The 490,760-nt window shown below is 42.4% G+C and overlaps 1 protein-coding gene and 1 non-coding gene across 2 annotated transcripts; one reads left to right on the top strand and one right to left on the bottom strand.

Annotated features, from left to right (window-relative positions):
* The first annotated feature begins 50,051 nt into the window (after positions 1–50,051).
* On the top strand, positions 50,052–322,861 carry ATP8B4 (ATPase phospholipid transporting 8B4 (putative)). The gene is made up of 29 exons (XM_075530752.1): positions 50,052–50,262; positions 66,509–66,600; positions 69,142–69,197; positions 90,453–90,511; positions 125,561–125,674; positions 127,820–127,918; positions 135,701–135,762; positions 184,707–184,779; positions 195,471–195,541; positions 202,400–202,482; positions 216,534–216,692; positions 223,957–224,045; positions 227,114–227,310; positions 235,100–235,308; positions 239,622–239,665; positions 243,203–243,368; positions 253,920–254,108; positions 260,074–260,189; positions 273,152–273,316; positions 274,525–274,636; positions 276,159–276,264; positions 292,165–292,312; positions 296,988–297,171; positions 297,846–298,069; positions 305,785–305,868; positions 309,119–309,364; positions 313,838–313,976; positions 318,216–318,346; positions 320,781–322,861. The coding sequence occupies exons 3-29, from the start codon at positions 69,170–69,172 to the stop codon at positions 321,060–321,062; spliced, it is 3,579 nt and encodes a 1,192-aa protein (XP_075386867.1). The 5' UTR covers positions 50,052–50,262; positions 66,509–66,600; positions 69,142–69,169; the 3' UTR covers positions 321,063–322,861.
* Positions 322,862–371,000: 48,139 nt separating this feature from the next.
* On the bottom strand, positions 371,001–371,122 carry LOC142427143 (small nucleolar RNA SNORA61). Its single transcript, XR_012779960.1, has one exon. It is a non-coding gene; the product is annotated as a small nucleolar RNA SNORA61 (small nucleolar RNA).
* Between the last annotated feature and the right edge of the window lie 119,638 nt (positions 371,123–490,760).

Here is a 490,760-nt window from a genome sequence, read left to right as displayed (position 1 = left end):
CTGTGCAACGCAAGCGACTCAAACAGTTTTTTTTGGTTTGTTTAGGTTTTCAGAACCAAAAGAAGCCTGAAGGAGCAAGATCAGGGGTGTAGGGTGGATGGGGGTAAGATTTTTGATGGAAACTCTTGAAGGAAAGAGCAGGTGTATGGTGACGGGGGTGGGGTGGGGGGGGGAATCCTTAAGAGTTCTGGTCTTTTTCTCACCAAAACAACTTTCAATTTTCTTAACACCGTCACAATAAGCCCCATGTCCTGTATTTTTTTCCGAGAAAATCTATTGAGTGTGCTCCTTTGGAATCCCCTCCCCCTCCAAAAAACAAACCATACCCTTCACCCCTGACCTCTCAACTTTGTCTCTCAACTAGCCTAGCGGATCCCCCAGGGGGCTTAGCCATTTGAAACCAGCAACCATTCCTGGAGATAAGGCTGTTTCCATAAAGATGTAAAGCCTCAGGATCGCTAAAGGGGCAGTTCCACTCTGTCCTGCAGTGTTGCTATGCATCCAGTCACCTCAATGGCAACAATTTTTAAAGTATTTTTTTTAAAAAAAACATCTTGGAAGCCACCGTTTTGATTAGACTTTTTTTTAAATTAACACCCCGCCAAGACTAAGACACGGCTCTTACTGAGTGATCTTGTCTATAGCCATTCACTGATCATACAGACTTGTTTGAACATGCTTTGCTTTGAATAAGCCCATGCACCTGTGAACTAGATGCCTGGTAGCAATACTTTTTTACTTACCGAAGTATTTAGGAGCCGGCCAGTAATCCTGCAAGGGTGGTGATTTAAGACAGCGAATCAGAATAAAGAGCTGGTAGGTAGAGGAGCCCAGGTGTCATAGTGATTACACACACGTTGGACTGCTACCCACAAGGTCACCATTTCCAAACCACCAGCAGTACTACGGCAGAAAGACAAGGCTTTCTACTCTGACAACGAGTTACCGTCTAGGAAACTGACAGTGGTATTCTACGCTCTGTTATTGGGTCGCTATGAGTCGGAATTGACTTAATGGCAGTGAATTTGGTTTTGGGTAAGTAATGGGTGGAGTCCCCATAGTTCAACGGCTTCAGAGCGCAGCTGCTTACAGAAGGTTGCTGACTCAAATCCACCCAGCCCCTCTGCTCAGGAGACAAAGCCCAGCAGTCTGGCGAGCTGTTCCCAGGAAGATGACAGCCTGGAGAAAGCATGTAGGACAGCTCTACTCGGCCACACAGGATTGTTGAGTTGAAAACTGACTGGAGGGCACAACCCACAACAGAATCACCACCGTGAAGGTTCTGGAGTCATTATCAGTCTGGTTTCAGGGCCCATGCAGTGAGCCACGATGCTAAACTACCTCCCCTTCTCCAGGTTTGTGCTTATATATACCCATATCCTCCCCATCCACCCATCAGTTTTCTTTCTTTCTTTCTTTCTTTCTTTCTTTCTTTCTTTCTTTCTTTCTTTCTTTCTTTCTTTCTTTCTTTCTTTCTTTCTTTCTTTCTTTCTTTCTTTCTTTCTTTCTTTCTTTCTTTCTTTCTTTCTTTCTTTCTTTCTTTCTTTCTTTCTTTCTTTCTTCCTTTCTTTCAACAATTTCCTTTCTCCCCCTACACAATTTTCATCTTAATGGTTTTTATTTGTGGCAGCTTTTCCAGGAGCCCCATTCTCTTTCCCCGATATTCTCTTTGCTGATACAACTCGGATTCAGTGGCTGGTTGCATCATTTCCCTGGGGCTGACATGGGGGCTTACAGCATCCCCAAGGAGAAAGCAGCGGTGTTACCCCAAATAGGGGCCACCATGTCTACTGGGAGGATAGGCACATTTCATGGTAAAGTTCAGAGCCAGTCCTTCCTTCCTATTTCATTGCCACCTCTCTCATTCCTTCTTCAAGTTCAGACACTTCCGTTGGGCCTCCTAGATCTCTCTCTGATGTTTCTGAAGTGATTGCTCTCTACCCAAAGTGCTAGATTACTACCAATGCCAACTCTTTTCTCTCCTATTCTGAGGATTGTTTTAGCCTTGGACTTTAGTCAGGAATGTCTTTGAATTATAAGTGAAATAAAACAAAACCTAAACTGGTCTAAGTATAAACAGGGATTTGAACATTAACTGAAGAGTCCAGGGGTCAGATGGGCTTCAGGCAATCTTTAGCCTGTTGCCTAAGGGATGGCATCATCACTCAGTACTCCACCCCTATGTCTCTGCTCAGTCTCCACAGTATTGCCCTAAACTAACTTTGTACCCCAGATGGGGAGCTCACATGACAATAGGGGCAATACTGAGGAGACTGAGCAGTGGTGACATACTGGGTCATAAAGCCAGTTGACTGACTGCTTTCTAGATCAAGTTTCAGAGAGGAACACAGACTTGTTAAGGATTACATTTTGTGCCCACCCCTACCTCCTAGACCCAGGAAAGCATGGATGTGAAACCACATGATGATCTCCAAGAAATTCCATGACCACACATGTTGCAGAAAGACAAGGCCCTTCCTGCTAAGCTATGAGCTGACACATCGAGCTAGCCTTCCCCTAAAACTGGCGCCTTAAACCGTGAGAGACTAAACACCTCTACTTGTAGTATTTCTGTTACAGCAATATTCGATAACACAGATAGGACAAGATAAAAACATTCTTTTCTTTTAAAAAAATCATTATTGGGGTTCATACAACTCTTATCACAATCCATACCTACATCAATTGTGTAAACCACACCACAGCATTGTCCTCATCATTCTCAAAATTTGCTTTCTGCTTAGGTCCCTGGAATCAGCTCCTCATTTTCCATTTTCCCCTCTCCCTCCCTCCCCACTCTCCCCTCCCTCATGAACCCTTAATAATTTATAAATTATTATTTTATCTTATCTTACACTGCCTGGCGTCTTCTTTCACCCACTTTTCTGTTGCCCATCCCCCAGAGAGGAGGTTATATATAGATCCTTGTGAGTGGTTCCCCCTTTCTAATCCCCCTTCCCTCCCAGTATCGCCACTCTCACCGCTAGTCCTGAGGGGTTCATCTGTCCTGAATCCCTGTGTTTCCAGTTCCCATCTGTACCACTCTGCATCCTCTGGTCTAATGAGGTTTGCAAGGTAGAATTGGGACCATGATAGTTGGGGGGAGGAAGCGTTTAAGAACTAGAGGAAGACGAACCCCCAATAAAATGATTAAAAAAAAACACTAGAGGAAGGTTGTGAGTTTCATTATTGCTACATTAACCCTGAGTGACTCATCTCCTCTCTACTACCCCTCTGCAAGGGATGTCCAGTTATCTACAGATGGGCATTGGGTCCCCATCATGTGCTCCCCTCATTCATGATGACATGATTTCCCTCCCACCCCCGCCACCTTTGGTGCTCAAAACCTGGTTTCCTCGGCCCTTCATGATCACACATGTTGGTGTGCTGCTTCCATGTGGGCTTTGTTGCTTCTGGGCTAGATGGCCGCTTGTTTACTTTCAAGCCTTTAAGACCCCAGATGCTATATCTCTCGATAGCCAGGCACCATCAGCCTTCTTCACCATACTTACTTATGCACACATTCGTCTTTGGCAAAAACATTCTTTTCTTAGGAATAACCAGCAGCCCCCAATCCTCCCCACCCCCCACAAATAAAATCCAAACCAAAAAACAATCTAAACCTGGATGCTATAAACTAGAACCATTCCATTAGATTTCCTTGGCTGTGATCTTCATAGAAGTAGATTGCCAACGCTTCTTTCTGTTTTGCTTCTAGGTGGGTCAAAAACACCAATCTATTGGCTAGTAATTGAACCCAAACCATTTGTGCCACAGAGCGATCTACCGTGTTATTGCTGTTGTCGGTTGCTGTAGAGACAGCTCTGACGCAGAGACCCCCGTGTGCAACAGAACCAACCACTTCCGGACCCCTTGACATCCTCACAGTTGTTACTGTGTTTGTGCCCATTGTTGTGACCACTATCACAATCTATCTTGCTGAGGGTCTTTCTTTCTTTTTGCTGACCTCTGTTTTACCAAGCATGAGGTTTCTTCTCCAAGAGCATCAGGTTACCAGTCACCCTTAAATGTTACTGTTATCATACGTCTCCTTCAGCGACTCCCCAATTTTTTGCATCCTCTTCCCCTCAGGGCACCTCCAGTCCATGGTAACGCTTGCACAGCACATCTGGATAAACCCAGGCTGGAGCTGAGCAGATGCGTGGACACTGCTTGGCTTCCCTGAGGGCTGAGAGCATCAATAGTTTAACACAATGGGTATCCATTTCTTGGCATATCTGTTGGGAAGGTCTGGTCTATAAAATGAAGATTCAAATGTTATTTTCTGGCTCTTCTGAATCCGACTCAAATTTTCACTTTACTCAATTAAAAATATTTATTGGGGTTCCACAATGAACAGGCAACTAATTGGCACTAATCCTCCCCACCCCCACCCTCCAAACCCACTACCATTAAGTTGAATCAAACTCAAAGGGTTTCCTTTCCTGTAGCTGTCTGTGAGCCTCATCTTTCTTTGACAGTGCTTAGTGGGTTTGAACCTCTGACCTGGCAGTTAGCAATCTAAGACTGACCTCCTCACAGTGCCATCAGGGCGCCTTAATAGGCACTAAGTATTGTTATTATTACATTTTAAGAAAGACTAAAACTTAATTCCAATGGCTCCTTTTCAAGAACAGTTTGTTTCAGCGAGTCAGTTCCTCTCCAGTCTCCCTCCGGCCTTGTCCCGCTTTCCCACGCATATGCTGCTGTTGTGGGGTGCCACCGAGCCAGCCCCGACTCTAGTGACCCTGTGTACAACAGAGTGCACACTGCCAGGTCCTGCGCCAGCCTTACAATTGTTCCTGTGCTTGAGCAGGAACTGTGCTTGTGCAGCTGCTGGGTCACTCCACCTTGCTGGGGGTCTTCCTCTTTATCCCTTCCCTTCATTGTCAAGCATGATGTCCTTCTCCAGGCACTGGTTTTTCCCAACAACATGCCCAAAGTGTGTGAGATGAAGAGTTCCCATCCTTGCCTCAAAGGAGCAGGCTGACTGTACTTCTTTCAACAGATTTGTTTGTTCTTTTGGAAGTCCATGGTATTTTCAATACCCTTCACTGGCATCATCATTCAAGTGTATTGGTTCTTTTTCGGTCTTCTTTAGTCCATGTCCAACTTTCACAAGCATATGAGGCAATTGAAGAAGACCATGACTTGGTATTTTACGCCTCAAAGTAACTTCCCTACTTTTCAACACTCTAAAGAGGTCCTATGCAGATTTACCTAACACAACACACTGCTGCTTCCATGAGCATTGCTTGAGGATCCAAGCGAGATGAAATTTTTGACAACTTCAATCTTTTCTCCATTGATCATGATGTCACCTATTGGTCTAGTTGTGAGGATTTTGGTCTTTTTTACATTGAATTGTCATCCAGACTGGAGGCTACAATCCTTGATCTTCATCAAAAGTACTTTAAGTCCTCACTTTCTACAAGCAAGATCACAAGCACAGGGGGTAATTAAAATGATCGTGGCTTACGTCAGGAACAATTTAGTCCTCAAAGTGACATCTTCACTCTTTAACCTTTTAAAGGAGTCTTTCCCAGCAGATTTTCCCAATTCCTTAGGCCAATTTGATTTCTTGACTGCTGCTTCCATGTGCATTGATTTGGGATGGTTCTTTTATAAAAGGCTTGGAATTTGACTGAAAAGGAAACCCAGGTTTACATGATTCTCATAGTTTCTGGAGTCCCCGGGGTAGTGCAAACAATGAACACCCAGCTGCTAAGAGAAAGGCTGGAGGTTCCAACCTACTCAGAGGCACCTTGGAAGAAAGGCCTGGCAATTTATTTAAAAAAATCAGCCTAGAAAAATCTATGGAGCACAGTTTTCCTCTGATGCTCATGGGATTGTCATGAGTCAGAGAAGACTTTATGCCACTGGGTTTCTTTGGTTTGAACAGAGTTTCTGTCTTTCATAGAGTTGTAAAGGAATGCAACATAATCCTGTAGTATAGTCAGAAATATAACTAGAAGCTTCTCTTTCCAGTGGTCTTCTCTCATAGACCATTATGATTAGGTCAGTGTCTATGGAAAGTACAGTGACTTTCTGCTATTCAAGTCCAACTTGAATGAGAGTCTCCAGTGGACTTACGGCATTCTCTGGCAGCAAACTAGCCTCTGGCAGCGATCACACCATGGAAAACATAGTTTGTTTCCAAACAGTGAGATAGCATTGTTGCCAATGCAGAATCACACTCTCACCTGCACCAGTTCCTGTAAAGAGGATAAGTGAACAAGGTTGTATGCTGGGGAAATGTGCCCATGTGTATTTTTGTTGAATGGACAGATTCTTAGAGTGCTTTTAAACTAGGCTTAGAAAAGATTTTCGAGAGTCTGATCCTATAATTTTCCAACTGAATGAATGTATTATAATAGGGTAGAAAGTTGAGAAAAGAAACTATAATTAATCTAAGAATCATTTGCAAAACTTTTGAAGAAAAAAAAAAAGCAACCAATGAAATCCTCAAAAACATTGGTTTGAAAAGACTGTAGTGGGACCCAGGAATATGTATTGTTGTCACAAGTCCCACCCAACCCCCAGATGAGTGTAAAGCAGATGGTCTGAGGACAAGACATTGATAAACAATCTGTCTGGCTTCAACCAGTTGTTCAATAGATGAACAAAGGTCCGGAGGGGTGACAGCAATTACCCAGGAGGAGCTGACTAATTAGCAACACAGAGGGAGGACAGAAGCAATGTTTTTTTCCCAAGGCCCTTTTTATTATACCACACTATCAAAACATTACACACAATGGTGGGAAGGTTTAGAAACCTGGAGATGGCGACCATTCACTAGAGTTTGATGCTGTGCTTCAATTTCCATGTCAGGGCTTGTGGTTAACAAGTACACTTGAGTTATAACTCTTTGCTCAATTCTAAAGTGCACACTCTATACAAGTAAAGGACACTCTGCTCCACTTAAAGGTGTTGTTAGGTATCATCAAGCCAGCTCTACTATTGTGACCTTACGTACAACAGAATGAAACACTGCCTGGTCCTGTGGCTTCATCACAATTTTTATACTTGAACCCATTGTCGCAGCCATTGTGTCCCTCTATTTAGTGGGGGTGGGGCAATATTTCTCTTTTTCACAACTTCCTACTTTACCAAGCATGATGGTCTTTCTCAGGGACTGGCCTCTCCTAGTAACAAGTCTGTGGTGGTTCTATGGTTTCTTGTGAACTTGAAGTGTAGGGGTGGAGTCTAGTCTGTCAATCAGGTCACAGACGGATGATGCCTCTTTGTGGGCATGATCTCCTCATAAGGAGGGTTCTGCAAACCTCCCCTTCTCCCTCTGCTTCACCTTTTTCCTGCTGTTGAAACACTTGGAGAGCTTCTGGTGCCACGCTAAGACCTGTGAGCCCTATTGGATCTACAAGACTTTGCATCCACCGGCCTGTGATCTTCCTGCATTCCACATCATTGCATGTGGCTGCGTGAGTCGGAAGAGGGACTGATAGACTAGTATTGGACTTATGGGCTAGTGTTGGACTTTCAGACTTGATTTGGACTGGGGTGGGATGTTTTCTTGATATCTAGTTACTCCTTGCTATAAAGCTCTTTCTTATACATATATGAGTGTCTCTGGATTTGTTTCTCTAGTTAACCCGGTCTAACACAGGTTCAAAGTAAGTGAGAAGTCTCTCCATCCTTGCTTCTAAGGAGCACTCTGACTGTACTTCTTCCAAAATAGACTCATCTGGTCATAGTAGTCCAGAGTACTTTCAATATTCTTCACCTGCACCATTATGCTTAGATTCCTCTGTGGTCTTCCTTACTGAATGTCCAACTTTCACATGCACATGAGGCAATTGAATATACCTCCTCAAAGTGACATCCTTGTGCTTGAACACTTTAAAGGGGTCTTGTGCAGCAGATTAACTCAATGCAGTGTTTGATTTCTTGACTGCTGATTCCACGAGCATTGATTGTGGATCCAAGCAAGGTAAGATCTTCAACAACTTTAAAATTTCTCCATTTATCATGATATCACCTATTGGTCCAGTTGTGAGGATTTCGGTCTTCTATACATCGAGGGGCCATCCACACTGAAGGCTGCAGTCCTTGATCTTCATCAGTCAGGTGCTGCAAATCTTCCTTGTTCTTAGCAAGCAACGTTCTGTTCTTTGCATAACGAAGGTTCATAGGCTTTCCTTCACTGTTGATGCCACGTTCTTCATATAGTCCAGCTTCTCGGATTCCATGCAGATTGAATAAGTATGGGGAAAGGACACGACCCTGACACACCTTCCCTGATTTTCAAGTACGCTGTATTCCCTTGTTCTGTTCGACAGACTGTCTTCTGATACATGCTAACGTTTGGTGTGAGCAAAATGAAGTGTGTTGCAATTCTTATTCTTCTCCCCGTTGAATGTAAGTGGACTTACAAGATTTGTCCCCTTGTGAAGGAGTCAAAAGTCAAGAGACCAATGTTTTGCAAAATCACAGTTCTCAAAATCTGTTTTCCAAAAGCTCCTCCTTTGATACCCTAGAAAACCGGTGGTTTGAGGCACACTGCAATGACTTTCCTTTCAAAGTTGTACGGACCCTTTCCTCATGGTTGCAAGCTTTGTCAGCGGAAAGCAAAGGCCCAATAAGTTTCAGACCAAGAGAAGGTTGGACGGTCCGGTGTGTCCTCTGTATAGGGAATGCTTTAAATAGTTACTCTCTAGTGAGCATGCTAGACAGATCACTCCCAATGCCCACTTCCTTTCCCAGCCTGAAGCATGAAAGAAGTTCAGGGAAATATCTATAACAGCCTCCAATAAACTAATTAATAATATTAATAATAAAAAAGAAGTTCGGGGGATACACATTGTTTTCTAACCTTGTTTGACACTTACCCGCTGCTTCATCACTGTGATGGTTAATGTCACACATCAGCTGATCTACGCTGTGGCTCATTTGTTTGGCTAAACACTAGTCTAGTTGCTGTTCTGTGATGTCATGTAATCCCTGTGTTATTCCGGGTGGACTAGAGAAACAAATCCAGAGACACTCATATATGTGTGAGAGAGAACTTTATATCAAAAAGTAATTATGCATCCATAAAGCATCCCAGCCAAGTCCAGATCAAGTCCATAAGTCTGATATTAGTCCATGAATTACTCTTCAGACTTATGCACAGCATGCAATGATATCAAGTGCAGACAGATCAGCGGGTGGAAAGTCCTGTGGATCCAATGGCAGTGGACGCATCTCCAGGGCTCTGGCTGCCGTTAGCGTGGTTCCATGTGGCTTGTCAACAGGAAGGTGAAGAAGAGAGGGAGTGTGTCCTGCCTCCAGGGAGGAAGAGATGAAGTTCCCAGAATCCACATGAGGTCATACCTACCAGGAGGCACAAGCAGGCTGTGACCTGATTGACAGGCTAACCCCCCACCCCTTCACTCTATTTATCAAGTTGACATGAAATTGTGTAACTACCACAATCACTTTCCATAATTTAATTTTATGTCACATAACCCATCAATTTTTAAAATTAAAAATGGAGTTTCCTTAGGGTGTATTCTGCTTCCAGGCTACAAGTATGTATTTTGATAGAACTCTGTCCTTCTTTACTTTTGCCTATCACCCAATGTATCGATCTTAGGGTGTAAGCCTTCAGAAGTCTACAGCCTACCACCTTCACACTTTGGGCTGGCCCACTCTCCACAATCCCATCAGCCAGCAGGAGTCTCCAGCCTGACATCTACCCTAGATTTTCTTACCTTTCCAGTGCTCATAATCGTGTGAGCCAATCCCTTGATATCAATATCTCCTGATGTCATGGCAGCAGAGTGCTATGCACTATAGGTATTGCTGGTTTGATTTCTCTAGATATCTCTACCAAAGATAATTTTCACTCATCCATCCTTGATGATATCCTAAAAAAGACCTTCCAGTGGCTGACCTAGACTGTCCCTTTCCCTTCAGAGCCCCAAGCCCCAACCTCAAAGGTCCTTTCAGAGCACATGGTCTCTCCAACCACAGCCCCACGACTCTCAAAAGTCAGTGGGAGTCTGAGTCTTCAGGGACTTTGTTAAAGTACAACTTGCTAGGCCTTACTTCCTGAGCATCTGATTCAGTAAGTGTTGGGTGGGGCCAAGGATTTACATCTCTAGGAATTTTACCCAATTGAGGATGCTGCTTCTGTTTCAGGGACTATACTTTGAGAACAACTGATGTAACCCACTGGTCTTCAGACTGCTCAGCAGAGTCCCTGGACATTGGAGGAGCCACTCAACATAGAGAGAATTCAATATAGAGAGTGGGAAAGGGACTCTGAGATCCTGTCCTAGTTCCAGTTAGAGCAGCCCAATGTAGCTCTGCTTTACATGTTGACCTTCCTGTAGTGTTTCTGTGCAAAAGTATTCCAGAAAGTCTTCTTTAACCTCTCCCACACATGCTATTCCTTTTATTGAACTTATTCATCGCACCACACAGCTTGGGGCTTCATAGTTTCATGCCTGTTAGTAAAACTAACTTCTACAGAAAGAATCTAATTTCATGCCTGTTAGTAAAACTAACCTCTACGGAGAGAATCTAATTTCCAGAGTGAAATAATAGAAATGAGTATGGAAGTTATAGTCCAAGACCTGGGTTAAAGTTCTTTTGTGTCACATTCTGACTGAGCATGTTTGTGTAAGTTGCCAGAGCTTTTACTGTGTCTGTTGCTAATTTTGTAAGTCTTGTGGGATCTAACGGAGCCCTGGTGGCATAGAGGTTATGCATTGGGTTGCAATCCACTTGGTCAGCAGTTTGAAACCACCAGTAGCTCCACAGGAGAAAGACTGGGCTTTCTACTCCCATAAACAATTACAGACTCAGAAACCCACAGGGGGTCACAAGTCAATGCTGACTCCTTTGTCAGCAAAAAAACCGGCAACATTGTGAAGCTTGCTGCATTGATGACATTCCTGAGCACACAATAGGACTTTCTTTGTTCACAGTAGGATTTTCAAGTGACTGACTCATTCAGTGGCTTTCAGGAGGGCTTATCTCCGACTGCATCCTTCGCTATGGATAAATTACATTTCTTGAAAGGTGTGTGCCTGTTATCTATCCTGTTGACCTGCCTGTCAAGGTGGCATGTGGGGCTGACATCTGTGATGAGCAGGCCTTCAGAGACAACAGTGGTGAGTGTTTTTAAGACTGCACCTTATTTTGGTGGATGAAAGGGAGTAGAGATTAGGACTAGCTGGTTGTTGGCATTAATCATGGAGAAGCGGGGACATCCCAGTTGTGCTTGCTAACTATGCAAAATACACTTGGAAGGGGAAAAAAAAGTGTTTCCTCTCACTAGGTTTGATCAGAACCTCTTTGGTTTAGTGTTGAATTGTAATGGAGGGAAAGTCCCTAATGAGATAGAGATTGCTTTCGGTGGAAATTGTGCTTTACGGGTTTTAGTTTCTATTTGGAAGAAGTACAGCCAGAATGCGCTTTAGAAGCAAGGGCGCTGAGACTTAGTCTCATGTACATTGGACCTGTTCTCAGTAGGGACCTGTCCCTGGAAAAGGACATCATGCTTGGTAAAGTAGACGCCAAGGTGGATGGACACGGTGGCTGAAACAAGGGGCTCTAACTTAACAATGACTGTGAGGACAGTGCAGGGTGGGTGGTGTTTTGTTCTGTCACTCAAGTGATAGCCAACAGTCAGAGAAGACTTCACGGCAGCATCCAACAGTAACACCAACAGCTCAGTCAGTAACTGTCTGATGTTCCCCGCCCCTGCACTTGCAATATTCCATCATAACTCATCCATCTATAATACAGTCACAACCCAGTCATAATGCACTTTTCTCCACGTGGGAGGATATTGGTCAAGTCTTTATTTCTTAGATTTTTCCCTTCGTATTTCCCCTCTTGGATAATGGCTTTTCTTTTGGTCCAATTTTTAATGTGAAGGTTTCCTAGGATTATGCCATCAACTTTCTGCTGTTCCATCCTCTTCTTTCGTTAGGCCACCTCATCTGTTCCACTGACTGGGACATGCCTCTGTGCTGAGCACTTCGAGGTTGAGAATCTAGGCATTCAGCCTGGGTCTTTCTCCTGAGCTCCAAGTCTGCTTTGATTTTGTTTATTTTCAAAACCATTTTAATAGGAGCTAATTTAGACATCATCCCATTCCATCGTTCAATTACATACATCGATTTGATCATGGCATATTGCCTAGCTTCTTATGAATCAATTCATTTATTCACTCATGTATCACTTATTTAGCATTTATTTAGTGTATTCTAGGTCCAGGCTGCTTCACAGTGAAGGACAGATCTAATTATTCACACTCAGAATTGGGAAGGTTATTATAAACCTGTTAGAAATCACACACAACAAGTAACTTGTGGATCAGGGACTATAACTCAAGTTTCATCACTGGTTAGGTGCTAGATGTACAACCAGGAGCTGTGAATGGGGCTGTACCTGAAAGCTCCACAGATGTGACTAAGTTAAGGATCTTGAAATGAGATCATCCTGGGTGAGGGTGGACTTTAATTCAATGGGGGAGGTGGGAGAAACCGACTCAATGTCATTGAGTCGATTTGGACCCATAGCGACCCTATAAGACAGAGCAAAACTGCACCTGCGCGTTTCTGAGGCCATACATCTCTTCTCCTGTGGATAGCCCAGGGGATAGCCCAATGCTTCACTTGCATGCCACCAGGGTTTCTAGAAGCCCTTGAAAAAATCTGTATAAAAGTAGGAAGATGAGGAAGCCCAACGATGGGGAGGTGATGTCAAGATGGAGGCTGAGCTTGCAGGGATGTTTCTAGACGCCAAGGAGCATCAAGGGTTATTGGCTGCCACCAGCAACCAAGGGAGACAGGAAAGAGCCAACTCTGGCTACATGTTGGCTACAGACTTCTGACCTCCAGGACCATGAATGAAAGAGTAAATCTCCATTGTTTTAAGACACCATTTTGATGCAATACCTGTAGGAAACGAAGACTCCAAGCCACACAGGGTGTCAAATAAACTAGCTTTCTGTTTTAAGACTGGGATGCACAATGGACTGAAAACTTCCAGGGGTAGACAAAAGAGAAAGAAGTATAAAGAGATGGACCCTACTTATGGTTGAAGACACCACCTCTTGACCTGAAACAAGAAGACTCCTCATGCAATAGTGCCCATGGTGGGTTCAACTGTGATCTGGGAATTCACAGTTCATCATCTTCTTTACCCTTAACTTAGTTAAGTGATGGATGATTTAACTTTTCGCTATCACTGCCTTCTTGTTCCTGCCACTAATTTATGCAAAACCTGCCAGTATGTTTTTCCTGCCCATGGAGGCTACTTAATGATGTCTTCCGATGTCTTGGGCATGTAGGTGCGCCCTTCTCCATCTTTATCTTTCAGTATTAGTTTCCTTCTTGCCCCTATATCTCTGGTTCTCTATTTGCTATTCCGGAGATGACAAATCTGATCGCCCCAGCAGATCACCCGCTTACATGGTGTGCAATAGTCTTAAAGAAATAGTCCATAGGCTGCTGTCCAGACTGCAGATTACTGCTGTTGAGTAAAATGTACAGTGACAGTCCAGTCCAGTCTGCCGTGGACATTCATGGAGGAGGGTGGGGTAGCAATAAAGAAAGAGATAGAGTCTCCTGATCAAGACATGGTCATGCTACATAGGATTTTTACTAGCAGGGACTTGACAATTTCTTTCTAAAGCGACTGTGGTAGTTGGATGGTTTTATGTCAACTAGACACTTGTGGCTAAGGGGTGGAATCAAACCTGTCAATTAAGAGGTTGTTTCATGATACCTCCTTGAGGCTGTGGCCTTTTGTACAAAAGTGAGGGACTCTTGGAACTGCTCGTTCTGTGACTTTGCCTTCCTGCTTGCTGGCACTCAGCCACAGGCCCTGAGAGCTGTCAGAGTCCTGCCATGCTTCCACTGAGTTACACCTACCTGCCTATGATCTTCCTGCTTCTTGGTTCACCATTCTGAAACCCCAGCATGTGGCTGTGTCAGTCTGAAGAGGGACTTAGCATCAGACTTATGGACTTGAGTTGGACTAGACTGGGATGCCTTCTTGATATCTAATTACTTATTGATATGAAGCTTTCTTATACATAGATGAGTATCACTGGATTTGTTTCTCTAGAAACCAGGCCTAACATAGGAACTATGGATATGGTAAACAAAACAAAACACCATTTATTGTCCAGTTGACTTCGAATTATGGCAGCCTCATGTGTATTAGAACAGAATTGTGCTTTACCGGGTTTTCTTCTTCTTTTTAAAAATCATTTTATTTGGGGCTCGTACAACTCTTACCATAATCCATTCTTCTATCCACGGTGTCCAGCACATTTGTACATTTGTTGCCATCATCATTTTCAAAAAACATTTTCTTTCTACTTGAACCCTTGGTAACAGCTCCTCATTTTCCTCCTCCCTCCCTCCTGCACCCTTGATAATTTATAAATTATTATTTTTCCATGTCTTACACTGTCTGATGTCTCATTCACCCATTTTTCTGTTGTCTGTCCCCCAAGGAGGAGGTTATATGTAGATCCTTGTGATTGGTTCTCCCTCTCTACCCCATCTTTCCCTTTCCCTCCTAGTATTGCTACACTCATTATTGGTCCTGAGGTGTTTATCTGTCCGGGATTCCCTGTGTTTCCAGCTCTTATCTGTACCAGTGTACATCCTCTAGTCCAGCTGGATTTGTAAGGTAGAATTGGGATCATGATAGTGGGGGGAGGAAGCATTAAAGAACTAGAGGAAACTTGTATGTTTCATTGTTGCTACACTGCACTCTGACTGGCTTCTCTCCTCCCTGTGACCCTTCTGTAAGGGGATGTCCAGTTGCCTACAGATGGGTTTTGGGTCTCCACTTTGCACTCCCCCTCATTCACAATGATATGATTTTTTGTTCTTTGATGCCTGATACCTGATCCCATTGACACCTCATGATCACACAGGCTGGGGTGCTTCTCTCACATGGGCTTTGTTGCTTCTCAGCTAGATGGTTGCTTGTTTATCTTCAAACCTTTAAGACCCCAGATGCTATATCTTTTGATAGCTGGGCACCATCAGCTTTCTTCACTACATTTGATTATGCACTCACTTTGTCTTCAGTGATCGTGTTGGGAAGGTGAGCATCATGGAATGCCAGTTTAATAGAACAAAGCGTTCTTGCATTGAGGGAGTACTTGAGTGGAGGCCCAATGTCCATTTGCTACATTAGTACCAAACCTATAAATATTTACACATAGATCTATTTCCCCATCATATATAAATATATTTTCATATGTACCTGCCTGTATTTAGACCTCTATAAATTCCCTTTGCCTCCTAGTTCTTTCCTCTATTTCCTTTTACTTTTCTCTTGTCCCAGTATCACAGTACAAGCCTTCATTTGGGTTTCAGTAATTCCTCTTGGTTACAATGCCCTTGATCAATCTCTACCAGGCCTCCTATACCCTCCTCACCATCGATTTTGGATCACTTGTCATTCACTTGTCCCTGGGGTTGTTAACACCTACTTCCTTTCCCCCGCCTCCCTCTCTCCCATGTCCTCCCGGAACCATGGGTCCTGTGGTTCTCTCCTCCAGATTGTTTATCCTGCCTATATTATCTAGATAGACCTGCAGAGATAATAATATGCACAAAGAACAAGACAGAGCAAAACAAAGCAACAAAAGAAACAACAACAAAACCAATCACACACACATATACACACAAAAGTCTGTAAATAGTTCAAGTTGTGTTTGTTGACCTTTAGGAGTATTTTCCGGTTGAGTCTGGTGGGGTGCCATACCCTGGCCCCAAAGTCTACTTCATTGCTCTGCTCCCCTTGCTGTTCTTTTGCACACCCCCTTATTGTTTCACCTCAGTGTGATGGGGTCAGATCGGGCAAAATTTCTGCACTGTGTCTCCAGTGTTGTCTCCTGTAGTGCTATGGGTCAGTGAGGGACATTGTGTCTCATAGTGTGGCCGGCCCTATGGTCCTCTCTGTGCTTTGGCTGCTCTGATTGGGAATATTGTCCTCAGGGCTTGGTATTCCCTGGGGACTTTGTTGCTCTATTCCCCTTTCTGTTCTGTGCCATGCCCTTAGTGTTTTGCCTCGGTGTGGTGGGATCAGATCGGGTGGAATTCCCACACTGTGTCTCCAGTGTTGTCCCCTGTAGGGCTATGTTGTGTCTCCTAGCAGGCCTGTAATCTTTATGAGAACAGACTGACACATCTTTCTGTGGCAGGTGCCTGGTAGGTTCAGACACGGACTTTTCCTTTAGCAGCCAGGTGCTCAATAGTGTGCCACGAGGGCTCCTGGTGGGCACGGTTGCTGTGTTCAGTGCTGGCTCATTGGTTTCCAGTCATAGCCATCTGCTGCAGAACAGAATGAGATGCTGGCTTGTCCTGCATCAACCTCACAATGTTAAGTTCAATCCCATTGTTGCAGTCACTGTGTCACTCCATCTCATTGAGGGTCTTCTTCTTCTTCTTCTCCTCCTCCTCCTCCTCCTCCTCCTCCTCCTCCTCCTCCTCCTCCTCCTCCTCCTCCTCCTCCTCCTCCTCCTTCTTCTTCTTCTTCTTCTTCTTCTTCTTCTTCTTCTTCTTCTTCTTCTTCTTCTTCTTCTTCTTCTTCTTCCCTGCCTTTGCCTGTATTTTACCAAGTGTCATGTCCTTATCCAGGAGCTGGTCTCTTCTGGTAGCACGTTCAAAGCACACGGGTCAAATTTTCATCAAATACATCCCTTCTTCTGCTGTCTTCCTTCTTCACTGTCCACCTTTCATGTGCATACGAGGCAATGGAAAACATCATGGCTTAAGTCAAGTGCACCTCAGTGCTCAAGGAGTTACCCTCGCTCTTCAACACCTTTAAAAAGTCCTGTGCGGACTTTTTGAGTGCTATTTCCAGAAGCATTAATTGTGGATCCAACCAAGATAAAATCCTTGACTATTTCTATCTATTCTCCACACATGACGATGTTACCTGTTGGTCCAGTTGTGAGGACTTTGGTGTTTTTTTCATAGAGTTATAGTGCACACAGAAGACTACAGTCATTCATCTTCATCAGCAAGTGCTCCACATCCTCCTCCCACATCACAGGTTGTTAATAGACCTTCTACCTATTTTTTTTCCTTCTACCTATTTTGATGCTGCACTTTTCTTTGATAGTGTAGCTTCTTGTATCATTTGTTTAACATACCGATTGAACAAGTATGGTCATAGAATACAGTCCTGTATGTCTATACCGGACCTGCTTTCAAAGCCTTCTGTGCTCTCGTATTTTGTTACAATGACTGCCTCTTTGTCTATGTTTCAGTTCCACTGGAGTACAATAGAGAACTTTTGAGTTCTTCATTCTCCTGATGCGATCAGTAGTTTTTATGATCCCCACAGTTTAATACCCTTTGCATAATCATTCCTGAATCTGGCTTGAATTTCCGGCAGCTTCCTGTTGGTGTACTGCTGGAACCACGGTTGATTGATCTTGGTCAAAGCTTCACTTGCACGTGCTATCAATGGTATTGTTCAATAACTTCCACATTCTGTTGGATCACATTTGTTGTGGGAGGGGCCAAATATGGATCTCTTCCAAGTGGTTGGCCAGGTAGCTTTCTTCCTTAGTATGGGTGAGTGCTTCCTGTTCATCATCAGCTTATTCAAGCATTTTCATTGGTATTCCATTATTCCTGGAGCATTGTTTTTCTCTAAAGACTCCAGTGCAACTTGGATTTCTTCTTTCACTAGCAAGAATTCTTATCATATGTACCTCTTAAATGCTGACCAGTTCTTCTTGGTCCAGTGACTCTGTGTATTCCTTCCAACTTCTTTTGATGCTTCCTGCATTGTTTGACATTTGCCCGTAGGATCTTTCAATATTGCAACGTGAAGTTTGAAATGAATGACATCACATTCGTCCTCTTGAAAATAACATTTCAAGATCTTTCTTGAGATACAATGATGTCTTTTTTTAAACATTTTATTAGGGGCTCATACAACTCTTATCACAGTCCATACATATACATACATCAATTGTATAAAGCACATCTGTACAGTCTTTGCCCTAATCATTTTCTTTTTTCCCCTCCTCTTTTCTTTTTTTTACATTTTATTAGGGACTCATACAACTCTTATCACAATCCATACATATACATGCATCAATTGTATAAAGCACATCCATACATTCCCTGCCCCAATCATTCTCAAAGCATTTGCTCTCCACTTAAGCCCTTTGCATCAGGTCCTCTTTTTTCCCCCCTCCCTCCCCACAATGATGTCTTTGATAGGATACTATCTATATCCATTCAAGGAAATTTAGTTAATACAACTATTGTTCAAATGTACACACTAACCACTAAAGCTTATGATGAAGAAAGGGAAGAAGTCCAGCAACTTCTTTAGCCTGGTATTGATTGAACATGCAATTAAGATGCATTGGTAATCATTGAAGATTGGAATGCTAAAGTTGGAAAGAGAGAGGAAAGAATCAACAAACAAACAAACAAAACTCACTGCTATTAAGTAAATGATGGTTCATAATGACCCCCCTCTGGATTTCCAAGACTGTTACTATTGACGGGAGTAGAAAGCCCAGTCTTTCTCCCACGAAGCTGCTGGTGGTTTCGAACTGCCAACCATGCAGATTGCAACCCGAATGCATAACCACTATGACAGAGGAAGAAATATAGCCTTGTCGATGGGAATTCAACTGGATATAACCTGGTAGAATTTGCAAGCCCTAATGCCTTTCTTTTTCATTGCAAACACCTTTTAAACAACATGATGGCAATTACACATGTGGACTTCAACAGATGGAATACATAGGAATCACATCGACTACATCTGTGGGAGGAGACTATGAAGAAGTTCGATATCTTCAATCCAAACAAGACCAGGATTTGGCTAAGGAGCAGATTATCAATTTCCCATATGTGAGTTCGGTTGGAAGTGGAAAAAAATTGAATCAAGCCCATGAGAACCAAAATATCATCTTGAGTATATCCTCCCTGAATTTTGAGAACATCTCAAGAGTAAATTTGATTAATTGCACACTAATGACTGATGATCTGAAAAGCTGTGGGAGAACATCAAGGACATGATGCATGAAGAAAGCAAAAGGTCATTAAAAAGACAAGAAAGAAACTATCAAAGTGAGTGTCAGAAGAGATTCTGAAATTTTCTTGTGATTGTAGAAGAGCTAAAGCAAATGAATGCAATGATTTGATGCAAAAGAGCTGAATAGAAAATTTCCAAGGGCTACCTCAGAAAGATGGAGTATTACAATGAGATGTGAAGTTAGAAACAGAAAAGCAAGGACACTCTTATATATGTACAGTGGAAAGAACCGAAGAAAACATTCAAGTCCCAGTTTTCAATATTGAAAGATATGGTCTCAATTCTCACTGCCATTGAGTCAATGCTGACTCAGCGACCTTGTAGGACAAGGTAGAACTGCCTCTGTGGGTTTCTGAGACCATGATTCCTTTTCTTCTTCTTTTATGGATAGTTGCATGACTTTATTACACCTACGTCATAATGTTCTTGGTGGAGTTCGCTTTCAGTTTGCTTCTTGTTTTCACAGGAGGACAAATATCTATAAAATTGTCTAAGAATGAATTATGAAATAAACACTCCCCCAGGCATCTGCCCCTCCTCCCAACAAAGCCTCGTGGACTACATTTCCTAACCGTAGTCTTGAGAAAAAGAATAGGTTTTTGTTCATTTTACAGTGTAATGCATACATTTGCTTCACAGATACAAAAAAATGATAGACTTCTAAAATATGAGTTTCCTTTGTTTGTAGCAGTCTATAAAAATACATTAAGTATGCCTACAAGTTTGTGCTTTGACTTAATGATCTGGTTTACCAGAAACGAAAAAGAGAAATACATAAAGATATGCAAACCACATTCCTTTTGTCGTCATACAAAATCAGCACCATCATGAAAGCCCCGTGAAAGTAAGTCTCTGCGGTATCCGGTGTCCGTTTGCAGCTTTGAGTGTTTCTATCAGTGCTGCAAAGAGCTGACACATTAGTCATCTGAGAAGAGGATGCCAAATGTCACACTTAACTTTCCACTGGCAATTTTTGCCGCTAAGCGCGGAATTTCCTTTACTAAGAGGTTGACTTCATGATGCACATTTATCGCTTCCTCTCTGCCTGGGCTTCCATTCTGATGGGAAACTCGAGGCTATCATTCCGTATGGGAGTCGAAAGCCTCAGTTTACTCTAGCAGAGTGGCTGGTGGCTTCAGACTGCGGAACTTGGGGCAAGCAGCCTGACGCATAAACATTTTGTCACTAGGGCTCTTCCAGGAGCCTGCGAGGGTCACTGTGAGTCAGAGTCCACTTGATGGCAGAGCGTTTAGTTTTTCAGTAATAAGCCTATCTAAGTAGGTCTTCATTTTCTTATTGTGGTCTTTCTTCTGGTATTTTGACTCAGAATTTCCATCTCTCTGCAGTAATGCCCATTCTTCTCACGTGTGCTGCCTGCTCTTTCCAGTCGATCTTGAAAGAAAACCCACTTTTACATTTGGCAATCATTTCCGATTTATTGTGTCCTATGAGAACGCATGGGATGTAATGTTAAATTTTACCCAAGGGATGAAAGAGTAGGAAAATGGTTATTGCAAGTATAAGAGCGATGTGAGTTGTATGAGCCCCAATAAAATGATTTAAAAAAAGAAATAGAAACAGTAATGATACAAAAAAGAACATTACCAGGACACTTGTGTATCCTTTACCCAGATTCACCTGTTCTTAAACATTTTCTTCCTTCCTTCCATTTGCATCCATATATCTAGTGTCACATACCTTATCACACATTACAGTAACAGTTTCATCAATTACACGGATATAGCACTGTAATCTAAGATACTATCCACATTCTAATTTGTCAGTTTTCTCCCTCTAGAACAAGGTCTAGGTTAGAGTCTAGTGTCGCATTTCATTGTTTTTTGTTTGTTTTTTTGGCATTTCATTGTTTTGTTTCTTTAGTCTCATACTATGAGACATTCCCACCTTTTTGTCATTTTTAATATTAAGGGCTTTGAAGACTATACCCCATATATATTTTCTTTTTTTTCCTTTATAATCATTTTATTGGGGCTCATACAACTCTTCTCACAATCCACACATACATCAATTGTGTAAAGCACACTTATACATCCATTGCCCTCATCATTCTCAAAACTCTCGCTTTCCGCTTGGGCTCCTAGAATAAGCTCCTCATTTATTTCCACCCCCACCCCCCTCCCCCACTCCCTCCCTGCTCCCTGCTCCATCACAAACCCTCCACAATTTATAAATTATTATTTTATCATATCTTACACTGCCCGCATCTCCCTTTAAAAAAAAAAAAAAAACATTATTCCTTTGGGATCCCCGAAAAACAGCCACCATAATCTTCTGAGCTGTTCTTTTTGCCAAAAATTAATTTTTGAGGTTGTCCTGATCTTTCTTAAAATATTCGATCCTTCTGAAAACTATGGCTTTATGTGGGCATTCCACAAATTTGTTGAGAAGCTTCAGTGATTGGGAAGATGTCCACCTGAGTCTTGTTACAAATTTTATATTAGCCCTGACTTCAAAATCACTTCCCCTCCCCCGCCTTTTTTGTTGTTTTTTTTAAACGTTTTATTAGGGGCTCATACAACTCTTATCACAGTCCATACATATACATACATCAATTGTATAAAGCACATCTGTACATTCTTTGCCCTAATCATTTTCTTTTCTTTCTTTCTTTTCCCTTTTCTTTTTTTTTACATTTTATTAGGGAGCCCCATATATATTTTCAATAGAAAAATATATTTTCAATAGAATGCTCTGTATATTCAGCTCATCTGATGTTTCCTCTTGATTAGCTTGGGTTTATCCATTCTTGGCTCCAAACTGCACAAAAACCAAACCAAACTCATTGGCATCAAGTCAATGCTGACTCATAGTGACCCTTTGTGCGTTTCTGAGGCTGTCACTGTTGATGTGAGTAAAAGCCAGTCTTTCCAACTGCCTCCCCTGCGGTTGCTTGTAGCCCTTTGTGGATGCCCCGATGGCACACACCAAGATGGTTGTTCCCTGGAGATATTGTTCTTGTTGGATCACTGACTCCTGTTGAGGGCTCCCTGGTACCTCTGACTACTGTTGTCAGCTACAGGGAGCCAACAGTCACTTGGCATTTTAAAGGCAGCTGAAGTGGACTGCTGGAACCTGCCCAGTAACATCAGGGAAAGTCCTGCTGTCCTGCTTCCGTTAAGATTACAGGTGAGAAAGCCCTGGAGTTCCATTCTGTAGTGGAAGACCTCAGTGACCCAGCTTGGTTTGGGTCTTCACAAGAAGCACTCTGAGAATTTACTTGGTTTTAGTGCCCTCTATAGGCAAAGCCGTCTTAGGAACAGTACAAAGGGATAGATAAGTGTGTGATTAGAATTACAAAAGGTGATGATCAGGGTCATATTCTTTCACTATACTTATTCAATCTGTATGTTGAGCAAAAAAAAAAAAATCGGAGCGTCTGGGCAGTGTGAAGAACAGTGCAGCATCAAGATTATAGAAAGTCTCATCAGCAAACTGTGATTTGTAGATGATACAATCTTGCTGGACTTGAAGCTCTTACTGATGAAGATACAAGAACACGCGAAGCCTCAAGTACGGATGACACCTCAACATAAAACAGCAATCCTCACAACTGGGTCAATGAGCAACGTCAAGGCCAACACAGACAACAGTGAGCTTGTCAAGGTTTCATTTTACTTGGGTTCACAATTAATGTCCATGTAGGCCCAGACCAAGCCAAACAACAACCATAAAAACAGCAATAATAAATCTCAAACTCACTGCCACCCAGTTGAGTCTGGTTCACAGCGACCCTACAGGACAGGGTGGGACTGTTCCTGTGGGCGTCTGAGTCTCGAAGTCTATGGGAGCAGAAAGTTGCATCTCTTTCCAGCAAAGCAGCTGGTGGGTTCCGACTGCTTAGCAACCCAACTGTAGTCCACTAAGCTACCACAGCTGCTGTGGAAGTGGCCGTGAAGACATCAAGTGATGAGTAAACAAACAACCAAATACATGAAATAAAATGATACATTGCACTGGACAAATCTGCTGAAAAAGAACTCTTACAAATGTTAAAAAACAAAGATATCACTATGAGTGTTATAAATGTGCCCGATGGCAGCCATGGCTTTCTCAACTGTTTCATAAGCATTGGGAAGCTGGACAATAAGTCACAAGGACAGAAGAGTCGATGCACTTGAACTATGGTGTTGGCAAAGAATACTGAATCTACCATGGATTGTCAGAAGGAAAAGGTGCATTGGGCGCGGTGAGTGAAGTGTTGGGTTGTTTTACACGAGGAAGATGAAGCAGTCTGCTTCTGTAAAGATTTATAGCGGTGAACCCCTATGGAGCAGTTCTATTGGGCCCTGAAGGGTTACTATAAGTCACATAGATTCAAAGGCAGTGGGTTTGGGCAAAAGACTGAGAAAATCTGTCTTGGAAGAAGTACAACCACAATGCTCCTTTGAGGTAAGCATGGCGAGATTTTGTCTCACCTACTTTGGGCATGTTATAGGAGGGACCAGTCCCTGGAGAAGGACATTATGTTTAGTAAAAGGTTCAGCCCCAATAAGATGGATGGACAGAGGGGCTGCAGCAACATACACAGGCACCACAATTGTGAAGATGGCACAGGACTGGGCAGTGCTTCATGCTGTTGAACGCGGGATTGCTCTGAGTTGGAACCAAGTTCATGACACCTAAAAACAACAACCTGATGCTTTGTCATGCAAAACATTTTTAAAAAAGTATATGCAGTCAAAGCTTTTATCTTAAAATAATTGGGTGTAGATATTTTTAACCATAGTTATAATGCCCTCTCCTACTCCCAGATATACAGGAATTCATTAATATTTTATTCTATAGAAAACATAAAATTACTCTGGTATTTTAATTCAAATCTCAGATCCAGTCAAAGCTTATTCTTTAAGTATGGTGTAAGAAATGGACCTAATTTCATCTCCCCCCTGCCCACAAGTGACACTCTAGTTGACCTAACGTCATGCATTAAAACGTTCTTTGCTCAAGTGGTTTGAGACACCATTATGATACTAGATTTTTATATGGAGTTAGCCTTCCCAGGATTTTCTCTTCTCTTCTATTCATTTATCTATTTACACTCTAGTGTAACACCATTTAGAGAGCTTTCCTGGTGGAGTGAGTTACAATGAATTAGGCTGCTATTCACAAAGCCAGGAGTTCCAAACCACCAGCTCCTCTGCGGGAAGTTTGTTCAGTCCTGTAGGGTCACTGAGAGTTGGCGTCAACTGGATGACAGCGAATGAGTGACTAGATGCCTTTAATGTAATTACAGCCTTAATAAAAACAAAAACAATCAAAGAAAACCCAAATTAACACATACACCCCCGCTGCCCCCATCAATCCAATTGCCGTGGAGAGTCAATTCCAACTCCTGGTGATCAGCTGTGCTGCCATGGAGATCTGCACTCCGCACGGTTTTCGAGCTGTTGACCCTTTGAAAGCAGGTTGCCAGATAACTCTGGGTGTGTTTGAACTGACAACCTTTAGGTTCGCAGTTGAGGGCGTATGTGTGTGCACCACTCAGGGACTCAAAGGCCTTAATATGTTTTAATATCTGGAAGGTCTCGTCCCTCCTCAGAGCTCTTTGTATTAAATATTTTCCTAGTTACTTTTCTGTGATTATTTTTTCCATATGAATTTTAGGATAAACTTATTTAGCTTCCTAGAAATGTTCATTGGCATGTCTATTTGGACCATGTTGATTTAATATCTAATATTTTGATGATACTGGGATATTTGTCTATTTTTTTAAGTCAACTTTTCTTTCAAGAGTATTATATTTTTTCCCTTTTTTTTCTTTTTTCTTATACTTAGGCTTGAACATTCTAAAAAGATAATATCTAAATCTTTTATATCTTTGGTTGGTATTATAAATGGAAATTTCTTACTTATTGTATGCATGGATTGGTTTTATTTTATGTATATGAATGCTATCAATTTTTACATATTTATTTTGCATCATACTTACCTCGCTGCATCGAGTGGATTACACATTGAGGTGCTAGCCACATGGTCTGCAGTTCGAACTCAACAGCTGCTCCATGGCGGAAAGATGTTCCTGTCAAGATCTACAACCTTAGAAACCCACACGGGCAGTTCTACCCTGTCCTACAGCTTTGCTAGGAGTGGGAACTGACTCCATGGCAGTATGTTTTTGCTCTTTTAATCAGTATTTGAACAAATCTTTAACTTCTGACACAATGAGATATTCTAGCATGTTCCTTTTCCTTTGCTTACCCCACCTGGGTTTAGCCATTTTACCTTGGAGTCCTGGGTCATTTGTATTCAAACCAAACCAAACCCCAGAGCCACCGAGTCACCTCTAACTCACAGTGACCTTAGGACGGAGGAGACCTCCCTGGTTTGGGGGGGTGGGGTGGGGGCTTCACAGGCCAGAAATCTTTTGGAAAGCACGTCTTTCTCTTGCAGTGAGCAGTTGGTGGGTTTGAATCTCTAATATTTCCATGAGCAGCTGAGTGCTCAACTATTGGGCTTCCAGACTTCTTTGGCTCCTTGGTAGGCGATGGTATTTTGACAATGAGGTAAAAGACATATTCCTCGATTTACCATCAAGTTGATGTTGACGCATAGCGACCCTACAGGACAGGGTGGAACTGCCCCTGTGACTTTCCAAGACTGTGTTTCCAAAACCAGACTCCCTGCTATGGAGTCAGAGCTGACTCCCCGTGACCCACGGTGGGTTTCTGAGACGGTCACTGGTGAGGGGAGGACAAAGCTGTGCCTTTCTATCCAGGAGCTGCTGGTGGTTACAAGAGCGCTATCACTTCTAGGAGTTTTCAGTGAGTAAATGTAGGAAATAGTCTTCTATATTGTGGGTCAGTACTAACACCTCTAATGCTCTCATCCAACGCCAAGAAGGATTTTGCTTACTCTTCATTTATATCTTAAGGAAAAAGAATCGCTCATAGTGGGAAATACATATGGTTCCCAACAATATCAATTTATTCATCCTATTTATTAGGTATATTAAAATATACACAAACCAGTTCCTCACTTGCTGCATTCATACAATACCAACAACAAACTTAACGGTAAAGTTTGAGAATTTTTGTAGTACTTAAGGTAGTCTTGTGATGCCGTGGGTTAGGTGTTGAGTTGCTAACTGTCACATCGGCTGTTCAAACCCACCGGCCACATCTCAGGAGAACAAGGAGGCTGCCTGCTTCCAGGAAGAGTTTCAGCCATTTAGAACTGCTGTGAGTCGAATGGACTGAATGGCAGTGCGTTTCGGTGGTTGTCATTTTAAAAATCCTCCTATAGGAGCAGTTAAAGTACCTTTTATTCTTTTACATTATTATGCTACTCATGAAATACATGTTTATGCTGTTTTGTTTTTGTTACCGGTCATTTTAGGGTTTATTCTTCACTTGAAAAGATAGTTTCATATTTAAAAAAGTAAGCATGATCATAATTCAAGAGTCTAAAATACACAAAAACATAATTGAGATCCTATGGTAGTTAAGAAGCTCCATGTTCCTATATTTTTCATGTATTCCCGCTCCATCCCTCTAAGTAACCAATTCTATTAGTTTCTGACTTACCCATCCCAATTATATATATATAATTTCTATTTAGTTCTTACAAGATGTAGCATATCAGGTATGCGTTTTAGTTTGCATTTTTTTTACAATTGATTCTGACTTTTGACGGAATGGAAATAGTTGGAAACGAAGTCTCACATTTCAAAGAAATACCCAACCTCTGGTCCCGAGGGCAGCTATAATGGAGAGAAAGAAAAGAAAGAAAAGGTGGTCAGAGTTGAACCAAAGTGTGTGTGTGTGTGTGTGTGTTTGCACGTGCTTGCGTGCGTGTATGTGTCTGAACAGGCATGGTTTGGAGACATTTATTTTTACAGGTAGTGGAATTTCCATTAGATGGCAGTAACACTCCAAGAATAAAGTTCCCGAAGTGTTCCGGGAAGGAGACAGAACCTAGGATTTTGATGAGCCCTAAAGGCGTGCTGGTGGCACAGTGGCCAACGGTTTGGCAGATGGCTGAAGCGATGGTGGGTCAAACGCACCAGCCACGTGGTGCGAGAAAGATGTGGTAATTGGTTGCTTCCATAAAGATTCCAGCCTTGGGGAGCCTATGGAGCAGCTCTGTGTCAGACACAAACTAACTCCTTGGCTAGATACACACATATGTACGTATCTGAACCAAAAAACCGAACTCGCTGCCGTGGAGTTGATGTCAACTCATAGCTACCCTATAGGACAGGGTAGAACGACCCCTTTACATTGTCCAAGATTGAAATTCTTTATGGGAGTAGAAAGCCCCATCTTTCTAAAGAGGAGGGAATGGTGATTTCGAACTGACGACCTTGCATTTAGCAGCAAAACGCATAACCACTATACCACCAGGGATCCTTGTGTATGTACATATAGGTGTATCGATATGTACGTGTGTATATTGTATGTGTGTGTGTGTATTGAATGAGATCTCTCTAGCATAGTTTCTCACCCCAAACTCACCTCGAGTCAATCTACAGCGGTTAACATACCCTAAATAGCAAATATTAAAATAAAATGATTTAAAATTCAGGAAATTGCCCATTGAAACCAAGCTTTCATTACAATGCCTTCATTAAAATTATCTCCATAGTCTTAGTTCAATTTTATTTGCTTATGAGTCGAAAAATGAGTAAAAGAACAAAATAGAGAAAGCGGAAACGCTAGCTAAACAGCCAGGTTCTTTGCAAGCCAAGTAGGAGCTGGCAGCTGCTCTCAGGAACTACGGAGCTAACATCATAAAAGCAAAGCAAACCCATTGCTGTTGGGTATAAGTCCAACTCACAGCAACACTACAGGACAGAGTGGAACCGCGCCCTACTGTTTCCAAGGCTGTACATCTTTTAGAAGGAGACTGCTATGTCTTTCTCCCCAGAGTGGCTGGTGGGTCCCAATTCTGATCTTTGTTGCTGTTGTTGGTAGGTGAGTAGCTAACCACCAGCGTTAACCAGGTGGTACCAGGGTTAACACCATGCCCCTGGTTAATTCGACTAATATTGCAAGGAATCATAATGAATACCAGACACGGCTCTCCTGGCTCAGTGGAGGCTGCAGAAATGCTCTCCCGTCAGCAGGGTCCTTCCAACAGATAGGCATGATTAGAATTAGTCTTATTGTTCAAAGGCACGCACTGGGGAGAGGCCTGGTCCCGGTAAATCCATTGCCAAGCCACACTCTCTCCCAGTGCTTCCCCCCACCTTTTTGTCATCTTTCCAGTCTGCTGCCTAGCTTCACGCATGGGCTCGTGTCCATTCTGGGCTGACTGCCATGGGTGGGACAGGCATGATTCTAATTTGAGGTAGTGACAATACACTCTCAAGGAGTACCTGGATCAGACATTTTATATGCTGAGAAAACTGCTGAAAGACTATTACAAAAAAGAAGTGCTTTGCTAACAAGGAACACACTCCCAGTGTAACACGGCAGGGAGTCTGCGGGGTCCACACGTTTAGGCAGGAGGAGCACAAGCAGGTAGGAAGAATCAAAGAAAAGTCCCAGCCAGCAGTAGGCTCCGAGAAAGGTGTTATAGGCGATGGTGACTATGAGATGGCGGTGGAGAAAGAGGGACATTTTCCTCGTCTTCCATGAAGGTGATGGGGGAACCGTTCCCAGTCAATGCACCTCATGCACCCTCCCCCCGCCCCCCCTGTTCTCTGCTTGTGGTGGTTTGTGTGTTGCCGGGACGCTGACAAAGCAGAAGATCCTCCACAAGATGGATTGACACAGTGGCTGCAACAGTGGGCTCCAACACAACATCCGTGGTGAACGTGGTGCAAGGCCGGGCCGTGCTTTCTTCACAGAGTCACCGTGAGTCAGCACCAAGTCGTTAGCCACTCACAGAGCGCCGCCAGGCTGATTAGGTTTCACCGGAACTTCCAGACTAAGCTGAAGGTGGATGAGCCGTCTGGCCACGTGCTTCTGACAATCAGACAATGAGACAATGTAAGCCGGCTCAAGGGTCGGCGCACACCTGGCCTCACTGTGTTTCATTGTGCTGGCTTCTTGGCAGTTCACAGCATGGACTGAGGATAGGGTGGGAGAACAGATAGACACCCATCGTGCCATCTTATATGAAGACCTTATCTATGGTGACGTGAAGGAAGACATGACTTCGTTGAAAATGCAAACATCTATCATGTTCACTTAGACTGTCTTGGGACTGTCTATCAGCATCTCTTCCTCAATGTCAAGTCTACCATCAACATCAAAGCACAGGCTCTCTTTACCTTGAACTCAAACTCCCCAAACTCACTGTCAATGGGTTGAAGCTCACTCACACAGCCCTGTAGGACACAGTGGAACTAACTGCCCCTGTAAGGTTCTCAGACTGGAACTCTGTAGAAGTAGAGAGTCCCATCTTTCTCCGGAGGCCTGGTGGATGGTGTGAAACTGCTGACCATGTTCATCACAGCTCAACTTGTAACTCTGTCACCAGCGCTCCTCGAAATGAACTCTTAACTGATAGTCTAGCCTGCTGTCCTTTTCCAGGGTCTGGCCTGCCTAACAACATAGCCAACGTAGGTGAGACGGAGTCTCGAACTCCTCACTTCTAAGGTGCATTCTGACTGTACTTCTTTCAGGACAGACTTGTTGGACCCCTGCGGCATAGTTCATGTTCTTTAAATAGAGGATGATGATGATAATAGTGGTCCTCGTCTCAGTCAAGATGCTCAAGAAACATAAATCTAAAATGGAAATGTAGTTTTAAGCCTCTGTTTTTCTATCAAATCTTTACTCTCAGTATCCCTCCCTATGTCTTTTGGCTCACTCCCTTCTGATGGGATTCAAAAACTATCAACTGGGAGCATGCTGGTAAGACCTTAGAAATTCTGGAACACAATCATTGCTCACGGAAGCAGCAGTCAAGAGATCAAAAGACGTTTTGCATCAGGTCTTCTGCTACACAACACCTCTTTCGAGTATTGAAAAGCAAGAATTTGAGGACTAAGGTGCGCCTGAACCCCAGCCATGGTATTCTCCATTGCCTCATATGCATGTGAAAGTTGGATACTGAATAAGGAGGGCTGAAGAAGCTATGCATTTGAATTGGGGTGCTAGAGAAGAAGCTTGCAAACATCATGGGTCATTAAAAGGATAAACCAATGTGTGTTGGAAGAGGTAAGTCCAGAGTGCTCCATAGAGGCAAGGATGGCAAGACTTCGTCTTACATACTTTGGTCGTGTTGCCAGGAGAGACCAGTCCCTGGAGAAGGACATCATGTTTGGTAAAGTGGAGGGGGGGCAAGAAAAATAATGAAGAAGACCCTCAATGAAATGGACCGACATAGTGGCTGCATCAAAGGGCTCTGGAATAGGAAGAATTATGAGGATGGGCCAGGACCGGGCAGTGTTTCCTTCTGCTGTGCACGGGGTTGTCATGGGTTGGAGTCAACTCAATGGCACCTCACAACAACAAAGCCCCCCCGTACGTGTTGGTCTTCCCCTCTGTCCTTTTCAGTAAGAATCCGTCAACGGTCCTTAAAAGGGAAAGGAACTTTGTGCTTGTCAACAGGGTAGAAAGGCAGGGAGAGAAAGAGGTAGTGGCTGGTCTTGAGAAGGGGTTGGAATACCAAGGGCCGGGGGTCAACTGAGGCAGCTTGAAGAAAAAAGGAAAAAGGAAGAGCAGGAGGTGAGCCTTGCGGACAGGTAGAGGTGGGAGCGAATGTCTCCGGGCTTGCAGATACCGAGCTGGGGTTATCTGACTCACTGTCTCCCACGTAGAAATCTGAACATTACCGGGGGACTGTTGCTCTTCCAATCTAATCATTGTCTGGTGGAGGAAAATGATCCTGCTGAAACAAACCACTTATTTTGTGAAGCATTCTCAGTCGATGCTTCCTCAGATTTAACCTGCAGATTGAAATTGCCTTGGAACTAAAAACAATAATAATAAAGAGACTTCACTCTTATGTCAGGTCTAAAGAACAATAATTTCTAGGAGTTGGGGCTCAAACGCCACCATGTTTTGAAAAGCTCCTTCATTAATTTCCATATAATTTATCCAGTTGAATATTGGGGAACAATGACCCTAAATAGCTACTACAACTTATGTGCAAAGAATTTCCCTGAGAGAAGCAGTGTGGGATCTTTCACTCCAGACACATTTTAAATTCAAGGGTTAAGTACAATCATGTCTTGGTTTTATGCGTGATAAATATTAATCTATGTGGCAAAGGCCATTTACTGAAGAGTGACATTGTTAGTGTTTGTAAACCTAACCCAAAGCTCTTTTATGTCTAGTCTCATAAGCAGTCTCTGTAAGGTGAGCGAATCTAGGATCGTTTCATGAGTTCCAAGTGCTGATGGAGCACACGCACTGCTGGGCACACAGGGACATGGTTTATCACTCCCACATCACTCACCGGGAAATGGATGGTAAGTGGCTTCTCCAGGTCACAAAGCCAGTCATTGGCAGAATCAGGAGCCAGGACCTGGAGTGATCAGCCAGGTTAGCGATCCGCCTTGTGGCCTGGAAACTTCTGGATCTACTCTGCATTGTCGTCGTGACTTGAGGGGTCTCTCAGGTATCACTGAGGATCGAGTACCTTCCTCCTTCCTACCTCCCTTTTGTTCTCTTTCTGTTGCCTTTAAGCTCTCAATGACTGAGTCAAAAAGATCTTGGTCTAACTTTCCCAGCCAGCTACCAGCACTGGCATTTTTCCTCCCAGGCTTTTAGAACAAGCAATCTGAAATAACTGGTTCCAGCTTCAATTTGCTCTCAGACTCTTTCCTCTCTTCCTTACTCCACCCCAAAATATCCCTAATTTAGGTCACACCAACCCCCTTCCCAGTTCATCAGAATAGACCCTTTGGAAATCTTCCTTCCTTCCCATTCTTTTTCCCTACCTCCACCCTCTCCTATTTTCCAAATGCGTCATCAGAGACGCTGCCCCTCCTTCACTGGGCCCTCCCTTTCTATTCTTTCACTCTTCTCATTGTTTCCCCCATCAGCACCTCACTCGAGGAACTCATGGACCCCAGCTCCCACCTCCTCATTCCAACCCACCCTCCACACTCTCTTCCAATAGCCCTTGCCCAATTCAAAATACCCATCCGTCTTTAGAGCCTATGCTACGAACCCGGAATTCTTCCCCCGCCTTTTTCCTTTCTGTAATTCATCATTCTCACGTGGCAAACAGGTCTACGGCAAAACCTTTGCCCATTCAATAGGCTTGGCAAGCATGGCTCAGGGGCTCTGATTGTGTCCATCATGTTGCCACACCATCGCCATGAGCTTGTTCAGAATGAGCTGATCGCCACGTGTAAGAACTCAGTGCTCCCTAAGCAAAACTCCACCCACCCCCCCTTCACACCTCTGGTGACCATTAGTAAACCTTGATCTCTACACATTTGGCCTTTAAGCAGAGAGCACCTTGCTGCCCAGTGTAGCCCCTGGACTCAAGATAAAATATGCTTTCCAATAAAGACCCTTGTTTAAGACCTAGTGGCTAATGAAGTTAGCCTCTCCTAATGAGTTATAGTCTGGGATAATCAGGGAATTTAGAGGTTCCACTGTAAGTCTGTTAACAGTGAGAGTTGCCTGTTAGTTCCAACCTAGTATATCAAAATCCCTTGAAGTAGTATTAGTCTCTAAGCCAGTTGTCACTGGTCAACATCATCTCAGGGGGACGCCCTTTGTGTCAGAGTTGACAGTGTTTCCCAGGGGCTAGCAGCTGGTTCTTTGGGAAGCAGAGCATCACCAGGCCTTTCTTCCAAAGTATCTCTGGGTGGATTATAACCTTTTGGTTCGTAGCTGAGCACATTGACTATTGACACCACCCAGGTCTCTGATTCCTCTATAGAACAAGCTCATTTCACATGCAATTTGCCCCAAACCAGCAAACTTGACTTGGAGAAAAACAGAAAAGGAAAGACAAGATGCCCGAGGCAGCCACCCTCCTTGGAAGTGAAGGTGGTACTGGTGGTGATGGTGGTATGTACGGGACAGGAGTAAGGAGAGAAGAGGACCAAGACAAAGTGACTCAAAGTAGCATTTTAATTTGAGATTGATTGTTTTCTTTTTTAATTTCTGCTTTTAAATCAGGATTTTTTTTAAGCCATGAAAATTTGATTTACTTTACAAAGTATAGGAGTCCTTGGGGTGTAATGATTCCCCATTGCACTGCTCATCACAAGGTCCGCAGTTCTAAACCATCAGCCACTCCACAGGAAGAAAATGAGGCTTTCAACTCCTGTAAAATATTACCATCTGGGAAACCCACAAGGGCCGTTCTACCCTGTCCTTCAGAGTTGCTGTGAGTCAGCATCGACAAGGGCGATGCGTTTGGTTTTATTTTGTTTTGGCCCCCTGTCCACCGCATCATTCTGTCTGGGCATTTGTTGACCGTATAATCCTAGAAATGGCAGAATTGAATCCCAAAGACGCCATATCTCCTGGCTACCCCTTGGGCTGTTTCACTCCCACCACGAGTGGATGACGAAGAAGACAGACCTAGTGTCATTTGCAGGTTTCAGAAGGATGAAAACGTGAGAGTAGTTCTTAGCCAGTGGGTAGAGTCCTACCAAAGGGAGCCTTAGAGTTGGCAGATTGTGCCCACAACCTTTACCAAAATATGGATCAGTCTTTGTTAACCAAAGAGGAGCTGAGCAGTACCTTTGGAAATCTTCTAAACAAATGTGATACAGTCAAAGGATCATTGAAAGAGCAACCAGGAGACCTGGCTTCTGGAATCTCATAGATGTTTGACTCTGTCTATGGCCTCTCTAAATGTCACCTCATCTCTAAGATGAGATTTCTTCCAGCTCCCACTTTGCATCTGCTTCTAAAGGTCATGCGTGCCTGTAAGGGGATTATGGTGAGAGTTGTTGAGGAGGGAGGCATGTCAGATGACACAAAATGAAACGCTCTGTGTTCTGCGTGTTGTGCATTTCCTGGAGAGATGCACGGTTGCTATGGTGAAGAGGGACACAAAATGAAACTCTCTGTGTTGTGGGTGTTATGTATTTCCTGGAAACATGCATGGTTTCTTTCAAGACAGTATGATTCAGAGCTTACCCCAAGGGGACGTTCACTCTGAGAATCTCCCGGTAACCATGCCGCTCATAGGTTAGTCAAGATATTTAAATGCTACTCCCTGCTTGATCACTTGAGAGAGTTAAAGTTTATTGTGCCAACCTGGCCGATACAGACATATGGGGTTAAATGAAGGGCGGAGGGATAAAGGGCTCTGTGAGCCTCGCCTTTCTACTCCTCTGGTCTCTTGCTTTGTGTTGGTCGGACCACGGTGCAGCTGCCTTAGCCAGTTCCCTGCTTCAGCTGGCAAGGCTCACTTTCTGCATGACATCCCTGAGGAGAAGCTGCATGGACCTACCCTGATGCAGCCCTGGGTGCTGGAGCAGCCGTGTGGAGACCCCTGCAAGTGCTGAGATGCTTACACATTCACTGATTCATTTCCCCTGGCGTCATAGTGTGTGTTTTGTGAGATGGAGGAGGACTTTGTGGATTGGTGTCAGACATATGGGTTAATCTTGGACTTGTGGGTTTGGGCAGCCCTGGGTTGGGATGTTTTCTTGATGCGCACTTAACCTTTATATAAGACTCTCTCTTATTCATGGGTTTCTGTGGATTTGTTTCTCTAAAGTACCCAGACTAACACATCACTCGTGAGTCATGATGACTCACTGTGACACTTGGCATTTAAAGGACACAGTGACTCTCAACAACTGTCACACAGAAAGACATACATCATGTGCCATCTCTTTGAGTCTTTCTGGTAAGTTTGGGATACATAGGGAAATGCACACATGTCCCCAAATGCTGGTTTTCCAGAAGAATGTCATCATTGGTTGGTAAGGGCTGGGCACATTGGGTTGTTGTATTTAGGTAGCCCATTGGCTGGCCCATAAGAGTGTTTTACTGGTTGAATGAAACAATGAAAGAGAGTGCATGAGAAAGTGGGAAAATGGGTGTGAAGTCAGTGCCAGCATGCGGCTTGAATCTGTGGCTATAAAAGGCATGAGACAGATACCTCTTGCCCAGTGTTTGCTGCACAGTTGCTGTTACTTAGGAGGGCCTCCCTGTGGCTCGTGCTTCCCCGTGAGAGTATGAACCAAAGATGCGGGATACAGGATTCAGAACTCTGACGGGAGAATTTTTATTACTTAATTAAATATTTATCATTCATTTAATCAACGACAAAATTACCATAAACACCAAAAAACACATTGCCACCAAGCTGAATCCCACTCACAGCCACCCTTTAGGACAGGGTGCAACTGCCTCTGTGGGTTTCTGAGGCTGTCACTCTTTGCGGGAGTAGAAAGTAGTAATTCTTTCTTCCTCAGATGGAATGGCTGGGGATTTCAAACTACTAATCTCATGATTAACAGCCCAATGGGTAATCCACTATGCCACCAGGGCTCCATGTTGACTGTTATAACAATAGTATTATTCATATTTATTCAATGTTTTTATACACTAGATATGAGGAGGCTGCAAAAGGTTTGTGGAAATATTGAATGAAAAGATAATGGAATTTTTCCATGAACTTTTGGAAGTCTCCTTGTATATAATAAGGAAGCATGATGGCACAATGGTTAAGCATTTGGCTGCTAACCATAAGGTTCAGTGTTTGAATGCACCCCGTCGCTGCATGGGACAAAGCACCAGCAACGTGTTCTTATGAAAACCATAGCCTAGAAAATTCTGTGGGCAATTACACTGACAACTGGGTCAAGATTGACTTGATAGTCTACCACCACCACCACAGCAGCAACAACAAAAACTATAGTCACATACATATTATTTTATTCCATTCTCACAGATTGATGAGATAGATCATTTGTCCGGCGGTATTTGTTAAAACACACCATCTACTGCCATCAAGTCAGTTTGACTCATGGTCATCCTGTGCCCCCGCATCTGTCCCCTCCCACCATTCTTATATTTGGGAATAAAGGGATAACCTCTGACTCCCCCTTTTTCATGAGCACTGCCACAAGACATGGCTTCTTATGGTATTGAAGGCCTCTTCTTTGTTCTCAGTGCCACGTCGTAAGGGATAAATCCCCCCAAAGGGACATCCGGTCACTTTCAACGAAGAGAGATGGGAGGAAAGGAACTCATTTCTCCTAACCAGTTAAGTACCACTCATTTGGCAAAGGGAATCATTAGGCTAAACTATCAGGATCGTGGAAAAAAGCACATGGTCCTTCCGAAGCAGCCCTTAAGCCACATTTGCTTCAGCCTGGCTTCCTCCGTGTGAGGGTGGTAGACCGAGGGGCTGGGCCATCTTGCTCCTGGGTGTTCTGACATTTTACAGACGCACAGAATGCATTTGTGAAGGGCCCATAACTTGACATTTTTGCATAGCACTCCTTCCTTAAGTCGTCATGATAAACACGGCTAACTAGCAAGTTACTGGACGCTGTGAGATTGGAAGTCTTGGAAAATTATACGACGATGTTGTATATATAATCTCTGATGAGAGCAAGTCAATATCTCCCCAAGTCCAAGTACACGGCTCCTATAGATCTGGACTAAGAGCAGAGAGGGATGGTCCTGTTTACTTAAGCTCCAGGATGGACCGGGCATGCTCAGCATCACAATAATTACATTGATTAGGGGACCCCGAATGGAATTTCTGCTATGGTTTTGTGTATTTGAATGCCATGTTTCTATTGATAATAGTTCAGAAGAGGAAAATTCCTCCCACTCAAGGTTAGATGAAATAAAACAGCTTCGTCTTTTATTGAACTGTGTAGGCATATAATGATTAAATAGCTGAGGACTTTACAGTTTAATCTTGAGGACATGTGGGGTGATCTGTGAGAATTTAGCACTTTTTTGGAGACACTCCGAAGCTCCATTTGTATTCCTTTAACTGAAACAAAACAATCAGTCAGATATAAGAGGAGCTTAGGGCTTGTCTCTTTATGGCGCCTTGTTCCCATGTCACTAGTGTTTAGTTACAGTTTCATGTATGTTGGGTTTCAATTATGATGGCCTATGAAAATACATCCAGGAATTAGACTCCAATTAGTAGCAAACTTCTGCTTATTGGGTTACCAGGTAAAGTCCCACTGGACCTCTTACCCGTGAGTTTTCAATCAGTTGTTTCTCACACTTTTGGAACTTTATGACTCAACCAATTTAAAACTTGAAGCATAGCATCGTGTGCATTGGAAAGGTCACTCCCAGTAATGTTGGTGGACAGATGTGATTGGTCAAATGCTCTGCTTATATGTCAAGTAATTCCCACCAACTAACAGTGATAATGACTCACAGAAATAGATATAACAGGAGATTCTTTGAAACAGGACAGCACCAAGGGATGGTGAAATGATTCAAGAGTGGGCACAATATGGAAATACTTCAGAATATTGATTGAGGGTAAAATCCAAATGATAAAATCTAGAGTGCTTCCAAAGCACTCTAAAGTAAGAACTCTAAGGTTCGAATTTCTCCCACTAGATACTTAGGTAGATGAATCTTTTAAAGGTTGGCAGTGAATGGTATGTTGTCAATCTGCATGCCAAAAGGAGAAAGCTAACTTTTAGCTTTAGAGACTATGTAAGTCCAGGTAGACTAGAGAAACCAATCCAGAGACACTCATATATATGTAAGAGTCAGCTAGTTATCAGTGAGTAATAGTATATTAAGAAAACATCTCAACTCAATTCAGATGAAGTCCAAGAGCTATGTCTAGATTTGGGGCCTGAGCATCTTTGATTGTGAACCTTTTATCTTCATCTGGCGTGTAAAGGGTAGAACGTTTCCCCACCCACTGCTCTACAGGGCAGGCTGAATGTAATAGATGGAGAAAAATCCCTTCTTTAAAGCTGTGTGTCTCTGATCCTTCTTGCCAGGAAGACAGCCTTTTATGGAGGAAATGGGGCTGCTATGAGCATTCAAAGACCCCAAGGGTCTGGCTTCTCCTGTGTCCTGAAGATTCCGAACTGGCAAGAGTCTCTGGAGTTCCTAAATCGATCCAGATGAGGCCCGGTCTTCCAGATCTTTTGTTTTCTCCTTTCTGGTAAGTTCCCACCTATTGCTGGAAAGACTTTGTGGGACCGTCTATCTATAAAAAAGTGGAGTGCTAAAGTATCTTCTGGGCACTATTGGGCAAAGAAGACACTGTACTTCCCTGATGGCAAGAGATACATCACTTGGGGAGTGCTTCTCTCAGTGCCAACAGTCTGTCCCGGGATCCGGTTTGGTTGTGCAGTGTTTGCATTTGGAAATAAATGGTTAGAATGGCTTTGACAATGAGGGATGCCAATCGTCTGGCATCCAGTTAGGCTGTCTGGGTTTGGGCGGGCCTATCTGGTTCTGGCACACAGGATTCAACACACCCTTAAAAGGGCAAATTAAACGCAAGTCACCTGGTTTGGGGGAGTGGGGCTTATATCACAACAGACTTTCTAGGTTCCAATATTGTGCTGAGTCTGAGCCTGTGTGCTGAAATGCATATTCAGGACAACCCTTGAGTGAAAGTCCAGATTGCTGGGAGGGGCTGGCCCCAAGAGGTGGCTTTTAGCACCCACAAATTTGTTTTTCTTAAATACATTTTTTGGAAGATGAACTTAATCTTAATGTAGGGGTAGATTTATATTTATTTTAGCTTACTTCTGAGTGTGAGATTTGCCTTATATTTATAGAACAGGAAACGTCTTTTATTTCTAAACCTGGGTCCAGGCCGTGACTTCCCTGCTATTTGGTGAATTAGTTGAGTAATAACTAAAACTGATTTTGGGCCTTTTCATCAAGAATGGAAAGTCCCACATAGGAAGTTGCACCTACACCAATGGGGTCAATAGTTGATGTTGGCTCATAAAGGAAACCTACTTTCTTACACAGAAGCGTAATCAACCCTCAGGAAGTCATTGGTGGGGAAGTTAGGGGAGGAGCGTGTTACCCTTTCTTAGTGAACTTCATCCCAACACACCATGGAAAATGCCAGGCAGTGAAAGAAACTTCAAGAGGGTAGAACACGATCTTTCCCTTTTCGCTATTAAAGACGGCGAGGGGACAGAAAGGGTTTGGTGGACTCTTGTATTTTGTCTGAATGGGATGGGAATTCATTTCAATCACTGAAGGTGTAAGCATTTTTCTTGTGTCCTTGTCTCACTTGCAGAATGCTTGGCTAGTGTCATGGCTTATTGAAACTTCTATTTATCCTTATTGATCTCTTAAGATATGTGTGTGTTCATGTGAGTGTGCTGTTTTATGGTGTATGGTATATGAATGGAGACCACAGCCCTTGGGAGAAGGAGCCCTGGTGACCCAGGGGGTTGAGCTGCTTCCATAAAGATTCACAGCCCTCTAGAGCCGTCCGTCATGAGTCAGCACTGACTTGGTGGCAGTGAGTTTGGTCCCCGGGAGAAGGGAAGGCACTGCGGGTGTTCGAGGCTGCAGAGCACTGCCAATGCGGAGAGTAACTGGAACTCAGAGGCCTTCCTTCTGTGCTGGTAAAGGACACGTGGTCGCCATTTAGAAAGATTCTGGAGAGAGCAGAAGGGAGGGAGGGAGCTTTGTTGGATAAACACCATGTGATACGAGCAGAGTTAGGCACATGGTGTGTAGTATTCGTCTATCTTTGCAGATGTCATCCACACATTTATTCCTTTTTTCTGCTCATTTAATGGACATCCATTAAATCTTCATAAACTGCGTGAGACGAATGTTTGGATTTTCTTCATTTTACAACCAGGATGCTAAACTTAAGGAGGTTACGTAATTTGTATGATGAAGCGTGATATATAACTCAGCAAGCCTTGTGCACTCATAGGTACGTTTCCAATGTGGACTCCCGGGCTTTTTCCACAGAGACTCTTCTTTGATACCTACATGTTGCCTGTCTAGTCAGCTAAGAGCAGGCGGATTTTTCTAGAAGGTGTTATACAATCAGGGACTAGTTTGCTCTAGTTTACTTTCACTTAAAAATTTAAAATGTTTGTTCTTAGTGTTGAGACCATACAAACAATACATACAGAACAACCCAACAATATTTTCACTTTTGATTATGTCCAAATTACAAATTTAGGCCAGTTTCTGACTATCATTTAGACGGACACCAAAGACTTGGTTTGACATTTCAGTCGCTCAGGCTCCCTTTCCTGCAATCAAAATAAAATAAACATCAAAAACAAAATAAACAAGCAACAATAGCAACATCTAAAACAAAATATCGCGACATCTGAATTCTAGGGACTTAGGTAAATTGCACTGATTCAGTTTTACTGAGAGTAAGTTGAATTGTTTGGCAATCCCCTTCCCAATGAATCTGTTTCCCCCTGGATAGTAGAATCCCATCCTTTTCATGTCTACCTCCTCCTGGTGGGTAAAGTTCTCAAACGTCGGAATCACATTAGCCCATCTGTCTATGTCCCACCAAATGCCCACGTGGTATTTGCATTTGTTGAATCTAAGTGTGTTGGTGAAGCCTGTTTCTTGATGCTGTAGATTTCAACCTGCATGTCACAGCCTCCCACCTTACAACAAAAGAAAATAAAACAAAACCAACAAAACACCACCTTCCGAAAAAACACAAACCCACTGCCATCAAGTCCAGTCTGTCTGTCTGACTCATAGTGACCCGACCCAGAGTTTCTGAGAGTATAAATCTTTACGGCACCAGATAACCTGATCTTTTTCCCATGGATCAACTGGGCGAATAATTGGTTGACTTGATTGGTTTATTGATTTCTCAGCGGTAGAGGCAGGATAGCTAGAAAAACTCCCAAGTTCTAAGAGACACGTGATACTATTTTTGCTGCTTAGAAAAGCCGTCTGGCTTCCGATTCTTACATTCAACCTAACAATTCCTTACTCTTCCTTTTGATGAAATGCAGGTAAAAGCAGAAGGACATGGTGCGGCTAGGAGGCACAGTAGGAAAAAATTTTCTCTCATGAACTTAGATATTTAATGAACTTAGATATTTAATGACATTCGCTTCCCCAAAATTACCTGCACGGTTCCTAGGGCAAATTGAGGAGCTCATTGAGGAAGCTCTTTGGAAATTCTCGGTTATAAACCTAAGAGACACTCAGAAGAGCTAAGGCTTTCAAATAAAAGACAGGCCCTTTAAAAATACACATCTTCTGGCCTCCTGAGCATGTATGTGCTTTAATGAGCATGAAAGATTTAGCCACGTTTATACAGTATTATTTAGTAAGAATAAAAATATCTTCCTAGGATCCTAACAGAAGCCTGGAGGGCACCACTATTAAGTGTTTGCGTGCTAATCCAAACCCACCTCATAACTCCATGGGAGAAAGAGCTGGTGGTCTGCTTCCATGAAGTCGACAGCCAAGGCCATCCAATGGAGTAGCTCTGTCACATGGGGTCACAAGGAGAATCAACTCCATGGTTGGTACTTGGCAGTAACAATAGCTGATGTCCAACAACTGGGATTTACAGTCTTGGGAATCTGGAGTAATCCTAAATTATGAGTCAGAATAGACTCAATGGTAGTGGGTTACACAGAAATCTCTCTCTCTCTCTGTGTGTTTTAATGTATAGCATGGAAGTCCTTCCCCCCTCCCTGTCTTTCTAGTCCATGTGAAGTGAAATCAGAATTTTAAAACCCATGTTTCCCCCTCCACTCTCTTCGGGTTACTCTGAGAGTCAGGTGTCTGCTGTGCTCATGTGTCAGTTGCTTTCTTCCCCGTTAGATGTGCAATAGCCTCTTTTTTTCTCCTTTGATGCCAACTTGAAATCTCTGACTTCAAGTCAGTGAAATATGATTCTGAAATCTGACTCTTTAAGCCCTGACCTGGAAATAAATCACTCTAGATTAAACCCAAAACTCACTGCCATCAGTTGATGCTGACTCACAGTGATGCTATAGGACAGGGTAGAACTGCCCCTGTGAGTTTCTGAGACTGTAACTGTGTATGGAAGTATAAAAGTCTATCTGTCTCCCTCAGAGCAATTGGTGGTTTCGAACTGAGGACCTTTCTGATTACAACCCAACACATAACTAGGGCTAGATTAGGCCTGACACGGGGCACTACTGTAGGCCTTGGCAAGTTAAGCTGAACTCAGTGACATGAGGCTGAAGGCACATGTCAACGGAAAGGTAAAATCAATAAAAATGGCATATGGACAACCAAATTTAGTCTTGTGCTTCAACTTCATGGTTCATAAATTAGCTGCAGGTCATGGGAAAAATAAGAGTGAATGGGACTGGAGTTCTGCTTTCAAGCAGCTCACAGCCTAGAATGGGAGGCATGCCCATGAGCTAGGAATCCAAGAGCGAGGAAACAACGTGACTCCTTTATTCAGCATGTATTTACTCGTTGTTGCTGTCAGTAACCATCCGTGCTACTTAGCCACCTCACCCACAAAACAACAAAATACAAGCACATTGCCGTTGAGTTCATTTTGATGGAAAAGCCCTGCATTAAACAAACAAACCAAACCAAACTCGCTGCCACAGAATCGATTCTGACTCTTTAGGACCGGGTAGAACTGCCACTGTGAGTTTCTGAGTCTGTAACTCTTGACGAGAGTAGAAAGCCCCGTCTTTCCCCCATGGAGTGACTGGTGGTTTTGAACGGCTGACCTCGTAGTTAGCAGTCCAATACATAACCACTCTGTTACCAGAGTTCCTTAGATACTGTCTAGGATGGATTAAAACTGCTCCTTACAGGAACAGACAGCCTCATCTTTCTCCTAGAGAGCAGCTGCTGGGTTACTAATCTTGTGGCTGGAAGCCTAGAGTAATAAAAAAAAATCAACCCTATTGCTATCCAGTCAAATCTGACTCCTAGGGACTATATACCACAGAGAAGAACTGCTGTATACAGTGTCCAAGATTATAAACCATTAAGGGAACATTAAGATAGCCTCATCTTTCTCCCTCCAAACATTATGTGGGTTTGAACCACTGACCTTGTGGTCAACAGCCCAATGCCTAATCCTCCATCCCAGGCACTATTCCACACCCTGGGTATACATCCATGAATCAGACCAAGTTTCTGCTCCCCCGAAGTTCAATTCTAGTGAGAAGAACTGGGTAATAAATGAGAAGACAGAGACCATAATAGCCATGGTGGTGAATTTTCCTGGAGAAAACCAAGCAGGGGATGAGGACAGGGGGAACTAGAGGTGTTGTTGTTCAGATGTGCAAGGGCAGGTCTTTCTGGTAGGTGGTTTGGAGTAGAAACCTGAATGAAGTGGAGAAGAGGATATAGGTGAAAAGCCACATGGGGGTAGGAGGCTGGGGCCAAGGAAACGGCCACTGCTGCAGCATCACATTCCAGCAGTGAGTAAGGAACTGTTACTGATGTGGCGGAACAAATAATTCTGATGCTCTGTGATTTTAAGTACACCGTTTGGTGATACGGCAAAGCAATTTTAAAATTTAAAATAAATGCTCAAAGATGTATCTGCAAAGGAGGATGGGGAAATAGATCTATGTGTCTATATCTATAGGTTAAGTATTAAGGTGGCAGAAGGACCTTGGGCCTCTACTCAAACACTCCCTCAATGCATGAATACCTTCTTTTATTAAATTGGAATTCTATGATGCTCACTCTCCCGACACAACGTCTGGACCCAAAGTGGGTGAACAAGTAAATGTGGTGAAGAAAGCTGATGGTGCCCGGCTATCAAAAGAGATAGTGACTGGGGTCTTAAAGGCTTGAAGATAAACAAGCGGCCATCTAGCTCAGAAGCAACAAAGTCCACATGGAAGAACACACCAGCCTGTGTGATCGAGTGGTCCTGAAGGGATCAGTTACCAGGCATCAGAGAACAAAAAATCATATCATTGACTGCACACCTCCATGAAAGGATCGCTGAAGACAAATGGGTGCATAAGCAAATGTGGTGAAGAAAGCTGATGGTGCCCGGCTATCAAAAGAGATAGTATCTGGGGTCTTAAAGGCTTGAAGGTGAACAAGCGGCCATCTAGCTCAGAAGCAAAAAAGCCCACATGGAAGAAGCACACCAGCCAGTGCGATCACGAGGTGCCAAGGGACCAGGTATAAGGCATCATGCAAAAAAAAAAAGATATATGTGTGTATGTATATATATGTGTGTGTGTATGTATGTGTATATATGTGTGTGTATATATATGTATATATATACCATATTAAATGAAGGGGGAAGTGCAGAGTGGAGACCCAAGGCCCAAGTGTCGGCCAATGGAGATCCCCTCATAGAGGGGTTTAGGAGAGGAGATGGGTTAATTAGGGTGCGAGGTAGTACCGATGAAGAACACAGCTTTCCGCCAGATCCTGGATGCTTCCTCCCCCCAACTACCATGATCCGAATTCTACCTTGCAGGGCTGAATAGGGCAGAGGCTGTACACTGGTACATATGAGGGCTGGAGGTACAGGGAATCCAGGGTGGATGATACCTTCAGGGCCAAGGGTGTGAGGGGCGATGCTGGGAGAGTGGAGGGTGAGTGGGTTGGAAAGGGGGAACTGATTACAAGGATCCACATGTGACCTCTTCCCTGGGAGAGGGACAGCAGAGAAGGGGAGGAAGGGAGACTCCAGATAGGGCAAGATATGACAAAATAACGATGTATAAATTACCAAGGGCACATGAGGGAGGGGGGAAAGGGGAGGGAGGGGGAAAAAAAGAGGACCTGATGCAAGGGACTTAAGTGGAGAGCAAATGCTTTGAGAATGATTGGGGCAGGGAATGTATGGATGTGCTTTATACAATTGATGTATGTATATGTATGGATTGTGATAAGAGTTGTATGAGTCCCTAATAAAATGTAAAAAAAGAGAAAAGGAGAAAAAAAAATGATTAGGGCAAAGACTGTACAGATGTGCTTTATACAATTGATGTATGTATATTTATGAACTGTGATAAGAATTGTATGAGCCCCAATAAATTGTTAAAAAATAAAATAAAATTAAAAAAAAAGATGTATATGTAAAAGAGTGCTCAATGGGAAGATATTTGCATTTCACCTGAATGAATGCTAAGGAACCTGTGCTGGATTTCTCTCTCTCTCTCATGATATTTACTTCTGCCAATGCAGTAAAGGTGAGGTAGGAATTCTGTGGTCCAACTAGTCCTTGTATGCCTTTCTCCTATCCACGTTCTTTCCCATCAAGATTCCTCTTTCTCTCAGTAGTGTTAGGAAAAAAGTCTTATGATCAAATCAGTTCAGATAGTATTGGAATAATTAGAACCTTTTAAGTCAATGCAGAGCACTTGAAAGCATTTTAAAAGAACTTTCCTAGTAAACCAAAGAAATGTATCATTACTGAGGAAGTCTCAGGGAGAAAGGCAAGGCTTGGGGACATTTTTGTATCAGATGCTTTTGGGCAGATGGAGTTTTAAAAATCACTACCCATAGCTCTGAGGCAGGGGTGCAAAGCATAAAGACACAGTTCTTGGCTCCCCTCCCCTCAGGCAGTTGGAAAATCAGAGGGGAGATATCAGACATGGTAGCTCAGTACCAGTGACTGGTACCATGTGACCATAGCACCCATATCTTTCGCGATCTCTTCATGAGGGCAAGCTTCCATCAGGCCCATATCATAAGAACTAAATGTTCTTGGATTGGTGCTAGGCAGAAGTGGGAGCCCAGACTCCATTCACTTGTCCATGGATTATGCATGACTCTGGTTTGCTGTAGGGGTCTCATCATCATTTATGACAAAGAACATTATTAAGCATTCCCCCCTGGGGCATAAGGCAGTTCTAGTCATAGTGTCATTAATTTATCCAGTGGCATAGAATTTAACATACTGTTGAGAAAAGGTTATGTGCAACCCATGAGTTGTACAGATTGAATTTTTATGTGATTGAGTTCTGTTTACATTGATCACGGGGGCTGGTGCTAGTGGAAATTTCCAGTAACCTTCATTTACAAGGGATGCACATGGCCTATCAGATTAATACATGTCATAGTAAAGCAAGGAATGCATTAAACTAGTAAATACATGGTGGTGCTGGGCCACCTTTCATTGGATGCCCCCAAACCAGGGCCTTAAGTAAGGTCCAACAGCTTCCAATTAATTCCATGGCCTTGGGGTGGCTGTCATTTGTTTATTCTCACACCAGAGAATTTTGGTCTTAAGTCCAAGGGCTACAGGTAATTTTGAGGTAAATCCCAGTTCATTCAGTGTGGCTTCTACCTTGACTCTATCTGGTGTGGCCTACGAGGGATGCCATGATCCCTGAAAGGACAGATAGACTGTAACTCTCTGCTGGAGCAGGGAGCCTCGACTTTTCTCCTTGGAGCAGCCTGTGGTTTCAAACTGCCGACCTTGAGGTTGGCAGCCCAATGCGTAACCATTGCGCCTTCAGAGTTCCAAAGGGAGGAATAGTCCCACCTGGAGATGCGGCACTGATTCCATTGAACTGAAAGTTAAACATGCCTTCCAAACACATGGGCTCTTCAAGCCTCTGGTGCAGGAGACAAATAAGGGGTTACTGTATTGAGTGGTGCGATTGGTCCTGATTACCAAAGGTAAAATCTGATTGATATTACATGATGGAGATAAAGAAGACTATGTCTGGGGTGCAGAAGATTCCTTAGGATGCCTCTTAGTAGTATAGTAACTCAATTCCAACATGACTACTAAACACCCAGATCCTTCAAGAATGAAGGTTTGGGTCCCTACCAGGCAAAATACCACAACCAGGTGAGGTGCTTGCTGAAGGCAAAGGGAACACAGAATGGGTGATGGAATAGGTAGTTCTAAACACCAGAGTAGTTGTAGAAATGAGGACTGTGATTGTTTTGAGCTTTCCCTCCTTGCATATACGCATCAATTACTTTTGTTTATTTATGAAATTTAAGCTGCAAATCAGGTCAGTGAATGTATGTTAATTGTAGCACATTAAGCAGAAGTGTGATTTTATAATTATTTTTATTTAGTTATTATATATGGAGATGTGTACAGGTGCCAAGTTGGCAAGGGGTGGGTTGTAATGACGAAGGTGTTGTGTCAACTTGGGCAGGATTCTCAGTGGTTCGACAGTTAAAACCTAGTAACCACCCACGATGAGATCTCCCTGGGGTGATATTTACTAATTTTTCTAATATTTCTAATATTAGTAAATGTGTGGGAAAACATGCTTTTTTTGGGGGGGGTGGGATTGGCTCACTCACCCCCAGTTCTTTAAACTGCCATCTTACCCGCTGATCTTGGATCAATTCACTTCTGTAGTCACAAGGTTGCCCTACCGACCTTGGATTTCTTCGCCTCTGCAGCCAGAAGCCTGTTGTCTTCCTGATCTTGGGCTCATCAGACCCTGCAGCTGTGAGTCAGGAGAGACCTCCAGCCTAACATCTGATGACCCGTGGACTTGGAGCTTATCCGCTTCTACAATTACGAGGCATTTCTTGGGTATAAACCTCCCCGGATACACGGATAAGAACAGCTGGCGTTGCTTCCTTAGAAAACCCAGCCCAAGACACACTTACCCCTCCGTCAATGGCTGCTTGTGGTTGTGTGCTGTGCAACTGAGTCTGATTCACCATGACCCATCCAGCAGAGCAGAACTGCACCATAGTACTTCCTAGGCTGTAATCTTTATAGGAGCAGATGGCTAGATCCTTTCTTTTCCAGCAACTGTTTAACAATTGAAACAGCGGGGCCCTTTGATGGCTGCACAGTACCTCTTCTTCTTCTTTTTTAACCAGTCCCCTATATTTAAGTTTTTCCCTCCAGTTTTCTTTTGCTGTCACTAAGAGTGGGGCTGATCAAGGGCAATGTAGACGGGAGGAATTACTGAAACCCCAATGAAGGCTGAACATGATAGTGGCACAAGGGGAAATTAAAAGGAAATAGAGGAAAGAACTAGGAGGCAGAGGACATTTATACAGGTCTAAGTACACTCACTGCAAGAACACGTGGTTCTAATAACCTGGCATTCTGTGATGCTCACCTACCTGACACGACATGATCGCTGAAGACAATTGGGTGCATAAGCAAATGTGGTGAAGAAAGCTGATGGTGCCCGCCTATCAAAAGATATAATGTCTGGGGTCTTAAAGACTTGACGATAAACAAGCAGCTATCTAGCTGAGAAGCAACAAAGCCCACATGGTAGAAGTACATCAGTCTGTGTGGTCACAAGGTGTTGATGGGATCAGGTATCAGGCATCAGAGACCCAGAACAAAAAATTATATCAATGTGAATGAGGGGGAGTACAGAGTGGAGACACAAAGCCCATCTGTAGGCAATTGGACAGTGTCGTACAGAAGGGTCACAAGGAAGAGATGAGTTTGTCAGGGTGCAGTATAGCACCAAGGAAACATACAACTTTCCCTACTTGTTTAATGCTCCCCTCCCCCACTATCATGACCCCACTTCTACCTTACAAATCCATCTAGACCAGAACATGTACACGGGTACAGATAAGAGCTGGAAACACAGGGAATCCAGGACTGAAAAACCCCTCAGGACTAATAATGAGATTACCCATACCAAAAGGGTTAGGGTAAGGTTGGGGGGAAAAAGGAAAAACTTACCACAATGATCTATGTATGACTCCTTCTCAGGGGGACGGACAAAAGAAAAATGGGTGAAGGGAGACAGTGGACCATGTAAGACTTGAAAAAAAATTACCAAGGGTTCATGAGGGAGAGAGAGGGGGCAGGGTAAAAATGAGTTGATACCAAAGGCTCAAGTAGAAAGAAAATGTTTAGAAAATGATGATGGCAACATATGTACAAATGCGCTTGGCACACTGGATGGATATATGGATTGTGATAAGAGCTATACGGGCCCCCAGTAAAATTATTTTTAAAAACCCTCTTTGAATATACTTGCACATGTGTGTGATTATATCTAAGGTAAATTCCTAAGAGGCGTAAAGAGACATATTTAAATACTTGAGAGACATCGCCAAGTTTCTTTTAAGAAGTGCTTTACTAATTTACATCCCCACTAACAGTGTAGGATAAAGTGTTGACTTTCCCCTCTCTTCTTCAGAAGTCTTTGTAGCATTAGCCAAAATGCTGGGTCAAAGGACACATAAATGAACATTTATATGAAATGTTATCAATGAACATTTTTTATAATCAAAATTCTTATAAAATAATATTTATTTTATAACTTCCTGTTGGCTATTCCTGGCTTGCCCTTATCATGGTTCAAAAAAAGAACCAAACAAAAACATCATTCTCGACTCCAGAAATCTTCAGTCTCTTGGAACCGTGGTGCCTTATTTTTTGCAGGGGGGTACCCTCCATTTCTCTCAGAAAACCTGCAGGCCTACGATATTCTGAGAGTGGAGTTGACAGTGCACAAGGGACTAGCCAGCTCAGCTTATAGATACACGATTAAAACGCATTTCATTTCTGTTCTTAGCTGGCAAATCTGATGCAACATCTGGAAAGTCCTTATATGGCTTTAGACAAATTTAAAAAGAATCGTCATATTTCTTTTAAAAAGTATACCCAAACCCCAACCCATCATTGCCATCCAATCCCCCTCTTTAAAACCAGAACTCAGTCAAACTGATTCCAAGCTAAGAAGTGTTCATCGAGTTCCCTTTGCATTTGCTTGGCATCTTCAGGGTTAAGGGGTACACGTCCTTCGCGTTGGGGTTAAAGTTGCTGGGGTGTCCTAAACGCTCATTCATATGAGAGCTGAACTTCTCTGGAGATGGTGGAAAAAAAAATTCCCATTGCTAATTCCTTCATCACTGGGAAAAACAGGTGGGCGCTCCAAAGATGCTTCCTTCTGCCCCCCAGGGGAGGGCTGATAGAAGTTTAGACCAGCAGATGTGGTAGTCTGTACCCCTTCCATTAATCGTCCGTTTCCATCTTTCTAAACTCTTGGTTCCCACAGAGGAAGCCACTCTCCCAAGGCACTCTCTTGGGAATTTGCTTTTGTTTCTCCAAGATTAACTAGTTACTGCCTCAGCAGCAGGAGCAGTCCACTCTGGAGCAGAGGCTCTCATGGGGCGTCAGCATTTTCCCAAGGAGTGCTTGTCTCCCCCAGGTCCTAACCGGTGGTTTTAACTGGTTTCCTGCACGGTCTTCCTCTTTCTCTGGTCGGAGGCGTTGATTGCCATCCAGCAGTTTCCAGTAGCGGTACGTGGTCAAGACTGTTTTTTCCGGGAGTTGATCTCAGGTTTTCAAGAAAGCCCCCAAGAGACCAAATGTGTTTTCTATGTAATTACTCGAGCTTTTAGAACTGCCTTGCCGTTTTCATTGAAATGGTCACGGAATGGGTGCCGGTTTGATCTTCCTGCACTGCTGGGAAATCCTCCTTTTTGGGGAGCGGGGTAGGTCCAGGTTGAGGTGAGTCCATGGGGAGCCTTCAATGGTGGGCAGGTGAACAGGAGGTTTTGCTCTGGCCATTGTGACTTTCCGTTTCTCTTCTCCAACTTCCTGCCTCGTTGTGCTAGTTTTATCTTCTGTGTGGTTGCAAATTAGCAAAGATTCTCTAGGACTCTCCTTTTAAAAGAAAGAAAGAGAAAACCCTAAAGACACGAACCACAATAATTTGGGGTGGCAGTGGGGGTAATTAGTTGGGCATGGGAACCGATGACATTTTCTGTTTCCTTCTGAAAGTTAAATTTTTATTTTGGCAAATGTTTTGAGAATGATGATGGCAACAAATGTACAAATGTGCTCGGCACGATGGATAGATATATGCATTGTGATAAGAGTTGTACGAACCCCCAGTAGAGTGATTAAATAAAAAAACCAAATTTTTATTTTTTATTTTGTTAGCATCATGTGTTGAAAGACTGACGAGAGTGGACTAAATGCCTATGTCTTCGTTAGTTTGTAGATCTCGGCCATTTCCTTTGGAAGCAGCCGGTTTTATAATTTTTAAAAGGGAGTTTGCTTCTAGTGTCCCTCCATAAGATATTGTTTATTTGCTTACTCTATTTCAGTTCATGCTTTAAATGGGAATAGTTCAGCACGGGTCTTCTGAGGCTTGAGGGCTATGTTTTCAGTACTCAGATTTAGCTAAATTTAAAAATGGATTCATCAAGCTATGTTGTTGCTAGACACAAGAGTGCCACAGGTCCTGGTTAACAATTAGTGTTTTGAAAAATTGGGAAGTTGGCAGGAAATATTAATGGCGTGCAAATGGCTTATTAACTAGGAGATGAGGAAAATTCAGTATTGGGTTTTGGGTTACCAACACCTGTATCCATAAAGCTAAATTACCTTTAGCTCAAGTTGCTTCAAGCTGGCCTTTACTGCAAAATGCAAATTCAGAGTGAGCTCTTATAACCTATATTTATCTATTATCGTACATGAGTCTTAAAAATGATTTTTTTGGTATCCCTGCAATAAGGGGAGAAAGAATTTCATTTCAATCTTACATGATCTAGTGGCAATTTTCATGTAGCAGGAAAAAAGCTAACCTGATCATCTCAAGGCGCATCAAAAAGTTTTCTAAAAAAAGAATCATATTTTATTGAGTTTTTGGTCAAAGTTTACTCAGAAAATTAGGTTCCCATTTGACAATTTCTACACAAATTGTTCTGTGATATTGGTTCCATTTGTTACTGACAACATTCTCTTTAACTGGGCTGTGCTTCTTCCTTTTCAAGAACCAGAGTCTTCCTGCCCCTTATCAGCTTCTTCTTCTCGTTTGAGATAATGATCTTTGGTCCCACACTGATGGTTTTTAAGTAGGCTCTTAAAAACAGACAATAGCCTCTATTTTGTGTACCATTCTGCTAGTCTCCTGAAAGAGAAGCTCTCAGGGGAGAGGCTGGGTACACATTTAAAGTGTCTCCACCTGATAGTCTCTGGGAATCCCCTGTCCTCCATTGTTCCAGTTGGTTCAGCTTGTTGCTTTTAATAAGATTATTTTCAAAGCGGAAAAAATATTAAAACAAAAGTTTTAATTTGTCTATAAATATGGGCAAATGGTCCATATTTGTCCATGAATATGTCCATATTTTTTCTCGCATCCTAGCCAGACGAGCTGTTGTGACCCTGGTCAGAAGGATCTCGTTCTAGTTTCAGGGTAGATGAAGTTGTGTCTTGTGCAGTTAATTCTTCTCTGAGTTTCGGTTACCTTCTTCCTCTCTTGCTCCTGGCAAGAGGAGACCAGTAGTTCTCTCTTGGCTGCTGACAAACTTAAAAATAAATCATTTTATTGGGAGGGTCTTACAGCTCTTAGAACCATTCATACATCAATTGTATCAGTCACATTTAGAAGTCTTAGGAGTCCAGTGCGCTACCCATTGCACCACAGAGCCCAGTTATGTATCACATTTGTACATGTGTTGCGATCATCATTTTGGACAGCCTTTTAAGATTCAGAGACTACTCCATTAGGGCGAAGAACATGATTTTTGTCCATTGAGAGCATGGTCCTAAACCTTCAAGCCCAGAAGACTGATATTGGAAAGTGTTTGGTTATGTCTGAGGAATGTCTATTTGGGTCTTCAGTGATTATATGTGACCGTACTCTTATACAGTCTCGGAATCTCATGGGGGCAGTTCTACCCTGCCTCATAGGGTCTCAGCGACAGTGAGAGTGAGTAGATAATGCATTTGCTTTCACCTATGTAAACACCTGTACCTGCCCATCTACCAGTTTGCTTATATCCATCCATATGCACACAAACATTCTTTTTAATTTTGGTTGTGCTGTGCTTACTATATCCGTATATGGTGTTGTTTTCCCATCTCCCAAAATAACAAGTCTGTACGGTTTAAAGTGTACTTTCTCCTCCCCCTCCTTCTTCCTGGCAACCACCAGTGAACATTGCTCTGTTTGCATTAGCCCTTTGGCACAGCGGGTTAGGGGTTGGGCTGCTCATAACAAAGTCAGTGGTTCGAAACCACCAGCCACTCCTTCAGGAGAAAGAGGAGGGTCTTAACTCCCCCAGAGAGTTACAGTCTCAGAAGCCCACAAGGGCAGTTCTCTCCTGTCCTATAGGATCATTATGAGTTAGAATCGAATTGATGGCAGTGAGTTTTGCTTTAGGGAGCCTTGGTGTTGTAAGTTATGTATTGCACTGCTTACTGCCATGTCAGCAAATTTAAATCACCAGTGGCTCTGGGAGAAAAACAGGAATTTCTACTCCCTTAAAGAGTTACAGTGTTGGAAAGTCACATGGACCACCACATGGAAACCTACCCTGTCCTATAGGGTCACTAATGACTATGAATCAACTCAATGACAGTGAGACTGTCTTCTTATTAAAAATTGTTCATGTAATAGATGTCCTTAGATACTTGACTCTTTTCCCTTCAGCATTAAGCCCTTCAGGTCTATCTGTGCTGTAATATCTTTTTTTTCGGTTGTGTAGTATTCCTTTGTATGTATGTATACAAGTTACTTATCTTTTCATCCGTTGAGCACTTTGGTTGTTTCCATTTCTTTGCTACTGTGAATAAAGCAGCAACGAGCATTGGGTGTGCATATATACTTGTCCATTTAATTATTTTTGGTTCTGCATTGGGCTGCTAATTGAATAGGAGAAAGATGAGGCTGACTGACAGTATCGGAAACCCCAAAGAGTAGCTCTGTACTTCTTATAGGGTCTCTATGAGTCGGAATTGACTTGATCGTAGTGAGTAGGGTATATTGCTGCATCCCAAGATAGTTCTATTTCTGGTTTTTGAGACAGTGCCATACAATTTTTCATTTTTCAGCGCCCCCAGTAATGGATAAGAGTTCTAATGTCTCTGCTTCCTTGCCAATGTTTGTTATTTGTTGTTGTTGTTACCGTTTTGGATGGGTTAAGCTCTCTGTGTTACCTCCGTGGTTTTCTTTTGAATCTCCCTAACGGATAATGAGAGGAGTCCTGTTGCTGATGTCAGATATCTGTTGGGTTGTTAACTGCAAGGCTGTTAGTTCAAACCCATCAGCTGTTGCTTGGGAGAAAATTGAGGCTATCTGTCTTGTAAAGATTTACAGCCTCAGAAACCGTGTCTAAGGATTCAACTCAAAACTACAATGAGGTAACATCTTATCCCAGCTATGAGTTGACATCAACTCAACAGCAGTGGGTTGGGTGAGTTTATTGGCCAATAAAGGAGCACTGATAGGGCTATGATCCTCATGGTCAGTAGTTGGAAACCATCCGCAGCTCCGTGGGAGAAAGACTGGGCTTTTTATTCCTGCCAACACTTGAGTCTCGGAAGCCCACAGTGGGGTTACATTGAGTCAGCATTACAGCTCCATCCCAAACCAAACTCACACGATGGCAGCAAGTTTGGTTGTGGATGGGGCTATAGGGTAGGCACTGCACTGCACACTGCAGGATTGACAGTTTAACCCGCCAGTGGCTTTGAAGGAGAGATGAGGCTATCTGTTCCTGTAAAGATTTATAATCTCACGAGCCCCATAAAGGGCTGTTATGCGTCGGAATCTATTCAATGGCAGGTTTTTTTTGGTGGGTTAACGCTTAATAATAGTGTACATCTTTTCATAGTTTTTGCCTACCTGATCATCCTCTTTGGTGAAGGTCTTGACCATGACCCTTGCTCATTTTGTGATGGGGTTGGTTGTCTTTCTGTTTTTGAGTTGGAGTTTTCTCTACCCTCTATCACCGTGGTTCTCACCCTTCCTAAGGCCGTGACCCTGTAATACAGTTTCTCATGTTGTGGTGACCCCCCCAACCATAAAATTATTTTCATTGCTATTTCATAGCTATAATTTTGCTACTGTTATGGATCATAATGTAAATATCTGATATGCAGGACTTATTTCATTGTTTCAAATTGAACATCATTAAAGCATAGTGATGAATCACCAAAACAATAAGTAATTATATATTGTGAAATATTTATTTCTAATGACAAATAAGTGAAATCTTGTCTTGAAGCATGGTGTAGCATGGGTAACAGTCTTCATACCAGGTATGAGTATTTGGGCGTATCTGCATGTGAGCAGACCCACCTGGAGACGGATAGAGGAGCGGTGTCTCGGTTTCTAAGACCATCGGAAATCTGTGTTTTCTGATGGTATTGGGTGATTCTGTGAAAGGGGTCCCCCAGGTCTGCAACCCACAGGTTGAGAACTGCTACTTCAGAGATGATACAGACTCTTAGCAGATAAATCTTTTCTAGAGACTTATTCCAAGTTTGTACGTTGTCAATTTATACTCTTTTGATAAGTGACTTTAATGACCATTTGTTTTTAGTGTTACAAGGCCCCGTTGATTTCAAGTTGTTCGTTTACTGTGTGGTCATTATCTTATTTTTATAAAGCATTACGTCCCATAGTTTTCTCCCTGGAACTTTATGTTTTTATGTTTAACATTTAGGTCTTTGATCCATTTGGGGTTAATTATTGTGTGTGAGGTGTAGGTCTTGTTTCGTATGTTTGTAGCTGCATATTCAGTTTGCCAGCACCATTTATTAAAGAGACCGTTTCGTGCCTACTGAATGAATTTTGACCCCTTGTGAAAAATCAGTTATTCTTCTTACTCCTCAATTCTATTCCACTGGTCTCAGTGTCTATAATTAGACCAATACCAGTCTGTTTTGATTAGAGTGGCTAGAGAGTATGTGTTTTATCAGTGAGTGTGAAGCCTCATGCGTTGTGCTTTTTACTGCGTTGGCTTTTTGGGGTTTATTTCCTTTCTATATGAAGTTGGTCATTTTCCCATTTCAGTAGCACATGTTGGGATTTGAATCAGAATGGCATTGTATCGATACATTGCTTTAGGCAACATCAACATTTTAATTATATTGAGCCTTCTAATCCAGGAGCACAGGATGTTTTCCTAATTTTTGTAAGACTCTGTTAGTCTCTTGCAGCAATGTTTTATGATTTTCATGCTATATATCTTTATGTCCCTGGTTGGGGTAATTCCTAGGGGTTTTTTTTCCTCCTTTAAATCAATATGGGGGTCATTATAAATGATATTACTGTCTTGATTTCTTTTTCAAATTAGTATTTGCTAGTATGAAGGAACTCAACTGACATTTGTATGTTGAGATAGTTAATGTTTATTGTGACAACCTGGCTGATAAACACATGTGAGGTTAATTGAAGGGCAGAGAGATAAATGGCTCAGTGAGCCTCACCTTTCGAGTTCTTGGGTCTCTTGCTTTCTGATGGTCGGACCAGGGTGCAGCTGCCTTAGCCAGTTCCTTGCTTCAGCTGGCAAGGTTCACTTCCTGCAAGATATCCCCAAGAAGAAGCCACATGAACCTACCCCAATGCAGCCCTGGGTGCTGGAGCAGCCGCGTGGAGACCCCTGTCAGTGCTGATATGCTTACATGTTCACTGATTCGGCTTTCCTCCTGCACTTGGAGTCATTGCATCTGTTTTGTGAGATGGAGGAAGACTTTGTGGATTGGTGTTTTGTGAGATGGGGGAAGACTTTGTGGATTGGTGTTGGTTAATGGGCTAATGTTGGACTTGTGGGCTTGGGCAGCACTGGGTTGGGATGTTTTCTTGATGTGCACTTGCCCTTTATATAAAACTCTCTCTTATATATATGAGTTTCTGTGGATTTGTTTCTCTAATGGACCCAGACTCACACATTAGTTAATCTGGCACTCTGCAACATTGCTAAAATCTTCTATGAGCTCTAGCCGTTTTCTTGGGAATCTTTAGGGTCTTCCTGCCATCTGAAAATCAAAATAACTTTACTTTTTAACTTCCAGGTTGGATACCTTTCATTTCTTCCTTGTCTTATTACTCTGGCTAGGACTGCCAATTTCCAAGAAGCCCTGGTGGTGTAGTGGTCATGCATTGGGCTGCCAACTGCAAGTCCAGCAGTTTGAAACCACTAGATGCTTGGAGAGAGAAAGATGATGTTTCCACTTCTGTAAAGCGTTACAGCCTTGAAAACCCACAGGGGGCACTTCTCCCCTCTCCTGTAGGGTCACCACGAGCCAGCATCGACTCGATGGCAAAGAGGTTAAAGGTTTGGGAGGACTTCCAGTACACTGTTGAATAAGAGTGACTATAATGGCCATCCTGTCTCATTTCTGTTCTCAAAGGGAAGGCTCACAGTTCTTTCTTTGATGAGTAAAATTTTGGTTATTGGCTTTGCTTACACATTCTTAACTATGATACGAAATTTCTTTGCTATTCCTATTTTTCACAGGAATTTTAATCAGGAAAGGGTGTTCAAATTTATCCAATACCTTTTCTTACATCAATCAATATTATTATGTGTCTTTATGCTGTTTTATTTATCTGGTGGATTATATTGATTTATTGATTGTTTTTATCTCTGCATACCTGGTATGAATCCCATTTGGTCATGGTGTTTCATTTATTGATTTATGATATGTTGCTGGTCTGTTGGCTAGAATTCTGTTGAAAAAACATCTATATCTATGTTTATAAGGGATATTGGTCTGCCAATTCCTTTTTGTGTGATGTATTTGCCTATTTTAGGTTTCAGATTTATGTTGGGTTTTTAAAAAAGGTAATGTGTTTTTAAAGAGATTAAATAGAATTGATGCCTTTTGTGAATATTTGGTAGACTTTTCCAATGTAACCCTTAGATGCTGGGTTGTTCTTTATTTTGATAGACAGTTTTAATGAATGAATGAATGCCATTTTCAATCTCTTGATTAACATTCCTGTCTTTTGCAGTAGTATTAATTTGGGTGGGTAGTGTGTTTCTAGGAATTTCCTGATTTCAGTACGATGGGTTAGTACTAAAGTCTGGAAAGGATCAGTTGTTTGCATCAGTCTTGCCTCCATAGGAGAAATTTCCTCATCATGATTGACTTTTGATTGGCTCTTCTTCTGTGATTTTGCATGTGATTACTATTTTGGTTAAATTTGGAATGGTTTCTCTTTTGTGGCAGTGGGTTGTTTGTTACCCAGCAAAACTATCTTTTTTAAACTTTGAAATCTATATTCTGATTAAGCATCCTGGAGGCTCAAAGGCCAAGTGAGTGCAGGCCTATTAAAAGGCTGGTATCCACACCATGAGCTGCTTCATGGAAGAGAGCTTGCAGCCTACCTCCAAAAAGGAGTCACAGCCCAGGACTCTGCCCCACGGTGTCACACGCGTCAGCATTGATCCAGTGGCAGTGAGTTTGGTATCTTCTCAGAATTCTTAGAAAACACTCGTATCCATAGGTTTCTGATTTTGGCGATTCAGTTCTGGGCGCTTCATCGATGGGATTGAAGATATGGGTGCGGGATGGAGGACGTTTCTGTAGACGCAGATTCTGATAGAAGTTTGACTTTCCCGAGGAGCAGGCGCAAGTGCTCTATATTTTTCCCTCATGGGTGCCCCTTTACAGGCCCTCTCGTGATACGCCTCTGTGGACAAGGGGCTCGTCATTTCCCACTGAATCGATGTCTCTTTGAGATATTCACTCTCTCCTTGCTGTCTTTGAATTTCCTCCTGGTCTTCCTGCCCATTTGTCTCAGGCCCCGATGAGATTCCATAGCCTTCTCTTGCAGGGCCTGTCTCCCTTCACCCCCTCCTAATTATGTGTCTGGGGAATTCCCACAGCCAGTCTGCATGACCTTAAAACAGCAGACCAACCCCCCCCCGCCCCCACTATCATGATCCCAATACTGCCTTGCAAATCTGGCTAGACCAGAGGATGCACATTGGTACAGATAGCAACTGGAAACACAGGGAATCCAGGACAGACGACTCCTCCAGAACCATTGATGAGAGAGGCGATGCCTGGAGGGTGGAGAGGATGTGGGGTAGAAAGGGGGAACTGATTGCAGGAATCTACACATAGCCTCATCCCTGGGGGAGGGACAGCAGAGAAGAGGGCAGGGGGAGACGTCAGACAGTGTAATATATGACAAAATAATAATATATGAATGATGAAGGGTTCATGAGGTAGGGGGAGTAGGGAGGGAGGGAGAAAATGAGCAGCAGATATTAAGGGCTCAAGTAGAAGGCAACTGTTTTGAGAATGATGATGGCAACAAATGTACATATGTTTTTGACACAATGGATGCATGTATGGATTGTGATAAGAATTGTACGAGCCCCCAATAAAATGATTTAAAAACAAACAAAACAGCAGACCCATGTTCTCCCACCGCTAGCCTGCCAGTTTGTAGTACTGTGGTGCCTTGTGCGCTACTATGATGCTGGAAGTCATGTCACTGGCACTTCAGATGCCAGCAGGAGTAAAGTGAATATGTTTCAGCAGAACTTTCAGACAAAGAACTGACTCTGGAGAAAGAATAGGATGTCCGCGTCTGAGGAATAAGTAACTAAAACCCTTAGGAACAGCAGCAGAACATTGTCAGATACTGAAACCTCATGATTAACAACAGACCATTGTCAGATATGTTGCCAGAAGATGAGCCCCTCAGGTTAGAGGGCACTCAAAATATGACTGAGGAAGAGCTGCCCTTTAACAAATCATTTTATTGAGGGCTCATACAGCTCTGATCACAATCCATCCATCCATCCATCCATCCATCCATCCATCCATCCATCCATCCATCCATCCGTCCCTTGTGTCAAGCACATTTGTGCATATGTTGCCATCATCATTTTCCAAACATTTTCTTTGTACTGGGACCCTTGGTATCAGCTCCTCATTTTTTTTGAGCTGCTTTATTCAAGTTGAGAATAAGTAGACCACGATGACTCAGATGGAATAAGGCCTTTGAGAATTTCATTTGTGGATATAAAGACTTTCATTCGGAAATTTTATTTGATGATGAGAAGAAACAGCTGCAAACATCTATTAGTAATTGGAACTTGGAAAGTCTACACCAAGGAAAATGGGAAATTGTCAAAAAGGAAATGGAACACAAAAGTTCGACATTCTAGGTGTTAGTGAGCCGAAATGGACTGGTATTGGCCATTGTGAATCAGAAAATCATATGGTTTCCTATGCCAGGAACAACAACTTCAAGAGGAATGGCCTCACATTTGTTGTCAGTGAGGATATTTCCAAATCTATCTTGAAGTACAATGTTGTCTGGGATAGGATAATGTCTATCGGCATACAAGGAAATCTAGTCAATACAACTATTGTACAAATCTATGCACCAACCACTAAAACTAGTGATGCAGAAATGAAAGAATTCTACCAACATCTTCAGTCTGAAACTGATCAAACATGCCATCAAGATGCATTGATCATTTTTGGTGATTGCAATACAAAGAGGAAGGAACGGTAGTTGGAGAATATGGCTCTGGTGATAAAAACAAAGCAGGAGATTTCACCATAGCCTTTTGAAAGATCAGGGACTTCTGCATCACGAGCACCATTTTCAACAACATGTGGAATTCTCCAGATGGAGCACCCAGAAACAAAATCCACTGCATTTGAGGGGAGAGGATGGAGAATCTCAGTATCAAAAGCTAAAGCAATGCCAGCGGTTGGATGTGGAACAGACCACCAATTGCTCATATGTAACTTCAGGTTGACGCTGAAGGAAATGAAAACAAGTCTACAAGAACCAATAGTATATCCCATCTGAATTTCAAGAACAGTTCAGGAACAGATTTGATTCATTGTAAACTAGCAATAGAACACCTGCTGAGCAGTAGGATGGCATCAAGAATATCACACATGAAGAACACAAAAGGTCATTCAGAAGACAGGAAAGAAAGACAAGATCCAAGTGGAAGTTAGAAAAGACCCTGAAACTTGCTCTTAATTGTAGAGTAGCTAAGGGAAATGGAAAAAATGATGATATCAAAGAGGTGAACAGAAAATTTCGTAGGGCAGCTCGAGTAGACAAAGTATTATAATTTAATGTGCAAACACCTAAAGTTAGAAAACCAAAAAGGAGAAGAACAGGCACAGCATATCTTAAACTGAAAGAACTTAAGAGAAAAATTCAAAATTCTTTGGGAAAAAATATCGAATGATGTAGGAAGAAGATGGAAAGAATACAGCGTCACTGTGCCAAAAAGAACTAGTTGATATCCAGCCATTTCAGAAGGTAGCACATGAGCAAGAACTGATGGTCCTGGAGGAAGAAGTTCAAGTTTCGCTGAAGGCATCAGCCAAAAATGAACTTGAGCTAGTGACAGGACACGAATTGAAATGTTTCAACAATCCAGTGAAGCCCTGGAAGCACTCACTCATCTATACCAAGAAATTTGGAAATTCCAGAACACTACAGTCTTCTCATTTGGAACCTGCTCATGGACCAAGAGACAGTTATGTGAACAGAACAAGGGAATAGTGCTTGGAAAGGTGTGCCTCAGGGTTCTTTCCTTTCACCACACTTATTCAATGTATACACTGAGCAGTTGATCAGAGAAGCTGGACTGTATGAAGAGGAAGGAAGGTGCCATCAAGAGGAAGGCTTATTAACAACCTGCAATATGACATAACCTTACTTGCGGAAAGTGAGGAGGACTTGAAGCCCTGGCTGATGAAGATCAAAGATTGCGGCCTTCAACATGGATTACGACTTAAAGAAAGCAAACATCTTCATAACCAGGCCAGTAGATCACATCATGATAAACAGAAAAGACTGAAGTTGTCAAGGATTTCATCTGGCTTGGACCCACAATCAAGCTCATGGAAGCAGCATTCAAGAGAGGAAATGACACATTGCATTGGGTAAATCTGCTGCACCTCTTTAAAGTACTGAAAGTAAGTATGCTACTTTGAGGACTAAGATTTGCCTGACCCAAGCCATGGTATTTTCGGTTGCTTCTTATGCTTGTGAAACTGAGCTGTGAATAAGGAAGTCTGAAAAACAATCAGTGCATTTGAATTGTGGTCTTGGCCAAGAATATAAAAAAATACCATGGATGACAAAGCGAATAAACAAATCTGTCTTGAAAGAGGTACAGCCAGAATGTTCTTGGGAAGCAAGGATGGCGAGACTTTGACTCACATGCTTTGGACATGTTATGAGAAGAGATCAGTTCCTGGAAAATGACCTTGTGTTGGGTAAAACAGAAGGTCAGTGAAAAAGAGGAAGACCCTGGACAAGATGGATCGACACAGTGCCTGCAACAACGAGTTCAAACATAACAAGTGTGGGGATGGCACCGGACTCAGCAGTGTTTTATTGAACATAGAGTGGCTCTGAGTCAGAAACAACTTGACGGCACCTATCAACAACAACAAAAACAATATTGACAACAGCAACATGTGTTCAGATTTGCTTTTTAAAAAAATTAATCCTTTTACTAAACCTCACAGCAATCCATCATTCAATTGTATTAAGCACACTTGTACATATGTTGCCATCAGCATTTCCAAAACGTTATCTTTCTCCTTGAGCCCGTGAGTATCAACTCCTCTTTTCAGATTTGCTTTTTTCGTGTGTTCCCTGTTTTGCCCAGCCTTGTCCTCAAATGACTCTGAGGAGTGAGTGAGTGAGTGAGTGAGTTCATGATGTTAGCGGGTAGAAATGCCCTTCTTTTGTGCCATCTCACTTTCCTCAAGTTTGGTCTCTCCCAACACTGCAGCTTCTATTCAGGCATCTGTGATCTCAGTCTGTGCATATTTTTGTGTTTTTTTTTTTTCGTGGGTTAACTCCTAGGGAAGTAAATGAGGACATCCACTTACTTGGCCGTCTTGCTCCACCTCCAGAACGCTGCTTGAAATAAAACTGTAAAAAGTAGTCTAGATGTTTGTATGGATGGAGAAGAATTAGAAGCTGGTATGAATCTGCAGGATTTTTCATAAAATGTTAGCAGAGGAAAAGGGTAACCCGCATGTGATCCAAATGGTGTTTGTAGTTTGCAATTCTTGATTAAAGTCTTACTTGACTTAACAATATTTAATATTTTTGGACCAATGCATTTTTGAAAGCTCCCTTTATTTGCCCAACTCAGGTTTCCTCAGCACCTAGCTTGCATCAGGCTCTGTTGCAGGTGCCCAGAGAAAGCCATAGCACTCCTTCCAGTGCATTCACCTTGATCTTTCTTTGGAGGGTGAGGTTCCCCTTGCCCTGTGTACTTGGCCTTTTGCTGACATCCTCACCCTGCGTCTTTGCCTGGCCCCCCAAGTTCCTGTTCTTCCTGGGTGATATCATCAACTTGCAATGACTTTACTCCTTCCTCATGTGTTGATTGTTACAGGGCTACAATTCCGTCTGTCTACTTTTTAGCACTGAAGACATTTCTACTAGTTCAGAGGCCCTTCCAGCCTGATATGTTGAAACTTAATTTATTATTTTCTCCACCCAGTTCCTGCTTCTCTTTCTATTCACCCCAACCAACCCTTTTGAAATATTTGTTATCTTAGTCAATGATACTCCTATCCCCTGAGTATCCCAAACCAGAAACCTGGACATCACCCCTGATTACTTCTTGTCCTTCACCCCAAGATCTGAACCATTTCTAAATGCTGTCAGTTCCGCTGCACAACTGTGTCTATAAATCAGCTCCACTTCTCTGTGGCCAATGGTTCCTTGACTCTACGCCAGTCCCATACTCTGAGAGTCACTGTCTTAAAAACGGTGTCGTAGCATAGAGATGCACAGGGAGCAAGAATGATGGATAGGAAGACTGGGTTTTCAGAATATTTTTCTACTTAAAGACATCTTTGCCTACTCATTACCTGTAGCATGAAACAGTCTTTTTTTAAATTTTTTTAATTCTTTTTTTTCCCCAAATCATTTTATTAGGACATAACATAGACAACATATCATTCAGTAGATTAGTCATATCAAGCCATGCTGCACAATTGCTTCCATATTAATTTTCAAGGACAGTCTTAACCATAGCCACGATGTGCTGCTAAAATGGGGCATTTGATAGTCCCTGGATGAAGATCACAGATTCATTTCCTAGCACAACACAAAGGAGCCAGTGAATGGTAACGATGACGACAGTGATGACTTCTGTCAGGATCCAGGCTCCCCCACTGCCCTCCTTCCTTCCTCGGTCTGGCCCACGGTGATGGACATTGCTTCTCAAACCCTCCCTGCCTTTGGATACCCTTTCCTCGTGCTGGTCCTCTTGCTTGTCCCTCCCGTTGTGTTTATTAATATTTATTTATTTGTTCTTTAAAAAAGGGCTCAAGGTAGAGTCATCCTCTAAGGGGCAGGCCTAGGGAGTCTCCTCTCTGGTTTCAGAAGGGTCACTTCTTCTTTCCATCCGCATCGATCGCTTGCCATTCTACCAACCGTTCTCTGCATCTTTCCTTTCTCCTTTCCTCCTGTCCTTTCTCACAGTCTGAGGAAGCCCGGGTGGTAGGCTTTTGAAGGGCAAGGGTAAGTCCAATGCGTCTTTGCTTTCCCCAGCGTCAGATGTGGAGCTGTCATCTCATAAGGAGTCTTGATGACCTGATGGTGACGTGCTTGGCTGTTAACTGAAAGATTGGCCATGTTGACCCATTCAGTGGCCCTGCAGGAGAAAGAATTGGTGGTCTGATCCTCTAAAGATTACAACTGAGAAAACCTTACGGGGCAGTTAGATCCTGTCCTATGAGAAGAAACTGACTTAAGGACATATACCAAGGACAAGAGACAACTGAGAAGTGCTTGATGATCGAACTCCAGAGGGCAAAGAAGTGACCCTCATATTGTAGCGTCAGAAAGACACTCTGAAAAACAATCATAGCTCTCCTTGACTGAGTACTAACTATAGTGGGGAGGGGGTACGGGGATTTCTTTCTATCCCGACGTTCAGTTTTCCTCACAGTCCTGGGAGTTATGCTCTTGTCACTGTTTACAGATGAGAAAAGGAGGCCTTTGAAAGGAGGGGACCTTGGTCAAGTTCCCAGAATCAGCAAGACCAAACCTGGGCTGGCTGCCTCTGGGGTGGGTGTGAGAAGTGAGAATGGAGAACTGGGAAGAGGAAGAAAGATGACATAACGAGGAGCATCCCCAGGAATCTGCTCCCCTGCTTTGGTTGCTCTACTCCCAACTTCTCTGGATGCCTCTTTTCCCGTTTCTTTTCCACTCTCTTCCAATTCCTTTACCTCAGATTTTCAATCTCCTGCTTTTCGTTGTTTTGTTTCCCCGTCCTTCTAGTATTTCCACACTCAATCTTAAACCTGCCTTCTCTTTCCGTCTCAGAAACCATTTGCTCTTACCTTCAAGACATCTCGAGGCAGTTATATTCCATTTCATTCTAATATATAAATCTTTTTGTTGGGGGCTTGTACAATTCTTATCACAATCCATACATCCAACCATTGTGTCAAGCACATTTGTTGCCATCATCATTCTGAAAACATTTGCTTTCTGCTCCAGCCCTTGATATCAGCTCCTCATTTTCCCAACTTCCTCCCCCCGCCCCTCCCTCATGAACCCTTGATAATTTATAAATTATTATTATTTTGTCATATCTTACACTGTCCGACATCTCCCTTCACCCACTTTTCTGTTGTCCATCCCCCAGGGAGGAGGTTATAACCTTGTAATCGGCTCCCCCTTTCCACCTCACCCTCCATTCTTTCTAATATTTATTCAGACACTGACCGAGAAAGTTCAGAGGACAGCCTTCAAGAGAGTGCCTAACATCTAGAAAGTAAGCTCATCGGGCTCACCCTGTTCTTATCTAGAGTTGATTTGACCCAGGCCATCAAGCTAGGTAGTGGAATATGCAGAGATCCAAGACCAGGGCTATTGGACTTCAAGGGTTGAATGAGCTTCCAACCATCACCTCCTACTGCACCTTGTGTAGGTCAGCTGGCTCTTTCTTGGGGACCTCTTGGTGAGCTAACCCTGATCAATGTGCGTCTCTCATCCTGCAGATTTAGGACTGTTATTCCACAGCGGATTAAAAGCAGGAATAACTTTTGGAGCAGCCTAAATATTAGTCTAGGATACTGGAAATATAAAATAAAAATGGCAATTTATTTATGTAACATGTGCACTGTAACTGTCAGGAGGTCCAGAATGTTCACTTCAGCATGACCAGTGTCTTCTTTCCCGGTAGGCAGGTTTCTGTGGGAAAATGAGTTATTATCAGCAGGTTGCTTGGTGAACCTGGAAGTGGAGCAGGGCAATTAGTTATAATCACTTGATTGTTGAATGATCTCAGATCATTAGAGGGAATCTCTCTTTTAATTCTTTGCCACCTGCACACAGGTGCTCTCATTTCTATCCTAAAAAGAAACCTCCTGTGAAGTCGTCATTTGGTTAGGACCGCCTCCCCCCCCCCCGACCCCCCCCCAGTGCTGTTTAAGTAGTTATTTGTTTAATCCCAAGGTGTGTGAAACCAAATGGCTTACTCCCCCCCACCCCGCCACCTGTGCCACCTGTACAAACTGTTCTCGTTTGCCTAGAATTCGTTTCTGTGACCAAGATTCAAAACTAAAATTAAGATGTAAAGACAATGAATTGCTCATGGATGTGTAATTTCCAATCTTTAAAAAAATTGCTAAATGCATTTAAAAAGAAGTTAGTCTATGTGAAGCTCTTAGCTATTATTTGTTATATATTTCTCACTTCCTGTTTTTCCTTCATTTCTTTTATAAAAGTACACTAGAAGTTTCAGGCAAGGAAGCTACTATTTTAATCTCTTTTACATAAGATGAAGCCAAGGATAAGCTAGGAGCTATCTAGAAGATTTCCTTGAACCATTTCCTCTGCTTTGGGGTGATTTAAGAGAAGGGAACATGTATTCACGAAAGGGTGGTTTGCTGTCATGTCATTTTCCACTTCAGGATCTCGATTTCACTTTAGTCAACCTTCTTCTCTTACCTGCTTCTGGTCACTCTTTTTCCCTAGACCTGCTCGGATCTAGAACTTCAACGAAAGATGACCTTTTCTTCACTCCGACCTCCTTCAGAAGGGAAGCGAGTGGCTGCCGGGGCATTTCGGTGAGTTGATGAGAAACCAGAAAGAACAAGATTTGTCTTCCTGTGAGCGAGACAGGCAGCTGCTACCTTCGGATGAGAAGCTCCTCCATCAATTTTCCCGAAGGATCACTGCTCCATGCAAATGGACTTAAAATGCCAGTTCTTAATGTTGGGATGGACGCACAGCTTTGTGAGTAAAAGCATTAGGATCGGGTTTGAAAGAGAGACTAGTTGACACAAACCAAAATGACCAACATGAAACAATGGATCTGTTTAAGATCTAATGGATTTCCAAACCACTTTGGGAAGTGGTTTTAGGGAAATTGAGAGTGAAGCGCCATCTGTATGCTTTAAAAATAATTTTAGGAAGGATATGGTATTGTTTTGTGTTGGGTTGTCAGTTATAAAAATGAGAAGTCCTTTCAGGAAGAGCGAAAACGAGAGAGGGCAGAAGTTACATGGAGAGTTTGTCCTCAGTTATCTTTATGTTACACAAATACACGCAGGTTTATCTTTTGTATTGGCTATCTGCTAATGTCAATCTTTCAAATGGATCTAGTAAGCAGAGGGGGAGAGGGGTAAACTTGTCAGTGCCAGTATTCTTTATAAACCACCTGAGAGATTGAATTTCTTTGTCCTGCCTGAATTTTCATTGCCATCTGTCAGAGGGTAGAGTTCCTTTTTGCCATCTTGCTTAAAGAATGGCTCTTCCCTGTCCCCTGCTCCGGGGACTCCGAGCCCAGGAAAACAGCACACGTTGATGGCGTCCCCAGAGAGAATTTTCAAGCCCTAACAAGTTGGTTTAGAATTTGCTGATGAGCCTTTCTCCTCGGGCCAGATGGGGCCACCAGATCCAGATGTTCTTAGCACAGAATTTACACCTCCTCCTGCTCTTGCCGTCGCGCATGTTATTGACAGACAAAGAAGGCTCTTAATGGATGAAACCTTCATTTGCTCACATATCACGTTACGTTTCACAGGAAGGCCTGATCTCAAAATATCTTGGTGGATCTTCTTCTTTTTTAAAAAAATATCATTTTATTGGGGGCTCGTCCAACTCTGATGACAATCCATCCATCCATCCGTCCATCCACCCATCCATCCATTGTGTCAAGCACATTTCCACATTTGTTGCCATCATCATTCTCAAAACATCTGCTTTCTACTTGAGCCCTTGGCATCAGCTCCTCATTTTATCCCCTCCTTCCACGCCCCCTCTCACAAACCCTTGATAATTAATTAATTATTATTTTACCATGTCTTACACTGTCTGACGTCTCCCTTCCCCCACATTTCTGTTGACCATCCTCTAGTGAAGGGGTGATATGTAGATCCTTGTGATCAGTTCCCTCTTTCTACCCCACCCTCCCTCCACCTTCCTGGTATGGCCACTCCCATCACTGGTGCTGACGGGATCATCTGTCTGGATTCCCTCTTATGCGGATCTCCTTTTATACCTGTCGTGCTTTCGGATGGTCTCTCTCCTCTTCTCCAGTGAGCTTGCAGCACTCTTACAGCAAGAGAGAGGGAAGAGCCAAGAACATTGTGACTGCCACAGCTTGAGAAGGCAGATCTAAGAGGTTCTGCCACTTGGGGATGGGGGCTGGGAAGGGACACTTGCTTAAAGGGATGTGGCTTCTAGGGGCTAGATACCTTTGACCCTTACTTTGTAGTTATTGATAATGTCCTTCATTTTTTCCCGTCATTCTTTTAGTGTTTATCAGGCATCACTACGTACCGAACCCTTGTTAGATATTTTAGATACAAATATAAGCCAGACAGATAAGATGCCTGCTGGTCTACTGAGAAGAGAACCCATGAACTAGGTGTGATAGTAGTTCTCAGGATTGGGCTGTACAAGGCTCTATGGGACCACATAGAAGGGACTATCCCTCGTTGCATGGCCAGTGATCAAGGAATGTCTCTGGGAGAAAGTAGTGTGAGTTAACAGAAAGATGAATGGGATTGAGTCGGGTGAAGGGGTTGGAAGTAAGGTTAGAATCTGGTTGGATCCAGTATTTCTGTGGTGTAGGTTTGAAGGTGTGCAAGGAGTGGTGGGTGCTAGGAAGGCGTGCCGAGAAACCTGGCTAGAGAGGTGAGCAGGACCAAGTGCATGACTGGACAGTGGTTCAGTATATTGTGCATAAGGTTGGCCTAAGTCAGAGCTGGTCATGAACGATTGCAAGCTGTTAGGAGTTGATCAGTTTTGTTAAGGCCAATGGGAGGTGATGATTGGGGTGGAAGGAATGGCATGACATGATGTCACTGAACTTTTGTGAAGAGAACTCTTTGGTGCTGGCTTTGGAGCAAGAATGCAGGAGAAACACAATCTCTGTTCAGTAGACATTTCTCAGATGCAAACTGCTGTCAGAGACCAGGCAGGGGGAAGTGGGAGAGGGTAGGTGGGAGTGGTGGAGGGGAGAAGGTGTGGCGGTGGCCAATCTTATCTGGTTAAATTGAAATCTGATAAGTCTCAGTGACTTCCTAGTAGGATAAATGCGTGATTCATGAGAGGCTGAAAAATATTAACCTTATACATTTTTTCCCCTGTGTCTTATGCAGGCCTGGTGAAAAATAGTCTGGTGCAATAATGTTCTGCAGTAAAAAGAAACCACTTGGTAAGTAGTGAATTCTTCAGATGATTTAAAGTAAATATTATTTAAAATTTTACTTTGATTTTTTATGGGCGACTTTTATAGAGACAATAAAGTACATATATATTAAGTGTTTAGCTTGATGAGCTTTGCTGGCATGGATATCTAGACCACTGCAGAACATGATCTAGAACATTTATATTTCCCCAGAAATTCCCCGTGTGCCCATGTCTGCTCAGACTCCTGTATCCCCGCACAACCATCTTCTGATTTCTGTCAGATTGTTTCTGCCTGTTTTTGAAATGAATCTAAGTGGAGCCATACAGTCTACCTATGTATTCTCTTATCTCTCTTCTTTTGCAGAATGTTTTTTGACGTACGTCCATGTGATTGTGTGAATCGTTAGTGGTTTTTTTTCCTTCCCCTTTTTTTATCTCAAAGCTATATTCCGTTGTATGACTATCCTAAGATTTTAGAAACAGATGCTACAATTTTGGTTTCTAATGGCAAGAAAGACGCTTTGCTGTTTTGGTTACGTGACTGGCCTGTTGTGAGTTGCTGCCCAGTTGGTTCCGATGTAGGGTGACCCCAGGTGTGTGGAGGAGAACTTCACCATCAGGGTTGCGAAGTTGTGACCTTTCCGAAGCACATCGCCAGCCTGCCTTCCCAGGCACCTCTGATCTCTCGGGTGGCTTCCAACCACTAACCTTTAGGTTTGCAGTCAAGCACTTTACCCATGGGCCCACCTAGGGAGACTTAAGGAATTGATCTCAAACTCCAAACTCATTGCCAGGGAGTCAATGGTGTCAATAATATTCAAGTTTAAAAACATGGTGCCTGAAGCAGAGAGTGTTGATTTTCTTCATTTCTAGTTAGTCAGACAATTCTGTGGTTTCTCTTTCAGTAGGCTTGTCTCCAGTTTTCCTTACTTTGGACCTTAGGCTCTTGAAGCACCGTAGACTAAATGAGAACTTATGGAAATGTTCTCGGCCTGCCTCCAGATAACCCCTCTGACTGGCAGGGGCCCTGCCCAGGCAGACAATCATTTCTTGATGTGCTCAATCATTGCAGCATTCAGCTTCATAACGAACAGCAATCTGCCCCAATGTACTTCCTGCTGATAGGCCATTAGTTCTCCCCTCTGGGGCAATACTTTCTTATCCCCAATACCAGCCTCAGAGGCTACGATTATGATCCTGGGTTCTTTCTTCTTCCCATCAGACGCCTTATTTAGACGCAAATCATTGGGATCATCTCGATCGTGTAAGCAGATTTCAAAACACAGCCAACAACAAAACCAACCAAACTCTCATGGCCACAGGGTCCATTCTGATTCCTGGAGACCTTCTAGAACAGGGTAGAACTACCTCTGTGGGTTCCCAAGGCTAACTGTCATCTTTCTCCAGAGGCGTGGCTAGTGGTCTTGCGCTATTGACCTTATCGTTAGCAGCCCCACGTGAAGCTGCCATTCCACCTGGCCTCCTAACATATGATCACTCGCTTTAAAAGGGACACTTTTCAATTAAAGGCAGGGCTTTGAGTTAAAACACTGAGCTGAGATCCAGATTGGACACTTTTAAAGTATGTATGGATGTGTGTGTGTCAAACAGGCAGTTTCATCTAAGTAGGAATACGAAAACAGGTCACAGAAATCCTTCAAAGGAAAGGCGGGCACTTGTTGGATGGTTCTCCAGGGGCTAGCCCCACGTCCTCTCTTAGAAACATGTCTCTGGGTTTTCGTCTGAGGCTATGGGCCCAAAAGGAAGTGCCCTGTGCATTGTTAGATGTACTTTTGACACTTACTGGAAACACCGATACTATTTTTATGTCTTCAGACATTTCTCCATATAACATTACTGAAAAACGTTCCCCTCCCCAAGTTTCATTTGGAAAATTTTAACTTTGACAACAATAAAGAGAGATTCAACGAACCCCTATGTACTCTTCATCTAAATGGTCCATTTTGCTGTCTTGGTATTCTTCTCTTTTGCTCTTTGCGTGTGTGCGTGTGCACGTGTGCGTGTATGTGTGCGTGTGCGCGTGTGCGTGCGTCTGTGTGCGTGTGCGCGCGTGTGTGCGTGTGCGCGTGTGCGCGTGTGCGCGTGTGTGCGCGTGTGTGCGTGTGCGCGCGTGTGTGCGTGCGTGTGTGTGTGCGTGCGTGTGCGTGCGTGCGTGCGTGCGTGTGTGCGTGCGTGTGTGTGTGTGTCTGTTTGGAAACAGGAGGAGAAGAACAGGTAAAGGCAGTGGAGAAAGGTTAACAGCTGCACGATTCAGAGGGAGGCTTGATAAGTGTTTGTTGTATCTTTTTCTTTTTATATAGAGTTGGGGTAAATATTTTGGGCACAAACACCATTCAGATGATATTTGCTTTTTTTCATTTGTCAGTATATCTTTATTAGATTTTTTTCCTAATTTCTTTTTTTTTTAACATTTTATTAGGGACTCATACAACTCTTATCACAATCCATACATACATCAATTGTATAAAGCACATTTGTACATTCTTTTCCCTCATCATTTTCAAAGCATTTGCTCTCCACTTAAGCCCTTTGCATCAAGTCCTCTTTTTTCCCCTCCCTACTCGCTTCCCCCTCCCTCATGAGCCCTTGATAATTTATAAATTATTGTTTTGTCATATCTTGCCCTATCCGGAGTTTCCCTTCATCCTCTTTTCTGTTGTCCACCCCCCAGGGAGGAGGTCACATGTAGATCCTTGTAATCGGTTCCCTCTTTCCAACCCACTCTCCCTCTACCCTCCCAGTATCGCCCCTCACACCCCTGGTCCTGAAGGGATCATCCGCCCTGGATTCCCTGTGCCTCCAGCTCCTATCTGCACCAGTGTACATCCTCTGCCCTATCCAGACTTGCAGGGTAGAATTAGGATCATGGTAGTGTGAGGCGGGGTGGGGAGGGGCAGAGGAAGCATTTAGGATCTGGGGGAAAGCTGTATTCTTCATCGGTGCTACATCGCACCCTGACTGACTCATCTCCTCCCGGAGACCCCTCTGCAAGGGGATCTCCAGTGGCCGACAAATGGGCTTTGGGTCTCCATTCTGCACTTCCCCCTTCATTCACTATGGTCAGATTTTTTTTTTTTGATGATGCTTTTTAGTGGACCATTAGCCAACTGGTTCACTGACAGTTTCATAATGAGGAAGGCAATTTACTGATCCCCCTTACACAGAATTTTACTTTGTGGACACTATTCCCTGCTGTGTAATGAGGCTGGCTGCTTTGCCCGTGAGGCCCTATCTGAATCTGTTCCCTACTATGGACTGGAAGAGGTAGCACTGCCCAGTCCCTTCCTGGGAACTGGTTATAATGTCACAGGACTGACATTTGTGTCATTATCATTTGCTTCATCATTATGAGGAATGGTTTCATCACCCTTCATTCCTGTGGCTCTGGCAATAGATGGGAGAGATGCTCTGACCTAAAATACTCATTCAGGAGTTCTACTGCCAACGAATGACTTTGAGCATCTGTGACAGGACCTTGGGTGGCAAAACCTGGGTTTGCTCTCGGCTACTCAATGCAAGCTTGGAAGTTTCAACCCACCCACTCGTGCTGCAGCGTCAAGGTTTGATGATCTGCTTCTGGGAAGAGGAAAGCACCCCCAAGCCGAATTTATTATTGTTGAGTTAATTCTGACCTAGTCATGACCCTGCAGGGAAAGTTAGCATTGCCTGTCAAGGATTTCCAAGGCTCTGAGTGGTTCTCGAGGTCTGCACAAGACCTTTTCAGAGTGTTGAAAACCAAAGTTGTTCCTTTGAAGACGAAGTGCGCTTGACCCTTGCAGGTCATGACATTTGTAACCACCCCACAGGCATGTGAAAGTTGGACATTGAACAAAGAAGGCCGGGGAAGAAGGGATGCATGTCAGTGTGGTGCTGGTGAAGATTATTGAAAGTACCCTGGCCTGCTAAAAGGACAAACTGATCTGTCTTGGAATATGTGCTCCTTAGACAAGGCAAGGACGCCAAGACTTCATCTCACATACTTTGCACATGTTGTCAGGAGAGTCCAGTCCCTGGCTAAGGTCATCATGCTTGGTGAAGTGGAAGCCCTCAAGAGTTGGGTGGACACAGTGGCTGCACCAATGGGCTTAATTAAGCACAGGGACAGCCGTGAAGATGGCACAGGACCAGGCGATGTTTCGTCATAGGGTTGCTATGGGTCAGCCCTGACTCGATGGCATCTAACAAGATCACCAGCAGCAACAGCAACAACAACAACAACAACAAGTGTCTCTAGAAGCAGACTGTCAAGGAGCAGCTGATGGTTTCAAACTGCCAAGCTTTAGGTTAGCAGCCGAGTGCTTTCACCACCGTACCACAGAAGCTCCTGCTGCGAAGCACACAGCTAGAAGCCTGGGCTGCGTAACTGCAAATGCAGTGGTGCCATTTTGCCTGTGAGAACATTTTTAACAATGGCAACCTTCAGTGAAGATGCATTTACGTTTCTATAAATGGTCGCAGGGTCCTTAGGAATCTTAGGCCATTGAGGATGTTTATGAACGCATAACAAGTCAGTCATGAGTGACATGGGAAAATAATAATTCTCTCCCGAACACGCTGTATTTGCCATTACCTCCATTATCCCATTGAATCCCTCTTCTTTCAGATGTGGATGAGTCCTTCTAATTGACCAACTAGTGAAAGATTTTGACAGCATTCTATGCCTTTCTGTTTGTCCTTTGTTATTGACCCTGCGGAATAGCTTATCTGGGAGGTCCAGAGACCAAGTGCATTGAGACATTCATGGCTATTGTACAAAGCAGAGAGGAGGAGCATTGTTATGAGCGAAATACCTCATGCAGGCCTCATGTAATTTGGGGATATGGGAAGCAGAAATTGTAAGTTATTATAGGCTTTGTTAAATGAACTCAGGCTGTTCTTGATTTCCAAATGTGGAGACTGTGCTGGCGACACTCATTACGCCACCAGGAAGCCTTTCGTGTACTTGGCGTGGGGTGTGTGTGGGGGCAGAATTGATGGGGGCTGCAGCATGTGCCTTGTCACTTTAATCTTCTTGGGGCCCATTCCTCTATAAAAATATTGAACGTGAAAGTATTTTATAACTGTGTTGTCACAAACAACAATAAAAGGCAGGCCAGAATCATTATTACATAATTTTTTCTTCTGGTTCTGAAATGAATATTTTTGTAGCCCTAGAAAAGTCTGTAGGCCCTAAGCACGGTGCATCATGGATAAGTCCAGCACTGAATCGGGCACCTTGAGTGGCCCAGCGGCCACCAAGAATGCAACTGTGTCTGTCCTGGGGAGAAGGGTGGGACAGTGTCGTCGTTCCCTGTGTGTTCTTGTGAACTTACACAGAGGAGGTAATTAAGGATGGCTGAGGACTTTAGCCAATACAAAAGAGAGTCACTAAGATAGGAAATATGTAGAAAGAGAAAGAACACCCCAACAAATCACAACTTTTGAAAAGCAAGAAATATCACCAACATCACAAAATCCATGAAACTACTTTATATTTAGTAATTAAATGTCCTGCTCACCTTTATCATAATTTTCTGTGTGGTTTTCACCTCCTACTTTGGGCGGCTGCTTCTCAGACCCGGATTTTGTTACCAAACTTTCTGTGGAGTGTAGAAGGAGACTTTAGTTTTTCTTCCAGTGTAGTTTATTAAAATGAGTGTTATCGATAGTTTTGCAAGCTTTTCTTTATTTCCCCCTCCCCCATTTCATGACTTGATAATGCCATATCACATGTGACAACTGTTGATAATCCTGGGCAAACGTCACCAGGCTTCTTTTCATACCGACACATTTTGTTTTGTGCAATTATGGTTAAAATATTTGATATTTAACATTGAATATATCATCAATACTCATGATGGGAGACTCTACTCTTAAGAGCCAGGTTCAGAGTTTCTTCTGCCATCCATTTTGATCTTTTGTTTCCCCTTTCCTGTCTTTTTTAATGACCTCTTGCTTTTATCATGAATGGTGTTCTTGATGTCCTCCCACAGCCCATCAGGTCTTCTGCCATTAGTGTTCACGATGCCAGATCTGTTCTTGAGAGGGTCTCAGAATTCAGGTGGGGTAGACTGAAGGTCTTATTCTGGCTCCTGTGGAGTGGTTTTCATTTTTTTCTGCTTTAACCTGAACTTACATATAGTAACCTTTCCACAGCCAGCCCTGGCGTGGTTTTAGCTGCTCATGTTGAGCTTCTCCATAGTGTCTCCCAACACATGCAGTCAACTTGATTTCTGTGTATTTCATCTGGAGAAGTCCACATGAGTATTCTCCATTGGTGTTGTTGAAAAAAAGGTATTTGCCTTTTTTTTGTAAGTCGTTGATCTTGCAAAACTCTACCACGTGACCTATAGCTTCATTTATATCACCAAGACCCAATGTGTCAACTATTGCTCTTTCCTCTTTTGGGGTAACTTTCCATCCCCATCATCAATCATTACCAATGCAGTTTCTGATGGAAGTCCTTGGGAGAATTCTTCAATCTCTTCATCAATAGCTTTTGTAGTTGGTGCATAACTTTAGTGACATGAGGTCAAAGAAATTACTAGGTGGATGGGTAATGATCCAGCAAGGCACCACATTTCTGGGAAAGAGCTAGTGTCTCTCTTGAGATGGAGAGCCATTCGGAGCAACAGAATGAGATGATTGTAAAAGAGCTGTTGATACTAAAATGTAGGGGGCAAGGGTGGAAGCTTGGAGACCCATAGTGGGCAGATGGAAGCAGCCTGGATGAGGTAATCGTCCCTCAATCAGAGTGAGTGCAAATGAGTTGGTGGGAATTGTCTGGCTTCGAAATATACCTGGCTTTTCTTTTCTACCTTCACCCTAAAAACCCCGAGCATCCAGTTGTATTGAACGGATTCCAACTCATGTTGCCCTCAGGTGTGTCAGGGTCGAACCACAGTTCTTTAGGGTTTTCACGGGCTGAAAGTGGATCATTAGGTCTTTTTTTTCAAGGTATCTTTGGATGGACTTGAATCTTACCATGCAGGGACTCACCTCTACCCAAAGTCATGGAACAAAGAGTCTATAGTACGCCACAGTTTGTATACAGCTACACGATTCGCTTCTGAGCTGCGGGGAATAGGCTGGGTTGACTTCTGATCGCCCATCTGGACTTAGCTTATTATCTTTCTTTGATTTCCCTGGGCATGCTTAGCTTTTTCTTCACTGCCTTGCGGGGGAGGTATTTGTGGCTGTGTGTCTACCCTTTGGAAAGCAATCACTGTCGTGTTTGTTTCTGCTTCTCCTTCATCGTCCGTAATAGAGCCTTGCTCAAAGGAACACAATAAATATTTCTAGAATAAGTCACTTTCTCTTGGTTCCAGTGGTTTTATTTGTCACATGGAGTCAGGGAGCTAAGCTTCCAAAACCAGTGTGTTCTAAAGAAACTCAATCCACTGCCCCCCCGCATCTCACAAAGACAAGCATAAGATTTAAAAGCCATGGCTTCCTGTGCAGGTAGATGACCCTCTGACTCCCTTTCCCTTTGTGACAGTGGCTTGTTTTCCCTGGAGTGCTCAGACGCTGCTCAAGGTGGAAACGAACCCCCCCTCCTCCCCAGCTGCTTCTGGGTTCGTGCCATCTTTGGGTTCGATACTCCCTTGAAATTCTCTTTCCTTTCTTCAATGGGGAGAAACTTTGCTTTCCATCTTTACACAAAGCATTCTGAGCCATCCAGGAAAGTACTTTTTTTTTTTTGCTGCAGATTATCAAACTGTGAAAGGACGTAGAAGCAAAAGCACTTGGTACACAGAAGGGAGAGTCCACGGGCGGCAGTCTGTTCGTTTGTCTTCATTGTCATTTGAGTGAAGCTTTTCAGAGCAAATTGGATTCCCCTGCAATCACTTATATGCATTTCGTGTCATGACATGGATGGTAGCGCCCATCTTGTAACAGTCTTCCCATTTCCTTCCCCGTGTTTAATGTCTTCATCTACCCTTCTTCCTTAGCAAGTCTTGCCTCCCAGGGTTTATTCCAGGGCAAATGCCCCTGAGCTCCTGAGACAAATGCTTCGGAGCTCCTGTGGTTACACGATCTATCAAGTACATACGTCCTGTGTTACTGGTCATTCAAGAGGTCTGTTGTCTGACTACCCGCGGAGCCACAGGGGGGTGTTCCGTTTCAGACCCGGAGAGCAAGGACTCTAGTGAGCGGCAGCAGCAGTAAGGATGCGCAGTGGTTTGGGAGCCAGTCCTCAGGAGAAGGTAAAGACTGCTCCAAGGTTGCAAGGGAAGGCCAAGTGTGTCCTACCTGAAGGCCTCCATGGGGAACGGTGTCAGAGTTGAGATCAAGAATTGAAGGAATGAAATGTCTGAGGTCACAGTAATTAGGGTGGATGTGTGTGATTTGGGGTATACTTGGAGTCCTGGATTTGATGAATGGCCCTTTTTCCTTTATCTGTACCTTCACACACACACACACACACACACACACACACACACACACACACACTTTCTGAATTTCCCTGTCATTTTTCCCACAGCACCATACAGCCTATTGCTATCAAGTCCTTTCGGATTCACAGTGACCCTCTCTAGGTCTGTTAGATTAGAACTGTATTCTTGGGGTTCTCAATGGCTGATTATTTGGAAGCAGACCAGGGTTTTCTTAAGAGGTGCCTCTGCTCGACTCCAGCTTTGAGCCTGTGGGTTAGTAGCTGAGCCTGTGAACTCTGTACCTCACAGGGACTCGACTCTACCCATCATCTCTCTACCCGTATACCTTTTCAAGCGTCTCTAACGTGGCAAGCATTTGTGTTTGAATTCTGACTCTGCTCCTTAAGCCTGTGAAGCCTTTGTTGTGTTTTCACATCTGTGAGCACTGACAGGATTGTTCTGAAGATTCATGAAGGGATCATTGATCATTTAATGAATAACTAATAAAACATTTAGCTTTTAACAAGTGCTCGATAAACGTTGGCCACTACAGGTCTCATTCTATTATAGCAAGTCTTAACTCTCTAGATGGGAATCTACATTGAGACAGAGCGGCAAGCTTTCCAAAGTAGGGGACACCACTCAGGGTGGGGGTGGGGCGCTAGAACAATTCGGCAGGGCTGCAAAAGCAGATACCTACACTTTACCCTGGATTATGGGTAGTATTACACAAGGTTTTAATTACCAGGGACACTGAGCAAATTATCTATCTATCTATCTATCTATCTATCTATCTATCTATCTATCTATCTATCTGCCTACCTATCTATTTATCCTGAAACCAGGACAATAGGGCAAATAATTTTAGGAACTTTTGGTTGCAGTTTTGTTGATGTGACCTTTTATGTGCTTAATGCAGTTCGTGTACTCTAGAAGAAGAAAAGAATTGGTAGAACGTGTAGATTTGTTTGTGAAGCTATAGTATGCCATTGGAGGGGAAACACACCCGATAAATCACATTTTCCAAATAGTTGGATCCAATGAATCAATTGGCATAACCCAGAGGAAAGCAAACCAAAGGCCCTTTCTTTTGTTTGAACCCCCTAACTGTTTCCAAACCCTTTTGTGAGGATAAGACTTACCCAAAAATGTGGGAAGGTTTCTTTTTTTTCTCTTGGCTTAAATGTCCATAAGCCCAGCAGCTGCAGGTCACCATGGGTTTCAATAGGAAACCCCAATTTGGGACACACAGTTTCCAGTTGTATCAGAATGTGCTCTTGGAGTCCAATCAGGAAATCTTGGAGGCTGGAGAACTCTTTTCTTTAAAGCTCACCCCACTCATGGTTCTTTCCTCATGCCTTTAATGAATTGCCTGGGCTCCTCACCACATGGGCCAGATTGTGAAGAATGAGAGCAAATTAAGAAAGGAAAAAGCTTAAGTTATTGATTTGGCTTGAGGGAGTTTTTTTTTCTTTCCCTGACATCTGACTCAACCCCCAAAATGCAGCAACAATCCAAAGCCCCAAATGACGCTCCGTGTTTGGAGACATTATTTAGCTTTTGGATGGATACCAACCTTGCTCAAGAAATAACAATCGGTGTATGAGTGTCTGTCCGGGTTTCTGTACAGAGACCCCCAAACTCTCCATGGTATTTTGTCATCTCGTGATTTTTGGAGACTACAGCCAATGCTTGAGAGTGTCTGTCTCCTAAATGACATTTGGTAGAGGACAGAATGCACTGGAGTTAATTGAAGGAAGACAGTTTGTCCATTAATTAGAGACTCAGAGTTGCTGTGATCACTCAAGCATCCATGGGTGGCTTCCTAAATCTTCCCCTTACTCTCGATCCAATTAACAGAGCTGCCGCCTTCCCAAAATCCTCTTAAATTTAAGGTGTTATGGCTGATTCCCAAGCAAACCAATAACAGAGCTGCCAAAGGCCTCTTTTCTCTTGCTTACTGGAAGGAGGCAATGGATAGTGTAGAATTTGTTATTATGAGAAAAGAGAGTCCATATTGGGAGCTGTGTGTTGCCTTTGAGGATCAGGAGTAGAATCAATGAGTTTTTTTTGCTAATGCCCACAGAAAATATTCAGAAAATCCTTTTGGGAAGTAATAATCTGAGCAACTTTAAAACGGAGTGTCCCAGCTTGGACGGTATCATTTTGCCCCTCTTATCTGCTGTTTTCCAACCTTTCTGCTAATTTCAAAGGGATTTTTCATACATTAAAGAGTCCTAGTGGCAGAGTGGGTTATAACTTGAGCTGCTGCCCTCAAGATCAGCAGTTCAAAACCCCCAGTTACTCCATGGGAGGAAGACACAGCTTTCTTCTTCCCCAGAAACCCAAAGGGGAAGTTCTACTTGTCCATTAGGGTCACTGAATTGGAGTAGACTCGACAACAGTGAATTTTTTACTTCTTCCAACCCCATATGCTTGGACACAATGGACACTGAATAAGGAAGACCAAAGAAGGATTGATGCATTTGAATCGTGGTACTGGGGAAGACTATTGAAAGTACCATGAACTACCAAAAGGACAAACAAGTCTGTCTTGGATGAAATGCAGCCAGTCTGTTCCTTAAAGGCAAGGATGGTGAGACTTTGTCTTCCATACTTTGGACGTGTTGTCGGGAGAGATCAGTCCCTGGAGAAGGGCATCATGAGGAAGGCCCCCAAGGAGAAGGATCGACACAGTGGCTGCAACAATGGATTCAAAGCATAAGGACAACTGTGAACGTGACACAGGACCAGACCATACTTCATTCTGTTGTGTATAGGGTTGCTATGAATTGGAACACACTCGATGGCCAACAACAACAACAACAACAGCGTTTCCTTATTCAATGTTGACAGTACAACGTGGTAGTACATTGTTAAGGAACCTTTGGTGATGAGAGGTTATGGGGTAAAATGTGCTCACATGGATAGTAGGGAGAAGGAGACCTCAGACTGCTTGCTTCAAGATTCTTGCCCCCCTTTTTTATACTAGGTGTTCATTATTCAAACTCTATTTTTTTATGGCTCCTACAAACTTTACTGACACGATGATGTCTTACCCACAGTTAAGTATTTCCAGCAGAGTAGTGTTATGTTACTCCAATCTTTTCCACTTGTTTCTTCGAGAAGAGGCACTCCTTGGGATGTTTGAGATGCAACTCTCTTTTCCAAATGGGCAGGCAAGCATGGGTCCATATGCAAATGTATTTGGTTTTGCTATCTTTTTTTTTTAATTTTAACAATTTATTAGGGGCTCATACAATTCTTATCACAGTTCATACATATACATACATCAATTGTATAAAGCACATCTGTACAGTCTTTGCCCTAATCATTTTTTCTCCTCTTTTCTTTTTTTACATTTTATTAGGGACTCATACAACTCTTATCACCATCCATACATATACATACATCAATTGTATAAAGCACATCCTTACATTCCCTGCCCCAATCATTCTCAAAGCATTTGTTCTCCACTTAAGCCCTTTGCATCAGGTCCTCTTTTTTTTCCCCTCCCTCCCCGTTCCCCCCTCCCTCATGTGCCCTTGGTAATTTATACCTCGTTATTTTGTCATATCTTGCCCTATCCAGAGTCTCCCTTCCCCCCTTCTCTGCTGTCCCTTGGTTTTGCTATCTTAAATCAGAAATGACCCCATCAGATAATTTTTACCAAGAGCGGAACCTGGGCCGTGGGCAAGGAAATAACTCATTGACATCTAGTAGCTTCTGACTCACTGAGACCCCATGGGACAGAGTAGAAGTGCCTAAAATTCTTTATGTAAGTGGAAAAGCTCATCTTTGTCTTTCTCTGGAGAATCGGTTGATTGTTTTGAATGCCTGACCATACAGTTAGCAGCCTAATGTGTAACTATTAGGGAGCCGTGATCGGAAATTAAGATGAGTCTTATTGTTTCTAGGTGCCAGCGTATCAAATTTCGACTCATAAAAATCCCACATGGAAAAAGAGAACAAAGAGCCCTGGTCACTTAGTAGGTTACACATTAGCTGCTCACTGCAAGGTCAGCAGCTCGAAATCGCCGGCTTCTGCTCAGGAGAAAGATGAGGCTTTCTACTCCCGTTCAGAGTTACAGTCTTGAAAACCCACCGGGGTAACTTCTACCGGGCCATTGTGAGCTGGATGGCAGTGATTTGGGTTTGGAATCTTTAGGGGGAGCAGATTGATAGGTCTTTTTCCATCGGAACAGTTGGTGGGTTCAAACTGCCAGCCTTTCAATTAGCTCAAGATTAATATCTTTCTCTCTCCCACCTCTCTATTCCTTTTGGTCAATGCCTTCCAACATTTAATTTTTTGCAAATTACCATGTAATGAAGTAAATGTGCTGTCTTCATTTAGTTATCTTGCACATTATGCAAAGCCCTTATCTTGGAGAATGCACCTGAAAGCATAGGGCTAAAAAGCACTCTGAATAGTAGCCTTTGATTCGGTTGAACCCGACATACAATTCCAAAGGCCTTTACTATTTGGGTGATTCATTAACTCCCCCCAATTGAGTTGATTCTAACTCATAGTGACTCTATAGGACAGCCCATAGAACTGCCTTGTGGGTTTCTAAGACTCTACAGGAAATTCTTGTTGTTCTTCTGTAGAGCCGATGGTGGTTTCAAACTGTTGATCTTGTGGTTAGCAGCCTAAGTCAGGTGTGAAGGCTATTTCACTTCCTGTACTAAGGAGGACTTTGGAGCTCTAATGACCCATTTTGGGGGTATCATGTTGTTGTGAGGCGCCCTGGTGGATTATGCCGTTGGTTGCTAACTGACGGATCAACAGTTCGAAAGCACCAGCTACTACTACATGGGGGAAAGCTCTACTCCAATAAGAGGTAACAGTTTTGGAAAACCAAGGGGGCAGTTCTACTCTGTCTTATAGGTTGCTCTATATCAGAATCACTTTAATGGCTTTTAGAGTTTGGTTGTTGTTGTTGGTTGCCTTTGACTCGATGCTGGCTCAAAACAACCCTGTAGGACAGATCTGAATCACTCCATTTCAAGGTTGTGATCTTTATGGAAGCCGAGTGTTGTATCTGCCTCCCCGTAATGGCTGATGGAGTCTGTGGACTTCTTGTTTAGCAGCCTAGTGGCAAGTGTCTAACGACATTCTATCTCTGCTGGGGTTATTGTCTTGCTCACTGGAATGGTGAGGAATGGCTTTATTTCCAGACACATGTCTTCGTTAGAGAGCTCAGCTTCACAAAAGCATACTAATCCTATTCCCAGCTTCATCTTCTCTCTTCCGGGGCTGTGCTCAGCCAGTAACACGGCATGTAAACTGTCCAGATATGTGCCCAGAAGTTCAATCTCAAACTCATGGCTCTTTAGCATGTAGCACAAGTGCCTTGGAGAGATGCTGTCATAAGAATGATTGCTCGATGGATGAGTGTAGTTCACTTATTCATGCAGATATTCTCCAATAGATTCCTGGATGTAATCATATCAGTCGAGAATGAGTGCAGGGACCTGGGAATTGTGCTTTGGGATGATGTCCCCAAGGTTGTTATGAGACACCTCTCTAAGAACACGGTTTTAGATTCTTTACATCACACACTGACATCTTTGGCAGAATCCCTTAGGGAAATTATCGTCTGAGCCAAGAACCTATGATAGTTGCATCTTTTCCCGGGAAATGGTCCGTTTTTCCCAACCAGTTGCCGGAGAGTTGATTCCCACTCGTGGCACTTACGTGTGTGTCAGAACAGAACCGTGTAACAGGCTGTGCAGTGGCCAATTGTTTGGAAGTAGACCACCAGTCTGTCCTTTTCTGAGGTACCTGCGGGTCGTCTCGAACCACCCATCTCTCGGTTAACAGCTAAGTAGGTTCACCATTGTGTGCCGCGGAGACTCCCTTTATGGAACAGCATTTGTGAAGGAACGGGAAACACTTTGTACAGGAAAGGACAACAAACCTCACTTTCTCCGTCCAATCTGAGATCCACCTGGAGCAGATGTGCTGCTTATCATGTTAACCACTTTCATTCTTATTCTTGCCTCTCATTGATCATCACCTTGACCTCTATTTTTTCGCCAGCTCTACTCTATCACATTTAAACTATTTTTTTCCTGCTGTGCATTCCTGAGTAGTTGCTTGTAAATTGTTCTGTATGTAAATACCCTTGCCTGTTTAAAAATATTTTCATTTTCCCTTCACTCTTGATTGCTTATTTGCCTAGATAGAGAATTCTGAATTTAAAGACATCTTAAAGCTGGGAATGTCTTGGAGCATCCTGTTGCTGATGGGAATTTCATGTTGCTCTGATTCTTGTGCCTCTGGGACTAACAAAAAATACTTTTTTCTCTTCTGGTAATTGTTTTGGAATATTGGTCTTTGTTTTTGGACTATCTCGACTATCTCTGGGTCTATTTTTAGTCATCTCAATCGACACTTTGCCCTTTCCCTTTGAAGAGCTGTGTCATGGTCTGGGGCAGAATTTTTTTTTCTTTCTGTTTTCACATTTTCCTCTTTGTCATTTTGATATCTATCTCAATAGACTTTAAAAATTCTTATAGGCTACCCTGTTTATCCCAATAAAACAATCTACGCATTAAACATTATGTTCAAGTGCTCTTTCTTATTTCCTGTTCTTTGCATTTGTGTTTGTTTTTGTGGTAAGTATAAAGGGAGCAAAACATTTGCCATTTCACCATTTTTTTGTAAGTACAGTTAAGCGACATTACTGTTTACCATATTTGTTCAAAGTTTGTTTCCAAAGTTTCCCTTCACTGTTGTTCTATTTTCTTTGTTCATATCAGCTTGTTCTTGTTTCTTGGGTATCATGTATTCTTGAATACCTTCAAGGTACTAATTAGAATGATTAAAACGTAACTTTTTATTCTTTTGTTTTTATGAAGATCTAATAGCTTCAGCTCCTTCTCTGTTGTGTCACTGGCTCTTCTCAGATGTCATGTGATTTATGATTGCTGACTTCGATTTACAAATAAAACGCTAGATTGATGAGTACAGGTGCCAAGGGTTTTATTTTTTTCCTTTTCCTTTCTGCCAGGACTCCCATTTTGATTGTAGCATCTGAGTCTGGTGATTCAGGGAGCAGGTAGAGAGGCTTTTTTGGGGGGATAGTCAGGCAGGCTGGCAAACTCTGCAACCGCCTAAGTAAGGTGGGCTTCCTAGACCAAGCACTTTGGTGCACTCTTCTTAAATAGTGGATGTGGAGATTCAGAGTTGATTTTTTCTTAAGCCTGAATACCCACCCTTGGTTCCCTCCTCGGTAATATTGTCTACTCTCTTTACAAGTATGGGAGAGAGGTGTGGAAAGACCCAGGAAGGAATTATGGAATCACTCTGATGATGTTTCTTAACCAGGGCTATTATATAATTTGTCATCCAAACTGGGACACTAAGTTTTGAAAGTGAAAGAGGATCCTATTCATGAGTTTGCCCGGATGACGGGTATAACATGGAACTGTCCCTCTGTCGGCAACACACTCTCCACACACGTCTATACTCACTCTGCATTTGGAACTTCTCCTGGGCTCTGCCAGGAAGACACTCTTCTACTGCGTGTGGCTGGAGTTTCTCCTATTTATTTGGAGAGGGAAGGTGTCAAAACGATCCTATATGCTTTCTGTTTTCTAGGCTTTCTTCAGAAGTTCTGCACCTCTTTTAATAAAGCATGTTTTTTTTCTTCCTGTAATTCCAGTGGGATTGTAGAAGAAGGGCAGATCAAAGTGCACAATCAGTGTGCAATCTTGAACTGGGAACTTTCACTCCACTTTAAACATATGCTGGTTACATTTTTTAAAAACATACTTTTGTTGGGGGCTCTTAGATCTCTTATCACAATCCATACATTCCTCCAATGTGTCAATCACATTTGCACATATGCCGCCATCAACATTTTCAAAGCATTCTCTTCCCACTTGAGCCCCTGATATCAGCTCCCCATTTCTTCTCCCTCCCTCCCCAAGCTGCCCTCCCTCAAGAACACTTGGATAAGTTATTGATTATTTTTTCCACATCTTACATTGTCTTCTGTCACGCCTCACTCACTTTTCTGTTATTCATCCCCCTGGGAGGGGGTTCTGGATTGATCCTTGTGATTGGTTCCTCCTTTCTCCCCCCACTCTCCCCTAATCCTCCTGGTATCTCTCCTCTCCTTGCCGGCCCTGAGGGGGTTATCTTTCCTGGATTCCCTGTGTTGTGGGCTCTTATCTGTAGGAGTGGTCTAATCTAATTTGTAAGGTAGAATTGAGGTCATGATAGTGGGGTAAAGGAAGTATCTAAGAGCTAGAGGAAATTATGTGTTTCATAGGTGCTATACTGCACCTGACTGACTTATCTCTTCCCTGTGACCCCTCTGTGAGGGGATGTCTAATTTTCTACAGATACCATTCACCTTGGGTATGTATTTATTCTGGGTCTTTGATGCCTGATAGCTGATCCAATCGACATCTCATGATCACACAGGCTGGTGTGCTTCTTCCATTGTAGGCTTTGTTACTTCTCAGCTAGATGGCCACTTGTTTATCTTCAAGCCTTTAAAACCTTAGATGCTGTATCTTTTGATAGCTGGGCACCATCAACTTTCATTACTACATTTGCTTATGCACCCATTTCAGCGATTGTGTTGGGAAGGTGAGTATCACAGAATGCTGGATCGTTAGAACAAAGTGTTCTTGTGTTAAGGGAGTACTTGAACTGAGGCCCAATGTCCATCTGCAACCTTAATTCTTAACATATAGATATGAATACATAGTTCTTTCCCCCTCTCATTATATATATATTTATATATGTACATGCCAGTATTTAGACCTCTATAAATGCCTCCTGGTTCTTTCCTCTATTTCCTGTTTACTTCCCTCTTGTCCCACCATCATATTTGGCCTTTGTTTTGGTTTAGTAATTCCTCGCTGCTACATTGCCCTAGTTTGAGTCCCACTAGGCACCCTATGACCTTCTTTCCATTGATTTTAGTTCACTTGTTGTTCCCTTGTCCCTGGGTTGGTCCATCCCCCCTCCACCTTCCTTTCTCCCACCTCCCCTTCTCCTGAACATCCCCTCGGAACCATAAACTCCAAATTATTTATCCTGCCTCTCTTATCTAGATAGACATGCAAATACATCAATTAGTGCAAAGCCAAATAAAATAACAAAGGAAGTCACAACCAACAAAACAATAACAGAAACCAAGAACAAAATAACAAAAACAAAAAGAAAGCCACTGACAAAAATGGAAAAGCCTATAAATAGTTCAAGGTCTGTTTGTTCACCTTTTCGAGTGTTTTCTAGTCCAGCCTGATGGGTGCCACACTCAGTCTCCCAAGTCTATTTTTGGTATTCCCCGGGGGTTTCATCAATTTGCTTCCCCTGCTGCTCTGCTGCTGCATGACCTCAGTGCTTCACCCCAGCATGATGGGGCCAGACTGTGCACTATTTCCGCACTGTAACTCCAGTGCTGTCCCCCACAGCTTCATAGTTCAGTGAGGGATTTCGTGTCCCCTGATGAGGCCAGCCTTACAGTCCTCCCCATGCGTTGTCTGCCTGGGCAGGAACACTGTCCTTGTGGCTTGGTGGACCAGGATGTCCTCTCCTGCCTCTCCATCCCTTTGCATTTCTCCCGTGTGCTCTAATCCAACACACCCCTCTCCCCAGGCTGTAGCCCCAGTGCTGTCCTCTGAAGTGCATTCTTCTGAGGGGGTGCTGTCCACATAGTTGGGATTGGGGCCGGTCCCACAGACCTCTCTATTGGTTCCCTCATACAAGCCGGTATGTTGTATTCATGTCTTGGCGCATTGGGTTGAAGCCTGGTCTCTTTCTGCTATTTATATTTTTATACATTCTTGTATGTCACTGACCAGGAAAGTTTATTATATCAATGGCACAGGATTGGGTCTACACTTGTATATCATAAATTCCTTGGTGATAAGTTTCCTTTATTACTCTAACATCCTGGAAGCATCCCAGGATGCCTATGAAATATCAGGCATTAAATCATTGAACTCTGAAGGATTCTCATAGGAAAATGTTTATGGGGGATTTGTTTTCAGCTCACCCTCCTTGCAGGATGTGCCTGTATAGCCAAGAGGGGTATATATCTCCTCAGACAAAGTTATAACATGTGGAAAAATGCAGATTTCTGCAAAGATATGGCAGGTTAATGGCAGAAAATAAACTGTAGGGTTTTAGTGCTGAGGCTAGAATTTTGCAGAGGTTAATGACAGAAATAAAAATTTCCTGCCAGAATTAATCCACAAAGACTTAATTCAGAAAGACAATACTTAAAGGAAATGGAGAAGCAAAGATTAAACCTTAATAAGAGTTCCAAAGGGAACACAGGACTTCAAAGCTCTAACCAGGTCTTATGATAGAAGAACCAATTGGATGCCCAGGAGTCCAATTGACCTAAACATAGAAATGGCTCCTTTGACATCTTGGGAAAGGGCTATTCTCAGTTCTTGGGGTGTGTAGTTACATGGATACTCTGGGCAGAATAGTTCCTACTTAAGATTTAAGATTAAGATGTAAGAATTAAGATTCTTGGTGCTTGGGGGTGAATAAAACAAGACTAGCTGCCATGGAGGGAACCCCTACTCATAGTGACTCCATGCAGAAACAGAATGTCTGGCCCTGCGCTGTCTCCATGATGACGGTTGCACATTGGACCACCGTGGTCCACAGGATTGTCATTGGCAGATTTTTGGAAGTACATCACTAGGTTGTCCTTTCTAGTCTATTTTAGTGTGGCCACCGTTCAAGCCTCATAACAACACACATGCGTCGACTAACAGATGAGTGGTGGCTGTGCATGAAGGTGATTGACGGGGACTTGAACCTGGGTCTCCCACCTGGGAGGTTAGAATTCCAACATGGATCCATCAGTGCCTCACAAAACACAGGACACAGTATTGACTGTTGTCTTTGAGTGCGCCTTCTACCAATGTGAACATTCAAAATGGTTATCACTGGAGTGCCTAAGTTCTAAAGTCAATGAATGCACAAGTTACATTTCTCAGTATTGCCTTTGCAGCTAAAGTAAGTTTATAGGTTCCATGTAGCTTGCCTGTGGTCCAGCTTACATTTGTACAGTACAGAAGAGAGCACCCCCCTCCACCCAACAGAATCCTTTGTCTTCCTGCAGCAGTTTTACTGCTCCTAGGCCAACGGGTGGTTGCATAATTAATCTTGCTTTTTAAGCATTTAAGTCTTCTTACCTCTCAAAGGAGCATTTTTGTTTGTTTATCTGATGTTTCTGGTTTTTGTTGGGGAGTTAGTCAGAAAGAAGAGATTGCACGTTTTTGTTTTTTTTTGAGATTGTACTTTTATAGCCAGTTTTAAAAATGTTTCTTTCAGGCGGATGGTTGGTTGAGAGGTTGCTTCCTGGTGGGTTCTGGGTATCAAGGCTGTCTCCGTTAGAGGCTAGCCCACTCAGGTATTTTTAGCTGTTGCCAACCACCCAGTCTTGCTCCCATCCATGATCAGGTAAGCTAGTGTGATCACTGAAGACAGGAACAATCACCTATGGCCATGAGCCACAGGGTCTGCAGACACATTGACTTCCTCTTGGGATAAAGTCTAATGCACAGTACCTGGCATGTGGGAGTGGGTGCTAAAATATCCTCCTCCACCCCCTCCTTCTTTTCCCTCATCTTCCTCCTACTTCCACGTCTTCTCTGCCTTCCTCTTTTTCTCCCCCATCCCACCCCTAGCATTTGCCTCCAAGTTACTGTCCACTCTCCGGTGTCCCTTCCTGCAGCCTTGGTGCCGCAAGTGCAATAGCTTGAAACCACCAGCTGCTCTGCTGCAGAAAGACAAGGCTTTCTCCTTGGTAAAGAGTTACAGTCTCAGATACCCACAGGGTCAATCCTACCCTTTCCTGTGGGGACTCAGTGACAGGGAGTTTTTTTTGTTGGAATGTCCCTTATCACTCTGATTGTGCCTTCTTTAAGCACAAACTCGTATTCAAATTCCTAGACCTTTTAGCACCTGTTTCTTATCCAGGTAGAAACCACAGGATGAAAGACATCTCAGGGGGATTTGGTCAAGTCCCTTACCGAAGGGGGCGGGGCCATCCACCATTGACAACTACTGATTCCTTTCCACTTTGCTCATCATCTTCCCATAGTTTTCCCTATTCCACCACTTAACCCTTTGTCAACTCTCTATCCAGTTAATTGAGAGAAAGAGCTTGTTAACTTTACTAAGAAACAAACAAACAAAACTCTGTTGGTGTTCCTGGTGCATTTTTGTTGTTGGACAGCAGCAAATATTTATTTCTCTACCGTCACTATCATTGGGAATTTTTTTCTTTATGTATCATCAAAATCTGTTTCCCCCCTTTTATTTAATCATTTGTTAGTCCAATTTGTATTTGTGTTCAGGAAAGATTTAATTTTCTAGGTTCTTCTGAGAAAGGACATCTTTCAGTATCCTGATCATGTGGTACTCTGGACACCTGCCTGGCTTCTTTAGAAAGTTTGTCCTTTGGTTTGATGGTCATACTGTTGTGGCCTCCCTGGCCACGCCTGGCTTTGTTTGCTTATATGACGTTTTGTGATTTTGTGGCAAAGAGAGAAATAACTCCAAGGTGGCATTGGACTTTCAGCAGCTCCTTCTCCTTTAGGATCAAGTTGAAGTTCAGTGGATGGGTCTTCGTGGAGCCAAAGGGGTGCAGAGAGTGGAGACACATACTGTTTTGCTTTAGGGTTGGCATCAGCAAGACAATGAGAAACAATTCAGCTTTCCATTGTGGGACTTTCCAACACCCGTTCCAACATGTAGGCTGGAAAAGCCCGTGTCCTTCAAATTTCAAAGGAAAGAATTCCAGCGACCTTGACGACAATCTAAGTCACCCAAGTGATGTTAGTTTAATGCATTATACATTTCTGTGGGTCTGAAATTTAATTTCATACCTGATTTCTCTCTCTCTTTTCAGAAGTGGAACGGGTGGTGAAAGCCAATGACCGTGAATACAATGAAAAGTTCCAGTACACAGTGAGTAAAGCACACCACACGTTCATGCTCGGGGGGTGGGGGGTGGGGTCTTACCTGAAGAATAGTGGGATTTGTGTCCTTGATGACCTCACTAAGAACACTCTTTGTTGTCTCATTTGAATAGCAAGATGTCACATGTTCCCCTAAATGGAGATCATGGTCAGGTTGACCCATGTTGCTGGGCATTTGTGATGGCTTATCTGAGACTTAATTCACTCCCGTCGTTAAGAGTGACTGGCATTACTGAAACCCAAATGAAGGCTGAACATGATAGTGGGACAAGAGGAAAGTAAAAGGAAAGAACCAGGGGCAAATGGCATTTACAGAGGTCTAAGTACAGGCATGTACATATGCAAATATATTTATATATGACAATGGTGAAATAGATCTATGTACATATATTTATAGGTTTAGTATTAAGGTAGCAGATGGACATTGGGCTTCTACTCAAGTGCTCCCTCAGTGCAAGAACACTTTGTTTTATTAACCTGGCATTTCGTGATGTTCACCAACCCGACACAATCACTAAAGACAAAGTGGGTGCATAAGCAAATGTGAAGAGAGTTGAAGGTGCCCGGCTATCAAAAGATATAGCATCTGGGGTCTTAAAGGCTTGAAGATAAACAAGTGGCCATCTAGCTGAGAAACAACAAATCCCACATAGAAGAAGCACACTAGCCTGTAAGATCACGAGGTGTTGATGGGATCAGGTTATCAGGCATCAAAGAACAAAAAATCATATCATTCTTAATGAAGGGGAGTGCAGAGTGGAGACCCAGAACCTGTCTGTAGGCAACTGGACATCCCCTTACAGAAGGGTCTCAGGGAGGAGATGAGCCAATCAGGGTGCAGTATAGCACCAATGAAACATACAACTTTCCTCTAGTTCTTTAATGCCTCCCCCCCACCATCATGATCCCAATTCCACTTACAAATCTGGCTAGACCAGAGGATGTACACTGGTACAGATACAAGCTGGAAACATAGGGAATCCAGGACATATAACCCCCTCAGGACCAATAATGAGAGTAGTGATACCAGGAGGGTAAGAGAAAGGTGGGGGGAGAAAGGGGGAACCGATCACAATGATCTACATATAACCCCCTCCCTTGGGGATGGACAACAAAAAAGTGGGTGAAGAGAGACATCGGTCAGTGTAAGACATGAAAAATAATAATTTATAAATTATCAAGGATTCGTGAGGGAGGAAGGGTGGAGGAAGGAGGGGAAAATGAGGAGCTGATACCAAGGGCTCAAGTAGAAAGCAAGTGTTTTGAGAATGATGATGGCGACAAATGTACACATGTGCTTGTCACAATGGATGTATGTATGGGTTGCGATAAGAGTTGTAGGAGCCCCCAATAAAATGCTTTTTAAAAAGTGACTGGCATACTCATTGGGATATGCTTAGTGAGACTCATGCCCTTTCTTGGGTTCATGTGGGCATAAGAATAATATGAACATGAGCCTTGATGGCATTACTTGGTGATGGGAATGGTGGTGGCGGTCCAGGCTGATAGGTGATGAATGGCATCTTGGCAACTTGCTAAGCAACTCAACCTGAATGTGGCGGAGAGTATGTGGGAGAAAGTTCCCAGGACTCTGATGATTAGGTCTCCAAAGTAAGAGGCAAGAGTGATTCATTTAAAAACACGGGCTTTAGGTGTCTACTGAATTTTGTTTTTTAAGGGAGGGTTTTCTTGATTTATATATGAAACATAATTGAGGGTCTAGTTTGCGACAGGCACTAGAATGTCTGGGGAACAACTTCATGGATGATGTCATGGGTCCTCATAAAGATCTTTCTTCTATCGCTTGACCTGTGGTACTTGCCCTATATTTGCCCTCTGTACGCTCGTGGGCAGAGAATTAATAGAGCTGGTTCTGCAGGTGGTGCCCTCCAGTCAGTTCTGACTCATGTGGGCACCTACCCCATTCTTTATGTCTTGTCAGCTATCATCTCTTATCTGTCCGATAGTGAATGACAAGTTTTTATGTGCATGACTTCCCAGTGCGGAACTTTATAGGATACGTGCCTGTTTCTACAAGAATTTGAAAATAAGAATGCTCATAAAAGATAATTTTACTAAATAAATGATTGAAAGAGAAATGATTGCAAATGCCACTGAAACAAACAAAAACCAAATTCAATGCCATCCGGTCAATGCTGACTCATAGCCACCTCATGTGAGCTTCCAAGACTGTAACAGGAGTAGAAAGCTCAGTCTTTCTACCTTGGAGCTGTTGGTGGTTTCGAACTGCCAACCATGTAGACTGCAGTTCAATGTATAACCACAACACCACCAGGGCTCTTTGATATGGTAGGAATGCCACGAAGCAAATTCCACTAAGAGAGTCAGAATTGCTCCCGGATCTCCAAGATCTGCCATAAGATTGAATGAACTTTATAAGTACACTTAATGAAAGAGAGTCCAAAGTCAAAGATGGATCGAATATCCATGAAAGCAAAACAATGTTGAGTGCTATGAAACAATGTGAATGTTATGGGAGAATTCTTTGGTGGTGTTCATCTGGCACTGCCAAGTGAATAGGCAGTGAGTTTTTTAGTACTTTGTTCCTATTGGCAGCTTTTTTCTGGATATGGAAATGGATGCATTGAGCTCTTTTTGTTTGATGCTATTAAATGTTCATCAGAGGTAGCTAATGACTCCTCTCTACGCTTGCTATGCTAATCATGTGAACTTGCGAATATGATTCGACACTCAATGTAACTTTCAGGATGTCGGTATATGAGTTCCATGGCGGAGTTCTTATTGTAAAATAATTTATTCACGCTCGGAGTTTGCTTGTCAATCTTGTAAGCTTGGTTGACGGAAGAGCAGCTTGGAGAGAAGACTTCCCTCCCAGGAGGAGGCTGACTCATGTCTCTTAGCCGGAAGGGGAATAGGGAGGAGACAGTCATTCCCAGAGGTAATGACGTCATTTTGTATGGTGACCTCACGTGCAGTCAGTTTGCTCCTCTGGCCATCCCTGGACTCAGTCTCATGCTGCCCCATACATTCTCTAGCCAATTCCTTGACTGTACAGGCAACCATAACCATCGAACTCCAAAGCAGAGGATGAGGCATGTGTTTTAAGACCTTGGGGAACAAACCTAGTCATTAGTAACCTGCTCTGGGTAATTATGTATTTAACTACTTGGCTTCATGTGCTTGTTTTCCAACATATAACAAGTATTTTCATATTGCACTAACTGTATAAGGAAAGTCCTGTTTTGTTTGCATTTTGTAAGATGATATAGTCTTCTAATATTTACAGCTATTTTTACTTTACATTAATGCAATGATTCAAACATACAGGAACATCTAAAAACAATATAATACTTATGTTCCCTCTACCTAGATTTCTCCTGAGTTAAATTTATACTTTGTTGTTGCTGAGACTACATGCAGTAAAACAGACGTTGGGTCAGCAGTTTATACACGTAGAAATTAGCAACATTATCTTCTTCGAGTTGTACCCTCAATCTCACCTTCCTTTTCTCAGTTATTACTCCACTGTTAACTTAAACTCACGTCCCAGTTTTCCACTGCTGACCTGAACCTAGAGAGGCAATTCTTAATTGATGAATATGCTAGTTATGCTAAACTGTGGTCCCCTTTTAAGATGACTTCAGCTGACTTTCAGTTTGAGATGTATAGATGATCTCGGGGCAATAATTTCAGGAGTCCATCCATGTTCCGTGGCTGAAGAAAATCAAGGGTCTATGAAAATTTTATGTTCTGTTCTGCATTTCTCCCCTTTGGTCAGGATTTTACCATAGAATCTTTGATCAAAATTTTCAGTAGTAAGAGTTGGGCATCATCCAGTTCTTCTGGTTACACAGCCAAGGAGACAGTGCTTGTGGAGGCAATTTGGAACACATTCCATATCCTTCTATCCCTGACTCTATTTCCTCTGTTGTTCCACATGAATATGAACCAATTGCAGCTTGCAAGTTTTTAGAGACTGCAGACACCATCTAGCCAACCAGGAGGTAGAAGAGAAGTACTAAGCATATTATCGGCCAATCAACTGGGATGTCCCATGCAACCATGGTCTTAAACTTCCAAACTAAGTAACATGAAGTGTTTGGTTACAGTTTCAGTAGCTACTTTTATATTTAAAAAATAGATATATTTATAGATGTACAACTTATTGACATCCAAAATCATTTGGGCAAGCCTATTCTTAATTAATATGATGTTCCATCACTGTTAGTCCCTCCTTTCACCCCTCCTTTCTGCCCCTGGTGCCTACTAATAAACCTAGTGTACATACATTTGCTGTTTCTTATCTTTCGATTTATGTAAAATCATACAATATTTGTCCATTTGTGATTAATTTATTTCACTCAACTTTATGTTGTCAACCTCTATCCACATTTTATCATGTTTTAAAACTTTATTTCTCTTTTTGGCTGAGAAGTATTCCATTGTATGTATGCACCAAAATTTGTTTATCCATTCATTCATCTGTTGAAAAGACTTTGGGTTGTTTTTATCCTTTTCTATAGTGACTAGTACTGTATTGAATATTGGCATGCAAGTCTTTTTGAGGTCTCTTTTTAAAAGTTTTGGGTATATGAGGGGATTTCCCCCCCCAAGAAAAACAACAACCCACAAACCCAGAATCACACTGGGAGGAGTACACAATTTTCCTGCTAGGTGAGCATCAAGCCATGCCCTCTGAGTTAGTGTACCCAGTGGCATCACCTGGGAAAGTTCTCTCTGGTGTCACAGTGAATTTTTTTTGTAAATGCAGTTTTGCTTGAACCTCATTTTTTTTTGTGATGGCTGATTTAAGGGAACAGTGTGCGGCTGTGAAATTTTATTTCCTGATTCAAAAAAAATTCTGCAGAAACTTGTGATGTTGAACACAGCTTACAATGACAATGCTATGGGAAAAACGCAAATGTAGGAGTGGTTTTCTCATTTCAGAAAAGGTGAAATGTTGATTGAGGACAAACCTCTTTCTAGACGTCCATCAACTTCACAAATGGATGAAAATGTTGACTAGTGGTGCACTTGGAGTTGGTTCCACCAGGCCAGACTGTTAATCAAGCTCTCTATTTAGAGGTTCTGAGAAGATTGCATTTAATAGTGTGCGACAAAAAAGGCTTGATTTGTGGTGGATGGAGGACTGGTTTTGCCACCACAACAATGTACCTGCTCATGCACCCATCTCAGGATGCCAGTTTTTAGCAAAAACAGCAGACCTCTCTTGCCCCGTGCACCTGACTCACCTGACTTCACTCCATGTGACTTTGTTTCCGGGAATGCAGAGGGACATCAAAGGAGAGCAATTTGGTGACACAGAAGAGGTGAAGAAAATAACGAGGGAGGTGCTGTCAGCCATCCAAACAGATGAGTTTGAAAAATGTTTCCAAGAATGGAATCGCAGTGGTGCCAGGCTATCAAAAGAGATAGTGACTGAGGTCTTAAAGGCTTGAAGATAAGCAGCCATCTAGCTCAGAAGCAACAAAGTCCACATGGAAGAACACACCAGCCTGTGTGATCGAGTGGTCCCGAAGGGATCAGTTATCAGGCATCAAAGAACAAAAAAATCATATAATTGGCTGCACACCTCCATGATAGGATTGCGGAAGACAAATGGGTGCATAAGCAAATGTGGTGAAGAAAGCTGATGGTGCCCGGCTATCAAAAGAGATAGTGTCTGGGGTCTTAAAGGCTTGAAGGTGAACAAGCGGCCATCTAGCTCAGAAGCAAAAAAGCTTGCATGGAAGAAGCACACCAGCCAGTGAGATCACGAGGTGCCAAAGGGACCAGGTATAAGGCATCATGCAAAAAAAAAAAAAAGAGAGAGATATATGTATATGTGTGTGTGTATATGTATATGTATATGTGTATATTGAATGAAGGGGGAAGTGCAGAGTGGAGACCTAAGGCCCAAGTGTCGGCCACTGGAGATCCCCTCATAGAGGGGTTTAGGAGAGGAGATGGGTCAGTCAGGGTGCGAGTTAGTACCAATAAAGAAAACAGCTTTCCCCAGATCCTGGATGCTTCTTCCCCCCAACTACCATGATCCGAATTCTACCTTGCAGGGCTGGACAGGGCAGAGTTTGTACACTGGTACATATGGGGGCTGGAGGCACAGGGAATCCAGGGTGGATGATACCTTCAGGACCAAGGGTGTGAGGGGCGATCAGAAGTCAACCCAGCCTATTCCCCACAGCTCAGAAGCTAATCATGTAGCTGTATACAAACTGTGTGTACTATAGACTCTTTGTTTCATGACTTTGTGTAGAGGTGAGTCCCTGCATGGTAAGGTTCAAGTCCATCAAAAGATACCTTGAAAAAAAAGACCTGGTGATCCACTTTCAGCCCGTGAAAACTCTAAAGAACTGTGGTTCGACCCTGACACACCTGAGGGCAACATGAGTTGGAATCTGTTCAATACAACTGAATGCTCGGGGTTTTTAGGGTGAAGGTAGAAAAGAAAAGCCAGGTATATTTCGAAGCCAGACAATTCCCACCAACTCATTTGCACTCACTCTGATTGAGGGACGATTACCTCATCCAGGCTGCTTCCATCTGCCCACTATGGGTCTCCAAGCTTCCACCCTTGCCCCCTACATTTTAGTATCAACAGCTCTTTTACAATCATCTCATTCTGTTGCTCCGAATGGCTCTCCATCTCAAGAGAGACACTAGCTCTTTCCCAGAAATGTGGTGCCTTGCTGGATCATTACCCATCCACCTAGTAATTTCTTTGACCTCATGTCACTAAAGTTATGCACCAACTACAAAAGCTATTGATGAAGAGATTGAAGAATTCTCCCAAGGACTTCCGTCAGAAACTGCATTAGTAATGATTGATGATGGGGATGGAAAGTTACCCCAAAGAGGAAAGAACAGTAGTTGACACATTGGGTCTTGGTGATATAAATGAAGCTATAGGTCACGTGATAGAGTTTTGCAAGATCAACGACTTACAGAAAAAAAGGCAAATACCTTTTTTTCAACAACACCAGTGGAGAATAATTGTGTGGACTTCTCCAGATGAAATACACAGAAATCAAGTTGACTGCATGTGTTGGGAGAAACTATGGAGAAGCTCAACATCGGCAGCTAAAACCACGCCAGGGGCTGGCTGTGGAAAGGTTACTATATGTAAGTTCAGGTTAAAGCTGAAAAAAATGAAAACCACTCCACAGGAGCCAGAATAAGACCTTCAGTCTACCCCACCTGAATTCTGAGACCGTCTCAAGAACAGATCTGGCATCGTGAACACTAATGGCAGAAGACCTGATGGGCTGTGGGAGGACATCAGGAACACCATTCATGATAAAAGCAAGAGGTCATTAAAAAAGACAGGAAAGGGGAAACAAAAGATCAAAATGGATGGCAGAAGAAACTCTGAACCTGGCTCTTAAGAGTAGAGTCTCCCCGGGTCAGTCAGGGTGAGATGTAGTACCGATGAAGAACACAGCTTTCCCCCAGATCCTGGATGCTTCCTCCCCCCAACTACCATGATCCGAATTCTACCTTGCAGGGCTGGATAGGGCAGAGGTTGTACACTGGTGCATATGGGAGCTGGAGGCACAGGGAATCCAGGGTGGATGATACCTTCAGGACCAGGGGTGTGAGGGGTGAGGTTGGGAGAGTGGAGGGTGAGTGGGTTGGAAAGGGGAAACTGATTACAAGGATCCACATGTGACCTCCTCCCTGGGAGATAGTCGGCAGAAAAGGGGGTGAAGGGAGACTCTGGATAGGGCAAGATATGACAAAATAACTACGTATAAATTACCAAGGGCACGTGAGGGAGGGGGGAGCGGGGAGGGAGGGGAAAAAAGAGGACCTGATGCAAAGGGCTTAAGTGGAGAGCAAATGCTTTGAGAATGATTGGGGCAGGGAATGTGCACATGTGCTTTATACAATTGATGTATGTATATGTATGGATTGTGATAAGAGTTGTATGAGCCCCTAATAAAATGTAAAAAAAGAAAAGAGGAGAAAAAAAAAAAGAAAATGATTAGGGCAAAGAATGTACAGATGTGCTTTATACAATTGATGTATGTATTGTATGAGCCCCTAATAAAATGTTTAAAAAAAAAAAGAATGGAATTGCAGATTTCACAAATGTATTAAGTATAATGGAGAGTACTTTGAAGGTGATGAAGTTGTTTTGTAAAAAAAATTTAAATACACAGTTTTGAAAAATAAAAACTCCATTTTTTGGGGGGGTGCCCCCTCATATAGCTAAGAGCAGAATTCTGGGGTCAGATGGTAGTTCTCTTTTTTGGTTTTTTGAAGAATCACCACAAGGTTATCAACAATGTCTACACCATCTGTGCCATTTTATTCTCAACAGATAAGAAGGTTTCCAATTTCTCCACATCCTCATCAACAAATATTATTATTTTAAAAATTATTATTTTTAGTGTTCATCATCTTATTAGGAGTGAAAGAGATTACTGTTTTATTTTCATCTGTCTGATGACTAATGATACTTAGTATCTTTTCATGTTTTTTTGGGGGGGCATTTGAATGTCCTCTTTGGGGCTATGTGCCTTTATCCATTTTGTTTGGGTTGTTTGTTTGCTGTGAAGTTTCGATTATATTTTTATTAGATTTATGTCAGATATATGGTTTCTGAAGATATTCTCCCAATCTCTATCTTGCCTTTTCACTTCTTGGTAAAGTTTTTGACTAACAAAACTTGAAATATTTTATGGAATACCATTTATTTTGTCTTTTGATGTTTGTGCTTGTGTTTAAAATTATATCAACCTTCGATAGCCAGTCCCAACAGTGCCCTCCCTAACAATTTTATGATTTTCATTTAAGTCCTTAATCCATTTAAAATTTGTTTTGGTGCATGGTGTTAGGCAGGGGTTCTGATTTTCTTTTTCTGCATATGGAAATCCAAATTTCTCAGTACCTTTTATTGAAGAGACTTTTCCCCACCCGCCCCACCCCAACAGATTTAGCATCCTTGTCAAAATCAATTGACTGTAGATGTGTGAACTATTTCTGGACTTTCAGTTCTGTTGTACTGTTTCATGTGCCATTTGCCAAGTTGTTTTGATTATGATAGTTGGGTAGTAGGTTTCAATATTAGGAAGAGTATATCTCCCTATTTTGTTCTCCTCTTTCAGCATTATTTTAGTTATTTGTGGCCTCTTGACATTACCTACATATAAATTTGAGGACTGGTTTTCAATTTCTGTAAAGAAGGCAATTGGAAGTTTGATGGGATTGTGTTGATTCTGTAGATTGTTTAGCATAGTATTAACATCATAACACGAAGTCTTCTAATCGATGAACATGGAATATCACTTTACTTATTTAAGTCTTCAATACTTTTTCAGCTTTGATGAATAGTTTTCATTATTTAAGTCCTTCGCAGCCTTGTTCAGATGTATTTGAGTATCTTATTCCCTTAGATGCTATTGCAAATGGAATTGTTTCCTTAATTTTTTTCTTTCAGATTTCTCATTGCTAGTATACAGAACCCAACTCATTTTTATTTGTTGATCTTGTATCCTGTGCCTTTGCTAAACTCCTCTGCTAGCTCTAGATATTTTCTTGTGGACTCTGGGGACCTCTATATATAGGATCATATTCATGGGTAGAACTAATTTTACTTCTTTTCCAGACAGGATATATTTTTCCCCCTTCTTATTGCTCTGGACAAGACCTCTAATACAACATGGAATAGAAGCGATAGAAACAGGCCTCCTTTCTTGTTCCTGATGTCACAAGGAAATCTCCAAGTTTTTCCCTATTAAGTATAATGCTATTTGCTGGCCTTTTACATATACCCTGAATCAGACTGAGGAATTTCCTTTCCAATCCAGTCTTCTCTGGGTTTCCATTAATAAAGGGTTTTAGACCTTATCAAATATTTTTCTTCATCCAAAGAGATGATCAGTAGGTTTATTCCCTTTGTTCTATTGATGTGGTATATGACATTGATTGATTTTCCAATATTGAACACTCCCTGTGTTCCTGGAGTCAATCCCACTTGGTCATGATATATGAATTAAAAAATGGATTCTGTTCACTAGTATGTTTTAAGGTTTTTGCATTTATATTCGTAAGATGTAGTTTTTTAATCCCTTGTGTCTTTGTATGGTTTGAGAACAAGGATTATGTTTATTCCATACATGAATTAGGGTGTATTCCTTCTTTATTTTTGGAAGACTTTAAAGAGCATTGGTATCAGTTCTTCCTTAAATGTTTAGTAGAATTCTCTGCTAAGCCATCTGGTTTAGTTTTCTTTCCCCCTCCTTAGGAGGTTTTTGTTCACTGATTCAATCTCTCCACATGCTATAGGTATGCCGAGACTTTCTATTTCCACTTGAGTCAGTTTGAGTAGGTGTGTGCTTTTAGGAACAGTTCATCCAGGTTTTCCATTTTGTTGACATAGAGTAGTTGAAAGTACTCTTGTTATAATTCTCTTTATTTCTATTGGGTTGACTTGTTATGTCTATTATTTAATATTTTTCTTATTTGCATTTTCTTTTCTTTTGTCAGTTTAGTCTGCCAATTGTCAGTTGGGTTTGTCAATGTTATCGGTCTTTTCAAAGCACTATATCATTTGATTAAAAAAAATTTTTTTTTATGAGAGTGACGAGTGCAACGAATGTATAAGGGTGCTTTGCTCATGTGATGTATGTACAGATTGTGATAAGAGCCTTATGAGCCCCAATAAAAAGATTAAAAATTTTTTTTTTAAATTTTCTATTTTTCATATTATTCTGCTCTGATCTTTGTTGTCATTATTTTTTTCTTATCATAGGTTAGGCTTAGTTTGTTCTTTTCTAGAGTTCTTAAATTGGGCTGTTAATTTGAGATTTTTCTTCTTTTTTCATGTGGGCACTGATTGCTATAAGTTTTGCTTCAAATACAGCTTTTACTGTACCCCATAGGTTTTGGTATGATGTACCTCCATTTTCATTTGACCCTAAGAAATTTGTGATTTCTCTCTTGTTATGTTGGTAATTTAATGATGTGTTGCTCAATTTCCATGTTTGCATATTTGGCAGGTTTTATTATTTTATTTTCTATTACTAGTTTCTAACCCCATTTTGGTTTGGTCAGAAAAAATACTGTGTATGATTTCAGTCTTTTAAAATTTATCACAACTTATTTTTTAATCTTAAAGTGTGGTCTATCCTGAAGAATGATACACATGCAATAGAGTAGGATGTGTATTATACTGTTTTGGATGAAGTATTAAATATAGTCCACATAGTCTACATGGTTTGTATGTTATTTAGGCCCTGTGTCCTTAATCATCTTTCTAGAAATTCTGTCCAATATTGAATGTGATATATTGAAACCTCCAGCGATGATTGAAGTATGATCTGTTTCTCACTTCACTTCTATATGTGTGTATTTTTAAAATTTAGGTGTCTCAATGTTGGGTGCTCTATATTTGTAATGGTTAAATCTTTAAAATGAATTGGCTCTTGTAATCACTTTGTAATTACCCCCTTGCTTTATTTGATTCTTCTTCTTTAACAGTTTTGTTGTCATATGTTTCACATCTCACCCAATTTAGTTGTTTAATCGTGTGAGGAAGAATTGCACAATCACCACCACATTCAATTTCAGAACATTTTCTTTTCATATTCCTTGTTAATAGTTCCTCATTTCGCCCCCGTAAAGCCCATTTTTATATCTTCAGACAGATTTTGTCTTAAAGTCTACTCGGTCTGCTATTCAGTTTACCACATCAGCTCTCTTTTGGTTACTTGCTTGGAGTTTCCCCCTCATCTTTCATTTTCAACCTATATATATATATCCTTGGGTTGAGGTGGTCTCCAAATTTAGGATTATAATTTTCAAAAATTGTTTTAGATCTTTTAAAGCTAATGATATGCTAGTGATACAGAAATTATTTTCTCTTAAGCTTTCATGACATTGCACCAAAATCACAGAGCTATGCAACCATGGCTCTGTTTTCTATTGTGCTACCTAATAATGACAAGATGGGAGAACATTAGATCCAACAGGGGAGCTCATTCTATCTCTGAGCCAAACATACCAACGTGAGACCAAAGACCATTGTATCTTTTTCTTGAAATTTTAGTCTCTCTCTTTCTCTTTAGACTAAAATTTCAGCTCTACATACACAAACTGAAATTTATTGATGATGATTAATTAATTAAATTGAACTATGATATCTATCATAATTATCATGATTTTAACCATTTTTAAATGTACAATTAAGTGAAATTGATTACATTCACAAAGCTGTGCAACAATTAGTACTGTCTGATTCTTAGACCCACTCATCACCTTAAATAGAAACTCAGCCCTATTAAGTAATAAATAGTTCACCATGATCTTCCCCACCCCTAGCCATTGGTAGCCTCTAATATACTTTCTGTTTCTATGAACTTGTCTAGGTATGTCATTATAAAATATGTTATGCAATATTTGCCTTCTGAGTATGGAATATTTACAAGGTTTATCCATTCTGTAAAATGTAGCTGACCTTCACTTTGTCTTACAACTGAATAATATCCCATTGTGTTTATATAAATCCCATGGTATATATGCTTCTTCATTCATCTATTTGTGGATTCTTAAATTGTGTCCATATTTTGGCCATGTGAATAATGCTGCCATCAAAATTATCCTTTCATTATCTGCAATGAATCCTTGTTTTCAGTTCGTTTGGGTATATACCTCACTCACTGCCATAGAGTCAATACTGTGGAATTCTGAGACAGTAATTGTTTATGGGAGTAGAAAGGCCAGTCTTTCTCCCTTGGAGTTGCTGGTGGTTTCGAACTGCAGACCGTGTGGATACCAGTCCCACTCGTATATACCTGGGAGTGGAATTTCAGGGGCCTATGTTCCAATTCTGTTTAACTTTTTGAGGATGTATCAAACCGTTTTCCATCTCTTATCAGTAATGTATAAAGATTCTAGCCTCTACAATTCATTTCCAATATTCGTTATTTTCTTTTTTGGTTGTTGCTCTTATAGGCGTCTTAGTAGATGAAATGGTGTCTCATTGTGGTTTGGATTTGTTTTCCCCAGTGACTACTGATGTTGAGTAACTTCAGGTCCTTACCTGAAGTGTAGTGGTCCTTCAGGTGTAGTGGTTACGCATTGGACTGCTAACTGCAAGGTTCACAGTTCTAGAGCACCTGTCGCTCCTTGGTAGAACTATGGCGCTTTGTACTCCCCCAATGAGTTACAGTCTTGGAAACTCACAGGGGCTGTTCTACCATGTCTTATTGGGCTGATATAAGTCAGTATTGGCTCAAATGGCAGTGAGTTTTTAATTTTATTTGATTAGCCATTTGTATTTCTTTGGAGAAATCCCTATTCCAATCCTACGTTTTTGAAGTTCGATTGTTTGTTCTTTGGTTGTTAAATTGCCGGCAGAATATATTCTTTATATTAAACCATTATCAGATATATCATTTGAAATAATTTCTTTCATCTGTCAGTTGACTTTAATTCTCTTGACAGTGTCTTTTGGTATGCAAATTTTTAAAATTTGGATGCCGTCCAATTGATTCTTTTTTTGATTAACTATGCTTTGGGCATCCTATTTGGAAACCATCACCAAATGCAAAACCATGAAGATTTCCTCCTATGTTTTCTTCTGAGAATTTTATAACTTCAGCTTTTAAGTGTTTACATCTTTGATCCATTTTGAAAGATTTTGTGTATGCTATGAGATAGAGTTCAACTTTATCCTTTGGCATGTGGGTAACCAGTATTCCCAACATCATTCAATGAAGAAACTGTTCCTATATCATCACTTGACAATAGATATTAAACTTTATTTTTGGGCTCTCTGTTCTGTGCCATTGGTCAATGTCAGTATTACACTCTTTTGATTACAGAAACTCTGTAGAATATTTTGAATTGGAAAATTTGAGACTTCAATTTTGCTCTTTCAAGATTGCTTTAGCTACTTGGGTCCTTTGAGATTCTGTATACATTTTAGCGTGGATCTTTCTGCAAAAATCACTGGTGGAGTTTTGATAGAAATAAAAAATTTAAGTATATTATGTTAAATATGTATGTTGATTAGTGTAGTATTATCATCTTAACAATACTTCCAATTTAAGAATTAGTGATGTTTCCATTTATTTAGATGAAAAAAAATCTTTTTTCAGTATTATTATATAGTTTTCAGTGTAGAAATCTTGTGCCTTTGATTTCAAAGCTTTAAAAAAGTTTAAAACAGTTTTATTGACATAATTTACATATCATACAATTCAATAGTTTTAAAGTATTAAGTATATAATCATCAATAGTTAATTTTACAACATATTTAGCTCCCCATTACTACTAGCTCACTATTTCCCTTCAGTTTCCCCTGTCATAGTCCCAAGAAGCTATTATACAAATTGCTGTCTCTATAGGTTTACCTTCATGGATTTCATATAAAGGAGAAAAAAAAGACAAATAAAAGGAAACACCCTAATAACACAATAACAAAATAAAAGAGAAAAATCTCAGTAGAAAAGATAGCAGAAAATAATAAATAGAACAAATTTAAAATGAGCCCAAAGGGAGAATAAGTGGTAAGGCATTACATTTAATACTTTAATATATTTTAATTACTTTTGGTTATTAACCTAACCACATCTGCTTTAGTGTACTTTGAGTATCCTTTTAAGAAAGGCAACAGACCAGGGCCTCTTGTTTAGTCTCACTCAACCTTGTCGGTAGCCAAGTTCCAACCCATCCTATGCACAACGCATGGAAACACTGCATGATTCTGTGCCATCCTCACAATTGTTCCAATGTCTGAGCCTATTGTCGCAGCTCCTGTGCCAACCTATTTCCTGTGCGTCCTCCTCTTTTTCTCTGTCCCTCCACTTTACCAACTTATTTTATAAGACGATCTGATAACTGAAAGGTGACCTCTGGGCGTGGTTTCAGTAGTAAATTTAAAAGGTAGCTCAGGGTGACCATCTCAGGGGTTTCTCTCACCTCTACTAGCTTAATACTGGCCTTTTTAAAGAACTTGAGTTTTTCTCTGCATTTTTCTCATTCTATCTGGGCCCATTCATTGTGTTCCTGGTCAGAATGGTTGGTAGTGGTGGCCTGGAACGCTTTAGTTCTGGTCTCAGGATAGACGAGGCTATACAGGTTATTCGTTTTATAAAATAGCTTTTTTGTTACATTTTTGGTTTCTTTATTTCTACTTGCTCTGCATGAGTAAAAATCAATAACTGGAGCATGGTAAACCTTTCACATGCCTTTTTTTAAAAAGTCAAAACATGGCTGTGAAGAACATTTTGTTCTAACAACCTGGCATTCTGTGATGCTCACCTTCCCGACACGATCTCTGAAGACAAATGAGTGCATAAGAAAATGTGGTGAAGAAAGTTGATGGTGCCTGGCTATCAAAAGAGATAGCATCTGGGGTCTTAAGGCTTGAAGTTAAACAAGGGGCCATCTGGCAGATAAGCAACAAGCCAATATAGAAGAAGCACACCACCCTATGTGACCATGAGGTATTGATGGGATTGGGTAACAGGCATCAGAAGACCCCAAACAAACAAACAAATGGAAAAAAAAAACATTGTTGAGAACGAGGTGGGTCAGAGCAGATACCCAAACCCATCTGTAGACAATGGGACATTCCCTCACAGAAGGGTCACAAGGAAGGGATGAGTCTTCCAGGGTGCAGTAAAGCACTGATGAAAAACACAATACTCTTCTGGTTCCTTGAGGCTTCCTTATCCCCCAATATCACGCCTCCAGTCCTGTCTTTCACTGCAGGACAGACTGGGGCATGTGCACAGGTACAGATAAAAGATAAGAGATCAGGACACCCTGAATCCAGGAACAGGAATGGGAGTAATGATACCAGAAGGGTAGGGAGAAGGTGAGAAGAGGAGGCGCGGAAGAGGGAACCGATCACAATGACACATGAAGTTAAGTAAGAAAGTATTGCTCTCAAACCATGGAAACCATTATTAAACAAAACTAGGACAACGAGAAGTTATTGTTTCCTGACATGTCCTCCACTGTGAAGGCAGGATTTCGATCTCACCCTTCCCTGAATAAGTCTGCCCTCTTCCGTTATGCCGTATCAAAATGACAGTTTGGTAACTAATTGTAATTCTGGAGGGACTCAAATTGTGTTCCTTTTCAATCATCTTTGATTTGGGAGACACAAAGTATGGAGGGGCAAGGTCAGGTCCTTCAGGGTGGATGGGGCAACATGTCCCAGCAGACTTCTTGTAGGTCTGACCTCACCATCTATCTACGAAGCTTACCATCATGATAGAAAGGGATTCCTCAGTACAATGTTGCTTGTCTTTTTCTAACCCATGCCATTTAAAATGCTCTTAACATTTCTTGCAAGGTTGCCTTCTGTCTTTTGAGAAAATCTGTCCAGATTGCCTCTTTGGAATCCCCAAACCCTGACACTGTGACCTCTGAGCTGATCTCTCTGCATGAATTTGTTCAGGAGAGCGGATACTTTCAGAAGCCACTGTTTGCACTGGTGAATTCAAGACTTACCCTGGTGACAGTTTGTTGCATAAAATTGTCTTCATTAACTTCAAGTTTGCTTTCATGGATAGACCAACTCGTTAATGCTGTTGGCAGCCATCCAAGCTGAAGTCTTCCTGAGGCCCAGATGTTTGCTTTAAATGGAAAATGCAGAATCACGTGAGATCCCTGCTTCAGTAGCTATCAGGTCCATGGGAATCGAAGAGTTGCCATCGCAGTTTCCAGATTTCCACCACAATTTCTCAAGTGTGCAAGGCTCATCTCCCAGACCTTCCTCCAAACCCTTGCTCGCTCCCAAAATATTGTTCTAGGTGGAACTGCGTTCCTGAAAACTTAGTGCAAAGCTTCAATGATTCAGGAAAATGTCCGCTGGTTTTGTTAAAAATTTGTTCATTCGTTGCCACACAATTGACGTATGTATGGATTGTGATAAGAGTTGTATGAGCCCCCAATAAATTGATTTTAAAAATTTGATATTAGCCTTGACCTCAAAATAATTATTTTTTCCCATGCCACAAAAATGGAGCCTTTTTTGAAAAGCAGCCTGACAAACTGAGGCAAGTATTACTGAAAGAACTTGTCTGCAGCCATTCACTGAATGCAGGGACACATTGCAAACATTTTTAGGGCGCTAAACTTGTACACATATGGACTGAACCTTAGTTGAAAAGCTTTCTGACTTATGTGTGCGTACTGATTACCATATCAAAGGCACGGTTCTGAGTACTCTGTTTCATGAAAGTTGCTTCATCTCACAACAACCTCCTGAAGTGAGAGCTTTTATGATCTCATTTTAAAACATGGAAACACTGAGGCATAGAGGTCTTCTGTGAGTGACTTACTCGTTCAAGGTCACACCGCTCCCATTCAAGGGTCATACAGCTCCCATTCATCAAATCTGACTGCGGAGCTGGCTGTGTGCCAGGCGCTTTGTACATATTTGTGACCCTCCACAAAAACCCAGAGAGTTGAAGCAGGTGGATTCCATTTAGCAACTTGCCTAAGGTCACACAACGAATAAGTGGCAATGCTGAAATTCTAATTCAGAGCAGCCAGATCCCTGATATTCTGTTCCTTCCACGACACCATGCTATTTTTATGACCAATCTAGAAAGAAACACAACATATAGCCCACTAGTCAAATTTTTATACACTAAGGAAAAAACAGCCTCCTACAGCTGCCAGAAATCAAGTACATATAACATTTTACAAGATGACAGTAAGAATGACCTTAAAGCGTCCCCTTCAAATTTGTAGATGAGACTGTGGTAGAAAATTTACACCACCCTCGGATAAGTGGTGCGATTTCCATAAGCACTAAGCTTGGCCAAACAAACTTTTCTGTTTGCAGCTCAAAGGAAGATATTTTAATACCAAGAGAATCTTAATTTATCAACAAACCTTAATGCTTCAAAGCTCATTATAAATAGAGCACAGCACAGGATTAAAATGACCAAAAGCACTTTTGAGGGATCAAGGGTGCAGAACAGAAACAAATGGTAATGTGAATGATCCTAAGTGAAGTGAATTGGTAAATTAGACACGATGCTGTGAGAACCGTAAGGTAGGAACATGAAATTACAAAAGGGATTTCAGCCTGCCAAGATGGGTGAGATCAAGCAGGGATGGAGGGACGAGGGAAAGCGAGCCAAGGGCTAGACTGATTATTCTCATTAGAAAGGAGTTCAAAGTTTTCTTGGCTAATATTTGGAATGAATAATAGAAGTCGTGACAGCTGTTTTGTATTAAAATTTGTTAACGCTAAAAATATTAGAAAAACTGCTGGACGGAGCCAAATGGCCAGGCGTATTAGCCTTATTAAAAGGAGTTCAAAGTGGCGGTAGAAGTAGTGAGAACAGTTGGGGGCGCATTAACATGCGTTTATGTAAAAAAAGAAAAAGAAAAATGCTGGGAAAAGTGTTTTTAGCTGAATGATGGCTGTTTTATGACTTAGTTAAAAAATAAAGGCAAAATGTTGGGAAATACTGGTTTCCACTGGAACTCTCTGATAGGCAGACCCCATCCCCATCTAATCCTCTTGAATTTTAGCAGTGCTGGAGAAGGGAGATAACCTCTTTGGGGTGACAAGAACACTATCCTACCTCGCACTTTACAAATCTCAGTCAAGTTGAACATTCAGTAACTTTGAACGTGTGAAAAGAGAGATGGAAAGTTTCTTAACGACCTTCCCCCCGCCCCCAACCATGAGCTGAATTATGGAACCTAGTCCTTAAAATTTGGTGAAATTTTAACCAGATCGTTTTGTATGCTTTAAAGGAAGTTTTTCCATCCCCAAATGTTAGATGTGATTCTGACATGGTGATTTACTCTTAAAATCCCAAATTGCCTTAATGCCTAATAACCTTAATGGTTATTAGGAAGAATCTCTGACTGATTTCATGAATGTTGTGATTGGTAGATAAACAACTGGATTTTCCAAAGTATTCTTGTTCAAGGCCAGCCAATATGGCTGACTGCTCTACCACCTAGGAGACTTCACAAGATTCCCTTCTGCACACAACCCTTCCGTTTCCTTTCCACCCATTTGAGCATGGCTTTGTATTTTCACACAATCACCTTTCCCTTAACTCAGGCCCCAAGACTAAGTGTGGAGCAGGAAATGTATCATGATTCTGCTTGTGTGCCCTTGGATAGTCCTTGATTTTTTTTTTAAGTCCACATGGTTTCTCTGAAACCACATACATACAAAACCTCTCAAACTCACTGCCCCAGGTGGAATGTGGGCTCCTAGCGATCTCCTTAGGAGAGGGTAGAAATGCCCTTGGGTGCTTCTGAGACTGTGTGGGAGTCCAAGGCTCATCTTGCTCCTGCGAAGCAGCTTGTTTTTTCTGCAGAGTGGATTTCTTTATTTTCCTGGCAGTTTACAATATTTCAATATTTAAACACATCGATTTTTCTTTGGTCTTCCTTATTCATGGTTCAACTTTCAGATGCATAAGTGGTGATTGAAAATACCGTGACCCACCCAATTGCAAATTTTCCCTAAAAAAGAAGAAAACTAGGGTGAAAACGTTCAGGTTCCCTGAACTTCAGAGAACCAAAGGCCACGGGGAGATAAAATCTTAAATGTTTTCTTTGGGAGAATTTTTAGATATTAGCATGTGAAGACATGCCTCAGCCCTGCTTTAAAATTCAGCTTGATGGGAACTTTCGATTTCCTCTCTTTCCTCCTGGAGCAGCATCGTTGCTGATATGCTGCCAATCCCGATGGATCAGTCCTGATAACCAGATCAATTCATGCACCAACCAAAAAGTCCCAATTATGACAAGCAAGGTGACAAGTTGAAAGCAGTCATGCATACGAGGGTTGGAGGTACAGGGAATCCAGGGTGGATGATACCTTCAGGACCAAGGGTGTGAGGGACGATGCTGGGAGAGTGGAGGGTGAGTGGGTTGGAAAGGGGGAACTGATTACAAGGATCCACATGTGACCTCTTCCCTGGGAGAGGGACAGCAGAGAAGGGGGGAAGGGAGACTCTGGATAGGGCAAGATATGACAAAATAACAATGTATAAATTACCAAGGGCACGTGAGGGAGGGGGGAGCGGGGAGGGAGGGGAAAAAAAAGAGGACCTGATGCAAAGGGCTTAAGTGGAGAGCAAATGCCTTGAGAATGATTGGGGTAGGGAATGTATGGATGTGCTTTATACAATTGATGTATGTATATGTATGGATTGTGGTAAGAGTTGTATGAGTCCCTAATAAAATGTAAAAGAAGAAAAAAAAAAAAAAGAAAGCAGTCATGCAAAGTGCCAGTAACTTGTATTTGTTAGGGGTTCCTGGTGGTTGGTTGTTGTGATTTTGTCCTGCGGTATCCCCATAGCAGCAGGCTTTTGAGCAAACATGAAAATACTTTCGATCTGTGGGCTGTTTATATCTATGCATGTATTTCTAAGTTCTATATGACAGTTTAAATTTTTTCCTGTATAAATAATTTACATTTAGGAGAAACGATCTATTTATTTATTTATTTATTTACCACTTTAAAGTTCATTTTTCCTTTTGGATTCAAGAGTTCAACAGTAAATATTTCACCGGTTTGACATCTGATTAGTTTAAATAGTCTTGTTCTTTGGCTCAGCGTTGGTCTGATTTCTTGTTTTCGTAATTTTGTTGGTTTGTCTTAATCTTTTGTTTAAGTCTCTGAATTCCTACTACTCAGTGTTCTAAAATGGTGCACTTAGGTACTCAAATAACACAGATAAACTCTAAAATTTAAAAGTAATTAAAAAATTTACCTGTCCCAGACATGAGATAATTTCAGTGTTTACACTAGCTACTTCTATTTCCTCTGCTATGTGAAATGAATTTTAAGTAAAGTCACTCAGATTTGGCTTAAATGTACATATTTAAATATATTCAATGTATATTTTTTACTTTCTTCATTGTAATGATAAGAAATTTAAAACTTATTCAAAGTAATATGTTACTGGAATTAAATTAAATGTGCTACTTTTGGATTTAGATAGTTTGAGCTCTTTTAATTCCTTACTCGTTGGAAATAAATTTTAGCTAAGAATTTGAAATAACAAGATGAAGTAGGAAAAAGGTAGCTTCCCTTTGTGGCCAGCCATCTAGAAATACAGTTTCCTTTGTTGGCAAAGGGCTTATGAAAGTAATTCTGAAGTCAGCCGCTCGGACTGAATTGGGTAAGTTCAGCAATAGTTAAGAAGTTAACGGAAAAACCACCATCTCCAATGGTCTCAACGTGGCTTTTATCCTGTTTCGTAATTTTTTAACTGAACCCAATAGTCTAGATTGTACCTAACAGATGATAGGCTCTTTAGCTGAAAAACTAATAAAACCACTGATGTTGTAAGGATGGTCTCAAATTCATGTCCACTATTATGAAATGGGTGTTCATGTGTTCTATTTCATTTTAGAGATGATGTTCTATGTGGTTTCATACAACAGTAAGCTATTTGAGCATTAAAGTTAAACTTCAAAAGAGGATACTTTAAAGATGATTCTAGGACAGAAGTTCTCAACCTGTGAGTCACGACCCCTGGGGGGGGGTGAACGACCCTTGTACAGGGGTCCCCAGATTCATCACAGTAGCGAAATGACAGTGATGAAGTAGCAATGAAAATAATGTTATGGTTGGGGGTCACTACCACATGAAGAACTGTATGAACGGGTCGTCGCATTAGGAAGATTGAAAACCACTGTTTTAGGAGTTGGCTAGGGGCTATGAATATGTGTGTCTATAAAGGCATGTATATTGCATGAATGCGTGCATGCAAGTAAGGGTGTCCTTGTGAGGTTGGGAGTTCAATTCTACAAGAATGTCCCAACTTAAACGAGAGAGGCTGTGGCTGAGGAAGTAAGAAGAGAACAGCATGTTTATGCTGACCTCTCCGGGGGCCCTGATATTTCTGGGTTCCCCAGGTGCTCCCTGGGTGTCAAAATTGCTGTGAATCAAAGCTATATCTTCCTAGTTGTCTCTGTCCATGGCTACACGTATATTGTAGATGGTGATGTCATTCTGAATCAGTAGTCCAAAAGTGCAGGGAAGAAAAAGATCTGTTTTATATAAATGGGAAAAATCTGATGAACCTTCCTGTTGCTGTGAGGAAGTAAACTTCAGTTCCTTGAAGAAGCTCCTTAAAGCCTTTCCATACAACTTTCTCAACAGAATTCTCACCAACTACATAGCCAACTTGACGATGAGAACTCACCAGCTACCCAAACAGTCTTTCCTGCCTTGTGCTCATTTTGATCGCCAGACAGATTTCCATTACCACTCTGATCTTCCATCTCCTTTTGGTCCACTGATCTGTATTTTTTGTGTGTGGGGCAAAAGCAGAGCAATTGTTCCTCCTGTCCCCTGGACCAAGCTTCCTGAGATTCGTGCTTAAAACATGAAACATGGCTTCCCCGAGTACACTAATCTGCTGGACAATCCCCTCTGAATCTCTTTCTTTTCCAAGAGCTCTAGCCTATCTGTGGCCCTTTGAAGTGGATTGCTCCAAAGTCCAATTCCATATTCTAGAAGTTACTTGACCAGTTCAGTATAGAGAAAGCTTCATAAAGGCAAGGGGCAGGGTTGCACTAACCCACATGCTTTTGTGTTGGAACCCAAGCATCTGGAGCTTAAAAATAATTCTTCTTGTTATTATAATGCCCAGTCAGGGTCCAGGACCACGTAGAAGTTACTAATGAAAATACTGAGTTCGACAGCTAGGGAGCAAACCCATGTGCCTCATGAGGTCTCCGCACAGGTTGCCTTTGGGCCATTATACTGTGTGTCTTGTTTATTTAACTAGCCTCTAATTTCGATAATCAACTTCCCCTGTCTTCATTCCCAATTTTGTTTCTGGTGTCTCATTACTTTCTGTGTTTGAAAATATGAAAGCTTATCAAATATCTGGTATAGTGATGATTTAGACGGCTTCAACATGGAGGCAGAGAGGTGGAATGAATAGCTGGACTTTGGAGATTCCTTTCCAGGTCATGTTTCTACAATTCTTGCAAAATCCAGAGTGCCATGTTTCGATGTTCCAAATACTCGTGGTGCCCAAAGGCCACAAAAACGCCAGTGTGCTAAGCAAGGCATTTTTGAGGTTAGAAACACAAATGGGCTTAGCTTCTCTGTAATGTTTTCCAGAGGAAAAGCACGGTTCAGACTTTTCTAGGTGAGAAAACAAGTTAAAATAAAATCCCCCTTCACATTCTCCCTTGATCTCTGATACGAGAGTTAATAAAGTTCACGAAGATGTGTTCAGTAATATGAAAACTCTATTCCCATGGTAGTGTCCGTTTGTCTGTCGTTGACAAAAATACCTCTGTAGGTAAACCTGCACTGGAAATTATTGAACTTCATTGTAAATTATTAACACTGATAGTAGTTTGTGCTTTGTTTTATAAACGGCATTGCACTTTGTCAGTGGGTCTGTCTGCCATGTCTTGAGTCATTATAAGTTTCTGTTAGTTTGTTAAATCCTCTGAAACACCACCATCACCCACACCACGGAATGGGTTCCCATGCTCAGTTGACTCCTTTCTCGGAGGTGTCCGACTGGAACTGTGACAAGTCCCTTTCTCACCAGTAGGCGAATGCTAAGTGCTTTCAGCTTCCTTACCTTTACCTAGTTGCCAGCCTTTTCCCTTTCTTCAGACCCGTCCGCATATAAATCCATGTCTAATCCTTTCCTAGGCTCATAGAGTTGAGTTGGAATGGGGGATATTCGTGCTTAACCCACAGGGAAGACTTGAAACTGATGCATCTCCATCATACCTAGCACATTTCCAGACATCTAATAGGTGTGTACATTTTTTTTCAAAGAAGGAAAGTATGATTCTTTGAATCATTACGAAAGCCAAATTATTTGTTCACATATTCGTTGTAGTTGGGGGCTGCTGAGTAGGTCTGACCACCGAGCTCCATGAGCTTCACTGGGACCGCAGGGCCACTGGGCAGCTTTCAGGAACCTTTGCCCCATCAGTTCCTTGCATTCATTCAACACTCAATGAAAACTTGCGCCGTGCTCGGCACTGGGGGGTGGGGGTGGGGTGGGGGTGGGGGGAGGTCCACAGAACTAAAGAACACAAAAACGGTTTCTGCCTTTAAGGATTTCACAGTCTGGGGGAGACTTTTCTTTGGGTCTAGAATCAGAAAATTTCTCAGAAAGCCAGCCTTTCTGTGTGTTAGTTTCCTTACGGAAAATATAGGCATATCATTTCTCTTCGAAAGGCCTATCGTGGGAAGAAAAATCTCAAATGACATAACCTCCTTTGATATTATAAACATAAGCAGTAAAAATGGAGGGAAACTGGGTTTTTATAAAAGGTCTCAAGTCATATCCCAGTCAAATCCCTAGGATTAACCTCCTGCCCCCTTTTCAAATCTTTATCTTTTTTACAGGGCTTCCAGTTTGAGTAGGAAGGAACTCAGTGGCAATGAAGAGGTTTTATTTTTTGGGGTGATTTTCAGTGGAGCGCACAATCTACTATTCCCATGAATTCTCCCCTGATTCCGTTCTTCCAAATCGACCGCCTTCACCTGTGCTTCTTCCTCCAGATCATAAGACTCTGGATAAACTTTGTTCTCCAACTTTTAACCCGTGGCATGAAGCAGGAGGAGTAAGAATGCTCTGGGTTAAATGACTAGCAAGGAAGAGAGACACGATGGCAGAGGAGACAGAGCACCATGGGTGGAAGAAGTCCCTCTTCATTCACCGGGGAAGTAGGGGGGGCGGGTCTGGTCTTCTGTGGTCCAAACCTTTGCACAGTCAGTCAGTTCTACTGACTTCTCTGGTGACCCTTGGGTAAATCATTAACTTTAAAATAAATAAATCCCAACTGCTATTCACCCAGGTACTTACAAACAATCCCAGGAGACTCTGTTTTGTTGCAAATCCGTTCAGCCACTTGCTGCATCTAGCTCAATGTGTTAGTCCCGGTAGACTAGAGAAACAAAGTCATAAACATGTAGCTGTATAGGAAAGGGCTTTATATAGAAGAAAAGTTGAATATTGAAAAAAAACAAAACAAAAACCCCAAACAACCCAAACATCTCAGCCCAGTTCAGATCAAGTCCATATTAGCCCATATGTCTGATATCAACCTATAAAGTTCTTTTCAGAATCATGAAACACATGCCATGACGCTGAATGCAGGAAGATCACAGACCCGTGGGTGGGAAGTCTTCTGGATCCAGTGGCGTTGTAAGCATCTCAGTGCTGGCTAGGGTCTCCACCTGGCTTCTCTGGCTCCAGAGGTCATAAGCTATATCAGTGTAGCAAAATGTGTCTAGTCCGTAGAACATCTCCCAGGGAATCAGCACAGAGACAGACAGACAGAGAGAGTAAGAGAGAGAGAGAGAGAGAGAGAGAGAGAGAGAGAGAGAGAGAGAGAGCGAGCCTCCCACCTCCAAGGAGGAAATACAGGAATTCCCAGAATCCTCAGGGGAAGACCATGCACACAGAGGGGCCTCATTGACTATGACCCAATTGACAGATTAGACTCCACCCCTTCACTCTTAATCCTCTCAAGTCCCAAACTGACACCAGATTATGGAACGACCACACCCAGTCAGTTGTGATTAGGGATTTGCTATTTGAGACCACTTTTGTTTCTCTGGTCACGTCATGGCATTTCTTGTTCGTCTCTGCACTCACCTGGTTGAGCCTCTGTGGCAGCTCTCACAGCAGATAAGACCCATGATAGTTTATGTCACTGGGGAGCTCCACCACCAGGTCCCTGAAGGAAATTGAGGGTAGTATTTATTTTCAACTCTGACCCACCCAAACGTTATCTCCACATTTGGCAAACACTTATTAAATCTTTGTGCATGAAAATCATGAAGAAATTAAAAACGGCTTCCATTTCCTTATAAACGATGATTTTTCCCTAAGTTCTCATGCTGGAACATGCTTTTGAAAGCTTGATCCATGCCAACACTACCCCTACTGTGCAGAGAGTTTTACTGCATCAGTCTTTAACCAGTTCTACAGTTTCTCATCCTCAACACTTCTACTCCCGAATAAAAAGGAAAAACAAGCAAACAACATCCTACAAAGAAACACAAACAAACAAAGTTTCGTGCTGCGGCTTTGTCTGAATTGAGACTCATCACCCGGCCCAGGCTGTGAGGGGGTTGCAAGCAGCGGGAGTCTGGGGGCTCTGCAGCAGGACATCTCCCTGAAATTTCAGGGACCTGCGTCAGCCCTCAGCACAGAGAGGGCGTCCACTCAGAACTGCACGAGTTTTCCCTGTGGACCCTGGGGTTACAGGAGAAAATAGTTCAGCTCCCCCAGAGCTGGTGTTACGGATGCAGAACTCAAGATATTTCGTAGTGTATCATTATAACCCTGCAGCCCTTGGGAAATGTTTTATGGGTGCCTTCCCTTGTTAACCGGACTTTTCCATTGTGCCGTGATTATTGTCATAAACACCGAGGCCCTGCCTAAAATGAGGTCTTATTGCCAGACTGCACAGCAGTGTGAACATGGCCTATTTTTTCATCCTAATCAACAAATCAGCTCAGGATACACTAAACTTTCCAAAGACTCCCTTTTAATTCAGGAAATGGCCCTGGCCAAAACAGCACTCCTATCAACTCAGAGAGGACCGAGCCCCTTTGGCCCAATGTGCCAAAGCTCAGGAGCTATTCCCAGATGCCTAATCTAGAAGGAGCGGGCATAAAAGAGCTTTGGCAAAGTAGAAATACGAGGTGAAAAACACCACGAGGGATGTCCTCTGAAACCCCACTAAAATAGGACTTTTGCTTTATTCTCTTTCTTAAATGCCTTCATTTTATTTTCCCTGCTGCTCGGGAGCGAGCAGATACCAGCTTTCTCTTCTTCTAACGGCATTTTCAGTCCTTTTCTGGAAGTTGCAAAAGGGACAGTTAACGTTTTGTTTGGAGTCCCCTACAAGCCTTTATATGTTGTCTGCATCTAAATACCCTGGAGGGAAAATTATTAGTGTGATTAAATTAATCTCAGAGGGAAACCTAATTTGTTCCCTTGGTACTTGTCCCAGATTAGTCCCCTGCAGGTAAGTTACTGTTCACACAGATCATTTCGTTACTCCAGAATAGTTGTTTGGAGGCTGGTACTCTAAGCCAATGCCTTTCGGGTGGGTAAGATAAGCAAGCGTGCGCACTGGCCGACATGTTTGCTCCGGGTTCGGAGACTAAGACCTGCAAGCTTTCCTAGTCTAACCGTCTGAATTTCTGGGTGTAGATGGGAAGCAGCGCTCCCTAGACGAGCCTGGCAATACTCTCCCTAGATTGAGAGAGCTGAAAGTGATTGCTCTGCTGATTTAATTAACGCGGGCCTTTCAGTGTGTTCTGACCTAGAGAAGCGCTTTCCCTCACCAGGATGAAGAACGTCTTGTAAGCTCCAGGGAGTTCTTGAAGCAAGAACTAGAGACTTCTTCTTTTTGATCACTTTCCAAGAGAGCACACCCAGTTGGAGAACTCATGACTCCATGAAACATTGCTTTGATGGATAAACCTTATAACAATGCCAAGCACCCAGTTTCCTCATCTGTCAAATGATTCTGGAACAGTACCAGCTCGTTAGGCTTGGTGATGATTGTCTGACCTGATGTCCGTAGAGTGTGAAGCACAGTGTTTAGTGTATCTAAGGAATCCGTACATGTTATGATGGTTTTATTGGTGTTATTGTATGTTTTAACTTGGCATAGAGACATCAGTACATAGAAATTAATAAATCCTGCCCAAGTCTTGGTGACACATGAATCAGACTCATCGCCTGTCAATGTAACAGTGTGTAGTCCAGAAGTCTTCAAAGTTTTTTGAACATGTTTCCTACCATATAAATGAAAACCTCCCCCATATATATGAGATATACCATATATATATATATATATACACACACTCATGGAAAAATTCTATTAGCTTTTAATTCTATTTTCCATGAACTTTTGTATGTGCGTGCACGTGTGTGTGTATCACTCACTCACTACCATGGAGTCAATGTTGACTCAGAGTGACCCTATAGGACAGGGAAGAACCACTCCGATGGGGTTTCGAGGATGTAACTGTTAACAGCAGTAGAAAGTCCTGTCTTTCTCCAGAGGAGCAATTAGTGGTTTTGAACTGTTAACCTAGCAGTTCACAGCCCAGCACGTCATCACTATGCCACCAGGGCTTCATGCACACACGCACACACACGTATACAAACATACAAATATATGGTATATATAATATATAAACAAAGACAATGTGTGCATTTAACATTAGTAAACTTTAAAATTTTAATTAAGACATTAGAATTTTTTTTCCCTTTTGAATCTCGAGATTGATTAAATCTGCCAAGTCAAGCAAGCGGGCTTCCGAAGGGGGTCTTGGCTGACAGAGTGCTTCTCTCGCTTTGCTCACTGTTTCCTGATGACTTTTTAAAAAATTTTATTTTATTAAAAATTTTTTTTCCTGATGACTTTCTTATGCTGGGCTCTCAGTTAGCAGGTTGATTGTCTGCTGATTCCACCTCTTGCCCTATAAAATGCCAGTTTTCTGAGGGTCAGGGCTTGGCTTCGTCGCACCTGTACTCTAGGTCCATAGGCGTAGTGCAAAAGACAGAGAAGAAACCTAACAAATACAAATGAAATGAATGAATAACGGCTGGGGCAACAGGCCAGCTCTTCTTTGCCTTCCTGAAAATGCTTTGTGCTCGGGGCTGGGAGCCCAAGCTCAGGGGAAGGTTTCCACAATGACGTTGGTGGCAATGAAGACAAAGATTGTAGCTACATTCATTGAGGGCTCTGAGAGTTGATTTTGCTCCAAGAATGTTCTTCTCAACCTGAATGGCGAGGGAGCCACGCTGGGCAGCCTTGGACTGATTCTCAGGAACTGTGGTTCTGGCTAGCATCAGTAAGGCGCCAGACGCCTGGTCTCCTGGCCCATTTGCCCCACACATGCATTCTTCGGGATCCTTACATAAACATGCCTGCTCCACATATTTCCTGAGTGGCACAAATGACTTTTGGCCATGTCCTCTTTTGTGCAAAGGACCCAATCTTCTGGGTTTTGTTTTGTGGTTTAGAGGTAATCTCTTCCCAAGGACCCAGGGTTATTTCTTTCTCTGAAATCCAGTTCTATATCGGAATCCTCTTGGGGCCAGAAAGCTGGCCTTTCCCGCCTTGAGCTCCCGACAGTTACTTTTCATAGCTGTCATGATATAAAAAAAGCTCCATCACATGTGGGAAGATCATTTGATAGTACTGAAACTGGTAATCATTGCCAAAGCCCCGAGGATTTGGTTTGTGGAATTCACAGATGCAGGCAGTGTCCCCGGTCAACCACCAACTGTATTTAAGTTTAACCCGCCCTGACTCATTCTTTAAGGGAAACACAGATAAAGTAAATGTTTCTATAAAAAAATGTAAACCGAGCTTGAATGTGTTATCAGCATTCTTACTGGTATCTGGCTGGTTGAAAGTAAAAGAAAAAACAACTAAAATAAACCTTTTTTTTTTGGGGGGGGGTATATGTGTGTGTCATAGGGCTAAAAGTCCAGAAGCAGAGCTAGTTTAGAAGAGGGTTGACCTAGTGTCTGATTTTGCATTTCTCAGCTCTGCATCGCTCTGCCGCTTCCATGTAGACCTTTCCCTCGGCAGCCTCCCCATTCACGGTCCCACCATGCTGCCAGGGATCCTTTGGGGGCCTTATTTCCAACGTAAAATTTTCTCCAAAAGTTAAAATTCCCAGAACTTTAATAGTTCATATGACTCTCCCTGAACTCAGAATTGTAATTAGGAGAATGGGTCATGGATCTGGTTGAAGCACACATGGGCATGACCTTGGATGGAAGTTGAGCCCACCCAGACCACAGAACCGGAACACCGAGGGGCAGTGGCACGCAGTCACACCTTTGTTTGTTGCATCTGGTATTACAGAGCACTGGAATTGGAGTACTGAGATTGATTTGTGCTATTTGTGATTTGAAATGGATCAGCCTTATATTTCTGAAGCATTAGGGTCCGTTGCTATTTTGGTTCTGGTAGCCATGAGTGTGTCCAATAGTGGTTTCTGGCTTCTGTCCGGGCACATAGTGAGGTAGGGAGTCCTGGTTAACAAGTTGTGAGCATTTGGGTTAGGGCACTTCCTTGTTCATGTAGGACTTGGCGTCGTTTTCCCGTTCCCTCTAGGAGTGAGACTCGGCGTGTCTGAGACGGTGGCTGCGCCAACGGAGTAACAGCAAACAAAATCTTCCTGCTGACTCAAGCTGGACATACTGCATGAGCAAGAAATAAACTTTGCCTGTGCTAATTCATGAAGATTTTGGAGTGTTTGCTTAGCACGCAGTTCATCCTGCTATCAGGGCACCTTGGATTTCCTAAATCCATTGGGACTATTTGATAGTCAGAGAAATAAAAAGTGCAATATTTCATGTTCCTTCAACACACTAAAAATACTTACACATCTGTAATCTCATCTTATCTCCAGCCTAGTTTTTAAAATGTTTTATCCAGGCTAGCTTTTAAAAAAAGTCATTTTATTGGGGGCTTGTACAGCTCTTATCACAATCCATAAATTCATCCATTGTATGTCAAGCACATTTGTACATTTGTTGCCATCATCCTCCTCAAAACATTTGCTTCCTATTTAAGCCCTTGGTATCAGCTCCTCATTTTTCCCTTCCCTCACTGCTCCCCACTCCTTATGAACACTTGATAATTTATAAATTATTATTTTGTCATATCTTACACTGTCCAACATCTCCCTTCACCCCCTTTTCTGTTGTTCATAACCAGGGAGGAGGTTATATGTAGATCCTTGTAATCGGTTCCCCCTTTCTACCCCACCCTCCTTCCACCCTCTGGTATCGCCACTCTCACCACGGGTCCTGAAGGGATCATCTCTCTTGGATTCCCTGTGTTTCCAGTTCCTATCTGTACTAGTGTACATGCTCTGGTCTAGCTAGATTTGTAAGGTAGAATTGGGATCATGATAGAGGGGGAGGGGAAGCATTTAAGAACTAGAGGAAAGTTGTATGTTTGACTGGACAAATTCAAAGGGCTTCTTTCTGAGTTTCCCACAGCTATGAGTGCTCTTCAAACAGCTCATGGAAAATGCATATTCTGAAAAAAAATGGCATGCATTTCAATTTTTAAATTTTTTGCACAAAAATAATACTAACTTTCTATAATTTGTCTGAACAAGGTTTGGTTTGAGGCACTAAGAAGGATAAGACATCATTTTGAAAAGGCACTCCGGTCAGAACAACATTAATTCTGCTAAAATGAGGCACGAACAGACATTACATTTATGATGAATCTTGGGTGGAAGGAAGGTGAAAGAATTGAACTTTCTGGAAAGTTTATGGGACCAATGACCTATGTAAACCACAGTTGACAACTGGATAGCCCATCCCACCTCACAGATGCTTCAATCGGTCCAGCTTCTAGAATTCTGAATGAAAAATTAAAGTTGTGCAGGTTTTCCACGCAGTGGGCATCAAATATCTTGACCGAGCACTTCAACCTGTTGGTCGACGTGGCTTTGATTTTGAACTTTAGCAAATTCCGGAGTGTGCTCCCTTTTGGTAGCTTATTTTTCTTTTTCCCTGATCACAGTGGTCTATACACAATTTGTCCTTTTGTCATCGGCTCATTTCTGTTAGCATAAAGTTTTACTTCAATGGAGATTTTAGACAAGAGGGGTCAAAATCCCTCAGAGAAGTATAAAGAGATAAAACATGAACTTTATTAGTATGATCCTGAAGACAAAGCACTATCAAAGCATTGCAAGGCCTGCTAAAATGGTTGAGATGGTCCAGTCAAGAGCAAAGGTTATGAGGAGGGAGTTTTTGTTTTTAATGCTTAAGGTAGTTTGCTAGTTGACGTTCATGAGAGCCAAAGAACAATACTATTGGTTTATTATGAAATTATTTTGAGAAAGTTAGATAAAGCTTTAGCAGAAAAACTATCTGGGAAAGCCTCCCCAGAAAGTCCCGCTCCACCCAGACAAAGCTGCTTGGTCCTCTCATCACCCACGGACACACGTGTGAGTATGCCAGGGGCATCGTTAGTCATCCACATCAAACTCATGACGCCGCTTCTTCTGACTTCGTCATGTTTGTTAATCTTTAAAAAAATCTTTCAAGGACATCCATTTCTCTTCAAAAGGCTTTCATTGGCTTCTTCATAGTCACACGTTTTTCCTACTACTTTTTTGATATACAATTCACATATCATATACTTCCATTGTGAAATTGCTTTTAAAAAGAGCAGCATATACACCATCACAATCAGTTCTAGTGCCCCCCCACATTCATTGTTTGCTCCCCCTCCCCAACCATCGCCAACAAACCACTGCATCAGTTCTTGTCTCTATGGATCCACACCTGTATTTCATGAACCGGGAAGCCTAACAGAAACCCTGAAAAAAATCATATATGGATAAAAATAAATAATGGTCCTATGGGAGACAACACTGGAGACTCAGTGTTGGGATTGGTCCCTGTCTGACCCCACCACACTGAGCCGGGGGTGGGGGGTGGGGAGAGCAGAGCAGGGAGCTCCCGAGGGGGTTGACACGATAGACTTTGGGGCCAGAGCATGGCACCCATTGGACTCGACTGGAGGACACCCCTAGAGTGTCCTTCATATATTTACAAGGTTTTCTTTAAAAAAAAATTTTCTTTTTTACTTTAAGCAAATATTTATTTATTTATATTTGGTCATTGGTTTTCTTTGTTGTTGTTGTTGTGTTCTCTTTTGTCACTTTGACTTGCTATGCCTTGTTTTTGTGTGCATTTTATTATCTCTGGAGGTCTATCGAGATAAGATAGGCTGGATGAACAGTCTGGAGGAGAAAACAACGGGACCAATGGTTCCGGGGGGACATTAGAGAGGGGGAGGTGGGGGAAAGGAGGTGGTGTTGACCAACCCAGGTACAAGGGAACAAAAAGTGATCCAAAATTAGTGCCAAGGAGGGTGTGAGCGGCCTGGTAGGGATTCAGCAAGGGCAATGTAACTGAGAGGAATTACTGAAACCCAAATGAAGGCTGAGAATGATAGTGGGACAAGAGGAAAGTAAAAGGATATAGAGGAATGAACGAGAAGGTAAAGGACATTTATCGAGGTTTAAATACAGGCAGGTACATATGTAAATATATTTATATAGAGGGATGGGGAAATAAATCTATGTGCATATATTCATAGGCTTAGTATTAAGGCAACAGATGGACATTGGACCTGCACTCAAGTACTCCCTCAATGCAAGAACACTTTGTTCTATTAAATTGGCAGCCCATGATGCACACCTTCCTGACATGATTGCTGAAGACAAATGTGTGCATAAGAAAATGTGGTAAAGAAAGCTGATGGTGCCCAGCTATCAAAAGATATAGCATCTGGGGTCTTAAAGGCTTGCAGGTAAACAAGCAGCCATCTAGCTCAGAAGCAACAAAGCCCACATACATGGAAGAAGCACACCAGCCTGTGTGACCATGAGGTGTTGAAGGGATCAGGGATCAGGCTTCAAAGAACAAAAAATCATATCATTGTAAATTAGGGTGAGTGTAGAGTGGAGACCCAAAGCCAATCTGTAGGTAACAGATACCCCCTTAAGAAGAGTCATGGGTGCAGTGTAGCAACAATGAAACATACAACTTTCCTTTAATTCTTAAATGCTTCCTCCCCACCACTATCATGATCCCAATGGTACCTTACAAATCTGGCTAGATCAGAGGATGTGCACTGGTACAGATAGGAACCGGAAACACAGGGAATCCAGGATAGATGATCCATTCAGGACCAGTGCTGAGAGTGGCAATACCAGAGGGTGGAGGGAAGGTGGGGTAGAAAGGGGGAACCAATTACAACTTATTACATATAACCTCCTCTCTGGGGGATGGACAACAGAAAAGTGGGTGAAGGGAGATGTCAGACAGTGTAAGACATGAAAAAATAATAATAATTTATAAATTATCAAGGGTTCATGAGGGAGGCGTGAGCAGGGAGGGAGGGAAAAAATGAGGAGCTGACACCAAGGGCTCAAGTAGAAAGCAAATGTTTTGAGAATGATGAGGGCAACAAATGTATAAATGTGCTTGACACATGAATGTATGTGTGGATTGTGATAAGAGTTGTACGAGCCCTGAATAAAATGATTAAAAAAGTAAATAGGAAGAAAGAAAGACCACCAGCAATATTTTAAATAGCCAGAGGAGAAATTTCTGTTGTGGAACTAGTAGAAATATTTAAGTCCACACCAAATTGAGGTTGGGTCAACAGGGAGGTCAACTGACCAAGTATCATACCATAGTTTGATCCACCATAATCAAGTTGGCAATAATCTCTGTCTGATAGGAAAGCTGTTTGAGTCCTTCACCTGTGGCTACAGGGGATCTGCCAGAGGCTTAATCGGAAGGGTTCTAGTCTATTCTGATGCCCCGAATGGCAACAGCACTTGTGTTCAGTTGATAATGTCAAAGATTCTGCATTGACATGGTTAAATTCCCACGACCCTCAACTCTTTAGGGACTGGTCTTGGTGGAGTTTATGTTGAGAAACAAAGTCTACATTTTGATTTCTATCGTTTGATTCTGTTATTTTCATGAACTTTCGGAAGTCCCATTGTATTCTTGTGTCGTCTCCAGTTGATTTTTCATTTAGCTATCAGGATCGTTTTGGGGAAAACTTTAAAATAATTTTACCTGAACAGGTTTTGCAATAAAGACTGAAATCCTTCCTCTGCACTGTAAGGATTGGCACTTTCTCGTCCCGGTTGTGTTGGCTTCTAGAGTCCAGCCCCATAGCCCTCTTTGAGATCCCCGGGCGTGCTATGTGGGCTGTGCCTCAGGGGCTTTTGTGATAATACGTATGTTTGGGAAGCAAGCCTTTTTCTTTTTCCTGCCTTGTGGATGATCGAGTATCAGAAACAAGCCACCTTGGGGAAAATGAAGGCCTTTTGAATGTAGGTTACCTTTTAAATGAAGGTTGCCTTTGAAATGTTCTCACTGCCTGGTTTACCTTTCTTTTCTGGTACAATTCATGCTCAGCCGTGTGTGTTTTAGGGTTATTTCTGATAACGAGCAATATCTTTCCCCAATCTAACATGATGCTCTTTCTTTTTCAGGATAATCGTATTCATACATCAAAGTACAACCTGATCACCTTCCTGCCAATTAATTTATTTGAACAGTTCCAAAGAGTGGCAAATGCCTATTTCCTTTTCCTTCTGATTTTACAGGTAATATTTAAAATTGGGCTGTGTTTCAACAAATAAATAAACAAATAAAAGACCATATTGTTGAGAGATAGGGGGGTTGGGACAGAGATCCAAAGCCCAACTGTTGACAATTGGACATCCCTCGCATAGGGGCCACAGGGAAGGGATGAGTCAATTAGGGTGCAATAAAGCACCCACAAAACACACACTACTCCTCTGGTTCCTTGAGGTTTCCTTACCACCCACTATCAGGACCTCCCTTTCATTGAGGGCTAGACTGGAGCATGTGCACAGGTACAGTAAGAGATAAGAGTCCACAACACATGGAATCCGGGGACAGGAATGGGAGTAGGGATACCAGGAAGGTAGAGGGAAGGTGAGGACAAGAGGGAAGGAAGAGGGAACCAATCTCAATGATCGACACATAACCACACATCCCCATCCAGGGGAGGAACTACAGAAACCACAGGGTAAGGGAAACAGCAGTCAGTGTAAGATATGAAAATAACAATCTATAATTTATCAAGGGGTCATGAAAGTGGGGGTGTGGAGGGAGGGAAAAAAGAGGAACTTTTACCAAGGGCTTGATAGAAAGTAAATGTCTAGAAAATAATGATGGCAGCATATGTATAAATATGCTTGACACAATTGGTGTATGGATTGTTAGAAGAGCTGTAATAGCCCCCAATAAAGTGATCTTAAAAAAATTAAAGGGAAAAATGATGAAAACAATTAGGCTGTATTTCTTCATCAGGTGTTGGCTAAAAGCACCATAAATTGAAAAAAAAAAGTTAATTTGCTTAGTTCCCATGCTCTGATTTGGTAAGATTCTGAAGGTTATTTTTGCGATTTCTCTTGACAAATGTGGGAGCGCTAGGAATAGTTCACATCTAGTCCACCCATCATTTTAAACACTGAGGTCATTTTAAAGCATAGCCTTGAACTTTACTTGAACCGGACCAGAGACTTCCTGGTGATAGCCTTTCTCCTTTCTATCTTCTCAGACAGGGACAGTGTGGGAGTGCCAGAATTGAGGCGGCCTCTACCTGGGGTGGTTGTGGAACTTAATTTGGCCAATTTAATTTTAACCCTGAAGCAATGACTATTATATATATTATATAATACCACACATACATAAATATGTACAATAAATGATGTGTGGTGTATGTTCTGCACCATGACTATTTTTTTAAGTTTTGAATGGTTGCTTGGCATTTAATAATCCTTCCTTTTATCCAGTTAATTAAAATTTGGATTTAAATGAAAGTTTAGCCTTTACTGAGGTTTTGGGAAAGAGAAGGGCCTAAATATAAATTAAAGCTTACACCCCCCACCCCAAAGCCACATACAATCACTCTAACATTAGTTTTCAATGATTGTCTCTGATTGGACCATGCGGGTCACATCATCATCGCTGGTCTGATTACTGGGTGTTAATGCAATGATTGAACTGACTCTAAACTTGGAGGAGGGCTGGATCTTACTGCCAAAAATATATTAGGGGTGGTTTCTTCAGGAAAATATGAAAACACATGTGTGCCTAACCTTCATCTGAATATCTGAAGGCATATAATTTTGGGGTTCCATATGTTTTTTTCAAGGATAGTAGCTAATGGGTTTTGAGACCCAAAGCCAGCTTCTTGCAGCCCAGGCCATGGATAGACCGTACCAGGCAGGGAAGGTAGCGATTGGACTCTGAGCATGGCCTCTTGGGGTTTTGTCTGGTGGACAGACAGGCTGCCATGGTACAGTGGGGGCTGGGAGTAGATGGGAGGACGCTGCCGGCACAATTTAGATTCTCAAAGAATCTGTCTTTTGAATTCGGTGTGAAGAAGACTTATAAAACGTTAGAATTTGAGGTGATACGCCGAGAAAAACCAGGGATGTTTAACATCATTTGTAAGAGATTTCAAGAAGTTCACTTCTCAACATGGTCTAACATTTCAAATTTTTGTCAGGTAAGCTGAAAACTAGTCCCATGCTGTTTTAACATGTAGCCGAATGCAAACACTTGCGTTATTGAAAGCCATTCTGCTCTGCATTTATACAAATGACTACAAATCACACTCCACCACCCACTGCCAGGTCTTGTCAAGTTCAATGACAGAATATCGGCGGCACGTCACAACTTTAAAATCCCTAAACGATTTCAAATGTTTGTTTCAGCTGATTCCGGAAATCTCTTCCTTGACCTGGTTTACGACCATTGTGCCTTTGGTCCTGGTGATCACGATGACAGCCGTCAAAGATGCCACAGATGACTATGTGAGTATTTGCTGGTGGGCACTGCCAAGCTCTCAATTTCAATTGTGGCTTCTTAGTGATAAACATTGAGATCGACTATACATTTTTGAATGTAGCTCTTTGGAATACTATGTATCGTATGATATGGAATAGTCTAGTAGTACAGTGTAGGGTGGTATCCTGTGTAAAGATTTAAAGCACAGCCTCGGGAAATTTCAACATTTTGGATACAAATTAGTTATATCCTCACCCTCTATGATTATATGGACCTTAGACTCAATACATATTCATATATGAACGTAACTGTTTCTATTCCCAGGGGTTTCCTTTGAGTTGCCTAATCGTATTTTGTATTGCACATATGTAACTCTTCTGCATTGAGTTGCAAACCAAGACGGTCAGTAGTTCAAATCCACCAGCCAATCCAAGGGATAAAGATGAGTCTGTCTGCTCCTGTAGAAATTCAAAGTCGTGGAAACCCAAAGAGGCAGTTCTATTCTGAACGATAAAGTCATGGTAGGTCAGAACTGACTCCTGGCAACGAGTCTTTGTTCATTTTGCATGTTTCATTTAAATATCTTTCTTTTGGACAACATAGAGTTGATTCATACTTTAAAATGTCAATCTGACAATCTCTGCCTTTTAATTGGAGTGTTTAGACAATTTACATAAAATTTAAAATATTTCTTGTTTAAACCTGCTATCCTCTTATTTTCTTTCTGTATTTTGTTCCTTTTTTTGGACTCAGTTTAGATTAATCGAGACTTTTTTGGTGATTTCATTTATCTTCATTTTTGATTTAATGGCTATACTTCTGTGTATCTGATTTCTCTAGAGTTCACAATACGCATCTGTAATTTATTATAGTTTACTTGGAACAATCTGGTTGAGAAAAATGGCCCCTCATCATCATGCCTCTATAGGGGGACACATAAATGCAAAAATGAAACATAAACCCTGAAATAATAAGAGCAACTCAACTCTAAGTCCAGGATAAGGTGATTAGAACCATACATGAGTAATAGTAATATGATATTAAAGATATAAGGGTAATAAGAGAGAAATGAAGTGCTTTTGGTTATCTGAAAGGGGGGATATACTTCAGTGGTTGGGTATGAGAGAATGCATTAAAGAAGACTTCATGGAGAAAGTGGGGGACACCGCCCCGTTGAGTGGTTGTGTTAAGAGAAATTGAGATAGATTTGTACTGACCAAGTTTATCCATATGTTTTTTTTTGAGCCCTGAGGAGTGGAAATCATTGATGCATGTTAAGCAAAACAATACTAGTAATTATATTTAAATTTAAAAATTGTTCTGGACATATGATTCTTCTGCATTATTATTCTATAATAAAGGTTTTTAAAATGAATCAAAAATGATCTACAACTTATTCGCAAAATTTTGTTGCCATGAGTTGGAGCTGACTTGATGACAACTAACAACAACAAAAATAACACACCGTTTATCTTCATATCCCACGTCTCTACAGGATACATAGGGTACAGCTCCCTGATTCTTCATAAAATTCTAACGTATTCTGACCAGTGTCGTGGGGCACGTTGAGCTTATCGGTGCACGGTGCACTTGTCAGTCTGAACTTTTAACAAATATACAGGTCCTGATGCATAGTGCCACCTGAAGATGAATATTCTTGAAATCTACCCAGTTCTGTGAGGTGGCCATTATTCAAAGGACCTCGGGAGCTCCCTTCACAGAATTGCTTTCATGATCCGTTTCCATGATGGAGAAGAAAGTCAACCTAGCAACATCTACGTTTTCATACAAAATCCTTTTCTCTGCTTGGTCTCAATGCTGCTTCACCAGACCTGATTTCTAAGAGTGGCTTCCATATATATCTAAATACAAGGCCCTCCTTAATGCCATCTCAAAGAGTTTCATCCTCAAAGAATGAACGGGGTCGCAATAATGGGCGATGAGTTCCAAAGGCAATTCTAAGAGAGGAAGTTTACTTCTCCACGTGCCTTAATCATTCAGGGAGCTAGTATTCCTTCAGACGCGTTAATTCCTTACTATTGAATTTGAAGGCGTTGTTTATTATAGTCCTACTTCACCAAGATTAAAATGGTAGAAAGACTCCTTCTCCGACCCTGTGCTAGGAGTGTGACACGAAGCAAGCTGATTAATTTCTCTGAGCATTGCTTCCCCCAACAATATTAGTGCTGTCACTAAAACCCGAGATGGTGCGTGCAAAGCACCTAGCACAGGGCCTGGTTCACAGTGGGGACACAATAAATGATGGTCATCTGCTCCTGTCCTGGGCCAGTTCTCTTCTAAGACTTCATACCTGTTTCTGGAGTAGAAATTGATAAGAGATACCAGCCTGGATCTGAAGTGACCCTTTATAGTCTCCCCAAACTTCATCTGTTCCAATATCAGTACATCTTGGCGAGGCCTGTGCAGAAGTGTGAATGATCTCTTCCTGAAGTCCAATAAATGGGCCCCTTATCAGCAAGGGAATGAACTCATTTGTTTTCAATCTTTGTGATTTATCACTGGGAAATCTCAGGAACTATTTTCAGGTTTGGTACAGATATGACAGAGGGATATCATGGCTGTCATGAGATAAATATTGGCTATCAACAAAGAATACCAGAAAGATGTTTACTTGTAGTTTATTGACTACTCAAAAACATCCCCAACTATGTGGATCATAGTAAACCATGGATAACATTGTGAAGGAGAATTCCAAAATATTTAATTGTACTCATGCAGAACAGACTAAAGTGTGGCTTTTCAAAAAAAGCAAGGGAATTCTGTTTGGTTTAAAAACAAGTCAGTTGTTTCAGAATTTCATCCATTTGTCATACTTATTCAATCTATATACTGAATAAATAAATAACCGGAGAAGGTGGATTACATGAAGAAAGTGCAGCATTGGGACTGAAGGAAGGCTCATCAGTAACCTGTGATAGGCAGGTGACACACCTTGCCTGCTGACTTGAAGCACTCACTGATAAAGATCAAAGATGACAACCTTCAGTAGGTTGCAGCTCAGTGTAAAGAAAACTAAAATGCTCATACCTGGATGAATAGATTTTACATTATGATAGAGAAAATGTTGACGTTGTCGAATATTTCATTTTACTTGGATCTACATTCAAAGTCAAGAAATCAAACAACATTCTGCATTGGGTAAATCTGCTCCCTAAGACCTCTTAACGTGTTAGGAAATAAGTACATAACGTTGAGGACTTTAGGCATGCTTGCCTCAAGTCACATATTATCAATCATATCATCTGCATGTGACAGTTGGACAAAGACTGAGGAAGACCAAAGAATAATCGATGCACTTGAATTATGGCACCGGTGAAGAATATTGGAAGTATTATTGGCTGACAGAAGGACAAACACATTTGTCTGGGAAGAAGTGTATTTAGAAGCTAGGATTGTGAGACTTTGTCTCATGTACTTTGGAAATATTATCAGGGCCTGAAAAAAGGTCATCATGCCTGGCAAAGTAGAGGGCCATTTGAAAAAGAAGAAGACTGTCCGCGATATGGGTGGACATAATGGCTATCACCATGAGATCAAACATGGCAACCGTTTCAAGGATGGTACCGCATTGGACACCGTTCCTTTCTGTTGTCCAAGGGGGTTTGCTGTGAATTGGAACGGACTTGAAGGCATCTAACTACAACAGTGACTGGACTAAACACAGCCGCTCCTTTTGTCTCTGCTGCTGTGAGTTTAAGCTTGAATAGACTTTTATTTGTGTGGGAATAGGTGCTCATTCCATCTACTCGCTGAGTCAGGCTGGCTTTTCTCGATAAGCAAAATCAGTCGTGCTTGTCTCGTGCATGCGTATAGGAAGAGATGTGTATCAAGAAATGGCGCACACAGTTGTAGAAGTGAGTAATTCTCGCCAGGCCTAAGCCGATGGGTCAGATTTAAGTGTTGATTTAGACTAAGAGTGGGCCGCACCCTTAAGGAAACCTCCCTCAATCGTCTCAAGGCTGGGACTAGATTAAGGATTTCTATTCTCTCCACGACTGTTTGGCATGCTTCCACCATGGAGTGGAGCGCACTATGCTTGAGCAAACCATTGGAGGATCCATTGTAGGATTCAACAGTAGCTGTCTTATCTTCAGCAGGTAGAGTTCTGTTGAGAAACCCGCTCAGAAATGAGTTATTATTATAGAGAATTTAATCATAAAGGGCCCATTTACAAAGGGTGTGGGCAAGGAAGCATGGTAGAACTTCTGGGCTAGAAACGTGGGTGGTTATACTGCTTCTGTGTTTGACGGAGATAAAATGAACATGGTTACCCGACCTAGTTAAGGGTGGCTTCATGTTAACCAGGGTTTTTTGGGAGAGGAACTAGCGGCTGCTAGCCCAGCTAGAAGGAAGTCAGGTGCCAAGCACCCCAGTTTACTCTTTTCTACTCTTCTGATTCTTTTTCCTTTTCTTCTGATTGTTTTGTGTGGCCAATTCCACCTATTGACCAAATCCAACCAGAAGCCCAGAGGCAAAGACTACACGGGGCAGCTTCCCAGGGCAAAGGGCAGAGTGAGGAAAGATGGGGTGTGAATTTGGGAGAACATAGAGTATACTATCTAGAATCCCCACCAAACGTTGCATTCAGATAAAATAACATTTTAAATACTATTGTTTGGTGGGGAGGATGTTGCAGGCTAATATGAGAACTGACTTAATATACTCCTCAACAAGCATTGTAAACTATTTCACATTAACAAATGGTGAAAATCCTGCCCGCCGCCCTCCGGGAATATCCATGAACTGAGACCTGGTATTCTGCGTGATTGCACATGCCAGGTATGTTGCTGTTGCCGTTGTTGTGTGGCACTGAGCTGATTCTGACTCATAGTGACCCTATCAGACGGAGTAGAACTGCCCCTGTGCATTGACTAGGCTGAATATTTACCGGGACAGATTGCTAGTTCCTTTTCCCCTGGAGCAGCTGGTGGGTTAAAACCACTGACCTTGCAGCTAGCAGCCGAACACTTAGGAACCAAGGAACCAGGAGGATGCCTTTGATAAGGTCCCAGGTAATAGCATGATTGTAGTCGGGGATGGAAGAAGGCAGACTATGGGAAGATCAGGTTGAAGTGTTTTGTGTAGGTGATATTGATACATTTTCCATTCAAAAAGGACAGCCTGGTCCTGAGAATGACAAACAGTGAAGTCAAAGCTTCAAGTCTCCTGATCGCATTCCTGTTCATCTGTGATTTAGGCAAGTCTGCTGAAATAGCACTTTGTACTTTCTCACTACGATCTGCTTTTGACAGCTCATGCACAAAGTCCAATTTGAAGGGTTGCTAATTTAGGAGTCTAGTAGGAGGCTCATTCTCTTTGGATTCTTGGAAGCAATGTAAGATGTTCTCATTACTGGAAGTATACAATAAGATCATTTCGGCTTAAAAACACAAATCCACACCAAATGTGCGTTCTGTATTTATTTTGAGTTTTGTTCTAAATGCCCAGTATTTCTTAAGATCCCTGTTAGCAATTAGCATTTGTGGGGAATAAAAATACATGTTGTTACAAGTAATTTATTCTTCTTTTTTAATCCTCAGTATATTTATTAAACAGAGACAGATCTGGGGAAAGAACAATGTGATTTAGAGCGGCGGGTTATCCCCGCCGCACACACACACACACACACACACACACACACACACACACACACACACACGCACGAGGATGACGGGGAGGGGGAACCCTGCTTGTCCAGGAACCAGAGGAAAGGCAGAGCTGTAGCATCCTTGAGAAAGTAAAAGTCCAGCAAATAAAGTCATCATCCAAAGAGGGGGTGGGGGACCCTACAAAGAACGCTGTCTTTGCTGGGGAACGCACTCTTGTGTTTTCTCTGAGTTATTTAGGAAGGGGAAGGGTGTTCAGTTGAAGAACACTTAAAATATTCTCCAGGAGGGAGAAAGCAGCTCTTCCCAGGGCGGCGGGTGCCAGGGCAGGGAGCCTGGCTCTGGGCCTGTCCTGAACCAGCAGGGACAGCTCTTCATGGCTGGGATGTGGCTCCCCACACACACGTTCTGGGTGACTTGGCCCCAGACCTCCTGGATGGATGGCCTCCTGGATGGATGGTCACAGTCTTCATCTACACACACACACACACACACACACACACACACACACACACACGGCGTTCCAGGTGACTCGGCCACAGATCTCCTGGATGGATGCCCCCCTGGATGGATGGTCACAGGCTCCATCTCCAGCAGCCACGGTGGTCTGCGGTCAGCACCAGGTTGTCCACAAACAGCCAGAAGAAGGGCTGCCGTCGTCGGGCCTGGCTTTGTGCAGACGGCAGCACCCGGTGGACCTGGCATAGGTACCATCCAGGTGGCCGCCCAAAGGCGTGTCTGAGAGGAGGTGTCGAGCCCCACAAAAGGTTGAAAGGACCCCACTTTTCCACATCCCACCTCACGACGTTGGTGACATCATCCAGGTACTTCAGGGACCCGTGGTCTGAGCCTATTTCCCAAAAGCCCAGGCTCACAAGCTCTTTCTGGATGTCTCCCCAAAGGGACAGTACTTGGACTGGCTCTCTTCCACGCAGGCACGGGCTTATACATTATCAAGAGGACTCTCCTGTTTTGTCTCCTGGTCGTAGAAAGCCTTCAGCCAATCCTGCCAATTTCTCCTTGGGTGCAGCAGCCCGATGCCTGGGAAGGGCTGGCCTAGGAAGCACACCCAGTCACTCAGGGTTTGAACGTCCTCAGAGGTCCCCGGGTGACCAGCGTATGGACACACTGGAAACAGGAGCAGCGGGTGCAGTCAGGATTTTCACAGATGAGCAGCAGATGGAGCAGTCGGACTGGGACCCATCATTGTCATACAAGAAGAGGGAGTCCAGGAACTTGATTTTACAGGACACACACATGCCTCCCTCGAAGAGCCAGGTGTTCTGTCCAGCCCTGGAAGTCCCCCAGCAGACGCAGATGTCTTCCATGGGTCTCTGCTTAACCCTGGCTTCATGGGCAATACAATCTCTGTCAAGTCGGGGTGAAGGACATGAAAGCTTGTTGGAGTCCACTGGCATGATGTCCATGGTCTGGTCCCCCAGGTCCTGGACTGCTAGGGATCCTTCCAGATGGAGGGGTTCTTGTCTCTACTTTTCAAAACCCAGACTGGTGTCTGCAATAAGTGGCTGCCCTCATCAAGTTCATTCAGACTCATGGAGCCAGCGTCCTAGAGGACAGAGTGAGTCTCCTAGGCCGTCAGTGGTCACAGGAGCAGAAAGCTCCATCTGTCTCTTGCAGACAAGCAGTGGTTTCAAACTGCTGACCCTGGGGTTAGCAGCCCAATGAGCAATGGACTACGCCACCATAAGAGCAGACACTCTCTGTCACGACTTCAGGGGCCAGGTCCAAGCAGAGACACAAGTAACTTCTTGAGTTCAAAGAAATCCATAAAACAGAATGAGCGATATTGCAATGAAGTATTGAGTACGTATGTGAGAGAAATGGATGCTTCATCCTTGTTGAAGACATAAAATTAATATATGGTTCTCTCTGGAACCATGTGACATAGTCAAAAGCATACTGTCCACTTAGAAGCAATTAAAAATGTGTGTGGACTGGAAGACCATGAGGCTAGACGTGTTTCTTTGGTGATACCCAGAGCGTGTCATACTGAGAATGGTCTTGGGTAGGTCTAGAACACATGGAGCTGGGTTCACGATGGGTAGACACTGTGTTTATCTTGGGCTGATAACAATATGGCCCAAAGTGTTTCCAGTGTCTTTATTTATTCTGATTTTAATACTTTTAATGTGTTTTCTTACAAACACTTTGATTTTTCAGTTTCGTCACAAGAGTGATAATCAAGTGAATAACCGACAGTCTGAAGTGCTCATCGATGGCAAGTAAGAAAAGCATTCTTTTAGTGATTTTAAGATTTTTTTGGCACGTGATGGCTTTCTCATTTAAATAAATACGGATTTATTGTCCTCTTGAATCTATTAAACTTAACATGTAATTCTATTTTATCTTCATTGCTCTTTTGTATACGCAGCAAATGATTTCGGAACACCATTTCTATTTTAAATTCCTTTGAGCTTACTATTATAGAAAAGCATTTATCACCATTGCATTTCATTTTTACGTCTTAATAGTATTCAGCATTGGTACCCAGTAGGCCTTGCGTGTAGTACTTGTTTCAGAAACTTTTGATTATTTAATTTGATCACCAACAACTTTTGATGCATTGTTAGGTATAGTAATAAAATCGAACATTATGCCGATACTGGCTCATAGCGACCCTATTAAAATGGAGTAAAACTGACCTTTGGGTTTTTGAAACTGGAAACCTTTATGGGAGGAGTCAACCTCATCTTACTTCCACAGGAAGACTGGTGGATTTGAACCACTGACTTTGTGGTTGGCAGCTCTATGGGTAACCCACTACACCAAGGAATCTTAAGACTTTTTTTAGCCTCTTGATAGCAAAAATAGAGTGAATTATCAACCACATACCACAAATTTCTATTTATCATACTTTAGTTCTTCCATCAATAACTATTTATAGGAACAATTCTTTTAAAAATAGTTGTATTACCATCCACATCATGTATCATACAATAGAATCATTAACCATATTAAGAAGATTTGTGCAATCATCACCACAACAAATTCAGAACATTTTCTTCTCATACTCACTGTTAGCTCTCCATTTCCCCTATCTTCCTCTGCCACGCCGTGAGTCAATTATCATTCCAGTTACTGCCTCTATGGGACAACTTCTCCGGGATTTCATATTGAAAATCACACACAGCACAAACAGAAGCAAACAAGCAAATTAAAAAAAACTGACACAAACCCCAAAGCATAGAAAACACACAAAGCATAAAGAAAATATCAATAAGAGAACTAATATTAAAAACTGAAACATGACTTCAAAAATGTAAGATATGACAAATAATAATAATTTATAAATTATCAAGGGTTCATGAGGGAGAGAGGGATTGGGGAGGGAGGGGGAAAATGAGGATCTGATATGAAGGACTCAAGTAGAAAGCAAATGTTTTGAGAATGATGAGGGCAACAAATGTTCAAATGTGCTTGACACAATGGATGTGTGTGTGGATTGTGATAAGATTTGTACGAGCCCCCAATAAAATGATTAAAAACAAAACAAAATAAAAACTGAAACAACTTTAAAATGGGGCAAAAAGGAGACCACATGAGAAGCTATTTTCCATTTTCACTTGACTCTACCTGCCATAATCGATGTGACTGTGTCTGATAGAAGTACTATTCACATTGACTATGGTCTGAGGGAATCCACTGGAGGCTTACTCCATTTGAGGATTCTTCAAATAGCCTTTTGCAAACCAGGTGTTCACAATAAGCTCGGGTACCATTCCCTCCTTCAGATTGGGACTTTATTATTTATAGTCCTTGGATCACACAGGCTGGTGTGCTTCTCTCATGTGGCCTTAGCTGATACCTCATGTAGATGGCTGTTTAAGAAAATCTTTTAAGACTCTAGACACTATTCCTTCTAATAGCTGAGCACCATCTGGTTCCTTCACCACACTTTGCTCTAGCACTGATATCTTCAGTGATCTCTTCGTAAGGGTGAGCATTGAACTGGGCCAAGTCATAAGAACCAATTGTTCCTAGACTACGGCTAGAATTAAGAACAAGCCCCAAATTAGAGGAACAGTTCTTGAATCAAAATGCTTTTTCATAAACACTAACAACAACCAAAGCACTCCTAAAAATTTTAGGTGAGGTAAGTTTAAAAAACCCCTTCCATAATATTTTATTCCATTTTCTCTGTACCTTTCTTGCTAATGGTAGCTTGTGGCAAAATATATTTCTAAAGATACACTTCCATCAGGTAGTCCATCGCAATGGTCAATGTTATCAAAAACATATTAGCCATTAGAAACAATATTCTTTTTAAAGGATAAATCATCAGGTGAGGGAAAATTCCAAGATGTTATGAAAATATCAAGAGGCACTAGGTAGCTGTGTTGGTCTAGGTAAACTAGAGAAACAAATCCACAGAAACTCATATATGTATAAGAAGGAGTTTTATATAGCGGGTAAGTGTACACTCAGAAAGCATCCCAAACCAGTCCAGTCCAAGCCCATAAGTCTGACTTAGCCCATATGTCTGACACCAATCTACAAAGTCCTCCTCAAACTCACAAAACATACAATGACACCGAATGCAGAGGTATAGCTGTAACCCAGGTGGGGACGGAGCATGATAGAGGGGCAGGAGGAAAGTCAAGGGAGATGGAGGAAAGAGCTAGGAGGCAAAGGGCATTTATAGAGGTCTAGACAAAGACATGTACATGCAAATATATATATGAGGATGGGGAAATAGATCTATGTGTCTATATTTATAGGTTTAGTATTAAGGTGGCGGAAGGACCATGGGCCTCAACTCAAGCACTCCCTCAATGCATGAATACTTTCTTCTATTAAATTGGCATTCTATGCTCACCCTACCAACACAACTTCTAAAGCCAAAGCGGGTGAACAAGTAAATGTGGTGAAGAAAGCTGATGGTGCCCGGCTATCAAAAGAGATAGCATCTGGGGTCTTAAAGGCTTAAAGGTAAACAAGCGGCCATCTAGCTCAGAAGCAACAAAGCCCACATGGAACAACACCCCAGCCTGTGTGATCACGTAGTTCCGAAGGGATCAGTTATCAGGCATCAAAGAACAAAAAATCATATCATTGGCTGCACACCTCCATGATACGATCGCCGACGACAAACAGGTGCATAAACAAATGTGGCGAAGAAAGCTGATGGTGCCCAGCTATCAAAAGAGATAGTCTCTGGGGTCTTAAAGGTTTGAAGGTGAACAAGTGGCCATCTAGCTCAGAAGCAACAAAGCCCACATGGAAGAAGCACACCAGCCTGTGCGATTACGAGGTGTCAAAGGGATCAGGTATAAGGCATCATAAAAAAAAACAAAAATCTTACCATAGTGAATGAAGGGGGAAGTGCAGAGTGGAGACCCAAAGCCCATTTGTCGGCCACTGGAGATCCCCTGACAGAGGGGTCTAGGGGAGGAGATGAGTCAGGGTGTGACGTAGCACCGATGAAGAATACAGCTTTCCTCCAGCTCTTAAATGCTTCCCCCTCGCCCCCCCCCCCCACTACCATGATCCGAATTCTACCTTGCAAGTTTGGATAGAGCAGAGGTTGTACACTGGTCCATATAGGAGATGGAGGCAAAGGGAATCCAGGGTGGATGATACCTTCAGGACCAAGGGTGTGAGGGGTGATACTGGGAGAGTAGAGGGTGAGTGGGTTGGAAAGGGGGAACCGATTACAAGGATCTACATGTGACCTCCTCCCTGGGGGACGGACAACAGAGAAGGGGGTGAAGGGAGACGCTGGATAGGGAAAGATATGACAAAATAATAATCTATAAATTATCAAGGGCTCGTGAGGGAGGGGATAGCGGAGAGGGAGGGGGAAAAAGAGTACCTGATGCAAAGGGCTTAAGTGGAGAACAAATGCTTTGAAAATGATGAGGGCAAAGAATGCACAGACATGCTTTATACAGTTGATGTATATGTATGGACTGTGATAAGAGTTGTATGAGCCCCTAATTAAAAAAAATAGGGAAAAAAACTGTTCGGGGAAAAAAGAGAGAGGTGAACTCAAGATACACTTGACAGTAGCCCTGCCTTATTAACATAACAACGCAAGCCCATTCCCAGGTGCCTAAGTTTATAACCAAATGTTTTAGGAGAGGTTAGGATTTAAATCACACAATTTTGAGGGACACGATTCAATCCATAACAATAATCATAAAGCCCACGACAGGCTCTGCCAGTTCCCATGTCATCCTTTGCCCACCCTGAGCTCCTACGAGGTGTTTCTCAGGATTTGCACTGGTGAATTTTGCCAGAGCACTGTCTTTGGTCCCAATAACTGTTTAGTGCCCAAGCATGAAAAAGCAGGCCTTTTAGTACAAAATGGACAGTCTGAGGTGTGGTTGGCATTCCAGAGCACCCTTTGAGATCAAGATAAAGATAGACTTTTACCTGCAATCTCAGCTTGGCTGCTTCTTCATTGTGTTTCCCCCCATCTCCCTCACCTGTTTCTCCGGGAAGTACTTAATGAACCACTTACATGAGAATTCGCAGCTGAAGAGCTGCTTCTGTGGAACTTGAGAAAAGATCACCGTCAATGCATCCATGCGCCCTCAGTACTATTAATGGAAATCAGAAAATAGGAATGAAGAAGTGTTTTTGGACCTGTAGGTCCCAACCCAGAAGTCATGGTGAAATCATGGAGGTGACTGGAACCCTAAGAGTCCAGGTTTCACTGCAGGAGGGTCACACTGAAATGGCACATACTTGGTACCTGGGATTTTCTTCCAATGCTCCTGGCAAATGGCCCTGGGCCTGGGCTGTCCTTGCTAGCGTTGGAGCTGCCCACAGGTCCTTGAGGGAGAGGAGCAACTGGTCAGGCTCAGGGAGGTCCTGTTGGGAATAGGGTGGAATGAAAGGGCTCTTTGAGAAACCTGGGGCCCATCAATGATGTGTTTGCCATGTGCCTCTAGAAATGCATTTGCTCCCTAGGCTTCCAGTTCTCCTCCTGTGTTCAGAGTTGACCGAAGGTGGTAGCTCTGTACAGAGTCAACCTACTGTATAGTCCTCGAGTAACTCATAGGCATGGGACCCAGCACTTCTATATATAACTCTCTTAAAAGCCCAACGTGTGGGTGAAAGGATTCCCATTTCAAGATGATACAATTACAGCTCAGAAAGGAGAGTAGTTAGCTCAAGGACCCAGGACAAGCAAGACCCTAAATTAGACCTCTGCTACGCACTCGTGATGCGGTGTGCAAGTGTGGACATGAGGGTGCGGTCATGTCCTCGTATATTTGGTGTTTGAAAGTTTTTTATACAAACATCTACATGCAAATATAATTATCTAGGATCTATCATTTCCGGGTATGTAATAGTTACCTAAAGCGTCTTAATAGCAAACTAGTTAAGGGCTTGGCTGCTGACATGAAAGGTTGGTGATCTCTGAACCCACATGGTGGATCTTTGGGAGCAAGATCGGATGGCCTGCTCCCATCAAGAGTACAGCCCGGCACCCCTCTGGGGTACTGTTACACTGTCACATGCGCCATTAGGAGTCAAAGTCAAAGTCAACTCAACCACACCCAACAAGAGCAAAGAGCATTATTCATCTCTGTTCTAGGCATTGTACAAGGTGTCATGCTGAACACTGTAAACCTGAACCACCAGTACTTGGAATACGTTGGCAGGAGAGACCAGGCCTAGAAGGCCGTTGGCAGGAGGGATTGGCACCGTGGCTGCCACAATAGGTTTAAATGTAGAAGCAGTTGCGAGGATGGTGCAGGACTGGGGGGTGCTTTGTTGTGCTGTGAATAGTCATGAAGAGTCACAATTGACTGGGTGGCACCTGGCAGCACGAAGTCACAAAGCGATTATTGAAGTGGGATTCTTCCTTTATAGACTTCTTTTTCAAATGTATTTTAATAAATGAAATATTGTTTGGTTTTGTCCCTCTCTTTTGAATCATAGCCAGTCATCTACAGCATACCAATCTGTTGTAAGATGTAAAAATACCTAAGAATTGTGTATTAGCTTTTAGCAAAATGTTTTGATGACTTTAGTTTTAGAATTAAGTAGGGGTGGCATGATTTCTTTCACTAAAAAAATATTTAAAAAAAAAGACCTGTAAATAGATCAAGGTCTGTTTGTTGACCTCTTGGTGTGTCCTCCAGCCGAGTCTGATGGGGTGTCATGCTCGGGCCCCAAAGTCTATCCTTTGCGCTCGCTCAGGAGCTCCCCACTCTGCTCCCCGGTTGCTCTGCCGCACGCCCTTAGTGTTTTGCTTCAGTGGTGGGGTCAGACCGGGCCATTCCTGACACGGAGTCTCCATTGTTGTTCCCTGAAGGGCCATGGGTCAGCGAGGGATATCGTGTCTCCTAGTGGCACCAGCCATATGGTCCTCTCTGTGCATTGGCTGCTCTGAGCGGGGATATCATCTTCCAGGCTTGTTGGGCCAGGATCTGCTCCACTCTCTCTTCCTCCCCATTCATTTACCTCCCTGTGTTCTGATCAGACATGTCCCTCTCTCTGAGCTGCAGCTTCAGTGCTGTCCTCTGAAGTAAATTCTTCTGGGGGAAGGCACAGCTGTCCACGTAGCTGTCTCTTTTCCCCCATGGCTTCCTGTTGTTCTTCCCCCTGGAGGGGTGTGTGTGGTTATGGGTCAGTCATTGCGATCGGTTAGGACTGCTTTCTTGAGAACATGTCCAAAATACATGAGACGAAGCCTTGGGGCGGCAGGACTTCTTATTCTAGCCATGAATGTGATGGTTGTGCGAGAAGTGCACTTTCTCAGCGGCAGCTATCAAATACTGTTTCTGTAATATCAATATGGCTCTTATGGATTTCACAAATAGGACTTTTTTTTCCTCAAGTCCCGCTAACTACCCTGTGTCTCCACTGAAGGACGGGGCAGGTGAGGGCACATGGCGTGTCTTGGTCTTAGAAAGCTGCCGTAATAGAGTAAGTAGCATGGAGTAGCTGGCTTCAAAGAACAAGCATGTCTTTTCTCACAGTTCTGGAGGCGAGAGGTATATGGCCAGGGCTCTGTCAGCTCTGGGAGAAGTTCCTTCCTCGTCCTTTCCAGAGTCTGGTACTCCTAGATATATATTTTTTGTTTTTCCTTGGTTTATAGATGTATCTTATTAATCCTGTGATCCAGTCTCTGTGCCTGTGCTGAACTTTTATAAAACCTTACTTAGAAGGGATTAGGATTCATCCTATGTTGATATGATATGTTTTTGTTCATTTAACTTCAAAGGACGAACCTAGTTCCATACAAAATCACCTTCACAGTCTTCACCCATCTGTTGAGGGATACAATTCAATCCGTAGCAGAGAGGCACTTTGAAAGTACCTGCAGGTCATCTAATCTAATCTGGGGTTCCTTAGCATGGGCTGCATATTAGAAATAGTTGGAGGAGTTTGAACAAGCAAATTAACAAACCCATGCCTGGGCCAAACCCCAGAGCCATTACGTACAGACGTGGAAAGGTCTTAGGGTAAGTGAGGACTTTGTACTTTCAAGATGATTCTGAACTGCAAATAGGGTTGAAAACCTCTAACCCAACCCATAGCTATCTCTCTACGCCGATTTATCTCTAATTTTAAAAGACATTCAAAGGATGGAATTCCACATGCATTTAAAATTCCTTTAAAAAATAGAACAAGTTACAAAAAATCATCTGGTAATGCATTTTTACCTCTTCTTTAAAAAACAGGACTCAATTTTTAATTCAACACACACATTTGATCAATCAATTTCTCAATTTTTTATTCCTTTAGAAATTCAAATGAAAATTGTTTTCTATGTTCATCCTTTGTATCTTTCCCTTTTACATGTATTGCCCTCAATATAAGCTCAATTATTGACTTTTACCTATATATGCAACTTCCAATTGTTGTTACTCTATCCCCTCATAGTCTCTGTCCATATAGATTTTAGACACGGAGAAGAATGTAGAGATTCTGCGCTGTCCAATGAGATAGCCACTAGTCCCAGGGGGCTGCTGGACTCTTGAACTCTGGCATGTGCAATTGAGATGCACTATAAGTGGAAAATATACACTGGACCTCAAAGACTTCAGGTCCAAAAAAAGTAAAATGTTTTGTTAAGAGTTTATTTTTTATTCATACTATTAACATTATACTTTTCATGTGATGTTAAATATGTTATATCAAAATGAATTTCACCTGTTCTTTTTACTTTCTGGCATAAAAGAAGACGACTACTGGAACATGTAAAATAACATGCGTATCTCACATGTTTGGCCTGTTTTCATTGGACGTAGCCAACGTCTTCTGTGTCAGGAGCCATGGTGGTCTTGTGGATAAGACTACAAGGCCAGCAGTTCAAACCTATCACTCACTTTTCAGGAGAGAGATGAGGCTGGCTGCCTCATACAGTTTCAGAAACCCTGTACAGGGTGCCTATGAGCTAGAAATGACTCCAGAGCAATGGGTATGGTTTTGCTTTTTTGTTTTTAAATAGGTTCTGAAGTTATACTTTGTTGTACACCAGTCTGATATCTAGATTTCAAATGGCTCTTGATCATCAGCTTTATTGGCAGTACATCCCACCTTCTACTTTTCTGAGTTTGGATAACCTTTGCTTAAAATTCCAGGCTCTGTCAGAGTTCCTGTTAGTCTTAGTTCATCACTTTTTTTTTCTTTTGGAAGCGCTGCATTTTTAAGGAGAGAGAAGGATTTATTTAGCTACAGCAGAGCATTTTCTAAGCACTATATCCACCTGCCATTGCTAAATACCACTTAAAGATGGAAAGAAATGCTGTTTCAATAGGAAAAACAATTTTTTTGTCCAAAGCGATGTTCCACTTGGAATGAGTGATAACTTTAATTGAATAATTGTGATTTAAACATTTTGTTTAATTTTTCACTATATATATTTATCATTACATTAGCATATGCTGGTTAAGAACAATTTGGAACCTAAGATAAAGTAGAAAGAAGAAAATTATCCTCTTTATTATTTGGTGAAAGTAATACGTCACTATTTTCTTCTTTCTCTTTTCTGTGTCGGCATTTTCAATAATGAAGCATACATTTCATTACTTTCTTGTCTTCACTTCACATTGCATGATTACTATTTTCCATACCGTCTTTGTATGCGTCATTTTAAAGACTATGTAACATTTCACTGGATGTACATAGTTCACTTAGATAACACCCTAGCGTTTAACGTTTTGTTTGTTTCCAACTTTAATATGCAAATGTTTGATTTTCCAAAGTGCATATTTCTCTCTCTATTTTTTTCTCACAAGAAAGGATTTTGGGGACGTATATACAAACATCACCCAAGGTAGTTCCACGCACCACATTGCTTCCTCTAACTTGAGCAGCGGCTCTCACCTGTAGGTCGCGACACTTTCGGGGTCGCCCGACCCTTTCACAGGGGTCACCTGATTCGTAACAGTAGCAAACTTACAGTTATGAAGTAGCAACGAATACAATTTTATCGTTGGGAGTCACCACCACATGAGGAACTGTATTAAAGGGTCGCGGCATTAAGAAGGTTGAGAACCGCTGAACTGGAGCTTCGAGCATTCTTATCCAGCCAACTGTCAGTCATCTTCATCGGTATGTTCAGGATTTAAGGGTGAGCAGGACCCAATTGGGCTTATTGTCTAAACTCTCAGACGGTTCAGTCCCACCAGACACTGGAGGCCTCTAAATGAATGGCTGTCAGCTCACGAGCAGCAAGTCCCAAGTTTATCTTTTCTTAAACATATAACTATCCCCACCCAAAAGAACAGCCCCCAAATGTTCTACTTAGTAAAGCATGTTAACTATGTGTATTAGTTTCCAAATATCAATAACCGAAAGCAGCTTTAGTGTCCTTTTTATGGGCACGGTAAGTTTGGGCAGTGGTTCAGGAGTGTGGCTACCAGACCCTTGAGGCAGAGATCTCGTCTGTATCCCGCCAGGCTGCAAGGGTAGAGGCTGATGAGGGAATACATCATGTGCTGCTGAGTTCATAACTACAGTTACCCAGGGGGAGGGTATGGAGTCTTCATGGGTGGCATTGTTCATTGTTAGATTTTTGTCTAGTATGTCAGTCTTGGATAAGAACGTGTTCTTATTCATATTAAATATGCTCTTAGTTTTTCTAGGGCCATTCATGCAACAAACAAACAAACAAAATACAAGCTATCATTGCACTTAGGTGCCTGAAGCCAACGCACACTTAGTGTGTTTGTGTGCTTCTTGGGATTGGAGAAACCGGCACCCACAAAGGCGGTCTCGGATTCTGTCAATCACACGGAGAATCGATGTGCCCAGCACTGGGTTACAGTATTGGAATCCGTGAGTGGTGCAAGCCGTGAATGCACTTGGCAGCTAATGGAGTTGGAGGTTCTTATATCTAGAGCGCAGGTTCCCAAGTTTCTTTGGTTCACTGCCCCTTTGCAGGAAAAAACAAACCAACAAACCCCAAAACTCAGTACCCCCCTGGCAATGAAAATCTTTTATACTGTAGCCTATAATCCAGAATAATGTGTCAGCATCTGCCTTTACAGCCTCCCCACTGGATCCTTCCAGTGCCCCACAGGGGAGCAGTATCTCCCGCTTTGGGGGAACGCCGGTCCAACTCCTAAACCAAATTCACTGCCATCGAGTCAATTCTGACTCCTCACGCTCCTACAGGACAGGGTAGAACTGCCACCCCCCCCTCACCCCCTGGCCCCCCCACCCTCCCGGTGTGTTTCTGAGACTGACTCTTTATGGGAGTACAAAGTCTCATTTTTCTCCCGGGGAGCAACTGGTGGTTTTGAACTGTTGACCTTGCAGTACCTTAACAGAAAAATCTGGTGATACATTCTGAAAAAGCAAGTAAAACCAAACTCACTACCACCGAGTCACTACACAGCAACCCTGGCCACTAACAAGCTCTTTGGACCACAGCTCTATCTGACACACATGACGTTGCCTTGAGTTGGAATTGACTCCTAGACAGCTGATACTGAGTTGCTCGCCTTCTTCAGGCCCCACAGACTGGCCATGGAAGTGGAGATTTCCATGGTTAAGTAAAAGGAAGGGTAGCTTTCTGAACGTTTCATCTCGAGCTCACCCGGGTGATTTATAGACTATGATCTTATCACTGGGCTTTAGGATACAACTCTTTAGATCTGGATAGTTGGAAGTAAAATTTGAAAAGTAAAACTTGATTCTGATTCTTTTTAAACTCTGTTAAAAAGAATACTTGAGTATGGACTTAAAAAAAAACCAACCATGAGTTCTGTACATTTTTGGAGTTAGTGAAAGTGGTTCCAAACGTAATTTTTAGCTCATGCAGAACTCACAGAATAAGCACTTCAAAAATAGTTTCCCCTCAATCAACCAATTTCAGTTTCTGAAGGCTTGGAGCGCTCGTTTTTTGGGGTTGTTTCTGTATGTTAGTTTTGCAGATGAAAGGCTCCATATTCAATGAGCTGGCTTCTGTCCTTGTTATAGTTGTTATACACGTTTTCCCATTGTAATCGATTTTGTTATATTGCACAGATGCATTTTTGTATGTGTTAGGTTTTTAACTATTAAGCATCATCTTCCTCTCCTGGAGTGGCTGGTGGGCTCCTTGGGACGCTTAAAAGAGGAGATGCACTCGCCACAGCTTACAGCAAAATCAACTTGCTATCAAGTCAATGCCAACGCATAGTGACGCTATTGGACAATACCCTTGGGATTTTGTGACACTGTAGCTCTTTACGGGAGTAGAAACCTCATCTTTCTCTGGTGGAGTGGCTAATGATTCTGAACTGCTGACCTTGCGATTAGCAGCCCATCGTGCACACCTTGTGAAATCTCATTTGAGCATTCGCTCTCTCGACATTTCTTCTCAGCTTCATCTTTTCTTCTTCTACTTGGGTTTCAGTACAGTTGTTTTCCAGTTTCCTCTTTCAGTATCTCTGGCCTCTCACATTTGTGTCACTTCCTGACTCAGATCATCTCTGGGTAGTGTGAGTGGTTTATCATCAGCTGCTTAGCCCAAGGTGAATGGTGCAAATCCACCTGATCACTCTTTGAAGAAAAGCTGGGTGATCTGGTTCCTCACAAATAAACCCAAATTAAATCCCTTGTGGATGTGTGGATTCTGACTCATAGCAACACTATAGGGCAGAGCAGACATGCATTACAATGATATAGCCAAGAAAGCTCTAGGTAGCACTATGAAACCCTATGAAAAATCTATAACACATGGAGTTACTCTGGGTCAGAATTGATTTGATGGCAATGGGTTTGCTTTGATTTATTACTAAGGGTAGTTCAATTCTTCCTCAATTCTGAACCCAAGTCCATTACAGCTACTCACCCAAGCACTGTGCTCTTCTGTAACCAGTACCCACTTACCTTAGGTGACAATGGAAGGAAAAAGTACACCTTTTTCTACGTAACATTTCAAACGCAGCTCTCTCTTTTTTTTCAAAAGTAGGTTTATGCATATCTTCTCAGCCACCCTAGGAGGATATGGAGAATTTTGTCTGGGAAGCAAGGCAAAACAAAACAAATGCAAAAATCCTCAAATCAAAAGTCCGAAAAGGTTTGGGAAATATTAAAACATTAACCGAAAGTAAAGAAATATCAAAATATTATAGGGAGTGAATATAGTTTCAGTCAAAGTCCACAGGATTGTCTACACCAAATCAAACAGATATTTTGACAACCTGTGTTGACTGATAATTTTTCCCTTATCCATTTTTCTTATAGCAAATTTGTACTATATACGTATTTTGGTATTTTGCTTTAAATTTCTTGAAATAACTTCAGCGGGTTAATATTTTCCATATATTTTAGAGCGGTATATTATTTGTCTGTTGTGGATAGAGAAGTAGAAAATCTTGGAATAACATGAGCAAAATCTGGAAACTGTTCTTGACCCTGCTACTGAGAGCAGACTACAACATCCCTGCATGCTGCTGCCTCCCCACTGACAGAGTCTCTTTCCCCTATTCTTTTCTCTTCCTATCTTTTCACACAGTATTATTTTGAAAATAAAGTGAGATTCTACTATATTCTACTCTACCCCATCCAAATTGCTCACCTAGTACCAGTGAGTATGTTCTTATTTGGATAAGGTGTTTGCAGATCATGACAGGTTTTGTGTCAATTTGGCTGGGCCAGTATTTTTTAGTGGTTTGGCAGTTAAAACCTAGTAATCCCCTCTAATGCACCCTAACACTAGAAAGTCAACTCCATATGGTATTTCCTGTGAGCCGTAAGAAGATTAATGTGGTCACAGCTTTCTAAGGCCACAGCCTTGATACACCTGAAAGGGTATTTCCACAGGGGTGTGGCCTGCTTCCTGTGTAAGTGAATGTTGTGTCAAAGCTTTTGCTGGATCCAGATCAAGCCTTTGGCTTGTCTACTTCTGGTTCTTTGCACTTGAGCCACTGGTCTGCCTTACTGCCTGCCGATCCCAGGAGCCATCTGTGATTTGCCATCTGACCTGCCATTTGATCTGCCAACCTTGGATTCACGCACCTTTCCAATCACAAGCCATATCTGCTGATCTTGGATTCATTCACTTCTGTAGCCTCAAGTCTGTGGTGTTCCCACCAGTCTTGAGTCCATTAGTCCCTGAAGCTATGTGGATCAGGAGAAGTCGCTGGCTTGACCCACAGACTTGGAACTGGACTGGTTCCCCTTAATGCATTTTATTGATATAAATTCCTATCTCTCTCTAGTTTTTGCTTCTCTACAAAATGCAAGATAACACATGGATATAATTCACTTAAGGGTTTTGAGATGAAATCCTCCTTGCAAAGGGTGGGCCCTAAATTCAACAACAACTTCTTAGAAGAGAAGGGAAAAAGAGACAGAGGAGCAAAAGAGCATGTGACTATGGAGGCAGAGACTGGAGTTAGAGTCCCCTATGCCAGGGCACTAGGGCCTTGGTGGCACAGTGGGTTAAGTGTTGAGCTGTTAAGTCAGCAGTTTCGTGATTTGACCTCACCAGCCTCTGTGAGGAATAAGGCTGTGGCAGTTTCCTTCCGTAAACATTGAGACTCAGAAACTCTAGGGAGCAATTCTACCCCTATAGGGCTTCTATGATTCACAGTTGACTTGATGCCAATGGCTTTGATTGATAGGTTTAGTCAAGGGACAGGAGTCTTGGTGTCTCAGTGGTTAAAGTGCTCAGCTGCTAAGCAAAAAGCGGAACTCACCAGTTGTTCTGAGGGAGAACCGTATGGCAGTTTACTTCCAGAAAGGTTGTTGTTGTTAGATGTCATTGAGTCAGTACAATAGAACCGAACACTGTCTGGTCCCATGCCATCCTAACGGTGATTGCTATATTTGAGCCCAGTGTCACAGCCATGGTGGTACTGTAGCCCATTGAAGACCTTCTTGTTTTCTAACCTCTCTACGTTACCGAGCCTACTGCCCTTTTCCAGGAGGATGGTCCTTTCCCTCCTCATAACGTGTTCAAAGTTTATGAGACAAAATGCCACCATCTTCACTGCTGAGGAACATGCTGGCTGTACTTCTTGCATGACAGATCTGCTTACCCTTTGGGCAGACTATATGTCGTCATAGTACAATCAGTGTTCTTCACCCACACCGTAATCCAAGGGCATCAATTCTTCTTTAGAGAACCTTGTTCTTTTTCGCACTTTCATGTGCAGATGAGGGGGGTCAAAATACTACGGCTTCGAGCAAGTGCACCTTAGTGCTCAAAGAGACGTCTTTGTTTTGAACACTTTAAAGCGGCAAGGAGGTTAACCCTACAGCCTTGGAAATCGCCTGAAAGAAGTTCTAACCTGTCTTGTAGGGTCATGATGAGTCAGGATCAACTCCACAGAGACTTTTGGTTTTAATATTTTTTAAAGCCAAAGGACACCTGAGACTACTGAAAGCTAGAAGAAGCATGGATACCTGCCATTACCTCTAGTTCAGCCCCTAGTTTTCAAAACTGTGAAAGAATACATTTCTGCTGTTTTAAACCATCCGGTTTGTGGTAATTTCTTACAGCAGTCCTAAGAAATGAATGCAGCCTTTTGTTTTTTACTTGAGAGGCCCTGTTTTTAAACCTTTCCCTAAACAGCTGTTTATTAAATGCCTTCTCGGTGCCAGGCAGAAGGCTACATGCTGGGGATCCAGTATTGAATGAGAATAGATTCTGTTCTGAAAACAATGTGATCACACATGTGTGGTAAATCACACAAGTGATCACACATAGTTCTCTTATTATGCTTATTACACTTATTCTCTTATTGTTCTTACGCTTCATTGTGTTTTTAAACCCAGGGGTAAGGCATGCGAACACAATGATGTGTCATCTACGGAATAAGCCTTTGAATCTTCCTGTCAGTGTACAGTCTCTGCACACAGACTCTGTAGATTAAACGATGCCAGGGTTTAGAACATCTTGGCATCGTCTTAGGAATCTGTATTGCAAGTGGTACCTTGTTGCAATCTTTCAAGGGAATGCTGAACTACCTGTGCATGTGAGAGCAGGGTTTTCTAAAGCTACACGTTGATTTCCTAACTGCATTTTAGGACAATCCCAATTCTCAAACTACCACCTGGCTGCTCTTTGGTAAGGAGTTAACCAGGAACCAGTTGCCGTTGAGTCAACTTTGTCTTATGCACCCCCTACCCCCGCCAGGTTTAAGAGTAGAACTGTGATTCCCAGGACTTTCGATGGGGGCGTACATTTTGCTATGAGATCATGGAAGGAGAGGGAAGAAAAAGATCGGGTTAGAGAGCATAGAAAGTCAGAACCGTGGTCTCTGGATTAGGTATAAAGAAGCAAAAGGAGGGCAGCATCCACCCAATGACAACGCTGAGCATCAGGAACCCCAGGGAGGAGGTGGGGTCGGCGATGGCACATAGGGATGACACTGGGCGAGTTCTGAGAGAATGTGTGGGAGTTGTCGACTGGAAAACTGATGATCTGCCCTTAAAAAAATACCCCGAAGAACCTGGGGGATTTAGGAGTTGCACGAGTAAGATTGTCAGCGACATGCAGAGTCTGAGAAGGACATTTTTCAGAGCAGAGTTTAGAGCCAAAAGGAGGGAAAGAGAAGTGTGAGGGAGAGTGGTGCTGGCCATTAAAGAAAGAAGGGAATGGAGATGGGAAAGTGTTGATGGTATCTTTTTAAATGGAGATATGTGTATGGTAAAATAACCTATGGTTTCTATAAGTTCTGGAAAAGACACGGACATTTCTTCTGGCGGGTTTTACATTCGCCTGATGTTCAGTGTTAAGCACACGATGGGGATGCAGAAAGAGAAGCCATCTGCTGAGAAGGAACTGAAAGTTGGAAGAAGGAGTTGAGAGTAGAAGAGGCATCATGACAAAGTCATGGACACCAATGGAGATTTGAGGGGAGATGCCAGTAATAAGGAGGCATTTCATTTAGATAAGGTAGTTTTCACTGTGTGACACTCATCATAGGTCAAGGCTCCCTCAGGGATGTGAAGTTGAAGTCTTCCAGAGGCAGTGAGAGTAGTAACATTGTGTTGACGGCTCTTCCATCCTTTCAGTCCACCCACCTGATGGAGCCAACATTGTGTTCAATATTGGTCATATGGAAATGGTTAAGGACAATGGTAGTTCCCATCTTCAAGGAATCTAGTATCTAGGAGAAGAGAGGATACATTAAAGAGATGGATATTTTACATGACGTGGTACCATGATGAAGGAAACTGTGATTTGAGTGTACAACATGGAAGGGGGGCTCTCACACAAATTTGGGGGACACTTGAAGGGATATCATTGTCTCAGAATAACCCAGAGCATAAATGCCTCCTTGCAAAGATCAACCAAAGCAACCCAATGTAACATCCAATAAAGATCTAATTGGATGATGGGGTGTGAATGGAAGAAAGTAGAGGAGGATTATAAAAGGGCTAAGGCTCTATAGAATGATTAGCTCTTCAGAGGAGGACTGAAATGTGGCGGGTAAATCATAGGGAGAGATGCAAGAGCACAAAGCTCTCTTCTCCCATCCCTCTTTATCGCTTCACCTATGTGCTCCTGTAAAGGTGATTTAGTCATAAGGACATCTTCACAGGTAGCTTGCTTGTTCTAAGAGTGTTGGATGACACTGTAGTAGAACCTCTGCTGTCTTTCTGCCCCACACAGCAGGAGGGGGCTGGGGAACACGCCATCAAACCAAAAATCTCTGGGCTTGGGACCTGCCCGGTCCTTTGCCATGTTCACAATCATTCCTATATTTGAGCCCACTGTTGCAGCCACTGTCAGTCTACCTTTGTGAGGGCTTTTCTCCTTTTTGCTGCCCCTCCGCTTGATCAAGCATGACGTCCTTTCCCAGGGACTGGTCTCTCCTGACAAAATGTCCATAGGACATAAGACAAAGTCTTGCTATCCTTGTCTCTGAGGAGAATTTTGGCTGCATTTCTTCCAAAACAGATTTGTCGGCTCTGTTGGCAGTCAGTGGTAGTTTCAATATTCCCCGCTAGCACCAAAGTGCAGACTCTTCTTCAGTCTTCCATATTCAATGTCCAATTTTCACACGTGTGGGACTTAGGATTCTGTATTTTTTTAAATAAGCGGCTCATGAAACCTGTATACCTGTTACAGTTTGAATACCGTTTGACCTGATGCCGCAAGATTCCTCTCAGTCCTTAAATTCCACCATCAGCTTCTGATCATCAGCTTTACTGTGATGATTTGAAGCCAAAGATGGGAAGTGAGACAGTCAGCAAAAGAAAAAAGATCTAACAAAATAGGAGTTTGGAAATGTAAGGATGAACAGTTTGGTAAAACCATAAAGATGGTAGTGGGAAGGTAGAGTTGGGTATAAAAGATTAAATCAGAATGTGGAGAGAGAAAACAACTAACCACAGGATCATCCAACCATGAGAATGTTGTATCCCAGATAGAAACACTTGCAGTAAATGGTGTCAGGAGACGACTCGGAGCATGGGTCTTCCATACTCTCATAAATCCTGTTTGTCCTGATTAGAACACTCAATCATCATGATGTTCTCCTTATCTGTCATTAATTTACTCATGTTAACTGAGTGCTCACTGTGTTTCAGGCACTGTGACAGATGCTAGAAATAGAGGCAAACCAAACAGACAGGGGCTTGGTAGCCCCTAATAAATGTTTGTCTATTTCATGGAAGTAGGGTCCATGATTTATTTCATTCGACACAATGTTTCCAAGGTTCATCCATGTGGCAGCATGTATCAGAATGCCATTTCTCTTTATGCCACAATGATAGTCCATTGTAGGGAGGTAGCCCGTTTTCTTCATTCATACGTTGATGGACACTCAGGTTGGTAACTCATGTTCAGTCCTTGTGTACATTGTTCCTGGGATCCTGTACCTTGATGTCTGATATTTCAAGAATGGGAGAAGGTGAGGTCCAAGTGGACTTCATTTTGGAATTAGCTGAGTTCAAGATAACATTTGAAGCAGTGCTTACCATGGCATGTGCAGCCCCCACCCCAGGTTCTCAGTGTGATGAAAAAACAAACCCATGGGAACGCTTGGCGGGACCTGCAGAGATGGGCATTCTTGTGTTTCTAACAGATGGTTCCTCCCATCAAGTCTTACTGATTGGCTAGTGAGTCCCGTTCACCCAGCTTGCCTCATCTGGTTCCCTTGCCTCCGTTCCAAGCATTTGTGCTCAGACGTCTTTTCTCCCTTGTCACAGCTAAATTTAAGGCTTAATTTTCAAACAATTTCTTCTCTGGCTGCCTGCCTGAGAAATCACATGTGGAGAGCTGAGCGACCCAGGCAGGAGACTGTGCCCTCACGTCTACAGAGCAGGTCTGGAAACCATATGAACTGTAAATCATTTCACAACGTAAAAGTAGCTTTCTGCCAGAGGGGAGGGCTGAAGCTACTTTTACGAGCTATCTGTTCGAAATTACTGACCTCAGTCATATAATCTGGAGCCCTTGTGGCACAGTAGGTAAAGCACTTGGCTGTGAACCAAAAGGTCAGTGGTTCGAGCGCACCAGTTGCGCTGCAGGAGGAAGATGAGGCAGTTTCTTTCCATAACGATGTACAGCCTCAGAAACTTAATGAGTGATTCTGTTTGACCCTAAGTGGTCACTATGAGTTGCAATGGACTCCACAGCTGTGGCTGTTCTTTTCCATATTATACAATCTGATTCCCATCCTTAGCTTTCTGTTTGGACCATCCAGAAGTATACCTTTGAGAACCTAAGTTCTGCAAACATTTGCTTTATTAGAAATATATTCGGGGATTGTAGTGATGTACCATAAATTGCTGGGTACCTGATTTCAATGGAAATTTATTTGCTGTCTTTCATTTATTACTTCCTCCTGAAACTCGGGTGACACATGCAGGTTAGCATTTATTACTTTAAAGTAGCAAGGCCTGATTTCCCAGGAGGAATAAGACCAATCCTAAATAGAAACAGAACCAGCTTCCTTTATGGGTGTCCCATCAGATAACCAACGTGCTGCAACGTAGCTTCTCACCTTGAGAAACAGTTCGCCCGCTTTGGTCCTGTCTTCTTAGTTGAGGTTTCTCTTTTCCACCTCATCAGTAGTTATGGAAAGCAGAATCAAAAGGCACCCCCCACCTTCCTTTGATCTAGAAATTTCTGGGTGGCAAGGGACACAAACGCAGTCCAATATTGTTCTGTAGAGATTAGCAGGAACAACCTTTCATTCTATGCTTTGTCAACTATCTTCAGCATCCTCTCTGCCCCATGTTCCAGATTTTGTCCTTGCTCTGTCTTTTCAGAGGTAAAGATGAAAGAACAACGGAATCGATACCAAATCTTGATAGAGAAAACAATACTCAATAGTGTAGCGTCTTTGCATTAGAACGTTTTGGATGAGCAGGGGTCTAAAACTGTGGAGATGACAATAGAGTTTATGACAGCAGATGTACCGAGGACTGCAGCAAAAGAAATGTTCAGGACTGGCATGCAGACTCGTTGGTGTTCAGTATGTCACATCCATATGTGTTCTGTCGAGATGGTACCCAGTCACTGGCCATTAACCCTGCCATGAAATCTCCTGATTAAGCAAGTCAAAAAATAAAATTTCCACCAGTGGCTCTTGTGATTAGAAATGAAATTCAGGAGAGAGAAGATTGCTTATACATTTTTAGATATTTTGTCTTTTTTTTTTTTTTTACAAATTATAAGTAAGATGATAAGGCTTTGAAATTCCCTGATAATCAGAAAGTGAAGAGGACTTAGAGGCAAGGTAAGACCAGCCTGTCACTGGTATGGAGCTGAAACACTTTATCCTGGAGGTGGGCGGAGTCCAGAACGTAGGGCGATCATTTCGGGAAATAATTAGAAGGGCAATTTTCTGGCACAGCGAAAGGCAGAACCTACTGCAGAAATAGAAGCATCATCTAGATGTGTCCAGAAAGCAGAGACAATTCTGAACTTTAGGATTTGGCATTGCTAGAAGGAAATGAAGGGATGACATCAGAAAGCCTCAATTGTTCCTCAAGCCTCTACAGTATGATGAAAACGCAACTAATATTTGATATAATCAACTCTGACTCCAAGACTTCCAACTATTTCAGGGACTTACAGAGCCAGGGTCTATGTTCGGGGGTAAGGTGGAGAGGGTGGGTCTTTCACCATAAGCCAGGGCTACCCCGGCCCACAGAGTCATGGAACAGTGAGGGAGGGAGTTACTTTGGGAACTCCAATGTCTAGTTGGGGCCAAGGGAGTGCGTACCATTTCCTGCTCATTTACCCAGAATCCTCTTGGCTTGGGTAGGAAAACTGGTAAGACTCAGCCAAGGAACCAGTCTTGTGAGATCCATTTCAATGACTGTTCCAGCACGATTGAGAGCAGACCTATTATGGCTACTCTGTACCCTTGAAAAAACATTCAAGGTCTATATTAGTACCCCGAATATTGTGTACCTTCTATGTAGCAGGAACCCTGGATGATGTAATAGATTAATATTTGGCTGCTAACTGGAAGGTGGGAGGTTTGAGTTCAGCAGAACTGCCTTGAAAGAAAGGCCTGTTGGTCTCCTGAAAAAAAAAAATTAGGCATTGGAAACGCTATGGAGCTCAGTTCTACTCCTGACACACAGGAGCTGCCATGAGTTGGAATCGCAGATAGACATGTAGGCAATATAATGTATATTATGAAGGAGACTTTCATGGACTGAGGTAGTTTATTGGGCCAACCTGGTCGATAAACACATGTGGGGTTAATTGAAGGACGGAGGGATAAATCGCTCAGTGAGCCTCGCCTTTCTACTTTTCGGGTCTCTTGCTTTGTGATGGTCGGATCAGGGTGCAGCTGCCTCAGCCAGTTCCCTGCTTCAGCTGGCAAAGCTCACTTCCTGCAAGACATCCCCGAGGAGAAGCTTCATGGACCTACCCCACTGCAGTCCTGGGTGCTGGAGCAGCCATGTGGAGACCCCAGCCAGCGATGAGATGATTATCCTTTCACTGACTCAGCTTTCCCCCTGCAGTAGGCATCATTTCATCTGCTTTGTGAGATAGAAGAAGACTTTGTGGATTGGTGTCAGACCTATGGGTTAATGTTGTACTTGTAGGCTTGGGTAGCACTAGGTGAGGATGTTTTCTTGATGTACACATACCCTTTATATAAACCTCTCTCATACATAAGTTTCTGTGGATTTGTTTCTCTAAAGTACCCAGATTAATACATGGACGGACATGAAGTGTTGAGGAGAGGGCTCTGAGGCCAGCCTGGGAGTCAGGGGTGGTTTCCTAGAGGTGAGTCTTTAGCTAAAATTAATTAAACATGCAGGAAATTTAGAAAAGGAAAAAGCTCCACATTGTTTAGAGGAAGACCCTAGTTTGTTTTCGCAAATATGCCCAAAAGGTTTATGGAATACAATTTTGTATTTAATATTTTTGTTCTGACATTATAACTGACAAATTTCATTAACCATTCTTTGAAATCTGTTTTTATTGCCCGTACCACAAATGTGCTATAATTGATCATTGCCTTATTGTTTGATAATTAAATTGTTTATTTTTTGATTTTATAACTAACTCTCAGGGGAACATCTTTGACTATTATTTTGACTATTATTTTATATGCATCTCTAATTATGTCCTTAGGCTACATTTCTAAAGAATCTAAGCCTTAACTATATATATATATATATATATATATATATATATATATATATATATATATATATATATATAGCTTCTTAGTATACATTGTCAAATTGCTTTTCAGGAGGTGTGTGTCAATTTATCTTCCCGTTTGAAAGAGTGAGAGTGATTTTCCCACAACACCATCTTCTGACCCACAACCAACTTAGAGTATTATCTTTCAGAAACTTGAGTGAATCTGATAAGTGGAAACAGATGTCTTGCTGAAAAGTCTTTGGGGTTGTAATGGTGGTGAATAGTTTTTCAAATGCTTAGCAGTTGCTAGTAAGGAACTCCTGTGGCTAGTGGATTGCATAGGGGGCTGCTAACAGAGTGCGATCCCCAGTTTGAAACTAACAGACACTCTGCAGGAGAGAGGTGAGGCTTTTTACTCCTGTAAATATTTACAGCCTCAAAAGCCCACCAGGGCACTTCTGCTCTGTCCTGTAGGGTTGGTCTGAGTCAGAATTTACTTGATGGCAGTGAGTTTGGTGTAGCTGATGGCATTTTTCTTTTCTGTCTCTTGTCTCTTGAGATCCACTGCCTGTTGTTGGTCTGTAGTACTCCTTTGTGTTCTGTTTGAAATATATACATATATTTGCATTTTATTTTTAAAATCACTTTATTAGGGACTATTTTTAATAAATCTTTTTAAGTGGGAAAAAGATTCTCTTTGCCATCGAGTCAATGCTCACTCACAGTGACTCTCTGTGGGGTTCTGAGATTGTAACTGTTTCCAGGAGTAGAAAACCCCATCTTTCTCCCAGGGAGCTGCTGGTGGTTTTGAACTGCTGACCATGCTGATCGCAGCCCAATGTGTAACCGCTACACCAATGGCATTGTCATATTGTGTAGAGAGAGATTGCTTCAAGATTTCTTCTAGCATAGTGCATACATCGAGTGTTGTTTCTCAAAGTAGGACGAGGAGAACCTGGGTGGCAAAGGGCTAAGTAAGTGCTCAATGACTAGCCGGAGAGTGTGTGGGTCAAACCTACCACGTAAAGATGCTTTGGAAGATAGCGCTGCAGTTGGCTTCCAAAAGATCACAGTTTTGAAAGCTCTATGGAGCAGTTCTTCTCCACACACATAGGGTTGCCCTGAATCAGCATCTACTAGTCCGAGGCTAAGAGCAACGACAAGCAACACTGGGCTGTGCTAAACCAACTATGATCTTGGCCATTTTTATTCTGTAAATCAGCTCAGTCCAAAACATATTCCTGTTCAAAACTCGTTAGTAGCTCTCTCTCTCTCCACTCCCCTTACAATAGATAGCACCTACTCTTTCTAACAGTCTGCAGTCACACCTAACTACCAGCCTTTCTTCAACCTGCGAAGTGATCTTTTTTCCTACATCTGGGTCTAACTCCTGCGTTCCTATCCCTGGATCCCTCCAGTGTCTTCTTCGGACAGGTAGAATAGTCCACAGAAAACACGCTGCACATGGCAGGCGAGAGTGAAGCACAGTATTCCAATAGCTAGTTTGTTTTGGCTCCCCTCTGAACTCGGAGCCCTCCGAGGGAGGGTCCATGCTGAATTCATCCCTGCACCTAGCCCACTGTCCGGCATATATTAAATGCAGTGCAATGCATGTTCATGACAGATGGTAAAGAAGAAATGGGGAGTTTACATGCGCTAAAGAGGTGGATTTCCTGGGGGCGGGGGATGTATATCTTACTTTATAACAAAATGAAAAGTAAGTGAGAAGCATAACCTTTAGGGAAAATGAACAATGTTTTTATTCTCTCACTCTTAACCTTCCCCCTGCCGTGAGTCTTGCCACCCCTGCCTCCTTCTCAGACCTTGTGATTATATCTTGGAGACTTTCGGAAGGCCTTCCTAGAAGTTGTAGCCAGCAGGAAACTACGACTGACTATAGCTCGAGGGCTAGGATGCTACGGATATCACATGAGTGACCCCAGAGCTAGCTAGTTCATTCCAGTAGTCACTCAGGAGAGGTGCATTCTGTCCCTAATATGTGATGGGCACAGTCCAATGTACACTAGGAATAATATAACTGTACAAAGGAGCCGATGGATGAAATCTTTGACACTAAACAAGCAGGCAACAACACTCCCTCATTTATTCACTGCCATCAAGCTGATTCTGACTCATAGCGACCCGTTTGGACAGAGTGGAACTGCCCCTGTGGGTTTCTGAGACTGGAACTCTTTACAGGAGTAGAGTCTCCTCTTTCTCTCTCGCAGCAGCGGGTGGTCTGGAACTATTGACCTTTAGGCTAGCAGCCTAACGTGTAATCCACTACAACACTAGGGCTGCTTAGCCAGGAATATAAGCAAGTAATATGACTTCAAGGATAAGGAGACTGGTGGCATGTTGGTTAAATGCTCATCTGCTAACTGAAAGTTTGTTCCTTTGAACCCAGAAGTCACTTCATGGAAAAAAGATGTAGCAGTCTGCTTCTATAAAGATTTCAAGCCAGGGAAATCCTAGGGAACAGATCTAGTCTGCTCTATAGGGTTGCTAATGAACCCTATACATTTTGGAATTGACTGAATGGCAATAGGTTTGGTTTCTGTTTTTTTTTTTTTTTGTTTGTTTGTTTAACATGTGCCTTAAGGTAGTGGTAAATGCAAGAAAGAAAATAGAGTAGGTTCACAGAATAGGCTGTGATGGGTTGAGAGATTTGGGGTATGATTTTAAATAGGGTGGGCAGAGAAGTGTCTTTGAAGAAGAAAATTTTAAGTTGAGAAAGATCTAGTCAGTGTGCCAAGATCTTGGGTATAGGATACAGGCCTCAAAATAGAAATGAACTTGACAGTAAGATGTCTAATGTGGCCGGAAGACTGGAATAAGGGGAGATTCTGAGGAGGTGAAGCATCGTGTAGGTCATGATTGGCAAAGGATCCCTGGTGGCTTCGTGCAAAAGATGAGGTTTTCTGCAAGTCAGTACACCCACAAGGGCAGCACGACTCTGTCCTCTCCGGTTGCCATGAGTGAGAATAATCGGCTTGATGAGCAGTGAGCTTTGTTTCTCGGCAAGAAGGGAAAGTTCAATTGTAGGCCGCATGCCATGTGACAACATTGTGGGGTTTTAACGAGGAGAGTGATATAAAATGACAAAAAGATGTCAGCAGTTTTGGGGGACAGTGGGTAGCAGAGTACTGTAAGAACAGAATGAAAATGAGAAATTGTGAGGGATGACAAATTAGGAGCTCCCTTCTGTTGTCAGGTGAGATGAAGATACCAAGAAGGACTCTTGTGGTAGTAGTGAAGGGGAGAGGAAGAAGTAATTATCTATCTATCTATCTATCTATCTATCTATCTATCTATCTATCTATCTATCTATCTATCATCTATCTATCTATCTATCTATCTATCTATCTATCTATCTACCTATCTCTGTTCATTGTGCTCTCCTATATTTTGTGTTTAAAAATCCATTTATATATGCATGCATATTATATAGGAAGGTTCTTTTTATGATATACATCATATATAGAATATATCTATCACACATGTGATATATACCACACATACATATTATATGTAGAAAGAGTCTTTCTATGATACCTATCATATCTCTTTGTGTATGATATATGGTATATGATATATATGATATGAATCATAGAATCTTTTCTATAGATAATATGCATGCATATAGAAGCACCTCTAAATGGAGTTTTAACTGCACAAAAATAGGAAAGCACGATGAACACCTATGTATGTCTTACTCAGCTGCAACAGACATCAACTTCTGCTTACTTTTATCTCATGTAAATAGTCCTCACTCTTAATTTTCTAGAGCATTCTAAAGTAAACCCTGCCTATCATATTACATTATCAATAAATGCTTCCATATTTCTCTCTAATTGGACTTAAACTGTTTAGCCATCATATTGTTACTACATCCAACAAAGTAACACTACTTCCTTAATATCATCTAATACTCACGGATAGAGATATGCTTGAAGACAGAGCCTATTAGAGTTGCTGTTGTATTGAATACGTTTGAGGAGAGAAACCAGAACGTCTGTGGCTCTTGGCTGAAAATCAGAGACCCGGGAAACCAGAGGAGGCACGCATTTTGGGGGTGATGGCTGTTGTAGCCTGGGATGGAGAACCAGAGGTCTGGTGAAACATTCCTTACTCCAGGAAGATGTAGATTCGGTAGCCAGAACTTAGGGGAGAGGTTTGGGCTAAAAACATAACTCCAGTGTCTAGAATGAGAGTTGATACTTTAGATGGTGAAGAGAGAAAGTGGAGGGCACTGTATATGAAGCTTGAGGCTAGGAAGAGGAGCGAGGGCTGGCTAAGGGTTTAGAAGATCCTTTGGTGCTGCAAACAGGTTTTGCTTGTCTGCTAACCTAAGACGGGTGGTTCAAACTCACTCCGCGATACCATGATTAAAAGGCTTGGTTCTCTGATCTCAAAAATAAGACAGCTGGAGAATGCTGGAGCACCTCCCCTCGGTAACATAGGAGATTGGCATGAGTTTGAATTGACATGTGTCTAATGACGGGAATGGAGTGCTCTGGTGTGGAAGAATGTGATTGACGAAGAAGGAATGGCTAACTATGAAGAAAGTCGAGCCCGAGGAAGGATCATTAATTGGAACGGCATAATGAAGTACAGAAGAGGAAATAAAGATCTAATTGTAGAAAGCAGGGGCAGTGAAGAAGTGAACGTGGATAGCTCTTTTGAGGACTTAGAGTACAATTGAGAATGTGCCATCAAGGTATAATGTGGGATTGAAAATAACTAAAAAAGTCATAGTACTTTAAATTTAAAAAAGAGATTTCAATGTTATTTCACAGTGTACAAAATACTTTCATAGACGTAATGTCATCGGCAACTTGCAAACATCAACAGAGAGGGGAGTCAGGTGGGTTTTTCTCATTTGAAAGGCCACAGCCTGATGAATAATGAGGTGTTCTTTAAAGGGTCGACAAGAGCCAATTATTGTAGATCACGGAAGAGGCTTCCAATGTCTGTAGTTGCTTGCCAAAATCACATGACTTGCTGATGAGCGAACTTGTACCCAACTTCACATTTTCTGATTCTACAGCGTGGATTCTTTCAATGTTACATCACTGTGTCAGTAAAGAGATGGTCAGAGTCCTCTTCTTAAAAAATGTAAGGATTTGATGAAAATGAATTAGAGCCTCTAGTCCAGCCTGGACAGTGTTCGATTTCTGGGAACATCAAGATTGTTTCTACAGTGTGATCTCCAAACTTTAGAATCTTACTGTAAAATTTCTTAGTTTGTGCTTAAACAATCCCCAAAGATTTATCAATCATGAATTTGAAACTTGACCTCTGTTCCTGCTCCTTATGAAGATGTTGAGGGCCGAAACTGATGATGCAAAGAAAGGAAGGATCCCTGGATATCAAGAGCAATTTCCTTAATTTTGGTCCTGCGAGAAACGGGAATGATATAATGATTAAAACCTCAGAAAGCAGAGATAGTTTACTAATGGCCATAAGTAAATCCCGATTGCAATTCGTTGGCGTGATGTTAACTCATGATTCGGAGAAGACAGGTCTAGAGGGAACAAAATAATACAGTCCAGGCGTATAGTTTTCTGATTAGCTCACCATATAAGGGGACAAAGCTTGGAATAGCTTGAGGAATGAAAGCGAATATATCCTTCATCAGGCAATCTCTCTGGTCTATCCATTTTCTCCCTGGGCGTTTGACGACAGCTCTATGGCAGACAATGGACTCCTGAGGTCATTTCTTGAAAGTCCAGGTATTCCTCTGTTGACTGGAGGAAGAGCCACATGCTCCAGGTACCAGAAGTCAAAGATGATGTCACTGAGGTTACTTAAGGGTCGGATTTAAAAATTTGCACTAGTCTCTAGGTTCTTCCAGAAGCAGAGGTATGTATCTAATTCTACATGGAGCCCCAGTATCCAGCAGGATGTTTGTCTCAGGGTGCTTCTTCTGTGCACCCAGAGTAGTCTTTAGTTCATAATGAAAGGCTACCTCACACCCCAGTTTCGATCATCTCATTAGGAATTATGCTCTGTGGTTCTGAAGAACTCAAAATGGTAAGCCTTAAAGTTTACTTTAAAATAAAAGTGTTTGTGTGAGTCTGGGTACTTTAGAGAAACAAATCCACAGAAACTCATGTATAAGACAGAGTTTTATATAAAGGTTAAGAGCACATCAAGAAAACATCCCAACCCAGTGCTGCCCAAGCCCACAAGGCTAACATTAATCCATTAATCCATATGTCCAACACCAATCCACAAAGTCCTACTCCATCTCACAAAACACATGCATTGATGTTGGCTGCAGGAGTAAAGCCTAATCAATGAAAATGTCAGCATCTCAGCACTGGCAGGGGTCTCCACACGGGTGCTCCAGCACCCAGGGCTGCATCAGGGTAGGTCCATGTGGCTTCTCCTCAGGGATGTCTTGCAAGAAGTGAGCCTTGCCAGCTAAAGCAGGGAACTGGCTAAGGCAGCAGCACCCTGGTCCAACCATCACAAAGCAAGAAACCCGAGAACTAGAAAGGCGAGGCTCACTGAGCCATTTATCCCTCCACCCTTCAATTAACCCTACATGTGTTTATCAGCCAGGTTGATACAATAAACTAACAAACCCAGTGTTTAACATTTTTAAGACTTAATAATATAGCTCTGTAAGTCTTCAATAAACTCATCATCTCCCAGGGATATCCTTACTGTACTTTGGATCATAAAAACAGAAATGGTAGTTCCAGCAATATTAGCTTCTCTGAGCAGAGCAAACCAAATCACACCACTGAGACCCCTTTCCTTTGTTATTTTTGGGTGGCGTGTTATTACTTGGCATCTTAAGCAACTAATTTTTTTTCTGATTAAACAGACATTGTGTTTTTCCTTAATGTGACTCTACATAAGAAAATTGATCAAATAGTACTCAAAACCATGGGAAAGCACGATCTAGCCCTTTATCCTGGAACCAAGACATTCAGGTTTTCTCTTCTTCCACTGAGAGCGATTTCTGTTTAGGGAAGGTGTTTATGGAAAAGGGAAGTGGTATTCACGATTGAGCTGGTTAAGAGCACTTTTTCTGATTGTCTTAATACAATATAACAACTTAGGTGAAGCGATTGGATGATCTATTCAGGCCAAGGTAGCTTGTTTGTAAATTCCTTTCATAAAAAATATGTTCCGGATACGAAGAGTGCATACCAAGAGTGGGAATTTCCCAGAGCAAATGTTTTGAAAATGATTAGGGCAAAGAATGTATGGATGTGCCTTATACAATTGATGTATGTATATGTATGAATTGTGATAAGAGTTGTAGGAGCCCCTAATAAAATGTAAAAAAAAAAAAAGAGTGGGAATTTCCCAATGAACACGGCTGTTTACATAGTCCCATAGTTAGTTGTGGTAGCTATATAATTGGTTGGAAATTTGAGAGGATTAAGAGTGAAGGGGTGGAGTCTAGCCGGTCAATCAGGTCATAGCCAATGAAGCCTCTGTGTGGGCATGACCTGCTCCTGAAGTTTCTGAGAACTCCGGTATTCCTCCTTGGAGGCAGGAGCTACACTCTCTTATCTGCTCACTCCCTGGGAGACATTGCAGCTGACAAGATGCATGGAACTACCTAGCGCCCTGAAGTGGAGGAGCCACATCTCAGCCAGTGTTGAGATGCTTACAAAGCCAGTGGATCCACATGACTGTGCACCCACTGGCCTGTGATCTTCCTGAATTCAGCATCATTGCATGTGTTTCATGAGTCTGAAGAGGATTTTATAGATTGGTATTCGATGTATGGCCTAATATCGGACTTATGAACTTAATCTGGACTGGCCTGGGATGTTTTCTTTCTTTAAATCATTTTATTGGGGGCTCATACAACTCTTATCACAATCCATCCATTCGTCCATTCAGTCAGGCATACTTGTACATTTGTTGCCATCATCATTCTTAAAATATTTTCTTTCTACTTGAGCCCTCCTTTCCCCCTCCCCTTCCCCCCTCCTTCATGAACCCTTGATCATTTATAAGTTATTATTGTTTTTTCATGTTTTACACTGTCCGATGTCTCCCTTCACCCACTTTTCTGTTGTCCGTCCCCCAGGGAGGAGGTTATATGTAGATTCTTGTAATCTGTTCCCCCTTTCTCCCTCACCTTCCCTCCACCCTCCTGATATCGCCACTCTCTCCACTGGTCCTGGGAGGTTCATTTGTCCTGGATTCCCTGTATTTCCAGTTTCAATCTGTGCCAGTGAACTTGCTCTGGTCCAGCCGATATGTAAGGTAGAATTGGGATTAGGATAGCGGTGGGGAGGAAGCATTGCTACACTGCACCCTGATTGGCTCGTCTCCTTCCTGCGGCCCTTCTGCAAGGGGATATCCAATTGCCCACAGATAGGCCCTGGGTCCCCACTCCGTACTCCTCATCATTCACGATGCTATGATTTTATTTTTGTCTTTGATGCCTGATATCTGATTCCTTTGATGCCTTGTGATCTCACAGGCTGGTATTCTTCTTCCATGTGGGCTTCCGTATGCTTCTTCCATGTTGTTTCTCAGTTAGATGTCCCTTTGTTTATCTTCTAGCCTATAGGACCCCAGATTCTATATATTTTGACAGCTGGGCACCGTCAGCTTTCTTCACCACATTGGCCTATGCAAATGGGATGTTTACTTAATGTACAATTACTCTTTATATAAAGTTCTTTTTTATACACACATGAGTGTCTATGAATTTGTTTCTCTAGTCTACCCAGCCTAACACATTAATGAATGTAGACTGTTTTAAGAAGTTAGGTACAAAAAAATAATCTGTCACTTGTAGTTACTGGTCACTAGAAAAGGAGGTGAATTGGATAACCAAAGATTTTATAGACTTTTCCCCAGAGATTTTTAAATAAGGTGTAAGACAGCATAAATATTCATGGCAGCATCTCTTGTTGACCCTCATAGAATTGAAAACAGAACTACAGAAAGGTGAAATAGCTTAGAATTAAGAAGTCATATTACAATGGTCTGGATATATCACTATAATATAAAACAGTATTGTAACTATATGAATTTGTCAATTACAAAGTTGAGAGTTGGGTCCTCAAGTTCTAGTGGATACATGGCTGTGCCACCTACATCCCCCTTTAGGACTGCAGAACTGATTGCCCAGCTGTCTAGAGTTCTGCCCATATACAATTTTCAGACATTAATCCTCACAAGGAATTGCCCTTAGGCAGCTTATATTCATGACTCAAGGATGCTGGGATATAAAAGTCTGACCCTGTTATTCCAACTCTGAAGAAAACTTTTTTAGCTCTAAACCTCCCCAGGGGTTTGAGGCGTTCCCTTGGATGCTTTGCATCCCAACTCGACTCCTTTGTCTGCCCACGTTGGCTTCCTTCCCTCCCTCATAAATGTTGATGCTAGAGGATTTGAAGTAGAATCCAATCCAGCAACTCATGGGACAGAGTAGAACTGCCCCTTGGGTTTTCTAGGGTCTCATCAGTTTTTTAAACTTTTTATTGTGAAATGGGTGCAATTTTATAAAGCAGATAAATTTTCCATTCAACATTTCATGCAAACTTTTTTTTATCTCATTGACTGCAAGTTCCACAATGTCACGTGACTTGCCTCACTTCCTCCTTGTGCATTCTCTTCACCCTCTTTCTTTCGCACATTTGTGAATACTCTTGTGGGGTCATGGTTGATAACTTTAAGGTGTGCATAGCTCCTTATTGTTATTGTTTCCTTTATATATTTAGCTACTGTTTGGCTGAAAATTGAGCAAGGGGTGGGGTTGGGGGATGAGGGGTGGAAGGTGAATGAATTTGCAGACTTGAAGGTGACTCGATGGACTAGTGTTAGGTGTTCCACCAGTCTCTATCTGACCTCTAGCCTGATCTCTATTTTGATTTTAAGTTTTATCCCACACTTTCCTCACTCTGTCCAACGGTGAATTCTTTCAGACCGGTTGGTTGTGGTATCTGGGTACCATCTAGTTCTTCTGGTCTTAGTGTCATGGAGGCTGATTTTTACATAGCCCATTAGTCTATTGGATGAATTGTCTTCTCACATGTTCAATTTTCATCACTCTTCTTTCTTCTGGACAGGAAGAGACCAAGAGTTGCAGCTTTGATGGCTGTTTATAAGCTTTAAGGCACCGGTTACTATTCACCACAGTCGGATGTACATTCTTGGTGGGCTAAGTTATTCCAGTGTAAGCTTTGTGGGAGCACATCCCATGGTCTTTTCTCCTGTGTGGCTGCTGGGTGATTTCTAATTGCCAACCTTTCCATTAGCAAAGTCGGAATAAGGGGGCTGGATTTTTGTATCTTGTTCATCGCTGCACCAGGTTAACCCTGAGAAAACTTGCTAATCAATATCTTGCACACAGATCTTTTTCTGCATCTGTCCCCTAGGAGCTCAACCTAGTTTTTTACCCCTAGGTTGATTTATATTATTTTTTCAGCTTCTGAATGTGAGAGCACATGTAATTTTCTTCCTTTGAACTCATTTTCTTCCTTTTTGGTTGTCTCCTCACTATTAGTAAAATCCTACTAAGAATTCACAGAGGACAGAAGGAGTCTTTGGAACTCGAGTCCAGGGGAGGGATTAAGGAAATGATGTGCAGGGCTGGAGTCTGCCCAGCCCTCCAGCAGGCTGACTATCAGGCTTAGTGAGAAAATTGATTTTGTTTCCCAAACAGAAAGGTTAAATTTGTGTGATTCTGAAGCTGAATAATGCACCAGGGGATCTACCTAGATGCAGGTAAATAAGGCAGGGCTTCTATGAGATTGATTACATGTTGAAGGGGAAATACATGTGGATGAAGCCCCTGGTGAATCCCTGTTGAGCAGGCATGCAATAGCTTCACTACCATGCAGAGTGCATTGGAAAGTGGATTATTGTACACAGTAGCTTTTCGCCTGTGCCCCTTTTTCACTTACCTTTCTGTTCTCTCTTTTATATCTATATATATGAACCCACCTCAGCGGACTCATGTTGTACTTGTCCTTTTGTGCTCGGCTTACTTCACTTAGCATAATTTCCTCCAGTTCTTCCCATGTGTTGATATGCTTCATGCGTTCATCACTGCTTTTTAGCGATGCATAGTACTCCATGTGTATATATATATATATACACACACACACACACACACACCATTTTTTAAATCCATTCGTCTGTTGATGGAAATTTGGGTTGTTTCCAACTCCTTGCGATTGTGAGCTGTGCCGCAATGAACATTGGAGCACAGATGTCTGGCCTTGGTTTGTTTCTTGACTCTTCTGGGTATATGCCCAGTAAAGGGATTGCTAGGTCGTATGGTAACTCAATTTCCATCTGTTTGAGAAATTGCCAAATTGATTTCCATAGTGGCTGTAAGGCAGTGGGGAGGGAGGGGGAAAATGAGCAGCAGATATTAAGGGCTCAAGTAGAAGGCAAATGTTTTGAGAATGATGATGCAACAAATGTGCATATGTTCTTGACACAATGGATGGATGTATGGATTGTGATAAGAACTGTACAAGCCCCCAATAAAATGATTTACATAAAACAAAAAAAAGAGAGAGAAATATGATAAAGTTAGATTATAAAAGGTCATCTTTCACAGACTGAAGGAGAATAAAGAGCTTCAAATTATCAAAAAAAGAAAGTGTATTATTGCAGATGCACTGAGGCTAAAATTTAGCACCTTATCATTTGATCTCCCTTTTGATCTATTTTAAATTTGTTTAGTTTTGAATATTTTCTACTTTATTTTCCCTTGAGGTTTTTCACTGTTTCGCTTTGTGGTTGTTGCTAGTTGTTTTTGTGTGTGTGTGTGTGTGTGTGTGGTTGTTTCTTTGTATGTTTTTCTGTATATTAAATCCATGATAGGTAAATCCATAGAGACAGTAACTGGATTAATGGCTTCTCAGGGGTATGTCAGGGGAGGTTGGGGGGAAATGGAGAGCTAACAACAAGTAAAGGAAAGAAGAAAATATTCTAAAATTGATTGTGCAACTTTTTTGGGATATGATTGAACTATTGAACTGATATGTGGACTATGTGCCAATAAAACTTAAAAAATTAGTAAATAATTTTATTGGCTTTTACAACAATCCATACGTCTATTGTATTGAGCACATTTGTACATAGGTTGCCATCATCATTTACAAAACATTTTCTTTGTACTTGAGCCCGTAGTATCAACTCCTCTTTTTGCTCCTCGCTTCCCAAAACTGTTTTCTTGAAAAGACAAATTACTTTTTCTGAGCAAATTGTTACATTCAATTAGCCATGCTGTAGGATGACATCATGATCTTCTCTCCTTCTTCCTACTCCTCCCTCTTGGCAAAATAGCATCTTCAGCAGCTGACCAAAGACCTTCTCGTGCGGTTTTTGCCTCAGCACAAGCGTTTTGCTAATTAGAAGGGAGGAAAGGGGTGGAAAACATATGCCTTCTTCAACATAAGTAGATTCCAAAGATATGAGCTATTATGTTCTTTCTCAATGTAACGAGATCCTCTTCCTCCGTCTATTGTCAGGGGAATAGAGCCAATCTATATGTCTTACTCTGAGGACTCTGACAGTGCTGTGACTGAAAAAAGCCAGAAACACGAACATTTGTGTCAGAGGACTGTGGTTACAAGTCTTCTGTGGAATTGACTGGGAGCAGGCACTTATTGCTGGGACTAAATCCCCTTCACCCTATTCTCTTTCCAAATAGGCAATAAATGAATAGAATTGAAAATAGAGTCAAAAAGAACAATAAATACAGATTTATTAAGAGCTTGGGCTTTGCAGCCAGGTGGACTTGGGTTCCAGTCTGGCCCTGTTATTACATGTGACCTTAGGGAAATGTTTCGGTTCTTCCTTTTTTTCTCCCCTCCCTAATTTTCTTTAAAATGCCAATGCATGAAAAGCCAAACTCCTTATACACAGAGGAGTATAAAATTAATAAAAATGAAGTCTTTCTTTCATACCAGTTCCCTGTTTTATTTTCTTTCTCTTGTGAAACCACCGAGCAGTTGTTCTGCATGTCTTTTAAGAATTTGACTATGCAGAGAAGCTCCTATCTTTGTGTCTACATAGGTATAGCCTTACCATGCATGGTTTCTTATTCTTATAACTAGGTATAGACCTGCTCCTCATTGATCAATTTCACATTGATGGCAGTAGTGAAAACCTACAATCTGGCTACTTTGCGCATTGACAATGTATATTGTGTGTAGTAAATGCCAAGGTGCAAAGCAAGAGTAATGCTGCCTGTGAGAGTTAAGGTTATGCGTCAACTTGGCTGGACCATGGTTCGCAGTGGTTTGACAGGGAGAGAGGTAAATTGGCTGTTCTATAATGAAGCAGTCTTCTTCCACTATATAGTCTGAGGTATCATCTTACACTTTCACATCATGCCATTTTTTGAATAATGATCTGGTCTTTGGAGCCTACCATTGTCGATAATTGGAGAGTGAGTGCATAATAAAATATCTACTAATTCAATATTTTTTCAGGTGTAGAATTGAGTGATGAGTTGATTGATCATGTGGTGTAACAGTTACCTCTAATCAATGTCAAAATTCCCCTCACCTATAAACAGAAACTTGTGGCTTCCCAAACAATGGCTCTCTCTCACCCCTACCCTCTTGCACACGGGTTTCCTGTGTTTCCAATTCTTATTTGTACCATTGTACATAGTCTGGTGTAACCGAACTTATAAGGTAGAATTGAGATCATGATAGTGAGGGAGGGGAAGCATTAAAGTACCAGAGGAAAGTTGTATGTTTCATCATTGCTATATTTCATCCTGACTGGCTCGTCTCCTCCCCATGACCCCTCTGGAAGGGGGATGTCCAGTTGTCTATAGATGGCCTTTGGGTCTCCACTTTGCACTCCCCTTCTTTTACAATGATAGGATTTTTTGTTCTTTGATGCCTGCTAGCTGATTCCATCGATATCTCATGATCACACAGGTTGGTGTGCTTCTTCCATGTGGGCTTTGTTGCTTCTGAACTAGATGGCTGCTTGCTTATCTTCAAGTCTTTAAGACCCCAGACTCTATATAGTTTGATAGCCGGGCACCATCAACTTTCTTCACCACATTTGCTTATGCACCCGCTTTGTCTTCAACGATTATGTTGGAAAGGTGAGCATCATGGAATGCCAGTTTAATAGAACGAAGTGTTCTTTCATTGAGGGAGTACTTGAATGGAGGCCCAATGTCCATCTGCTACCTTAATACTAAACCTATAAATATATGCACATAGATATATTTTCCCACCCTTATATATAAATATATCTACATATGAACATGCCTGTATTTAGACCTCTATAAATTCCCTTTGCCTCCTAGTTCTTTCTCAATTTCCTTTTACTTTCCACTGTCCCATTATCATGCTCAGCCTTCATTTGAGTTTCAGTAATTCCTCTTGGCTACATTGCCCTTGAACAAGGACCATAACTCTTTAACGGGAGCCTCTGGTGGGCTTGAACTGTTGACCTGGTGGTCATCAGCTCAAAATTCAACCCACAGCACCACATATAAAACGATCTTTTCCTTTTTAGTGGCTGAATTGCATACCATTGAGTAGCTGGACCATGATTGGATTGGTACACCATAGATATTCAATCTTTAATTGATGGGCATGTTACTGTTTTCTAATGAATTGTTATGACAAATTATGCTTCAAATGTGCCTTTATCCATCCGTCTTTTAACACTTGCATGGTCAATTCTTGAAAATGGAATTTCTGTATAGAGATATGCTGACATTAAAAAAATAGATAGATATATGACTAGGGCAAATACATTAATTTTTTTGAACCTTAATTTCCTTGTCTATAAAATAAAGATAATAATAGTATGTATTGTGAGGATTAAATGAGATAAAATACATGAACCCAAATTAACAGATTAAAATAAAATATTGAATCAACGTATGAAGTAAAACCTGCAAAAGTCAGAAGTTGTATAAGGCATTCTCAGAAGCCTGTTGGAGAAGGAAAACACAATTTCCTCCCTCTAAAATGAGTTATATAAAAGTAAGACTGTACTTGGTCCAGGGTGGAGAACTTGAAGGACACAGTAAAACAAGGAAGTCCCATTGAGTTCTGTCTTTCCCAGGCTTCAGTGTGGTAACAAAAGTATCCTTGTTCACGTAAAAATTAATTGGGTATTCTACATTTTTATTGGGTAACCCTTTTAATTAAAGCATTATCACAGTCCCTGTAACACAGTCAAAATTAAGTAAATGTTTGTTGTTTTAATTCTTATTCAGCACTCATGGAAGTTTTATTATCCAACAAATGTTTTAGAAATTAATGATGTCTATTCACAACAATAACAGCCATTACGAACTAATTTTTCATTTGTTGAGCCAATATGGTGCCTTAGAGTAATTTCTGACTCGTAGTGACTCTATGCACAACAGAATGGAACACTGCCTTGACCTGGGCCATCCTCACGATTGTTAGGTATGAGCCTATTATTGTAGCCACTGGGTCAATCCATATCCTTGACTGTCTTCCTCTTTTAAAAAAATCATCTTATTGGGAGCGCTTAAAGATATTATAATATTCCATAGTTCAATCAAATCACAATCAGTTTCAAAACATTTTCTGTCTTCTTGAACTCCTTAATATCAGCTCCCTCCCTCAACCTATCCCCCAGGAACTATTATTATTTTTATTTTTACAGTATCTTGCCCTTATTTGCTGACCTTTTCCTTTGCCAAGCATGGTGCCCTTGCCATGGACTGATCTTGCCTGATGACATGGCCACCAGCCTATCAAGTTTTTCATACTATGATGTTTTGCTGTGATACAGAAAGCTATGCCCCTGTTATTTTAAATACCAGAAGGGTCACCCAGAGTGACTAGGTGTCAACAGGGCTTCCACACTATGATGAAGGAACAGTCTATTGATTTCTGAGAGATTAGTCATTGAAATCTTTCTGAGCCTGTGCCTGCTATGAACTAGTCACTCTTCTGGGTCTTGAGGATATGGTTGTGAACAAAACAAAGTCTATATGATCAAAGGAGTACTTTCCATGTGTTACGGGGCTAACGGGGCCTTGAGACTAAAGAGGAACCCAAACTCAATGTACGTAGATAAAACCCAAACCCAACCATCAAACCCACTGCCCTGGAATCCTCCATTCGGACTCAATGCAACATTGCAGAGGGCTTCTGAGATTATGTACCTTTACAGGGTCTTTCTTCTGCAAAGATACCTCTGGACTTGAACTACTGACACTTCTGTTAGCAGCCCAACACCTGATACTAGCACAAGACGATGTCCACTCACTGACCCACAGTGCTATGGGGGACAGACATGAAGGGTGCGCAGCAGAGCAGCAAGGGGAGCAAAGCACTGACATCTCCGAGGGATCCCCAAGATAGACTTCTGACTCAGTGGGGGTAGGGCTTGGCACACTATCAGACCTGATTGGAAAATATTCAGCAGGGTCAGCAGACAGACCTATTTATAGGAACTACTTATGCTCCTCCCCCCTCTGCCTCACATGTCTATCTATGTAAGATAGGCAGGATTGTTTACAATCTCAAGGAGAAACCAACAGGTCGGGCAGTTTCAGGGGGTCATGGGAAATGAGGAGGTGGGGGAAAGGGAGTGGGTAGCCAACAAATCCATGGACAAGGGAGAACAAGAGATCTAAAATCGAGGACAAGGGCATTTGATCAAGTGGGGTTTGATCAAGTGCAATGTAGCCGAGAGGAATTACTGAGAGCCAAATGAAGGTCAAATATGATAGTGGGACAGGAGGAAAGTAAAAGGAAATAGAGGAAAAAGCTAGGAGGCAAAAGACATTTATAGAGGTATAAACATAGCATGTATATATATAAGTATATTAATATGTAATAATAGGGATATAGATCTATGTACATATATTTATATGTTAAGTATTAAGGTAGCAGATGGACATTGCTACCTCCCTAAATGCAAGGACATTTTGTTCTATTAACCTGACATTCTGTGATGCTCACCTTCCCAACATGATCTCTGAAGACAAAATAGGTGCATAAGCAAATATGGTGAAGAAAGCTGATGGTGCCCAGCTATTACAAGTTATAGTGTCTGGGTCTTACAGGCTTTAAGTTAAACAAGGGACCATCTAGCAGGGAAGCAACAAAGCCCACATGGATGAAGCACACTAGCCTGTGTGATCACAAGGTGTTGATGGGATCAGGTATCAGATCAGAAGACCCCAAACAATCATATGGATGTGAATGAGGGGGACCAGAGTGGAAATTCAAAGCCCATCTATAGACAATTGGACATTCCCTCACAGAAGGGTCACAAGGAAGGGATGAGTCAGCCAGGGTGCAGTATAGTCCCGAAGAAACACACAACATTCCTCTAGTTCTTTAATACTTCCCCCTCCCCCCATACTATCATGACCCCAGTTCTATCTTACAGATCCAGCTGGATGGGAGCATGTAGAGTGGTACAGATAAGAGCTTTTGACACACTGAATCCACTACAGATGAACCCCTTAGAAACAGTAATGGGAGTAGTGACACTATGAGGGTAGGGGAGAGGTTGGGCGAGAAGGGGGAAAAGCGGGGAACCAATTGCAATGATGGACATTTAACTCCCACCCCTTCCAAGGGGGACAAACCACAGAAACATGGGTGAAGGAAAACAGCAGACAGTGTAAGATACAAAAATAACAGTAATTTATAATTTATCAATTGTTCATGAGGGTGGGGGTGGGGGAGGGGAGGGCAAAAAGATGATACTAAGGGTTTAAGTGGAAAGAAAATGTTTTAAAAACTTTGGCAACGTATGTCTAAATGTGCTTGACACAATTGATGTACGGATTGTTATAAGAACTATAAGAGTCCTCAATAAAATGATTTTGATAAAAAATAAAATAATAATTTGGTTAATTTGGGGAGGTCAATACATCGACCTTTGTGACCTTCTCTCTCTGTTATCCCAGCATTTCTTCTTCGGTAACCTTTGTGAATATGCTCTTTCCAGAAATCTGTATTGCGGGGGCAGAGTTTTAGTTTCTATGCATTCAGGAACAGTAGAGTATGGGACGAATAGACGCTTTGAGGAGCCGCTTGGAGACCTCTAGTCCATAAGCTTGGTGTCTGACCCCGACTCAGTATTTAGTTCCTAGCTTTTGCAGCCAAAAGTGCAGTGGCGTAGAGTATCTAAGCTGCTGTCTCGTTCTCAGACTTGCATTTTCTCAGGGAGATTTTCCGGAAATAGTTTCAGTATTCGAGTTTACCAAGAAGAAGTTGGTTTAGATTAATCTGCCAAAAATTATTAGGCACAGAAGCTCTTCCCGATGTCTGAGAGTAGATCCATGGTTAGTGGTATATTACAAACAACAGTAACAACACTCTTTCCATGAAGTCCTTCAGTTGCCATTCTATGGCGGTCGAATGCTGTGTTATATGGTGGCTTTGGAATTTAAATTTTATAGGCCTCTCTCTTGAATTCTGGCTGATTATTTAGTGATTGGGTTTTGAATTTAGTTAGGTTAAAACCTATTTAGTTACCTATCTAGTTCTGAGAACCCCAATTCAAAGAGACCTCAATTAGAGGGTGTGCCTTTCAAAACCCCCCAAAAAAGCAACATGGTGATATTAACAATTGAGATAGTGAAAGGTCTTGGAATTTCAGATGAACAACTTGACTTGCTTGCACCATGATTCTAAATGGCAATTTCTCAGAGGGCACAAACACGTTCCCTGAGAAAGGGCAAAGCAAAGTTTGAAGGTGCTGGGTCTATGGGGATAAGTGTTATCTTTACAAGCCAGGGGGGCCCTCCTGCATCCCCGTAGCAGAGCTATGGTGCAAGATGACTTCAAATATGAGCCCTGGGAACAGATGCGCCACACATGGAAAGCCAGAGTGTGTGTTTTCATTGTTGCAAGATGATGACAAAGCCCAATCCCTGCATAGGATGAAATCTTGGAAGAGGTATAAAAATATTTTGAAGATAAGCTTCAAAGCAAACCTTCCTGTCTGCCCTTCCTGTCTTGTTACATTGTTGTCCACACAGGCGATTATGATGTAAAATGGAGACGTCTAAGACTTGTTTACAGGTCTTTAGCAGTGTGTGCTTGTTTGTAAGTTTTGATGTTTTGGGTCATGCCGCTATGACCCAGGATGGTATCAGGCCTCACAGAAATAGATTGTGGTTGGATGCAGTTATAATTACCTGGTAGAATAGAGTGGGAAGTAAAGTAACAATAACAAAATTCCTTGAATGTACTGTACGGAGCCCTATGGAAGCAGTGGTTACTTGTTGGGCTGCCAACCACAAGGTCAGCATTGGAGCCCACCGCCTGCCCTGAAGGAGAACAACAAGGCTTTATCCTACCCCGAAGAAGTATACTCTTGGAGACCCACAGAGGAAGTTGTACGGGGTTACTTACCATGAGTCAGAATCGACTCGATGGCAGTGAGTTTTTAAATAGACTATACATTTTGGTTGCTCTACAGGTGCATATCTTAACAAAGCAGGCATCCTCAAACTACGGCCCGCGGGCCACAGGTGGCCCGCCGTGAACATTTATCTGGCTTGCCGGGTGTTTTTTCCCTGTTTGTTTTTTTATTTCAAAGTAAGACATGTGCAGTGTGCATAGGAATTTGTTCATAGTTTTTTTAAAAAACTATTCTCTGGCCCTCCAACGTGTCTGAGGGACAGTGAACTGACCCCATGTTTAAAAAGTTTGAGGACCCCTGCAACAAAGGATTAGCCAAGGACACCTCATGCCTCATCCCACTGTGCACCAAGATCTCCAGGCTCCTTTTTAAGACCACTCTAATTACTTAAAAAAAGGTCATTTTTTTAGTGGCCCATACAACTCTTTTTACAATCTATACATACATCATTTGTGTCCAGCACATCCGTACATATGTTGCTATCATCATTCTCAAAACACCTGCTTGCTACTTGAGCCCTTGGTATCGGCTCCTCATTTCCCTTCCCTCCCCGCCCCCTCTGCCCCCTGAACCCTTGGTAACTTATAACTAATTATTATTTTATCTAATCTTACACCATCCTTCGTCTTCCTCACCCAGTTCTCCACTGTCCATCCTCCAGGGAGAAGGTTACATGTAGACCTTGTCATCTCCTTCACCCTCCCTCCACCTTCCTGATATGGCCACTCTCACCACTGTTCCCGAGGAGCTCATCTGTCTTGGATTCCCCGCATTTCCAGTTCCCATCCATGCCAGTGTACATCTCCGGGTCAAGCCGGTTATGTAAGATAGAATTGGGATCATGATAGTCGGGAGGGGGAGCATTCAACTAGAGGAAAATTGTATGCCTCATCGTTGCTACACAACACTCTGACTGGTTTGTCATCTCCCCACAGCCCTTCTGCAAGGGGATGTCCAATTTTCCCCAGATGGGCTCTGGGTCCCCACTCTGCACTCTCCCTCATTCACAATGCTATGATTTTTTTTGTCTTTGATGCCTGATACCGGATCACTTCGATGCCTTGTCATCTCACAGGCTGGTGTGCGTTTTCCATGTGGGCTTTATTGTTTTTCGGTTAGACAACCTCTTGTTTATCTTCCAGCCTATGGGACCCCAGATTCTATATATATGTTGACAACTGGGCACCATCAGCTTTCTTCACCGCACTTGCCAATGCACCCGCTTTGTCTTCAGCGTTCGCGTTGAGATAGGCTGGTATGCTTCTTCCTTGTGGGCTTTGTTGTTTCTTAGCTAGATGGCCACCTGATTGTCTTCAAGCCTTTAAGACCCCTGATGCTATGTCATTTGATAGCTGGGAACCATCAGCTTTACTTGCAACTTTTGCTTATGCACCCACAGGCCAGTGTGCTTCTTCCCTGTGGGTTTTGTTGTCTCTCAGCTAGATGGCTGCTTGTTTATCTTCAGGTATTTAAGACTTCAGGTGCTATATCTTTTGGTAGCTGGGCACTATCAGCTTTCTTTACTATATTTGCTTGTGCACCCATTGTCTTCTGCGGCTTCAGGTGCTATATCTTTTGGTAACCGGGCACCATCAATTTTCTTCACCACATTTGCCTGTGCACCCATTGTCATCAGCGATCATGCCAGGCAGGTGAAAATCTCAGACTGCCGAATTGTTAGAACAAAATGTTCTTGTGTCGAGGGAGTACTTGAGTAGGGCCCACTGTCCATCTGTTTCCTTAATACTAAACCTATAAATATATGTACTTAGATTTATTCCCCCCTCGTCGTATATAAATATATTTTCATCTTTCTATGTCTGTATTTTAATCCTATGACTACCCTTTGCCTCCTAGTTCTTTCATTTGTCTCTTTGTACTTTCCTCTTGTCCCACTATCATGTTCTTCCTTCATTTGGGTTTTAGGAATTCCTCTGGGTTACTCTAATTACTTTTAACTAACGTTACCCTCTCCTCTCGGAATTCCATGTTCCCTACTTTTCCTCTTCATGCAGTTCATGACAACGTCTCCAAGTTATCAGATTACCTTTATCATAAACTTACTTCGTAAGATGGTGTTCTCTTTTTCGGTTAGAATGCTGGTCAGGAATCTTCCAGATGTGCTTGCTTATTTTTTTGATTATTGATAACACAGTTCAATCATGCTTAGCCCTTCCAAGGATGACTTCCCTCCTAGATTTCTCTTTAGATATGGGTACTATTTCTTATGAGAATCTTCCTCCCACAGTCGCATGCCTTCCGAACTACATTTTGCTTCAGGTTCTGAAAAAATTGTGTGTCACCCATTGCCTGGTGACATTTCTCCACAACCCCCGTCCCATAGGGAGGCTATTGTGGCTCATGCACATACTGGAAAATGTTAGGATGCCAAGTGTTTACTCATATTTACTTTGGAAGCGAAGTATATGCTCCTTTTACGGGTGGACTTTACCTTCTGATAGGTGGCAGAGGAGGTGATCAAGGCGAGAGCAGGCATCAGAATGTCTGAAGTGGCAAGGGCTTTTTTTGCAAAGGTTGGATTGGGGAGACTCATCGATATTGAGCGGATATTCAGGACAGAGGGCAGACAGATGGCTAGAGATAAAAGATATCAGGACACCGGGGGAGACACAGCAGGCTGTGTTGTTAGAGTGCTGCTGAACCTGTTCTATCGCCGAACAATCCCATGTCTCAGAGAATGAAACACTGCCTGGCCTTGCACCATCCTCATGGTCAGTCCCATGGTTGCCACCGAAGGTCAGTAGAGCTCGTTAAGGAGCTACCTCTTTTTAGCTGCCACACTAATTTACCAAGCATGCTGTCCTTCCCTGGGTTCCGGTCCCTCCTGATCACATGCGCGTGAGATGGAGTCTCGCCATCCTCGCCTGGCTGTCCTTCTTGCCGGACAGGTTGCTCCTTCTGCTGGCGGGCCAGGGTCTATTCAATATCCCTCACCGACACCCTCATTCAAAGGCACGGGCTCTACTGTGGCCTTCCTTTCCTTTGTGAAGCCCTCCCAGGTATCGGAGGCAGCAGAAGCGTTCTTAGCCTGCAGCAGGCATCCCCTCGTCTTCAGCATGACATCCTTGCTTTCTGGCACTTTAAAGCGATCTTTGCAGCAGGCTCTGCCTAGTGCAATGTGTCACTTAATTTCCCGATGGCTGTTTCCCCGGACCTTGATTTAGGAGCATGTAAAACAAAATCCTTGATGACTTAAATAGATTCCCTGTGTATCATGATGTGCTTATTGGCTTGTTGATGATGATAGTTTTTTTAAAACATTGAGGTGTGATGCATACTACAGGCTGGACTCTTTGGTCTTAATCAGTAAGCGCTTCAAGTCCTCTTCACTTTCATTAAGGAAGGTTGTGTCATCCACACACTCCAGGTTGTGAATTAGCCTTCCTCCAGCGCGTCTTCATAAATTCCAGTTTCTCGACTGAGTGGTTCAACCAGATAGAATAAATGCGGTGGAATGATACAACTCTGTGCGCTTGGTTTTCAGTTACACACCATTCCTTTATTCCATCTGAACAGCTGCCACTTGGTCTGTGTACAGGTTTTGCAGGAGCCCAGTTGGGCGAACAGAAGATTTCAAAGGGCAGCTCAAGAAGACAACTAGAAGTGTTAAAATGAAATGTTGACATGTGCAAAGACTTGGAATTAGAAAACCCAAAGGGAAAAACACCCTTATAATGGCTCACATCAAAAGACCAGAAGAAAAAACTCAATCATTGCGTTAAACTCTAGAAAAATTGCACAGACAACTATCCAATGGCACAGGGAGCATCGAAATAAGATGGAGGAAATACACAGAGTCCCTGTACCCCAAAGAACCAGTTGACATTTAGTGATTTTCAGAGGCAGCATATGCTCAAGAGCTGTTGGCCTGGAGAGAAGATATTCCGGCTGTTCTGAAAGGATTGGTGAAAGAAAACAGGGCTCCAGGACCTGACAGACGGTCAAGTGAAATGTTTCAGCAACTGATGCTGTACCGGAGGCGGTCACTTGTCCGTGCCGATACATTTGGAAGACAGGTGACTGGAGGGAGACTCCACAAAGGATCAAACAATGTCATTAATATCACACACAAGTCACATTTTGCTGAAGATATTTTAACAGCAGTTGCAGTCGTATGCCAACAGCGAGCTGCTGGAAATTCAAAGCTGGATTTGAAGGGGACATGGACTGAGAGAGGGCATGGCTAGTGTCCGATGGATCTTGGCTGAATGGAAAAAAGTTCAGAACAGAGATTTGCTTGTGTTTTATTGACTATGCCAAGACCTTTAACTATATGGATTCTAACAAATTGCAGATAACATTGAGACAAATGGAATTTCCAGAACATTAAACAGTGCCCATTTGGGCGCTTACATGGAATTGAAGATATTTCCTGTTTTCTTGGCTTTGCACATGACCTTTGAAGATTAATGGCCAGATTCTTTTTTTCCCTTAAATCATTTTATTAGGGGGCTCATATAGCTCTTATCACAATCCATACATCCATCCATTGTGTCAAGCACGTTTGTACATATGCTGCCATCATCATTTTCAAAACATATTCTTTCTACTTGAGCTCTTAGTATCAGCTCATTTCCCCTCCCCTTCTTCCCTCCCTCCCCTTGAACATTTATAAATTATTATTTTTTAATGTATTACCCCGACCACTGTCCCCTTCACCTATTTTTCTGTTGTTCATTCCCTTGGGAGGGGGTTATAGGGGGTTATATACTGATCATTGTGATCAGTTTCCCCTTTCTCCCCCCACCTTCCTCTTACCCTCCTGGTATCAATTCTCTCATTATTGGTCCTGAGGGGTTATCTGTCCTGGGTTCCCTGTGTTTCGTGCTTTTATCTGTACCAGTCTATATGCTCTGGTCTAGCCGGATTTGTAATGTAGAATTGGGGTCATGATAGTGGGGGCAGAGGAAGCGTTAAAGAACTAGAAGAAAGTTGTATGTTTCATTGGTGCTATACTGTGCCCTGACTTGCTTGTCAGGCCAGATTCTTAGCCAAATGGTAGTTCCTGATTTCAGGTTGGCTACTTCCCTGAGTCTTGCTTGTGGATCATGTAAAATGAAATCCTTTCGCTGTTAATCATGATGCTGCTTATTGGCTTGGTTGTGATGATATCTATTTTTTAAATATGGAGGCGTAATCCATGCTGAAGGGTGTACCCTTTGGTCTGAATCAGCAAGTATTTCAAGCCCTCTTCACTTTCTGTAAACAAGGTTGTATCATCCACATATTCAGGTTGTGAATTAGTCTTCCTCCAGCACTACTGTATATTTTTAGAACTAGTAAGTTAAAAGGAGAAGCTACAGAACAGAAGGAGTGTGGGTCACTCGCCTTCAATGCAATTCAATATGATTTTCACATATATCATCCGCCCCTTTAAAAGCATCTTTCCCATTAGTTTTATTTTGGAGGGCAAATGTTACCATACTGATCTTGGAAAAAGTAAGCTAAGGAGAACTTCAAGGCGAGAACTTGGATATGGCGTTGCTACTTACCTGGTACACAGTTAAGGCTGGGATGCGCATTTGGAAGAGATTCGTAGATCCTTTTTTACTTTGGTTGCTTTCCCATTTGGGAGAAGGTGCTAACCTGCAGCCCCTCCTGGAGCTTGTACTGTTCAAGTCGGAAGATCACGAGTCTGCCCCTGAACATGACCGCGCGCCTAGACCCCTGCCTGAAGCAGATGCGCTCTCAGGGCGATCCAGCGGCAGTCCACTATCCATAAATAAAAACGCAGGCTGCATCCTGATTCGGCTGCATCAACTCTTTTTTTCTCCTGAGATACTGCCCCCCAAGGAGAAATGTTACGAATGCTTAAAAGAAGGAAACCTTAGAAGAAAGAGACCAACCTAGGCTCACTACCTAGAAAAATAAACAGAACAACACTCAGAAGGTTGCCTTGGTTCTCCCACCCTGGTCGAATGAGACCAAGAGTAGAAACGTATGGCACTGGAAAAATGATTGAATTCTGGCTAGAGATGAAAATGCTGTGATTGAAGACTTTCCAGAACAACATGTACTTGGAGCTGTATAAAAGAAACAGTTGTCCCGGGTGTGTGAGCCAAATGGCCCCGCAGGGTTGCCAGTGTGCAGGGTATTTCACAGTGGGAGGAAGAGCCCGGCTACTGCGGCCACTAAAGCACTTGGCTTCGAGCTGAAGACTGGTGGTGGGCACCCACCGGCTGCAGTGTGGGAGTCTGCTTCCATGAAGATTACCCCCAAACCCCTCACTGCTGCGAGTCACTTCTGACTCATATCAGCCCCTCAGGCAGAAGAGAACGGCTTCTTTGGTTTGCAAAGCAAACTCTTACAGGAACAGAAAGCCTTCTCTTTCTCCCAGGGAGCAGCTGGTAGGATTGAACCGATGACCTTGTGGTTAGCAGTATAGCACTTAACCCAGTATGCCACCGGATTCACCATTGAGTCCATGCTGACTCTTAGCAACTCTATAGGATCGGGCAGAACTGGCCCTAGGTGTTTCTGAAGCTTTAACTTTTTCTGGGAGTCCAAAGCTCCACCTTTCTCCTGGGAAGTGGCAGGTGGCTTCAAACTGCTGCCCCTCAAGTTAGTTAGCAGCCCAAGATGTAACCACTGTGTCACCAGAACTCCAGCAAGATGCCCGCCTCGGAAATGATGGAGCCATTCCTGTCAGTGCTTTAGGGCTGCTAGGAGCTGGAATTGGTTTGCCAGCTGTGGGTTTGGTTTTCGGGGTGATAGTTATTCAAAACCGTTGCACCCCCCCATAGTCAATGATATAGGTAAATTAGGTTCTTCTTTTGAAATGAAATACAAAGCTGCCCATTGAATTAACCTGCTCTGCTCGGCTTGTTGGTGGAACCTGCCTTACTCATCCCAACCCGAACTCCTCAAACACCTCACACTTTTCCGACTGACAAAGAAGTGCAAGGAGGGCTTCCAGCCAGGAAAGCAAAACTGGTTCCTGTCTCCTAAGATCCCAGAAGGGACAGTTAGCTTCAAGATGCACTGCCCCAGGTGGTCTGCTTGCCTTTGAGTAGCCCTGATTGACTTGTCACCAGGGGCCTGGACAACTGAACACAACAGCGTTTCATTATAAAGCACTTTGAACTTGATCAAGGGAGGACATTCTCCCTTGCTATTTTCATTTCCTTTATGTGATGCTTCCAATGTAGCAGCTGTCTGGGGGAAGGTAATGTTTCTATAGTTACTGATACAAAGTTTGAACAGAGTGTCAATGACTGAAGATATTGTCTCTCACACCCTTTTTTAAATGCCAGAAAAGGCAAACAGGAGTTAAAGGCTGCTACAGAAAGTTGGCTCTACAGTACGAGGAGATTAGCACTCAGCCAAGAGTTCTACATCTTGAGATTACTACTCACTCACTCACTCACTCACTCACTCACTCACTCACTCACTCACTCAGTATCCAAGGAGCCCTGGTAGTTTAGGTGCCTACATGATGAGCTGTGAAACTCAGTCAGTGGTTCAAATCTACCAGTTGCTTTGAGGGAGAAAGATGAGCCTGTCTGCTTTTGTAAAGAGTTTTAAAACCTCGATAACTGAAAAGGGGCAGTTCTATTCTGTGCTGTAGGGTGTTATGAATAGAAATTGACTTGATGGCAGTGAGTTTTATCTTGGTTCATTGGGTAGCCAAGGGCAAATCCCTTCACCTCTCAGTCTTAGCTCCCACATCACTCAGGTAGAGGACTTTGTTATTTAAAATCCTTTTTGATTTTAACATTCTTGGAAACTGTTACCTGCTTCCTCTGCTGATATGGAATTATTGGTACATTCCTTTGATTTTTCTTCACATGAAAACATTAATTTTGTTTTTGTTTTTAGGTTGCAGGGTGAAAAATGGATGAATGTCAAAGTGGGAGACATCATTAAATTAGAAAATAACCAATTTGTTGCTGTGAGTAATACTTAAAGAATATATCTAATTAAAATAGCACATGTGCTGATATAAATTATAAAATGTTCTAAACAGGTATATTGATTTATTACTTTTGATAACATGAAAACTCGCCTGAGGCTGGGTGATTACCACCTGATGTGTTTCCTTTGCTACCTTTGAAGTTAATAGATGCAAAAGACTTTCAATCAGAATGTTAATTATTTTATTTTAATAAAGGCTTTTAAGATGCTCATGAGTACATAACGGTTTGTCCTCGGATATTTAGAATACAACTCTTTAATAAAATGATTAGTATTCTTAAACTACAACATACTGTATATACTCATGTATAAGTCGAGTTTTTCAGCACTTTTTTTATGCTGAAAAAGCCCCCCTCGGCTTATACTCAAGTGAGGGTCCCACTTACCTGTTCTCCGGTACAGTGCGGGTGTTCTCCTGTCTCTCCCACTCATCTGCTGGCACCTACAGCCACTGTGGGCGGTCCGATGACTGCTGATATCACCGCTCTTCTCCTGCTCGCCTGCAGCCTCTGTGTTGTCAGTGCCGTACTGGGCAAGAACCCGCCTGCTTCTGTGGGCTGGTACCTGGGGCGCACGCATCCTTGTCAGATGAATGTTGGATGTGGCCTCTCCTCTTCTCCCGCTCTTCTCCATTGCTGTGACCAATGATGTAGCCTTTACAGTCTTACCCGTGCTTGGTCACATCCTCTTGCTCCACCCAAGCATTGCTGAATACAAGTACCTGTATATATCTGGTCTTGGATATACAGTATGTTTATTTACAGTACTTAGTCTGCTCTATTTTATTATTTTATTTTCTTATTAACGCCTATCTGGACCCAGTGTTGACTATGCTTACATAGAGCAGCCTGTGTTCGGGCTCATAACATACATGCTGAGTGGTGTACACACTGTGTTACCGCATGTGTGGCGTTAGCACTTCCCATACTTATGCGGGAAGGCAGCGTGTATAGTATGAGCCCTACTGCAGGCTGCTCTGTGCAAACAGTCCTGTCACCACATTCTGGAGTATCATCAGCCTGCGTCAGGCCTCAGACTATGCAAGCTGCATTCTGCATGTAGTAATGTAGCGCACGCAGTAACATAGCATGCATAGTTATTGTTGATACCATATTGTTTTTGTGGACCCTCTTTTCCACTTACAGAGCTTGGTTTACTGTGTTTCTTTGAAATAAATATTCAAACAACATTTAATTACTGATGCCTCAATTAATGTAGTTTTATTGGTATCTATTTTAATTTTGAAATTGACCAGTCGCTGCTGCATTGCCCACCCTAGACTTATACTCGAGTCAGTTTTGCCAGGTTTGTGTGTGTGGTAAAAGTAGGTGCCTCAGCTCATATTGTGGTCGGCTGCTACTCGAGTATATATGGTAGTTTAAGCAGCAGTAAGCCGATAGTAACCACAGGTTGCCTTCAGTTGATTTTGGCTCATGGTGCCTGTGGGCTGCAGAGCAGAGCCAGACTCCAGAGGGCTTCTGTGTGTCAGTGGCAATCACCAGGTCTTTCTGGGAAGGCCTCTCTACGTGGGCTCAAACAGTTACTCACCGGGTTAGTGATTGAGCACTTAACTATTCATACCTTTATGCTCCTTTGTGAATAATTAGAACGAGAAAATGCTTATTGGTTGTTCTGCATTAATAACATACTAATTCATAAGGCTTTACTTAAGGTATCAGATACACTTTACTTTAGAGTCTCAAACTGCCTATGTTAAAATTTCCTTAATAAAAGTCAAGGGTTTAGGTTGACCAATGTTAAATTTAGGGCAGCAAAGCCTGTTCCAGATAAGGGATGACAAGTCCAAATTATTGTAGTTTTATGTCAAATAGACATTAGGTGACTTATAAACCACCTGTGATAAGTGGAATGTTGTGTATCAAATATGCTGTTCATTAACTTTGAGGTAGTCATGCATATAAACACACACACATACACAATTGGCCCCAAGATTTATTTAGAATAGCAATTCCCACACATTCACATTCATAAATAAACTTTTTTTTTCACTAAATCCCGGTGTTCACTGACCACCAGTCATGAAAGAGCAAGTAGAGAAGTGCATATTTCCCTGGCAACCCCAGTTCCTTGGAAGACAACTGAGAAACAGGAATGAACACCAAGGTGTTGGGGAGTGGAGGTGGCTAGCCACAAGAGAAGTTTTGAAGTTAGTCTGCACTGTAACTTGTTTTCTTCAGATGGAAGTGCCAGGCTCTCATTCACAATCCATTTACTTTTATTTGAGACACAATTTAAGTGAGCTTGTCCAACTTCCTTTCCAGCTCATTAAAGATTAAGAGCAGTACATCAGGATGGTGCCTTCTAGAAGCTGGTAGGTTTGAGCCCATTGTTAGCAGCCAACTTGCCAACCCACCTGGTGCAGGGTTTATACACAAGGTGGCCATGAGTCAGAGCTAGCTTAATGGTGACTAACACCAGCCAAACCTCTGCTAAAGGACATACCACACTGGTAAGTTCAAGGCAGATGGAGTCTAAGGTGCTGGATGGGAATTAGAGTGAGCACAGTCTCCATATTAGTCTTTCAGTGACAAGACCGACTTTAGCCTCTCTTGCTTTGGTTTCTTCGCGGGTCACATCTGGATGGTAGACCACTACCTGATCTTAAATGTTCCGTCTGGCCCACTTACTTAGTGATTCTCTGTCCAAGCAGAGACTAGACTACACATCCCTTGAAAGTACAGATCATGATAATGTACTTGGACTCTAACACCCACCGCCATGTTGGATCAGTAAATGTTGGCCAAATGAATAAATGACAGTCGTGGCGCTTCCTTCTGAGTGGACAGCCCTAACATACTTATTTATTAAACTGGAATTTGTGGATTCTAAGAAGTGTTCAGTTAGATTCTCTCCCACCCCCCTCCAGCTACTGCTCTCTGTGAGGCATGTGTTGGATTACAGCAGAATTAGAATAAAGTATGCTGTATGTTTGTATGAACCCTGGCTGTGTAATGATTAGACATTAGGCTGATGACCACAAGATCAGCAGTTCGAAACCACCTACCACTCCCTGAGTGAAAAATGAGGCTTTCTATTCCCACAAAGCATTACAATCCCAGGAACTCCCCGAGGGCAGTACTACCCTGTCCTATAGGGTTACTACAAGTCAGCATCTACCCTATGTCAGCGAGTTTGGTTTTGGTTTGATGCTGTCTGGCTCTTATTTTATTTGATACTGAGTATTTCAGGATGTCTGGCACATTGGAGAGCCCCATAAAGTATGGTTGGAATGAATAAACACATGACTTTAGTGGAGGTTCAATTTTTAACTGAATATTTTGTACTAAATGGTGGAATATCTCCTATTCTCCATGTATTTTTAAAATCGAAAACATATTTGGATTGAATTCCTAAGGCTCCTAATTTTATTTGGTGACCAGAAAAAAATGCAGAGTTTAATTCAAATATCACAATGAGATTAATCTGTGCTAGGGAGATCATGAAGACTGTCGTTAGAAAAACACCACAGCGTTTTTGAAACCACGAGAATGGGGATCCTGGGGCCGGGTGCGCTTTCCTTTGCTCCTGATAGCTGTGCGGTGGCTTGATTCTGTTTCTCTCATCTTTTGGGGTAGAAACAACCCTCTTACTGAACAGAAGCATAGTCTGAACACTTACACATACAACCAGAACAAGCACCATTTTCTGTCGGCTTTCAGAAATGATGGGGCTGGAAAGACGAATTTGGTCCAAACTACAGCCCTTGGTCATGGCGGACATTGCTTCTCTCTCTCACTGGCTGGGCAGTTCATCTGGTCATTTTAGACAGCCAACTTTCTGGGACATCTTTCCAGAGAGGCTGTTTGGCTGCCTAATTGCCTTCATTGTTCGTGTAAGTCAGAGTTACTTGTTATTTTGCCTGACTGCTCCAAATAAACCCTTCTCTATTATTATTATGGGGTAATAGAAGCTGAGTATTTCCAGGGAGAGAAGGTTGTGTGTGTGTTTTTACATTTTTTCTGAGCTGTGTTGAAAAGGAAGTGTCCTGCTAAAGTATCAATGTATAAGGCACTAACTTTTTACATTAAAAAATAAAACATAAATGGCCAACCCTTTGTTTACAAGTGATTGTCAATTTGTTGGGGTGAAGGAATGACGGGGAGGGGTTTGTTTTGACCAGTGTGCTGTGTCTGGTCTGCTATTCCTTTCCTCTCACCTCCTCTTCTTCCTCCTCTTTTTCTTATAGGGCTTGAATCAATTTAATTTAATCAACAAAATCAGTGATATAGGTGATTCACATTAGAAGGTACTCAACATGGGTCTGGTGCACCTGAAGAGTATATTTAAATGAAAACGGTCACCTGCCATTTGGTCAGGAGACTTGGTGGTTCCGTGGCTGGTCAGGAGACTTGGTGGTTCCGTGGCTGGTCAGGAGACTTGGTGGTTCCGTGGCTTAGCACGTGGCTGCTAACTGAACGGTTGTTGGTGGGAGTCACCAGCTGCCCCGCGGCAGAAAGGCGTGGCAGTGTGCTCTCACAAAGATGGCGGACGGCATTGGAAACCCTCTCGGACAGTTCAGCTCCAACCAATGGGGCTGCTGTGATTTGGGGTTGACCAGATGACGATGGGCTTAGTTTGGTATAATGTGACACATAACTAATTTTTCCTATGTCCTTTGGATTTCTGCCTCTATTAGACATAGGTTCCCGGATATAATTTATACTGCACGTGCTGTTAAAAATTTATTTTACGGTTAAAAAAAAGGAAAAAATATATAGTATTGTGGATGATGAAGATGATTCAGAGCTCAGCAGGTGAGAATAGCTTCAACGATAGAGGTCTCCAAGTCATGTTTACACGGACGCTACATATTTATGCCTCCATCAGGCTATGTCCAAGTCATGTTTACACGGACGCTACATATTTATGCCTCCATCAGGCTATGGTGCTGCCATTCTGAGGTTCTTCCCCTGCTGTAGGTTTGGTCTTTGAGCACCAACAAGAGAGCTAAACAAAGCACAACTCTCGCTAGCTTCCATGGCTGCACTTCCAGTGGTTTTGTAGCTAGAGGACAAGAGATGCACTTTGGGATCAGAAATGTTGAGTTCGAGTTCCGTGTTATCCTGGAACAGCATCAGTACTCCCTGGGGCCTTGGCTTCCTCGACTCAGGGTGATGGGTGAAGCCCTCCCTGTGACACTGTCTTGATTATGGGCTTGCCATGAACTCGCTAGTTCATCTGGTGGGTTTGTCAGAATCGCTTGCATCCTCATGGCTGGGAGTTCCAGGATTTCTCATCCACACAGGGGAACAATATTAATCACAGGATTGTTGAGAGAAAATGATATGAGTTAGTATACTAGTGTCGTGTAAGCCCTTCCAGAATGATGTAATTTTAAGGAGTGAGTGTGATATCAAGGGTGATAATTTTTATTTACCTATTTTTTAACTCAACACATGCTAATTATACCTAATAAACCTATGAGAACAAAGTTCTTGGCGCTGAGAACTCAGAGAGGCTCAATAGATTATTTCCATGCCTCCTCAGACTGGACTATCGAGCCCAACTCTCTAGGAGGCAGCTACTTTTGCTTTCTGCTGCCTGTGGATGGTGGAGAGGGAGCTTTGGGTTGGAAAACACTGCGTCAATCTTGAAAAACCTAGCTTAGTCAATCCTAGCAAGGCGTAGGAAGAGGAACCAGTAATTGGCCGAAGAGAGTACAAATGGGAGTCTTAAGTAAGATGATTCAGGTTGGAGTGAATCATTGCTCCCCTAACCATTGTGAATTCTGGTAACCATACTTTCTCTACCCCGTTCTTTGTTTGGGCTAACCTCTGTCTGGGGGGACCTGCTTCTACTCTTGCATATCAGAATGCTCATGAAGCCTTTTCCCAACTACCAGCTGAGCGTAGTCTCGTCTCTCCCCTCTTTTGCATCCCCACATCACTTTGATAACAGGTTTCTTAGGATATTTGTCATCTTCTTCCTGTGTTGTTATTAGATGCCATTGAGTTGGTCCTGACTCAAAGCAACCTTTTGCGAAACAGAAGGAAAACCCACCCTGTCACTCGGTGTCCTTACCATTGTGGTGATGTCGGAGCCCATGTGGCAGCCAATGTATCAGTCAGTTCATCTCCTTGAAGGCCGTCCTCTTCATCATTGGTCCTTTACCAAGCATGTTGTCCTTTTCCAGGGACTGGTCTCTTCTGACAACATGCCCAAAGTCCGTGAGATGGAGTCTCACCATCCTCTCTTCTAAGGAGTATTCTGGTCGTACTGCTTCCAAGAAAGCTTAGTTGGTTCTTCTGGCAGTCCCTGGGATGTTCAATATTCTTTGCCATCATCCCAATTTAAATGCACCAATTCTTCAGTGACCTTCCTTGTGCAATGTCCAACTTCCAAGTGCAGAGGAAGGCCACTGAAAATACTATGGTTTGGGTCAGGTACACCAAAGTGACATCCTTGCTATTTAACTTTTAAACAGGTCTCGTGAAGCAGGTTGACTTAAGGCAGTATTCCCTTTGGCTTCTCGATTGTTGTTTTTATGAACACTGATGGTGGATCCAAGGAAAATGAAATCATTGGCAGCTTCAATCTTTTCTCCGTTTGTCACAGTGTTGTCTAGTAGTGCGGTGGTGAGGATCTTGCATTACCTTTACGTTGCGTTGCGATCCATACAGAAGGCTACTAGCCTTGATCCCCATCAGCAAGTGCTTCAGGTTCTTTTCGCTTTCAGCAAGCAAGGTTGGGGCATCTGCACATTTCAGGTTGTTAATCAGCCTTCTTTCAATCTTGATGCCATTTTTTTCCCTTATATTTCAGCTTCTTGAGTTCCTTGCTCAGCATCGAGATTTAATATCTCTGCTGAGAGGGTGAAATCCTGACAGATACCTTTCCCAATTTTCAACCATGTAGTATTCCCTGGTTCTGCTGGAAGGAGCCACCTCTTGGTCTGTGCACAGGTTCCACGTGAGCACAAGGAAGTGTTCTAGAATTCCCATTCTTCTCAATGCGATCGATACTTTGCTCTGATCCACACAGTCGATGCCTTGGCATCGTCAATAAAACACAAGTAAACACCTTTCTGGAATTCTCTGTGCTCAGTCAAGCTCCATCTGACACCAGCAATGATATCCCTTGAGGCAGGTCCTCTTCGGAATCCAGCTTGAATTTTTGGCAGGTAGTTTGTCATGCACGCTCAATGTGTCAAATCTGTTCTTGAGATTTTCTTGAAACTCAGGTCAGGTATATTCAAGGCTCTTGTGCACGTATTTTAATTTTCCTCAATGTCAACCTGAACTTACATATGAGCAATTGATGGTCTGTTCCACAGTCAGCTCCTGGACTGGTTTGAGCGGCTAAGATTGAACAGCTGCCTCATCTCTTCCCATAAATATTTTGCTGTTGATGGGTGCCATTGAATCGGTTCCGACCCATAGCGACTTTGTGCACAACAGACTGAAACGCTGCTCGGTCCTGTGCCAGCCTCACCATTGTTCCTATATTTGAACCTAATGTTGCAATCACTGTGTGTCAGTCCACCATCTTCAACCTTTTCTCCATTTATCTTGATGTGACTTATTGGTCCAGTTGTGAGGACCGGGTTTTCTTTACATTGAGTTGTAGTTTTTCCTGAAGGCTGCAATTCTTGATCGGCAGCAGCAAGTGCTTCAAGTCCTCCTCACTTTCAGCAGGCAAGATTAGGTCATTTGCATATCACCGCTATAGTCAATTGCATTCCTGTATGTGCCATCTAAACCATGCAACCTTGCAAGGAAAGGTACTTTTACTTATGTCATGCTCCTAATGAGAGGAACCTTGGTGATGTGGCGGGTTAGGTGTGGGGCCGTTAACCGAGAGGACAGTGATGGCAGTCTATCATCTGCTCCACAGGGGAGTGGTGAAGCAGTCTGCTTCTGTCAAGATCTACAGCCTCAGAAACCCCGGGGAATAGTTCTGCTTTGTTCTACTGGGTAGCACACATCCGAACCAGATCAACACAGTGGGCTTGGCATGGTTCCGTATACCATATCAGAGATGAACTTGGCTGTCTGGAGATAAATCACGACTCCCCGATTGATGAACTCTCACTTAGACAATCATCCATGTGGCTGGAAACAGGGTTCTTGAACCACTCTCTTCCCTCACATCGCTCGTTTGTAAGGTAGGAAAAGGAACAGGGCCCGCCCTACAGGATTTCTGTGAGCAGGAAATAAAATGGTGCATGTAGAAAGCTTTGGGGGATATTGCTGTATACACAGTTAAGCTCTCATTCAGCGCTGCCATTGGTACTCGAAAGAGCCCCGGTGACACAGTGGTCCAGTAATCTGCTGCTCACCCCAAAGCTGGCACTTTGAACTCACCAGCCTTTCCGCAGGCCCAAGACGCGACAGTCTTCATCAACCGAAAAGTGCAGGTCTGGGAACCTCTAGGATATCCTTGTGCTCTGTCCGATTGGCTCTCTGTAGCTCGAAATGACCTTGAGGCAACAGGTTTGGTTTTTCACTCTATTGGCATCACGCACACCTGCAAGTTGAATGGAAACATCTGATTGAGTTGGAATCTGGTCCCTGGAGAGACACTTAGCCCACTCACCCTGTGACTGAAACTCTCAGATCAGGTCTCCTCACCAAGGCCTCAACAGTGGGAACTCAGGAGGAATATGCAGAGAGAATGGAAGAGAAAGGTAGGAGGCAGGCGGAAGCAGGGAGGTAGAAGGGAGAAGTCCAGGTTCAGGGAAGTAGAGGGAGTGGGATTCTCAGCAATGCTTTCAGCCCCAGGAAGCCCTTCCTGCTCATGAGAGGATGCGGACACCAGGTGGCGGTAGTGCCGCGGGTACATCTTCGTGCTCAGCCAGCTGCCTGCAGCCTTCCATGCTGCCTGCGCCCCCTGTTCACCCCAATACCACCCTGCTTACCGATCATTCTCACAGGGAATGCTTTCCCAAGGAAAGCGACTCTGGGTCCAAATAGGTGTCTCTCTATTTCTTACCTGCCTCCCATCAGATGATTACAATGAGAGAATTTTGGAGTTTTGTTTACAAATGCCCCTCTTAAGTGCGAGAGAGGAGAGGCACAGGTCCAAAGGAAATCTAGTTGGAGTGCGGATGCCTGTATCCACTGAGGTTTAAATGTGGACAATTAGACCAGCGTGACTTTTCTGAAGAAATGGGTTTCTTCCTTTACAGCAGGGACGGGCCACCTTTGGCCCCAGAGTGAAGCGCACTCTTGACAAGTGTGCTGTGTCCCATGATGCTGCACTCTCTCTGGTCTCCGGGTGGCAAGTCGGAAAACGATTTCTTCCTCCATAGGACTCTGTGACTTTTCTCATTCACAATTACTGAAGAGCCATGACAAGGCAAAGCCCTTGGATGCCAATTGCTTTGTTTTACTCAGGTCAGCTTTTTATCCCCATTTGGACAAAACTACATGTCCACACCCACACCCACCCACCCAGCTTAAACTTGGGGTGGAAATTTAAGAACCCGAGGCCATGAAATGAGTGGATATCATCCTGGGAGAATGAGGCATCCTAATATTCTTTTGAAAAATGGGTAAGGAAATGTCACAGATTTGTAACGCCCATTGTACATGAGGGCAAAGCTAGACAATTATTAGGCTAATGTTTCCAAATAAATTGCTCAACTTTTAGTCTATTCTATTCAGACATTCGAACCCTTACGGATTCAATAAAAAACTTTTGTTAAATAAAACTTGTTTCCCAATGTAGAGAGCAGCCAGAATTATAAAACTGAATTATGTTACCTCATTTCCAAATTTTGAATGGACATCAAATGGATAGTAAAGGAGAGAGAATAATTTATCTCTGAGAAGGACAAACTACCCAGCCTCTCATTTATTTCTGTTATCTTTTCCAGCTTGCTCCCTAGCTTAGCTCACGGCGTGTTGTGCCTCTGGTCTTCTTCACACTCTGATATCATCATTGTTGTGCTTATTCTTTAATTTTGTTTTTCTGTTAGTCCTTTTCTCTTCCCTCCTCATTTTTCTGTTTATTTCATTTTTTCTCCAGATTTTGTCCATTGACTTCTTCCCCCACCCCCTTTCTTTCCTGGCCTGTGTCTCTGCTCTTAACTGATCACAGTGGGGAATTAACTTCGTGTTCATAAATATTTTCGATGATCTTCTTTATTGAGCACCATTCCATATTTTAAAAGTCATGGTCAAATCAAGAATATAAGCATTTTATATATTTTGTTCACAAAAGAGAAATTAGGGAACAATGAGATCATGTGATCTCCTGTGCCCCTAGTTACATGGTGATACTCAAGACTTTCATACCAAAGGGAATTGGGGGTGGGGGGAGGAGTTAGGGAAAGCAGGTTAGATAAAGGCATGGACTAAGTAGCATGTGGGTATTAACTTGGTTAGACTGGAGGATGGTGGTCCTCAAGACCGAGAAGAGCAACCAAGCAGTGGGGAAGGGTCAGGTAGTGGGAGGATTGCTCGATTACACTGTGGAACACAAAGTAGATGACATGATAAGGCAAACCCGCACCTAATTTGCAATAGATGATAAAAGAGTTGTAACAAATGGACACACAGAACCCGAGAGAGGATTTGACTCAGGACATGGAAGATAGGGGTGGGTGACTCTCCTAGCTCATTTGTAGTGGAGGGGGCATAAAAGATGGAAGATGTTGAAACAAATTCTCCTTCTCCAGCATTTTTCTTCCAATTTTTTTACTAGGCTGATTTACTTCTCCTATCAAGCAGCGAGCCACATGGACTCTGTTACATTGAAACTGCTGAACTTGATGGGTAAGTTCTTGGAATGTGAATGGTTTATTCCATTGTTTTTTTTAAACTTATGTCAACACAAGGTGTTTAGGAATGGTATTTAATTTTTTAATTCCATTTTCTCAAAAAAATTAACTCTGCATCTCAATGTTCATTTGTTAAACCGTTTAACACTTTATTAACCCGCTTGTTAATATTGTAATGTGTAGATCGTTTGAGAACTGTCTTTTCTCTTGAATCCATCGTTTTTCACCAAGAACCAGCTCCACAAGCGTGTGGTCACGAATGGTGGTAGCACACTCTTCATTGGAGCTCTTTAGAAGTCTTGTTAAAATTTCAAGTAATTTTGAAGCAAAAGGAAAGAGGAAAGATTAAACTTCCCCGAGGAAGGGAATGGTGTTGCTTTTTTAGAAGGAAGGCTTTCGGAGTGGAATCAAAGGGAGACAGATGGACAGAAGAGAGAAATGGACACCGTTTGACATGCACTTTAATTTTCAATTTAGTTCTGTGCCACATGGCAGGACTGTTTCAGAGGATTCAACTTGTCTGTTGACAGAGAAGGATTTATTGAGCATTTGAATCTTATAGACATTTTATATTTCTGAGCCAGAATCAACTTGATGGTTGTGGGCCTTTTTTTGGGTAGATACATTTTTGTCATCTAATCCTGATGCACCCAAACCAACACACCTCGAGGTGGACCGACAAAGAATAAAAGAGAAGACAAAAATGATCAATAATACAATCCAGAGGATGGCAAGAGATGATCAGGAACTACTACGCACTTGTCCTCACAAATTATTTGACAATTTAAATGAGACGGATCACTTCCTCAAACAAAACAAGTCATCGCAATTCTTCCAGTAGGAAATAAATAATTTTAATTTTCCTATAGTTATGAGGGATTTTTTTATTTAAAAAGAAGAATGAGTATCCAGCTTGAGATAATTCCACTGTAGAATTTTACCACATATTTACAGAGAATGAACCCATTTCTGCACACAGTCTCACAGCCTTGAGGAGAGTGGACACTTACCAATTCGCTTTATGCAGTTGATGCTGCCCTGATGACAAAATATGAAAACATATAAAGTCCAAACACTGTAAACCAACATGCCACATGGTGTAAAAATCCTTCACAAAATGCTAGCAAGCAGAATTTAGCAATATGTATACCTATAAGCTATACATTTACATTATGATCAAGTGGCGATTTCAATGATGAAAAGTTGATTCAACATTCAAAAATGAATCAACTTAATTCATTATATTGACAACTCTAGTCTTGAAAAAGAATATTGAGTAGACTGTGGACTGCTAGAAAAATGACAAGTCTCGTTTCGAAGGATTACAGCCAGCATGCTTCTTAGAAGCAAGGGTGGAGAGATTTCAGCTTGGTTACTTTGGACGTGTCATTAAGAAAGGACAATTGCTCAAACAGAACATCGTCTTTGATAAGCTAGAAAGGCAGCCAAGACTAGAACAGCTTCCGGTGGGATGGACTGGCATCATAGCCTGAACAATGGACAGAAACACAGCAATGATTGTGAGGACGGTTCATCAATGGGCAACGTTTTGTCCCCTTTTCATCCATAGAGCCACGTGAGTGGGCCTCAACTCAATAGCAATTAACGACAGCAAAGGAGCAAATCCACATGATTATATTACCTAACATGGACAAAATATTTGATAAAACTCCCCCTACCAGACCTCCTACACCCTCCTCGCCATCGATTTTAGATCACTTGTTGTTCTCTTGTCCCTGGGTTTGTTAACACTCACTTCCTTTCCCCCAATTCTACCTTACAAATCGACTAGACCAGAGGATGTACACTGGTATAGATAGGAACTGGAAACACAGGGAATCCAGGGCAGATAAACCCCTCTGGACCAATAATGAGCTGAACAATACCAGGAAGGTAAGGGGAAGGTGGGGGTCGGGGGTGGGAAAGGGAACTGATTGCCAGGATCTACATATAACCACCTCCTGGGGGATGGACAACAGAAAATTGGGCGAAGGGAGATGTCAGACAGTGTAAGATATGACAAAATAATAACAATTATCCGAATTATCAATGGTTTGTAAGGGAGACAGGGTGGGGAGGGAGGGGGCAAAATGAGGAGCTGATACCAAGGGCTCAAGTAGAAAGCAAATGTTTGGAGAATGATGATGGCGACAAATATACAAATGCGCTTGACACAACGGATGGATGTCTGGATTGTGATAAGAGTTGTACGAGCCCCCAATAAATGATTAAAAATTTTGGGGGGATAAAACTCACCACCTATTCATGATGAAAGCTCTCAGAAAATTAGTAATATGAACTTCCTCAACTTTCTGAAGAATACCTCCCCAAACTTACAGCTAAAATCACACATAATATGAAGGACTGGATACTTTCCCTTGAAATTTAGGAGCAACACAGCATGTCCACTCTAATAACTTTTATTGAGCATAATGCTGGAAGTTTTAGCTGGTGGAAAAAAGCCAAGAAAAGCAAATGCAAGACATACTCGTCTGCAAAGGCAGAAATATAATTGTCCTTCGTTGTTGATGATATGTTTGTTTACATAGGAAGTTCTGAGGAAACTACAATAAAATCTCTCTTACAACCCTGTAAGTTTATCAAGATCACAGACTACAACATAAACATTCAAAATCCAACTGTATTTACATATGATAGCAGTAATTAAAAAGTAAAGTACCACGTATAGTCGCTTAAATGATAAAATACTTAGGTTCAAGAAAGTAAAGCATGTACAGAAATTGCATGCTGAATACTTCACAGAGCTGGTGAAAGAAATAAAAGAATGTCTACATACCCGGAGAGGCATATGTTCATGGTCTGGAAGAATAAACATAATAAAAATCTCAATTCTCTTCAAAGTAGTCTACTGCTATAATACAATCCCAGCAAGACTGTTTCGTATACATAGAAACGATTACTCTAAAATGTCTATGGTAAAAGCAAAGGATCTACAATAGCTAAACTAATTTGGGAAAAATAATGTGGGAGGAAGCAGGGATTCAATTTCCAGATTTCTGAAGCTGCAGATGGGAGAAAGGTGCAGATGGGAAGGGCTGCCTGCTCCTGTATTGATATAAAATCTCAGAAATCCCCAGAGGCGGTTCTCCTCTGTTTCATAGGTTTCTCTGAGTTGGATTTGACTCAATGGCAGTGGCTTTGGTTGGGTTTCACTATAGTGATTAAGACCATGCTTTTGGTGAAGGATGGGTATATAGATCAGTGTAACAGAATGGAATACTTAGAAATAGACTCACGCAAATTTGCTCAGCTGGCTTTTGAAGTAAGTGCAAAAGCAATTCAATGGAGGAAGGATATACTTTTCAACACAAGGCACTGGAGCAATTAGCTATCCATAGACAGTAAAGGAACCTCATACTGCCTCAAATCTTATACAACAACAAATTCCTCTTTCTATTTGGGGGTTAGCTTTAGCGATCTATATGGATGACTTTATACAAGATATGAAAGATAGCCTGATTAATATTTTATTTGACTAGTCAAAGAGGATACTTGTTAGACTAAGTATTTCAACAGGCGGATACCTTTAGAGGTATTGCTCTAACTTTCCTAGTGTTACTGAGTTTATACCACTTAGGTTAGATTTCATACTTCACAGCTGGCAAGATTTCAACCTTAACTTCATATAAGTAACACTGAATGAGGATTTCCTCTGTGAAGTCTATTCTACCTTGGAACAATTGAAGTCTGCGCCATTGAATTTTTGGCATTCCTTAACGGTTCCATTATCAAAATTTAAGACTATGGAGTTTTGAAATGTTGGACTGTTGAACTAGAATTTTTTTTCCCCTTTAGGTTCTAGTGAATTAAACTGTAATTTAGTCTACCTTGTGGGAATCAGACATTGAAGGGTAGAACAAGCAGGTGTCTGATTTATGGCATTTGTTTATTTTCGTGTTCTTGGGGCTATTTGAGAATATAGAAAGAGCCTGGTCTACTCTTTCATCCAATTTAAGGATCATTCCTGACTAGTTGAAGGCAGGATATGAAACAGATCAGACTCCAAACTCTTTGCTCAATTGACCTTACTACTTAAATCCTATTATAAAAGCCTTTCAGCTCCCTGGATTTTCTTTGGCCTGTGACAATATGGTAGATACTTAAGAACTGTAGTGAATTGAAATTATTCCTCTCCTAAAAAAAGGTGGAACAAAATTCAAAACCATAGAAGAGACCAGGCTTGCTGGTTACCTAGAAAACTCTGAGACTCTGACCCATAGTCACTCTTCAGGGCTGGAACTGAACTCATGGCTTAATGTTCATCCAGACAATAGGCAGGTCTCTAAGGCGAATGATAACTCTAGTGAAGCCTGCATACCTCAGACAAATCAACCATTTGAAATCAAGGGGGCAGCATTTGTCCATGAAAAGGTTTGCAAGGTTAGGCAGGAAAGAGGAGGAGTAGAGGGGGCACCACAGGGAAGCAATTCAGGGAGTGGTGTTGTATGGAAGGGTTGCAATGAATGGGATGAGTCAACCTGTGGATGAATTGTTGGATGCAAAGCTGAAGATCTACTGTGACACTCTTAATCCGATTTACAATAAAAAGTACAAAAAAAAATCATTCCTCCTAGTTTTCATTCTTTTGAAACTATAAACTAACATAGAGACATTAGACCTAACAAGAGTTGACAAATATGGAAAATAAATTTTATAATTTTAAGATACTTAGGAAGTATTAAGGGAGAGTGTGACATGTCATTGATGCCATTAACCAAGGGTCTTCAAAATATTATTAACAAGTATCAGTCATGTCTGATTGTTCTTCTTCTTTTAATTTGTACTTGACAGGCGGAAGCGAGGTATTGAAGAGAATTGCGAGGGGCAAAATCCCAACGATGATAAGCTTTGAGGAAGGACCTGCTGTATAGAATAGAGTTAAAAAATGGGACTGTCTAGTTGGTGTAACTGACTATTTTAACTATTTGAACATTTGTTTAAATGGATAGACATGTTGGTTCTTTAGCCCCCTGTGTTAGTCTGGGTAGATTAGAGAAACAAGTTCATAAACACACATATGTATATAAGGGAGAGGTTTATGTACAAGAGGAATTGAACATTGAGAAAACATCCCAACCCAGTCCAGTCCAAGGCCATAGTCTGATATTAGCCCATATGTCTGATACCAATCTATAAATTCCTCTTCAGACTCACGAAACTCATGCAATGAAGCCAAATGCCGGATGATCACAAGCCAGTGGGTGGAAAGTCTTTGGGGCCAGTGGTGTTGTAAGCATCTCAGCACTGGTAGGGGTCTCTCTGTGGCTTCTCCAGATCTGGTTGTCCCTACACGGCTTGTCTTCTGCACTGTCTCCCAGGGAGTAGCAGAGAGAGAGAAGTGTCTTCTACCTCCAAGGAGGAAATACCAGATTTCCCAGAATTCTCTGGAGAAGGCCGTGCCCACACAGAAGTCTCATTGGCTATCTCCAGATTGACAGCCTAGACTCCACCCCTACACTCTTCATCCTTTAATTGACACCAGATTAGGGGACTACCACGTGCAACAACACTTTTGGTCTTCAAGCCCAGCTCCATTTCTGCCGCATCTCTTATATTCTTCTTTACCATCTTAATCCCTGTTCAACTCTGCTTCCTGGATTTTTTTTTTCTTCTAGTTGATTCAGCAGCTGAGTTGTTACAATTTCCTTAGCAGTTCCGGCTTCCATGGCCACCATCCTGCTTGCTGGATCTTCCTTGATATTCCCTTCTTTAAAAACAAACTCTAATTGTATGTGCAATTTAGTCTTTCCCACTGGTGTTCCTTGCGTTGAGTTCTTCATTTTCTAACATTATTGAACTCATGTGCGAACAGGTCTTCTCAGACACTCACTTCTCCGTGCCCCAAACTCCATGATTTCATGACTGAACATGCAATTTCATATGGTGACACATTTGCTTTGGTTACCTACCAGTGGTTTTCCTCAAGAGCACAGTGTTTCTCTTGAGACAGCCTTAAGTGTCCTGGGGTGACTGAAGTATATAATAAACCAATATCTGCTGACTAAATGAACCTGCCTGTACACATTTCTATAAAACATAGACCCCAAGCAGGTGATTTTTAATGTACTGCAGAATTAGGTTGAATTCGGTGGGAAAAATTGGGTGGCAAGTGCTTAAACAGAAGACATGGGTACTGGTCAAAAGCCCTTCACTGGGGTCATTTTATGACCAGGGCTTTTAAAAAATAAAGTTGGTAGCAAAATGGAATTGAAAGGTAATGGGACTTTTCCATGAACTTTTGGAAGCCCTTTGTATGTGTGCTGTTACCTGGAAGGAAATGATTAGCCAGGTGTGACCTGCTGAGCTGAACTCCTGTTTGGTTCCATGACTCTAGATGTTTGGGATTCTTGCCTTGTGTCTCTAGGAAAAAGAAAACTGTATTTCTTTTCCCATTTAAATTTCAGCTAGTGTAAAACTAGCCATGACCATCTTTTGCAAGTGAACCGCCTATGTAGATGCTGGAGTGATGTCGGCCTTCCTTTTTTTGGCAACCGAGTTCCTGTTCCTAATGTGTTTTGTCACTCATGCATGCCGTCTGAGTAGGTTAGAATGAAACCATATTTATTCTGTTCTCTGTTCTTTCAAAGAGCAAAACTGATTACTGTGTTGTTATACAGATGTGCTCTGGCTGGCATGCCAACTCATAGGAGCCCAAGAAGCCCCACCTACTTTCTGAGCGTGTGAGAACTGTGAATGACATTCAGAGGGAGTTTCTTGGCTGTCTTGGGTTGGGTTTCACATGTGTCACGCCCGCCTGTCTGCTTTATGTATGTAAGATGCCGCGGGTGCTGTTTCTTATAACCGTTTTGTGTCCCGTTGATTCACTTCACAGGGAGACGAACCTCAAAGTCCGCCATGCGTTATCAGTTACTTCAGAACTAGGAGCAGATATGAGCAGGCTTGCAGAGTTTGATGGTAAGTGGTTTGAACAGACAAACAAACAAAAATCTCTAAACCCAAAAGCAAAAGCCACAGACAGATGACCTGAGATCCAGTCGATGATTCTTTTTCTTTGGTGGGAGGACCTGGAATGCTCCAGCCATTACAGCCTACGAGCTCTTCTCACGGTCAAGTTTAGCAGTGTTTAGAGTTCATCCTTCATTTCACCCTTCTTTACTCTTCTCGACGTCTTTTCTCCTCCAGTACCACCAGGCCCTTTGCTCGCCTGACCCTGGCCTCTGTCGCCTCGGCAGATTTGCAGAGGTTGAGTATGGACATGCTTTTGTCACTAGCACTGTGTCCAGCCCCTTCTGGCTCCATAGCAAGAACCAAACACTGGATTGTAAATGTCACGAAGACAGTAATTTTTTCCCACATATGTTTTTTTTGCATCGTGCACAGCGTCTAGCATAACATCTGGAAGAAAGGAGGTGTTCAGGAAAAACCTTTGGACTTATTAATTATCTGTTAGCTGTTTCCCATTATTTTACAACCTGGTTTTGTGCACCCCACTTTCATGTCGTCCTCTCCTAGTCCTCTCCTGCTCAGCATGGTCTCCCTTGCTTCTCAGTCGCAGCCTGGTGCTCTTTTTTCTTAAAGCCATTCTTCTTAAGCTTTCCTGGAATAGCTTCTCCAGACTGCCATTGCAGGGACTTATGCGTGTTAGGGTTAAGAGACTACAGAGAGACTACATCCTTCAAGAGTCAAAGGAAAGACCCACCCATGATAGGATTTTAGGCACCAGGTTAGACTCTGGGGATAAATTTGGGAGCCATCCTACCAATTCTTAATGGGCTCTTGCTTTTAGCTGGGCACTGTGGTGTCAGATCCGACTCATAGTGGTTCTATGGGCAAGAAGTTCGGCTCTGAGTAGCAAGCTTTCCATATAGAGGGTTTCTTTCTTATGAAGGAATCTTTTTGCATTTGAGACACCCTTCAGTAATGTTTTCTTTGAGGTCCACTAAAGGAAAAGCAGACAGAAATTACAGGATAATCTCAAGAGTTAAAGTAAGGCAAATCTCCAGTTTAAAGTCTCTGAAGTACTTAGCTTTGAATTAAATTGCTTGCCCTTGGTATTTGTTGTAAACTCCTTCTGGATCCTGTGACTATTTTAATGTCTTAAATGAGTGCTGTTATAACAAATGTTAATGGAAAAATATTTTTGTAGATTGAGATTTAAGTTAGGGGAATAGCCAGGAAACTTTGAATGGTTTAAGAAATATTTTGATTAGATTAAAACTAATTATATATTTTCTACCAAGTCATTTTTTCAATGAAGTTTTATTGTTACGTAAGTCCAAGGAAAGTCAATTGTGTTTATGAATCAAAAGCCTTGCTTAAAACACTTCATGAATATTTATGGAGGCCTAAAAGAGTAACCCAAACATCATTGAGCATTATTCAATTATTTCCTGGCAGAATTATTTCTTTATACCTCTATCAATTCATGAGGAGGCAGAGATGAATGACTTTTCAGAGTCTTTAACAGTCACAAGCAGAAAAAACATTGTTACCATGGTTACGTTCCCTTCCATACATGTTGTCACAGGTAGCCTTGATTTGCTGCCAGAGAGGTACAAATAACCCCACAGTCTCAGTAGTGTAGACACAGTCAGGGTTTGTTTCTCTCTCATGCCACCTTCTCAGGGGGCCTTCCCAATCTTGTAGCTATGGACTACAAACTAGTGACCTTGAAGGTCACCATAGCAAGAGAAGCGTAAGATAAAGGCATGGTACTCTTAGCTACTATAACTTCCACAGACATTTTAGTACCTCGTACGAGTTGCATAGCTTCTACCTAACAGCAAGGGAGACTGGGAAATACCATAAGTACTCTGTAATCGATTTGTTTCCTGAAGGTTTTTTTTTTTTTTGGTTCATTGTCCATCTGCTGCAATGTGTAGTAGTCTGCATGGCAGTAGATGGACAATAGACAATTAGGAAACCAATCAATTATAGTGTACCTACACTGGCACGTGCCAACTTCCTTAGGGCAATCCTAGCACATAGCAGGTGCTCAAGGAATCTTCATGGAATGAATGGCCTCAGTGCCAGGGAATGGGGGCGGGATTAGCATCAGGTCTCAGAAAGGCTCAGAGGACAGAGAAAGGCTGGGGGTGGAGCTTGGAACACTGGAGGGAAGAGTCAGTTCCTGAGGGGATCTTGTTGGACAAGCAAGAGTGCCGATTTCCTCCTAGACAGCGAGTCTCTGGGAGAGAGATCAGGTGATGGTTCGCTTCTCCAAGTGAAATTTAACATGGAAAAAGCAAATCAAGCCAGGCTATTCAAGGCCGAAGCAAGGGCGCTTTCCCTAAAAACGCTGTCATTCCACCAAGAGCGAGCAATTCCTTTAAAAAGGAAGGACGGCTGAACTTTGGAGAGGCTGAGGGGCTTGCTTATATAGAACAATAATCTTTCTTTAGTACTTCATCGAATTTAACTTTTAAGTCAATGAATACGTACCATTTGCTAAACAAACCCAATCCAAACCCACCGCCAAAGAGTTGATTCTGACTCATAGTTACCCTATGGATCTCTTCTGAGACCCTAAATCTTTAAGGGGCACTCAGTCTCCTTTCGAGCCTGCCCATCAACCAGTGGATTGGGACTGCTGACATTGCAATAAGCAGCTCAAGGTCAGATATGATCTCAGTTTACTTCACACAATATGGCTAATCCACCAAATGCCCAACATATAATCATTTTCCAAATAAGGCAGCACAGACGTCTCTCTTATATATATACTATAAATACACACTTAAACTGTGGTTACTTTTCAGAAAATATATCATACCAACTTCATGAGACTGGTACCGTTCTGGGCAAGGTTTCTGTTTTTATTCTTAAATGTTTGATTTCAACCTGCCCACAAGTTCAAGGTAGCATTGTGTTCTAGGGGTTTGTTGTGTTGGGGGCTCTTCCGTAGGTTCTGACTTGTATGGACTCTGTGCAACAGAACAAAATGCTAGCTGATCCTGCCCCCTCCTCCAAGTTGCTATATTTTAGAGCCCATTGTTGCAGCTACTGTATCCATCTTGTGGGGGGTGGGGGGGGGGCGGTTCTTTTTTTCTGCCCTTGACTTTCCCAAGCATAATGTCTCTTTCCAGGGAGTATTCTCTCCTGATAACATGACTAAAGGAAGTGAGGCCCAGTCTCACCATGCTTGCTACTAAGGAGCATTCTGGTTGAACTTCTTCCAAGAAAGATTTCTTTTTTATAAAAATCATTTTATTAGGGGCTCGTACAACTCTTATCACAATCCATGATTTGCTTGTTTTTTCGGCAGTCCGTGGTCCTTTCAACATTCTTCTTTCTCCAGCACCGGGATTCAAATGCATCCAATCTTCGCCAATCTTTCTATGCTTTGTTCAACTTTCACATGCATGTGAGGTGATTAAAAATACCTTGACTTGGGCCAAGGACACCGTAGTCCTCAGAGTGGCATCCTTTCGTGCGTTTAGCTTGTTGAAAGATGATTTCTTGCTTTAAAAAAAAATCTGTAGATTTTCTGTTAAAGCAGCCAAAACTAAGGGCCAAGAGTTGAAGAGCTAAGAAACTCTAACGCCTTCCCACTATGGCTTTTACTCTTAGGCAGTGTTTGGTTTTCCTCTGCTGGTCTCTTTCTTAGCCATAATTCTTGCCCTCTTTCTAGGGTGCACTCCCCCACCCAGATGCACCCAGACATCCATACGTACACACATCGCTCTCCGTGCTCCCCCACCCCCCACGCTCCTCCTTCCTTTCCTCCCTCTTGCGTCCTTTCTCTTCTCTGTATTCACTATTTTCCTACCATTCTGCGCTCGTGTGCTGATTTTCTTCACCTGCGGCATCTGTCTTTTTCATTCTGGGCATCCTTTGTCACTTCTGTCTTCCTCACTCTCTCCACACTCATTCCTTTACTCAGTATCTTTCACTATGGTGGCGCTGCATCACAAAGCAGGATTATATAATATCCCCACGCTTTACTTTCGACGGCCTTTAGCTTAGTGTTACTCCCTCATTCCTTTCTCCACTCCTTCTTTCTCGTCTTCCTTCTTCACCTTTGTCACAACTAGGTATCAATCGATTTGAGGTTCTTCTCTGATGAGTAGAGAAACATTGCCTCGTGGCATGGTCGGCACGGTCGTTAAAAGATTCGGCAGCTCTTGTATTCGTTAATTCAAAGTCTGATATCTTCACGGAGCACATTTGGAAATGCTTTGCCGCACCATGGCAAGCGTAGCGTACTAGCTGAAGCGCCCTGTCTGTGCTAAGTATATCTTTTAGCTTGTGACTTCTGGGCAAGCCTGGGCTTGGCACTGTGTGTGCTTCGAGTCACTCTGTGGTTTTACTTCTGAGACTTGCCAAAACACTTTCTCTAGCCCTAAACTACAACTTTCTGTACTTATACCCTAGCTGTATTCTAGTATCGTTTTTTTTTGCATTAAAACAATTTTATTTTATGATGATTATTTTTAATCATTTTATTAGGGGCTCATACAACTCTTATCACAATCCATACATATGTCAATTGTGTAAAGCACATCTGTACATTCTTTGCTCTCATCATTCTCAAAACATTTGTTCTCCACTAAAGCCCCTGGTATCAGTGCCTCATTTTGTCCCCTCTCTTCCCGCTCCCCCTCCCTCATTCTACCCTGTTTCCCTGAAAATAAGACAGTGTCTTATATTAATTTTTTTCTCCCAAAGATGCACTAGGTCTTATTTTCAGGGGATGTCTTATTTTTTCATGAAGAAGAATAGGGTACACATTTATTGTTGAACAGCAAAAAAAGGAAATTTATTGCCTGTATATAGTTACTTCTGCCCCGTGCGAAACACTGTCTAATTGTGAGTCAGCCAGACTCTGTCAGGGCAGAGCGAGCAGCAGGCGGCAGCTTGTCCTGGCGGTGGCATGGGCTCTCTGATTAAAAGAGACCTCAGACTTCCTGTCTGCTCCGCTGCACTGCTGCCCACAATGAGAGTCCAGAGTTACGGTAGCTTCGGGGGGGCTTATTATCGGGGAGGCCTTATTTTCAGGGAGGTCTTATTTTCAGGGGGGCTTATATTTCAGTGAGGGGCAAAACTTTAAGTAGGTCTTTTATCAGGGGATATCTTACTTTCGGGGAAACATGGTAGTTTCTTAAGATGCGTTTTTCCACTTCAACCTTTAAGAAAAATCCCCACTGGAGACTTTCAAAGCTGGTGTGCCGAAGGCTAAAAGTGAGATGGGTTGGGCCTTGTGCCTCTCACAAGTGTCCTTGGTGTCTCACTTTTACATTTATTCTCAGAAGTATTGTCTTTCTGGAGCCTTCCTTAAGAATGGCATGACCTCGACTCATTCGTTCACTCAGTCACTCATTCATCCATTTATTCAAAGTATAATGAAGATAATGCCAAGGGTTTCATCTGGGGACAAAATGGTCAATAAGTCAGACCCAGTCTTGCCTTCACAGGACTTATAGCCCAGAAGGAAAGACAGACTTGAATAGTATGTATCCACCAGAAGTCTTGAGTAAAGCATAGGTCCTAAAGTCCCGAAGCCCTGAACATCACGTGATGTTGACCCATGAACAAGGGTTCACTTTGTACCTGGAACTGTGCTGCATGCATATGCTAGTGTTTAAATATTTGTAGCCCTGGGAGAGAGATTATGATTGGTTCCAACTTAAGGACAAGGAATCTATGACACAAACATTGAATATCTTGCTCAATGTCATGTACTACTTAGTGGACGTTGTTGGTCTTGCAAAATACTACCATGTGATCCCCAGTGTAGTTTCTATCACCCGTGCCATATTTCCTAACTACAGGTCCTTCTTCTTTGGTTTCATTTTTGGCATTCGGATCACCAGGAGTTGCCTGGTTGCATCTCGATTCCATGTTTGAGCATATGCAGACAGCAGTAATTTGTAGAAATCTTCGATTTAAAAGCAACAGTAGATGTGGACCTTACCGAAATATTATTCAGGAATCAGACTATCTTGTAGTGGAAAGAGACCCTGGAGGAATTCAAGATCACTAGTCAGAACAAAACCAAAGGTTGAACGGCTCCCCTGCCAGTTCATCGTGAGCTGAAGAAGTTAAAAACAAGCACATGGAAGCCAAAGCATAACCTTGGGTTATCCTACCTGAATTTAGAGACCATCCCCAGAACAGACTTGATGCCATAAACATCAGTGAGATGAGTGGTGGGATAATCTTCAAAAACACCATATATGAAAAAGCAAAAAGTTATTCAGTTATTAAAAAGTCCCCAGAGAGACTTGGAAACTGTCTCTTGAGGAGAGTAGCTAAAGTAAACACAAGAACTGATGGGGGAAAAGAAGTGAATGGAAGATTTCAAAGGCTGGCTCAGGAAGACTTAAGGAAGGTTTGTCATGAAACGTGCGAAGACCTGAGATTAGTAAACCCAAAGGGAAGAAGGGAGGTGCTAACCAATTCTCAACCTCAAGGAAAAAAAAATCAAGACTCAAGGAAAAAAAAAATCAAGACTCAATTTGCAACATTGAAAGATTCTAGGTGCAAAATATAAAGGCCATAGAAAACATTAAAATAAGATAGAGGGAACATGCAGCCCCCGTGCCAAAAGAATTGGTCAATATTCCACCATTTCAAGAGGTAGCATGTGATCATCGACAGTGGGATTGAAGGAAGCAGTCCAAGCTGCACTGAAGGCATGGGCAGTAGTGGATGGCTCAATAAGCAAGGTAAGCCTCGGCTTACTTGTGTTGACTTACTGATTTGTGGTGAATGAGTTCACATTTTTTTTCGCTACATCAAAGATTCTGCTTCTAGGTTTGGCTAGCATCCATTTCTTCCCAAACCACAGCACGTTGCTAAAGAATTCAAGCCTCTTTCAATGTACAATTCATGAAAGGAAGAGAGCACATGGTGAGCAAGAGAAGCACAGGGTTACATGTGAAATAGTTCATGAAGGATTAGTAAGTAAGTAAAGCACAAGTAAGCCCAGGCTTACCGTCCTTATTGGCGAATTCTTTCTTGGGTGCTGGCAGAAGACAAGGACCCAGGAATGGACAAAATGCCAAGTGGGATGTTCCACAAACAGATGCAATGCTGGAAGCACTACTATGCTAGGAAATTTGGAAAACAGCTACTTGGTCAACCAACTAGAAGAAATCAATGCTTTTGCCCATTTCAAAGAAAGGTGACGTAATAAAATGTGGAAATTTTTGAACAATATCATTAATATTATGTGCAAGTAAAATTTTGCTAAAGATATGAAAAAATGGAGCCTGCACATGGAACAAAAGGCAGTTGCTTGAGCAGAACAAGGGAATTATGCATGGTTTTAAATCAGGAAAAGTGTTGTATACCACATTTATTCAATTTGCATCTGAAATACATAATTTGAGAAGTTGGATTATATGATGAAGAATGCAGCATCAGGCTTGGAGGAAGGTTCAGTAGCACCTGAGGTAAGCAGACGAGATAACCTTGCTGTTGAAATGAAGAGGATTTGAAGCATTTACTGATGAAGATATAAAACTACAGCCTTTAGTATGTTTTATACCTCAACACAAAGAAAACAAAAATCTTCACAGTTGGACCAATAAGCAAAATCATGATAAATGGAGAAGACATTATGAAAGTTATCAAGGATTTCATTTTACTTGATTTCATAACAATGCCCATCTAAGAAGCAGTCATGAAATCAAATGATGTATTGCACTGGACAATTAAAAAAACTCTTGTTTAATGTGTTAAAAAGAAAAATGTCACTTTGTGGACTAAGGTGCACCTGACCAAGCTATGGTACTTTCAATTGCTTTATAGTCATGTAAAAGCTAGGCAATAAATAATGAAGGGCAAAAGAGAATCAATGTCTTAGAATTATGGTGCCGAGGAAGAATACTGAATATATGGTGAATTTCAAGAAGGATGAACAGATCTGCGTTAGAACAAATGCAGCTAGAAAGGTCCTTAGAAGGGTGAATGAAGAGACTGTCCTTCATGCTTTGGGCATGTTCTCAGGAGGGTCTGGTCCCTGGAGAAGAATGTCATGCATGGTAAAGTGCAGCATCAGCAAAAAAGAGGAAGACCCTCGCTGGGATGGATTGACACAGCGGCTGCGACAATGGACAACAGAATAGCTACAATTGTGAGCCTGGTATAGGCACAGCAGTGTTTCGCTGTTACCCCTGGGGTAGAGGTAAATTGGAAATGGTCTCAGAGTTCTCCAGATTGTGAGCCCAAGGGTGCTGTCAAAGCCCACTCTACAAATGGACATAAAGTCCAAATGCTAAAGTATCCGCAGAAAGGGAGTATTTAGAAATTATGCAAATGTATCACAATAGCTTATCCACTCCTGACCAGGGTAGGGAGTAAGTTCTGAAATAGTTACTCTCAATTTAAAGGCGCAAAAAGGAAATACCAGACACAAGGTCCATCCAGAACTCCGATGCTGTCATTTTTTTTTTAAGTAGAAATGCCCTGAGTGATCCTGAAGGTTAGGTCCCGGAGAAGGGCTTATACAAGAGCTCATCAAACGTAGAAGGGACCAGAACACCCAAGAGAGAGTTTGGCTTATGCGGGTAAATCCATCTATTTCGAAAGCTCTCATACAGATATTATTATACCTTTCAAGCATCAGGGAAAATTGGAATGATACAGATACAAAGAGATATAGAACACAATCTTGAATTAGAACAAATAGGAGAATAAATGGAGTGGGCTTTTATGTCCCTTATTACAATCTTATTGGTGTTGAAAAGCTTTTACAAATAACTGGAAATATTTTTCAATTATCTACTTGTAAACTGGGTGCTCTTACGCCTTTGGGAAAGTGCTGGATGTAAATTGTGCAAATGTGTCTAAGGATCTTTTGCATATTGTTACTGTCTGGGCTGAGATCTGTTTTTTGCAACTTATGACAAGTTTACATATTTTGTATGATTGTTAATACTGAATTCTGAACCCAGGGAAGGTTGACTCTTTATTTCAGGAATCTTTGTGTATTTTGTGGTTTTTTTCTCTCTAAAGAATAGCATGTGTGTAATTAGAACTCAGAAAAGCATTTCTATTTGGTTAAAAATACATTTTTTTTTAAAAAAAAGGACTGGGTTAGCATCTTGTGACTTTTTGCTTTACCAAATAGCTTTACCATTCACCTGGACGGAAGTACAGTCCAACAGTATAGTTGGTGTGGCTGTACGTGACATCAACTCCCTGCAAGATCCGAGGATGGCTTTTCTCATTATTGTTGGTGCTGACGTGGCCATGACAGTGGGGATAGCATGTGACTGAGGCTCGACTGTTGAAGAAGGAAGAGGTCTAGAAAATAAAAAGGTGGCGTTTTTGTTTCAAAGAAGGACAAAAACAAAAGCATTACAACCCCCAGGTCTTCTCTAAGAAGCTCTTAGTTGGGCTGGAGAAGAAAGACATGCGGATGTGGACAGCGGTGGTGACTCCTGGGGGCTCGGTATTCTGGGAGGGTTATAGTAACTACTAACACGCACAAAGAAATGAAGCCATCTTCCCGGGAAAGCCACGGAAGCGTGGGAGCAGGGATTTGCATTTTCATGATAAACTACACGTTTCCAATATGAGGTAACCGTTTTAATTATAAAAGTTTTTAAGTCCGGTAATTAACCAGTAATGAAATTGGCTACCTTTCGTTGGTTACCGTACTTGTTCAGTGTGGTCTAGGGTGGATCTGTGTGACTGGGAACTGGATGAGTGGCAATTTGCTTTTGTAGCTTTTCTCTTCAAAGGCGCAGGCAAATGGAGCTCGCTCGTTTGACTCTGCGCTTCATTATTGAACCCCTCCCTCGCTTTATCATTATTAAAGAGGAGTTTATACTTGTAAACACATTTTCAGTCAATAAATATATGAGGAAAAGTGCTATTTGCCCTAGACTTTAAAAATATCAGTGGCCATCACTTGTCTGATGCGATTTTATCTTTTCTGACATAAGAAGTGAAAGGAAGATGTTTTCTGACCAGTTCCCCTGTTTTTTAGTGTGTTTTATGGCTAGTGTGTTAGTCCGAGTAGACAAGAGAAACAAATTCATAGACATGCATATATGTATAGAAGAAATAGCTTTATAGACAAGAACAGTTTAATATTGAGAAAACATCCCAGTCCAGTCCAGATCAAGCCCATAAATCCGATATTAGCCGATATGTCCGATACCAATCTATAAAGTCCTCTTCAGACTCACGAAACACATGCGATGACACCAAATGCAGGAAGATCACAGGCCAGTGGGTACAGAGTCTTTTGGATCCAGTGGCCCCCAGTGCTGGCAGGGGTCTCCATGTGGCTCCTCCCGTTCTCAGGGCACGGGGGCCTATCAGCGTAGCACCATGTGTCTTGTCAGTAGAGCATCTCTCAGAGAGTGAGTCTTGAGTCTTGTCAGTAGAGAGTCTCCTAAGGAGTCTCTCCAAGGGAGCAGAGGGAGAGTCTCTCCCGCCTCCAAGGAGGAAATCCAGAAATTCCCAGAATCCTCAGGAGAAAGCCATGCCCCCAGAGAGGCTTCATTGTCTACGACCTGATTGACAGACTAGACGCCACGCCTCCATTCTTAATCCTCTCAAGGCTCAAATTGACACCAGATTATGTGCCTACCACAACTCGTGTGTATATTTGGTTTTGGGATGGTGTAGAGTTTTCACGATTTTTCAGTGGTCCCCCTTTAGAGGTAGGTCAACCGAAGACGCCGAGAGTGACTGGACTACTTGGTCTTCTAATTGCTTTTCTTGTTACATAAATATTGGAAAAATATCCTCCTCTTCCCTTCATCTTAGAGCCGCTCCAATACTGTCCTCATCTCCTAGTCTCTCTTGGAACCATCTGAAAAATGCCCACCCTTCTGTGCAATAGGAAGTTTTTAGATCAGAGGTTGTAGGTGGTCTATTAGGTTATGGAACCGCAGAGGGGAATGCCGTGGCTCCTTGACAGGACGCGGTTCATCTCTTTCAGACCTCAGGAAGAAAGGAAAGTTGAGTAGCTTTTGTCATGTGCTAGCTGGGCCGAGAAAGGAGGAGCTGAGCGCTTTTAATGAGAAAAATGGAGTTTGGCTTGGTTCCTGCCATTTTGTTTTGACTGGGCCCTGTGTTTAGTACGTAAGTCTCAGGGACCACACTCATCCCTTTGATTTCCTTCAAGAAAGGCTGGATTGGGGTTTGGCCACCAGTAACTGAGGCAGAACCTCCTGGCCTTTCTGCCTGTTCCTGTCTAGAACCGCACCCTTTGTGCCAGGCCAGAAGTAGACAAGCCTAGAGGCCAGGGAGGAGTGAGCCAACATGTTCAAGGCTGTATTTGCCTACATGTCAATAAAATGATCAAATGAGCCTGTTTTTTATATTCCCACTGGCAGGGACTGTGTATCATGTTGTTTTTGCCCAGAGCACATTTTAGATTATTATTATTTTTTTAAATTGCCAAGTTTGAAGCCTGAGAAATGAAGTCTTGGGTCAAGAAAAACTGGGATAAGCTTTCAGGGCTGATGTCGACCCCACGAGTAGTGTCAACCCCACTGCTTTTGCTGATGAGACCCAATGGAAGGTTCTAGAAAATTACAGAATGGAAACTACTTGTTCCCCCCCACAAGAAAAAAGCTATGGAATTCTTCAAAGTGAGAAAAAGTCTCCTTTTCCCCCAACTTAGGCAGACAACTCGGGCCAGTTTGAGTCAGTTTAAATTTACTTTTTAAATTCAGTGACAGGACATAATTAGAGCTCTCCAGAATTCGGCTATTTCCCTTAGGGTTAAAGGATGACCTTGTACAGGTTCTTTAGCCTCATCCAAACCCTCCTGCCAGCATCCTCCAATTTAGCAGCCATGTCTGCAAGCTGCCAGTGACTGTAGATGCAGGGCCCTTTAGGCCAGCGGTGGGAACGTCTGGTCTCTGGGCCACATAAGGCCTGTGAAATCAGCAACACCAGCTCACCTCACACGTCTCACCAAAGAGAAGCCGTTTCAGCCGTCACAGAAGGGGTGAGTGAATGAAACATTCGCCCAAATCTAGCAGGCTAACTGATCTTTTTGTAGGACCCCGTGAATGATGTTAGAAATATCTAAAGCCCTTGGTAGCCAAAGGCTCCCCATCCCTGCTTCTTCACTCACTAGCAGAGTGGGGATGGGAGATAAAGGCTGAAAAGATAGTTTTGAGGCCATGAGTCCCTAATTTCTCTTGGGGAAACTTAATTCAAAGACTATTAAAATTAGGACAGACACTTCCCCAGTTGCAAATGAGATACTTGGTAAGGGTGAACGTTGATTTGTAGGTGGGTCAGAACAGGTACATTCTGTTTTTTTTCCAGCCTTACTTTTGTGCAAGCAGAGGAGAGCTGGTGGCACTGTGGACTGCTAACTAGCTTGTAGTTCAAACCCACCAGCTATTCGTGGGTGGGGGTGTGGAAAATACAGCCAGTCTGCTCCTATAAACATTTGCAGCCTCACAAACCCACGCAAGCAGTTCCACGCTGTTCTCTCGGGTTCCCGTGTGCCAGAATCAGCCCAATGGCAGTGAGTTTTCATGGGTCCATAGAATCAACTTGATGGCAGTAGGTTTTAGTGTAAGCCAAATCTCAGAGCCTTTGCAAGCCACGTGTACAGTAAATGCAGATGAGTGTGGTGAAGAACTTACTGCTAGTTGGGGCGGTTTCCATAGTTTCAAAGAGAGAACATCTTTACATCCCACTGAAGGCCAGCACCACTTGTCCATAAATTGGATGCTCCTGACCTGAGGCTTTACTGTAGTCTGCTTTGCCAGGCACCATCAGTCCTTGTGAAAATCCTCAATGGCTACTGACATGGAAGAGATTTAACGGGGACCTAGATTAGTCCCTTCCTTCCCTAGAAACCAGTGGCAAGTAGACGAAATCAGAGGAATAAGAGGTTCACCCTTTGGTCACCTTGTCCCTTCGAGCCCTGTTGAAGACACCCACCCCTTTTTTATTTTCCCAATGCAATGTTTCATGTCCCAAACTGTTCTTTTGGCTTCTGATAAATGAACCGGAATGTCCTTGTATTTGAAAGAGAAAGTTGTAGACACACATCTCACCTCTGGCTTGAGTCTTAACCAGATCGGTGCACAGCCTCCTTTTTAAACCCATTTCCCCTCATTCCTTCCCTCCCCAGCTTTGTTCCTCCTTTCTTTCTCTCCCGTCTTTCCTGCCTTTGTGTTCAATACTTCTCTTTCCCTTTAAAAAATCTGACCCCAGACGTTTACAACCCGAATACATTTTAATCTGATCGCTCCCTTTGGTGGCTGGGTCCGTAAATGATTATTTCTGGTTTCCCTTTCTATCTAGAGAGCCTCTACCCCAAATGTGTGTTTTCTCATTGAAATAATGGAACGAATTGATTCATTGATTTGGAATGGGCATGCCCTTGGCTGGGTATGGGCTTGGAATTTAAAAAAGAACTAGAAACATCTTCTGTCTAGTTTGGGGCAAGCTATATGGTGCCTTTGAGAGTCCCCAGAACTCTGTATCGAATCAAGATAAGAAGCGTGGAACAGCTGAAAGGAATCACACGCATTTTCAGGGACACGTGACAAGCAGGGCCTGTGTCTCTCTAGTTTGGAGTGAACTTTAGGAGGGACCCCCTCCCCACCCCCATATTAGGAGTATGTACCTAGAAAGTCCAGATCCATCTCTGTTGTGAACCTGAAAGTACGCCCCTTGTAAGTTCACGTTCAGTTAGAAGAGGTGAGATAAGATGAAACTTTTAGGATGGTCTCCGCTTTATCTTTTTAAAAAGATGTTATCTAGAGACAAGTGATTTTTTTAAGAAGGAAAACAACAACAAACCAAATGCCTTTATTCTTTGTGAGGCCTTCATTCTTATTTGAACGGCGAAGAAAGCTGTGCTGCCCCACGATTGATAGAGTTCCATCCGTGTCTGGCCCCACGACCCTCCCGGTAGTTTCTCTTCCCGGCACTATTATGGCTGTGACACTGGAACAAAAAGAGACAGGCGTATGCTCTCTCCTCGGCATTGGGTGGTAGTCCAGCGCTGCAGGCCTCTGAAGAGGGTTTCGGTTGAGTTTTAAAAAGACATGTTTCTTGCTTTCCAGGGACTGTTGTTTGCGAGGCACCTAACAACAAGTTAGATAAATTCACAGGCGTCCTCTCTTGGAAAGACAACAAGTACTCCCTCAACAACGAGAAGATAATCCTGAGAGGCTGTGTCCTGAGAAACACCAGCTGGTGTTTTGGAATGGTTATTTTTGCAGGTATGACTATAATGCCCGGGGGGGGGGGGTGGGCTGTATGTGGACTCTTCCCAAGGTACCCATCAACACAGCGCCCACCTTTCTGCACCGGGATGAACGCACTGCATTGATTCCACAGAGGTACTGGACTTCCGAGTGTGGGGACCAGGGAGAGGGCATCGTGAAGCACTGACATCATGAGCAGTCTATGGATAAGCATGATCGATCCTTCCAGAAGCAGTGGGCAGTCGATACCTACAGCTTGATTGCTCTTCTGCTAGCTCCATCCAAATGCTCCCTGAGTGGGCTTCAAAAGATTCATGGGGTAAAAGAATCCCACGATCTTTTAATTCCATTCTTTCCCAGTAACTTTTTGGAGGCTCCTTCTATCAATCAACCTGCCTTTAAAATGGAAAAAGTATATCAAAGGAAACCCCTCTCCTTCTCTACTCTCGATTTTGGGGTCTGCAAAAGGACACGCAGGTCTTTTAGGAAAGTCTTCGGGGAGCCCCTGCAGCTTCTTCCAGGACAGTGCATCCTGGAAAGAGTTTGCCTGGCCCTGGTGGGGAGAAGGGGAGGGAGGTGCTTGTTAGCCTGTGCCTGCCTCCTTTCTTATCTCTAATTTATCTCTGTGGGCCCCAGGTGGCACTCTCCGGCTGCAGAAGCGTACAGTAGCCCCATTTCGTAAAAGGGCTGAAATTGTACTCATGGCTTCGATGGCCAGTCCTTGATTTTTAAAATCCTGTTTATTGTGACACCAAATTAAGATGTGTTTGGGGCCGGCTGACTCTATGTGCAATCAAAATTGGAATGTTTTTCTTAACTGACTTTCCCTAACAACAACAAAATGTTCATTAAAGACCCAGAAGTGGTCCAAACCTAGGCAAGGCCTCCCAATCCCTCCTAAATGCTCTCAGCTGTGGGTGTTTGCAAGGCTCTTGCTGCTTGGGGCTTTGCCATTGTAAGGACTTTGGAAATCCCTAGAAATGAGGCGGAGTATGAGGTTTTCTCCAGGGGTGGGTGGTTCTAAATTCACGAGTCTCTCATCAAATACTTTCATTTTTTAGTCAGAGAAACACACCTGTGACGATTTGTTTACATCTCCATACGTTTCCTGCAAAAAGAACAAAGGAGATAGACTTATACACAAACCTCTCCTTACTTTCCCACTTCCGCCAAGACTTCCGGATGGTACCACCTGGGAAGTGCTCTTTTGCTCTGCTCCCTGTCAACGCAGCCCTAGAGGCCCCCTCACCCAAGAGTGGGCTGTAGCCCAACCTTTTGTTTGCATTTGTAGGGTTTTGTTTACAATTACTTAATCAGTACCCCGCCAGGCTAGGTCAGCTATTGTGGTTATAATATAAAACACACACACATATTGCCTAACTGTTAGGTCCTAAAACACAATAAATGCTCAAGAAATTAATGACTTTGCTAAAAATGTAGTAACTGAGTGCCTACAGACCTAGTGGCATTGTGGCTTATGTGTGGGACCGCTAACCACAAGCTCAAAGGTTTGAAACCAGGAAAAAGAAGAGCCTTTCTACTCTTGCAAAGACTTGGAAAGGAGCAGTTACACCTTGTCCTATAGGGTTCCTGTATGTCAACTTGACTCGATGGCAGTGAGTTTGGTTTTACTATGTACCAGAAATTATGTCCTTTACTTATTGGTGATTAAGAATATAAGCAAAATATACTCCCTTTAATCATATAGATTTCAGTCTGGTAGGGAAGCGAGACATTACACTTAGATAATTGTAGCAATGGATGTGTAATCACAAGCTGAGATAGTTAGTGAAGAATTCTCTGAAGAATAAGAACATGAACTCACCAGAGTCTACAAGAAGGAAGCAGACTTAGACTTAGAATTTAAGGGATACTTTCCTGATGAAACCAGAGTCAAGGATGGCAGGAGGAGCAAGTGTCAGCCAAGTGAAGAGTGTAGGGAAGTCAGCCATAGGGCGTGTCATGGGCAAAGGCCCTGTGGAAGGAATGAAGAAGGTGAGGTTAAAAAAACTCAAAACAAGCAAAAACTTAAGGCCAGTCTGGTGCATGAGAAGTATGGGGATAGACATGGCCACGTGACTGAAGAGATGGGCAGGGACTGGACCAGGCAAGATCCACATTGTTTCCCTAAAGCCATTGCAAGTTTGTATACAGGGGCAAGTGTATATGCTAAATTGAAAGGGTTGGTTTTGCCTACAGCGTTGATAATGTTTATAAATGGGCAGCAGGTCCTCATGGTGGTGGTGGTAAAGAAGGACACATAGTGCTTAAGGTGGGGCATAGAGTGGATTCAGGAAGGCCAGGCGATTAGACCTTTACTGCACTTTGTAGATGATAGGACTTTGGATTGGGATTGGGAGAGTCACGGAGATGGAGAGAGGAAATTCAGAAGCTATTTAGAAAGTTGAACTGACAGGATTTTAAGGTAATTATGAGAGTTGTCAGATTTTTCAGAATCTTTACAGCTGTATAGAGAGTGGTGTCATTTTGGGGGATAACGAACCCTAGAGGATTATCCTGAGCTGGAATATGGACATGGCCATTTGAGGGGCCTTAGAGAAATCCGGGTGAAGATATCATCCATGCAATTAAACATATGGCTTTAAATATACTGGTTTTGAGTTTAAGGGGGGTACAGTCCTAATTAGATATACATATTTGGCCTATCAAAAATCATTGAAGCTCTAGTCTTAGATGAGATTGCCTAGGGAAAGTAGATTGAGTAGAAGATGAGATGACATATGCCTGAGACATAATGGAGATCAAGAATTACAGCCTTCAGTATGGATTATGGCTCAATGCAAAGAAAGCCAAAACCCACAAAACTAAACCAATAGGTAGGATCCTAATGAACAGAGAAAAGGTTGAACTTGTCAAGAATTTTGTCTTGCTTGGATCCGCAATCAATGCTCAAAGAAGTGACAGTCAAGAAATCAAATGATGCTTTGCATTGGGCACATTTGCTGCACAAGATCTCTTTAAAGAGCTGAAGAGCAAGGTTGTAACTTTGGGGACTAAGATGTGCCTGGCGCGGGCCATGGTATTTTCAGTGGTCTCATATGCATGTGAAAGTTGGACATTGAATAAAGAAGACTGAAGAAGAATCGACGAATTTGAATCATGGCACTCCAGAGTACTGAAAGTACACCACATTACCAACAGAACAAACAAACCTGGGTCAGAACAAGTACAGTCAGAATGCTAGGCAAGGATGGCATGAACATTGGCCATGTAGTCAAGAGACATCAGCCCCTGGAAAAGGACATCGTGCTTAGTTCAGTGGAGGGGCAGTGAAAAAAGAGGAAGTCCCTGGATGAGATGGATTGGCACAGTGGCTGCAACTATGGGTCAAAAATAACAATTGTGAGCATGATACAATACCTGGCAGTGTATCATTGTGTTGTACACAGGATCGTTATGAGCTGGGACTGACTCAATGTCAACAACAACAACAGCATGTCTAAGACTTAAGAAATTCCAGTATTGAAAGACCCTGTAGAGAAGGTGAGTATGCTGGATGGTAGGGAAAAATCTATGAGAAAGTAGGAGGGAACCATGGAGCTAAGGGAAGCATGTGCTTAATCAAGACGCAATAGTTAGCAGTGTCAAAAGCTGGTCAGGAAGGCAGATAGGATATTGATGATACTTCTAGATATATTCCTGTTGGCCCAGAAACTAGGTTAAGTATTGCGTGGGAGATGGGTATTGAAAATGCCTTCACACACCTTGACTGTGAGGGGGGAAAAAGGTATATCAATATCTGTGGATTAAAAAAAAACCTCACTGCCATCAAGTCAATTTCTATTCATAGCAACCCTGTGGGTCAAGGTATGAGTCCCCCGTGGGCTTCCGAGACGATAACTCTCCATGGGAGTAGAAAGCGTCCTCTCTGCTGTGGATCCCTGGTGTTGTTTTTGTGTTTGAATGTTTTTAACAGTTTTGTTAGCGCTTCTTCCACGCCATACAATTCAATAATTCAGTCAGATCAAGAAGAGTTGTACAATCCTCACTACATTTAATGCTAGAATATTTTCTTCATCCTTGTCCTCATGGTTATTTATGTAATTATTGTTTTTCTAATGGCGGCAAAAATGTACTCGGCAAAACTTTCTCCAGTTCCACAACTTCTACAGGTATAATTCAGTGCCATTGTTTATCCTCTTTCTGCTGTAAGACCATCATTGAGATCTTTTTCCAAATTATTCCACCACCGTTAATATAAACTCAACGTCCCTGAAGCAACCATTCTTTCTCCACCCGTGGTAACCGTTGGTCATGTTTGATTTCTTTCATTCTTTATTTAAGGGCGTTTTCTTGATATAGCATTCACATGTCATCTACTTCCATGATTAAATCTCTTTTAAAATGCGTTGCATATACATCACCACAATCAGTTCGCGTGCTGCCTCCCCCGGCCACATTCATGACTCTGGTGGGTTTGATCTGCTGATCTAGCTCAGTGCTTAACCCACTACACTACCAGGACTCCTTTTCTGCGGATACATTAAAACGAATCCTTACAAACCTATGGAGCATTTTGTTTTGTAGTCTTTGTGTGTTTCTGTGCCTCAGAAACATTAAATTAAAAAAAATAAAAACTATTAAATTCTACCACAAAATTGGCCTGCCAATATTTCACGTTTTAGCAATCATACATTTTATTTGCACTTTTTGATCTTTACCATAAAAGAAATATTTCCACTCTCAATGTTCATAGGATTTTAATAAATGATTCTGGGAATGCGTAGGTGGTCTCCTTTGCATAGCAAGCGACTGAATATAGGACACTTGGGTACAATTTACAACCCAGTGAATTGTTATGAGACCCCAGACTTTACTTCAATTTGTCTTTCAAGAAAGCTCTTTGAAGAATGTGCCCATTCTGCCCCAACTTCCCAAATGGCATTTAATTTCATGTGTGCCTCCTTTCTCTCTCTCTCTCTCTCTCTCTCTCTCTCTCTCTCTCTCTCTCTCTCTCTCTCTCTCTCTCTCTCTCTCTCTCTCTCTGTCTGTCTCTCTCATCTCCCTATTCCTTCTATTTTAAATGGCTCTCTGGATTTACAGTCATTGGAAGAAAATGTGGAGAGGAAATATTAGGAAGCCAGCTATAATTTTAATTGAATTGTTTCTATGAAACACTGTCTCTGTCCACAGGAATGTCCTTTCCAATCTAGTCTACTATTCTCCTTTATTAAATTACCTAATATTTAACTTCTTTTTGTTTTTTTTAGCTAGTCAGTATTACATATGTTGTCATCATCTTTTTCTTTTCATTTCTTTTAAAAAATCATTTTATTGGGGGCTCAAACAACTCTTATCACAATCCATACATCCATCCATTGTGTCAAGCACATTTGTACATTTCTTACCATCATCATTCTCAAAACATTTTCATTTTACTTGAGCCCTTGGTACCAGCTCCTCATTTTTTCCTTCCCTCCCTGCCCCTGCTCCCTCACGAACCCTTGATAATTTATAAATTATTATTTTGTCGTTTCTTACACTGTCCAACATTATCCTTCACCCACTTTTCTGTTGTCTGTCCTCCAGGGAGGGGTTATATGTAGATCCTTGTGATGGTTCCCCCTTCTACCCTCCCCCTCCCTCCACCCTCCCAGTATTGCCACTCTCACCACTGGTCCTGAGAGATTCATCTGTCCTGGATTCCCTGTGTTCCCAGTTTCTATCTGTACCAGTGTACATGCTCTGGTCTAGCTGGATTGTAAGGTAGAATTGGGATCATGATAGTGGGGAGAGGAAGTATTAAAGAACTAGAGGAAAGTTGTATGTTTCATCGTTGCTACACTGCACCCTTTCTGGCTCATCTCCTCCCTATGAAATACTTCTAACTCAGTTAATAATGTTTCTAAAATTCCTTAAACCAGTAATCATTAACTCTTTCATGAGATAATCTATTATATTTACCTGAAATAATCTAATATAAGATTTAAGACAAGTATTGACTTTACTTTTATTTTTTATGTTCTTGTTGCCATTGAGTCAATGCCGACTCACCGTGACTCCGTGTGTCAGGTTAGAATGGCCTTATAGAGATTTCTTTTTCAAAAATAGTTTTATTGGCATATGCTTTAAATATCATATGATTTCCTTGTTCAATCATATTAAGAAGAGTTGTGCAGTCATTACCACAATCAATTTCAGAACACATTCTTTCTTACGCATGTTGTTAGTTCCTGATTCCCCCTACCCTCTCCTACCATACCCCTAGCTATTTATTAACTCAGTTACTGTCTGTAGATTTACCTATCTGGGATTTCATAGAAAGAAAATTATGCAAAATTCAAACAAGAAGCATATAAACAAAACAAAATAAAACTCAGCAACACTGCACAAAACATAGAAAAACCTCAATCAGAGAGCAAGCAGACAATATTAAAATCTGAAATGACTTTAAAATGGGCCAAAAGGGAGATCAAATGATAAAGTATTACATTTTAACTTAACTACATCTTCCATAATGCACTTTACAATGTTCTTCGTCTGATAACAAGGCTATTCACATGCCTCCACTGTGGTCGGAGGGAATTCATCTGAAGCTTAATCAATGGAAGACCCTGCCAATGGATTTTGGGCCTTACAAATGGATTCTGCAATCTAAGTGTTCACAATTTCAGCTCTAATACCATTCCCTCCTCCAGATTTAGATTTTATTATTTATAATCCTTGGATCACATAGACTGGTGTGTTTCTTATCTGTGGACTGAATGGAAATGGACATCTCTCTTAGATGGGTGTTTGTTTTAAGACAGCCTTTGAGGTACCAGACACTATTCTTTCTGATAGCCTGGCACCTTTGGCTTTCTTCACCCCACTTTGCTATTGTACCTATATCTTCAGGGGAGTAAGCATCTCTTCATGAGGGCAAGCACTGAGTAGGGTCATGTCATAAAAACTAATTGTTCTTGGATTGAGGTTAAAATTAAGTGTGAGGTCATTGGGTTTTCTTGACTGTTATCTTATGGAGCAGATTGGCAGGTGATTTTCCCACAGAGCTTCTGTCTGTGTTCAAACTGCAAACTTTTCAGTTAGCAGGTGAACGCTTAAGTTAGTGGCACCTTGCATATTATATATCATCTTTAATGTACTATGAATAAGATATATTATGAATCATGTTACATATTCTGCATAATGTAATATATAATAGAATAGAATATCCAGTCTAATATATAATATACATAACATACTAGATGACATAATATATATAATAATAACACATGTTTTATTTGTTTCAAATTTGTTATTTACCTTTTGTATGCAGGTCCTGACACTAAACTAATGCAGAACAGTGGTAAAACTAAATTTAAAAGGACAAGCATTGACAGACTGATGAATACTCTCGTGCTGTGGGTAAGTTACCATGACACATATAGATAATATCATTAGCCATTCTTATCTGAATACATTTCTTATATTTTGCTAGGAAGCATCTTAGAAATTCCCTTCTCCACGAGAAATTTGTATTTTGGGGGTTTTCACGTGGGGCACAGGTATAATGCATTTACTTGTTAGCTTTGGAAGATTTCTCAACCTTGGAAACATTTCTCGTTAGAAGTAGATTGATGTTTATGGTCATTTTCATGCTTATAGAGATTCTCCATGTTCCAAAAATTAGACTCTAAAAAAATGAAATGGAGATTTTGAGATTGTTGATCTTCTGTTGCCTTACCTCTGCTCAAGTCCTCTCTGTGTAGTTTATTAATAGGGCTGGTTTCATGAGTATGCAGTTACACGGGGTCCCATGCTTATTTTAAGGATCTGTTGTCATGGTCTAGAAATGATTAACTATTTATAAACATGGGACTCCACCTTTAAATTTTGCACCTGCAATTTATATGGCCAGTTCTGCTATGAGTTCTTTGAGACCCAAGTCGACAATTTTCCTTTTTCATGAAGGTGTCTAAACCTTCTTAGCCTACGGTTCTCTCATACCTCTGAATCATCTAAATGGTTTTCTCGACTATCCGATCCTTCTGTCATCGTCCTATGTAACCTCACATAGCTGATTTGATTGTGATGTTTCTTTGTGGAATATTGTTCTGCTTCCTTAATTAGATTTTTAGCTTAAAGATGAGGACTGAAACATGAGGCTAATGACGGATACATTTCCCAATCAGCCTCATCACAGACGCACAACCATAAAGAATCTGTGCTCAGCGTACTTGATGGACAACATAATAGTTGAACTCTGAATAAAGAAGAAAGAAAATGAAAACTTCTTGGGCACAAAGTGTTGGCCGGGTTGTGATTAACTCTCAAGAGTGCCCTCAGACCTGAGGCACCTGCATGGCTCCAGCCACACTCTCTCCTTGGGGCAAAGTCCTAAGGACTAGAGGGCTATGTCTATACAGAACCCGTGTCTCCCCTCTAGGATTCCCAATTTGAATTTCTGGGGCTTTCATGAGGGTCGTGTCATTTTCTGCCTCAGAGTAGATTGCTGGCTGTGCAGCAGGGACTGTTCTCGCTTTTCAGATTGGGAAATAGAACGAGTGTTTGGGGAGTGGGAAGCAGAGTCCATTGTGACATGGGAGCATTCACTGTCAAGTAAAGGTGACCTGGTGATGAAGTGGCTGAGGATCTGGCTGTGAACCATGAGATCAGCACCTCTACAGGAGGAAGAAGTACTTGATTCTGGAAAGGTTTACAACCTTGGAAACCTCGTAAGAGCTGTTCCACTTTGATGTGTAGGCTCACTATGAACTGGAATCAACTTGATGGTCATGGATTAACAGAGCCTTGGTGGTGTAGTGGTTATGTGTTGAGTTACGATCCTCATGGTCAGCAGTTCAAAACCACCAGCAGCTCTGCAGGAGAAAGACCGGGCTTTCTGCTTTCATAAGCAGTGACAGTCTCAGAAACCCACAGGGGGTCGCTGTGGGTCAGCATCGACTCAGTGGCAGTGAGAATGTCTTAAAGTAATTCTTCAGTTCAGAGAATTTCTAGTGTCGTCCATTTATGAGAAAAGAGGATATGGTGATACAGGAACAAAATTGGGGAAACTTTTGGGATTCACCATTTTACTTTTCTTTGTCATAGGGTTTTCTATTATTGTGCAAAATAGTCCCCCCACCCACCCCAACTTTGCATTTATATGTGTCTATATTGTCCATGAGATACTAAAATAGAAAGCAGTCCCGGAAGTTCTTCGTAAGCTTTCTTTTATAAAAAGCATTGTATTGGTGGGCTCTTGCAGATCTTATAACAATGCAGCATTCAGTGATGAACATATGCTTTCTTGAAGCAAAAAATGAAATAGGAGGAAACGTCTTCCTCCCTCATCAGCAAGGCACGAGTTCCCATCACACCTTCTCCAACTCAGGCCTTACCATGTTCATCTGAGACCTTGAACTTGGAAAAGACTGTCAGAGTTCACTGACAAACTTCAGGTCCCTTCCCACTTTTTCCTGTATTTGAAAAAAAAATTCAAAAGCCAAGTGCATACCACAGCGTGTTTTCATGAACCCTCTTGTTCCCCACAAGGAAGGCTTGTGTTTCCCGCTCTATAGCTGGAATCTGCCTATGTGAGTTCTTGAATCATTTCTGTTTTCTTCCTTTTGCGCTTATGACTTGAGTGATTATATAATGCATCCCCCATACTTTCGAAGGCACTTCAGCAACTTTTTGTTTTAACCTGAGTGCCTAAGTGGGAATGAAACTCGTTTTCTTTTATTTTGCAGAATGTTTAAATATATGCATTTATCACCCATCACAGAGGCGAGGTGACTTTGGTTTGTGGCCATCGACAAGCTGTGTCGTTTTGTTGTTGTGTTGGCAGCTGTGGCTGAGGTGACCCTCAGCTCAGGCTGGTGACCCATGGGCTGCGGAGTTGGCGAGGTCTTCCTTCTTGCAGAGATTCTCTGCAGGCTTGCGTTAGCAGCCAATCACAAGATGCTCGCACCCACTCATCCACCAAGACCAAAGCAAAGCCAAACCACTGCCAACATAAAACCTACCGCCATCAAGATAATTGGTCCTCATAGCGACTCCTGTGGAGGGTTTCTGAGACTGAACCAGTACGAGAACAGCCAGTCTCAGTTTCTCTTGATGGGGAGCTTGAACCCATGACCTGTGGTTAGCACCACCACCAGTGCTCCTTACTTGTCTTATCAAGGCTCCTTTGAGTTTCTGGGCTTCCGTCTCATTTGCTTCCTTTTTCATCTGCGAAGTGTGGAAGGCTAAGGATTGTTTCGATGGGAGAATCCAATGAGAACAATGTATGGACAGGATGTAGGGGAAGCGTTTCCCTGACATAACATGTCCAGTTTTACTAGTATGACGAATGGTAAGTTGGAAGAGTTCTGCCTGGGCTTGCTTGTTCATCAGATGATTTCTCAGAGCTCGAGGTGGCGTCAGCTCATGAGGATATGACTAGTTTGGGGTTCAAGTCAACCTTAACCAGACCTCTCTTCTCATTTCAGATTTTTGGGTTTCTGGTATGCTTGGGAATTATTCTTGCAATAGGAAATTCGATCTGGGAGCACCAAGTTGGGGACCAGTTCAGAACTTTCCTCTTTCGGAATGAACGAAAGAAGAATGCTGTGTTCTCAGGATTCTTAACGTTCTGGTCCTACATCATCATTCTCAACACCGTTGTACCCATCTCTTTATACGTGAGGTAAGATGACAGTTCACATTGCAGGGAGGCCAATGTATTCAAAGGCCTTTGCTTCAGAGAACCTTGTCCTCTCACCCCATTTTTTCCCCCAATTACAGCAGTGAGATAGAAGTCTTGCTGTGACTCCTCGTGACCTGCTACATCTGTTACAAATGAGGCAACTAAGCGGTTTAATCTGTTTAACTTTTAAAAACACAAAACAAGCTCCGCTGCTGTCAATCGATTCCAGCTCACAGTGACCCTGTTCCGATGGAGTAGATCAGCCCCAGGAGGTTTCGAAGGCGGCTGCCAGTTTTATAAAACCAACTGCCATATCTTTCTCCTGCAGAGGGACTGGCGGGTTTGAACCCTGAATTTTTTTGGTTAGCAGTCAGGCGCTTGAACCACAGTGCCACCTGGGCTCCTGTTAGCGTTAATCTTTTCAGACGACAATACGTACATTTTAGTTTGTTCTTGATTCAATTGGCTTTGTTAGGGATGTTTTTCTTTGAACTTTGTGGACTCCCAATATGATCTCATGCAACCTGGTTAATTAGAATTGGGTTGATGCTGGATTTAAAAAAAACCAAAAAAACAAAGAAAGAAAAAAACATTTAGAGAGATCTACTGACACCATGCCATCCTGACACTAGTCTCACACCAGATACCTGGATCCAAGTTCTCATTGTTAGGCTTCCTAGCTCCCTAGCCTTGGGCAAATCACCTCACTTCCCAGTGCCCCTGTTCTCTCACTTTTTGATGTGGAGGTAGTAATAGTTCTACTTTCAAGAATTGTATGAAGACCAAATAATTGAACATATGCACAACTCGTAGAAGTATGCCTGGCACACTGTGATACTTTAATGGATATACATTTCCCCCTATTATTATGGTGACTTACAAACGAGTACCCAAAGGAATGAAAATATAGTGGGTGATATTGGCCATTGCTTAGCAAGTAGAAGCCTGGCTCTTCACTCCTACTTTGCAAGTTCATCTGTCATGTCTACATCTAGTTCAACAAGCTAGAGCTAAACTTCTCTCTCTCTCTCTCTCTCTCTCTCTCTCTCTCTCTCTCTCTCTCTCTCTCTCTCTCTCTCTGTGTATGTTTGATAACTTTTATAAGTTTGATCAGTTGAGCCTAGAATCTGCTCTTAGCTAGTCGGATGCCTAATCTCACCCACACGGAGGCAGACAGTCCAAAAGACACTGGGGCCAAGATGGGACTTGGTTGTGTGACACTCCCCTTCACCAGGATTTTAACAATGCACAAAGTTACCAGCTCTAAATCCTCACTAATTTTTATGAGCTTCTTTTTTCTCTCTTTCCAAAATCCTGGCTAGGATGAAGCAAGGGCAGTTTAATGCATACCATCTAGCCTTGTTTTGGAGAGTGGTCAGGAAACTGAAATGTCAAGTTGTGGGAAATTGACTTGAAGTGGTGGCATGTGGCCACAACACCACAAATTGCTTTGGGCCTTCTGGAGCTGTGGTCAGAGCGGGCTCTAGTTAAACTGTATCCTACTGGCTCATCTTTGATGCCAAGGCCCTCTCATGCTTGTATCCAATTATATAGTTGGTGGTAAATCCTACTCTTTGCCAGAAAAGCAGTCAGCTTTTCAAGCGTCCCTTTTATGTCTTAAATGAATAATAAGTGCACAGACTGGCTTACCATCTGCACATGCGCAATTTAGTATGTCTTCATGGAAGGAGTATATTCTGTATACACTTTCATTGAAATGCATTGGCAGTTTTCATAGTATAGTTTGACAAATGGTTTTCCTCCTCCTCCTCCTCCTCTGCCTCCTCCTCCTCCTCCTCCTCCGCCGCCGCTGCCTCCTCCTTCTCCTTCTTCTACTTAGAAACAGGCTAGATCCCCAGAGGAGCATTCTTTCTCCCTCTAATGTGTCTCCTGGAGTGATCGAAAGCAGATCAATTAAAAAGGGCAAATTCAGGTTCTGGTCTTGAGACTCCCTACTAGCTGTGTGCCCTTGGAGAAAGCACTTAGCTTCTCTGTGCCATATGCTTGCCTGTACAACGATGTGCATGTAAAATTAGGGGATTAAAATAATTGATTTCTGAATTTCTTTCTGCTCCAAAATAGCATCACCTTCTCTGTAAGTGGTAGCACGGTGGTTAATTGCGCCGGGGCTAACGGAATTGTCAGTGGTGTGAACCCACGGGCTGCTCTGTGGGAGAAGGCCGTGGTAGTCAGCTTCCTTGAAGATTCACAGCCCTGGAAACCCATGGAGGTCAGAACTGTCCACCCCATCCTCCTTGTCAGCAGGGGATTGTTGTGAGTTAGAACGGACTCTACGGCAGTGGGCTTGGTTGAAGACAAGACCACACTCACTACCATGGAGCCAATGCTGACTTATAAAGACCCAGGGGGGAGGGTGGGTGGGAAAGGGGGAACAGATGACAAGGATCTACATCTAACCTCCTTCCTGGGGAACAGACAACAGCAAAATGGGTGAAGGGAGATGTCAGACAGGGCAAGATATGACAAAATAATAATTTATAAATTATCAAGGGGTCATGAGGGAGAGGGGAGTAGGGAGGGAGTGGAAAATGAGGAGCTGATGCCAGGGGCTTAGGTGGACAGCAAATGTTTTGAGAATGATGAGGGCAATGAATGTACAAACGTCCCTTACACAATTGATGTCTGTATGGATTGTGATAAGAGTTGTATGAGCCCATAATAAAACGATAATAAATAAATAAAAAATAAAAAAGCCCCAGGGGCTGCTCAGAGCTGCCCCCATGAGTGTAGCTGTAACTGAAACTCTTTATGGGAGTAGGAAGTCTTGTCTTCTGTCCTTTGCTTATGCATTTGACTTTGTATCTTTAAGTGAATTTGCTCAGTGGTTTGAGTTTGGCTACACACATAAACACTGGCCGCTCTAGCCTCTCCAGCGGTGCCCCAAGAGAAAGGTTTGTCGATCTACTTCTGTCTGAAGATGAAAACACACCAACACACCTTCTGGTTATTGAGTCTACGCAGACTGATGGCGATCCCACACTTACAAAGTAGAACAGCGCCATCAGGCTTTCTTGGTTGTCATGTCAGTGAAAGCAGATTGCCGGGCTGCTGTCCTGGGAAATTGCTGGGTGGGCTTGAACTGTCCACACTGGGGGTAGCAGCAGAGAGCAGGCGGTTTGCCAAGAACTTCTGGTGGAACAGCTCGACTGTTGTAGCACTTTGGTTGCCGTGAGTTGGCGTCAACTCCATGGCCGTGGGTTTGGGCTTTGGTTTACCTTTTGATTGTAAAAGATCTTCACACAACTTACCTCAGTCCTGTCTCCCAACAACTTTTGAGGTACCTCTAACCCAGCTTGTGTAATGACTGAGGAGGTGATTTGCTCCAGATCATGGCACCAGTCAGTGCGGACCCAACAGCGAACCTCGGGCTTCCTGACATTTGGCACAAGGGGGTTACCTCTGTACCCCAGTGCGATTTATGACCCTGCAAAGATGTCAAGGTCGGAGCAAGACATGCCTCTGATAAAGATAAATGGGAGCTTTCCTCTCACAAAATAAAAGTAATAATTCTAATCTTAACTCGAAGGAAAAAGCATCCCAGGGAATACCAGTTGCTCAGGCTGTAAGACTGAGACGGAGGGAATAAAACATTCCCAGGTATTTCTGCTCCGATGCATGAAGACATTCCACAAAAGTTTCTAGGGGGCCGTTGAACAAATATGAAGAATAAATTCGTGCAATCTGTCCCTTGAGGATAGGTGTCCCCAAGTTATTCTAGTACACATGCTGCCGAAGCAAGCATTCCCCCAAGTGACTCGGACTTTACTAATAGCAGGTGAGCCAAACAATGTTGACTGTGGGACAGTATTTCTCTGCTGTTGATTTGCTCATCTGCAGGGTTAAAACACACCCACCAAAGTCAAAGCCATTCACACCCATGATGACCTTGTCAGGGGACCCAAGACTGGAACTCTGGAGGGGAGCAGCCCACCTCATCTGGTGGATTTGAATCACTGACCTTGTGGTTAGCAGCCCAGAGTCGAACCCACAGGGCACCAGGGCTTCTTAAAGCACACCCCGCTACTGTTGTTATTGTTGTTTAGCTAACACATTATCTTAAGAAATTCAGCTGTGGCACTTCCAAAGAATTTACTTTCAAGTTTCCCCTCTTCTTTCTTTTTTTTCCTAAAGCAAGAGAATCTCATTTTCAAATTGCTACGAAATGGGACATAAAGTCGTACTCCTAGGATGTTCAGGCAGAGAACATGAAGGGTCCGGATGGCTAATTCTGAACATTTGGCACTTTTTAGCCCAAGGGGTAACTGTTCCCTTGCGGCGCTCCTAAATCCTCCTTTCTCAAACAAAAGGACACCCTACCTCTGCGAGTCAGAATACGCTTAGAATGTGTCTATCGGCTCTTGCGGCAACATGGAGGAACCAAATTCTGTTTTGTTCATTTGGCTTTGAGCCTCCAGGCTGATGCCAGACGTTCAGGTGAAGGAACACTTTAGGTGATCTGCTCAGTTACCTGTATCCTGTCAGCCTAAGGCCAGGTCTACCACATGCCTCCATTCTAGTTTTATCTTTGTGACTCGTTAGTTGTATGACCTTGGATTAGTCATTTAACTAACTCTCCAGGCCTAAATGTCCTTATTGCTGAAATGAGGGACTAGAAGGCTTAATAAGTGAATTCACTCAACACTGACTTTCTATGACAATCAAGGCAGTGTGGCCCATTATGAGTGTTAATGTTAACATATATATTATTAATTTTTTATTGGCATATAATTAACATAACATAGAATTCAATAGTTCAATCATATTAAGAAGAGTTGTGCAATCACCACCACAATCAATTGTAGAGCGTTTTCTTTTTTCTTATTTTCATTATAATTGGGCCCTCATACACCTCCCACCTCCCCGGCTGTGCCCATAGGTAATTACTGACCCAATGACTGACTCTATAGATTTACCTCTTCTGGATTTCATACACTGAAGAGACATACTGATGAAAATCAAGAAACAAAGTAAAGACAAAAATTTAACAATGACAAAATAAAAGAGAAAAACCTCAATCGAAAAGAATCCATTTAAGATTAAAAACTGGAACAAACTAAAAATAGGTCTAAAGGTATTACATTTTAACCAAACTGCAGCTGCCACAGTTGACTTTAGAAAATGCTCTGAGTGATAGCAAGGTGATTCACATCCGTCCACTATGGTCAGAGGGTTCATTCTTGAGGGGACCCTGCAAATGGCTTTGGGCTATCCAATGTCAGCCACAACCTGCTGTAAACTGGGTGTTCAGCATTTAAGCTCTGTTACTGTTTTTTGTTGGTTTGTTTCTTTATTATTATTATTATTTTCTCAGAAAGGATAGAACTGAAAAAGAAGTCGGTTTGCAATGCCAATCTTTTAGTTAGCAGCTAAGTACTTCATTGCATGACCGGAGTTCTTGAATTTCGGAATCAGCCCAACCCATTGCTACCACGTCCATTCGGACTCACAGTGACCCGTACAGGGTTTTTGAGGCTCTAACCCTTCCAAGACTGTAGATTTTTGTAGCCAACAGCCTATCTTTCTCTAGCAGAGTGGTTGGGTTTGAACCACGGACCTTGCAGTTAGCAACCCAGCACTTAACCCACAATACTACTAGAGTTTTTTTTTTGAGTCTCTAAGTTTTACAGGAGCAGATAGCGTCTTCGTCTTACTCCTTCTAGTAGCTGGTGTGTTTGAACCGCTGACCTTGCAGTCTAGCACTGTTGCTGCAGTGCCCCTGGGACCTCAAGTATAAACAAAAGTTCCCAAGTAAAACTCTAAAGAAAGAAAGAACAAAGATAGATTTGATTGACATGAAAGAGGACACTTATGCAGGGCAAAAATAGGGCACATGATACATTAAGTGAAATATCCACATTAAAAAATAATTTTATTGGGGGCTCTTGCAATTTTTATCACAATCCATACACATATCCATTGTGTCAAGCACATATGTACATTTGTTGCCATCATCATTCTCAAAACATTTGCCTTCACCCTGAGTCCTTAATATAGGCTCCTCTTTTTCCCCCCTCCCTCCCCACTGCCCCCTCCTCATGAACACTTCATAATTCATAAATTATTATTATCTTGTCATATGTTACACTGTATGACATCTCCCCCACCCTCTTCTCTGTTGTCCATCCCCCAGGGAGGAGGCTATATGTAGATTTTTGTAATTGGTTCCTCCTTTCCACCCCACATTTCCTCCACCCTCCAGGTATCGCAACTCTCACCACTGGTCCTGGAGGAGTCATCTGTCCTGGATTCCCTATGTTTCCAGTTGCTATCTATACCAGTGTACATTCTCTAGTCTAGCCAGATTTGTAAGGTAGAATTGGGATCATGATAGTCATGGGGAGGAAGCATTTAAGAACTAGAGGAAAGTTATGTTTCCTTGTTGCTACCCTGCACCCTGACTGGCTCGTCTCCTCACTACAACCCTTCAGTAAGGGGTGTCCAGTTGCCAACTGATGAGCTTTGAGTCTCTACTCTACACTCACCCACATTTACAATGATATGATTTTTTTGTTCTTTGATGCTTGATACCTGATCCCTTCGACAGCTAATGGTTACACAGGCTGGTGTACTTCTTCCATGTGGGCTTTGTTGCTTCTGAGCTAGATGGCCTTTAAGATCCCAGCTGCTATACCTTTTGATAGCCGGGCACCATCAGCTTTCTTCACCACATTTGCTTATGCACACATTTTTCTTCAGCAATTGTGTCAGAAACATGTGCATCATGGAATGCCAATTTAATAGAACAAAGTGTTCTCGCATTGAGTAAGTACTTAAGTGGAGGCCCAATGCCCATCTGCTGCCTTAATACTACACCTATAAATATATGCACCTAGATCTATTTCCATATATATATTTAATGAAGAGCCAACAACCTTTGTGGATATAAAAATCTTACAATCAGTAGGAAATATCGTAACACGCTGATACACTGAGAAGGGGGAGAAAAAGAGAACATACTTAGATAATTGTGAGGAGAAATACAATTCGATAGTACATTTTAAAGAAAAAACATTTCAGCTCACTGGTAAGTAAAGACATGCAAAACAACAACAAGGTACCATTTGAACTCGCACATCATATGAGAGATGATTGCCAGCACTCTCGTGGTAGGAGCGGAAATTGTCGTAGCATTTCTGGCAGTTTGGTGTTCGGCATGACAAACATTGAAAGATGTCCTATCTTTCGCCACAGAGGTTCCGTTTCTAGAGTTAATCATCACCAGGACAGGAGCTGTTGGTCACTTCCTGGTCAATGAACAGAGGTCGATGACAGGCTCCCCCTGTTTACACTCACTCGATGAGGGTTGGATTAGAGCTTCAAGGAGGTACTATTTTCTAGCCCTGTTGGCAAAGTGGCGTTACACCAGACAATACACTAGACAGAAGGTCCTGGAAAACCCATTTGTCTAAGCCAGACCGCCGAGAAACGTCTTTACCAATACTTACCAGAGGAGATGCAAACTCGTCAGCTACACAAGAAATCTGGGCCTGTTTAATGTAAACTGAGTTACATTAGGGAGTGTTCCCCTATATATGTTGGCCTCGACTATTATTTTATGGTGCTGGGAGGAAATGAAGGAGAAAGGTAAAAATCTCTGCCGAGGTGCTTCTGAAGATCCTTAAGGCCTAGGGACAGAGAATCTACATTTTCTAGACTCTGATGATTTTGACAGACTCCTTACTTTGGCAAAGTTTCGTGTGTTCTGAAAGTGATGGAGCATTTCTTCCTTCCTTCCTCTCCCCCCGCCTCCCATTTTAATGGATGTCAGTGTGGAAGTAATTCGTCTGGGACACAGTTATTTCATAAACTGGGATCGGAAGATGTATTACCCCGGGAAAGCAACACCTGCGGAAGCTCGGACGACGACGCTGAATGAGGAGCTGGGCCAGATTGAATACGTTTTCTCTGACAAAACAGGCACCCTGACGCAAAACATCATGACTTTTAAAAAATGCTCCATTGACGGGAGGATCTATGGTAAGGGAAGCAATTCCTTGAAAAACAAAACAAAAATAATGGTTAACAGTTTTCTTAGATTTAAAATTATATATATTGTTTTATAGAAAGCAACTCTCTCTCTCTCTCTTTTTAATTAAAAAACCCAAACTATCACTCCCTTTCAGATTAGTATAGTGAACAGTGGGTGGCACCTGGCCAGCACCCGGTAAATAACTGTCAGATGCATGTTGACTAACTTGCACGGAACTTGGGATATTGGCAATTCAGGAGTAGAGAAAGCGGCTCAAGCAGATGCTCTCTGGGGTTCTTTTTTGTTCTATCCCTAGGTGGTCTGTTCTCTGGTCCCCAGTAGACTACATCCCAAGGAGAACAAATGATTGATTCAACTGACTTATCTCCATAAAAAATAGTATCTTTTACTTAATTCCTGTTCAGTTTGGGATTTCCTGTTAATGACTGTGCCTATCTTCATGTGAATAGTCATTTCTGAGAATTCATACTCTGGAGGGTCATCTGGGTGGCCACGCCCTATCATTCCCACCCAGCTGCTCTCTGCACGCCAGGGTGTTGCTGTTGTCGGTTGCCCTTGGTTCTTGGCAACCCAAGGTAGACCCACGGCTGTATAATGGTGGAGACAGTGCCTGGTCTGTACCTACTCCATGATTTTTGGAATGTTTGGGATCCATTAATGAGGTGATTGTGTCAGTCCATGTCAATGTGGGGTTTCCTTATTTTTGGGTTTTTTTTTTTGCAGACCCCTTACCAAACATGATAATCCTTTTTTGAGCAATGGGTCTTTCCTGATAACGGGTGCCAAGACAATGATATGTCAGGTTACATGCTCTAAATTTGGGTTTTCCAAAGCATGAGCTTCACGTGAGACCCTTGTCCCTCCTGCTTTGGCCAGTTGACAGACAAGTCACCCACGGAAAGTAGCAAGGCTCTGTGCAAGCCTTCTCTGGGGTTGCTGTGGACTCCCGAGCTCCCGTCACCAGACCGTTGATATCCACGTTCCTAACATGGATATATTGGGGAGCGTAAGGATCGTCAAGAAAGAGGGAGAACTTTCTTTGGTCCCCTGACGGGCGGCCTCACACACTGGCAAATCTTTGGAAACAAGATCTGATCCTGGACAAAATGAAAAAAAGCAAACAAAGGAATTTGAATTTCTATGTAGTCCTGGCTTTTGACCTCCCTTCGCTACCCAGATTCCATAACCTTGGGTCCCATGATTTCCTCAGCAACCCTCCTTTCTCAGTTCCCTCTCCTGCCATCCCTGGGTGTTTTCCAGGTGGTTTTTGACCGGGAACTTCCATAAGTCCTCTGTTAAACGGTACAGGTCTTAGCCAAGATCAAATGACTAACTAATTTTCTTTCAAGTAAAACTTTCCCTTTAAGAATGTTGGCTGGCATTTATTTTCAGAAGCTTTGAAAAAATACCACCTTAAGCCCAGATGTCATTTAAATGGGAAAAATTCAGTCAGAAGATGGATGATATTTGGAATATGGGTGAATTTTTGGATTCTTGTACCAGGGTCCAAGGCTCTAAGAATATCCCATTGTCTATGGCCATACCACCCTGAACGCACCCGATCTTGTCTCATAATATCCCATCTGGGAGCTGATCCTAAGGCAACAGATAGATATGTGGGCCACCACTTACGGGTGACGATGTCTAGCACTCCGCTTTTTGTAAGAAAGGTCCTTGACTTTCCGAAAGTGTATATTCCAAGGTCTTTCCAAATCTCCTGTCAGTTTGTATTTCTCCTCATACAAAGCCAGGCAGTAACAGAAAGAGTTGTCACCCTCCAGACCACTCATTAATTAAATATAAGACTTCTAATGCCATTAAACTACAGCCTTGCTCAGTAAGACCGTCTCAGGATAGAGTGGATTCGTTTATGTCATAGATCTGGGGTTTGGGAAAAGTTGTCGTTCTATTCTGATTTGCCTAACTCTTCTGCTGTCTGGCTCAGAATTGCTACTTCCTTAGACCTCTTTCATTTCCCTTCACGTCCATTGCCGATGGAGCCCTGGCGGCACCGTGGCATAGTGGGGTGCTAACTGCAAGGTCAGCAGTTCAAAACCACCAGACACTCCGTGGGAGGAAGAGGAGGCTTTCTACTCCCATGAAGAGTCACAGTCTCAGAAACCCACAGGGGGAGGTCTCCTCTGTCCAGTAAGGTCACTGTGAGTTGAAATTGATTCGATGACAATGAGACAACCCCCCCCAATTGCCAATATTATAAGTGGTTTATTTGAAGGGGGGGTTATTAAAAGCAACAGCTTTTAAAATATTATTATTTTACTAGAGTTATTACATGGGGCTTATGAGTGGAAAATAACCACAATGTGCTTAAGAGTTAAATTCCAGGCGCAGGTCCAGGTTCATGCATTAGTTCAAGAGCCTCCTTCCCCACAGCCACACACAATTCCACATTCGGATCTGTGCCCCCACCCACAACACCAAATGACTCTTTGTCAAGTGCTTTGTGGTCATAGCATTGTGTAAGGGCAAAAGAGACTTGCGTTTAAAACCCCACTCAGCTGACTTCTGATTTTCAGTTTAGTCATGCAACTTTAAACTCTGTTCTTTTGTTTCCTTTTACAAATAACTCGACTGCAAATCCTCATCTTTAAGTTCATTTTCAGGATCTGTTAGTGATCGTGTATGCTCCTGGCACATGACTGATGCCTGTAAGTCTTATTATTGCAAAAAGTATCATAATTACAATTACATCCTCAAATGCCAAGTAAAATGACGGGAGGGGACTCAACCAAATGACCCCCAATAGGAGAAGGCTAAGATACATGAAGATCCATTTAGAGTCATATAACAAAATGAAATTCATAAAGAACTTTCAATGATAGGCGCAATCCTCACACTGTCAGTGGTTAGATACAGTAGGAACCCAACATTTATGAAAAATATGATAAATATATAGCTATATGCAACATGCAAAATCCACTCCCCAAAGCGCCCAAGCCCATAAACACTAGGTATCTCTGAAGGATAGGATTATTAGTACATTTTAATTTCTTTTCTAAACATCTTATATTTTCTAAATGTCTGTACTATGCATATACGAGTTCTACACCAATATGTGGCTGTGTTCTCTGTTTACAAAAAGTACGGATACCTCTTGAAGTGTATGCACTTCAAGTAACCCGACCTTGATGGTACACAGAATAGCTGCCCCTTAACCACAACAGATAAGGAGACACTCACCAAGTTCAAGTACTAGACTTGAACTGTTCTGGTTGTCATCTTGGATTCACCAGCCATGGGAATCACACGGAGGGCACACATCTGCCTTTCCTTTTGCAAGTGTCACAAGCAGCGTCACAACAGAACGAGTCACTTTATGGAAAAAATACAATTGGGTGCTTCTTTGCTTTTGTTACCTACCACTTCCAGCTCTAGATTCAGATCTCTACATATGTCTAGGGCTATGGCTTGAAAACATTCAAACTAAAAAGTCGCCATTTGAACTCGTATTGCCATGGAGGATTGGCACTTTAATAAAGGAGAGTCTTCCTTAAAATTGATGGCACCGTGTGCCATGCCTGGTGCTGCTCACCTCAAGTTTAGCAGTTGGAGCCCAGTGGTTGCTTCCCAGTAGAAAGACAAGGCTCCCTACTCCCGTAAAGATTTGTCTCAGAAATCTGCAGGGGCAGTTCTACCCTGTCCTGGAAGTTCACTGTGAGTTAGAATAGCCTCAATGGCTATGGTTTTGGTTTTTTTTAGAAAATTAAAAGGCAAAAAACTATTATTGAAACTATACATAGCAAAACATACCCCAGTCCAACCATTTCTTGATGTTCGATTCAGTGGCAGTGCTTACAGTCTTCAACAATTCTCAACGTTCGGCAACAATTCCCCTCTCCCTTTCTGAGTTCCTGTTCCTCCTCTGTTAATGTGAACTCACTGCCCCCAGAGTTCCAATCTAATGTTTGGAGTTGCTATTGTCAATTTGTTTCCATATAGATAACTCTTTAAAGGGCATTTTCTTACTCCTCAAGGCATACTATTATTGGCTTCTAAGAAAACTTTGGGGAATATTTTTTATTTACAGTTTAAAGACTATTTCGGATGAATCATTTTAGAGGTTCATCCAGGCTTCCGGCTCCAGAAGTCAGGCGTCCACAAGAATTAGAAATTGTTTTAATTTCTTTCTCTTTTGACCAGGATTCATCTACAGAATTTTGGATCCAATGATTCCATCATTGTCACGAGGCATCACCGGTGCTTCTGTCTCAGAGTCAGGCAGGGAGTTGTTCACAGAGGGACCAATTTCACTTACTTCTCATTTTCAATTTTGTTTTGGCAGGTGAAATACACAATGGTCCAGGTCAGAAGACAGAAATTACTAAGGTATGGAGGTGATACATGTTTATTTTTAGCTTTAATTTTGAATTGCATATGTCCTTTTAAAAACGATGAGTTCCAAGAAGCCAGATTTATGCTATTTTGAGAGCCAGTGGATGTATAGCATCACAAAATACATCCACGTGGCTAAAATTTCTTCTCAGGTAAGTCCTCAAGTTTCCTCTGTATCTTAAAATTCTTTTAGAAATATTGTACATGTGAAAATAAACATAATTAATCTATTTTTTACACAGGTGGGGACACACTCTACATACTGCGATTCCATTTTCTTTTTTATCTTGACATGTAGTTTTGGAAATGTTTCTTTTTCTGTTTCGATTTGATCACATTTCCCAATGCTGCCCTCCCCTCTATCAATGAGGAGGAAGGATTGGTACTTGGTGAGTTTTCTGCAGTATCTTTTGTTCCCACAGCTCTTTATTTTCATCTTAATTTTTGTACATCGTCCATGAACAGATCACTCTGTTCTCTGCCTGTTCCCTCCCGAGCTCTCTAGAGATCTGCCTGATGCTGTTGTTTCATAAACTTTATGGCTCCAGTCGGCTTTCCTTTAAAATGAATGACCAAATACGTGGCTACAGTTTTCTTCTGCTCCGTGGAAAGTGGTGACAGCGCTCCATGTTCTGTTCATTCGCCCTCTGTGTTCCTATAGGAAGAATATCATTGTGGAGTCCCTGCAGCCGCTCCCTTTTCCTTTATTGAAAGGCCTACGTTGACCAATCATGATTTGTCATTGGCATGTGCTTAGCTATTCACGTATGCCAGACACTGGACATAGGTAAAGTAGAGGGTCAGCCAAAAAAGAGGACGGCCCTCAATGCGATGGACTGACACAGTGGTTGGTTACAACCAGGGACTCAAACCAAGGAGAGACGGTGGGGATGCTGCAAGACCAGGCAGTGTAATGTTCTGCTGTTAGATTTCATCGCGTCCATTCTAACTCCTGGGGCCACAATGAGCTGGAATTGACTACATGACCCTTCACAGCCTCAGAGTCTTTGCTAACCCAGAGTAAGATTGATCTTGGAAACACCACTCTTTTGGAATCCCTGGTTTAACTTAAGACCCCCTCTACTTATGCTACCAAACCACGCTGAGGACCCTCTTGCTGACAGCTGGGGGGGGGGGGTCACACCTTTTACCACGGATACAAAGAGGGTTGCTTTTAAGAGTTGTGAATCCGTGACTTCTTCTGATACCTTCAACCATTGTGAGCTCTTGCTCCAGCCCCTGCTCGCTGCCTCCCCTGGTGTCTCCCTCTCCTTTCTCAGAGGCTCGTCCTTCTTCCCCATAAGTCTTCCTTTCTCTCCTTCTACTTCTGTCCTTCTTCTCATCGTTGACAGCAACCAAGAACAAAGAAAATAACAGCGACCACATCAAAAGGTCTAACATATTGCTAACTCAGAGTGACAGGTACCACTGATTCTTAGTTGGCCCAAGGCGGCCATCTTTACAGAAGCGGGCTGCCACCTGTTTCTCCCCTGGAAAGGCTGATGCTGAGCTCTTAAGCACAGCGCCGCTAGGTCTTCGGTTGGCAGCAAGTCTGTCTAGCTGATAGGCTTAATAGTCTACTAGATTCTCTGAAGATGGAGTCTGCCTTTTGTTTCTCACTCTTTCCCTCTATGCTTTTTGTTTGATTTTCACCCCCGAGGGTGAGTTCTTGCAAGACAGAAATGCTGACTGTATTCCACCCTTAGCAAATAAAAAGTCCAAATAGTGATCTGCCTCCCGATTCCTACTTTTATCATTTCAGAGCTTCTTTTTTAGTACAGTAAAGAAGTCCTTGGTAAGTGAGAAATAGAGCCCTGGAGTGTAGCCTCCGACAGCCACAGCCAGTGAAGACTCCCTCGCGTCCTCTCTTTACAGACTCACCGATGGCCACCCTCACGGGCTGCTTCAACCATCCTCTCGGTTTGAAAGTCTTTCCAAATGGCCACCCTCACTTTCGCTCAGATGTCCCTGCAGATGCTGTGCCCTCTGCCTGAAGCTCTCTTGCCTCGGTCTTCTCTCTGGACAGTTCTTACTCACCCCTACATAATATTTGTTCTGAGAATCTTTCCTTGACACCTGTGCCTCTTTCCCTGGCCTACTGTCCTTGCCTCCTGAGAGCACATTGATATTGCCTGCTTACTGGTCTCTATGCTGATAGAATTGACTTTCATGGAGGGCAAAGGGGGCATTTGATTTACTGCTATGTCCCTAACATCCAGAGCACTGGCTTAGCTCACCAGAGGGGCATGATAAATACCTGCAGATGAATAAGGATGCAGTGTTAGTTCAGAATACTGCAGAGCACTGTGTATTAGTCAAGGGATGGTGGTTGTGTTGGACAGGGTTCTCTAGAGAGACAAACCAGATTGCCGTAATTATATATAAATATATTTATAAAGATAGATATATAATTCAAGAAATAAACTGTTAAATTATATACATATAGATAATACAAGAAATTAACAGTTAAGTTATAAAGCAGTGAGACACTAGCAGTCCTTCAAGTTTTGAGAGCTTCCAGTTGCCAGTCCCCTTCTGTAGAGAGAGCTGGGCTATATATATCCAGGCAGCAAACAGCAAGGCAGGTCCCCAACTGTCATCAACTGTCGGTCCCCAGCTTCAGAGATGAACATTCCAGTCGTGTGGGCTTAAAGGGACTTCAGCTTACAGCGACACAGTCCACAGGCTAGGCATCCCACAGGTAGTGTACCCCTTTAAACTGAGGCACAGAACAACCAAGGTGAGGCTCACCGAGCCATTTATCCCTCTGCCCTTCAGTTAATCCTACTTGTGTTTATCGGCCAGGCTGGCACAATCAACTATAGCAGTGGTCTACGTTGAAATTGTATGCGTATGTGCAGTCAGCCCTGAAGTTATAATTAAACTAAATGCGCTCTCGTTTTAGTAATTTTTGTCTTCTCACCAGAACAGAAGGACGCGTCCTTCGTGTTTTAAACATTTGAGGTGGTTTGTAAGAAATAAACTCAGACCACAAGATGGTGTAGCTGGTGAATCTTTAGTCGTTTCTCTAGCGAGGTCTGAGCAGGGTCTCTGTACGGACACTTTCGCATGGAGACATCAGTTCACCGTCAGAGGGCTAGGAAAGTCTGTCAGTAGACTCATCCAATTCCACCTCAAGCTTTGTTGATACAATCAGTTCACGTCACTTAGATTTTGCTGCCAAAAATGTTTTTGAAAACAAAACAATAATGACCTCATTTGGGGAGCTTTAATTTTTTCCTTTTTTAATTTTGGAGTTGCAGTAAGTATGTAGGGACCCGGATATTTTTCTTCTTCATTGTCCTTGGTGAGAGCCATTGCTTTGGCGCCTGGCTCTGAAATGAGAACATTGTTTTCAACAGTAACAATGAAGCAAAAAGCCGGTGTCGTGCCAGATGTTGGAGGTTGAAAAATCGGACAACCTCTAATAATACTTAAAGGGAAGGTTTTAATTTTTGTGATTTTGAAGGATTGTTGTTGGATTGAGGTCGGTAGTTTTGTTTTTTTTACTCTTATGTTACTCCCTTACAGAAAAGAGATCCTGTGGACTTCTCCTTCAACCCCCTAGCAGACAAATCATTTCAGTTCTTTGACCACAGTCTGATTGAATCCATCAAGCTGGGTGATCCCAAAGTGCACGAGTTTCTGAGATTACTTGCTCTTTGTCACACCGTCATGTCCGAGGAAAATGGTACAGGTGAGTGGATGGAAAGTGTACCTGTAGCGGTACACTTGCTTTCCTTTTGCAAATCAGGGTTGATGTTTTTTAATTAAAAAATGTTGGGGGGGGGTGGAGGATTTGCTCGTTAATGGTAGACAGTTACATAAGGGGTTAAGCTCTCCCTGGTTTGTCTTTGTATTTATTTATATCCTGGATGTTTTCCAAAAGATGTGGAGAGTCCTACACCACACAAAATGAAATGAAAGGTTTAGCTCCAAATATGCGAATCTAAGTAGATGAACGGTTTCATATGAGGGAGGGAGTCGCATTTGACTCTGAGCTTCCTGGTAGTCTTATTTCCCGGGAAACAAGAGTTGACTGACCCAGCTTCCATTATTAGTAGGTACATATAACTGAGACAGAGGACCATTCACAGTAAGTAGGCTTAAAAAAAAGGTCAGTATGTAGACTCATATAATTTCACATGTCAAAGTCAGCGATTCAAATCCACCAGATGCTCCTTGGGAGAAAGATGAGGCTGGAGACTCCTGTAAAGATTTGTCGCTTTGGAAACCGCACGGAGCGATTCTGCCCCATGCTATGGGGTTGTTATGAGTCAGAATCGATTTAATGGCAAGGAGTTTGTCCTACCTTGTTGCTAGGATGCTGGGCACGTTGTTAGCAGTATGTCAACTAGCAGCATGGTCTTCTGCAGTGACGAGCTTCTTCGGAGCTTCCAGATACAACAGAAGATGAAGAAGGTCCTGGCAGTCCAGTTCTGGATTGTCCACTAAAATTGGCCACTGGAAACCATAGAGTAGCAGCAGAGCGAGCGTCTGATCAAATGCCAGATGAGCTCCTCAGGGAGGGAGGCACTGAAGACCACCCTCGACGAGATAGACCGACACAGTGGCTGCGACAAAGAGCTCAAACAGGCATGATTGTGCGGACAGCACGGGACTGGGCGGTGTTAACTGTTGACATGATGTGGCTTTGAACTGGGACTGACTTGATGGCAGCTAACAACAACACCATAAAAAAGTTAAGACTCCCTGGGTAAGCTTTGGGTCACTAAGTGGAAGCTTGCTGATTTAAACCCATAAAGCATTTCATGGAAGAAAGACCAGGTAGTCCATCTGTTTCTGCGAAGATTTACAGTCTCAGAAACCCTACGGTGCAATTCTGTGAATTCCTGAAGGGTTGCCATGCATCCGAATCAACTTGGAAGCAACTGAGATGCTTAGAACGCAGGGTTAATAGCGTAAAACAAAATCACCAAGGCCATTTGAGTTTGAAGCTGTGAGGCAGTTAGATAAGGGCACGGGGAAATCCCGTCTTGTTCCAGTCTCTGCTCTGGACCAGTTTTTGCTCGGCTTTGCTCCTTCTGCCATCGCCTCTCAAGTTGTAGTTGTTTGTTTTGTTGTTGTTGTTGTTGTTGTTGTTGTTGTTTGGTGCCTCTGACTGGGTTCCAACTCAAGCTGAAATTACTGCCCATGAATTTCAGCTGAAAAGTGAGAGTACAGAGAGACTATACCCATGTACAGGTAATCATATGTGTAGGCACATGTGGTATGAATGAAGATAAGTAAAAATAAGTAGAGCGACAAAACCATAGAACCTTTCAAATAAAGATATCAACATTTGAATCTATTCTTTCTTGACATATCTTCCTGCTAGGTCTGTACACATTTAAAGGTATTGCTTCCATCTGTGCACTTGAACTTAAACCATGGCAAAATGGCAGTCTGGGCATCATCGAGGGACCCAAATCATGTCCTTTTAAACATTCTTTGAGTTTTGGCAACAGAAAGACATATGAAGGGGCAAGATCTGGGCAGCAGGTGAATGCGGTCAGGTTGCCCAATGAAATTCTCGGAGAACAGCCCCTGCTACTTCCTAAGAGTAAGCAGGTACATTGTTACGATAGAAAAGCATTCCTCAGGACCACTTCCTTGATTTTTTTTCCCTCGCCAATATAGGTTTCCATTTTCTTAAAAAAAATTTTTTCCTGTAAAACTCCTGTGATCATCCTGCATTCTTGGAGAAAATGTCTCCCCGAAAGATTGCCTGTTTGGGAATCCCATAAATCAGTGGCTGTAACCTTCTGAGCTGACCTCTGTGCCTTGAATCAAACTGGTCCAACGGATCCTTTAGGAGGGCCACTGTTTCGATTGGACCTTGTTTCCTCCTCTTTTTTTTGGAGGGCACCTCAAGGAGACGAAGACAAGTGTATGAAAGTGTATTACTGAGAGAGCTTGTACACAACCACACACTGATTCTAGTGACAGGCTTTGATTGGATTAACACACTTAGTGTGGGATCAACTTGTGCATATATGAACTGGAACCTGCAGTAAAAATGCTTTTTTTTAAAAAGATCATTTTATTGGGGGCTCTTATAGCAATACTTCAGTTGTATCGTGTCTATTTGTACATTCATTGCCATCATCATTTTTTAACCATTTACTTTCTATTTGAGCCCTTGGTATGAGCTCCTCTTTTTCCCCTTCCTCCCCTCCTCTCCCCACCTTCCCTCTACCCTCCTGGCATCGCTGCTCCCACTTATGTTCCTGAGGGGTTTATCTGACCTGGATCCCATGTGTCAGGAACTCTTATCTGTTCCAGTGTACATGCTCCGGTCTATCCCTCAGTGCAAGGCAGGATTGGGGTCATGATAGTAGGGGGTGAGGAAGTCTCAAAGAACCAGAGGACTAGTGTGTGTTTCATCGGTGCTGTACTGTGCCCTGGTTGATTCATCCCTTCCTTGTGACCCTTCTGTGAGGGGATGTCCTATTGTCTATGGATGGCTTTTGGGTCTGTGCTCCAACACTCCCCTTGTTCTGATGTGTGTTACCTGATTCCGTTGACACCTCATGATCACACGGGCTGCTGTGCTTCCTCCATGTGGGCTTGTTGCTTCTCTGCCAAATGGCTGTTTGTTTAACTTTAAGCCCTTAAGACCCCCGATGCTTTATCGTTTGATAGCCGGGCACTATCAGCTTTCTTCACCACATTTGCTTATGCACTCATTTTGTCTTCAGCTATTGTGTCAGGAGGGCGAGCATCACAGAATGCCAGGTTGTTAAAACAAATGTTTCTTGTGTTGAGGGAGGGCTTGAGCAGAGGCCCAAAGTCTGTCCACGTCTTCAATGCATTGCCATATAAATGTGTGTACATGGGCCAATTAAATATATTAATTCAACTATGAATTAATATATTCACATATGTACACACCTAAGTTTATACCTCTATCCATAGCTTTGCTTCCTAGATCTTTCCTCTGTTTCCTTTTACCTTCCTCCTGCCCCACCATTATGCTTGTCCTTCTTCTGCCTCTTAGTAATTCCTCTCAGCTAGATTACTGTTGCTCTGACACTACCAGGATCTCTATGTCCTCCTCACTGTGGATTTTAATTCCCTAGTTGTTGTTCCTCTGTCTATGGCACTGTCTTCCCCTGCCTCCCCCACCCCGCCGCAAAAAGTCTCTCTGGAACTGTCGGTCCCATTGCTCTCTCCTCGGGTTTGCTCCCCCCGCCTATCTTATATAGGTGGGTAAAACAACAATTACAGAGACAAAACAAAAGATTGAATAAAAAGAAAAAAAAGCTAGCAAAAACACCGAAAAATCATACATAATTCCAGGTCTGTAAGCTGACCCTTATGACTGTCTCCCCACCCCCACTGGTCCTGGGCATTCTGAGAACGGCCCCTCGTAGCCTGAAGTCTATTTTGGGGGCTCCTCTGGGGTTTTGTGGCTTTGCTCTGCTCCCATTGCTGATTTGGATGTTCCTTTTTTGGGTTTTCCCACTTGAGGGGGGTGTCAGCATGGACTTAAAAATACTTTTGGACTAAACCCTCATTTTGTCCTGGGGTATGACCTTCTTGGAGACTCTGCCATTCCTCAGAGCTTAATCACTGAAGATTCACTGATTTAATCCATGCATGAAGACTCACATGACTATTTTTATAATAATGTTGATGGTTAATTACACTTTTATAATTAAGATATAATTATGCAAGATATAATAATTCATCTTGTTTTTATCATGAGATACCACAATACCTTTAAAATATAATTCTATGCCTCTGTCTTTGAGATTATTTCATTTCTAAAATGGTTTTCTTTGTATTGCAACCTGCTTTATTTGAATGTCTTGATTTTCTCTTTTAGTTCTTCGAGGACTTTAATTGTACTGAAATTGGAGCTTTCTTTTGTTGTCTTTGTTATGTTTCATGTGCGTTTTCAAGTTCCCTTCTATTTCTTGAGTTTTGTGTCTATCTTCCCTGCTGTTCTCAAGTTTGTTGAATTGTGGTTAACTATAGTTTATTTAAGGAGTACTGGTGGTGGGCTGAGGAGCTCTTATAGTGTGGTGGTTATTCATTGGGCTGTTAACCCCAAGGTTAGCAGTTCAAAACCACCAGCTGCTCAAAGGGAGAAAGACGAGGCTTTCTACTTCCACAGAGTTACGGTCTCAGAAAGCCACGGGAGAAGTTTTATGCTGTCCTATAGGGGCACCCTGATGGCAGAGAGTTTGGCTTGAGTTGGCGGTGGTATGCATTGAGCAGCTTACTGTAAGCTTTGCAGTGTAAACTCCCTGGTCCTCTGTGTGAGAGAGAGAAGGCTGTCTGTCCCTGTAAAGATATAATTTCTCAGGGGCCTTTCTACCCTGTACTACAGGGTACTTATGAGTTGGAATTGACTCAATGACCGTAAATTTACTCGTGTATGTGTGTGTGGCTTATTATGTTTTTTTTTTCATACAAAAAGGAATTATAGAATATGCATTGCTATATATGAATAACCATGTCTTAATGACGTACCTTGGACATTGTGATGAGTCAGTAAATAAGATAGAACTAGTTCTGTCTAATTTTTCTAATTTATTCTTGCCTATAACCATGATATGATTTTACATGGAAGGGCTTTATGCATGCCATTTCTTTTCTTTTTAAAAAATCATTTTATTAGGGGCTCATACAGCTCTTATCACAACCCATCCATCATCCATCCATCCATTGTGTCAAGCACATTTGTACATTGTTGCCATCATCATTCTCAAAACATTTGCTTTCTACTTGTGCCCTTGGTATCAGCGCCTCATTTCCCCCCTCCCTCCCCACTCTCCTTCCTCATGAACCCTTGATAACTTACAAATTATTATTATTTTGTCATATCTTACACTGTAACACCTCTCCCTTCACCCACTTTTCTGTTGTCCATCTCTCAGGTAGGAGGTTTTATGTAGATCCTTGTAATCAGTCCCCGTTTTCCACCCCACCCTCCCGCCACCCTCCCGGTATCACCACTCTCAGCGTGTCCTGAAGGGATCATTCACCTTGGTTTCCCTGTATTTCCAGTTCCTATCTGTACCAGTGTAGATCCTCTGGTCTACCAGATTTATAAGGTAGAATTGGGATCATGATAGTGGGGGGAAGGAAGCATTTAGGAACTAGAGGAAAGTTGTATGTTTCATTGTTGCTACATCACACCCTGACTGGCTTGTCTCCTCCCGGAAATCCTTCTGTACGGGGATGTCCAGTGGCCTACAAATGGGCTTTGGGTTTCCACTCTGCACTCCACCCTCTCATTGACAATGATAGGACTTTTTGTTCTGATGATGCCTGATACCTGATCCCTTTGACACCCCGTGATCACACAGGCTGGTGTGCTTCTTCCATGTGGGCTTTATTGCTTCAGAGCTAGATGGCTGCTTGTTTACCTTCAAGCCTTTAAGACCCCAGATAGTATATCTTTTGATAGCTGTGCACCATCAGCTTTTTTCACCACATTTGCTTATTCACCCACTTTGTCTTCAGTGATTGTGTCGGGAAGGTGAGCATCATAGAATGCCAATTTAATAGAACAAAGTGTTCTTTCATTGAGGGAGTACTTGAGTGAAGGCCCAATGTCCATCTACTACCTTAATACTAAACATATAAACATATGCACATAGATCTATTTCCCCATCCTCATATATAAATATATTTACATATGTACATGCCTTTATTTAGACTTCTATAAATACCCTTTGCCTCCTAGCTCTTTCCTCTATTTCCTTTGACTTTCCTCCTGTCCCACTATCATGCTCAGCCTGATAAGGTTTCAGCAATTCCTCTTGGTTACATTATCCTTGATCATGCCCTACCAGGCCTCCCACACCCTCCACATCACTGATTTGGATCATTTGTTGTTCCCTTGTCCCTGGGTTTGTTAATAACACTTCATTTCCCCCCTCCCCCTCCCTCATGTCCCCCCGGAACTGTTGGTCCCATTGTTTTCTCCTCCAGATTGTTCATCCACCCTATCTTATTTAGACAGACCCGTGGATATAATAACATGCACAAATACAAGACAGAGCAAAACCAAGCAACAGTTTATAACAAAACAACAACAACAAACCGATGACAAAAAACAAAACACAACAAGAAAGAACAGCTTGTAGTTAGTTCAAGGACTGTTTGTTGGCCTTTAGGAGTGTTTTCCAGTCCAGTATGTTGGGGTACCAAGCCCTAGCCCCAAAGTCCACCTTCGGCATTCCCTGGGGACCTCGCTGCTCCATTCCCTTGCTATTCTGTTGCACCCCCTTAGTGTTTACCCTCGGTGTGGTGGGATCAGATTGGGTGCAATTCCCATACTGTGTTCCCCATGTTGTCTCCTGTAGGGCTATGGGTCAGTGAGGGATATTGTGTCTCATACTGGGGCCGGCCATGTGGTCCTCTCTGTGGACTGGCTGCTCTGAGCAGGAACATCGTCCTCACAGCCTGGTGGGCCAGGTTGTGCTCCACTCTCTCCTCCTCCCCCTTCATCTGCTCCCGTGTGCTCTGATCAGACACATCCCTCTTCCAAAGCTGCAGATTCAATGCCGTTTTCTGAAATAAATTCTTCTGGGGGGAGGAGCAGGTGTCCACGTATTTGGGATTGGGGCCAGCCCCTCAGAACACTCCACTGATTCCCTACTCCACACCGGCATGTTGCATTCATATCTTGGAGCACTGGCTTGAAGTCTGATCCCTTTTTACCTGTGGAGATAAAAACAATACCCTCCCCTTGGGTGGGTTAGTGCCCTGTGCCCCTGCTACCCATTACTTTTTAATTTATTTTTTCCTTTCCCAACCTTCTTTTTAGTTGACTACCATATGTATCCCTGGATTTGGTCTGGTCCCTGCCATACTACCTGGTCCTCATCCAGGAATGTTTGTATACAGTAGCTTTTTCCCTATGCCCTTTTTGCATTTTTTTTAAAAGCTTACCTCAGTGGACTCACGTTGTACTTGTCCTTTTGTGGTTGGCTTACTTTGCTTAGCATGATTTTCTCCAGTACTTCTCATGCAGTGATGTGTTTCATATGTCCATCACTGCTTTTTAGTGATGCGTACTCCATTGTATGTTTGTACCACAGCTTTTTAATCCAATCGTCTGTTGATGGAAATTTGGGTTGTTTCCAACTCCTTGCAATTGTGAACTGTGCCGCAATGAACATTAGAACAAAGATGTGTGACTGTGGTTTGTTTCTTGCCTCTTCTGGGTATATGCCCAGTAGGGGGATTGCTGGGTCGTATGGTAACTCGATTGTCATCTGTTTTAGGTATCGCCAGATTGATTTCCATAGTGGCTGTACATACTTACAGGTCCACCAGCAGTGGATGAGAGTTCCTGTCTCCCCACAGCCCCTCCAACACTTGTTGCTTTCTGATTTTTCTGAATTGGGCTCTCTTTGAGGGTGTTAGGTGGTATCTAGTTATTTTAATTTGCATTTCTCTTATGGCTAAAGATCGGGAACATTTTCTCATATGTGTGTTGGCCATTCAGATTTCTGCCCCTGTGAAATTTCTGTTCAGGTCCTTTGCCCACCTCCTCAGTGAGCAATTAGTTTTTTTTTTCTTTTAGGAAGCTAGCAGAATATTGTAGATTTCAGTAATAAGGCATTTGTCTGATGTGTCATTGCTAAAGATGTTTTCCCCATCCGTGGACTCTCTTATTACTCTCAGTGAATTTTTTCGATGTACACAGGTGCTTTATCTTCAGAATATCCCACTTCTCAATTTGTGTCTCCTCTGTGTGTGTGTCCTTCCCTATTTCTGATAGTCTATGTATTCCCTGTGCCAAAGTCCTCAAGTTGGTCCCAATTCCCTCATTGATGGTCCTAATAGTTTGGGGTTTTACCTCGAGTCTGTGATCCACCTTGAATTTATTCTTATGCATGGAGTGAGATAAGGGTCTTGCTTCATTTTTCTGTAGGTAAATATCCTTTTTTTTCCAGCATCATTTGTTAAAGAGGGTATCTGCTTCCCATTGGATATTTTTTGGGCCATTATCAAAGATCAGTTGTGTGTATGCTGATGATTTTATTTCTGGGTTTTGAGTTCTTTTCCATTGGTCTGAGTATCTGTCATTATACCAATACCATGCAGTTCTGACCACAGTGGTTGCATAATATGTGCTAAAGTCAGGTAACGCAAGCCCTCCCACAGTGCCCTTCTTCTTGAGGAGTTCACTGCTAATTCTGGGCTTCTTCCCTCTCCATATGAAGTTGGTAATTAATTTTTTCATTTCTTTGAAGAAAGATGAGTGTCACTGTATTGGGATTGCATTAAACTTATGTAGTGCCTTGGGCAGAATTGACATCTTTACTACATTAAGTCTTCCAATCCATGAGCATGGGATATTCTTCCATTTGTTGAGGCCACTCTTAGTTTCTTGTAATAGTGTTCTGTAGTTTTCCTCATATAGATCTTTTGTTCTTTTAGTCAGGTATATCCCTAGATATTTCAATTTGTGCTTGGCTACTGTGAAGGATCCCAACTTTTTGATCTCTTCTGTGGTCTTATCTGATGTGTATAGCAGTCTGATGGACTTCTGATTGTTGATCTTGTATCCTGCCACTCTGACAAATTCCTCTATTGCTTCTAGTACTCCCCTTGTTGAGCTTTTGGATTTTCCATTTATAAAATCACATCATCTGCAAATAATGCTAGTTTCCCCTCTTCCTTCCCCAGATGAATATTTTTGATGTATTTTCTTTGCCTTATGCTGTTAGCTAAAACCTCCAGTATGATGTTAAATAAGAGTGGGGACAAGGGGCATCCTTGTCTGTCCCCTTTTTCAGTGGGATTGTGTTAGTCTTTTCTTCATTGACTACCACGTTGGCTGTTGGTTTTTCATATATAGCTTGTATTGTCTTGAGGAATTTTCCTTCCATTCATATCTTCTCAAGTGTCTTATACAGGAATTGGTGTTGGATGTTGTCAAATGCTTTTTCCATATCTGTCAATATTATCATGTGGTTCTTGTAGTTTTTCATGTCAATGTGGTGAATGATACTAATGGTCTTTCCTATGCTGAAACATCCCTGCATCCCTGGTATGAATCCCACTTGGTCATGGTGAATTATTTGTTTTATATACTTTTGTATTCTGTTGGCTAGTATTTTGTTAAGGATTTTTACATCAATGTTCATTAGGGATGTTGGTCTGTAGTTCTTGATTCTTGTGGGATCCTTGTCCATTTTTGGTATCAGAGTTATACTAGTTTCATAGAAGGAGTTTGCCGTCTCTTTCTATGTTCTGGAAGAATTTGTGTAAGGTTGGTGTCAGTTCATCCCCGAATACTTGGTAGAATTCTTCTGTAAAGCCATCTGGTCCAGGGGATGTTTTGTTGGTAATCCCTGGATAACCTTGTCTATTTCTTCTATTGCTGTGGGTTTGTTGAGATTCTTGGCGTCCATTGGGGATTATCTGGGGAAGGATTGTTTTTCCAAGAATTTATCCATGTCCTCCAAGTTGTTGAATTCATTGGAATACAATCCTTCATAGTATTGTGTAATGATTCTTTTGATTTCATTTGGGTCTGTTGTCATTCTTGCTATTGAAATTTGTTTCCTTCTTTCTTTGGTTAGGTTATGCATGCTGTTTCTCAAAGTGCACTTTTAATTTCTTTTTGGCTGGCTACATTTCTTTTCTCTCCTCTCCTTTCCTCCAATCCCAACACACACACACACACACACACACACAGTGTTGGGGAACAAGTTTTAACACCCTGATTTGGTTCCTTCTAATTCAAGACTTTTCTTGTATGCCTTACTATTATTAAAATTGGTCGTTATCAGAAGATTAGAATTCAGAGTATGTGCTACTTCGCCCCTTGACTCTGTGATCTTGCAAAAGTCATGTAACACTCTCATCATAGCTTCCCCTGATACACAGGGGAAATAACCATTCTTAATAAGTTCTACCTCAAAGGCTTACTATGATTATTATGTGAGTTAATGTACATTAAAATGTTTGGGCTGTGACTCTTCTTGGCGGTTCTCCCATCACTGAAAATATAAACGTATAGTCCTATCTTAGATGCTTTCACCAGAGTGGAGAGGCAGACTTGGGATGGATTCCTTCATATAGTATGACAAGGGTACGGATGGTAGTGTGCTTGCACTCCCCTGGAATTGCAGAAGAGGGGTACTGGATCCACCTGGTTGGATTTCTAGAGATGACCCTTGAGGTGGGCATTGGAGAACCAGTTGGGCACGGCACTCTGTGGCTGTTTGTTAGTAACCATTTGCAATTCTGTGCCGGTTTCTTTTCCTTTTAGGCCAGCTGGTTTACCAGGTCCAGTCACCTGATGAAGGGGCTCTCGTGACTGCTGCAAGAAATTTTGGATTCATTTTTAAATCTCGAACTCCGGAGACGATAACAGTTGAAGAACTGGGAACAATGGTCACTTACCAATTGCTTGCTTTTTTGGATTTCAACAATATCAGGAAAAGAATGTCTGTTATAGGTATGCTTGACAGCTGAGAATATTTTTGATCCATTGATTGTATTATGATGATAATGATCATACTGTACTATGATGATACTGATGCCTTTCAATGGTAATTTTGCTCTCGTCCCTGTGCTGTGTGTTGTGATATTTTTATAACAATTTGAACTCCTGTAATCCTCAATTTAGCCTAAATACTACACAGTTACTATAGTGTTAAGTATTACTTCATGCTATAGTATTACTTAATACTACAGTAATAAGTGTAATCAACATTACCCGTGGTTAGTATTTGTCGAGCACTGTTCCAAGTCTTCAATATGGATTAATTGATTTTGTTGTCGAAACTCTGTCAGTTAGACACTATTATTTTATATCCAATTTTACCGATTATTAAACAGGGACACAGAGAGGTTGAGCAACTTGCCCAAGGTCACAGAGCTCGGAATGGAATCGGTGGAGTTCAAAATGAAGGAGTTTGACTGTGGTGTCCATTTACTTAATCACTATCATTTCACTGGCTCGAGAGAAGTTTCTGATTTGCTTCACCCAGGCTAAAGAATCAATCAATCAAACAAACAAACAAAAAACACCCCAAACCCTACTGCCATCACGATGACGTCAACTCGTAGTGACCCTATCAGGCAGCGTAATACTGCTCCCTAGGCTTTTGAGACTGAAATCTTTACGGGAGCATAGAGCCTTATCTTTCTCCCACAGAGCGGATAATGGACTTGAATCACTAGCCTTCTGTTTAGCGGCCCCGTGTTTAGTCCCACGGGCTCCTGTGATTCGTGCTAGTTGTTGTTAATATTCACTACCTGCCTTCCTATCTCTGCTCATCCTTATCACTAGAGAGGATTACCTGATCTCTTACTTAGTGCCACAGGAAAAGAGTTTTTCCTCATTCACTTGAATCCTCAGTGGCGGATCATGTCCCCTTTCTTCCAGTTTAGCCCTTTTTCCCATTCCCCACGCAGGGTCTGAAATGTTTGCCTTTCCCCCAAACCCGCACCCATGCTCTGATTTCTTTTATTTGGGGAATATTAACATGTCTGCTCTTTCTCTGAGACCTTCAAGAATGCCCACCGCCAGCTTACTCTCTGTCAACTCACCGAGACTAGGTCTTCATTCCCAAACTAGGTTTTTACTCATCTTTCCTCCTGTCTTGGAGAGAAATTGCTTTTATTCCCCAAGATTCTACTTGGACTCATTCTCTGGTCTCTTCCTGACAACATGAGGAAGGCTCCTCTCCTGCCGACACACACCCTGGATCCCTCCCCCAACACCCTGTTGCTTTGCACCTTCCACTTCATTGTATTCTTCTTAAACTGTCCATGGCCACGCATAGAATCTACCTGGTGCACAGCAGGTCTTCGGCAAATGGTTCTGAAATAAAAATTAAACCTCGTACTTTGCCTCTTACACCCCCCTGCTGTCTTCAAGTTGACGTTGACTCAGAGTGACCTTGCGGGACAGAGGAGAACCACCCCCCCACACACACTCACACAGCGTTTCCAAGGATGTCATCTTTGTGGGAACAGACCACCAGGCCTTTTATTCCACAAGGCCACTGGTGGGTTCAAACCACCAACCTTGATGTTAGCAGTCGAGCGTTTCACTCCTGCACCATCAGGCTCTGACTGGGGATGTGGATGGTTGAGGGAGAGGGGCTCTGAGTACTGCTCAGATTTGCTGATGCATTTGTGCATAATGGTAGAGTTTTCAGATTCCAATTATTAGAAACTATCCTGGAGAGATGGTTCTCAGTAGAAAAAAACCCAAACACATCGGGGTTCCTTTTCTTTTTAACTGTATGTTGTCTCAAAATACGCACTGCCATGGCATCCATTCCAATTCTTAGAGACCCTGTGAGTTTCCCAGGATGGGAGCAGGAAACCCAGTCTCTCTGGCCTTCAGTTTAGCAGCCCCATTCATAACCCACTATGCTGCTAGGGCTCCTCCCGCAGGCTGCAAATAGCTATTAATGCTTCTGTAGAGCTGACTTGCTCTCATTGTTGGCTTCCTGTCGTATTAGCAGGGCCTGTCTCGTATGTACCGCCTCAGGGGAGTCTTATTGAAGCGGTCTTGGCCCAGGACTGGCCTCTCTTTGCTCTGAGCACTTTTTCCACAATCTAAGACTGCTGCACAGGGAGACTTGGGCTTCCCCCCAGACTTGGTCACCGTTCTAGGCTGTGGAGAAATTGTGCCCAACCGCAAATATCAGACGTTTGCTTTAATGAATCCCATATGAAGAAAGGTAACATTCACCACAGAATGCATGGAGCCTCACTCGTGAGCTCTGTTTGGGTTCTAGTTGGTTTTTTAATCAGGAGGAATTTGGAGGAGAGATTCTGCTAGGGTAGAATCGTCTCTGTTGTGTGGTTATGAGATGGGAAATGACCCCAGCCTCGCGAGGCCACATGGCTTGGTCTGTGAAGACCCCACTGAGATGTGAAAACGTAGACATTAACTTCTATGTCTTTCTTTCTTTTGGGGTGGGGAGATTTGTTTAAGGGTCAGTTCACTCATTGACTCAACAGTGTATACTTTCAATACTAGTATTACTTTCAGTCTAGGGCAAATCGGTCTCCAGCAGTTAAGACAAAGACTGGGGCCAATATAAGAAGTCAATGTAATTCTCTAGGAAAAAGAACTTGTGGCAAGGAGAAGTGCTTGGCTTTGATTGGGTACAGGGGTGGTAAATCGGGAGGAGGGCTGGTTTAGAAGACTGGGTGGAAGACTGGGAACATCGGAGGGGTAGTTCATGAATGATAAAATATAAGATGACTATTTTGACTTTGATGTGCTGGAAGTCCTGGTGGTACAGAAGTGAAATTGCTTGCCTGCTGACTGAAAGACGGGTGCTTTGAACTCCCCAGCAACTCTCAGGGAGAAAGATGCAGCAATTTGCTTCAATAATGATTTACAGGCTCGGAAACCCAGCGAGGCAGTTCTGCTCTGTTCTACTCAAGCCAGAATTGACTTAAAGGCAGTAGTTTTGTAATTTATATTCAACTAGACAGCTCAAGGTGATGTATCTCATTGGCAACTGAATGTACAGAAGTAGCTAGACCTGGGCAGGAGATCTACATTTGAGAGCACTTGGTCTATAGAACCTGCTTGGAACCATAGAAATGGATGCCGAAAGGTAATGGGAGGGATGGAAGAAGCAGATCCGGGGTAAATGCTTGAAGAACAGCAAGATTTAAAGTCAAGTTCATTTCCACAGAGCTTAACTCATGACAACCCTAGAGAACAGAATGGAGCTGCTCCACGCAGTGCCTTTACAGAAGCAGACTGCCACAGCTGTCTCCTGTGCAGTGGTTAGTAGGCTTGAACCTTTGTCCTGGAGTTAGAGGTGATGGCCTAACTCCTGTGCCACCAGGGCTCCGTTTCAGGAAAAATCAATGGGATAAGATTCTATAATTTAAAAAAAAGACATTTGTCTACATTCTGCACACATGTTACCATGGCTATTGGGAGATCATTTTCGTATTTCTGGTTTAGACTGTTATGCTCTGTTTTAATTCAGTTTTTATAAGGAGAACTTCTAAATGATGGTCATTTTATTAATTTTGAGGGACCCAAACAGAAATGGCTAGAAGTCTTAGGTAGGACAGAGGCATAAAACATGCTGAGTTGCTAAAGGCAATGCTTAGTAAGAAAACTCAAGCAGGATCCCACGGAATTGGACTAGTACAGACTTGAACTTAAAGACACTAATGTTGTGTAATGAGAGGGCATCAAGGATGGAAAATCTTCATTGAATCAGAACATTGCAGAGGAGAAAGTTTCTAGAATTAGAATGTTTGCACATCTTTCCACATACAAAAACAGATGTAGAGATGGTGAGGGCTTGCGCAAATCACAACCAATCCATGATTTCCCTAGACCAGTAGTTCTCAGTGCGTGGTTCAGGGACCCCTGGGGACTTCTGAGGGAATTTCAGGGGTTCCATGATGACAAAACTCTTTTTTAATGTAATAATTTCAAGATGTGCTTTCACTTTAATTCTCTCTAGAGTGTACATTGGAGTTGTACAGAGGTCAAATGACAAGTGTTATAACTAACGACTAAGTACAGAGCAGATTTGAGAATAGTCTTCTCTCATGACAGACATTAAAGATATTTGTAATCATGTTAAAATACCAGTTCTATTCAGTTTTCTTGTTTCAGAATATATACTTTTCATAAAAGTGGTATACATGATAATATGGAAATATGTTTATTATTACAGTAATATTTTAATATAATACTGGTGTTATAATAAGATCTCCCCATTTGATTTTCTTACATGGCAAGTATTTATCGATACAACCCATTGAAAACTCTTTGGGTGCTCAGTAATATTTTTAAGAGTATACCGAGATCTTGGCACTAACATATTTGAGAATGGATATCCTATCCTGGTCTATAAACAGCCGGCGTGGAGAAGTCACATTGCAAATGTGTATGGCATATACTCAGACTTTGTAATTCTGGTGATGGAAGGGAGAACATGGGGGGGAAAGTAGTATATTATGGTCTAAAAAACTTGAGGGAAGGTCTTCCCTATGGTTATTATAATTTTTCTCTGTTTGAGAAATTAGATGCAGAGTTGCATATGGTATTTCTCTCTCTCTCTCTTCCCAAAGGTAGACATTGAGAGTCAGAAGAGGAGAAATACCTGCATGAGTTATAGCATAAGGAAGGTCTTGGAAGAGATCACAAGGGTGCATTAGATGCACTCAAGCCAGGGAGAAATGAAAATCAGTTGTTGGCTACGGGTAGTTAAAGGTTAGAGAAGAAAGTAACATATTGTACTTGGTTATTTATATCCCTTTAAATCCAGCTCTAAATTGTGTATCTCATTAAATTAGTAGTAGCAAATATTTAGGTTCATCTGTTTTGAGGCATTCTATTTTTAGAGCAAAGGCACAAATGAATGGAAAGCATCGACTCACTTGATGTAGCCTAAGTGAGAGAGACCATAAAGTCGTGACCCAGGAAGTTGTCTTAAAGTTTGGGACGTTCCTGGAAAAAAATATACTTCTATGCCATTCATTCATTCATTCAACAGTGATTAAATCCTACAATGTGACAGGATGCCAATTCAAGTTTACAAAGTTAAGACAAATATCCCGTGGCCTCCTTCCCTCACCCTATTGGCTATGCCCCTCAGAAAGGAACTCAACCAGGTTTTTCGTCGAAGGAGTCTTTGGGATTTAAACCACCAAACTTAGCACACGAGAGCTTAATCATTCAAGGACTCTGAGTAGCTTGTGGTTTTAAAGAGAGATTTGTCTGAGAGCAAATTGTGGGTGGGATTGGAGGTGAGGGGAACCCAGTCTGGGCTGTCATTTTCTAAACCAGGGGACAGGTGAAAACAACTCGAATAATCTGGATTTCCAGTGGGAAGAAAATGGAAACTATTTTTTTTTAACATATCCCTGTGTCAAGTTCACTCGTAGACAGGACTGTGACCAAAGAATGAACCACCGAAAATGAACGGGCTTTTCAAAAAAATAAAAAATAAAGGGAACCAAGAATTATGTCAGCAAGGGCAGAGGGTGGAGGCATCAAGCAGGGCCTCGAAGGGCTAGGAATCCATGTGGAGATGATTTGGAATAACATTAATAGCAGATTAAAACTGCAGGTCTTGAATTTCATACCCGGAGACAGGAGAGAAAGCTCTCAATTCTGCCCAAGACAGAAGGCCTCATTTGAAAGTATCAACCCTTCAAAAACAGTAGACAAGGAAAACAGTAGAGGGAAAACACTTGTTTCTGAGTGTAAGGTCTCGAAGGATTCCGGTAGATATCATCATGCTAAGCTAATAAAACAGAACGGAAGCCAAAGGACTTAGCAGTCCTCGTTCAACCAAAGGCATTCGACGTTTGGCTCCTGGCTAAAACATGCTTGCCTGGAGCTGTGGGAGAATCTGGCTTTGATAGATTTCATGGATGACCATACACTTTCCCAATCTTTGTCTCCTTTTCAGTTCGAAACCCTGCTGGGCAGATAAAGCTTTACTCCAAAGGAGCAGATACTATTCTGTTTGAGAAACTTCATCCCTGCAACGAAGCCCTCCTCTCTTTGACGTCAGACCATCTCAGCGTAAGTGCCTCCATGCTCTGGCTAGCGTCATGGCCCTTTCGCCATTCTCTAGGGCCAGACCTTTTTGGTTTGGTTTGGTTTTAAATCAGTTAAAGGATCTTGCTCCTGACACAGAAATGCATCTGGAGAGCAGTTCCCTAGGAAACAGTGCCAGTGGATGCCTGGAAACTGGCCCGTGGCCTCCCTCCCTGCCCTGCCGGGAGTCCGGTTGGTCTCACCACAGGTGGATTAACATCCAGCAGCTGAGAAGCAGCCTCTGAGTGTGGGCTTTGGCTCAGCGAATCTTTGAGACCATCTCTGGGAATCTGCTCAAACCTGGGTGCTGCTGGGGCGGCTCCTCTAGATCCCGGACTGGTTCTGGGGAGAGGAGCGGGGGAGCTCCTTCCCCATGGGCATGGATGTTTTGGGCATCAACTGAATCACTGCTGATTACACCCAGGGCAGAGCTTAGGGTCCTGTCGAGGAGATAAGGGGAAAATGGTCTCCTGTGAACTTATTCCTCCAATGGTCCTTTTATTCAGCTCATGATATAAATCATTATGAGTCCTTGTGTCCTAGGCAACAGGGTGAAGCTTCCAAATGTATGGTGCCTGTGACTGACGTGCCTAACTTGCTCCCACAAACTTTCTGAAAGGAGCCAGGGACTATCTTTGGCTCTCCTTGGTGTTTACAAAGGAGTAGTAGTTGGGGGAGGTTGTCTATGTATCAAATATGGACATCACCTGTTTTAAACCTGTGATTCATCTTTTCTCTGGAATATGTGTTTAAGGCTCTTTTTAACCCAATATGAGCTTTCAGGACAACTTGTCAAACTCCTCATTTCCTCGTGATTTCTTTCCTTTAAAACATTACTGAGCATTCACGTTCTTTGTCCAGCCCTATATTTAATACAAAACACCCTCTGGAGCTCTAAAACACAAACAAATAAAATAAATAAAAAAGTTCCCTCCCTGACTTTAAGTTTAAAGAATGATGGCTTAGTAATATTGGTTTCAAACATAGTTATTGTTTTTGTCCTTCCAATAGAGCATTCTTGATTTTCTTTTAATCTGTTCCAGAAGGCCTGCATGGTCTTTAATTTTTTTTTCTTTCTTTTCTTCTCTTAAAAAAAATTTTTTTTATGAAAACAACATTGGAATCATAAGTATCTGATTTTTTCCATTGCTCAAATACCAAAGCCCCAGGTTTTCATATATTCGTCTAATATCTTAAAGGATAGAAAACCTAACTTTGGTCTGTTTACATTTCTCTGCAAAAGAACAAAAATATTCTCAGGGAATAGTAATTTGCCTTGCTTGTGCTTGATTTACCTTACTCTGCTTGGCCTATAGATCTGGAGGTTCTAAAGTTGCATTCTATCATTGATTTTGAGTTGTTTTATGATAGGAAAAAGACCTTGCTTAACTCTACATTTATGATTAGACTTGTGTTACATTCAGTAATTAAATAACTTAAATCATCTGTCCCCTTTTGTAATGTGCTCTTAGAGTTGATTCACTATTGTGCAGAACAGAGAGGAAGCCACTGGTAATGCCCCCTGGGGCTGCCAGTTCAAGGCAAAAGAGCATTTGGGTGGATTAAGAGGACAAAGGATCATTATAAGACTAACTAGATTTTCCAATCAGTAGGGGCCCTAGTCGTGTTCCTGGAAGGCAAACCTTGTAAAATATGATCACAATATCTAAAGTGCCACCAGCTTCTTAAGAGGTACTTTTGCTTATGGTTTCTCTGGTTCAAACTATGTCCCTGCAGACACGATGTGTTCTTTCCGTTTCCTTAATTAAAGAGTGTCTCGGTTTCACTTGTACCTGATCCTAAATCTATGTCTGTGCCATCAGTCAAAATGCGACAGAACAGTCGCCGTCAACGGCAATGTCCAAAGGAGCAGAAATCACTCTAAAAACCTTCGAGGTCTGTAAAGTGGCCTCTGGATATGCATGTATTCGAGGGGAGGTTTGAGCATTTCCACAAAATAACCTGTGTATCATTCTGGCTGTTGTGGATGGGTGAGACATTTAATACTTACCCCCCACCTTGTTTTGTTTCTATTGGAAGGATAAAGGTCCAGAGGGTTTTCTTTTCTTTATTTTTTTAATTGTTGGTTTACTGAGAGACCAACAGAAAATTAAGGGGACCTGGTGTCACAATGGTTACATGCTTGGCTGTTGTTGGCGTCACCAGCCACTCCATGGAAGAGAAGACCTGACGTTCTGTTCTTGTAAAGATTAAACTCACTCCCGCCCAGCCTCTTCCGACTCCCAGCACAGCACCTGTAGAACAGAGTAGAAGTGCCCGAGACTTTCAGTCTTTATGGGGACAGACAGTCTGACCTTTCTCCCAAGAAGCGATAGGTGGGCTGACTTTCTTGGTCAGCAGCTCAGTGCAGAGCTCACTCTGCCCTCTGGGTTCCTCGGGAGTTTTGTGGAGTTCTTCTGCTCTGTGCGACAGGGTGGCTATGGGCTGTGATAGACTCAATAGTACACAAAAATAACGCAGATGAGCCTCTCCTCCTCTTCCTCCTTTAAGTTATTATTAGAGCCTGGAGTGGAAAAACTGGACTGACATTGACGTATTCAACTTTCCTTAATTCTAATGTTGTAATAGAAAATTTCAAGCACATCGACAATGAGACACACACACATCACTGAGCTTCAATAGTTTCCAACATTTTTCCAATTAGGTTGTATCTAACTCTGTCTAGTGGATGTTCACCGGTGTGCTGACTGCAAGGTCAGTAGTTCAAAATCACTGGCAACTCCATGGGAGATGCCATAATTCTAAGCTAAAGGGTTAGTTACAGTCTCAGAAACTCACAGGGGCAAGTCTACCCTGTCCTATGGCTACGAGTCAGCATTTACTCAATGGCAGTGAGTTTAACCCTATCTAGAACTTCCTTATTTACTGATTATAAAGCAAATCCCATGCATTATTTTACTTCACTTATAAATGCGTTCGGTGACTTATCAAATTGAGAAACCGTATTTTGAATCTCCACTGTGAAGGGTAAGGAATTAGCACAGCGCCTCTCTCTTCCATTTGTTCCTTCCCCACATTTCTCCCTTCTTCGAAGTCTCTTTTACTTTGTTAAGGCTTATGCTATTGACATTCTAGTCTATAGCTAAAGCCAAGTCTTAAGACTTTTGTTTAAGGTTTCATTCTGATGTATATGTCAGTAAAACTAACATTTGTAGAAGGGTGATTGTGTCAATATTATTTACTCAAGAACAATCACATGATAGAATTCACAAAAGAGAAAAAATCATTCCATTGCTCAACTGCCCCCATCCCATGGGAGTTGTTCCTTACTTCATAGTCAACGGAGTCTCTTCTTTCTTTTTTGTTTCTTTGTTTCATTGCACTCCAGCACATCCTTGAGTTGACTTTTGTAAGGAGGGTCTCATGAGCTTTCCAAGTCTTTCCAAATCCAAGCAGGTTCTTGTTTGGGCTTTATATTTTCTCGTTGTTCTTACAGGGTATAGAGTTCATGGCGCGAATCGCTATCTTGCAGAGCTCTGAAGTTTTTGCTTGTTTGCCTTCTTAGCAGTGAGAATTGCTGATGAGAAGTCTGATGTCAGTTTGAATGACATCCTTCTGTAGCAATCTGCTGGGATTTAAAAAGAATTCCTTTTGCTTTATCCTTCAATGTTTTAAGTATCCTGAGATCAATGGAGGTGCTAGGAATGCTTTCCTTCATCCTGCCCAATACTAGGTGGGTCCTTTAGCTATGAAGACACGAGTCTTTCTTTAACACAAAGACAAATCCCATTGTCTCTTAAGTTTGTTTTCCCTCCCCCTTACTCAGTATCTTCTTTCTATTACTGGAATCCCTATGAAATGGATTGTTGATTGCCCGGATTGATCAATCACATTACTTCACATTTCTCATCTTTTCCATCTCTTTGCCTTTTTGCTTTGCATGTTTGAGAAGGGGAGGGATGTTGGGATGGGCGTGTCAGGCCCAGATGTACCACGTTTAGCTATTTAATGAATTATTTTGTGGCTTTTTCCCTGGGGCAACTCCAGTTCTTTGTATCTGTTACTTCCAAGGCTGGCCCTTATCCAGTGCTCCCTTAGGAAGATAATGCTTCTCTGGAATTTGGAGTTGCAATTTTCCCTGCTCTGTTATCTCTGTCAATTTGACTTCAGCGTTCTCATTTCTTTAACCTTTTCTAGAGCTTTTATGGCTTCATTCTTCAAATGATTTTTCTCCTTTAATGGAATTTTGGGGAGAAGTGGAAGGAGGTGTCTGTGCTCAGTTTACTAATTTAAATATGGAAATTCCAATGAATTTTTAGTTAAAAATGGAAACTCTAGAGAATAAAAGTATATTGGTCACAAATGGAGAAAATTCTCCATTATGGCTGGTAGCAATAAATGCCTTGAAGGTTTCTTACCAGCCATATTCAGGAATTTGAACACATAATAATCTATCTCTCACATTTTGTCATTTCTGATAGGCTTTTCTTACCTAGTGAAAAAGCCACTTCAAGTGATACGTAACCTTTAAACATCTTTATTTATTTATACGAAATACAAGGGTGAGTCAAAAAGCATTGCTACTAGAATTCTAGTTCATGGGTTTATTCCATGAACGAAGTAAGTTACATGCATGGATTTATTCCAAACAAAAGATGCTTAAGCATATCTGGAAAATCAGTAAATAGCTGCAGAAAAGGTTTTGTCTGAGTCTCGTTCAAACTCAAGCTCAAACTCACTGCCAGAAAGTCATTCTAACTCAGAGCAACCCTGAGACAGAGGAGAAGGACTCCTGTGGGTATCTGAGACTGTAACTCTTTACAGGAATAGAAAGCCTCATCTTTCTCCCACAGAAAGGCTGGTGGGCTGTTGACCTTGCAGTTATCAACCCCAAATGCCTAACCAACTATGCCACCAGGCCTCCTCTTTGTCTCATTAAGGTGATGAAGAAGACGACCTTGGTGTCATGGGAAAAAAAATTTATGGCAGAACTATATCAGATTTCTAACAAAAACGCGAATGGACCTCTTCCCAAATCACTGAAGCTTTTCAAAAAAAATAAAAACTACTTCCCTGCAGAAAGCAGTATGTTTTTTAAATGGATCAAATGTTTTATGAAAGATTAGGAAGACTCAAAGAAGAGCCAAAAGAGGAAAGACCATCAACTCTGATGAATGAAGAAACTGGTTGAAGTCTATAAACTGTTGGAAAAATTACCATGGGTGCAGTAGTTACTAACGTTGGGAATCTCGCATGGTTTGGCATTTTCAATTTTAGGTGAACCTCTTGGTGTCAGTAAGCTTTCTTCTGGGTGGGTATCAAAGGTGTCCATTTTTCTTCTAAGTGAGATAATAGCTAAAAGCTAAGGAATCATAACTGGAGACGAGTCTTGGGCATATGGTACAACCAGAGAATAAGGTCCAATCAAAATGACTTCTGAGGGGATTTGCTGGGCCAGGTATATTCAGGGCAGAGAGGGGAGCTCAGAAAGTTATGGTAACAGTTTTTGTTTTTTAAATTCTTTAAAAAAATCATTTTATTGGGGGCTCGTACAACTCTTACCCCAATCCATATCTTAATCCATTTTGTCAAGGAAATTTGTATGTTTGGTGCCATCATCATTTTCAAAACATTTTATTTTTATTTGAGCCCTTGGTATCAGCTCCTCATTTCCCCCCTACCTCCCACATCCTCCCTCCCTCATGAACCCTTGGTAATTTATAAATTATTATTATTTTTTCATGTCTTACACTAACCAATGTCTCCCTTCACCTACTTTTCTGTTGTCTGTCCCCCAGGAAGGGGGTTATATGTAGATCCTTGTGATTGGTTCCCCTTTATACCCCACTTTCCCTCTACCCTTCGGTATTGCTATTCTCATTATTGGTCCTGAAGGGTTTATCTGTCCTGGATTCTCTGTGGTGTGTTTTGTTTTTTTTAATTCTAATGGGTTAATCTTGATAGATTTTTCTCCAAGGACACAGAATGATCATGGCAGTTTGTTAGGAAGAAGTTTGCAAAAAGTGGAAAACTACATTGGTGAGAAAACAAGGAAAATTGCACTGAGTAATTTCTTTCTTTGTTCTTTTCTATCTTTCTATTTTTTTAAAACTCTGACATCCCTCCTTAAAAAACACTTGGAGAATTATTTTTTTAAAATAATTCTAAAAAAATGTTGTTTAAAAAACCAACATTTTGTTTTATTATTTTAAAAATCATTTATTTGTTATTTTTCTACATATGACTCAAATAGTAAATAACTATAAATACATATAAAATGTACAAAAATATTAATATGGGAAAAAACGGAATTGAGTTGAGATACATATAATGTTTCCAAATAAGTTTTATAAAATTTTGTTCAAATAATCCAGTATTACTTAAAAAAATTAATATTCAGGGTAAAATTCCAATTATTATTATCCAGTGTGTTAAAATTATGTCCAAAATTTATCGATGTGTGCTGTAAAATATTTCCCTTTCTTTCCTTTCTCTGTACTTCGCTCCCTATTTTGCTTCATTATTAGTGGTCTAGAATAAATATATTTTGTCATTAATTTTCTCATATTGTTCCTGGTTCATTAAATCAACATGTTTTGTTCATTTGAGTTTGAAGTTATGAAAAACATAGCGATTAATAGGGGAGAGTGGGGCTACCTGGCAAGGGTTTTGCACATTAGCTCAAATAACTCACAAATAGTTCATGCACTGTCCGGTCCCCTCAAGTCAGTCTGACTCACACATATCCCGTTACAGCAGAAGGAGACATGTCCAGTCTAGGGCTAGGCTCCAACTTGCTGTTATGTTTGAGCACATTGGTGCAGTTATTGTGGCAATCCACCTCACCCAATGTCTTCCTCTTTTTCACTACTCTTCAACTCACTGAGCATGATGCTCATTTCCAGGGACTGGCCTCTCTTGATCACATGTCCAAAGTACATGCAATAAAATCTTGTGATACTTTTAAGAAGCCCTATTGCTGAACTTCCCCCAAGAGAGATATCTGTTTTTCTGGAAATCCGTGATACTTTCAGTATTCGTTTTCAACACCAGAAATTCAAGTGCGTCATTTATTCTTAATTTATCCTTAATTCATGTCCAACTTTCACTTATATATGAAGCAACTGAAAATGCCATGGTTTGATCTCTTTGATGGATTTTGAGTTCTCTCCACATTTTTCTCCCACTCCATCCGGGACCTTCTTTACAGAGCAGTGGGCAGTGATAGCCAGGCATCATCTAGTTCTTCTGGTCTCAGGGTTGTGGCGACTGATGTTTGTGTATCCATTAGACCACTGGACTCATTATTGGTCTTTCAGCCTTCATCATTTGTTTCCCCACTAGATGGCGAGAGACCTTAGATAGTTTCACACGGACTCTTAAGGCCCCAATCACTACTCACCAAAGTAGGATAGACAACACTGTCCTTGTGAACTGCAGGATGCCAATGGACATTGGTGTTCTGACCTCCCAGGACCAGCGACTCATCTCCTCAAGGTGTTTGTTCCCCGAATGAGAGATCCGCTGAATACACCAATCAAATACTCCAAAAGATGAAAAAAGAAATCACAGCCTCAACAATTACAGAGGGTGACTTCAGTACACCGCTGTCTGAAAAAGATAGATCACAGGAAAAGAAACTCAATAAGGAGGCTAGAGATCCAAACACTACAATTAGACAATTTGACCTGATAGATATCTACAGAGCTTTTCATCCAATTATGAAAAATTCATATTCTTCTCAAGTCCACATGGCACATATTTGAAGATAGACCACATACTGGGGTATAAGGCGAATCTACATAAATTTAAGCACATTGATAACATACAGACCTCTCTCTCTAACCACTGTGCCGTAAGGCTGGAAATCAACAAAAGGAAGATGAAGAAAACAAGAGCAAACAATTGGAGGATGAATAACTCTCTACTACAAAAGGAGTGCGTACTGGCACAGATCAGAGATGAAATTGGGAAATTTCTAGAAACCAGCGAGAATGAGCACACGATGTACCAAAACTTATGGGACACAGAAAAAGCAGTCATCAGAGGAAGTTTCATAGCAATACATGCACACCCGAGAAAGGAAGAGAGACTCATGATTGATATGCTGGCACACAATTTACAAAAACTAGAGCAGAGTCAGCAGGACAATCCTACTAATAGCAAAAGAAAAGAAATAATAAAAATCAGGGCTGAGATTCAGGAGAGGGAAAGCAAGAAAACTATGTAAAAAAAATAAATGCTGCTAAAAATTGGTTCTTTGAAAGGATAAACAGAATCGACAGGCTGCTGGCAAACTTAACCAAAGAAAGGAAGGAACAATTTCAATAGCAAGAATAGGGGATGAAAAATGGGACATTACAACAGACATGAATGAAATCAAAAGGATAATTACACAGCACTATGAAGGATTGTATTCCAATGAATTCAACAACTTAGAAGACATGGACAAGTTCTTGGAAAAACAATCCTTCCCTAGACTCTCCTTGATAGACATCAAGAATCTCAACAGACCCATAGAAATAGAAAAGGTTATCAATGGATTACCAAGAAAACACCCCTTAGACCAGATGGCTTCACAGGAGAATTCTACCAAGCATTCAGGGAAGAACTGACACCAATCTTACACAAAATCTTCCAGAACATAGAAAGAGAAGGCAAACTCCTGAACTCCTTCTATGAAGCTAGTATAACTCTGATACCAAAAATGGGCAAGGATCCCACAAGAATCGAGAACTACAGACCAACATCCCTAATGAACATTGATGCAAAAATCCTTAACAAAATACTGGCCAACAGAATACAAAAGTATATAAAACAAATAATTCACCATGACCAAGTGGGATTCATACCAGGGATGCAGAGATGGTTCAACATACGAAAGACCATTAGTATCATTCACTACATTGACATGAAAAACTATAAGAACCACATGATAATATTGACAGATATGGAAAAAGCATTCGACAACATCCAACGTGAATTCCTGTTGAAGACACTTGAGAAGATAGGAATAGAAGGAAAATTCATCAAGACAATATAAGCTATATATGAAAAATCAACAGCCAACGTGGTAGTCAATGGAGAAAAGATGAACACAATCCCACTGAATTGTGCTTGAGGTTTCAGCTAATAGCATAAGGCAAAGAAAAGACATCAAAGATATTCGTCTGGGGAAGGAAGAGGTGAAACTAACATTATTTGCAGGTGATATGATTTTATATATGGAAAATCCAAAAAGCTCAACAAGGGGAGTACTGTAAGCAAAAGGGGAGTTTGGCAGAGTGGCAGGATTCATGATCAACAAACAGAAGTCCATTGGATTGTTATATACATCAGATAAGACCACAGAAGAGGAGATCAAAAAGGTGGTACCCTTCACAATAGCCAAGCACAAATTGAAATATCTAGGGATATACCTAACTAAAAAAACAAAAGATATATATGTACAGAATTACAGAACACTATTACAAGAAACCAAGAGTGATCTCAACAAATGGAAGAATATCCCATGCTCGTGGATTGGAAGATTCAATGTAATCAAGATGTCAGTTCTGCCAAAGGCACTATGCAAGTTTAATGCAATCCCAATACAATTACCCTCATCCTTCTTCAAAGAAATGGAAAAACTGATTACCAACTTCATATGGAGAGGGAAGAAGCCCAGAATTAGCAGGGAACTCCTAAAGAAGAAGGACACAATGGGAGGGCTTGCTTTATGTGACTTTAGCACATACTATACAGCCATAGTTTTCAAAACCACATGATATTGGTATAATGACAGATACTCAGACCAATGGAAAAGAACTGAAAACCCAGAAATAAAATCATCAGCATCCAGACTATTGATCTTTGATAAGGGACCAAAAAATATCCAATGGGAAGCAGATGCCCTCTTTAACAAGTAGTGCTGGAAAAAATGGATATTTACCTGCAGAAAAATGAAGCAAGAACCTTATCTACTCCATGCACAAGAATAAACTCAAGGTGGATCACAGACCTTGAAGTTAAGCCCCAAAGTGTTAGGGCCATCAATGAGGGAATTCGGACCAACCTGAGAACTTTGGCACAGGAAATACAGAGGCTATTAGAAAGAGGGAAGGACACAAACACAGAGGAGGCACAGATTGACAAATGGGATATACTAAAGATAAAACACCTATGTACATCGAAAGAATCCACCAAGAGAGTAATAAGAGCGTCCACGGACTGGGAAAACATCTTTAGCTTTGACACATCAGACAAAGGCCTTATTACTAAAATCTACAATACTCTGATAGCTTCCAAAGAGAAAGAAAACTAAAAGCCCACTTGAGAGATGGGCAAAGGACTTGAACAGAAGTTTCACAGGGGCAGAAATCCGAATGGCCAACAAACATATGAGAAAATGTTCCTGATCTTTAGCCATAAGACAAATGCAAATTAAAACAATGACACCCTCAAAGGTAGCCCAATTCAAAAAATCAGAAAGAAACAAGTGTTGGAGGGGCTGTGGGGAGACAGGAACTCTCATCCACTGCTGGTGGGCCTGTAAGTATGTACAGCCACTATGGAAATCAATCTGGCGATACCTAAAACAGATGGAAATCAAGTTACCATATGACCCAGCAATCCCCCTACTAGGCATATACCCAGAAGAGGCAAGAAACAAACCAAGGCCAGACATCTGTGCTCCAATGTTCATTGTGGCACAGTTCACAATTGCAAGGAGTTGTAAACAACCCAGATTTCCATCAACAGAGGATTGGATTAAAAAGCTGTGGTACAAACATACAATGGAGTACTACGCATCACTAAAAAGCAGTGATGGACATATGAAACACATCGCTGTATGGGAAGAAATGGAGGAAATCATTCTGTGTGAAGTAAGCCAAGCACAAATGGATAAGTACAACATGAGTCTGATGAGGTAAGCATTTTTTTAAAAAATGTAAAAGGGGCATAGGGAAAAAGCTACTGTATGCAAACATTCCTGGGTGAGGACCAGGTAGTATAGCATGTCCAGACCCAATACAGGGATACATATGGTAGACAACTGAAAAGGAGGTGGGGAAAGGGGAAAAAATGAAATGGGTAGTGGGAGCACAGGGCACTAACCCACCCAATGGGAGGGTATTTTTTATATTTCCACAGGGAATGAGGGACCAGACTCCTCAAGGTGCTTGTTTATGCCTAGGAATTTTTCATCACTTTACCCCCATTGTGCTTCACCACATTCGTAGATCTATGTGTAGCGATACACATGTTTTCTGTCAAGAGTAGGGTACACTCCCAGTCTCCCTCTTATATCTGTTCAGCCTGTTCATCTGCCCTGCTTCTGTTGTCTTTAACTCTTGTAAACCTCCCAGTCTTTCCCTGCCTCCATCGCATTACACGCCAGATTAATCTCCCTGTGTATTAATCATGCCCTTCCCCCACGTTAACAGTTCTCTCCCGTCCAGCCCATGACTTCTCCTTTCCTGCATCTCCTGCCCATCTCAGGCCCTGGGATGCATAAGGCACTAGGATGCGGTCCATCTGATTACATCGTCTAGCTAAAGAGATAAGAGGGTTTCGTGAAAGAGCCGCCCTGAGGAGTGCAGAGCAACATGGGCTTAGTCTGTCCTATTTTTATGTGACCAGCCAAACCATGTCCCCTAAGACATGCTTTCCTTATGTTTCTTTAAATCACCTTATCTTTTAACCGCAGTTGTCCGATAAAAAATGATAACGATAAAAATGTTTTGAATATAATATAAATGGTTATACAAATACTAATTTTGTTGTTGTTAGATGATTTCCTTCCCTCCTCCCTCCCAACCCCCAGAAAGTCTTAAGCCTCACATGGAAATTTACATTGTGGTTTGATTCCAGAAGAATACTCATTTAATTTTTTAAAACTATGAATGTCAGTATGCAATAGGGATTATTATGATGGCTATTTTTAGATATGTGTTCTCTCTCGATTTGACAGTGCCTTCAAGGGTGGAGAACTCATAATCCCTAGCCATAAGCGGGAATGATGAGACAACTACAAATACTTAAAAAAAAACCAAAATAGAATGTAGCAAGTGGGACAAGAGAGTTCCAAGAGAGTTATTAAAACATGGTACGGGAATTCAAGATGCGAAATGGCAGGTGACCCTCAGGATGACCTGGGGGCGCTCAACAAGGTCATCATACTCTTGCAGCTGGGTTTCAGGATGTAAAGATCATGCACTTCAATCCATGTACTGTTTGTATAGAGACTTTATGAGCGCAATAGTCAGTGTGCCACTAGTGGCCGTCTGGTCTTCCCTGGTGCCATGATGCTGCTGGGGGAAGAGTTGTGGCTTACAAGCTACAGGAAAAGCCCAGAGTTTGTAGTCAAGACTTGAACCTGAACCCAAGCTTTGCCATTTGCTACCTAGATAATCTTAAACCAGTTTGCAAACTCTCTGTGCCCCATCTCTGTCATCTGTCAAAGAAGACAGCAAGGGCGAAGTTAAATGAGGAATTTCACAAACATTGCTAAAAGAGGAGCGGTCACATAGTTAGGACTAAATCAGTTTTGTATATCCCTATGTTCCCAGGGGAATAAGACAAGACTCTGGTGTATGGCATGCCTTTAAGAGAGCCTCTTGCCTTTTTAAAAACAATAGCTCCTTTGAGTAGTCCCTTCTTTCTGCTAGCAAGGGTCATGGGCCATCAAAAAGCTTGGGCCCCTATCATGGCCAGGAGAGCTTCCATTAGGCAAGGGTGGCAACCCCAAGACACGTGGTTTCAAATGGGGTTCTCAGGTGACGGCCACCACTGCTCACGGCTCAGCTGGTAAACTCCTGCTGCCTTTCCAATTTCCTTTAGTGATAAGGCAACCTCTCTGGAATGTTTTAACTGCATAGAAATATCCTAACATTATCTCCCATATTCCAAGGAGGTAAAAGCCTGGAGATGAGTACGGTCAAATATTTGCATGAAAAACATGTGATGATTGCTATGGTTATTGCCTGTTTTTTGATTCCTGGCAGGAATTTGCTGGGGAAGGCCTTCGAACCTTGGCGATTGCGTACAGAGATCTGGACGACAAGTACTTCCAAGAGTGGCATAAAATGCTGGAAGATGCCAGTTCTGCCTTGGATGAGCGAGACGAACGGATAGCCGGACTGTATGAAGAAATTGAGAGGGACTTGATGGTATGAGTTTAGAAACATGATGGGTTGTGTTTAGGAAAGGGATCATATATGTTTAGAGGTTGATCGTAGAAGTAAGCCACTGGCTAAATCATCGTGCGCACAGCAGATGTTGCTCTTTCAAACATTGACTCATGCTTTATATATTGGCTCTGGATGTGCCCGAGTGCGGCCCCAGGAGGCTTAGAGGTTTTTCTACTGTTATTGTTGTTGCTAGATGCCATTGAGTCAGTTCCGACTCATAATGACGTTATGTCCAACAGAACAAAACATTGCCTGGACCTGCTTATTTCTAGCAGCGGTGGCTTATGCAACTGGAAGTCCCCCCAGTAGTACAAAATAGTGGGCTCGCTATTCTTTGTCAGCTTCTAGTATGTCTTCTTGGATGCTTTTTTTTTCTTTTTGTTTTATGGCTCACCCTGTGACGGAGGGGCACTCTAGCTCTAAGCCATCCTAGGCCTCTAACACAGTGGTTCTCAACCTTCCTCATGCCGCGAAGCTTTCATACAGTTCCTCATGTGGTAGTCACTCCCAACCATAAAATTATCTTCGTTGCTACTTCATCACTTTAATTTTGCTACTGTTATGAATCGGGTGACCCCTGTGAAAGGGTCGTTCGACCCAAAGGGGTCATGACCCGCAGGTTGAGAGCCACTGCCGAATAGCTGGGAGTTATGCTCGCTGGAGTATTGTCTATTCTAGAGAGCACTCAAGGACAAGGTTGCGCAGCCATTGCGAAGCACTATGGAGGATATGATGTTCATCTCGGGTAAACTGGAGCACTGGGGCCTTCACTTTTTTGTTCATGGAGTCGGCTGATTTGGGAACTGGCTCTATTATTTTGGGGATCAGCCTTCTGTGGGCTGAGGGCTTTCCTCTGGGCCTCCCTAGTTGATAATATATACGTGGGGTTGTAGCTGGGGAGTTCTTTAGTCTCTAGAGGCCCCATGGCTTCTCACCATGCAAACTAATGGACTGTCTATGTTACACCCAATCATGTGAATGCTAACTTGCAGGATTTTCAGCATTAGTTAGTTTGATTTGGGAACTGCCTCATGGGGTCCTTTCAGACCCTTTCTGCACATAGTGGAGTGACTGCTCCACAAATGCATCGTATCTATTGCCCCCTGGCTGCTGTGATGAAAACCCACAGGCATAACACATGTCGCTTGCATGCATTAACATAAGGTCTTCTTTATTTTTCAATGAAGTTACTAGGTGCCACTGCTATCGAAGATAAGCTACAGGAGGGTGTTATTGAAACGATTACAAGTTTATCGCTGGCCAACATTAAGATTTGGGTCCTAACAGGAGACAAAGAAGGTAATTTGAAAATGAATTCTTATGAAGTTTTGAAATGGGAAAGATAATGTTTATGGTAAAATTGTGACTAGCCACAAAGCTTAATTAAATATTTGTTTAATTCTCCACAAAGCAAAGAGTTGAGGCACCCAAATGAAAGCTAATATACTGTGATTATTTATTTTTGGAGGAAAAATGAAGTTAAGATAAGCTAACACAATACTTTCAACAGTGTGCATGGGATCTGCGTTAGTCTGGGTAGACTAGAGAAACAAATTCATAGACACTCATATGTCTATAAGAAAGAGCTTTATATACAAGAGCAGTTGAATATTGAGAAAACATCCCAGCCCAGTCCAGATCAAATCCAGAAGCCTGATATTAGCCCAAATATCCGATACCAATCTATAAAGTCCTCTTCAGACTTAGGAAATACATGCAATGATGCCAAATGCAGGGCGATCACAGGCCAGAGGGTGGGGAGTCTTGTGGATCTAGTGGCATTGTAAGCATCTCCGTGCTGGCAGGGGTCCACGTGGCTTCTCCAGTTCAGGGCACTATGTGTAGGTCTATGTGTCTTGTCAGCTGCCATGTCTCCCAGGGAGTGAGCAGAGAGAGAGTGTGTGTCTCCTACCTCCAAGGAGAAAATATCAGAGTTCCCAGAATCCTCAGTAGAAGGCCATTCCCACAAAGAGGCCTCATTGCCTATGACCCAATTGACAGACACGCCACCCCTTCACTCATAATCCTATCAAGACCCAAATTGACACCTGATTATGTAAGTACCACAGGGTCAGTTGACATTTAGCCCAATTGCCTTTGTCTCTTAACTGTAACATATGTTCTTTTAAGATCTTATCTACCGGTTGCACATTTGAAAAAGAGAATTAGAGTATTTAGATGTGATAATTCAGTTCTCTATACCTTCATCCAAATAAATTATTTAAAAAATTCTAAACAGTAGAGAGTTGAGCCCAGTGGTGTGTTACTAGACAAACTATCTCTAGAATTTGATATTGATAAATGAGGCAAGCTGGTCCACTGTCTATGAATACCCAACTTTACTATTATTTGCCATCAAATTCTGTGATTTATACAAAAGATATACTAAGATTTTATCAATTTATTTCTTTGATTTAGGACACATTCAATGAGTTAAATAGGATCCTGTGAAGTTTAAAAAAAATTTCCCTACTGTAGCATAACTGAAAATCAGCTTTTGCAAGACTTTTTTTGGAAACTTCTAGAAAAATATTATATATCTGTACTTATAACTTTATCATAAGACCTGAATATCTTTTCATGAGCATTCCTCTGGTAATAAAAGAGTTTTCTGAAAGTAAATTGGAAGGCTAGATTCCTAGATGTTGCTACTTCAAATTTCCCTCTGGATCTCTTTCATTTTACCACCTGCCATGCTCTGTTTGGCCTTATGTTGACCTATAGGCTTCAAGGAACTACAAGCATTGCTTTGAAACTTATGGAAAAGGCATGCATGCTATTAAGTAATATTTTCACTTATTGGTGCTTGATTCTTTAACAGAAACTGCCATCAACATTGGCTATGCCTGCAACATGCTGACTGATGACATGAATGAAGTGTTTGTTCTGGCAGGGAACACCATCGTTGAAGTCAAAGAAGAACTCAGGTGAGTGACAAAGGAAGGAGAAAAGAGAAGATGGAATGGAGGGAAGGGAAAAAAGGGTTATCAAAGAGCTGAGATAACAGAAAGGTAATCCCGTGATCCTGGCTTAGTGTGGAGCTCTTTCTTTGCATCTATTTCCTAAGCTTCTACTCATTTTGATGACAAACCGAGGTAAAACAGTATTTATGATGACTCAGTGTCTTTGGTGTTCAACATTTCTCAAGTGGTTTTAGAAAGATCTTCCAGGTCATTTATGTTGTTATCGTTTAACATTATGTGTTGGTAAGTATCTGCTATTTTTTACAGGGTGACTAATGATCAGTATCATGGAAGACACTTGCTAAACCTACCAATTCCCTACCTTCATTCTGACATAAAAATAAAGAATTTACAAGGGGTGGGGCCTGGGAACAAGTCCTAAGGTAAACCTAACAGTATTGCTCCCAGCTTACACATGCACCAGCTTATTATAAACAAGACATGTTCAAGCAGGACTCTCATCCGTGGAAGGCTGCAGACATGTTCTTTTAGTAATATACTGGTCTTTGTTTTGTTCAGGTGCCTTTAAAAAAAGGCCTAATCCAAACAGTGTCTTGAGAGGATGTGCAGGGGCAGCTTAGTTCAAGTCTGAGTGTCAGACAGTCCTGGACTCCACAGGGCTCAGTCCTGACTAATTCCCTGGTAGGACACAGATGCTTATTAGGAAGACGTTTGAACAATATCAAAGACTGCATTGGTGAAGACAAAGGCCAGGAAAGTTGTGCCAATAATTCCCCCCGCCTTCCATCACGATAGTGAACTTGCTTATTCTCTGAGGACAGTGACAGCTCTCCTACCCTGAGTAGGAAAACTCAGTGTCATTGAGTTGATGCTGACTCACTGTGACCTTATAGGACAGCGGAATAAAAATTTCCTTGGGAAACCTCATCCTATCTACCTTACAGCCCGGATAGTGCCCCCTTCACAGTTAGTTGCATTTCCCAGTTTGCGTCTCTCAGGGATGGCAACCTTCATTTGGATATGGGATGACTCACGCTTTTCCAGGAAAGGGTGAGTGAGATGGAAACATGGCCTTCAAAAATGTGCAGACTTCGATGGAGGATATGTTAGGAAACAATAGCTTCACATTTGGGTATTTTTTTAATATAATGATTCACATAATTTCTAGCCATGCTTTTTTGACGTATTCATGTATGAGAAACAGCATAATTTGAATTTTGTAAAACAGTTGCCTAGTACTGCTAGATACTGTGTAAAGGAGCGCTATTGGCAGAGTGGTTATGTGTTTGGCCTGCTATCCACAAGGTAAGCAGTTCAAAACCATCAGCCGTTCTGCTGGAAAAAGAGGAGGTTTTCTACTCTCTTAAAGAGTTACAATCTTAGAAACCCACAAGGACAATTCTACTCTGTCCTATGGGGTCACCATGAGTCAGAATGAGTAGACAGCAATGAGAATCTATAGAAGCAAAAATAATTCAGCTACCATCAAGTTGACTTCAACTCATGATCACCCCTTGCGGACCAGAGTAGAACTGCACATCATAGGAGCTTCATGGCTCTGACCTTTGGAAGTAGATAGTTAGGCCTTTCTTGCTTCTTGATGAGTTTGAACCACCAACCTTTGGGTTAGTAACTGATTGCTTATTTGCTTGTGCCACCTAGAGATTCCGATAGGTACATACGTAAGTGGTGAATTTGAATTTAGAAATGGACAAACATTAATATTTGAGAAATAATAATTCCTTTAAAATATCCCAGTCTATTTGATTCCTGTTCATTCATTTAGAGGAAAGTGATTTTTAAAAAATCTCCATAATTGTTTCCCCAAACTAAGCGAAACTCAGCACCGTCGCGTGGATGCCGGCTCATAGGGACCCGGCAGGACAGGGTTGAGCTGCCCCTTTGAATTTCCAAGACTGGAATGATTTCCCCAGCACTTCTTCAGCTGTTGTCTTAACCCAGTTTCTACCTTCTGCAGCCTGTACTAGCTTTTCTAAACATAACTCGCTTTGAATTTGGCCAAGCTGAGTGTTGGCTTAGAGGCAACTTTAGAGTACCACCTGCATTCTAAAATAGGGCCAACCCTCCTGTAGCCTAATAACAGGGCTGCATGGCATTCTTTACAGTGTCTTCATCTTTGAAACTAATGCTACTTGTGATCCTGAACTTCAGAAAGAAGGGACATCTTTAGCATCAACACCTATGGATACTTGTTCAAGTCACTCTCATCTTATATAGAGATTTTAAAAGATCCTATTCTTTAGCTAACCTGTTATATTGAGGTTTTTTTTTTTTACTTTTGCTAAAAGAAGATAAATGTTAGATCTAGAATCTAGTAAGTTTGATAAACTCAAAAATATCAAACACACTGCCATAGAGCCGATTCGTAAGGGTAGAGCTGCTCCCAGGTGTTTCCAAGGTTGCAAATCTTTAGGGGAGCAGAAAGCTTCACCTTTCTCTGATGGGGCAGCAAGTGGATTCAAACTGCTGGCCTTGCAGTTAGCAGCCCAATGCATACTCTATGATACCACCTAGTCATAATTCTAATAGGCATTCTTATAATTTCCAGTGCGGTTTCCAAGACATGTTAAAAATACAGGTATCTCATTATTTCTTAAAGCAACCCAATGGTGTAGGGCGACATTATTTCTCTTGACAGACTAGGAAACAGAGGCACAGAGAGATTAAGTAAAAATAAAAAAGAAAGAAAGTTAGAAGAAGAAAGATTAAGTCATTGGACCTAACTTTCACAACTAGTTAGTTGTTCCGCTAGGATTTGCATATTCAGAGCTGGACCCTAGGACTTGTATGCTTAATCACTTGCCATGTGTCTCTCTAAACACATTTTAGATGCATTCCTACTCCCTTTAAGTAATTAATCTTTTAAAATATGCACCAACTCACTGCACTTGAGAGGACTCTGACACTGGATTAGCCATGGCAGTCAGCTATAGGAAGAATAGACTGGTGCTTGTATCTGCTGGGTCTGACTTGGAATCCCAGTTTCATGTTTATTCCCTGGCTTAGTGACTTAAAAACAAAACAAAACAAAACACTACAGCTGTTATATATTGAACAGCAAAAACACGCTTTAAAAGATATTGGACAATCGCAGTCTGGCATTTGTCAACTCCCCCGTCATAAACTCAAGCCGTCAAGCTCATGCCACGAAGTTGATGCTGACTCACAGCAGTCCTAGAAGGACACGCTAGAATTGGCCCTGTGGGTTTCCGAGACTGTGTAGCTCTATGGGAATGGATAGCTTCATCCTTTCCCTGTAAAGCAGCTGGTGGTTTAGAACTGCCTTAACGGTCTGCAAACATTTCTGAATCATGAGGTTCCACAACTTGCTGACCCCTCGCTTCTGGGGAGGGCAATTGAAATGGTGGGTTTGCAATACGAGGATGCTCAAAAGGGCCTGCTGCACAAGAGCTTCCATCTCTGCCGTCAACTACTGCAAATACTGGTTAGTGGCGATGGGCGCCATCGAGATGGGTGGCCAGACCAGGGGCTCGATCTCGGGCAGCACAAGCTGGGCTCGGGCTTGTGGCTTTCTGTATGTTTTTTCTTTAACCTTCTCTGCCTGCATTTCTTATTTGGAAGGTGGAGATAAAATTAACCTCCATATAGATGATTTCATTTGGAGGGCTTCCCAGTGAATATCCTTCCATTTTCGACTCTTTCCTTCAGCCCTGCTCTTTTTCAGTCATTGTTCCTAATCTTGGCACTAGCAAGGACTACTTGTATTCATATTTCTCCCCAAGGCCCAAGAGAACCTATTTTTAAAACTATGGAAATTGCAACAAAATGATATAAAACATAACTCGATTTTCTAATTTTTATTCTGCAGAGACAAACACCATTTCTGGTCACTACTTCTAACTAGTGTAGTACAGATGTCTTTCACACTAGGTTTCTGTAATGGCAGGCAAAAATATCGTAAAAACAAAACCGACAAAAACAACAAGAAAAGTAACACACGCAAAAGGGATTCCCTGCTTTTGTATCATAGGAAATTCTGCAGTTTTCCCCATTATCTTTCTAATGATATTAAAAATACATGCTGACATCTGTGATAACCTTTCCAGGGGGCTTAAAAATAGTAGAGAGAAATCTCATTATTTCTTAATTCCATTTTCCATGAACATTTTAAAGCCCCCTTTGCTTAGACACCCCCACCTCCCCCTTAACTGGCTACGCTGCCTAAAGATATTGCAGATTGACTTCAAAGTAATGCCCAAGTGGAAAGCATGGGGAAATCATGCTGGATCCCAGGAACAATATTCCAAGTTGTGGCTAGAGTGCACGATAGAGTTAAGGGGCTGGGTGATAGTTCAGAGATGACATTGGAGATAGATTGACCCACAGACAAATATGACTTGCCAGGTTTTATCCCAACAGTGTTGGATAGGTACTTATGGCTTCCTGCTCAGTTTTTGCACTTTAGAAATGCCGCCCCCCCCACCCAATGCCAGGAAGGAGGAAGTATGTCTAGATGGGAAGTGCAAGACTGGGATAGAAAGATGCATTGGGAAGTGGTTGGAACAGGAAAGTTTGGAAATGATGCAGGTTGCATTGAGTCAACTGAGACAATGGGAAGAAAGGCCGTGACCGTGGTGAGAGGAAATTGATAGCTCGTTTGGAGGTAGAAAGGATGAGACTCAGAATAAGTGAATGAATGCTTTGTCGTTTCTAGCTTGCCCTCGCATGGAGTTTAACAGAATACACCCTAACATACAGGAATAGAAACTTGCTAAAGTTTTGAAAACGGAACTTGGAACTCTTATCTGACGACTAACAGAACAATTAAACTGTATGTTTTGGTTAAACGTGGTTTGCATCTGGCATTCACACTCACCTCACACTCAGAGCAGGTACGCTTCCCATGGAAGCGTTTGGCACATCTCCTTGCTGTGTCCCTGACTTGGTCTCTGGCCTTTTTGATTGCTCGCTTTCCCTCTCACCTGACTTCTATAGGCTCCTGGAGAAATAGGAAAGGTTAGATTGCTCCTCTCCACCTGCGTAGGCCTGAGAAGATTTAGACGCTGACATGACTCTCTTCCTGAAATCCCCTTTCTCTACTACTCCCATGTGAACGCACCTCAGTGAGAAGACGGAATCCTTCCTTCCACACTCTGATTTCCAAAATACCTGCTCTCTGAGCATCTTCTTACTCACACTGTTCCTCTATTTCCTATCATTCCAGGGTGTGGGCACCCTCCTTTTAGGAACTGATCAACATCTGAGGCCCTTATTCGGCAAAGTCCCTGGGATGGAAGATGGAGACAAGAGGCTGTTTCTAAACACATTGATGTCCGATTGCTTTCAGGATCAGTCTTTTGTGACTCCAAGCTACTTTTTTTCTTTCTTCCCAAAAGTCTAATTAGTGAAATTCAAGGTCATTGGAATTCAGTACCGTTTCAAAAGTCTATTTTGGCACTCGAAAGCAAAAATGTGACTTCCTTTCCTCCCTCATCTCTCTTTGGCTCTGTCAGACCCCTCCTGTGGTGGGTGAAGCTTGCCGCTGACTAAATACAGAGGGTCACCTGCTGTCCCGGTCGTGAGATAAAAGAGATGGGAAAAAAAGCTAATATATTATTTCAAGATTTTACCTAGCTAAATTTGGTGGACTAAGTAGATGACATACTATCGTTACATGGGAGAAATGTGGAGAAATATGGATTCTTATATTCTGTTGCTGGCAGTATAAACTAGTAGAAACTTTCTGGAAGGAAACAGCAATATATTTAAAACTTCTCTGCTGGCTTGTTCTGTGCGTGTGTGTGTATATAGACACACGCACATACACACATATACATATACACACATATATATAGATACTGTGGAAATATAGATGAATATTAAATAAAATCAAATACTATATATATTTTTTAACTTTTTATTGCGGGCTCATACAACTCTTATCACAATCCATACATACATCAATTGTATAAAGCACATCTGTACATTCTTTGCCCTAATCATTTTTCAAAGTATTTGCTCTCCACTTAAGCCCTTTGCATCAAATACTATATTTAATATAATATAGTATATAATATATGTATGTATATATAGACACACACACACACATATATATATATATATATACAGAAAATTTTATCTTGGAAGAAGTATAGCTAGAATATTCATTAGAAGTTAGGATGTTTAGTTGTGAGGATTTCGGTTTTCTTTACATGGAAAAGCACGCACACACACACACACACACACACAGATACATACTTTTCCTTCAACCCTCCCACCTTCAGGCTCTTATCCACAGAAACTAGTGGGCAAACCCACGGCTCTGTATCAGTCGTTGTGGCTCGGTGCTGTCCTGCCAGCTCCCATCCACAGCAGCCTCTGTTCAGCAGAAGGAAACTCCGCCTGGCCCTGTGCCACGCTCCCAGTTGTTCTCATGTGTGAGGCGCTTGTTGAGCCACCGTGTCCGGCCGGCTGGTGGAGGGAGGAACGGCCTCTTTTTAGCAGTCCCTCTCCTTTACCAAGCATGATGTCCTCCAGGCACTGGTCACTCCCGACAACATGTCCAAAGTACTGGAGACGAAATTTCACCCTCCTAGCTCTTCAGGAACATTCTGGCGGCTTTTCTTCCAAAACAGGTTTGTTCTTCTGCCAGTCCGTAGTACTGTAAATGTTCTTCTCCGGCGCTGTCATGCAAAAGGACCGAATTATGTCTTCCGTCTTCCTTATCCCAGGTGCAACTTTCCCATGCCTATGAGGCGATCCAAATACTATGGCTTGAGGTCGGGGCACCTTCGTCTTCAAAGTAATACCCGTGCTTTCCAGCCCTGTAGAGCCGTGGTCCTCCACCTTCCTAATGCCGCGCCCCTTTCATACCATTCCTCATGTGGTGGTGACCCCCAACCATAACATTATTCTCATTGCTACTTCATCACTGTCATTTTGCTACTGTTATGAATCTGGGCGACCCCGGTGAAAGGATCATTCGACCCCCCAAAGGGGTCACAGCCCCCAGGTTGAGAGCCACTGCTTTAGAGAGCTCTTAAGCAGTCCATTCCCCAATTCACTGTCTTGTTTGATCTCTTCACCGCTGCGTCCCTGAGCCTTGGTTGCGGAGCAGTTTCAATTGTTTCTCTGTTTATCGTCGTGTTAGCTACTGGGCCAGGTGTACAGGTTTTAGGCTTCTTTACATGGAGCTGTAACCCACTACGGCAGCTGCGAACCTTAATCTCCACCAGCAAATGCTTCAAGTTCTCTGCATTTCCAGCAAGCAAGACTGTGCCACCTGCAGATGGCAGGTTGCTAATAAGGCTTCCTTTGATGGCGATGCTGCAGTCTTCTTCGTATGCGCCAGAGTGTTTGATGATTTGACAAGAGAGACAACCCTGATGCACACTTTTCCTGATTTGAAACCATGCAACATTCCCTTGTTCTTTTCGCCCAATTGCCTCTTCATCCATGTACAGATTCCGCATAAACACAATGACATGTTCTGAATTCCCACTCTTCTCAAGACTACTCATAGTTTGTTGTGGTCCACACAGTCTTTGCATCATCAGTAATGCGTTTGCGGAGTGGTTACACATGGGATGCTAACCACAAGGTCAGCAGTTTGAATCTAGAAGCTGCTCCCAAGGGAGAAAGATGGAGCTGACCACTCCTGTAAAGAGTCTCAGAAATGCACAGGGGCAGTTCTACCCTGTCCTGTATGGTCTCTGTGGGTCACAATTGCCTTGATGGCAGTGAGTGATATATCAATTATAATCATGGAAATTAGAAACAGCTTAAAATCCAACCATGGGGAATTTTATCAATAACCATAACGTTTGCAGGCTTTGGGGCAATTTGAAATCAATAAATATAGTTAGGTATTTATTCACATTGTAAGATGGTCATAGTATATTGGTTAAGTGAAAAATTAGATTATAAAATACCATGCACAATATAATCCCTTTCTTGGCCAAAATATTTGCATATAAATATCAAGCCCCATATGTCTATATCTATTAATTTACCTATCAAGTTCATCAGGAGATACACAATGGTGCCAACTGGGTGGCAGAATTATAAGTTGCACTTAATGACTTATTTATGGCTTTTTATATTTTCTAATAATTGTTTTTGCAATAATGATCATGTAGTGCTTTTAAAAAATAATTTTATTGGGGGCTCATCCAGCTCTTATCACAATCCATACATTCATCAAATGTATAAAGCACATTTGTACGTTCATTACCCTCATCATTCTCAAAACACTTGCTCTCCACATAAGCCCCTGCCATCAGCTCCTCATTTCCCCCCTCTCTCCCTGCTCCTCCCTCCCTCATGAACCCTTGATAATTTATAAATTATTATTTTGTCATATCTTACACTGCCTGATATGCCCTTCACCCAATTTTCTGTTGTCCATCCCCCAGGGAAGAGGTTATATGTAGATCCTTATAACCAGGTCCCACTCTCTACCCCACCCTTCCTCCACCCACTCTCACCACTGGTCCTGAAGGGACCATCTGTCCTGGGTTCCCTGTGTTTCCAGCTTCTATCTGTACCAGTGTACATCCTCTGGTCTAGCCAGATTTGCAAGGTAGAATTGGGATGATGATAGTGTGGGAGGAGGGAGCATTTAGGAACTAGAGGAAAGTTGTATGTTTCATTGTTGCTACACCGCACCCTGACTGGTTCTTCTCCTCCCCACAACCCTTCTGTAAGGGGATGTCCAGTTGCCTGCAGATGGGCTTTGGGTCCCCACTCCGCACTCCCCCTCATTCACAATGATATGATTTTATGTTTTTTGATGCCTGATACCTCATCTCTTCAACATGTTGTGATCACACAGACTGGTGTGCTTCTTCCATGTGGACTTTGTTGCTTCTGAGCTAGATGGCCACTTGTTTACCTTCAAGCCTTTAAGACCCCAGATGCTATCTCTTTTGATAGCCGGGCACCATCAGCTTTCTTCACCACATTTGCTTATGCACCCATTTGTCTTCAGCGATTGTGTCAGGAAGGTGAGCATCATGGAATGTCAGTGCTTTTATAATTAAATAAAAAGCTAAAAATTCTCTTCATCCCCCCCCCCAATTTTTCTTTATGATGTATGGGTGAACATTTATGGAGCAAATTTGTTTTCCACTCAGCCATTCAGACACAATTGGTTTCAGGTCAATGACTGCAACCCCCACAAGGTAGCTTCCCTCCTCTCGCTTCTTCGTTTTCCATTTCCATTCCTCCTCCTTCCCTGGCATCCTGGAATTTGTCTTTAGGCAAATGCTGCTGTTGGAAACATGTGGCGCTAAGTTTTCTGAGGACAGGCTCACCTTCTTAGTGTTATTGTTCACAGTATGTTGTTTGGCTCTCAGTTCAGTTCCAGGCCTGAAGGGGGTCAAAGCATCGTAGTCTCAGGGGTTCCACCAGTCTCTATCTGACAAGCAAGACTGCTTTTGAATTTTATTCTACTCATTTCTGCTCCTCTATCCAGAAGCTTCTGATGGAGTGAATAAAGTAGGAACAGCAAGCAGACCAAAGTGCATCTAATGGCAGGCAACTGGGCACTGTCTTTTATTTCTGGTTTCAGTGTCCCGAAGGCTGCAGTTTGGTCCATGAGCTCTCTGGACTAATTTTTCCCTTGCACCTTTTTGATTTTCTTCACTCTTATTTGCTCCAGATGGATCGTGACCAATATTTTCATTTTTGAAAGAGAAAAAAATAGTCAGATGGGGCAAAGGAAATAATTTAGACTCAATAGTTCAGTACATTTAAGGTCACTTTGCTGGCAGATAATATGCTAATTTCAATGCACATTTGGAGCTAATGCCATGCTTAGGCTCTCAGACAGTGAGGCAATACAGAGAATACACTTTTATATTTTCTTGCATAATCAATAACTATTGTAATACACTTATATCATGCATTGAACAAATACTGGGATGGCAGGGGAAGCATGCCAGAAGAGTTATCAGTTGAAATCACTCTCTGCATGCCCACTCTGGTTCCTTACATCTAAATCCATAGGTATAGGGATGAACCCCGGAAAGTGAGTTGGGCCGTTCTGTTTCCTGGTGGCAGCCTTTGGAGTTCAAGGGGAGTTCATGCCCCCAAAACTGTATCTAAAGAACAGGATCCGAGTGATAGTAGCTTTTCAAAGGAAATGACCTAAATGCTTATACTTAAACCTGTCAGGCGTGTTTAGATTCTTTCATAAACATGGATATGTAATTTTCATGCGTATTATACATACGGCTCTTTTCAAATTTAATGTCATGAAATCATTTTAGACACTTGGAGGCCTGGGTTAATTCTGTTTCAGTGCTAAGGGAATGCCCAGAAAGCTGCAATTAAACTCTGCTATCATTTCTCGGAAGATTATGACATAGTTGTATTTCACCAACACATAGGCCTTCTGCCAAAAGGAAATAGATGAGAAAGTAGTCCTGGTTGTTCTGGAAGGTGAGTGTGTTCCTCTTTTGTTTGTGTCGCATTGTTCACAAAATCTGCCTTTTACCCTGAGGGCCAGGTAAAATATACCTGGGTCCTAGTTCACAAGTTCTAGTCACCGGAAAAATATTCTAGTAGGCTAAATATCTATTATAAGCCTTATAACTCCAGGACACTAATAAGCTTGAGATTTAATTTATTTATTATTTTTTAAAAATCATTTTATTGGGGGCTCGCACAGCTCTTATCACAATCCATCCATCCATTGTGTCAAGCACCTTGATACATTTGTTGCCCTCATCATTCTCAAAACATTTACCTTCTACTTGAGCCCTTGATATCAGCTCCTCATTTTTCCCACCTCCCTCCCCGCTCTGCCCTCCCTCATGAACCCTTGATAATATGTACATTATTATTATTTTGTCATGTCTTACACTGTCCGACGTCTCCCTTCACCCACTTATCTGTTGTCCACCCCCCCAGGGGAGGTTATATGTGGATCCTTGTGATGCACAAAATTGTAAAGTTAAACAGCTGCCTGATTTTTCAGAGCTGGTGTCTCATTTGACTGGTTGGTGCCACATTCTCTTAGCTTGGTCCCCTTCCCTAATTTCTAATAATGAAACTGGTGCTAGGATGGGATGTTTTATAGGTCCCCCAGGTGGCCCTGTGTCTTGGTATCAAACTAGATGCAGCTCGGGGCTGACAGTACCTGTAAACCAGTGGGGTGCTCTCCCAATGGTATTCCTAAGGTTGGTGCACTCAGGGCAGTTGTTCATGTTCATGCTATCATTTCACACCTCTCAGAAGGAACCCCCCTTTTAAAAGAAATTTATTTTATTGGGGGCTCTTAGAGCTCTTATCAGAATCCATCCAACCATCCATTGTGCCAAACACATCTGTACATATGTTGTCATCATCTTTTTGGAAAACATTCTCTTTCTACTTGAGCCCTTGGTATCAGTTCATTTTCCCTCTCCCTCTTCCATGTCCCCTTGATAATTTATAAATTACTCCCCCCCCCCCATGTCTTACACTGACTGCTGTCTCTCACTTTTCTGCTGTCCATCCCCCTGGGAGGGGGGCCATATGACGTTTATTGTGATCAGCTCCCCCAGCCCCCCATCCTCCCCTTACCCTCCTAGTATCGCTGCTCCCTTTATTGGCCCTGAGGGGCTTATCTGTCCTGGATTACCTGTGTTGGGAGCTCTTATCTGTTCCAGTAAACATGTTCTGGTCTAGCCACATCTGTAAGATAGAATTGGGGTCATGACAGTGGGGGGTGGGGATGGGAGGAAGCATTGAAGAACTTGAGGAAGATTCTGTCTGTCTCGTCTCTTCCTTGTGGCCCTTCTGACAGGGGGTGTCAAATGACTACTGATGGGCTTTGGGTGTCCACTCTGCCCTCCCCATCATTCACATCGATATGATTTGTTGTTGTTGTTGTTTTGGGTCTCTGATGCCTGATACCTGATCCCATCAACACCTCATGATCACACAGGCTGGTGTGCTTCTTCCATGTGAGCTCTCTTAAAAATGCCCTTTTGTAACAAAATTCATAGTGATGTTGACTGTCAATTTTAGCCATGGAGTAATATGTGATAAATTTGTTGTAAGTTGCTCAAATGTAATATTTCTTAGATTATTAAATATCAGCTACAAAATTATTTTATAAAATGTTTCTACATGAATTGCAACACTATTAGTAACTGCTTTTCCTTTCATTGCAACTCATTGTCAAAAAAACATTGATAGAGGTTCGCAAATGCTAATTACCGCAACAATGTAGCTCAAACTTGCCAGCAGATTTGACGAAGTTAGGAATATAAAGACAGCGGTAGCAACAAAAGCAACTGCACATTCCTACTCCCTGTACCAATGATCCTCACGACTCACAGTGTCACTGGAATGGGGTAAAATGAGAGCCGACTGGTGTGCATTAGAATGTTCAAAAAATAAGTTAGTGTAGAGTTTTAGCGTTGTAAGAATATTGATACATGCAAGCTGGGCTTATGAACATGTTTTTTTGGGTTATAACTAAGGCATTTTAGTAAACGTAATACATTCCTGCCGAAACATTTTACAAAAAAATTATAGACAGCCATTGTAGTGTGGTCCCACTTGACAGTGTCAGTCAGGGAAGCCCATACCTTCCACCCTCCGAGAGACATCATTGGCTCTTCCCTTCCCTTCTCCCTTGGTAGGTTGTTTCAACACCAAGTTAGAGGCCGTTTGTAAACTAGTTTGATGTGGTAGTTCAAGAACTAGGAAATTGAAGACCTGGATTTTAACCCCGAGTCTTTCACTTGCTAATCAAGTTGACAAGACTTTGGGTAATTTGACCCTGGGCACAGGAAGTGGCAGAGGTAAACCTTGACCTTGAACGGAAGTCTCCAGATTCCAAGTTCAATGATCTGGTCTTGGTATCAAAGCCAAGGCTGTCCTTTGAACACGGTGTCCTGGCAACCTAGCTCCTAACAAGTCCTTTTAATATTTGAACACAGAGTGCTTTTATAGCGCTGAAAAGAGGGCTCTGTTTTTCCTACCATTTCTTTTCTCCGTGATGGATTGCCTGCAAGCTCATCTGGACCCGTGCTTTGCTACGCTTGTATGGAACAGGCCTGTGAATGCCACCAGGGCCGTAACCATCAGTGCACATCTGCGTGCCAACACGCTGATAAATTGTCCTTCGGTACATAGCTGGAAGCCACAGGCACGCTTTTGTTTCAGCATTTGTTACTTCTGTTCGTGGTGAATCATTTTTTGCAATGCCTGAAAAGATGTATAGCTCATATTCATTGAAGGGCGTGATGTGTACCATTTCCCTTCAACTAATAAATTGTTTGTGTGTGAAAATCAACTGGTATTTGAAGCACTAAGTTCCAGAAAGAAAAAGGAAGGGCTGGTATAGAGTATGAGCAAAAGTCTGAAAATATGGGTGCCCCATCTCATGAAGAGACATTGGCTGTGTGTGTGGGAATTTAGAAAGAAAGTAGAGTCAGGAAAATTGTCCCTCTTCTGCATGGAAAAGAGTTCCTATGTGATGTTGGGAAGGAAGACAATTTAAGGGGAACAATCCTAAGTAAATAGAACTTCAGCCAATAGTTTCATGAACTTCACCCCTCTTTGGAATGTTTTCATTCTCTGGGGGGAAAACACGAGATTGAGTCATTTCTACTGCGTGAGTGGGAACTTCACTTAAAAGGAAATCTCGTGAGATGTTTTCCCTTCAGAGCTTTCTTGAGACACAATCTGCGAGGGCCGCAATCTTGTCAGAGAAATAGATATTCATTCCTAAGGAAGTCCTCTCTCTCACTTTCTTTGTCATATGGACCGGTACATTCTCAAGACTCTGGGGAGGCTTTCCTGACAAGATGATTGGGTGCAACAGTCTGATCGCCCACTGACAACACGGACTGCCCACCTTTGCCCTGCCTTCTCCTCCCCACCCTAACGAACCCCCAAAATTTCACTCATCTCCCTCTGATGTTATCAACCTTTCTCTTGGAGTTTGCAAACTACTGAATGTATGTTATCGTTCCTGGACCCAGGAGAATATCACCGATGTAGTTCATTGTGCCAACCTGGCGATAAACACATGTGGGGTTCATTGAAGGGCAGTGAGCCTCGCCTTTCTAGTTCTTGGGTCTCTTGCTTTCTGATGGTCGGAGCAGGGTGCAGCTGCCTTAGCCAGTTCCCTGCTTCAGCTGGCAAGGCTCACTTCCTGCAAGACATCCTTGAGGAGAAGCCACATGGACCTATCCCAATTCAGCCCTGAGTGGAGCACCCATGTGGACACCCTGCCAGTGCTGAGATGCTTACACATTCACTGATTTGGCTTTCCTTCTGCAGTTGGCATCATTGCATGTGTTTTGTGAGATGGAGGAGGACTTTGTGGATTGGTGTCAGACATATGGGTTAATGTTGGACTTGTGGGCTTGGGCAACCCTGGGTTGGGGTGTTTTCTTGATGTTCACTTAACCTTTATATAAAACTCATATCTATGAGTTTCTGTGGATTTGTTTCTCTAAAGTACCCAGACGAACACAGTCACTTCTAGGTTCCCACAGGCAAGCTGTCATTTGGGTCCTGGACAGCAGAAGGAGATGTTGAGCCCAAAGATAATTAAGAAAAACAAAACCAAAACTTAAGTCTGTAAGTAATGCATTTCAAATACTGCATATACTCGGGTATAAGTCGACCTGAATATCAGCCAAGGCACCTAATTTTATCACAAAAATGGCATAAGAATATGCTGAAAAAGTTGACTTATACACAAGCATATATGGTAATTAAGAAGCGGAGGGTTAAAATAGTTGTTGTTGGTTTACAGTGAACATTTTCCTCTTTCTGAGGAGCCTTAACATAAAAATATTTTTGTGTTTGCTACCTATAATGAGCCTTTGGGGAACTATTTCATTTTGCTGTAAGCCAAAATGTTTGTTTTCCCGGCTGCCCTCTGACTCCGCATATTCTCATGGGGGTTTGTTTTGTATGTGCAAGTTGTGGTCTCAAGTGTTAGTGGTTGGCTTGGGTGATTTAGTCCCCAGTCGTGCAGTTGTCTAGTTGTGGTTGAAGCGTCCATAGGCCTACCAGTTTGCACCATGCTACTTTGAAGCCTGTCATACATCTATTCTGAAGCCAAAGACCTTTGGAGAGGAAATTTGCTTTCCCTTTACGACATTCTCTTTCCAATGTGAAGGGAGCGGTAGAATGCTGTTTCCAAGGGTGTTGTGTCACCATAACCTTGTCCCCCTGAGCAGCTGGGAAGGATGGGATGTGGGGGAGATTGTTCCACAGCCACTGCTAATTCAATTAGGGCATCAGGAGGGATTTCCACTTGGGACGACCCTCCTTTCCCAGAAGACTGACTATTGTCTGAGCCGATGAGTACAATTTTCGCTTAAAATACTCGATTATATCATAATGGCTATGTCAATTCAGTTACTACCATCATTTGTTTTTATTGTCAAATTTTTTTTTAAAATTTGCTTTTCAAAGGAGTCTGTTTTAAGCTGGATCATCTGTCATTGTTTTGAAAATTAATGGATTTATTTTTTTTATAGATGCCCTGGAATTCTTAGATTTCTTTCATTTTCTTTCTATTCTCATGTTCCATTATAGAACAATATTGCACAATCTGTCAAGTGTTTCTGAAGTCTTTGAACCTCAAGAGTAACTTGTGTACCAAATTTATCAAGCACGCCTAATTCAAACCCAGCTCAAGATGATGATTTAACTTTTAGGTAACTGGAAACGCTCAAGATGATTCTGCTTTTGTTATGTTTAGCCCCCCCACTTCCTGGAGATGTGCTGTGATGTCCCCATCACAAAGAATTATCTGGCTAGCTTACTGAAATGGCATCTTATGCCATGGCCTGTCTGAATAGTGATGAAATGAATTTATCTCCGGGTCAATTTCTTGTTAGAGTTAATAGGTATGCTCTGTAGATATTTCGTTATGATTTGATTTTCCTTTCCTTCTTTAAGGAAAGCAAAGGAAACTTTGTTTGGACAAATCAGAAGTTTTTCCAATGGCCATGTCGTCTGTGAACAAGGGCAGCAGCTGCCGCTGGACTCAATTGTAGACGAAAGCATAACAGGAGATTATGCCTTAATCATAAATGGCCACAGCTTGGTGAGTTTGCTTAAGGCCTTTGTTCTTTCTTTTTCTTCACCCCAATAATTATTTCTATTGTGCTGTCATAATGAGACCTCCTCTTGAGTTTTCCAAACAAAAGGCACAAGTAGAAATAGGCCGTGCACAATAATTTCCTATTTGCAAAGGGAAGGGAAACTTCTAATAATATATTTCATGGTTTGCCGTGTAACCCCCAGAGTGAAGGGGAGGCTCCAGAGAAATACTGAACTCATAGACTATCAATCCAGTCTCTATGACTGTAGGACATTTGGAAGTTTAAGTGTTTTTTCTAATGGAGGCTGTCCCAGCACACTGTTATTTAATTAAAAGGATCCAACTGGATGGATGGGTTGTAATTATTGCTCTTGCTAATGCTTGTGATTTGCAGAGCACAATTTGACCTTCAGTTAATTACCAAACCAAATTATTGCCATTAAGATACCTCGAGTGGTTTTCCTAAATAGCAGCATTTTACAGAAATGCCAAACAATTTGCTTTGATTAGGAAATCTGGTTCTTGTCATAATAGAACAAACTTGCATTGCACTTTTAATGTAGTTCAGGTTCCAAATCTTGAACAAATATCAAAACACTCCTTTGAGTTTCCAATTTAAAAGACAAATGCACTTCACTGAAATTACCATTCATATGCGCAAAGAGCTAATCTAGCATCTTTTTTCCCCTGCCTTTGATGATCAGCTCTTCACTTTCGGAGCCTGGAAACAACCAATGTATCTTCTTGTAGACAGTTTCTTAGAGGACAAAAGAAGTTGGATATAAGGATTTTGTGCTCTCCCCCTTGTGATCAGCTGTCTGTTAGCGCTTAGTGGTTGGAGCATCATCCAGCTGGCTTCCAGACGTAATGATTTGTTGCCTTCTACACCATGGAAAGTTACAGAGCTCTGCTGTGGGCCAAGCTCCGCCGAAGGGTTGTCCAGATGACACGGACCTCTTCTTCCCACAGATGAGCAGCAACTGAAGATTCGCAGTCTCCCAGCTGAGACAGGGACCTGGTATTCTCCACGATGAATTCCCCAGGACCACTTTGTGGAAAGGGTGCCTACTAAATCTTGCTTTGACTTTCTCTCTGGTTCAAAGAAGCCAGCGTATGGTAGTATTAGAGGACTCGGGTGATTATTGACTCTTCCCTAGTTCTTCCTTTAAATAACTTAAAGGAAGACACTGGAATGGATGTTCTTCAAGAATACTACAGCTTAAACACCTGAAGCTTGTGCGGCCATTAAATGTCCACTTTCATTCAAGGAGACGCAGTCTTCTTCCTGTTAGTAGAGTCATATACTTTAAAAATATATATAATTCCAATTTGCTCAAATCGTTCATTTCTTTGCACAATGAACTTGGACTTTCTTCCTGTTTTAGATTCCTCATTTGGATTTTCGCTTAGTGATAGTAAGATAAAGGGTGGTCATTGCACGTGCGTCCTCTTTCAGAAGGGGAAGTATTTTCCACTAGGAACGACAGGCTTGTACCCTGCGAATTTTCTATACCAGCCCCAGATATTTCATATCCATCCAAATTCACCCCGTTAATATTTAGTAAGCGTCTTCAGGCCACAGTGGTAGAATCGAGGGATATTATGAACATGAATTGGAAACAGAAAACTGGGAACATGAATAGATCTCCAGTGAGTGAGAGAGAGTGTGTCACACAGAGGAATGACACATGTGACAAAAGAGGAATGAACTTTCAGTTCTTTGAGAGCATACAAGCAGGCACACTTAATTCCTCTAGGGAAAGTCAGGGAATGCTTCTTGGGAGAAGCAATATTTTTAGGTAGAGGAAACTATACAGGAAAAGGCACAGACCAAGGAGAACCCGTCACACTGTGGGAAGTAGGCAATTCGGCATGATGCAGGTCAAAAGTGTATCAGAGAGTGATGGTCAAAAACCCATTGTCATCCATTGAAGTCCAGCTCACAAAGATCCTACAGGGCAGGGTAGAACTGCCCCTGTTAGTTTCTAGGACGGGAACTCCTTTCAGGAGTAGAAGACCCTGTCTTTGTCTCAAGGAGTGGCTAGTGGTTTTGAACTGCTGACCTTGTAGTTAGAAGCCCAACTCATACCCACTACTCCACCAAGGTTTCAAAGGTGATGGTAGAAGATAAAAACTCAACAAAAAAAAAAGCAAGGAAAGGGTTAGATGTAAAGCACTGTGAATGTCTTGCAATGCAATTTATACTCAAAGGTTTCTCACTGATCGTTTAACGATTCACTCACACATACTGATGACTCATGGATTCTTGTTTCCTCTTAGTAGGCTTCTTAAATAATGTACATGTTTGCTATTTAAAAATCATGCAGCCAATAGTACATGCAAGTCAAATTCTGATTAAATCGATGAGGAAATGATTGCAGTAGATAAACAGGGAATTGTCAGAAATTTAGTCTGGCTTTAGAAGAGGATGTGCAACACGAGACATTGATGCTGATGACAGGTGGATCTCGGCTGAAAGCAAAGGATACCAGAATGATGTTTACCTGTGCTTCACAGATTATGCAAAGGCTTTCAGCTGTGTGGATCATAGCAAACTATACACAACATTGAAAAGATGGGGAATTCCAGAACACTTCATTGTATTCCTGCAGAACATTTAGATGGGACAAGAGGCTACTTCATGGCTTCAAATCAGGGATGGTGTCTTTAAGAGTTGTATCCTTTTGCCATACTTATTCAAAACTGTATTCTGAGCAAGTAATCTACTAGATTATATGAACAGGCCATCGGGATCAGAAGAAGACTCATTGACCACCTATGATATGCAGATGACACAGCCTTACCGGTTGTAAGTAAGGAGGACTTGAAGCACTTAACTGATGTAGATCAAAGACTGCAGCCTTCAATATGGATTACACCTCAACAAGAGCCTCACAACTGGACGAACAAGAACATCACAGTAAACAGAGCTAAGATCAACGCTATCACGACTTTTCTTTTACTTGGCTCCACAGTCTTTGCTCATGGAAGCAGCAGTCAAGAAACCAAGCGACATACTGTCTTGGGCAAGCCTGCTGCAAAAGATCTCTTTAAAGTGTTAAAGAGCAAAAATGTCATTTTGAAGACGAAGGTACTCCTGACATTTTCCATCACCCCTATACATCTGAAAGCTGAAGGATGAGTAAGGACTACCACTGGTGCATTTGAATTTTGGTGTTGGTGAAGAATATTGAGTTCACCCTGGGCTACCAGAATAAACAAACAAATATATCCTACAGAAGCACTGCCGGAATACACCTCGGAAGTAAGGGATGATGAGCCTTTAGCTTATATGCTTTGGGCATATTATCAGGAGGGACCGGTCCCTGGAGAAAGACATTATGTTTGATAATGTAGAGAGTCAGCAAAAGAGAGGAAGACTTAATGGGATGGAGGGACACAATGGTTACCATGATGGTTTTGAACATTGGCATGAGAGTGAGGATGGTGCAGGACCAAACATGTTTCATTTTGTTATACATAGAGTTGCTATGAATCAGAACCAAATCCATGACACCTGGCAACCGTATCCTCATTCACAGTATTTTTTATTTTGCAAATGTAGCTGGTCTTTTATGTGTTCGAAGGTGGCCAAGGGTAGAAATAATCAGGAATCCTATTGAAAAACAAAAGCCAAACAGGTCACATGCCATTCTTTGCACAGGTGTCTTTTCGTTTCCGTCACTTAGTTCTTCCAGTGCCAAACTTCAGGTGTATGCTCGCCATCTTACTGAAACATCAATAACCACGGTAACGAGCAGCAAACAGACGGAAAAACTATGCAAAGGGGGAAAAATTCCATCACATAGAAATACCAAATCACTCTAGATTTTTAGCTCATTCTAGATTTGGAGAGGTAGGGGATAGACAGTCTTTTACTTCCATTCATTTTAGTGGCTCCTAAAGCTTCTCCAGCCTTTCACGGTCTCTCTCCAATGAAGACCATGGTCTGAGGAATAAGGGGTGCCTGACCCCTGCATTGGTATTTTCAACTGCCTCAGACACGCGTGAAAGTCGGACGCTGGCTAAAGACCAAAGGAGAATCAACGCAGTTGAAGTTGGGTGCTGGCAGAGACTATTGCAAGTACTGTGGACTGCCAAAAGAACAAATCCATCTGTCCTGGGTGAAAGGCAGCCAAAATGCTTCTTAGAGGCAAGGATGGGGACTACACCTCAAGTACTTTGAACATGTTATCAGGAGAGCCTCGGCCCTGGAAAAGGACATCATGCTTGGTAAAGTGGAGGGGGGGGGGTGAAAGAGAAGAAGGCCCTTGACAAAAAGGATGGACTTAGTGGCCAAGTCAGCAGCCACTGTGAAGATGGCTGGCTCAGCACCTGGTAGCTTTGCATTCTGTTGTACAGAGAATCGGAGCCAACCCAATGATACCTCACCACAACAATAACAGCAGCGAAGTATAATAAGGTGTCAAAAGGGATGAAACATGATGTCTTCCTTTCATTTTCAAAAATTTCTTAACCTTAGGAGTTCAGTACTAATTTCGCTTAAATAAAAAAACGTATTGTTTACATTGCCCAAATCAATGACGTGTTCAATTGAATTGTACAGGAATAATCAGTTGAAAAATGCAACATTGGTTTCCATCTGTCATCCATTGTTTGTTTCATGGCTCTCTGTCTGGGACTTTGTTTTTATGGTTTTGTTTGTTTTAAATAACAGGCTTACGCCCTAGAAAGTGATGTCAAGACCGATCTCCTGGAACTTGCCTGCATGTGTAAGACTGTGGTCTGCTGCCGCGTCACCCCGCTCCAGAAAGCCCAAGTAGTGGAGCTGGTAAAGAAGCACAGAAACGCCGTCACTTTGGCCATTGGTGATGGAGCCAATGACGTCAGCATGATCAAAAGTAAGGGAACAGTGTCTCCAGTGTTGTCCCCACAGTGCTGTGGATCAGTAAGGGAGCATCGTGTCTCGTGGCGGGGCCCGCCCTATGGGGCTCTCTGGGCATTGGCTGCTCTGAGCAGGGATATCATCCCCAGGGCTTGGTGGGCCATAATGAGGTCTCTCTCTCTCTCTCTCTCTCTCTCTCTCTCCCTCCCTCCCTCCCTCCCTCCCTCCCTCCTTCCCTCCCTTCCTCTTAGTTTGCTCTGTGTGTGGTCTGGACAGACCCGCCTCTGTGTCCTCAAGTTTAGCACTTGTTAATATGTTGTAGAGATGGCGGTAAAGGTGACTATTTCCTGTGGTTGTAAAATGAAAGATACTTCCTGGGTCTGACACATTGCTCATTATCATTCATTTGTTTTGTTTTGAGTTCAATCATCCATATGTTTTCAGGCTAGGACAGGACATCCGTGGCCCTGTGCAGTGTGACTTTTCTGAGCAAATGTCTTCTTTTGTAAACTAGGATAAATACTTACCCTGGGTATTTAATGAGATGATATGTGATAAAACAATAACAATACCTGCTCATAGCTATACGGTTTCCATAAGTAAAAAATACCATCAAAGTGGGTTGACAAATTCCTAAAAGAGGTTGTGCTTTTGCTTCCAAACTGACAGTGTCTCTCCTTCCCTCTGTAGGTGCCCACATTGGCATTGGCATCAGTGGGCAGGAAGGACTGCAGGCAGTCTTGGCCAGCGACTATTCATTTGCACAGTTTCGATACCTCCAACGGCTGCTCCTTGTTCATGGAAGGTGGTCCTATTTCCGAATGTGCAAATTCTTATGCTATTTCTTCTATAAGAATTTTGCGTTCACACTTGTGCATTTCTGGTTTGGTTTCTTCTGTGGTTTCTCAGCCCAGGTGGGTGAAAACTCTTTCCTTTCTTTGTATAGCTCTGCTGCATGGCTCCTTACTAAGAAATAGAGCGTTCTTATACGCACAACACAAGTGATAGTACAGTTTTGTAACTGATAGTTGACTGGAGATGTGAACCCAAGAAGAATATATATTTAACTGGAGTTTTAATTTATTTTGCTTGTTTATATGATAAACAACCAGTCCTCCTTCCCATGCATTTTTGCTTTTTTTTTTTTTTTTGCTTGAATGTTTTGGAATGCTAATAGGTGAGCTTAATGGAGAGTTTTAATTTGGAACAGAAGTCTGAGAAACACTAAGCAAAAATGTTGAGGAAAGTGGTTATTTATCCAACACGCAATGTATATGGGCTGAAAGGTAATGTGTTTTAAATTCAGGAGAAGTAATTGATAGCCTGACATCAAGGTTGTTTTGACAGCAATTCATCAGGTAGAAAGGGATTTGTCGATAATGTTGGAAGCAAGCAAGCAAAAAAAAAAGCAAATTCATGAGTGTGGGTTCAATTTTTAGATGCATTTGTACTCATTTTAAAGGATATTTATTGAACTCTGCATCTTCTATATTTGGAAAAGTTTGTCCTGAGTGGGAAAGTGTGAAATGTGATGTTTATAGGATTGAAATATACTTAAGAATAAAAAAATACTTTCAACACACATTGACCAATACGAAAAGAAAAAATCCCCCTGTGATCATTAAAGGGGAAGGCTAACTTATAAGGAATTCTTCGTGACTGAACTATTGGATAGCATGATGTTTATGAATAGTATGATTATTCCCTAAAACAATGACACGGAAATTAATAAAAGAGCAAAGAGAGTGACACACCCCCGACAAACACACAGTGTTCAATACTGCTTGATGTGCTTGAACTCTGGAATGATGATATCTGTACTAACTCCCGATAACCTGGTTTTGAAACAAAAGAAACCGACTAGAGAAAATGGCTTTGAGCGAGAACGGGGAGACAATCTGAAGAAGTCGAGAACGCCACCAGACTACAGAGAACACCTGGTGCCGAAAGAAGGAAAGAAGAAGAGGATGGGAGAAGGAATGGGGGCATTTTATACTCAGGCGTAAAAGCAAACCAAGCGATGCCAAGAGTTATTACTTAATATGGCTTTTCTGGTCACTCCCCGAAAATGATTGGGTAGAACTATGCAGACAGAGTCCTTGTAGCCCATCGAAGGGATTGGACAGTTGGCTAAAAATGTAAATAAGTTGTCTGGAACCCTTGTGGGAGTGGCTAATAACAAATACAAGGGCTTGGCTAGTTTGTGGTCCTGATGGGACGCCACACCCTGAAGTTGATAAGGAGCTGGCTATATAAAGGGCTACACAAGCGAGAGGGGAGAAGGAATTGCCAAACTGAAGACAGTGCCAGGAACAATAGCAAGGTGAGGAGTCGTGCTGGGATTCGCCAACTTGCAGAGCGAAGAACTGTAGAACTTTCCAGAGAAGGTCTTCCAAACAGGGGCCCATGGCAGCGGGGCAAGAAGAAGCTGTCCTGATCAATAACTGCATTCTGAGTTGTTCCTCTTATTTCCCAGTTGATCCTGCTCCAGAATTATGCTGCACTGTTACTTCCCTAATACGCTACTGAACTACTTAAAAAACAAGACCAAACAAAAACTTCCGTTATCTCTACTTCTTTGCGGTTTAATCAATGGTACTTAAAAAAAAAGTCTTATTGGCACGTCATCCATATACCATACAATTAAATAGTTCAAGCACATCAAGAGTTGGACAAGCATCACCACAGTCAATTATAGGACATTTTCTTCTTCCTTTGACTCATAGTTACTGGTGAAATTATTATTTTTCTTAACTTGTGGCAAAAATATACACAACAAACATTTTCCTTTTTATGAACTTCTATGTATATAATTCAGCACCATTGATTATACTCTTTGTGTTATGCAACCATTATTGATATCCTTTTCCAAATTATTTCAACATCATGAACATAAACTCAATGCCCCCTGAGCAAAAACTCTTCCTCCTTTGTACATGGTAACCATTGGTCAAGTTAATTTTTTTCTTTTTCTTTAGTAGTTTTCTTGATATTATATTTACATATCATATACTTCTCTAGTTTAGTAAAATTTAAAAAGAATTGTATATACATCATCACAATCAGTTCAAGTGTTCCCTTCCCCTGTCCCACATTAATGATACTGGTTTCAATGATATGCATGAAGCTGATTTTCCCCATCATTTTAATCCCAGAGCAATTGAGCATGAATTAAATTTTGGCATTTATGTTATCTTAAATGTGCCAAGGGAGGTTAATGAACTCTTGTAATGTAAATATATTTTGTACATATTTTCCATGCTCTGGGAAGTAGAAATTTCTTAAAGAGGGGCACACCCGTACCATTCCCAATAGTGTCTTTAGGAAAAATAATAACAGAATATGTTAATCTTTTTCCCCTTGGTGGGAATTACTTGACATTTGGAGAAAAGCAGTCTTGATTTTAGCTTCTCATAGTTAATCTAAGTGCTACTTCAAAGCAAGTACGGCATGGGACATTTTTACTTATTCACAGTTCCTCCTTCGTCCAACAAGTGTTGGAATGCAGCCTGTGTCTTCTTACACTGGCGATTCTCTCTCCACATAAGAACCAAAATGGCACCGGTGGTGAGGAGGGTGTAAGAGGTCTGGTAGGGCTTGATCAAGGGCAATGTAATTGAGAGGAATTACTGAAACCCAAATGAAGGCTGAGCATGAGAGTGGGACAAGAGGAAAGTAAAAGGAAATGGAGGAAAGAACTAGGAGGCAAGGGGCATTTATAGAAGTCTAAATAGTCATGTACATCTGTATTTATATATGATGATGGGGAAATAGATCTATGTGTATATATTTATAGGTTTAGTATTAAGGTAGCAGATGGACATTGGGCCTCCACTCAAGTACTCCCTCAATGCAAGAACACTTTGTTCTATTAACCTGGCATTTCATGATGCTTACCTTCCCAACATGATTGCTGAAGACCAAGTGGGTACATAAGGAAATGTGGTGAAGAAAACTGATGGTGCCCAGCTATCAAAGGATATAGTGTCTGGAGCCTTAAAGTCTTACAGATAAACAAGCAGCCATCTAGCTGAGAAGCAACAAAACCTATAAGGAAGAAGCACACCGGCCTGTGTGATCATGAGGTGTCAAAGGGATCAGGTATCAGCCACCAAAGAACAAAAAATCATATCATTGTGAATGAGGGGGAGTGAAGAGTGGGGACTCAAAGCCCATCTGTAGGCAACTGGACATCCCCTTACAGAAGGGTCTCAAGGAGGAGATGAGCCAGTCGGGGTGGATGTAGCACTGATTAAACATACAACTTTCCTCTGGTTTTTAAATGCTTTCTCCCACCACTATCCTGATTCCAATTCTACCTTACAAATCTGCCTGGACCGGAGGGTGTACACTGATACAGATAGGAAACAGGGAATCCAGGACAGATGAACCCCTCAGGACCAGTGGTGAGAGTTGTGATGCCGAGATGGTGGGGCAGAACGGGAGAATTGATCACAAGGATCTACTGACAACAGAAAAGTGGGCAAAGGGAGATGTCAGACAGTGTAACACATGACAAATAATAATGATTTACAAATTATCAAGGGTTTGTGAGGGTGGGGAAGGAAGGGAAAAAATAAGCTGATACTAAGGAGTTAAGTAGAAAGCAAATGTTTTGAAAATGATGAGGGCAACAAATGTACAAATGTGCTTGACACAGTGGATGGATGTGATATATGGATTGTGATAAGAGTTGTACGAGCCCCTAATAAAATGTTTTTTTTTAAAAAGAACGAAAAGGGCTATTCAACTGAGGGATGTTTCTGAGAGATATAATTTCATGTTATAAAGGTTCTGGCCGGAAGAGTTGCAAAACTGAATGGACAACATTAGTTAGACCTCTCAGACCCCTGAAAAGTAGTTAATGATATATCAAGCTTAGATAGGCTGGCACACTGCTACCCAAACCATCTTTCCACACACTGTGAAGTTGATATTAATGTTCCCTGGCTTCTCACTTCTACACTTAGCTGACCTCTGCTCTGCTTTCAGGATCAGAGTCACATATTAAGCAACCAGAGCATTCATCCTCAACAAGATCAGCCAGGGAGAACAGTGGTGCTCCAGAAACCCGGGGATCTGATGGGGACGCCCAACTCTGGCAGACACCAGGAGCCCTACTGCCACCGTGGGTTAGGTGCTTCTCCGAGGACAGGAAGGCTGGCCACCTCACACTATCATCAGCCTCTCTGTACGAGAAGGAAGAGAGTCTGCTTTCATCAAGATTATGGAGCGGTTCGATTCTGTCCTATAGGGTTGCTTTAGGGTGACATGCCTCTTTTGAGGGGTTGTTTCTAAAACATTTGGGTTAAATAAACCTATCTCTATTTTCATTTCTTCCTTTTTTATTTTTCACATTGAATAAAAAAGACAAACCCCTACTCCACTGCCACTGGGCCATTTTGACTCATAGCGACTCTACAGGACAGTGTAGAACTGCCTCTGTGGGTGTCGAAGACTGGACGTTTTTATGGGAGTAGGATGCTTCCTCTTTTTCTCATGGAGCAGCTGGTGGTTCTGAACTTCTTACCCTGCGGTTAGCAGCCCAACTGGTAACCACTATACCACCAGGGCTCCTTTCACACGGGCAGCTCTAGCCAATTGCACCATCTTGTTTAATCTAGTGTCTGTCGTGACCACATGTGTGCTTTCCTAGGTGGGTGACTTGGATTGGACCGTGGTTCTCAGTGCATTGGAATCATCTGGAGGGTTTTTTTAATTAAATACTTTCATTGGGGGCTCTTATATTTCTTATCATAAACCATACGTTCATCCATTGTGTCAAGCACATTTGTACATATGTTGCCGTCATCATTTTCAAAACATTCTCTTTCTACATGAACCCTTGGCATCAGCTCCTCATTTGGCCCCCTCCCTCCTCCACCCTCCTTCCCTCATGCATGCTTGATAAGTTATATTTTCATATCTTACATCATCCTCTATCACACTTCTGGCGGTTTTTAAAACAACATCTGGAGGTTTTTTGAAACACAGGTTTCTGGGCCCATCCCCAGTGTCTGACCAAACTTTGCATCTCGACCAAGTTCTCTGGAGATGCCGATGTTGCAGATGCAGACACCATATTTTTGGCATCCACTGAGCCGTGGGGGGTGGTGGGGGGTGGGAGAGTCCCAGGAGCACAGTGGTTGAGGGTTTGACTGCTAACTGAAACCCACACACATAGCATCGAACTAACATCGCCTCTGTTTTAGTTCGATAATATGTGTTGAGATTTCAAAAAGACCATGTCAAACTTTCATTACTGCTCTTTGTTTGTTTGAGATGAACTTGTTTGTCCCTGTAGACTCCAAGTTCATTGCAATCTTACTTTACCTTCTCTCTCTCTCTCTCTCTCTCTCTCTCTCTCTCTCTCTCTCTCTCTCTCTCTCCCTTCTCTCTCCCTCCTTTAAAAAGCCACTCAAACCACTCATTATATCCGAGGGATAAGGAATTTGGAGGAATATTTTTTAAAAAGAAACAAACTATATTTATACAGCTCATATCAAGAAATGAAATCATCATTTCTTGTTGTTATTGTAAAGCTTCCACTATATTTTCGCTCCATTTCCCCCCATAAACTGTTGAAGCCCCCTCATAGGATGCTTAATCCAGCCACAGGTTATGCAATTGTGTTTGAAGATGTTATTCAGTGTTTTTCCCCGGGTGAAATTGTATTTTAAGTTAGCTAAAATAAACGAGGGATGATAGCCTTTTGCATCACTTTTTGCAAACTTACAGGGGGGAAATGCCATGATTTCAATTTCTGCAAGAAGGCGCGTTTAATGAGCATAACGTGGTGTGAACCAGGGTCAGCTGTTCCAATACACCAGCTACCCCACAGGAGAAAGAAGAGGCTGTCTATCTGCTCCCACGAAGCTCCCCCATCTCCCAATCCCTGTAGAGGGTTGCACTGAGTTGGGATTGAATCGATGGCCCCATGATGGGTTTCCCAATTTACAGCGTGCCCCCCACGTGAGTCTTTTTTCCACACAGCCTCCAGTGGGGTCTGAGAAACACAAATATGATCAGGCTGATGTTCTGCTCAGAATCTTCCAAGGTCTGCTCGTTCCACTCAATGTCATTGCATAGACATAGGATGGCGTGTTGGTTTGCCAGTGGTTGATGTGCTTGGCTAATAAGCTAAATTGGCACCCAGCAATTCTTCTGTGGATGAAAGAGAGGGCAGTCTTCTTCTGTACAAGTTACAGCCGTGGCAACGCGATTGGGTGTTCTACATGGCCCTACAGGGTCACTGTAGTTTGGAAATCACTCCGCAGCAGTGGGATTTTTTTTCTTTTCTTTTAACAACATAAGACCCTCCTCTTTATCTCGGTGGCTTATCCATCTTCTTCCTGTGGATCACCCCTCCACCCACACGGGGCATCTTCTGAATAGTCGAGGTTCTTTCTTGCTTCCGATCCGGGAGTTTTCACAGGATCTGTTTGCAGTGTGGAGTATTCCTGTCCAAGAACTTTATATATTTTATTCTCTCTTTTCCTTCAGGTCTTTGCTCAAATGTCATCTCCATTTACTACACTTCCCTCCTAACACTCTCTCCCTTTCCTCCTTGGCATATCGCTTCCTAATTCTCTATTCACGTCTCTGCCTCAATATGTATTTCTATATAGAAGCGCATGTTAGATCTTACTTTTTTTTTTGTTTAAGGTTGTAGACTATGACTTCTGTGATCTGCTCATGCCGAATTACTATTGCCTGGAACTTAGTACCCAGCACATAGTTTCTCAACAAATTTTTGTTGAATGGATGAATTAGGCAAGTGGTAGAAAAAACATTGGGTAGGAGCTGGAGAACTCGGTTTTAGTTTGTGCTTTAGACCGTGATAAGGGGTGTGACTTTAAAAAATGGGTCGCCTGTCTTCTCCTTTTTGTGCGCATCTCCAAAATGGGGAAGTAGTATTTGCTCTGCATGCTTCATTGACTTTGAGTGAGCTAAACAAGAAAATCTGTGTAACTTACAACACACACGAGTTGTTGTTGTTAAGTGTAGCAACCCTATACACAAAGGAACAAAATATTGCCCAGCCCGGTGATATCCTCTGCCTGAGCCCATAGCTGCAGCCACTGCCGGTCACCTTATTGAAGGTCTTGCTCCTGAAGGCCCACTCGGATTGTTTCCATTGCTTATCCACACCATAGCCTAGTGAGCAGCTGGATTCATGCCCTCCCCTCTTTGAACCACTCTCTAGTTGAACCAAAGGTCGAATGAACAGGTTTCTATCTGCATTGTCCTCTGGAGGTTTAATGGGTCTTTTGTGGACCCCTTGCATCAGCTAATTGAACACATCAGAAGCCATCGAAAGCGGAGAATAAGAAGCTGCCACAAGGGTCTGCTATGTGCCTGGTGTCTTGTTAGGTGTTCTACGTATCTATTAACCCATGTCATCCCCATCGCGACTTTATAGGGAGGGAATGTAGGCATACTTTTAGAGAAAGAAATGGAATGGTAGCGAGGTTTAGAATCTCCTAGGGGAGAATCTATATCTGTTTGACTCTAAAACCAAATTCCCACCCACCTCTTTAAATTGGCTTTTGGAACCAAGGAGCTTGGACGTGAATACTCTCACTCCTATGGACGACGGGGTTCTTACGGATGTCTTCTTTCTTGTCAGACTGTCTACGACCAGTGGTTCATCACTCTCTTCAACATTGTCTACACGTCGCTGCCCGTGTTAGCCATGGGGATTTTTGACCAGGTATGTGTTTGACTCGATCTTTATCACGTATTTTTCCCTGTGGAATCCTGTTAGTTGCTTCAATCTACTACACTTGATCTCAGCCCAAAGACCAAGAAGCGATAGTTGTAAGGATGATTCAGGGAAGAGTCTTTGAAGTGTACTTGTTTCAAGGGGGGTTGGTGGAGCACACGCTCTTCCAGATTCTTTTTCTCCAAAACCCTATCTGAACAAAGCTTGACTGCTATCCTCTTAGAGGGTCATCCCGCGTATTCTGGGCCCCGCAGTGAATGGTCTTTAACTTCATTTAGCTAGCATATCCCAAACTCACGTGACTGTAGTTCCCACCCCGAGCTCTCCACCACCATGTGTCAACTATTAGTAGGTCCCTGGGTGGTGAAGACAGTTAACTTGCTCGGCTGCTAACTGAAAGGCTGGGGGTCCTCGTCCACCAGCGGTGCCCTGAAAGCAAGAGCTGGTGATCTATTTCTTTCAAAATCCATCCTTGGGAACCCAGTGGAGCACAGCTTACTCTGACGCACCCGGTGCCACCTGAGTCCGAATTGACTTGGAGGCAACTTGTTGAGTTCTCACTCGCGAATGAAGATCTCAGAACTGGTGTCTCCGGGCTCCCACCTGGGAATGCTGCATTAGCCGCTGTGAGTTTGTTCGGAACCAGTCACTGATAGAAAATTAGGGGACTGGATTGATGTGTCGACCATCTACAATGGGGTTCCTTTGGCCAGCACAGCCCCAGGACCCTACAGGCAAGCCTAGCAGTCTGCCAAGAGGAGAGGAGGATGCAGAGCCCCCTGCCAGCCATGGGGAAAAGGGAATGCGGTCTTTTGCTGGTCAAGCACCAGTATGTTTCAGAGGGGAGAAAGGAGGGAATCCATTTTAAAAAATGGTGCATCTGGGGCCCAATCAGAGTCTTGGAAGGTACTTCCTGGAAGGGGGGCGGAAAGTCTGGCTGTCCCACTGGGAAGTGGCAGACAAGCCTGAAGGGTTTCCACAGCACCATTAAAGTCTATTATTTTAAAAAGTTTTTTTATTTTACAGGTTTTTTTAACAGTATTTTTAAGGAGACCAGATTTTTTCCAGCAGGCCATTTTTAGACCCGTTCGCTGGGCCCCATTTTCTGGCCCAGAGTCTCCTATTGGAAAATATAAATCTTCACATTATGAGCTCACTCTGCTCTTCCATTCCGCCGGCCCTGCAGCCAGTTGTACACCTCGCTTGTCGTATGCAGAAAGGGCAATTTGACAAATATATCTATCTATCTACCTAAAATAGAGTTCCTATTGCTGTCGAATTGAGTGTCTCCCCCTGCCCTTCCATCCGTCTTTCCTTCCATCCGTCTTTCCTTCCTTCCTTCCTTCCTTCCTTCCTTCCTTCCTTCCTTCCTTCCTTCCTTCCTTCCTTCCTTCCTTCCCTGTCTGCTTTGGCCCTCCAACGGATCACAAGATCCTGGCATGCTGTGCTAGAAGGGCCTCCTCAGCCATCCTCCAGGGGCCCACTTGTTTTGTAATGAGGAAAGCAAGGCTCAGAGGGTCTAGTGACTGCCCTTAGGCCATGCAGCTCATAAGTGACAGAAATAGGCCTGCTTCCCAGGCCACTTGACATTGAGGTGGTTATATTTTTACCACAGAACCCTGGTGGTGTAACGGCTAGGTTTTCAGTTGCTAACCAAATGGCTGCTGGTGGAAACCCACCCAGGCAGCAGTCGGCTGGAGAAAGACTTGGCACTCCACTTCCATAAATCTGTCTCATGGGGTAACACATCACATGCCCCCAGGAACTGGAACCAACCCAATGGCATCTAGACAGAAGGTTTATGGTTACTATTACTGTTATTATTCCATAGAGCCCTGTGGCTCTGGTGATTAGTTGTGTGGCTGCCAACTGCAAGGTTGGTGGTTCAAACCCATCCACCACTTCACGATAGAAAGATGAGGCTGTTTGTTCCCATAAGATTTACAGTCTTGATAAGGTAGGCATCAGCTCCACAGTAATGGGTTGGTTTGTGGTGAGGATATATCATTATTATATTTGTGATGATGATAAAATATCTGTTAGTACTTTCTGTTTTCCAGGAACTCTGCTGGGGATTTCATATGTCCATTTAATTATGGTGGTGGGTCTGTAAGGGAGGTTTTATGGTTTGCTGATGATTGCTTACCGATGAGGAAACCGACACTCAAGTGAAGCGGAGGCCTGAAACCATACACTTGCTAAGCAGTAGAGTCAGGACTTGAACTCAGGACTATCTCATTTCAAAGCCTGTGCACAAAACCCCACCAGTCACTGGATCAGAGGAAGACGCACCCCAACACCATCTTCAAGCAGGACTTCCTCATGGAAATGTTCCATCATTCTCCATGGAACCAAGTTTACCAAGATTTGACCAACACAAAGGGGAAAGGAGACTGATAGTTTAACCAAACCAGGTCCCCCGATGTCCCCAGCGACTGATTCTTGGGGTCCACTTTTGGCTCATGTCAGTTCACTTTAGTGTTCGCAATGTGATCTGGAGACCATCGGCATCCCTTGGCACTTGGTTGGAAAGGCAGAGAGTTTCAGACTCCTCATCAAGACCTAGGTTTCAGAGTTTGCTTCCCAGATGGCTCCTGTGCACCTTAAGTTTGAGAAGTACTGCTTTTGTTTTCCCAAGACCTGTTTGATGCCGTGTGATTTCTTCCTGTTCTGTCCAAATTCCTCGGCCTGAATACGTGGTAACTGCCATTGTAATTCTCACTGGGTAGACGGAAACCCAAAGTCTCCCCCACCTGGAATTTGATCTGGAATTTTCCCCTTCTCATCCCTCCCCCAAAGCTAGCAATTCTAGAGTCGACAATTCCTACCTACTCCCCAGCTCTTTGCTGCCATCTCCTGGTCACTACCCCTCACTGCCTTGACAAAATGGGCTGGCGATAAGCACTTCTTAGGGGTGGCAGAACTTTTGATTTGAAGTCAAATATCTGGATTAAAGTCAAGCCAAGTACTTAAGTGAATTCTGTTACTTCATAGCTGTCTGACCTTTCGTGAGTCTTTCAAGTTTCTGGTCTGTAAAATTGGGATCGTTTTATTATCTTCAGGGTTATTGTGTGACTAAAAACAAGATAATTCCTCGTCCTCGCTTAGTGACTGGTAAATATTCAGACAGATTATAAGCAAAATGCACTATCACTTGCTATTTCTGGAGACATGGGTTATAAGTTCTCTCTGGTTTTCCCTCAACATTCCTCCTCTGAAGTAACACTCTGTTTAACAGGATGTGAGTGACCAGAGCAGTTTGGACTGTCCCCAACTCTACGAACCTGGACAGCTCAATCTACTCTTCAACAAACGTAAATTTTTCATCTGTATGGCACATGGAATCTACACGTCACTAGCCCTTTTCTTCATCCCTTACGGGGCGCTGTACAATGGAGTCGGAGAAGACGGGCAGCACCTTGCAGACTACCAGTCTTTTGCAGTTACCATGGCTACATCTTTGGTCATTGTGGTCAGCGTGCAGGTAATCTGAGGGTGAAACCATCTTAATGTGGTAGATGGGCAACTTTGACAATCTCCTTGGTTGATGTTGTCTATTTGTTAGGAAGGCAAATAATCCTAAAGAAATATTTAACATGAGATGCCTATAACCTTCATTCAATGGAAACCTGACAGCAATGTCTGTAACCTTCACTTAGTTGAATCCTGGCAACAAATCACTTCGTTGGTTTGGGCTTAATATATTAAAAGAAATGATCACACCACTTCTTTTTTGTGTTCTAATAAGAAAAAACACGTAGTTGGTAATACATTTCTGCGGAATTATTCAGTAGGTCCAATGTTCTTTCTGAGGTGTACCTGAATCTCACACTGAGATTTGGATGTGGATGCTGTTTATGTTCTCCATTGGCTTTCTTTCATCTGGCTTCTTGAGTTGTGTTTTCTTCTCCTTTACATGGAAATTGTAGACAATCCCATTAGATATTGGATGCTTGTGGTCACAGTGCAGGTAACCTTAATGGTCAAAGCACCTTGGTGTGATCTCCTTGGTTGATTTTTTTCTATTTGTTAGATCCATCCAGATCTGTAGCTCTCCCTAGGTTCAGCAAGAAATGTGGCCTCTATTTTGGCTTGTGTGTCCTTTGAATTGTTGAGCAGACTCCACGTAGATGTTTATAGTCCAAGCCCAGAGATTTGGGTGGCCTCCTCCTCTTCCTTGGTTCTCTGGATTCTTTTCCTAGATGGAGAAGGCAGTGGGTAGGATGTCATAACAGCTAATTTGCCTTCAGATCAGGTCTGTTTCTTGTTCCAAGAGATGATTTAGAAGGTAATAATTGAAATAACAGGCCAGTGTCTGAATGAAAAAGCAAATGGAAAGACACCCTTTGTTTTATTTGCTAAACTCATTTAAAGGAGCCCTGGTGGCACAGCACATTAAGTGTGGGACTGCTAACTAGGTCAGTGATTTGAACCCACCGGCCACTCCACAGGAGGAAGATGAGGCTGTTTGATCTTGGAAAGGCTTACATTCATAGAAAAACCAGGGAGCAGTTCTATTTTATCCTATAGCATCTGCCATGAGTCAGAACTGACTTGATGATAGTAAGTTATATTCATAGAAGTAAGGTCAATATATTACCTGGAAAATTCATTATGTGTATGATGTATATGAAGAAATTAAATGTTTTCTGTGAAGTGACCATTACAATTAACATGACAAAAGCTTTTTTTACTGTACTTTTTTAATTTTAAAGAAATATGTTCACAGTCATATACATCTCAATTTCCTTTTAAGTAATTCTTGCCTATAATTTATTTTCTGTTATACTCCCATGCCAGCAGAATCTGGCAAAAAGTTGGACATTGAAGCCCATGTAGAAGTACCTCAGAAGAAAATCTGCTAATCAGATTTGTTTTCTTAAAGAGAAAAAGTAAAATTGAAATGGACTTGGGGTCTTTAGTGACAAACAAGTTCATTTCAAACAAACAAAAAAGAAACCCTGATCTACTTCTGAAGAATTCATCCTTTAAACACAGTCATTTTCTGAGACAAATGGGCTAGTTATGAGTAAACTTTTACTCAGTGGCAATTTTTTATTTAAATAAATTTATGAGATTGCTAATCAAAATGTCTTATCTTTTGGTGTCCTGCGCTATTTTGAAGTCTTTCTTCAGCTTTAATTTTTATTTTATTGCATTAATTTCTTTCCTTACTTTCTTCAGAAGGTGTTTGTGTTAGACAGGGTTCTCTTGAGAAACAAAACTAGGACACTTATAATTGTATATAAATAGATAGATACAACATAAGAAATAAACAGCTAATTAGTCCACAGAGCAGTACAAATAGCTCAGCTCAACTCACTTCCATGAGACAATTAATACACCAACAGTCCTTCAACTCATGAGAGCTGCTGGGTGCAAGTCAAGGAAGCAGACAGCTGAGTCTTCTGTGGAGCAATACAGGCAATGTGGCCACAGGCAGCAAGCAGCTCGGCAGGTCACCAACAGTCCGCCAGATGACAGTCTGACAGTCCCACCTCAAGTGATGTACACACCAGCAGTGTGGTTAAGCACGTCTTGAAGAACCCTCAAACTATAGCAACATAGTCCACAGGTTCGGTGTCCCACAGGCAGTGGAGCTCACAAGTTGAGGCAGAGAACTAGCTAAGGTTCAATCACTGGTTCAGTCATCAGAGAGCAAGAGATAGACAGGTGAGGCTCACAGAGCCATTTATCTCTTTGTCCTTCAATTAAACTGCAACCTTATTAACCCCACATGTTACCTGGCCAAGTTGGCACAATAAATCCACCTGTCAGCGTGTTCATAGACATTATCCTTTTAAGCGGGTGGGAGCCGTCTTTCTTTGGTTCTACATTTAACTGACCTATTGGAAGAGAATACATTCTTGGGCTAGAGTCTTTGCATTAGAACTTGGAAATGCTGTCCCACTAAGTCCCAGGACAGTAGTTGGCTGTCAGGCTGCTTCTCTTTCCTTTGTAAATGATAGCTTTTGGGTCTAACAGTGGTTCTCAACCTGAGGGTCGCAACCCCTTTGTGGATCAAACGACCCTTTCACCGGGGTCGCCTGATTCACATAGTAGCTAAATGACAGTGATGAAGTAGCAGTGAAAATAATGTTATGGTTGGGGGGTCACCACAACAGGAGGAGCTGTATGACAGGATCACGGCATTAGGAAGGTTGAGAACCACTGGTGTAGAAGCTTGTATCCTTTATCCAGGAACTTCACAAATGGCGTGGGGATGTATCTTCTTTTACCAATGTGTTTAGGATTTAGCAGCTCCCCTAAATCTGAAAACCCACGCTGTCCTTTACCACAGGATCCTCTTCTGTGAGCCTTACTCCTCCCTCTCTTTTTCCTCCTTCTTCAGGAGTGTGTGCGCATCCATTGTATGCTGGGTTCATGGGTCTGCCACCTGTGGATGTGGCGTCCGTCTCCTATTTTTCTTACACCTGTTTTCCATTTCTTCAAGTTTTGCTCTCTGTTGTGAGCATATTGTTTCCACTGGCTTTTACAGGCTATTAATTCAATTCTCATCAGTGACTGTTCTTTGTTTCCCTGCTGAATCCTGACATTCCAAAATAATCCTTTTTTTTTCAAATCCAGAAATATTTTCTGTGATCTAATTGCATATCCTCAAGAATTCTTCTTCTGTCTTGTGGTGGTGGTTGTGAGAGTGCAGCTCAGACTGATTTATAGTGCAGCGGTGCAGCCAGCACTCAGCTGCACCTGAAAGGGCAGTGATTGAGCCCACCTGTTTCCATAAAGATCACAGCCTTAGAAACCCTGCCAACTAGTTCTACTCTGTCCTGTAGCGTTGCTATGGAATTGATGGGTTTTGCCTAACGTGTTCTCATAGTTCTTCTTCAGTAAGCTCAATCTACTGTTTTCCAGTTGAGTCCTTTTGGCTGGATTTGGTGTTTCGTTTTCTCATACCCACACAGGTGCAGCTCTTGAGTCTCTTGGTGGTTGTGAATTAATTGGCTGCTGGGAGAAGGTAATATTGGAGATGTTGGTCTAATGTTTTGCAGTTAAATATGTTGGAAAACTAGCATATTTTTTATGAGACCCAGATGACAGGGCTTTCTGTTCTCAGACTTCTCAAGGAGAGAAAAGGTTGTCCTTTTATGAAACATAGTAAACTGAGAAGTGATTGTACAGGGAATAGATCTATCCTCTTTCTGCTACCCCCCAAAAAATCTCTAATTTTGTCTCAAGTTCTGCTAGAAATACAAACCTTTACTTGGACAGCTTAGGCCATATAAAATACAAATAATGGTGCCAGAAATCACTATTTTCTCTGCATAATTTAGATTTACCAGTGGTTTCTGTAATTCCCCAAGAGCAGACCACTTTTTTGGGTAAGTTGAAATACTACAATAGTTATTGGACAGAAGAATGAATATAAACCTACCCCCAGGTCACATGAATCCCAGTTTCTCAATTTTATGGCAAAGGGGGTTAAGAATATTCTTTGTGATTGTTTGTGTAATTTAAGAGTAAGGATTAGGAAAGTGTTGGAATAGGAATATTAACTCATTTATTAATGTGTAAAAACAGTCCTATGAAAAATGTAAAACTTACATACAGATTATAAAATTTTTCACTAGCTCACTACAACCCCCCCCCTCCAATAGGGATATTTTGAGAGGAATTTGGAAAGTAACTTTGAAATTATGAACCGCTCTGCTTTCTTAGTTCTCATTTAAAAGAAGGTTAACATTCTTCTCTTGATTGTACCTCAACCTTGACAGGCACCATGGCTTGTCAGATAGAGGTCCTTAAGTCCATTGTCTACCAGAAATGGGAAAGTTCAGTCAGTCTCTGATTCTGCGAAGGAAGTGGGAATGGATTGGCACCTCCAAAGGTGGATCCATCTAGATTAGCCAGAGTCGTTCTGGGGGAGATATTTTCACTAAAATGATCCTGCTTTCGTTCTGAAAAGTCTCCCCTTTACACTTGAATTTCGTTACAGATAACCCTGGATACCAGTTATTGGACTGTCATTAATCATGTCTTCATCTGGGGCAGCCTTGCTACTTACTTCTCCATTTTATTTGCAATGCACAGTAATGGCATCTTTGGCATCTTCCCCAACCAGTTTCCATTTGTTGGTAAGTGAATCCTACGATCGAGTAGCTTCTGGTCTGATGTTGCAATTTGTCTTTGTAGTTTAGTTTCTGGTTTGAGTGGTGGCTGAGCGTGGCCAAGGAATCCGTCTGTAGACATTGATGGAACCAGGCATCTTCAGGCTTTCAGTGTTGACAAGTTTCCCAAATATTCCTTTCTACTGTCCCCACCAGATGCAGAAGAGCCATTGTGACAGCAGCTTATGGAGTCCCATCTCTCTTGAGCAAGTTTCTACCCTTTCTACGCCTTATGGTACTCCGTCGTAAACTGGAGATATTAATAGCTCCAGCCATAGACAATGTGTGAGGATTAAATAATGTATATTAAAAAGCTTGGCATGTAACCTAACACATAGGACTGTTCCATAAAAACTAATGATGATTATAAAAAATATTGCTGAATTATTGGCTGAGGGCAGCGTGAGTGATTTTGAGGAGCTGATAAGTAACAAAGACCTCCCTAAAATCCTTAAGAAGACTTGAGATTCTATGATGCTACATGGCATGTACACCTCTGTCCTCCACATTTCAAAATGATTTTGAGCAAGTGGTATGACACTGGGTACACCTGAACACCCAATGTCACTAAATCGGTTCTAACTCAGACAGCCCTGTAGGCACAGTAGAACTTGTGCATAGAGTTTCTAAAGTTTTCGGTTAACAGCCGAGTGCTTTAACCACTGCACCTCAGGCCTCTCTGTGTTTGATACAAGGGGGTGATTAATATAAGATGTTTGTGTGGGTGAGGTAAGCTCGTAGGAGTTATAGTTCTGAGTCCAGCCCAACAGACTGAGGCAAAGATATGCAAGAAATCGACCTCCTTGAGCTGCATCCGGTCATCCTGATATATTTCCACAAACATAATCAACTGTTCATAAGGAGCCCTGGAATGGAGTCTCACCATCGTCACTTCCAAGGGGCATTGTGGCTGTTCAGTTGATTGTGTGCTGGGCTGTTAATACAAGGTCCTTACTTCGAACCCATCTTGCAGCTCCATAGAAGAGGATGAAGCTTTCTGCTCCCATAAAGATAGACAACCGGGGAAAGCTGCAGAAGGTCTACCCTGTTCTGTAGGGTAGATATGAGTCAGAATGCATTTCATGATGGTTTGCGTTTGGTTTGGGTTAGAGTTGGGTTCATAGGAGTTCTGGTTGTACAGTGCTGAAAGGCTCAGTTGATACCCTTAAGTTCAAAACACCAATTGCTCCTTGGGAGAAAAATAATTACAGCTTTGGAAACCCTACCTGGCAGTTCTGCTCTGCCCTAGAGCATCACTCGCTACGAGATGGGATTTACTCAATCGCAATGGGTTTGGGCATTTAGTAGGGAACCAGTCGAGAAAAACAGCTGTTAAGTTGATGTCCGTAGACAACCCAAAAAGAGCAAGTGTTTCCATTGCTTGAAAGCGACTTAAAATCATATTTCCATGTTAGTGCATACATGTGCTCAAGAACACTGTTAATTAGACTTCTACTTTGCTCTGAATGTACTTGGAAATCCTTACATTGTACCAAATTCACCAAAACTCATTGCCATCGAGCAGATTCCAACCCTATAGGACAGGGCAGAACTGCCCCTATGGATTTCTGAGGTAAATTTTCTTCCCAAGAGCAGAAAACCTTGTCTTTCTCCCTCAGGGCGGCTGGTGGGTTTGAACTGTTGGCCTTCTGGTTCCAGTGCAGGGGCTAACCCAGGACACCCCCACGGGTCCTGGACTTCTCTTGCTAAATATGTAACATATTTTGTTTACCAAAAGATTTCAACCATGTAGAGACAGGTTGGTTAAGAACAAGAATAGGCATATGAGGAAAGACATAAAAACTATTTTTAAGATTATTGTTGTTGCCAGATCTGAAAGTTCAGTGAATTCACCAGAACCCTTCCAGTCCTAAGACCATTCTAACAGAAACTAGAACTTCTCGACTTGAGATCAAGTCACTTGTGTGGGGGCCACTGTGCCCGGCCAAGCACATGCCATCCCAGGAATTCATTACTGAGCTCCAATGAGACTATTCAAAAGTTAGATCAACATTGGGGTTTGAGGGGAAAGTAATAATAAATTTTTTCCCCTTAGTCGCCAACAAAAAGCAGAAGTGTGGTTTTCACGGGAAGCTTATTTTTCCAGAATGCCTACGGGGATTGGGAATCAAGGAACTCAAAGAGACATTTGATTTACAGTCAAGTTTGTTTCTGTCCATGTCTGAGAGCACCTGGCATCAGCTGCTCTTTGGTAGGCAGATTCTACTCTTCACAGCGAGGGAAAGTAGATGTGTCCATCGGTAGCCACGAATGCACATTCAAACCCCATCTCAATGGTATTTACACGTTCCTAACCAGAGAGAGGATCTAGATTCGGCTTGGGGTGGCATGTGAATTCGTAGAACCCCAACAGGGAACAATGGTAGGTGGTAATAGATGTTTCTAGGTGTTATTGAACCGGCTGAGACTCATAGTGTGTAACCCTATGTACAACAGAACTAAACACTGCCTGGTGCTATCCCATGCTCACCACTGGGATGCTTCAGCCCTGGGCGGGAGCCACCGTGTTGGCCCATCTTCCTGTTTCTCACTGACTCTCGACCTTAACAAGCACAACAGTCCCATGTCATGCTTGGTCAAGTAGACCCTCTTTGTGAAGGGAGACGTGGGACAGTGTAAGACATGACAAAATAATCATAATTTATAACTTATCAAGGGTTCGTGAGGGAGAGGGGGCAGAGAGGGAGGGGGGAAATGAGGCGATGATACCAAGGGCTCACGTAGAAAGCAAATGTTTTCACAATGATGAGGGCAACAAACGTGCAAATGTGCTTCACACAATGGACTTGGGGTGGATTGTGATAAGTGTACAAGCCCCTAATAAAATGATTTTAAAAAGAAAAAAAAGGTGCCCTCTTTTTTCAAACTCATAGAAACCTTTAATAAACAAAATGTATTAAAATATAGAGCTTCTTTCACAACATACCCTCCACCTATTTCTTTTCTCTCTCTCTTAAATTTTTAAAAATTTTATTGGGGGCTCTTCCAGCTCTTATCACAATCCACACATATATCCATTTTGTCAAACACATCTGGACATATGTTGCCATCATCTTTTCCAAAACATTTTCCTTCTTCTTGAGCCCCTGGTGTCAGCTCATTTTCGTCCCCTCCCTCCCCCGCCTTCCCTCCCTCATGCCCCCTTGATAATTTATAAATTCTTCTTTTTCTTTCATGTTTTATACCAACTGCTTTCTCATTTCACCCACTTTTCTGCTGTTCATCCCCCTGGGATGGGGGCCATGTATCAATCATCATGATCGGTTCCCCCTCCCCCTTCCCCCACCTCCTTACCCTCCTAGTGTTGCTGCTCCCCTATTGGTCCTGAGGCATTTATCTGTTCTGTATTTCCCGTGTTTCAAGATCTTATCTGTACCAGTATACATGCCAAGTAGACCCTCTGGGTGAGCGTCTTCCTCTCTTTTTTTGCTGTCTCTCCACCTTACCAAGCATGGTGTCCTTTTGTAGGCTCTGGTCTCTCCTGGTAGCATGTCCAAAGTAAGTGGAATGAAGTCTCACCATCCTCGCTTCCAAGGAGCATTGTGGTTGTACATTCCATAAATAGGACTGGTAGACACCTGAGTGCTTTGCTGACGGCTTGTTTTGTTCAAACTAGCATTGCCGTATATGAAGTGAGGAAACTGGCTCCAGGCTTGTTGGATGGCTGCATCAGCAACCTCTCAGTGAGGGCATTCTGCTCACAGCCCTGGGGCATCGCTGGTCTTCTTGACAATCAGATCAACTGAGTGAATTTTGGAGTTTAGCAAGTTACTTTCAGGCAGGGTTTATGAAGCCATTTCGTGGCCTTTTAAAAAAAAGTTTAGGCCTATATTCTTTACAGCTATGGAAAAAATAAGAGGCTATATGCCTTTTAAAATTATAGTTTATTTGTAATCAGGGGATCTTGAGGCTGAAGGAAAGGCACGTACCCATGAATAGAGCTCACCTGAGCTGGACTCAGAAAATGCGTGTCCCCTATGTGATCCGACCACCTAGCAGCTCACAAGGATAAGCCTTGCTTTCTTCTGTTCTCCATTGTGCACATTGGGGAAACTACCCCGTGGCTCTTCTCTAAGTATACTAAGCCTCAGGATTTCAACAAAGCTCCTTGGCCCCAAGAAAAGCCCACTAACGAATCAATGCAGGTCTATTTATGACCGAGTGCCTGTTCTTCTTTATTGCTAGGAAACGCACGGCACTCATTGACTCAGAAACGCATCTGGCTCATCATTCTCCTCACGACGGTGGCATCAGTTATACCCGTGGTGGCATTCAGACTCCTGAAAGCGAGTCTGTACCCAACCCTGAGTGATCAGGTAGGTTTCAGCGCCAATTAGTACTTACTGGACTGGTTTCTGGATCTTGGAATGGTGTCATTTTTCTGCCTGACTAGGGGACAGCCCAGGGAAGGACATGCAAAATGCCCATCAACACACAATCACAGGTGCCTCACATCACCTCAGAGTACATGAGACTGTCCACACCTCCAGGCCTCTTGGGTGCCGTTGAAGAGATATACCTGAACTAAATGTGGATGGAGAAAATAGAAAGTTTAGTTGGGTATCTAAGAAACGTAATTTTTTTTCTAAGGAGCCTTTTCAACAGCACTTTAGACACTTCTTTCAAGGCAAGCACGAGTGATGAGGAAAGTTATTAACTCGGTAAAGGGCAGAGTCAAAGAGAGCCAAGTATAGTAGGAGATCAAGAAGCTCCAAACTCCTGTAGAAGTCTGGGAACAGATCCAGATAGATGGTGGATCTGTGGCCTTCTAAAGGATCCATTATAGATGGGATGGAGAACACAAAGTTTAAGGATAATCGAAAGAACAGATTACAGGCAGTCCTCAGGTTACAAAAGAGATCATTCTTAAGTGTGTCCACAAATTGAATTTCTAGGTAAATTGGAAATGTGCATGCTATTATTGATTCTCACTTTAGTGTGAGAGAAGACAGGAAGTTTTTCAATGATCTCAAAGCTGCCTGTGAATCAAGTCAAGTGATTGTGGTAAAGAATGTTGTTAAGAGTAGGGTGAGGGTGGGTACCAGTGTTTTAAAGTGGGGGTAAATTTGCATCATACGAAATGGCCAGTACAAGTTCTCAGGAAACCCTGGTAGCAGAGTGGGTTATGCTTTGGGTGGCTGATCACAGGGTCTACAGTTGGACACTACCAGCTGCTCCACAGGAGAAAGATGAGGCTTTCTTGAAACCCACCCCCCGGGGAAGTTCTGTCCTGTCCTATAGGGTCACTGTGAGACAGAATTGACTCGATGGCAGTAAGTGTAGTTTGTTAGTGTATTCGTGAATTGTCAGTTCTTATTAGTAACCTGGGGACTTACTGTACAGAAATACAAAAGCCAGAAATTTAGCAGAACATGGTTCAATACTTTGGGGAAAGAGGAGTCAGGGAAACAATGTCAGGATCAATAAAGACTCAAAGATAAAGACAAAAGGAGGAAGGGGGTGGGGGGAAGGAGAGATCCATTTGTAGCCCACATCATGAAGAGTGGGAAAACGCTGAGGAGGTAAGTGGCCAGGTCCATGAGGCCTAAAGAAACGGGGTAGCCCTTCCTTTCTCATGATGGCCATCAGGTCCTGGGACCAAATGGAAGGAGAAGCCTTTTGACATGCCCAGGGCATCTCCTCGCAGGCCTTTGGTCCGAGGAGCTGGTGGGTGATCTGAAAGGAGGGGACATGACATTTATTTCTTGCTATGTTGAGTCGGTCTAGGATTTTCTGTTTAGTGGCCGTCCTCTGCTACAGAAGTTGGACTCCAGCGATCACATGGATCAGTGAGCAGTGGGTACTTGCACCCAAACTAGGGGCATCTGTTTACTTAGTGAAATGAAAGGCAAGCTGAAAATTCACCCAAATTATGTTGAGCCCCTCAGAAGCACACACACCACCACCATCACCCCAAGTTGCTCTTCATGGTGTTTTAATCTACCACCGGAGTTAGAGATTTCTGACTCTCAGTCTTATTTCTAAATGTTCTCCTAGTCCAATTATGAATTGCCATTGGATCCTGAGAACTTCTAAAAGAAAAAGAGGGGGAAAGACCTGTGTTGTAGGAATCAGAGGCGAAAGTGTTAGAAACTCACTGATTTTGGGTGGTGCATGTCTTAAAAATACATTTTATTTTTACAAAAGTATGTTCCTACAGTGGCGACACCAGGAGGGAAGGGGCTGTAGAAAGGGAGAACCGATCTCGGAGATCTATGTGTAACCTCCTCTCTGGGAGATGGGCAATGGGGAGGCGGGTGAGGGGAGACGCCAGGCAGTGTAAGATAATATACAATAATTATTTATAAACTATTAAGGGAGCGGGGGAAGGGGGGAGCGGGGAGGGAGGGGGAGGGGGGAAAAAAGGGAAACTGAGCTGATTCCAGGAACCCAAGTGGAAGGTGACTTTTGAGAATGACGAGGGCAACGAATGTATAAGGGGGCTTTGCTCAATTGATGTAATAAGGATTGTGATAAGAGTTGTATGAGCCCCAATAAAAAGATTTATTAATAATAAAAAAGTATGTTCCACTGCATTTGAGATGGAGGCAATGATGAAGTTTGTCCGAACACTTCTCGTTTACCTTACAGCCTCGTGGTAGGAATAAAAATCTACTAGGAAAAAACAAAAAGCTTCCCTTGGCTATTATTGATCCTAGTTTTACCGAAAAGGCTTTCCCTTCACCAAGTGACCCACTTGCGTTGATTGAATGGGTGCACCGTCTCACTGTGGATCTGCTTCCTCCCCAGATCCGCCAGTGGCAGAAAGCTCAAAGGAAAGCGAGATCTCTAAGTAGCCGAAGACCTCAGACCCGCAGGTCAAGTTCGAGAAGATCTGGCTATGCTTTTGCTCACCAAGAGGGCTACGGAGAGCTGATAACATCTGGAAAAAATATGCGTGCGAAAAACCCACCCCCAACATCAGGGTTGGAAAAGACACTGTATAATAGCAGTAGCTGGATAGAAAATTTATGTAAGAAAACCACAGACACAGTGAACAGCTTAAGCCAGGATAAAACAGTGAAACTTTGAGTCAAGATGAATTCGAACCACAGCGTTACCTTTGCATCTCAGCTGGAGCTGAGATTCTGCTGCCTCCAGAGTTTGGAATTGGGGTCTAGTGTCGGGCCCATGGTGTCACTTAGCTTAAACCTTGGCTGACTTCTTTGATGGTCCCCATCAAGAAGGGGTGAGTCTGTAGGGAAACCGAGCCACGGTCTCTGTCTAGTTCTTCATAATGCAAGTACAAATTTTTATCAACCTAGACACCAAGTGATCCTCAACTTTAAAAATCTAAATTTTAGGGGAAAAATAACCCTCTAAATCTTCATATATCCACTCAGTGGATCCTCAGGTGCCTTCTAAAGACATATACTATCTCAACTGGTATCATACTTATTGGCCGATAAACACATATTCGCAAGAACAACCTTTCCCAAGATAATGTTTTCAAGATTTACGATGTGGATGAAAGCGTTTGGGGACTAGAAGTAGTTCGTCCTGCCCTTGTTGTGGTCTCCGTGTATTTTCAGTCAGGACCACCAATCCCCTTCATGTTTGAAGAAGATAGACACATGTTGTTGATCCTAGACTTTCCATTGGTAGATGTCTGGGTAAAGAGTAAATGGGGGGTATTTACACTAGTGGATGCTGATCATTTGGTCAAATGCATCCCCAAAGCTCTCATGTTCTCACGTCGAGACATCCGCCCAGAATGTCCAGGAGGAAGTCTCCAATATGTGTTCTACATCCTTTCTAAGGACTTGTGCAGCATCAGCCAGAGCCGGGGATGGACTCAATACAGCCTTGAGAATCTCACACTTTAATGAGAGCATGTGCGTCTTTCAACATTTCCACTGTTTCAAAGTTAAGATTTGAAACCAACCAAATGAATACATACCTGCTTCCCAAATTAAATGACTACTTAAGGACTCCTGTTTAGGGCATTTATTCTTAGTTGCCTTTGAAACATAACTGTAAGGCAAACATATCCATATGTGTGTAAATGAGGTTGAGCCTTTGGAGAAGATCCTTGCCGGATGTGCCCACGTGACTCGCCCGGGTACTTCAGGGAAAGGGTTGCAAGAGGTGTGTGTTCAAGTCCCAGCTCTGTCACGTAGGACCTCTGTAACCTTGGATGGGCCCTGCACCTTCTTGCAGTCTTTGGTTTGTCCTCCGTTAATGAGGATATACTACCTACCTCATGCGATTGTGTGAGAATTGTCAAAGCACAAACTCCAGTCTTTAGAATTATAATCCTCAGAGGAATTGATACTAAGTTTCAGTTTACTCATCATCAGAATAAATGAGACATTTGCGGACAAAGAGCTGGAACTTAAGTAACGAAGAAGGCGGTGTTACAATGTGCGTGCTAAGTAAGATATAAAACTGGTTAGTGTTCTACAGGGGGGGAATAAAACAAAACAGAAAAACCAACCTATAACCTTTGGGGTGATTTTCTCCATGGGAAAATAAAAGTAATCATTTTATCCGTGTTCTGCAAGTCAATCTGCTACTCTGCAGGATCGATCCCTGATCCGGTCCCTCTTACGTTATGAGTCAACATTGCATTGCCCAGGGAAGTCAGACAACTCTAGCTTGCGCTCCATGAATGGAATGATCCCAGCAAAATACCAAGGGACGACTGCATTTCCCTTATTTCCAAGTTTGAGATCATTGCTCCTGAATGGAATTAAGTGAAATATATGTGAAAAAGAACCTAACACTGTGTTTGAACCCTAGTGAGCGGTCATAGTAGCTCCTGTACCCTACACCCCTTCCTGGAATTGCCCCAGATGTTAGTGTTTCATGTCTGATTTGCCATTAGTTTCACTGTGTTTGCTTGCTTTTTTGTAACACCTTTCAAAGATCTGAAAACTTTCAGTAAATGTTTTGGCACCATTGGCGTTGGCTATCTTGTCTCTTCTTTATTGGTAACCATCTGGGAGAGCTTTGGTTACATTGGTTATAACTGGGGTTTGTTTTTTGTGTTGCATCTATTCTTTACCTGTATATTCCTGAGGAACCTGTATATTCCTCTTAGGATCAAGGGTCAAGAATAAGATGCACCCACTGGGTATGCGCGTAAGGGATGGAAAAGATTAGTTTGGTGCGTGTTTGAAAATTCAGTTCCAACTAAATAAGCCTGTTTATAAACTGATAACATGGGATGATTGTGAGAGAAACACTTTATCTGCTTACTTTGGCCCCTTGAGATCTAAATAAGCTCACACACCCATTGGAAGAGCGTCCGTGACAAATGCCTGGGTTTATTTGGAACCTGAGGCCGAAAAGGCGAGGAGTGGCTGGTGATGGCGATGCGCTGGGGAAATAATAACATCTTGATTTTACATAAATGCTATCAGACTATTTGGAAAGAATTCACACCCTCCCACCCCCCTCTAGCTTCAGATTGACTTTGGTAACTTTGGAAGTTTCAAGCCTTAGCCCGAGTTTTGAGCTATTCCAGGCATTTGTGAATTGTCGTTATTTGACACGGATCTGTTAGCTTTCTAGGTCTCATTTGTCTGCCGACAAGTAAAGGAAGAGAGAAGGTGAAAGAGGCAGAAAAAAGGAAGGGAAAAAAAAGAGGAAGGGTGCTGGTTAGGGACATGGCAGCTGGGAAGGAGAAAATAATGTCCAGAGATACGTCTCTTAAAGAGATGTGAGCCAGTAAAGCATAAAGGTGGTCTCTCAAAGGACCAAAGTTAGATTGTATTCAAGACTTAAGTCACAACAAAAGCAGGGAAAACTCCTTGTCATAGAGTCCGTCCTGATGCATAGAGCTGTGCCTGTGAGTTTCCGGAGGCTGTAAATCTCAGAAAGCCCCCTTGTTCTCTCATATGGAAGGCTGTTAGGTTTGAACCACGTACCTTGTGGCTAGCAGTTCAACTTACAACCCACTGCGCCACCAATGCTTCCATAGTCAGCACAAGCTCACGAAAAGCAAATAGTGTTGCTGCTTTGTGTGAGCGAGGTCACACCTGCTGGCTTGTCTAGGCCTTGGTTCCCTCATCTCTTAAGGGCAGCATTGGGCAGGATGGTCTCTAAGGCCTTTGCTCATGTGTCCATTCTGTGAGCTGTTCTTGGCAGCCTGGTCCTCTGTGTCCTTGTCATTGGGTTCTATTGAGTAGGAGAAAGGGAGAGAATTACATGCTCACTCCAGGGCAGGGCCTGGCTCGTGCACTGTTTCTCTTTCTCTAGCGCAAGCCTCTGGGATACTGCTGTCTTCAGTCTCTCTCACTCATGACAGGGGTGCTAAACCCTCTGGTGATACGGTCTGGTTCAGTTGCACACACTCGGTTTCTTGCTCACGATTCTCCGAGATTTTAATCTCCACACCCTCCTCTCCTTTCCATGGCTTGAAGAAACAGAAAGCATCAAGCAGCATCGTTAAGCTATTCATGCACACCCTGCAAAAAGTGGGACATTTTAATGCACCCTCTCCCCACACTCTAAGCTTACTAATAATGTACCCTCTCCCCACACTCCAAGGTTACTCTAGCATAATAGTCACTAGCTCACACCTAGCCAGCAGTTGTGTTAGGGGACGACTGGCTGAACTGTACCCATTATGATTTTAGCCAAGAAAACCCCCCTGAAGAGTACTTCTCCGTCTCATAGGGATGGGCCTTGAAATTGATGGGTGGACCCTCCACAACAGGAGAGGTCTTGGAGTTCAGCTTCCTCAGGATTCAGAGAGCAAACAACAAGGCTGCAACGTTTTTCTTCAGAGTTATTGATGCATCACTTCTACATAAGAGGTTTTCTTTGAGTTTATAGCAACCCTGTGATATAGTCGAAGGAGCCCTGGTGGCGTAGTAGTTGTGAAGGTCAGCAGTTCAAAACTACCAGCCTCTGTTGAGGAGAGAAATGGGGCTTTCTACTCCTGCCACGAGTGTCAGTCTTAGACACGCACAGCAGCAGTTCTACCCTGTCCTGTAGGCTCTCTATGAATCGGCATTAACTCGATGGCAGCACGCTTGGGATTTTTGGATGAGCTGGTTGGGATATTTTTAATCCACTTGAGGAAGAGGAAAATTTGAGTCCTAGAGATTTAAGGGCTTTGTTTGAACTCAAATGGCAAATAAGAGAGCTGGAATGTGCTCAGATCCGATACCAGATCCAGAGCTTCTTACCCGTACCTTGCCCCATGTCATACGAAGCACCCCTCTAGACGTGGGATTGCTGCGTAACCCTACTGGCACAGTGCACTATGCACTGAGATGCTAACCACCAGGTCCAACGTTCGAACCCAGCAGCAGCTCCAGGCGAAGAAGATGACGCTCTCTACTCCCATGAAAACTTAGTCCCAGAAACCCTTGGGAGCAGTTGGTCACTATCACTCAGAATTGGCTCATTGTCAATGGTATTTTTTAGTTTTTTGTTTGTTTGCCTGCTTCAGAGATATTATCAGTTCACCTATTCAAAGATACAGAGCAAGCAAGTGTAAGAACATTAAAAAAGCTATAATTCAAGTGTTCTCTTTCCATGTCGTACAAAAATATCCCAATGCTCTTCCGCCTGTCCTTCCTAACTCTTAGCACTCCCACCATGCTATCGGATAGCTGTGAGAGGCAGACAGGCAACTAAACCCGTTCAACACTACTTTACAAAAGCACTTGAAAACAGAGCAAATCAAGCCAGGCCATGCTTTCTACAATTTCTATGCTAATAAATAGCGATGTTCTATTAGCATGTGCACACAATGCCTGTCCAGACTGATATGATGTCAGGATATCAGTCAAATCACTCAGCATTATTTTTACCTTAAAAAATGAAACAAAAACAGTGAGCCACAAAGTGTAGTTGAGGAAGAAGCCGGAGCTGATGATGCTTCACAGACTTTGCAGTGGGCTTTGCAAGGTCAGGCATCAGATAGCCACGTGGGACCCCAATTTTCCAATTTTTACATTAACATCTGGCGCTACATGTTGGCAATTTGCTCGACTGCAACACATTTCATTCCTCAGTAAGAAATCATAAACTTTTGCAATTCTCCAGCCCGAGCCTTCCGCCGAGCTGCCTGGAATCCAGCACGAAATGACCCATGTGTTTCCTAATGCTTGCTCATTGCAAAAGATTTAGAGGGCCTCGCTGGGCTCGCCTGTGAGTTTGGTGCTCTGATAACCCACAGCGGGGCCGATCGAGCTGCACATTTCCACACTTCCTGGAGGGTCGTTTCCTGTAACTTGGGCACAATGCAAAATAGCTCGGAGCACCATACGTAACACGCTCCGAGGTCAAGAAATAAACATGATTAGTTGACCAGAAATTCCTGGTTCCATGGTTTCAAGTTCCTGTAAGGTTTACAGGAGGGCTTCAGAAAGTTGGTGGCAAAATGGAACTGAAAGATCATGGCAGTTTTCCATGACCTTTCTGAAGCTCTTTCATACCGGGACAAGTTTACAATTTTTGTGAACTTGAGTTGTGGGCTCTTACAGGGAAATCTTCTTGAACTAGGATGTGTGAAGAGATGACCATTATTTAGTTTGAAAGTAAACGGATCCTTTCACACTTTGTTGTTAGAAATATTTCTAAGTTCCCTTCTCCCAGGTAAATGGGAGCAGCGCTTACTGAACTTGTGGTTTCTTTAGGGGGGTCGGTTTTGCTTCTGAGCCCTTTTCCTAGCTATACCTGCTCAGTGTGCGGCACTCTCTGGGTATGTAAGTTGAAGGCGATGCACAGAGATTGGGCGGAAATTACACTGACACAACAACAGTCTCAGACGTTAAAAAAGAAATCAAATAAAATTCTTGTTACTCAGTTTGCTTAAGGCGATGTCACTCTAAGTAATAAAGAAAATTAATTGTGGGTCATGACTAAATGGGGGAAACCATCAAAATACTCTAGCAGAGGCAATGGCCAATCACAAATGGACCTAAGTCATCACACCTGGGCCTGCCCAATTGCTGAAGCCACCAGCTAATTTGCCCCTGCCCAATCACATCAAAGTCACACCAGAGAGAAATGCCAGTTTTCCTTCCTAAGGTCATAGGGTGGTACAAATGTTTAACTTACTGAGCTGCTAACTGAAAGGTTGAAATTTCAAGTTCACCCAGTGATGCCTGGGAAGTAAGGATGGTAGAATATCTCTGAAACTTCAGTCACTGAAAATGGTCTGGAGCCCCATTCTACTTTGGCGCACTTGGAGTTACTGTGAATGAGAACTGATTAGAAGCCAAATGACTAGAAATCAATTGATCTGCATGAAATTTTTTAGTCAAGTCATCCATAAGATACCATATAGCACAAGTCAAGATGTTTTCTTGGACGATTGGCTGCACCGGCTCATAGTTAATGCTTTCTAAAACTAAATGATGATGTGGTCGTTAGACCCATAGGGATATCTATATCAAAATATCTCTGGTACTGTGAATGATTTCTCATCTGTGCAAATGGCTGCCCTAATTCATTCAGTTTTTATAAATAAAATATATATTAATACTTATCATTAAGGAGTTTGGAGAACTTGGTGAAATTAGCGGTGGGGGCAGCTAGGGTTGGTGAAGATCACATATGGGCAGGACTTTGTTTACGGTCTGTGTCTTCATCAAAGTGCTCTGTGTAAGGATGACACACAGCCTGTATCCATCCAGTAGCTAGTCCATCATCTCGGTAACAACCCCGCCACTGCTGGCCAAAAGTCTGGTGTGTGGAGATGGGAGTACACGATGGATGCATTCTTTGGCTGTCTTACTCAGGAGGCTCTGATCTAGTATCTGCCTCCTGTGTGCTATGTGCCATCTATTTCACTGAGTCTAAGATGCACCCTTAGTTTATATACTACTTGAAAACAAAGCCTATTGCTAATTGAGGTTGCAAAGATGCCACTGAATATAGGGCGTGGTGGAAAATAAAAGGCTGAGACAGGTGACAGGTGACTACTTTTTAAAGATGTTTGATGGCAACAGATGAAAACAGAGGGCGATTATATTATGAATAGTTATTAGAGGGGAAGTAATATTTTCACTTCTTATTCACCGCCATCAAGTTGATTCTGACTTCTGGTAGCCCTGCATAGGGTTTCTGAGATTGTAAATCTTTACAGAAGTAGACCGTTACCTCTTTTAACTGAGGAGTGGCTCTGGGTGTTGATCCACTGACTTTGTGATTAGCAGCCCAATGCCTAACACAGGACACTAAAAGAAAGAAATGCAATGAGCTCAGTTGCACGTTAAGGAACAGGGGTATCTGAAAGACAGGGGGAGCCAGTGGGGTACAAATGGTGAAGTACTTAGTTACTTAGGTTGGTAGTTTGAATGCACCTAAGAAGCACCTCAGAAGAGAGACCTGGTGTTCTGCTTCTTAAAGATAACTCACCTCAACCTCAACTACCATTGAGTTGATTCCAACCAAGAGTGACCCTAATGGACAGAGGAGAACGGCCCCTGTGCGTTTCTGAGACTGAAACTCTTTATAGGGGTAGAAAGCCTCACCTTTCTTCTGTGGAGCAGCCTGTGGTTTTGAACTGCTGACCTTGTGGCTATCAGCTCAATGTGTAACACCCTACGCCACTGAACATTCTGTGAAGCAGGGCTACTCTGAGCACATGGAGTCCCTATGGATCAGCATGGGCTTGACGGCAGCCAGGGATGGTTTGGAGGGGCAGGAACAAAGGGCCATCTCTCCGGGGACATTGCAGAGATCATTTTTAACAATTGCCACTGGATACAGCTCAAATCAGATCATTTTTAACAATTACCACTGGATCCACCCCAAATAGGCCAACATAGGACTCTGCTTTATAGGGTTTTCAGTGGCTGAACTTTCAGAAGTAGATCACCACCAGGCTTCTGGGTGGACTTGAACCGCCACCCCTTTGGTTATCAGCTGAATAAGTTCACAGTTTGTACCAGCCCAGAGAGAGGATAAAGGTGGGGGTAATGCAAACCTACTGCTCCAAAATCTTAGAAACCCCCATTAAGCAAAAACACTAACAGGTGAGGCTGCTGTTGCTCAGCCTCCCTCCACCCAGGTTGGCCCATTTCTGAAGGATGTGTTACCACTTCTCTTCCCTCTCCCAGACAATTGGGCATCTTTCCATTTGCATCTTGTCAAAAAGGAGTTCTGACATCCTCGAGGGACTCAAAGCATGTTCCTCTGGCATGTTCTTTGAGTTTGAGGAACAAGAAGAAGCCTGAAGGGGCAAGATCAAGACCATAGGGTGGAGGAGGTTAATTTCCTGATGAAGTTTTCATAGGACAGGACTCGTGAACCTTGAAGAATGAGTAGGTACATAGTCCTGAGGGAGAAAAACATTTTTTTTTCTCTCACCAATGCAACTTTCAATTTGGCTTAAAACTTCTATTTAGTAAGGTTCGTGATCATCCTGTGGCTTTCTGAACTGACCTCCCTGCCTTGAATTGGGCTGGACCGACAGATGCCCTCAGGATCTACAGGTTTGATCAGACCTTCATTTTGAAGGCATCCTTATGAGACTAGCATATGATCCAGAAGAAATGGTGCCGAAGGAAGAAATCCAAGCTGCACTGAAGGCACTAGCCAAAACCAAGGCTCTGGGAATTGATGGATGACCAAGTGAAAAGTTTCAACAAGCTGATGTCAAGGAATTTGGCAGACCCGGCCAACTGCCTGGAAGAGATCCATATTTGTACCCACTCCAAAGGAGGATAGATGCACCTGATCCAAGCCATGGTATTTTCCATTGCCTATAGACATGTGGCAGTTGGCTATTGACTAAAGAAGGCTGAAGAAGAACCGATGTATTTGAATTATGGTCTGGTGAAAATGTTGAAAGTACCATCGTCTGCCAAAAGAATAAGCAAATCATCCTTGGAGGAAGAATAGCCAAAATGCTCCTTAGAGGTAAGGTTGGTGAGACATTGTCTCACGTTCTTTGAATATGTGTCATGAGAGCGCAGTCCTTGGAGAAGGACATCAAGCTTGGTAACGTGGAGGGACAGCCCCCAAAGAGGAAGGCCCTGGTCCAAATGAGTTGGCACAGTGGCTGCAACAATGGGCTGAAGCCTCACGACAAGTGTCAGGATGGCACCTCACCAGGCCGTGTTTAGTTCTTTTGTACCTGGGTTCACTCTGCGTCTGAACTGACTAGACAACACCTGATGGCAGTAACAACCAGGAGACGAAGACACGTGTGTTGCTGCGAGCACTTGCCTGCAGCCATCCACAGATCAAAGAGACGCGCATCCGCATGTTTGGTTTGGACTAAGCCTGTGCGTAAGTGAGCTAGAGCCCAAGTAGCAATACTTTCTGACGTATTCCTGTGAACTCCCAGGATATCCCCCAAGAACCTCACCGATTTCACTTTACTGACGGAGCATTACGTCATTCTTAGCACCCTGCTTCATAGCCCGTGAAGCCCCTGGCATGTAAGTGGTGTCATTCTGGTAAATTAACTTGGCTCATTTGCTTTTATTTTATTTTCTGCAGCAGGGTCCTCACAAAAGGAATGCCAAAGCTGATTTATTGATTGGTTTGTTTTTCAGTTTCAAAGAGGAGGTCTGAGGGGTGATTAAGAGTCAAGGCTCTGGGGTTAGGTTGATTTCTGCCCGCTCAAGTGAATTCCTGAACTGTCGCTTGGAGCTCTGCTTTTCTTCCACATGGGACTGAAAGAATAGTACTACCTATCTGGCAGGGCTCCTACCAGGATCAGAGGAAGGAAGGTTTGCTGTGAAATACTTGTCATAGTGCCTAACTCCTATTTAAAGCTAAGTAAACATAACTGGTTGTTCCCCCAACAACAACAACCATAGCTTTGGACTCCAGAGAGTTGCATTCACTTGCCTTTCCAGAGATTTAAAAGGTCTGGGCTTTGAAATGTGTGGCTCGATCGACAGCTGTTTTGTGAGAGAGGAGGAACTCTGTAGATTGAGAAGGAGTCCATGTGACTGAATGTTGCCCAGCTCTGGATTTCTCAAGACTAGGATATAAAGAAGTAGCGCTTCCCTGTGCCCCAAGAATTGGCAGGCGGTGGGATATTTGGATACCTGGGGGAGTGATTAGCAAGCACCACAGCCTTCCAAGCAAAGTCTCCTGCCCTCTGTAGTTTAGCCAGTAGTGAGTAGAGAGCTACTCTACTGGACAGGGCAGCTCTGTCCAAATATGGAAAGAAAGTTAGACATTGACAGAGGCTACAAGGCCCTGAGAACAATAGGACTCATCCGAGACTAGAAGTCCCTGAGTGATGGAAATGATTAGTGCACCCGGCTGCAAACGGAAAAGCTTGGGCGTTTCAGTCTACCCACAGGTACCCTGGAAGGAATGCTTGACAATCTACTTCTGAAAAACCAGCCATTGAAAACCCAATGGAAGACAGTTCTACTCTGATACTGTAGAGTAGACTATGAGTCTATAAGTTGGGGTGACCACAAGTTGACATAGACTCAATCGTCTTTGTTTATTTTTAAAATTAGAGCCTAAGAACTAGGTCCTCTTGTTTTCTGGGAGGGGGTATGGCCTGAGATTCTTATAGGATCCCAGGGGATGAGGTGGAAAGACTGGAGGTTCGGAGCCAGTTTAATTAGATGTGGAAAGAGATAAAAGTGAGCCACTTCTCATATCTGAGCTCTGAGGAGCAAACCCACATCAGTTAATGATGCTTTGATCTCTCGTAGGATAGCTATCCTCAGGAGCATCAGCTCAATCTGTGTAGGAATCCTAGGGAGGTTGTGTGTTCCATGAACTCGGCCCTCAGGGCTGTGATCCCTGTCCCTGCAACCCTTTCTAATGCTAAGAAAAACCGGCCTTCCTTTTACCTACCCCATGGTGTTGCCTCTTAATACTTCCATCCTCTAGGCTGAAATCAAGGGTGTCAGGCCTGAGCCTTCAAAGGGTATTCTAGATTGGGCACTCACTCTTGTCAACTGAACTCACATTTACCATTTATTGTACATAGCTTAAATAAATTTTATCATGTGTTTTAAATGCGCTTGTATGTCACTAAAGACTTCATGGCCACTTAAAATTTACTTATCTTCCTCTTTTTAGTCACTCAGATGAAAAGTAGTAGCATTTTTTTAAACACTAAAAGATAAGATCTGGAAGCCTACAAGGAGGTCAGGGACAGGCAGAGGGGCAGGACAGGAAATTACCATACATAGACTTTCTATCTTAATCTTTGGCAAGTAGGCTAGGGATTTTTCTAAAGTAGAGTCATAAATGAACCAAATGGATTTAGTTGACTTGTTGCTGGACAAGAAGGTCAATCATAAAATGAGGGCGAGAATGAGTAGCAAGGGTCCTCAAACGACATGTGGCCTGCCGAGGACATTTATCTGGCCCACCGGGTGTTTTTGCCTCTGCTGCCTATCCTGCTTAGCAGCCGACATGTCCAATGTGCATAGGAATTTGTTCATAGTTTTCTTTAAAACTATAGTCTGGTTCTCCGATGGTCTGAGGGACAGTGAACTGGCCCCTGTTTAAAAAGTTTGAGGACCCCTGGAGTACAGCATCTTCTCCATATCCTCCCCCTGGGTGTTGCGGGCTCTCCAAAGAGGTATCAAGGTATCAAGTTGTCTCTCTGGGTATCAAGGAAGACTGGAGCCAGGGTTCTAAGATGAGCAGTTTGCTCTGGAGATCCCCCCTCCAGCCACTTCTCTCTTGACCACCCCCACAACCCCTCCCCAACCAGGGGACTTTGCTCAGGTCTCATTCTGCATTCTAGGAGCAGGCTCCTGAGTACATTTCAGAACAAGCCGACACCTGTCACGTGGCTTCTGCTCAAATCCTCCCACGAGTGCAGGACTCCTGCGCTCAATTCGGCTGATTCCTGACTAGAGAGTCTCATGAAGGAGATAGTCCCCCTTTCTCACGTAAGCTCTGCTCTCCCATAATCGCCATCTGTCTCTCACTTCTGCTTTGGTGAAAAGACTGCACAAGGATGCATCTTTGAATATTTGTAAACAATGCCTATATCTTCTGCAATCCTCTCCTTTTCATTGCATAGGAACTTTCATTGGTGAAGTAGTTCGTTTATTGTGCCAACCTGGCTGATGAACACATGTGGGGTTAATTGAAGGGCGGAGGGATAAATGGCTCAGTGAGCCTCACCTTTCTAGTTTTCGGGTTTCTTGCTTTCTGATGGTCGGACCAGGGTGAAGCTGCCTTAGCCAGTTCCCTGCTTCAGCTGGCAAGGCTGACTTCCTGCAAGACATCCCCGAGGAGAAGCTACATAGACCTACCCCCATGCAGCCCTGGGTGCTGGAGCAGCCATATGGAGACCCCTGCCAGTGCTGAGATGCTTACATGCTCACTGATTTGGCTTTCCTCCTGCAGTCAGCATCATTGTGTGTGTTTTGTGAGGTGGAGGAGGACTTTGTGGATTGGTGCTGGACATATGGGTTAATGTTGGACTTGTGGGCTTGGGTAGCACTGGGTTTGGATGTTTTCTTCATTTTCACTTACTCTTTATATAAAACTCTCTCTTATGCATATAAGTTTCTATGGATTTGTTTCTCTAATGTACCCAGATTAACACAATTGGCTACCTGTAGTCTTTAAAGTCATTTTTAGTTCACACAGTGTGGATTTAAATAGTATCCTCAACTCAAAAGTTTGTTCTAATCTTCCTTGGGAAGACCAATGCTGGAAGACTGACAACATATGGTAAAATGAAAATGTCAGTGGGTGGGGAAGTGGTGTTGGAAGAACAGTTATCAAAGAATAGGAAACTGATATCCAAAGCTTAGAATGAGGTAGGTTGTACATTCTTGGCATAAAATAATTGATGAAGAAATCCAGAAACAAAATATATGCTCCAAAAATAAAATAAAACTGGTGTGAAGGGCTATGCACTGAGCTGCAACTGCAAGGTCATCAGATCGAACCCATCAACTGCTCTGCAGAAGAACAATGAGACTGTCTCCTTCCGCAAAGACTTAAAGTCTCAGAAACTCAAAGGAGCAGTGTAACCGTCTTGCGGCACTGTTATGAGTTGGAATTCATATAGTAGTGAGTTGAGCAAGAGGAGGGACTTGGGCATCATAGAAGATTAGGAAGGAGGGAGAGCTTGGGAGAGCCATGGGACAGATAAAGTTGTAGGGGAAAGGCGCACAAAATCTATAATATATACAATCTGACTTCTTGGGAAAAGAAGCAGAGGATGGAGACCTGGGAGCAGTTATCTTTGAGGAAATCCATCAGGTACCAGTTGTGGGAGTTTAACAAAGACACGACTTCAAGTTTATTTCCACCTGAGAAAAGTGGGGACCATTCAACGTCCCTTGCAGAGTGCCAGGATTACATGAAAGAATTATTTTATGCACTTCTAAGTGAGGTTAAATAACTGGTTCAAAGTCATAGAAAGGATGAGCATCCAACCTTCAAGTATATCTTGGTTTTTTTTTTTTCTTTCTTCAACTTTCAACCAATGGGTCAAGGTAAGGAAGCAAAGATTATTTTCTCAAAAAGTTACCTGTTTTGCCTTTCTTCAAGAGTACTGAAGGAAAAAAAAAAAGAGTACCGAAGAAAGTTAGTACCTGCCTTGAGCCACCACCAGACAGATGTCCATTGTCCATGAAGCTTTGGCTTGGTGGCTCTCCAGACACTGGCATCAATGAGAGGAAATTCTAGTTGGCTGGTTGCTTCCCCTCATGTTTCTGTTTAAGTCCTTCTACATTTGTATTCAATCACTTATGGCTATTAAGGTGTTCTTCGGCCAGATCAGCCAAACGTAGGTGTGCCCAATTTGGGGGTCGGCCATTGGCGCACCGATGGATGGAAATATTTGACCACTTTGAGTTATGGGCCCGCAGTTTGTGGTTCCGATCCCTGGCAGACAAAACTACCTTTCTCATCTCTCTCACAGGACTGCATTTTTGTCTCAAATGAGACCCGAGGTGGATCGAATAGATTGTTGATCTGTTCAAAAGTTCATTTTGATCCTGAAGTGCCCTTTATCATATGGGGGTTTTGCCAAAAACCATCCACCCGGACCATGCCAAGAGTTTAGTCACGGCAAGGAGATAGGGCAAAAGACTGCTGCATCTCTTCCATCAGTTTTCTGCACAAGACCATTTCTGAGTCGTTGCTGCTACTTTTTATGAACCCGAATTTCCCACATCATCAAACAAAGTCACACACACAGTCACCACGGTTGGTTATCTGTTCTACGGTTCACAAAAGTTAGCTGAAGGGTGATTTCCTCACCTAAGAACGTCAGCATCCTTAGAACTAGATTTGATGGGGTTACAAATAAGATGGAGTGGGTCACCTCACAGTGACCTTCTTTCTGTCTTGCAAGAGGAAATGTTACCTGGTTCTGGGCCATCTTCATCATCATCATCCGTACGTTTGAGTTCATTGTTGCAGAGGGCCGTCCAGCCTGGGGGCGCATCTATCAGCACAATATCAGACAATAGTTCATTGTGACCCGTAGAGTTGCCATTGGTTGATTTTCAAAACTAGATCGGCAGACTTTGCTACCTGCTTTCATAGTCTGGATGCTCCGCTGAAACGTATCCACTGTGGATGATGAGCCTGTTGGTATTTCATCCTCATGGCGACACGCAAGCCACCGCAGTCCAACAAAATGGCAATGGTTGGAAAATGAAATACGAAGATGAAACTCATCTCAATCTCAGTGAATTGCTTCTACAACCCCTAACACAACCCTCTGTGCCCATCCTTATTACACGGTGTGCTAAGTACAAACTCACACGTCTCTCTGCCCCTCTAGGCAGGGAAGTCCCCTTAGGAAAGATTTCATGTTATTTCCCTTTTGAATTTCCAACGCATTGCACAGGTCTGGCCGATAATTCATTGTCACAGTACTTGTCATAATAAATAATCATGATTCAGACTTATTGTTGAAATGAAAATCCTGTTCTGCACAAAGCACTGACGTGGTCTTTCTGGCAACATGAGACTTGGATAACACAGCTCCCATTTCACTGAGGCTACATGAATAATACTGTGTGCTAACCACATCCTGGAATAAATTCTATAGTTTCATTGCTTTAATCATTCTTCTGGATCAATATCCTGCATGGGGTAAAACCCCACAGGAGTTGCCAAGCCCTTAAAAATACCTCATAGGCTGAATCCTACACATGGAAGGTCTATTTTAAATCCTCGGTAGTCTTTGGGGCATTACAAAGTGTTTCCTCTCTGAACCATAAAACATTTTTCCATGGATTTGACTCTTACACTGATCTTTCCTTCAGTCTAGGTTGTTTTCACTCCTAGAGAGCTTTGAGAAATACCCATGCCCCTCTTCTAAACTCTGCTTCCATTTACCAACACCATGGTAAAAGAGAAAAGATCTCATTCACTAGGCTGAAATCCAGGGTACAGTCATGGGTCCCCAAAGACTAACATTTCTTCTTTTAGTTACTAATATTGCATGCAACTGGGAATCTTTTGGGAAATGACATGGCATAGGACTAAAATAAATAAACAAAAATAAGAGCCTGCCACGTCATCGGCAGATGACTGGGATTAAAATGGGAGACTTTGGGGAAGGTGCATGGAAGTTAGCTTTTTTCCTTTCCAGTGGCTCCCTCTGTGGTCACGGGCAGGTCACTGAATTCACCAGCGCTGTCTGCCGTGTTGCGCTGACGAGCATTTCTAAAGTAGATAGGTGGGACTCAGTCGTTCAACAACTGCAGCTGGCAGGTTATTTATTCATTTTTTCCAGGACAGTGATCCAGTCTTGGCACTAGAGAGGAGACGCCGCATTCATGCCTCGGCAGGTCTTTCCACCCCCCAGAGAATTGTGAGGGGTTTGCTCTTTCAGAGCCGTGGGGCCAGGATGCTTCATGAGAAAACTCTTGCTGCTTCTTGGCAAATCCATGAATCAAGCCAGGGGCTGTCTATCTGGAATCTGTAGAGAATATGGGAGCGCTATAAGACACAGATCCTGAAGGGACCTCAGGCCAGTGAGGAGCAAAGCCTATGCATTGGCAGATCACTGGCTTGGCGTCAGAACACCTGGATGCGTGGCCAGGCTATGAGATCTTGGCATTTAACTGCTATTTTCCAGACATAATTCCTTTACTCCTCAAACAGGGGGGCTGTCCAAAAATAACCTGTTGGCACCCATCAGTAACCTGTTGTCAATTCCATCTCATAGCGATTGTAGAAGAAAAAGGAGAACTGCCCCACAGAGCTTCCAAGGCTGTGAATCGTTATGGAAGCAGGCTACCTTGATGTGCTCTTGTGCAGTAGCTGGTGGGCTTGAACCACCAACCTTCGTGGTTAATAGCGGGGAACTTCACCAGGATGCCACTAGGGCTGTCCTGTTGTTGGGTGCCATCAAGTTGGATCCAACTCACAGTGCCCATGTGCCCAAGAGAAAGAAACACTGCCTGGTCCTGCGCCATCCTCATGACCGTGGCCATGCTTGAAGCCATTGTATCAGTCCCTCTCCTGGAGGACAGTCCTTTTTTTCACTGACCCCATCCTTCAGTAAGCATGAGGTCCTCCTCCAGGGATGGGTTCCAAAGTATGTCTCACCATTTTCACTTCTTTTTTTAAATTTAATTGATTTATTTTTTTTAACATTTTATTAGGGGTTCATACAACTCTTATCACAAACCATACATATACATACATCAATTGTATAAAGCACATCTGTACATTCTTCGCCCTAATCATTCTCAAAGCATTTGCTCTCCACGTAAGCCCTTTGCATCAGGTCCTCTTTTTTTTCCCCTCCCTCCCCGCTCCCCCTCCCTCATGAACCCTTGATAATTTATAGATTGTTATTTTGTCATATCTTGCCCTATCCGGAGTTTTCCTATCCCATTTTCACTTCTAAGGCCGCATTTACTCCATGACAAATTTGTTCACTTTTTTTTTTCTTTCTGGGAGTCCATGGTGCTTTCAATAATCTTTGCTAACAAGGTGAGCGGTTCAAACCCACTAGCCTCTCCACCCATGTTGGTTCTGATCTTTGGATGGGGCAAATGGCTAACATGGTTCTGTGCTAAGAAAAAAATTGGTTTTAAGTCCACTCAGAAGAAAGTTCTGGCCACCTATTTTTGACAGTGTATTCTGAAACACGTGAGGGTGTCATGAGTTAGAATTGAATCCACAGCAACTTTTTAAAAATTCAAAATAGGGTCCTGGTCATAGAACAACAGCCAGGGAGAATCCCACTTGTAATTATCTTAGGCCTCTTGGGATAGCTCTTAGCCTGGGAGCAGGATGTCCACACTTGTATCCCAATGAGCTCTAAAAGGGAATAATACATCATTCCCACCTTTTTAGTCCATAAAGCAATAGCTCTTAATTCACATACACAGTCAATATCTCCTAGAGCTTTTAGGAATATCCATGCTGTGGCCCCACGGCTGACCCCATTATATCTGAATCTCCAAGTACGAGGCCTGAGTATTGGCACATCTTCCAAGAACCCATGGTGTTTCAGACGGGGCTTTGAATCAATTTGAATTCGCTCAGTCATGGCCAGTGTGCGAAATCTGAACAGACAGAAACATGTTGCATGTGGGTATACCAGCATGATAACCAGGATGGGAAAATCATGGGTTGAAGCCTTAGCTCGAGAGACTCAGAAAAGGCCTAGTGAGCCTGGTGTTGGGAGATGGGATTATTACCAGGCCTGTGGGAAGCCACACACATGCAAAGGGGTGGAGTCAGGAGTCCGCTTAGAGACGCCCCACCGATTGCCACTCTGTAAAGAGTTCTGGTCGCTTGCCCATTTTCCTGTTTGGGTTATCCTTTCCCGGGCATTTACCTTTCACCTTCCAGGTTCACTTCGCCTAGCCATGGCTGAGCCGGGAAGCACTGGGGTGAAACCCTGCCTCTTACCAGGCCCCCGGGTGGAGAACCGTTGGCCGGATTCATCAGCCACCCTTGTGGAGAAGCCTGGAGGGGAGGGGCATTTCCAGAAAACGCATCGGACTGGGGTCTCCAATTGCAGCTCCGGCTCTTTCCTGATCGCTGTGCCCACCAGTCGAGCCCATCCTTCTCCCGGGATCCATGGCCTCCTCTGCGACCCAGGGGATTTGGACTCGAGGTCGCTGCGCCTGGATGGTTTATGACACAGCCAAGCAGGCGTCACCCCGCCTCGCTGGATTGAAGGGCCAGGCCTGGTGGTGAAATCGTGCGGGTGCTGCTTTGTCTCTCCCCATAAAATCGCCCACCCCGCCCCAGACCCACCCAGCCGTGCTTTAGAGCCGCTCACGGCGCACATTTGAAAACTGTTTTCCTCCCTTCTCGAGAAATGGCGTGCCGTCGTCAATCTGGGTTTGCTTTATTTCTAATGAAGGAAATGTGCCTCTTTTATTGGAAGCACCTTGTGGAAGGAGGCGAGGGCCCGCCCTTCACGCTGGCAGACCAAAGTGGAGTTGCCGGCTGCACCCCACCTGTCCCCACAGCCGAGACAGACGCTGCCCCCAAATGCTTTCCATACGCAAGCAGTTGGGGAGTTTCAAGAGGACGCAGTGCAGATTGGGCCCCAGTTGCTGATTCTGGCCCAAGTAACTCAAGCCACATGCCTGGAGGGGAATCAAGCTGAAGTTGGTGCGCTTAGAGCATAGGTTCTCAACCTGTGGGTCGCGACCCCTTTGGCTGCTTGATTCATCCCAGTAGCAAAATGATAGTGATAAAGTAGCAACGAAGATTATTTTATGGTTTGGGGGTCACCACAACTTGAGGAACTGTATGGAAGGGTGGCGGCATGAGGAAGGTTGGAGGACCACTGCCCTAGAGGCATAGAAGTAAGCAAGTGACACCTTCTAGACTTAGTCATGGATCCGTCTCTCATGACCCACCATTGGCCCAACTTACAAAGTCATGGCAAATGTCCCTTCTGAAAATCACGGTGGGCTTGGAGTAGGCCACCTGGTGCTTCTTCACATCGGCCGGTCCTTTTCCCCCCACTCTTCATGAACAACAGAGAAAAGCAAAAAAATCCACAAATCAAAGCAAGAGAAAATTGCCGTCAAGTGGATTGCGACTCACAGTGACCCCAGATGTGCGCCATCAAACTGCCCCCATGGGATTATCCAGGCTGTGACCTCCTGGAGACAGATGGACAGGCCATTTGCAGGAGGCTTCTCTGCGTGGGTTTACATCTCCCACCTTTCAGTGAAGCCCTGAGTTTAACCACTGGCATCCCCTGGGGACCCCTGTCAACAGCAGAGGGGACTGGCAATGAGAAGGAAGGTAGTTGGGGCCTAGGGAGGCATTTTCTTTGTCACCCCGCTTCCCCATCCCAGCTTAGCCTTGTTGGGTGGAGGCCTGGGGGAAGCCCTGCAGTGGATCCTAGACCATTTCTGTGGTCTCTGAAAGGAGTCTAATTGGGTGGAACCGCTAACTGGGCGGAATGGTCTCGCGTTTGTGAGAGTTTGGAGGTGAGGCCTGACAGCAGCAGGCACTCTGTGACCAGGCCATCTACTCGGTGTGTAGCCGGAAAGCCTCCAGAAAACAATTCCTGATGATGGAAACATTCCTGGGAGGGACCACATTTGAACCTTCAGCTCAGTTTAACATGATGGGGAGGGGAGAATTAAACGCAATTTCTGTACCCAAAATGGAGTCACATTTTCTCGCACCCGGTGAACTGTTTCTCCACCCAGCCCCAGACATTTATCCCACTGAGATGGTGAGCTTGCTGCTGCACAAAAGGCGCCGGATGGCAGTCCACCTCCGGAGGTGGTTTCAAGAAGAAGCACACATTTTTAAGTCGTTAAAGAAATGGCCCCTGACGCCAGGAGGCCTTGGTTTGAAAGCCACTCTGAAACAGGTGAGGTTGGTGGCCTTGGGTGAGTGATGTATTGACCTCGGTGCAGAGGGCTGCTAACCGAAACGTCTGTGTCTGCTCCTGTCAAGGTTTGCAGCCCAGAACCCCTGCATAGCATGCCTGTGAGTCAGCACCTACACCCTGGTATGAGCTCTGGTGTGGCTTGGTCTCAATTGTCTTTTTTTTCCCCCAAATCATTTTACTGGGGGCTCAGACAGCTCTTAGCACAATCCATCCATCCATCCATCCATCCATGGTGTCAAGCACATTTGTGCATTTGTTGCCATCATCCTTTTCAAAACATTTTCTTTCTACTTGAGTCCTGGGTAGCCGCTCTTCATTTTGCCCCGCCCCCCATCCCAAACCCTTGATCATGTATAAATTATTATTTTTTTCATGATGTCTTACAATGATCGATGTCTCCCTTTGCCCACTTTTCTGTTGTCCACACCCCAGGGAGGGGGTTATATGTAGATCTTTGTGATCGGTTCTCTTATCTGTAAAATGATGACAGGAATAGAACCTACTTTCTGAAGGTTGGTGTGAGGCTGAAAGCATGTAAAGCGGGTATACAATAAGGACTTAAGACGAAGAGCTAACATATATTGTGATCATGATCCATAAGTCCCGACACAATGCCTATCAATGCCTATCATGCCCAATGACACTGGTTATTACATCTATTGGGACTATTATTCACTCAGCAGGGGAAAGAATAACTATCTTTACCTCCCATTTCCTCTCCCTTGACCTCCTTGTATGACTCCCTTAAGGGGTCCTCCTGGCTCTCAGGGAGGGGGGATTGCTGCAGAGCCAAGTAAACAGAGCAAGGACGTGAAGCTGAGCAAGGAAAGCCCCATGGGAGCGCCCAAGCCCAGGATCGCCTGACCTTTCCACAGGAAAAGGAGAAACCACAGCAGGGCTTACTTTCCCTGGCCTCTCACTGAGTCACGCTAAGTCATGCTCCTTGGGCCCTGCCCTGTGGAGGAAGATGCTTCTGTGGGAGCCATGAGTGTGGGCTGGTGTCTCAGGCTTGGTGCTCAGGACAGACTCAGACAGGGCAGCCTGGGGAGTTCCGGCTTGCAGGGGAACGGCTTCTGTCAGCCACGGAGGAGGCTGGGTACCTGTCTCAAAAAGGTGTAAAGGTGTGTTCTCTCCGGGACACAGGGAGGTGGGAGGGGGTCCCAAGCAGTTTCACGGATTGGCTCTTTATGATAGTTGCTATCTTCCCCATTAATCTTGTTAGTTGCCATCACGTTGGCTCCGGCTCACAGTTATCTTACGTAAACAGGACAAAGCATTGTGCATCTTCGACCCTCTTCGTGCGTTTTGACGCGTGTAAGCTCATGGTTGTTTTCTGAAGCTGGTCAACTTTAACCTTGATGCTTTCTCATTTATTAGGGCCACGCTGTGCCACACACGGAGTGAGCTAAGAATTCCCTCAAAGGGGTCATATCAAGGGAAAGAGGCTAACGCAAAATCTCGAATGATGACTCTGTATATTATTTCATATATACACAAACGGGTTCAAAGTCCAATGGGGGCACCATGGAGGGGAGATCACTCAAGGTTTCTCAGAGGCAAGGGTGGCTGGCTCCCAGGAGCAGACACATCTGGGTTAAAATCCTTCCTCTGCCGCTTGCTCTGCGATCTCAGACAAGGTTCCTCCACCTCGCTGAGCCTTCATTTCGTCCTCTCTAACATGAGGGTAACAGCAGTTTCACTAAAGGGGCTGGTGGGTGGATTGTGTGACGTCCTACCTAGGCAATGGTCTGCTGACCACATCAAAGTGATTGACCATTAACCAGTTTTATCAGTGAGAGTATTCATGTGCCGAAAAGTCCACGTAGGCATTTAACAAGATGACAGCGTACTGGGGGTTTCCTGTTTACATTTTCTTTTCAGGGATCGATTGTGTAAGAGCCTGAAACCCTGCAGTCGGGGCTGGTGAAGAATGTGGAGGTGGTCTGAGCTTTGTTGAAATCCAGAGCATTCAGGCATGAGCCCAGGACATGCATCCCTGCACGCAGATGGCCCCCATCTGGCACACTGGTAAAGCACTCTGTTGCGAACGTAAAGGTCAGTGGTCCAAACCCACCAGCGGCTCCGCGAGAAAAGCCCCAGCCAACAGCTTCCGTGAACATTCCAATCTTGGACATTCTACAGGACCGTTCTACTTTGTTCTATCGGGTTGCTAGGCATTCCTGCTGATTTGATGGCACAGAACGAGAACAACAACATCAACACTTTCTCTGAAAGGCCCGCATATTATCTCTTCTGTTCACACCTCTGAGCCTTATAGGAAGTCTTATGGGGCGATCCACGTAGTTTGGCTGCAGCCCCAAGTGGGAGAGAGAGAGAGAGAGAGAGAGAGAGAGAGAGAGAGAGAGAACAAACAAAAACTCTCGGCAGTCAAGGTCACCTTGAGTTCATCTAGTACACGATTCTGCCTATGGAAGACCTCCTGGTTCCCCGTGGGAGAAGGAACCTCTGTGTGCTGTATGGCCCTTCCCCAAATTGTCCAGTGAGTGCCTATTGAGCGCCATTGTGTGCCAGCACTGTGAGCCACACGCGCTGAGCATCATCCGTAGTATCTCTATAAAATGATGGTGACAGCATCCCTGAGAGAATTTAGTTTCCCAAAAATATACATGGTTTCTTTTATTCTTGCTGCCCTCCATCAATTTAATTGGATTTTGCCTCCACTTTCATGTTGTGAGAGCTTTTCCTAGCCTTTCCTTATGCACACTTTTACCCCAAGACATGGCCGAGTAGCCTGATATCCACTGGCTAACCCAAGAGAGACTGGACAGTGGCTTGGGTGGAGGCAAGATTCGGTGAGATTTATTCCTTGCTTGTCTCTCCTTTTGTCCTTAGGGTTATCTATTTTCGAGTCCTCTTCTGGCATTTAGGGATGTGATTTATTATGCTATATTCACTGTATTATTGTTATTCTGAAATTATAGTTACATTTTCTCCAAAAGTCTCCAATTAGAACACACCCTTGGTGGTCTGGGGCCATGCTTTCTCAATCTTTTACATTCCTGGTTTATTTTAAGGATGACATCAAAGAAAGTTAAAAAAATAAAACAAAAACCAAACAACAACCAAAACCCAAACCCTCCTTAAAATAAGGGACGAAGACTATCTGGATCTGTCTGGTTGTGGTCCCACCAGAAGAATATAACTGGAATGCAGGGACTTTCTAGAGATCTCCAAAAAGTTGGACTTGAATGGAACCAGGGCCGGCCTTTATTGGTCCACTCATCTTACAAAAAATTCCTTCTTGCTCTTTATCCGTAAGACTCACTAGTTCACTTCAAGTCCTTCATAGACAACACATCGTACATGGTTCTCCGTGTTTGGAATGAATCCCTCCTTTCCCTTACTCTACCCACATTTGCAAGTTAACTCCCATGCACCCTTGAGATCTCTTTCTTAGGGAGTCTCCCCTGATCTCCCTCACTAGGTAAAATCCCTTGGTTTTTAATGTTCTTACAGGTCCTTTTTTCTTTCAGTAAAATTATTAAAATACTAATTATAACCAATGTCAGATTCACCGTCCAGATAGGATATTTGAGCACTATGTTTGTGGAAGGCTACTGTTTACAGTGAAACCTCTAAATCTATTTTGACTCTATAGGTAGATTCAGCTCCAACTGAGTTCTTTCTTATCTTTGACCAACAATGTAAAAAAAACTTTGCCCTTCAATAGAGTATATTTGCTATGATTACTTTAGCCAGCCTGTGTTAGTCTGTGTTAGACTAGAGAAACAAATCCATAGAAACTCATATGTGTATAAGAGAGAGTTTTATATAAAGGGTAATTGTACATTAAGAAAGCATCCCAGTCCAGTCCAAGCCCATAAGTCCAATATTAGCCATATGTCTGATACCAATCTATAAAGTCCTCCTGAAACTCATGAAACACATGCAATAATGTCAAATGCAGGAAGATCGCAGTCCAGTGGGTGGGATGGCTTATAGATCCGGTGGCATTGTAAGCATCTCAGCACTGGCAGCAGTCTCCACGTGTCTTCTCCAGGCCCAGGGTCCTGGATGCATCAGTGTAGGTCCATGTGGCTTCTCCTCAGGGATGTCTCACTGGAAGTGGGCCTTGACAGTAGAGAGTCTCTAAACAAGTGTGCAGAGTGAGAGTGTATCTCCAGCCTCCAAGGAGGAAAATACAGGAGTTCCCAGAATTCTTAGGAAAAGGCTATGCCCACCCAGAGACTTCATTGGCTATGATCCGATGGACAGACTAGACTCCATCCCTTCACTTTTAATCCTGTCAAGTGCCAAACTGACACCAGATTATGTAACTACCACAGCCCAAGGGACAGACTTGCCCTGGCATGGCCTGAAGGGATATTGGGGTACCATGATTGGTTTTTTGATGGTGTACTTTGTATTCCATGTCTTATTTAAGTGGTCAGGACACAATCAAAGCCCCAGGCAGATGATCTCCTTAATACTGATGATTTATCTATGTCCTGTTCTGTTGAAGATGTAATCAATGGGTCTCTATAAATTATATTTGAATTTGGGATCTCTATTCCAACCTGAAGGGACTCTGGTGGTGCTACCAGCTAAGCATTGGACTGATAACCCCAAGATCAGAAGATCAAACCCACCAGGTGCTCCTCAGGAGAAAGATGAGGTTCATTGCTCATGTGAAGATTTATAATGCCAGAAACCTTATATAGAATCATGATGAGTTGGAATCAATGTGTGGGCAATGAGTTTTTGTTTTAATTTTCCCTTAGAAGAAGGCCCAATCAAGACAGGACTTGGTTCTTTTATCATCACTGTTTCTTAAAAGTATCACATATCATACTACCATCGAGTAGATGCTGACTGAGCGTGACCCTATAGGATGGAGTAGGAACGCCGAGATGGTAACTCTTGATGGAAATAGAATGCCCCATCTTTCTCTCAAGGAAAGGCTGGTGATTTCAAACTGCTGTGCTGTGGATTACAGCCCAAGATGTAGCGACTCTACCACCAAGACTCCTACCACAGGTAATAGATGTTCATTAAAACTTTTACTGAATGCTTTGAATGAATGTTGGTATTTCAATGAATCCAGAGGTATGACCTGAGTATACACTCTGAAACAATGTGCTAAGTGCTATTGAGGATAAAGAGAAAGAAAACTCTATCAGCCATAAAGGTGCCCACTACAGAAATATGAAGAGAGAGAGCAGAGGAGACCAAAGAGCAGACTTGGTTGATTTGGAAATTGAATGGTACAAAGCAAAGTATACCAAAAAGCAAAAGCTTCCCCAATGAAGAGAAAGGAATGCAGGTGGGGCTCCTGAGATGAACTGATGTGTGGTGATCAGCTGAGTGAGGGAGCCTGCCTATTAGTCATTTGTTGCTGCATAAAACCATTCGCCAAAACACAGGCACAAGAAACAACATTTGTCATCTCATCGCATCTTGGGGAATGTCTCACTTGGATCAGCTGCTCTGGATCACTCACTAGATTGCGATCAAGGTCGCCTGCACCCTTGCCTCCACCAATGGTTAGAGAACCTTACTCAACCAGTGATACAGACAGTGCTTAAACCACTTGTATCAGGGTAGTACATGGGTGCTGATGGTAGAAAGCACATATGCACATGCAACTTGTATTTTTAAAAATTTCCCCTTATTTTTGGTGAAAATTTACATAGAAAAACATATCCAAAATTCAATTTTTCTACATGCAATTCAGTAGCATTGGTTTAACTTATGGAATCATTGTTGCTATCCCTTTCCAAATTATTCCTCCACCACTAAGATAAACTTACCAATCCCTAAGAGAGTCATCTAATCTTTAAGTTACTGCTGTCCATTTGAGCACGTATATAGATGCTTTCAAACAGTACAATGATCAAGGCAGATAATCTTTACCAATTAAGCGATACTATTGTTTTATTCAAAAAAGATTTTAGGGACAATTTTTAACTTAAGGTTTCAAGTTTTAAAATAGGATTTATCCAGTCCAGAAGGTTAGGATTCAATGAAAATTTGAAATTCTGTTCTTCATTGTTCTCCTTTTTGATTGAGGGTTCTCTTGAATCTTTAGTTCAAACATTCAGTAATGGTTGGGGTAGATTATCATCTATAGGCTTGACTTATTCATGTAATTATTGATGGGATTCAGTTTGTCAGGAGTTGTTAGAACAGGGGTTCTCAACCTGTGGGTCATGACCCCTTTGGGGCTTGAATGACCTTTTCACAGAGGTAGCCTAAGACCATCAGAAAACACATAAGTATTTCACAATATATCATTGTTTTGTGATTAATCACTATGCTTTAATTATGTTTGATTTGTAACAAGGAAAATACATCCTGCATATCAGATATTTACTTTATAATTCATAACTGTAGCAAAATGACAGTGATGAAGTAGCAATGAAAATAATGTTATGGTTGGGGAGACTGTACTAAAGGGCCGCGGCATTCGGAAGGTGAGAACTACTGAGTTAGAATGAGGGTCTCAGTTCTCCACTGGTGGTCAGACTGGGTTCTCCTTTGGTGCCTTGACACAGGAGCCTCTTTAGTGCCGCTCCGACCATGGCATCAGATTTCACCAGAACGAGCAAATGAGAGGGCAAAAGAGAGCTCAAGAAAGAGAGGGAGAGCAAGCCAGAAGTCATAGCCACCTGTCATTCAATCTTAGAGGTGACAGGCTACCACTTTTGCCCTGTTCTATTACTTAGAAGCAAGTCACGAGACCCAAATAAGCCCCCGGGAGAAGGGATTGCACAGGGAGAAGAGATCATTGAGGGTCATTTTAGATTTTGAATACCAAAATCGGTGGTCAATATTGCCAGTGAACACTGGGAAGAAAAGCCAAAGGGATTATGTTTATACACCCGAGGTTGGTTGTGCCTCTATGAATTGTGTTGTGAATTGGCGGGCATATGGGGGGGAAAGACATGGAGAACTGGGTTCACGCTATTGCTCATTATTGATGTTTACATGAAAGGGGGGCTGCTGTGATAAAACATTTCTGTTTGAATGCTGATTAGGAAATCCCACTGAAACAGGGGACGTTAATTAGGAGAAAGATGTAGAGAGATGCGGAAAAGAAGAGCAAGATTTTGAGAGAGGTACCCTTCAACAACTTTTGTCTGATCCCCGAGAGACGTGGTTAAGATACGGTGCCATGTCCTCAGCCCTCCTCAGAATCCCATCACTAGCAACACTCGTCATCTCACTGATCCTACCCTAGCCTCTTCCGAAAGTCACGAGACGTATTGGTCACATAGATGTCTCTTGCGGCATTTCTTTAGTTCCCCAAAGAGGATATGCCTATGGTTATTAGGAGCTGTGTTTGTTTCATTAACCCTCTACTGTATGGATTGTGATAAGAGTTGTATGAGCCCCTAATAAAACGAATTTTTTGAAAACCCTCTACTGACCATGTGCTGATTATGAATTTCAGAGAGGTCAAGGTGGGCTCAGATCACCTCAAACCGACAACAGAAAGCTTTTGGAAATAAACACTGTTTTGATAACAGGCATTTCTATTCTGATTTCTTCTTGCTGTGGAAAGGACTTGTGTGTATAAATCGTTCTCCCCTTGTAGTGCTGTGGCTTCCCAGTGTTATCAGAGCTGGTGACATTGTGTGCAGTGCATCAGGTGGAAGAGAATCACAAAACTGACATCAAAGGAGTCAGAGGGGTCAAAGGAACATGGGCAGCATCCAGAGGACATGGGTTGAACTTGGGGAGGTTAGCGTGGGGATCGATGGGAAGCTACATTCTGGCTTTGGTGAGAAGTGAGTGGGTAGCCTGCAGGTTTTAAGAAGTGAAGTAAGACCAAATGTATGGTTCACTTCTCCAATAGAAGAAAATGGGATAGATCAAAAAGAAGCAAACAGGGTGGAAGAGCAGAGCATGCCTCTTTACATTTGAGCCGGAAGGAATTCCATTTGCAGTTTAACCAGAGACTAAAGCACTTCAGACCCTGACTGCTAGTCCTCACTATAGACAGGAATTGAGTCCTTCGGGAGACTAAACACCAGCCATCTGGATTCTTTGGACACAATTGGATTCACTTACATGTTTGTCCTTCGATCTCCTTCAGTCCCAGGGACTTTCAAGAATGGAAGCATCTTGTGGAGAAAGTGGTCAAGTTCAGTGAGCTGATTGCGGCTCTGCACTTATTTAAAGCAATTCTGGGCAATTAATTTAATTATTCTGGGAGCTTCAGATCCCTCACTCTGTAAAATGAGAAAAGGAATTGCTACTGTGTTTCCTTCACAGAGTTACTACGGGAATTAAAGATGATATTACAGGCAAAAGCTACTTTATAAAATAAAATAGATGGGCAAAACCTTTGACCACAGTCAACTTTATTTACTGGTTTCTTATTTAGCCTCTCCTTTGTCCAATAACTCAGTCATATGATCTCACCTGCTGTCATATGATCTCACCCTCCGATTTTTGCAGGCTTCTTTCTTTTCTCACATTCATCCTTGCCTTTGTCTTCTTCCATCCTTACTTCTGTCCTTTATTGATTCTCCTATCCTATTTACTTCTACATCCTTTCCTGTTGTATGTCTTGACCTTCTGGTCAAGGTCTGTCTTCCACTTCCTGACTCTGTCCTGGGTCCATCCACTCCTGCCCAATGGCATTTTCCATCCCGGATTAGCCAGAGCCATTCTGACCAACTTTCCATTGTCCTGCCCTGACTGTGCCATTTCCTGTACTGAAGATTATCCTGTCCTTGGTGCTATGGTTACAAAGCATGCACCAGTTTCATCATCAAAGAAATATGTATGCTCATGGAATTGTCTGGCTTCCCTAGAGAAGCAAACCAAGGGGCTTTGTGATCCACCTGTGCCCTACAGATTGCAGCTTGAACCCACCTGCATTGCCATGAAAGAGCGATCTGTGAATCTTGTTTCATAATGACTACAGCTAAGATGATATTACAGAGTGGCTGGCTCTATTGATCACACATGGGATGACCATGACTGGGAATCAACTGAACAGCAAACCACACACTCTCTCACACACACACACACACACACACACACACACACACACACACACAGAGTCACAGGAGGGTACTTCAAAAAGTTCATGGACAAATTCCATTATATTTTAATCCCATCTTTCCGAAAACATTTTGAAGGCCCGGTGTGTCACACACACACACACACACACACACACACACACACACACCTATCTATCATCTATCTATCTATCTATCTATCTATCTATCTATCTATCTATCTATCTATCTATCTATCTATCTATCTATCATCTACCTATCATCGAGAGATAGTGGTGTGGGGACTGGAAGGTCAGACAACATAATGGAAACTCCAGCAGGATGTTTATGTTACAGTCTAGAGGCATAATGCCTTCTCCCTCTGTTTTCCTTAAATGGTAAGCATAGGCAAACACCGCGATAGCAGCATCTAGACTGTTTGACCACACTGAGCACCATAGTCTATCCCAGTTAACATATAAAATGAATCATTACACTCACTAGTGAACTCTTATGCTATGACTCCACACTCTCTGTTTATTTATTTAAAAACTATTTATTAGGGGCTCATACAACTCTTATCACAGTCCATACATATACATACATCAATTGTATAAAGCACATCTGTACATTCTTTGCCCTAATCATTTTTTTCCTCCTCTTTTCTTTTTTTACATTTTATTAGGGACTCATACAACTCTTATCACAATCCATACATCAATTGTATAAAGCACATCCATACATTCCCTGCCCCAATCATTCTCAAAGCATTTGCTCTCCACTTAAGCCCTTTGCATCATGTCCTCTTTTTTTTTTCCCCTTCCCTCCCCTCTCCCCCCTCCCTCATGTGCCCTTGGTAATTTATACATCGTTATTTTGTCATATCTTGCCCTATCCGGAGTCTCCCTCCCCCCCCCCCTTCTCTGCTGTCCCTCTCCCAGGGAGGAGGTCACATGTGGATCCTTGTAATCAGTTCCCCCTTTCCAACCCACTCACCCTCCACTCTCCCAGCATCGCCCCTCACACCCTTGGTCCTGAAGGTATCATCCACCCTGGATTCCCTGTGCCTCCAGCCCCCACATGCACCAGTGTACAGCCTCTGCCCCATCCAGCCCTGCAAGGCAGAACCCGGACCATGGCAGTTGGGGGGAGGAAGCATCCAGGATCTGAGGGAAAGCCGCGTTCTTCATCGGTACTACCTCGCACCCTAATTAACCCATCTCCTCTCCTAAACGCCTCTATGAGGGGATCTCCATTGGCCGACACTTGGGCGTTGGGTCTCCACTCTGCACTTCCCCTTCATTTAATATGGTATATATATATATATATATATATATATATATATATATATATATATATATATATATATATACACACACACACATATACATACATATATATACATACATATACACATACATACACACACATATATATACATACACACATATATCTTTTTTTTTTTTTTTGCATGATGCCTTATACCTGGTCCCTTGGCACCTCGTGATCGCACTGGCCGGTGTGCTTCTTCCATGTGGGCTTTTTTGCTTCTGAGCTAGATGGCCGCTTGTTCACCTTCAAGCCTTTAAGACCCCAGACACTATCTCTTTTGATAGCCGGGCACCATCAGCTTTCTTCACCACATTTGCTTATGCACCCATTTGTCTTCAGCAATCCTATCATGGAGGTGTGCAGTCAATGATATGATTTTTTGTTCTTTGATGCCTGCTAACTGATCCCTTCGGGACCACTCGATCACACAGGTTGGTGTGTTCCTCCATGTGGACTCAGCTGCCCCCGAGCCAGATGGCTGCTTGTCTATCTTCATGCCTTTAAGACCCCAGTCACCATCTCCTTTGATAGCTGGGCACCATCAGCTTTCTTCACCACATTCACCCGTTCACCCCCCTTGGCTCCAGCAGTTGTGTCGGGAGAGTGAGCATCATAGAGTTCCAATTTAATAAAAGAAAGTATTCATGCATTGAGGGACACACTCTCTGTTTTGCTGATGAACAGGCACATCTTCACCGTGTTCACGGAAGTGTGCGTTTAGTCAATAAGATTGCTGTTAGTTGTGGCTGATTGTGTTCCAACTTGTGGCAACTCCAGGCATACGGAGCAGAACTGGTCCATAACACTTTCCAAGTTGTGCCCTTCTGAAAGCAGATGGCCATCTTCCCAGGTGCCTCTGAGTGGGTTCCAACAGCCAATCTTTCAGCTTGCAGTTGAATGGTCAACCATTTGTGACACCCAAGGCGCAGATGTATAACTTCTTTGCTAAGTCATTTCTCACTTCTTTGATAAAGAATAAAAGATAGCAACCATGGAACATTTGCCATGTATTGCTGTCGGGATCCTATGTAAAACCGAACACCATATTTCCCCATCCTGCACCATCCTCAAAATAGTTGTCGGGTTGCGGTCTATTGTTGTGGCCACCGTGTCAAGCATCTAATTGAGGGTGTTCTTTTTTCTCTGACCCTCGACTTTACTGAGTGTGGTATCCCCTCTGCAAGTGCTGGTCTATTCTAATAATGTCTCCAAAGGGTGAGAGCCGAAGTCTTGCCATCCTTGCTTCTAAAGAGCATTCTCGTTGTACTTCTTCCAAAGCAGATCTGTTCATTGTTCCGGCAGCCCATGGCATTACAAGCATTCGTCAGCGAAACAATAATCCAAAGGCATCAATTCTTTCTTAATTTCCATTATTCATTGTCTTGCTTTCATATGCCTATCAGGAGATTGAAAATATGCCTGTTAGGCACAACTTAATCCTTCTTAATATTACATGTATATAATTTTGCAGCATACTTGCCCAATGCATCACATCCTTTTATTTTTTGATTGCTGTTTCTATGGGTATTGATTTTAGATTTAAGTAAAAGGAAATCCTTGATAGCGTCAATATTTTCTGTTTAAAACTCTTGTCATGAATTTAATGACATAAAAATAAGTCCTGTGACTTAGGTATTCGAAGCTCAATCCTGACAAACTTTCCAAGACTGTCTGCTAGAACGGAAATTCAGGCGTGTCTCTCTTTAAGAGTCTATACCCCAGAGCCCTCTGAAAGTGGTGAATTGTATGATGGAGCAGAAATCAGAGGAGAGGGAACTGTACCTCCACAGATGAATCAATGACAATGACCTTGAGGGAAATATGATGAGCAAAGAGGCTACATCAGGGACATTGATTTATTTTTAGAATCTGAAGTTGATAACTTACAATAGTCCAAATTTGCACTTCATTTATCTCTCTGCAGGAATAGGGTTGCCAGAGTTAAAACAAACAAAAATACAACTTAACCAGTTAAATTCCAGATAAATACGAAACAACATTTTAGCATGAGTCTGTTACATACAATATCTGAAAGGAAGAGAGGGAGGGAGGATGGGAGGAGTTCAAGTAACTTATGAATGCAATATTTAATCGTATCCCCTTAGTCTTGGCCAAGGAAAACATGACAACTAGGAAGTAAAGAATTGCAAATACATCCTGAATATACTAAAATATTTAGTATATTTTTCTTCTTTGGGGGATTTTTTTTTGCTTTGTAAGCACCCTTAGATGAGCATCACTTTCTATTTTTCTATTGCTGCTACAAAATCACAGAAACCTCCATTAAAAGAAAGCATTAACATATAAAGCTATTGTTTCCTGACTCAACCTCCATCTGGTTCTCTACATTGTTGCAGGTGTTGTTTCCATCTCTCTAACCCTTTCCCCAAAGCCTTCTGTTCTATTCCATTTAAGCCAAGTCAAAACAGCAGACTGTGCATCCTCACGAGAGACAAATCATGTTTCTTTTAAATGTTCATGTCTTACACTGTCAAATGTATCCCTTCATCCACTTTTCTGTTGCCTGTCCTCCAGGGAGGGGGTTATATGTAGATCTTTGTGATAGGTTCCCCTTTCTGCCCCACCTCACCCTGCTGGTATCACCACTCTCACCATGGGTCCTGAGGGTTCATCTGTCCTGGATGTCCTGTGTTTCCAGCTCTTACCTGTACCAGTGTACATCCTCTGGTATAGCTGGATTTGTAAGATAGCCTTGGATCATGATAATGGTTCTTGGTTCTATGATGCTTGATACCTGGCCCCATCAACACCTCGTGATCACACAAGCTCGTGTGGTTCTTCCATGTGGGTTTTGTTGCTTCTCAGCTAGATGGCCACTTGTTTACCTTCCAGCCTTTAAGACCCCAGATGCTATATCTTTTGATAGCCAGGCACCATCAGCTTTCTTCGTCACATTTGCTTATGCACCCATTTGTCTTCAGTGATCCTGTCAGGAAGGTGAGCTTCGTGGAATGCCAGTTTAATAGAACAAAGTGTTCTTGCATTGAGGGAGTACTTGAGTGGAGGCCCAATGTCCACAGGCTACCTTAATACTAAACCTATAAATATATGCACATAGACCTATTTCCCCATCATCATGTTTATTTACATATGTATATCCCTGTATTTAGACCTCTCTAAATTCCCTTTGCCTTCTAGCTCTTTCCTCTATTTCCTCTGACTTTCCTCTTGTCTCACTGTCATGCTCAGCCTTCATTTGGGTTTCAGTAATTCCTCTTGGTTACATTGCCCTTGATCAAGTACAACCAGGCCTCTATGTAGGTTATGATAGAGAAAAGACATGAGCTTTGGAAACCATAGACTTGGTTTGAGTCCCTCAATGTGTTATTTCTTAGCTATGTGATTGATAGGAAATATCAGAGAGTGAATTAAACTTGAGAGTCTTAAATCCTGTCTGTTTCGACATTAGACATTAGATTTTCAGTAGCTAATTCTTCCGAAGTAGACCACCAACTCATTCTTCATTGTCTGCTCTTAGTCTGGAAACTCCACTGAAACCTGTTCACTTTGGTTGGCCTTGTTAGCATTTGCAATACCAGTGACATTGCTTCCAGCAACACACAAGCCACCACATTATGGCAAATTGACTGACAATTGCCCTTGACAAGGAGAATTAGCACAGTGGCTGCAACACTGGGCACAAGTGTAAGAACAATTGTGGGGATGGTGCAGAACTGGGTAGTTGTGGAAGTCACCTAATCTGGTGACAATTTAAGGATTAAGAGTGTAGGGGTGGAGTCTAAGCTGTCAATCTGGATATAGTCAATGAGATTTCTGTGGTCATGGTCTTCTCCTGAGAATTCTGGGAAATCTGGGACTTCCTCCGTGGAGGCTGAAGACACCTCTCTCTCCCTTGCTACTTCCTGGGAGACATTGTAGAAGACAAGCCACGTGGATGCAACCAGACCTCTGAAGCCGGAGAAGCCACAGAGAGATCCATGCAGTGCTGAGATGCTTACAACACCACTGGATCCAAAGACTTTCTATCCACTGGTTTGTGATTGTCCTGCATTTGGCGTCATTGCTTGTGTTTCGTGAGTCTGAAGAGGACTATATAGATTAGTATCAGAAATATGGACTAATATCAGACTTATGGCATTGGACTGGACTGGGTAGGGATGTTTTCTCAATGTTCAATTCCTCTTGTATATAAAACTCTCCCTTAGATATACATGCGTGTTTATGAATTTGTTTCTCTAGACTACCCAGACTAACACAGCAGTGTTTCACTGGGTTGTACATAGGGTTGCTTTGAGTCAGAACCAACTTGATGACACCTAACAGCAACAACTCCTGTGTGTGAAAAGAAGACAATAGAATACCGACCTCATCGAATTGCTAGGAATGTCACATTGGATGCTATTTTTTGTGCATTGCCATTGAGCTGGTTCCAAATCACATCCACCCTGTGTGTTCCAGAGTAGAAGAGCTCCGTAGGTTTTCTCGGCCATGTGACCTTTAGAGAAACAGATCTCCTGGCCTTTCTTCTGCAGCATCACTGGTGGATTCTAGGCACCAGTCTTGAGATGAGCAGTCTAGCACCAACTGTTAACACCTCATGGGACCTTCTATTTGATAGCACTGTTAGTATTAGTCCTTCTTGGTTTTCTGGGGACTCTTCCTAGCCTTTCCTGCTGGTCCCTCCATGGGACTCCTTGAAACTTGTGCCTCTGCGCTGCACACTACCCCCTGGAGGTCAGCCACACTCTGGACTTCCTCTACCCCCTGGAGGTCAGTAGCTTCGGCACCAGGGGAATACTCTTGACTTCCTCAGGCCAGTGAGTGATTTACTCTCGGCTGCTCTCCCAGACTTGGAAGGCCAGTGGCAGCCCTGCCAGACAGATGGAAGAGTGGGAGTCCAGTTGCTTGTCAGCAGCATTCAGCGGGCACATTTATAAGGACGTTCACACTTTTTTGGCATCCTCCCTGATTAGCTTGACCACAAAGGCATCCGCAGGACACCAGGCTGTTCACGTATGCGCCTCCCATGGTTCCCCGGGACAGTGTGCTCTCCCCCTCTGTGTGCTTTGGTAGACATTCTTCTCTGTGGTTGCGGTCAATAGGCCACCCAACTGTCATGCCAAGCACTTTCCATTTCTTTGACAGGAACGACCAAGCTTCGTTTCACCCGAAATAGCTCACTGAAAATGAGAGGAGTTTTGATACTATGGATGGAATGTGAAGCGTTTTCAGCCATGTGGAGGAATGCTGAACAAGAAGAGGCTATCTACCAGCGGACGATTTTCAGTTCTCACCTGTCCTATAGGGGTTGCTATGAGTCGGAATCAGTGAGAGATGGAGGTGGTAGTGAGGGAGAGAGATGCCAACAAGTATTTCGTTGGTCCTTGTACCATGCCTCGTGGCATCTCACATGTCACGGCAGCACGTGTGAAACTGCTAAAGGATGCAAACCATGAGCATGCTCTTCCTGCCCCTCACCTTGGGACAGTTGTCTCCAGCTGTGGGGTCTCCCTGACGCTGGCAAGACACCCCATTGATTTGGTGAGTTTATGCCCAATTTAGTTTTCACTTGATGGGAAAGCATAAAAATAATTTAGAAATGATATTAACTTTCTGCAGTCATGAAATTACCATTTCATTCCCAACACCTTGGGTGTCATGAATCCTCCCGAGATAGAAAAAAAGGCAAGCTTTCTGATGAAACTGACTCTAAATCATCACCTGGAGGCTTCTCACCCTGAGCCTAGGTCCTGCTCCCTGTCTCCGGGTTCCCCAGTTTTGCTCGTGGCTCAGGCTGATGGCCTAGCTAATGGGAAGATAATAGTCAACGCATGACTATGGCCCTGTGATGTATCATGGAACAGACACGTAATTAGCTTCAGTTGTTTGTTGGATTGGCTCAGCTAGGTTTTCAAAGCCATTTGGGCTACATAAACACATATTGAGTCAAACCACTGGTCACTCTGAAAACAGTTGTTTGAAGGACTTCCAAAACACAGTTTTCAGCCATTCATTAAAAACAAAATAAGAAAAACCCAACAACTTTTTACTGTGATTTGAGCAAAGGGTTGCAGAGCAGATCATTGTGTTCCATTCAATAATACATACACTTGTTTCTTTGCATTCGTTGCCACCACCCCCAAAGTCTTACCGTGTACCCCACTTCCTCCCTGTGTTTGTTTCCCTTCTTCCTTCTTGTCTCACCCTTTGAACTTTGTCCTGGGGATCTGCTGCCCTTTTGTTTTCAAATGGCTAATTACTCAAAGATGCGCATACTTCATTACTGTGATTGTTCCCCTGATAGTCATGTCTGTGATTTGGCTGACTCTAGAGCCACGAGGGTGAGGTTGGCTCCAGACATGAAGGGTGACTAAAGGTTCTACTGGTCTCTCTCTGGCCAGTGAACCCAGACTCTTTTTATGATTTTGAGTTTTGTTCCACACTCTTCTCCCACTTTATCCAGGACCTTCTAATATGATCCTACTCAGAGCAGTTTGTAGTCAACCATTCAATTTTCATCAATGTGCTTATGAGTGGATATAAACGATGAAAGTATCTACTGTCTGGCCACTAATGACCCAAAGGGTTACAACTTAACTAAAAAATGATAGACCTATCCATTGGCTCCACAAAATCAAATGCAATGCAAACTGCTTTTTCCTCGGCTTCTCTGTCTCAGAAATCCTGAAGACCAGGTTTCAAGTGCAAAGTGCCCTTACTCCCTTTAGATCCCAGGAGATGATGACCCAGGCTTGGACTAGCTACATCATCTGCAGGGCCTGGTTCCAAAGGAAAATGTTGGACCCTTAGTTCAACAATTATCAAAATCAAGATAACACCATCAGAGCATTAAACCACGTGTGGGGCTCTGTGGGACTGAAGAAGTCACATGCTCATGTGTCTGTACAGCCTGTGCTGTCCGCAGGGCATCCAGACCCCACAAGTGCTATTCTAGCTCTCCCCTTCTGGTATGTCATCGAGAGCACCCAGCCCTTCGTGGTGTGTTGCCAATTGAGCTAGAGGCAGCTGGCCTATAGCTTCCATGGAACAGCTATAGGGCCCTAACAGAAAAGAAAATATGGTAGACAATACATGAAACATGTCTCTCAGAATTACTAGTGGAAAAATAAGAGTTTTTATGCAACTGTTATGGAACTCTTCAAAAAGACATTTGGCTCCTGGACATTGTCTAGGGGAGAGAAGAGTGGGAGCTTTCCATCCCCAAATGAGATTATGTAACAGCATAATATCTTGAATACCTATATATATACATATATATATATACATAGCTTGAATATATGCACACACATATGTTCAGGATATTCTCTAAACGTATTGAGTTATCTATTACCTAGATCATTTATCTAGATCTACAAAGATCTATATGCAGTTTTAGTGTTTGAGGTAGTTATTATGCCAACCTGGCCAACAAACACAGGTGGGATTAATTGAAGGGCGGAGGGATAAATGGCTCGGTGAGCCTCGCCTTTCTAGTTCTCCAATCTCTTGCTTTTTGATGGTCGGACCAGGGTGCAGCTGCTTTAGCCAGTTCCCTGCTTCAACTGACAAGGCTCACTTCCTTCAAGCCATCCCTGAGAAGAAGCCACATGGACCTACCCCTATACATCCCTGGGTGCTGGAGCAGTCGTGTGGAGACCCCTGCTAGCGCTGAGATACTTACACATTCACTGACTCAACTTTCCTCCTGCAGTTGGCATCATTGTGTCTGTTTTGTGAGATGGAGGAGGACTTTGTGGACTGGTGTTGGACATATGGGTTAATGTTGGATTTGTGGGTTGGATGTTTTCTTGATGTGCACTTAACCTTTATATAAAACTTTATTATACATGAGTTTCTGTGGCTTTGTTTCTCTAAAGTACCCAGACTAATACAGTGTTTCTACATTCCCACTCCACTCCAAAGCTAACAGTTGATCCCATGCCCGTGATCTCAGGGGAGAAATATGGCAGTTTAAAAAGAAGGCATTCTACTAGTCTTTGGGGATTTATACACAAAAACTTATATCTCAGAGAGTAGGGTGAGTGAGTTTGGAGCATAGAAACAAATCTTATAACCATGATTTCCCCGTACCCCCCAAAGTAATTATCCATTTTTTGGAAAGAGTAGTTGATTAGACGAACATGCCATGCCCTGCAGCAAAAGGACATGGAAGGTGAGTTAAAAACTGTCACATGGTTTTCTGTTTCTCAGAATATGAAACCCAGGATTAATGAGCCAATAGGGACAGCAAGTAGAATAAGGGTTGGGGGCGTGGTATAGGGGTGGTGGCGGGAGATAAAGGAAACAATGTCAAGTCGTTCAGGAAGAAAAAAAAGTTTGGAAATTGATTGTGAGAAGCAATTGTACAATTCTGCTTGACATGATGGAACTATGCAGTGATATATGTATTAACCCCCAATTAATTTTAAAAAGTGTTACTACCACAGTTCTAATTCATACAATATAACTCAAACCCCACTGCCAGATGTTTGAGTCTGACTCGCAGAGACCCTCTAGGACAGGGTGGCACTGTCTCTGTGGCTTTTCAAGAGTGTAACTCTTTTTTTTTCTTTTTATGAGTGTAACTCTTTACAGAAGTAGAATACCTATCTTTCTCTCACAGAGCAGCTCGTGGTTTGAACTGCTGACCTGGCAGCTAGCAGTCCAACATGTAACCACTATGCCACATTTATCACAAGCAAAGCATGTCTAACATATCTCTGCTATGATCAGTGGATGGTTATAGATCATTCTCTGAATTATACATGATTTTTTCTACTTTTCTATTAATTATACACGATTTTTATAGTGTGTAAAATTATACACTATTTTTTAGAATGCCTTCTATGAAAAGGTCTTTTCTGAGCATATCTTTGAGTTCAATTTAATGCAGAAAGGTTATGACAACATCCTTGGGAAATTCCAAAGGAGCAATCTTCATGAATTTTCTTGGATACCTGGTGATTCTAGGGCTTATTATAAGAAGTTTTAGGAAAACTGAAAACTATGTTGATGAGACAATGGCCAGAAAAGTGGCTCGAGGGTGTTTACGTTTCCCATCATGACTCTGTACCTTGCACTGGGAAGTCTTACCCAGCACCCCTGGTAGTGTAGTCGGTACGCCTTCCGCCATGATCTGCACAGTCAACAGTTGGAAGCCCCCAGAGATCTAGAGGAGAACAACTCGGTGGGGCTGAGTTTGGTGTTTGGTCAGCCTACATGCTGAACACTGGAAAGGAACATAGTTTGAGTCCCCTTGAGAATGCCCAAGCTGCTGTTTGGATGTGGTCTAAGTCAAACAGCACAGAACTGTTTGCTGGGGGGGGAGGTGATATATATATACATATATATATATATATATATATATATATATATATATATATATATATATATATATATATATATATATAGAGAGAGAGAGAGAGAGAGAGAGAGAGAGAGAGAGAGAAACAGCACCTTTGAATGTGTGTAGACCTAGATGGAGTGTATGTCAAGAAACAATAGCTTCACGTTGTGATATTTTTGTTTAATAAATATTTCTTTCTTAATATGATTGAGAGCAATACTTTCTGACTTACCCTTGTATGCCTCAGAGTCATCTGAGAAGGTATCTTAGCCCAGTGTTGGGATTCAAATAATTTAACAACTGGCTCCCTGCCTTAATGACTCTTTTAAGTACATAAGAAAAAAAAACCTACCATATATACTCGTGTATAAGCCGAGTTTTCAGCATAAAAAAATGTGCTGAAAAAGTAGGGTTCAGCTTATACATGGGTCAGTGGTACCCCAGTGAGGTGTAAAATCTAGCGGGTGATTGCCGTTCCTACACTGTTCACTCAAAGCCCCGCTGACACTGCAGGGCTTTGAATACTCACATCTAACCAATCAGAGCCGTCCTATGATGTGGACGGCTCCAATTCGCAGAAGCACCCGGAGTGATTCACTTACGCCAGCAGCTGAACTGGTAATGTGTCTGTGGCTGCGCTCCAGCTCTCCCCCCTGGTCTCTGTGTTAATTCACATCCTGCATTTCCCACCCTAGGCTTATACTCGAGTCAATCAGATTTTCTGGTTTCCCAGGTAATAATTAGGTACCTCGGCTTATACTCGGGTCGGCTTATATTCGAGTATATATGTTACATATCAAAAGATAGTTTATTATTTCATATAGTTAATACTGAAATATTAACAAAAGAGGTATACAAAACAGATTATAGGATAGTTTTTAAATATCAAATAAAAGTGTCAAAGTGATATTTAACAAAAACCAGTGAAACTGTTATTTATGATATTTCCATTTTGCTTCCTGAATGGTATCCTCACTTAGCATGTTCTTTGATTTGATACAGGTGCCAGCAGCTGTGTGATTTGTCCTCACCCATCTTTTCCCTGGAGAAGCAGATCACCATTCCTTCAGGTGTAGGCCAATCAGACAAGAGTCGTTGTGCTCGAGATGCAAAGTAACAGGCAACTTCTCTTCTCTGAACATATGTTCATCTCTGACAACCTGTTTCTGCTTCTGCTGAACTTACAGCACTAGTTCTGACAACATTCTTAGCCTTTTGAACACTTTCAGGAATTAAATAACCCTTGGAATTTTTTAGAACATTTCCCAAGGAATCTTGATAACCATTAATATCAATTTGGTAATTAAAAATGTTGTTAAATATGAGCAATTGTTCTTCAGCTGGTTTCCATACGTCTAGCATGTCTTCAATATTCCAGCAATCTGGCTCCAAAAATGGAGAGATTTTAATTATTCCTCTTGAAATTTGCAACAATTGGCTTTTCAATGTTCAGAGTCCATTAGTCTTTTTAAAAATATTTCTTAAGATGTATTCTAAAAGTTGTTCCCCAGGAAGCCCTACAAATTGGTGATTTTCCATAAGTTTGATATGTTTAAGGTCTGAGGTAATTTATTAATAAACATTATTTTTTGTATGGGCCCTTTTCTGAGTCTTTGAATTACATAATCCATACAGATATTCATTTTGTCTAATGCATCCATATATATGTTGTCATCATCTTTTCAAAATATTTTCTTTCTACTTGAACCCCTGGCATCAGCTCCTCATTTTTCTCTCTTCCTCCCCCATGCTACCTTGATAATTTATAAATTATCCCTTTATAAAAGAAATGCTTTAATCTTATTACAAGGTCTTCAGTCTTTATTATGTCTATACTTCTCACTTGCAGTGCATTTGATAGAATATCATTTTTTGTTTAAAATATCAATCATCAATGCCAAATCAGTTATAAAAACATATATTTTCAAGATGGGAGCCATACCTACCTAAGTATTTTAAATTTAAATAAAACCGTGATGTAGCATTGGATAAGTGTACCACACAGGGGGTTGACCGTAAACTATAGCAGCTCATCTTGGTCCCCAAATTCTACCAATCTTATCATGTCGATTCCAAGTTGCTCAGATATTTTGGAAGTTCAACTTGATTCTTATGAGTGAAAAATAGTATATATCCAATCAATAAATATTTTAACTGATTTACTTGCTAAATTTCCTTTATTGAATCATCTAGACCAAGACTGAGGTGATGGTTGGGAATCTCGTTTGCAGTCTTGCTACTTTCTCCAGATTTCCTCCCACACAGAATGCTGGCACCAGGGGAGCACCATCCTGTTAAATGATTTTCTAGATAGTTCTTAGAAAGCCCAACATTATTTAAACTTTCCAAAGCTGAAGAACCTACTGTCTCTACATCGCTTTTCCAGTTCAATGAAAACTATTGGTGATGTCGCTGTTCCTCAACGTTTAAGAAAAGTGTAATAACCAGTTTGCAGGGTATGGTTGAAGCTTCATCAATAAGCAAACATATTTTCAAAAATTTTATTAAATCTTTCTTTTTAATTTCCTTTGCAATGAATGCAATCCCTTAATGGCACTTTTCTGAGAAGAAGATACTCTTCCCACGTCTAATCCATCAGGAGGACAGTCACCAAGCACACACATGTATACACATGCACATGGACACATATGTCCATCAGGTAGACTGCCACCAGCCACAGACATACATGCACACACCTATTCACCAGAAGGACTGCCCCAGGCCACCCCCAAACACAAACATTTACATGCTCACACAACCACATATATAGATACGCATGTATGCACCAGGAAGGCTGGCACTAGCTCTCACTCCCCACAGAAACATAGGTACCCACAAGGAAGACTGCCACTAGTCACACTCACATGGGCATGCGCGTGTACACACCTGGATGACTGCCACCAGTTCCCCACCCTCACCCTGAAAACACAGACACACACCCTTAGGGAATACTGCCACCGGTTCTCCCACACACACACACAAAACAAAACAAACATATGTCCCACCAAGAGGACTGTCACCAGCCTACACACACATGTACCCACAAAGAGATTGTCACCACACACACATGCAGACACATGCACTCACCTCTGGTAGCAGTCCCCATGGTGGGTACATGTCTGTGTACATGTGGTGGCAGTCCTCCTGGTGGGTATGTGTGTATGTGTGTGTGGTGGGTATGTGTATACCTGTGTGTGCATGTGTGTGGTGGCAGAATCCTGGTGGGTCTGAGAGTGGATGTGGCGGCAGTTCTCCTAGTCAATGTGGTGCTTCTGTATGTGTGCCTGGTGGTAGTCTTCCTGGTGAATAAGTATGTGTTGCGTATGTGTGTGTGTCTAGTGGTAGTCCTCCGGGTGTTTGTGTGTGTGTGTGTGTCTTATGTCAGGCTTCATGTGGGTTGTGTGTGTGGCGGCAATATTCCTGGTGTGTGCATGTGGTAGTAATGTGTGTTGGGGTCTGGTGGTAGCCCTCTCGATGTGTATATGGCTTGTGTCAGGCCTCCTGGTGTGGTTGTATGTGTGCGTGTGCAAGTGTGTGTGCAGCAGCAGTATTCCTGTTGAGTATGTATGTGCACATGTGCATGTATGTGGTCGCAGTCTTCCTAATAGGGGTGTGCATGGGTGTATTGGTGACTGTGTGCATGTGGTGGTAATCGGGTGTGTGTGTTTGCATGTATGTGTCTTGTGCCAGGCCTCTTGGTGGATGCATGTGTGCACATGTGTATGGAGTGTATATGAGTGCATTTGTGCATGTGGATGTGGCTTTGTGTGGAATGACAGTCCTCCTGGTCTATGTGTATGCGGCTGGTGGCAGTCCTACAGAGTGCATGTGTGTGGCAGGGGGTGGGGTGGGGGGGTTGGTGGGACTACTCTTGATGGGTCCATGTGTGCATTTGTCTTGCTGGTGACAATCCTGGTGGATATGTGTGTGCATATGTGTGTGTCTGTATGTGTGGTTGGTAGCAGACTTTCTGGTGTGTGTGTGTGTGTGTGTGTGTATGTGTGTACCTGATGACAGTCCTTCTGGTGGATACGTGTGAATCTATGTGGCTGGTGGTAGGGCTGTGACGATGGGCTCCCCAAGAGTCATCTGTATTCACATGGCTAGCTCCTGGAACCTTCTGTGGCCTCTGGGCACACTTACTCTTGATGGGTGAGCAGGTATGTCTTCACTTGTCTATGGGGCTGCATTGCCGGGAGGTATTTGATTTAGAACAAAGCTAAACAGTGAAGAATTGGAGGTTTATAAACCACTTTGGGTGCATGCCTGCACCATTCTGATGCCCACTTACCTCCCCATCCCACCCCTGCCAGCCACACCAAGGGCTACATCCACACACACACTCAAGGTACCTTCCTTCACCCACCAAGCACTTGAGGCGCAGGCTTGGTGGCATCATATTCGAGCAGAACCCAGCTGCCCCAGTGGAAGCCTGGGCATTTCCCCACCACCATGGCTGCTGCCTGCCAAACAAGAGGCTCTTTCACCAGCAGAGCAAAGGCAGGCTCAGAAAAAGGAAGGAAGACTTGGGAAGAGAGACTTCCAAAAGCTATCGACAAAAAAGGGAGGCCTTCATAGCATGGGCTGGCCAGTGGCGTGCAGCTAGTCAGCCATCTGACCACTTGTCTGCGCTGTCCACCACATCGCCATGTCCCACCACGGCTACTCAAACAAAGCCGTCTCTTAGGCCATGCTCCCGCTCGCCCTGTGTCTCAAGTCCATTAAGTCAACAGATTCCAAACCTAGAAACAGGATGAGCATAGGGTGCTTGGCCCGATGTTTAATAAATAACCCTGGCCTCTTAAAGTATCAGACACTTTTCTCCCAAGGATGTCCTGCATCTTCATGAACATGGGCTACACCTGAATAGGTCTGAAAACACAAGTCTGAAAACACAAGTCTGCCTCCTTCCTGCTGCCATCGAGATTTGACATCAAGCCTCCTCACCTCTGCAAAGACATACCTGGAATCAGAGACTCGGGTCTGCTCAAGGAAGGAAGAAGCACACAGCACTACCTGCCAGATACTGGACACTGCAATTCCAACAGAATTCCCGTACGTGACTGACATCTCTTCAAAGGGCCAGGGAGCACCAGGGAATGCTTAGATCCAGAAGTTTACTTGGGATGCTCAAAATCTGTAGACAAATCTCCAAAAGAAAAGCACACTGGTGTGGTTTTTAAATTATCCATTTACATTTCATTTGTACAGACAAGTTCCCATTTCCATGGTTGCCTTTGGTACAGAAAAGTCTAAGTGTTTGCTGTTGGCAAAAGAAAGTGAATAGGTTGCAATAAATTCTGGGCATTGACCAGTGTGTGTGTGTGTGTGTGTGTGTGTGTGTGTGTGTCTTTCACATGAACAAGTAAACTTCCTGAAATTCCCTCCCCGCCCCCCAAAGCTCAATGACTTTTCTAAAGGTTAGTTTGCTTTCTTATAACTTACTAGATAAACTGCTTCCTTGCAGGAAGGGACAATATGTGGCGAGAAGAGCAGATAGACTTTTTTACTTCTCTGGGATCTTCCTTGCCAGCTTATATTATTCACAGCAGGGGTAGGACCAGGCTATAAATGCAAAGGGGAGCAATCCCACTTATGACACCTGACACCTCTTGCAATAAAACAAAATCTCTTCTACCCAGCAACTGATTTTTTTCCTTCAAAATTCAATTATCGTGGTATCCTTCTAAAGGGTTAGAAGAGACATGGGCAAAAGTCAGGCTGCAATGTAATGCACCATGCCAAAGAATGCCTGGCACTAACAGAAGCTGAGAGAGAGAAGTTGGTTTTTTCCCCTGTAAAATCTTGAGAAGTACACAGCCCTTCTGATCATTTCATTTAAACTACTAACCTTCACACGGAGAGACAATACGTGTCTGTGGTTTATAACAACCCACTTTGAGGTATTTTTTACAAGTCTAGGTAGTAGTTACTTGTCGGGCTAATAATTGGAAGGCCATTAGCTTGAAATCACCAGCTACTTCGTAAGAGAAAGACAGGGCTTTCTATCCCATAAAGAGGTACAGTCTCGGAATTTCACAGGGTTGGTTCTACATTGTCCTCTAGGGCCACTGTGAGTTGGCATTGACTTGATGGCAGTGAGTTTGGTTTTGAATTTTGAATGAAGCTATAAGCAGTGTGCGAAGGGTGCATTAAGGGTGCATGCTGAGAGAAACTGATGGGAGTGGGAAACTAGAGGCCACAGAGTTAGATAGGTTTGAGCAGGATCTTCAGATCTAGGTAGTATTTTTTAGAGGCTGAAGATAAAAGTGGCTTTTACATGGTTTCCCTCCCTTGGACTCAGGTATACAATGATCCACTGTAATTGCAATTCAACATAAGTAACTTGAGCTCTTTTTCTCTCTCCAAATCTACAGTTGTTCTGTGTAGCCAATAACATCCCCTTCATTGCCTAAGGGAGCTCTGGTGGCACAATTGTTAAGCATTTGACTGCTAACCAAAAGTTTAGTGGTTCAAAGCTGCCTACTGCTCCCCAGGAGAAGGATGTGGCACTTTGGAGACAGCTGGGGCACCCCACCTCCATAAAGATTATTGTTGTTAGGTGCTGCTGAGTTGGTTACAACTCAGAGCAGCCTTATGGACCACAGAACAAAACACTGCCTGGTCGTGCATCCACCTTACAATGGCTTAGCTTTAGCCCTTTGTTGAGCCATTGTGTCAATTCATCTTTAATCAAAGATCTTCCTCTTTTTCACTGTCCTTCTGCTTTATCATGAATGATGTCCTTTTCCAGGGTATCTTCTGATACCAAGTCCAAAGTACGTGAAACAGAGTCTCACTATCCTTGCTTCTAAGGAGCATTCCGGCTGTACATCTTCCAAGACAGATTTCTTATTTTAGCCATTTCTAGTGATTTTCAATATTCTTCATCGGTACCATAATTCAAATATATTGGTTCTTTTTGTCTTCCTTATTCAATGTCCTACTTTCACGTGTATGTGAGGCAATTGGAAATATCATGGCTGGGGTCAGGTGCACCTCAGTGCTCAAAGTGACATCCTCGCTCTTGATAACTTGAAAAAAGTCTTGTGCAGCAGATTTACCCAATGCGGCGTGTCATTTGATTTTTGTCTGCTGTTTTTATGAGCATTGATTGTGGGTCCAAGCAAGACTGAATCCTTAACAACCTAAATCCTTTCCCTATAATGATGTTACCCAATGGTAACAGCTTTAGAAACCCTAGGCAGAAGTTCTACTCAGTGACATGGATTGATACGAGGCAAAAATGGACTCTCTTTGACACACAACCAACATTTACCCAACCATCCAAATTAGGAGTCAACCTGAGAGGGCGTGGTTTTCGACATACCAGTCCCTAGATTCTGCAAGGTTGATCATTAGCTATTGCAAATATCCACTCATTAGCAGTATTCAGAACTTGAAATAGATCTTAGAGTGGTTGTACCAGGTTTGAGGTAAACCCCTATTCTGGCCAGATAGACCTTGATCTTCTCAAGAAGTAGGTGGGCAATCTCAGAAATTGACCCCTTTAGGTATACTTTTGGGTATCCACCTTAGTGATACAGGTCGGTTCAGGAGTTTATTTGTCTGAGACCATAAGACAGGAACTGGTGGCCTGAATAAAACCTCCTTTTCTTTTCTTTATGACCAGGAAAGATTAAAGGTAGTTTTAAATAAATCATTTTTGGGGAGCCCTTCCAACTCTTATCACAATCCATATATCAATTGTATCAAGCACATTTGTACATACGTTGCCTTCATCATTTTCAAAATATTTTCTTTCAATGAATCCTTTTCTATGAGCCACATTCACAAGTGAAAACAAACAAACAAACAAACAAATCCCAAAGACCCTTGAATATAGAAAATAGAAAAATTCAGTTGAGAGACAGAAACCCAAAACAAGATAAAGAACACTAGAAGATCCCACATTTAGAACAATAAACTCCAAGGCAAAGATACCCAAATAAAATTTGAAGTTGACAGAACAACTAAAACCCATTCTGACAGTGGCTGCAGAACAAAGCATGCACATCACTGCAGATTTCAAAAATGACTAGGTTAGGGCAAACATGAATCCAGATTGTATGGTTGCTCTGCCGGACCACCATGAGGCTGGCATGGCCCCATATATGATCTTCATGAAGGATGGCCTAGAGATGGAGAAATGTTAACACAGTGAGCAACTCACCATTCAATCGCTCGCCTATCTTCTGAACCAGCTGCAGTTCTTCATCTACGCAACACTGGTACTTAGACAAATGGAACAGATGATGTCTTCTTGAGTTCTTCATTTACTTTTGACCTTGACTTATTTGAAATGGAGGCTTTTTTTAAAAAAAGGGAAAAATAAAAACATGTTGTGTAGGTTGTCTAAACTAAATGAAACAAACAAATAAAAATTAGAAGTTGGGCATTCCATGATGCTGACCTTCCTGACATGATCGCTGAAGACAAAGTGGGTGCATAAGCAAATGTGATGAAGAAAGCTGATGGTGCCTTGAAGGCTTAAAGGTAAACAAGCAGCCATCTAGCTCAGAAGCAACCAAGCCCACATGGAAGAAGCACACCAGCTTGTGTGATTACGAGTTGTCGATGGGATCAGGTATCAGGCATCAAAGAACAAAAAAACGTATCACTGTGAATGAGGGGGGAGTGCAGAGTGGGGACCCAAAGCCCATCTGTAGGCAACTGAACATCCCCTTACAGAAGGGTCTCAGAGAGGAGATGAGCCTATTAGGGTGCAGTGTAGCAATGATGAAACATACAACTTTCCTTTAGTTCTCTAATGCTTCCTCCTCCCCCACTATCATGATCCCAATTCTACCTTACAAATCTGGCTAGACCAGAGCATGTACATGGGTACAGATAGGAACTGGAAACACAGGGAATCCAGGGCAAATGAACCCCTCAGGACCAGTGGTAAGTGTGGCAATATTGGGAGGGTGGAGGGAAGGTGGGGCAGAAAGGGGAACCAATTACAAGGATCTATATATAATCCCTTCCCTGGGGGACAGACAACAGAAAAGTGGGTGAAGGGCGAGGTTGGACAGTGTAAGACATGACAAAATAATAATTTATAAATTATCAAGGGTTCATGAGGGATAGGGACCATGGAGCGAGGGAGAAAATGAGGAGCTGATGCCAGGGACTCCAAGTAGAAAGCAAATGTTTTGAGAATGATGATGGCAACAAATGTGCTTGATCCGAAGGATGTAAGTATAGCTTGTCATAAGAGTTGTACGAGCCCCCAATAAAATGATTTTAAAAAGAAGATCATGTCACAGTCATACAGTCTGCCAAAGAAATGGTAGGTGTACACTACCTGTCAATGGCGATGCAATAGCATGGCAATGAACTTTTGCAACCAATTAAAAAAAAAACAATTCAAGCCCTCTTAAATATTTGACAAAATAAAGCAAGTCCTTCCATTTTCTCCTTCATCAATTACTCCACCTTTGGATGCCTTAAAGAAAGTTTGCTGGTTGGTTGTAAAAACTTGCTATGCCTGGCGTTTTAAAGGCTTGCATTCAAACATACAACCATTTAAGTGTGGCATCAACTAACGCCACGTGGACGAAGCAAGTGTTCTGTACGATTTAAGGATTGCCAATTCCAAATCCAAAGGAGGGGATGATCGCAGAGCTTAAATTGTGAACACCTGGGTTACAGAGGCCCTGGATGGCAGGGGAAAGTCAAAATCCATGTGCCGGGTCCACACGTGGATGAAGCCTCCGGGGAATTCCCTTGGACCATAGTGGAGGGATGTGAACAGCCTCGTTATCATGCACAATGCATTGCAACGTGGGCTCTAGTCAATGCAGCTAGGGTATCACTTGTTTTTCCTTATTATGCTTTTAAAATTTGCTCTAGTTTGAGTTTTTTCTGCTTTCAGCTCTATGGAAGTTTTCCTGTTTCACTTTGTTAGTACTGTTTGTTATTTTAAAAAATTTTGTCTATATATGAAACCCAGGATAGGTAAATCTATAGAGAAAGTAACTGGGTTGGAGGTTGGCAGGGGAGGTTGGGGGGAAATGGGGAGCTAATAACAATGAGTAAAGGAATGAAGAAAATGTTCTAAAACTGCAATGATGATTATACAACTCTTCTTGATGTGACTGCACTATTGAATTGTAGGATGTCAATTATCTGACAATAGAACTGTTTTAAGAAACGTGCTTATTGAAAACATACGGGTATCATATTGCTTGCTTTGGGTCTCAGGGAGGCTAGATTCTGTATGTCTAGTTGTAAAGTCGCCAGCGTGTTATTATAAAGTTGTCATTGTGCATTAATATGGCAAATGAGAGCACTGTCCAAGTTAAATATATACTAATTTTAGTGACCTCTTATGCTCTCACTCCACCCTACCTGTCGGGTTGGCTTTCATATTTCTAGGATGGCAGAAGCGATGCCACCAGTATTTAGAATACCAGGAGAGTCACACATGGTACACAGATCTCAGCAGAGCTCCCAGACTCAGACAGACTAGGAAGAAAGTCTTAAAAACTATGTTTACTAAGTAACCAAACGAGCCCTATGGATCAAAACCATAGTATTCAGCACAGTACTGATATTGTGTTACTATGGGTTTTTCCTCTTAATTGAACAGAATGATATTTTCTTTTCTTTTCTTTTTTTGACCCTGTCTGAAAAACTAGCCCTGGCTCCAAGAGCACTGAGGGGCGGGCTTCAATGTTTCTTTCCTCCTTTTACAACCACCCAGACGAGTGTTTTGATCTGATGGGAAAGGGAACTGGAGGGTCTGAATGATATTTTCTTTGGGAATACAGTTTCTGAAGAATTCCTAAGATGCTACAAGTGCTATCAGGCCTCTTTGGATTTTCTTTCATTCCCCAAATAAAGGAAAACAAAACCAGGCTTCTATGTGGGGAGAAAATCAAGTACCAGTGTTTGCCTTTGACCCGCCCTGATTTTGTCTGTAGAACACAAACCACTCACGTTGTCACTAATTTCTCACACTCCAGTTAATTGTTATGGAACCCTGGGTTAGACAGGGCTTTCTAGAGAAACAAAACCAGGACACTAATAATTTTGTATATATTTATATAGATAGATAACATAAGAAACAAACAGTTAACTAATCTATCAAGCAGTTCAAATGGCTCAGGGCAACTCACTATATCTGTAACTGGCCCCTAGAAGAGAACGCAGGAGATCTTGATGGGACACAAAGGATATTACTGGCTTCTGCTATCACCTGTCCCCTCCTTTGAGTGTTGAGGTGGAAAAGGAATCTTGATTTCCTTTGTGGACACAGCAACGAAGCCAGCCATCACATGACGCATTAGACAGCACCTTACAGAAATTAAGATCCTTCCACACCCTCTTCAAGGGTCCCTTGGTAGTGTACATGGCTTGCGCTTGACTACCGACTGAACCTCACCCAGTGGCTCCAGGTAAGAAAAGGCTGGTAATCTTCTTCCATAAATAGTGCAGGCAAGAAAACACCCTGGGACAGGTCTATGCCGGGACATACATGGTCTACTGGAGTCTAAATCAGCTTGATGATCATGGGTTTTTCACACTTTTCAAGAGCAAAGCCTCACCCCCCTGACCTAGTATGTAGATGAGGCGAGTCTCTGGGCCACCCCTCCCCCAGCTGGGCAGTAAGGATGATAGTATTAATCACATCCTTCACTGGGAGTAACAGGGAGAACTGCGAGGACTCACAGTGCCCCTAGGGGCCAGGGTGGAACTGCTCCCCGTAGTTTTCTGAGCGTTATCTAGCTTTGTTGTGTTTTTCGCTATTTTGTTTGTTGTTGTTGCTACACTGGTGGTATTAACAATTCTCTGCAAACACTTATTTCAAAGTTTGGCAGCTCTTTATGTTGACATCTCATCCATGACTCATCTTGATTTTCATTGAATGTGCTGAATTAGCTGAATTAAACAGCTCTCTCTTTGAGGTGAATGCTCTTTGTGTCAAATCATTTTTTCTTCCCGAGTGATGGACTTTAATTAAGAGGACCTCTGTGTGCCAAGACCAAGAGTTCTTGCTCAGCCCTACACTGATTGATAAAGGTGTTATTGGTATCAGCCGATAATGCTTTACTTAATCCCAAGGGTCACCTTTTCCATTATCTTTAGCTCCATCGACAATGTGTATAAGGTGACGGAAGGAGAAATGACAGGATGGACTAATAAGCCTTTGAAGGTCATTACACTCCTGTGAGAACGCCACATGTATGGTAAGACCTTATCAGGTGGGGGCAATGATAGGGCAACCACCCTGCGTACTTTGAGCTGTAAACCAGGAATGCTGGGATCAAGTCACCTAGCTGCCGCTAACTTGCTGTATAAACACTGGGGACAGAAGGTTACTAGCACGTAATGATTGCTTATCCTGGCTGATGTTTGCGTATTTTATTTGATCGCTTTAACATCACCATGAGGGACACATTGTTCTCTTCCAATTTTCAAGGAACAAAAATCAGACTCCATCTAGTGGATTCACTTAATCAAGGGCACTTGCTGGTAAGTTGCAAATATAGGATTTAGACCCCGCAGACCAACATATTTTACTACATCCTGCAGTTTTCAGGACATTATGCTTTAATTGGAAAGATAAGTGGACTCTTCATGATATGTTTCGGACACTTAGAAGAATCTTATCTTCCTCACTTCAAACGCACTCTTTTGAAATCACTTTATTTGTGCTGCTAGAACAAAACAAAACACACGCACCGGCATCTGCTTGATTCCTAGTTGGGCTGACAATGGAGATAATCTATTGACTATCCCAGAACCTCTTCCTTCCACTGAAAATAGCTCTTTCTTTTCTGGGAGCTCCTTCTGAATTTCAGCCATAAGATTCCAAGGGAAGAAGCAAGATGTAAATTGCAGAGACCTTTGGTGGCCACGCCTCATGTCTTGTGGAAGAAGCAGTTGGAAATTGAAACAATCTGAAGCAGAAATCAGAGAAAAAGGAAAAAGGCATCTCAGTGGTTAGGCCAATGAGATTCAAACAATGTAACAACCAGGCTGGAGATACAAACAATGTAACAACCAGGCTGGTGATTCAACAATGTAACAACCAGGCTGGCGATTCAAATAATGTAACAACTAGCTTGCTGCCCTAATGACCATTTTAAATATAAGAAAGCTACATACTGAAAGGTAGTTTACTATTTCACATAGTTAAGCTGAGGTACACAATAAATTATTTAATAAAATAAAATAAAAAAGAGCTTTAGAATCTTAATAACAAATCTTAAATAATACCCAACAAACACAATGAAAACTATTATTTATGATATTTCCATATTGCTTCTTGACTAGTCTTCCCTTGTATTCACGCATCATCGGCCGTGTGATTTATCCTTAACCGGAGGCCAATTAGATTAATAATCTTTGTGTTTGATATCTTAGACACAGGTGATTTTTCTTCTCTGAAGATTTTATGATGCCCTTTGAAAACTCCTGTCACTTCTGCTGGACTTATGATAGCAATTGTCCTGACAATATTTTTTCAGTTTTTTGAATTGCATAATTCACTCATCATATCCCATGGGAATTTGATGTTTAACACAAAGCTACAATGAATGGCAAGATGTCATGAGTAGGTGCACTGGTTGTTTGACACTTGTTATCTCTGTGTCACATGCTTATTACCGAAGTGATACATGCAAAAAAAATAACAATGTGAAAAAATATAAGCATAGGTCCATCTAATTCTCTTGCAGGGGTGGGAGTTAATACATATATCATATCATTCCATAGTTCAATCACATCAAGCAGTTTTGTGTAACTGCTACCACAATCAGTTTCAAAACATTCTTTTCACCTTCTTGGACTCCTCAGGATAGGGTGCCTTTTACCCTTTTACACCCTACTCCCCAATCACCAACACGGTACCCCCCACAACCCTTCTTATTTCCATTTGTGGCCACCATAGGTTCATCATTCCTGGGTTTCCTATACTGAAAAACAGAAAAATACATAACACAAACACAAGAGAGTGATCCCCAAATGACATAACATATCTGAGATAAACCCTAATATGAAGAAACAAAAGTAGAGAAAATGTTGAAAACCAGATCCAAGGTCCATCTAATTTTTCACACCTCTGGATACAATGACCATGTCTATGGGCGCTTAGAATACACCGGTGCACAGGTGAACATTTTAAAAAGTAAGGGGTATACATTTGTGATTTCTACATTGGGCATCTGCCCAGTTACCCACCTTAGAGGGACCACTGATTACAAGTGCCACTGTAGCAACTGGTTGGCCAAACAACCAAAAATTAGGTATCAGTTCTAAAACCGCTGAATCCCATCTCTAGCCTAGCCCTACAGAAGGGAATGAGCAAACAGGCTGATGGTACTTCAGACAGCACTGGCCTCAATGTGTTCTGGGGGCAGCTGAAAGCTTCCTATGCACCAGGAATGGCAAAGAAGCAGCTGGTGGTCTTCTGGAAAAGGACAAGGGAGGTGTCACTTCAGCAACAGGGATCCAATAAGTGGAGAACAAAGAGCACATGATGTTCAAGGGGACCCTTACCTCCTCCCCCAAATGCATGACTTTCCATAGACTTCCCAATCTCTCAGGCAGGAAAGGGAAGCAAGGGAATGAATCAAGGTGGGCTTGCTTATAGCTTGTTCAAGTGTGGATCTGCCATAGAACCGAACTTAGAACCAAGAGGAGTATTCTGTTCTTGCACAGAAGTGTTTGTGGACAGGGGCTCATTCCATTCTGCAGTGACACCCCTTCCCCAGTGAATCCAATTCCCACGGTCCAAACTTAGTTCTCACAGAACAACCTTCTGATGGAAATTTTCATCGGTTTGCCAATTTGGACTTTCCTACTGGGACATGCATATACTGTAATGAACATCCCATTTCTCTTGGCAGTGAAGGCTCTTACTAGAAAGGAACACATTTGAAATAGTTGTGATTTGCAAATTAGTGAGTCTCTTGTGAATTTGGTTAGCATAGCTCAGTTCTCTGACATCAGCTCATGCAGAACCAACTATTAAAGCAGAGTTATAAACTTACAAAATAGCTATCATGTCCCTTACTAAGGTGAAGCTAATTCCTGAAGCCATGACTGTAAAGGTCCCCTGGTCCCTCTCTACCGATATTTTCTGTTGTAAAAATAACATGATGGGTCAGTGTAAGACATGACAAAATAATAATAATTTATAAATTATCAAGGGTTCATGGGGGTGGGGAGGGAGGGAAAATGAGAAGCGGATACCAAGGGCTCTAATAGAAAGCAAATGTTTTGAGAGTGATGATGACACCAAATGTACAAATGTGCTTGACCCCATGGATGTATGGATTGTGATAAGAGTTGCATGAGCCCCCAATAAAATGATTTCCAAAACGTAACCTGATGAAAAGGATCGATTTTTCTAAAGCTATAGGAGCATAAGGTAGTAGACTCTATAGGCAGACTGCTCACACTTGTGAGAGCCTGCCTTTACCATTTACAGTGCGATTTTTGGCAAGTTCAAAGAAATCTCCTAGGGATGTATAGGAGCACTAAACTACTCAGATATGTAAAGCATTTTGACCGGTGTTCACCATACATGATCTGTAACACATAACTGCTAGATAAATGCTAGAAACGAATTTTATTGTTGTTTTCTTATTACTCTGATCATTGTTCTCTTCCAGCCTGTGTTGAGAGGCTGGGATATCTTTTCATATTACATGTAGTATCAGTCATAAATACTCTCAATACTTTTTAATGGTTAGTATAGTTCACAAAACATTCACATACTTATCCAACTAACTATGTTATGTCTGGGAGGCTCCCAAAGGATGATAAATTAGAAAATCCAAGAAAGAGCACACCCATTACCACAGAGTTGATTCTGGTTCGTAGCGAGCCTGTAGGACAGATTAGAACTGCTCCCCAGGGCTTCCCAGAAACCCTGGGAATCTTTGAAAGACGGTCTCATCTTTATTCCCCAGAATAGCTCCGTGCCTGTGGCACCAGGACTCTGAGTCAAGATTATGAACAGATAATACACCAAAAAGAAATACAAACAACTGCCAAAAAGAAATACAAGTGACTAAAAGAGAAGCTTAACCTTTCCAGACGTGGGAGAAGTGCAAATCAAAGCCACCACTGGTTACCTCATTCACACAGCCGACTGGCAACATTAAACAATTGGACTGGTTACACAACATGGTGCACATAAGTCATCTCATTGAATTGTACCCATAAAAATAGGTCAAATGGCAAATTATCTGTTAGAGTCCCACAATAAATTTTTTTTAAGTTTTAAAGGATTTGATGTTTCTTTAAAAAGTTTGATAATGTCTATTTTCCATGAGAGTGTGGGACAGAGCATGCCCCTCCCTTGCTGGAGGACTTGAAAACTAGGACAGCCATTTAACCATCCAGCTGTAGGAGCATAGCCCATCCACGCTTGTCGGCTGCACTCTTCCAAATCTTCCTTCAATCGGTAGATACTCGTTTACTGGGGAGCAGAAACATGATGTTCACTGAAATCAGAAAGCCACCTAAATACTCCTCAACACTCAAAACAGGTGTATCAACTGTGATGAAGCCATTCTTAGCTGAAGACCAACCAACCAAACAAAAACCAAACTGACTGTGATCACGTTGATGTAAACTCATAGTGGTCCTCTAGGACAGGGGCAGCCTCTGTGAGCTTCTGGGCAGCGGAGCAGCTGCTGGTTTTGAACTGTTGACTTTGCACTGAGCCGCCCAGTGCCTGACCACAACACCATCTGAGCACGCATGAATTCTATTCATATATCGACATGGAAACTTTCCAAGCCAGGTTGCCAAGTGAAAAAACTAAACTGCAGGAAAACAAAGATGACAAGATATCTGTGTTAGTCTGGGTACTTCAGAAAAACAAATCCACAGAAACTCATGTATAAGAGAGAATTTTATATAAAGGTTAAGTGCACATCAAGAAAATATCCCAACCCAGTGCTGCCCAAACCCACAAATCCAACATTAACCCAGAAGTCCAACAACCGATCTACAAAGTCCTCCTCCATCTCACAAAATAGACGCAATGATGCCGACTGCAGGAGGAAAGCCGAATCAGTGAGTGAGTAAGCATCTCAGCACTGGCAGGGGTCTCCACATGGCTGCTCCAGCACCCAGGACTGCATCGGGGTAGGTCCATGTGACTTCTCCTCAGGGATGTCTTGCAGGAAGTCAGCCTTGTCAACTGAGGCAGGGAACTGGCTAAGGCAGCTGCACCCTGGTCCGACTGTCAGAAAGCAAGAGATCCGAGAATTAGAAAGGCAAGGCTCACTGAGCCATTTATCCCTCTGCCCTTCAATTAACCCCACATGTGTTTATCGGCCAGGTTGGCACCATTAACTCCCTCAATACCGTGTTGGGGGGATAATACATAAACAATCACCTGGTTTATCATGAATCCCCAGGTGGTGCAAATTGTTAAGTCTGCTAACAGAAGGAGAGGTATGAGTCCATCCAGGGGCAGCTCAGAAGAAGAGCCTGGAAAGCTTCTAAAATTCAGCCACTGCACGCCCTACGGAGCACAATTTTGCTCTCTATGGATGGCTGTGTCAATACCTTGGGGGTGGGGTGGGGACACGCAGCTCGTTAACAGGGCCTATCTTGAACAACTCCCTTTGGGAGTTAAAATTTCCTTGAAGGGTTCCTTGTAAATCTATGGCCACTCTTAATAAAAATGAAACTATCAATAGGCCAAGTGCTCTGAATCCAAACATTAATATTCCATCGGGCAGATGTGAAATAATTTACTTAACTGCACTTACATTTGACCTACATTTGGCAGCTGATGCGATTTCTATTCCATTATTTTATAGATCACAATACACCGCAGCATCTTTTCCTTTTGTTGATTTATGTCTCCAGGACACAGTCCAAGAGTGGGATTACTGGATCAAATGGTACAAACATCTTCCTGGCTGGTGATAAGTTTTTCCACATTGCTTTCCAAAAGCGCCGTGCCTTCTCCTTACCCATCATAACTACAAAAATGGAGTGAGCCCCCCCTACCACCTGGCACCAACCTACTTTTTTATTGCCCTCTCTTGGTACTCAGGAATGTGCACATTTCAGTCCAGCTTTCAATTTATTTTAGAACCGGGATCATCTGGAGGACTTTTTGCTTGTGATTTGATCTGTTTAATGTAGCATCGCCCAATGGGATCGGGAAGGTTGCTGCTGGTAGGTGCTGTTGGGTCAGTTCGATGCAGAATGACCTCAGGGACAGAACTGCCCCACGGTGTGACCTAGGTTATACTCTATGCAGCAGGATCCTCAGGTCTTTTTCTCCCATAGAAATTTTGGGTGGGTTTGAACCACCAATCTTTCAGTTAGTGGCCAAGTGTCTTACCCTTGTGCCTCTGAGTCTCTTTATCCCTATGATGAACAGCCTCAATTTTCATATGAAAGCACTGAAGCTCACATAGATTGCCTGGAGTCAAACAGAGCCCATACTTTCTATCAGACTTGTGTACTCTCTCCTTGTGTGGATATGGTTCTCTTGTTGTTTGGTACGGTCCCCATATCTGTCTTGATTTCATATAGGCTCCGCTCTGTCCTGGCTTTCCTACTTCCTTTGGTCTGTTGGGTTGAGCCCAGGCCTGTCCTTTCAACCCTCCTATCTTCCCAGGTCCACTCAAAGCTTCCCATCCCGAGGCTCCATTTTCTCTGTGTTCTATCCTCTTTAACGTAAGGTGCTAGTGACCCATACACATGAGTCACTGGGGGGGGGGGGGGCTTAAACCAAGCAAACTGGGCCTGGACCTGCTGCCCAGAAATCCTGAGTCTATTGATCTAGGATATAGTCTGGGCCTGGGCATAGGAGCTCTTTCAAGACTTCTTACAATAGAAATGCCCTGGATATTATTTTTGGTTTCCTCCTCTGGCCTTAAGGAGGAGTGTACCAGAGATAGTTAGTTGATTGCGCCAGCCTGGCTGATAAACATATGTGGGATTAATTGAAGGGCGGAGAGATAAATGGCTTGGCGAGCCTCACCTTTCTTGTCTTTCTCTCTTTGATCATTGAACCAGTGTGCGGCTGCCTTGCTTGTTCTGTGCCTCAATTTGCAAGCTACATTACCTGTGGGACTCCTAACCTGTGGACTATGTTGCTGTAATTTGAGGTCCCTTTAAGACCTGCCTCACCAGAGAACTGGAATGTACATCTCTGGAGTTGGGGACTAACTGTTGGTTGGTGACCTGCCTTGCTGTTTCCTGCCTGTGCTGGGAGAGCCTAGCTCTCTCTACAGAGGACGACCTGGCAACCCTCAAGCCTTGAAGGACTGCCAGTGTCTCACAACTCTCTCATGGGAGCAAGTTGCACTGAGCCATTTGTACTGCTTTATCATTTAACTGTTCATTTCTTGTATTATCTATCCATCTGTATATAATTTAACAGTTCATTTCTTGTGTTATATATCTATCTGTGTATATATATATCTGGTTTTCTCTCTCTAGAGAACCCTGTCTAACACAGTACCTTTGTTGTTGTTTTTATTTTATTTTATTTTTATTTTTTTAATTTTAACAATTTATTGGGGCTGATACAATTCTTTTCACAGTTCATACATATACATACATCAATTGTATAAAGCACATCTGTACAGTCTTTGCCCTAATCATTTTTTTCTCTTTTCTTCTTTTACATTTTATTAGGGACTCCAACAACTCTTACCACAATCCATACATATACATACATCAATTGTATAAAGCACATCCATACATTCCCTGCCCCAATCATTCTCAAGGCATTTGCTCTCCACTTAAGCCCCTTGCATCAGGTCCTCTTTTTTTCCCCCCTCCCTCCCCATTCCCCCCTCCCTCATATGCCCTTGGTAATTTATACATCGTTATTTTGTCATATCTTGCCCTATCCGGAGTCTCCCTTCCCCCCTTCTCTGCTGTCCCTCTCCCAGGGAAGAGGTCACATGTGGATCCCTTTGTTGTTGTTTTTATTTGCTATCTGCTTTGTCTCGCTGTTCCCAAACACATCAGTTGCCACCTTTTACCTGTCTGCCTGCTCTCATCCCTCCTGTTCTGCTTTGTCCCTCTATACTTGGCCTTGCTATTTTGACTTTCAGATGCTTCCCTTGTTGTTGCCACTACGCTCAACCACCCCTTCCAACCCCCCCCCCCCAGTCTCAATCCTGTTGAGGGCTTATCAGTGATAGAATTCCCAGTCAATGCACCTCCAACATAGCCACCATCTATATGTCAGTAGAGGCTTGTGTGTTCCTAGGATGCTAAGCAAGTGTTGGGAGAACTCCCCGACTAAGACAGACAAGCAAGAACGGTCTGGCCATCTGCTTAAGAACGTCATCCCGAGGTCCCCTTATGGATCGCAACAGTTGGATGCCTAGCTGCTCAATCGTCAGCATAGTGTCCCAGAGGTCATTCCAGGCTGCCACTTGCTTAACTTCTCCTGGTCTCGGCTTTCTTGTTTATCAAATTAAAGTTAACAACAATATCTTTATCACTGAGTTTTTATGGCTGCTTGGAGAGCACTTGGGACTGTTATCTGCCGCATGGTAAAGACAGGATGCAGGTTTACCATTTAAAGCAGGGCAGTGAGACTGCTTCCTTTCAGCTAAAGTCGTGGAAACTTATGCCTCCACATGAAGCATTTTTTCCTCTGAAAAACGGTCCCATCCATATTTATTATATAAGTGAATGGAAGATACCTTCTTATTGGGACAACTGTCGGGCCGACTTCTTTCCAGAAAGCCTGTTTTGGAGTTGCCTGTAAGTGCCCTTTCTGAGTCAGAAATAAGAGAATCCTATCACTCGACTCCCTGCTTCTTGTTACCAAAAAAGGCCATGCCCAGTGTTTTTGCCCACTTTACTTATCAGCTTTGGTGTCGAATGATCTTTGGCTTTGTTGTTGCTAATATTAAATCCAATCTATCCCAAGAGGCCAAAGATGTTACTGCAAAGAATACGCACCAAAAGTGTTAGGGATTCTGAGGGGCATTTCAGAAGACAGGTTTCCATAATATTCCTCCCGAGGAGGTTGTCAATGTGTTAAGAACCGAGACTTCATCTCAAAGTGAGATTTCTGGACCTGATGTTAACTGAGCTTAGGCACTGAAGGTCTGTAGCTTTCTTAATAATTTTAAAGGAATCTAAACCCAGTCCCCTCAAATAATTGTGAATCCTTGTTTTAAACTGTTTCATAGGTGCTAAACTCCTTAGATGGAGCCCTGACAGTATAGTGGGTTAAGAATGGGGCTGCAAACTACAAGGCCATTCCTTTGAACCCATTAGCGGCTACAGGGGAGAAATAGATGACTTTCTCTTCATGAAGATTTGCAGTCTCAGAAACCCACAGGGGCAATCCGACTGTGTTCTCTAAGGTCACTGTGAGATGGAGTGACCCACTGGTAATGAGAAAACTCCCAGGTGATTGCTATCGTAAAGATGTTGAAACATTTCAGGATAAAAACTATGCTAAGGTCAATAGCTAAAGTGGCAAGATTTGCTTTTATTGCACACATTGTTCACTTTTAACAATTAGGATTTGTCTTCAATTGAACTATAAATATACCCTCAACCTGCTCCTCTGGGTTTTACTTGTCCATTTGTTCGAGAAACAGCTTCTAGGAGGCTCGTATATAGAGGGGGTCCTCAGGGAGAAAAGATCATTTTTCTCTTTGAAGGAAGAAGACCAGGATGTCAGGAATCGACACTGTGACTTCTGGTTAGGCTAGAGACATATTCTAACACACTGGGTTAACTGAAACAAATGGCAATGGGGTTATTACTGACAGAGGTGAGACATTAGCATTCCATTGTTTTTCTTCCAGCTCCCAGTTCCATGTTTTCAGGAGCATTTATTTAAATGAAGAATATATGTGGTGTACTGGTATGTAGACTTTCTGAAAGAGGGGCATCCAATTCACAGTGTTAGCCAATTCCTGTGCTGTAAATGCTCTCGCGGTGCCTGATTTTAAGCTACCAATATTATGAACTCACTGGATGTGGGAATTGGAAGCGATGCACAGAATTGGTTCATGTGAACCTGTGTGAGTCAGCTCCATATACTCCGCATGTAACTGCTATAAACCTGGAGGCCCAGGAGGAGAGTTTCCAGAGTCTTCCAGGAGTGTTCTTGGGGGTGGGGGGGAGCACCATTTCATGACAAAAAAGTAATCAGAAAATGATTTTATGAGAAGATGTTAAAGGATATTGAAATATCTACTTTTCAACACACTCATCTACTCCATACAGCCTGAAAAAAAAGTCTCCTTTTTACCAGAAGCCAGTAAGACTTTCTCTCCTCTCTCTTCTCCCATAGGATTTTTATGTCAACTTACTCTCCTGGCTAGAAAGCTTTCTTCCTCTCTAGGGAGGGGTGGGCTGAGGACAACTGCCTGGGATGTCCTTTGATGGGTAGGAATAGCGGCTAGAACTGCCTCTGTGGGTTTTTAGGATGGCAAATTCTGTGGGGAGAAGCAAGCCTCCTCTTCCTCAGAGCAGCTGGTGGTGTCTCCCTGCTGCCTTGTGGTTAGTGACACGCGTGTGTAACCCACCATGCCATGAGGGCTCCTCAGGAAAGGGTGACATGAATAATCTTTATTCCAACACACTCTTTCCCAGTGTTTAAAATTGTACAAAAGATAAACTACATTCTCTTAAAAGTTTACAGTTTAGAAAACAACACATTTTTAGAAACATCATCCTTTACAGGAAAAAAATGTGATTATGAGCCAAATGCTTTCATTTCTTGTCCATTTACTTATGAGCATTTCTTTAATCTACATCTATATTTATAACTCAACTTGGTCAATGGGTCAATAAGAAGTCAGAAGCTCAGCCAAATGTTTGTCCATCCAGTTGATATGTATATATATATATATATATATAATTTCTTTTCTATTTTTCCCTTTTGGCTATCTGGTCAGAACTGTAATGTGACCATGAGCAAGTCACTTGGCCGTTTTGCACTTGAGTTACATCATCAAACAAACAAAAGGATCGAACGGTTTTTAAGATGCCTTCTGGACATAAAAGCGTGTATATTTGTACTGTATTTAATGAGCAGCTTCGCAATTTTATCTAACAAAATAGACTAATAATCTCCACACTAAAAATGTCAGAAAGCTGTTTAGTTTGCATGTGTATATTTACTTTATCTGACTTGCCCAGTTAGCTAGAACTCTTCTGCCAAGAGGAAGAAGAATTTATTCTTTGGGCTTCAACTTTTTTGTGTGTGCTACATTTTCTCTGCTGTCCTCCCAGACTTTGAGGTTTCCCACACTTACTTGCATTTAGAAAGGACTCCCGGGGTGAGGAGAAGATGCTGGGTATGAACCAACGTCCCTTTTCTAATGATAATTAGCAATTCACACTCCATCTTTGGGTGATGCTGGCCTTTCAGGATTCACCATTGTTCATCACACCCAATTCTCTATGTATTTCCTTCTCCTTTTGTAGGTTCCACCCTTCCCTGTGTCTCAGACTTCCTAGAGGTCTAGAGAAAGCTTAGCATGAGCCTCACTTGGGTCTTCCTTGCCATCCACCTGATAATTCCTGGCCCAGTAGATTCCCCAAAAATAGTCACAGCAACAGCGACCATAACAAAAACAAAATCTCAAGTGCCATTGGGTCCATTCCAAATAACGACAACCCCGTGCGTTGCAGAGTAGAATTGTATTGTGCTGGGGTTGCATGTCGATGACCTTTCAGAAGCAACGTGGGCAACAAAAATAGCCTGTACTTATTTAGGGCTTGTTATTTCCGAAGCACTTAACTGCCATGTCATTCGGTTTTTCACAACACATTCTTTTTCGCTTCTGTCTACAAATAAGGGAGTCGAGGCACCATGAGGTCAGCCCAATGCCAGCATCAGGGGCGGTAGCAGGTGAAAATATAAAGCAGGCCTGTTTGACCGGTACGCTGAACCACTGACCGACTATTCTATGGGGATTTCCAAAGTTCCTAAAACAAAGCCGGAGATGAAAAACCGAAGGCCAACTAAAAGGAGCGCTGTGGGGAGGATTAGACAGGAATAGAATTTCACAACGTTTACCAAAAGAGAACATGTGGTGCTCAGATAAGGGGGGAACACACCTCCAATGATTCATTCCTCTCACCTGCCACTCTACCCTTCCTCTAAGTACTGCAGAGAGAGCTACCGATGCAGCTCTGGCATCAAGGTCACTTGATCAAGTCCAGAATGGGCAGTGAGTGGTGGTGAGCAGGATTCTCTGCTCCATTATTCTAGATTCCTGCCCCCTGTCTGACTTATTGAGTTGCGTGAAGACTTGCCTGTGGGTTAACATGGGCACCCAGTCTTACAAACTAGAAAGGCAGGCCTTCTCTACTGGCCAGGAAGGCTGACTCAAGAACAACAAACTGATGTACATCCCCAAAGACTTTGACTGCAATCTTAAGGAAAAACAAAAGGGATCGACACGTAACCGGAAGTGTTGAGGAATATAAACGCATGCATCGTAAGTGTTCTGTCCGTGCAGTCTGCAAATCTGAGCTCTGAGTAGGTCTACTGGTTCATGGTAGAAGACTTCGAGTTGCCTCCCAGAATGACTTAGTCCTCCATTCAGAAGGGAAAGAATAAGCTATGTGCTTTTTTTGTTTGCTTGTTTGTTTGGGGCTAGGCTTGTCTTTTGATTGATAAGAAAATAGGATGATATGTAAAACTGAGGAAATAGTGTGGTGGCCTAATTAGGTCTCCACCAGCTCCCCAGCCTGATTGAGATAAGATTGTTTCTATAAGAGGTCCGGAGTGCCTCTACCTTTCTTCCCTTTTAACACCATTCTGATACCAACTGTCCTTCCCATAGTACTCTCTACTTCTCACCTGCATTTGATAATTCATTGCTGTAGCCACACAGAACTCACAGACAATGCTCTCAGTTATGAAGTTTATTAGGAAAGCGAACGAATTACAATTCCGAGGAGAAATGCTCAGGATACACTTGTTAAGTCGGGACACTTTCTTCTCTGCTGTGCTCACTGGTAGGCCTCTTTTTGGCCTCCTGCCACTTGCTCTGGCTTCTAATTGCTCCAGCAATACTACAAAGTTCTTTTGGGGTTGTCGAGTGTGATAGGTAGGTTTATTGTGCCAACCTGGCCCAAAAACACATGTGGGATTAATTGAAGGGCAGAGAGATAATTGGCTCAGCGAGTCTCGCCTTTCTTGTCTCTTGCTCTTTGATGATCAGACCAGTGTGGGGTTGCCTTAGCTTGTTCTCTGCCTCAATTTGCAAGCTACACTACCTGTGGGACACCTTACCCATGGACTGTGTTCCTGTAGTTTGAGGTTCCTTCAAGACCTGCTTCACCACACTACTGGAGTAGACATCGCTTGAGCTGGGGACTGCCAAACCCTGTCATCTGGCTGACTTGCTGTGACCTGCCTTGCTGTTTGCTGCCTGTGGCTGGATAGCCTGAATTCCTCTACAGAGGACTACCCAGTGGCCCTCAAGACTTAAAGGACTGCAAGTGTATTAGCTGACTCGCAGAAGTGAGTTGCACTGAGCCATTTGTACTGCTTTATAGATTAATTAGCTGTTTATTTCTTATGTTTTATATATATAGCTATACAAATATATACAAAACATTAGCGTCCTTAGGCTGAAGGTACTTTGGTCCAGCTCCTCCAATTAAGTACCTGGAGGCAACTCACTCTACAAGCCAGCCTTCTTCCCCAAAGTACTCAGCTTTACTTACTGTGGACTAAGAAGTCCACCACTGTGCCTCAGATCTGGCTCCAGACTCTGCTGTGGCTGCTGCTTCTCTGTCACTCCTCTGGTGTCATCAATGTCTCATGATTTTGGAGGCTCAGTACATAAGTGTCTCCAGGGACAAATGACATACTTCTTTCCTGGCATTTTTACTGGTAGTGAAATCCTCCCCGTGCCCCGACACCCTGCCTGTTACTGAGATGGCTCTTTTTATACCCAGTAGAGTAGCCATTTCAATTTAGTTGTTAAAAATAACTCACAGCTGAATCATATAATCCCATCAGAGTCTTCTTCCACCACCTTATCCAAAGCCATCAGGAAAACAAAAGCTATTTGGTGAAAGAAACAAAGGCCATGACTAGAGAAGTCATATGAAATATTTCATTGCGTTTCAGTGGCCGTTGGAAGAGCACCCCGAAATCAAAGCTGCTAGAGCAGCTGTTCTCAACCCTTTGAGGGCTGAATGACCCTTTCACAGGGGTCCCCCAAATCATAGCAGTAGCAAAAGTACTGTGATGAAGTAGCAACGAAAATAATATTATGGTTGGGAGGGTCACCACAACCTGAGTACTGCATTCAAGGGTCGCAGCATTGGAAAGGTTGAGAACCACTGTGCTTAGAGGCTTTTTTGGTTAGTTTTGCTGAATTGCCTTTTTGATGGAGAGATTCTAAAGGAAATTAAATTCGGCATTTCTTTCCTTGTAGCTTGATTTTTGAATGGAGTAAATGGGCAAGAGAGAGTTAAGGTTAAGGATAAACCTGGGCTGTGTCTGGGTTTTGTGGAGCCTAAATCCTGGAGGCAATTTAGGGGATGATTTTTAAAATAAAAAATAATATGACTATAAAATTAAAGATAGAGCCATGGAAGCAGTCCAGGCAAGCAAGGAACCCCGAGAAAAAGCTTTACTAGCTTAACAGAAAATCCTCCTACAGCTGAAACAATTCATTAATTTCCTCCCAGCAGCTAGGAAATAACAAATGGAGAAAATGTTGAAGTTGTTAAGGATTTTGTCTCTCTTGCATCCACAATCCAAACCCCAGAAGCAGCAGTCAAGAGATCGTGAGACATATTGCATTCGGTAAATCTGCACAAAACCTTTTAAGGAGTACTGAAGGGCAAGGATGCTACTTTGAAGACTAAGGTGTGCCTGCCCCAAGCCATGGTATTTCCCACAGCCTCCTATGCATTCTGAAAGTTGGGCATTGGCATAAGGAAATCTGAAGGAGAATGGATGTGTTTGAATTGTAGTGCTGGAGAAGAACATTGAAAGTAGCATGAACTGCTAAAAGAACAAGCAAATCTGTCTTGGAAGAAGTGTGGCCAGAGTGCTCCTTAGAGGACCTCATGCTTGGTAACATTTAGGGACAGAGAGATAGGGAGGCCCTTGATGGATGGATGGATGGATGGATGGATGGATGGATGGATGGATGGATGGATGGACGGACACAGCAGCTGCTCCAGGGTCTCGGGCACAGGAACAATTGTGAGGTTGGTGCAGGACCATGTCGTGTTTTGTTCTGTTGTGCATATGGGTCAGGACCGACTTTACGGCACCTAAAAACAAGCTAGAATCACATAAACTACTCTGAGAGACCACACTAAGAAACTGAAGGGGCAGCCGCAAAGGAGAAGACAAAACAAAGCCAATAGAATGCAGAAGAATTCCAGGGCATTGAAGAAGTGGCACCAGGCAACATTCAGAAAGATCATCCACTCCCTTGATTGTAGCTGTCCTTTGGGCCACAGAAGATCACCTCTGTGGTGTTGTCCAGGAACTGAAAAGGTAGAGAGGATCAGTAGCTTCCCAGTTGATGTTACTTTCACCTTTTCTATTGGTTTCTATTGCTTGTGTTTTGTTGTAGAAACATCTGCAGCAGGGGCAACACAGCCAACACAATTCACTACTCTCTTCTCGTCTCCCCCACCCCAAATTACGTAGATTGGTTCTTAACTGGCCAAAGAATCACGTGCCTCAACTGGAGAACAGACAATTATGATACCTATAAAACATTTTAAACTTTGAAAACACCTTGCATCATTCTCAGGAATTTTACAGCAATTTTCCGATATCTCAACATATAAGGTCTAATTAAGTGACAGTAGTGCCTTTACACGCTGGGACAAGAGAAGAAATACCCTTGAGTTGGATGCCAACTCCACAGATGGGCCAGAGCTGTGGGGAAGAAGACTAATGTGACAGGGGAGAGTTGAATTGGATGGACTCATCACTAGACACAAGAGCATTGAGCAGCTGACAGCTCTTAACCCCATTGAGCAGCTGACAGCTGCATTGAATTTGGAGTAGAAAGCTGACCAAGAGCCTTTGGTGGTGGCAAAGCAATCCAGTCACAGGCACGGTAGGAGTTAAAGTAACAGAGAAGAGGGTACATCTAGATAGAAGAATTAGCGGAACTCGCAGAAGAGTCACTAAAAAAACAAATACTTAAGCTTTAAAATATTTCACCAGAAAATGAGCAACAAAATATATTGCAGATCAAATACAGATGGGCAAGAGAGGAGATTTCAACAACAGCAGATTGGCAGGGGAGTTTGGGAGACATGGTAATAGGTTCTCTCTGTCCTGTAGGGAAGCCAGAAGAGGGCAGGGGGCCCACTCTCTGAAGATTGGCACTCCACTCCTCATAATAATCAATCAGAGGAATGTTGGCCGCCCAATCACTGGTTCTTGTAAGATGGCCCAATGTGCCTTAGGCCAAGACACTCATGCAAAAGGAAGGGAGTATTAGCAGGCAGGACAGACTTGTGATGCCTCCTGATGTGCCTGGGCCTAATGCAGTGGGCGTGGCATAGTCCCTATGTTCGCCTTGTATCTAGTCTCCACTCCCCAAGGTCCATCCAAAGGTGATTCTAGGCAAGGCGGCATATTTCCAAGACATTTTTCAATCGACACAGTAGTAGGGTACTTTCAGCAGGGGAGGATTGAACTTCATCCATAATTTTCTTCAGGAAGCTGACTTGGTCACCCTGTATACAAACTGCGTAGTACTTTGTACTTTTAAGAGGGTGAAATTGAGAGTAACTTTCCATCTTTTCTCCCTTCTTTGTATTTCAGGAAATTGTTAACTTTAAAACCCTGGAATCGTGGTATGAGGATTTAGCCAATTCTCTTTCCATCCAGTGTTACACAGACATCAATCAGTCTGTACTGCTGGAAGAATCAGCTTTCTCATCTTGTTTCTCTCACTCACCAAACCAGTGGTTCTCAACCTGTGGGTCACAACCCCTTTGGGGGACCAAAGGACCCTTTCACAGGGGTCACCTAAGACCATCGGAGGACACATATCTCAGAGGGTCTTAGGAACTGAGACACCACTCCCCTATCCATCTCCAGGCGGGTCTGCCCACATGCAGATACGCCCACAGTTGAGTACTTGGCGTGAAGACTGTTACCCATGCTACACCAGGCTTCAAGACAAAATTTCATTCATTTGTCATTAGAAATAGATAGTTCACAATATATAATTACATATGGTTTTGTGATTAATTGTATGTTTTAATTATGTTCCATTTGTAACAATGAAAATACATCCTTCCTATCAGATATTTACATTACGATTCATAACAGTAGCAAAATGACAGTGATGAAGGAGCAAGCTAAATAATTTTATGATTGAGGGGCCATCACACCATGAGGAACCGTATGAAAGGGTCACAGCATTAGGAAGCTTGATAACCACTGCACTAAACCTTTCTGCACAATCTTCTAGGCTCAAGGTAGTACTCAGAAAACAGCATAAGATATAATTACTGTCATCAAGGAAGATCTGGCCTCATCTAGTAGTTAAGGCATCTCCATGGTCAAGTGAAATTATTAAGTGACAAGTAAGTTAAGCTGACAAGATAGGAGATCACAAGGCCAGGCTGGAAAAAAAATTGAATTTTTGCAGACGAGATGGAAGAGCTTTCTGGGGGAGGACTGATTCAGAAATATACAGGCATCTGACGTTGGGTGGAGAGGAGAGCGGGTCCAAACTTGACAGTGCCAGGGTAACCCACTGAGGCCTTTCATTTCTCTTGACCCCAAGTCAAGGACACAGAAGTACACAGCACAAGATCTAGTTACAGAAAATCAGCTATTCTGCACCAAGAAAGTCACGGTACCATAAATTTCCCTCATGCCTCACCAGCGCATCTCCACTTGCTCACTGTGTTTGCCTCTGCCTTATGGACTGCTGTGTTTTGGTTTCAGGGGAGAATTATTAAAGCTCAGAGCAACCTTGTTTATTTTTTGCCATCCCAATCTCTGAGGAGAAGAGATTTCAGATAAGCAATTCACTACTTTCTTTGATCTCAAGCTATCGGCTTCAAAGTATAACATCTAAAAATAATTTTATATGGTTTCTATTATGTGCCTGCCTTGCATGCACCGAAGCTTGTTTTAAGATGTCTCTTTTGTTTTTGAGCATTTTTGTAAGATGGTCAAGAGAGATGTTTGTACTTTGTGAAAAAAGTGAACAACTCCTTTTTAAAACTACAGGCTGTATTGATTATTGTATGCATGAGTGGTCACATGACAAAATCCCACTTCTTTACATGACATTTACTGAGAGTCCAGAGATGATTGCTCGTGTTATGCTTCTGAAGTAGTATTGGCTACTGTTTCAGCTCTCTTTTTGTTACTAGTTTTGAGGGGAAAGAAGAGTACACATTGAACCTGTGATATATTTGTGGTGAATTATGTGGTGGGATAGGGGCTAACTTTCTTCTGCGTGATAGTGGTTGTTGTTACTGAACAACATTGTTGTTGTGTGGAAGTGCCCTTGACTCAGTTCTGACTCTCAGCAACCCTGTGCACGATAGAAGGAAACGATGCTCAGTCTTTCACCATCTTCACAATTGCTCTTATGTTTGAGTCTATCTATGTAGTCACTGTGTCAATCCATCTTGCCGAAAAGTCTTTCTCTTGTTTACAACCCCTTTACCAAGATTTCTTCTCCAGGGACAGGTCTCTATGAAAACATGTCTGACATACATGAGACAAAGTCTTGCCATCCTTGCCTCTAAGGAGTATTCTGGTTGTACTTCTTCCAAGACAGATTTGTTTGTTCTTTTGGAAGTCCACGGTACTTTCAATATTCTTCTCCAGCATCATAATTCAAGCCCAAAGATTCTTCTTCAGTATTCCTTATTCAATGCCCAACTTCCATGTGAATATGAGATGACTGTTTTGTTTTCTTTTATTGCTTTGTTTTGCTCTGTCTTGTTTTTTTGTGAATATTATTATCTCTGCAGTTCTGTCTAGATAAGATAGGCAGGATAAACAATCTGGAGGAGAAAACAACAGGACCGAAAGTTCCGTCCGGGAGGACATGGGAGAGGGGGAAGCGGTGGGGGGGGGGGAGGAAGTAGGTGTTAACAACCCAGGGACAAGTGAACAAGTGATCCAAAATAGATAGTAAGGAGGGTGTAGGAGGCCTGGTAGGGATTGATCAAGGGCAATGTAACCAAGAGAAATTAATGAAACCCAAATGAAGGCTGAACATGATAGTGGGACAAGAGGACAGTAAAAGGAAATAGAGGAAAGAGATAGGAGGCAAAGGGCATTTATAGAGGTCTAAATACAGGTATATACAAATGTAAATATATTTATATATGACGATGGGGAAATAGATCAATGTGCATATATTTATAGGTTTAGAAATAAGGTAGCAGATGGACATTGGTACTCAAGTACTCCCTCAATGCAAGAACACATTGTTCTATTAAACTGGCTTTCCGTGATGCTCACCTTCCCAACATGATTGCTAAGGACAAGGTGGATGCATAAGCAAATATGAAAAAGCTGATGGTTCCTGGCTATCAAAAGATATAGCATTTGGGGTCTTAAAGGCTTAAAGATAAACAAGCAACCAAGTCCACATGGGAGAAGCACACCAGTCTGTGTGATCACAAGGTGTCGATGGGATCAGGTATCAGGCATTAAAGAACAAAAAATCGTATCACCGTGAGTGAGGGGAAGTGCAGAGTGGGGACCCAAAGTCTATCTGTAGGCAAATGGACATCCCTTTACTGAAGGGTCGCAGGGAGGAGGCGAGCCAACCAGGGTGCAGTGTAGTAAAGATCAAACAGAACTTTCCTCTAGTTCTTTGATGCTTCCGCCACCCCCACCACATCCCCATCATGATCCCAATTATCCCTTACAAATCCAGCTATACCAGAGGATGTACACTGGTACAGATAGGAACCAGAAACACAGGGAATCCAGGACAGATGAACCCCTCAGGGCCAGTGGTGAGACTGGCGATACCAGGAGGGTGGAGAGAGGGTGTGGGGTACAAAGAGGGAACCGATCACAAGGATCTATATATAACACCCTCCCTGGGGGATGGATGACAGAAAAGTGGGTGAAGGGAGACAGCAGACAGTGTAAGACATAACATCATCATAATAATTTATAAATCATCAAGGGTTCATGGGGAAGGGAGGCAGGGAGGGAGGTGCAAAAATGAGGAGCTGATACCAGGGGCTCAAGTGCAAAGAGGATGTTTTGGGAATTATGTTAGTCTGGGTAGACTAGAGAAACAAATCCATAGACGCACATGTGTATAAGAAAGGGATTTATGTGCAAGAGCAATTAAACATTGAGAAAACATCCCAACCCAGTCCAGTCCAAGGCCATAAGTCTGATATTAGCCCATATGTCCAATACCAATACCAATCTATAAAGTCCTCTTCAGACTCACAAAACACATGCAAGGAAGCCAAATGCAGGACGATCAGAAGCCAGTGGGTAGCAAGTTGAGGTAGTTAGTTTATGGTGCCAACCTGACCGATAAACACATATGGGATTAATTGAAGGGCGGAGGGATAAATGGCTCCGTGAGCCTCACCTCAAGTTCTCGGATCTCTTGCTTTCTGATGGTCGGACCAGGGTGCAGCTGCCTTAGCCAGTTCCATGTTTAGCCAGCAAGGCTCACTTCCTGCAAGGAGAAGCCACATGGACCTACCCCGATGCAGCCCTGGGTGCTGGAGCAGCCCTGTGGAGACCCCTGCCAGCACTGAGATGCTTACACATTCACTGACTCGGCTTTCCTCCTGCAGTCAGCATCATTGGGTCTGTTTTGTGAGATGGAGGAGGACTTTGTGGATTAATGTTGAACATATGAGATAATGGGTTAATGTTGGACTTGTGGTCTTGGACAGGACTTGGTTGGGATGTTTTCTTGATGCGCACATAACTTTTACATAAAACTCTCTCTTACACATGAGTGTCTGTGGTTTTGTTTCTCTACAGTACCCAGACTAACCACAAGTCTTTGGGTCCGGTAGTGTTATAAGCATCTCAGCGCTGGCAGGGGTCTCTCTGGCTTCTCCGGCTTACTCAAGTCTGGTTGCATCCATGTGGCATGTCTTTGGCAATGTCTCCCAGGAAGTGGCAGAGAGAGAGAAGTGTCTTCTGTCTCTAAGGAGACAGTACCAGATTTCCCAAAATTTTTAGGAGAAGGCCATGCCCATACAGAACTCTCACTGGATATTTCCACATTGATAGCCTAGACTCCACCCCTACACACTTAATCCTTAAATTGACACCAGATTAGGTGACTACCACAGGAATGATGATGGTTACAAATGTACAAATGTGCTTGACACAATGGATGGATTGTGATAAGAGTTGTACACGGTCCCAATATAATGGTAAAGAAAGACAGACAGACAGAAAGAAAGAAAGAAAATACTGTGATTGTGTCCGACTCACCTTAGTCCTCAAAGTAACTTCCTGTTTTTCAACACTCTAAAGAAGACATGTGCATCTTTACCGGATACAACTCATCTTTTGATCTCTTGACTGTGGCTTTCATGAGCATTGATTGTGGATCCAAGCAAGATGAAATACTTGACAACCTCAATTTTTTCTTCATTTATCATGATATTTCTAGGTCCATTTGTGAGGATTTTGGCCTTCTTTACTTTGAGTTGCAATCCATACTGCAAGCTATAGTCCTACTGCATGGTGGTAGATAAGCCTTTTCTGTTTCTTTTTTTAGACTCGAGGGAAAAAATCTGTCACTGTAGAACATTTGGATAATACATTGGGGAAGGGACGTCAACATGACTGGAAGACCCAATCAAGGGTGTACAGCTGAAGTCATTGTCTGGTTTACAGTCTGAGGCTCAGTATAATATCGTGGGAATAGCCAAGAAGCACTCAAATGTAAAACTCACTGCCATCAAGTTAACGCTGACTCATAGTGACCGTATAGGACAGGGTAGAACTGCCCACTCTTCGTGGGAATAGGAAGCCCCATCTTTCTCCCTAGGAGTGACTTGTGGTTCTGAACTGCTGACCTTGTGGCTAGGAGCCCAATTTGTAACCACTACACCTCCAGGACCCCTCCAAGAAGCACTAGTGGTACAAAATGTTTGAGGTTGGAGAGGCTGGTCTCCAAAATCTGTTCTCTCACTTTTGTGATCTTGGGCAAGGTTCTTATTCATTGGTTTGTTCATCACACAAGCATCTCGTGAGTGCCTTCTGTGGAAGGCACTGAGAATAGAGTGCAGAGCATGGTCCATGCTCTTAGTGATTATGGTAGTGAGCAGATTATTCCTTGGACACCTCTAGTGACCAACGTGTGATGGACAGAGTGCCCAGCTGATGCGCTCTGTAATGCATGGCAGTGCTTGCATAAGATCACACTTCTCATGCATCAGAGATCCTGAAGCAAGCCCATTTCTGAAAGACATGAGCTTCCTCAGATGACTGATTATGGCTGGAAGACTCAGTGATGGTCCTAGCTGAACGTTCCTTAGATTGGACAGTTTATCCCCTCCGGACCAGATTTATATCTTATTCCAATGCTGCTTGAAAATGTATCTAGCTCTCTCCACTTGTTCTCTTCCAGGCATTTCCCTGAATACAATTCCTTGTATATTTTATCCCATCCCATCATGGGATTCGCTTTTCAGAGACTAGAGTAACATGTTGGTGTTGGTGTTGGTGGTGGTAGGAGCCATTGAGTTGGTTCAGTGGCAGCTACTTTATGTACAACAGAAAGAATCCCCACCTGCTTCTGTGCCGTCCTTACAATTGTTATGTTTGAGCCAATTGTAGCCACTGTATCCATTCATCTTGTTGAGGGCCTTCCTCTTTTTCACCACCCCAGGACTTTACCATGCATGACGTCCTTGTCTAGTGACTGGTCACTCCTGAGAACATATCCAAAGTATGTGTCATTGACATTTCAAATACCAGCAGGGTAGTTACCCAAAGTGAACACTCTCAGCAAAGCTTCCAGACTAAGAACAGACTACAAAGGAGGAATGGACTGCCCACCCTGGAGGAATTAACCGCTGAAAACTCTTAAGAGTGGACTATCATATAGAGTATATATTCTGTTAGGGGAGGCCCCCTCCCAACAAGCAAATAAGATAATTTCAGATAATGATTATGTTTAAAGGGATAAAATACTGTAAAGTGATTTTTTGCTTGATTGCATATGGAAGACCTCTCAGAGGAGGTGATATTCCAAAAGGGCTGAGTGATGAGATGTAATGAGGCTGGAGACCAGCAAGCAAGACGAGATGCGGTGCACAGGGCCAGAGTCCAGAAGGAATTGCTCGCTTGAGTGGGAAGAATGGGTCTCGATGCTCATTGGAAGGCATTTACAGTTTATTCTAAGTCAGTGGTTCTCAACCTTCCTAATGCCTTACAACCTTTAATACAGTTCCTCATGTTGTGGTGACCCCCAGCCACAAATTTATTTACGTTGCTACTTCATAACTGTCATTTTGCTACTGTTATGAATCGGGTCATTCAACCCCCAAAGGGGTCACGACCCACAGGTTAAGAAATGCTGTTCTAAGTGATATGAGAAGCAATAGGGGAATGTAAACAAGTATGATCTAATTGTATTTATACCTTTCAAAGGTCCTTTTGGCTGCTGAGAAATAATGGACTGGGAGGAGGGAAGAGTGGGACTAGATAGCGCAGTTCAAATGCAGGAATCTAGGAGCAATATGCCATCGGTGGTGATGGCACTAGGGACAGCAATAAATGGACTCAAGCTATCTTTGGAAACAGGTAGGAAAGCCTGATTAAAATTGTGCACCTTAGTTTGGTCAGTTGTACAATGGAGAAACCAATAGTAGACACCGGATAGTAAATTATAGTAAATCTTAAATTATGGAGAGAGTCAAGGACCCCTGGTGGTGCGCATGGAGCTCCTAACAACAACGTCAGTAGTTTGAATTCACCTGTGATCTCTCAGAGGGGGAACGTGGTTGCTTTCTAGTCCCATCAACAGTTACAGTCTCTGAAACCCACAACGACAGTTCTCCCCTGTCTTATAGGGTTGCTGTGAGTTGGCATCAACTGGATGGCAGTGATTTATTTATTTTAACATAACAATGCCAGCTCCTCTTATTTTGAAAAGAATGACAGATTGGAAGAGATGATATCCGTGCTCTATTCTACTTTTGCCATGAACTCCAGGTGGGACCTCTGTTTCTTACCAGTGTGATGTTGGAAAGGACAGGGATTATAGCGCACGGACTGTTGATCTTGAAAGAACCATTGGGTTGTTGATGTCACAAGCGAGGGCATAGTCGGCCACACAGGAAGGTAACACATGAAATTAGCCACGCGAGTCCCATGAGTCCAACTAAGTACTCCAAAATATGATGGAAGAATCTTCTCCAAGGGTTCCTTTGGGTCTTTGTCAGATCTTCCCTTCGTTTTTGGGTCATTGTGTTCCTTTTCTGATCTGCCCTGAGTTCACAAGTTTCTCAGGGGCAATAGTGGAAAATAAATATGTCAAATAAAAAGTTTAGTTCATTTTCTGCTTCTCCACCACCTGTGGATGCAATGACTCATCCCATTGAAAGACACGTTCTGCTTTCAGTCAGTCCCCTGAGAGCTTGACTTCTGCCCGGGACTGCTTGAAAATCTCCCACCCGATAGGGTGTGATTCTTGATACTGCCAAAAGTGGAACAGCCACACCTTATGCTCCATCTCTTGTCAAGCACTTGGAAGTCACAGCACCGTCTGTGAAGCCTTCTCATATCACTGTACTCATTACTCAGGAAAATGCCAAATGCTTTTGGTAGATGAGAGAATAGCACAGATAACCCTAATCACGTTCAGCAACTACCAACTAACTCAGAGTCAGGTTCTGCGGTGAGTAACGAGCAGGGGGAGAGGCAAAGCCATTTCATTTTAGATAAAACAAAACGTATTAGGGTAGCCCAGCTTCCAGCAATCTTGGAGACTCTTGACTTTACGAACTGTCCTTTGTTGTTGCTGTTGCTATTGTTAGGTGCTATCCAGTGGTTTCCGACCCATAGCGACCCTACACAACTGAAGGAAATGCGGCTTGGTCCTGCCCCATCCTCCCAGTGACTCTGCTGGAGGTCACAGTTGCAGCAAGGTGTCAGTCCATCTCATCGAAGGTCTTCCCTTTTCCCGCTTCCATTGTTTTATTCCCCTTTGGAGAATTATTATACAATCTGGACAATGTATTTTAAGCAAATGCAGAGTGTCCAAAATAAAAATAAGAATGCCTATCCTTAAAAGAAGAGTTTCCTCAAAGCTGATTCAGGAAGCAAAGATGGGGTCAGAGAGATGCCAGGACATTGAGGATGTCCAAGGAACCAGGGAGCAGAAGCTGATGAGGCCAAAGGACCTGACTCCACGTGAAAAAAGCCTTCTTCTAGGGCTCGCCTTTTGAAGTTGGACTTCTAGCCTCCTAAACTATATATATATGTTAAATTAGAAGAAGAATGTCCATGAATGGGATTTGAAAGTTGAAAGTCTGTAGGCTTTGCCTGCTCAGTTATAGCCACCCAGACCCACCATGTTACTGGTTTGAAATGTCCAAGACAGAGTTTGAAACAGGAGAAGCAGAAAGATGTGGCAAGAGGTGGGAAGAGGGTTTAGGGAATGACATGGGATGATCCCAGAAGCTTTCCCCGGGAAGAGTGTCCCAAACATTTACCTATACATTCTGATGATAGCTTTGGCTGACGACCGAAGTATATGCAGATGCTTGCGAAGACATGAGGTGATCTAGAAGAATAGAAGAAACTGAATTAGCTGAATGGAGATTTCCTCTGCTCACTATCAGAGAGAGACGATGTTGGGACTGTGAGTGAAGCAAACATAAAGTTACTCTTTGGAACAACATAACAGAATCTAGGCTCTCCACAAACGTGTAATTTATAATTTCCAGTTGTCAATCAAAATGAATGGATATGCAGAAATAGAAGTATGACCAACACTCCAGGGAAAACAAAAGAGAACAAAAAAACCTCCCAAACCCCCAACACTTAATAGACGCGCTCCTGGAGGAAATCCATATGATGGAAATTACAGACAAGGACTTTAAAGCAGTCGTAATAAATGTGCTCAAGAACCTAAAAGAAAGTATCCATAAAATGAATGAAAAGATAGTGGAAACTATACCAGATTTCATGAGAGAAAAGGGAAGCTCTCCCCATCAGAGGACCTAGTCTACTATCTCGCTCGGCTTGAGAATCTATTCAGAGCACCTACGTCTAACTTACTCTGACTAGGCATTATTGACCCTGGATGGTATAGAGAAGTGGTTCTCAGACTGTGGGTCTCGACCCCTTTGGGGGTTCAAATGAACCTTTCACAGGGGTCGCCTAAGATAAAATTTCCAATGGTCTTAGCAACTGAGACACCGCTCCTCTACATCTCCAGACAGGGCCATCCACATGCAGACAAGCCCACCTACGAGGTCCCCACCACATGAGGAATTGTATGAAAGGGTCATGGCATTAGGAAGGTTGAGAACCACTGGTGTAGGGGATTACATGCTGGGCTGCTAACAAAAAGATTTCAATCCACCAGTTGCTCCTTGAGAAATAATGAGGCTTTCTACTCCTGTAAAGATTTACGGTCTTGTAAACCCACAGTCACGGGTTTACTTTGTCCTATAGGATCACCGTGAGCCTGAATCAGCTCGATGACAGTGTGTTTGAGAAACATTATGGAAAAAGAGTCACTGTTGTACACTGGTTAGAACACCTGGCTGCTAACGGAAAGGTTCGTGGTTTGAATTTATTGGCTGTTCTTCTGTAAAGGTTTACAGCTTTGGAAACCCCATGGGGCAGGTCTACTCCATCCTATAAGGTTGCTGTGCTTTGGGATGGACTAACTGGCAACAGGTTTGGTGTTGGGGTCTAGGCATTTTGGAGGCATGATCAGTGCTGATCATTCTAACCTACTCTCATTAAAGCAGATTTGATTTCCATGGAGAAGAGGATGGCTGGGCAGTGGTATTGGTGGTCATGGTAGTAAATTACCCTAAATTCTAGCTGAATCTCAGGATGTAGGAGGAAGGTATTCCAAATCTTTTCTCTAATTAGTAAGATTCTACATCTTCTATAGTATTTTCCATGAACTTCAACTTCTCTAGTGCTTCTTGAGAAAGGCATTGATAATCATAACCAGTAATGTCTTAGAATAAAAAAGACTTTGTTCTAGACTCTGACATCCTAGACTCAGATTGGAGATGTTACTTCATATCCCAGGAACTCCTACTTTTTCCATGATCTAAAATGAGGAGGGGTTGGATGTAACAAATGTTTTGCAGTTGTTACAATATTTAGTTGAGCCTAAAATTGGAAAGTCACTTATCTTGGCAATAATAATATCTATCTTATTTTCCACATAGGGAAGCTATGAATAACAAAGGAGTTAACAACAATCGTAAGAACATCTTACACTTATTGAGAAGTTACTTTTCCCAGCACAGTTCTTAATGATGTCTTTGCATGTATATTTACTTATCTAAGACAACAATTAGGAAAGTATTTTTAATCCCTATTCCACAGATGGGAAAAGGGAAATAGAAGTGGAGCTATTTTCCAAGGCTTTTTTGTTCACAAGAAAGAGAGATGGGGTTCCAATCTCAGAATTCTGCTTCTGGGAACTTAAATTGGTTCAACCATTGTGGTGAGCAATTTGATCAATTGCTGTTTCATAATTACATACTTCCTTCTGTAACCTGGAAATCCACCTTAGGTAGACAGTCAGAGACATGCTTGTGCAAAAGTACACTTGTAGCAGGAAACATAGACAAAAAATATTTAGTTCAGAATTATTTAAAACAGGGAAAAAGGCAAATCGAATTGTTTATCAACACGTGAATGTGTAAATCAGTACATACATACATGTTCTTGCTAGGCATCATCAAGTCGGTTCTAACCCATGGTGTCCCTGTGTACAACAGAATGAAACACTCGCATAATCCTATGCCGTTTGTACTTTTGCACAAGTATTTCTTGAAAATAATAAATAGAAGCAAAAATAAAACCAATAGGTAATATTTACTGAAGGTGGTTACCTTGTAGAAGGAGTCCTGGTGGCCTTGTCTGGTGAGCATCGGACTGCTAGCCCAAAGTCAGTGGTTCACATCCACTGGCAGCTTGGAGTTGGTCTCAACACAAGGGAACTGGGTTTGAGTTGCCTTGTTGATGGTGTAGTAGTGCATTACCCTATGGACTAAACTGCAAAGTCATCAGTTTGAATCCACTCCCTCTCGTGGGAGAAAGAGTAGGCTTCCTGATCCCAAAAAGACTTACAGTCTTGGAAACCCAAAGTGGGTAACTCTACTCTATCCATAACTCTAGTCTACCCTGTGAGGTTGGAATCCACTGGGTGGCAAAGGGTGTTTTGGGTGCCTGTCATGCTAATCCTATTACATGCATTATATAACTTAAAATACTTTCTGATACAAAAACGATATAATTGTCTTCCTATAAAGAGAAAGTGTAGGCGGAGAGAGGTTTATTAAATTACCAAGGAGGAGTAGGGGGAAACGAAGCTGGTATGTAATCAGGATGTTAGAAGACGGCAGAATCACCATTCCACTTAGAGTCTATGTGGCGGGCTCTCAGAGTGATGTGTCTGGGTGAGTGCATCCTGCTGCCCCGCCCCCCGCCCCGCCCCCGCAAATATCCAGAGGCTGCCACATTCCATTACTCTCACGTCAGAATGGAAGGTGTACCTGGTCTACTCGCAGGAGAATGACAATCACAATGCGGCCAGGCTCAAGGCCAGTCTGACACCCACACTATGAAAACATTAACTAGGGGAAGAGAGTCAGCTCATCAACCCAGATATGACTGTTGTTATAGACGCCATGCTTGTCTCTGGAGTCATTCGTTCGCTCACTGAATCCTCAAGAGGCTACGACCAGAACCCAGAATCCCAAGTCCTAAGACCCTTCAGTGTCTGAGTGTATGCATTTCTTCCTGACTCTGGACACCTAAACGGGGTTACAAGTGTCACAGGTGAACTTTGTTCATGAGAAGATCATTTTACCCGGCACTTAATATCAGGTGAGCCCTTCTTATGACCGGAGCCCTGGACTGCACACTTTACATGTCTCCCCAGGGCGTTCTAACGGGCCTGGAAGGACAGTTCTGTGACAAGTCACATTTCAGGGAGAAGCAAACTGGGGCTTAGAGATAAAGCTAAGAATGATGGGGTTGCCACACTTTCAAAGTGAGGACCTCAGACATCAGGAAGCATGCCTTTCCTCTGTTCCACTTCTCCCTGGGATGTGAAGAGGCTCTCAACCAGTGTCCTGGGACAGGCTTTGAGGCTAGTGGAGGGACATATTTGACACAGAATCCCCCAGACTGTTAGGATCCATCGGACGATGACACTTATCTTTTATAAGGACATCTTTTCTTTCCGTTCCTCTCCCCACCCCACCCCCCACCCCACCCCACCCCAAGCCCTGCTAAATTTGGGTTGTGTGCCTGCTGCCAACCCCCGGTTCCACCCAGTTGGTGCTAAGGAATGGTCCCTAACCCAAAGAAGCAGTGCTTTAAATGGCTTGTTTTTGCGTTGCGCGTTGCAGTTCTAGGGGGAAACTTGGATGGTTACCAGCTTATAAAAACAAGGAAATGAGAACCAGGCTTAATAGGAAGGAAGCCTGCCAGCAAATCGAGCCAGGGATTAACCTTTCGAAATAATGGGGGATGGGGAGGAGCGGGGCATGGCTTGGAGGAAGGATGAATCAGCGTAGGGGCTGCTTCAGCCAAAGAACTCATTAACAAACAGACTTTGGGCACTTAACATAGTCTAGTAACTCTGTCCCTCGTGGAGAGGACCCGGTCCTCAACTTCGTTTTTCTTCAATGCCTGTCCATGTGAAGAACAGCAGGCTGCCTTGGTGCCCCTGACCTTAAAATAGCATGCGAATTGGGTGACATCATGGCAGGAATTGAGGCTAATGCACCTGCTGCTGCAGCGTGGGGTGTCCCCTTGGCCCTAAATCAGTGTCCACCACAGTCCCCTTCCTGCTGTCTTGTGGGGAAGAACTGCTAACGTGGCTTTTGGCGTTCATCACTTTCCCACATTTCACGGCGGGCCTGTGTCTGCGTAATAGTTCAGACCCTTGATGAGCACTCACGAACAAGAAGACCCTGTCATCCCGGACGAGCCTAGCCCACAGATTCTGATGTCAGGCAGCTGGCCACGCAGGGGGAGGAGGCATGCTCCCTGGGTCTCGACGCAATGCGCACACATGGCAAAAGAGGGAAATGAACAGGGAAAGGAAGGAGATCCAATTTCCCCACTCAAGGAGCAGGAATGACGTGCGGGTAAAAATACTTTGCTTCAGCTGCGTGCGTCTGCGTCAATGATCCCTCCTGCCAAGAAAGGGCATCGCAGACAGAAAAGAGTGTGTTTTCTGGGAAATGGAGCCAGCCCATCAATTTTTGAATGCATTAAGTGAAGGGAGGGAGGGAGAAACAACAGAAAGGAAGAAAAGGAGCAGGGAGGGATTTGGACAGGAGAGTCTTTGAAATCTCTCCGCATATGTCTTCCCAGGCTTGCAGCGCTTGGGAGCTTGGGGACACTGATGGAAACATTGAGAGTAATGCATGCCTGGAGAGAGCAGTCCTGTCTTGGCACTCCATGTGTGTGTTTAAAAGGACGCTGTACTGTCAGCCAAGCATCATAAAGGCTGTTCTCCTTATTGCCATCCTGCATAAAGGAGCCTGTCGGAGTGCCAGTAATGACCATTTGAGCCGGCCCTGCCGGGAAGACACTGGTCTCTTTCTTGGCAAGAACTAGCCGCTGAGACGTGCTCTGGTGCCTCCCTTCACAGACATCAAGATGATGACACGGGACCTGTGGCTGTCAGGGCTGTTTGGCTGAACCACGGTCCTTGGCTAGGCCTTTAAAACTGAGACTGAAGAGTACTAATGAAACAATACAAGTATAAACACCTCAAAAATGGGACTATCGGCCAAATCCAAAGTTGACTCTCAGAGTCTCAGCACCTCCCCTCCGTGACAGGGGGGAAGGGGTCTCTCAGTGACAGCATGGATCTCCCAACCAGGACAAAAGGGAAACGTGTTTCTAACTGGCCAAGGCACCTGGGGCTTGACATTGCTGAAGAGTGCTTCCGTTGTTTGAATAAATGGCATCTGGGATGAGGAAAGGGTGACTTTCTGGGCCCCACTGAAAGCATTTCCTTGCAGGTTAGCATTTTCAAATCAACGAGACTTCCCGTTCGTGGTCTACTGCTGCTCACTACTGAGGTTCTATGGCCCATATGGTTGTAAGTTGTCAGCAAATATTCCTTGGAGATGTCCGTAGCCTTGTCCCTCTGTCTTCATTAGTAAGCTATACCATTGGCATTTGGATGGATTTGGTTGCTTACGTGTTTGTTTAAATACATAAAACCAAGCCCGTTGCCACTGAGTCGTTGAGTTGATTCTGACTCATCATGAGGTTGTACATCTCTGTGGCAACAGATAACCATAATTTTCTACTGCAGAGGACAGGGTGGGTTTGAGTTGCCAGCCTTACACATAGCAGTCCACCACCTAACCCGCAGCACCACCGGGGCTTTTATATGTTTCATGATATATGTTATGATATATATATATAGAATATGATATATATATTAAGAGAGATTTCCTTTTCTGTTTTAAAATGTTTATTTCAAATTTGGGAGTTAAGTACTAACTGCCATAAGAGAATGCAATTTATCTTTTGCATTGTTGATGTGTAGAAACGGCACAATAGAACCTAAGCCAATTCAACAGGTGCACTTCTGTGATGTGAATTATCTTCTTGAAGTTGGGCACCCCCTTCTCCTCGCTCCTTTTCTGAGCTGTTCCTGTGAGATTTACCTAACTCCCCCCCACCCCACCCCCATGTGCTGTCTAACCCTTGCATTGGTATCGTCCGTCACATCCCACAGAGATGGTTCTTTTAAAGAGCATCACACTCAAGGAAGAGAGTCTTTTCCAATCATGGAAAATTATTGCCTGATTTAAAATAGACTTCAGGGGATATTTTTGGTTGATGGGTTAACGTGTAACGATGAAAGAAAGTTATCTCTTTCATAAACATATCCTTTCGATGTTTACTAATTCTACCTTCATACTATTATAAACATGCTCTCTGAGACACATGCACCCCTGGAGAATATTTTTCCTCGGACGGAAACTCTTTACAGAATCTCAGAGAACTTTCTCCAACAGAATATCGATCAAGTGAAGGATGGTGGATAAGAACTAGCTTCTCGAGTGGGATCAACTGGGGTTCAACCCTTCACTGTGTCACTTAATAACTGTGGATTTGGGGAAAGTTGCCTAACTGCTCAAAGGCCCTGAGGTTTATAAAGAGCCAAGCATAACCCCCGTTCTCTCTCAAAGTTTGTGGTGAGGATTATGTTGCTAAGCCAGAGTTAGAGCCTAGTATTACAATGATCTGCTAGAAAATATGAAATCGAGGCCTTAATTTTGTGGTGTTCCCAATTTGTAGTGGAAGTCTGTCATTTAAATAGATAAATCATTGAACCAGGACATAAGTGTTAATAATAAATAACCCGCTACAGTTGAAGGGATTCTACTCATCGTGACCCTTTTAAAAGTTTCTGCAATGTTAAATATTTGTGGGAAATAGAAGCCTCATCTTTCTCCCCATGAATGGTCCGTGGGTTTGAAGCACCAAACTTGCAATTGGCTAGTGGTAACAAGGAGACCTTGTGGGCCATCCTGAGAGGAAACAGAGGGACATGAAGCAGGAGAGAATGCAACCACATACAATTGAGGAGCCAGTCCACCCAGAGAGCTAATGGAGGCTTCCTGGACTTTGTGAAAGATCCACTCCTAAAAGGCCTGTTCCTCAGAGCATACATTTTCATGAGTCTGAGAGCCAATCTACTGCAGAAAGCGAATTGGCAGAAAGGCGAAGGTGGAAAGTGCTATGGAAGAATTGAGGTGACGGCTTCCCGCACCACGAGTTTGTCTCAATGACTGAGTCAATCAGAATGCAATCATATTTGGGTTTTGACTCACTTGTTTTTCTTCCAAGGGCACTGCATCCTAATTATGTATTGTCATCTACTAAATCAGCGAGGGCAAAGACCTTGAACGTGTTCGTTAGCAGGTCCATTTGTTCATGGAAGAACTTACTTGTCTTGCCTTTTTCACTGGAAAGTTAGGGGCTGGGTTGTCCAGCATACCCACTGAAAGAAGCCTGATTTAAACTTGATTTCCAAAGGCTGTGGAAAGAGCAGTCTCTTCTGACTTCCTCTCCCGGTTTCCCCACATCTGTGGATTTCTCTCTAGAAGAAGGCCGGAACTAAGACGCTTTCCATGTACATTTGCAATTCAGGAGAGCCTTATTCCTTAAAGGGAGAGGGCGAACCCAGCTGGACGACAATGCAGCTGCTCGTGCGTCCAGACACAGCAAGAAGAGATTGAAAGGAAAGAGACGTGATTTGCCAAAGTTTTGCACATTTGCTCAACAAGATCAAAGCATATGTTCTAGCTAATTATTGCTAAACTTCCCTCTTAAACAAAAAATACATACTGGTTTTAAGGAATAACCTGTGAATTACTAGTTTGTTTTGACTGTGGAGAGGAAAAATACTCTATGAATTAAATTATTTACCATGTGTTAGAAGATGATATGATACTTCTGGCCAATATTCCATATGCATTTGAAAATATTGGGTATTCTGTAGTTGAATAGATATTTGGCATATGCCAGCTAATCAGATTATGACAATTATTTAAATTGTCCCTAGTCATGAAAATACATTTGTTCGACTAATTACTGAGATAGATGGGTTAAATTCCCTAAGCATGATTGTGGGCTTTGTTTTAATTGTTCTCCATTTAATAACGTCAACTTTTGCTTTACAACTGCGGTTAATTGCTTTTGGGGCAGCTCTGACCTGTCGCAACCTTATCCACAACAGAATGACGTGTTGTCAAGTTCTGTACACTCTCTGAGGTGTCTGAGTTCTTGGTAGTTGCTACTGTGTCAATCCATCTCGGGAGCCCCTCAGTTTCACTGGACCTTTGCTTTTATCAAACACGATGGGTTTTTGTTTGTTTGTTTGTTGTTTTCTGCTAGTGATTGGGCTCTCCTGATGACATGTCTGATTGTATTCCTTCTAATCGCAACTCGTTCATTCTTTGAGCTATCGACACTGTGTTTAATATTTGTCGCCAACCCCACAGCTGTATCAATTCTTCTTCTGACTTCCTTTTTGGTGCCCTGCTGTTGCATGTGTTTGAGGCCATTGTAGAGACCCTGGCGAGGGTCACATCCACCATAGTTCTCAAAGCAACGTCTTTGCTTTTTTAAAACCTTAAAGACACCCTTTGCTACAGATTTCCCCAATGCAACCTGTGATTTCTTGCTGTTTTCCTGGGGATAAGTTGTTGATGTAAGTAGAATGAAGTCATTAGCAATTTCAATTTCTTAGCAATTTTCAAAAATGAATTTTATAAAGTATATGTTCTTGGTCATATGTAGCCACTGACATTTCTACTCATATTATTTAGTCATTATAAAAATACATCTTCAACCAATTCCTATATTGATATAAATTATAATATATTTTTATTTTGTTATATTATGATTTCTCTATCTCCCTGATGGTGCTGTAGACTAGATGTTGGACTTTTTCAAAAGTCAGCAGTTCAAGCCCACTAGCTGATCCAAGAGAGAAAGAGTCGGCTGTCTGCTATTAAAGGATTTACAGTCTCAGAGACCTTATATAGGATTTCTATTAGTTGGATTCAACTCCATGCCCATTGATTTGGGTTTAGTTTTATTTACTTATCATTTGTTTTCTCTTTTGTTTGTTAGTCCGTCCGTCCGTCCATCCATCCATCCACCCACCCATTTATTTTAGTAAATAAATCAGTAAGTCTCCTAGTCTTTGCGGAGTGGTTTCATGTAAGATTGGGGGCATGCCTGCAACCTCAGTCAGGCACTTTACGAACCCGTCTTAGCTTCCACTTCCTGCCAGCTTGGCCAGCGGGGCCTTCTCAAGTCTCTCCTGGTTTTTCACACAGCCCTCCCCAGGTGTGTGGCACTTTACATTCGCAGAAATGCGTCACGACTTTACACACTCCCCAACAGAGACCACATGCCTCAGGTTTTGCCGGAAGCTTGCTGTGACATTATTGTGAGCTCCAAATGCTATACCTGCCTCCTCAAGAACCCAGAATCAGCTGTGGCTGTTTGGGGCGAATACCCATGGGAAAAGGCTGTTGGCCCCTAAAGAGCTCTGGGTCAGCTCCAATAAAAACCATCTTGAAAGTGTGATCTTGCATGGAACCACCTGAGCGGACAATGGATGCCAATGCTTAGGTGGAGCTCTGGATCCATTCAACCTTGTCCCATGGTTACCAAGCTATGGGTTTTTACCATCATTGTGAGCTGGTTTTTAAGGATTTCTTTTTAGCATCTAATCTGACGTTCAAACTCACCATCCACTCGAGGGAAAAAGAGGAGGCAATTTTCTCCCATAAAAATTTACAGCCACGGAATTCCTAGGGAGCAGTTCTACCCTGTCCTCTCAAGTTGCTATGCATGGGAATCGGCTTGATGGCAGTGTTTTTATTGTCATTTGCATGAAAGTTTACAGAGCACAATAGCTTTCCATTCGAGAGCTTGTAAGCAATTTTTATAACTTTGATATATATAGTATGCTACACTATGTATAGGGGTCTTTTGCAGCATATATAAATATGTATGCAGAAATATCCTTTGGCAACTAATTTAGAGTAGCTAATTAACCACCAAGTTAACATAGCCATTTGCATTTGATTCATCAATACCATCAGAAGTCCAAAGTATAGAGATGTACTTGTGTGGCATCTTTTATGGCTCACACAGACTGTATCTTTATTTCTCTATTGGCTAGTTAGTTCTTCCTTTATAGAACTTAATGTTGAAATAGCTAGAGAGGCAACGTTGTTTGAGTTTTGAATTCCAAATGTGAGATGAAAGGGTAGATATGTGTAAGGAAACACTTTAACAGATTTAATGGAGACATTTATTATAGAATGCCTGGTCTTCAAAAGCAAGTCTACTGGCTAGATGTCCTTTGAAGAGAAGTGTTGAGGTTTCTACTTCAGTGGTACTTGCGTAGCGCTAGAACTTGACATCTTCTCCCTTCCCAGGTTGGCTAGTGAAAGTCAGTCCTCTGTCACTTTTTCACAGAGCCCTGGGCTGTCCCAAGGGCTCTGATGGTGACAATGATGACAGCTCTCTTCAGCTGCTTGGTGGACACCCCTGGTCCCTATCCCAGGTGCCCCAGAATTGCAACCAGTACCCAGAGATCACCATCAACTACCAGATCAACCCTGATGTCATGCCACCTACATCTATCTTTCCACATTTAACTGCCTTGACCATGATGATGTGATGATGGAAGCTGCTGCCAAACATCTTCACAATCTCATGAAGAGAGGGAACATACTGAGAAATTGTGTTACAAGTTGGGTTGCTACCCTCAAGGTCAACTGTTTGAAACCACCAACTTCTCGGCAGGAGAAAGATGAGGCTTTCTGCTCCTCTAAAGATTTATAGTCTCAGAAGCAGTTCTACCCTGTCCTACAGGCTCACTGTGAGTTGGAAACCACTTGATGGCAGTGAGTTTCTTTGTTTGTGAAGGAACCAACAACGTAGCCAAGTACCGAAAAACCACAGGGCGATGACTGGGGGAGCAAGCTGGATAAAAGAGGGTGTTACACTAAGTGTGTTACACTAAGGAACATTATGAATCAGTCACTACTGAAACTACACAGACTGGCCAGCCATTGACGACAACAACAACTCCCGTATGTAATTTTATTGAAACTTATTACATGCTGGAGAAAGTAATAGCCATGAATGAAATGTATAATCTGTGCGAGACAGGGGCTCCAGAATCTGGTCTTCCAGAATCTCTCTTTGACAAGTGTGTAGTGTAACAACACAACGATGCAAATGAAGAGCTAGGCTTCCCCACCACCCATGGTCACCAAATCAGCTCACATGGGGCTTACGTTTGCATTTTCTGTGCAAGTAAACCGTATGAATACATCACTTAGGTCCTTTTATCTTTATCACTTTTTCCAACAAGGTGAAGGTGTTCTGGTAGTGTTGTGGGCTATTCCCTGAGATGCTAAGGTCAATGGTTCGACTCCACAAGCCACTCCTCGGAAGAAAGATGAGGCTGTCTACTTCCATAAAGATTTAGAATCTTGAACAGGGCAGCTCTCCTCTGGCCTACAAGGTGACTGCGAGTTGGAATCAACTGGATGGTATGCATTTGGTTTGGTTTTTGGGTCCCCAAGGTGGTAGAGAGAGTCACCAATGCTACCTACCTGCTGTCAAAACCATTCTTACTTTTGTTTTTAGGTTCCTTCAATGAAGTATGCTTTGTTATATTCCTTTGGGGGCTTCTCATAGATACTAACTTATTGTAAAATGGACTTTAAAATTAGATACTGTAACTCCAGCTCTATTTTTCAAAGGATTTATTTTTATTTCAGCCAACTAGACTAAGAATAGGAGGCCTGGACAAACAGCTATGGGGGGAAAATTCTTCACATCGTGAAATCATGCTAATTAGGTGATGTGCAAAGCAAGATTGGCCTTTGGTGACTGAATCCTCTCTCCTTTTTTAGCATGCTTTATAATCGGAGGGTGTTTTCCAAATATGGAAACTGATGCACTGAGAAACTAGAATAAATCTCATTCGTTACAAGGTAAATTCAGTGGGATAGAAAGAAATGAATGGGACAAGCATTCTCTCTGTGTTGTCTCCAAAGTTCTCACACATGTACAACTTAAGATTTTCTACAGTTCATACTATTGGTAATAGTTCAAGTAAATAAACCTGTTGCCGTGAGTGAGTGGTGGGCAGAAAAGAGACTTTTGGGGAAAAAAAATCAATGAATTTTATCCACTGTGGTTCTTATTTGTTGAGTATTATTAGTCAGATTAAGTAAATGTCAAGTCTCTCTCAAGGCTATAGTGATAAGAAGAAATTTGAGAGCCCCAGGTACAACCACAAATATTGAAACCTGTTTAGTTTTGGATACCAAACATTTCAATAGAAATGTGGAAACTTCCAGTGAAGTCTTTCTCCAAGATCCTTAGACTGAACTAGAAAATGTTGAGTAGGTCTCAGATTTGTTGTCTATTTTCTTTCTTTTTTTTAAAAACATTTTATTAGGGGCTCATACAACTCTTATCACAATCCATACATATACATACATCAATTGTATAAAGCACATCTGTACATTCCCTGCCCCAATCACTCTCAAAGCATTTGCTTTCCACTTAAGCCCTCTGCATCAGGTCCTCTTTTTTTTTCCCCTCCCTCTTTATGCCTTACAAAACCAGGCCTCATGCTGGGTTGGGTCTTCCTGAGATTTAATGTGTGGATTAGTATAGTTTGAAGGAGTGAACAGAAGATGTCTGACGTCCTCTGACTTCATAAAGGGGAAAGAGTATCAAACTCAACATCAGACCAAGGCCAATTCCTATGAGGCAGAAGTCAGACACGTCTCCACCCGCCAACATTTTTTACAAAATCAGACACTAACAGTACCTCCCAAGGCAATCTCTGCTTCTCTGGTGGACTGAATAATTCATTGCAATGGCCCCATAGAACCCACAGACCAGACTCACTGTGTTAGGCTGAGTTTTCTAGAGAACAAAACCAGTGACACGCCTATATGTATAAGAAAGAACTGTATATCAAGAAGGAATTTGATATCAAGAAAGCAGCCCAGCCTAGTCCATCTCAAGTCCATGGGTCAGATGCTAGCTTCAACTCCTTAGCTCCACACACCTGTCAGTGGAGGAGGCAAGAAGGTGGAGCCGGAAGCTGGGGTCGCACAGGCTGGTGAGTGCAGAGCTGCATGCATCCGAACCTGGCAGGGTCCGAAGGACCTCTAAGAACAGAGGGCCATGTGGGTCTCTCCTGCAGCCGGAGGCAGAACCCAGTGTACCAGAAAGTTAAAGAGGGGCAAGAAAGAGCTCAGTTCTCCTGGGGGTCTCTTATAAAAAGGCCACGGTCCCTGGGAGGCAACATTGGGCAGTGACCTGATGGATAGGTTGGTCTCCACCCCGACCTTCACACAGGTGCAATTGACATAAAATCTAACCATCACACTCATGATGGTGGAGTTGATTTAGGGAGGTTAACAAGTTTACAATGCAAGGTCATAAGTGATCAGGATACTGTTCTTCCAGTCAAGCGTGCCTCTTCTCAGCTGTGCGCACTGTCATGATTCTCAGTCATATGGTCCCTTGGTCTCCACCCTGTTTGGCCCATCTTATAAAACTCCGTAAGCATTGCTGACAAATGCCCACAGGGCACGCCACTCTCCACCTGGATGTGCTCAGCTCTACCTCCATGATTAGTCAGCAAATCTACCACCCTCAATTAAGTGGTGGGAGAAAGCCCCTATCCACAGGCATTCGACTTTCTTGCTTCTTGGGCTGGGAAGCTTTCTGTGCTGTCTTGGGTTCTTGGTGCTACTGCCTCCCTGCCACCACTTCTCTTTCTGTCACTGTCTCCGTTCTCTGTCTCCTGGCTCATCAAGTTTCACCGTTTAAAGATCTTAAGGTCCAAAGAATGCACTTTGCTCTTGGCTCTTCTTTCTTAATGGTAGTAATGCCCACCCCCCACTCCTACTTCTGAAATGGTTAATTTTATAACTGGCAGGATGGTACTACCAATCCCCTGCTTAGAGTTCCAAGTTTTTACAATCACAAGGAACTCTTTTAGCAATCACGCACAATTGAATCATATAATACTATCAGCATCTTTCCACCAACTTTTCTTACCCAGGTCCATCAGGGGAAAAAGAAATACACGAAATATACCTGGTCTCACTCAGTTGCTTAGTGTGGGAGTTACAAAAGCAATGGCTAAAAGAGCCATATCAAGTAAATCATGGCACCACACGAGGATAGAAATTGGAGTTCAATACGTTTGTGATGCTCTCCGCATTGTATTTAGAAACCAGCATTAAACCTACTAGATATGAAGCCTAGCCGTCTGAAGAGAACATATGACTCCTAATGGTTCCTTCCTTGTCTCGGGTAATTTATTAGCTAAAGGAAAATATGCTGAGTTTGTAATTTAATATGACCAGTGTTTCTAGGCATGTGCAATTAATGCCAAGAAGATTTTATAAATTTAAATTATTCAAAAAAATTAGATAGTCATCAGGGAAAACTTTTCCTGCACAGGTAATTAAATCTGTGCATATTTATCTTGGTTTTTACTGGAAATGAACTAAGAAAATATTATTTATTGGATAAATACTTTGAGACAGCATTACTGTTTTACTTTTGTCCTTAACCCAGAATGACAGGTTTGAAAAAAGACTAGATTATTTGATTATGACCCCATGGTTTCAATCAAAATCCTACCAAATGTGCAACATAAGGATAGAACAACACACAATACTCATTTGGTCCTTTGGGCTCACACAGTTCTTACAACTACTTTGTAGAAACTAAAGAAGACAGCTATCTTTTCTGTATTTTTAATGGCCTATAGGGCACATGTTAGTCAAGAAATGGGGTGTACATTTCCAATAAAAACATTCAACAAAATAGGTATAGTAGGGAAAATTCTCAATATAATAAAAAGCCATGTAAATGAAACCAAGAGCCTGCATCTCACTGAATAGAGAGAATTGAAATCATTTCTTCTTCAAATGGGCACTAGGCAAGGTTGCTCTTTATTACCACTTTGATCGATGTACTTCTGGAAGTTTTCCCTAGAGCCAGAAGACACCCACAAAGAATGAAAGGTATTTTCAGCCGACACAATCTTCTACAGAGAAGACCCCAAAGACTCAATTAAACAATTGCTTGAACTAATTGAAAAAAATCTGGCAGTGTAGCAGGCTCTAAGATCAACATACAAAAATCAATTTGATTCTTGTGTATTAAGGATGATGATACAGAAAAAGATATTAAAACACTGTTTATCATAACTACACAAAAGATAAAAAATACAAAAGACCTATACAAAGAAAACTACAAAATGCTCTTGAAAGGAACTAAATGGAACAAGTTACCGTGTTTCTAGATAGACAGATGAAGTATTGTGAGAATGTCAATATTACCAAGATTACTCTGTAAATACAATGCAATTCCTATCCAAATCCCACCACAATTTTTTTAAAGAAATGGAAAAACTAATTACAACTTTATATGGAAAGGGAAGAAACCTAGGATAAATAAAACACTATTAAAATATAAAAACAAAGTAGGAGTCTTTCACTGACAGTCCTTAAAACCTACTACATAGCCACGGTAATCGAAACAGCCAGGTACTAGCACAATGATAGATACAAAGACCAATGGATTATAATAGAAAGCCTAGAAATACAACCAAGTTTCTATAGGCATGTAATTTTTGATAAAGAAATAAAACACACTCAATGGGCAAGAGACAGCCTTTTCAACAAATGGGCTTGAAAAAACTAGATTTTCACCTGTAAAAGAATGAAGCAAGTCCTATACCTCACACTCTGTCCAAAAAAAAATTCAAGATGGTACAAAGACCTAAATATAACAAACGCAATTATTAATACCATCCATGAAAAAAATAGGGACAAGCTTAAAGGATTCTAATACAAGGCATAAACACACACCAAAACATCATGAAAAATACTCACACTAAAGAAGACAACAAAAAAGAACTAAGACTTACCAAAAACATGACACGTATGCAGAACAAAAGATTTCATCAGAAGAGTCAACAGAGAACCCAACAGATTGGGAAAAAAAATTCAGTAATAATACGTCAAGTAAAAAGCGAATCTCCAAAATCAATAGAGAATAATATCATAACAAGAAAATTACAAATAATCCAATCAAAAAATGGACACAAGACATGACTAGACAATTTACCAAAGATGACCATATGAAGAAAGGGTCACGATCATTAGCAATCAAAGAAATGCACCTCACACCCACGCCTTTGGCAAAATTCAATAAAACAGAAAATAACAAATTCTGGAGAGGATGGAGAGAGGAATGCCTTTGCATTGCTGGTAGGAATGTAGACTCGAACAACCAGTACGGAAATCAATATGGCCCTTCCTTAAACAAATGCAAGCCCACGTAATTTCTAACCCAGCAATCTTTTTATTGGGTATATAACCAAGGGAAATTCAAATACAAACACACATATATACTTATGCTCATTGCAGCAGTTTCCACACGAGTAGAAACATGGAAACAACCAAAAACTCAAATTATCGGGGAATGGATAATCATGCTCTGGTACATTCGTACTATGGAATTGTATGCATCAATAAAAAACAATGATAACTCTCTTAAACACCAAAAGACATGGAAAAAACTAGACAGCATTATGTTTAACAAACTCAGTCAATCTTACAAAGAAAACTAATATCACCATTGTTAGGAGAGAAGACAAAGAAGAAGAAATGTGGTTTATACACCAATAAACAAGACTTTGATGCCTATGACGGGGACAGGGGCAGGATGGGAACAGGGAGAGAGGCAGGGTGGGGTGGAGGCAGGGGTGGTGGTGAACCACAACAACCGAAAAGAATGGGAGATTCATCTAGTGACATGGAAACAGATCCAAAAGATATACCAAAAGTTATACGCATTTGGTATATCTTCAAGTTATCTAAAGTCTTAGAATTTCTAATCATGTGTCTCCTCCAAGGGCTGTTACTGTAGAGTCATTAAGAAGTGCCGCTTTCTTGAGCAAACAGCTTGTTTTACAGGAGGTGCAGTTGCTGGTGGGTTCTCCCAGTGCTGACTCATCAAGGTCTGGGGTACCTTACTTGGCCTGAGCCCCTTTGAATGTGCAACTCAGCTTTTATCTCTCGGGCATTCTCAACCCTAAACCCAGACTTGCTTTCCTCCCTGCAGATGAAAAACATAAAGGATTCTGGAGATAAAGCTGCCTCCTTTCCACTCTGGGAGAGTTCAGAGACTTTCCTGAGTCGCAGGCAGCCCCAGGGGGAAATGGTGACAGGTCTGTGCTCTCTGGCTTGCGGGGAATACAGTTGCTGAGTTTTCTCAGCACTCTTTGGTCACTGAAAGCTTCTTGGAGAAGGATCCCATTACTGTCCCTGTCCTAGCCCTCCCACATAGCTCCACAGGGCTCCACGGAACAGCCGCTCAACTGATCATCGTTCAGAAATGGTCACAGTTTGAATCAATTCAATGTTGGAAACCATTCCAGAGTCATTTGGGTCTAGATAAGGAACTCATTAGCTGGAAAACCAAACTGGTTCAAATATTGTACCCATTATAGTCTGATATGAGCTACACTCTGGAATAGTTTCAGATTTGAATCCCTCCAGACAAGGAACAGATGCAACTGAGCAAAAATATGAGACATCATTTCAGTGTTTAGGGTGTAACAAGAGGGCTCCCTTACTGATCTCCCTCCAAGGCCCCTCTGACATCCCTATCTTTCATGGGGGGTGGGAACAACAGAGTTGTATTGTCTTAGGGAGACTCTGGAGCTGACTCTCGTGTTTTTGGCTCATCTGGCCCACTCTCCAGGATACCAGCCACACCCTGCCAGTAAGGAGGAGCTGGAAGCCCTTATCATTCACTGGCTATTACAACATCGTTTACTGGAAGGCACCACATTGCAGTTTGTCTTTCCTTGAATACTTGTTTGTATATTTTCAGAAGCCAACAGAATCCCAAGGCATAAAGGACTATCAACCAAGCCTCCTGCCATGGCATTGACTCTGACTCATACAGACACTTTGGACACTGTAAACCTTGACAGGAACAAACGGACTCATCATTCTCCTGTGGAGCAGTTGGTGGGTTTGAACCACTGACCTTGCATCTAGTAGCCCCAAGCTTAACACACTGCACCATCTGAATACAGAGGTCTCACACACTGGATGTGAATCCACTCCACGGATTCCTGATTTCTTCTTGATATTGTGCTGGCAGAAGAATTGGCTCATTTGCTTTACATTTGAAATAGTTTTCTACTTTGAGTCTGCTTCTTCTCCATTTTCAGCATAAAAAAACCACTGGTCAACCATCTCAGTGAAAACTATTTGTAAGCTAAGGTCATTCTGAGGCTGACTGTGTAAAATGGTGGGGTAGCTGGAGAGACCCTAAGAGTGGTGGATCTCAGACTTGATGGTTTCCACCCCAGCTCACTAGGCCACAATCTCTGGGCAGGGTTCCAGAATTTGTTTTGTTTTGTTTCTAAGATTGTAATTTTGGTTGGTGTCTAAGAGTCCCAAGTGATTTTGAGGCAGCCGTGTAAACATTTGTGAACTGTATGTAAGGCGCTCTTTCTCTCTCCTTTGTCTTTAGCTTATATCTCTAACTGTTTTTCATCTCCCCATCAAGTGTACCAGGCTAGTCTTGGATTTCCCACTCGCCGTCCTCTCCCATGACAGCCAGGAAGGGTGTCTCTCTCTCTCACTCCCTGGCATTTCATGCATATCCATATGCACACTCAAAATATCAGCCTCTAGCAAAGCTAGTAAATTTAGGGGAGCCCTGATGGTATAGTGATTATGTATTGGGCTGATAACTGGAAGGTCAGCAGTTCAAAATCACCAGATACTCTGATGGAGAAAGGCAGGGCTTTCTATTCCCTTAAAGAACGATTGTCTCAGAAACTCACAAGGGTGGCTCTACCTTACCTACTCGTAGGTTTGCTATGAAACAGCATTGGCTGCACGACAGTGAGAGCTAACAGACTGAACGTTAACTAATGAAATTATACTAAATGAGTCAGATCCTCAGTAAGTGTCACGTAGATTGTATTTTGAAATAGAATGATGTGAAGGGACAAACAGGGTGGAGACCATTAGTTGGTTAGGGCCAACTTCTCGAAGATCTAACCATACTGTGCAAAATGGGCTTACGGGTCTGCAGTCGTGGCTCTCACCTCTCAGATGGACAAGGTGGGCCCCAATCATTCGCATGCACGAGAGCTATGACTGGCCCATCATAGCAACTTGGAAATCACAGGGACAATGGGGTGCTTGCTCCTAATTAGCTCCAGACAGCACTGGGAGAGAATTCCATCTGCTAAGGTGACCCGGGTTACGGTGAATTGCTTAATATGAACCTTGTAGCCAGTCTTTGGAACTCTGGCGGTCAAAGGATTGGGTGGAACTTGGCAAATATGAGGTGCTTGCTGTCCACTAATGGGATTGGACTGCTTGGTAAAATGGAAATATGGCGGATGGCCTCCTCGGGGGTGGGGCCATGCAAAAGAAGGTGTAGGGAATTCTAACATGAGAAATGGTGGTTTGGCATTGTACTAGGCTCAAATGAATCCGCCTAGAGGCAGAAAGGGGGATCCCATCACCATCAAGAGAGAAGAGCGAGGAATGGAGCATTGCTTTTTAATCTGGGATCCTTGCACTGAGGATTCCTTCTTTGATCTAGGAGACAGAGAGCTGATACCTGGGATGGTGAGGGACCATACGAAGGGAAAGAATAATAGTGGTACCAGAGGCAACAAGACCAAGAGACAGAGTAGTGGGCTTCCCAGATCACAGAAGGAGAAAATCCAGTGCTTACACATAGAAGGGTTGTTTGGAGAGGGTTTGCCCCCATCTGCTGAGAGTAGTCAGCTGTGCTGACCCATGGAGCTGGAGTTGAGCACCTTTGGGCTGATGGCTTATGGGTGGAGTGGACTGCTTTGGACATTTACCAGCAGAGCTACCAGATTTCTGTAACACTTACCGGAGTAGGGCAGAAGTCAGGTCAATAGGCAGAAAGGCAGAGAGCACTGCCTTCAGGCTCTCAGGCACAGCTAAGAGGAGGTTGTCCTAATGAAAGGATCCTGAGTCTTCCTGATCATGATCTAGAACTTGTTACTTTCCTAATAAACCCCTGCGATGGTCTGAGTACTTTAGAGAAACAAATCCACAGAAACTCATATGTATAAGAGAGTGTTTTATAAAGGGTAAGTGCACATCAAGAAAACATCCCAACCCAGTGCTGCCCAAGCCCTCAAATCCAACATGTCTGACACCAATCCATAAAATCCTCCTCCATCTTACAAAACACACACAATGACACCGACTGCAGGAGGAAAGCTGAGTCAGTGAATGTGTAAGCATCTCAGCGCTGCCTGGGGTCTCCACACGGCTGCTCCAGCACCCAGGGCTGCATTGGGCGGGGTAAGTCCATGCGGCTTCTCCTTAGGGATGTCTTGCAGGAAGTGAGCCTTGCAGCTGAAGCAGGGAACTGGCTAAGACAGCTGCACCCTGGTCCGACCATCAGAAAGCAAACAACCCAAGAACTTAAAAGGTGAGACTCACCAAGCCATCTATCCCTCCGCCTTTCAATTAACCCCACATGTGCTATCAGGCAGGTTGGCACAATAAACTAACTACCTCAACCCCATAACCAAATTCTCTGAATTCTTTGTGACCACTGAAATGAATTACTGAATCAAGGAGTAGAGCGTGTCCTGAGAGGGACCATCAGTGTCCGAACTGGTAACAAGCTGTTGGATGATGGAGGAGTGTCTCGCCTAAATCACATAGGGGTTGCCCTTGTGCTGTTGCATTTGATTCTCTTCCCCTCTTACAAATGAGAAGACGCCACATGGCTGCCGTGCCATTTTTAGGAGTCCTGGTGGTGCTATTGGGAAAGCACTGGACAACTTACTCACAACAAAGTCATCAGCTCAACCCCCTCGGCTCCAAGGTAGGAAGGTGTAACCGAGTGCTTCCAGAAAGACTAAAGCCTTAGAAATCTTTGTCAGTTGGAGGCAACTTAATGGCAGTGGGTTTGGTTTCGGTTTTAAATGATGCTTTCACCAGTGGCTGTGGACGGTGCCTCTTCTTGGGGCGCATCCTAAAGGACAAGCTTAGTTTCCTGTTAGTTGCCCCTTCGTGTTCTCCAAGACCATGTTCAGAAACTCGCTGGTTTGTGAAAGTTTCAAGCCTCAGTTATCCGCTGGTACAGCTTCTTTGCTCTTCAGTATAAGAAGGACAGAAGGGAAAGGAAAAGGTACATAGAAATTAAAGTCTTATTGTTAAACTCACTCCATCATGCTCCCTCACACCCCCCCCCCCAGAGTTCTTATATTTACACTTTGTTTGGTTCTAACCAAATCTCCATCACATAAATAATCATGTCTCTTGAGGCTGAGAAAACAAAGATTGGAATGGCTCAAATGGTTGGCCCAGTGTTTCAGAGTACAACAATGTAATTTATTGGCATAGATTAAGTTCTAACATTAGATGGCCAATCTAATGGCATAATTTCATTTCAATTTGCTTTATAGGCTCTGTGAGTATCTCAGATGGTCAGTCAAGACAACAGGAAGCCAGAAATGGGTAGAACTGATCACTCACAGGCCACAGAGAAACCACAACATCATTCAATATGCCACCTGGGGACCAGGTAACCAGCTGGGATCCTAGGAGAGGACCAATGTATGGTTAGTAGGGTGGGGTTAGCTAAGTTTCACAGGCTTCATGGGGTTTGACCTTTTGAAGAATTCTGCAGGCTCAGGGACCATCGAGGCTGTCTCCATTGACTGGGCACCTGGTCCCCAGGCTGTCAGGATGGATGCATCATAGCCCAGGGATGTGAGAACCCGTTAAAGGGAGTGGTCAGAGAATGAACTGGGTCCAGACAACACTTAAAGAAAATGGAATTACAGAACTCAAGACTCCTATCTGGCGACAATCTCTGCAAAGTGAAATGAAAAGAAAAATGAATGACCGTCTTCTTCCACTGGTCACAAATATTTCTACAACTGTTTGCTTGCTCTAAGGATTTCATATTGTATTTTCTTTGTAGCTGGCTATATACGGAACTGCCGTTGATTAAGATCCTATCTTACTATGCACTCTAATAAGTTTATCAATTATATTATTTCACCAGTCTTCACAGAAGTCCTATAGAAAAGGTCACACTATTGCTATAGCTATTTTACAAGAACAAAAGAAAACAAAATACAACACATAAAGATGGCTTATGTAAGCAGTACATGCCTAATATGTCCAAAGTTATTTAACAATGGAGCATTTGGCTTTAGGCTTAGATTTGTTTGATCCCCCATTGCCCATATTCATTAGTATCTTTAGTTTCTGAAATGAAATTTAATCACTTCATCTGCCTATTGGGGCATCCTCTGAGTTACCTGTACGGCAGGATATATTCTTAACCTTGTGCATATTAGGCAGAAGTGTTTACTCACTGGAAATTTCATCTTATGCTATAATTTTAATTTTATATTTATGTATTTCTCTAGTCAAATTACCCCGCATTTACTCATTGTAGTATTTTTTGCATTTGCTGTCATATGTGAGTGTCATCATAAGAATGACTCTCAAATAACCATATTATAACACGGTAAGTATGGAAAAATGACCACCAATGTCTGACACCAATCCATAAAGTCCTCTTTCATCTTACAAAACACACACAATGACGCCGACTACAGGAGGAAAGCTGAGTGAGTGAATATGTAAGCATATCAGCGCTGGCAGGGGTCTCCACATGGCTGCTCCAGCACCCAGGGCTGCATCGGGGTAAGTCTATGCAGCCAACATGCTTACTCTTTATCCATAAACAAAATCAGGAAGAACATTTTTTCAAGAATTTTGCTAATAGCTCTTGTATAATCCAGCAATCTGAAGAAGCACTTTCATCAACTACACACATCCAATCTTAGACAAAGCAAATACTAAAAATCTCATTAACTGTGGATGTGTCCCCGGATTTCTCTCCAAGGAGGAGTTCAACTCTGCTCATCAACCACAGATTCATGAAGATTTCTTTTTTGTTTTTAACTTGGAGGATGTGGTGGTGACATATTTTACCTCCTTCTCTATCGACATTATTGATCAAAAGATTTGTTGATTTTGTCCATCAGAAAGAAGTCAGATGCACTGTCCTGAAGGGAATGTATCTAACCAATGCTGAATTTGAGAAGTAAATAGAATGATGCAATGTTGTCCATCGCGGTGATGACCCTACATCACTTTCTTCATCAAGGAAAGTCCTGCACCGAGCCAATGGCAAGCTGTGCATTTGACTATGGCCATGGTGTAGGCATTATGAACGGAGCCTCCATTTCCAAATTCACCACAAGAGAGGGGCTTCTCTCAGTTACAGGGGATCAAAGCAGTGCAGATTCGTCTTTCTTCTATGCTTGTTTCCTAATAACACCGGCAATCTGTCATTTTTTAAAGTCAATTTCTATTACGCTTTGGAGGAAAGCTTACAGAACAAACTGGGTTTCCATCAACAATCCATACACAATTCAACTGTCATCGCCACCACATAACAGCACCCTGTCCACGTCCGCCTGGTGGCTAGCATATCCCTTGTCCACAGTTCTGATCTCTACCTGCCTTCAGAGCTTTCTTTCCGGACAAATGCCACCCTTTGTCCCCATATAGATGCCTGTTCTAAGGAGTACACACTGGCCTGGTGTTGCTGTTCACCTTATAGGCCTGTCTATAGTGTAACTGAAAGTTGAACTATGGTGTGAGTTCAGTTGCAACTTTGAAAGATGTGCAAAACCATAGCCTTGGGGGTTCCGCCAGTCCGTACCAGCCCAGTCAACTGGGCCTTCTTTATGATTTTTGAGTTCCTGTATTTATTCTGCTCTTCCTGGGACCTTGTCATGTGATCCCGTTCAGGGTAGTTGATCGTGGTGACCAGGCGCCATGTGATTCTTCTTGTCTCAGGATGCTAGAAGCTGAGCTTTGGTTGCTTTCTTAGTCCTTTGGACTAATGGTTTACATGTGCCTTTGATTTTCTTCACTCTTCTTTTTCCAAACAAGAGGCGAGAACAATAGTTGTACTTTAGATGGTATATTCATTGTTATTCTTTAACACTGCCTAGCATTCCATATGCACCATAGTCTGTTTATCCAGACATCTATTAATGGCACTAAGGTGCAAAAACTTTTGTTGAGTCCTTAGTAGCAACCAAAAATTCTATTGACTCCTTACATATATCATCCATTTCCTTTTGATGCCTCCCCACTCTGTGAAGCAAATTAGACCCCATTTTCTAAATTATAATTTTATTACTTTCTTTAAAAGTGTACTCTTCAAAATTCTAAGCATTTGGGAACTTTATTCTAGACATCCTTAGATATGCACATAATTAACACATCATTTAGAGAAATAAAAATAATTTTACTCAAATGGGATTATATTCTACATGCTAATTTTAATATAATACGTTGAAATTTAATTTCCATTTTTCCGCTGACTTCAATCAAGAAAAGGAAACCAAAGTAGAAAAGGACTTACTGAACTTCAGATGAATTTTTTTCCCTCACCACAAACTCTATTATTGCCTCAAAGGCCTTGCTAGAGTCAAGAAGGAAAAAAATGATTATGAAAAGCATTGAAAATTTGGATTGTTCTGGTTTAGACATCAAGACTTAGCATTGCATAATGGCCATTGATCCCTTGTTATGAGAGAAGAGAAACTTAGCCCACTTCAACTGTATCCAAATTTGTCTTTTCTCCAGTTCTTGAATATTGTTAATTACAGCATTTTTACATTTTATAAATTTGTGAAAACTGTATTTTCTGTCCAAAACCATATTTTCATGATCTTTTTGTCTAGCATCTATATTTAAATCTATCTAGTGTATATTATACTTTTGGGGGTTTGTTTTGGGGTTGTTTTTTTCCAATGCACCATGTCTCTAAATTGTAGTTTTTCTTTAAATGAAAAAAACAAACACACTTATATTCACTTTGTGTGTGGTCTGGTTCCATTTTCAACTTGTTTATCTCAAAACAAACTGTGGGTATTGTACTGTAGGAAGTTTTGCAAACTTGAGAATGTTTGTTGACTTTTTAAAAATCATTTTATTAGGGGTTCATACAACTCTTATTGCAATCCATACATACATCAATTGTGTAAAGCACATTTGTACATTCATTGCCCTCATCATTCTCAAAACATTTGCTCTCCACCTAAGCCCCTGGCATCAGCTCCTCATTTTCCCCCTCCCTCCCTGTTCCCCCTCCCTTCAAGAACCCTAGATAATTTATAAATTATTATTTTGTCATATCTTTCACTGTCCAATGTCTCCCTTCAGCCATCTGTCTGTTGCTTTTTTAATCTGGGCATAGGATTCATAGACTCTCCATACCTTCAATTGTGTAGATTGCTTCAGGGGCTCGGTCTCATAGGTTGATTTTAATTTAAGATAGGCCATGGACAAGTCTTCGGACAATCTCATGTTGCTCTTCAATCGTCATATTCCTTTTTTCCTGCTTAAATTCTTTATTAAAGCTTTATCCTTAAAGTTCAGTAACTCGACCAGAATTAGTCAGAGTAGCCTTTTGTATTAATTTTTGGGGGCGCAGGAATTCATATTTTGTTATAATTTTTCCTTGCTTGCAAATTACAATTTTTTACTGCACAAATATTTCTTTAGCACCTTTCTGAATATCTTTGCTATTTTCTTGTTTTAATGCACCCCCTCTCCTACCCCATTATTTAAGAACAAAAAGTATTCTGTATATTTTACATATCTATCATATCAGTGTAAAGAGTCTGATAAAGAGCAAGGGCATTGCCAAGATGGATGGGCACAGTGGCTACAATAATGGGCTCAAACCTAGCAGTGACTGTGAAAATGACTAAGGACCAGACTGTATTTCAATCTGTCGTACGTATGGTTGCTATAAGTCAGAACTATGGCATGCCTCACCTTGTCATCTTTGCAATGATACACATGGTCTTCCTTAGTCAATGTCCAACATTCACACGCATATGAGGTCATTGAAAATACCATGCCTATAGCTTTGTTTCATCTCATGTATATAATTTTTATATCTTTATTCTATTTCAGTTTGTTTGTGTAAGTCTTCTTACAATATCCTAGCCTTAAATTAAATTGAATTTATTTTATTTTCGTTCGTTGTAATTTTCCCCTCTCTCTCGCTGGTGTGTATTATGTGTTCATTCTTTTAACATAATGACTTTAAAAAATGTTTTATTGTAAATTAGGTAAAAGTTTATGGAGATCATCTATTCACACCGAACAATTTATACATGTTTTATTGCAACTCATCCTTTCCAATTCCTTCCCTTCCTCCTTGTGTTTCCCGTTCCCATTCCTCTTTCTTCCCAAATCCTCTGAGCTTTTTCCTCTTGTAAATGTTCTTCTTTTGATATTAAGTGGTTGGTTATTCAGTTCCAAGCTTGAAGGATCCTGGTCTTAGGGGTCCCACCAGTCTCTATCCAACCAGTAAACCTAGTCTCGTCCATGATTTTTGAATTCTGTTCCACATTTTCTCTCCGATCCTACCTAGGACCATCTAAGGTGATGCTTTTCCGAGCAGCTGGTTTGGAATCTGGGAGTCATGTAGATTTTCTTTTCTCAGCATTGTGGAGACGGTTGGCTGAGTGATCCATTAGACTAATCACCTACATCAGTCTTTTGATTTCCATCATCTTGCTTTTCTCCTGATGGGAAGAGACCAATATTTGTACTTTAGAAGGCTGATCATGAGCTTAAAAAAAAAAACCAGTTTAATTGGCATGTAATTCATATATCCACAATTCACTAATTCAATCATAATAAAAAGAATTGTACAATCATCACCACAACCAATTTTATAACATCTTTTTTCTTTAACTCATTGACATGAGCTTCCTATTTCCTCCACCTTCCCTTGCCATAACTGCAAGCAACCATTAATCCAGTTACTGTTTATAGATTTACCTAGCCTGGATTTCAAAGACAGAAACACACAGAAAACCTCAACAAAATTAAAAAAGGAAAACAGAGAAAATCTTTCATTGAAAAGAATGTAGAAGACATTAAAAACTGGAACAAATTTAAAATGGGTCAAAAGGGAGATAAAACGATAGGGTTCTAAATTTAACCGAATCGGCAATAATCCACTTTTCAAAGCACTCTGCCTGAGAGCAAGGCTGTGCACATTCCTCGCGGTGAGCACAGAGGATTTGCTGGAGGCTTGATCCACTCGTGCCTTCCCTTCACTTATTTTTTTCTCTAACTGAAACAACTTTAAAATCGATCGAAAGGGAGATCAAAGGATATTACATTTTAATCTAACAACAGTTGCCACAATCTGCTTTACAATGTTCTCTGTCTGATAAGAAGGCTCTTCATCTCACTCAACGTAGATTCACGGGAGACTTCGTCCATGTGGATCCTGCCAATGGATTTGGGGTTGCCACTCATTTGTAGCCTTCTGCAAATCAGGTGTTCAGAATTTAAGCTCTGATACCATTCCCTCCTTTGGTTGTGGATTGTCTTATTTATAATCTTTGGATCACACAGACTGGTGTGCTTCTTCCATATGGATGTATGTGGCACCTCGCTTAGATGGCTGCTTGCTCGAATGCAAGCCTTTAAGACCGCAGGTCCTATTCTTTCTGGTAACCCGGTCCATCTAGTTCTTCACCATGCTTTGCTTTAGCACCCATATCTTCAGTGATCTCTTCATGATCGTGAGCGGTTAAGGCCCCAGAATGACATTATTTTTTATTGGGGACAGGGAGGAGATGGAAAATGAACTGGAGTGCCCACAGCTTCAATTCAGCTTGGTCTGTTGGAATCCTTTCCAGATCAGATTTTCCGTTTGCTTTCAGGGATTGTTTCGCTTCAGTTTTTGGCATCGAGATGCTCTCTTCTTCGGCTCCCTCACTTGCTAATCTCCCTCACTTTGGGAGGGAAACTTTAGGACACAGTTGGAATGTCACCATGAGTTCATCTTCAATTTTGCTTCCCTACTATCCTGTGCCAAGAAGGGTCTCTATGGCCCAACGTCTACTTTTCTTGATGCTGCCACATGCCGTTGTATGTAATCAGCCAAACTGAATAATTTGTGTAGATCTTTGGGGACTTTTATGCTCACTGTGAGGGAACTCTGTGTCTTGAAAAATGTCTGAGGGCAAAGACATTGGCTAAGAATTCATTCAGTTTTGCAGCTCACACCTAGAACCATTTTGGGGGGAAATGGTCATCATTCTTTGCAACTTGAGCTTGTCATGGAAGTGTACAAAAATAGCGGTGAGTAAAACCTCTGGGGACTTAGCATCAATCAAGCCAGTGATACAAATTGAGTAGTCACTTTGTCACTAATATGCACACACACATATACACTATGCCAGTTTTGCTTTTTTAAAATGTCCTTGAAGCCATAGGAATTATTAATTCATTAAATCTCAACTCTTGGTGTGTGTGTGTGTGAACTGCTTTGTTGCACTTTACACAGAAGTGCAGTAATTAGCTCGAGGAAAAGCTCATGTGCAATAATTCGCGTTGCAAATTGAACTACAAAGGCATTTTTTTAGATAAGAGAATTAAGGACAAACTTTAATTAATCAGACTTGGCGACGTGCTGGCATTTTCTCAAAAAAGAATGAAGCAAGTCTACTATATCAAGGCAAATAAATTCGTTGATGAAAATAAAATTCAATCTCTCAAAAGATTCTAGCTTTTGCTATGAGATTGGTGGTGATATGAACGAATGTGATTTTTTCCCATAGTGCATGAAGAATGGTAAGATTTTCCAGACTCGGTGTATTTTCCAAATGACCAAGCGTGCATGCGTATTAGTTACTTAAACAGCACTTATAAAGCATTGTTTTTCTTCTGACTTCTGTCTGACAACTTCAAGCTAGCATTCTCAAGGAGGAGCTCCCCCACATCACATCTCCCTCTCTTCCTCCAGTTCATCTCTGCAAGCCTTCCTTCATTTTCCATTTTCTTTTTCTCTAACCACACCTGCCAAAGGTTTTCTGCTTTGAGGTGTCATGTGATTAGATAAGGCCCACCCAGAGAATCCCTGTTAATCTTCTTATGTCCAGGGCCTTAACCTTAATCATATCTTTTCCCACATAGGGCAACCTACCAACAGGCTCCCGGTCTTCGGACAGGGGCATTTGGGGGCGACCATTATTCTGCCTACCACACTACGGGACACTTTAGAGCAAGCAAATGCCATAAGGATGATGGTGTTGAAGGGAAAATGAAACCTAGATTGGAACTGCTTGGCTGCCAAGTTAGGGACAGAGCATGACTCAGAAAACAACTTCCATGTGTTTTGAGTGTCATGCAGATGCTGCACCCAGGGGGCCATCTGCTGATACTCTGGCCAGCAGATCACTTTCTCATTGCCTGTCCTGCCCATATTTGTCATTCAGGTCACCAAGGGGACAAACACCCCTAACTTCAGGAAGCAGCTCTGTCTCTTCTTTCCTTATCTCTGAAATGTTCCCTGAAAAGAAAGGGGGGTAGAGTTGCCCTAGTAGATCTTGGAGACCAACATTTCAGCAGAACAGGGACCCCCTCTCCCCCGCAAAAGCAAGAATCTCGGGGGCCAATCGTTTACACGATTTTTGTTGTTGTTAATTAATGTGGTTGGGTCACCTCCAGTACTCTGGAGAGAGAGAGAATTAAGTGTGCTTGAGTAATAATTTATCAGGAGGGTTAAATTATGGAAGCATTCTTAAATTAGACAAAAGAAATCCACAAAAAAAAAAAAAAAAGAAATCCACAAGATAAATGTAGCTCAAATAATGCTCCCACATACTCCCCCTTTGGACAGTAATTTCAATGCTGGTCTGCCTTCCCATCACATTTATGTATGATATGCTGAGTAATGAAGTAAGGAGGACAAGAAGGGAATCCCTGTGGTATAAATTCCAGGAACCACAGTGCACTCATCCAAAGGTCACTTATAAATCAGAACAAGCCAAATGCACAAGCTAGGCTCACACAAAATCAAATATCCTACAGCAATGAGAAAACGTGACAAAAGCCATTTTCCCTACTCTCTCAAAATAGTTATTAAAACCAGGCTACTTTCCTTCAGGTGGAGATTCTTAACTCTTCATGCTAGCGATTTCAGCCTAAAAATGAATTTTGGCATTTTTCAACTTGCATTCTGCAAAGTGTAACATTGACTCAATTCCCCTGGGTGTACGCAGCTAACTATTTTTGCTGCACATGTTCTCTTACGAAAAAGATGTATTAGAGTCGGAATTGTTCTTAAGCAAAACAGACATTTCCCGAACATTTTCTCATTTTGCTTACGCAAGGTTTTCTTACCCTAAAGAAGCCATCTATTTAGAACCTATTCTACATGACCATGAATGCCATTACTTGGAGCTCTGGGCCTTTTTTTTTCCTGTTCCATTAGCATTTTTCTAAAGTACATCTCCTTAAGGTGTTATTCAGCTACTTATAACCTGAGTGTGTTAGTCTGGGTACATGCTCAGGGATGTCTTGCAGGAAGTGAGCCTTGCCAGCCGAAGCAGAGAACTGGCTAAGGCAGCTGCACCCCTCACAAAGCAAGAGACCTGAGAACTAGAAAGGCGAGGCTCCGCCCTTCAATTATCCCCACATGTGTTTATCGGCCAGGTTGGCAAAAGAAACTTTAACTATCTCACTAAGATATAAGCTAACTCATAAGTTTGAGAAGACTAGGTTCCCATCCATGCAATGTTAACGTCTGTAGCTTACTGTATACTCCACCACCCCAACATTTATTTGTCAGTTTTCCTACTGTGATGGTTTGTGTGTTGCTGTGATTTTGAAAGCTACGTAACTAGTCTTTTAAAAAGCAAGGTCACCCAAGGTGGCCAGGTTTCAATGGAGCTTCCAGACCAAGACCAGACTATAAAGAAAGACTAGAATATCCGCTTCTGAGGGAAGTAGCCACTGAACATCTTATGAATAGCAGCAGAAGATCATCAGCTATCGTGCTGGAAGATAATTCTCTTAAGTTGGAAATCACTTAACAATACTACTTAGGAAGAGCTGCCTTCTCAAAGTAGAGTCGACCATAATGCCAAGAATGAAGCGAAGCCTTTGGGATTTTCATTTGCCGATAAGCATGACTCAAAATGAGAAGAAAAAGTTGCAAGTGCCCATAATTGGACTATGGAATGTATGGAGTATGAATTCAGGAAAACTGGAAGCTGGAAAAGATGAATTGGAAAACATAAAATCCATTATCCTAGGTATCAGCGAGCTGAAATGGACAGGCATTATCCATTTTGAATAAGACAATTGTATGGCTTATGGTATTCCGCGCCAAGCAAATTCAAGAAGAATGAGGTCACATTATCATCAAAAGAGAACATTTCAAGATCTATTTTGAAGTGCAATGCTGTCTGTGATAAAATAATATCAAAATGCCTACAGGAAAGTCCAGTTAATATTTATTTTTAATCCAAACTTACACACTAAATCCACCAAAGTTAGTGATGAGGAACCTAGAGAAATCTACCAATAGTTCTTGTCTGAAGTTGATCAAACATAAAATCAAGATGCATTGGCAATTATTGGTAATTAGAATGTAAAATTTGGTAACAAAGAGGAAGGAACAGAAGTTGGAAAATACGGTCTTGGTTGATGGAAACGAAGCTGAATATCATATAACAGAAATGAGCAAAACCAGCCAACTTCTTCATTGCAAATACCTTTATCCAACAAGCTAAATGGTGACTGTGTACATGGACCTCACCATTTACAATATAGAGGAATCACATATGTAGATCTGTCAGAAGAAACAATGACAAAGCTTACTATCAGCAGCCAAAACAAGTCCAGTTCTGATTGTGGAACTGACCAGCAATTGCTCATATGTAAGTTCAGGGGAAAGTTGAGGAAACTGAAAACAACTCCAGGAGAGCCACACTATGACTGAGTATACCCCACCTGAATTTAGAGTACAAGCCAAGAACAGGTTTGATTCAATCAAAGAAAAGGAGTAAATGAGCTGACCAAATCAATTCAAAGGGCAGCCTGAGAAGACAAAGTAAGATGTTCTAATGAAATGTGCAAAGACCTAAAGCTGGTGTTGTTGTTAGGTTCCGACTCATAGTCAACCTCGATACACCAGAAAGGAATGCGATCCTGTCCTGCACCATCCTCAAAATAACTGTTCTTAGGTTAGCACTCATTGTTGCAGCCACTGGGCCAATCCATCTCGTCAAGGGGTTTTCCTCTTTTTTGCCGACTCTCCACTTTACCAAGCATGATGTTCTTTTCCAGGGATTTGTCTCTCCTGATAAGATGTCCACATTACATGAGACAAAGTCTTGCCACCATTGCCTCTAAGAATCCTTGGCTGTGCTTCTTCCAAGATAGGTCGGTTCATTCTTTTGACAGTCCATGGTATTTTCAATATTTTCACCAGCGCCATAATTCAAGTGCATCAATTCTTCTTCGTTCTTCCTTATTCAGTGTCCAGCTTTCACATTCATATGAGACAAGTGAAAATACAGTTGCTTGGTACAGGCATAAGGAGCCCTGGTGGCATAGTGGTTAAGAATTGGGCTGCTAACCACTAGGTCAGCAGTTTGAAACCATCCAAGGGAGAAAGGCGGGACTTTCTACTCAGAAAAGAGTTACAGTCTTGGAAACTCACAGGGCCATTTTTCACTCATAGGATTTCTATGAGTCAGAGTTGTTTTGATGGCAGTAGGTTTGATTTGGGTTTGAGTCAGGAGTACTTTAGTCTTCAAAGTAATATCTTTGCTTTTTAATACTTTCCAGGGGGCTTGCACAACAGATTTACCTAATGCAATGGACGTGAAGTTAGAAAGCCCCCCAAAAAGGAAGCACAAACTCAACATACCTCCAGCTGAAAGAATCTTTTTATGATCAAGACTCAAAAAAAACAAAAAAGATCAAGACTGTCATTGAAATATTGGTGCATCCTTTGGGAAAACTAGTGAATGGTACAGGAATTTTAAAAAGAAGAGAAAAGAAATAAATAGTTGGCACCCAAAAGAATTGTTCGAGCATCAATTAATTCAAGAGGTGGGATATGATCAAGAGCTCATGGGACTGAAGGAAGACGTACGAACTGCAGTGCAAGCCTCAGTGTAAACCAGGCTGTGGGAATTGATGGAACACCGGTTGAAATGGGTCAGCAAGCTGATGAAGCACAGGAAGCACTCTCTCTTCTGTGCCAAAAAATTTGGAAGGCAGCTCTCTAGCCAATTGGTAGGAAGAAATCCAGATCTATGTCCATGTCCCCAAAAGGTGATCCAACATAGTGTGGAAGTGATCAAATAAGATCATTAATACCACATGCGAGTAAAATTTTACTGAGGATGATTCAACAATGGCTTCAGTAGTACATCAACAAGGAGCTGCTAGAGATTCAAGCTAGATTCAGAAAAGGAGGTGGGTCGAGGGATATGTCACTGCTAATGACAGACGCATCTTGGCTGAAAGCAGAGAACATTAGAAAGATGTTTCCATGTGTTTTAGTGATTATGCAAAGGCATTGAACTGTGTGGCGGTCATAGCAAGCTCTGGATAACATTGCAAAGATTAGGAATTCCAGACCATTTCATTGTGCTCATGTACATGGACCCTGTACACGGATCAAGGGGGAGTCCTCCAAAGAGGTAGTGTATGGTTTAACCTCAGGAAAGGTGTAATTCAATATGACCATGCTTACTCAGTATGCGTGCTGAGCAAGTAATCCAACAAACTGGACTACAGAAGAATAATGAAGCATCAAGATGGGAGGCGCTCTTATTCACAATCTGCAATACGCAGATGGCACAACCTCATTTGTGGAAAACAAAGACGGCTTGAAACACCTGCTGATGAAGCTCAAGGACGACAGCCTTCAGTGTGGATTACAATGCAAAAAGCTTCCAAACTGGGCCAATGGGCAGCATCAGGATAAAAAGAGAAAGGTTGAAGTGATGAAGAGTTTCATTTTGTTTGGATCCTCCATTCATGCTCATGGAAGCAGCCGTCAAGAAATCAAACGATGTATTGCGTTTGGCCAGTCAGCTGGACAGACCCTCCTTAAAGTGTTGAAGACAAAGGGGGTCATTTTGAAGACTAAAGGGTGCCTGAGGCTTTATGCATGTGAAATTTGGACAATGAAAAAGGAAGAATGATGTAGAGCTGATGGTTTTGAATCATAGTGCTTGCAAAGAATATTAAAAGTACCATGGTGCCAAAAGAAGGAAGACATCTCTCTTGGAAGAAGTACATTCAGAATCCTCCTGAGAAGCTAGAATGGTAAGGACCCATGAAGAAGTGGAAGACCATCAAGGAGATGGATCGCCACAGTGGCTGCAGCCATGGACTCAAACAACAGCGGTGAGGACGGAGCAGGGCCAGGCAGGGTTTCCTTCCAGTGGATCCAGTGTCGCTATGAGTTGCAACAGAGCGGATGGCAAACAACTAAACATACTGCACCCCCAGCCCCACCCAGAGTTTGATGGCTCCTAATTTGGTTGCTGTTGAGTCCATTTCAAATCACAGTCACTCCAAGTGACAGAGGAGAACTGCCTTCACAGGGATTTTTAGTTTTGTTTTTTTAACAGAAGCACATCTTTCTCCTATAGAGTCACTGGGCAAGCTCGAACCACCGACCTGTCAGTTAGCAGCGGAATGCTTAACCGTGGTGTCACCGGGGCTCTTTGTCATGGGGATATTTTTGTAAATGTGGGAGTAATAGGTGAAGTAGGTCTGGCTTCCCAAGAGTGGGGTTTGGGGAAAGCCCTTTAAGTGTGAGGTCCTAAATGTCTACCTGGGAGAATGAATATACTGCAGTACCACAAAGTTGTTGTGAAGAGGGTGGAGACAGTTTGTGAAAAAAAGGTAAAGGTAGACATGCTAAACCAAAATGTTGTCTGCTTCCCACATTTGCTTCTCTTCTGGCCTGGCATTTGTGCATTTACAAAAAAATTATTTTATTGGGGATTCTTACAACTCCTATAACAATCTACATCTACTGTGCCAAACATATTTGTACAGATGTTGCCCATCATCCTTTTCAAAACATTTTATTTCTATTTGAGCCCTTGGTGTCAGTTCCTAATTTTTTTCCTCCCTTCCCCCCTCCTACCCTCATGTACCCTAGATAAATTATTATTATTATTTTCATATTTTACACCATCCATTGTCTCCCTTCACCCATGATTCTGTTGTTTGTCACCCTGGTGAGGGTGGTGGTGTTATAAATCAATCATTGTGGTCAGTTCCCCCTTTCTCTCTCACCTTCTCCCTGCCCTCATGGTATCAATACTCTTATTATTGTTCCTGAGGAGTTTATCTGTTCTGGATTCTGTGTGTTGAGAGCTCTTATCTGAACCAATGCATATACTCTGGTCTAGCTGGATTTGTAAGGTAGAACTGGGCCATTATAGTGGTGGGGTGGAAGCATCAAAGAACTAGAGGAATGTTGTGTGTTTTGTCGGTGTTATACTGCACCCTGGCTAGCTCATCCCTTCCTTGTGACCCTTCTGTGAGGGGCTGTCCAATTGTCTGCAGATGAGTCTCCATTCTGAACCCCCTTTTCTCATCAATATGATTGTGTGTTTTAGGTCTACTGATGCCTGATACCTGATCCTGTCAACACCTCATGATCACACAGGCTGGTGTGTTTCTTCCATGTGGGCTTTGTTGCTTCCCAGCTATAGGGCCACTTGTTTGTCTTCAAGTCTTTAAGATGCCAGATGCTATATCTTTTAATAGCCGGGCACCATCAGCTTTCTTCACCACATTAGCGTATGTACCCATTTTGTCTTCAGCAACCTTGTCGGGAAGGTGAGCATCACAGAATGCCAGATTATTAGAACAAAATGTTCTTGCATTGAGGCCCAGTGTCCGTCATGTACGTGTGCTTCTTAATGCCCATTGGAGGCACTGAGAAGGTAGTTTGAGCCCCACTGTGAGAATCACAGTTCTTAAACAATTTCTTTGGAGCCGATGGAAGGAGAGACAATGAGTCCTGGGAGGGGTGACCTTGTGGCAGAGCACACACACATCAGCCAAGGGAAACCTCGAGTTAGACTCTTCAGAACACTCCGTTCAACATTGGAAATCAAGAAAGGGCAGATGAGTGACTCAAGCGTCAACTTTGCTGTACACGGGACAGTAGACTTGTCCCACAGTCATTGTTTCAAACAGGCACGCAGGACTCTGCCTGGTTCCTTCCGTCATGTCAATTTATGTTGAATCTTAGATGAGGTGGAATGTTATTTTTATACTAGGGTGTACTTTCTGGGCATCATCAAAATACTTAATACATATTTCTGCTTTGGAGAGAATAACACCAAACGAGGAAGAGGAAATCTTGGATTCTAGGGTGTTTTAGTTAAAATACTGTTAACTGTGGCAACAACGAATCCCCCAAACTCTACAGACTCAAGTCCAATAAGAGTTCATTACTCACTGAAGAGAAGTTCAAAATGAATATTCTTCATCTGAGTACTGCTCTTTGTTTTTTAGTACTGATTCAAGGATTGAGGGTCCTGCCATGTTATTGTACGACTGTCTGTAAGCTGGGACTTCCAGGGATACTATGCTCAAGTGGGACAGTGGAACGGGCATGAAGAATTGTGCTGTTTTTAAAGTGAGGATTTTTTTATGAGCCAGACCAGAAAGGGAAGCACGTCACTTTTGGCTCCCTCATGGCTACGACTCAATCCTTTGACTTCACTTAATTGCATGGAGGCTGATAAATTTAATCTAACACTATACCCAGGAAGAAAATATGCCGTGTGACCAACTAGTCAGACTTTACTGTGTACTCTCATTTCTGTCACTATTTATTGTATTTCATCTTTTAAATAATGAGATTTTATTTAAGCACCATTTCTTACTCAGTTTAAAGAATATGGAGAAAACATGCCCACTGCCTGTTTGCTTGTCATTGATAGACAATAAAAAAATGACACGTGTTGAATATTTGTGACTTTGACCTCCCTATAGCTTAGGACATTGGAGGATGTTCCAGAGAACTTAGACGTATTTCTCTTAGAAGGGAAAACATTTATACTTCAGAATAACCTCAGGTGTAGAGCAAACTAATATGCAAATATGCAAACTAATATGCTAATATGTAAACTAATATGCTATCGCACTGTTGTGTAACACAGAGGAGGAATCACTGTCAAAAATGGAGCGTCAGATGAAGGTCTGATGAAAGAACCAATGACTGATAGCGGGATCTCCGTGAGGAGCTCTGGAATGACTGGGCTGCTAACCACAAGGTAATTGGTTCAAGTCCACCAGCTTTCACTGGAGAATGATGAGGCTTTCTGCTCTAATATTTCATCCTGGAGACCCAGAGGAGCCATTCAACCTTGTCCTATAGGATTGCTAGGAGTCAACTTGCCTGCAGTAAACTCGAGTTTAAGCTGGGTGGACTCTCAAGGTCTCCACTCCTGTTGTTCACGTTCTCTGGAAGAATCATAACTATTCTCGATGGCTTGGAAGATTATGAACCAGGCTTAAAACTCCACCAACAAAGGAGAACATGATGACCACGATGGGACAGGCCTTTGGGGAGTGTTACAACCTGTAGAAGATTGTGCACCAGATTACATGTGAATAGTTGAGCACTAACAGGTTTTGCTTATAAGTATCATCTTCCAAACTACAGATGATACCAGGGATACTGTGTGGGCCTGGGTTGGACTGGTGTTGCCATTTGCACTTGGCATTTACCTTCTAGTGTGTAGTGTGTAGTGACATTTATCTTCTAGTGTGTAGTGGTATTTATCTTCTAGTGTGTAGTGTGATTTATCTTCCAGTTGGGTAGTGTGTAGTCAACATGCTTATCAGGAAATGCTAATTTGGGAGCCAAGAGACTAGCGTTTTAACCCCATGACAGCAAGTTATGTGACTGTGGACAAATCAAACCACCTCTTGGGCTCTCATTTTCATCCTTTTTATGAGTTAAATTAAAGAAGTAGTGAGGAAGCATGGCCACATTTCACTCCAGTAATGATAACCAATCACTACTCCTTTTTGTTAAGTCTATGATGTCAGAATCCATTTCGATATCTAATATTGATATCACATAGCAATTATTAGTGGTATATGAGAGGGAGCCCCTCTGCACCCTGAAACAGAAGATTCTAGAACGCTTTCTGGCTCTAACACTGGTCAATCTGACTTTAGTGATCGTTAAAATAGATGTTTCCATCATAATAAAACGATTGAATTTAAAATAAAGTGTGAGCCTCTGAAGTTATGTAGTCTTCAATTCCAAGGATTTTCGGAATCAAGAGTTATGTAAAAAGAAATTCCACAGAAAAGCGTTGTGTAAGAGTCGTTGCTTAAGTAGAGCCGGAGGGAAGAGCTGGTCTTGTTTTGGAAAACCTTTCATTATGCTCGATTTCAGCTGAGGGTGATGTTGCTTTTCTAATACGACATCCGGGTTCTTCTTAGTTCTGCTTTTCTTCGCTCAGCCCACTCACTTCTTTGCCTTCGGACACAAAGTAGTACAACACGCCCCCCCCCCACCTCCACTCATGTGATGGTATAAATCTGGGTTATACTGAGAGGTCTTGGCAAAACCCAAAGCAACCAACCGATTTGTTGTTGAACTAATTCTGACCCACACGAACCTATGTATATGAGAATCGAAGTGTCCCCCCTCGATTCTCAATGCTGACGGTCTGGAAATAGACCTCCAAACCTTTCCTCCTAGTGTCTCTGGGCGGACTTTGACCGGCAACCTTCACGGTGAGCAGGCCAGGGCATTAACCTTTTGCATCACCCAAGGTACTTAGACTATACGACACAGCACAAGAAGCACATCACAATATATGAACAATTAGATTACAAGTGGAAAAATTCCCGAACATTTATTGAATGAACGCGTGGACTGACTTCTAAGCTGTGGTGAACATTGACACACTGTGTGATCTTAACCCAGCATCTCACTCTTTGCTTTTCCTTTTTTCTTGAAAAACAGCTATTCATACCCTTCTCCAAATACTCTTCACAGAAATGCTAAGTCGTTTGTCTTTCAAAATAAGTCTAGGAATTGCTTTCAGTTACTTTAAAAATTACAGAAGATTGTGGGCAAAACAAAATTACGCAAACCTTTGTGTAAAAAAATTTAAAAAGGAAGTCAATTTCAGTTAAAGCATCAAGACTTGGGGTCAAGTTGTAATAAAAGGGTACCATGGGTATTGTTTAGACTCAAGTAAACAATTTTCCCCAAAAATTTCCTTTGTGAATCTCTATTTGTATTATTATATTTGATTCGGACAATGCACCCATTCACCAAACCAAACCAAAATCCGTCTGGGCTTTTTGTAAACATCTGAAATAAGCCAGAACTCAAGCTAGATGCTTAAGATTATAATTGGGGAAAAGAATTTACTTTCTCCTCCACCTAAATTTGCCAAGTAAAACCCTTCTAATTTTCTAGAGCAGGGTTTGGCAAACTTTTAAGATGGAGGAGCCAACCCCATCCTGCACAATAAGTTAAAAATTACTTGAGAGTCACAAATCTATTTTTCACAAACAAATGAAACCACCATTGTCTGGAAAAGAAAACACCCCAAAACAAACAAACAAACAAAGTCACTGCCATCAAGTCGATGCCATTCATAGCAAGTCTCTGTTTCTGAGACTGTCGCTGTTTAGGGAGTAGAAAGCCAGCATCTTTCTCCTGAGGAGTAGCTGGTGGCTTTGATCTGCTGACCCAGCAGATTGCAGCCAAATGTGTAACCACCACACCACCAGTGCTCCTTATTTTCTGAATAATAGCCTTAAGATTTTTCAATTTTGCTTTAGAGCCACATATGTGCACCAAAAGAGCTGTGTATGGCTGTGAGCCGCCGTTTGCAGGACCTCCGCTCTAGAGAAAGATGCTCTGGCATACTGTTTGCATTTGAGTCTTGTTGAAGGTCTCTTTGTTGTTCAGATGGAAAAGGGAAGAGTGAAAGAAACCGTTTAAGTCAAGGTGAAAATGTCAATACTGCACAAATTGATCTCTAAATGTAGTGCAAATTCAAATACGATCCAGAACCCAGCAGCATCCTTTAAAGATATGGAAAAATGAATCATCAACTTTACATGGAAGGGAAAGGGACCCAGGATGAGGAAAACGCTACGACAGAACAAAGTGGGAGGCCTCTTCTTTCCTTATCCTAAAATCTGCCCCACCATCACCGTTGTTGTCAAAACAGTCTGGTATTGATACAGTGGTTGATAACAGACCAGTGGAATAGAATTGAGAACTCAGAAAGAAATTCATCCACCCATAGACAATTGATTTTTCGAAAGAGAATATTTATTAAAGTATTAAATGAGACAAGGATAAGCCTAAGACAAAGGCATATTTTCCATATGAATACCATTAGGACGAGATCATAATGGTGTCTAAGGGCTGACTGATAACATAAAACTTTATAAATCACATGGGAAGTCAAAGAAAACTCACTTTGCATAGGAGAATGCAAAGCAATACATCACAGGGATTACTGGATACACTAGGTGGGATAAGTGGAGTGGGAGCAGGGCCATGATTGGGATAAATAAAGTTTCAGTAAACAGAGGAACTTACAAGATTGGTCCAGGGCCTCCCAAAGGCAATTAGGACAGGGCTCATAATCCTACCACCCCTTGTACGATGAGATGAGCTCTATCAAGGACACAGCGAGGCACGGCTCACAGGGAGACTGCTCCTTATTGGACTGGTCAGGCAGGCTGAGGGAATGCTCTTGCTAACGCACTCTGTCTGAGAACAAGATTATTCACATCCTGGCACAATGTTCAGAGGGAATTCAATGGAGGCAAAATCCAAAGGAATATTCTGCAAAAGAATTTTTGGCTTTCATTGTCATCTATAGCCTTCTGCAAAGCAGGTGCTCAGAATTTAAGTTCTAAATATAATCCCCTGCTCTGATCTTGCATTTTACAATTGATAGTCCTTAGATCAAACAGGATGATGTGCTCTTTCTTTGGAGATTTAGATGGCTTACTTGTTTTAAGACAAGCCTTTAAAATCCAAGATGTTATGCTTTAAAAGAGCTGGACACCATCTGATTTCTTCTCCACACTTTTTCATAGCACCCATATTTTCAGTGATCACTTCAAGTTTTGAGCAGGGCCATAGGGTAAGAACTAATTTTTCTTGGATTTTGGTTTAGGAATGAATGTGAGCTCAAAATTTATTAACATACATTTATTTATTTATTTATTTATTTATTTATTTGTTTATTCTGGTCCACTTTAGTGCCAGCACGATCAGTTTCTTAAGAGATGGTATAAGTAAGCTTCATGGGAATTTTGGTAAATCTACTGATAGTATAATTAATCTAATCAATGGTATAGAATTTAAAATAAACATATCTAGAAAAGCTTTTAGAGTACAATACGTGGAATTTTCATTTATACAGATTAAAAACTTTAAGTGATTTAGCCCTAATTAAGAGAACAAAGGGGGTTAGACACAAGGCACAAATTTTAATAGTACTCATTCACTAAAATAATACTGTCTGCAAAACTACAAAATATCTCCAAAAACAAAGAAAACAGGAAAATGGCAAATATATGGTTGTCTTAAGTGAAAGCAAGAGGTTCGAACTGAAGTCCAATGAGTTCCAAATCCAGGGCCTTTGGATAGCAGTCATTTTATTGTTTTCACGCGAGTGAATTTTAGCTTTAAGTCCAAAGGAGTACGTCAATTCCTTTAACCTGTGACATGTGTGTGATTTGCTTCATGCAGTTTCCAAATGGAGTCTTTCTGTTGCATCCTGAGGAAGTGCTGTACACCTTGAAAAGACACCATCTAAAACCAGCTATCATATAGTACAAGTCCTGGGTCACCAAGGGCTGAAAGGAAACTAGGTCCAAAATGCATGATTAGGAACATAATACAAGACAAGTTCTCCCATTGGGGTTTATATAAGTAATGTTAAGCCAGGAGTAGATGTAAAATCACCTTCTCAGGGGCAGTTATCTGCCACCCTCTGGTCATGAATTTCCATTGGGATTCACTGAACAGCAGTGTAAGACAGACAAGGGAAGGAGACAGTCTCTTCAACAAATGGTACCGGTTAAACTGGATCTCCATTTGCAGAAGAATAAAACAGGATCCATACTTCAGTGCATATACAAAAGCACACCCGGGATGGATTGAAGACTTAAATGTAAAACCTGGAACTATAAAGATTATCCATGGAAAAACAGGGGGAAACTTAGGGACCCTAATGCATAAGCACACACTATTAAATGTAACAAAAGAAACAGACACACAGCAGAGACCAAATGGATGACTGGAATCTCCTAAAACCAAGACACTTTTGCACATCAAAAGGCTTCACCGAAAGAGTAAACAAGAAACCATAGACTAGAGGGAAAAATAGCAATGACATATTGGACAGTGACTAATCTCTAAAATCTAGAGAAAACTTCAACATCTCAAAAAGGGAAGAAGAGTAATTCAGTGTTAGAATGGAAGAGGACATGAGCAGACAGATGGCTCACCAATGAAGTCCTTCAAGCAGCTGGCGAACAAATGAAGTACTCGAAATCATCAGCCATTTGAGGAACTCCAAATAACGGGAAGATACCATCTCACCTCAGCATTGTTAGCAAACACAAAACAAAGCAGAAGAACCCCAGCAAACAACAAACACTGGAGAGGATAAAGAGAGGGAAACCTTCAAGTTGGCGTGACTGTAAAACAGTCCACTCATTGTGGGAATATTCCCATTTCACACAAAATTGGGAATAGAAATTCCAACATGGCCCCGCAATCCCTCTACTTGGTATATATCCTAAAGAAGTAACAAGTATAACATGAACAGTTGTATAGACAAACCCCTGTTCACACCATGTTCACAATTGCAAAAAGATGGATGTTACGACCTCAATGCCCTTGGGTAGAAGAACGGATACATCACCTTGGGTACACCACACAATGGAATACTACACAAGATTAAGAAACATCGATGAACCTCTGAAACACCTCATAACATGGATGGACCTGGAGGACATTATGCTGAGGGAAAGCAGTAAAACACAAAAGAAGTGATATTATAGGAGACCACTGTTATTTTTAAAAATCAAGAAGAGGTCTTCACACTAAAAGAACCAGACTTCGGTGTTACCAGGGATGTGAGGGGAAGGGGAACAAGGGGAATGAGGCTAGAGGATAGACAGGTGCTATTTGGGAGAAGACGAATGGGGAGAGGGGGAGAGAAATGATGGAAACAGCTGGACACAATGAGAGCTCTGATTCATTGGGGAATACAAGACTTGATGAACCGCTCTGTAAAGCCTCTCCTGATTCACAATGAAGAGGTTTTTTAAATGGGGTGGGGGTGGGGATTGGGGGGTGGCAAGGGGCTGCAAATTGTTCATTGTCTTGATTTGAAAGTGAAGCAGACAAGGGATAAAGAACTGTGGGACTGGAGGTGTTCCTTCAGAAAGACTGCTTTCTCTCTCTTTGCTCAAAGACAAGAAAAAGGGCGAAGCCTTCTTCGAGAAATCGCTTCGAAGGCTTGAGAACACCGCTGCTTATTTCAAGCTCTCTGTCGGTTCTTTTGTTTCAAGAGCTTACTGTAGTTTCGCTGCAAGTATAATCAGCAAGTTGGGTTCCTATTTACGTGGGTTAAGCCCATTTTACATGGTTTTATTTTTCATGAGGCATCAGCATCCTCACTATTTCCATTCTTTCTGTCCTGTTTCCATTACACAACTCCCCCTTAGCTAAGGGTGGGTTGTGTAATGGAAATATATATTAGGGCAATATATATATATATATATATATATTAGGGTAAATATATATACCCTAATATATTAGGGCAATATATATATATATATTAGGGTAAATGGTAACCATTTTGTTCCGTATCCTCCATTTGAGATTAATTTAAGGGAGCACAGCATTCATGGGTGATGTTGCTTACTTTATCATTTATTATTTGGATAAAGGTGGCCATTGAGAGTGACTTTTAGTTCCAAGTTCCAAAGGTATCTTAGAGCAATCATCTTTGGGCTTCCTCTCGTCTCTATCAGTCCAGTAAATCCAAGCTTTTCTTGGGATTCAAGTTTTATATGTAATTTTCTTTCACCCTGAGATAGTTCATGTATATGGTGCCAACCTGGCCAATAAGCACATGCGGGGTTAATTGAAGGGCGGAGAGATAAATGGCTCTGAGCCTTGCCTTTCCAGTTCCCAGATCTCTTGCTTTGTGATAGTCACACCAGGGTGCAGCTGCCTTAGTCAGTTCCCTGCTTCAGCTGGTAAGGCTCACTTCCTGCAAGACATCCCCAAGGAGATGCCACATGGACCTACCCCAGTGCAGCCCTGGGTGCTGGAGCACCCTTGTGGAGACCCCTGCCAGCGCTGAGATGCTTACACATTCACTGACTCGTCTTTCCTCCTGCAGTCGGCATCATAGTGTGTATTTTTTGAGATAGAGGAGGACTTTGTGGATTGGTGTCGGACATATGGGCTAATGTTGGACTTGTGGGCTTGGGCAGCACTGAGTTGGGATGTTTTCTTGATGTGCACTTACTCTTTATATAAAACTCTCTCTTACACATATGAGTTTCTGTGGACTTGTTTCTCTGAAGTGCCCAGACTAATACACACCCTGACAAGGATCTTCTATTGTTCCCTTTGTCCAAGCAGTCAGTAGTGGCAACAGGGCACCATCCATTTCCTCCGGACTCAGGCTAGAAAGAAGTTGCAGGTCTCCTCAGCCGTCGGTCCTTTTCAGTGGGGATTCAATACTCAGTGCTAAACGGATCACAAAATGCTTTAGGAATGTATGAGTTTGACAGGTTCTTGTTTTGCTTTACGGTTAAAAATAATCCTGCGAATCCTAAAGCACCCCCTCTATCAGAACCAAATTGTCATCTGTAGGGCAAGGAATTCTGGCCGCATCAGCACCACCTGGGAGCTTGTTAAAAAGCAAAACCAAACTCACTGCCATCAGGTGCAGTCCAAGGCTTTCTACTCCTCTGATATGTACAGCCACGGAAACCCAAATGGCCATTTCTACTGTGTCCTATGCGGTGTTTTGAGTTCAGAGCTGGTTAGGAATGTAGACTCTCAGGACTTGTTTTAGACCAAAATCTAAATTTTAACCAAGTCTCCAACGTGGTCACCTACACATGAATACCTGAGAAGGTCTGCAAACATGAGTAGACACACATGTAGACACACATGTCTGCCAGGGGTCTAACCCATCTCTGATTTGAGGGTCAGAGTTCAATTCCAGTGGTCATCCTACCATAGGAAGTTTGAGGCCTAAAATACAATGTGGGAGAGCTCTCCTTCTTACTCATCAGTCATTATTTGGGGTGTGAGCTTGACAGTGATGACATGAACACAGTTTTCCATCAGTGGGGGAGCCTTCCTACTTGTAGTCCGAGCAGTGGCTTCCAGGCAGAGGCAATTTTGTCTCATACTCGCAGGAGACATTTGGTAAGGGATGGTGTCATTTGGGGTCCATGTGACTTCTCCTTGGGGATGCGAGCTATTGGCATCTAGTAGCTAAAGGTCAGAGGCTGTTAATCGTCTGACAATGCACAGAACAGTCCCCTGACATAAAGAGTATTCTGACCCCAAATTTCAAGAGTGCCAAGGTTGAAAACCCCCGTGTGAGGTTCCATATCTTGTGTACTCAAATCCTCCCCTCCCAAACCTCTCCTTCCCCCACCCCACCACCCACCCCATGGTATTTCCAAATGCAGGAGGAGTGAAAGAATCCTAGAGGAGTGGAGGGTGCTGGGGAGATTCCCAGCTGGATTCCCACATGTTGGCAGTTGTGGTTTTTGTTTTTAAACACAGCCCAGCTTTCACTGACCGGTTGAACGGCAGTTTGCCTTTGGACAGGGAGGTTGGGGTGCTCGATGTATGCAGACTGGGGTAAACTGTTCACCCATGGTCATTCTTTCCTTCCAGAGGCCAAGCAGCTCTCTAGACTAGACGTCCGTTGTCTTCATTAGTACACAAGGGCTTAGATCTTCGATTTTTTCCATTTATGAAGCGGTGTACTCACCATCGCCAATATTGATCGATGACCCTGTCTTCTGTCCCATCAGCAGACACTGGTTGCAAAACATGATAGAAATCATCGGTTTCACTGAATTGTAAAGGAGAAAAGTGTAGAATTCTCCTATGCAGTATCTATATTTTCACAACAATAAAACATGTGTCCTGCCTTTCTGAAGTGAAATAAGGGAAACAGCTGAAAATAAGCGTCCTTCTCATGAAATCAGGGAAAGAGGGCATGACATCAAGACCATGGCAGGGGGTGACCCCAAGAACCCAGGTATCTTCTCATGACGCGATGCCCCTTCAGCAGATGAGGGAGATAGGAGTTTGGGAGAGATAGGAGTTTGGGGGAGATAGGAGTTTGGGGGAGATAGGAGTTTGCATGTCACCATTTTCATAGTGGATTCACATGTGTGGCAAGGCTGTAGGCAAGAGGAGCCCACTCTCCACTTTTGCGCCTTCAGGTGCACATGGAGAACACACACGACAGTCTAGACAATTCTTCCAGCAGGCTTACAGTGATCAGTGGCCGCCAGACCTGCTTTCTGATGCTTCAAAGATGGCTCGACGCTGAGTTCCAACTACAAGAGCTGAGCTAAGTCACCCCATTCTCATTACACAAAGAAACATAGAGTCTGTTTGTCTCTTCGGAGAGACTGTATTTCATCGTCATGTGGTATCCAACAGAAATGCTGCTCCTAACCACATTCCCAATCCGATGCTTGGTTTCATAATTCTCTTCATGCATGATGGGCCCCCTCCTCTTCCCCCCAACCCCTCCCCCCCAATCATCACTTATAGACACAGAGCATAGGAGCAAATCTCTGTCTACATTATCGTTTGGACCATGACCAATGCCTTGCATAAGAGTTTTGGCTCCTGTAAATTCTCTCTGGTAAATAGTAGATTGACTAATGTACAGGACTTTCATTCTTCAGCCACTGCACTTGGGGAACATTTGCTCTGTTTCTGGTAGGGGTTCCATTTTTAACACCCATAATGAACTCGTTAGACATTGTCCTTACCTTTGAGAGTTTACATTCAATATGGGGAAATATGCAATTAAAAAAACAGCTGTGTCAGACACACACATGGAAGAACACACCAGCCTGTGTGATCGAGTGGTCCCAAAGGGATCAGTTACCAGGCATCAAAGAACAAAAAATCATATCATTGACTGCACACCTCCATGATAGGATCGCTGAAGACAAATGGGTGCATAAGCAAATGTGGTGAAGAAAGCTGATGGTGCCCGGCTATCAAAAGAGATAGTGTCTAGGGTCTTAAAGGCTTGAAGGTGAACAAGCGGCCATCTAGCTCAGAAGCAAATAAGCCCACATGGAAGAAGCACACCGGCCAGTGCGATCACGAGGTGCCAAGGGACCAGGTATAAGGCATCATGCAAAAAAAACAAACAACGATATAAGTGTGTGTATGTATGTGTATATATGTGTATATGTATATATATACCATATTAAATGAAGGGGGAAGTGCAGAGTGGAGACCCAAGGCCCAAGTGTCGGCCAATGGAGATCCCCTCATAGAGGTGTTTAGAAGAGGAGATGGGTTAATTAGGGTGTGAGGTAGTATCGATGAAGAACACAGCTTTCCCCCAGATCCTGGATGCTTCCTCCCCCCAACTACCATGATCCGAATTCTACCTTGCAGGGCTGGATAGGACAGAGGCTGTACACTGGTACATTTGAGGGCTGGAGGTACAGGGAATCCAGGGTGGATGATACCTTCAGGACCAAGGGTGTGAGGGACGATGCTGGGAGAGTGGAGGGTGAGTGGGTTGGAAAGGGGGAACTGATTACAAGGATCCACATGTGACCTCTTCCCTGGGAGAGGGACAGCAGAGAAGGGGGGAAGGGAGACTCCGGATAGGGCAAGATATGACAAAATAACGATGTATAAATTACCAAGGGCACATGAGGGAGGGGGGAATGGAGAGAGAGGGGGAAAAAAAAGAGGACCTGATGCAAGGGGCTTAAGTGGAGAGCAAATGCCTTGAGAATGATTGGGGCAGGGAATGTATGGATGTGCTTTATACAATTGATGTATGTATATGTACGGATTGTGATAAGAGTTGTATGAGTCCCTAATAAAATGTAAAAAAAGAAAAGAAAAAAAACAGCTGTGTGTAGGAGACTTAAATAAGCCAGATAATAACTAGTAAATTACTGACAATAAAAGAAATAACAGGGAGGCAGGACAAATGGGAATCAGGTGGGTGAGGAATCTACTTAGATATCAGATCATCATCCAGAAAGGATCTCTTCGGAGATGGCATTGAAGCTACAATCTGGAAGTGGAAAAAAGCCAATTGAGTGGATTCTAAGAAAGTCTTGCAGGAAGAAGGGACAGCAAGAACAAATGTCTGAGTCAGGAAAGGACTCAGGCTGTGAGAGAAGCTGAAAGGGCAGTCTGGCCCCAGGGTCAAGAACATTTGTGAGAGCAGCATGCTCTTGCAGCCAACCGGGGTTATTCTGCACAGTCGCCTTAGAGCAGAAGGTGAGAGCTAGCCCGAGGCCTTGCCACTTACTAGTCCTCAGTGTCTGTGTCAGGGCATTTCCCAAAGTGCTTGAATTGGCCACCGTAGCAATACTCTGACCCCCAGAAAGTCCAGGCTGCTGTTTCTGGTCAACAGGAAGTTTGGATTCAATTGTGTCTGTGTCTTCGGTTGGACCTCCTTATGGGGAGGTGTTCTTGGGAATGCCACTTGGAGAAAGCAGGATTGGGTGATGCAGCTGCAGGAGAGGCTGTAGCTGACCCCCCTACTACCCCCAGGAAGCTCTGAATGTGTTCTGGCATGTCAAAGTTGTTTTGAATGGACGTCCACAGACCAGAGTTTTCCTGCCACTTTCTCAGTCATCGGATGGTCTGTCCTCCATACAGAGGGTTTAACTGAGTTTTCAGCAAGGGCATACCTACTGAGAAATGCATCTGGGAGCTGCCTGTGGGCAACACTCAAGGCAGCGGGTGAACGAGGGTGCCAGGCATGGAGTGGGGTACGAGCAGCTCACTGCCACATCCCCCACACTCAGAGACTAAACAGTAATCAGCTGTCATTACGAATCATTGGGGGTTCTCTGAAGAGGAGACTGTCATTATCAAGAGAATACTATCTTTCCATTCTCCGTGAGGACATCAGACTCCAGAAGGTAAACTCATTTATTTTTTAAACTTCTGGGTTGCTTCAAAGTCCATGAGAGTTGCTAATGGCGTTGCAATCATTGCTCAAAAGTTCATTAAAGTCGTTCGTTTAAAGGTATGTCAGCTCGGTAGCCCTTGTGACAAACAGTATTTATGAGAGTGAAATGAAGACATTGTACACACAAGAAATATTCCTTGAAGTCTTAAAACCAAAATATAGTTTTGCTTAAATATAAAATATGTCTTCCTTTTGCATTGCGCTTTCAATAACTCTCTCGAGCAAACTCACTGCCATGGACTGTGCACGGTCTGAGACAGGATCAGCATCAGTAGACAGAGCACTTCAGAAAGACCTCTGTAAAAAAGTGGTGTCTGCATATACAAAGCCACTGTCATTGAGTCCATTCTAATTTATACGGATTCAACTGAGTATGGTATCTGAGTGTCGATCCGGATTAAATGAAGGAATGCGGCAAGTTATGCGCCCCTACCATCGCTACCACGTTTTGTATTTTTAATACACTGATCCTGCCTTCAGCCCATGTCATGAGCCATGTAGGAATTTTAGGCAGCATGAGAGTCTGTGATAAGAGATTTAGGGGATGCGGACATTTCAGTAAGAACATCTTCATTCACTTTCTCCGCACAACTCAACTGGTTACTGCTATTGCTCTCGCTTTCCAGAGAGAAGTCTTGAGGTTCCGAGAGCCTTGGCCGAGAACATGGCTGGTAAATGGTGGCATTGGGATCCAACCCAAACCTGTCTGCCTCCAGATGGCTCACTCTTCCTTCCACCCCAGCCTCGCCAGGTAAGAAGAGTGTCTGATCATTTCTGTGTTTTGAGAACATCTGCTCTCCAGGAATGGCACTGCTCCGTGATTTCTAAACGGCAGCCTGTCAAGAAAGAACTCATTTGCTTCTGTGTTCAAGGCAGTTTTAGGTGTGATTCTTCCTCAGAGCAATACTTGGTCAATTCACTAAATCTCCAAACTTCCTGCCCCTGAGTCCAGAAGCCCGACGTGCCCCCTTGAGCACACGTTCCAGTCTCTTCGATCATATTATAGTGATGGCTGGTACAATGAGGGTAGAAATTGAAGATGAAGATGTTTGCTTTGTTATCACTGTACACCTAGAAATCTGGTATTTGCCATTTCTTGCCAAGAGTTTTGGGACTTACTCATATTAATCTTACCACGTATAATGCTGCTACACCATATTAGGTTTATTTGAAATCTGTTTATACTTTACTCCTGTTGCAGGGTCAGGGAAAGAATGAACCATGAATGACTCTGTCCATTTAATAAACCGCATCAACGTCTCTGCCTAGGCCTGTGATTGGAAAATCAGATCCATGCTTCCCTGCTGCCCATCTGGATTTCAGTCCTTAGCTCTATGCTTCCTGATTAGGACCAGACATTACTGAAGGAGAAGGAGGTGGGGGGAGAAAGGAAGGAAAGAGTAATGAATTTTATCATGGCTACTTCGAACCCTGAAATGATGTCATTCAATTAGCAGATGGTTACATAGGTAAGGGCACCAACTGCTTTCCTTCCTTAGAGAAAAGCCCCTGTGTCCTAGCCATTTTTCATTTAATATTAAACTTTACACATTAGCTCACATTTATATCCTGGAAGTACGTCACCGCAGAAAAAGCCTTCAGGAGGTTTAATGCATTGTTTAAGCTGTTGAGTGAAAAGAAACAAAACATGATCATATATGTAAACCCCTCCGAATTCACAATAAGAATTATGAGTAAATAAAGTGACACCGAAATGTACACTCATCTTCATTTTATTACCAATAAGCATTTGTAGCAGAGTATCTTCAGATAATCTTGAGTGCTTTCTGGATCAAATTGTTTCTGCCCGATCCTTCCTGCCTCCCCCAAATATGTATTTTAAAACCTGTGTCAGTCTGGGTACTTTAGAGAAATAAATCCACAGAAGCTCATGTATAAGAGAGAGTTTAATTTCACTTATGCAAGGTTTCCTTATCCAAGGAGGCCATTTCTTTAGAACCTATTCTATATGACCATGACTCCCATTACTTGGAGCCCCAGACTCTCTATTTCCTAGTCCATTAGCGTTTTTCTAAAGTACATCTCCGTAAGATGTTATTTAGCTACATATAAGCTGAGTATGTTAGTCTGGGTACTTTAGAGAAACAAATCCACAGAAATGCATATGTATAAGAGAGAGTTTAATATAAAGGTTAAGTGAACATTAAAAAAAAAACCCTGACCCAGTGCTTCCCAAACCCACAAGTCCAACATTAACCCATACGTCCAACACCAATCCACAAAACACACACAATGACGTCGAGTGCAGGAGGAAAGCCAAGTCAGTGAGCGTGTAAGCATCTCAGCGCTGGCAGGGGTCTCCACAAGGGTGCTCCAGCACCCAGGGCTGCACTGGGGTAGGTCCATGTGGCATCTCCTTGGGGATGTCTTGCAGGAAGTGAGCCTTGCCAGCCGAAGCAGGAAACTGGCTAAGGCAGCTGCACCCTGGTCCGATCATCACAAAGCAAGAGACCCGAGAACTAGAAAGGCAAGGCTCACTGAGCCATTTATCTCTCCACCCTTCAATTAACCGCACATGTGTTTATCGGCCAGGCTGGCACAATAACCTTTAACCATATCAAAACCTAACCTCTTTGCTCATGACAGAAAGTGTGAGAATGGCGCAAGACTATGCAGTGAGTGTCTCATTCTCTTGTACATGAGGTTGCTATGAGTCAGAACTGATTCAGCGGCACTTAACAACCTAATGTGCTCGTTAGGGAGCTGCGGTGGGGTAGTGCATTATGCATTAGGCTGCTAACCAAAAGGCCAGCAGTTTCAACTGACTGCACCTGTCTTATGATGGAAAATGCCAGGGCTTGAGTCAACCCTACTTTAGGCATCAAAGTAACCTTTTTGCTTTTTAAAACATTAAAGAGGTCTTTGGCACCATGCACGCACACACATACATACATAATATACATATATATTATGCATGTAATCTATACACATACATGTATGTATGTGTGTGTATGTGTAGTGGGCTATGGATTGAGCTGCTAAACAGTCTGAACCCACAAGACACTCCAGCGGGGGGAAGATGAGGCTTTCTGCTCCACTAAAGGTTTGCCGCATTGGAAACCCCCAAGGGGCAGTTAGATGTGGTCCTATAGGGTCCCTGTGTGTCTGAATCAACCCCAAGGCAGTGAGTGGTGAAGCCTGTTTTACAAAGCCATGGGGAATGGGGTGGCCTTTTACATGCATGAGGCAGGATGACCGTCGTAATCGTGAGTATAAGTCTTAAGTAAATCTCTTTGGAGCTATAAAAAAATGATCAGACAAGTGAACAGATGGTTTCTCAGCCTTTTGACTAAGATCAAGAATAAAGAAGCTGACGGAACAGGAATTGGGGCAAAGAGATGCTAAGCCTCCTACAGATAGCCCAAGAGTGGATGCTCTGAGACAAGGATTTCCCCCAGATGCTGCAAAGAGCGAAAGCTTTCTTCTAGCTCAGTGGTCCTCCACCTTCCTCATGCCGTGACCCTTTCACACAGTTCCTCATGTGGTGAACCCCAACCATAACATTATTTTTGTTGCTACTTCATCACTGTCATTTTGCTACTGTTATGAATCAGGCGACCTCTGTGAAAGGGTCATTTGACACCCCCCAAGGGGTCGCGACCCACAGGTTGAGAACTGCTGCTCTAGAGCCTGCACACAGATTCATAGTCTTCGCCTCCTAAACGTCAGTGAAATTATGTTCCTTAGAGTGACCCTATCGTGGCATTTCTGTGACAGCAGCGCTAAATAGCTGAGACACTGATGTTCTTTTATTCTTCCAGTGTTACCAATATCATCATTGAGGGCTGAGGGGGCGGAGGAAGCAACTGTGATGTCAATCACTGTCATGAAGTCAGTTCTGACTTAGAGCCATTCTAGAGCTGTACCTGTGGGTTTCCAAGGCTACAATTCTTTACGGAAACAGAAAGCCTCAACTTTCTCTTACACAGATGTTGCTGGGTTCGAACTGCTGATTTGGGGGTTAGCAGCCCAATTTTGTAGCTCACTAGGACACGTGCACACATGCACGCAGGCACGCACTCACATTTTAAGAAACACATTTGTGACTTTGGTGTGTAAGATCTGCCTGATCTGAGCCACGGTATTTTCCATCACTCTATATGCATGGAAGAGCTAAGCAATGAAAAGGGGAGACGACGGAAGAATGGGTGCATTTCAACCGTGGGGTTGTCCAAAAATATTGAATCTAGTGTGGATTGCCAGAAGAACAAGCCACTCCGTTCTAGAAGAAATACAAACAGAATGCTCCTTAGAAAAGGTGGATGGACAGCTTCCTCTGACTTTGGACTGGTCTTCAGGAAAACCCACTCTAGAAAACGCAAGTCAATTAGCAGCTCTGGTACATGAGTGCCTGCCAGGAACTGATGGCCCAGGAGCGGAGCCATGGGGGAAAGCATAGCAGGGTCATGGAGATAGTCTAAGATGAGGTTGCTTTTTGTCCTGTGGAAGAGAAGGCTGCCCAGAGTTGACGTGATGGCAGCTGACAACAACAAAGGAAATTTGAAGCTCAGCTTAATGGAGCATCTTACTGCTCAAATACCCTATTTTGCTTATTTCTCTTTCTTGTTCTTGAATGTATGTCTGTACAATAAAGAGGGAACGCAAAAAGTAGACAGATCTAGCTCCATTTTCAAATTTTGAAAAGCCAGTTATTATTATTCAGCAGAAATTCTATGTATTAATTGAACCTAAAGTTACATAGCTATTGCAGATTTAAGGAGCTCTGGTAGCTGAACCACTGGTAGTGTCGTGGTTACATGTTGGGCTGCTAACTCTAAGGTCCACAGTTCAAAACCACCAGCTGCTCTTAAGAGAAAGATGAGGCTTTCTACTCCCGTAAAGAGTTAAAGTCTCAGAAACTCACAGGGGCAGTTCTCTCCTGCCCTGTATGGTCCCTATGAGTTGGAATGGACGTGATGACAGTGAGTGAGTGAGTGAGTGAGTGAGTGAGTGAGTGAGTGAGTGAGTGAGGTAGCTCGAGGGAGGAGGCCTTGTGGTACAATGGTTTCTCATTGGGCTGCTAACTTTAAGATCAGTAGCTGGAAACCACCAGCCGCCACAGGGTAAAAAGATAGAGCTTTCTACCCCATAAAGAGTTACAGTCTCAGAAATTCAAAGAGGCAGTTTTACCCTGTTCCATAGGGTGGCTCTAAGTCAGTATTGAGTTGCTGGCTGTGAGTTTGGTTTTAGGATTGTACATTTACTAGAGAAGTAAGAGAAGTCAAGATTCAGACCATTTATTTATTCTCTGAGATTAGGCAGGTATTTTACTAAATAGAGGTCCTTTCTGAAATAAGTTTGGCAAATACACGACTACTGGTGGTTACCTGTCAGATGATTCCTCCCCACCCTCACCCCTCCTAACTGTACCTCATTCCTACTCCAGTGAATGAAAGTCAGGGATGAGGTGAGGATGATTACATCACACATTCCTGGATACTAAAAGGAGGTGAAGTTACACTGTGCTTGGTGTGGGGGTTCTGTAGATGTACATACATCAAAATGCCACTTATGAACACACACACACTGCCATCCTTCCTCCTGATTTCTGTCATTTTGTCAACTGTTGTTTTCACCTTAAGAGCTTCTTGGGAAGCTCAGTTTGATAATTTGGGTTCCCACTTATTGAGGATACTGCGTGGTTTAACATTTTTAAAAAATGCATGCCAGGGTTATATCCTCTCATGCTTACTCAAGATGTATGCCGAGCAAATCATCAGAGAGGCCGGAGTGTATGAAGAAGAGCGCAGCATCCAGAGGGGAGGAAGACTTACCAGCAGCCTCCAAAATGCAGAGGATACGACCTTGCTTGCTGACAGTGAGAAGAAGCACTTGATGAAGATAAAGAACGGTGGGCTTCAGGATGGATTCCGACTGATGCAAAGAAAACCAAACTCTCACGACTGGATCAATCAGTAACATTATGATAAATGGAGGGGGAAAAATCAAATTGCGCAGGATTTTGTTTGGCTTGGATCCACAATCATCATCCATGGAAGCAGTAATCAGCAGGTCAAATGATACATTGCAGTTGGGTAAATCTGCTCCACAAGATCTCTTTACAGTATTAAAGGCATTTATGTTACTTGGAGGATTAAGATGAACATGACCCAAGTCACGGTATTTTCAATCACCTTCTTGATACTTGTAAAGGAGGACCAAAGAAGTAGTGATGGGTTTGAGCTATAGCACTGCAGCCAGGGCGCTCCTTGGAGGCAAGGATGGCAAGACCTCACCCAGTGGTAAGAGAGGCAGGCAGCAAAAAATAAGAAGGGCCCTCCAGGAGGCGGGTTGACACAGTGGTTGCAACAACGGCTCCAACGTAATGATTGTTGAGGGAGGCGCAGCCCCAGCCATTGCGGTACGTCAGGATGCTGTGCACCAGAACCACCTCAACAGCATCCAACAGCAAGCACGGCCATTGTGGGGCAGAGGGCCTGGAAGGCGCCGAGAATTAATGTGGTCAGCTGGAGGGTGGAGTCTACTCAGAGGAGTGTTTTGAAGAAAGGCCTGGCAATATACTTATGAAAAAAAACAGTCACTGAAAGCTCTGTGGGGCACAGTGTGACTCTGTCACATCGGGGTTGGACTGTGTAACATCTTATTTTAATTGTTGAACAATTTCTCCAGCAGATATGTAAGAACGTACACATTTTCTTAATACATTTCTATGTGCACTACTCATGCTACTGATATTGTCTAGGTCATAAAACAAATTTCTCCAGCAGCCTCCCCCCCCCTCACTGCTGCAGGGAAATTAAGCAGCGAAGTGCATTTACAATGCCGTCGGCACATGGTTAAACTCCCATGCCAGATTCGGACATGGGCTTTTAAACACGGTTTCCAGGTCAGTCAATTTTATTATGCAACTGCATCAAGTTTGAAACATGCTGACCTATGAATGTCCTGAGAGGGGTGGGGGGTGGGGTGGGGAGACAGCAGTCCTGATCAGAAAGAAGAAAGCAGGCAAGGCAGCGCTGTCATTCAGCACTTATTTTCGGTCATGGTTTTGTTTCTTAGTAGGATCATGTTGGTATGCTGCATGAAACGGTCTATAGATTGAGTCTGACTTTTTCATTGAAATGACTTTACCATGGAAAGTTCGAGTGGTGTCAACCATTGGTTCAAAGGTCAGGAAACAGCAAGCAAAAGCCTCCGTAGACACATTCCAGTGTGGAAGACTTCCATCTCTGGGGTTTTTATGAGAAGGATTGCTACGCTCAGAATCTCCCTCACTCACTTTAACCGCGACCACGTCCATTCTGACTCACAGTGACCCTCAAAGTCCTGCAAAAGAAAAGGACAGGCTAGAAGTAGCCATGTGGTTTTCTGAGAACCTAACTCTGTATGGAAGCAGAAAGCCTCACCTTTCTCCCACAGAGAAGCTGGTAGGTTTGAACTACTGACCTTGAAGATAGCAGTCCAAGTAACCACTATGCCACCAGAACTACTTTTAGCTCCTTCAAAAGAATGCCCCTCAAGGAAATACTCCAGGCTTTAAAAAGACAGCGGAACAACCAGGATCCAGAAACAGCAGGACATCGGGGCAGGAGAGTGCAGAGAAGACGCCTCAACATGTCCCCTTGCTGAGATGTGAAAGCTGATGGTGGATGACTTTAACTGTTTTCTATCATAATCTTTTATTTTAGTAATTATTTAATGAGAAAAGGCATTTTCTCAGAAAAAGATTGATACTAATGAAACATTTGCAAAAGAAAAGGAGGCTCCTGTACACTCTAACAGGGTTATTCAGCGCTTCTTTAATTCTTTAACCTCCCTAGATGGCTTCATCTACCTTCATTTTCCCCCTCTTACAATGGTTCCAATTCTTACCTTTTTAAATCCAGAACAGGAATCTCTCTTGTGCTATAAACCACATCCCCAAGTGGCCCCGACTACTTGACATTTTCTCCTGAACTTCCCCTAGACCCTTCAAACTCCACCATATTTGTCTTCATCATTCTCAGTGTAATTTATAGCCATTCAGAAAGACATTGCAATGAATACTGTGTTCTGAACAAACGTCTTTGGCTCTAAGAGACATATGCTGCTAATGATCACTTTAGGCAGTGATTAGCAGGGTGAGGTTTGTTCTTGCAGCAAAGAATAGCATGATCATTTAACGTCTGTACAGACTTTACGGTACAGAATATATTGGATTTTTCTAATTTTGTTGACAAGCTTCACATAAAACTTCTATTAAAACTTCACAACAAACTTCTATTAGATGTAACATTTTTTGGTGGATAAGTAGACAGGTAGAGGATGATGAGAGAGAGAGCTATTGATATCAGTTCTTTATGAAATGAAGGAATAAATAGATGAATGAATCACTGATTCTCAGTCAGGTGGACAGATACCCCACATAGAGTGAGCCAGTCTCATAACTGAAAGCTCTTTCTGGGGCTGTGAATTAGAGAGTTGAGAGCTTCCTCTTTCACCCTTGGAGTGGCTGGGCATTTCTGGACACTAACTTTATTTTAAATCCATTGTTTCCTATGACACTATCTATGTTCATTTTGGTACGTGGGAAACTTGATCGGCATGTTAATAGTAGAAAATAATACAAAGGTCATGTTTAGTATATTTCTGTAAAGGTCTCTTTATTTTCTTTGAGAGACATTACACACATATTCAACTGTCAATCAATTTCCATGGTAACTGTCCACTTTGGTCATTTCTCAGCCCTTCTCTCTCTTTACCCAACAGCAGCTTTAAACAAAGTAGACCTCTTGCTCTTTCTTGATTTTGTTTTTGTGTGAACGTTGTAGTCTTTTAACATACTTATTGTGGTAGTTACATAATCAGGTGTCAATTTGAGAGGATTATGAGTAAAGGGGTGGAGTCTGGTCTGTCAATCAAGGCATAGCCAGTGAGAGCTCTGTGTGGGCATGGCCTTCTTCTGAGAATTCTGGGAACTCCAGTATTTTCCCCCTTGAAGGTGGGAGACATTCTTTTCTCTATCCACTCACTCCCTTGGTGATGCTCTAATGACAAGATACATGGCACTATGCTGATAGACCCTGTGCTCTGGGGGCTGAAGAAGCCACGTGGAGACCCCTGCCAGTGCTGAGATGCTTATAATGCCACTGGACCCACAAGACCTCACACCCACTGGCTTGTGATCTTCCTGCATTCAGTGTCATTGCATGTGTTTCATGAATCTGAAGAGGATTTTATAGATTGCTCTTGGACATATGAGCTAATATGGGACTTATGGACTTGGACTGGACTGGATTGGGATGCTTTTTAATGAATAATTACCCTTTATACCTCTTATACACATATGAAATTTCTTGGGTTTGTTTTCTCTAGTCTACCCAGATGAACTCACTTATTTAATTTGTATGTTGAGCAAATAAACCATGAAGTTGGATGATATGAAGAACCCAGCATCATGATTGCAGGAAGACTTATAAACAACCTGCGATATGCAAGTAATACAACACCCTTGTTTGCCGAAAGTGAGGAGGACTTGAAACACTTGCTGATGAAGATCAAGGATTGCAGCCTTCACTATGGATTACAACTCAATGTAAAGAAAACAAAAATCCTCACGACTGGATCAACAGGCAGCATTGTGACAACGAAAAAGAAGCTTGACGCTATCAAGGATTGCATCTCCCTTGGCTCCGCCATCGATGCTCATGGAAGCCACAGCCAAGAAGTCAATCATTTATTATTTCATTTAGCTAGTCACCTGCACAAGACTTCCTTAAAAGGTTGAGGAACAAAGGTGTCCCTTTGAGGACGAAGAGACTCGTGACCCGAGCCATGGCATTTCCAATGGCCTCATGTGCTTGTGAAAACGAGACATCCACTGAAGAAGACTGACGATGACCTGATGCACTTGAATTATGGGGTCGGCAAAGAGTATCGAACGCGTCATGGACTTGCTGAAGAACAAATGCCTTTGAATAAGTGCAGTCAGAATGCTCCCTAGAAGTGAGGATCGCGAGACTGTGTCACACAAACCTGGAGGGCAGGCCCTGGAAAAGGATAACATGCGTAGTAAAATCAAAGGTCAGAGAAAAGCTCCTTGATGAGCTGGGCCGACCCAGTGATTTTCACAATGGACGCAGACATCACAGCCACTGTGAGGTTGACCCGGGCCAGAGCAATGTTCCGTTCTGTTGTACAGAGGGTCGCAGTGAGCTAGAACCACCTCTCCACAGCCCTAACAACAGCAGTGTGTCGATGGAGTCACACCAGAGTAGAGTGAATCATAAACCTAGTCAGTTCTGAGTTGCAGACACAGAGCCGCAAAGGGAAAACAGATACCATGGGAGCCCTGGTCTACCAGCAAAGGATTGCCAAGGATTACCGGTAGACACCAGAAACTAGGAGGAAGACCCACAAATGGAATTGACATGATTAGAACCCTGATTGGAATGTGAAGCATCTAGAACAGCGGCAAAATAAACTTCTATATTTCAAGACCACACATTCTTGGCATTTTTTCCGTCGTTAACTAATACAGAAAGAATCCCAATAGTTGTGTTACTGGTATGGAGAGTATGTCTTGGGACACTTACCGGAAATTAAGGACGGGGGGGGGGTGGTTATTGAGAACAACGATTGTGCTTTGCTTTGGGGAAAGGCGTTTTCTGTGTGTGGGTAAAGTTACTGCTGCCAGGCAAACAGATCTCATGCTTCGCAATATATCCAGGTAGCGGAAAAGTGGGGAGAAATTTTAGGCTTAAATTATTTTCACGTTAGGTGGAAACTTCAGTCTTCAGTCATTGTTAGCATCCATTGTCTCCAGTCTTTACCATCTTTGATTGCTTCAATTGGATGTGCCAAGGCTGCAGCCACAGAGCTTCCCACAAGCCAAACACTGTGTCCCAATGGGCAAAGGCCACTCTTCAACTAGGCTATGTCCGCACCTGTCCACACTCATTTCTCATCCTCATTTCATAGGGCAATTGTCTGGGTGGACAGTGGTGAGCTGTCATCTCCCTAAGACATCACAAGTCCAGAAGCCGCCACCCGGCTCTGCTACGGCATGCCTCCAAATCCCGGACTTTCCTCGCTGTACTCAAGGTCCTGGGTTTTTTAAAAGCAACCCTTTGGCAGAAACAACTTTAAAATTTTGCACCCAGGCTTTACTCTCAGGGTTTTGAGAAACCACAGAAATTGCTTCTTTCTTCTCTTCCCATTACCAAAAGTGGAGACAGTATACTTCAAGGATAGTGAGATTTTGAGTTAAGCGGCTTCTTCACTAAGCCCTGCTAACTGTCACCAGGACCATATTAACAGCCATAGCTCCCAGACAGGAGTGTAACATAGAGAAAATGTGCTTTATGTCTCCTCCCGCTTCATGGCCTTTATTATAAGCCCATTCTCTCCTCCCCCAGCCAAGAGCTGGTGATCGTATGCTCTAGTCTTTCCGATTGCCATCCTCTTGTCCCATTAAAATATGCCTTCCGCAATAAATCTGATGCCGCTCACTTATTTCTCAAATCTAGGCTGCTCGCTGTGTTGCGTTTAGTTGTGAAATGTGTTTCAGCTCCCCAGCAGCGTGAGAGTCACCATGAGTGGTCAGGAGGAGAGAAGGAGAAAATGGGGGCCAATTTAGGTCAGATGTAGGAGAAGCATATGAGTCAAAGAAAGCTAAAGCGGGGGCTTTCTGGAGTCAGGCCATGACGCATTCATTTGGAGAAACACAAAACGTGTGCATAGGGAAAATCACGGATCAAAGTAAGCAGAAGGACGCACAGCTTATACTTTGGGATGAGGCATAGAAAATGTAAGCATGTATTCAGTAGATTTGGATGAAATCCCAGTGTAGGGACAGTTTTCTTTAGAAAGCTAAAGGTCCATGGGACATGGGCACACTTCCAATGCACTGTCTGTCCGAGGGGCTGAGCTAAAGGCTTTATCACATGGATGTGATGGGAATTCTCACATCAACCTATGATGGAAGTACTATCTTCATCGTAATTAAATTGTTCCGTTACACAGAGAACAATATATGTGTTCGTTGCGGGCTTTGACTCCAGCTGTGACTGATGATACAGACAACCCCCATGTTCCACAGCCTCGTGGTCACCATCAGGAAAAGAATTGGAATGGCGATCTTGATCTACGACAACGCTTCCCCAGTATCTACATGAAAAGGCTTGTTCCTCCTCAAAACTATCGCATTGGGAAAAGAGTTCCATGACACTTTCGATGATAATTATACAGTTCTCTGGGTTCCGTGACAATACTTTATCTGCTTCGAGGTCTCAGCATTTAATGAACTTGATCTGGTCTCCAGGGTCTACACTCTGGAATGTACCTAAGATATGTATATTAATCTAATCAGATGTGCCCAATGGAAATAGCCTTAAACGGGCATCACCAATAAGAAAATGTATGCAAGAGCAATGTTGATGATAATTATAATTTCGGTCATGTCTCAATAGCATGACAGGTTGGCCAAATTCCTGGACTCTCCAGGAACCATGGTATAGAACACACACTGCCAAACACCGGAAGTTAGATCTAGAGTATGTTATCTAACTCCTATTCTGGTTTCTAGGATAATTGAACCAATAATGAATCAATGGACTGGAGAGCATTTTCAATGAAGAGTTAAAATAAAGTTGGAACATGAAACGTGTGTGGAATGGAATGCCTTCACACAGTGGTTCTCAACCTTCCTCGTGCCCCAACCCTTTCATACAGTTCCTCATGTTGTGGTAGACCCCCAACCCTAAAATTATTTTTGTTGTGACTTCGTAACTGTCATTGTGCTACTGTTATTAATTGGGCGACCCCTGTGAAAGGGCCACTTGACCCCCAAAGGGGTTGTGACCTACAGGTTGAGAACCGCTGCCTTAATAGGTAATGTTCTCTGATTATGTTGGTCAGGCTCCCAGGACCCAAGGGACAATGCCTGCCATATTCACTGTTGAGTCTCAGAGCCTGGTCTAGAGCAGATGCTCAGTGATTCTGTGGGGAATCAACAACTGTCCATATGAATTGAATGTGAGTGCATGAGGCCTTGGGCTGAGAAGACCCAAGGTAAACATTGATTCAGTATTGATTTTCTCGCAGTCACTTTAAATAACTGGGGGGGAAAGGTGAAACTATTTTGTGAACTTTATTTTAAAATATTATCCCATATATCCAACATAGTATCATTTCTCCATATAATCAATATACAAATGAATGGTTAGATATTCTCCATTCTTTTTTTTATATGAACTCTTCAATATCTGATGTGTATTTTATGCACTTGTCAGTGCAGACTAGCCACATATCAAATGCTCAAGAACCATAGGCATCAAGCGGCTACTGTATTGAAGAATACAGAGCTGGTCTATGGGTGATACTCATGTCCTGCTGCTGCTGATCCTCAGACTGCATAATAATAATCCTTTGCTTTGCTTTGCTTTGCTTTAGAGCTCACTTGTCAACTGTGCAAGTAGTTTCCAGCATGAAGGAGAGCTGGTGGCCTTTCTGGTATATGTATGGGACTGTTAACGATGAGATTAGACTGCTCGCCCCTCTGCAGAAGAAAGATGAGCCTGTCTGCTCCGTAAAGATTTAATGTACATGTGACGTCCACCCTGGGGGATGGACAATAGAGAAGGAGGGGAAGGGAGACACCGGATAGGGCAAGATATGACAAAATAATCATTTGTGGATTATCAAGGGCTCATGAGGGAAGGGGGAGCGGGGAGGGAGGGGAGAAAGGAGGACCTGATGCAGAGGGCTTAAGTGGAGAACAAATGCTTCGAAAATGATTAGCGCAAAGAATGTACAGATGTGTTTTATACAATTGATGTATGTATATGTATGGATTGTGATAAGAGTTGTATGAGCCCCTAATAAAATGTTAAAAAAAAAAAAGAATTGCAGTCTAGGAAACTCACAGGGGCAGTTAGTTCTGCTTTGCCCAATAGGGTCTCTATGAGTTAGAATCTATTTGATGGTAGTGAGTTTTGTTGTTGTTGTTTGGAGTATTTGTTTGTTGTTGTTGTTTTTATAAATCATTTTGTTGGAGGCTAGCACAACTCTTATCACAATCGATACATCCATCCACTGTGTCAAACACATTTGTATATTTGTTGCCATAATCATTCTCGAAGCATTTTCTTTCTGCTTGAGCCCTTGGTATCGGCTCCTCATTTCTCTCCACTCCCTCGCACCCTCCCCCTTTCCTCCCTCCCCCTTGATAGTTTATAAATTATCATTATTTTTCATGTTTTTTTGTTGTTTGGGATAAGGAAGAGTATACGCCGTAATTCCATTTCTAGAAAAGTCAAGTCAATCAACCGTGGCATAAAGCAGATCCATAGTTGCTTGGTAATGAGGAAGGGTGGGAGATAAGGATTTCACAGTGGCTTGAGGAAGCTTTTGGATGTGATGGATATCTTTATGTTTTTGATTATGGAGATGGTGCCGTGCATGATGCATGTAGATGCACATGTATGTCTAAATTTATCAAATTGTGTAATGCTTACATGTGCTGTTTTGAGTCTGTCAATTATATATCAATAATCCACCCCCCCCAAAAAAAAAAGGATTTAAGGTCTCAGAAACCCTATAGGGTCACTATGAGTTGGAATAGACTTGATGCCAGTGGAGTTTGATTTGGGGGGGGGGGGGCTTGGGGGGGTTGTAAGTACATAAGAGCCTTGGCAGTTCCTCAGCATTGGGCTAGTAGCCAAACAGTTGGCAGTTCCGACCACCAGTCCATCGGCAGTACAGACATCCAGCAATCTGCTTCCTTAAAGATGTACAGTCGTATCAACTATGGTACTGTTCGTCCCTGAGTCGTATCAACTATGGTACCATTCATCCCTGAGTCGTATCAACTATGGTACCGTTCGTCCCTGCCCTACAGAACTCCTAGGAGTTGGAGTAAACCCGCTGGCAGCGGGTGGGATTGTAAGTAGTTTAATATGTTTCAGGTGCTGTTTTTTAAATAGAACCTGTCAATAGTAAAGAAGGGCTAATAGAGGACCAGCCAGGGAAAGACAGAAAAGGAGGATTGCGGAAGCAAACCTTAGCAGTGACCACAAAAGCTGAGTGCAGAGGGGAGGTTGGGGCGATCAGATGGTCAGCGTATGGTTAATTACATGAGGAGTCACTCTGGGGCGGCTGTCTGGAATTCTTTCAGCCAGCAGTTTTAGCATTGGATTTCTCCTTCTTCCCATTTCCTTCTCTTTCTCTATTGATGGAATTAAATGGATACGAAGTAATCCCATTGTAATTTGACTTTCCATGCAGACCTGCCTACAAAATAGGAAAACGCTTGGTATACAGAATGTCGTTCTTTGTTAGCTCATTGGGTACTTGTGTTAAAGTGGCTCTATTACACAGCATCAGACTGGGCGTTGTGTATGGCAAACTGATCTGGGAGGTCTCCACTCTATTGTCCTTGGGCCTCTACCAACTGTCCCCATGGGAAATAAGAGGATATGGACTTCATTCGGCTTTTATCACCATAGAGTTCACTGTTTCAGAGCGCTGGAAGAAACTGTTATCTAATACAGGTCCCCGCTCTAATTTTTGCCCATTAGGAAAGTAAGACTCATGGGGATTTAAAACTTTGCCCAAGGTGATGAAGCAATTTAGTAGCAAAGTAGAGATAATGTTCTGACCCATGTGTTCTACCTCTCTGCACTGGGTTCTTTTATACTTTGTTACATATCCTACTAGTACTTAGATCCTGGATAAACATCTCAAAGTTGTACTAGTGTAGCACTTAGATCCATCAAGTCTACAACGTGTGTACTCTTTGGCCTAACATATGCTGATTTATTTACAATTTAATGTATGGGATGGATTTGGGTACTAGAAATTAGGTTAGGATCTGAATGTCCATGTTTTATATCATGGATACTTGAGTGCAGTGCACTGAGAGCAGAGTTAGAGAAAGTACATCGTTTTTGCTTTCTCTCCAAACAAACGTGATCTAACCTATCTCTGGCTGGATTGTGATCAGAAGGGTGATATTCTTGGGAAATGAAATGCAGTACACTTCAAATAACAAAGTCTTTTGTTTCATTTTAAAACAGTATGTGAAGAATCAAAAACACAATAAAATTCATTCACTCATCCATTCAGTGAACGTTGGATGGGTTGTGGAGTTGGCACTTGAGCAGGCAAGAAGGAAAAAAATAGTACATGAGAGATTTTTAGTTGTGCCTTTATGGAACTTAGATGCTGGTGGAGAAGCCACTTAAGAAATAAGTGTCCGATAAATAAAATTACAACTATAAATACTATTAAGTAAATGAACACGTTGCCATGATAGAGAAAAACAGGAGACTGGCTTTGGTGCAAAGGAGTGGTATATCTGGCTGCTGAAGCAGTTTCATTACTTGGTATGCATGCATCTTGTATCCATAGTCTTGGTGGTACCCATCAAGTCACTGCATGGAAGCAAGCAAATGAAGGTGTGAAATTCTAACATGAGGGTGGTCAGTTTTCCCATCCTGTTAGGCATAAAGTGAGCCACGTCAGAAGCAGGCATGGAGGATCCACTACTATGAAGAAAGAAACGCTGCACACTTAATTCTAGCTCCAATCTAAGAATAATCAGTTCGTATGTCATGACCCTGCTCCATGCCAGCCTTCATGAAAAAATCACAGAAGATATCGGTGCTATGGCAAAGTGTCGTGAAGAATAGCGTTTTAGGGCTTAAAGATTTGTCTTCCAACCTGCAGCCATCTAAGTGAGACATCATGTAATCTACACGGAAGAAGCGCACCAGCCTCTGAGATCCCATGATTGCAAATAATAAAATCCAAATCTGAAGGAGGGAATGGTGTCAGAGCTTAGATTGTGCACACCTGGTTTGTAGAGGACTATAGATGACAGTGGAAGCCTAAGAACCATTATCAGGGTGCCCGCATGAGCCAATCCTCTGGGGGAGCACCTCTGAAAATAGTGGAGGGGTGCGAATAGCCTTGCTATTAGGCAGAGGGCATTGTCAAGTCCATTGCTAACTGTGGATGCAGTTAGGTTAAATGCAATGTTTCAGCAATTGACCTCCTTTTGAACTCATTTTAAAATTATTTTTCTTTAATATCTTCTACTTTAAAAATGAAAATGATCTGTTTTGTCTAATTGTTGTTGTTGGGCTTTTGTATACTTGTTTGCTTCCTGTTTGTGTATTGTATGATTTTTCTATACCTAGCAGTGTACAGTCCATGTAGAACATCTCTGTGTGATTTTCAAAGCTGTAAAGCTTATGGAAGTGGACTCCCACATCTTTCTTCCTTGGAGTAGATCATGGATTGAACCTCTGACCTTTCCATTGAAAGCCAAGAGTTTTAAGCACTGCATCACCAGGGAAATGTCTCTCACAATATACACAAAAACAAATTCCAAGTGGATTAAGGACCTAATCTCCAAAAGAAAACCATAAAATTCTTAGACAAACAAGTAAGGATAATGCTATCTAACCTAGATTTTAGCAATATATTATCTATTATAATAATAAAAGCAAACACACCAAAGACAATACTAAGTAGAGCTCTTATAAAAAATGAAAACTTGGGTTCATCAAAAGATTTCACCAAAAAGTGAAAAAGAATCGAGTGACCAATTGGGAGAATATCTTTGAAAAACACAGGAAAGGGCTTCAAATTGTCCATGGGGAAAATAAAGGAATTAAAAGATAATGTGATTTTTCCATGATTGTTTTAATGTGTCCCTGCTTATTAAACAAAAATCTAATAAACATTATCTATAAAACTTCTACAATTTAACAACAAAAATATAAATAACCCCATTGGACCACCTCAAATCAGTTTTTACAACCCTGAGATCAAACTAGAGCATGTCCCACTACCAATACCAACTCATCTGAAAAGGATAACATTAGACGTCCCTGAAGAAAAAGGGAAAAAAGTGTGAGACAAATCTCAAAATCATAAAAGAGGTCGGGTTTCCTGGTTGGTTAGAGAGAGTGAACCTGGAGACTTTAGGTCCAGCACTGACTCACCATGTGGTAGAATGATCACCCATTTAAGATCAAAGGGGCAGCATTTACTCAGAGACAAAGTTCAGAGGGTTAAGAACAAAGAAGGGAAAGAAATAGCAAACACAGGGAAAATGCAGAACAAGTAATAGTACAGCAAGGGGCTTGCAATGGATGAGTTGAAACAAACTATGCATGAACTGTTGGATGTACGACTGATGCTCTTCTCTGCAAATCTTCACCTAATTCATGATAAAATGCTAAAAAATGAGGGGGGGATAGAAATGCCATGCCACCTGAAGACAACTAAGGAATAGACGCTGAAAAGTGAGGTGGGGGGTGTCTTCCAGTCTGCCCGAGGCAACAGTCTCTGGGAGCAAAAGAATTCTCCTGGAACTTGCACCTTAAATTCTGATTTCTAGCCTCTTATTGAGAAAATAAATTCTGTTTGTTGAATTCAAAATAAAAACCAAAAGGACAGCTAATCCAATCATAAAAAGAGCCAAAGACTTGAACAAGAATTTCAACAAGGACATTCAAACAGCCACCAGACACATGAAGAGACACTTGGTGTCATTAGCTATTGGAGAAACACAAGTCAAAACCACAATGAGATATGATTTCACTCCTAAAAAGTCAAACAATTAAAAAGACTTTAAAAACGAAACAAAGAGAAAAATTTAGGAATTAAAAATAAAATTTTAAATTTGCCCAGGATATTGGGAAATTGGAACCGTTACTCACTGCTAGCAGGGATTGAAAAATGCTCCAGCCATGGACCCCAGGGTTCCAAAATCTACACAGAGATCCCATGTCAAAACCCTTGAACGCAGACACCCAGGATGGGAGCAATGGAGGCTTGATACATGCTGTGCTGTGGACAGAAGAAAATATGCTGAGTGAAATAAGTCCATCAAAAAGAACAAATATTGTAGTATATTGGCTAGGTCAAAAGACAAGAAGTGTTCAGTGTAGGGAGACCTAAATGTACCAGTGCTTAACAGGAGCATAAAGGAGAGGGGGTAGGGAGTGAGTTATGGGTGATGGAAATATTACATTGATGACAGGTAAAGTTGCGATTGCTCCCAGAAAGGTTGTATACTGGTAAAACGTTGAACTGGCGATCATTGGGATATAGATACTCATGTATTTACAACTGGGAGGTCGGGTGGAATAGTTGTTGAGCCTGCTTATATACAACCAAACTAAACCTCCAAACTCACAGAGCTATGGTTTCATAGGAGATCTCAGTTAATTAGCCTAAAAAATATTTAACTTCCACTAGTGTCTCAAGATTCACAAGCTCCCAAATAGTCATCCAAGGCTCAACTATCAGTTTCAATTTGCCTGGAACTACAGGAGTTGGGAGAGTCAAGAATAGGAAGAGTGTATAGAATGTATGAATAATTGCCGCTGTAAACAACTTCTTTTGCCATGAGACCGGGAGAATTGGGTGGTGCCTGACTACCAGTATTGGATATGTTAATAAAAGATTTTATATTAGAATCCATATTAAATGGTGAAAAACACACAACAAAATTTCAAATTCTTATGGACTCCAGATTTTCGGGACCATGAAGATTGGATACACCCCTGAAACTATTGTCCTAAAATAATCATTTTTAAAAAATGAAAATATCTCATGAAGTCTTCTTAAATACAAAGAATAGTTTTCCTTAACTAGTGTCTTAGTTATCTAGTGTCTCCATAACAACAGAAGGCTTAAACACACAGAAATCTATTCTCACAGTTTAGAAGGCTAAATTCCAAATTCAAGGTATCAGGTCTAGGGGGAGGCTTTTTCTCTGTTAGGAGACAGCATTCTCTCATCCCTGGGCAAAGAATTTAATCTCTTGTCAACATTTGTTGACTTGGGATCATTTGAATGCATGTGTGTGTGTGTGTGTGTGTGTGTGTGTAATTTTATTAGGAGCTCTTACAGCTTTTTTTTTTAGATCATTTTATTGGGGGCCTCTTACAGCTCTTATAACAATCTATATATCAATTGTATCAAGCATATTTGTACATATGTTGCCATCATTATTTTCTAAACATTTAATTTCCATTTGAGCCCTTGGTATCAGCTCTTTTTTAAAAAATTATATCGTTTTATTAGGGGCTCGTGCAAGTCTTATCACAATCCATACATACATCAATTATATAAAGCACATTTGTATATGCATTGTGTCAAGCATATTTGTACATTTGTTGGCATCATCATTCTCAAAACATTTGCCTTCTACTTGAGCCCTTAATATCTGCTGCTCATTTTCCCCCTCCCTCCCCACTGCCTGCTCTTTCAGCTCTTATAACAATCCATACATCAATTATACCAAGCACATTTGTACATATGTTGCCACTGTCATTTTCAAAACCTTTTCTTTCTACTTGAGCCCTTGGTATTAACTCTTCTTCCTCCCCCTACTCCCCTGGTGAACCCTTGATAAATTAGTATATACTCGTGTATAAGCCGAGTTTTTCAGCACAAAAAATTTGCTGAAAAACTGGGGTTTGGCTTATACACAGGTCAGTGATACCCCAGCGAGGACAGCGTCTATGATGACCTCACACCAGATGACCTCACACCTGCTTTGGGTTACCGATGATGATGAGGAATCCAGTTTTGAAGGATTTTAACTCTTTACATTTTCGCTCGGTTGCTGATTGAGCTCAGGGAATAGTACTCTTAAGGTATCATTGTTGATACCTTATTGTTTTTGTTGAACCTATTTTCCACTTACTGTGCTGGCTTACTAATATTAAATGACTTGTTGTCCTTTTATTTATGTTTTTTATTTAAAATATTTAAACACATTACTCCACTGATGTCTCAATTTTTAGTAATTTTATTTTCATTTGTTTTGATTATTGAAACTCACCAATAGCTTCTGCATTTTCCACCCTAGGCTTATACTCGAGTCAATCAGTTTTTCTGGTTTCCCAGGTAATAATTAGGTACCTCAGCTTATACTCAGGTCGGCTTATTTGTGAGTATATACGGTACATATTATTGTTATTTTCATACCTTAAACTATCTGCTGTCTCCCTTCACCCACATTTCTGTTGTTCAGGGGAGGGGGGTATGCATTGATCATAGTGATTGGTTCTCCCTTTCTCCCCCTTCTTCCCCCACCTTCCCTTTACCCTCATGGTATTGCTACTCCTGTTATTGTTCCTGGGGAATTTATCTATCCTGGATTCTGTGTGTTGAGAGCTCTTATCTGGACTAGTATACATGCTCTGATCTAGTTGGATTTGTAAGGTACAACTGGGGTCATGAGAGTGTGGGGAGGAAGTATTCAAGAACTAGAGGAATGTTGTGTGCTTCATCAGTGCTTTACTACATTCTGGCTGACTTGTCTCTTCCTTGTGATCCTTCTGTGAGGGTTGTCTAATTGTTACAGATGGGTTTGGGGTCTCCACTCTGACCTGTCTTGTTTACATTGATGTGATTTTTTTGTCCTGGGTCTCTTATGCCTGATACCTGATCCCATTGACACCTCATGATCACACAGGCTAAAGTGCTTGTTCCATGTGGGCTTTGTGCTTCCCTGCTAGATGGTCGCTTGTTTATCTTCAACGTTTAAGACCTCAGATGCTATATCTTTTAATAGCCGGGCACCATCAGCTTTCTTCACCACATTAGTTTATGTACGCATTTTGTCTTCAGCAAACTTGTCAGGAAGGTGAGCATCACAGAATTCCAGGTTATTAGAACAAAGTGTTCTTGGTTGAAGGAGGACTTGATTAAAGGCCCACTGTCTGCCTGCTACCTCAATACTTAACCAATAAATGTATGTATGCCTATCATTATATATTAATATATTTACATATGTACATGTCTATGCTTATACCTCTAGAAATGTCTTTTGCCTCCTAGTTCTTTCCTCTATTTCCTTTAACTTTCCTCCTGCCCACTATCATATTTAACCTTCATTTGACTTTCAGTAATTCCTCTCAGCTACATTGCACTTGGTCAAACCCCACCAGGCATTCTACACACCCCTCACCATCAATTTTAGATTTCTTGTTGTTCCCTTCTCCCTGGGTTTGTTGGCTCCCCAGTCCCTTTCCCCACACCCTCCTTTCCCATGTCCCCCAGGCCCCTGGAACCAAAGGCCTGTTTTGTTTTTTATCCCTTGGGATTATAAACAATCCTGCCCATCTTATATAGATAGACATGGGTGGGAGGGGGGAGCCTATAAATAACTCTAGGTCTGTTTGCTGAGCCTTATAAATGTTCTCCAACAGGGTCTGATGTGGTGCCAAGCCTTGTCCCCAGAATCAGAACTCTATTTTCGGGATTCCTCAGACTTCATTGTTTTGCTTCCCTTGAGGCTCTATTGTACACCCTTAGTGTTTTCCCCCAGGTGGGATGGGGGTGGGGGGGCGTGTCAGACCAGCACAATTCCAGCACTATGTTTCCACTGCTGTCTCCTATAGTGCTATGGGTCAGAAAGGGGATGTCGTGTCTCATGGTGGGGCCAGTCCTAAGGTCCTCTCTTCATTGACTTTTCTGAGAAGGAAAGTCGTTCTGGAGGTCTGGTGGGTCAGGATGTGGTTCTCTCTCTCTCTCTCTCTCTCTCTCTCTCTCTCTCTCTCTCTATATATATATATATATATATATATATATATATATATATATATATATATATATATATATATATATATATCAGTGTGTGTGTGTGCAGGAGGTTCAGAGGGCAGGCATGCTGGGTTCAAAGGACATTATCCACTCCTTGTCCTTTTTTTGGTGATACTGAAATTCCTCTGATCTCTGCTCACTTGTTTAATCTCTTTAACATCTCATACAGATTGTTTTAAAATGTAATTATGTAGATCAGATCCTGCCTCAACATAACTACCACTAATCCTACCTCATTCACATCACAGAGCTTAGGATTTATAACACATAGGATAATTATATCAGATCACAAATGGAAGATAATAACATAATACTGATAATTATGGTCTAGCAAAAGTGACAGATATTGGGGGGTTACATAATTCAGTCCATAATGAAAAGTGAAAAATGTCTGACTTAAACATTATGTTCTTTTAACTATATATATGGGATCAAATTGACACTAACAACTCAAAAATTATATTGAAACCTCAGTGGGCAGTGAATTTATGTTAATTGGGGAAGAACAAATCACATAAGAAGGGTGAGAATGATTGCACAACTAGAAGAATACTATCAGTATTACTAAATTGCACATCTAGAAACGACTGAGTTGGAAGAGGTTTTGTTGTGTATATTCTCAACCACAAAATAAATGAAAAACATTTTCAAAAAGAAGGAAAAAAGGTTTTCCCAAACTCACCCGGACATCATCACTTCCTAGAGGTATTCGATAATAACCTATTTTTTCCAAGCTCTTCACAGACCTATGAATCAGAACATCAGGAGGAGAGGCATATACATCCATTTTCCCTAAGTGAAATATAGATGCCTATACATATAGTTAGTGCATATCAAATATACATACACACCCTATTTCATATTATGTGCCAAGTACTTCACCCATACACATCATTTCACTTAATTCTTTTGGTGACCCTATAGATAGGTTATGCTTCGGTAATAGTGTGCAAATTCATGTTGTCATTTCTCATAACTAGGAACCCTGGCAGTGTAGTGGTTACGTGTTGGGCTGCAATCCTCATGGGCCACAGTTCAAAGCCACCAGCAGCTCTGCCAGAGAAAGACTGGGCTTGCTACTCCCATACAGTTACAGTCTCAGAAATGCACAGCAGAGTGGCGATGAGTCAGCATTGCCTCGGTGGCAAGGAGTGACAATTCACACAAGTTGAAAGCAATAGAGCCAAGAATCTTGCTTTGGTGTCTGAATCCCAAGTGTTGGCTGTGTTGCTGAAGTGCCTCTAATAATGGTGTCTCCCGAGACCTTCCAACACCCTAAATAATGGTGCCTCATTGGGACGGAGGCTGATGGATTAGGGTCATGCTTCCCATTTCCAGTGGTCATTTGGTTATAATCTAGAGCTATCTTACACTACAGTGATAACATGCTGTTTCCACTTTATCTCCGTGCCTTTCAAAGACTGACACTGGACGCACCCACAGGGTGAGTTGGTAAGATGTCCATCCTCAATATTTAAGTATGGACGACTTGCTTGGGAAGCTGAACACTGCCCCAAGAAAAACCTCTGAATTAGAGCATTCACTCCGAAGTCTAAATTCATCATATTTGGGGGCTGAAGAATTGGATTTCCCACCCTCCTTAACCAAAAATGTCAAGTTTAGCACACAAACATAAAACAAAACAAAACCCCCCCTCCCTGATATCAAGTCAATGTTGACTCCCAGCAATCCTCTAGGAAAGGGGGAACTTCCCCTATGGGTTGCTGACTGTAATTCGTTGAGGCATTAGAAAGCCTCGTCTTAGCATGACAGAGAACATATATTCTAATTTTAAATGATCAAAGTAAAATGTCTCCCTCATTAAAAACTTACAGATGGAATAAAACCGGATGGATGGGTCCCCCTTAGGTGATATTTTGTAAACAAGAAAAGTCTTCAAATCCTGCAAATACTGTATTTCTTTCAAAATACATCTATAGTTCAATCTTTGACAGGCTCCAGGGATGTTTCCAGTACAGTTTGTTGACTGTTTCTGTGTTTTCAGAGAGTTTGCAGTGAATGTTAGTGTCAAGATTGAACTTGGAACTTGTTAAAATAAGCACTTGGAATACATGCTCCTAGCAACTCACAACTTCTGATGGTTCTGGGCTTGTCAAGTTTATTGGATGTCAGTCCATACTGCATATGCATACATTATAATTAGTATATCACATGAAAACAATGTTATCCCTTTCCATCTTTCTATTTCTCACAAGGGTGTGGTGTATACTGTTTATTGCTTACAGAGATTTGCCAAGAAAAATGGCTACTCGGGCCAGTAGCATTTATTCCAGCTGCATCTTGAGATGATTAAAACTATTTCTCCATGCAGACTATTTTTACCTTGAGCCAAAGGATGAGTTTGCTTTAGGAATTTGATGGATTCATCAAGGAGCAATGGTATGGAAAGTGAGACTAAATTAGAGTCTTCTTACCTTTGCAGTTACAAAATAAAGATATAATTATTCAATGTTGACAGAATCAAATAGCTAAGTTTAGACTTCAAAATGCAGATATGACTTTTCCATACATTGGATTTTTCCTAAACTTCATTTTGCTTTTGTTAACAATACACAAAACAAAGCATGCATTACTTCAACAGTACGGTGTGGTGATGTTTCTTCCATTCTTTGAGATGTGTAACCATGAGCATCCTTCTTTAACATCCATCATTTACATGAATTACTGCCCGCTCTGATTCGTGCCTAATCTTTTGAGTTGTTTCTCTCAATGTGACCTCATATGGCTAGTTCTTAAAAGAGCACATACTCAGAGCAGACCTTCTGTACTAGCCAAGCCAAGTAGGTTTGAAGAGAGGATCAGAGGATACTTAGGGTTTAAGGTTTACAGTTTCTAGTAGGGCAATCATTTCTACCCTCCATGGCCCCAGAACGTCTAAAATCCATGGCCATTTGCAGTGCTGTTCTGAGTCATCTCCCTTTACATCAGGATTCCTGCCCAGAATCTTTGATCACAATGTTCAGTATTGGTTGCAGGACATGATCCAAGTATTCAGGTCTCCTGGCAAAGGAAGCAGTCCACAGAGCTAACTACCGATACCTTCCATGTCCTCCTCCTATTCGTGACTTTCCTCTTCCTCTGTTGTTCTGCGTAAATAGACACCAAGTGTTGTGCCACAGACGACAGCTTGCAAGCATTGAAGATCCTGGGCATTGTGCACAGAACTAGCAGTTAGAACAGATGCACTAAACAATGTGATTACGCCAGTTAATTGGTGTCTCAAGAAATGATGTTCCTTAACCTCCAAACCAAGAAACAACACCCCATGAAATGTGGGGTTGTAAATAACCAACCTCAGCAGCTACTGTTTGTTTTGTTGTTGTTGTAAATACCACTTTTGCTAATTAACCTTTACAAGTGTACAATTTATTGACAGAAATTACAATCCTTGGCTATGCAACCTTATCCTTATTGAATGCGACTTTTCCATTACCATGATCTCTCTTTTCCTCCACCTTCCCACCATGGGTAACTGCTAAAAAAAGTTTGTCTTTATCCATTGACATGCTATTGTCTTTTGATAGACATGAGACCATACATTAAGTGATTGACATAGCTCTCAGTATAATGTGTTCCGGCGTCATCCATGTTAATGCTCCTTCATGTTATATGAGAGTATTCCTCCATGGAGCTTTAGGTTTGAATTCGCTCTCTATAACTACTAGTGATCCAATTATTCTGATTTATAAAAATATATTGAGTTAGTTAATTATGCCAACCTGGCCAATAAACACATGTGGGGTTAATTGAAGGACGGAGGGATAAATGGCTCAGTGAGCCTTGCATTTCTAGTTCTCCGGTTTCTTGCTTTCCGGTGGTCAGACCAGGGTACAATTGCCTTAGCCAGTTCCCTGCTTTAGCTGGCAAGGCTCACTTCCTGCAAGACATTCTGAGGAGAAACCACATGGGCCTACCCCAATACAGCCTTGGGTGCTGGAGCACCCTGTGGAGAGCCCTGCCAACACTGAAATATTTACACATTCACTAACTTGGCTTTTCTCCTGCAGTCGGCATCATTGTGGCTGTTTTATGGATTGGTGTTGGACATATGGGTTAATGTTGAACTTGTGGGATTGGGCAGCACTGGGTTGGGATGTTTTCTTGATGTGCACTTAACTTGTATATAAAACTCTCTCTTATACATGGCTTTCTGTGGATTTGTTTCTCTAAAGTACTCACTCAGACTAACACATATATACACGCATCTTTACATTCATGTCAAGTGTATAGTACAATTTCAGTTACATTATTAAGGATCAGGCAAGCCTTAGCAAATGACAGTTCAAATATTCCATAAAAGTAGACATGTCTATCCTTACTTGCTAGTTCAGAATAGAAAACTTTGTTAAAGAATTAAATTTCTGTCCATTTTGTGATAATATTCTGCCAATTTTATTTTGTTCTTAGATAAAACAAACTCACTGCCATCAAGTCTGTTCTGACTCATGTTGACCTTTTAAGACAGGGGAGAACTGCCCCTGTGGGTTTCGGACACTGTAATTCTTTAGGAAGCCTCATCTTTCTCCTATAGGGCAGTTGGTGGTTTTGAACAGCTGACCCGAGGGTTGGCAGTTCAACCCATAACCAGGGCTCCTGTTTTAATTATGATTAATATAAATTAATAAATTTAATCAGTCCATTGACTTTGGTCATAAAATCTGAAATAAAATCCTGCATGTTTCCCCATATATTCCACACTTCTGTCTTTCTGTTTGCAAAATATAGCATTTATATATTTTATCCAACATGCTAATATCATGATAAACAGAGCAAAGATTGAAGTGGTCAAGGATTTCACCTGGCTTGTATCCATAATCAGTGCCCGTGGAAACAGCAGTCAAGGGATCAGACAACACATTGGTTGGGTAAATCTTCCTCATAAGACCTCTTTAGAGTATTGAGAAGCAAGGATGTTACTTTGAGGAATAAGGTGTGTCCGACCCAGGGCACGGGATTTTCCATTGCCTCCTATGCATGTGAAAGTTGGGCATGGAATAAGGAAGGCCGGAGAAAACAGATTCATTTGAGCCGTGGTGTTGGCAAAGAACATCGCAAGAGCCACAGACTGCCAAAAGAACAAGCATCTGTCTTGGAAGAAGTACAGGCAGAATGCTTCTTAGAGCGAGGATGGTAAGACTTCATTTCACTTCCTTTGGTCACGCAGTCAGGGGCAGCAAGGAAGAGGAAGGCTTTCCACAAGATGCGTTAGCACCGTGGCCGCAACCATAGGTTCAACCACACGCACAGTGTGAGGATGGCACAGGACAGGTGTTTTGTTCCGCTGTACACAGGGAGACTATAAGACTATGAGATGCCAATCTACCTGATGGCACCTGACCAGTAATTTTACCCAACATATTTTAGTTCCCAATATGTCGTCCCCCAAATTTGGTCCTGAAGATGTTTCTGGTTGCTCCCATGTAATCAGAGAAACAAACATGTAGGCAGGTATTTGTAACACCAAGTGCCATTGTTACAGGGTGATGAACCAAGTGTTACAAGATCATAGAAAGAGAAGTGTCTAACTGTATACGCATAAGATGAGGAGACAGGACTAGTGCACAGGTTTCCAAACTTAGCCTACCATCCCATTCTTCAGGGAAAAAAATTACTCAGAGCGACCTCCAACCCCACGATGAAACTGTTTGTACATTGTTCATAACGCAGGACTAAACGTAGGATCAGCTTCTCTGTGTCCCCTGGGTCATCCCAGCGCCGCCCAGTGGGCTAGTGGGTCAAGGAAAGGTAGAGGAGCAATGGAAGGATGAACACAAGGGGCTTTCAAAAAATTCATGGAGAAAAATAACTCAAAAAGAATGAAATTTTTGCATAAACTTTTTGAAGTCCCCTCATAGAAGATGGGTATGTACACAAGGGGACTACCCAGAACAAAGGGAAAAAGACACAGATAATGTAGACGTATGGCGCATTGAGCCATGAGGGAGAGAGGGAGAAAGAAAAGGAGAAGAGGCTACGCTGGGATTTTATCTTACAGCCTGTTGGCGCTTGGAAGGGTTTCACATGATCGTGTAAAGGACAAGCTTGGAGGCACAGGAACAGATCAAGGGACGCAGGTAGGAGGCTATTACACAAAGAACCAGTTTCAAGGACCTGACCGTGAGACACATTTGAATTTATTGGACAAATATTTGCACAGTACTTGTGATGAGTCCAATTATCCCTAGTGGTGCCAAGGGTTAAGCACTGGGCTAATACCTGCCAGGTTGGAGGTTCAAACCCACCAACCTCCCCGAGAGAGAAAGATGAGGTGATTCACCATCTAGAAAATGTACGGCGCATCTCTGCTCTGTCCTCCGCCAACAGCAGTGGGTGTGACACGTCAAGGTTTGACCTAAGCATTTTATCAATATTAACCGATCCCTTATAATGTTACATTCTTATGAAGTACTATTGTAGTTATCCTTATGGATAAGGGGATCGAGGCACCGAGAAATGAAGAATTTTGTTCAAGATCTAACAAATGATAACATTGAGATTGGAACCCAAGACATTTGGCTCCAGATGCCTTCTTTGTAACCACAGTGGTTCCCCATTGTTTTCTCTGTCCCAGCGTAGATGTTCATTTTGCATGGCTTGGACAACTAGCTGGGTGGTGACACCATTTGCAGTGTCTGAGAAGCTGGGAGGAGGGGCGTTCTTCTGGACAATTGTGAAGGTATGCTTTCAGATATATGGGGTTGGTGAGTCTTCCATCTAATACTGTGCTCGTGCATTTATCACAACAAAGTTGTTGAATATAGTCGACTGTATCTACAGTGCTAGAAACTGAGCTATGTGTCGTGGTCAATGCCAGTCTGAACACTTTGTAGGGATTCGGCGGTTTCCGTGTACACTGAATGCAATGGCACACACATTCCAACTGCCATCTACCTTGTGTCCCCAAAAGTAAGACATCCCCGAAAATAAGAACCCTGTGTCCCCAAAAGTAAGACATCCCCGAAAATAAGACCTACTTACAGTTTTGCCTCTTGCTGAAAAATAAGACCTCCCTGAAAATAAGCCCCCACCAAACTACCATAACTATGGACTCTGGTCTCTTTTAATAAAAAAAACAAAAGACAATAAATATGTACCATATTCTTCTCCATGGAAAAATAAGACATCCCCTGAAAATAAGACCTAGCACATCTTTAGGAGCAAAAAATTAATATGACACTGTCTTATTTTCAGGGAAACAGGATATTAAATTCCCCCCTAAATCAGACCCCATTTGGGGAAAAGACCTCAGAGTTACACTGTTTGGGGTTTGGGGCAAACGTTCAGGAATATACAGTTCTCCTCTCTTCTCAAATCCCACTGCGAATAGAAAAGGTCTTTTGTGCTTTGATGGAGCATGTGTTGAGCAACGGCTGCAGCCCAAAGATCACGGAGTTAGATCATTGTGACAAAATGTCAACTAAATACGTAGCTAAAAGATTTCACTTTATTTCCTTTCAAATTAAACAATGAAAAGAATGCTTTGTTAAGAGAACTAACTCAGCCAATATTCTGCCCAAACCTTCAATTTCAGCTTCCATTGCTAGTAGTTACAATTATGCAAAAGCATTTGGGGTGTTTACTTTTGTTTGGAAGATCGATGAATCCAGTATAAAGACTATTGTGAAGGAAAAAAGAAAATTCATGGCACAGTATCTCAGGTCCAGGGTGCATTAGTGTGCCAGGGATTTTGTCTGTAGCTTTGTGGTTGACTTTTTTTCCCCGTTTGCCAAGACTCCAAATTGTGTACAAGATTTAAAAAAAAAAAATTGGAAGCAGGTCTGAAATCTTTGGTGGTTACTGAACGCCATTCCTTAAGATGTTTGCCTCAGGAGAGGTAGCAAATTCAGCATTTCTCAACCCTAGGTTAAGTCTTGACATTTTGTCCCGCTGTGCTTGAGGATGACAGGGAAAGGCAAGTCGCTTTATACTTGAGAAAGCATTGCTTTGTGTGAAGGGGCTCATTTGAAAATGTCTCTGAAATAATCCCGTGGCTCCTAACTCTCCATGATGCACACATTTCTCTTCTGTGATATAGCGACTTGCTCAATAGTGTGCTCATCATCCTGCAGCGCAGTGCGTCCTCGCTTCCCTTTTCCCAGAAATTCACAAGGCAGGAAGTCAGAAAACCATTGCAGACAAACACTCCTAATTTTTGGCTAAGTTTGTAGGTTACATTAAGGATTGCTTTCTCCAAGTACAGGCTGTTCCCCTAACAGAAGGTTAGGCACTGCCAAACAACTCAAAATAGTCCTTCGAATGCCAACACATAGGTTTGTCTTATAGTAGTATATTATTATCTGTGGACAGAATTAACTTACTTTTCCTCTTAGGTTCTACTTGTGAAACTAATGAATCGAATACACTTCAGACCATCAAAAAACATGTCAATCAAATTTCATATTCTCCTTGGAATTCATGACTGATAGATCTGACAGCCCGTAAGACATCTTCATCAAAATGTCATCGATAATTCAGTCCCAGCAGTCCCAGCATGTCTGTTGTCGTCCCTGGAATACATGCTCTTCTTCTGCAGCTTTTACTTGATTTAATGTCAGCATCAAGAACTCAAACAAGAAATCCTAGGGAATTTCCCAGCTCTTCTCTTTCCATGCTTCCCACACCAATTATCAGCCCAGGCCTATGTACAGATGACCTTCTCTATATTTTGCCAATGGATTCTCTCTTCTCTCTCATCATAAACTTGCTTGATTTATCCCAGGCTCATATTATCCTTTTTATGTACAACCGCAATTGTTTCCAAACTAGTCTCAGCTTTTCATTTCACCACCGATCCTAATGATCATCCATCCACAAAATCATGCACGTGAACATCCGAAGTCACAATCTTATTATTCCTCTGAGGAACGCCCTTCAATGACCTCTGAATTATCAGATAAGAAAGCCAAAGTTCCTCAATAGAATATCTAAGGACCTTTGGGGGTCTAATCATCCCCAAAGCCTGTCCTTATATTTATATTTCAATAATGTGGTCTTCAGTTCAAAGACTCAAAGAGGCCTATCAATGTTCAAGATGTCTACCCTATGCCTTCCTTCTTCCTGTCTGGACCAGTGCAGTTTCTTCAATGACTACTGTCTGGCTAATACCCTAAACTTCTATTTGAAAAATCCTCACAGCTGCTTGGTTTAGGTCATAGAATCATCCAGGCTGGTCTTTTTGCATCATGTTGAGTCCACCTTCTCCCTCTCGGTCTAGTCCCTTTGGTTGTTATATAGTTCTGTAACCTACTTTCAAATACAATTCTATCACCTGCTTTTTACCTAGCTTTCTGGCCTCTTGTTTTCTCCAATCTGGTCCCAACCAGGAAAGGCTTCAGACAAGTAACATCCTATCCCTACATCCCATCCCATCCCAAGTCACTCATACGAGATCTCAACCAGGGTCCATTTAGAAGGTGGAAAGAGTTCCTGCCTTTGCACAATAATACCTTCTCCCCTTCTATTAATCACAAATGGATTTTGTTGCCCTTCAAACCTCAAGTTCAATGTCCAAACGTCTGACATTCTTCCCTGTACTATCCAGATTCAGATAGGCAGTCCCTCCTCTCTGCAATTCTATACTTTGTCCTCCTTTCTATTTCATTATATCCCTTTATTTTGTGATCTGGAGTAATACCTTTTAAGGGTGCTCTGCCTTATCTGTTAAAATGGGATAATCCAACTCTCTGGGAGGCCATCATGTAAAGACACTCAAGAAATGTTGACCAAGAGCTGAAGGTTTCTAACTGGGAAAAGAAAGCTATCTAAAGACTGGGGACACATTCACTCTATGACCATTTTAGAGATCTGCTGTGACTTTTGTCCTTGTTTCTTTGTTTGTTTGTAATTCTAAGTTTCAGTTATCCACATCTTATCACACTGTGGTCCTGCACATGATACAACTGATATAACTAGATCCAAAAATCTCACAAAATGCCTCACAATGCCTTAGCACATTTAGGCTAGAATAGCAATGCTTGTGAACACTGACCATCTCCGACTGTCATCAATGATAGTAGAACACACTATTTAGTCACATGGTAGGTTGTTTACAATCAAGTTAGCCAATGAAATTTGAGTTGCCCTTTCCGTGAAATGGTCTCTGATCTGGGGTAAACCTATGGTCTTAGATGGATGATTTATAGATTTTAAAATGTATAATTCATAAATCTCTATGACTTATAGATTCAAGAGGGCCTTTTCATAAACAACCCCCCAAGGGTTTTCTATGCAACTCAAATTCCTGGTGGCCACACTAGGATTGCCCTAGGTGGGGTTCTGTTGTCTGAAAGACATATATCTGAAAATTTGTTTTACAGCCTTAATTAGCTCCTTCAATGCTTATTCATGGCTCGCAAATGACAGCCTTCTCAGCCTCTTGTCTTTGCTCTTCTTGTATGCTTTGCATTGTGAGACCCACCTTATTATTTAAAAAATATTTCCCTTTGTGGATTCTACAGTGTTACAAATTCAAATCCTTTCTCAATGGTACCTCTGCTGATTTTTCTTTTTTCCACTGCAAATGTGGGTTCTTTCTCTGATTTGCTGCTTAAGTTTGTGTCCTTCTTTCTCTCCAACCCCTTTCTCTTTCCCTGGGCTGTGTGGAGGGCACCAAGTCTATGGCTCCAGTCTTACCTGTATCCCAAGACCCAATGTGGATTTTCTTTCTCCCTGTTGAATAATTTCCACACAGATAGCTCAATCCTTAAACTCAGTATTTTACATCGTAAGCCAATAAGTTCATCCATCTCAAGAATGAATTCTCCATCTCTGCTAATAATGCCCATATTTTGTTCATACCAATTTGATATACGAAAAAAAGCCCCTCCTCCACACACACCCCAAAAGCCTTAAGTAACATCTAAGGACACTGTCAACCTGCAAAGTAACAAACATCTTCAGGTCACTTGGAGGGAAGATAATGCACACATTTTAACTTTTCCAAAATTGTACTTACCTTTTCAAAATTTCTATCATCAACAGGGTTAAACTCATGTAGGATAATATTTAATTTAATAACTAGTTATAAAAACAGATTTTAAGAAAATACATTGCTTTATTCTCTTTTAAGGAAAATATAGAATATAATGGGCAACTAGAAGAAGTAAGGCATACAGTGTTATAGTCTTAGGTCTGAAACAGTTATGTATATGCTTTTGAATTTTTACAAGAAATTTTTAAAAGAAATTGTTATTATCATTGAGAATGCGGATTTACTTAATAGACTTAGGTTCCAAGATCTTAAATCAACGGTAATTTGTAGACCTAAGTTTTCTAAAACAAATAATTTGAGGGTTCAGCTTTTTAAGCTTACTAAAACCATCACAGTTGCATCTCTCTCTTCATGGTACATAGCAACACCCTCCAAAACTACTAAGAACAAAGAAATCCCCCTTTTAGGCCTGCTGCAGAAGGGGAGTGGTCATTTCTTCTACTGCACCTGGGGCCCATGGATCCCTACACGTAAATAAAACTAACAATTGGCTGAACTTCTCTCATCTCATTGTTTAAACCTCACCCAGAGATGATTCAGATTGTGTTTATTTAATGGCCAACTACTTTTTGAACTCAACATTGAAAATCCATAGAGCCGATGATGAGGGCTGCGAGAGCACAGCAAGGCCGCAGGCAGGCGACAGAAAGCAAAGAGGAAGGGCAAGCTCTTTCCAGAGTCGTTCATATGTTTAGTTCCATGAAATAACACCTTATATCATCACATTTACAGGTTTAACATCAGTAACGTACATAGTCTTCAAATACTAAGCAAAGACGCCTCAGTAACTGCCATCAAGCCTAGGCTGACTCAGTGACACCCCACCCCCTGCCCCCTTTGGGTTTCCTACAGGATAACTGTGGGCGGGATTAGAAAGCCCAGTCATTCTCCCAAGGAGCTGCTGGTGGTCTCCAACTGCCGACCATGCGGATTGTAGCCCAACGTTAACCACCGCACCACCAAGGCGCCAACAGCAACCATAACGGGTAATAAGAGAACACAAGAATCTTTTTTCTTTGCTTTTCAAAACATATTTTCCTCCTCTTATCCCCCTCCCCCTACTAAATAATAACAACAAAGGGGTGAAAAACATGCCAAAGAAAGATGAACTAAAGGAAACAATGCCATTCAGGGATCATGTTTGTGTGGTCTTTTAACTATAATAATATTAAGATGCTCAGATTTCTCTCTCTCTCTCTCTCTCTCTCTCTCTAGATTATGAAAATACAGCAGTAAAAGAAGTGAGAGGCGATTGGGAAATCTATCCGAGGGACACAACTTCAGACAGCTTCATTTGTATCCATATGCCCCTTCCCCTTTTTATTTGGTTTCAGGGTTCTTTTTAAATTTGCATAAAAAACAGTATACAGTTCAGAGTAATTTCTAGTGCACTTTCCTTGTGCAAGTTGTCATAAATCTTTGGCCAAGCAAATAACACAACTAAATGCAGCAGGACTTCCCTTGGGAAAAGTACATCCACATGATGTTTTTAATCCTTGCTCAAATGTTTATTTGTTTGTTTACAACTCTGGGTCCACATTTCTTCTTTTTTCCGTCTAGGAAAGCACTCAGGGTTGGAGGATTTTCTCCTGGCCATTTCACTAACTGGATCATGTGACGTGAGGCCATCACTATTCAGTGCCCATTTAAGGTATTCATTGTGTAGCGTCTGCTTCTCTACATTTTTAAACCTCTGCTTCCCATTAGAACCAGAGCTCCCCTGCTGCGATCCATGTGCATCACCTGCTTTGAAACAGGGTGTGTTAGTCTGGGGAGACTAGAGAAACAAATTCATAGACACCCATATGTGTTGAAGAAAGAACTTTGTATAAAGAGTAGTTGTACACTAAGGAAACATCCCAGCCCACTCCAGATCAAGGCCATAAGTCCAATACTAATCTCTAAAGTCCTCTTCAGACTCCCAAAACACATGCAATGACGCTGAATGCAGGAAGATCACAGGCCAGTGGGTGGGAAGTCTTGTGGGTTGAGTGGCATTGTAAGCAAGTCAGCACTCACAGGGGTCTCCACATGGCTCCTTCAGCTCCAGGGCTCTCATGTCGTGCCATGTGTCTTGCTTGTCTGCAGGAATTTCTCAGAGGGAGTGAGCGTGTGTCCCGCCTCCAGCGAGCTATTTATCTCCTTGGCACCTCCAAATGAGGTCATCAAGCTGCAACCTGGTTGACAGGCTAAACTCCACCCCTTCCCTCTTCAGTCTCAAATTGACTACAGATTATGTAACTACCACACAGGGTTAGGCACAAAGAGTGTGATCCACTCAATTATTTGTTTTCAATCCTTGATGTTATTCACTCATTCTGATGACTCTGTAGATTATCCTACTATGTTTCCCTCTGGCATTTGACGTTCATAAGATCTCAGTCACCCAAAGTTACCCAAGGAAGCCAGGCTTGGTAATCTGCTTGACAACCTTCTGAAGTAGTTCTACTCTGCAGGTATAGGATTGTCATGAATTAGAATGGACTTGACCACAACTAACAGCTAGACCTTAGATACTTTTGTTTGTTTATTTATCGCACATAAATGCCTGAAGGGGGCAATGTGTGGAATGTGATCCTTTCAAATACACGGCAGTTGATGGAACTAGCTTAGCAAACCATGTAGACAGCAAATAAGTATTTGCTAAATCTTTCACAGACTCCTCTACTCTAATGTACTCAGAGAATTCAATAGGTGCTGTGTGATTGCTTTAAGTATTTGTTCAGTGAGCAAATGTGCTTCGGAGCATTCTGGAAGAGTGCAGGGTGGGAACTTCCAATGTCAAGAAACTCACATCGTTGTATTATTTTGGAGGGTAGGGGGCTTTATTTATTTTCTCATGATGTATATTCCTATTATCTTGTTTATACCATCTCCTTCCAAATAGGTACTAAGGTGAGTGTGGCAATGGGATAGAAAGATTCGGGAACAATGACCTAATTTTGACCTAAAAAATATTGCTTGGAAAAACAGATTTATTACTCATTTAACTCCAGCAACATGAGGAACCCCCTTGATGCCTATAAAGACATGGTGGAGGTTGCTAGATTAAGCAAATAAAAACAAATACAAATGTGCATCTACCGCTCTTATCATGTTATACAATCACAGACTTTGGGCATATCATCAGGAAAGACAACTCCCGGGAAAAAAGACATGATGGCTGGTCAAGTGGAAGGTCAGTGAAGAGGGAGGCCATCAAGTAGGCAGACTGACACAGGGTCCCAACAATGGGCTCAAGCCTGCAACGATCATTTCACTCTGGTGAGCATAGGGTTGGTGTACAAAAGTTGGAACCAACTCAGTGGCTCTCCAAAACCCCAACTCATGGCCATCAAGCCGTTTCCGACTCATATGACTCCCCTGTGGGTTTCCGAGACTGTAAGGGGTAACAGGAGTCAAAGGTCCAGTTTTCTTTCACAAAGCTGGTGGTGGTTTTGAACTGCCAACCATGAGGATCACAGCCCAATGCCTAACCACTACACTACCAGGGGTTCCTCAACTCAATGTCACCTAACAACAATTAGATATTAAGTGTGGAAACGATATCAATAGATATAGGTTTCTGACACAGCTCAACATTCCCTCATTCTCCCCGGTACACATATTTCCTTTTCTGACCTGCTACCCCTTTTCTCAATATTTAACACACTCCCCCATCCTCACAAGTATTGCTCTGTTTGGGCCCATTTGTTCACGGAGGTGTCAACCCATTTCATGGAGAGTCTTCTCCTTTTTCTCTAAGCCTCTAATTTACCACACATGATGTCCTTCTCCAGGAAGTGGTTGTCTGATAACTTAGCCAAAGTCTTAGAGACAAAGAATAGATTTGATGCATTGAACAGAAATGACCATAGACCAGACAAGTTGTGGGAAGACATTAAGTACATTATACATAAAGTAAGCAAACGATCATTTAAAAAGCAGGAAAGAGAGAAACACCAAAGAGAACATCAGAAGATATTCTGAAACTTTCTCTTGAACAAAGAATTGCTAAAGTAAATGGAAGAAAAGATGAAGTATGATAACGGAACAAAACACTTTAAAGGGTAGTTTGAGAAAACAAAGCATTTTAATAAAGTGTACCAAGACCTGCAGTTAGAAAACATAAAGGACAAACGCACAAAGTATTTTCCAAGGTGAAAGAGGTCAGAACAAACAAACAAAAATCAATCCTCAAGTTGCAATACTAAAGAAGTCTGTAGTCCAAAGATTGAATAACACACACACACACACACACCTCCAAAGAAGATGGATGGAATAGTCATGGCCCCAAAAATAATTGGCCCATGTTCAACTATTTCAGAAGATTGTATGTGAACAAAAATCAAAAGCAGTGAAGGAAGAAGTTCACACTTCGCGGAAGGTAAACAAGACTCTAGGAGGTGAGGAAAGAGCAGTATAGTTGCTCCAACAAACGATGCTACATGGGAAGTACTCATTCTTCTATACCAAGAACATTTGGAAGATGGCTAGCTGGTCAACCAACTGAAAGAGATCCATACTTGTGCTGATTCAATAGAGAAATTATCCCTCGGCGTGTATAAATGATTGAGCAATTGCATTAAGTTCACTCACAAATAAAATTTTGCTGACAATTTATAGATGGTTGCTGCAGTACTGTGACACGGAACTGCAAGAAATTTATGCTGGATTTAGAAAATGACTTGAAATGAGCGACACCATTACTGATTGTCAGATGGCTCTCAACAGCCTTCGTCAACGAAAACCTTGGTATCCTAGAATTTCTCCCAACACCAGGAATCTAGAGCAAATTTGAGGATTGCTGAGGATCTGGGAGGATCCCTCTATCTTTAGCTCTGCCATCCACAGGCAGGATCTTTATCTGTGGGGAGTTATCTCCAACCAAAAAACCCACTGTTGTTGAGTTCAGTCCAATTCATGCCATTGTTGTTTCTAGGTGTCATAGAGTCTGTGCTGACCCATAGCGACCCTGTACACAACAGAACAAAACACTTCCAGTCCTGCACTATGCTCATAATTGTTCCTGTGGTTGAGTCCCTTGTCACAGTCATTGTTGAGGGCCTTCCTCGTCTCAAAGCCCTTCTCCTTTACCAAACATGATGTCCTTCTCCAGGGACTGGTCTCTCCTGAGAATATGTCCAAAGTGTGTAAGATGCAGTCTCACCATTCTTGCCTCTAAGGAGCACTCTGACTGCACTACATCTAAGACAGATCAGTTTGCCCTTTGGGCAGTCCGTGGTATTTTCAATATTCTTCTCTAGCGCTACAATGCAAATGCTTTGATCCTTCTTTGGTTTGCCTTATTGAAAGGCTATCTTTCACATTCACATGAATGTGAAAATGCCATGGCATGGGTCGGACAGACTTAGTCCCGAAAGCAACATCTTCACTTTTCAACACTCTGACTTTTCAACCCTCTGACCCTTGTGCGGCAGATTTTCCCAATGCAATTTGTCGGTTGATATCTTGACTGCTGCTTCCATGAGGATTGATTGTGGATCCAAGCATAACAAAATCCTTGACCAGTCCAATGCTTCATCCATTTGTCATGATGTTACATGCTGGTCCAGTTGTGAGAATTTGAGGCCAACTCAAAGTGCCCCTAAGTTGTCTCATAAAAATAATGCTGGGCAGACCCATGTCTTTGCTATGGTTCAAGCAACACTCTGTATTGAGCTTGAGTAGAAAGATGTAGCTTTTACCTCAAGGTACCAAAAGGCATTCTTTCACTGTTATCAAATTTAAATATCAAAGTATTCTCAAATATTTATCTGGTAAACAAGCTACAATTGATCCTTGGGGTGTGTTCTAATTTGAACCTAATTACAACAGAACCTGCACTAGCAAATTTCACTTTGCTTTGCCTTGCTAGAAATATTTTGGTCAGTTCTTGAAGTTCTCTTGCATTCTTCCCGGGAACTTGCCCAGTGTCTAAAATCATGTGTCCAATCATTTGTGATCTGTTGAAAGCTGAGTGTGACCTTTTTTTACACTCAACAAGAAGCAACTCCATCTGTTGACTTCATCACCAGGGAATTTTGGAATGGGAGAAAGCTCAGAAGGAAAAAAGGAAAAAGAGGCAGCTTTTTTCCTCCTGACCTTTGAAATTGTAATGTCACGTTAATTGAAGCTGAATATCTTGTTAACAGCTATTTCTTGGAATTGCAGTAACTCAAATGTTTACAGGAAAGCAGGTGTTTTCTCTCATGTTTGTGTGCTTTCAGGTTTTCAACACAATATTCGTTTTCCCTCTGAGTAATTTATTCTCACAATAAGCTTTTGGTTTTGTTGTAAAACTCCTTCAGTGCTGTGTTAGTCTGGGTAAACTAGGGCAACAAATTCACAGAAACTCATATGTATAAGAGAGAGTTTTATATAAAGAGTAAGTGGACATTAAGAAAGCATCCCAACCTAGTGCTGCCCAAGCCCATAAATCCAACATTAGCCCATATGTCCGACACCAATCTACAAATTCCTCCTCAATCTCACAAAACACACACTATGATGCCGACTGCAGGAGGAAAGCTGGATCAGTGAGCATGTAAGCATTTCAGCACTGGCAGGGGTCTCCACACGGCTGCTCCAGCACCCAGGGCTGCATGGGGGTAGGTCCAGGTGGCTTCTCCTCAGGGATGTCTTGCAGGAAGTGAGCCTTGCCAGCTGAAGTAGGGAACTGGCTTAGGCAGCTGCACCCTGGTCCAACCATCAGAAAGCAAAAGACCTGTGAACTCGAAAGACAAAGTTCACCAAGCCATTTATCTCTCCACACTTCAATTAATCCCACATGTGTTAATTTGGCAGGTTGGAACAATAATGATCTCAACTGCGAAGTTCCTTGTTCAGAAATAATGATAAATAATTGAAGATAATAGTGCCCCTATCCTCCAGTGAAAACAATTTGTGGCTGCAGCAGCAATGAATAATTTGAACCATAAGATAAATGCATATTTAAGATTCCCATGTAAATATGGACTCTGCACTTGTGATGTCTTTCACTTTAAAACATAGTGAGTCAAATGGATTATATATTTACATATTTAAAATGTATCCTTCTGCTAACCATTTCCAAGATGCTTCATCTCTTTGTGTAGATGGGGAGGGAAGAAGGCAGAAACTTGGAGGAAAAATTGTCAGTTGGCTTGCACTGCTCTAGGATTTCTTCTTAGCTGCCCCTGGCTGTTTATTAGTAAATATTTCAAAATCCATTGCCTGCAAGATTTCAACTTCTATAACCTCCGTGAAGAAAAACTGTCAACCAGAGATCTAGTGAATAAGTTGACAATTTCTGGGCATCTAGGAATGAGGCGGTGTGAGATTGATGGGGAAGAAATAATGCTGGATTCTCAAGAAGACTGGAGTTGTCCTGGGTGCACCAACTAAGTCAGCCACATACAAGAGCTGACTGGAGCCATTCAGCAACCGAACTAACAAGCTTGTAATAACAAAGTTAGAAACCCCTTCTCAAAAGTTATAACACCATGTGGACAAGAACCTAAAGCTCCATGAAAAATTTGGTATAAATTTTAAAGCTGCTAACCATAAATGGAACCAACCGTCAAGGTCATTGACGATTGGGCCATTGTTATTAATTGCACAGAGTCCCCTCCAATTCTTGGCAACCTTAGATAGAGTAGATAGAAATGTTGCCTGAGGCCTGGGCCTAGGACTGTGCCATCTCCATGGTCTTTTACATGTTTCAGCCCATTGTGGTGGCTGTCATGTCAACCCATCTCTTCCAAGGAGACAGAGCTTTCTACTCCTGCAAAGAGTCACAGTCTTGGAAACCCACAGGAGCAGTTCTACTCTGTCCTATAGGATCACTGTGAGTTGGCATCAACTCAGAGGCAGTGAGGTTTTTTGTTTTGTTTTTTAACCAAATGTGGTGTCCTTTCCTGGGGATTGGTTTTTTTCAATGATGCAAGACAGAAATTTTGACATCATGAATTCTAAGGAACATTCCAGTTTTATCTCTACTGCAATTTATTTGAGCATTCTTCTGGCAGTCTCCCCTGTCTATTCAATACCCCCCCCCACACACACACCTCCCACAAGGCCCCAATTCCAATATATGAATTCTGTCTTCTTTTTGCATTGTCTAGCTTTTGTATGCATAAGAAGTAACTGGACAGATGGAGGCTTGATTGGGGGCACCTGAGTCATTAATGTGACACCTTCTTTTTTAAGCCTTTAAATAGTTACTTTGCTGCAGATTTTCCTAATACAGTAAGCACATCATTCTATTTCTTGGCTGCGTCTTCCATGGGTATTGATAGTTGATCTAAATAGAATGAAATCTTTGACAGATTCAGTATTTTCTACATTGAGTATGATGTTGTTGTTTGGTCCAATGGTGAGCATGCTCATTGTCCTCACCTTTGAGTATATTCCACGCTCAAAGTTGTTGTCCTTGAGGTCGCCGTTACATGATTCGAGGCATCTTCAAATTCAGCGAGCAAGATTGTGTCCTCTTGCAGGTTGTTACTGAGTCTTTCTGGGACTGTGCTGGTCTTCCTGTAGTTCAGCTTCTCGGATGACTCAGGCAGTTTACAGATTGAAAAAGTGTGGTGAATTCTGTTAAGGATCGCTTGGGGACTGTTGCGGGTCTCTGGAAGTGAACCCCTCCTCTGGGACCTAGGACTATATTCGCTGATTCATTGTGGTCCAAATACAAAATATACCAACCAGTGACACGAAGGACGGGATTTGTAAGGTTGCAATTTTTACAGAGGCAGATTGCTGCCTCATTCTCCCATGGACCAACTGATGGGGTTGAGCAAGTAACCTTTCAGGGAGCAGTGCAGTGCTTCATCACTGCACCACCAAGGCGCCTGTCATTGGGGTACTTGTGGATTTTTCCTTTAAATACTAAGCCTCTCCTGGAGTTCCTTGGTCTCAAATAGACCCTCTTTATTTCTCCAGACAGCAGACTTAGAGTCCACAGCCATCTCATACTAGTGGATGTGACACTAAGTTATCAGTAAAGCCTCAGTCTGATGCTGGGTAGGAGTGTGAGAGCAGACATCTTTGCCTCTCCCAATTTTAGGAGAGAAGATTTCAGACTTTCACCATGAAGTAAGCGGGGCATGACGTTATATGTATGTGTAAGCTTACATCCCACGATGAATCAAGAGCATTTCTTCCCCTTTGCTCGTGAGTCCGTTTTGAACTCTATCGAGTGCCTTTTCTTTATCTATTGAGATGATCATGACTTCTTTCTTCGGCTGATGTGCTGAAATGCATTTCAAATGCAGGACCAGCCCTGCATTCCTGGAATAGATTCCATTTGGTAACAATATATTATTCTTTTCATGGCTTGCTGGATTTAGTTGGCTAATATTCTGCTTAGGATTTTTGCATCTCTGTTTGTGAAACAAGTCCGTGGTTTTCTTGTACTGCCAGGGTTATGCTGACATCTTAGAGTGAATTAGGAAGTGTTTCCTCCTCTTCCATTTTCTGGAAGCAATTGTGTAGATTTGTGCGAGCATTCTTTCTTTCTGAGATGTTTGGTAGAATTGACCAGTGAAGCCATCTGGGCCTGGAATGTTCCTTTCTCAGAAGTTCCTAACTACGAGTTCAATTTCTTTAATAGATTTAATAATTAGGTTAACTATTTTTCCTTAGGTAGAATTTTTCAGTGACCTTTGTGACTTGTGCTGTTCACACGGGATTGGGATCTCCTTTCTCCTTACTACTCTGCTAAGCCAACTTCTCCATGTCCTGTGAGCAGAAGAATGACTTGCATCACAGCACAGATGAGGCATTACCAACAGGCCACTATAATGAGAAACCTTTTAAATTGTATTCTTATTATGGTGGTGACACCATACCTGACTCTGCTACCAACTCTACCATCATTTAAA

The sequence above is a fragment of the Tenrec ecaudatus genome, chromosome 14, assembly GCF_050624435.1.
Source record: "Tenrec ecaudatus isolate mTenEca1 chromosome 14, mTenEca1.hap1, whole genome shotgun sequence".
Classification (NCBI taxonomy): domain Eukaryota; kingdom Metazoa; phylum Chordata; class Mammalia; order Afrosoricida; family Tenrecidae; genus Tenrec; species Tenrec ecaudatus.
Note: the sequence above shows the minus strand (reverse complement) of the source record. Positions and strands in the feature narration are given on the sequence as shown.

Bases quoted from the DNA above. Each gene is read 5' to 3' on its own strand.
- ATP8B4 (XM_075530752.1), top strand. From the start codon at position 69,170: ATGTTCTGCAGTAAAAAGAAACCACTTG. The intron at 135,763-184,706 runs GTAAGAAAAGCA...TTTTGTTTTTAG, and splicing joins GAAGTGCTCATCGATGGCAA to GTTGCAGGGTGAAAAATGGA. The intron at 305,869-309,118 runs GTATGTGTTTGA...TCTGTTTAACAG, and splicing joins CCATGGGGATTTTTGACCAG to GATGTGAGTGACCAGAGCAG.